Source organism: Ambystoma mexicanum, chromosome 10, assembly GCF_040938575.1.
Source record: "Ambystoma mexicanum isolate Mex_15411 chromosome 10, UKY_AmexF1_1, whole genome shotgun sequence".
Taxonomy (NCBI): domain Eukaryota; kingdom Metazoa; phylum Chordata; class Amphibia; order Caudata; family Ambystomatidae; genus Ambystoma; species Ambystoma mexicanum.
This window is the reverse complement of record NC_090932.1, coordinates 1,463,414,010-1,463,990,725: the sequence shown is the minus strand read 5'-3', so window position 1 is coordinate 1,463,990,725 and position 576,716 is coordinate 1,463,414,010. Positions and strand designations below refer to the sequence as shown.

The 576,716-nt window shown below is 47.8% G+C and overlaps 1 protein-coding gene across 1 annotated transcript; it reads right to left on the bottom strand.

The window, feature by feature from the left end:
• Window positions 1-136,694: 136,694 nt before the first annotated feature.
• Window positions 136,695-501,488, bottom strand: PPP1CC (protein phosphatase 1 catalytic subunit gamma). The gene is made up of 7 exons (XM_069619537.1): window positions 501,064-501,488; window positions 427,988-428,119; window positions 376,649-376,879; window positions 283,469-283,573; window positions 231,615-231,838; window positions 167,078-167,212; window positions 136,695-137,815 (listed from the first exon to the last, which is right to left on the bottom strand). Exons 1-7 carry the CDS (start codon window positions 501,116-501,118, stop codon window positions 137,726-137,728), a joined length of 972 nt encoding a protein of 323 aa, XP_069475638.1. The 5' UTR covers window positions 501,119-501,488; the 3' UTR covers window positions 136,695-137,725.
• Window positions 501,489-576,716: the final 75,228 nt, after the last annotated feature.

Here is a 576,716-nt window from a genome sequence, read left to right as displayed (position 1 = left end):
TAGCATACTAGGCCAGAGGTATATCTAATAGTAAGTGCTTGACAAAAAGGAGAAAAAGGGGGGAGGTGGGAGGAGCATACAGATCAATAAACTACAGTAAAGGTCTGGTGACATTTCAGACTGCTTGGTAGTTGGTCATCCAATGCGCCTCTACATGAGAATATCAAGCATGACCAAGCTAGGGAGGGGGGACGGAGGACCAGACAGACAGACTTGCAAGGCCTAGAACATTCAAGGTCAACGTTGTGCAAGTGCGCAGGACAGGAAGTGGAAGGAAGGGGAGGTGGATAAGTGTGCCCAGTCCAGCAGGGGCCTGGATTAAGTGCAGAGTGATTGCTCCTCTAATGGACATTATGCAGTAGTGCCAAGCAGAGAGCAGAGACCCGGAGGAAAGTGCAGGCCTGGCGGGGGAGCCTGGGACCTGTTGGCCTCTGTAGGTGCACCAGGCCGACAGTCAGCTAGCTGTGCGGTTTGGGGGAAAGAAGGAAGGAGGGAAAGAAGCAAGGAGAAGGAGGAAGAGAAGAGGTAGGTCTTGAGGAATTTCCAGAACTTAAGGATGTGCGGCTCAAGGCGAAGAGAGGTAGGTAGGCTGTTCCAGAGGGATGCACCTGCAAAGGATAAGGATCTTCCCCCAAATCTCTGTTTGGAGAAACATCTCAATAAATAGGCCCATCTCAGAGGAGCCTTCTTCACAAATTCATATAAGCTGTGGATAGAATTTATGACATTATAATTCCAAATAAAAGATAACGTATCCCGATAAAACCTGATAATGATTTTCCTAAAATAGGGAATTCAATATTTTCTGCGTATATCAGAAACATTTTTGCAGAGCAATAAAAAGTGGGGGAGATTCTCAATATAAAGCCTTGAGGGGGGGTGTCTTCATTACAACCCACTATATGGTTAGGTAGAGGCACAGAGGCACCCCAGCCAAGGCTCTCAAAGGGTAGTAATGGATGAGCAACCAAGGCTGAGGCTCAAGGGAGGTGATGCAGGCTGATTTTAAGGTACAGTGAATCCTCAGGCCCCCCCACAAGGGACTGTCCACATACTATGTTATGTCCTAATACAGTTCCTTTATTAAATAGATTGTTTAGATAAATATATAGGTATCCCTACATATTATCCCCACCAAGAATATCGCCGTACATATGGTAGTTTGTCTCGCCATAGGCAATATTTTTGGGGGGGGGATAATTTGTGGGAGCAGGGTTTGCAGAGGTGTCCCCCGCACATTTAAAAATAATGCAGGGGTTGCAGGGGTGTCCCCCGCAGGGTCCATGGCTCAATATCACCGCAAAAATATGGCGATATTTTTGTATTGAGATATTTTTGCGGGGATATTAACACATGGAACCAATATATATACACATAACTAAGATTCACTTTGTACTGATGAAATTCTACTTCAACAGTTAACACAATATATACAGTACTATGTGGTACCACAGTTATTCTAGCTTTAGCAATAATGCACCAATTGGTAATTACTAAGCACTGTTTAACTTCAACCCAAATTTGTACAACTGTAGGCAATTACTCTAGAACACTGACAAAATACTTTTTAGAGTCAAAATACAATTCTGTGAGAAGGTCCCCCACACCTGGGCAACCTTCAATAAAAGGTAAGTTATACTTTGTTTTTATAGTAATGCCCAGTCCCTAAATATTCAGTAATTGTCTGTTCTTGTTTCTACAGGTCTCACCACCCCAAAGGACCTGGGAAGCAATAGGAGAGCCGAATCATGGACCCTTGTGTTACTCCTGCACGAGGAAGCCCCTCTCCCTCGTCACAGTACCTTGGGTGCCTTGGAAGGCAAAGTGGTGGAGTCACTCAGCTTTACTTGATGATGACCCTTGAGGATGGACCCTCTCTAGAAGAAGTTGCTGGATCGTTGCTGTCGAGCAGGAGAAGGGAACCAAGCAGTGTCGGAAAGGCAGAAGTGATGGCCTGCCGCGGTGGTCTCCTTGGTCGGGTTGCTGGGCCTGCTGTGGATGTCCCACGAAGCAGAAACTCACTGTGAACTTTGACATGGCTTGGCAGGTGAGGATGAGTCCTTTGGTTTACATCAATGACCTTTGGTGATGACGGGTGCAGTGACAGAGGTAGGTGTCAGGTTTCGGTAAATCACTGTTTGACGCAGCTCGGTTCTTCAGTGCTGCAGCACGGATGACAGGATAGCTTCTGGCAACTTGGACCTGAGAATTGGACTTCCCTATGGGCCACCACCAAGTGTGGACCCTCAAGACTATTCCTTCGGTTTGGAATGGCGGGACACTCACCAGTGGCCACATCTCTGCAGCCAGCGACCCTGGACTTCCTGAGCCTTGGAAAAGTGAACAGATGTTGTGTCTGCAGATTTCTTTGGTTGTGTGGAACTTTGTAATCTCCGGATATCAAGCAGCACTATGCCAGGGTACCCCTCTCTTGTGGGCGATACACTGCAGTCTGGATTTTCAATAGTCACAAACAGCCTCTGGACCCTGGACGATGCTGGTGGACTTCTTGGGCACAAGAGATCCAGTCACTCTTCTTCAGGACCCACGAAGATACCTCTGCAGGATGACAGGCACTCAGGACTGGCTTCCAGGACACTTTGGGTGAAGAACAGGAGTTGTACGATGTCCCCTTGTAGCTACGGGAAGAGGTTGCCTGTCCAGGACATCTCTTGATCAGTCCTTGAATAAGCACAGCAGCCTTTGGATCTTGTGAAAAGTTGCAGCAGCAGAATGTCTCCCTACAGCTGGATTCAGGATAACTGCAAGCTTCTGACACAGAGGTGAGGGGTCTTCTGGCATACACAAATTCCCCATTCAGTCAGGCTGAGATAGGCCCAGACAGCCAATCACACACAAGTGCATTGATCATACAATACCCAATCAGGCTCACAGGCATTCAGGCCATTCACCCAAAACCTGACACCCAAAACAGAGGATGTGTATTGGGGACAACTCCCAGCCTTTAAGAGCACACACTGCATTCACACAATTTCAGACAGGGCTGGCTCAGGCAGACAACAGCCATTGTAACACACAACCAAAACCAGACACCCACATCACAGAATGTGGTTTGACTCCTCTTTCCGTTCATCCAAGTCCCACCCCCAGGGTGCATACAAAACAAGCAGTCTCTGGGAAGGCTCCTACCAGTCTAGCAGGGGCCGCTCCAAGCCCATATATGGTCCTTACGCCCAACATCCAATTAGGGGTAAGGAGATAGAGTCAGGGCTTCTCAGGACTTTGAGAAACAAGAAGGGACGGCAGTGGCAGTAGCCATCTTACCTTTGTTTAGGAATCCATTGATTCCTCTGGCAGGGCCTAGGTCCCAAGAGCTCCTGCGAAAACCAGCATGTAGCTGCCACCAGCCCGTTCCTTGCTCTGAGGGCAACACACAGGTGCCCAGAAATACACACTTGGGGTACCAAGGTGTACCCCTACCCATGGATGCCATAGGGGTAAGCCCACGGGTATTGTTCACCAACACTAAAACATGATGAACTGCACTGCCAGGGTTCCAAACCAGTCTCCTGTGCAGAAAACAGACAGAAAACACTGATTAGCGAAACAGTGAGACCAGGACGAGGAGGCCCTGTCCCTCCAAAGCACTTCCAGCTTCACACTCAACAGCACCTATGTTACATAAGCATTGTTTATCCCATACATATGTATCCCACTTTCTCTGGTCATTTAGAGGGAGCAAATTCAGCCTGGTCATTAGCACCAGTCTTCTGCACTTTGGACACTTAGGGCCTGATTCATGGAAGCGTTTTATAAAGGTGCAATCCCATAGGAAAAAGTTCCATGAATCAGGCCCTTAATATCACATATTTCACCTCCATCCGCTGAACTTGCACAGCAACGAGTATAAAGTTCCAACGAAGATAAGGTGTTCACTTTTTGTCTGCTTAGGTCTTTATCCTCACTCAGAGCATTCTGCTTTTCATTTTGCTGAAGCTGAGACAGAGATTCACACTCATCAGGCTGGGGGATCCAACATTTGAATATTGCTATTGGTTTGCAACCTTGCCTATACCAAACATATTTATTAAGGACCGGGGACACTTCTATTTCCTCCATTACTATTCTTCTATTTGGATTCTCTGAGAGTCCCAGCTAGGCCTTCAGAAAATAACATGCACATCTAGCTTTCGCCTGCGATACGATGCTAGGCCCCGCCAATTTTAGACGAAGCGCGCAGTTCGGGGTGCTTTGCAGTAGACTTCATATTTTTTTAAGGTTTTATTTTCTATGATCTCAATCAGTGAACAATCAGAGTGTCCACAGATCTCGCTCTGATAAAGCAGCAGAGAGCCCAACATAGCCCTATATACACTATGGCAATTGTCAAGCACACGGGCACCATACATATAGAAAAATCTAAGAAGCCCTGATAGACTAGCTGATGCCTTCGCTGCAATCATTTTTATGTGCTTTGGCCATTTTCCATCGTTAGAAAAGAGCACACCCAAGTATGAATAGCAATCAGCCTCCCCAATCTTTACCCCCTTTAGGAACCAAGAGAAATGACGTCTAGGTTTACAACACACCACCAATGACTATCTGAAACCACTCTGTCTTCACCCATGTTGTGGCCCTGTTGCACACACTGCCTCATTATCCACGCTATACCCCTTATATATTGTGTCACCTTTTACCTGTTCTATGCACATTTCACAAACTAAGTACAATCCTCAGCAACTCTGCCCTCACTTTACATCTCATTCCCTCCATGCCATCATTGACTTAGTGCAATCACCCACAGTATGTCCCATAACTCTTGTCAGTCTTTCACATGTATTACGTCTAGCTCAGCTCCCTGCAACCTATATCCTGTGCTTCTCCAAAGCACTTTAAAATGGTTCCACTAGGCAATGAGCAATACCTTCCTCTACTGATCACATCCATTTTCCTTGCAGCTGCAACTAAACACTTGTGTATAGGCGCGTTATAAATGCCATATCATATCATAACAAATGCTTTCAAGCCAGTTTCACTTCACTGAAACTGTCCCAAGAGAGCTCTTCAGCTGAAAACTACTAATGTCTGCTTTAAATTCTCTTCGAACAAATGGACAGATCTGTCTGTGGCCCATTTACGATCCTGCCTTTTGAGGGTGCTAACAGAATGGGTGAGTCTGAAGCCCTTTTCATTCTAAGGGTGTTGCACCTTCATAATATATACAGCGATCTGCCAAAATATGAGACCTTTAACAGGGAGATTTCGAGGGAACCTTTATGGTGATTTCTCAGTCATTCATCTACAGTCATAAAGGAACTAGATTTTTGAAGTGTGTAACCTGGCCTTCTCAAGAGACAATGGGAATCCCTCTCAGCCGATAGTGGGAGGCCTACCAGGGAGAACTCTAGAACTAGCCCTACTCCTGGGGTGGACAGACAGCTGAGAGAGTCCCAATTTCTGTCCCTCCTCCCCACAAGTCCAGTAAGTGCAGTACTGAATTGCAACACCTACTACGTTTGAACCAATATGCAGGCAGAATGTTCTCTTTTAATTCATGGGATATCAAGAAAATTGAGTTTCAATGGAGAAGAGGTACTGAAGTTCCTAGAAACAGACCGGAAAACATTCCTGCAAACAAGGACAATGACAGGAGTACAAAACACAATATCTGCGAACAACAGCACAGAGGACCGGAGCTGGAGCCCATAGGTGACAGCGCAGTTAAGCGCGCAGCACACAGCATCCCAAGACACCCACAGAGGAGTCCCCTGCAGGGCCCCAGACCCACCAGAGGCTTGAAAGGGGAGGGGAAACTCCAAATGGAACTTCACATACCTTAGTGGAGGCCTGGAAGTGCCCCCATAACCCAAACTATGACAATGAGCAACAGAGGGCACCATTGTTCTTACATAACCCGTAACCTATCCACCAATTAACCACCCATAAATTTGATCACCATGCAATCAGCCCATGAAGGCACTTGCTAGCTAAGTCTATGCACCAGGTAAAACAAGAGCAGAACGAGATACTGGGGGACCGTCTAGCAGTAACCTACTAAATCACACCTACCATTGAATGTAATTAGCAATACCACCCAACGGTATTCTATCCAGTAGAACCAGCATCCCAAAAGCTAATAGCACTTATGTACCTGATCATTGCCATACAAATATGCACTACGCTATCAAACTAGGAAATGCCTCACCAGATAATCCGGCACATCTCGGAAATCCATTTGGAGAATGATATAGCAATGAACGTTTATAGCACTTATTCCCTACTTACCCCATCTATCTGGGCATGTCCTAACAGAACTTCCTATCAGAGATTCTATTTAGCAAACTGCCCTCTGCGGATGCCCCCAGAGCCTATAAACCAACCTGAGCTGTGGGACAGAACTGAGTGTCACCTCCCATCAGCCTTTGACAAATAATTAGACCCACCAAGAAACACAGAGATATCACGCCTGATAAACACTGGAAGATGAACAGCAATAAGGATCCCCTGTAAAACACACAGATACTCAAAAACACACCACTATGCTCACTCTTACCTCTGCGCCAACAAACAATAGAATGCAGCTACATCCCTCGATTAATTCGGCCTAGCTGCACACATACCTGCACACCTCCACTCCAACAGCTTTTAGAATGCAGCTTTATCCCTCAAATTTCAGCTTAGCTGCACACATAACGTCCTTAACAATCGCCAGCGCCGACAGAATGCAAGTACCATAGTCCATTGGTATTGCTGCACACATTCTACCGATCTTACACAACCACTGCACCACACCTAACACTAGTATGCAGCTACACCCTACCTATTGCCCACTGGCTGCACACATACCAAGTGCATCCAAGAACGTTGTACTCCACCACTCTCTCTACTGATCTGGACTGTGGTCCTTGTTTTGCTTTCACAAAGTGCCCCGATATATTACACAGAACTCTTAGCTGTTTTCTCCCCAGTGCACTGAATGAAAACCTTAGATGCTGGAGAGCAATTATCCACACAGACACCCAACCGCACTGCTAAATGGCTCGTTATGGCCTCTTTACTCATACCATCAACAAAAACAAATAATGAATGGATAAATGCAACAAAAATACTAAATGGATAAGTGAACGCAATACATGCAAAGAATAAAAGAAGTCTAAATAAAATACATCACCGTTGACACAGCAGCAAGAAACATCCTCATCTCGCCAGAAGTCACTGAAAAGCCCACAAACAGTCAAGGAGAGAGATCTGGGCCTCAGCGGGCCTAGAGCGATGCGTCCTTCCTCCAAGTGAAGCTTTCTAAAAAGTTTCTACCCGTTGGCAGCTCTCATGGCCCCCCCTGCAGGATTGACGCATGTTAACCTTCCCTCTCTCAGAAAAATGCATGAAAACAACTCCATGTCCATGGTAACATTATCAGGTTCAAGCCGGCACCAGCTTATTCTAGCCTATCCACGCACCTTTTTCCCAAAGTGTCCTTGGATTACCAATGCAGACTAACATAAGCAATGAGTAACGTTGAAAACATGTTTACCAGTGTAATAATACAAACAACGTTCAAAACATGTTTATCCTCAGAACAATTCACATCAAGTGCAGATTCCACTGAGGCCTGAAGCAAATGTCCACTATGGCTTTGAGTTCACCAGAATGCGCTGCACGCACAAGCAGCATTTTTTATTTAAAAGTATTACAATCCAACCCTGGACAATTGACTTCCATAACTCGGTGGCACCAAAGTCGAGTTTTGAAACTGGCAAAATATCATAGCTAAATTAGGAATACACTGAATACAGCAGCAAAAAGTTATAGTCACAGCAATTATACAAATACAAGCGAATGCGTAACGCAGAGTACCCCCAACATCTGGAATCCAAGAAAACAACCAGTCCCACCAATACCCGGTGTGGTATTGTGTTAGCTGTTTCATTAAGTCTTTCAAACTTTGGATGTGATTTTTAATAGCTGGGAATGGTCACTTAATTTAAAGCAGCACATTCCTTCAAATGCGTTACACATCCCAGGTTATGTTTTAGCAACAAATAATCAATAGCAGCTTGGTTCTGCAAGGATGCTTTCCTAGTGGTTTTGCTATCTGGAAGCAAGTCCTCTAAAGCTTGAGAAGTATGATTGAGTCCTTTTTACTATTAAACATGCTAACTTGATCAAAGATGTATAGCCCCCAGCAGCTAATCCCCAAATTCCCCCAAATGAAAATGCAAGGGCCAAAACTCTGATTCTGATAACAAGTGCACATTTGAATCACAGTCTGGGGATAGCCCTACAGCTACAAAAGTTGATCTTCTCATTCGATGTCATACTGGTTGTAAAGAAAACGTCATTAATCCAAGCCGTGTTAAAGCACATGGTCCTCCAGAAATGTTAACGTAATGTAAGTATATGTAGTGTTGCCGCACGAAAAAAGCCACCCTGTCGGAAGTTTCATATTGCCTAAATGACTAGCAGCTCCAACTGTATGATTACATGTCATTGTGTTATTTACATTGGTACATGTGCTTGTGGCACATGAACTCAACTGCTTCTCAAATATCGTTTGGTTTTCCTCTTTGGCTACGTTCAGCTGTTGACATTTGCCAACCTCTTTTGGTTCACAGGTCATACGATAGCAAACGTTGCCTTGGGTGACATTGTAAGTCACTATGTGAGTAAGGTTTCTCCATTTTTGGTCACTTACTTGGCAGAACCTGCAATACGTATAGATGGAGAACGATTGCTGCACATCAGAGTCCTCCACTAACGAATCATTATGCATAACTCCAAAATTCTGTCTCTAAATTGAAGCAGGCATTGGCACTGCTACTAGACATGTGGTCAGCAATCTGCTGTATTCTGCATGTCAGCCAAACAGAAATGCGAAATGTTTAAAACCTTCCATGCGAGATATGCCCACATGTTCTCCGTTTGGGCAATTATCAATGAATATCTCTGCAGTGCTAAAGACATCTCTCATACAGCCGGCTCCATTGCTTATTGGGCTTGTACCTTGCATGTTCTCAACGGTTTGCAGATCCTGGTTTTCGTGCCTGTTGTGGCTGGAGTATTGACGTTGGCATCGGGCGGCCTCTGGACATTATTTTTCATCATCCTTAGATTCATATACGTTGGCTGTGCAAATGCGACACTTTGCGTTTGCTGCCGAGTGCTGCTTGACTCTCTCGAAGGTGGTCCACTTAGTATCACACTTGCATCAGCCAGGTACAGGTTCTACACGGCAAACCCAGAAAATAAATATTTGTGTTAATAATCACTCTCTTAAGTAGCATTTGTCTGCTGGCACATATTCCAATTTTTCTTTGACAGGCTCCAATACCAAAACTACTTGATCCTTGCCGGACCCCATGACGCTCCCAGGTACGGGCGGTCCACTTAGTTTTTCTGCCCACACCTTTGCACCCAGTACCATACTGTCCGATGAGCCACAACCATGGTCCCCACACAGTAGGGGGCTCACCCTTTCTGATCATGGACAATTTAACAGGTATAACAATCAGTTGTGCCATCATGTCTCCCTCATGAATAAGCAGTGCTTGGTCTCTGCTGTTCATCAGAATAACCTGAATTTCTCCTTGGTAATCAGCATCTATTACTCCCCCTAGTACTTGGATGCCCTTTAATGCTAACCCAGATCTGCGGGCAATCAATCCGATGTGTTCTGGTGGAATCTGTACTTCTGATCCCAGTTTTAATAACCATCATACCTCTGGGTTCTAATCTGATTTCTTTATGAGAATGCAAGTCTACCCCTGCAGATTCTGGGGTTGCTCGGTATGGCACTAAAGCACCCAGCGCTATCTCCCAGTACAATAAAGTCTTTTCAATGGAATTAGGTTGCATCTGCAATGCAGATGTCAACATTCGCATTAAGGGTGTTTCATTGTCAGTAAATGGTCTATTATTGAAAATGTGCACAACATCAAACACATAATCACGCCAGCCTACCAGGCTGCCATTGTCGATTTGCGCAATTTTTTTTTTCAAAAAACCATTCATGTGTTCAATCAAACCTGCCGCTTGGGGGTGATATGGTATATGATAAAGCCACTCAATGTTCGTTTCTTAACAATATTCCTGAATTAACTTACCTTTGAAGTGCCGTTTTCACTCTGAATTTGCAAGGGCACACAGTAATACAATGTAATTTGATCTAAAAGTTTAATAGTGTTCAGTTATGTGGCTCTCTTGCATGGCAGCACCATCAAATATCCAGAATATGGGTCCACATTCACACATGCATAGTGACAACCTTTACTGATTGGATGAGGCCCGATATAATCAATCTGCCAGATTTACCAGGCAACTTACCTCTTTGTAACGTGCACTGGACAGTGTGCGGAATGGGCCTATGCTGCTGATGCTGACATACCGGACATTGTAAAATTATCGTTTTCACTACTTCTAAAGGTATACTAATCCCCTGAGTTTGTGCCCACCTTCAAGTAGCCTTCTCTCCCATGTGTCCACATTTCTGGTGTGCCCACTTTGCCAAACCCTCAAAATCGCACTCCTGAGCCTATGTGTCCACAGAGGAAATCTAGGTGTGTTTGTCTACAACAGAATTGAACCAGCGTTCCAAGGAGTCAGTACACAGTGCACATCCACATGATACACTGTTATTTCACTTTGCGATAGCATTTCCCAGATAGCTTGCCACAGCTCCTTTCCCCACAATTCTTTGTAATTAATTTTCCACCCATTCTTTTGCTGTGTCGGGAGTCACATAGCTAGCCCATTAACCACTGACTATTAATCTGTGTACAGATGACATTGACCAGGTATTTCTTGTTTCAAAGCTTGATACACTGCATAACTTTCGGTAAATTGGCTGCTCTTCCCTTTACCTGATGCCGTTAGGATCGTTTTTGCCTTGGGAATATATGACACAGCTTTCCAGTAACGCTCATTTCCTATATAGCAAGCAGAGCCGTCGGTGAACCAGGCATGTTGTCTGTCCCACTGTCATATCCCCATAAGGTATTCCCCATTTTACTGGAGACTCGTGCATTTTTGTCACTTCCTGAGGTATATAGTCTACAGGTGGTACACTAGCCACTTGCTCATGTAGTTTTGCAACCCCACCCTTTCCTGATTTTGCTGTATCCTGGATATGCCATTTCCATTTGACTATACTGGCTTCTTGGGCGTCAGTGTGTGTTTTAGGAGAACTTAAAACCCATTGCATAATCAGGATTTCAGGCCAGATCAATACATCATGACCCACTGCCATTTGTTCAGTATCAACAAGGGCACAATAACACGCTAGCAATTGCTTCTCAAACAGAGTGCACCTATCACAAGCCTCGGGTAAATTGCAACTCCAAAATCCCAAGGGAACCCATTTTCTGTCTTGCTTTTGCCACAAGCTCCAGTTAGCATTATTTTCTTGTACAGACACATTTAATTCCACTTCTCCTGACTTCAAAGGGCACAAATCAAGCACACGCTGCACAGTGTCTTTTGCCAAATCAAACGTTGTCTGTTGTTCCTCTCCCCACTCAAACTCATACTTCTTTCATATCACCTTGTGGTGTGGAGCCAATATTTGCCCTAAATGTGTTGTATGTTGTCTCCAAAACCTAAAAAGCCCTGTAAACTGTTAGGCTTGTTTCTTGTTCACAGGAGTGGTAAACTGAAGTATCTTTTGCAGAGCTTTTGGCACCATCTCTCGATGCCTGTTATGCCACTGAATTCCCAGAAATAGCAGTCTCAGCAGGCCCTTGAATTTTGTTAGGGTTAATCTCCCACCCTTCCTTCTTCAGCCCATCAATGATTACTTCCAATTGATCTTGCACACTTTGCTCACCTTTGCCCTGAATCAAAATATCATACATGTAATGTGACATTTGTATGTCAGGTTTACAAAGTATTTTGTCCGAATGTTCTGCTACCAGCCGGGGACAAATTCTTGGGCAATGCAAGAACCCTAGAGGCAACCTTGTGAAGGTATACTGACACCCATTCCAAGAACATGAAAACTGTTCCTGGTACCCCTCAGCAATTGGCACAGAGAAAAATGCATTTGCTATTTCTAACACAGCATACCAGGTTCCCTCAAACCTTTGTATGTTCTCAATCAAGGTGACAGCATCTGGGACTGCAGGGACTAAAGGAGGAGTTTATATGTTAAATTATCTGTAATCCAGTCATTCTCAAACTCCCATCGCCCTTTTTCACAGGCCACACCGGGTTATTCCAAGCAGTAGTAATTGGACATAATACTCTTGCTTCTACAAACTCTTTAATGGTGTCTGAAATTTTCTTATGGCCCCCGGGAATGCCGTATTGCTTCATAGAAACATGCTTTGTGGCCAGAGGCACATGCACCGGAAGGTTTTTCGATTTGCCTATAATAACTGGTATACAAGTGAATGCGTTCACTCCAAACTAGACAATCAACACTTGATATTTTTGCTTTGGCAAATTACCTATTTTCATTTACAGTCCTGTCTGTGTCATTACCCCCCCCCCCGCCCACCACCCAGTAGTAGTAAAGTGTTGACCTTTAAACCTGGAAGGATTTCCATGAATCAATGAGGCCTGCGCTCCAGTATCTATCAAAGCTTGGACCTCTTGTGTGTTTCCATGCATCCAAAAGATCTTAACATTAACATGAGGTCTTCTGTCAACTATTAAATGAGCGGAAGCTGCCGGGGCTTGGCCATAATCCTAGTCAAATTTAGAGTGAGTGTGCCCAGACTCAGACATTGCACTCACTGTTTTTCTCAAATCAGCATACGTTGGCTGGTATCGGGGAAGGGACTCCCATAGACCCTTCTTCCGAAGGTGAAGTGTCCCTTTTCAGCCTGGTCATCACCTGCCTCTTAAATTGTGTATAGAGCTCCTTCCCAGCGGCAGCCAGTCCCCTCTTCTTGTATAAGTTATACATTTCCCTGGTTTCAATAACGTTCAAACGTTATTGAAACCAGGGAAATGTATAACTTACATTTCCCTGGTTTCACCTCCGGTGAAACCATCTTTCCCGTGGTACACCATCTTTCAGCAGTGCCAACAACATGTCATTTTGTGACACCTGGGAGTCTCTGCTATCTTGTTTCTGGCCCTCTGTTCTTCTCTCGCTATGCCCTTCTCTCTCTCTCTCCTTCTATCCTCACTTTTGTCCCATTCAACCAGATCTGACAGTTGCTGAATTGAATCAACCACCTCATCAGTTGGTTTCCCAGTCATGCCTACTAACAAAGTCATAATGACACTTTTATATGCGGGTGGGGCTGTTCTTATAACCCTATTTTTGGTGGACACAGACAGTGGAACCACCCCCATATGTGCCGGATTTTCTACATGAATAGCCTATTTCATGGCAGACTCTGATTTTTAGAACTACCTCCTTTAATGTATACGACTTCTTTTCCCCACTTGGCCAATCAGTAGTAATGGGATATTTACAGTTACATCCTAGGGCCTCTAAATCCAACAATGACCGCTGCATAGCCTGGCCACCCTCACTTCAACGAGGCCTGAGTGCAGTACTTCCTGTATATTGCTGTCATTCAACAAAGGCAGAAAGCGCAGCGAATCTGTGGGGTCCATGAAGAAGCCTGCAGCACCCCCATCAACCCTTCACACCATCCAGGTGAGCAAAGGCTCCCTTGTTTTCTGCCTTAACCAAGCAATTATCTCACCAACCTCCTGTTGTATGTAGTCTTCTAGTGTAGTCAACTCCCCTTCCTGGGTTATGGGGAAGAGGGTTGCCCTACGCCTTGTTACCAGTTTAGCTTTTTGTCATGTTTTGGTTCAGATTCTGTGCCAAATTCTGAGTCGACGGAGTTCCAAATATCACTGTCCCATCGATCTGATTCCCAGTCCACACCTGGTGTGGCAATCACAGCTGCCACTTTCCTCTTATTTATGTTACCTCAACGTTTTTTGTACTTATAGCAAGCGACCCTTATGGCTGCACGCTCAGCCACCACTTGATATAAGGCTGCCTTATCATGCCAAAGTTTCATCTGTAACTGCTGCATTAGCACAATTTGCTTTTCAGCAGCCAACTCTTTTTCCAATCGTAACATTTCTTCATTCAACTCAACATTCCTCTGGTGCATTTTTTTGTATGCATGCAGGAGAATCTGCACCTGCCTTCCCAGCACGGATAATTATTTTCCCTTCTCTACTAAAACTTGTTGTAAACAAAACACAACCTCTGCGGGTTCCGCATCACCTAGGCTCTCATCCCACAGTTCACTCAATTCTACACCACAGGCCCAAGTTTGGGCTAATTTGTCATATGGACTCTTTGCTCACCCTTGAATCGTAGTACTAACGCAGTCCCCGCCAGCGGATGATCCCTTCTCTTTTTTCTTAAACAATGTGCTTATATTTGCAATAAGTTACAATGATCTATTTACAGTAACGTATTTTCCGCAACCTAAATGCAGTCATGCAAGGCGCACACACAAAGCACTTATTAAAGCAGCCTGCATCCCGCTGCAAACACAAATATTGCTCACCAGCATTCAAGCACAAGTTTCTTGGTACCTGGAATTTTTCATCATAAAGGTACCCTGCTCACAGCTCCAAAATGTTTTGTTTTGACAAAGTGCTCGGATATATTAAACAGAACTCTTACCTGTTTTCTCCCCATAGTGCACTGAATGGAAACCTTGGAAGCTGGAGGGCAATTATTCACACAAACACCCAACTGCACTGCTAAATGGGTCTTTAGGGCCTCTTTATTCATACCATCGACATAAACAATAAATTAATGGATAAATGCAACAAAAATACTAAATGGATATGTGAATGCTATACATGCAAAGTATAAAAGATATCTAAATAAAATATATCACTGTTTACACAGCCGCAAGAAACATCCTCATCTTGCCAGATGTCACTGGAAAGCCCCACACAGCCAAGGAGAGAGATCTTGGCATCAGTGTGCCCAGAGCAATGCGTCCATCCTCCAAGTGAAGCTTTCTATCTGACTGCCTCCACACCCCTCATTTTAAGCCATGTGCAATCGTGGGGTGGAACTTTCTAGACCCTTCTGTCTCTCTAAGTTTCTACCCATTGGTAGCTCTCATGGGCCCGTAGCCGGAGTGACACAATATAATCTTCAAGGAGCAGAACTCTTCCCTCTCTCAGAAAAATGCACGAAAACAACTCCAGAACTCACACTTAGTTTTGGCAATGTCCATGGTAACATTATCAGGTAACAGCCGGCACCGGCTTATTCTATCCTATTCACACACCTTCTTCCCGAAGTGTCCTTGGATGAACAATGCAGACTAACATAGCAATGAACAACGTTGAAAACATGTTTACCAGTGGAATAATACGAGCAACGTTCAAAACATATTTATCCTCGGAACAATTCACATTAAGTGCAGATTCCACTGAGCCTGAAGCAAATGATGTCCACTATGGCTTTGAGTGCACCAGGATGCACTGCACACAAGCACCATGCTTTATTTAAAAGCATTACAGTCCCAGAGGGCATTCAAACCCACAGCGCTTTGGAATCATGACAGTGGTAAAAGGCGAACAAATGCCAAACATAACATAACATGGAGGCCCCAATCATAGAAAAAGACCAGGGCTTAACCCACCAGTTAAAGAATATGTTTTTTTTTGTTTTACAAATTAAACATTTCATTTTTGAACTTTGTTTTAAGTACTTTCAAGTACATCTTAAAACTTCATAAGAAACATTATGGCAGCTCTTAGAGTCTTTACAAATTGGTTTCATCCATAATATTATTCCAAAACTGCACAATAGTAAAAATCAGTTTATGGTCTTTCCCTAGGAGCATCTGCTCCCATCTAGTCTCAGTGTCCATTTGTTTTGCAGATATCTAAGTAGTCCATAAAAAGGTTTCTCTTTTCCAGGACACTCCATGATGATATAATGGCCCTCATTACGACCTTGGCGGAGATCCATGGTGCTATTTGCACCATGGTCCATGGCGCTAAGCTGCCAACTCCGCCATGGTGGTTGGCGGACTTACCGCCCCATTCCGACCTTGGCGGGGCGGTAAGTCCCCAATCCCCATTTACCCTTCCCCATTCCCATTTTTACTGGTAGCTAGTAAGCTCGTGCTTTGTGGAAAACCCTTTCCCACAATGGGAGTGGGGAAGGCATTAATTACGCCACCGTAAATTACGGTGGCGTAATTAACAACAAGGTCCCTTAGCGCCATGGATTTTACCGCCTGCAAAAAGCAGGCGTAAAAATCACCATGGCGCTACGGGAACTCGTACTCAGGCGGAAAGGGGCGCCATGGTTTACGCCGGCGTAAGCCCCTTTCCGCCAGGGTCGTAATGAGGGCCAATGTGTTGTTTCTATAACATCATTGTTGTTACAAAACCTGCAGTGTTTTAGTGATTTTCAGGAGTAGTTTCATTTTTGCCAGCCTGTATCTTGTTGGGAGGATATTTAGTTGAAATTTTAAATATAGGTTCCTAATCACTTTGTCTGGAACGATTATCAAATAGTTGGGGAGCTGATTGATTGCTCTTGTCTCTGCGTCACATTGTAGATTCCAGTGATTCATGGATTTTTCTTTCAGAGTGTTAATCCAGTTGTTCCGTAGAATCTTACATTTGGTATCTTCTTTCACCAATGTCCCTGCCATGTCCGATTTCCATTCAGAGCTTTACTACAGATAGCATCCGCATTATTCCATAGGATTTCAATTGTAGGAATCTCGTCATTGTTCATCACTTTGCGATAAAGATCTAATTGTTTCCACAATACCATTGATGCCAATGATTGAGTTGCCACCTCAAACCTTATTCTAGGCATGGGAAAAGAAATAGGTACCTGCAAGATCTTCCTCCAGAAAATCGCTTCAGGTTTTTGCCATGTGGTCCATAGGGAGTTTGATCATTGTTTCACTCCCATAGATCAGGCAAGGCACCACTTTTTGTCTATAAAAGGCTACAATGGGTTTAAATGACAATTTGCCATGAAGAACTCTTCCTTGACATGCCAGCGATTGGGTCTTCCCTATTAGAAAGTCTGACCACTCCTTTTCTAGTTCCGAGGGGTTGATCAAAACTCCAAGATATTTGAACGTCGAGTGGTTTCTCTTCTAAAATTAGTGCTGGCGGTCTTGATTTCCTGATCGGTAACTTTGTAAGAGACATGATTTATGTTTTCGCAGTATTGACTTTAGTTCATTTTTTTCATATAGTTATCCAAATTCTTCAAGCTTTGTTGTAGACCGCTGATTGGTTATCCAATAAAATGATATCACCCGCATACATCATTATGAGTAGCGGGATGGAGTGAATTTTTGGTGGATTTAAGGACGTGGAGTACATTTCCTCTACAAAGTCGGATGTGTACAAGTTGAATAGGGTCACCGCGAGAGGGCAACCATGTTTTAGCCCATTTCAGGTCTCTATAAATGCTGTTTGTACTCCTTCTTTGGACATCCTGACTCTGATCTTGGTTTTCGAATATAGCAGTTGTATAGGTTCGATGATGTCTCTTGGACACTTCCCATTTCAATAGTTTGTCCCACAGCAACTGCCTGTTTACTTCATCAAACGCTAAGTGGAGGTCTACAAAGGCTGCTAAGACTGATGTTTTCTTCATGATGGCTTCTTGTTTGATTAGATTGAGTAACATTAAATTCACGTTTGTTCCCACTTTTTGGACAAAGCCTGTTTGTCTAACTGCAAATCTGTTAGTGGTTTTTGCCCAGCTGTTAAGTTTCTTCAATAGAAGGGTCGCAAAAATCTTTCCTAAAGGGTCTAGCGGGGCGATAGGCCTATAGCTGGCTGGATCTTTGCTATCGCCCTGCTTATAAATAGGGATGACAGTTGCAGTCTTCCAAGTGTTCGGGATCTGATTGTATTCTGAGATTAAGCTAAATATTTGGGTGGTAACCTCTGTCCATAACTCTGGTGCTTGCTTAATCATTGCATTTGACAAGCCATCAGGGCCTGGGGCACGGGACATACTCAGCTTGTTTATTATCTTCAGAATGTCATCTCTGTCCCAAGTTAGATTCCATTTTTCTCTGATTTGCGGGCCATCATCAGTATGAATCGCAGTCCTTTTTAGCTATAGAGTAGCAAAGTGAGCTATCCATTTAGATTCCACTACACTCAGGATTAAGTGCTCTTGCACCTTTATAGTTGGGTTTAGCAAACTTCATAACTCTCTAGTATTTCTGTTCTTTAGTGTTTCAAGAATGTTTTCTGCATATGCTTATAGTAGGGTACTTCTTGTCGTTTTTAACTAGTTGTTATATCGCTGTTTTTCGAGTTTTATCAATTTACATCTGTCATTTGGAAAACGTCCTGGGTGGGGAAGTCATGGCTCAACTACCAAACAGGAGACAGACTACCAACTAGGAGATAGGGAAGGTGATAGAAAAAAGCCCTCCAAGACGCAGGCAGTGTGGGTTGTTCATGTGGGGTAACAGGAGATGGCAGACCAAAAGACCAGCAGGAAGAAGGACAGTGGCGAGGACGGCTAAGTAAATGTTTAGAGCAGGTGACCTGTTGGTTAGTGAGTGTAAGTAGTACTGTGGTGCAAGTATGGGTCGGTGAAACAGTGAGAGATGTGAATGTGTGAGGTGTGAATGAGAAGTGTTTGGAAGTGCAAGAAAGGAAGATGATTGAGTAGTGTGACTGGTGGAGTAGTATTGTGAAGGGTGGAGAATTAGTGTGGCGGGTGGAGTAATAGTGTATAAAAGGGGATAGTAGAGCAGAGCATGGAGCTATAATAGTGTGATAATGTCAAAGGTTGGAGGTAAGGGTGTGAGATTGAAGGAACAGAGGAGAAAGTAGTAGAATGTGATAGGAGTCAGAAGGAGACTAATACTGAGAGAAGATTATCAAACTGTGATAGGGAGAGGAAGACATGGGCATGAAAGCAAGAATGCAGAGTCAGGCAGAGTGTCTGGAAGGCACAATCTCATTTTCCCTTTAGAAAAATAACCCCATGAAGAGTAGGAAAAGCTAGAAAGTTTCAGATGGAGTTTAAAAAGATATGGCCACGAGCCTTTACAGTTTACAGTTGATGTAGTATTTTAGGATACTGAAAGTAAAGCGGTATACAGTCTATATACCGAAATTACTTTTCTCGAGAGCATTTTCATTGAAACACCTTTTTGTCGAAATATGTATTTTTAAATATTATATTTCGAAAATATGCATTAAAAAACCTATAAATGCATAATATAACAATGTATTTATAGACTGTATACCTTAGGATTTGCTGCTTCCCGCTCACATCTCTCATGGAATGGATAAATACAATTTGGAAAAGAAATAAATTATACGACGGTTACACGCAGTAACAATACATCCCATGCAGGGCCGTATGCAATGGTCAGCAAAGAACACGGGGGGCACGAGGCACATACATCAAGAACCCGAATGTTGAGTGGACGGCTAGGCAGTCAGCTAGGATGTCACAGGCAGGCATTCAGCAGCAGGTGATGTGGGAGGCACAGGCCTTCCCAAAACAGGAGGAGCCACGAGTAGCAGCATTGGAGGCCAGAGAAAGGTGGACCGCCAGGCGGGGCATGCGATTCACGTAGCCGTAGCATAGATATGGTGACCAGATTTAAAAAGTAAAAAACAGGGACAGGACAACTAACATAAAAGTAGGACTAACTCTCGAAAGTGGCTGTCAGTAGCGGTTGGAGGAGAAGGGGTTTCAAGTGTTACTGTCCAAATAATTTATAAATACATATTATAATAAATGTATCACTAATGTATCACAAACTAATAAGCTGTGCCTGTCAGCTATGAAGATCTACCAAAAACCGGGACCACTGCAGTCTCCAATGGAAACAAAGGGGGACAGAGCTCCAAATTCCGGGACAGTCCTGGCAAAACCAGGACGCATGGTCACCCTAATAGAAGAAAATCTGGCTGGAGATGGGAGCGTTAACTGCAGATTTACTTTTTGCCGACATGGCTGGTGTCTCCCTTCATACTACTAACAACCTGGCTAAGACCATAACCTGTGCATCTGTCCATTTGTACCCATAAAATATTATACTTGCTCATTCCTTTGCTCCTTTCCTTTTTCCCCTAGTAAAGGGCAGAATGAGACATGTCTTCTTTTGGCATGAAAGGCTGCAGATTTAGTTTCACAATCATCATAAAAACATTGCATGTATTAGTGAAAATAGTTCTAAAGGTGCGGCGACTGCTCTGTGTCCAACAACCTGCTTCACCATTTTATGCATACAGTCCAGTAGGCCCAACTCTCCCAACCCTTTGTTTCTGAGCCCCGCCTGCCCTTGCAGGTGTTCGTGGGCGGGGAGAGCACCGTTTCTTTGGGGGAAGCTGAGCCCTTATTTTAACCAACAGACGCCCCTCCCAAGACGCGCTGGTCCGAGAAGAGCAAAGACCCTTCCTGCTTTCTCATGGCTCATTCAGAGTCTGTCTCTTGTGCTTGGTCGCCCAAAAACACTGCCACACCGCCTCATCGTCCTGCGATGCCCACGACCAGGCCTCATTCAACCTTCGTTCCTCTTGTAAGGTGGGTGGGTTTTGGAAAACGCTTATTCCTCCTTTCTTCTATGGCGGGCGTCCTTCTGCAGGGGCTGGATGCCTCCTGCAGCCGGACGCCCGCCAGTTATAAAGGGGCATCCCCGCCCCTTTCTTTTGTTGTCCCTTTGCAGGCTTTTGGGCATTTTTGCAGCGCTTTGGCCAGAACCCTCCCCCTTACCCAGTGGGGAGGGAGGAGGAGGACCCTGCCTGAGTTATCAGGGTGACTCCTCTATTTTGTGGTTTATTCCATCATCATCTGCATAACCCATGCATCTGTCCATTTGTACCCTTAAAACATTATACTTGCTCATTCCTTAGCTCCTTTCCTTTTTCCCCTTAGTAAAGGGCCCAATGAGACAGGTCTTCTTTTGGCATAAAAGGCTGCAGATTTATTTTCACAATCATCATAAAAACATTGCACACATTAGTGAAAATAGTTCTGAAGGTGTGGCGACTGCTCTGGGTCTAACAACCTGCTTCCCCCTTTTTTGCATAAAGTCCACAGTAGGCCCAACTCTCCCAACCTTCGTGTCTGAGCCTCGCCTGCCCTTGCAGGTATTCGTGGGCGGGGAGAGCGCCGTTTCTTCGAGGGAAGCTGAGCCCTTATTGTTACCACCAGACACCCCTGCGCTTAGGCTCCCAAGAGGCGCTGGTCTGAGAAGAGTGAAGATCCTTCCGGCTTTCTCATGGCTCATTCAGACTCTGTCTCTTGTGCTTGGTCGCCCAAACATCGACACACCACAGGTGGGTTACCATCCACCGTGGCTCCCCCTTTTCCTTATTTACAATTCCAAGAGCTTTGTGCACACATTCCAATAAAAGAGTTCCATCCCTAATGCTGACAAATGTATTCCATCCTTTAGATAATATTCCGGGGATTTCAGGTTGATCAAACTGTTTCTGATCTGTGGAAAACTTTGCCCTTGCAGAATTTTGACATTGCGCAGTTCAATTTTTTCCTTGATCTTTCCAACGCTGCATGGTCCTCTGCGCCTCTCCATTCCTGCCTCAGAATTATTTCAGACCATGCGATCTCGGTTTCCCCCAGCTGTGCTGACAATTCCTGCAATGAAAACATCATCTCCTTCATCAAAGCCCCTCCTCCCCATGCTTGTCAAGTTTTTACCACCCAGATGAACAATCAAGACCTCTGTTTTTTGCTGGTTACCCAGCAACTTGCACACATGCCCTTGCAGCTGTACCCACTTCATCCCGGGCACCCCATGCCACCATATCCGGTATTCGCTGGCCGTCACCTCCTCCTGCTCTGCCGTCCAGCTTGCCCCGGCACAAAAGAATGCCCTACCACCCAGACAGACCGCCTCCTCCTCTGCTCTGCTGCTAGTGGGAAGGAGATGAGAAGGCAGCGGGTTAACTCTAAATTTTTTCTGGTCTGGCGTATCTTTTAAAACACCCCGACGTCCACCTCCCTATTTGCTTGGATTTCCTCAGACCCCAAGCCCCCGGCAACCCCTATCCTAAAGGAGTGTGTCCCGAACACCCACTCTGATAGCCCCATTTTTTTCCAACGCCATATCCATGACCCTTTTAAACTGAAAGCGGCTCAAGGCGGGCCCATCCCTGAGCAGTAGCAGTGGAAATCCTTTGTCAGAAGGCAGCCTCTGTTGGAGATAGTTAGCCAAGGCAGCCACCGGGCAGACTATACTCCCCTGGATGGCCTGGAGTGCCACCATAGTCCCCTTCCCTTCCTGATCTGTTTTTGACTTTCTTAGGTAAATGTTTACCCGAGCCTCTGAAACCTGGACATCCCCTAATTGAAGAAACCCGGAACCCTTGCCATCCTTGTTCTCTGGTACTAGCTCACTCACCCTAAAAGCCCCAAAGAAAGCCACAGTGAAGGCTGCTGTGAACAAAACTGTCAGGTTGTGCCGTAACATCCTGACCGACACGCAACCCACTCACATCGTTGTGTGGGGAGGTCCGCCGTTTCGGTCTCTTGGGCAGGGAAGTGACGTTGGTTTAGGGAGGGGGCTCGGGGGGTTAAGGGGCAGTTCTGTTTGGAGTACAATAAAGAAAGACGTGTGCCAATCCTCATGTGCCTGCCCGTTATTTCAGACTGCGTGGTGGATGAATGTTGGACGCCTGCCAGAATCTTACAATTGGCAACGAAGCGGAACACAAACCCAGCGCTCCAGGAGGGCGGTCGTCGGACAGCGCACCTCCCACGAGCGGAGGACAAGAAGGCTCACGGCTCGCTACGCACGTGTGGTGCGCGCGGGCCCACAGAGGCCCTGCCTTCTGGAAGCCCCGGCACAGTCGGAGCAAGAGCGCTCCTCAACACGCTGCCCATAACGAGCGCCCAAGGGGATTTCTGTTTGGAGTACTATAAAGAAAGACGTGTGCCAATCCTTGTGTGCCTGCCTGTTATTTCAGACTGCGTGGCGGATGAATGTTGGACGCCTGCCAGAATCTTACAAAAACCCTCTCTGAATCATTATGGTATACCACTTTCAAGCATTTAATCAAGCCATGCAGTTTCACAATGTCGATGGGCCGCCTTTCATCTGGCTTCTTCACCACCTGCTTTGCCCAACCTTTCATAGCCATTACAATGTAATGCTCCTTAGTGGGGTCAACGTCACCACATAGCTTAGAATAATGCGCTATCGCTGCCAGGTGGTACGCCATCCAAACTGGTTTTCCCAGACCGCCAACACCATCCCACAAAGGCCTGTACTGGCAAAGCCTTCTGCCCTTCCGACAGAATCTCATTTTGAAATGCCAAGAGCCGCTCCCAGCATGCCTTGAATCTCCTTGCCGTGCCCGGTGCTAGTGCTGTGTGAATTAGAGAACTCAGATCACTCCAATCATGCCCCACCAGTGATCCTTGAATGGAGTCATCACCTCGTTTGTTTCTGGATAGTTCCCCCGGAATTTCCCCCCACTGTAAACGATGTAAAACCGTAATGCAATCGTACAGCCCGAATGGGATGAATAGTATGTTGGCCAGAAGCAAATCTCATGTAACAAACATTGCAAACCATGAAACCTGAATGCGACCATTGGGAATCCATTTTGTAATTGCCTGCTATTTCCTTTCTAAACGCTTTTGCATATATATATTCTGTGCTTCAAGTCTACACACGGTGCAAGGCCACAGCTTGAACTTTGAATGCTAACGTAGACAGGAATGTGAAACCCTGCAGAAATACATTGTTTTTCTTATTCTGTGATGCCTTGAAGCTGTACATAAGCATCGACTAATCAGCAACCGAGGTGCCAGCCTGTCTTGCAAACACTTTTGTACAAGGCAGTTAAATAAGAATTATATGAGACTAACGGTGCTCCTCCATGAAAGATGGTATTTTCTCTGCTTCAGAACTGTCTTACCCTTAGCCCATGAGCTCAGCGAATGTATAACATTAGTTGGAATGTCTCCCTGCTAGAACAGGATATCCTTCCCTGTGCCAGTGCCCCGTTTTCCCCAAAACAGTAAACTCTCTCTGCAGCCTCGGCTAGAAATACCAAATGTTTAGACTGAATGAAGTTACGTGCATAACTGTCAATTACTGAACCCTAGCTTGTATCTCATGTATATGGGCGGACCGAAAAATGCTGTACAATGATGATGTGTTATGTATATATATTACTGCTTTACCGATGCTCGCTCTCTCTCCTCTCACAGTGTCTGTGAACACACGTCGTGAGGTGTTGAGATCCGGTCAGCCGACTGAGATACTCTGAAAATGAACCAGACTTGTTTGGGAAACGAACCTCATGACTGGCGTGTCATTAGTCTATGGTTATTGTGCCTTTATTCCATATATGGTCTTACAAAAAGAGAGCGAGTCAGCGGCTATGTTTTTGACCCCGGGAATATGTCGATCCCTGACCTCGATGTTCAGTGCAAGCAATCTCTTGGTGAGTTCTCTAAGCAGTTTAAACACCCTTGAATTGCTGGATGATCCATGATTGATGATCTGGACAACCGCTAGATTGTCTGACCATAGCGACACCTTTTTGTTCTTCAACTGCCCACCCCCCCCCACATTTTAAATGCTGCCACAATGGGAAACAGAGCAACGTGATGTCCCTGGTGATCCCTTTCTGATGCCATTCTATTGGCCAGGCCTTACCATACCACTTGTTGTCAAATATTGCCCCCAAAACCATGAGCCCCTGAAGAATCTGTGAATAGCTTGAGCCTATCGCTGCTGGGCCACTCTCCCCTCCATAGCAGTCCACCAGTGATCTCATCCAAAAAATGTTCCAACATCATAGATCATCCCTTACTTAGCCTTACTTAGGGTCCTAGCCGGACATGTTGGGAGGCATGCTGCAACCCCACAGTTTTAAGCTCAACACCTCTTGCAAACACCTTACCCACGGGGATGACTATCCCAGCAAAATTGAGGTTACCCGCCAATGACTGAAGCTCCCCCAGGGTTGCCTTGTTCTTACCCTTCAACACCCTGATCGTCTCTTTCAACTTCTGCACCTTGTCATAGGGCAGGTCATAGGGCAGCCTGCACTCGTCCCTGACTGAGTCAATTTCGATCCCCAGAAATGTCAAGCATGTGACCGGACCCACTGTCTTACCTTCCGCTAGCGGGACCCCCATAACCTCCATCAATCCCTGAAATGTGCTCATGACTGCCCCGCACTCACCGGTCCCCTCTTTGCCAATGAACAAGAAGTCATCAAGATAGTGCAAGACCCCGCCCTTTTGCTCCTTTTGCCTCAATGCAAACTCCAAGAAGGTACTGAATGCTTCGAAGTATGAACATGAAATAGCACAACCCATTGGCAAGCATTCATCATAGAAATACTCGTCCTGCACCTTGAAACCCAGCAACTGATGACTCTCCTTGTGGATTAGTAACAACCGGAAGGCAGACTCAATGTCGGCCTTCCCCATTAGGGCACTCTTCCCTGCCGATCTTACCAACTGTATAGCATTGTCCAAAGAGGAATAATGTACCGGGCACAGCTCTTGCACTATGCCATCATTTGCGGATTCCCCTTCCGGGTAGGAGGGGTGGTGGATCAAGCGATAATGGCCCTCCTCCTTCTTGGGAACCAACCCCAAAGGTGACACCACAAAATTCTCCATAGGTAGGCATGAGAAAGGCCCAGCAACTATTCCCAATTTGATTTCTTTTCCCACTTTTTGTCCCACCACCTACGGCATCCCCAAGGCCGACCGCAAGTTGCTTGCTTCCTTGCCACACTTCATCCCTGAGAAGGGGATCCTGAAGCCTCACCTGAAACCTTCCCATAGCAATTTAGCATCTGTACTGTTGTGGTACACATTTAAAAAAGGAATCAATGCCTGCAGTTTAACTGGCGTGGTTAAACATGTTTTAATTACACTCTGACTTTTGTTTGGCTTGACCAACCCTGGCCTGCGTGGTTGGTCATCATTCCCGCTTTGCTTTCTCTTTGGGTTTGGTGCTGCTCTTATGTTTCTATTCACCTGAAGAGGAGCTGCGTGCTCATGCGCTTCCACCCCTTGCATACCTAAATCAACACGCTTTGCCAAAGGGGCAATCCCCATGAACAAACTTCCAGCAATCTGCTTGCTCCTCCTGGTAGCTGGACCGGCTGTTCCAGGAGGAGTGCCCGCGAAAGGATCCCCCCCCCCCGTTGAGAGTAGCCACCTCTGCCTCTCCATACTTGAGTCTTTTCCCCTTGAGCCTTGTCCCCAGATTCTCTGGCAGGAACCATCTTATCTATGTATCCCCCACGTCCACCTCATCCCAGGACATAGCAGGCCATACCTGAATTTTGAGCCTAAAACCCCGGTCATACTCCAACCATCCCTCACTCCCATACTTCAGGTATAGGTTGTGGATGGTTTATAGTGATATTTTCGAATTCAATAATTTCGAATGCGTTAATTTCGATTCAATAATGTCGAAAAACAAATGTAGAGTTTTTATTTTTTTATTTTTTTAATGGGGGTTGGGGAGCAACCCCCCGTTTTTTTTAATAACCCTTTTTTTACTAGCCAAAAAAACATACAATAAAAAATAAATATTCAACACATTTTTTTTTTCAACATTATTTTTTTCAAAATGAATGCATTCGAAATTGTTGATTCGACATTTTAACTGCACACTTGTGGATATATTGCTCGTATGCAATCATTGTCAATGCATCCTGTGGGAACTTCTCTAGCATAATGGACATATACATTCCAAAGGCCTTGAGCCAGTTGGGGATGGTAGGATCCATCATGGCCCTCTCCCTTTCCCTCCTTTCCTTCTCTGATAAGTCCCTCAAACCTTCTCCTATGGGTACCATCCCCACCAAATCCAGGATTTCAATAAACGTATTCCTCCAAAGCTTTTCCTTAGTGGCCCATGGAATGTGCCATACCAAGGAGTTCACTGCCACCCAGACTGGAGCAAAGCCAGGCATTGGCCTCCCATACTGGGTGACATTACCCCAAAATCCACCTTGACCTAGATTGATTGCTGTAGCTGGCTCAGCCCCCTGATTCTCCCCACTAAAGGGGTTGAACCTGGGCCCTGACAACCCTTGCCCCCACCAGACCGGCCCCTGCTGTGTTCCTGTTGGAGTTGCCCCAACCTGCGGCAACTGGCTAGCCCCCCCTAAGGGGCCTGCGCTGGGTAAGGCAACAGCCTGAAATCCCCCCGCTGGAATTGCTCCTCCCTGAAGTGACTGGCTAACCCCCCCTTTACAGGGCCTGTGCTGGGCAAGGCAAACGCATGGTACACCCCTGCCCCTGAACCCCCTGGAGCCTGCTTCATCCCTCGACGGTGCACAGTGCACAATTCCTGCATTACTTTCCAATTGATTAAAAGCATTGACATTCCCACTCAATACTTGACCATTTCCCCCTTTGCCCCATGCTTGTATGCACTGCATAAACATACCTTTAACCATTTCTAGGTATGTGGGTCCTTCCACAGCTACTACCACCGGTCTGGTTACAGGAGTGCTGGGCATACTACCACGGTTCTCTGGAGCCTCAGCAGGTGTCATTGCCGGTAAGGCTACAGCCTCCTGCACCCTCCCTTTCTCTCTGGGCTTCTTCATGGTCTTGGCTTGCTGTTTGCTTGCCTTGGCCCTCTCTGTCATGGTCCTCTTTCTTTTTGATGTTTGCACCTCCTCCTCCTCGCCATGCTCCTCTTCTTCTTCTTCCCCTTCTTCCAGCACTTGTATCTCCCTTAACCCTTCATCATTGGGATTGTCCTGGAACATCAGAGGGGAGTCCACCCTTTGACTGGGACCAGCTGCTTCCAGCCCCTTCTGGAGGACCATTGTGTTCATCCAATTAGGCCCATGAGTGGCTGCCGCCAACCTCGCCATGGCCAAAAATGCCTCCAGCTCCATTCCTATAGTCAAACTTTTAATGCTACACCCAGAAGCACTTTCAACCGTGCTTAAGCAAATGATTTCCGCCAGTTGCATCTGTTTCACTCGGGTGGCCTGCAGTACTTGAATTTGACGCGTTCCCCTTTGTCAGGCTGATTCGCCCATGCGGCCTGCTGCAGTAATAGTATCTCCCCAGCAATCAGCAGTTTCACCCAGGCAGCCCGCTGTATTAAGAGTTCTCAATTGTTCCGCGTCGGAACAAATTGCTTCACCACAACACAGCCCGAATCACTGTTTCACACTGTCGGCCACGATGCAGTGCTCTGTGTCACCCCTTGGCGACCCAGTTCTAGTTCAGGCAGGCAGGCAAACCCAGTTCACACATGTCACGTCGACGCCTTACCCGTGAACGCAGGCTTTTTTTCTGGCCCGCTCTGCAGTCCTCGCCGTTCTCTGACTGCTCTGCTCTGCTGGCGGCTCCTTCCGGCTATCCCCTCACTCCTACTAAACCTCTTACCTGTGCCGCTGCTCCTGCTGCACTCCGGTCGGCCGCTCCATGCTCCTGGCACTCCGCTGTCACAGGCACCCTCATCGCGTCTCCTCTGTTGTCCTGCAGCTCCTGCCTCACACTTCCTTGACACTCCGAGCAGCGACGGCTGCTTCCAAACCTGCGCGGCGGCTCCAGGCACCAGCACCGCAGCTGCGTGATCATCTCCTTGGCGAGAAGGCAGCCCCTCAGCTTTGCTGATTCTCCACTCGTCCGGCAGCACTTCGCGACGAAAACGCTAATTCCTCCTTTCTTCTATGGCGGGTGTCCTTCTGCAGGGACTGGATGCTTCCTGCAGCAGGATGCCCTCCGGTTATAAAGGGGCATCCTCATCCCTTTCTTTTGTTGGCCCTTTGCAGGCTTTCAGGCGTTTTTGCCATGCTCTGGCCAGAACCCTGCCCCTTACCCAGGGCGGAGGGAGGAGGACCACCCTGCCCGAGTTATCAGGGTGCCTCCTCCATTGTGTGGTTTACTCCGTCATAATCTGCATTATTGGGGGCAGTGTACCCTGAGCAACAGGGTCACTATTTGAAAGAGGTGCATGGAGAGGGAGGGCAGAGGAGCGACGGAGAGGGCGCAGCACGGGTAGGGGGGCATCCACTGAAGCACTGCACCAAAGCCCATGGGAGAGCCAGGCAGATAGCAAGGCACGAGCTAAAGCAAAAGGGCTCTAGCAATCAAAGCAAGCCAGAAACGCTTTTCGGGAGCTGAGGGGAGGCACACAGGGGCGTGGAAGGAAACGGCCTGCGGATACATGTCAATGGTGTTTACCCACCTCTCCTTCCGATATTTGGGGTTTTACGGTAAAGGCGTTTAGGCATTTAAACGCTTTTCACTTTGGGAATATGATCGGCTTGCACTTTCACTGTACGACACTGTGTACATGAAGTGTTTCTCCACAGTCCTTTTTGATCGGCGGGTACCACTGTTGGTGTTCATTTTGAAACTTTCCCTGCATCACACAACAGGCCCCTCCACCCCTGTCTTCTCACGCGGTTGCCTCTTGCACGCACATGTCACCCCCCCTCCCACTGTTGCCCACTTGTACATTGCAGCACTCATGCATTTTTAAAAACTATTTGTCCAAACTTGCCCACGATTGTTTAACTGTTTCAAATCTGTGCTCATTACAATTACAAAGGAAATATCACGTGCAGTCTGTGTTGGGAGTTGCCTGCCATGGGCATCCGGCAGGCTCCCTAGTGCTACGGGGCATCAGCACCATCGGGGTTGGGGGCACAGCCTCTTCTGGAGTCTGCAGCCGTTCGGTTGCACGTGTCTGCAGGGTCTCCTTTTATTAGCTTGGGCCATGACACAGTCATGGCCCATCTTAAAGGGGGAATACACGTGGGAGGGACACATCCCCTAAAAGGGGCAATGCACAGAGGAGGGTCACACATAACACTCCTCCTTTTTCCGAAAGAACAAACAAAACATTGCTGAGACATACATGCATCCCACCTGTTACAGAACAACAAAATACTTATCACTTTAGAACTTGCGGGGTAAACAGACAGCAGGATATGCCACCAACACATCCACAGCTAACTCAAGTAGTTACAGACATGACACATACTAACCCACTTTAAACATACTCAGCGGGTGACAGTCGTGGTCGGTGAACTGCAGGTGGAATGTAGGCAGTTCTACCACCGTTTACAAAACCCTTTATTAACCTGGGTTCGGAACTGCAACTACTGACAAGACGCCATGGTCGACGGCCGGCACTCTTATGCACACCTCGCAACTGCGGGATCACAGCTTCACATTACTGTTCTTTACTGAGACCACTCAAGGCATGTAACTACTTTGCAGGTTCACAGCATCAAAACACACAAGATTACAGAGTCCTTTTTAAGCAATTGCAGGACTGCAGGATACCAGTTCGTCTTCCATCAGCGTCCGTTCAGGAGTCACTTCCCGGGTCCAGGTCCATTGATGGTACAGTTTACGGCCAGCAAAGCCACACATGGCGGGCACCAGGGGCCACATCGGCATCGTCCCTTGACGTTCATAGCAGAGCAGCGAGACGCAGGTCGCAGGGTGTCCACAACGCTCCATGTGCTGTTGATAGGGCGTGGGGTGACAGGACATCACTCACCCCCTCTTCGGCGAAGTTCCCGCAGTCTGGAGTGTCTTTCCTCCAGGGGCGCAGGAGGGCGCACAAACACTTATGATGAGCTGCAACCCATTCCTTGCCCGATGCACTGATTATTGGTGTTGGGGCCCAGGGCTGCCTGGTTTGCTGGTCGGACACGAGTTGTCGGCTGAACTCTGGCGGTCCGGCAGGTATCTCTCTCAAGCCCGTTTAACCGGATCCTTTGATGGCATGGCATGGAGGGAGTCCTTAGTGACAGGCAGTCAGGGCCGCTAGTGTGGCAGGCAGGGTGGCTTGTGTTCCGCTGGTGCTGCGCCAGGAGACAATCACTTCTATGCTGGTTGGCAATCCCCATTGCTTGCTGTTACAGTGCACCAGTCCATGTCTGGCTGGCAACACTGGGCTGGATTGGCATCTCAGGTGCGTGGTGGGAGCCACCCTCTCAGATCATCTGACAGCACCTAATGCCTCCTCCTCGGAGTTGGGGCCCCTCACTTTGTTCAGCCCTGCGTAGGCAGCATCACTTGCTCATTCGTACTGGGAATCGGCGGTGCACAGAACACAAGACGTCCTGGTGCTCATGGCTGTGAACCATAAGGGGTGTGAGGGTGAAAGTCCCACGTTGGCCATGGTGAAGCCATGGTTGGTGCTGGGTCAATACCATACTTCAATTGCATAGGGCGGTCATTGGTGCAGCGAGTCATTTGTCCATCGTGTGCAGCATTTTGGGCATTGCACTGGTAGTGAGGTATACAATGCGCAGAGTGCAGTGCGTGCAGGTACACTGGGCTTGGAGTTATGATATGATGGTGGTGGATTAGCTCTGCACTGTAGCCTGTGTTGACATGGAGTACGTGATCACTCATATTCCTCTGGATGGATCAAACTCATCCCGACCTGCCCAGTGTACCGCTTCCTCACCGGAGTGTCAGGGTCACCCGTGTTCGTTGGTCAGACCTCACCTGTTGGTTGAACTCAGGGGGGCGGTAGGTATCTCCCCCAAGCCCACGTTGGCCTGGTCCTTTGACCAGATGGCACGCCGGGTGACGTTGGCAGGCCGTCAGGGCCACTAGCTCCCTGTCTTCAGACGGTACAGTAGGGGGACATTAGTGGCAGGGTGTCGAGGCCACCTGCAGGGCCGCCAAGGTGTCTTCCATGTCAGGGTGTCCTGCTTCCCGATGGCACTGTTAGTGAGGTGTATAGAGCGCAGAGCGCAGGATGTTCCAATGCCCTGGCTCAGAATTCTGGTGAGCATGAGGGTGGAAGTCCCATGTTAAACACAGCGTGGCCGTAGTTGGTGCTGGTGCAATGCCACACTTGATTAACAAATTGCTGTCTTTTATGTGTAGAGTCCTTTTCTTCTCCATGCAGTAGCATGCACCTGTGGTAGTGGGATACTTGTGACCGGGTGACGCTGGTAGTAGGGCTCTGCGAGTAGTGTGGGCAGCCACTTGCTTATTGTTCACTTCCTCCGGGCAGACGTCTACGCGTTTGATGCATTTAGTGCACGCATGCATTGCCACACGGACACAACATGCTTCCCCCTTTGTTTTTCTGGTGGCACTGTGCAGGGAGGTGACCACAGGTGCAGTGGCGGTGTAGTGCGCAGCAATTCACATAATGCTTGCTGGCCTGGGTTCTATTGGGCATACTTTGCCATCTGACTTGGAACACTGCGCTTTTTCCATTGCCCTGACTTGGGGCTCCTCGGCAACTCACCCGTTGGGCTCAGGATCTGTAGAGGGACATCTTCATCATGTTAGATGTGCTAACAATCACCGCCTCCTGTCCCGGGTGCATAGTAAGAGTGCCTGCATGGAGCGTTAGGACAACATTCTGCTCTGTTTGGAGCACATCACCATTCACAACCGCTGGGGCCCAGGATCATTGTTGGGGCTGCATGCACTGAGTGGTTGAGACATCTGTGCTGCTACAATAATGATTTTCGTTGCTTCGCATGGGGCATATCACTATTCATCTCCACCGGCCTGGGACTTACGCAGGCAGCCTCTCCTCCTCACCAGTTCGACACCGGAGCACTTTGGATTTTCACTACTGCCAGGCCCGGGATCGCTGGAGGATCTTCACGTCACTGCATGTCTTCACCGCCGGCGTCCTAGGGTCACTCAGGGGGGCTGCCGCCTTTGGCTCCAGATTGGAGCCTACATCAATCACACATGAACTTGCACTTGTTTTCTTCTGTTGCGGCGGACACCGCAGTAGTGTGCAGATTGGCTCCCTCCCTGGCCGCACGAGCACCCTCATTGCAGAGGGCCGCGGCCAGGGAGGATCGCAGACAGGGCTCCCCTGCCCCCTGTCTTTAGCTGCACTGGGGCATCTCCACCCCTCCTTTGGTTGCAGCAGTGGGCGTTTGGCTTGTTCGCGAGGGAGGGGGAGGGGCAGCACGGCTTCTCCCTTTGCGGCGGATGCCACTCATTACCTCTTTTACAGGGTGGGGCGCACAATTCTTTATTATGCGACGGGGAAGTACAGCTGGGAATAACAGCATGACTCACGGGCGGGGGTGCGCCACACCGCTGCAGTCGTTTGCTCCCGACTGTCGCCGGGATGACCATGGGGGGCCGGGATGACCATGGGGGGCCAGCATGTCCTCTCTCCGCAGTGGCAGATGCGCCGGGGCCGCAGGCGTGACACGGCGGAGGCCACAGGGGATCACTGTCCATCCCACTCCCAGCACCGCGGATGCTACAGGGTTAGGATGGCTCCCTCCCCGGCCGCACGAGCTCTCTCCTCCCAGAGGGTTGCGGCCGGGGAGGATCCATTTGCAGGTCTCTCGCCATCGGGCTCTTCCTGGCGAGCTGGAGAGCAGCGCTGCATGCCCTCTCTCGTGGCGAATGTCGCTTTTCTTCTTCTTTGCGGCTGGGTGCCGTGGCGCACACCTCACCGCAGGATGGCCCAGGCCTCCACCATGAGGCAGGCGGTGGGGCGCCGGCGACTCCTGGCTTAAGGTGGGGTCTGGTCTGGTGCTTGTTTCCTCATCTTCATCCCTCAACACGCACGAGAGCTGGGCGGGGCTCGTCGACGTCCTCTCTCTCCTTTTTTTCGAAAGGAAGAGTCCAACTTCCTCGTCACCAATGTTGGGAGTTGCCTGCCATGGGCATCCAGCAGGCACCCTGAGTCCTGTTCACTTCAGCACGTGACAGGCCCAGCACCTGTGGGGGTTGGGGCCTGCCCTGGACATAGGGCAGGCCTCCTAGTGCTGTAGGGCATCAGCACCATCGGGGGTGGGGGCACAGCCTGCCAGGCCCCTGACCATGTGGACCTCTGCCACGAGGGTCCCACGGCATCAGGGCCAGCAGGCCTGTACCTCCACGTGTAGGCCTGCAGCCTACATGCAATGAGAGCCGTTCTGTTGCACGTGCCTGCAGGATCTCCTTTTATTAGCTTGGGCTATGACAGTCATGGCCCATCTTAAAGGGGCAACACACGTGGGAGGGACACATCCCCTAAAACCGGCAATGCACAGGGGAGGGTCACACATAACAGTCTGTATGCTTCTGTGATATATGGGGCTCGACTTTTGTGCTCGAATTTATAGGGTGAGATATGAAATAGTCTCATGGTGCTTGAAATAACTGTCAACTTCTTGGTGTACAATTGGAAGGGGGTGGGGATTGAAGAGTAGCCAGGCCCTACTTTCAGGCTTCGTGTACTTTACAGAGGGTATGCTGCTCACATTTGGCCATTTTGCATTGCATGGGTTGGGGAATGGTTGTTCTTTACGTGGCTTCTGTGTACGCAATGGCCGCTGCAGGGCGACTCTACTGTGTGTTTACGGCCATGTGCATATATTTAATTGTGGTGCCCTTCGTTCATCGCACGCACGCACGCACGCACGCACGCACGCACGCACGCACGCACGCACACACACACACACACACACACACACACACACACACACACACACGCACACACACACACACACACACACACACACACACACACACACACACACACACACACACACACACACACACACACACACACACACACACACACACACACACACACACACACACACACACACACACACACACACACACACACACACACACACACACACACACACACACACACACACACACACACACACACACACACACACACACACACACACACACACACACACACACACACACACACACACACGGCAGTGGCTAACAAATTCATTAAAAAAGGCATTGCCGATGTTTCAGCCTTTATTCATTTGCTCGCCTAGTGAGGCTTCCTGTGAACTCGGTAGGATGGTCCTACCGAGGTCACAGCTCACAGGAAGACTGTGGTGGCCAGCGCGGGTCCCGAGTTCTGCAGACCCACCTCCCCACCCCTCCCCAGGACTGCAAAAATCACGCGTTTGCTCCTGGCTGTGTGAGAGGGGGTCCCAGTGGTGCTAGTTCCATGCAGCTAGAAGCGCTGTCTCTGCTGACTATAGTGCCAGTTACGGCGTCACCTACAACAAGGCTAACTAAAGCAGGCCTTAACGTGCCATCACCAAAGCAGCGCCAATGACATCCTAAAAACATCAAATCTGGCGCTTTTGTAATGGGGTGGTACACCAACAAGGCAGTGTGCTTCAGGCATTTTAAATCCTTGCCCTGTGGCCGTGAAAGCACCGTTTTCAGCGTTCTTGTCTCCCGGTCTATAATGTGCTCTACACATTTATGCAGGCCTTTTTGCCAGTCTACTGTTGGGTATGGTATGAAGTGGTGCACGGATTCCATTTGTGTGCACCCCAAGCAAATGCGTTTCGTCTGACATCTTGTATACAATTGCATCCTAGTCTGGGGTCTCTCAATCGCAGCCCCTGTCCGGTTGTTCAAATCGGGACCTTGCCACGCATATTTGTTAGGTGTCAATGTACGTGAAGCTCGTTGTTACTTTTTACCTGAATGGTCATTATGTAGGGCCACACACGTGCTGTGAGTGGTCCATGGTATCTTGGCATGCATGTGTCATGTGTGGATCACATATCTTTTTCTTGTATGGCTTGTTACACGATTCCCTTGATTGCTTCCTGACATATCGACCCTGCATGACATATCTACAAGTCACGGGCATTCATATCATTACCTCAATAACGCCTGAACACGTATGATAGGCACTCCATGATGGCTTGTATCGTGGATGTAATCTTACCTGACTGCAATCTCATCAGCTGCTCCCTGCTAAAGGTCCCTTCTGCAGCTTCATGTGTGCCAACAACGGGATTCCACACGCATCAGTTCAGCCATTTATTATTATAATTACTATTGGGGTGTTTATTGAGCATATACCTAGGTTCAAGCAGCAATGGGGCACTTTACAGACCTTCCTTTGCTGCTTTGTCTCCCTCTATTTGGCATCTCTCTGTAGGGCTCCCCTGAACCTTTGCAGAGTTTTTGACTTTTCCTGATCTGCATTGGCTTTGTGGGCCACCCACAGCGAGAGGATTACCCCTTCAGCATGCCATGTCTTACCTGAGGTAATCCCATGTGAAAGGTTGTCCCTTTTCAGTGCCTCTTCTCAAGACACCCTGAGCACCTCATTCTCTGGTATCAACTACAGGCCTGAGCAGAGGTTATAGGATTGCCTTCCTCCCCTGACATAGTGGCTTCCTGGCTGCTGGTACGCTCAGCATAGTCCCTTCCCTGGCTCATCATAAGATGAGTGTGGCATATCCACCACCGGGGGATGAATAGGTTGATACACCTGGATTCTCTTGCAGAAATACAGCAGTTGAAAGCCTTAATGGTGTGACATCATTCAGTGATGTTCAACAGTTACTAACTCAGGGTTATCAGTCTCAATGTCACAAGCTTCCTCTTCAGCTGCTAGGAGACTGAGGAGTACCGTAGATACTCCAGAGGCTTCTGATGCCATTTCATGAACCCTCTCATCCACTAGAAGACACATGGGCCCCTCTAAGCACCAGTGACCCCAAAAGGAAACAAGCACAAAAACACCATATAAAGCACTCAGTAAGATAACACTTATCAAACATCATACTCCACCAAAGTCACTTCAGTGCTGAGTCCACCAGGAAAGTTATCATACACACTGACCTGGGAGTTGCTCTAACCCTCAACAGCCTAAGTAGAACGTAGGATTCCACATGCCAGTCTCATCACACCCTTTTGCTGAGATCACCCTCTACTCCTGAACAGATTACAGAATGTAGCTAATTTTAGCGATCAAGCAAAGGATTGTATGCAGTCATTCCTAGGTAATTCGAACATGCGGGTTTGCAGTAAGAAAGCAGAAGCAGACCCGGTTATGCCCCAAGGGGCCTCCCTATCTCCAGTTGTATGTAATATTTTCACAGCTCCCTTCTTTCATATGCTAGAGGAAGAAAAAGATCTGCTTCTCACACTATACAGATGACTCACAATGCCTTAGCCCACTGTAGAGGAGGTCCCAAATAAAGCCTGCACTCCCAGCACCCATTTTGAAGTACCAGGAACGTTCACACCAAAATATGACATGTATGATGAGCAAATAAGCCAGCAGAGAGCCGCAGTAGGGCTCTGCCCAGTACCCATCAGAAGAACAACACCTATTGAAGTACCAATACCCAGAAAACCATGAACAGTAAGGTATCCATTGAGAAAACCCTACCAACAAATGAGACAAAATGAAGATTGCCTAAGTACCGTCCCGGAAGAAACCAAAAAGGCCTTAATGGAAGACGAATGGTGACATCACGAGAGCCAGACAGACTCGCAGATACAACAAATGACGAACCAAGAATGACAGACAAAATGCCCCGAGAAAAGAGATTGTGAGCTTAAAGTGATAGAAAGCTATCAAAGCGTAAGAGAGTTAAGCTGTAAGCAAAATTAATACAGTCGATCAGTTTACACCCGTACATATGCTTCGAACCGCAAGAAAGCTAAGAAAACAGTGCAGCTTGCTATGCTAAGTAGAAGAATAGCGCGGCAAGCACCATTATACATAATCTACCTCAAAACAAAGCACAGTATTATAAGTGCAATCCCACTTTGCACAAAAAGCAGAATCAAATCAGGTTACTAGAGGCCAACAAGACAAAATTCATATTCTAGCAAAATGAGAAGAGACGGCTGAATCGGAACTCAGCAGATGCAACTCGTGCCATGAGAGCCAAGGTCATACCAATAGAAGGAACAAACAGTAGCTACATCTAATTGAAGCTTAAGAACAGAATATCCAGTCTTTGAAAGGTCAAGATAAGGAAGCGTAGGCAGGTGGCAAGCCGAATAAGAATTAATGCGCAAATTGACAGAAACTAGGCAAATTCACAGTGTCTGCATCACGTGACCATCCAAGCAAGGAGAAGCACGAGTTCACACCTACGCTTGGCATCCTCCCAGGAAGAGAGATCAGAACTTTCCCAGACAGAAGATGCAGTTTCGAGGTCAACCACAGCAACATAATTGACACATAGTTGTTGAAGTGATCATTGATGGTAACCTTAATTGGAGGAAGGCCGGGTAGCTGAGGGGGCACCCTGCCCCTGGCTGACCATTCTGCATGCTTCCAAGTAAAGTGGAAATGCATGCATGGGGTTGGTGCCAACCCAATCACAATGGACCAAATAATTTAGGGTCCCATAGTTAGTAGATCCAATGGGACGTCATACTTTTAATGACATCAACAGTAGTCATTTTAGAAGGACTTAGACACCCACCTGACAGTATTTACCCAATCCGCTCACTCCATTACCAGATACAGATATAGTACCTAGATTAAAGTTACCTTTTCCTAGCCAATAGAATTGCATGTTAACTTTTTGGTATAACACGTCATTATGACGAGTTTTGAGCATAACTGTCACTGCTTGTATAAAGTTAATTGGAGTTGAAGCGAGACAGACTATCGCATCACTGCTGATTGCCATGACTCCCCGTTTTTTATACTTGTCATTAAACGGACTCCCTTTGCCAAACCATTGAGTTGTCCTTATTGATTGGTGTTGGAGTAATTAATCTGCACCCCCATCCATCTCAAGGTGCAGCTATCTCGTCTTAAAGTACTTCAGAGCAACCCTCGGCTCTATGGGCCGGCCGGGGGTCTCCGGAGTACACTTGGTAGCAGAGATTTGATCATTATCGATTTGAATAAGACACCTATTGACCATCGACGTAAAGCAACTCTAGGTCTTCGGCAATATCACAAGTCCTTTGCCATTCAGCTGAGTAGACCGTGAAGCTCCCCGTAGACAGTGGTAGTGTAAAGAGACTACAGACAGGGCCTACAGGGACCTGTGTTCCCCACGCATCCCTTCTCATTCCTATGGGCAGCTGAACGGGCGAAAAGTCGAAGAAGGCAGTGATCCCAAGGGACCAAAGAAGAACTTTGAGTGAAAAAGACTAATGTTCTAGCAAAAGTGCATGCTCTAGAACAAGTAACGGGAAACAGTAACAGAGGGAGGCGGGAAAAAACTAAATATAGCAAGAAGTAGAGAAGACTGTATATATAAGGGGATAATGACTCGGGAATAATTAAATAGAGAAAGGTTACCAGGGAGGACACCCAAGAAGAGAGGCTACCAGGGCAGACACCCGAGAAGTGAGAGGATTCGCCTTATTCCTAAGCTTTAATATAGCGGCTAGAAGAAACATGTACCCAGAGTGCCACATAAAGGGGAACAAATAGACTACCACAACAGTTAAAGACGCCGTGAAAGGGGTACATTTACACTGCATGAAGGGGTAATGATTAGAGGCAGAGATGTGTCCAGCTGGTGTTCGTCTAGTCTGTGAAGCATCTGTCTTACATGTTTTTGTTGTGACATATGTAAAAAAAAAAAATCTTGAGAAAGCTGATTTAAATTTTATGCAATTGAAGAGCTGAGATAGAATCGCATATGAATTGATGTTTGAGTAAATTAGAAGGTATACAATTTTGTGGAAAAATTTGGATTGGAGCTTGCAGTGTTTGGTGCTCGCTCATATTGTTAGTTGTTTAAGCCACACGAAAGCATTGACAAGTGTTATATAAGAGGAAAGGGAACAGATTTAAGCATGGAAGATATGACTCCATTGGCACACTTATGCAAGCAGTTGCCAAAACACACACCCAAGCTAAAGAAATACAGTACCGAGTGGGTTAAAGGTACCGCCCACAAGAGGTTTATGCCATGGCCACAAAATGGGTCCTTATCTAAAGCCATCTTACAACATATGACAACATATTTGCATGCCACATACACAGGCAAAAAGCTAGAAAAATGCCTCGCTGCTTTGGAAAATGTATGAGCAGGGAAAGGAGGAAGAGCCGCCAATAGATTGGATACTTAATGTATGCACAGGGAGGGGGGGAAGACACCTACCGCGCCACCTGCCCCACCCAAAACGAAAGTTGAAGAAAGTAAGGACGAGGGATTATACCCATTGAGAGAACTCAAAGCAGCCACAGGATACAGCAACCCCGCATACGAGTCACCTACACATAGTGACGAAAATCACGGGAAAGATAAGGATGAGAATATTGCCTCCACAATCCCACGGGACAAAGGGAGACATGATGACGAAAGAGGAGATCAGGCACAGACAAGTGCATCTCTCGACAAAGAGGGAAGAGATGTAAGGGAAAAAAAGATAGAACTGATGAGATAGCATTTGCACAAGACCAATGGATTGGAGGGCAAATTTTATTGAAACTTGATGGCAAAGGCATTGATAACGCGAAACAAAACGAGGTTAGATAAGACAGAGAAAGTGGGAAGAGAAGGAGTTGAGAGACGAAAGGATAAGAAAGAAAGACATACAAAGGCAAGAACAGCTATATCGCAAGGAGCAAGAGAGACAGCTCAATCGCAACCCAAGAGCAGTCAATGATCAAGACAGACAGAAACAGCAGAGGTTAGAGGAAGAGCAAAAGATATGTGGGAAAAGAATAAAGAGACGAAGAGGATATTCAAAGGGCAGATGAATGTAGAAATGAAAAGAGAAATGAAGAAGATAGGGTCAGAGAAGAGGCGAGGAAACGCAAAGAATTTGATGACGATGGAGAACGTAAACAGAGACAGAGCACGTGATCTTGAATATCTGGGGAGAGAGGTTAAAAATCCTGCTCCAGTTGTAGATTGGGAAGACATTGAAAAATTATTTCCTGAGTACGATTCAGTACCAGGCACGTCTAGGTCAAATATTGACAATGTCGTCAACACCAGAAGCCTCGGAGAAATGATTGATAGAATATATGATGAGATGGGGCTAGAACAAATACCCCAAGGGGAGGGGGAAGACAAGCGCCTGGAGAGCACTCAGCTGTACGACACTGAGGATGTCACCCGAAGTAGTGGGAATAGAGATCTATCCCTGGATAGATTAGAAATAAGTAGGAGTAAGGAGGACACAAGGAGAGGCACTAGTTGGGGACAGACAATGTCCGACTCCGAAAGGGAGGAGCGCGAGGAAAATGAGGAAGAGGGACAGAGCGAAAGACTCCTCCCAAGGGAAAAAGGAATAAGGTGGTCAGACACTAGTGAATCTGCACCGAGGGTATCAGTCAGCCACACAGTCTGTCTGACATGAAGCAGTATCTCATGGTCAGAGGGGTGTGTATTTTCCACCCTATGTGGACAGTCTTAGGTCACTGCCAGGTAGACAGCGATGCGGGAATATTACCCCCTGCAATAGACAGGAGAACAATGAGAGAAGAGAGAGGGCTACACATTCCAATATCCGCTACTCGAGAAGGGGGGAGTAAGACCACAATATATTCCATGGCCACACATGGATCGAGAACATTTGAAAAACAAGCTGCCAAAGCTGACATCGGGAGCCGGAAAATGGATACATGAGTTAGAAAAAACAGCAGGAGGAAACACGTTAGCTATAGGGGACATTAAGGGTCTCCTAATCGCCATACTTGGTGAGAGAGCAGACGATGTGTGGGCACGAGCAGGCTACCCTGGCGTAACCACAATTAATACCACACACGACAAAGCTCCATTTAAAAACTGTAGAGCTGCACTATGGAAAGCGCTACAAGTATATACCTAGATACACTTTAGATATGGGAGCTATAATGACACAAAAAATGAAGGAGTCTGAAGACCTGTTAATTTACATAAAGAATTTAAGACACGTGGGTACTCGAGACTCATGAATCTTGGACAAAATCTATACCTGTATTCTACCATATATTGTGCCAAGGGCTGCCAGAAACAACTCAAGAATTGGTAGGAATTGAGGCTAAACCTTGGGCAGAAATACAACTGACTATCGCACACTATTGCAGATTACTGTAAGAAAAGAATTGCAAAAAGGAAGCAACACGAAAAGGTGAGGAAGCGAAGTTGGTGCAGAAGAAATTGTCAAAGTATGCTCTTGAGGGAGCCATGATAACTAGTGCAGCTGAATCGAGCATGCCACAGGTGACTAATCAACAGCAGAGCAGTCAGTGCAATACAGGGTTTTACCCCAGGGGAAGAGGATTTAGGGGAAGAGGATGGCAGAGTAATCAGGGAGGTTTCCAAAATAACCAAGGAGGTTTCCAAAATATGCAAAATGGTAATCAAGATATGTCAAACGGGCAAATTATCTAACCACCGCCAGTATGTTGGCTGTGTGGAAAGAAGGGCATTTCGCGCGCACATGCAGAAATCAAGGCATGATGCAGAACGGGCAAGGAACAGGAGCAGGCATGGCAAATCCACCTGCAGTTTTACAGTAGGGTGGTGCACAGAATCACATGGCGCAACAACAAGCACCAGGAGCACAAGGGGTGCAACCGCAAATCATGGGGAATTTTCCACAAGGACAATGCCAACAGGCACCGCTGCAACTATCACAGACGATGAGCACAGGGCAGACCATGAACCCTGAAATGGAAGTAACAATGGGAATGGGGGACATTCACCAGCACACGGTGGGCCAAATTTGTATATAAACTAGGACAGCTCACTGGGAACCCTGATGTGTTCTATCCCATCAGTGACACTAGACCCTCACAGGGAACCTAGGGTGGATGTCATTATAGGGGATAAAGAATATTCCTTCTTAGTTGACACAGGTGCAACACGCTCGTGCATACGTGAAGGCAAGTTTTCCTTGTCCGGCGAGGCCATAGATACTCAGAAGTTTACAGTATCTAACCAGTCGTGTTCCCTTCACAAATGCACTTTGTCTCCATAGGAGAATGTGCCTTTACTATATTCTCGGCAGACCCTAGTAAACATTTTGGGTCGAGATTTAATGACAGAATTAAACATGACAATTTTGTTCACGGAGGAGGGCATAGTATGTTCCACTCCAGGAATGCACTACTCAAATTTATACGAAATGATTAGAGCATACTCAGGACACATAGCCATGAGGGTCATACCATTAGAGACAGAAATATTCACATATGGTATGCGTGTGCTTATGGCAGGATTACCAGACCTTGCAGACAAAGTTATGAGAAGCCCTGATGAGTTCTTATTCAGACCCAGAATACTGATGCATGAGGAGAAGGGATAAATATTTCCCTTGATGATACACACGGCTGCAGTGCGAGGGAGAGTGGCCTTGATTGATGGTTATGATGACGAGGGCTGACAATGGTGCGCAGTAATCGCCATTGAAGAAAGATATCGAGTGACCGACGTCACCGATGACGATCTGTTTGAAGAGCTAACAGATATGGGAGAGACAATGGTGGAAGTGAGTCACCTTTTGGGTAAAGATGATTAAAAGAGAAGTACCTCAGAGAATGATGGCCCTAAATCATCCTGAATACTTTGATGACGACATAGCCAAGGTGCCTGTCTCAGTATGGACTACACGCCCCTATGACGTAGGCCTCTTGAAGGGGGTTGGAGAAGTGAAGATTAAACCAAAACCAGGAGCAATTCTACCAAAAGCCCGACAATATCCCCATGTCCAGAGAGGCAGATGAGGGGATTTATAAGACAATTTCTGCTATGATAGAGCAAGGTATCTTCGTGACGTCGGAGTCGGCATGTAATACGTCAGTGTATCCTGTGAAAAAAAGTAAAGGGGGGTCTTGGAGGCTAATCCAGGATTTATGCCCAATAAATGATATTGTTGAGGCTGAGTTCCCTTTAGTCCCTGACCCAGCTACAATTCTATGTAATATACCTGTTGAGGCAAGATATTTCATGGTGATTGACCTGAAAAATGCATTTTTCTCAATCCTGTTGCACCGTGACTCAAGATCGGATGTCATTCACGTTCAGACAAATGAGTCTGAAAAGCACAAGGCTCCCACAGGGGTACTGTGAGTCTCCTATTTTTAACAGAGTCCTGCAGATGGATTTGAGCAATATCACACTAGAAAGTGTTGTCCTGAAATACTTGGATGACATCTTAATTTGTAGCACAACAGAAGAACAATGCAGGCACGATTCTGTTCAGCTGACTATACTCGCCGAGAAAGGATGTAAGGGTGACAAAAAAAAGTTACAATATTGTCAACAAGAAGTGCTGTACATAGGCCAGCTGATCTCACATGAGGGAAAGAAAGTAACCCAAGAAAGGGCAGAAGCTATATTTAGCACGGCTAAGCCACACACAATAAAACAGATGCAGAGCTTTCTAGGCCTATGCAACTACATTAGGGCATGGGTCTTCGACTATAGTTCCTACACTAAGCCTTTACTTCAGGCCCTAAAGAAGGCCTGAGTGACGAAAGAAAAGATTGAATGGTCCGAGACCATGGAGAAAGGATTTGCTGAACTCAAAAGAGCCATTTGCACAGAACCAGTTATAGGGATCCCCAACTATGCAGAGGAATTTTACCTGTTTTCACACACAAATGGCAGCATAATGACAGCAGTACTCACACAGAGAACCACATTGGGGTGCAAGCCCCTGGCATACTACAGTGGGAATTTGGACGCAGTAATGAGAGGTCATTTCCTGTGCGAACAAAGTTTAGCTTCTGCAACGTTCGCCATAGAGAAGGCTACAACCATTGTGACGTTGTACATCGAGCACTCACTATTTGCCATTCTAGAGAAACCAAAGGGCACATTGACATCTCAGAGAGCTTCTGCCTATGAAGTGATCATATCAAATCCATTGATTAAAATAGTTAGATGTAAGATTGTAAACCCAGCTATGTTCATAGCAGAGCCAGTCACGGAAGGAGAGCCCATGCATGAATGCAAATTATGAAGAATTCTATCATGAAATCCCCAGGGTGAAAGAAAATGCCTTGGCAGAAGGAGAGATCGTCTTTATTGACGGGTCTTCGAGGATTGACCAAAATGATGGGCAAAGATACAGACATTGCTGTGATGAAGCACACAATGAATGGAGAGTTTTGAGTGCTTCTTAGTGCACAAATACCATCTCATTATTCAGCACAGGCTGCAGAATTATTGGCGTTAATACTTGCCATTGAGAATCACGCAGACCAGGAAGTAACGGTGTACAGTGACTTTGCCCATGTGACGTCGACAGTGCACGCAGGCTTAGCACGGTGGAAAAGGAGGGGCTACCTCCAAGCAGACGGCACGCCAGTGCCGCACGCAGCCTTATTGGACAGGCTGATCAAGGCACTACAGCTCCCAGTGGGCATAGTGGTCGTGAAATGCACCACCCACACGAAGGGGACAGATTTTATCTCATGCAGAAATCAACCAGCAGACACAAAGCGAAACAATCATGGAAGTGGAAGCTATCCATGCCAATGAGCGAATGATGGTTACACGAACTGCACCTGAAAGTTACAGTAATTTGGGGCAAACATAGCTAAAGGAACTCCAAGGGGAGATAGCCACAGGAAGAAGCATGAGAACTCCTGACACCCCGAGATAGAGCTAGATGATATGCCCAGTCAACAGGAGAGGTTTTAGGGTCTGAAAAGCAAAACTATCCGAACTGCATGACATCTTGCCTTACTTGGATTTCAGACCAGCTGCAGCCTTAATTGGATTTCAGACCAGCAGCAGCGACGACGACGAAATGGTTGCAGAGCAGCACAGAACACAGAAGGAGATACTACAACAGACCAAGTTCAAGGTTTACGTGTTCCATCCATCTTCCCTGGAGACGCCGTCCTTGTGAAGAATCATACGAGGAAAAAGTGGGACGAGCCAAAATTCAACGGTCCTTTTACAGTGGAGGACTGCACTCCGTCCGCAGTGAAACTACAAGGCAGGAGAGCTTGGATTTTTCTCGGCGATATAAAACCCTACGGAGAAGACCCCCTGCCTGCACCCCAACGAGAGCAATCGATGAGCGACGGGGAAGAACCACAGCACGTGCAGGCGAGATACATGACACAGAAGAAGGACGCATGACCAGCCAGAAAAAGACAAAGAACTTTTTGCAAATTGTGGCTTAAAATTGGACACTTCCTCCAAGCAAAAAAGGGGCGAAAGACAAAAAACAGACACACTGTGCATTCTAGTTGCAGGGTGAAGAAGAAAATTGCACGTGTAAGCCACAACACAGGCTATTGACTATTGAACTTTGGACTGAGGCATACTTGAGCTTTGAGAAAAGAATATGCCAAATTTTGACCGAGGACACTTACATTGGAAGCACAGTATCCCGACTCGTTCCACACCAAGACCCTATACGGAATCACTTATGGTGTCCCGCAGTAGCCACATCACCAAGGATGCGGTTTTGATCTAGTGCTAAGATCATACCAGTCATTGGTAGGGTGGCTCACCAGTGTTACCGACTTCCTACAAGATCCTGAAAACAAAAGACAGTAAGACAACTCCTCACTGTCATTGCTGAACAATGTATCCTACTCCCCGAGTACAGTGAGAAAAAATCAAATGTTCCCAACATAGGCGGAAATAGATGAGCTCATCAACACACTGTTCTTTTGCATAATCGAAGACTGTCCAACTCTTATTGGGAGAACAACAGATACACGCACATTCCTTCGAGACCCAGCAAATACAGAACATTTAAGCCATTTTGTAAATAAAATCATAATTCTAGTTGCACTCCACGCAACCGGACAGTGCAGACATTGTTCACATTTAGGAGAAAACAATCCCGAACCTCAGCAAGACAGGACGAATGTCCCTGTCACCAGAAGACACCAGGTTGGCCCATAATGACCTCTTTCACCTAGACACTGACTTTTAGAGCTAGTGGCGAGACCAATCGATATTGATGTCCTCAGTTTCATCAGAGACCCATCTAATATTGCACAGATGGGAATGTTCCTATACGGATTCGTGCTCCAAGTGGAACTCTCTAACCATCAGCGAAGCTATCAGAGGAGATTCTAAAAGCCTTCCACCAAGGGACAGGTCAAGGAAGTAGTGTGAAGAACTCCCTGTGCCCTATTTGTTGCTATTTTTTCTCTAGTCCTCTGCACTATCAACGTACACTATGTCCTCAGGAAAGAAGCAAATCCGAGGAGTGGATTGGGAGCTTACCTGTTTTGAACATGTACAGTAAAAGAGGCTTACTGAAGTGTTAGTTGATTTTTCCCATAGTCTAGCAAAGGAACTGTATCCTGAAATAAAGAGGCAACTCATCGTCCTGAGATAAGGAGACACTTTTTTATTTTTTATTTATTGTATATGGTTTACAAAGAAACCTTTACAAAAAAAAGTTAAGAAAGAAAACATTACACATAACATTCATTACACCGAAATTTCAAGTATACAAACATTAAAAAACATAGATCCAATTTCCACATAAGGGAGACATTAAAAAAGATTCAGTGCAATTAAAATTAGACATAAAAATTTGGGGTTTAAAAAAAATACACAATGAGCATTCAGGAATTGAAATGTTCATATAGTCAAGCATAATCATAAAAGGGGGGCGTATAAATCTAGAGCTTTAATAAAACCCGCCACAGCAAGTCCATCCTTGATATTAGTAATAGCCAGACACTGTGACCAAATTAGATTATCTGCCCCCATTTGACCCATTATGTTACATCTAGCTAAATATTTGTCCCTTAGAGTTGTCAGAGCAGTACAATCTAAGAAGAGATGCCGTGAGGGCTCAATCACCCCCAAAGTTTTACAAAAGCGACAGGTAGAGTCTAAATCTGAAAACTCCTTCCTTTTATGTAGGACTTCCTGGGTGGCAAGGAGATTCCATCTGAGTTTGAGAAGAGAGCAGCAAAATCTATTGGGGAATTGGGTCAGAATAAAAAACAGACCTCTTTTCTTATGGTCGAATTGTAGGTCACTCAGAGAAGGCTAAGAATGCATTTTTTCAATGGTGTTGCTCCAATCATGACTAAAAAGACATTCCTTAACCTTATTGGGATTCGTTAACAGAGTGTCCCTATCAGTGGAAATATCTGACAGGGTCTTGTCACAGAGATCACTGAATGCGTTAAGATATAGATTGCGAACCAGAGGCCCATGGGAAAAAGTCGTATGACCCACGTCAGCATAGTGTGTGTCGGGTTTAGGAGAGAGCAGAGCTGAAAAAAGAGTAAGGACCCTCCAGAGAATCCTGACTCGCAGTGAAACTAGCCCTAGTTTGTATCTAATGGCCACTATTGGAATAGAATTCGGCAGTTTCAAAATTTTCCTCCAATAGATACCCTCAAGAGAGTCTCAAAAAGTCGAAAGTGCCAAGAAGTGAAGTTCCATTCCATAAAGTAGCTTAGGGGTGACCTTACCCTTAAAAAAGTCTACTACAGGCTTGAAGGAGAACATACATTATTTGTTGTCTAATCTAATGGATTGGGAGATGAGTGGGAGCAGTTTGTGTCTAAGAAATCGTCCGAGTTCAATCGCCGAGGGTTGGGCCAGAATGAGAAATCCGAGATAGACGATTTTGTGTGCTCTGATATTTTCACCACCTATTTTCCATACTTTGTTATTCCCCTTTCTCCCCTTTGAAAAGACCATAGTACGGGTTTTGCTTGGGTTAATCTTCAGCCCATTAAGAATGGCGTATTCTTCAAATTTGCAAATGAGCCTCTGCAGGCCAACTTTAGTGTGATCAAAGAGAAGAAAATCATCGGCATATGCCAACCATGAGAGCCTCAAGTCCCCCAGTTTAGCGCTCACCATACCTGTATTTCCCAGAAAGTCAACCACATCAGCCATATAGAGGATAAAAAGACAGGGAGCTAGGGAGCAACCCTGTCTCACCCCAATACGGGTCCTTATCCTCCTGGAAAGAGTACCTGCCAAATCCAGCCTAATATGGACCCCCGAGTTCTCATACATTGCCATAATAAGAGTTAGAAGACCTGCCGGGATGCCCCATTTGGTTAACTTTTCCCGGAGTCTTGACCTAATTACCAAATAAAAGGCATTTGACAGATCGATAGATGCAACGTAGAGGGAACCATCATATTTACCCCAGGTAGAACTTTGCAAGGCAGTAATAATAAGACCATTAAGATTAGTTGAGTGGCCCGCCCTGAAACCTGTTTGTTGTTTCGGGAGAATATGATTTTCCTTAATCCAGACGTTACGGTGGGAAAGAAGCATAGAGGCAAAGCTTACAGTCCGCATCAATAAGGGAAATAGGTCTGTAATTTTTGACCAAAGTGCCTAGGCCTCTTTTAAAAATTGGAACAATGTGGGCGGTTTGCCAACTAGTAGGTACATTCCCAGAATTAACGACGTCTTGGAAAAGCAGGGAGGGGAGGTTGGCCCAGAGATCTGGCTCAGCATTAAACGTCTTATTAGTAAGGCCGTTAGGCCCCGGAGCCCTAGATTTCTTGGCTTTAGAAATAAGTCCAAGTACTATTTCAAAATCAATTACTGGCTTCCAGGAATCCTTAGACAGATTCTTCCCCAAAAGACAATATTCTAATCCCTCACCCCCTGTATCAAATAATTCGGTATAATGCTCTACCCATTGAACCTCTGGGATGGCATTCAAATGGTCGACCTCTGCCACGTCGTCAAGGCTGGACAAGGTAACCCAAATTGCCCTCAGATCTCATTTTATTAGTACTGCAAGCATATGCTCCGCGTCGTTTTGTAGCATAGTAGCTTTCCTTGACTTATGGTTTTTAATTTATATTTTTTTATCAACCCAAACAGAACCTAGGGCCTGTACACCTCTAATAAGTTTCCGAGTGAGGACCTTTGCATTAGCCAATTCTTAATCAAAGGGTGAGAAGTTTTATAAACACCCTTCCTAAGCTGGCCATGAATACTGCTGTTAAGAGCATTAAGAAAACTATCTTAGTCAACTGCATTGAAAACTGCTAATTTCCAAGAGAAAGAGGTAAGCTTAAAGGAAGAGATCAGTTTACGGTTAGTAAACTGATATTGATAGGTGACGAACGTATCCCTGTCCCTTGTCCCACAGTATAGAGATGGCTTGGACCCCCGGCGGGCAAAAACTTAATGGGAAAGGGACAGAGAAATGAAACCCGGAGGATACCATGATCACTCCATGGGTTAAAAGAGACCTCAACATTGGTCGAGAAAGGAATAAGTGAATGATCTACAAAGACATAGTCTAGAGTAGATGTTGATAAAGATCTACGCCATGTGGGACAAGGTAAGTTAATGGCATCATAGTAGCCATTAAGACAAGTTAGACCAACTGAATCCAAAGCGGAATTCCAAAGACGACCCCGTGCATATTTCAGGCCTAGGCGAGAATCATCCTCCATAGCCAGTCCCAAGTCATATTTAGAGTCAGAAGAAATAGAGCAATCAGAGTTGAGATCACCTGCCAAAATCAATTTCCCCCTAGGGTACAGAGATCTCCAGGAAAGAAGCGTGTCCGTTAACCTTTGCAAAAACGGCTCAAGAGCAGAAATTCCCTTGTGCCAATATACATTAATCAAGAGTAGACTGACCATTAGATCAAGAGAAGTCACCTCCAGGGCCAAGATTCCAAAAGGCATATCCGGAAGAACCTTATTCCTAAAACCAAAGGAGGTTCTAATTCCTATGAGAAGAACCCCAGAGGGCCTCCCTCCCAAACTGGGTTTAGCATTTTAAGAAAAGATATCAAACCCATCTAAGAAGGGAGTTGAGAGCAACCAGGTTTCCTGCAGAAAAAAGCAATGTGAGGCCCTAATCATAGTTACAGTGTCCAAATTCGTGAAGAGATGGGAATTACCTTTGGAATTCCAAGAGAGAAACACAAAACTATTCACGGGGGGAGTCTTGGGAGAAAGTTCAGAATGAATCGGATGGTACTCATTTCCACAGACCTGCGGTAACCTGAGCCCAGTTTCGAAAATTTCCATTAGATCTGGGCGTAAATTGCCTCTGTTGGGACTGTGGAGCTCTTTCCGGATGATATACCATAGTGAGGTTTCCCCTATAGTCTGCACCACCTCCATTGTTAATGGAGAACTGAGTGGATTCTAGTAGGTTTGCTTCAAAACCAAGTTGCTTTAACCCTTCTCTATGCCCCATAATCAAATCCAAGACCACTCTTGATTTAAGAACAATATTACTCACATCTACCCGACCCTGAATAGGGAAAAAAATACTATCCATGTCATAACTGGAGATGAGTGAGAGCAAGGGTAATTGATGAAAAATCTTTAAGATGTTACTACGGTTAAGACAAATTGACGTGTCTTGACCCCAGAGACTAGTAAGCTGTAAAATATCAAGAGGGTCTTTCGCTTCTGCTAATTGGGGTAAAGAATCAGTGATCTTTTTAGTGAACTGGGTTAAAGAGTCAGCCTCCAAGTCAGTGCCCCTTGCACCCCTTAATATAGTCCTATTTTGGATTGCGTTTGGACCCACAGGGAATCTTTCACATGATTTGGAAGAATTACTGTAATGGACAAAATTGGGCCCAGGAAGGACACGTTCACGGCCCATAACAGGGCCAACATTTGGCATACTTGAATGAGTTAAATTAAGAGAAGAGAGATGGGAGCAGAAGAACCACCCACTGATCGAGCTCCCATACCGCAGTCCCTCATTGTGGGCTCGATATTGGCCGGAAGACCCTCAATAACGGAAGAGAGAAGAGGGTCCAGAGATAGGAAAGGAGTAGATGGGGTCCCATCCTGAGACGGGAATATAATCGAATTAGGCACTGACCCACTGGCAGTTTTAGGAACCAATAACGTCTGGAATAGATGTTTAACCAAATCAATATTGACCAGGTTTGCATTGATCGACGAAAAAGTGGTCTCTGAATGACTCGAATCTGCCCCAGATATGGGGTTAGATGGAGTAGTTAAGATTTCTACAACTGAGGAGGGATCCTGCACCTTGACAATAGTATTGGTGGTTAATTCAACTGAAGCGTTAGTGGAAGTCGGCTCTGGTAAAGTTAGAATTATTGTCGAAGGGCTGGAGACCGCAGTGTCCACAACCCCCTCAGTTTTATGCCCCACTACTGGAGGGACAATATTGATGGTAGTAGGGCCATCTGCCAAAGTGTCCGGTAAGCTAGATAGAACTAATGTAGTGGAAGATGTATTGGCTGTGGCCAAAGTGGCCACCATATTAGGAATAGGGTTCACAGAAACCACTGGTTCAACAGGATTCCCAAGCCCCTTGGGAATGAGAGAAGGGGTTGAGGAAGCTGAAGTATTTTCCAAGAACAGATTTCTAAAGAATTGGTTGGTATATGAGGTCATATTTTTCAAATTCTTCTGATTTTTAGTTTTCTTCATTTGCTGATTATTTCTTCTTTTCTTTCCTATGCAAGGCAAACCTTTTTGATGAATAATTTCTTTAGTAAGGTCAATAGGATCAGATAGATTCTCTGAAGTCGGAATGGATATAGGGTCCACAGAGGAAGCGATGTGGACACCCTTAAGTGGATCGTCCAGTTCTAAAGTCCTCCCCACAGGGGGAATACCAGGAACAGTACGATTGTGCAGATGGCATACCGACTCCTCTTGGACTTTCTCCTCCATTAATTCCGTAATGAGTTTGGTGTGAGGGATTGGGAGTTTTACCTCCAACCCAAGAACCTCTCGCACACCCTCAGAAGTAATTGAAGGAATCATAGAAGGATGATCACAGATATCCTGATCCGAACATTGAGGGACAGTAGTACCCAGACCTTTATCTAAAACTACCCTTTGTAAAGTCGGCGATTTCCCAGTGAGCCCTTGATTTACCAAATGGGCAACAGCCATAATCTGGTTAGAAAGGATGGGATCAGAGCCATGTGTGGGCACAGGGGGGGTGGTCTTCCTTAATAATTTTAACTAACTCTTCGAATCTGTCAAGGCCCTCTAGCCTGGAATAGATTTCAGAAAGAAGAAGAGTGTGATCTAACCTCTGACCATATGTTATCATACAGACTCACAAAGGAACTCAGGACCATATTCAGAGCCGAAAGAGCAGGTTGAGAAAGTTTAATTCTGTCATCCGCCTCTGAGAGTAAAATGCAGAATGGATTTGCTGCCCTGATCCTTTTTGGAGTCTGGGAGTAGACCCCTTTCTCTCAGCCAATTTTGTTTCTCTGTATACATCGAGAAAATTGATGAGATCAGAGGGAGAGCCCACATAGGAATCATCACAAATTTGCTGGGTGACATTATTAGTATTATTAGAGTTGAGACCCATGTGGCTATCAGCGATTGCCTTATCTGCACATTCTATTATGCTAATGTCGTCAATATCCTGAGCTAGAGGATCTTCGATCTCTAATTTCTTAGCTACATCAACTAAATGAGTATGATCCGATGTGGCCACTATTGGAAGTGAGTGTAGAGATTTAACAAGGGTGCTAGTTGCAGACCTCTTTCCGAAAAAGTTGGAGATTTTTTTCCCTCGAGTAGGTTTCCCTTTGGTACCCAGATTGAATTTAGTTTTGGGTGTGGGAATATGGGATTTGTTAAGTGGAGTTTTAAACACAATGGATTTCACTGTGGGGGTATTGGAAGTTCTAGCCAAATTGGCAGAAAGGTTGACATGGATAGAGGAAGTATGATTTACACCCCTAACAGAGGAATAAACCTCCGGCGAAAGTTTAATGGGAAGAATAACATCATTCCCATTGACCACAGGGGGGGAAAGGCAATCAACCACCTCTTTTGTCACCACCGATGTTTCTGTAGCATTGGCTACAGGATCGTCCACCATAACAGGCAGTTTAGGCGTCCTAGGATGTAATTGAACAGGGGTTGAAAGCACAATATTGACCATATTATTGTTAGAATGATCCAAATGAACCTTAGCCCTTGGTAAACTACCACCTTCCTCAAGATTAGAGGCTATAGTGGCTGCTAGACGCTCTTCCTGTGTGTCCATTGAAATATCTTGTTTCCCATTAAAAATACAACTATTATAAGCTGTTATACGTGGAATAATACCCATAGCATTAAATACCTCAGACCTATCACTGGCATGAATTTGGGCCTGGCCCAGGGTTTATAGAAGAGAAGAGTCGAGGGGAACATCTACCGATACGTGATGTAGATTTCCCAAGGCAGCAGGGATGGGATCATCTAAAACAATAGTGACTGGCGAAGCAGAGGGGAGATTACCAGTGGCAGAAGGAGTCGAAGCAAGAGAAGCCTCCATAGCTGTCTGACTTTGAAGTCCCTTGCGTGTCATTCAGACAGAACCAAAACCCAGAGAGAAATAGGGGGACTTGAGGAATGACAATGAGGAATTTAGACTTAAAAACTGAGTTTCAGTATATAGCAGTTACAGAAAAATGAACAGAAATAGCATACAAAACAGTCAATAAGATTGTAAACAGTAATATCTAGAGTATTGCACTGAAACGAGAAGCAACATCAAGCAGATGTGAAACTTGTCTGAAAGCACTCTAAAATTAAAAAAAATACAAGTAGAATGGATCTATGCGTGTCAGATAGAAAATTTGTGAATACAGATATATAATAGAATGTAGTGGTGTACAGAATGTTCTTTATCACCGCAAAATCAAGTTAAATGATTTTAAAAAGAAAAAAATAAATAACTTCATTCATCCAAGGAGCCCGGTGAAGCATACAGTCTCAGGGTAGGGAACACCCGACAGCTTATGGAGCTGCCAGAGTCCGACTCTCCACCCCTGACCCTGAGAACTGGAGAAGGAAAAATAGATGGGTTTACAACTCTGGACCCGGACCAATTTACTCACAGGTCACAGCCAAACAGCGATTCCAGCCCTTCTGCCACCAGGGCTTACACCGCAAGGGTGGCTCCAGTGCAGTTTTAAAGATCGTAGGTCAGTCACGTGATCACGATACGTGATTCCCAGCGGCCCCGCCTCCCGGTACTAGCAGGAGCCCAGTGCTCGCAGTGCTACACAGAGGGGGAGCAGGCTGGTAAGTTCTGCAACAAGCAAAATATGTGGCTGAAGAAAGCTGCCTCCTGCACCTTCAGCCAACGAATCCACAAGTGCTTTTACACTTCTGAAGCACCTAACACTTTTAAAACACAGAACTCGATAGAGGATATTGATTAATGGAATGCAATAAAATTGACATTTGATAAATGATCGAGATGGGGTTTAGAGCAGCAATCTGGTCATACCACAGGAGGAGAGAAGACCAAGTTTCTCTGGCAGTAAATGCTGCCACCTAACAGAGGCATAATGTATCTATCATATTCATCATTGTTTTACTGTCACTAACGATCAGAACTGCATTTTTTATACATGCACAAAGTGTTTCAATTCCAGTGCACCCACCTAATGATGTACGCATGACACCTACAAAGGCACCCAGACCTTATAGTAATTCCAGTCCCTAGAAGATCTGACGGTGGAGTGAATGAACTTGAAATGGATGTGATTAGCAATAATACACACACTTGTGGTGACGAACGAAAAGAAAAGCCGGAGACCGGGTCGGCAAGGAATGAAGTAATATCACTGACAACTACACGCATGCAAACACTGAATGCACACGAAACAGGCCTAGTGTCAATGACTGCAGAACCACAAACCAAAGCAGTAAAGAAGAGACTGCCTGCCATAAGAAACTCCACAGTAGATGTGAGAAAACAAGAATTGAAACAAAAACCAACAGAAGCAGTTATATCAGAAACTCTTAAGAAAACAAGAGCCAACTCTGAGAAACTCTCTGCACGGACACAATTGATAGTAGACTCATTAGTTCCACACATAGCCAGAGCAAGGGAACTGCAAGAGGAACTGAAGCACAAAACCACAGAGACTGAATTATCAAGCACATATGTTCCAACGCAAGGGACAAGTACCAGTTCTACAATACAACTATACACCAGACCAGTGTCAGGCTGGTTGGCATGGGCATTTGTAACCAGCAGGAGAAGATGTATGAGAAGAGTGAAAGAACTGCCAGACTCTTGTCCACTCAAATGGCGCAGATGAGGAGGCCTGCACCATGGACCAGGATACCGAGAATCCTCCAGCAAGAAAAAGCCATACAGATGCATTCAGGGATGTAGTCATAGCCAACTACAGGAAAACAGTAAGAATCAAGAGAAGCATGCATGGAGATGACAATGAACTAAACGACTACCTGGACAGCACAGCACATCTGGGAAACAACATTTGGTACCAGCACATGAAGGAAGTTGGAAGACGAAATTCAGAAGGGGAATGCTTTGTTTGCGCACTCCTACCATACAGCATGGGGAAGTCCAAGATCTTCGTAGCTGTAGAAATTGATGTCCAAATAGCACATTGTCACATGTAGCAATGTGCAAGACCAGAGGCCAGTTCATGGGTAGTGATGCCTCATTAATATGGGAAGGAACCCCCTTATTATCTGCATATTTGAAGTAACTTTGGGTTTCACCCTAAGTTACTAGGAAAATCCAGACGTGGACCCCTTGCTCACTATTCTTAGAGAGGCACAGCTACACCCTACTGATGAGGTTCAACCAGATCGAAACATGTGTCTGGGGTTGCTGTTGGTACTCTTGTTTAGAGGAGAATTGCCTAGCATTTCAGTGCTGGACTGCCCCAGGGCAGGACAAAGACTGATATGTTTGGAAAGATCGTGGAAAGATCGTGAGCTAAAGACTCTGGGTAAGGCTCTTGTAACCAGGACTCATGTCTGGCAGAGTCTCCCAGGACCCCCCCCCCCTTGTTATCTTCATTAATATGGGCAACTGAAACAGCCTATCCCGAAGATGATTATGTTCAAGCCATTAAGACAAGAGCGCATACTAGGAATCATGTGATCAGGTACGAGAAGCCTGGAGTTAAAGGAGCAGGAATAAGATGGGAAGTGAACCCGAGACTACATGTCCAAGGAAAACCTCCATAGGAAGCTCGAAAGTGGAAGAATAGAGCCCAAATGCAGATTTGGGGAACAGTGCTTTCACCAGATGTGTGGAAAAAAGGAGTGGTGATTTGCAGAGCCTGGGTGATCACTGGACTCTACAAAGCAACCGTTGACATCGTGCAGAATGGCTGCAAGCCATTATGGCCGAAACTTGCAAAACTATGGACATTGGTCGAAGACAGAGGACCCTTGCAGATTGTGCCACTAGAAAGCCCAAAATTCTGCTTCAGGAATAATGGCACAAGAAAGATGGGAGAGAATCAGAACTGTGGACGAGGTTGCATGGAACTGCAGTAATTATGAATCATTATTGGGCATGCAGATCCAAGGCATACATCAGACTGCCAAGAGACTGGGGAGGTATATCCACAATAGTGAATGTCCATGTTCCAGCATTGGTGATCCCGAAAAGTGACCTGAATATTGACAGTTTCCCGAAAGCAGATGATCATCTGAGGAAGAAGAGATCTGTGGAACTCATAACTCGGGTGAAGAGAGAATTTCTTCTCTGCTAAATCAGAAGAAGCTTTTCATGCAATCCCATATGAACACAGGCTGTTCAGCCTCACCTCAAGTGCTCACAACTATTTTTATGCCAAGAATCCAAGTTGGAGTAAATACTAAATGGTTGCAGATAACCAGATGGGAGTTACTACAGACCATCAACATGACCATAAAAGGATTCAATGCAATCAAGGAAGAGCTAAGAGCAATCCGACTGATGACTCTTCAGAACAGATATGTCCCTGATATGATCACAGCTATGGATGGAGGAGTTTGTGCAAAAATAGGAGAATCATGTTGCACATGTATACCTTCTCACGAAGAGGAAAATGGAACTTTAACAGAAGCCATAGGTATTTGCTGACAAAGCTACAGAACCAGGTGATCAACGAAACTGACAAAGTTGATAATGACGGCTGGTTTGGATCACTATTCTCTTGGGTCCCACAATGGATGGCAGACATATTCAAGTTCCTAGGAGCCCTGCTAGTGATATTACTAGGATTTTGTGTTATCAAGATAGTAATCTCACAATGCCAGAAAACTGCGAAGAAAGCCATAGGGATGAAGATCATGAATGATGTCAAGCCAGGATGGAAGCCCAAAGGCCTGACTGATGAAGAAATAAGAGTCTTTGTGAAATCTAGCAGTCACACACCAGAAGGAACAAAGTATCTCTATCCCAGGAAGCACAGAAACTATGTGGGAAGATGGGTTTACTGTAGCCCAAATGTACAATGTCAACTCATGACATGGAATAAAGACGAACATGTAAGAACAGCAGGAAGCTTGAAGGGAGTAATAAGGATATGGACTCCGAAGAGACACTTCTTCAAACCATCATGTATAGATCCAGAAGATGAAGAAATGAACCCAGGTGATGGAGTGAAGATAGATATAGAAGAATCAAGTGAATTGCAGCCAAAGAAGGAGGTGAAAGTGGTCGATGAATCGCCCAGAAGGGGTGGGGGGGAGTGTAGAGGAAGTCCCAAATAAAGCCTGCACTCCCATCACCCATTTTGAAGTACCAGGAACATTCACACCAAAATATGTGACGTACGATGAGCAAATAAACCAGCAGAGAGCCGCAGTAGGGCTCTGCCCAGTACCCATCAGAAGAGCAAGACCTATTGAAGTACCAATACCCAGACAACCATGGACAGTAAGGTATCCATTGAGAAAACCCTACCAACAAATGAGACGAAATGAAGGTTGCCTAAGCACTGTCCCGGAAGAAACCAAACAGGCGTTAATGGAAGACGAATGGTGACGTCACGAGAGCCCGGACAGATTCACAGATAGAACAAATGACGAACCAAGAATGGCATAAAAGACGAAACGCTCTGAGAAAAGAGATTGTGAGCTTAAAATGATAGAAATCTATCAAAGCGTAAGAGCGTTAAGCTGTAAGCAAAATGAATAGAGTCGATCAGTTTACTCCTGTACATACGCTTGGAACCGCAAGAAAGCTAAGAAAACAGTGCAGCTTGCTATGCCAAGTAGAAGAATAGCGCGGCAAGCGCCATTATACATAATCCACTTCAAACGAAGCACAGTACTATAAATGCAATTCCACTTTGCACAAAAAACAGAAAACTCAGGTTACTAGAGGCCAACAAGACAAGATTCATATTCTAGCAAAATGAGAAGAGACGGCTGAATCGAAACTCAGCAGATGCAACTTGTGCTAAGAGAGCCAAGGTCATACCAATAGAAGGAATGAACAGTAGCTACATCTAATTGAATCTTAAGAACAGAATATCCTGTTTTTGAAAGGTCAAGATAAGGAAGCGTAGGCAGGTGGCAAGCCGAATAAGAATTAATGCACAAATTGACAGAAACTAGGCAAATTCACGGTGTCTGCATCACGTGACCATCCGAGTGAGGAGAAGCACAAGTTTACACATACGCTTGGCATCCGCCCAGGAAGAGATATTGGAACTTTCCCAGACAGAAGATGCAGTTTCGAGGCCAACCACAGCAACATAATTGACACATAGTTGAAGTGATGATTGATGGTAACCTAAATTGGAGGAAGGCTGGGTAGCTGAGGGGGCAGCCTGCACCTGGCTGACCATTCTGCGTGCTGCTAAGTAAAGTGGAAATTTATGCATGGGGTTGGTGCCAACCCAATCACAATGGACCAAATAATCTAGGGTCCTATAGTTAGAACCAATGGGACATTGTGCTTTTAGTGATGTCTACAGTAATCATTTTTGAAGGAAGAGCTTAGATGCCCACCTGACAGTATTTACCCAATCCTCTCACTCCGTTACCATATACAGAACCTATATTAAAGTTACCTTTTCCTAGCCAATAGAATTGCATGTTAACTTTTAAGTGTAAAACGTCATGACAAGTTTGGAGTATAAATGTCACTATTTGTATGAAGTTCGTTGGAGTTGAAGCGAGACTATCGCATCACTGCTGATTGCCATTACTCCCCATTTTTTGTACTTGTCATTAAACAGACTCCCTTTGCCAAATCATTGAGTTGTCCCGATTGATTGGTGTTTGAGGTGGGCCGGCTGTGGGTCTCCCGAGTACAACACTAACAGGCATTTGTGAGAAAGATGCCCTAGCAGTATCAGAAGTTTATGATCGAATACATGAGTGGATGGACATGAGCAGGCTGGCATTGAATCATGGTAAGACACAGATCATGATTGTTGGCTCTTGGCCTAGACTCTTAAAACTATGTGGACTATGAGTCGTTCCGCATTGCAAATCGTGACATTCCACGAAAGAAAAAGAAAAATACTAGGAGTGACTCTTGATTAGACACGGAGCATGACTGCCAAGGTCAAAAGTCTGGTTTCAGCATTAGCTTATTATATCCGGCTTCTCACACATTCACCCTTTTCTGTCCCAAAAGGGATGTGAAACGATTGCCAGAGCAATCATCTCATCAAAAATTGATTGCGGTTCTCTTCTTGCAGGGGTGGGGAAAAACAAATTGCCAAACTTCAAGTGGTGCAATACAGCACCATTAGAGCAATCATGGGGATGCGAAAGCATGCACATGCATCAGAGGTGCAAAGAAAATTGCACTGGATACCTATTGCTGAAAGGATAGATTTTAGGCTGCTTACTATTACCTACAAATCCCTTAAACGGCTTACATTGCTTGCAGACTTAATGTGCGCTCTCTTCATCCAAACAGCGCAAAGATACTGCAAATACGAAAGCCTCACTCACACTGGTAAGAAAGGGAGCTTTTGGGGTGGCGGCACCTGCTAAACAGAATGCCCTGCCTACAGATTTAAGAAACTGCCAGACCTCGTAGGGATTCAAAAAACAACTTAACACATCTGTTTCAATAATGTGGTGCGGCAAGCATGATAAGCATGCATGATAAGTGTTATGTAGCTATACTGGCATCTTGGTGCAGCCAGTTAGGACATGTTTTCATAGTGTAGCATTACTTTTTAAATGTAAAGACAACTAGGGAGAAACCCCCCCCTTGATTCTGTCACTATGGCATATCTGGGACAAATATTAACACCTCCACTCTTAAGAAATCCGCCAGCTGCCACTGCAATAAAGAGCGTCAAACTCATGGAAGGAGTGGTCTTCAGCAGGAGTCAGAGCTCTCTTCCAGGCTGCAAGTCAGAAGAAGCCAGACAGAGCTTGGGGCATGGATTGCTGTGGAACCTCATCTAAGGCAGTATCCTCCATCTACTGCAACATCACCAGTATGGAGGTATCTGAGCTACTGTGTCTGACCCAAGATGAAATCTGAATGTGTCAGCTAGCTGATCCTGGCATCACTCAGTTCCTGAAAGCAAAGACCACGGGACCGGATGTGTCCCTCATGACCCTGAGCAAGCTGTGATGCTGAAGGAGTGGAAGACACTCATGCAGAAAAGTGGCATCCTGTATAAGGCAAGCAAAGTTGGAGACCAGCTTCTACATCGCCTGGTGTTGACACAGAGATTCTGCTGAGCTGTATTGTATGTACTCCACAACCAGCATGGGCATCTTGCCAGTGATAGAACCTTTGGGTTGTTCTGCTCAAGGTTTTTCTGGTACAGACTAGCAGCAGATGTCACGTTTTATTGCCAGCACTGCACAAGCTGTTTCACCAGTAAGACTGCATCTTGTTCTGCAGCATATCTTCCTCATCTACAGAGTTCTAGGCCCATGGACCTCGTCTGCATTGACTTCTTCAAGATGGTCAGGCGGGGTGTACAGAATATCCTGGTAGACAGAGAACACGTCACTGGGTATGCACACGTGTTTCCCACCAAATATCAAATTGCCACCACCGTTGTCTGTGTGTCATGGGAAAAACACTTTGTCCACTATGCATGGCTGCCCAGGATTCTTTGCAACCAGGTACCGGACTTTGAATTGATGCTCATCAAACAGATGCATCAAGAAAACCCACACACCTCCATACCAGCCCTCAGGGGGATTGTCAAGTGTAGAAGTTCAATCAAACACTCTTAGCAATGCTGGGGAGCCTGGGGTCAGAGGAGAACAGATGGAGTTGCATGTGGGCATTCTGACCCATGCCTACAACTGTACAAGGAACAATGCCACCAGGTTTACACTGTACTTCTTGATATTTGCAACGGACTACAGCTGACTATAGACCTGTATTTTGGAGTGTCCGCAGATGGAACAGGTAGTAAGAACTACAGAAAACTTAAGCATCAATTGGCGGAAGCACCTCAGCTTGCCCAGGCTGCCGCAGAGACAACAAAAGGAAACAAGCACTGCTACAAAGCCAAGGTCTGGTTTCATGCACTTGAACCTGACAATCATGTGTTAATCTGCAGCCTGGGAAAGAGCAGACGTAACAAACTAGACGACAAGTGGGAATCTTAACCATTCCTCACAGAGCATAACTTAGGCAAGCTCCCAATCTACTGACGGTGGGACGAAAGATGGCCAAGGAATATCAAGACTGAACCGGAACCACCTTCTCCAAGTTAGGCATGCGGTTGAACTGACACCAGAAGTGACTTATGAAGAAGCGGCCAAGTGGTCGGTAACAAGACAGCAGCGACTCTTCACTGAAAGGCCCAAAGAAGATCCCTGGAGGTTCAATCTCTGTAAGCTTCTCAGGCTACTGAGCCAATAAGACCAGAATGCCAATTAATTTACGATTAACATACAATTCACCCGGGGTACAGTGTGCAGTTCCCATTGCCTGTTCCCCAGTCTTCCATTCCGACATCTTTAGAGCAGGCTCCCGGGAGTTCATAGGTACTGTGGGAGGTGCCCGAGATTCAGAGCTCTGGGTCACACCCAGTGGCCTGCTATTCTAAATCATTGATTGACAAGTTTATAGCGCAGGCCAAGGCTATCCTGAAGGATAGCCAGTGTGAGAAGCTGCTCTGTGGATCTTTAAAATGAAAGGGAACAAATATAGAGTAAAATACCCGACCACAAGGGATCATTTACTAAAAAGAAGTGGAGCGCTGTGGAAATTGGTACTCCACACCTATCACCGCCGGTCCAGGGGAACGCCCACCACTTAAAGGCAGCCCACCTGTACTCCCTGGGCCACACCTGGAAGACATTGCCCAGGTTGACTAGTTTTGTGGAGGTTTCCCCCACTGCTGCAGACAATGCCAGACTGCATCTGACAAATGCAACCTGGCCAACTTAAAATAAGGGACTTCACCTACATTGCTGCTCCTAGCATATGCAACCCTGCCACAAAAAAAAAATACTTTGGGTGCCCCAAACACAACTGCTGCTTGCCACTACAAGACCTGCTGGCCTGCCAGAGAACCATCTCAAGAGAGCATCGAGATACAGAAGAACATCAAGAAAGAGCAGGAGCAAAGACCTTGAAGCCAAGTCCAGGCTGTCTCGGAAGTAAAGGTTTTGTATATATAGTTTTTGAACAGTGCACTGTATGAACTTACAAAATATGAAAATCTTTTTAAATCTAAAAAATCCTTAAAAATATAGAAGGGTTAGTCACATACCTGCTTAGGTGTAGGCTATTTGTATATAGTTTCTTGTGTTTCCCCCTTTTTACAAAACTCCTAAAAACCTGCTGGTGTACCGAAGAAAAAAATCTATAAATGCAAACTAAAAGAACTGTACACCAGCATTCTTTTGTCTGCCTTTCTTTTTGTGTGCTTGTTACTTTAACCTAGTGTCTTTCTCCATGGGGGTATCTGGGGGGAAATCCTGCCTTAATCTTTGCGTTTTAATCCCTTCCCCACAGCACAGCTCACCGGGGTGATCTTGGATCTAGGTAAGCAGGGTTGGAGACAAGTAAGAGGCAGGTCAAGTATTCAGTAAAGGTAATATTGTGTACCCACATCACCATAAGGTGTGTGGTACAATGCCCACACTACAAGATATTTTGTGGTGTAACAGCACTTTGAATTATTAAAACAGTGTTAGAACTAGTAATAGGCAGTGTAGATTGTATTTCAATAAGAGACATTTGGACTGTAGAAATGCATGGTAATTTAAACTGTGCTTTTCTATTAATCTTAATTTGTTGACTTCAGGCGTTTCACATGGTGAACATAATAAATGAGGGGTGGTACAAGTATCCTCAACGGTAAAACGGAGTTTTGCAAAGTATATAACTGAAAATGTTGTGCTGTTTCCTTTATACACATGAAAGTTATAATTGTAAAGAGATTCGATGCCACTGCTTACATTCGTATTAACATGTTTTACATAGTGCCATCAGCACCCTGATGCCTACAGGTCTGGTGCACTGTACAAATAAAACTAACACTAGTGGCTTCATGCGCATCAATTTGTTTACAAATACTATTTAAAAGTTGTATTTTCAGTTTGTTACATTGCTTTACAAAATGAGTAACTAAAAGGATGTTTTAGCATTTACATCAAGTTAAATAGCTGCATTCACAGGTAAAAGGAGATTTTATAAAACAATTTACTTACCTGGCTCAGTTGAAAGCTCTAAAGGAGATGTAGTATACCTTTAAGGTGCTGCAATACATTGTTTATTTTAAAGTCTAAAAGTAAAAAATTACAAGTTTAACATTATTAAAAATGTAAATAAATTTGTAAATGGTAATTACTTTCCATCCGCACTAGTCGATGTCTTCATTTGAAGTGATTAATATTGTTAATAGGCGTGGTTGAAGTGCTTTTTTTGGGTGGAAAAAAAACCCAAATCAGGTTGCAGTTTTCAAAATTCGGGTTGCAGTTTTTTCAAAATGGATCACCAATTAAGTGTGTAAGCAAAAGTGTTTATTATGCGTACTTTTAAATATTAAGTTCTGAAAGGTTAAGAAAATATTCGTATACATCCGAAGTGTGTTAAGTGTATTATGCATTACATGTGTGCTTATTTTAGTGTTGCAGCGTTATTCAAGCCACGCAAGTTTAAGTATAGGTGCAACATTATTACAGTATACAAGCGTACAGTGTGTGTGCATGAAATGAAGCATATTATATGCTAGGCATGTATGTAATGCAAATTATTGTACTTTACTTTGTGCATGCTCATCTGTATATTTGTATGCACGAATAATATTCTGCATGCCTTGTGTATTTTTCACATGCGTGTGTTATTTAAACAGTTTTTTTTTCAAATGTAGGGAAAAATTGTTGACAATTCCTGGGTGTATTGAGTGGAGCATTACACACAACGACTGCTAAGTGTCGAAGCTGCCCAATATTCATTTTAAATCCACTTTGGTGGGAATGATCTGGGTTACAGAAAAAAACCAACATTTGTTTTAACATGAAGACTGTTCTACTACTCCTAGCAGGATTATTTTCAGAAACACATGTTTTTGTGTTTGGCAGCACGTAAAAATTGGCTGCAAGGAAGTGCAAATCAGAAAAGTTAATCAAGCTTGTACAACTATAACCTACCTGTATCCAGTGTAACATACACCGTTGTAGTATATCTTAAAGGTTAATTAAATATCATTGCACTTTCATTTAATTATTCACTGATACATTTCATTGTAAACCCAATTAACAATCTCGTTATTCGCAGATACAACACTTAATGAGCCAAACTATCGAACTCTTGAGAGAGCAACATAGTGTCCCGTGACCAAATACAAGTTTCGGAAGGTAAAGGCATATTGTCAAAACCTTCCCCTGTGACTTCTTAATGGTCATTGAAAAGGCCATATAGGAAAGTGTATTTGTATCAGATGGAATGAGAGGCATGCCCGGTGTAAGAACAGTATCCAAGTATAATCCATCAGTTTATCATAGATAGATCTCTATGTATATGCAGAGTCCCTTTGATGGCATGAGATTTCGTAGTAGCATAATTACAGCACCCACTTTCAATTTTTGCTTGGAGGCATTCGTCTTACAGCGTTTCACTCCTTAGTCTGAAACGTTGATCCAGCAATTAACCATTGACTGACACTGGAACCACCGTGCTCTGTGTGAACTGGGGTTGGAAGGAAGTAACTTGAAATTATTCTAAACATTTGTAATGGTGGAAGGTAAAGGTGACTGTAGACCCGTACTAATTCAGTTTGTTAAAATGATAGCTGTTGAAGTAGAATGGCACACAAAGGTGCAGTGTGCCATTTGGACGGCAGAGGTCAACCTAACACTATAAATTGCATCAGCCAAGTACATAAACATACCTAAGCATTATTATGTGCTGCTTTTGCGTGGCTTCCCAGACTTCACATGAGTCCGAGACCCTGGTGTGCTGCTTTTGTGGAGCTTTCTTGACTTCATATGGGTCCCAGACCCTGGTGTGCTTCTTTTGCGGGCTTCCATGACTTTGCATGAGTGCCAGACCCTTCTCAGGGTTATAGCAGGTCATGCTTATCGGGCAAAAATACTGATGTTGCACTCCAAGTGTTAAGGATATCAAGTCAATATAATAAGTATCCTTATGGTGCAGAGAAGAGCATACCCACCCTGGCACCAGGTGGAATATAATAGCAAAGAAAGGAAAGCGTCCTTATTATGGACCCTCGCGTCCCCTGCACATCCAAAATACTGATAACAGTCAAGATTGTTCTGAATTTAAAACAAGAAATGCTTCAAGACTACACATTTGTCATCAAAAAGTGATTCGAAGGCACTTGTAATAAGGATACTTTCAAAAAGAATTCAATCAAAAAAAACATTTATTTAATGATGTGGTCAAATACAGAACTCCATGCGTTTCAGCTAATCCCCTTCGTCAGGAGCTTAAACTATGTTATCAGTTTCACTCTTCCATTACTATAAGGTAAATACAGTGTGCTAGCCATGAGTTTTAAAATTCCAAATTTCATAAATGTCATAGCAAAATGGGGAATCTAATATTAGGGGTCCCTATTCACCGGATTCCAGTGGAAGACAGTATAAGCAAACCAATCTGAAGTTCTGTTCTGGAGGACTAATACTCATCAACTTCACATCACAACTGGTGTTATCCGTGAAAACATGAACATTACAAATCGGTGGAAATTCCCAAGTGCAAATTGTTAGCAAGGAGTTAGAGAATAACAATTGCACCAAAGCAGGTAGGTATCTTACCCAGTACTAAGAGCCAATACACGTCCTTTCTTCAAAATGTAAGTTAAAAAGGTACAATCAGATCTCTACAAATCAAAGTATTGTGCCCCCAATAGGTCGTCTACTGTTCAAAACAACGAATGACCAAAAGGTCAGAACTACATGGCAAAGAAAGTATAAAATCCCTACCATGCCTAGGAATGTCAAAACTCTCAAAGGATCTATGTGATGTCAGAATTCAGGAGGGTCAGTAATAGCAGACGTGGCCTGTTATGCTGTGTATACAGAAGTATTTCAGTCAATAGTCTAATGCGCCTCTTTTACCCTAAAGGAATGCAGTGCCAAATAATAGCAACAACCTGCTTACCGCCACTGTAAGGTCTGGCATCTCATAAGGATGTATCAAAGTAGGAGTAGCGCAGGCTGCTCAGGACAGCCTCCTTTATACTAATTACGCGTGGTCATAATGTACACAATGCACTAAAATGACGCGTTACAGACTATTGTGCCGTAAAGCTGTAAAAGCAGGTAAATCATCCCAGTTATAACAGTGAATACTTGTGCATAATTGTGAAGTGACTCACAATACATCATGCCACAATCTGCAATCCAGTTGAATACGGACCCCTTAATACAGTCACAATCTGATAGCTCCCGTAGCCATTCACAGGCATAGGTTCATATCTATGAATCTAACCAAAATACACTGACTTTCAGGAAAATTTGCCTGATGGGGATATTCGTGCTTCCAATTCTGGGTGCATGAAATTTCCATTGGAGCTGCCAAACCAATTGTGTATAACTAGTGCGCACTAGTCAATGACTAATTAGGCAATATGGGTACAATTTAGGTTGATCACAAGAGATCATTCTTCATTCATCCCTGTTGGGTGAAGACAGTAATTTGTCAATCCACAATAACTTGCGTCTCAGATTTAGACAAATTCCCACCTCTGAGGTTTGTGTACCACCTCAAGTATTATACAACTGTCTCCTCTATGAAATATCTAGCAACTGGAGACTTGGTGTTCTAATGTTACTCTTGTACTCGTTCCACCTTTCCTTAGCACACCTTGTGGTGGGACCTACATAGAAGATGCCACATGGACGTGAATACTCTTGGGGTCCACTTCAAGCCAAATGGTAGGGCCTTGAACTGGTAGTGCTGGCCCTGCAACACAAAACAGACATTTCTGGTATTTCTTGTGAATGGGGAAGTGGAAATCTGCATCCTCCAGGTCCACCAATGTCAAGAAGTCTCCTTTTTTCAGACATTACAGGTCCAGGATGGGCCTACAGCCCCATGTCTTCTTTGTAACCATAATGTACATGGAATAAACTCTGTAGCCCCAGAGTCGTTGGGGAACTAGCTCTATCGTCCCTTTTCATAGCATTGCTCGTACCTCTTCCAGAAGCTGAGGGATGTGCTGCTCCTGCCAGGGAACCAGCAGAATACAAGGACACCTGCATTGGAACTGCAAAGTGTGTCCCTGGGCGAGAGCATCCAGCACCCATCTGTCGGTGGTGATCTTTCTCCACTCGCTGACAAACTTAGTCATCTGGCCTTCCACTGGGGTGCATGAGTGGGGGCCCGACGTCTTGGCCAGTTAAGGCTTGCTTGGGAGCCAGCATCCTATGGGTGACTGCACTGTCCTCTGCTACCATAGGCCTCGGAGCAGCCTCTGTCGGCTTCTTGCATTAAGGATCAGGACGGCTGTATGACGTGGAGAACCCCTTTGATGACCTGCTCAATTTTCGCCTGGAAGAGTGAAAAGACAAGCAGTGCTGCTGGAGTGCACAGAGGGAGCAGGCAGTCTATCTGCTTTGATGGCCTGGAGGGACTCGTCAGCCTTCCCAAACAGATTTCCCCCATCGAAAGGCATGTCCAGCACCTTCGCTTGAACCTTCTGATGAAGTTTAGTGGCCTTCTTCCATCCCCGCCGAAGGTACACTGTTCCCCATTTGCCAGAACCCTGTGTTGGCGACGTCCACTGCCACCGTGATGAGTGGTCCGATGCCAAGAGTGAGGGCCTACATTTTATCATCAGGGTGGAACTGCAGGATCTGCCCTAGTTTGTACAATTCCCTGTCGTACCTGGCTAGGATCGGCAGTGCGTTGGCCACCTTGATTGTCGACGCTCAGTGTACATCAGGAGGGACCTAAGACGAGGACGGGTTAGCCAACCATTTCCTTGCAGCTGCCGACACAAAGTCCAGCGATGGTTGCGACCTCAGGCATTTGGGTGCTGAGTCCGGCATCCAAAACTTTTCCAGCCTATCCCGCTTGGCTGGCGCTGTGCAAGGGTTCTTCATGAGGGCTATGCCCTCTTCCCAAATATCCAGAAAAGGTACAGCCATGGTAGTCTTCCACTTGGTCTCTTTGAAACAAGCCGCCCCCCCTTCTTGGTTTCCTCACGCACCAGCGGGAATAGCTCAGAGGCCCTGGCAATCATGGAGTGGAACAAACCCACCTCGTCCAGTGGGGAAGCTTAGGTGGGGCACCCAAATGTGGCAACTCACCGTCCGCTGCAACGAGGTCTTCGTCATCCATAGTCGTGGCAGTATTGGTTCCCCTGTTTGCTGGGGGAGTTGGGTACAGACACGGTGGAGGAGGTAGATTTCTTCAGGGACCTGGAGGACCACAGGTACCAGTGCCGGAGGCATTCTCATCTGGATCCAACACCAATGTGTGGTGAGTCGATAGAATATCAAGGAAATGTCCCTCAGCTGAGGCGGCAAAACAGGGAAACTAGACCCTGCGTCGCCATCGTGGACCGTACGCATGGACTCCTGCTCTTCATCCTTGGATAAGCCCTCCATGGCTTGGAGATGACGAGAGGGCTATTTTGGGGCTTCCTGCCCCCCCCACACTTTTTTCCCCTCCTTGAGGGTTCTGTAACAGGACCCAGGCTGGTATCTTCACCCCTTCTGGAGTACCTGCAGACTTGGCCACCTTTTGCGCTGTGGGAGCCACCCTCGTAGGATCAGCACTCTTAGCTGCAGTGGTAGTAGCAGTCAACAGAATCGCTGAGGTCTTTGCCTGTGCCAGTTGAGCCTGCACAGACTTCTCTGTCTGTGGCCTCCGATTTCTCCCGTAGCTTAGCCGGGGTAGATTACTTCCTCTTTGAAGAGTAGCTTGATGGTAGGCTGGCAATAGAGGCGGAAGTTGATGATCACACCCTATCCACCTTGGGACCTGGTTCCATGGCAAACCCAGTGGACATGGATTTGCAGATCTTGGCCTGATCTCGGGCCCCACAGACGAGGCACCCTCAAAGAACTTGAAGACCGCTGCTCGGAGCAGCTGGTCCTGGACAAGGTATGACCCTGCTCTGAGCACAGGTCAGAGGGCTTGGTGTTAAGCCATGCCGCCAGCCTACTAGGCCTGTCCTTAGTTTTCTTAGAGAAACCAAGGAATATCTTGCACTCTACCTCCTTATGGTCCGGGTGTAGGCAGTAGAGGCATTGTAGGGGCTTGTCCACACATTCGGTACCCCACATTTGGTGCAGGGCCTGAACAGGGACCTTCCCTCCTCATCCATCATGGCCTCCGAGAATCTTAGGCCTTGAGGGGTGTGTAACTTAACCAACAACGGATTCCTGCTGTCTGCAGATGCAGGAAAGAGTGCAGAGGCTCTTTGAAACAAAAAATGTACTTCTCGTTGAAAAAAGGTACAAATAGCTCAGAGAGAAACTCGAGGACTCCAAACACTGATGGCTCCCAGACAAGGGGCGTAGGGACAGTACTGTCATTGGATGGAGGCAGTATGACCCAGAGGACAGTGATTGGTTTAGAGGAGAAGGAACAAGTTACTTACCTGTAACTGTTCTCCAGCATGGGTCTGGCATGGATTCACATGCTCATGAATATTCCCCGTCGTCAGGCTGGGAATCCTGGGTAAAGAAAAAACCAGTATCAGTTTCGTTTCTGATCTGTCTTTCGTAGTAATAACCAATCACTGGTCTCTGCGTCATACTGACCACAGCCAATGACTGCCCTCTACCTAAGCACCGCCTCTGGCAGCCATCTTCAGATTTGGAAGCACGTGAAGTGGCAGTATGACCAAGTGAAGAGCCGCAGAGGGGTAGGCGGGAGGGTTCGCATGTGAATCCATGCCAGACCCATGCTGGAGAACAACAGTTACAGGTAAGTAACTTGTTCCTTCTCCAGCATGGGGTCTGGCATGGATTCACATGCTCATGAATAAAGAATACATAGCAGTACACACATGCACAACCACGGGAGGTGGCAAAGGCTCAACATTAAGCAGTACATCAAACTCAACATTAAGCATCTTACCTCCTCACCAGGCTCACCTCAGGCGAACAGGTTGCGCAGCACTGCTTGGCCGACCCTGGACTCCTCCCTGGAATCCCGATCGACGCAGTAGAATTTCGTGAAGGTGTGCGTCGACCTCCACGTAGCAGCCCTGCATATGTCCAGCAGGGGCACACCAGAAAGGAAGGCCGTGGTAGCTGCGATCGCTCTGGTGGAATGGGCTCTCGGACGGCCAGGCAGCGGTCGGTTTGCCAACCGATGACAGTACATGATACAGCTGGAGAGCCATCTGGAAATGGAAGCCTTCGAGAGAGCCTTCCCCTGATTGACCGGTCCAAAGTTCACAAAGAGTTGTGACGTCTTCCGAAAACACTTCGTGCGGTCCACGTAGAACTTCAGCGCTCTAGCCACATCCAGCGAGTGCAAAGTCCTCTCAGCCGGCGACGAAGGCGACGGGAAGAACACAGGCAACACCAAGGGTTCGTTGAGATGGAAGTCCGACGGTACCTTGGGCATGAAGGAGGGGTGCGTCCTGAGCACTACCCTCGTGTCGTGAAAAGTCAAGTACGGGGCCTTGCAGGAAAGGGCCTGGATCTCTCCCACCCGACGTGCGGAGGTGATGGCCACAAGAAACGCTGTTTTCCACGACAGAAACTTCAACGGGGCTGAGTGCAGAGGCTCGAACGGAGGTCCCATGAGCTTGGTCAGCACCACGTTGAGCTCCCATGCCGGGGCCGGAGCCTTCACCGGCGGGAACGATCTGAACAGTCCCTTCATGAACTCTTTCACCAGACGATGAGACCACAAGGACGACCGGCCCGTGGTTCTGGTGTATCGGGAGATCGCAGCAAGATGAATCTTGATGGACGCGTGTGCCAGTCCAGCTTTGGCCAGCGTCAGCAGGTACGGCAGTACCTGGGGAGCCGTAATCCGTAGAGGGTTAATCTTCTGTGCGTGGCACCAGACAGAGAACCTCTTCCATTTGTGTCTGTAGCATTTAAGAGTCGAGGACGCCCTGGCCTTTGCAAGAACCTCTCTGCAGTCGGCCGGTATGTAGTATCCTCCAAACTCTAGCGCTGCAGGAGCCAGGCCTGCAAGTTCAGCGATTTCGGGTCGTGGTGGAGGATGGCGCCTCCTTCCCTGGAGAGTAGATCCGCGTCCACCGGCAGCTTGATTGGCGGGGACGCTGACAAGTCCAGAAGGTCCGGGAACCATATCTGCCTCGGCCACGCAGGTGCGACGAGGATCATCCTGCACCGTGACCTCTTGAGCTGGTTGACGAGCCGGATTAGCAGTGGCAAAGGAGGGAACGCGTAGAGGAACAGGCCCTCCCAGGGGAACGAGAAAGCATCGCCCATGCTCCTCGCCTGGGGAAACCTGCTGGTGAACCTCCGGCACTTGGAGTTCGTCGCCGTCGCGAACAGGTCGATCTGGGGTGTGCCCCACCGTCGGAAGAGGCGATCCACTAGATCCTGCCGTAGTTCCCACTCGTGGCACGAGCGCAGCTCCCTGCTGAGTGAGTCGGCGATGGTGTTTTTTATCCCTGCCAGATGAAACGGCACCAGAAACATCCTTTGGGCGACGGCCCAATGCCACAGGTCCTGCGCCTCCTTGGACAGCGCTGGGGACCTTGTTCCGCCCTGTTTCCCGATGTAAAACATGGTGGTGGTGTTGTCGGTGAAGATCCTCACCACCTTGCCCTTGAGGGACGGAAGGAAGGACCTGAGGGCCCAGAACACTGCACGGAGCTCCAGGACGTTGATATGGAGGGACTTCTCCGTCGGGAGCCAAAGGCCTCTCGCGTGCAGATTTTCGGTGTGCGCTCCCCACCCTTCCAGGAAGACATCCATGGTCACAGTCTCCTGGTGGTCTGGGGTCTGGAAGTCCATGCCCGCCGTCAGATGCGCGCGGTCGCCCCACCACCGGACCGCTCGGCGGAAACTCTCGTCGAGTGTGATCCTCTCCTCGAAGCCGCCCGTCGTTTGGATCCAGCGCGCGTCCAGGAACTCCTGCAACGGGCGCCTCCGGAGCCTGCACATGGGAATGAGGTAGATGCAAGAAGACATAATTCCGAGGAGGGACTTGATGGACCTCACCTTGGCCGCGTCGGAAACCAACATCCGCTGTACCTTGCCCAGGATGGACCTGGTCCTTTCCTCCGACGGGGAGGCCAGAAGGGACACTGTCGAGCTTCGCTCCCAGAAACAAGTGCGTTTTGCGCGGGTACCAGGTGGGACTTGGCGTAGTTCACGGAGAATCCCAGGTCCGTGAGAAGTTGGACGGTCCTTGCCGTGTGCTCCACGGCGAGCTCCCTCGTCTTGGCTCGGATGAGCCAGTCGTCCAGGTAGGGGTAGACGTGGATACCCTCGCGGCGCAGCTGTGCCGCCACCGGTGCCGACCGTAGTCCGAAGGGGAGGGCTTTGAACTGGTAGTGACGCCCTTGGACCACAAACCTGAGGAATTTTCGGTGCCCCTTTAGGATGGGAATATGGAAGTAGGCATCCTCCAAATCCAACGACGACAGGAAGTCTCCTTCCTCCAGCTGCCCCAGGACGTGCTGGAGGGTGACCATCCGAAACTTCTGCGCCTTGATGAACTTGTTCAGACGTCGCAGGTCTAGGGTGGGGCGCCATCCTCCCGTCTTCTTCTTCAGGAGGAAGTATCTCGAGTAAACTCCGGAGCCCCAAAGCCTCTTTGGGACTAGTTCGATGGCACCCTTCCTGAGCATCGCCTTTACCTCCAGGAGAAGCTGAGGGACGTGAAGCTCCTTCCTGGCCACGGGGGGGACGCGCGGGCACCTTGTTTGAAACTCGAGCGTGTGGCCCCGGGCTAAGGCGTCCAGCACCCAACGGTCGGTGGAGATGGACTCCCACACGCTGACGAAGCTCGCCAGCCGGCCTCCCACCGGGGTGCTTCGGTGGGGGCCCGACCCCACGGCTGGTTCAATCCTGTTTCGACGAGGCTTTGCCGCCTTGACCTCCTTGGCGACGACGGCGGGGTCCGCCAGACTTGCCTCGTCCTCTGTAGGCCTCCTGAGACGACGAGCGGGCCGCTTGACGGTAGGTGGAGAAACCGCCGCCGGAACCTTTGGAGGCGCCCTTGCCTCCGCTGCTCCGAAAGGGCGTCCGTCGTTGCTGCAGAACCCCAAGGGCCCGGGCCGTCTCAGTGTCCGCTTTAATGGCCTGAAGGGAATCGTCCACTGTTTTCCCAAACAGGTTGTTCCCATCGAACTGCATGTCCAGGACTCTGGTCTGTACATCTTGACCGAAGTCCGTAGCCTTGAGCCATCCACGCCGCCTAAGGCACACGCCGTTGCCCAACTGGCGAAACCCAGTGTCGGCGATGTCCGTCGCAATAGTGATGGCGTGGTCCGACGCCACCTCACCTTCCCTGCAGGATCTCCAGGGCATCCGCCCTCTTGTCGTCCGGTAGGAAGTCCAGCAGGGGAGCCAGTTTGTACCATAGCTCCCTGTCGTAGCGGGCCACGATAGCCAAGGCGTTGGCCGCTTTAATCGTCGTCGCCGCAGACGAGATGACCCTGCGTCCCATAGCGTCCAATTTCTTTCCCTCGCCGTCCGGTGGGGAAGTCCATGTGGAGGCCGCACTCCCCCCGCTTTCTTCCTGGCCGCCGCGGAGACGACGGAGTCTGGGGTAGGCTGCGCCCGGAGGCACAGGGGGGCCGCGTCCGGGACCCGGTACTTCTTCTCGTACCGGTCTCTTCTAGCTGGCGTCGTGGAAGGGTTCTTGAGGAGGGCGAGGCCCTCATCCCAAATGTCGTCCAGTAGAGGCACCGCGAGGACCGTCTTCCTCTTGGCCTCGCGCCGTTAATAAAGGAATCCTTCCTTTTTCTTCTCCTCAGGGCAGAGTTGGAAAAGCTCGGATGCCCTGGCGATCATGGAGTGGAACGATCCAATCTCGTCGGGCGGAGAAGCCCTGGTGGGAGGTGACGACGGTAGATCCTCGTCGTATACCTCGTCGTCCGTACCCGTCGCTGCCGTGTCAGTCCCCGTATCATCCCCTCGGGTGGACGGGGAGGAGGGCTGGACGGGGCGCGACGGCTGAAAAGGAGGTGGAGGGTGAATCCTTTATTTGGGTGGGGGAACACCAGAAGGTCCCGGTTCAGGATCCCCCCCGACGGGAGAGGTTCCTCCGTCGGCAACGGTAGTCTCGTCCTTATCTCTGAGCATAAGGACTGTATAGCCAACAAAATGGCCGCCGAGTTGTCTTGCGGCGCTGGCAGAGGGGAATCCGACGGGCGATCAGGGGCCCCGTCGGCACCCTCGACGATGTGGTCACCTGCGTCGGGATCCATCCCGACGGGCCGGTCTTCTTCCACGCCAAGGCCGTGGCTTAAGACCTCGATCAGCTCTTCCTCCGAGGTTGAGGCCGAATCTACGACGCCCTGCCCCCCCTTCTTCCCCGCCGGGGATTTCACGGGGGTCCTATCGATGGGCACAAAAGAGGACTCCCTCCGAGGTGGCAGGGAGACTGAGCCCTGAGGTCGCCACCACTGGTGTAGCCTCCACAGGCTGAGCCAGGGCCGCCGCGACAGTATCGATAGAGGGCTTGGCCGGATGGATTAAGGCCTTCACCACCTTAGGTGCGCTCACCGCCTTATCCTTGAGGGGGGGGGACACTGCCTCACTCCCCCTCCGATGGGGCCTTCGAGCTCGACCGGGGCCTCTCCAGGAGCTTCGCCGGGTGCTCGCCCTTCCTCTTACCCGACCCAGAGCGTTGGCTCGTGGCTGATGGTGCCGGGGAGGGTGCGCCCTGCCTGGCGCCCATAGAGCCCGACCGTTCGGCGCTCCCGGTGCCAGCGGACTCGCGGTGCTTGGCCTTGTGTTGGACCCCCGTCGCCGGGGCGTCCTCAAAGGTCTTAGAAGACCGCTCGGATTTCTTCCTCTTCTTCTCGCCTGACGGGCTCTTCCCTTCCAGCCAGTTGGCGAGACGTTGATGGCGGTCCTTCATGGTCCGCTCCGACATATTGCCGCAAAACGCACAGTCCTTCTCCACGTGCGTCTTGTCCTCATGTAAGCAGTAGAGACAAAAGGAGTGTTCGTCCTCCTTAAAGACGTTCTGCAGCTGGCATCCAGGGCAGATCCTGAACAGCTTTCCGGGCGTCGAGCTTCCCTTCTCCTGGGCCATGTCCGGGCCTGAAAAGCTTCTGGAGTCCTCCAAAAGCGTAGCTCGACGAAATCTTCACCCTTGAGGGGCGCAGACGAATCCGACACGGGTCCCCGTTGATCGGATGGAGAGTCGTGGAGCTTGAGGCTCTTTTGACCGAAAAAACGAAGTTTTTGAGAAAAAACGTGAAAAAATAGCACTAACGCTCGAGAGCAATGGCACGAGGATCCCAACACATGAACGTGCGGTAAAAATCTGAAGATGGCTGCCAGAGGCGGTGCTTAGGTAGAGAGCAGTCATTGGCTGTGGTCAGTATGACGCAGAGACCAGTGATTGGTTATTACTACGAAAGACAGATCAGAAACAAAACTGATACTGGTTTTTTCTTTACCGAGGATTCCCAGCCTAACGACGGGGAATATTCATGAGCATGTGAATCCATGCCAGACCCCATGCTGGAGAAACAGTTTTAAAGTGACTTTTAGCAAGGATTCCCAGCCTGACGGGAATATTCATGAGTATGTGAATCCATGCCAGACCCCATGCTGGAGAATGGGGGTTTAGTGGTCCCGCAAATAAATAAAAAAAGTCGGATGAGTTTTTTCAATTGATTTATGCCAGCAACAAGTAAATAAGTAAATCGAAAAAACTGTCAGTAAAAATGACATAAAACCATTAGTCTCAGTACAAAGAAAACCTGCTCTCAAGGACAATGTCCTCAGTCTGAGCCTAAGTCCAGTGCTAGATCCCAAAGGACCCTCTGTGCAATCACTGGTAACGGCACCTATAGGCAAACCCCAGTGATGCAGTGTCTAGCCGCAACATCCAGAATGAGCCTGCCCAACCAAATCCATTCCTAGAAAGGAGTTGCCTGAATGGGGTGCCAAAAGAGAAGAGAGGTTCCCACCTTTCTTAAAAGGCAAAGCTCTTCGGGGGATCTAGAGGACTGGGCCTGGACATCTCCCAGTGCACAAGCCGGTGCTTCAGGGACTTCTGTGAAAGTGCATCAGAATGCAAAGGTATCCCAGCGGTGTAGGTTGAGGGTCCGCTCTAGAGCAAAACCAGAGACATCCCATCCACACTAACAGGTTATATACCCTGCATAGACTGAAAAGGCACCAATATCAGCGTGGGGTGAAAAGAAAAAAGAAAAAAAGTACTGCAGGGAGGAAAACTAAGGAAGAGAAACTGCATCAAACGCAGAACAAGGGACCGAGGGCTTGGTGTGTAGGGGCAGAGTGGAGGTTGTGTCCATATTACATATGTGGATCCCATCTGTGCATATACATTTTTAAAGGGGAAGCACACATTTATATGCTAAAGCTGCATTCTCATTCCTGTCCACAGATTTCCCCAAAAGTGTGTAGGAAAAGGGATAGGCCATAGGAGTAGCAATGAAAGGGACTTGCTACATTAATTTAAGGTTCATTCGGAAGTCAAGTATGCACACTACACAAAGTGCTTGAAATTCACTTTCCTGGTTGAGGTGACAATAACTAAAAACACTATTCCAAGAAAAAGAAATGTAGATCTGCTTTGTACATTCGTTCAAATGGTGGTGGCATCTATTTGGCCAATAAAGTAATACGTTTCCTGTGCACTAGGTAAAAATGTTCTCAATAGGCCCTTCATAACCTGTTATTAGTCTGCGATCACAACAAAGCCTTTAAGTGCAATTTTAAACAGCAGGCACATGCACTATGACAAAGGCTACATCTCTCCTTGCTAGGTGCGAGAAGTAGCATCTGCTCAGGTTTAAAGCTGAGGCTCAACCCAGTTACTGCCACACCAGATAATTCCCCTAGTCCACTTATTACAGCACTTACTGGGCCGTTGCTAGTATCCAGAGGCACATATGTCCAAATAGTGTGAGGGCTGACTGGTTGTGATTAAGAACCTTGCCTCCTTCCCAGGATAACCATTTGCAGGTCAGCCACATTGTGATCTGTTGTATTGTGGAGTCAGTAGATCTAAGAACCATTATTGCCTCACCTATGCCAGTGCACGGCTATAGGCTCACTGGGTGCAGGGCCACTGGATCAGTGGAAGTAGCAATTTGCAGAACAACATTTCCCATGGTAACTAACATTCCCCAAACTGACCAGCTCTGCTGGAGGTTTTCCCTGCTCAGAAAATGACATCCACATGGTAGATTCAATTCACCACTCGTGCCGTGAGCACCATTCCTTGCTCAGTTTGCAGCAGAATTGTTGACCCTGGCAGCACTCTAGTTCCATAAATTCTGCAACTTCACTGACAGGATCTGCAATCTTGTTCACCCTCATTCCCAAACGTAAACCAGTTGCGTCTGAACACTTGTTTTCCTACTCAGTTGGGGCAGGAACAACCTCTGCAACCAACACACTGCTTTTAACGTCAACATTTATATAGAGCTTCACTACTGCTCACAAGCCTCTGGCAAGGATCAGCTTTCATGGAAAACACTGGCCACCCTAAATTGTTTGTCCCAGGCCAGAGACTTGGCTCCACAAAGTGCAGAAACCCATGCAGCAGGTGAAAGTAAAAATCTGCATTTCTAAACCTAGGATGAACAATGGTAGATTTCCATGGCTGGACAGATGTCTCCAACTCAATGACCACCTCTTTGCCTCAATAGTCTGGATTCAGAGGAGCTCTCTTTGGGGGCTGTGTCGAAGACTGGCCCCAGAAACCCCATGATTCAATGGAATTCAGGATGATTAATTGGAGAAGTCCGATAAGGTCAGGTCCTATGTGCTATTGATATCCATTGGCCCTTTTACAGTCCTGGTGCATGAAGCAACCAGTCAAGGTAAGAATATACACATGTCACTCATCTCTGCAGAGATGGGCCACCACTGGCACGAGGAAGCTGAATACTAACTAAAGGCAGATTTTAAGCCAGAAGTACTTTGAATAGGTAATTATGCCCTCCTGCCATCACTAAGCAACAATACCTCTGGTGCTTTGGTTGAATGAGATGTCAAAGTAGGCATCCTTCATGTCTAAGGAAGAGGACATTTCAGCTGTGAATTGGACTCCGGATCTTTTGCAAAGTGACAATCTAGGAAAGGAGGATGTTTGACTCCCAGATCAAGGATAAGCCCCGGTTTCGTTGGCAATGATTAACTTGCTCTGACTTTGAGCATAGTGCTTCCAATTGTCTTCTCAGTACCTCAGATTTTCCATCCTGCAGGTGGGTGGGGAAAGTGGTGTCTTTAGGAATTTCAGAGTGCCCATGCCGCTCTATGGAAAGCACCTATCGGTCCTATGCCACTCTTCCATTGATCCACCAATTAGACCAGGTGCTCCCCGAGCCCCAAAGTGTGCTGAAGTGTAAGGGGCCAGCTAACAAGAGTAGTTCAGCTTGCTGTCTGGCCTTTGGATTCCAGTGTTCCCCATTCACCTGTGGCCTTGAAATGGTCTCCTATGGTGTACGAGGCTCTTATACTGCAAGCAATAGGAGAAACAGTCAGTCTCCCTGGCACACCTTGACAAACTGCTTATGGCACGAAAGGACTGGTAGGAACCTCACCTCCCTGTATTTCTTTTATTGACTACAAGTCATCCATCCCTCTGCCAGTCAAACGGGCCTTTTCCTGCCATAGGGAATAGCTATTATGTTGATCTGGAACTCGGGCCAAACATGTATAGCAATCAACCAACCTTTATAGCAAAGAACTGATCCATAAACTCATCTGCCTAAAGGGTGTGCCAGCAATGTTGAGACTGCTAGTGCTTCCCACTCAGGAGAGTCAAGGTTTCCCGCTTCTTATCCTTCAGAAAAGCATGGGCCCAATCTCGCACCACAATTTATCACATCTGCTCAAACTGGCCAGAGTTTGCAGCCTAAATTATTGTGACTGCGGCGAAGATCACTTCCCAGAGGCACCAAGTTAATCACCTTCTCAATATCCAGGGACTGTGCAAGATGAAGAATGATTAGCTGATCTTTTCTTCACAGCCACGAACACATGGACTCTGGGATAGGCTTAAGCATTTCAGATGTTATTCAGTGCCCTATACTTTTCTAGTTAACCCATCCTGGCAGATGCAGGGAAGGAGTTTACCATGACACTTGCCCAACTTCCAAGATGCCCTCCAGGATGGGAATAGCCATTTAACTTTTCCTTTGCTTGTGTAAGAACCCATATTTGTGATTTGGGTAAGCAAAAATCTTGCCAACTTTCACAATAGGCGTGGAATGCCCAGATCTAGTCCTGGGGTTGGTTGGCGGGGAAGCGTGTGCACAAGGTGTTCTTCTGGCTACCCGTCCACAGGGACAAGGTCCTCAAACTCAATTAACAAAATGCTTTATATGAACCATCCTGGGAATCCTTAAGGGCAAGTCAATGGAGTGCTATGAACCCTTCTCTGGATAGCGTCTACTTGCTATGTTAGAGGATTGGAGCCCAAGGCTTGGGCAGTGGAGGCACATCATGAGGCGGCTTGGGCCTCTGAAGTGTGTTCAGCAACCCTCATGGGGCGGAACAAGAGGGCATGCGTGGGGCGGAACAAGTGCATGTGCGGGACAGACTAGAGCGTGCGGGGTAGACAGGAGTATTGGACCGACTGGAGCGCATATAATTGCATGACGTATATAGTATGGCTTAGAATGCAGAGAGCATTTAAAGAGCATATAACCCATCATATCACACCACCACGCTTACTCTCTCCTTTACATCACCACTCAACTAGAACATAGAGATACTATAACACCATTCGGTATAACTGTTCTCATACCAACATCCGCCGCTCACTGCACATCATTCTAAGTAAACACTGCTGGTTTCACACCCCCCAGCTAGGCGTTCTCCTCAGGCCTAACGCAGCCACAGCCGTTCTGGATAAAACCCGCCAGAACTAACACATTTTCCTGATCTCTCAACCACCACACCTACCGCTAAGAAGCAGCTATTACATGAATACCGCACAAGCTGCACACATACCCGGTGCTCACATGCACCTTTGACTCTCTACTGATCTGAACTTCGGTTCCCAAGGGCGTTCAACCTACCAGCACCTTCAGACCATACCAATGGTATATAAGGCGCTATATAAGTGCAAAATAACATACTGCAAAGGTGTCCCCCGCTAGGGATGGAAACCTTTTTAACCAGAAAAAGAACAAGCTCCCTTAAATATAATTATGTGCGGCATCAGGTGCATGCACTCCAGCGGCGCTACCACAGTCCCCTTTGATGCTTTGGCTGTATTAGGATATTTAAAACCCAGCTCTTATATTGGGGGGGGGGGGAGGGGAGGATGGGACACGGAGGAAAGGGGACGAAGGACTAGGAGTACGTTAGTCACTGCAATGAATAACAATTGCTCCTACGTCCTGTACCCTTTCCTCCATCCTTCATGAGCGATAACTACCGACTAGAAAGCCCTAGGGAGGAGAGTGATTGTGGGCTCTATGCAAACTTACGCAGAAACGCCTGACCAAAGGCAGAGTCCGCCTGATGCTGGTATCCAAGCAATAATGCCGCAGAAGGCCGATGGATGGCCCATGTGGCTGCCCTGCTAATCACATGCTATGCCCGCGGCCATCAATCTGGCTATAGATGCCTTAGACACTTGCTCGCCAGGTTTTGATCCTCCAAAGTTGACAACTGAAGTGTCTGATTTGTGGAAGTCTTTAGTCCTAGACCGATCGAACTTTAAAGCCTTTCTGATGTCTAGGCAGTGGAGGATCTTTCCTGCCTCCTCCACCGGGTTAGGGAAGAAGGTGGGAAGCACAATCTCACCGAGATGGAAAGATGAAACTACCTTTGGGAGGAACCTAGGATGAGTGCAAAGCACCTTGTCCCGATGAAATAGTGTAGGACTCTGTGGCAGACCAGGAGCAGTCTCTTGAGTGACTGAGGTCTATTGTAGCCATGGGCTCAAAAGCTTTGTGCGCCGAGTACAGTGTTGAAGTCCCAGGCAAGGTGCTGGCACTTGATCCGAGAGTATAGTCTTGTTAGCCCCACTAGATGTCTTTTGACCACCGGGTTGGATGAAGAAAATGAAGACTTATCAAGTTCCTGTATGCACCTATGGACACCAGGTATGTCTGGCACGTGTCCACCTGGACCCCTGATCTAGCTAAATAAGCAGAGAATGCTAGCACCTGGTCTAGCTGCATGTCAGAGGGTCTGCTCAGTTTTCCTTGGGCCAGAAACAGAATTTGGTCGGTTTGCTTCGATACACTTTCCGTGTAGCCCAACTCCTTGGATGATTTACAGATTGTCCGGGGACAACTGGAGAATAAGTTATCTGCTCAGGGACCAAGCTGCTGGAGCTAGTTTCTCCCGGGTAGGGGTGGATCACCGCTCCCCCTGCTGTACCAGGACAGAGTCCCGAGAGAGGAACCAGAGTTTGGTCCGACCATAGTAGTAGGTCCGAGAACTACAGCTTGGCTCGCCACTGGGGAGCCAACAGGATGAGATGCAGCTGGTGGCCTCCTTGCTCTTGCCCAGGACTTTGTGGGGAAGAGTGGGGTGATGCGTAGGCCCACATTCCATTGGCTCTGCAATGTGTCCGCGATGGAGCCCTGGCCCCGGGAGGCAAACCGTGGGCTCATCTGGTTGCTGTTGCAACTGGTCTAGCTGGGTGCCCCCACCTGCTGAAATTTCCGTATATACCTTGATATTTAGCTGCCACTCTTAGTTGTCCGAGCCTAGCCAGCGGAGGCTGTATGCCTCTAGATTCTACTCTCCCAATAGGTGTACTGTCAAAAGCCCGACTTCTTGCGCAATGGCCCAGTCCCAGATTGGTATTGCCAGATTGCACAGGAGCAGCAATCTGGTGTCCCCCCTGCTTGCAGTAATTAATGCAGGTAGAGTTGTCCGTCTGAATGCATACAACTCTGCCCTTGATGGTGAGGAATGCCCCGAGCATGTGGCGGGTAGCCATAATTTCCAACCAGTTAAATATGGTTCTGCTGTCCCCCGCCTTGACCATAGACCATGTACAGCATGTCTCAGGGAGCCCCCCCCACCCCTGGAGTGAGGAGTCCATTGTAATAGTGTGGAGTGCCAGAGGTGGTCTGCATGTGTTGCCCACCCAGAGGTTGGACTCCAGTCTCTAACACTTCAGATCTTCATGCAGATGAGCAGGTATGGTGATCAGCACCACCTGATCTTGATTCCTGGTCCTAGAATGCCGAAAAATATTGCTGTCTCCTCATCCATAGCCTGTTGTAGAGGACCACCAGGAGACAGGTCGCCATGACAGCCAATAGGTGCCGTTAACACCATGCTGTGGTTACTTTCTTGTTGAGGAAGTGACCCACAGCAGCCTGGATAGTGGCCACCTTATCCCTCGTGAGGGAACACCATTTGCCTCTGTGTCCCACTGAAGAGTCTTAAGTGTTTGTGTTGGTTGTAGGTGCGACTTAGTGAAGTTTAGTGAGAACCACAGTTTGTGGAGTGTGGTTATGAGCCCGGTAACTGAAAACCTGACTTGCTCTGGAGACGCTGCTCGGACGAGGTACGGGTGTACATGATGGCCCTCTGACCAGAACAGAACCGCAACTGCATTCATGAGCCTTCTGAAGACCCTGGGCACAGAGTTCAGGCCAAATGGTACCTTGTATGGGAAATGCAGACCCATGACTCGAAAACTGACAAAGGGTCAATGCGCCTGCCCTATGGAGAAGTACGAGTCCTTCAGATCCAGGGAGCACATCCTGTCCCCCACACAGCGTCGGCTATCAAAGCTGGAGTCACGATTTTGAATTTCTGTAGTCAGTTATAGGTTTGAAGGATCTAGAAATGCTTGCAGGTCAGACTTATTCTTACTGAATAGCAAAGATGCAGGAATAAAGCCCAACCCCTGTTGGCGCACTGGGACCTGCTCTACCACCTTGCTTGCAACAAGGGAGCAAATCTTTGCTAGGAGTGATGGTATCCTGATTTGAGGGGGTGGAGATGGGAGCAGTAACTGGAAGCCCTGTGAGAGATCACCAAGGCATCCGCTAACCTGCAACACTTACCTGGTACTCTGCAGAAGTGCCTGTACTCAGTTGTATACCCACACCACGTACCACCCAAGGCTTGTGCAGCGTTAAGCTGTGACATTGGCAGACTTGCGGAGAAATGGATGGGGAGACTGGATGATGCCCCTTGGTGAATGACTGGAGCCTGGTGGTGGAACCAGTGTCGAATGTATCATACCTAGAACCCAAAACATAGGTGTCACTGGTGATTCCCAACTCCCCCTCTAGCTCAGATGCCCCCAAAGAAGGCCAGACTCACCTTTATGCGGGGGCTGAATGGTATGCTGGATGCTGCAGGTGCACCTGTTGCCAGTTACGTCACTGGTAAGCGCTGCCCAGATCAGCTATGGCTTGCTGGGTGCTTGTAGAGGCTTTAATACCACTCTTCTGCTTGGCTTCCTTATATTTCCTTTCTGGAAATATAATGGCGTCATGGAACTTGAGAGGTCATGGGTCCTTCCTAAGGAATTACGAGAAATTGGCGCTATTGAATAACATGTCGTGCTTCTGCCTGCAAGAAACATGTCTGTGAGCCCTAGGTAATGGATGGTTATATGATAATTCATGGTTTGGCGGCTCACCCGACGTCACGAAGGCCAAAAGGGGGCCTGTGCATTGGAGCCAGAAAATGGCTCAATTTGGAGGAATATTTGGAAGGTCCCCGAAATATGAACTTCTTAGCAGCCACTAGAACCATCCCCAACGAGAGCTCCTCCCCTATTATGGTCGCTACTCTATATGACCCCCTTGGAGTGGCTAAGACCTCAGAGATAAAAGCTTCGCTGGTTGCTACTCAAGAGCATGGTTAACCTCTAACAAGGATGGCCGAGTGATAATCACTGGGGACTTTAATGTGGACTGTGGTCACACAGAAAAAGCAACCTCCCCAGGGAAAGCAGGAGGGCATTTCAAGTTACCGAAGGAAGGGTTCCCAGAGAGCCAGAGCTTGGCTGCGAACAATGGCCGAATTCGATCTATCCCCATTCGCGTTGAGAACGTAAATGAGGCTACACGGTCAAATGGAATAATCTCGACTAGGATTGATTTTATATTTATAAATAAACAAGAGAGCTCGTACTTGGTGAAATTGACTGACAGAGAACAAGGCCAGTGACCATGTAATGCTAAGTTGCAAATTACATGATTACATCTGCAGTCCTAAAACACAAATGAAAGAGTGTGACGGCCAATAATGGGGGTAATCGCGTTTGTTGGTCCCGAAAGACCACACTGAGATATAATACTCTATTAAGACACGATCTGAAGAACAGAGAAGGAGAGAGAGTACAAGACATCATTAACAAAATCTATGCTCGGGTGGAAGCAGATGCTGCAACATCTACGAAAGGGCCATACAAGAAAATATGGAGACCTGGTCAATACTTTGACCCCACTATAGCCAATAAAAAGAAAGAAGAATTTTGCCATCAGAAAGTTGGAGAAAACATTCGGAGCTAGCACTTCGGTCCTAAAAAAGCAGATAAAAAAACATTAGGAACTATAACTCATGGCTACGAAATCATAGAGAATCCATTGAGGACGCCAGGTGGAAGTATCTGAATAAATTAATAAGAACAAATGACTACAAGAAATTCTGGTACTGGATAGGGAAAGCACAGCATTCTACAAGGCCACAAAAAGAAATTGCTACTGTATCCGAGGCAAGCTGGATAGAGTTTATTAAAGGCTCATTTGATGGCCCTGATGGACTCGGTCCGATACCCGTGCAACAACAAAACTCCATAATACGGGAGCTGATGGAAACTTTAGACCTAGTGACAAGAATTAAGAAATTAAAATCTACAAGTGCCACAGGTCCTGATGGACTAAATATGATCCTGAAAAGTGACCCGGAGTTATGGGCCAGCGCCCTGAGACAACTGTTTATACAGATCTGCCAATCAGGAGTGATCCCGGATACATGGAAAGAGGCCATCCTGATTCCAGTTATTAAAAAAGGCAATCGGGAAAAGCCGAAAACTATCGTCTTATAGCTATGGTAGACTGTAGTAGTAAGGTCTTTGCCAACATCCTCCTTGAACTACTCACGTCCTGGACTACAGAAAAGGGCATTTTAACATACCATCAAACGGGGATCAGAAAGGGGTGTTCAACAACCCACCCCATCTGGACCCTGCTAACCCAGATATATGACCTGGATGCAAAACCCGGGATAGCTCTGTACGCATGTTTTGTTGACTTCACGGCTGCATTCGACAGTGTTGACAGAGCCAAATTATGGTCCATGCTCGAAGAATGGGAGATAGAGCCTTCTGTGCTCTACTTTATAAAAGCCCTTTACGGGGACACGATGGTGAGAATTAGGTTGTCCCAGGAAGGGGCCCTTTGGGTTGTGCATTAGCCCCTTTGTTCTTCAACTTATACCTTTCCATGCTGGCAAGAAGACTGGGGGCAGCTCGCAATCCCCCCCCCCCCACCTCCCCAATATGGTAATAAAGGTTTGACATGCATTGCTTACGCTGATGACGTGGTGATCCTCGATCAAACTAAAGTGGGGCTACAAAATTCTGACGATATTAAACCTGTTTTCACAAGAACTGTCTCTCAAGCCCAATATCAGTAAAACCAAAATCCTGATATTTGGGAATTCTAGCAAAGCCAGGAACAACAATAATTGGTGGCTGGGAGGAGAAAGAATTGACACCACCAACAGCTATCGCTATCTGGGAATTAATATCACAACAAAATCCATGATCACCTCCATTTTAGAGGAAGTAACAAAAAGCGTGGGGGAAATGGCTAGTCTTAAAGAAACCACAAAAAACAAAATGGGGGACTCCAAGCAGAAAATGGATACCCACGGCCGGGCTTGGAGAGAGCACATATATAGAGCAACTAAGAGGCCTGGATATAGAATCTAGTCTTAAAGAAAACCATTGACGGCCAAGGCGGCAGGAATATAGAAGCTAAGCTTTTAGCCTATAAAATCTCAATAGTGCCAATAATCATGTATGCCTTAGAAACTCTCCCTTGGAAATGGGTCGCGCCTATTGAGAAGCTGGAAGGGAAGATCTTGCGCTCAATGCGGAGTCTTCCGCCTGGCACTTCTGCTTAGGCGATTAGACTAGAGTTGGGCCTTGCTTCCATAGCCATGCGCTGGTCCTTGGCATCATGCAATTTATGGGCCAAGATAAAGTTAGACTTAGCAGGCTCCGATAGCTTGCTGGCGCTCTCCATTTTACATGCTAGGAGATATGAATTCAGTAAATTGTGCAGTGAGCTCGAGGTTAGAGGCATACATTAGATGCCTAAAATCGGCCTTACACAAATACCAAAGACCTGGCTCGAATATAACCTGGCAAAAATCCCTGAAAAGGCTAGGACCTAAGACAGACTGCTTTGACGCACCTTGCAACCTTGAGCAAATACAGAGAATATACCAAACAGGCATTTGATAGAAATCGCCCTTGCCTCTACCTAACTAGGAAATGATACCCTAAAATGACCAGGTTCATTCTTTCACTCAGACTCCAAACCATCAAGGTACTGGAAAATACGGGCGCATGGAAGGCAATCCCTCGAGAACAAAGGAGATGCAGACTATGTGGGAGACACCTTGAGACTGCTAGACATCTCCTATCTCAATGCGAAGAACTAGAGGCAGTCTACAGATTAGCGTATGAAAAGCACTGTAACCCTAATTTTGATGTGTTTTGGAGTGAGCCGTTTGCTGCTAGGTCGTCAGTATTAAATCATGCGACTTTTCATGTGTGGGAGCTAACAAAAAACTAGTGGAAATAGAGGAAGAAAATTTAGTGATTTTAAGAATGCAGCAATTTGGAATTGTATGTGGTTAACTTTATTAATCATGATGAAATGTAAAATCAGATAAAATTTCTACTTGACTTTATGTAAGTATTTTAAAATGAATGAAATGTAAAATGTTAACATAAAACTGCAAATTGATTTTATATGTCAGTGTGAAAAAGATGCAAGTCATCTAATAACACTATAAATGAAATTAAAAAAAATATTTCCTTTCTCTTTGCACTGCCTAGTGGCTTAGGTCTTTTCCAGTTGTGCTCGCTAATGTCTTTTCCTCACTTGTTGGAACAAGTTACTTACCTGTAACTGTTCACCATGGATTCACTTGCTAATGAATATTCCGTCGTCAAGCTGGGAATCCTCGGTAAAGAACAAATCAGTTTCGTTTCTGAACTGTCTTTCTACTAATAACCAATCACTGGTCTCTGGGTCATAATGCCCCCAGCCAATGACTGCCCTCTACCTAAGCCCCTCCTCTGGCAGCCATCTTCAGATTTGGTAGCACGTAAAGTGGCAGTAGGACCAAGAGAAGAGCTGCAGAGGGGTTGGAGGGAGGGTTCGCATGTGAATCCAGGTCAGACCCATGCTGGAGAACAGTTACAGGTAAGTAACTTGTTCCTTCTCCAGCATGGGGGCATGGATTCACATGCTCAGGAATACAAAAATACATAGCACACACATGCAACCACGGGAGGTGGCAAGTCTCAACATTAAGCATTTCAACAACTCAACAACCGCCTCACCAGGCTCACCTTCAAGTTAACAGGTTGCGCAGCACTGCCTGGCCGACTCTGGACTCCTCCCTGGAATCCTGGTCGATGCAGTAGAATCTCGGGAAGGAGTCGACCTCCACGTAGCAGCCCTGCAGATGTCCAGCAGGGGCACACCAGACAGGAACACCGTAGTAGCAGCAATCGCTCTGGTTGAAAGTACTATGACAGCAGGGCAACGGTCAGTTTGCCAACCGGTGACTGTGCATAATGCAGCCGGAGAGCCATCTGGAAATGGAAGCCTTCGAGAGGCCCTTCCCTTGGTTCACAGGGCCAAAGTTCACAAACAGCTGTGATGTTCTCCGAAAACTTTGTGCGGTCCACGTAGAACTTCGTGCGGTCCACGTAGAACTTCAGCGCTCTAGCCACATCCAGCGAGTGCAAAGTCCCCTCAGCTGGCGACAGGAAGAAAACTGGTAACACCAAGGGCTCATTGAGATGGAAGTCCGATGGCACCTTAGCCATGAAGGAGGGGTGCGTCCTCAGCACTACCCTTGTCTCGTGGAATGTCAGGTATGGAGGTTTACAGGAGAGGGCCTGGATCTCTCCCACTCGTCGTGCAGAGGTGATGGCCACATGAAATGCGGTCTTCCACGATAGGAACTTCAGCGGTGCTGATTGCAAGGGCTCGAATGGGGGACCCATGAGCCTGGTCAGTACCACGTTGAGCTCCCATGCCGGGGCCGGAGCCTTCACTGGCAGGAACGAGCGTAACAGTCCTTACATGAACTTCACCAGGCAATTTGACCACAAAGATGACCGGAGTTCTGGTGTAGCAGATCACCACCGCCAGATGGATTTTGATGGAGGCGTGATCCAGCCCCGCCTTGGCCAGTGACAGCAAGTACGGCAGCACTTGAGGGGCCGTAATCCGCAGAGGGCTGATCTTCTGTGCACGGCACCAGACAGAAACTCTTCTATTTGTGTCCATAGCACTTAAGAGTCGAGGACACCCTGGCCTTTGCAAGCACCTTCTTGCTGTCCGCCGGTATATCGTACCCTCCGAACTTTAGTGCTGCAGGAGCCAAGCCTGCAGGTTCAGCAATCCTGGGTCGTGATACAGGATGGCGCCTCCTTCCCTGGAGAGAAGATCCGCGTTCATGGGCAGTTTGACTGGGGGGGTGGGAGGACGTTGACATGTCCAGAAGGTCTGGGAACCAGATATGCCTCAGCCATGCCGGTGTGACGAGGATCATCCTGCACCAGGAACGTCTGAGTTGACTGATGAGTCGCAGCAGGAAAACATACAGGAACAGGCCGTCCCATGGGAATTAGAATGGTTTGCCCATGCTCCCTGGCAGGGGAAACCTGCTGGCGAACCTCCGGAACTTGGTGTTTGTCGCTGTTGCGAATAGATCGATCTGGGGATTGCCTTATTGTGAAATAGGAGATCCACTTGATCCTGCTGAAGCTCCCACTCGTGGCAAGAACGCAGCTCCATGCTGAGCGAATCCGCGATGGTGTTCTTTATTCCTGCCAGATGGAAGGGTACCAGGAACATGCCAGGGCCACAGCCCAGTGCCAGATCCTGCGCTTCCTTGGATAGGGATGGGGATCTGGTGCCCCCCTGCTTCTGGATGTAGAACATAACAGTGGTGTCAGTGAAGGCCCTCAACACCTTGCCCTTGAGGGACAGGAGGAAAGACCCGAGGGCCCAGAACATGGCTCAGAGTTCCAGGACGATGTGTAGTGACCTCTCCGGGAGCCAAAGGCCCCTTGCATGGAGATCTCCGGTGTGCACTCCCCATCCCTCCAGGGAGGCGTCTGTGACCGTTTCCTGATGTTCCAGGGTCTGGAAGTCCATGCCTGCTGCAAGATATGCGTGGTTGCCCCACCACCGGATTGCTTGGCGGAAAGCCTCGTTGAGGGAGATCTGGTCTTCAAAGCTGCCTGCCACTTGCATCCAACGGACGTCGAGGAACTCCTGTAGTGGCCGTATCCACAAACTGCACAGACCAACCTACGAGGTAGATGCACAATGACATCATGCCAAGCAGGGACTTGAAGGACCTCACTCTAGCCACTTCCATGGTCAACAGCCATTGTGCCTTGCCCAGGATGGCCTTCGTCCTCTCTTCCGACAGTGAAGCCAACCGTGCCACTGTGTCGAGTCTGGCTCCCAGGAACATAGCGTCCTGCGATGGTACCAAGTGGGACTGTGACGTTATTGAGAATCCCAGTTCCGTGAGCAGGCGGACAGTCTTTGTTGTGAGCTAGACGGTGAGTTCTCTTGATTTTGCTTGGATAACCCAATCGTCCAGATAGGGGTATACATGGATCCCCTGCAGGCACAACCACGCCGCCACCGGTGCCAGGCACTTGGTGAAGACCCTTGGTCCCAACTTCAACCCGAAGGGCAGGGCCTTGAACTGGTAGTGCCGCCCTTAGACCACGAACCGTAGGAACATTCAATGTCCTTTGCGTATGGGGATGTGGAAGTAAGCATCCACCAAGTCCAGCGACGACAGGAAGTTGCCTTCCTCCAATTGTCCCAGCACATGCTGAAGGATGACCATCTTGAACTTCTGGGATTTGATTCATCTGTTGAGGTGGCGAAGGTGTACGATGGGCTGCCAGTTTCGGACGAGGAAGTACCGCAAGTATACTCCGGAGCCCTGGAGCCTCTTTGGGACGATTTCTAGTGCCCTTTTTCAGCATTGCTCGTACCTCCAGAAGCAGCTGTAGCACATGGTTTTCTTTCCTGGCCACAGGTGGGAAACAAGGAAACTTTCTTCGGAACTCCAGGGAGTGCCCGTGGGGCAGGGCATCTAGCACCCAACGGTTGGTGGAGATGGACTCCCACACGCTGATGAATTTCACCAGCTGACCTCCCACTGGGGTGCTCAGGTGGGGGCCCAACGTCACAGCCGGTTCAGTCTTGTTTCACCAAGGCCTTACCACCTTGGCAATGACGACTGTCCTCCTGTCTTGGTGTGGCCTCTGTAGGCTTCCTACGATGAGGAGCGGGCTGCCTGGCGGTACGACAAGGGCCTGCTGCCGAATCCTTTGGAGGCACCTTGAGACTTGCCTCCGGAAGTCCAAAAGGACGGCTGTCGCTGATGGAGAACCCAGGGCCCGGGCCATCTTGGTGTCTGCCTTGATGGCCTGCAGTGACTCGTCCACTGCCTTGCTGAACAGGTTGTTCCCAAAGGGCATGTCTAGTACCCTGGTCTGCACGTCCTGATGGAAATCAGTGGCCCTGAGCCAACCGTGCCGGCAAAGGCAAACGCTGTTGCCCATCTGGCAAAAGTCGGTGTCGGCGAGGTCCGTGGCCACCATGATGGCATGGTCCAACACCACCTCACCTTCCTGCAGGATTTCAAGGGCTTCTGCCCTCTTGTCATCTGGGAGGAAGCCCAGGATGGGAGCGATCTTGAACCACAGCTCCCTGTTGTAGCGCGCCACGATCGCAAGGGCATTGGCCACCTTGATTGTCGTAGCTGCAGATGAGATGACCCCTCGTCCCATGGCATCCAGTTTCTTCCCCTCGGCGTCCAGAGGGGTTAGTGGAAGTTGATGCAGTCGCCCCTGCAGATTTCTTCTTGGCCGCCGCGGAGACCACCGAATTCGGGGACAGCTGTGCCCTGAGGCACATAGGAGCGGAGTCCGGGACCTGGTACTTCTCGTACCGGTCCCTCTTTGCAGGGGCCGTGGACAGGTTCTTTAGAAGGGACAGTCCTTCATCCCAGATGTCGCCCAGTAAGGGGACTGATAGAACGGTCTCTTGGCCTCCTGTCGTTGGTAGAGCAACCCTTCCTTCTGCTCTTCGGGGCATAGTTGGAAAAGCCGATGCCCTGGCGATCATGGCGTGAAAGGAGCCAATTTCGTCAGGCGTGGAGGCCTGGGCGGGGGGTGGTGGGAGATCCGTCCCGTCACCAATGTCGTCCGTCCCCGTCTCGTCCCTCGGAGGAGGGATGGGGTGGAGGCTGGAAGGGAGGTGGAGGCTGGAAGGGAGGTGGAGGATGGATTCGCCTCCGCTTGTTCAGTGGGCTCCCGACGGTCCAGGCGCTGCTGGATCGTCCGCTGGTGGTAAGGGCAACCTTGTCCTTATCGCCATACACAGGGCCTGCAATGCCATCAAGATTGCTCCTGAATTGTCTTGTGGCATCGGTTGCGACGGGAGCGAAGGCTGAGGCGCGGGGTCCTCCGCTTCCTAGGCGGTCTGTGGTTCCTCGTCGGCCCCACCATTGCGCTCTACGTCCGCCTCATCGGGATCCCTCCCGTAGGCCCTGGCCTCCTCGAACTTCTTGTCTGGGATCTTTTGACACCAGCCAGCTCATCTTTGGAGGTGGCATCTGTGTCAGTTAGGGCGACCGTGCCCCCCCTTCTCATTCCAGGGTTTCACAGGTGTCCTCGATAGGCTGGAAAGATTTTTCCCCTCCTGGGTGGCAGGGAAATTAGGCCCAGAGGTCGTCTCTGCAGGCTTTGCCAGGGCTGCCATGACTCCTTTGATCGAGGCCTTCGCTGGGTGAATCTGGGCCTTCGCGACCTTGGGCACATCCAAGGTTTTCACCTTAGGGGGAGGGTCACTACCTCGCCCTCCCTTGGCTGTCTCCGTCGGGATCAACCGGGGCTTCTCCCGAAGCTTACCTGGGTTCTCCGACTTAGTTTTCACTGAGCCAGAGCGTTGGCTCGTGGATGGCATTTGTGACATTGCGCCCTGCCTGGCAGCCGAGAGGCCTGAACCAACAGCACTCCCGCTGCCCGTGGACTTGCAGTGCTTTGCCTTTTGTTGGGCCCTTGTCGCCGGAGCACCCTCAAAGGTCTTAGAAGACCGCTCGGACGTCTCACCTGCTGCTGGGCTCTTCCGCTCCAGCCAGTTAGTGAGCCGAGTACGCCGGTCCTTCATTGTCCGGACGAATATGTTATTACATAACGCACAGTACTTCTCCATGTGCAATTTGCTATCGTGAAGGCAGTAGAGGCACCGGGAGTGCTCATCTTCCATGAAGACATTCTGTAATCCACATCCAGGGCAGATCCTAAACAGCTTGGATCCAACAGGCATCGTGTCTCCTTTGTCATGGGCCATGACCACGCAGGGTAGGCCTCAAAGATCTTAAGAGTCCTCCAAGAAGTGAAAACCCGAGAAAATTCACCCTTGGGGCGTAGAAAATTCTGAAATGGGTCCCCGTTGATTGGAAGAAGAATCGGTGGAGCTTGAGGCTTGAATTGACTGAAAATGAGAGCAAAACTCTGAAAAAACGCAATACGCAGTAAAAGCTCGAGAGCTATAGCACGAGGACTCCCAACACTTGAACGTGCAGTAAAAATCATGAGCATGTGAATGCATGCCAGACCCCATGCTGGAGAACAAGGTTTCCCCACCTTTGGGGGATGTCAGATTAGTGGGACTCTGGCCTGGCTGCCATCTTGTCCGTGCCTTCTGCACATGGATCCTTGGACATGGGCTTGTGTTCTGCCCGTTTGCTGGTAGGCGTAGACAGTGTCCCTCCCTTCACCTCAGGCATGCACCAGTAAGGCTGTTGGCCTTCTGCCATGTTGGAAGTGCCATCTGTGCTGCATTTAGGCACCCCTCAGGCGTAGGCCATGAAATAGGGCAGAGCCCCTCAGAACATGCCCCAGTGTGTTAACCACTTGGCTCCATGTTGGCGGGACCGCAGGATCCCCTCGGCTGAGAGCTACTGCAGCCCCAGTACCCTTGTTGCTGGTGACAGGGCCCGACTGGCCCCTTCCATCAGCAGGCTTTCCCAGGAAGGAGCCCTTACGAGGTGCTTTGATCAACAGTACGCTTGCCTTCTTGGTCTTCCTATGCATGTATTACTTAAAAGGTGCTCCAGCCATGATCTGGAGACCCACTCCCTCCACTGTGTCAACTGGCTCTTCAGGGACCATGGAGTGAGTGCATCACAGCCTTCCCATCGGTGGTCTCCTAGGCACAGGGTGCAGATCCAACGTGGAGAACTATCCATTGCACAACAGGCACCCACTGAAGCCTGCCAAAGACAACATGTGCCAGAGAGGCTGGGGCACCGGAGGATGGTGTATCCTTGGAAGTACTTGTATCTAGAAAAAATAAGCATACAGATATAGAAAGATTTCAGGAAAGAGTGGCATTACAGGCCCAGAAGGGCTTACCACGAACACTGGTGAAGCCAGTCAGCTCCTGCCAACATGGAAAAGATGTGAGTCACCAGTGGGCAGGGTTAACAGAGCATGCCACACAATTAAATTTAAAGGGAAAGTGTTCTTTCTGGTGAAAAGGGTCCCGTCCCTAGCGAAGGACGCCCTTGCAGCATGGAGGAGCCAGGATGTAGGAATGCTTGTCTAAGCGTCAGTATGTTTTTGTTTTGGTCTCAAACAGCCCTGGTCTGAACTGCCTTAAGAGGTCAGTCTTAATATTCTGTAACTGAAGTAGATTAAATGGACATGGCTAGTTTGGCAACACCGATTACAATGCCGCTGATACCAATGCCATAGCAGTCAAGGCAGTTGACCGTGATTGACTGCTTGTTTCTGCTTCAATGGTGGCGTCAACAGGTTCTCGTTAGTCTCGTACGCTTGAGAAGCCATCCGACTCACAAATCATGCAGCAGTCGGCTTAGTGACAACCCATCCATGTGTAGCTTCAGGTTTTTTTTTTTTTGGTAGGCACGGCTTATCTGAACCCTGCAAGAGGCTTCACTTGTGTTAGGCAGAATTGTATGCAGTACCCTCTGGGACCACCACACAATTAGGACTACAGGCGTACGCAAAACCAACCTTTGGTAAACAAGTCTGTACTACATAGCTTAGCTTTTGGTAGCGAGCTGAGCAGCCAGGCCCATCTCAAGAGGGAATGTGAGCAGTAAATGTTAGAGGTCTTACAAACAGTGGTTCAAATGGACACACTCAAGGCTTCTTGAAAAAACACAATCATTCAGAAAACATTCACTAGGAGGCAACTTAAAATTATATACCAAAATACTACAATACACATCACTAGGTTTCTGAGACAGTTTAAGCTCCCCTGGAATAGGAGCAAAGAACAAGTTACTTACCAACTGTAACGTTCTTTCGACTGGATGTTCCTCCCACCTATTCCTCATCTTGTGATAATTCGTTATCTCCAGGTTCGCTGCTTTGGGAAAAAAATTCTCGGCAGAGGGCACTGTGCTCGAGGTCGTGGCGTTGATTGTCCCTCAACGTACTCCGTCGACGTCACCGATGGTATAAATAGCTCGAGCCGCGCCCGTTGCTTCAGTTCTGTTTTTTTGATGAAATATATATAGGAGGAACACCCAGGCGTGCCCCATGACCGATACATTCTTCGTGAGAGGAAAGTGTAAGAAAACAAACTGTACTGTGGGGTAGGATGGGAGGGTCGATGAGGAATACGTGGAAGGAACATCCAGTTGAAAGAACGTTACAGTTGGTAAGTAACTTGTTCTTCGAATGGATTGTGTCCTCCCACGTATTCCTCATCTTGTGATAGGCTCCCATAGCAGTATCAATTTTTTGGAGGTGGGAGTACTAATTTCAGTTTGTGGACAGAATGCAGAACTGCCTTGGCAAATAAACCCTTGTTAGAGGAGGCAGTATCCAAACAATGTTTAACAAAAGTATGCACTGTTTTCCAGGTTGCAGCTGCACAAATATCTGCTGCTGGGACTCCCCTCTTTAGAGCCGCAGAAGAAGCCATTCCCCTTGTAGAATGGGCACGAAGCCCATCTGGTGGTTCTTTTCCCGCTAATCTGTAGCATTCAACTATGGCTAATATGATCCAGCGGGAAATGGTCTGTTTTGTTACAGATAAGCCTAATTTATGACCAGTATAACCCACAAATAGTTGGTCATCTTGTCTCAATTTAGCCATCCTTGAGATGTAAAAACTAAGAGCCCTCTTGGGATCTAATCTGTGTAATCTCTCCTCCTCTTTGCCCAGATGAGGAGGAGGATAAAAGGTCGGTAGTACTATTTTTTGTGACAAATGGAAGTCAGACTACTTTTGGCAAGAACGAAGGTTTAACTTTAAGGACTACCTTATCTTATAAAAAATAGTATATGGTGGTTTGCATGAGAGAGCCTGAAGTTCGCCAACCCTGCGGGCTGATGATGGGGCCACAAGGACAGTTTTTAGAGTCAAAAGCCTCAATGGACAGGAGTGTAGAGGCTCAAAAGGTATGCAAGTCAAGAATTTTAATACTAAATTTAAGTCCCAAGTTGGTACATGAAAAGGTACTGGAGGGTATACATTAGTAAGCCCCTTTAAGAATTGAATTATTAATGGTATTTTGAAATATGAAACCTCTTCCGAGGAGCGCTTGAAAATGGACAGCGCAGCAAGGTATCCTTTGATTGTTCCTATCTGGAGCCCCAGATTAGCTAGATGTAGTAGAAAAGAAGGCACCATTGGGGTGCCACACTGAAAAGGGTCCACATCCTTGTCTTTGCATCAGTTACTAAACCTGATACAGCGACATCAGTACAAAGATTTTGTTGCTGGTCTTCTGGCCGAAAGCAAGATTTCCATTACGTCATCCGGAAGATCCCATATCTCAACCTCTCAGAAACCATGCATGAAGGTTGAGTGTCTTGACCTCTGGATGGAGAACCCGACCTTCCTCTTGCGAGAGAAGATCCTCTTTGCAGAAGACGTATTGACATGTCCAGAAGGTCCGGGTACCACGTCCTCATGGCCCAATCCGGGGCAATTAGGATCATGGTTTTCCTGAACTTTCTCAACCTCCCGATTACTTGAGGAATCACAGGGACTGGGGGAAACGCATACAGCAGTGGAAACCTCCACTCCACTACGAATGCGTCTCCCAGAGCTCCTCTTTGAGGAAATTCCCTTGAGCAGTACTGATCGCACTTCCGGTTGATCGCGGTGGCAAACAGATCCACTTGAGGGGTTCCCCAAAGGGCGAAGATCTCCAGAAGGACTGCCTGAGCCAGCTCCCACTCGTGAGAGACCGTGCTCTGCCTGCTCAGAGCGTCTGCCGCCGTGTTCTTCTCTCCGGCTAGGTGGATTGCCGATAGAGAGATTCCTTCTCGTATTGTCCAGAACCAGAGCTGCATTGCCTCTCTGCACAGTGGCAGTGACCCTACTCTTTTGTTGAGGTAGTACATGGCCACTGTGTTGTCCGTCATTATCAGGACATTCTTTCCCTGTACAGAGGGCAGAAAGGCCTTCAGAGCTAGTCTGATTGCCCTCAGCTCCAACAGGTTGATGTGTAGTTTGGACTCCGATGGAGACCAACGACCGCTGATTGTCAGATCGTTGGTGTGTGCTCTCCACCCCGTGAGTGAGGCGTCCGTCACTACCGTTATCTCCGGCCATGGTTGCCAAAAAGATTCTCCCTTGAGAATGTTGTCGTTGCAAGCCCACCATAGAAGATCCTGAGCAACTGCACTCAGGACTTGCAGAAGATCCGACATATTCCCTGAGAAATGGGACCACTGAGTTCTGAGTGCCCATTGAAGGGATCTCATGCTCAACCTGGCCTCTGGTACTAGGAAAATGCAGGATGCCATGAGGCCGAGCAACCTGAGAAAATCGAAGGCCGGTAGATGTTGGGCATTCTGAAACTTCGTTACCATCTGCTGGATGTGGAGAGCTCTCACTTCGGGAGGCGAGGTTTTTCCTGATGAAGTGTCCAAGACTGCTCCGATAAAACTGGAGCTTCTGGGATGGTATCATGTGGGACTTCTTGAAATTGAGGGAGAAGCCCAATTTGTGGAGGAAGTGGCAGGTGATCGAAAGATGTTTCTGAGCTTGTTCTGGAGAACTTGCTCTGATCAACCAGTCGTCCAGGTAGGGATATATGTGAATACCTCCTCTCCTGAGACTTGCTGCCCCAACCGCCAACAGTTTGGTGAAAACCCTCGGGGCGGAGGTCAACCCGAATGGCAGAACTCGAAACTGATAATGAGAATTGCCATTCGCGAACCTCAGGTACTTTCTGTGCTTTGGTAGGATTGGCACATGAAAGTAAGCATTCTGAAGGTCCAATGATACCAACCAATCTTAGAGTTAGAGAACCTGAAGGATCTGAGAAAGTCACCATCTTGAACTTGTGCTTCCTGAGGAACTTGTTCAAGTTTCTCAAGTCCAAGATGGGTCTCAGTCCTCTGTCCTTTTTTGGGATGAGAAAATATGGGGAGTACCAACCCCTGTTCCTCTCCGCTACAGGTACCAGTTCTATGGCACCTTTCTCTAGTAGGGTTAAATTTTCCTGCAACAGGAGCGGATCTGGAAATTTGGCTGAGTTGGCTCCCGGTGGATGAATGATGCCTTTTTAGAAAGGGGAGACAGTAACCTTGGGCTACTGTTTCCAGTGCCCAAGCATCTGAGGTAATGCCCCACCATTCCTTCAGATGTTGAGATCCTGCCTCCCACTGGTGTTTTGTGTAACAAAGGTCTGAGGGATTTGGAGGCAGCTGCAGGTGTGGCTGAGGGTACAGATGCCGCTCCTGATGCTGATTTTGCACCTCTTCCTCGTGCTCCACGAGGGAGGTTTCTTTTGCCCCTTTGAGAAGCCTGTCCTCTTCCTCTACCAAAAGAGTAGTATCGAAAAGAACGACCCCTCCAGGAAGATGAGCCTGAATAGGGTTTTAGAGGCTGGCGCAAAGAGGCGCTAAGTGATTTAGCTACCGCTTTCGAGGTCTGAAGTTTTTCTATGCTTTCATCAGCCTTTCTGCCAAAGAGCCTCGAGCCATCAAAGGGCATATTGAGAAGTCTGGCTTGCACGTCTGGTGCAAACCCCGACTTCCTCAACCACGCAAATCTGCGTAGCACAACGCTTGCAGCCATGGATCTGCTGATACCATCAGCAGTATCCAGTCCAGACAGGAGACCTTCCCCCATTGCCTCCTTCCAGTCTGACTATATTCAGGAAGCCTTCCCTTTCCTCACCTTCCGGAATATGATCAGCCGCTGCCAAAATACAGTCCCACAGGGTATGGGTAAACCTGGCTAGGGTACAGGTGACATTTGCCGACTTAAGTGCCATACCGCCTGACGTGAAAACTTTACGTGCCCAGGCATCCATTTTTTTAATCCTCTCTATCTGGAGGGATAGTTGGATAAGCAGTTTGTTTTGAAGTAGATGCTGCCTGAATGACTAAACTCTCTGGAGTCGGATGTTTATTCAAATATTCAGGATCTGTTCCAGCCGGTCTATATTTTCTTGGAAAAGTGCTATCTGCAGCAGCAATAGTTTCTGGCTTCTCCCAGTTTTTCTCCACAGTCCTTTGGAGGGCTCTGTGGAAAGGGAGAACAGGATCTTTCTGAGGTCCCTTGACGATTATATCAGTCATGTCATCTTGTTCAAAAATGGGTGAAGTATTACCCCAACCCATATATTCAACTACCCTGGTCATAAGACCCCTGTACCCAGCACCTGCATGCTCTGCAGGATCAGGTTTGGCGAACTCTAGTTCTGGGGATGTGTCAACTCCACTAGCAGAATGTAGAGTATCACTCGGGTCTCTCATTCTAGATTCCTGGTCAATAAGTTCCTCAGGAACTTGTCTTGTACCATAAGTAACTCCCAAAGGAGTAACCTGGTCTTCTGAAGCAGACTCTTCATAGATTGCTGACAGATTTGAAAAAGTCTGACCTGGGCAAAGGAGTGAATCTCCTTTCTTCCTCTTCCATCTGCTTCAAAGGAATTGGCAAATACTTCGAAGTTGTCTTCGAAGATGACTTCGATAATGGCGTCGAGGATGTTTTTGGCTTTGGAGTCGAAATTATTGACGTCGAGGGCGTCGAAGTCTTCGACGACTTGTGTTTCTTGTATGGCACTGGAGAAGTGCTCGACTCTCGAAGAGTCTTCGATGGTCTTACGTCGACTCAAGGTTTTTTGGATTCCTCGACGCTACCGGTCTTTGTCATGGTAGCCTTGGACTTCCCTTTGTCGTCCAATGGAGCGACTTTAGGGGTATGGCTTTTTCGAGGGTCTTTCAAGGGGGTCGGGCCACATTCTCGAAAACCACCATCTTTTTGCGGAATTCTTCCCACTTACTGGGAGAATCCGATTTAGTCGGACAACAAATTTCTTCGGTCGACTCTGAAGAAGATGAGGGAGATCTAGGTCTCTTCATTTTTTTCGATGACGAAGAGTGTCTCGATCTACTCCTAGATCGAGATCTCTGAGTGCCTATGGCGATCCGATTCCTTAGAATCGGACGCTTTGTGTCTTTTTGACAAAACCTTTTTTGAGGCCTCCCTCCCCACCAACAGTTTACCTCTCCCCTCACAAAGAGCTTTTTCGGTCAGATTGGCAGGAACCGCAGTCGTCGGTTCGGTGACTGGAACCGAGACACCAGAGACAAATCTGGTGGGGATCGGTGATCGACATCTTAGATCCACAATCTTTCTTGAACCCAATCCTGGGTGTCGAAGATGACATTTTCTTCACAGAAAATAGAAGCGCGCCGTTCGATAGCGAAGCGATCGGAAAAACGGAACTGAAACAGGCGCGGCTCGAGCTATTTATACCATCGGTGACGTCGGAGGAGTACGTCGAGGGACAATAAATGCCACGACCTCGAGCACAGCGCCCTCTGCCTATTTTTTTTTCTGAAGCAGCGAAGCTGGAGATAAATTATCACAAGATGAGGAATACGTGGGAGGACAATCCATTCGAAATGGCATTTCAGTTACTTAGAAGTGAGCAAAAAGGCACAAGTTAATAAAATCTGATCACAAATATTCTTTAGACATTGCAAATAGTTTCAGTTCACCACAAGTGTCAATTCAAGTCAATAGGCCTAGGCCAAAGTCAATGGGCTAGTGTTGGAGAGGAAAGAGCAGTTCTGGTATTAAACTGTAAAGTCTTTGCCAAAGTTCTCATAAGTACTTTGCGAAAGAAAGAATCATGTGGGGTCACAAGCTGATTAGGCCTGTAAATTGGGAAAGTTCCACGAACTCACCGCGAGAGGTAAGTTCTCTCAATCGGGTTGGCACAGTACACCTTAGGGTGAAGAAAAGATGCAGCTGAAGATGTTTGTATCCTGGCAGTTCTTACATAGCTCTCCTTTCCTGAGCCTCAGTCGTGGGACTCCTGCATTGCATGGGAGACTGGTCCACAAGCTAGCAAAATGGAAGATCTTCGTTTCAAGTAGCTGTTAACCACACAAGCTGGTGTCCCCCCCCCCCCCTCTCTCTGGTTAAACCCAACCAGCTCTGAGAAAGGTATACAGAAGTTATCCAGTTGGTTTACAAGTTGATTGGTCCCACCAACTCAAAGTAAGTCATCCTTGAAGGGACTTCTGTCGAGATGAACTTGGCAATTCGGCCCTGCGGCAGGGCTTCACCGGGCAAACCAACGGTCCAGGAGTTGCAACAACCGTCCTCTTCAAGCTCTTCTTCGGTTCTTTCGTTCCAGTGTTTGACTGCCTTCCAAGCCAAGAGACTCCCCTTTTATTCAGATCTCTCCCAGTCATTCCAGCCTAGCTGTCACTAACCCAGCAGGGTGGCTGCCCTTGCCGGACAGTCAAAACAAAAAGTGTCCACAGGCTGTGGATCACGCGTGTGTCAGGTTTCCTTCCCCTATTCAGGCTATTTTCCCTTATTCAAGTTTCCTTCTCATTATTTCTCTTTATTTATCCTTTTTAGATTAGCCTTGTGTGGGTGGGAAGTTTTCTATTGTAGTTGGTTTGGCCTTAACTTGCTGATTCAGAATCCTGGTTCTGACCCAAGGCAAAATGGAGTCTCACAGTGACAGCTCTGATTGGTTAGAAGACACTGCAGAACAACAATGAACATTCTAAACTGTCACTCTTTGCCTTTCATCATCTAAACCCCAGCTGAGAGGACGTGTTTAGTGGCTACTCCTGCTTTAGACTTGGGCCTGGTGGATTTAATCCTTCAGGCGTTAGCAGTTGAGCGGCTACTTTCTTGGGGGTTTCTGGAGAAGCTATCAGTTGTCAGGAATTCGTTTAGAAGACAGGAAACTCTGAAGATCGTTAAAAATTCGCTCTGGAGATAAGTGACTTTGTTTGTACTGCAGCTCAGTTCATCTTAATGACATTTACTTGAGAAATCGTAAAAAGTTACCTTTGGATTTATACTATTGAACTCCCTGAGTGCGCTTGAACTCTATTTGTAAAAACGCGTACTACGTGTAATCTGAAACTATTGTTGAACCTTTGCGCTTGCGAGAGTATTCAACTGCGCGTGTGTTTGCCAGCGCGTGTGCTCCCTAGCGCGAGAATCTGTTCGTCGCGTGAGAACTCTATAGCGCATGTGTTTTCAAGCGCGTGTGCTTCAGCGCGAGAACTCAATTGCGCGTGTGGTTTCTTGCGCCTGTCCTTTTAAACGCTTGTACTCGATCGCGTGTGAACTCTTTGCGCGTGGATTATAAGGCGCGTGTGAATAGACGCGGAAGTTCATCAACGTGGGAATTTATTAGCGCGTGTGTTTTCTGCACGTGTTCTCGTTTGCGCGTGAATTCTACTTGGCGTGTTTTGGCAAGCGCGTGTGTTTTCTGCGCATGGATTTTGCTTTCCGTGCGCATGTTCTTCAACGCAGGAAGTTTTCAACGTGCAATTCATCTGTATTGTTCTTCAACGCAGGAAGTTTTCAACGTGCAATTCATCTGTATTGAAATAACCCACGAGTGTGTTTAACACGTGTTTCTTCAAGAATTCACAAAAACTTTATTGAATTGTAAATAGTTTGAAAAAACAAAAGAAAAGTTTGAAAGAAAAGGAAAGAATAAATAAAGACAATTTAACTGGACAACTAGTGAATTTTGGAAAAGAGGCAAAGAACTCAACTTTCCAGATTTGCCCAAATTAAGAAGTTGCTGTGAATTTCAAGAGTCTCAAGTAAGAGATTTTCAGCTTCTTTACAAGCTTCTCTAAGAAATTTCAAGAGAAGAGCCAGGTATGATTCTTATTAGTTAAGGATTTAAAGTCTTTCCCATTCCTAAGGTTAAGTAAGTAAATAAAGGAATTGTATCTGCTTTTCTTATATCCTCTGCAGGTTCAGCTTTGGTTAGCCTTGATGCAGTCAGCCTGGTGTTTTGTTATCCACTTCCCCCTTTCCCTTTTGGGGTGTAGTTTGCAGAGTTGAATTTAAATCTAGTTCTGGGAATTACATTTCAGGGGGATTGTCGGGGGTTCAGCAGCTTCCGCGGACACAGGACCTCTCAGCCTGACAGCGTCCCCTGCACACTCAGATTGTCAAGGACAAATAATAGGTTAATGCATTTTAAATATTTGGATTAAGAGGATTTCAATTAGACAATTCTATACTTTTCATAGAGGTCGTTAAATCAATAGATAGGTAATCAGGTGTTAGTTATTTAACCACAATGCACATTCTGTAATTAAAATTTAGAAAAAATTAATGAAAATTTCAAAGGACAGTTATCCAATTTAATGATATATACCATTCCAGATGCAAGTATTGTAGTATTACATGTTATTACAATATTAAAATCATACTGTAATGTTACATTTATAGTACTGTTCTGCTTGCTCAACACGTTTCAGGAATTATGTTCCCTTCTTCAGGAGCCGATTGGTTTCTAAATGCTGTATTCGCAAGATGTGCAGTTCTCATTCTTTTATTCCTCAAGAAGATCTATTTAACAAAAAAATCCTGACAGCCGGAATCCTGTTTCGTAGTCTTTTAGCTAGAGCCTTATACTTTCAATACAGCTACAAGTTCCAGTTCAGTAGGTCAGTATGTCCTACCTGTCATCAGTGCCACGTAGACATCTTTGGGGGTTTAAATTAACATGAAAAGAAATCCGTGTGGCCGGATCTGAGATGTACGTCTCTTGGTTTCCTATAGTGATAGTTTGAATGGGTATAAGTATTCTGCATTAGATACCAAAGTATGCAGAAAAAAAACCTTTAAAAAAACATAGAAACACTGGACTAGACTTCGGGGATAAGAATGTTCCCGCCTTTCCTACCTCTAATGATGATCCCTTAAAGGATAATCGCGGTGTGGTAGTTAGTTTTCATAATCCATATGGAGTTAAACCTACCATCTGCGTATGGAAAAAGTATATGCCGAGTATTCTAATGCTAATATCAGGAGAATATTTATGTTATAAAGGGGATAACACATTTATGCTGAATATTTTACCTTCCAAGTCAGTTTCCTGTTAACCTGGGCTGTATTGAAGTTAGACTGGTCACTCCCTTCCACTGTGCGAGGGGTGCACCTTAGGGTAATCAAAATAAGGGGTTTTAGAAGTCGTGCTTTTCATAATATTCTGGGCAAACTTTAAAAATGTCATCTTTCAAGTGTGTACTGTAGTACCATGCAAAAAGCGCACACCCAACAATGGCTTCTGTGTGAGGAAGTGATGCTCATTCAAATATGAGTTTCAGGTATAGCCTAAGTTGGCACTGTGCTTGTAGTACCATGTAGGGTCAAACCGTAGATATTAGTGACCAGAGTTTAAAGGAATGGTTTGGTCAGAAATTTTTATTGGCCCTACGGGTCAGCCATGTGTTTTTAAGCCTAAGTCGGTCGTAGAAAAATTTCCTATGGACCTTACATCTACTAAACACACGCGAAAACAGGCAGCAGGGTGCTGCCATTTTGTGATAATCTTATCACTTGCCCCATCGTCCTGGGTGACCTGCTTTTGTGGCACTAAATCATATCCCTCGCCCCTGAGCCTGTCATCAGCAGACACGTACTGCCCATTTCCCAACGCCAAACCACGTCTCGTGTCAACAATCGCTGCGCTTTAGCTAATGACGTGTCGCCATAGAAATGGCAGGACGCCTCTTTACTCAATAAGTATAAACAGACCGTTTGACAACACACAGCAGCAGATTTTCGATTCCATTCCTCTGTTACTTTGAGTATTCTGTGACTCGTTTCTGTGCTCTGGTCAGCTACCTTTGCCGCTTGTAGCCCGTGTGAACAGATACCTGTACCATTGCTATAAATTATTTTAGTTTGTTTACCACACAATGGCTACAATAATGCCCTACATGTACGAGCCCGAGTATACCGAAGAGGAACTACTGGAAAGGGAAACATGCGAAAACGATGGGGCTTCGAACGGCAGTTGGCAGGACGAATCAACGGATGAAGACCCTGGACCTAGTCGCATGGACCGTGTTTCCACCTGGTGTACATGCAATCAGTGCGAGCTAATGCCAACCGAGGGCAAGAACTGCTGCTGCTGTGAAAACTCTGGATACGTGGCCTACATTTCGGAAGGCGAGCCACGGCCGCAATGCATCACCGAGCTGCCAGACTTCAGGGCAGCCTGCCTCACATGGTCCGTGTTGAGGATAATGATGGTGCTTATGCACGAACTTCGCGCAACTGTTCGTCCTCGTAATCCGAGTAACAAGTAGGTATACTCTAGTTGTGATGCCACTACTATTTCATGGTCGTCTCCTATATTCAAAATTACATCCTCATATCATTGTAATGCATGGAAGCCGTTCAATAGTGTGCAGTGTCTAGATAGCATTTGTCCGAGCAGAATGCCATTAGTTACAAGAATTGTCATTGACAACAAAGGTTTAATAAACTTATCTTGGTCATTTAAAAACAGTTTGGATCATTCTTTTTCACAGGTGGTACAGGCTGGTGGCCTATCGTTCCTTTACATGGCGTTCGAAGAGTAATACACACCTGTGTCGTTGGTGCCATAAGACAAACTTTCCCCAGTGACAGCGGTCAGTACAGGGGATTTTCCCTCGCTGTGTTGCAACCTGACCTGTACAATGTGTAAAGTTAAGTATTTTTGTGCCATCAAAATCAGAAATATAATAAAACACATTGTTTAACAGTTTTCGATTTTTTAAATGAATCAAGTGTGCCTCCATTCAAGAGTCTTCCTGTGCCTTGTCTGCACGCCCACCGGCCCATCCACCCCCCCCCCCCCCAAATCAAAGGCAGTTCGCACCAGGGGATGAGCGCTGCCTAGGTGTGCTGTCAGGGGTGATATCGGCCAAGGTGCCAAACAGCATGTACACTTCAAAAGGTATCCCACGCCCAGGGGCCATTGCTCACATGGCCTCCTCAGACCCAGTGTCTCCAGGCAGGCCTCACCACTGCAATCCACATAAGTGTGTCTCCATTCGTTCCAGTGCCTTGTCTGCACGCCCCCGGCCCATCCATCCCCCCTATCAAAGGCAGTTCGCCAGTGGATGCGCGCTGCCAAGGTGTGCCGTCAGGGGCGCAAACGGCCAAGGTGCCAAACAGCATGTACACTTCAAAAGGTATCCCATGCTCAGGGGGCCATTGCTCACATGGCCTCCTCAGACCCTGTGTCTCTGGCCAAGACCCCCCCCCCCCTCACGCTGGCCGCCCCCTGCAAACCACATAATACCACAACATATACACATCATTCATTCAAAAAAACACACTCGTTTCTAATACTTTATAAACCACTTGATATGTCTCATGAGAACATCTTTGTGCTTTGCAAGTCAACTCCTGAACGTGCTGAGAACCACTGAGATCGATGCTAATCTGCTCGTCGTCGTGCTATCTATGAACTTCCGTGACCGCTTCAAGCAAACTCGTCAGTGTGCTACCTGTGGCCATCTACCCGTTCTCCTGCCGCAAACTACTCGGCTTGCTGAATCTAACTTTTTGTTGGCCAAGGTAAGGCCATGTAACAGTCATATTTCGTTCATTTTTAAATTTCTATCTATTTGCGAGTAGAGTACTCAATAGTGCCATGTTCATTGGTCTCATTGCTATTGACTTGAGTTAATTGTTATGCTATCAATAGATCCATTTATTTTCATCTGTGTCAATTGTCATCGAATTGCATCAGTCGCAGGTCCTGTCTATAATATAAGCAGGTTTCCTTTTCGTGCAAGACAGTACATCCAAGGAACGAGTCACATGTTCAGAGTTTAGTCACATCATTTATTAATTTGTGAAAGTTATGCAAATACTAAGCCACACATGAACTGGTATAGTTCCGACGACCAAAACAAACCTTGCATTGAACATTGTATGGTTCATTTACTTTATCAAATTTTTATTCATCAAGAATTTGTTATTTACTTTTCAGAATTTTCAACAATGCCTGTCTGTTCGATTAGCGGTTGCCCTTCGAAGACCCATGATAAATCTGAAGGCACTACAATGCATGTATTCCGTAAGACTGTAGATCGGATAAGAGAATGGGTCCAATATTGCGGATATGCACCGTCTGAGCTTGAAAGTAGAGTCCAAAAAGTCCGAGGACAAGAGGGGTGATAGATACCACATCTGCAGCCAGCACTTTCCCTCGAACATGTACGCCACATCCTGGGTAACAAAGAAGAATAAACAGCAAACACGAAAATTGCTCGCAAACGCTATTCCCACTCTATTCGTCCACATTCCGCCACTGGTGAGTCAAGTGTCCGGATTTAGCTTTAGGCCTTGCGGTAGTGTGTAGGTACCCGAATGGATTAATTGATATTTTAGGTGTTGTGTCCCTTGTAATACTTTCGATATTGATACGAGTATAGCTTTTTGAATAATGACATTTAGCAATACATTTTTTTATTTTAACCCTCAAAGGAAATCCATTTATGGGCACAGGGAACTGCTATATTTCGCATTTTCAATAGCATTGTCAAGTATTCTTTCGCCTTACATGGCAATTTTTATCATTGGCATTTCGCTATCGAACATAATTTACCTTTACAACTTGACTATCCACTGAATATGAAGCAACAAGATTCTCCATCCGTGCCTACAGTTATCAACCACTTCTAGTGCGTATCAGGTAATCTTACTTAGCTATTCCGCTACAGACTTGTTTTATGCATGTCAAGTAATAGTTATGTATCGTGTAATTATTTTACTGAATGTTTGGTTAGTGCTTTCCAATTGATATACACCTTAGTTGTCGTCCCCTAGTGTTTGTTCTCAGTTATTGTTATCCATACTAATGCAAGTACTGTCTTTCAGGGAGATGCTGAAGCGTCCACCAGATTGACAACATCCCTAGATGTTCAGCAGCACGAGGTATGGATACTGACCGTTCCATCGACCGAGATCATCGGATCTTGTATACTTGTCATTTGTTCTACACAATGTTTCATTCGTGGTTAGCCATCGATATGTACCTGTGTCGTAAACCAAGTGTGTTTTATGTTTTCAATATTGTAATCCTTACTAATGCAAGTACTGTGTTTCAGGGAGTTGATGGCGCGTCAACCCCTGCATTTGATGCGGAGCCAGACATTCATGTAATTCCAGGGGAAGCGGGAGCATGCATATACGATTCGGTGCAACAGCTTTCGGAAGTGCGCACTACATTTACAACATCCCTAGATATTCAACAGCACATGTTATGGATACAGACAGTTCCATCGAGCGAGATCATATAACGTGATTCCTTTGCTATACTTTCTTCCTTATTAACGCAAGTACTGTGTTTCAGGGAGACGACGGAGCTTCCTCTACAATCACAATATCCCTTGTAGTTGATGCAGATGTACATGTACATAAATCTGAGAAATAAGTCGAGAAAATCTGATCATATTTAGATATCCATTGATTCTTTTAGACAATGGATCATTTGTGGTTATCCATTTATATGTACCTGTGCCGTCGACCCCAAGTGTGTTGTTTACAATATTGAGAACCATACTAACGTAAGCACTGTTTCAGGGAGTTGCTGAAGCGTCCTCTCCAATAAAATCATTCATGGCAGTCTATGCGGAGCCAGAGGTATGAATACTGACAGTTCCACCGAACTAGATCAGAGCTTGAATACTTGTAGTTTGATTGTTGTACACAATGTTTCATTCGTGTTTAGCTATTGAGATGTACCTGTGTGGTCGCCCTCAAGTGCGTTTTATGTTCAATATTGTGATCCATAGTAATGAAAGTACTATGTTTCAGGGAGTCGATGGAGCGTCATTCCGTGCTGTCTATGCGGATCCAGAAATTAGTCGTTGGAGCGCAAGGGGAGGGGAGACATGCGGATAGGAATCGGGGCGACAGCATGCAGATGTTGAAGTTCGAGTCAGGAAAGTTGCAAAGAAAAGAAACAAAAATAAGGAACAAGTTACTTACCTGTAACTGTTCTCCAGCATGGGTCTGGCATGGATTCACATGCTCATGAATATTCCCCGTCGTCAGGCTGGGAATCCTGGGTAAAGAAAAAAACAGTATCAGTTTCGTTTCTGATCTGTCTTTCGTAGTAGTAACCAATCACTGATCTCTGCGTCATACTGACCACAGCCAATGACTGCCCTCTACCTAAGCCCCGCCTCTGGCAGCCATCTTCAGATTTGGTAGCACGTGAAGTGGCAGTATGACCAAGTGAAGAGCCGCAGAGGGGTAGGCGGGAGGGTTCGCATGTGAATCCATGCCAGACCCATGCTGGAGAACAGTTACAGGTAAGTAACTTGTTCCTTCTCCAGCATGGGGTCTGGCATGGATTCACATGCTCATGAATAAAGAATACATAGCAGTAAACATGCACAACCACGGGAGGTGGCAAAGGCTCAACATTAAGCATTACATCAAACTCAACATTAAGCAAATCTTACCTCCTCACCAGGCTCACCTTAGGCGAACAGGTTGCGCAGCACTGCTTGGCCGACCCTGGACTCCTCCCTGGAATCCCGATTGACGCAGTAGAATTTCGTGAAGGTGTGCGTCAACCTCCACGTAGCAGCCCTGCAGATGTCCAGCAAGGGCACACCAGATAGGAACGCCGTGGTAGCTGCGATTGCTCTGGTGGAATGGGCTCTCGGACGGCCAGGCAGCGGTCGGTTTGCCAACCGATGACAGTACATGGTACAGCCGGAGAGCCATCTGGAAATGGAAGCCTTCGAGAGAGCCTTCCCCTGATTGACAGGTCCAAAGTTCACAAAGAGTTGTGACGTCTTCCGAAAACACTTTGTGCGGTCCACGTAGAACTTCAGCGCTCTAGCCACATCCAGCGAGTGCAAAGTCCTTTCAGCCGGCGACGAAGGCGACGGGAAGAAAACAGGCAACACCAAGGGTTCGTTGAGGTGGAAGTCCGACGGCACCTTGGGCACGAAGGAGGGGTGCGTCCTGAGCACCACCCTCGTGTCGTGCAGGAAAGGGCCTGGATCTCTCCCACCCGTCGTGCGGAGGTGATGGCCACAAGAAACGCGGTTTTCCACAACAAGAACTTCAACGGAGCCGAGTGCAGAGGCTCGAACGGAGGTCCCATGAGCTTGGTCAGCACCACGTTGAGCTCCCACGCCGGGGCCGGAGCCTTCACCGCCGGGAACGATCTGAACAGTCCCTTCATGAACTCTTTCACCAGACGACGAGACCACAAGGACGTTCGCCCTGTGGTTCTGGTGTATCGGGAGATCGCAGCAAGAGGAATCTTGATGGATGCGTGCGCCAGTCCAGCTTTGGCCAGCGTCAGTAGGTACGGCAGTACTTGGGGAGCCGTAATCCGTAGAGGGTTAATCTTCTGTGCGTGGCACCAGGCAGAGAACCTCTTCCATTTGTGTCCGTAGCATTTAAGAGTTGAGGACGCCCTGGCCTTTGCAAGAACCTCTCTGCAGTCGGCCGGTATGTCGTATCCTCCAAACTCTAACGCTGCAGGAGCCAGGCCTGCAAGTTCAGCGACTTCGGGTCGTGATGGAGGATGGCGCCTCCTTCCCTGGAGAGAAGATCCGCGTCCCCTGGCAGCTTGATTGACGGGGACGCTGACAAGTCCAGAAGGTCCGGGAACCATATCTGCCTCGGCCACGCAGGTGCGACGAGGATCATCCTGCACCGTGACCTCTTGAGCTGGTTGATGAGCGGGATCAGCAATGGCAATGGAGGGAACGCGTAGAGAAACAGGCCCTCCCATGGGAACGAGAAAGCATCGCCCATGCTCCTCGGCTGGGGAAACCTGCTGGCGAACCTCTGGCACTTGGAGTTCGTCGCCGTCGCGAACAGATCGATCTGGGGTGTGCCCCACCGTCGGAAGAGGCGGTCCACTAGATCCTGTCGTAGTTCCCACTCGTGGCACGAGCGCAGCTCCCTGCTGAGTGAGTCGGCGATGGTGTTTTTTATCCCTGCCAGATGAAACGGCACCAGAAACATCCCTTGGGCGACGGCCCAATGCCACAGATCCTGCACCTCCCTGGACAGGGCTGGGGACCTGGTTCCGCCCAGTTTCCTGATGTAGAACATGGTGGTGGTGTCGGTGAAGATCCTCACCACCTTGCCCTTGAGGGACGGAAGGAAGGACCTGAGGGCCCAAAACACTGCACAGAGCTCCAGGACGTTGATATGGAGGGACTTCTCCGTCGGGAGCCAAAGGCCTCTCGCATGCAGATTTTCGGTGTGCGCTCCCCACCCTTCCAGGGAGGCATCCGTGGTCACTGTCTCCTGGTGGCCAGGGGTCTGGAAGTCCATGCCCCCCGTCAGATGTGCGCGGGTGCCCCACCACCGGAGCGCGCGTCCAGGAACTCCTGCAACGCGCGCGTCCAGGAACTCCTGCAACGCGCGCGTCCAGGAACTCCTGCAACGCGCGCGTCCAGGAACTCCTGCAACGCGCGCGTCCAGGAACTCCTGCAACGCGCGCGTCCAGGAACTCCTGCAACGCGCGCGTCCAGGAACTCCTGCAACGCGCGCGTCCAGGAACTCCTGCAACGCGCGCGTCCAGGAACTCCTGCAACGCGCGCGTCCAGGAACTCCTGCAACGCGCGCGTCCAGGAACTCCTGCAACGCGCGCGTCCAGGAACTCCTGCAACGCGCGCGTCCAGGAACTCCTGCAACGCGCGCGTCCAGGAACTCCTGCAACGCGCGCGTCCAGGAACTCCTGCAACGCGCGCGTCCAGGAACTCCTGCAACGCGCGCGTCCAGGAACTCCTGCAACGCGCGCGTCCAGGAACTCCTGCAACGCGCGCGTCCAGGAACTCCTGCAACGCGCGCGTCCAGGAACTCCTGCAACGCGCGCGTCCAGGAACTCCTGCAACGCGCGCGTCCAGGAACTCCTGCAACGCGCGCGTCCAGGAACTCCTGCAACGCGCGCGTCCAGGAACTCCTGCAACGCGCGCGTCCAGGAACTCCTGCAACGCGCGCGTCCAGGAACTCCTGCAACGCGCGCGTCCAGGAACTCCTGCAACGCGCGCGTCCAGGAACTCCTGCAACGCGCGCGTCCAGGAACTCCTGCAACGCGCGCGTCCAGGAACTCCTGCAACGCGCGCGTCCAGGAACTCCTGCAACGCGCGCGTCCAGGAACTCCTGCAACGCGCGCGTCCAGGAACTCCTGCAACGCGCGCGTCCAGGAACTCCTGCAACGCGCGCGTCCAGGAACTCCTGCAACGCGCGCGTCCAGGAACTCCTGCAACGCGCGCGTCCAGGAACTCCTGCAACGCGCGCGTCCAGGAACTCCTGCAACGCGCGCGTCCAGGAACTCCTGCAACGCGCGCGTCCAGGAACTCCTGCAACGCGCGCGTCCAGGAACTCCTGCAACGCGCGCGTCCAGGAACTCCTGCAACGCGCGCGTCCAGGAACTCCTGCAACGCGCGCGTCCAGGAACTCCTGCAACGCGCGCGTCCAGGAACTCCTGCAACGCGCGCGTCCAGGAACTCCTGCAACGCGCGCGTCCAGGAACTCCTGCAACGCGCGCGTCCAGGAACTCCTGCAACGCGCGCGTCCAGGAACTCCTGCAACGCGCGCGTCCAGGAACTCCTGCAACGCGCGCGTCCAGGAACTCCTGCAACGCGCGCGTCCAGGAACTCCTGCAACGCGCGCGTCCAGGAACTCCTGCAACGCGCGCGTCCAGGAACTCCTGCAACGCGCGCGTCCAGGAACTCCTGCAACGCGCGCGTCCAGGAACTCCTGCAACGCGCGCGTCCAGGAACTCCTGCAACGCGCGCGTCCAGGAACTCCTGCAACGCGCGCGTCCAGGAACTCCTGCAACGCGCGCGTCCAGGAACTCCTGCAACGCGCGCGTCCAGGAACTCCTGCAACGCGCGCGTCCAGGAACTCCTGCAACGCGCGCGTCCAGGAACTCCTGCAACGCGCGCGTCCAGGAACTCCTGCAACGCGCGCGTCCAGGAACTCCTGCAACGCGCGCGTCCAGGAACTCCTGCAATGCGCGCGTCCAGGAACTCCTGCAACGCGCGCATCCGGAGCCTGCACAGGGGGATGAGGTAAATGCAAGAAGACATCATTCCGAGGAGGGACTTGATGGACCTCACTCTGGCCGCGTCCGCAACCAGCATCCGCTGCACCTTGCCCAGAATGGCCCTCGTCCTTTCCTCCGACGGATAGGCCAGAAGCGACACTGTCGAGCTTCGCTCCCAGAAACAGTGCGTCTTGCGCGGGCACCAGGTGGGACTTGGCGTAGTTTATGGAGAATCCCAGGTCCGTGAGAAGTTGGACGGTCCTTGCCGTGTGCTCCACGGCGAGCTCCTTTGTCTTCGCTCGGATGAGCCAGTCGTCCAGGTAGGGGTAGACGTGGATCCCCTCTCGGCGCAGCTGCGCCGCCACCGGTGCAAGGCACTTGGTGAACACCCTGGGTGCCGACCTCAGTCCGAAGGGAAGGGCTCTGAACTGATAGTGACGCCCTTGGACCACGAACCTGAGAAACTTTCGGTGTCCCTTTAGGATGGGAATATGGAAGTAGGCATCCTCCAAATCCAACGACGACAGGAAATCGCCCTCCTCCAGCTGACCCAGGATGTGTTGGAGGGTGACCATCCGAAACTTCTGTGCCTTGATGAATTTTTCCAGTCGTCGTAGGTCCAAGATGGGACGCCATTCTCCAGTCTTCTTCACGAGGAAGTATCGTGAGTAAACTCGAGCCCCGAAGCCTCTTTGGGACGAGCTCGATGGCGCCCTTCCTGAGCATCGCCTTTACCTCCAAGAGAAAGTTGAGGGACGTGATGTTCTTTCCTGGCCACAGGGGGGTACACGCGGGCACCTCTTTAGAAACTCGAGCGCGTGACCCTGGGCTAGGGCGTCCAGCACCCAACAGTTGGTGGAGATGGACTCCCACACGCTGACGAAGCTCGCCAGCCGGCCTCCCACCGGGGTGCATCGGTGGGGGCCCGACCCCACGGCCGGTTCAGTCCTGCTTCGAGGCTTTGCCGCCTTGACGGCGGGGTCTGCCTGACTTGCCTCGTCCCCTGTAAGCTTCCTGCGACGACGAACGGGCCGCTTGACGGTAGGTGGAAAATCCGCCGCCGGAACCTTTGGAGGCACCCTGTTTGCCTCCGCCGCTCCAAGAGGGCGGCCGCCGTTGCTGGAGAACCCCAAGAGCCCGGGCCGTCTCCGTGTCTGCCTTGATGGCTTGGAGGGAATCGTCCACTGTTTTCCCAAACAGGTTGTTTCCGTCGAACGGCATGTCCAAGACCCTGGTCTGCACGTCCTGACGGAAGTCAGTAGCCTTGAGCCATCCACGCCGCCTAAGGCACACGCCGTTGCCCAACTGCCGAAATCCAGTGTCCGCGATGTCCGTCGCAATTGTAATGGTGTGGTCCGACACCACCTCTCCTTCCTGCAAGATCTCTAGGGCATCCGCCCTCTTGTCGTCCGGTAGGAAGTCCAGCAGGGGGGCCAGTTTGTACCACAACTCCCTGTCGTAGCGGGCTACGATAGCCAAGGCGTTGGCCGCCTTAATCGTCGTCGCTGCAGACGAGATGACCCTGCGTCCCATCGTATCTAATTTCTTTCCCTCGCCGTCCGGCGGGGAGGTCGGCGTAGAGGCCGCGCCCCCCCCGCTTTCTTCCTGGCCGCTGCGGAGACGACCGAGTCCGGGGTCGGCTGTGGCCGCGTCCGGGACCCGGTACTTCTCGTACCGATCCCTTCTAGCCGGCGTCGTGGATGGGTTCTTGAGGAGGGCGAGGCGATCATTGAGTGAAACGATCCAATCTCGTCGGGCGGGGAAGCCCGGGTGGGAGGTGACGACGGCAGATCCTCGTCGTAAACCTCGTCGTCCGTACCCGTCACGGCCGTGTCAGTCCCCGTATCATCCCCACGAGTCGGGGAGGAGGGCTGAACAGGGCGCGATGGCTGAAAAGGAGGTGGAGGATGAATCCTCTTAGGGGGAGGGCTCCCAGAAGGGCCTGGCTCCGGGTCCCCCGTCGGGAGCGGTTCCTCCGCTGGTGGTAACGGCAGTCTCGTCCTTATCTCCAAGCATAAGGACTGTATAGCCAACAAAATGGCCGCCGAGTTGTCTTGCGGCACTGGTTGAGGGGATTCCGACGGGCGGTCAGGGGCCCCGTCGGCACCCTCGACGTTATCGTCGTCTCCACCGTCTGGGTCCCTCCCGATGGGCTGGTCTTCTTCCACGCCAACGCCGTGGCTTAAGACTTCGATCAGCTTTTCCTCAGAGGTTGAGGCCGAATCCACGACGACCCCCTGCCCCCCCTTTTTCTTCTCCGGAGGTTTCACGGGGGTCCTGTCGATGGGCATAAAAGAGGACTCCCTCCGCGGTGGCAGGGAGACTGAGCCCCGAGGTCGCCACCACTGGTGTAGCCTCCACAGGCTGAGCCAGGGCCGCCGCGACTGTCTCGATAGAGGCCTTGGCCGGATGGATTAAGGCTTTCACCACCTTAGGTGCGCTCACCGCTTTCTCCTTGGGGGAGGGTCACTGCCTCACTCTCCCTCCGATGGGGCCTTCGAGCTCGACCGGGGCCTCTCCAGGAGCTTCGCCGGGTGCTCGGCCTTCCTCTTACCCGAACCAGAGCGTTGGCTCGTGGTTGATGGTGCCGGGGAGGGTGCGCCCTGCCTGGCGCCCGTAGAGCCCGACCGTTCAGCGCTCCCGGTGCCAGCGGACTCGTGGTGCTTGGCCTTGTGTTGGACCCCCGTCACCGGGGCGTCCTCAAAGGTCTTGGAAGACCGCCCCGACTTCTTCTCGCCTGACTGGCTCTTCCCTTCCAGCCAGTTGGCGAGACATTGATGGCGGTCCTTCATGGTCCGCTCCGACATATTGCCGCAAAACGCACAGTCCTTCTCCACGTGCGTCTTGTCCTCATGTAGGCAGTACAGACAAAAGGAGTGTTCGTCCTCAAAGACATTCTGAAGCTGGCATCCAGGGCAGACCCTGAACAGCTTTCCAGCTTTCTGGGCGTCGAGCTTCCCTTCTCCTGGGCCATGTCCGAGATGGGCCTGAGAAACTTCTGGAGTCCTCCAAAAGCGTGGCTCGACGAAATCTTCGTCTAATCCCTTGAGGGGCGTAGACAAATCCGAAACGGGTCCCCGTTGATCGGATGAAGAAACGGTGGAGCTTGAGGCTCTTTTGACCGAAAAATCTGATTGAGAAAAAAACGTGAAAATATAGCACTAACGCTCGAGAGCAATAGCACGAGGATCCTAACACTTGAACGTGCGGTAAAAATCTGAAGATGGCTGCCAGAGGCGGGGCTTAGGTAGAGGGCAGTCATTGGCTGTGGTCCGTATGACGCAGAGATCAGTGATTGGTTACTACTACGAAAGACAGATCAGAAACGAAACCGATACTGGTTTTTTCTTTACTGAGGATTCCCAGCCTGACGGGGACTATTCATGAGCATGTGAATCCATGCCAGACCCCATGCTGGAGAAGGTTAGTTACAAACAGTTCATATTTTTAGAAATTGTTTTTTGCTGGGGACTATATTGTTTTTTTCTGTCAATTGTACAATACTGTATCTTGGGTTTAAACTGAACATCCCTTTTCCAATCTGTCCTCTAGTTACATACACAGACAGTGAAACAAATGAGATGTTGCTTGCCAAACCATTTACTCTATGGAGGAACTATTGAGGCACGACGTGTTCAGGCTCGAGATGCATTTGTCCAATGGTCAGAACATGAATTGAATGTGTGGAGAATCCAGCAAAGTTTTATTGGACCATTGCTACAGTGCGACTGCACCACCACAAGATGATGATACTGAATGTATTGAAGATAGCTCTGAAGTAGTCGCATGTCAATTCACACAATCTACATCCGCCAAAAAAATGCCACCCAAAAAGCTGTTGAGATTGTTGTGTTCTCCCATCAATGTTCAAGTAACAGATGTTGAAATGACAGAATGAACCAGCAGCACTATTCACCAACGCATCAGAACATATCACCGATATTAGTTTCAATTTGGGTGATAAGTCCACAACGGTACAGTCCGAAACAACTGATGCAGGACGACAGTCTAATGAAAGAGGGCAAATACATAGTATTCGACAGTTTGGATATTATAAGTATGCTGAAATGTGAGCATTCAGTTAGAGGGCAAGTATGTGGGAAGCCATTGATGAATGTGACTCGTCAAACACAAGGCAGTAACGTCAAAATACATGCCACCTGTACATTACATCATACGTTCTCATGGTCTGCACAACCGATATCTGGGGAAACTGCCAGCAGGCAATCTACTGTGTGCAGCTGCCTCACTTTAGTGGGTCCAGTTTTAGAAAGTTAAAGTCTTTCAGTTTGTGGGACTCCATTTCATTTCTAAAATGCAGTACTACAAATTCCAACATGATTATCTATTTCCGGCCATTAGTGATGCTTGGAAAATTGAACAATTGTCTATAGAAATTACATTCAAAGGCAAACTGTTCAGGCTAGCCGGCGATGGACAGTGCGACAGCCCTGGATTTTCAGCCAAGTACTCCACCTACCACTTTCAGGACATGGATAGTAAGAAAATTGTGAGTTTGGTGGTCATGCAGGTGTCCCAATGTAAATCCTCAGTGGCCTTGGAGAAACTAGGATTTATAAAATCATTGGAATGTCTACAATCGAGGGGAATGCACATTGACCTCAGCCACGGACAGACACGTTTCAATAGCCAAGACAATGAGAGCAGTTCCCACATATCAATTTGACGTATGGCATCTTGCTAAATCAATCAAGAAAATCTCGTCTGCAGGGAAAAAAAAAGAAAGGTTTGTAAAGTATTTCACAGTGGTCCCAGTCTATCAGCAACCATCTTTGGTGGAGCTACAAAACTTGTGAAGGGTCAGTGGAAATTCTACTTGAAAAATGGCGGTCACTAATGCACCACTGTACCAACGTGCACCGCTGGTCAGAAAACCTACATTTCCACCAATGTAAACATGGCCCTTTATCCCCAGTAGAGGCGCGGAAGAAGTGGTTGAATCCATCTTCACTGACAAACCATTGAGAAGATTGTTTGATAAAACTATCAAGAGATTTGAGGGGACTGACAGAATTCTGTCACAGGAGGTTTGAGGTGTTCCACAATGTGCCTAAATTACAGGCCAAAGTGATTGCATTTCGGCTTACAAGGCATGAAACATAGGACTCTACTAGCGGTCTTGGCACATAACGAGAATGTGTGCCATGATCAATCTAGGACTACGGGAAATGTAGGGATGCTTCGCTACACTACGGCCTTTACAAAAAGTAAAAAATGGGTGGTCAAACCAGTATGAGGAAATGGAATTCGACTTTGTTAAAGGGCTTATTGTTAATGTACTAGAGATGCACACATGGAATTTTGAGCGATTCTGTGCACAGCACTGATACATTGCCACTGTGCCATGTCCACCCAAAGCAGAGCTCGTTGAGAAGTACAAATCCCGGTATAAATGATTATAATCTGATTGTCTTTTTGAAAAATGTTTTATTGTACAGTGTACATATAAAGTATGCTAACCCTAACCACTCCCTTCACCATCCTGAGTGACGAACAACCTGGGTGTCATCTTTGACTTCTCTATTCACCTCATATTGCTGACCTTTTCAATATGTGTATGTATATATTTGTTTTTGTAACTAAGCTACGAAATCTCATGTAAATGCTGCGCACTGTTACCTGAGGGGAGGCTTGCGCATTACAAATAATAAAATAAATCTCACTTTCAGCTCAACTCCTCAGGTACTTTATACTTTTCCTCACCTTCCCCCCAAAAGTCAATGTCTCCATACTTATGGTTCTCTAGGGCTGCAAAGCTCGCGGACAACGAGGACAAACTTGGGGCCTTGGAACGCGCCAAGCGAAGCGTTGCAGATGGGAGCGAAGCCAGTTCGCATTAGCACAGTGAGGCCTAGTACAAAGATGGAGTCCAAAATTCAAGTTCTCACGGATGGCTTTACAAAGTAGGAATGTTGCAAAGTAGGAATGTATGCTCATTAAGAATGAAGGTCACCAGCTTTGATTTTTTGCCCGCGGGCTGGAGAGGCCCAATTCTCGCACTGGCAGTATAAGGTTCTATTGTTTTTTGACCTTGAGAGACAGGGACCATGCCTAAAGGACTTCATTTGAAGGAGGGGTGCAATAACGTAAGACGATAAGGCTGAAAATTCTGAAACTAGACAGAGTTTCATATTAGTTCAGTATATGAAAAATCTTTGGCACAAAGTGGGATTTACGGACTGCATTACGCCGAGACAATGGAAATGGCAAATGTAAGTAACTCTTTAGACGATTTTATACTGGAATATAATACCAATAGCGTACCGTTAAAGCCAGGTTAAGTTGTACTTGTTCCTTATGTGTGGCATATTACAATGAAGAGCAAGTAAAACATTTGTGGGATCGTCTTTCTACCGGGCATATGGGCATGCATGTCCCCATTCGACACATGTAGACAGTCGTTTCTCAGTGGTTCAACGCTAATAAATCATTACTGTGTGTTAACCTCGATTTCTTTCGTCAGTTTTCGCATTGCTTTTAGAGCCGAACATACTCCATTGCACTATCCTCGCAAATAGTTTCACCCCGGTCCCTAATAAATAAAATGAATAGTAATAAAGATCGGCTGGTGAGACTAATTTCAATTTATGTTTTCAAAACAGGTACATCCTACCGTACTGCGACTCATCTATTCCAGACCCCAGCCGACGGTTTCTTCAATCGCCATCTGCAGCTTCTTGTAAACAACTGCACTACCTTGACTATTTTATGGGACGGTCGCCAAGGGCCCATATGCCCTTACGCAGTACTAGCGGCTAGAAGCAACATATCAACCTTTACGGTGGCCTAGTGCCTAGTTGATTGAACAGCCTTGCGATTCACCATGCGACCAAAGTGCTTCTTTTAACACAAAAAAAACACCCTGTGTACCATAAAGGAACAGCGCGTGACAAACTTTAGCAGATTTGTGGATCGAGAGCAAAGAAAAAAAATGTCCATTCCGATTTAATATGCCAATTGCTGAATATTCTCTAAACATTTAATGTCAAATAAATGTACTTTACCAAATGTACAATCTTGCTGTTTGATTTTAAACTGCAGTTTCATATTCCGAATTGTGGCGCGCTGTGTTGGTTTCCGGGTTGTGTGTGAAGTCGCGTAGACTGGGCGCGTTTGGCTACGCAGCCCAGTAACATCACGGAGAGGCAATGAATATGAATGCTTTGTTGATGTCAGGCTCAGGGGCGGGGATATGATTTAGTGCCGCAAAAGCATGTCACCCAGGGCGATGGGTCAAGTGATAAGATTATCACAAAATGGCAGCGCCCTGCTGCCTGTTTTCGCGTGTGTTTAGTAGACGAAAACTCGGGTAAGGTCCATAGGAAATCTTTCTACGATCGACTGACTTTGGCTTAAAAACACATGGCCGTCTTTGTAGGGCCAATAAATTCTGACCGAACCATTCATTTAGGGAAAAGTGTGCCGTCAGCCAAAGTTGGACTCCTCTTTCTAACGGACTAGCAAAAAAATGTGGGCTCCAAGTCCAAGTATATTTCTTACCTGGGTTCAGAGGATCCATACAAAACGCACTCATAAACCGCGCGTGAAAAGCAATGCTTGTAAACTCGGTAATTAAATGCATTACCGTGATGTATGGACATGCACGTGATGATGTCATATGTAAATAGACATTATGCAGTGTGCATATTACGAGGAAACAATGATTTATTGATATGGTTCCCACAAGAATCTTAATATTCACCACAAGTTATATATAGCACCAACATTCCGAGATGTATTTGAAGAAAACAGTAGGTTACATTAAGTTAAGATCTTCCGGACATAGTGTACAGTATGGAAAATCAGTAATATATGCATTAAGCTGCCCATGTGGTATATACTATGTGGGCCAGACAACTCGTAGGATGAAAGACAGGTGTAACGAACACAATAGCAACATCAGGACTAAGAACTAACAGTCACCAGTTGCCAGACATTTCTCTAACAAACGACATACAGTGACACAACTGAGATCAAATCCTGAATTGATGCAAAGAGGGGGCAATCGTGCAAAAAAGTTGGATCAGCGTGAACTTTACTGGATAGACAAATTGGACAGCATGAGGCCCTACGGGATGAAGGAGGACTTCAATTTAGGAGCATTCCTTTAAATCTTATGGAGCAGAGACTAGAACAGAGGACTCCTAAGTGACATCAGTACATTGATATTCATAATGCACAAAAAATTTTGGAAAGTCAGACACCAATAAACCATACCCGACTCATCACCACTAGTAGAACTACGCATTGAGAGAGTTCTGACTAAAGTTATGTAATGGGAAGAATGGAATATGGTGGGCATAAGTAACACATTACAGAATCCATTTCTGTTATTGTTGTATCCATTAGATTAGACTTTCTGAACAGTATGATAATGCCCTTTTCTCCTACAACTCCGACTTTCCCCATCTCTACATTTGTAACATGGTATAAAATGGTTTCTAAATGATATATAATGCCTGCTTGTAAGACGGAGCCTCTCCTTTAATGTAACCTGAAAGATGTGATTTTTACACTGGGGCAAGAATAATGTTTATGTCACATTAGACCACTAATTTAAATCAACATGTGAATGGGTCCCGTTTTACTACATGAGGTACTTGTCAGTTCCCTTAGGGGGATGAAGTATCCTTTGACAACTATATTGTGACACCACAGAATATGACTAGGTTTTATTTTCAGGTCGGAAAGAAACGGACCATAACAGGGACTTGATTATGAGTATTGAGACTTCGATTTAAAACAGATGTGAGCAGGTGTCCCTAGATATTAACCACATCACACCACACAGATTCCAACAGCACAGTACAAGACATGCATTACTTACTGCAATAGTATTTGATGATTTTATCTGCCTAGATTCACATGCTGTGCATATGGTCCGACATCCAGTGGTAACCGCAGAGTATTGCATCTTGTCTTTCAGGGACCGAAAGGGGATGTCAGCATAGGCGTGTCTAACACTATCCCAATCGTGACGTGTGTAGTACCCGAAATCCCTCACGCTCCGAGGTCCCTCCAATTGTATTTTTTCTGCCATGAGGGAGCCCAAGGCTATAGTGAGTACATAAAGAGAGAAAAGTAGTAATAAGTATGTTCCTTCCACCCTGAGCGGGGAGGTAGGGAGGGCGCATGTGAATCTAAGCGGATACAATCATCAGAAATGCTATTACGCCAAGTAATGCATGCCTTCTGATGCTAGTTAATCTGCTTAGAATTACATGCTGTGCATAGACTAGCGAGCAGTACTCTGAGTTGGAGGTGGGTTGTGAGAAGTAACAGTAGAGAAAATATGTCTTAGTACTGCTTTTCCCACCTGAGAATCAGACCTAGAATGAGCGTCTAGGCAATAGTGTTTTGTAAAGGTGCGTACAGAACTCCAGGTCGTCGCTTTGCAAATGGACTCCAGAGGAACATTTGCAATGAATGCTATGGATGCCCCAGTGCCTCAAGTAGTGTGCTCTAGGCTTGAAGAGCAGTTCTCTTAGCAAGAGTAACAGTGTGATGCATTTGACAATTCACCTTGAGATAGCTGATTTAGAGACAGTCCCCTTCTCTACCAGCTGCCACTGAAACAAAGAATTGTTTAGTCTTCCTTAGTGGTTTAGTTCTTTCCAGGTAAAACATGACTGCCCTGCGCACGTCTAGTGTGCGAAGGCTTCTTTCGGCCATGTTAGGGTTCTGGAAGAAAGTGGGTAGTTCGATTGACTGGTTCACATGGAACTTCGAGATGAATTTAGGCGCAAACCTGGGGTGTGTGCGCAGAACTACCTTATCTTTGTGGACTGTGAAAAGGGGTCTAAAACAGAAAGAGCCTGTAGTTCGCTAACCTTTCTGATAGACGTGATAGCCACTAAGAAGGCTGTCTTATAAGTCAGGTCTTTTAGACTTGACTTATGCATAGGCTCAAAGGGAGCTCCATGAGCCTGGTCAAAACCACATTCAGATCCCATCCAGGGGCTGGGTGAGAGATGGGAGGATACATTCTCTTAACCCCTTCCATAAAGGCTTTAATCACTGGTATTTTCCACCATGATACCTTTTGATGTGGTGTAGGCTGACGGAGCAGCCAGATGAACCTTTAGGGAATTGAAGACTAACCCAGAGTCCAACAGGTGGGTTAGATACAACACAGTGTGTGAGCAATCGATGGGATGGACGCCCTTGGAATTGCACCAGATGACAAAACTTTTCCATTTGCTGGCATAGCAATAACGTGCATTAGGTTTCCTCGCTTCCCCGATTATGTCCATGCTCCTCTGAGGGAGTTGACAGGTGTCCAAACTATGATCTCAGGAGCCAGGCTGACAGTCTGTGGGCAGGGGTGTAGGGTCGCCCCCCCCCCTGTCCTGAGACTTGTTGTATTTGCAGGGCAGCTTGACTGGTGGGGAGAGTGACATTTCCATCAGGTGAGCGAACCAGGGTTGGCGGGCCCACATGGGGGGCACCAGTATCATGGTAACTGGTTCCTGGTGCATCTTGTGCACCATCTTGAGAAGGGGAGTCGGGTGAAAAGCGTATACAAATTTCCCCGACCAAGTTATCCAGAGACTGTTCCCCTTGGATCGGTGCTGGGGGTACCTGGAGGCGTAATCTTGGCATTGGGCATTCTCCCGAGTAGCGAACAGGTCAATCTCTGGGAAATCCCATTCTGCGAAGACGTTGGACACAATGTCTTTGTGCAGGCATTCATATTCTTCTGGCAGAGGAAAATCTGATGAGTACGTCTGCCAGAAGATAGTTCCCCTGGAACATGTTGGGACAACAAAAACATTGTGTTTGAGCGCCCATATCCAAATGTTTTGGGACAGCTTGAATATACCTGGAGTGAGTGCCCCCCCCCCCGTTTGTTCAGGGCGCAAGTGAATCTAAGCATATACAATCAGAAATGCTTTTACAGTAAGTAATGCATGTCTTCTGATGCTTGTTATCTGCTTAGAATCATATGCTGTGCATAGACTAGCGAGCAGTACCCGTAGGTGGGTTGTGAGAAGGAACAGTAGAAAAAAGATGTCTTAGTACTGCTTGTCCCACCTGAGAATCAGACCTAGAATGAGTGTCTAGGCAATAGTGTTTTGTAAAGGTGTGTACAGAACTCCAGGTTGCCGCTTTGCAAATGGACAATGGACTCTAGGGGAACATTTGCAATGAATGCTATGGATGCCCCAGTGCCTCGAGTAGAATGTGCTCTAGGCTTGAAGGGCAGTTCTCCTTGCAAGAGTAACAGTGTGATGCATTTGACAATCCACCTTGATATTGCTGATTGAGACAGGATTCCCCTTCTCTACCAGCTGCCACTGAAACAAAGAATTGTTTAGTTTTCCTCAGTGGTTTAGTTCTATCCATGTAGAACATGACTGCCCTGCGCACATCTAGTGTGTGACGGCTTCTTTCGGCCATGTTAGTAGGTCTCTGAAGGAACGTGGGTAGTTCGATTGACTGGTTCACATGGAACTTCGAAATAAATTTCGGCGCAAATCTGGGATGAGCGCGCCGAACTACCTTCTCTTTGTGGACTGTAACAAAGGGGTCCAAAACCGAGAGGGCCTGTAGTTCGCCAACTCTTCTGATAGAAGTGATAGCTACAAGAAAGGCTGTCTTGTAAGTCAGGTATTTCAGACTAGCTTTATGCATAGGCTCAAAAGGGGGTCCCATGAGCCTAGTTAAAGCCACATTTAGATCCCACCCAGGGGCTGGGTGAGTGATTGGGGATAAATTATTTTAACCCCTTCCATAAAGGCTTTAATCGCAGGTATTTTCCACCACGACACCTTCTGCTGTGACATGGTGTAGGCTGACAACGCCGCTAGGTGAACCTTTAAGGAATTGAAGACTAACCCAGAGTCCAACAGATGGGTTAGATATAACACAATGTGTGAAGGCGAGCAATCAGTGGGATTTACGCCTTTGGAACTGCACCAGATGACAAAACGTTTCCATTTGCTGGCATAGCAATAACGTGTTAGGCTTTCTTGCCTCCCTCAGTATGTCCATGCATCTTTGAGGGAGTTGCAGATGTGCAAACTATGACCTCAGGAGCCAAGCTGCTAAGTTCAGAGTTTGTGGGCATGGGTGCAGAGCCCCCACCCTGTCCTGAGACATGTTGTACGGGCAGGGCAGCTTGACTGGTGGGGAGAGGGACATTTCCATCAGGTGCGCAAACCAAGGTTGGCGGGCCCACATGGGAGCCACCAGAATCATGGAGACTGGTTCCTGGTGCATCTTGTGTACTATCTTGTTCAGAAGGGGAGTCGGGGGGGGGGGGGGGTGGGGGCGTAACGGGGGCGCATAGACAAATTTCCCCGACCAAGTTATCCAGAGACCGTTCCCCTTGGATCGGTTCTGGGGGTACCTGGAGGCGTAATCTTGGCATTGGGCGTTTTGAGTAGCGAACAGGTCGATCTCTGGAAACCCCCATTCTGCGAAGACGTTGGATACAATGGCTTTGTGCAGTCGCCATTCGTACTCTTCTGGCAGAGGAAGATCGCTGCAGAGTACGTCTGCCAGAAGATTGAGTTCCCCTGGAACATGTTGGGATATCAGGAACATCTAGTGTTTGAAAGCCCATATCCAGATGTTTTGGGACAGCTTGGATAGCCCCCCTGTTTGTTCAGGTAATACATTGCTGCTGTGCTGTTGGTTAGGACCAGCACCGTATTCCCTTGCAGTTGCTCCTGAAAGGCTTTCAATGCTTTGAACACTGCTAGTAGCTCCAGTAGGTTTATATGGTTTGACGCTACCTGAAGGGACCACACTCCGTGCGCTGTCTGTTGAAGCAGGTGAGCGCCCCCACCCTGTGAGATGCGTCAGTCGTGAGTGGCTTCCACTGCAGGGGTGGTGAAGGTTTTCCCCTTCAAGAGGTTCTCCCTCAACCACCACTGCAGAGAGAACGAGGGCTGGCGAGACAACAGACCTTCCCATTGTCCGCTGGCATGACACCACTGGCTTGGGACGCATGCACAGCCGTGTGTGGGGAACCTAGTATATGCATGACGCCAGCATCCCTAGCAAACGCATAGCTTTGCGTACCGTCACCTCTCGACTGGCTACATACTGAGGAACCTGAGAGCATGTTCTGAACCCTCTCGCTGGAAGGGAAGACTAGACCGTCTTCCGTACGAATTAAAGCCCCCAGGAACTGTTTTACTTGGCTGGGGACTAGGCTGGATTTCTTTTCGTTGATGGAAAATCCCAGGCTGAACAGTAGGTCTACTGTCTTTTGGGTGTTCGGAAAACGTCGAACCAGTCCCCCCGTGATGAGCCAGTCGTCGAGGTAAGGGTAACCTGGAACTGAAAGTCTGCGCAGGTTTGCTGCTGCCACTACCAGGACCTTGGTAAACACCCCTGGCGCCGAGGCTATGCCGAAGGGGAGTACCTTGAACTGGTAGTGTGTCGTCCTGAATCGCGAACCTTAGGAATTTTCTGTGCGCTGGCAGCATTGAAATATGAAAGTATGCATCTTTCATATCCAATGTTGTCATGAAGTCCCCCTGTTTTAGCAATGGGATCACCTCTTGCAGTGTTACCATGCAAAACTTCTGGGGCTTTATGAACTGGTTCGCTGGGCGCAGGTCTAAAACAGGAAGCATGGCAAGATCCTTTTTGGGTACAAGGAAGTACACTGAATAGATACCCTTGTTTACCTGAAGAATCGGGACAGCTTCTATGGCGTCCTTTCCCAGCAGCGCTTCCACCTCTTGGATCAGGATCTGCAGATGTTCCGGTGCAAGGCGTCGATGTTTCGGCAGTCTGAACTGTGGCGGTCGGGCGAATTCCACGCAGTAAGCGTGGGCGACCGTCTTTAAGACCCACTGGTCTGAAGTTATCCCCTCCCATGCTTTGAGGAAAGATGTTAATCGCCCCCTGACCAGGGAGACATGGGAGGGGACCGGAACTTGGTGGTCATGTCTGACCCGAAGTTGACGCTCCTCTGGAATTGGAGCCTTTGCCTCTATTCTTTCCGTGCTTCTGACCCCTATCGGGGTAGTAAGTGGGGCTTGCAGCAGGTTGAGTTGAAGTTGCCCGTGCCGAAATTGAGCGGCGCAGGCTTGTCCTCGAAAGGACAGTCGAGAATTACTGCCACTCTGAAGAGGATTTTTGGGAAATCTGGTGCAGCGACTTAATAGTCTCGTGCTCCTTGTTCGCTGTCTCAAATGCATCGTCTACCGCCTTCCTGAAGAGGTTGGCCTCTTCGATGGGTTTGATAATGGATGCCTGGGTCTCAGGCCTGAAGCCAGACGTGCGCAGCCACGCGTCTCTTTAGGCGAGTACCCTGTGCGAGAGACCTGCCTGTCTCTGCGGTGTCCAGGGTATTTTTTACAACATTCTGATTGGCAAGTTTGCCCTCCGAGACAATGGCGAGAAGCTTGGCTCTGGAACCTCCTGAAGGCCTTCCGGGAGTAGGTTCCATTGGGCGTCGACGTAGCTTGCCAGTAACGTGTTATTGGCAATCCGGACGGTATAGGCCGCCGCCGACATAACCCGTTTGCCTAAGGCATACAACCTTTTGGACTCCTTGTCTGGGGGTGACTCTCCCGTGGCAAGGGGAACCCCTGCTCTTGCGAGTGTTGGTCACCACCAGCGAGTCTGGGATTGTGTGTACTTTGATATAAAGCGTGTCGGTGGGGGAGGGCCGGAAATGTTTTGACCTTTGGGTTCACAGCCCTAGTCTGAGCGGGTGCGAGTAAGGAAGGGGCCAGCCGTCTCTTTACAGAGCTCAAGAGAGGGATAGACTGGCTTGCCAGAGGCTTTTCATTAATAATGTCCTCCGCGAAATCTTGTTCGGGCAAGGCTTCAAGCGTGGCAATTTTAAAGAATTCTGCTGCTTTTTTAAACCTGTTGAAAGCCATTTGATCATCCACCGGGGAAGCTTGTCGAATCGGGGTGGATGGGGGAGAGTCGAGGCAAACAATATCAGAATTGGGATCATCCTGCTGGGTGTCCTCCCAGTTGTCCGTTGCCCCTTGATCTTCCCCATAGTTGTCCAGAAAAGAAGCCTCTTCTTCTGTATAGATGTCTCTATACGTGTCCATCTGGACATCTTGATAGTCAACATGGTGTTGGACATCTAGGTGTTGGGCATCTTGTGTTTGAGGGTTAGGGTCTACCTGAGCTTTTTCGGCGGAGGTTGATCAGAAGCCCTGAAAAACTGCTCCAGCCGATCCATACACCCCTCGAATTGCTCCGTGGTCCACTTGGATGACCCAAATGGACCTAGCTGAGTAGGAACCGGGTTCTCCGCCCTAAGGCGTTGAGGATCTCCTCAGGGTGCTTGAGAGGGGTACCTGACTTTCTTCGTAAGAGTCTTCGGAATCGTCTTCCAAATCCGTGGAAAACTTTTCGGCGGATTGGCCCATAACTGTGGGCAGAACCGGTACTAGGCCCACCGCCGTAGCAATCCTATTGATGCGCTTACGGATATTCACTGAATCTTTGGGAGACAACACCTCTGATGTGTCCAAAAGGGCCAGCGGATGGCTTCTCGGTAGAGGCCTACTCGCAGTTTTCTGGCCTGTACGGGCCTTGGAAACCTTGGAACCTGTTGAAGTTTCTTTTTCAGAAACTTCTGCGTGTGTAGTTTGGGGAGTAGCGCCCTTGTTATGTTTGTTATGCCCAGTCATGCGCTGCTGCGGATGCGGGCAAGGCTTCGGATCACATCGATCCGATGGCGCTTTTGCCTTCTTCGGCAAAGTTGTCGAGGAGGGCGCTTGGGTTGTGCGGTGCGATTGTACGCCCCTGTCACCAGGTGTGGTCCCTGTAGCAAGACCGGAGTCGAGCCTGGAAGGGTCGGGGACGGGCGTGGCGGCTCTAGAATAGTCCGCCTCAAGGTCTATAACGTCTGCGTTGGACGTTTGGTCATCCGATGTACCCCAGTCACTTCGGCTAGTGTCGCGGCAGGGGAGGGAGGCTCCATGCGTGACATTCCAGACGCGGCCCACCGCTTCAACCTGCGCTCCTTAAGGGTTTAAGGAGTTTACACGCCGAACACCGCTTCTCATCGTGCTTTAGGGGGAGACAAGCGTTACACGACGTGTGCTAGTCTTTCCATGGATATCTGACCCTACACAGGGCAGAATCTAAATGAGTCCTTTCCATAACAGAAGAGAAGGGTGACCAGACCAAAAAAGGAAAGCAGTGGAAAAGATGAAAGACATAGCAGTATGGCAAACCCCAAGCCCACTCTCCCTGTGTAGGCCGGCCAGAAGGCCCGACCACGTGGAAGTCCGAACGCCGGATCTTAGGCGACGGAACCCACAGCCGTAGACGATTCCCCCGTAGTTGAAGATGTTCTTGATGGGCGAAGTGACTTAACGGGGATTAAACCGACAATTCAGTAAGATAAAGTGTCTCATGAATAGCTCCGCTATAGGGCGACCAGTTATCTGGGTGGAAAAAACAATCTGAGGGACCTCGGCACGCGAGGGATTTTGGGTACTAGACACGTCACGCTAGGGATAGTGTTTCAGACACGCCTATGCCGACGTCCCCTTTCAGTCCCCCGAAAGACAAGATGCAATACTCTGCGGTTACCACTGGATGTCGGACCATATGCACAGCATGTGATTCTAAGCAGATTAACAAGCATCAGAAACAAGTTTCCATATTGTACACTATTTCCGGAAGACCCTTAACTTAATGTAACAAAATACATTTTTCTTAAAATGCATTTCGGAAAGTTGGTGCAATGTATAACTTCCTCGTAATATGCGCACTGCGGGATGATGTCTATTGTTTACATAGGACATCACACACGCGTCCATATAAAATGGTAATTCATTTAATTAGAGTTTACAAGCATTGCTTTTCACTCGCAGTTTATGAGCAGTACGTTTATATGGATCCTCTGCTCTGAACCCAGGTAATAAATATACTTAAGACTTCTAGCCCACATTCTTTTGCTATTCCGTTAGTCGTCCAACTTTGGCTGACAGCACACTTTTCCTTAATCTCAGGTCATGGATAAATACGGTTTGACCCTACGTGGTACTACAAGCACAGTGCCAACTTAGGCTATACCTGAAACTCATTTGAATGAGCATCACTTCCTCACACAGAAGCCATTGTTGGTTGTGCGCTTTTTGCATGGTACTACAGTACACACTTGAAAGATGACATTTTTAAAGTTGCGCCCAGAATATTATGAAAAGCACAACTTCTAAAACCCATTATTTTGATTACCCTAAGGTGCACCCCTCGCACAGTGGAAGGGAGTGACCAGTCTAACTTCAATACAGCCCAGGTTAACAGGAAACTGACTTAGAAGGTAAAATATTCGGCATAAGTGTGTTGTGTTGGCTCCTTTAAAACAAATATTCTCCTGATATTAGCATTAGTAGAATACTCAACATACACCTTTTCCATACGCAGATGGTAAGTTTAACACCATATGGATTATGAAAACACTAACTACCACACCGTGATTATCCTTCAAGGGATCGTCATTAGAGGCAGGAACATTCTTATCACAGAAGAGGTATAGGCCAGTGTTTCTATGTATTGTTTTTTTAAAGAATGTTTTCCCCCCCGCATACTTTGGCATCTAATACAGAATACTTCTACCCATTCAAACTATCAATATAGGAAACCAAGAGACGTACATCTCAGATCTGGCCACACGGATTTCTTTTCATGTTAATTTAAACACCCAAAAAGGGGTCTATGGGGCACTGATGACAGGTAGGATAGAATGACCTACTGAACTGGAACTTGTAGCTGTATTGAAAGTATAAGTTCAGACCACCCAGCTTATGGCGATTTTGCGATTTGCAAAAAACCGCAAAATTTGCCTTTTCCCGCTATAAATCATTAAATGAGCACAAAAAAAAGACACATTAGCTTTATGCATCTTTTTCACGCTCATTTAATGATTTATAGCATCCACAGAGGGGTTGCCAATTGCAGCAGCTCAAAGGTTAACTCCACTGAGCAAAAAGCAAATAAACCGAGGGGCTTCAGTTCAAAGATGTGAACCAGGGTTGACACCTTTGAATTCAAGCCCCTCCATGGAGCTGATCGAGCTGTAGCCTTCTCCCCCCCCTCCACACCCCAAAATGTTAGGCTGTGGTGACTCAGCCTGGCTGTCCTAAAGAGCGTGGCCAGACAGAACGGGACACAAATGACAAAGGCCTTGCAATTAATAACCATAGCAGCAGCTGGCAATTCCTATACACAGTTATGTTAAAATCAAGTCAATACTGTTGGATTTGCAAATGCTTGTTTTTAGCAGGACTTCAGTGAAGGACACTCATAGAAACTATCTTGGGGAAGGAAGCCACGTTTTGTGTTTGGCAGAGGTACTGGACCTGATTAAGTGTAACAGTGTTATTCTAGGGAGGGTCTGCACTGACACCAAGCTTGCCGAGACCAAGCTTCGGCAACAGCAGTATCCCATATCTTCTTCACATGGCAGCAAGCTCCTGTAAAGCGCATTGCTGCCACAGCTATGCTGTGACCCTCACCAGTGATGTGGCCTGTCCACCACACTAAATGACAAAGGATTTAAGGTGCCAGGAAACCTGGCAGGATTACTGGCAAGAGCGCTTACTGGATCCCTTGAGCTTAAGAAGCATCTTGAGGGACCCCTTCCCCAAATAACAGTGTTGCTGTGGAGGATTAAGGCTTTGGGAGCAACTCACAGAACACTAGTAGCGATGGACCGACTGTGGGAGCACCTCAGAGTGTTATGCGGTTTCGAGAGTGCTTCCATAGGAGCAGGCAGTGAATCTGGTAGAAAGCTGGAATAGGAACTGGGAAGGAGGTGATTTTCAGACGCAGGTGACCCACAGTGAAGACTAAGAGCTAAAGGAATTACATAAATGCCCCGATTTATGCAAAACAATTCTAGCAGTGCGCAGCAACGGACTGGGAGTATAGATCTGGGGGACGAATGCTGGCGAGGGAAGTGCCTTCAGCCTTGGAGGCAAACCAGATGGCCTGCAGAGGATGCTTCTGTCCTCCGCTGAAGGGAGGATTCTCATGGCTCATTTGGATGGGAGACTGAGTCTTTTTGAGATTATCGTATCGACGTTGTCATCTTTAATTAAGATACACCTTCCATTTACTTTTATAGGGATCCCACCACCCCCATGCCATCTTTGGATTTCCTCTTTCTTCACTGCACTCACCCACTATCTATACCCAACGCTTCACTCCCCAGTCTTTTAAAATGTTCGATTTTGGTACTTATCTGCCAATTTAGGCTTTGAGGGTGTTTAGCTCCACTTCAATGTCATTGTTTTGAAATGTGTGGACCCAACCCCGGAGGACTGCCCGTACACATTGGGTTCACATGCCATGACTAAAGAGTGGTAGTGAAGCAGTGATGGGCTTCCGGAAATGGACCATAAGGGTTACCTTAACTAGGGACAGGTGTGCCTGGACGCACCTGTGTGCGAGGATCTCATTAGGGGGATAGCAGAAGGGGCGCATTTTAGAATTTAGGTAGATCAGCAGAGCTGTCTGCGTGTGTGCCTGTATGTGTCTACATCCCAGTACTGAAAATGCAGGGGTTATAGCTGGGCAGCATTATGAAGGTACCAAAGCAGGAGTTGCGTAGAGTGCTGAAAGTCAGGACTGAGGTCGACTGGTAGAGCTATATTTAGGAACCCACAGAATAAAAGAGGAGCTGCAAGTCAGGACTGATGTGATTAGGGGAGATGGGATTGAGACCAAGTACTGAAACTGATGTAGCTCAGCAATGGACAGGGGTGCTCAGAAAGCTATGCAATCAGTGCCATTATAGTGCTTATAAATCAAGTGGCAGAAGGCATTAACTCAGAAGACTGCTTTGAAAAAACAATGACGGGCATTTCAGGCTCACAGTTTGATGCTATTGCTCGAAAAAGTTAGCTCAAAGGTTTGTTAAAAGTTCTCCACATCACCTCAAACATTCCTGTTTCAATGTGCAACACTCTGTACTGTTCAAGTTCTCAGTTTTTGGACAAAAAAGATGTTAAATGATGTATTTTTCGACAATAAATAATGCCGCAAAAAATGCAGTTGTGTGCCGCAATTTTTTCTTTTTTGTGCCGCAAAATTTTCCATTTCATGCCGCAATATCCTGGAGGGTCTGTAATAAGGCTCTAGCTAAAGGACTATGAAACAGGACCAAGTCCGTCACTATTTTTGTGTTGAATAGATGATCTTGATGAATAAAAACTGCACATCTTGCGAATACAGCATTTAGAAACCAATCAGCTCCTGAAGGGAACGTGATTCCTGAAACGCGTTGAGCAAGCAGTACTATAGATATGTACCATATTACAGTATGATTTTAATATTGTAACATGTAATACTTGAACCATACTTGCATCTGGAATGGTATGTACCATTAAAAATTGGATAACTGTTCTTTGAAATATTATTAATTTTCTTAAATTTGAATTACGGAATGTGCATTGTGGTTAAATAACCAACACCCGATTACATAACTATTGATTTAACTACCTCTATGAAAAGTATAGAATTGTCCAATTTAAATCCTCTTAATCCAAATATTTAAAATACATTAACCTATTGTTTGTCCTCGACAATCTGAGGGTGCAGGGGACGCGAGTGATCCACAGCCCATGGCGACTGTTCATTACCACAACCTAGTGTCAGGGTTGTACATTTCTCCTCTGCACCACACAACCCTCCAGGAAATGTTATTTATATATAACAAGTGCAGAAGTGTTTACCCTTTTCTCTTGCCGGACAGTCAATCACAGAGTGCATTTGGGTCTCCTAGAAGACTAAGCACAGAGTTTCGTGCACCTCCCTCACTTCCTGCCCACCCCGGACACTTGGGCACCAGAGTCAGTCTTCACTGCTGAAGCCCACCAAAAGCGATGGAACAAAGGGACCAAACCTGGTTTGGCGCGCAGAGACTAACTCAAGAAGGACCTTTCCAAAAAGAAACAGCGAAAAAAGAAGCCCGGGTCTGTTTTTACAGAGGGGTCTCAGGCGCCATATTGAAAAACATGGCTCCCGCGATTTTTAGCTACCGGTGTTGCGGTCGGGAAAACATGGTACTTCACTGTAAAACCGCTGCCACCAGCCATTTCTATAGGAAAGGGTAGCATTTGACAGCTTCATGAGTTTCTAGACATTGGATACTAGGTAACTACTCCAGCACTCTATGGTAAGAGAGTGTGCTTAGTCTAGGAATTTGACTTTTCAGTTTCACTTTACATTCTCTGGGAAACAGATAAGGTATTTAAACCTTGGGAAGTCAAAGACATCCATTTTTCACTGAAGGTGCTGTGTGACACAAATGAAAAGATGTCTATGGAGTCATCTAAAACTCCATAACTCCACAAGAGTAAAACGCATCAAAATACATGAGTGGGGAAAAAAGGCTCACACTCCAGGTAAAAATTCAAGTCCTCAAAATCCAGCAAAGTTGCTGGTGGTTTCTAAGGTGAATGGAATTGGCACATTTATGAGAGTTCTCCCTAACAACCTCACCCCTTTATCACTGTAGGACTCATGGTATATTGCCCTTTTTGCTGAATTAACCTTCTCCTGTTTTATGGCAGAAAGTATTGCGGACTGGTGTTCATCCCCTGTTCCAGAGGCTGGAACCGGTGATGAAAGGCCATTGGCACCCCAGGTTACTGCTTTAATAACCCTTCCCTTCCTACAATGGAACGTGCATGGACTCCCACTGTAGGAAGGAAACATTTTTTCTAATATGGCTGGCATGTAAAGTGAAGGTGGGGCTCCATACAGAGCCCATCTTCCCTTTCCATGGTGGCCTGTGGATGGCGAAGGGAAGGAGCTGATGCAGCAGTAACCGAAATAAGGTAAGTAGAGGGTGGGGAATAAACAGAAAATGGGACGGAGGTTGTTGGAGGATTGTGGAAGGCGAGCCGGCCATCAGGCAGCTTGGAACGCGGGCCTGTACTGGTGGTTCAAGCCTGCGTTCCTAGCCATCCGATTGGCTGGCTCCCCTTGCCTGGGTGCTAATGAAGCATAATTGAAGCTACTGTGCATTCATCCAGCCATGTAACCAGTCTATGCCAGTCCCTCAGACTTCAGCAAGAGTGATCAGTGAATCAGGAGCACCTGTCATTGTAAGGTTACAGGCAATCCTTGTGCGTGGCCTCTACATAGATCAACTTTCAAGTCAGTAATGGCGAGAGGCCAATCCACGTAGTTGGAGGAAGTGTACGCCTCTCTAATCAATAAGACCTGGGGTACTAATGTTGGTCGTATGTGGCATAAATAGTCATAGTAAACAAGTGTAAAGAAACCTTTAAAACTTCTCCAACATGTTAGATGTTGATGCAACTTATTTCACCCTTTTGTAAAGTATGTATTTTGTTAAAGGAACCTTGTTGTGTACCTATGAATTGTCTGCATATCAATTCAAACCTTCTGGATTTGAAAAACTTTGAGAACTGAATTTACATCCATATAAAATATTTTACAATGTATTAACTTGTGCAGAAACATGAAAGGTTAAATGCCATACTTTGTTGATGTTTCGCACTGAAAAGAAAAACGAATGTGGATGACATTCTGAAAAAATAGGAAGGAGATTGATGTTCCACCACTGCACCTAAATATAAAACAATTTGAATCACAATTAAACAGTGATTGTATTTTACTATTCCCAATGCTGCTGGTATGCTTTAAGACATTAACTGTAAAAAGCTATAAAGAATTTAAATGCACACCATTGTGCTCTGGAACTAGCCTACTGGGACATTTTCACGTTATATAGAGTTAATGTATCTGCCCTACTCCTGAATGGCCCCAGAACGGTAGTACAACTAGGATTTGATGATTCAGGTTCTGGGCTGTCACAAATACATCCCCACCTAGGGATGCACGCTCTTATTCTCCAACGGAAGCTTTCAGTACAGGATTCTTTTGCATGGCAATGAAATATCCAGTGACCCAGACAAACTTAAAGGACAAAACTGACAAACTTACTGGATTCAGATTTTTCCGGACAGGCACTGCATTAATTGCCAAGAACTGCTTGCTGCTTCCCATGCATTGAACTTGTCAGCAGCATGTGCAGCACTGAAATAATGCTTACATTAAATTAGCCAATTTGAACTCAATATACCACCCCTTTCAGGAATGGGACCCAAGACTTAAGCCCTGCCCAAAAGAAGTGACACAGGAAACTCCTTCCTTGCATCCTACCGATTTAGTGGAACTGGGAGGCTATGCATGGAGGTGGACGAGCTATGCAAGAGAGGGATATTAATGTTTTGGGCATTGCACTCTTAGAGCTAGCACTTGTGAGTTTGGAAACAAAGCATTTGTGATGTACCAAAGTTAATTTGTGGCAGTTCCCCCATACCAAACAAATCTACAGCACACAGCAACTCAACTTATTGCTTTATTTAAAAAAGGAAACCCTTAAAGGGTCAATATTCATACAATGTTAAAACCGAACGCCTTGATCTTTTCTAGGCAAAGAAAATGGATACATCTTATAATCATGTCAATTTGCAATTGTTCTATTGCTAACAGCTGCAAGATGTTCAAAACAATGTCTCTTAAAACAAACAAGACACCTATAACCCCTAGTCGCAAGTATTGTAGTCCAAAATACCTTGAGAGCCTCCATTACAGAACCCAGCTGTAAGGATTACTAGCTGGTTGTAAAGTTTAACTATGAGGCATCAGCCACCTTCTAAAAGTTCTTGAAAACATATGTCTTTGGGATTTGGCACCAATATGCAGTCAGACTAAGCACCATTTGACAATAAGGTGTTCAGTTTACATTTGTTATTACAAACTTGAGATTAAGAAAATAACTCCAATTAAAATCATGGCTTTAATTGTCATTTAAAGTTTACAGTATGGTAAATGTGCTTCAATTAAATATACATCAAACCAGTGATGCTGGTGAAGTTCAGGGGCAGTTCAGATTAACAGCTATACAAGAGTGAACAGGACGTGAACAAAAAAAAAAAAAAATCCCTTTAACATCTTGGAATTAAAAAGCAGTTCACAGTGGTTTGTATTAACATAAGCAAATGATAGAAATGACAGTTCAAGCCTTTCACCAGCACACTAGTGTCCTTTTCAAAGCCGAAAGGACAAGCAATGACAATCCACATGGACCGTCCAAGATAAATCTGAAAGTCCATTGCAAAGGAGCGACTAGTCACTCAAGATATCGGAGACCTTTAAAAATACACTCCATTTGAGGTCAAGGGGCAGGACAGTGAGGAGAGGAACATCCAGTCTTGCTTAGCTGTTGTAAGCAGCAACTCCCATTCATTAAAATCAAAATAAACAGATACATCTATTTTGAGCAAGCTAACCAGTACACATTAACACAAAAGGACATCTTAGAAATGGAAGTTATATACTATAATACAAGTCCAATTAGGAAACGTCAAAATGACTCATTTCTTTGCTTGCTTCGTGATCATGCCCCGTGGTGGAGTTACAGGTCGGTTGGCATTTGGCTTTTTCTTCTCCGCAGGTTTCAAGATCTGAAAAGAGATATATTCTCAATCAAGAACGAGAATGCATATATCGACATTTAAGGTCTACCATGCTGCACGATTCAAAGAAACCAAGCGGCAATCAGTCTTACGTCACAGCAAAGACTTGGGGTGCAAATTATTGCTTTTGTTGTACCTTGTGCTGATCTCAGACAAAGTAAAAAGGGAAGCATGTAGAAGAAATTAACCTTCCATTTGCAAGACATGGTTTTTCTGTATTAGGTATTTATATAATGCGCATACACAGCAAATAGTGTTTCAAGGTGCAACAAGACAAGGGGGGGAGGGGAATGGAAGAAAAACAAATAAAGCCATACAAGGACTGGACATTCAAGAGGGAAGGGGAAGAGGAGAGGGTGTTGCAGTAGTCCTGCCTAGAGAGGACGAGAGCTCTGGAGACATTGCGTTTCTGGGGGAAGGTGAAGGGAGAATGCCTGAGGTGCAGCTGGAAGTGGGCCTTAAGAGGACACTAAGATTTTCTGCCTCAGTGAGCGAGGGGGCCCACAGATCACAGCCAGCGAGTAGAAGGGAGCCGGGGTCCCAATTAGAAGGATTGCAGTCTTACTAGCATTAAGACAGTTAGCAGCACACCATGTCTGAATAGCAGTCAGGAATGGAAGAAACGAGTTACTTACCTGTAACTAGTCTTCAGCAAGAGTCTGGCATGGATTCACATGAATATACCCTGTCAAGCTAGGAATCCTCAGAAAAAGAAATGTTTTACTTCACTTACAAATTTTATTTTTCTAAACCAATCACTGTACTCCGGGTCCTACTGCCTGCAGCCAATGACCATCCTCTCCCCAGTCCCCCTCTGGCAGCCCTCTTCCGATTTTGGAAAGCACGGAAAGTGGTAGTAGGACCACGAAAAGCCACAGAGGGGCAGGAGGGAGGGTTTGCATGCAAATCCATGCTGGAAAATAGTTGCAGGTAAGTAACTTGTTTTTCCTCCAGCATAGGATCTGGCATGGATTCACATGCTTCTGAAGAATGCATAGCAGTACAACATTACACAACCATGGGAGGTGGCAAGGCTCAACAGAAGCAATACCCTTACGAACAGGATCACCTCAAGCGAGCAGGTTGCGCAGCACTGCTGGGCTGACTCGACTCCCTGGAATCCATGTTGATGCAGTAGAACTTCGTGAAGGTGAGCGTGGATCTCCACGTAACAGCCCTGCAGATGTCCAGCAGGGGCACACCAGACAGGAACGCAGTTGTTGCAGTGATCGCTCTGGTGGGGTGGGCTGTCAATTCGCCAACTGATGACTGCGTGATGCAGTCAGAGAGCCACCTTCAGATGGAAGCCTTGGACAAGGCCTTCCCATGTTTCATGAAACAAATCATCAACAGTTGAGATGTCTTCTGAAAAACGTGCGTACCATGTAGAAACAGGGCATGAGCAACGCCCAGCAAGTGCAAGGCCCTTTAGGCCGGTGACAAAGGTTTCAGGAAAACCACTGGTAACACTAAAGGTTTGTTGAGGTGGAATTCCGACAACCTTGGCATCAACAAGGTGTCCACAGCACCACTCTCGACTCGTGGAAAGTCAGATAAGGCCGTTTGCAGATAGGGCCTGGATCTCCTACCCTCCTGGCAGAGTTGATGGCCACAAGGACAGCAGTCTTCCACAAGACGGGACTGATGCATAGGCTTGAAGCGAGCCCCCATGAGCCGTGTCAGAACCAGATAGAGTTCCCACACCTGGCCATGAGCCTTCGCCAGCGGGAACGATTGAAACAAGTCTCTTGAGGAATTCCTTGACTAGACTGTGGGACCTAAGAAGATCTTCGTGGCGACCTGGTGTAGTGGGAGATAGCCAGCATAGGCACCTGGCATGCGCAAGTCGAGCCTTGGCCAAGGACAAGTATGGAAGAATCTGCAGGGCTGTGACCCTTAGGGGTGATCTTCTGCGACCAGCACCATGTAGCCACTTGTGGCTGTTGCACAAAGAGTAACCTGCGTCTTGGCAAGGACCTCCCTGCAGTCCGCTGGTAACCCGTATCAAAACTATGCGCCTCCTCTGGCGATTAGATCTGCGACCACCGGAAGCTGGACTGGCGGCGGATGACAAGGTCCTGGCACCAAATCTGTCTCGGCCACGCCGGGGCAATTAGTATTATCCTAGATCAGCACCGTTTGATTTGATACAGCATGAGAACTAACGTGGACAGAAACAGGCTTTCCCATGGGAAGGAGAATGCATCCCTATGCTCCCCGGTTGGTGGCTGGCATTTGGAGTTCGCCGCAGCAAACAGATCCATCTGGGGCCTGCCCCGCTTGATGAAAATGCAGTCCACCTGGTCCTGCTGAAGCCCGCTGCGGGGCAAGGGCGCGGTGTTTGGCGCCGCAGGCACACCTCCAGCAGCTTCCTGCTTTGGCCACGCCCCCAGGGACTTATACTCTGCACCGGAGCCCCGCAGCAGTGAAGCCCGCGGCGGGGCAAGGGCGCGGTGTTTGGCGCCACAGGCACACCTCCAGCAGCTTCCTGCTTTGGCCACGCCCCCAGGGACTTATACTCTGCACCGGAGCCCCGCAGCGGTGAAGCCCGCGGCGGGGCAAGGGCGCGGTGTTTGGCGCCGCAGGCACACCTCCAGCAGCTTCCTGCTTTGGCCACGCCCCCAGGGACTTATACTCTGCACCGGAGCCCCGCAGCGGTGAAGCCCGCGGCGGGGCAAGGGCGTGGTGTTTGGCGCCGCAGGTGTTCGGCGCGGCAGCGGGGGACCTGTCCTGGGTTCGCCAGCGAGAGAGGAGGAGAAGCAGGAAAAGTGAAGTAAGTGCAGGCGAGTGTACGTCGGAGGGACTGTTTGCCCAGGCCTGTTTGCTCGTGCTCGGCTGAGCCTGCTAAGTTTGCTGATCCCAAAATGTCCTTACTGAACAGACTGAGAACTATGAAAACCCACGGCCCACCAAGGAAAACCCCCCCCTGGCACCTCCAGTTCTTTCACCCCTCCATCTGCCTCCTCCATGTCCCAAGGTGTGTGCCGAGCATGCCCTCCAAGAGTGTGGGCATAATCCTAAGCACAAGGTACGGGTTATAAAGAGGACTCGTCCCGTTAAAAAGGGTGCGCCGGCTGAAACCCTCGTCACGACCGCCCAGAAAACTGTTTTAGTATCTGGGGGTGAGTGCTCTACCTGTTCCCCCCCCCCCCCCTCCCAAGTGTGGACAGAAGGGGACTGTGGGGCTTTACTGTTAAGGGGGAGCAGCATGGTTATCGAACATGGGACTAGGGAAGGATCACTACTCTTCAATCGGGGTAATCTGCTTGAGGATCAACGCAATGGGGAGGACCGAACCGCAAAGTCTCAAGTGGCCCAGGCCTTCATAGCGCCTAACGGAGGAAGGTTCTGCCCACCCTCTGCTGAAGAACCTCGTCCTCTCGCCCCAATCCCGAGCCTTAGCCCCCCTAAGGGGCTTTCCATCCAAAGAATCCTCTGCCCTGGGACGGAGATGCAGGTGCATCTTGAGGGGGGCTCTGTAGGTTTGGGTGAACTAGTTAGCAGCCCGCCGCCAGCGAGCTCTACCCCGGAAAATCACTTTGCAGTTCTCACCTTGCCATCCACCCCTACAAATGGTGCCGGGCCGGGAAAGACCCCATCTAGCTCGGCTATGGTCTGCGCGAGTGCCGAGGGAAGTCCATCTGTTGATGTCCCTGAATGCAATCCTTCCTTGTGCAATAGAAGCCCCGGAAATATGCAGATCCTTACAGCGAGCCCACTGGCCAGCCCACCCCTTTCCTCATCTACATCAAGGGCGTCCAAGCACCAAATAACCCATTTGGATGTAGGGTTGGCTATTAACCCCCTTTTAGAGGCTGATTTGTCACATGGCGGGTGTAAGTGCAAGCAAGTTCTGGCTGAGCTGGTTGTCATCAGAAACTTGCTCGCAGCCCTTATAGCCACTCAGGCAAAGGAGCAGAGGGAGGAGGAGTCCATCTATACCCAGGCTGAGTGTAAGGTTCTAATTGACATACCTTTGGCACTCCCCAAGAATCAAGCCCCATTGAGTCCTGAGATTATAGCCCCAATTTCGTCTAGTCCCAGCCTGATGTCTGGGAATGCACAACCGGCCCCTGGAAAAGGTCCCAGTGTGGGGGGCAACAAGAACAGGCAGCACATTGGGGGGGTGGATCGTGGGCACAGCCGAGCTGGTTCCCATCACCCCAAAATCGTGGGAAGGAGCCACGGTGCCTCATGGCCTAGAGGGGGCCCACCTCAACCCCCTTCCCGAGGTCGGAATGGACAAGCATGTGTGTATCTCCATGGTGTACCAATAATGAAAAGGAACTTGCAGGAGTCCAGGGAGGCTCTTGCCAACAAAAGCATACACTGGCTAAGGTCTGTGAGAGGTTCTTCTGTGACCAGGGAATCCTTGGCGGGATGTCGCAGACTGGCCAGTTCGGTCCAGAATTCAGAGGACATTGTGGAATTGACCTTTTGGGACTGGAGATTGGCGAATAGGGTCCTGGGTTTATGGGGAGGGGCGGGAGGGACCCCGAGGAGTAATTTTTATCAGCCCACTATTACATTTACGCCCTGAGCACCCCCTGAGGCGGACCCAGAGGACTTACCCTCTGTCCGGGGCTAACCTCACTCCCCTGGGTCGCAATCGGTCAGACACTTTTGGGGCTGGGCTCAATCAAGGGGTGTTACATTGAGGGTGAGGGGGATCCATGGGTTCACACCTCTCCCCTCCCTTAAATGACTCTTTGATGCAATATTTTTTGTCAAGGTTTATTAATTGTATTTGCTTTTGTATGTTGTTTTGCTATGTGTTTGATGGATTTATATTTAATCCGAATAAACTTGCTGACTGACTGAAATTCCTACTCCTGGCAGGAGCACCACTCCCTGCTAAGGGAGTCGGCAATGGTGTTCTTGCCAGGTAAAGGGGATGAGAAGATGGTCCAGTGCCACACGGCCTGCACATCTGGAGAGCGCTGGGATTGAGTGCCCCCCTGCTTCCTGATGAGACCGTCACCACCTTGTCCTTCAGGCGGAAGGAATGACTTGAAGGCCCAGATGACTGCTTGCTGCTCCAGGCTATTGATGTCAAGATCCTTCTCTGGCCTGCAGATGTCCAGTTTGGGCTCCCCATTCCTCCATGGAAGCATACGTGGAGTCAGTCCGGGGCGTGGAGGGGATGGGGGGGGGCTTTGGACTCCTGTGCCCTGGGCAATGTTGGGGAGGATGCCCCACCACCGAATTGCTAGTCTTAACTCGTCAAGCAGGATCATGTCTGCAAAGTTTCTGGACACTTAAACTCATCGAGCGTCCAGGAACTCCTGAAGGTTGCATCCTTAAACTGCAGATGAGGTAGATTCAAGACATGCAGAGGAACAGCCCGTTCTGCGATGGTGTCAAGTAGGACTTCTGATAATTGATGAACACCCTGGGGGCAGATTTCAGGCCGAAGGGGAGGGCCTTGAACTGGTATTGCCGACCCTGCACTAACTGCAGTGCTTCCTGTGGATATGGGTGTTCTCCAGGTCCAGTGACGTCAAGAAGTCTCCTTCCAGTTGACCACGCACGTGCTGAAACTTGGCCATCCTCTTTTTGGGACTTGGGGTACTTGTTGAGATGTCGGTCTGTTATGGGCCACCAGCCCCCGGTTTTCTTTAACCAAAAAGAACCTGAGTAGACTGTATCCCCTAGTGATGGAAACAGTTCCAACGCCCCTTTCACAGCATTGCTCGTACCTCTAAGAGCTGAGGGATGTGCTGCTCCAGCCGGGCCACCGAAGGGATCACTGACACTTCTGCTGAAACTCCAGGGTAGGTCGTGGGCGAGAGTGTCCAGCACCCATCTGTTGGTGGAGATCTCCCACTCGTTGACAAATCCAGTCAGCCTGCCTTCCACTGGAGTGCATGAGTGCCAACCCCCTAAAACCACCCCCCCCCCCACAGTCCTGCTTCTGCACTGCAGTTCTGCCTTGAGGGAGGCAACGGCACTGACCACCTCCACCGTGGGCCTTGGATCGACCCCTGTAGGCCTCCTGGGTCGTGGACCGGGAAGTTGGATGGTAAGACAAGAACCCTTTCACCAATCTGACTGTCCTCTGGAGGCATGAAATGAAGTAGTGCTGTTGGAGTGCCCAGGGCACGAGCAGTCTCTATCAGCCTTGATGGCTTGCAGGGACTCAATGGCCTTCCCAAAGAGGCCATTGTCGAAGGGCATGTCCAGCACCCTAGTCTGGACTTCCTGGCAGAAATGGGTGGCCTGAGGCAGACCCCATTCCCCCATCTGCCGGAAACCTTTGGCGATGTCAATCACCACTGATGGCATGGTCTAAAACACCACTGCTGGAAGATGGCAATCACGCCCGCCCTTTCGTCGTCGGGTAGGAACTCTCAGGCCCAGCTTGGCAGTCCTGATGGTTCACGCTGCAGTGTAATAACCTACCTCGCCATTGGGTCCAATTTTTTCCCCTTGTTGTCCGTAGCGCCTGAAGATGACTAGGAAGGTGTTGACCATCTCTTCCTCACAGTCGCTGAAACAACCAGGTCTGGCGATGGTTGCAACCGCAGACACCTAGGAGCAGACTCGGCACCTGGTAGTTCCCCTCTAGCCTATCCAGTTCAGCTGCGACAGTGCAAGGATTCTTAAAGAGGGCCAGGCCTTCCTCCCATACTTCATCCATGAAGGGCACCGGCCTGATGGTCTTCCTCTTGGCCTCGAACCTCTGGTACAGGAAGCCCTATATGGCCCTTAAGTAGCATATTGTGCAGTACATGGGATGCAGAGTAACTCTTAAACCAAATAAGGAAGAAGGCAAAGTCGTTCTACTGTTTTAATATCAATCGTCTAAAACTGACCTAAACGACGTTGCACTCAAAGTATTTAATAAAAAATTACATTTATATAGTAAAAACGTGTCAGACGTGTGGCAAATAAGAAAAACCTGCAGGGGTTTGTGATAGGCTTAAAGGGAACATCCAAGTATACTTTCTATAAGGGATCGGGTTGTGATTGGTCTCTACAGTCAGGTGGACAATTTATGCCCACCCTAGTGCAAGCCATCCAGTTATTTGATACATAGCTCATTGGCTATCAAACTATAAAGCTTGTTATATGGCGTATTGTTGGTTGGCACACTTGTGCCTTCCGTAACATTTGGCTCACTAGCAGCATACAAGCTGGTACACCAGGTGTCAGTGGGTGGACTTGAACTGTCTCTCCACCAAATTAGCACAACATCTCATTAGCCATGCCTTCTGCCATGGAGACTAGCTTTGAACTTCGCCTTGCAATATACTCTCTCCTGGGAATATATGCGAGTGTTCACACGCTATCCAAGTCTAGAGCTGCATGCCCAACTTCTATTTCCATCCATAGCCCGCATGACAGGAGGCTGCAATTAGGCTCATTTTCTAGCATTTAATATTAAATAAAAAAACTTGGCACTGGTTTCTTTGCACCTTAAGGGATAACTTAGCCTCTCACGTTCACTGTTCCAAGGATAGAGCCTCCTCCTCCCACTTAACCGCAAAAACCTGGAACATCACGAAAGAAAAAACACCAAAGACCAGCTACAATTCAGAAAATCATCAAAACCTGGCTCTTCAACATACCAGAACCAATCTGAAAAAGCAAAACAAGCAAACGAGAAACAAAAAGCAAAGGATGACAAAATTTAGGATGACACTGACAACATCCAGACCCAACTAAAGAAACTTATTACAACAAGAGACGATGCCAAGCCGAATAGGACACAAGCAACTCCCGTGAGGACAGAATCAGCATCCCCAAGTGTTAGGGAGAATTCTCATAAATGTGCTAATTCCTTCACCTTAGAGACCTCCAGCAACTTTTCTGGATTTTGAGGACTTGATTTTTTTAACTTGGACAGAGTGAAACCCCCCCCCCCCCAATTTATTTTGATTTGTGTTACATTTGTGTTCTTTGATTATGGGGTTTTGGGTAACTCCATAGGCATCATCTTTTCATGTTGTTACACAGCACCTTCAGTGCACCGACACAGGGATGTCTAAAGACATCCCAAAGGTTTGAATACCTTCTCTGGGATAAACTGTTTCCCAGAGAATGTAAAGTTAAATTTACTACTAGTCTTTTAAATTCCTAGACCCAGCACACCATCTTCCTATAGAGTGCCGGAGGGGTTTACCTAGTATCCCGTGTCTAAATACTCATGTAGCAGTCAAATGCTACCCTTTCCTATCAAAATGGCTGGTGGCAGTGGTTTTACAGCGAACTACCATAATTTTGCGCCACCACGAACACTGGTAGCTAAAACACGCGCGAGACATGTTTTTCAATATGGCGCCTTAAGCCCCTTTGTTAAACCAGGTCGTCTTTTTTCGCAGTTTTTTTGGAAAGGTCCTTTTGGGCTTTGTCTCAGTGCGCCAAATCAGGTTTGGCCCCCTTGTTATTTTGCCTTGGACAGGCTTCCGATTTGAAGACTGCCTCTGGCGCCCGAGTGTCTGGGGGTGGGCAGGAAGTGAGGGAGGTGCCTGAAACTCCATGCTTGATCTCCTAGGAGACCCAAATGCACTCTGTGGTGATTGGCTGACTGTTCAGCAAGGACAGCCACCCTGCTGGGTGACCGCTAGGCTGGAATGAATGGGAGAGAACTGAATAAAAGGAGAGTCTCTTGGCTTGGAAGGCAGCCCACTGGAACGAAGGAACAGAAGAGCTAGAAGATGACTGCTGCTGCAACTCCTGGACCCTTGATTTGCCCGGTGACGCCCTGCTGCAGGTCTGAATCACCAAGTTCACATTGACAGAAGCCCCTACAAGGGAGACTTCCTTTGAGTTGGTAGGACCAATCAACTAATGTAAGCCACCTGGACACCCATCTATCTTGGATCTGGTTGAATTTAACAAGGAAGAGGGACAAGTTTATGTGCTTTACTTTTAAATTAAACAGCGACCGGAATTGAAGATTTCCAGTTGCGAGCTATACTGTCCCAGGAGCAGTGCAGGAGTCGGACGTCCTCCCTCTTGTCCCCATGAATGAGGCCCAGGAACAGAAGTCATCAGCTGCCTCTTCCTTACAAATGAAGATACTGTAAAACAAGACAGAACTTGCCTCTTGCGGTGAAAGTGCTCGAAACCTTTGCAACTCGCAGGCCTAATCAGCTTGTGACCCAACATATGATTTTTTACAAACTACTTCTGAGAACTTTTGCAGAGACTTTTCCGTTTACTTACCAGAACTGCTTTCTCCTATCCAAGACGTTATCCCATTGACTTTACCCTAGCCCATTGAATTGACTTTCTGGTGAACTCAAATATTTGCACTGTCTAAGAATATTTTAACTCTTCTGTTCCGATAACCTTTGCCTTTTACTCCCCTTGGAAAATATTCTGCATGCCAACAGTAACAATGTCCCCAGCACCTTTGTTACTAAAGTCACCTGTGGGTGCAGGTTGTGTCCGTGGGCTATCCCAAAAGGGTCTTATCCGATTCAGAAACTAGAGTGTACAGTACTGAAATTATTTGTGTAGGATTATATAATTGCCTCCTTCTAGTGAATGTTATATAACCGATTGGTAAATTAATAAGTGTTTAACCAAGAAACCTTGAGTGCAAGTGTTTATTTGAACACCTGCGATTGTAGACCTCTAACATTACTGCTCACATTCCCTCTTGAGATAAGCCTGGCTGCTCAGCTTGCTACCAAAACTGTAGTACAGACTTATAACAAAGTTTGGTCCTGTAGTCATAGTTGTGTGTAGTGTTCCCAAAGGGTACTGCATACAAACCTTGCCTAACAGGTGGCTGGTTGCATTCAGGCATTCCTAGAGACAAAGGACAGGAGTTTGTGGGAACCTCCCTCACATCCTGCCGTACCAGACACTAGAGGTTTCAGGACCGACGCCCACCAATTCAAGAACAAAGGGCTCAAACCTGGTTTGGGGCACAGTAAAACCCAAGACCGACCTCACAAACCCAAAATGGCGATAAAAGACCAGGGCCAATGACATAATTGTCACCCCTGGGTGCTATACTGCAGCTGAGGGTTCAGCCTGCAGCAGAAAAGCACAATGGTAGGATAATTAAACCACTGCCACCAGCCAGTTAAAGTAGTGAGGGTAACAAAAAATGATACATGAGGATTTAGGATAAGGGGCTACTATGCAACCCTGTGCTCCCCCCTCCCCCACAGCACTCCACATGTGTACTGGACCTCCAAAGAGAAAAAGAAAAAAGTCAATTTCACTTTACTATTCTTGGGAACAGAAGTTCACATGAGGAGAAGGTATTTAAACCTTATGAGCAATCTAAAGGATTTCTGTGACACGAATGAAGGTGATGTGTGCGTCACCATACAAAAAGTAAATGCCTATGGAGTTTGTCAAACTCCAAAAACAGGAAACAGGAAACAATCCAAATCAGGTCAAAACACGAGTGAGGAAAAGGTCACTCACTCCAGGGTTAAAATTAAAAAGTCCTAAAGTCCAGCAAAAGAGCTGGGGGTCTCTACGGTTGAAGGGAAAGCACAGACATGAGAATTCTTCCTAACTGCATCCTTGACATCCTGCAGAATGTTGAGGGAGCCTGATCTTTCCTCACCCTCAGGAATGTGCTCGGCAGCCTTTGCCACAACCTCCCACAGTGTGCAACAATGTTGCTAAGGCATAAGTAGCCATAACTGCCCTTCGTGCCATGCTACCCGCCAAGAATACCTTTTCCCTATAGTGTCAAACCCCTTTGTCATTAAAATCTGGAGGGATTGTGGGATAGGCAGCAGCCTTTGATGTGGCCACCGAAGCAGACTTTCCCCAAGTTAGATGTCTAGACAGGAATTCCAGATCTATCGCAGAAGGCATGTACTTCCTAGCCATGTCCTTATTTACTGCTTAGTAGCAGGCTTTTTCAAGTTCTCCAGGACCCAGTTCTTCAGTGTTGAATGCAAAGGCATTATTGGATCCTTAGGAGGCCCCTTATCAAGGACGTCTTAAGACCATCCTTTATATTCAGCCACAGGCCTTCTCCATCCTAAATACTTAGTCACCTTGATCATTGGTCATCACTGACCTATTAAGGCGTCAGAATGCCCAGACATCTGGCATGGCAAACTCCGCTTCTGGTGATGCATCCAAGCCACTGGCATCCTTCAAGGTGTTCACCCAGTCTCTTAATCTGTACTCCCCAGAAATCAGCTCTTCAGGAGCAGCTGGCGTGTCATATTCAAAACCAAACAGAGGACTGCCCTTCTCCTGCTCTCCTCCACCTCTTAAATGGAGCTATTCTACAAGTCCCTTTGCTAAGGGCTTAAAAAACTTGGCAGCCATCGACATCCTTGACCGATTTGTTTACCGAAGAGGATAGTTATGGCTTTGATTATAGTCGGCCTCGTAAGGCGCGAGGAGGGTCTGATGCCTTTCAGTTCACTAGAAGGGTTGGCTGATTGAGTTTACAATTTCACCAATTTGGCCTTAGAAGCTGATTTGCTCGCTATAGGGTGAGGAGTTGGAAGATGATCAGGCCAATGGCATCGCTTGGACTTCTTATTCAAGGACGAGTATTCGGAACTCAACTGTGCATGCTTAGAATGTTTGCTGTGCTTTCTAGTTCCATGAAGAGAAACCTCCCTCAAGCTTGTCGTGAGACCTAATCTTCAACAGGGTAGTGGAAGGGGATTTAGACAAGGGCCTACCTAGGGAGTTTCTCATTCAAGGCCTTAATGGAAGGCCTACTCTTAAAACATCAGTGGCATATTCGGTGTGGATCCATGATGGACCTCTTTTTAAACACTTCTTGAACTCAGTCTTCCGGGTAGACAGAATGCAGTAAATTCTGAGGTGAACAAACCGTTTGAAAGTGTGCTGCGTGGAAAAAAAATGGAACTGGGGCAACATTCGCAGTGTGTGCTATTTATACCAGCGTCACAGCAGAGCGCAGGGTCACAGCAGAGCGCAGGGTCACAGCAGAGCGCAGGGTCTAAGCTGCCAAGGGACCAAAAGGTGACAAACAGCACCCTCTGCTGTTTGCTTGATTTGTTATTTATTATGTGCCTATACATACAGAAGTTTAAAGTGCAAGAAGGCAAGGAAGGGGAACAAAGGGAAGACAAACTCTTACTAGGCCATGTGACATTCAAATGCAAAGTGCAGGGGAGAGGTTGCAGGGGGAAGTCCAAATAGGGCAGCAGGCTCCAAGTGCAAGGGAAGCTGGGACAAAAGGGATGCAATCCCAGCCAGGAAGTGCAAGGTGGGCCAGGAGGACCGGTCCAACTGGAGGTGGTTGGTGGAGTGAAGCCAATAACTTACAGCACAACCTCTCCATGCCGTGGGATACTTTTGTATCTTACACTTGGGATGTGTGGTTAGTATGCATCCAATTACATGCTGGTGGCAGCTATTGCTTTTACAATGTTTGCGTCATTTCTAGTGTCCACATTTATCATGTATGGCTAGTGCCCTAAAATTGTCGCACCATGAGATTTGCGCTGGCTTTGGCCATATTGTTGGTTTGGCCTTATTCCGACCTCCTTAGATCAGGAAATCCCATAAGGGTGTGCTTGCCTAGGGCTGCTGATTTTGTAGGCTAGTGATGCCTGTGTGTGGCCCAGTGGTGGGACCATCTGGTCACACTTCACACCCATGCTGCCTGTGAGTCTAGGTGTGGGGCATGAATGAAAGCGACAGCATGATTAGACCACTGCTGGCTGTTTGAATGGTGCAGATCCTTACAATTGGTGGGCTTGAACTGGCTTCTGCAGCCAATTCTTCAGATTAGTGTTGGAGCAAAGTATCCTGTGTAGAAGAGCAGCCAACCGAAGAACTGTTTGACTTCCGAAGAGGCCCAGCATACCCTTCCTGAGTTTGGCCCGGTGAAGCCCTGCTTGACTACCTGACCTGCAAAAGCACTGGTGCTTCAACCCATGGACTGGTGGGACCAACTTGATTCATTCGAGGATCCAGATATCCTGGACTACTGAATTGTTGATGTTCCTCATTAGTCGCCAGAACTTCAGTGGTCACCAGTGTGGGATACATTTACCCACTCAGCAGTACTTTCCCACATCACCAAGTTGCACTTCAGCAGAACCAGCAAAATGGCTGCGCTGGCTCCTTTGAGCACCACTTTGCATCAAAACTGCGCTTTGCAGCTACAAAAAAAAAAAGATTGCTGCACCATCTTGCCAAGCACATATTGGGCCAGTTATGGCAGGGAGCACACTGAGAAAGGGTGCGAGTATGTGTTCTTGTGTGCACCAAAAGAAGCTAATTGAAAGGCCACGCTGTGCTGCTGCTTGCAAAAAGTTCCCATTGAAAAAAGGGACATTTTACATTTAAAATGATGCTGCCCTGACGCTATTTCATCTGTTCATCACCACACTTTTATCAGTAAGACCCTGCCATGCCCCTTCATATTCACATTGTGCTTTATCAGAAGAAAGCATGATCCCTGCATGACAGTCTGGGTCAGCCATGTCTGGGAAATCAACAAAAAGACCACTAGCTAGCCTGCAAAATGCATGACTTTTGTTACAAAGTGTCAAAAATAAACCCTGCAAAGAGAAGCCCCAGTTCTCTGTGCACATGTCAATTTCAGGAGACCTTTGCCTTGTACAGACTCTAAAAGAAGCTGGCTAGGGCTACAGAACAATATTTGTATGTTAGATGGAAGAGAAATCCCAGCAGCATTCATCAGGTGTCAAAATGGGCTTTTGCAAACCAGAAAAACGCCTGTATGAAAGTACAATGTTGAATAAAAACTTGTCCTTGCCTAGCAATGTAAAGGGGTTTTGCTGGGGAACATATATGGGATGTTTTATTTTAACAGTCTTGCTTCTGATTCAAAATGAAAAAAGACATTGGCTGCCTTCTGAAAACTAGCCCAACAAGTTTTCTGCCATGGCAAGGGGCATTTGGCCGACAACAGGAGTGGCCTAACCCCCGAAAGAAGGAGCCACAATAGATACTAGGACACATGCCTGATAATTATTAGGTTTGAAAACTTTAAATGACCAAGACAAAGAAAGATCACACACAGACTTGTCTGGGCATAGGCCTCTTACAAAAGAAATTCTGGGACACGGAAATGTGAAAGAAATCGCACGTCCCCGGAACTTCTAGTGGGAGCTTCAAAGCCAACTCAAGAGCAGCCTTGTAAGCTATGCCCATATTTGATGAACAATGCCGACCATTTGCTGCAAAAGACAATTTTATTAATAAACTTAAGACATCTCTGCAACATGACTGCGCTGAAATGAAAGTTGTACAGTTAAATATGATTTTTGTGGCTTTTAAACAAGACGCGTTAGCCTTCACTGCCAAATCGTGGATAGAAATGGCAGAGAATTGGATATTCTGAGGAAAGTGTACATGCCACTTGAAATTCAATACTGACATGCCTAATGATAATCGATACACATGTGTAAAGTTATAGAATTTTACGCCGAATATTTCACTGAAAACAATGGAAAATTGTTAAGCGGATGAAAAAAATCTTACAAACTGTAGAGTTGGACTGGCATGCTCTGTGTAAAATATGTGATCTGCTTATATAATTTGTTAAAGTGCCACAACTGTACAAATGTGTAGTTTATGTTAAGATTGATTTGTGGCAAAAAGTACTGTGGAAGGCTTTGCACATCATAAACAACCCCATAAACTGAGCCCCCCTCCTAGAGGAGGCAACCACCATTGGCTGCCCTATCCAGTTCTTGGGGATAGGTCTAGCTTAAGCCTGCCCCACCATATAACCCTATGATGTCACCATGTGTTACGCTCACTTGTTCGCTGCAGAGGTGTTGGGCACGGTTGCAGCCCTCCTAGGGGTGAGGTTGCTCGGGTCCGACTTGGCCTTCTGCGCTTATGTGGCGACTGGTGGTAATACGGGATGCTGCTCCTGCGTGGAGAATAGGGGGCGAGAGTATGCCAGCTTGTGTGCCTGATCTCCCTTTCAGACCCCTTCTCCAAACCGCGGTACCTGTGGGAAACGCGGTCCCTGGAAAGCTCACCTGTTGATTAGTTTTGGCGAGCACTCAGTCCTGCTGCTTCTGGCAGGGGTGCTTGTATGAACTGGACCGAGTTCCTTCACTGGTCCCTTGCACGTGGCAGTCCAGTCCTGCTGCGACTAAGCCACACTACTTCAGTTAAGTGTTCCGTTTGCCTTTCCTAGTCTGTTTTTGTTGTATTGTAAAGTTTGTCGTGTATTGCTGTCCGTTCCACTTTAGATGTTTGCTCTTTTGCTTTCTTCCCTTGCAGGTGATGCTGACAGCCCGGCAGAAGCTGCGGAGCTTGAGGCGGCAGCCGGAGGGAACGAGGAATGAAGCTGCAGCAGTACAGTAGCTGGTAAGTTATAGGTGGCGCCTGGGGTTCAAATGCGGTGTGGCCCTAGGACGGATGTTCTAACCTTCTCTTTAGTCTTCATAGGGTCCGAGTTCGTGGATGTGGAGTGTGGTGCTGCGGCGTTGGGATCAAGATCGCTGGATGTCAGGAGATGAGTCTGCAGATGAAGCGAAGCACCGGTTTCCTGGAGGGGAGTATGGAGAACGCCTGTCTTCAAAGGTAAGTAAACTGGTCCAAGCGGCGGTGAGCGTCACATTGCATGCAAGTGCACAGTAATGTGAAGTACTGGCCTTAAGGATGGAGCAGCTTATATAGCTGAGCTTCTGAAGCCATACCCACCAGGTTCAGCCTGCCTGCCACACCCGATGAGTCAGCACATGGGGATATTCTCTGTAATAAATGCTTTCAGCTCCTGGAAAGTTCTTGTAAAATAAAAGCAACCCTGCACTGAAATAAACCGTTCCTGCTCACATCTGAGCCTGGCGCAAGGAACGAGTGCAGCCAGGGCCCCTGTGTTTATGGGTCCCAAAGGTACATAAGTGAGTCAAGTGAGGTCTCGCTTTTTGCTTTAAATAATCCACCCGTGAATTAATAGAGGTCATACTGCTCAGACGGTATCCTAGATAGATTGTTTCTTGTAATTCATGTATAGGAATACCCTTAATATTCCAGCTATACTTAAGTTTCTTAATGGATTTAAAGATTACACATGTTATAGATGGATTAGGTTCAAGATTGTGTTGATAAGCACATTCTGAAAATATATCTAACTTAGATTGGAGACCAGCTGGTGTTAGATCAAAGAACAAGTTACTTTACCTGGTAACGTTCTTTCGATGGGATGGTCCGACGACATTCCATATCTATGACAGTAATCACCACAGCTGTGCTGCTTCGGAAAATCTTTCGGCGTCTGCGTCCTTCGTCGATACGCCGCCCTCAAGGACCTCCTCTGACGGCCGACGTCACTGGATGTTATAAGTAGGATGCACAATGCCCGTAGCCTCAGTTGTAGTTTTTTCCCCAGAACGTGTGGCACCAGTCTTCGACAGTGACCACACAAAGCCTTGCGGAAACTTAAGCTGCAATCGCATAGGAAATTCTGTAGCAGGATAGGGAGGGAGCGATATGGAATACGTCGGACCATCCCATCTAAAGAACTTAACCAGGTAAGAGTAACTTGTTCTTCGAGGGGATTGGGTCCTCCAACGTATTCCATATCTATGACAGACTCCTAAAGCAGTACCAATGCAAGGAGGTGGGAAAAGAATTTAGAAAACAAATTTAGAATGCCCAATCAAGTTGCGGAGTAAAGGACCGCCTTGTCAAAGGCCAGATCCTGCCCCCGGATGGAATCGAGGGAGTAGTGACGTACAAAAGTATGTACCGAAGCCCAGGTGGCTGCATCACAGATGTTACGAATAGGAACACCCCTCTGTAGGGCAGTAGAGTCAGCCATAACCCTGGTAGAATGGGCCCGTAAACCGACCGGTGGGTCCTTACCCGCCAAGCGGTAAGACTCCGAGATAGCCAAAATAATCCAGCGAGACAAAGTGTCCCAAACGCTTTCCAGCGTAACCAATGAAGAGTTGATCGTCCACTAACCCGGGACATGCGTGAACTATAAAAGCTTAACGCTCTCCTAAGATCAAGCCTATGGAGCCTCTCCTCTTCCTTACCAGGATGTGAAGGATAAAACGCCGGAAGAACAACCTTGTGGCCTAAATGGAATTCAGACACCACCTTCGGAAGAAAGGACGGACAAACTCAAGGACAACCCTGTCCTTATGAAACACAGTGAACGGTGGCTTAACTGAAAGTGCCTGTAACTAACTCACTCTGCGAGCGGAAGTGACCGCAACCAAAAACAGTTTTAAGAGTTAGTCTCAAAGGGCATGAATGCAAAGGCTAAAACGGAGCACCCATCAGAAACTTGAGAACAAGGTTCAAATCCCAACCGGCACCTGGAAAGGTGACGGAGGGAACACATTAGTGAGCCCTTTCAGAAACTGAGAAATTAAAGCAATTTTAAAATAGGAACACTCTTTAGACGAGCGCTTAAATATGGACAGCGCCGCCAGGTAACCTTTAGTACCCACTTGAAGGCCCCTGTGGGCCAAAGAAAGCAAAAAAGACAGAACCATGGGAATGTCGCATGCAAAAGGATCCACATTCTTAACCCTGTACCAGTCGCAGAACTTACGGCAACGGCACAGGGACTTGGTTGCTGGCCGTGAGCAACACCTCCATCATGTCTTCAGGGAGGTCCCAATCCTTATACCTCAACTTTTCAGAAACCAAGCGTGAAGGTTGAGGGATCTGACCTCTGGATGGAGAATCTGACCCCTCCCTCCCGTGAGAGCAGATCGTCTCGGTAGGGAAGACGACGTGGAGGGCAGATGGACAAGTCAAGAAGGTCCGGGTACCACGTCCTCCGGGCCCACGCCGGAGCAATGAGGATCATCCGGGAACCAAACCTCTGCAGCACTTGCGGAATGACGGGGACTGGCGGAAACGCATACAGCAGTGGGAATGACCACTCCACCACATACGCGTCTCCTAAGGCTCCTTTCGGAGGAAATTCCCGTGAGCAGAAGCTCACGGTTGACACTGGAGGCGATGAGATCCACTTGAGGGGTCCCCCAAGGGCGAAGATCTCCATGAGAAGCTCCTGAGCCAACTCCCATTTGTGAGAGATCGCGCTCCGACCTGCTCAGAGCGTCCGCCGTCTTGTTTTCGTCTCTGGCCAGATGAACTGCCGAGATCGAAACTTCCTGCTGTATTGCCCAGAACCAGAGCTGCATCGCCTCCCTGCACAGAGGAAGTGACCCTGCGCCCCCCCTTTTTGTTCAGGTAGTGCATGGCCACTGTGTTGTCCATCAGGATCAGGACATTCTTCCCTCGCACAGTCGGCAGAAAAGCCTTCAGGGCTAGCCTGACGGCCCCGAGCTCCAACAGATTGATTTGGAGTCTGGACTCCGGAGACCAACAACCGCTGACTGTCAACTCGTTGGCATGAGCTCCCCATCCCGTGAGGGATGCGTCCGTCACAATTGTCACCTCCGGCCAGGGTAGCCAAAATGGAACCCCCATCAGATTGTCTTCGACGGCCCACCACAGAAGGTCCTGGGCGACCGACGATGGCACCTGAACAGGGTCCGACGTCCTGCCGGAGGACTGAGACCACTGGAGCTTGCGTGCCCATTGAAAAGATCTCATCCTCAACCTGGCCTCCGGCACCAGAAGAATGCAGGATGCCATGAGGCCGAGCAATCTCACAAACTCGAACGCTGGGAGACTCTGGGCAAGCTGAAACTTGTGCACCATCTGCTGAATGCGATGAGCCCTCACCTGGGGAGGATAACACTGCCCCAGGGACGTGTCGAGCACTGCTCCGATGTACTGGAGCCTCTGAGTGGGTGTCAAATGGGACTTAAGTGGAGGGAGAAGCCCAGCTTGTGGAGGGAGAAGAATGTGACTGACGGATCCAGGACCTGCTCGGGAGAGCACGCCCTGATCAACCAATCGTCCAGGTAGGGGTAGACGTGAATCCCCTTTCCTGAGGTGCGCTGCTACCACTAGCATGAGCTTGGTGAAAACCCTTGGGCGGAGGTCAAACTGAACGGCAGGACCCGAAACTGAAAGTGCGAGTCGCCAACCGCAAACCTCAGGTACTTCTTGTGCTTTGGATGCATCGGCACATGAAAATAAGCATCCTTGAGGTCGAGAGACAACAACCAGTCCTGAAGTTGAAGGGCCTGGAGGACGAGAGTAACCATCTTGAACTTGTCCTTCCTGAGGAGTTTGTTCAAACCGCGCAAGTCCATGATGGGTCTCAATCCCCAGTCTTTCTTGGAAATCAAAAAATAAGGAATACCATCCCTTGTTCCTCTCCGCTACAAGCACCAGTTCTATGGTGCCTTTCTCCAGCAGGGATTGAATTTCCTGCGCAAGGAGCGGATCCAGACTCTTCAAAGAGATTCCCCGGTGGATTGTCTTGAGGCCTCTGCCGGAAAGAAAGACCGTAGCCGTGGGTTATGATCTCCAGAACCCACACATCTGAAGTAATGGCGTGCCACTCTACAAGATGCTGCACCAGCCTTCCCCCAACCGGTGAACCATGGGACATGGCCTCATGACTGTGCTGAAGCAGCTGTGGCGTTGCCCGAGGGCAAAGAGGCAACAGCCCGAGCGGCCTTGGCCCCTCGATTACCTTGTTTTCCACCTCTGGCACTCATACGGTGGCCCCTTTGACTGGCAGCTCCTCTCGCTTTACCAAAGGATGAGTAAAAACAAAAAAGGAACCTCCCCTCCATTGCTGTCCCCTAGGATGAAAAGGCGGAGGTTGTCTAACTGAAGCGCCCAACGACTTCGCTGCAGCTTTTGAGGTCTGCAACCTCTCAAGGCTATCAGCCTTGCTGCCTAAAGGATGTTCACCGTCAGAGGGCATGTTGAGGAGCCGGGCCTGCACATCAGGAGCAAACCTCGACTTCCGCAACCACGCAAACCTGCATATCACAGTGCTCGCCGCCATGGACCGGCTGACGCAATCTGCCATGTCCAAATCCGACTGAACAGCCTCACGCATGGCATCCTTGCCATCCTGGACCATGGCAAGGAAACCATCCCATTCCTCCCCTTCGGGAATATGTTCTGCCGCTGAGGAAACAGTTCCAGTGTGTGCGCGAAACGTGACACGGCACATACGGAGATGGCCGCCTGAAGCACCATACCCCCTGAAGAAAACACTTTCTTCGCCCGCTTGTCGTCCCTATCAGGAGGGATGGTAGGACACAGTGCCTGCTTTGCCGGGGCCGTAGCCGCCTGCACCACCAAACTCTTCGGAGTGGGGTGCTTGGACAAGTAGCAGGGGTTGCTACTGGCTGAGCGGTATTTTCGCGGCAAAGACTTGCCCACTGCAGGAAGACTCTGGAGCAGTCCAAGCCACCGCCACCCTCCTCTGTAGAGCCATATGAAACGGCAGTACCGGGTCATTTGGTGGACCAAGGCCGAGGATATCCGTAAGGTCATCTGAAGAAATTCCCGCAGGGGAGGAGACCATCCCAAGTACTCCGTGACCCTCGACATAAGGCGCCGGTACGAGGAGTTGGCATGAGTGCCAGGCTCAGGCCTACAAAACTCCACCTCCGGAGAGGTGTCCAGCCCGCTAGCATCGCGCAGGGACTGCCTCAGGTCCTCAAACTGGCTATGGCCCGAAAGAATCTCGTCAGGCACCGTATTAGGAACCATGCCACCAGAGCCCTCGTCCACCTCTGAAATAAACTCAAGATGGCGGTAAGAAGGCACAGAATGTGAACCAAAGCCATGCTTGACCTTGGCCAGAGTCTTTCTAGGGGGTTCCACCGAGCCTCTGGGCACCCCCTTAGACAGCCTCGAAAGGCATTGAGGGCATCGAGTGAATCAGCACTGATGCTGAACACGGCGCCGACAGCATTGATTGAGTCAGCGTGTCCTTGACAGCCTGGGCGCCGAAGACTTCAGAGGCGGGGCCTCGAAAGAGTCAGTCGATGAACTTGGTGTCTTCCTCGAAGACATCACAGGTTCACACAGTCTTGAGCACGTTGAGGACCAGGACCTGGCATGACAAGAACGATTCCTTGTCTGAGCGGGACCTCTCCCGCGAATCGTGCCAGCCACCGTCTCGACCGACCCCACTCGGAGGTGCGGACGGACTGGTGCCCTGCGATTGAGAATCGCTAACATTTTCTTCCCGAAGGAAGCCCATTCCTCTGGCGTCGCCTGCTTGGTAGGGTAAGCGACCCGCTGACGGGCGGAGTCCTCGGAAGAGGACAGGGAAGGCGACCGATGACTGCGCTTCCGGGAGTGCCTCCAAGAGGCAGAGGAGTGGCGGGACCGACTCCGCGACCGAGACCCACTGACTCCGAAGACGACACGGAGAGTCGCCTCTCGAATCGTCCTTCGAAAGCCCTGCAGACCGACTTCTAGACACCTTACCTACCGATAACTTCTTGCATTTCCGCAAGGCTTTAGACGTGAGTGAATGGCAGTCGACAGTCATCCGTGTCATGGGCCTCCCCGAGACACCAGAGGCAGGCGCCGTGAGTCCGTAACCGACATGTTGGACCCACAGTCCCTGCACTTCTACAAACCCGGACGCGGTGTGGAAGACGAGGTAGACATCTTCACGAAGAAAAGATGGTCACAAAACGAAACAGGTTCGAAGAACTGAGAAAGAACTCCAAAGAGTCGAGGCGCGCCGAGATCTCCGAAGAGAACACGTTCGCGGCAAAAAATGAAACTGAGGCTACAGGCGTTGTGCGTCCTACTTATAATATCCAGTGACGTCGGCCAGAGGAGGTCCTCGAGGGTGGCGTATCACGTCATTGACGCAGGATGCAGACGACGAAAGATTTTCCGAAGCAGCACAGCTGTGGTGATTACCGTCAAAGATATGGAATACATCGGAGGACCCAATCCCCTCGAAAAAAAATAAGATCTGCAAAGGCTAGCCAGTGTATTCTTCATGAGCATAGCCTTGCAAGAACCGTAACAGTTGATTCCCAAAGTTAATCTATATCAGAGAGATCAAGATTTAACAGCAAAGCTGCAAAATTGCAGCCTTGCTTTAGCCCAAGATGTAGTTGCACAGGATCAGTCAGAGCCCCCTTGAGTTAATCGAATTCTGCATGATGTATTAGTGTGAAATTTAGTAATCCAATATACAAGATATTCAGGAATCCCAATTTGCGCATTTTAGTCCATAATACATTGCGAACAACTATCAAATGCAGAAGACATATCGATTGAAGCAATGTAAATGGTACTGAGCTCCTTTTTTTACTGCAGCAATCAAATGTGCCATTGTTGTGGCATTTAATGTTGTTCCCATCTGGCGTCTAAATCCCACTTGCCATTTGGAATAGATCTTATAAGTTGCTAGATGTTTTTCAAGCTCATAGATGACTGAAATAAAGACCTTTGGCCGCTGCATCTGTCAAAGAAATAGGTCTAATTCTAGGGTAAACTAGTCACCTTTTTTATAAAGTGGGAATCGAATAGAAGTAACCCACGACATAGGAATGGTACCATTTACTAAGATGCTATCAAACTTAATTTTTAAGATCATACAGAAGATTGGATCAGACCTATATACACACGATGGAATCCCATCGGGACCTGGAGCACGAGAATTGGATAATTTGATGGCCCACATGATATCAAAAGTGGAGACAAATTGAGTAGACGGAGGAGACAGGTCCATATTGTCTTGTAATTTAGCAAAACGATCTGCATATTTTTTCTCGACATAGGCTATCCAGGTTTCAGCATTGATTGTAGACTTATTTTGATAGGCTGGTGCAATAGCAGAGTCAATGCATGATAACAATGAATCGGAGACACAAAAGAAATCAATCATGGAACTAGTATTTCCCCTTTTCCAGGTATGAGTATTAGAAAGTTCACTAAACTTAACAAATGACATGCCCCAGTCCTCGAAGTAATCACAGAATCCAACCCCTCTTAAAGCTATTTGTTTTGGCTTGTTTAGAGGCATTGTGATACGCAAGTAATCCTATACATTGAAAGTTAAAGTCACCACCCACAATAGGATCATAATTGAAAGGTTGAGGCTTGATCAAAGCAACAATCTATATCAGAGGATCTCCAATAGTTTGCATTTCAGGGGATTACAGTACAGGTACTTTATCATCATGCTTATTCAAGCACATAAATACCGCTAAACCATGGATGGATGAGTACACCAGAGTTATATTGCAGGCAACAGAATTGTTAACTGAGATGGCTAGGCCACCATAGGGCCTACCTTCCACACCTTTAGTGGCAAGAGAATATTAATGATAATCGCGGGTAAACTAGTGGATTCATTTTCATAGTATCTTGAAACAAAAATTGATGGTAGTTTATCGAGAGTAGATAGCCAGATCGGAATATTACTGAAACCACATGAATTCCACAACAGTACAGTAAGTACTGTCTTCGCCTTGGCTTATGATACAGATCAGTTAGGATTTGCCGCAAATATTGTTTTTAATAATGATTCTATCCATGCCATTTCACTATTAGTGCGAGCAATAGTAATTGAGAAATACAAAGTTTTTCATTTTTTGCACTAATTGTCAAGCCACCATTCGTTCTTTGCTTAGAAGATTCAGATCTCCGATTATCATAAAAATTCTCCTGCCAACTGTTCATCATTGAATGTAAATAATGAGAATCCCATTTCAGATAGCTCCCCTCTATAAGGCCATATAAGTTTCGGTACATGTTCAGAGAACAGATGGCATGTCATGCAGTAGTTAGTTGGAGCCAGAGCAATAGGATCAATATCACTAGACGCTATAATTCTCAGTGGTGGAATTGCATAGAGAAGATACAGGAGATATCTTCTATTGATTTGTGCCCCTCCTAAGACTTCCTGTTTTCCTTCCAACCCTAACATGTTAATGCCTTTCCTGCTATTAACATTAGCTAGGCAGGGCCGAGCATCAGCAATTTTGCCTTGCTCAGCCTGCAAACTGCCTGTAAAGACAATAGGAGAGTCTTTTGCCCCAAACAGAGGATTATCTAGATTCAGGACATTTTTCAGATTGGTTAGGGTTTCATTAAGGGGGTCGATCAGCAGATTCTGATGACTTACGTGGTTTACACAATGAAGCATTTGCAAGAGGTGAATGAGTTGTGTTATACTGTGCAATAGTTGCACTCCCCAAAGCATGTGTATTTAGTAGCCAATTGATTATCTAGTGGTGGAATCCCAGCCTTTAAAGCATTAAGCATAGAGTCATGCACATTTGATACATCAATATTAGTACTCTGCAATGATTGTTTAACTGTTTCATGTACAACACAAACAGGACCATCAAGTTCGCCTTGGTTCTGAGAATGAAGGTTTTCATTAGAAGAATCATTGGGTAAAATAGTAAGCTTCCCTCTCCCATTTAGAGTAATAGGTGCATTAGTGGTATTCATAACGGGATCCGTATCAGGTTTCAGTAAAGTTTCGGAATATAGTAACAGTACCATTTTTGTTAATACAACAGAGGGCAGTTTAGTTACTTTGCTTGGGTCTGAGTAGTTTCAGAGATAATGTAGACATTGAGGTATGTTTCCTTCCAGCACTCTGAAAGTAGTTTGGAAGTATTTTTTGAACTTTCAATACTTTTGTCTTCAATCACCTTGTCAGAGCCTATTTTTGCATCGTGCATGGCTGAAGAATTTGTACAATCAGAATGCACTTCGGCAGTAACCATTTTTATGTGACTACAAGGATTTGATGGTAATTTAGCCTCTCATCTTCGCCACATTCCCGTGGTAAGCGCCAAGATGAGATTGACATTCCACAGAAAGTTGTGCTACAATTACATTTTCTCCGCAACTATTTGAGATCACCAAAATTTTTGATTTTTTTCATTGGCTGATCGTTTTTTTCAGCACGTTTAACAGCATTTGATTTTTGTGAAATCTTCTAAAATAGCCTATATAGTCAATTTCGCAGTCAGCAGATCCTGCGTCCTGTTTTTGTTCATCCACAAGTTTGATTAGGACTGAGGGACTGTCAGCAGGTAACTTTTCTGGCGAGATATCAGAGGTTGTTGGCCCAAGTTTGTTTCTAAGTTCAGCTAAGGAAGAGTTGATAGCACCTACCTCACATAGCAGCAAATTCTTTAGGAGGTTGATTCACAGGGCCCTGAGAGTTAGCAAAACAGGATTCATTAGATAGAGTTTGTGTGAGATCTTAACTTTTGCCTCATGGGGATTCTTTGCACCTATATAGAGCCCCTCTAGTGCAAGAATATCCTTCCATCGTCATGATTTTGGGCACGATATCACTCAAGGTATGTTTTATGTCCCTCAATTCCAAATGAGTGCCATCGTGACCTTTGTCTAACAAGTCCGGTATCCTCATCACCAGAAAAGTAAATGGTTCTTGGTCTTTAGGAGTAAGAGGCAAAGTGGGTTCACTACCATTATTCTATGAATAGGGAACACAAAGATCGGGACTTAGTGGAAGTTCCGATTCAGAAACATTACCTATCAGTGTTATTTGAGATGGGCAGATGAGGACTGGACGGTATGTAATCATTGCCGTATACATTATCTTGCAAGTCTCGATTTCTAGGTATGAGTGGGGTCAGCAGGCCGATAGATAACCTAATGCGAGAATCCAGGTCAGCCAATGCTTTGATATCAAAGTCTCTATTAAGCAAATTCACTTCATTGGCAGAGCGTGGAGATACGACAGTTGAAGCATTAGGTTCTATATTCGGGTCATTTAAATGACTTGCCTTGACAATCATCACTACTTGAGGACGTTACTACACAATTATTGGTCTGATCATTAAGACTAGTAGGCATCACCATACCAGAGCACTTTCCGCTTCTCAGACCGGTGGCCATCTTGTATAGATATGTGCCAAGACGATCATACCCAAGTTAGATCTTGCAGAAATTGTTTTTGGGTGCATTCACAAAATAACACAAGACTTACAATGGCAGGTCCTACCTTGGTTCAAATTAATGTTTTCAGCATGGGGGACTTGCGGACCAAAAGAAAGAATTAGATTATGTCCAAGTTCGCCCACCCGCTCAGCCGAACAGCCAAACAGCCTGTTGCACTTCCAGGCACTTACGGGTATTCAAGGAAAAGAGCGCCAATCCCTATGGAAAGGGGGCAGGGCTACCAGCAACGCCAGGGATTATGGCTGAAATGAGAGGTAGGCAGTGAATGGGACAGTAAAATGACTGGCAACACAAGCACCAACTCCAAGGAAAAGGGCAAAATTCAAAGATCAAAGAAGCAATTTACTTAATGCAGTTCAAAGACAGCATGTTGCGAGTAGCAGGCACTTCCTCTTGCAGACGGCTCTCGCAGAAAAGTCCACAAATCCAGAGTCAAATGAGTCCAGCAGCAGCTCCAGCCAAACAGCCTGTTGCACTTTCAGGCACTTACGGTTCTTGTATTGGAATACTGGCTTATTTACATCAGTGCCGACAGAATGAAAAGGTTTCTACTGGTTTATATGGTGGAGAAAGACATGGAACTGTTGGAAAGACTCCTGTGCATGTTTGGAGGATTTGCATCCATTAGATTTTCTCATGTGTTACCCTACAGAACATATTGCAAACGGAATGTTTACCCAATTTTTCATCAAACGTGTTGTAGAGTGCAGCATTTTAACCGATTATTCATTAAAGCTATTGGGGACAGGGTGGGGAAGACGCCACTTGGATGGTTCAGGCCCCCTTTGCTATGCTCTGCCACTCACATATTTGGGGCAAAGATGCATGTCCCTCCAATTAAAAATACCTCAATAGCTACCACTGTACAACATGGTCGTAGGTGACTTTGTAATTGGCAGCAGTTTTGGTGCATTTGCATAATTTCCTATGATGCAAGCAGATAACACGTTATGTACAGCACTGTTAAGGCTCTCATGGATTTACACCTACATAATTCTTGAACCGAATTGTTTTGATCCACAAACATCTGAACAGTGTCACATGCATGATGAAGCAGTGCTAATAGTGGAACGAGAACAAATACTACTTGCCATAGCCCCAGACACTGGTGTTCACCCATAAACAAAGCAAAGAGCAGTCATCTACATGTAACATGTCATTACACCAACACGAGTTGGGTAGCTGCACACCTCCCCGTGACATCGATTCTGGATTCTCAATGGTACTTGATTTGAGGGTTGTAGTAAACTGTAGTTTTTGCTGTCAGCACTATGGCATGAGGCAAGAGCAGTAGTTTGCTGTGGCGGTTGACCTCACATTAAGTATGGCTCAAAACCTGCCTCTCACCAGGAGTCTTGGATGTGCAGTGCATACATGAAGCTCAAACCCTCCAAGACGGAAATCCTACTCTTCACCAAAACTGAACACCCAGGCATACAGAAATGGCTAACCACCATGAACCCAGAGGGCTTCACACCCAAGCTCACCTCTTGCACCAAGTCTTGACAAACACCTCCCCTTCAAGACACACAAGTCAAGCCCTTCCTCCCTCCGGACAGCTTTATATCCACTGTTTAAGCACTGTACTATTCCACCTGCATGGAGACAAGTTTGGCTGTAATGCCTGGGACCTTGCCCAGTACCTTGCCTGATGGTAAAGCGCCTTGGGATCAAGATCATGTCCTCTGGCTCCAGAGAGGCACAGATATTGGTGGTCTGCCACCGTGGCTACTCTAAACTGAGGGTTTTGAGGAAAGGGCTTCCATTTCTTCCTACTGAAGCTAGGAGCAAAGTTGTTACCGTGGCCATCATGGGTGCTATCGATTACTGTAATGGCATTTACCTTGGCCAGCCGGAAGTACTACTGCAAAGCTTCCAGATCTTACAAAACGCAGCAGCTACCTTGGTGCCCCTAGACTTCCCCATTCCGCGACCACCTCCAACGCCTTCACTGGCTGCCTGTGAGAACTCAAGGTCTTGTGTACGGCCCATCGGGCCATTCACTCTGAGGGAGCAGAGTTTCTGCAGACAAAGATCCAACCATGGAGATCTTTGCTCCCCTAATCAGTTTTTGGAAAGTGCCTTGCTTCAGTGGCTGTCGCGCAGTGGGGCAGATCCTTCTCCGTACTGGTCCCTTTGTGGAATGCTCGCCCCTTTCACATTAGGAGCACTCTAGCTTTGTTTTTCTAAAGCAGCTGAAAACATTTGGTTTAAAATGGTGGCTGCTCTGCTCTGATGAGGTTAATTCCGCTAGCGCCTTGACGCCTCCAGGTGTTTGTTTGCGCTCTAAATCCCAATAATTTACAATGCCCTCATAGGCTCCAGTCTTCCTCCCATGTGCCCCTGAGAACGCACATCAAGGGTCTACACAGATACAAACACATCACCCCAGCAGTCATCAACCTTCACTGGCTCCCACTGCATGCATGAACCACCTTCAAGTCTTGCTGCATCTATAAGGCTTGAAGGTGGCCCCCCAAGTCACCCAGCTACCGCGTTGAGAAACTGCATCTCCAGCTGACAGCACACCACCAGAAGCCAGGACACGTGCAGACTTTAAATCCACAACTGCTAGAAGCAAAGTAACAGAACACAAGCCGGCTCCACCTATGCCACAAGACTATGAAACCTTACCAGTCAGCATCAGACATGCTCCTACAACTCAGAAAAGTACTCGAGACCGCACCTCTTCAAGGCGTCTCAACACCTAGGCCATCACGTCGCCCCCGCACCACTAGATGCGGTTTGCCCCTCTCCTCCCCTATAAAGCTGTACCCTACCCCTGGCTACACATCTCTTGCGTTACCTCTGAAAAGGACTCAGTCATACATCTTTACTGTTTTATACCCCTTTAGTTATATACCTCTGTAAAGCGTTGTTGCTTCTTGAAGCTAGGTCTGCGCTCAATAAAACCAATAACAGAAGGAACAGGCGTCTTTAGGTATTGCCAGACTCAGATAATCTTAACATAACCATACTCGTGGACTTTTTTGTAAAGATCTAAAAGTGCCAAAAAACAGAAGCTCAATTTTATATTAATAAGATTGAGAACATACATTGGCAAGTAGTTAAACTAAAGCCAAACTTTAAGGATTGTCCCATCTGGCTATGTGAGATGCAACAAGCCACATTCAAATTAGTAAAATGCATTTCAATGCACAGCAGGACCCATATTTCCATGTCAGGCATGGTAGCTTTCATTGTGTTTTGAAGGTTCAACCAGAAATGAACACTGAATCTGGACTACTTGGGCAGCATTACAGGAACCATTGTGGCCACGCGACAACCTATGTGTGGATTGCATGCTGGCCCATCCGTAACTTGTGCAACAGATGATCCCAGTATGCAGCCCAAATAATGCAACACTAGAATAATTCAGATGCAAGTTATTTTCCCCATCTAAAGTCATTTCTTTCAACTAAATCAGAACATTGATGCCAAAAGAAATATTGTAGCATGGTTACAAAACTGCAGCCTTGAGCCAAAACCACACTTTCACATAGTAAGTAAAACTCATACCTGAAAAGAGCACATTAATGTTTCGTCCACGCTCATCATGGCCCCTGCATTATCAAACTCTCCACAGTAGTTTGGTGCAGAAAATAATGTTACAAGCTGCCTTTTCGCGAAGAACTCATACCCATCTTCAACAACCTAAAACAGAAGGAATGAAAGATTAAATGCCAAAACAAGGGTTTGAAATGGCAGAGGTTACTTTGTACAGCCATTCAGTGTCAAGGTCTGAGTGATTCAACAGGCTTATGGTGTGCCGAATACTACTATCGGAACATCAGGAACCCCTGAAAATAGCGTTAAAAGCCCTATCCCGAAGAGGGTCATTCAGAAGCACACTTTTCTAAACAGACATTCCCAAAAGCATTGCTTGAAGCAATATAAATGTTTCCATTAGTAACATGGGCGACCACAAGCAGGAGACTTAATTGAAAATTGCCAATACCAATGCAAAGAAACCCTTTAAAATGGTTCCTATAGCAACCTGTCCAGTTTCCCAGCTTTCAAAATGGACACCCTAGTACACAGTTTTATTCACGTAACATACTTTATGTATAGTTTGGTAGGCATGAGCTGCCCACCTTTGCTACAGCATTGGGCTACATGGACAAGGTGAATCAAACAGTTACTGCAGGATACAGTCTTTAAAAAATGGCAATACACAATATGGCCAGACTTCTAGGTAGTGCAAAAAAAAATAATCTTGCTTATACAGCAGTTTGCACCATGAACCACCATGGCTTTATAGGAAAAAGCATTACGCAATGTGAAGCAATATTTGGTGCACTAAAAACAACCTTGACCTCCTGGCAATAGGAACCCAACCTTATGTACTACACAGGTTGTTAGTGTGGCTGAGTAGCCAGGCTTATCTCACGAGGGGTCAATGTGAGCAGTAGGGTGGTTACAGAGATCCACAGTGACAATCATCCAAATAAACAATAGTTTAATCAAACCGAGTGTATTTAACAGTCAGTTTGCATAAGCCTTCAGAAGAGGCAATATAGTAACACAAACACACTCTAAATCAGCAAATACCCATTTGGGATGGCACAGGCACTTCCTAAACCCTCAGCTAGGACACTGGACATTAATATATCACTGGTACATTTAAAGCAATACTGATATGAATGTCCAAGTAAAGAGGTTAGAATAAGAAGAGATCAGACAAAAACTGAAGCAGGTAAATACTTTTAAACCCCCTCAATGCAAAGTTAACCCTTTCCTGGAAGGAAGGTAAAAACATTTCAGAGAAGTCATTCAGGGAGCCAGGCCAACCAATGTCAATTGGGCAAAACTCTAGGTGAGCTGTATCACTTCTTGCAGGTAGTAAAAGTCTTGCACAAGGTTTTAGAAGTTTTTTTAGAAAATGTTGAATCAAAGTAGGGACACAAGCTGGGAGGCTTGTGAGGTGTAGAAGATGCAAGCAACTCTGCAGTAGCTCAGGTCTCAACTGAGAACAAGTAAGGCTACAAGACAATACGTACTTTTAGACTTTACAGTACCTTTGGTTAGAAGAAATTGTTCCAGCTCGCATCTGTTCCTGTGTGGCTCTCGAGATACTTTTGTTCCTGCGGCTCAGTCCTAGAGTTAGAGGGAGGACTTCTGGAGACTCATAACGGGACTGTTGGCGACAGCAAAGGTCAAGCTTCAATTCAGTGGCACTTTGGTATTTCAGCTCCTCACGTCTGACAGCAAATCGCAACACAGTGGTTCTCGGATACCACTTCACACTTCCTTGCTTCTGAGGGACCAGCACTGTTTCAGATGGCTCAGGCTTGAGCAGTCCTGCATCATGGAAGTCCCAAAAATCTTCCTAGTGCTCTGGTCCGATATAAATGCGATCCACTCGATTTGGTGTTCCTCTCCCTGGCACTTGTTCCAGCAGCAACGGTACAGCCAGCTTCGAGAGGATGTCCAAACGAGTTGGAGTTGATTGGTCCCACCAACTCAAGGGGAAGGTCATCCTTGCAGGGTTTCTCTAGTCAAGGCGAATTCGGAGTTGCAGCAGGCGTCTCTTCCAAGTTCTTCAGATTTGTCCATTGGTTGACTGCCTTCCAAGCCAAAAAGCCTCGCCTTTCATGCAGGTTTCTCGCATTAATTCCAGCCTAGCTGTCACAGCAGGGTGGCTGTCCTTGCTGGAGAGCCAGCCAATCACCTTTGTGTGCATTCCTGTAACCAAGGGAATTAAGCACAGGGAGTTTTGTGCCCCGCCCCTCACTTGCTGCCCCTGCCAGACATACTGGAGCCAGAGGCATGCTTCACTCGTGAATCCCACCAAAGACAAACAAAGGGACAATACCTGATTTGGCTCGCAGAGTAAATCTCAAAGACCTTTCCAGCAAGAAATGGTGAAAAAAAGACTGGTCCATTTTGACAAAATGGGCACCCCTGGGTGCTTTACTGCAGCTGCTAACGAAGCCCGCGGTAAAAACTCCCAATGGTAGTTAAGTAAACCACTGCCACTGGCCATTAATTGTAGAAAGGGAAACAAAATTGTTACACGAGAAACTAGACAGATGGGATACTAATGCCTCCAGCACCCTATTGTAAGTGTGCTGGGTCTAGAAAGTTACAATTGTAAGTAAAGTAAATTTCACTTTACTGCTCTTGGAAACAGTAGTTTTTCCAAGAGAAGGTATTTAAACCTCGGGAAATCTGAAAGACTGCACTGAAGGTGCCATGTGGCAATGTAAAAAGATTCCACCTATGGAGTTTGTCAAACTCCATAAACCAAAAGAAAGTTTAAAAGCACAGTAAAATACATGAGTGGGAAAAATGTCACTCTCCAGGTTGAAAATTAGAGTCCTAGAGTGCTGGGGGTCTCTAAGGTAGAGAGGAATTAGTACATTTCTGAGAATTCTCCCCAACACAACAGCAAGAAAAAGGGAAATTAGCAGGCAGTAGTGATTCTACCCTCGAGGAAATTGCAAGGGCAAACCTGCCCCAAATAGCACCCACCGGACCCCCTGTACCTCCCTGCGTCCCCCCACACCACCTGCTCCCACACCACCAAAAAAGCTTTAAAGGACTACAGAAAATATGTACCCTGTAGGATAGGAAAAGGGGTTATACCATTAGACAAGGAGTGTGAGGGATCGAGTAGGGAGTAGTTTACCTGCAACTCCATTTTTCCAGCGTTGGTTGCTTTCACGGATTCACAGGCTGTGAATATTTCCCCGGCAGGCTGGGAAACCTCAGTACCTTTGATCGTGGTTTTCCTATGGCAAAAAGGACACCTCAAATGTCCTATGGATGTCTGTATGGGTGCTTTAGGCAGCACCAATGGGCTGTCCAGTATATTTAGCCCCGCCTCTGCAACTTCCATTCAGATTTTAACCTCTCCAAACCCAGAGGGCACCTTAAGAGGATGTTTGCCTGAAGGGAAGGCCACATGTGAATGCATGAAAGATACCAACGCTGAAGAAATGGAGTTACAGATAAGAAACTACTCCCTCCTCCAGCATTTGGACTTTCACAGCATGTGAATCCATGAATCGACTGCATAGCAGTAAGAAAGACCTGGCGTTGCACAACCGGCAAACAACTCAAACGAGGCAATGTACACCACCACAGAAAGAAACCTTCAGTTAAAAGGAACATGAATATATGAGCAAAAGTCTAACCCTGAAAGCTGCAGGGCTTACCTCACTGGAACAGGCGTTTAAGAACAGCACGCCCAACCTACACATCCTCCGCATGGTGCTAATGCAGGCAGTAGTATCTGGTATACTTGTGCAGCAAGCCTGCCCAAAGCACTGCCATGGCCCTCGTAGAATGAGCACTGGGAGTCGATTGTAGGGTCTTGATGGCTCGTCGTGGCAGAATGATCTAGGAGACACCCATCTTGAAATGCCTCGCTTCAAAATCGGCTTCCTTCTGTTGGCGGGTCCGAAACCCACAGAGTTGCTTGGAAGTCCTGAAAGACTTGGTCCTGTCCAGATAGAACTTCAAAGCCCTCTTGACATCCAAGGAATTCAATGCTCTCGCCGCTGGAGTGGAAGCCTTAGGGACAATGTCAAAGCTATTGTAGCATTCTTGTGAAAGTCTGACGGATATGGAATAAAATGGGGATTCGTAGAGAACCTTGTCCTTCATGAAACGCAGCTATGGAGGATAAATGACAAGAAACGAGACCTTCCATGTAAAAAATGTGATGGCTGCCCTTGATATAGGCTCAAACAGGGGTTTCATGAGAACCAAGTTGAGGCTCCAGACTGGAGAAAACCTCTTCTCCGTAGGAAAAGTCTTAAAGACCTTTGAGGGGAATGTTTCACCAATCGGTCACTGAACAGAAATGTAGAGTTGTGACACTGCGTGAACCTTGAAATTGCTGCTAAGTGGACCTTGATAGACAATGCCAGACCCTCTTCTGCCAACAGAAGGTAAGGAAGGAGTTGTGAAGGCGAAACTAGCAATGGCTGCAAGCCCTGCTGCCAACACCGGGCACAGAATCTTTTTCACTTCCTGGCGTAAGACATGTTGGTAGACTGCCCTTGCCACAGCCAAAATGCAGCGGCATTCCTGAGGCATTGTCAGGAGCCATGCTGCCAGGTGAAGTGAGCCTGGGTCGCATGCCACACCATCCCCAGGTCCTGTGAAAGCGGATATAGTTCTGAACCCAGATGAAGCGGGTCGTCCCTCGCTAGGTGAAGGTCTGAAAAACCAAATCTGCCTGGGCCAGAACGGAGCCACCAGGATGATCCTGCATGGAACCTTGCAAATCTGAATCGTTCTTCGGATCAGCGGAAACGGAGGGAAGGCGTAGGCAAACAGGCCAGTCCACGCAAATGAGACCACCCCCCCCCCCCCCTCAAGCCCGGATGAGACTGCTGGTGAAGAGGCTGCACTGCTCGTTTTCGGGGCTGGTGAACAAGTCCAGAAGAGGAGTCCCCCATTTCCCAAATATCCTTGCCACCTGCTTGCCCTTCAGCCACCATGTGTGCGGCTGGCGGACTGGACTCCCTGCTGAGAGCATCTGCCTGAATGTTTTGAATCCCTGGTAAGTAAAATGCCAGATCTGAACCCTGTGTGCAAGATGGCTTGAGCCTCCTGGGACAAGGGCCCTGAACGCGTGCACCCACTCCGCCAACTTGCGTAGATATAACAGTCATGGTGTAATCGGTGAGAATCCGAACCACAGAGTCTTGAATGAGGGGAAGAAAGGATTTCAGAGCCCAGTGAACCGCCCTTACTCCAGAACGTTGATATGCACCAAGAATTCCTTGGGGGACCACAGGCCTTTCACCTGAAACTGGTGAGCACCCCCAACTGACCTGGGAGGCATCAGTGATTATGTTATACCGAACTCCTGCTCCATAAGGGGCATGCCTTTTATGATGTTGGCGAGTGAGTCCACTTTGGCTAGGGACGGGGCGATGATCACCGCCCGACCAGGAGACGTGGATCTGAGACCACTGAAGCAAGGAACTCCTGTGTAGGTCGCAAGAACAGACAATTTGGGATGAGGGGGATGCAGGATGCCATGGTGCCGAGGACACATGTAGGACCGGGACTGACGTTCCTGGTGCAAATGACCGCACCAAAGACAGCAGCTTTTCGATCCTTTCCTGGGCCGGCTTGAATTAGTTCCGTCTGAAAACTAGCCCCGCAGAAACGCCAACTCCGTGGAAGGCGTCAAGCATGATTTTCTGAAGTTGATGCAAAGCCCAGACACTGCAACAGGCGCACAGCTCCGCAGTGTGAGTCTGCCGCCTGCTGACAAGTCGCCCCCTGCCCACCGACCAACCAGTCGTCCAAGTACGGATACAAATGTCCTTCGCTGCATAGGTAAGCCGCCACTGGCACCAGGCACTTATTGAATGTCTTGGGAGCCGACTTCAGGCCAAAGGGAAGGACCCGGAATGGATAATGATTCTCGTTGACCATGAACTGTAGAAACTTGCAGTGCTTGGGGATGTGAAAATATGTATCTCAAGAACCAACGAGGCCAGAAACTCTCCCGGTTGAACCAAGCGAATGTCGTCCTGCAATGTTGGCATCCTGAATTTTTTGCCTTTTACATCGTTGAGTGGGTGCAGGACTAGAATGGTGTGCCAGCTTTTTGATTACCAAACCGGTAGCATGTACCTTCTCTTTGCACTGCCGGGACCTTCGACAGCCCCTTTCTGCAGCAGAGGTACCTATTGGCGCAAGACCTGCAGGTGTGGTTGAGCTCTTTCCACCAGTGGAATTCGAAGAGGTGAATGGATGCGTGAACTCAGTGGCTGTAGTGGACTGCATAGAGAACCCACCTGTCAGTCGTGATCAAATGCCACTTGTCAACATGATGCACCCACCTACCTCCTAACTGACTGCCCTTGTGGCAGTTGAGGCTTGGACTGCCGGCCTCTTTGCAAGGAGGAAGACCCCCTCTTTCGCTGGCCTTGATATTCTTTGCTCTGCTGCGAGGACTGGAAAGACCGTTGGAAACCCTGGGAGAAGTAGGTAGACTGACTATATCCCTTCTCGCAGGAGCCTGCAAATCTGGCATTTCCCGTCACCCCCCCTCTGAAAGGAGCAAAAAGACTTTACCCTGCTGGGCAGTTAAGGATCCCGCCGTTTCAGTCCTTCATATTCTTGAGGCCATCAATCTCACTCAACAGTTGCTCCCCTCGCACGGCATGTCCACCACCTTGTGCTGAACCTCAGGACAGAAATCAGTAAAGCGCAGCAAGGCCTGTCAGAAAACCACTCAATATTGATCTATTTAAACCCAGACTGCCAGATCCACTGCCAGATCCACTGCAATAAAAAGCATTGCCTCCTGCTGCTGCTCCAGCAAGTGGTCCAACAGGGGAGCCAACCTGTGCCACATCTCCCATCATTGCGCACCATGACTGCCAAGGAGTTGGCCGCCTTGACTGGACAAAGGCATCCAGCTTATGTCCTTCATTTTCAAAGGAGGGGTAAACTTGTGCTTGGAACAACTCCGGCGTGGGCTGCAACGGGCACGAGAGTTGATTCCAGCGCCTTCAATTTTTTTCTCTCCAGGCAGCCCCTTCCTTGACCGCCAGGCTCTGAAAACAAGGGGGGTGGGATGCATTGTCCGAAGGCCATCAATATGGGGGAAAATCGACTAGACTGCATTCTGCCTCTTCCCTATATGGTCATATAGAAAACAGTCTTTCCTCTCTTCCTCCAGGATGAGGCCGCACTAGTTACAGGCCTTCGCCATCAATGCATGAAAAGCACCAATGTCATATGGCTGCGAGGGCTGAGCTGGGCTATTTGAAGTAGCCAACTCTGGGTCAGTGTCCCAGGTCTCTGCCCTACGGGGTGACTGACACCGTTGAACGAGTATCCTGCGGAACGCGGTCCACTTCAACCAATTCACCCTCTTCCTGATCCCTCCGGGGCAGATAAACCACTGGGAGAAGGCTAGACCGGGGTTGACTCCCTTGGAGGCCCTCTACTGCAAGGCGCTGCTGAAGCCACCCCTTCACAAGGAGTGGCAGGAAAGGGTGAAACCACAGGAACCAGGCACCGGGCCATCCAACTGGCCCAGAAGCACTTGCGTCAGCACCTGCATGGAGAGCACCGAATGCCGAGTGATCAAAGGATATGGAGGTGAGATACACCCCCACACTCCCCCAGACATGGATGGACGAACCTCTTGCAGACACAACACCCAAGGATCCAGAAATGGATGTCGTTCCTCCTTGTCAGACTTGAACTCATAGGTAGAAGACGGCTCATGTTGTAGAATATCCATCAGAAGAATGTATGCAAACGCTGCCCCAGACTGCCACATTGAATCTGTAGACGATGGGGGCTCCACATTGACCAGCAACTGTCGCCCGGACTGCTGCCCCCCCACTGCCATAGATTCCGTAAACAGGGTCAACGTCGGCAATAGCGCCACCTGGATCATCCCTTGTGGGGTAGTCGATCGGGTCAGACAGGGTCGCCAACTGAGTAGTCATTCATGGGCCCATAGCCGTCAATGCAGTCGCCAGTGGTAGCGCAGTTGTAGACAAGGACGTTGGCACCAACAGCACTAACCCATCCTTAGATGGATAAGAGGCTCTTCTGGACGAATACTTGGAACATTGTTTGGCAGACACGGCCTGAAGAGCGACGTTTCTCCGTAAAAGATTTCTCATGCAACAAGGAGAAATGAGTCCTGGACTTCTTGTCCGACGTTGAGGTTTTGCGAGAGGAGTCTCCTGGCTTTTGCGGCTGTGACCCAGAGTCCCTCGGCTGGTCCGACCAAAGCCACACCGACTGGAACCAAATCCAATGGTTGGCTGGCTTCTGTGTGCGGCTTCTTAGGCAACAGCTTAGCCGAGCATACCCTCGGGTTCGCTGGCGACCTCTTGGTCGAAGATGTAGCAGCCTTGCCCCCCACAGGACGAGCCTACCTCCGAAGCCAGATAGGGGCTGCCCCCCCCCTCATTTAGCCAGCAAATCAACTGCAGATTGCGGTCCTTGAGCATCTTCTGGGAGAACCCCCGACAGATTGAACAGTTGCCAGCGGAGTGATGGGGGTAGAGGTAGTACAGTCTGCATGGCCATCCCATCATGCACGTTTAAGACCGCAAGTAGCACACGGCTGAAACCATTTGAATCCATGAGAGATCCAATGCTGGAGAAAATCTTTCTATATGTTACTCATTGTAGTGACTAATTTATAGGGGCATACCTTGCTAGGGACGGGAAACAACCAGGCTCATCTAAAGAGGGGTAAATGTGAGCTGTAGCACCGCCAAGTACAACTCAAGTACTGTTTGCTGGGTTTGCTGCCTGCCTTTTTGGATTTACAGTGGGTCGTTTTGCGTGGAATACGAGCGAGCACATTGAAGACTCTAACGTGTGAAAGGATCCTGCCGACTGGAGGACGTCTTAGGCTGATACACCAGATCCTGCCTGACTTCCTAAGAACTAGGTTTCCTCCGGAGCGGAGGCTCCGCCTCCTACAAGGGAACGCCCCTTTCTGCCTCTACAAGTGGACTGCTCCCAGCGCACCGCGCGCGCACCGCCAAGTACAACTCAAGTACTGTTTGCTGTTCGCGGTGCGTGGCGAACTGGGAGGCTGGAGGGGCACGTCCCAGAGTTCTGTGGGTCAAACACCCCTCCTTGAATGAGTTGCGCCTGTAGGTGTTGGGGTCGCGCGATTATGAGAAAACCGTGAGACTTAATCATTGTGGCACTAATCTACCTGGTTTGGGAGGTTAACCCATTCACTCAGAGGTTAACACTCCTGAATTGCTATAAAATAGATCAAGGCTAATACTCTGGCTTGTGATCTATCATTACTTTGAATAAGATTTGTGATCCTTGCTGCATGCAAAACTATGTCTTCTCGACTACGGAGTGGGCTAAAGGAAACGATTATCAATCCGAAAATACGTACCAATGAGGCCACTATAAAAAAATTGGATGATATGTATGGAAATAAAAAGCTTATTGTACCGAATAGTGATAATACGAATGACAATTTAATGCATGAAATCAGTGTTAACAACAAGCATGAGAACCCTATCAATCCAAATACAACAAGGAGAAGTTTAAGTGTTCCAGAGGTAGAAACTGAACAATCAAGCCTTGGGTAGTATGGAAGACACTAATATAGGGCCACCATCCGACATTTCGATCCTGGCTCCTGCTGTACTAATGGAATTGGAGAAGCGGATCGTAATGTCTGATGGCCCGTCAACACCAGTGACAGCACGGCTAATTGGCAAACACCAAGTACATCTTCATTGTGATATCCCATGTAACTTGGTATCAGAATCGGCCAACTCTTATAATCTAGAAAATTCAGCCTCTGAACAGGTCCCTATAGATCTGCATAATGATGGCCCTTCACAATTAAAAAGGGGAGTGGTATGTTCACCTGATATGCGAGAATCCACTCATAATAAACCACTGAAGAATGAAATGCATGAGAATTTTCAACCTAAATCTACTTCTGATGTGGAGGATCTCCTGAGCTTTGAAGCCTCCTATCCCGTAATGTCAAGGATTCTTAACTTACTTGAATACGCATTACGAACTCCGTGATATAAAAACAGCGTTGCTCAGCATAATCAATTGGAGGGTTATATCTTTGCTGAGAATTACAAAAAGGAGAAAGGCTGTTACTCACCTAGTATTCCGTGTAGATGTACCGTTACAACGGCATCTCAAACAGAGAATTATAGTAGACCACCACAGGATCTTTCCAAAGAGAATGGGGGGGAACCAGTTTATAGCTTTCCCTCGACTTTTGCCCAGATAGTGAATGTACCAAAAAACACGGATTCGATACAAATTTACTCACACGCGCAGCTTTGCCAAATGGTAAAGCAGAACTCAGAGAAAATTGATCAACTAATTTTCTTCAATCAGCCTAACGATGTGATAAAAGAACCAAATGGATTGAACCAGCTGATTGAATCGAATAATGTCTCTGAGCAATCACCTGACAGTCCATCTGACCTAATAGAACTAATAAAAAAGGAAAAGGTGCAGGAGGGCGAGAAACTGGTACCTCCCCCACAAGAGGCACATACTGAGCCGCAAGGGTTAAAACAATTCCTATCACGCAAACAAAAAAGATTGCATATTCGTGCAATAAATAGATTAAATGCAAGAAATAAGAAAATATTGGATAAACAAAACCTTAATCAAAAACAAAAAAAGTAAAACATTTTTGCTAACCTGGATCCAAAATTGAATGTTAAGGGGAAAGGAATTGAGGAGAACATCGATGCCTCTGCTGGCAATATAGATCTAGATGCAACGATTGATGTAGATGAACTTACCATTGCAAGTCGTCTTGCATTGCAACTTCAATTGAATGCTGCTCCCAACAATGAATTAAACCAAGTATCTGTGACTGATAAATCTATCTCAGCCAAACAGAAGGAATTTGCGGCTTTATTGTCGTCCTCCCAACAATCGCTGCTATCAGCATTCTATAAACCCATTCCCAGTAAGAAAACAACCGAACGGACTACTACGGGAGTAGACTTATTAGAAGACAATAGGTTGCCATTGGGAAAGAACAAGGACAAAGTCATACTCCCACAAATGCAAGCTGACCTAAACTGCATACCGTACGTACTTGGAGGGATTGACATCAAAAACAATAAAAAATGTATCCCCAGTGCAATTGGAGGAAGACAGAACAACAAAGCAGTGGAACCCACAACTCCTGACTGGGCCGGGAAAAAAAAACATAATTCAAAGTTACCCATTGGCTAATCAAGTTGAGGAAGAGGTGGTGCGGAAAACATCTGTCATTACGGAGACCTCTATTGAGGAAGATATATCTGTAAAGCCGATAACTATTTTGGGCTGGATTAGTACTCCTGAAATTAATGGTGACCAAGATCTGAACAGATCATTTATATTACACACCTTTAAAAAAATCCCCACACTAAGAACGCTGGTGTCAAATGACATTATATGGATTACTCTTCCATTCATAAAAAAAATCATAGGATGGTCTTAGAACTTCAATCCCCAATAAGGAACAAGTTACTTACCTGTAACTGTTGTTCTCCAGCATGGGTCTGGCATGGATTCACATGCTCATGAATATTCCCCGTCGTCAGGCTGGGAATCCTCGGTAAAGAAAAAACCAGTATCAGTTTCGTTTCTGATCTGTCTTTCGTAGTAACAACCAATCACTGGTCTCTGCGTCATACTGACCACAGCCAATGACTGCCCTCTACCTAAGCACCGCCTCTGGCAGCCATCTTCAGATTTGGAAGCACGTGAAGTGGCAGTATGATCAAGTGAAGAGCCGCAGAGGGGTAGGCGGGAGGGTTCGCATGTGAATCCATGCCAGACCCATGCTGGAGAACAACAGTTACAGGTAAGTAACTTGTTCCTTCTCCAGCATGGGGTCTGGCATGGATTCACATGCTCATGAATAAAGAATACATAGCAGTACACACATGCACAACCACGGGAGGTGGCAAAGGCTCAACATCAAGCATCACATCAACTCAACATTAAGCATCTTACCTCCTCACCAGGCTCACCACAGGCGAACAGGTTGCGCAGCACTGCTTGGCCGACCCTGGACTCCTCCCTGGAATCCCGGTCGACGCAGTAGAATTTCGTGAAGGTGTGCGTCGACCTCCACGTAGCAGCCCTGCATATGTCCCGCAGGGGCACACCAGATAGGAACGCCGTGGTAGCTGCGATCGCTCTGGTGGAATGGGCTCTCGGACGGCCAGGCAGCGGTCGGTTTGCCAACCGGTGACAGCACATGATACAGCCGGAGAGCCATCTGGAGATGGAAGCCTTCGAGAGAGCCTTCCCCTGATTGACAGGTCCAAAGTTCACAAAGAGTTGTGACGTCTTCCGAAAACCCTTCGTGCGGTCCACGTAGAACTTCAGCGCTCTAGCTACATCCAGCGAGTGCAAAGTCCTCTCAGCCGGCGACGAAGGCGACGGGAAGAACACAGGTAACACCAAGGGTTCGTTGAGATGGAAGTCCGACGGTACCTTGGGCATGAAGGAGGGGTGCGTCCTGAGCACTACCCTCGTGTCGTGGAAAGTCAAGTACGGGGCCTTGCAGGAAAGGGCCTGGATCTCTCCCACTCGTCGTGCGGAGGTGATGGCCACAAGAAAAGCTGTTTTCCACGATAGAAACTTCAACGGGGCCGAGTGCAGAGGCTCGAACGGAGGTCCCATGAGCTTGGTCAGCACCACGTTGAGCTCCCACGCCGGGGCCGGAGCCTTCACCGGCGGGAACGATCTGAACAGTCCCTTCATGAACTCTTTCACCAGACGATGAGACCACAAGGACGTCCGGCCCGTGGTTCTGGTGTATCGGGAGATCACAGCAAGATGAATCTTGATGGACGCGTGTGCCAGACCAGCTTTGGCCAGCGTCAGCAGGTACGGCAGTACTTGGGGAGCCGTAATCCGTAGAGGGTTAATCTTCTGTGCGCGGCACCAGACAGAGAACCTCTTCCATTTGTGTCCGTAGCATTTAAGAGTCGAGGACGCCCTGGCCTTTGCAAGAACCTCTCTGCAATCGGCCGGTATGTCGTATCCTCCAAACTCTAGCGCTGCAGGAGCCAGGCCTGCAAGTTCAGCGACTTCGGGTCGTGGTGGAGGATGGCGCCTCCTTCCCTGGAGAGTAGATCCGCGTCCGCCGGCAGCTTGATCGGCGGGGACGCTGACAAGTCCAGCAAGTCCGGGAACCATATCTGCCTCGGCCACGCAGGTGCGACGAGGATCATCCTGCACCGTGACCTCTTGAGCTGGTTGATGAGCCGGATTAGCAGAGGCAAAGGAGGGAACGCGTAGAGGAACAGGCCCTCCCAGGGGAACGAGAAAGCATCTCCCATGCTCCTCGCCTGGGGAAACCTGCTGGCGAACCTCCGGCACTTGGTGTTCGTCGCCGTCGCGAACAGGTCGATCTGGGGTGTGCCCCACCGTCGGAAGAGGCGATCCACCAGATCCTGCCGTAGTTCCCACTCGTGGCACGAGCGCAGCTCCCTGCTGAGCGAGTCGGCGATGGTGTTTTTTATCCCTGCCAGATGAAACTGCACCAGAAAAATCCCTTGGGCGACGGCCCAATGCCACAGGTCCTGCGCCTCCTTGGACAGCGCTGGGGACCTGGTTCCGCCCTGTTTCCTGATGTAAAACATGGTGGTGGTGTTGTCGGTGAAGATCCTCACCACCTTGCCCTTGAGGGACGGAAGGAAGGACCTGAGGGCCCAAAACACTGCACGGAGCTCCAGGACGTTGATATGCAGGGACTTCTCCGTCGGGAGCCAGAGTCCCCTTGCGTGCAGATTTTCGGTGTGCGCTCCCCACCCTTCCAGGGAGGCATCCGTGGTCACAGTCTCCTGGTGGGCTGGGGCCTGGAAGTCCATGCCCGCCGTCAGATGCGCGCGGGTGCCCCACCACCGTATCGCTCGTCGGAAGCTCTCGTCGAGCTTGATCCTTTCCTCGAAGCTGCCCGTCGTCTGGATCCAGCGCGCATCCAGGAATTCTTGCAACGGGCGCATCCGGAGCCTGCACATGGGAATGAGGTAGATGCAGGAAGACATCATCCCGAGGAGGGACTTGATGGACCTCACTTTGGCCGCGTCGGCCACCAACATCCGTTGCACCTTGCCCAAGATGGTCCTGGTCCTCTCCTCCGACGGGGAGGCCAGAAGGGACACTGTCGAGCCTCGCTCCCAGAAACAGTGCGACTTGCGCGGGCACCAGGTGGGATTTGGCGTAGTTCACGGAGAATCCCAGGTCCGTGAGGAGTTGGACGGTCCTTGCCGTGTGGACCACGGCGAGCTCCCTCGTCTTGGCGCGGATGAGCCAGTCGTCCAGGTAGGGGTAGACGTGAATCCCCTTGCGGCGCAGCTGCGCCGCCACCGGTGCGAGGCACTTGGTGAATACCCTGGGTGCCGACCGTAGTCCGAAGGGAAGGGCTTTGAACTGGTAATGACGCCCTTGGACCACGAACCTGAGGAATTTCCGGTGCCCCTTTAGGATGGGAATGTGGAAGTAGGCATCCTCCAAATCCAACGACGATAGGAAGTCTCCTTCCTCCAGCTGACCCAGGACGTGCTGGAGGGTGACCATCCGGAACTTCTGCGCCTTGATGAACTTGTTCAGACGTCGCAGGTCTAGGATGGGGCGCCATCCTCCCGTCTTCTTCTTCACGAGGAAGTATCTCGAGTAGACTCCGGAGCCCCGAAGCCCCTTTGGGACGAGTTCGATGGCGCCCTTCCTGAGCATCGCCTTCACCTCCAGGAGAAGTTGAGGGGCGTGAAGTTCTTTCCTGGCCACGGGGGGGACGCGCGGGCACCTTCTTTGAAACTCGAGCGCGTGGCCCCGGGCCAGGGCGTCCAGCACCCAACGGTCGGTGGAGATGGACTCCCACACGCTGACGAAGCCCGCCAGCCGGCCTCCCACCGGGGTGCTTCGGTGGGGGCCCGACCCCACGGCCGGTTCAATCCTGCTTGGACGCGGCCTTGCCGCCTTGACCTCCTTGGCGACGACGTCCGCTAGACTTGCCTCGTCCTCTGTAGGCCTCTTGCGACGACGAGCGGGCCGCTTGACGGTAGGAAGCGAAACCGCCGCCGGAACCTTTGGAGGCGCCCTTGCCTCCGCTGCTCCGAAAGGGCGTCCGTCGTTGCTGCAGAACTCCAAGGGCCCGGGCCGTCTCAGTATCCGCCTTGATGGCCTGAAGGGAATCGTCCACTGTCTTCCCAAACAGATTGTTCCCGTCGAAGGGCATGTCCAGGACTCTGGTCTGGACGTCCTGCCGGAAGTCCGTAGCTTTGAGCCATCCACGACGTCGAAGGCAAACGCCGTTGCCCAGCTGGCGGAACCCAGTGTCGGCGATGTCCGTCGCCACGGTGATGGCGTGGTCCGAGGCCACCTCACCTTCCTGCAGGATCTCCAGGGCCTCCGCCCTCTTGTCGTCCGGCAGAAAATCCAGCAGGGGAGCTATCTTGTACCAGAGCTCCCTGTCGTAGCGAGCCACGATAGCCAAGGCGTTGGCCGCTTTAATCGTCGTCGCTGCCGACGAGATGACTCTACGTCCCATAGCATCCAATTTCCTTCCCTCGCCGTCCGGCGGGGAAGTCGATGTGGAGGCCGCACCCCCCCCCCCGCTTTCTTCCTGGCTGCCGCGGAGACGACGGAATCTGGGGTAGGCTGCGCCCGGAGGCACAGGGGGGCCGTGTCCGGGACCCGGTACTTTTTCTCGTACCGGTCTCTTCTAGCTGGCGTCGTGGAAGGGTTCTTGAGGAGGGAAAGGCCCTCATCCCAAATGTCGTCCAACAGAGGCACTGCGAGGACCGTCTTCCTCTTGGCCTCGCGCCGCTGATAAAGGAAGCCTTCCTTTTTCTTCTCCTCAGGGCAGAGTTGGAAAAGCTCGGAAGCCCTGGAGATCATGGAGTGGAAAGATCCGATCTCGTCGGGCGGAGAAGCCCTGGCGGGAGGCGACGACTGAAAATCCTCGTCGTATGCCTCGTCGTCCGTACCCGTCGCTGCCGTGTCAGTCCCCGTATCATCCCCTCGGGTGGACGGGGAGGAGGGCTGGACGGGGCACGACGGTTGAAAAGGAGGTGGTGGATGGATCCTTCTTTTCTTGGTAGGGGGAACACCAGAAGGTCCCGGTTCTGGATCCCCCGACGGGAGAGGTTCCTCCGTCGGTAACGGTAGCCTCGTCCTTATCTCGGAGCATAAGGACTGTATGGCCAACAAAATGGCCGCCGAGTTGTCTTGCGGCGCTGGCAGAGGGGAGTCCGACGGGCGAGCAGGGGCCCCGTCGGTATCCTCGACGATGTCGTCGTCGTCACCTGCGTCGGGGTCCATTCCGACGGGCTGGCCTTCTTCCACGCCTAGGCCGTGGCTTAAGACCTCGATCAGCTCCTCATCTGAGGTTGAGGCCGAATCTACGACGACGCCCTGCCCCCCCTTCTTCCCCACGGAGGGTTTCACGGGGGTCCTATCGATGGGCACACAAGAAGACTCCCTCCGAGGAGGCAGGGAGATTCTGGGCCCCGAGGTCGCCACCACTGGTGCAGCCTCCACAGGCTGAGCCAGGGCCGCCGCGACCGTTTCGATAGAGGGCTTGGTCGGATGGATCAAGGCCTTCACCACCTTAGGTGCGCTCACCGCCTTATCCTTGAGGGAGGGGGCACTGCCACGCTCCTCCTCTGCCTTAGAGCTCGACCGGGGCCTCTCCAGGAGCTTCGCCGGGTGCTCGGCCTTCCTCTTACCCGACCCAGAGCGTTGGCTCGTGGTTGATGGTGCCGGGGAGGGTGCGCCCTGCCTGGCGCCCGTAGAGCCCGACCGTTCGGCGCTCCCGGTGCCAGCGGACTCGCGGTGCTTAGCCTTATGTTGGGCCCCCGTCGCCGGGGCGCCCTCAAAGGTCTTAGAAGACCGCTCGGATTTCTTCTTCTCGCCAGACGGGCTTTTACCCTCCAGCCAGTTGGCGAGACTTTGATGGCGGTCCTTCATGGTCCGTTCCGACATGTTGCCGCAAAACGCACAGTCCTTCTCCACGTGCGTCTTGTCCTCATGAAGGCAGTAAAGGCAGAAAGAGTGTTCGTCCTCCTTAAAGACGTTCTGCAGCTGGCATCCAGGGCAGACCCTGAACAGTTTTCCGGGCGTCGAGCTTCCCTTCTCCTGGGCCATCTCCGAGACCGGGCCTGAGAAGCTTCTGAAGTGTAGCTCGACGAAATCTTCACCCTTGAGGGGCACAGACGAATCCGACACGGGTCCCCGTTGATCGGATGTAGGATCGGTGGAGCTTGAGGCTCTTTTGACCGAAAGAATCGAAGTTTTTTGTGAAAAAGCGCAAAAAATAGCACTAACGCTCGAGAGCAATAGCACGAGGATCCCAACACATGAACGTGCGGTAAAAATCTGAAGATGGCTGCCAGAGGCGGTGCTTAGGTAGAGGGCAGTCATTGGCTGTGGTCAGTATGACGCAGAGACCAGTGATTGGTTGTTACTACGAAAGACAGATCAGAAACGAAACCGATACTGGTTTTTTCTTTACCGAGGATTCCCAGCCTGACGGGGAATATTCATGAGCATGTGAATCCATGCCAGACCCCATGCTGGAGAATTGCTGAATTAATTTGGAATCATAGACGAGAGTTAAAAATGTTGGGACTGGCAGTATTCCAAATTCCTACCATTGATGAAGCTAAAATCTTTAATGAGGTAATTCCCTTAACCATTATAAGTAAAAACAATCATGCAACTATGGGTAAGGCTGATAATTTAACGGATAAGGCAGTCTTGGAACAGTTAGTTGCTATTTCTGCTGTATCTAAAGATTGGTCCTGGCTACCGACAATATTGGGGAATCGAAAGGAGGAAACAACTATAGAACACTCATAGTAGCAAAAAGCTCCTTCGAGTGATATCATGGAACTTATGCGGCCTGAAAAACTTAAAAACTTGGGCAACCAGATATGCCCCGCATGAGCTTGTTGATATTGTGTTATGCCAGGAAACCATGGCTCTTAAACCATTCGAAATCAGAGGCTTCACAGCATACTCAAAACCTGCAACACGAGTACATAGAGGGAGACCATCAGGGGGGATCTCCATTTTGGTAAACACTGCTCTGATGTACTCCCTGTTATCAACCGTTATAACTACATCCTATGTTGCAATTGTAATTAAGACAGGACTATCTTCTATGGACTATGTTTTAATAGTATCAGTATACTTTAACCCATTAGGTACCGCAATGGATTCTTTACTGAAAGATCTGGATACCCTGTTTGACGAAGTTTTCTCTAAGTGGTCTAATGTAAAAATAATCATAGGAGGAGATTTCAATTCAAAGTGTACTGAAACTCCTCCAAATGAAACTCAATTTAATGTACAAAGTCAACCCCTGACCTCAAGGAGACGGGGAATATGCTTAAACCAATTCTTTAAACGTTGGAATATAGACATCTTACCCTTCATTACAAAAGGAAAGGTGACTACATGGTCCCGAAATAACAGAGCCTCATGTATTGATTACATTGCGGTATCTGGGGAACTATCATCTGATTGCAAGGGGGTAGAGATCGCGACTATTGAATTGAGTGACCATTGTATTTTATATGTAGCTTTTCAATTAACGATTCCAAAATTGCCACTAGACCCATTTAGCATATTTATATTGGAAGATCGACCAGGTGCTTCCCTACGATGGAATACTAGGACTTGCAAAAACTTAAATGTAACCATCAAGATGTTAATAGATAGCGCCAGAAATAATCATGATCTACAAACAATTGTTTTAACGATCAGACAAATTTCACTAATAATGACAATAGCGCTCACATATTTGGTATTTAAAAAAACTAAAGAAATAGCAAAGCCGCGGGTAGTCGACTTAATGGCTACCAGAATTGCAATTCTAAAGAAACAAAAGAAAAATGAAATCTTGCAATTAAATAGAATGTGTCTGGCTAACGGTGAATATCACATACAGAAACGAAAAGTACTAAATATGGCAATCGTATAAAAAATTATAGGATTTACCTTCATAACTCAATGAACCAAACAATGATAACCGCATTATGCAAAAATGACAGGCGTTCCATATGGGCACTCCTAAGGAGTAATGACTTGCATCAAATGGTGAATCAAAGCTCTACTATAAGTGCCGAAATATGGATACAATATTATAAAAAAAAATTTGCTTTACCGGAAAGATTTATAGCACTTGCTGACAATTTTACCAACTTGCTGAATGAATTTGAGGGTTGGTCACTTGAGGATATCACATGGGCACTTGGAAAATTGAATAAATCAAGAGCGCCTGGTCCAGATTGCATTCCACCTTGTGCCTTGAAAGAAAATATCCAGTTATGGGCTCCAATATTAAAAATTCAATTTGACGAGATTATTCGCTCTTCTATTATTCCTCCATCCTGGCTTCAAGCGATTATAGTTCCAATTCACAAGAAAGGTGATAAAACAAATCCAAGCAATTTTCGCCCGATTGCTTTGATGGATGCAAGTGCCAAGACCTTAGCTATCTTGTTGTTACAACAGCTGAAGGCGGTTATTAAACAACGGGACATTTTATCGATATTTCAGATTGGGTTTCGTGCCGGACTGGGAACTGCTTTAAATGCAACTGTTTTGGCGCACCTAATTGCACAAACGAATTCTCCGAACACGGGTCCATTATATATGGCATCCGTGGATTTAACAGCAGCTTTCGACTGTGTAATTAGGACTCTTCTCTGGGCAAAGATGGATGAAATGGGATTTCCGCCTCATTTAATTGTAATGTTGGCCAAATTGCATTATAACACCTCATATTTGGTCCGTATTAATAGTTCTGGTTCAACAACAGTCCCGATTACTACCGAAGTGGGGGTCAAGCAGGGGTGCAATTTGGCAGCTACCCTGTTTAACCTATACATCTCTGATATTGAGACAATATGGAACTCGGAATTAAGCTATCCAGCAAGACTGGCACACTTACGTATCCAATGGATTGCATTTGCAGATGTCCTAATTTTTGATCGAACCCCTTATGGCCTACAAAGGAAACTGGAAATATTTGAAGCATATCTTTTTAAAAACAACCTTACATGTAACGTCGAAAAGTCAAGTATCTTCATACTAAAAAATCTAAAAAAGAAATATCCTAAAATGCAATGGTCAATAAATACTATCCATATGCCCATCGCATTAAATATGAGATATCTGGGGTATGATGTTATTGACTCACCTTCTAGAAAAACGTGGTTCGCAAACTTAAATGCAAAAAAAAAGTTCTAGCGACTCAAATGCGGATGGTATTTATAAAGCATTGTAAATTTTCAATGGAGCCACTTTTTCAATTCTATATGCTGAAAGTGGAAGCAATTCTACTTTACGGATTGGATTTATGTCTTTGTAACATAGACTCAACATTAGATCAAATTCAAGGGCAATTGTGGAAAGCGACTTTGAGATTGCCAAAATCACTCCCAAATTGTATTTTACGACAGGAGTTAGGAATCTCTGCTCTATCAACCAGGTTCCATTGGCGACAGCTAACAAATTACGGAAAGATTATCTTTCCACAGCAACAGTCGTTGTATGGGGAATTTTTAATCTTGATTGGGAATCGAGTACCTAAATCGTTATTGAAGTTTTCGGAATGTATGATAAAAAAGCTGGCCGAATGTGGTTTGAAACCAATAGATTTAGAATTTCATATGGGACATGTAAAGAAACGATTATACGAGCAGGATTGGTTACTAACAATAGAAGATATGCAAGAAAAAAAATTATATTCTGAAGCGGCAAAATTTGCAACATCAAGATTGCCTCGCAAATCTTATTTGATTAAATTCCTGGCGAACAAACAGATATTTATATCTGAGATTTAAACTCAATCTGTTTCACACCTTTGAGAAAACCATTAAATGGGAAAAAAACTAATGTTGGACTCAAACCATGGTGTAGATTTTGCGAGGGTAAATACTGGATAGAAAATCTGAAACACCTTACAGTATACTGTGAACATTTTGAAACCTTGCGATATACATTAATCGGTCCACAGGTTCTAGGTATGACTCAGGAAGCAAGGGAATGGTGTTGGAAAAAATTCATGTGGGGATACTCAACGAAAGCGATTGTTCTATTGTGCGCATTTCTTGAAAAACTGGAACTTGAATTAGATGAGAAAGAAAATATGAAATAAATCCTAATGTCGAATTTGTCAATAGTTTAAATGTATGAGAAAAGTACGAACAAGCTTTATCTATTGGTAAGTTAAACGCACGAGAAAAGTATGAATTTGGCTTATCCAGTAGGATTTATTCTATAACACCTATGATGATGTGTAATGATGAATTCAAATTAACATACTGTGAACTTAAATTAATTTTCTATGTAATGATTTTAATAACTGAACTTGACGATGTTGTAAATGTTTGTTAAACTTTAAAAACAACTTTTAATAAAAAAAAAAATGAAATCCACCAATACCAGCAGCCAATTAATACTTATACCACTTTGTAGACAGATGCGCAGAAAGGAAAGTTTTGAGGAAGGAAAAAGCTAAAACAGGTTCTCAGAGCATGTGAGCACTTTAAATCTTCCAATGAAGTCTAGATAAAAACCTTTCCAGCAATATTAGTTTACAACCAATGTATCACCTATAAGGGACAGTAAGTACCAAAGTCAAATGGAATAGAAAAAGTCTTGCACAAAATTAGAATTTGTTGAAGAAAAATCGTGAAGGGTAGAGTTGAAACTGAGCAGAGCAAGCTACAGACACTGAGGTTATGTACCCAAAGTCAGAACAGCACCTTTGGTTAGAAGAGTGGCCCAGCTGGCGTCTGTCCGGCTGCAGCGATGCAACCAGACAGAAGCCTCCTGGGCCTCAGTTTTGGGGACAAGAGGGAGGACTTCTAGGAACTGATGCCGAACTTCAAATTGCTGCCGCAGCAGATACGGGCCCTTTTCGGATAAGCAGCACTTTGCGGCTTCAGCACTAAACCGCACCACCACTGATCTTGGATACTGGTTGGGCTTCCTTCACTCTGGTGCGGTGACTAGAGCTCTGGTCACCCTGCTTCTGGAGGGTCCCGAGGAGACTCCTGGCGTTTCTGGCTGGATCAGAGACGATGCATGCTATTGATTTCTCAACCTCTGGCACTCTGTTCCTGCAGCAATGAAGTACAGCCAGTTGGGGAAGGTGGTCCAGTGGAGTTAGTCTCAGGGGTTAGTTGGTCCCACTAACCCAAGAGAAGAAGTCGTCCCTTCCGGAGCCTCTCTTGTCTATCAGAAAATGAGCTTCAGCACAGCAGCAGGGATTCACCAGGCAATGGTCCAGGAGGATGCAGCAAGCTTAGTGAATGGTTTCTTCGCCGGGTTGTTCTTCAGTGGAAGTCTGTCTTCAGTCCCAAAACCCTTTTAAGCAGGTTTCTCCTATTCATTCACAGCCTAGCTGTGAAACAGCGGGGTGGCCGTCCTGAAAGATAGCCAGCCAATCAGGAATGGGTGTATTCAGGCATTCCTAAAGACAAAGGACAGGAGAGTTACAGGTACCTCCCTCACTCACTTCCGGCTCTTCCAGACACAGAAAATGGTGAAAAAGACTGGGGCCATTTTGACAAAAGGTCACCCATGGGGGCTATACTGCAGCCGAGGATTCAGCCTGTGGAAGAAAAGCGCTATGGTAGGAAAGTTAAACTACAGCCACCAGCCATTTAAAGCTGTCAGGTTAACAAAATATTGAGGAACATCCAGTCAAAAGAACGTAACCAGGGGTAAGTAACTTGTTCTTCAAATGGATTGTGTCCTAAGTATTCCTAATCTTTGAGACAGTCGCAGAGCAGTATTAGTTTTGGAGTAAGAATTTAATTTAAATAGTTCATGAACCGAATGCAGGACTGCTTTTCCAAAGCTACCACCCTGACTGAGGGAAGAGCCAAGCACAAATGTTTTGTGAAGGTGTGAAAAGTAAGTAGACCACGTTGCTGCCACAAATACTTTATCGGTACATCCCTTTGCAGGGCTGTAGAGGTAGCTATGCCCCTGGTGGACTGGGCTCTTCATCCTTCAGGAGGATCCTTGTCTGCCAGTCTGTGCATTACGAAATTGCAAGAATGATCCACCTGGATAAGGTCTGTTTTGCAACAGCATGCCCCAGTTTGTGGCCTATATAATCAATGAAAAGCAGATCAATTCAAAGTTTTGATAGCCTAGATATATAAAGGCTCAACGCTCTGCAAGGGTCCAACCAGTGTAATCTCTCCGCTTCCTTGTCAGAATGAGGAGGATAGAAGGTAAAAATGTTCTGCCCCATGTGAAATTTGGGTAAGAATTCAAGTTCTAGGATGAAAGTGCCTGCAACACTATGGGCTGAGGTTAATGCTACCAAGAGAATGGTTTTAAATGTTAACCTTCATGGACATGAGTGAAGAGGTTCAGAGGGTGTACACATGGTACCAGATTATGGTTCCGAATTGGAACCTGGAAAGGAGATGGGGGAACACATTGGTAAACCTTTAGAAATTGTGTCACCAGTGGAATTTTAATAGGAACCTTCAGACGAGCGCTTAAAGATGGATAGCGCCGCCAAATGCCCTTAATTCGAACCCGGAGCATCAGATTGGCCAACAGAAAGGATAACACCAAGTGTTTTGCACAGAAATGGGTCTACATTCTCGTCTCCGCACCAGTTGCAGAATTTGTTCCAACGTCACAAAGACTCTGTTGCTGGCCTTCTGGCCGAAAGCAAAATCTCCATTACATCATCCGGGAGGTCCAATCCTTGCATCTCAGCCTTTGTTTATGTCTGGATGGAGAACCAGACCCACCTCTCTCGAGAAGGTCCTCTGAGTGGAACACTTATTGGATGGAGGGCAGATTGACATGTCCAGAAATAAGTTACTCACCTTTCCTCCATGCTGTATGGGTGTCCCTTCCAATGGACGGAGACAACTTTTTCACCAGAACCCCCCCCCCCCCCCCTTTAAATTTAGAGGCACGCAGGGAGAATGCGCTGCCCTGAAGCCAGCCTCCGGTGCCACACCTCATCTCCATTGACACGTCGACAATAGATTTAACATTGCCTAATGACAACCGTATTATTGGGGGGTTGGTGGGACGTACGGAGGAAAGGGGACTATGGACTAAGTACGTTAGTCACTACGGTGACTAAGGAACAAGTTACTTACCTGTAACTGTTGTTTTCCAGCATGGGTCTGGCATGGATTCACATGCTCATGAATATTCCCTGTCGTCAAGCTGGGAATCCTCGGTAAAGAAAAAAATCAGTATCAGTTTTGTTTCTGATCTGTCTTTCGTAGTAGTAACCAATCACTGATCTCTGCGTCATACTGACCACAGCCAATGACTGCCATCTCCCTAAGCCCCGCCTCTGGCAGCCATCTTCAGATTTGGTAGCACGTGAAGTGGCAGTATGACCAAGTGAAGAGCCGCAGAGGGGTAGGCGGGAGGGTTCGCATGTGAATCCATGCCAGACCCATGCTGGAGAACAACAGTTACAGGTAAGAAACTTGTTCCTTCTCCAGGATGGGGTCTGGCATGGATTCACATGCTCATGAATGACAATGCATTACTTACCGTAAAAGCATTTGATGGTTGTATCTGCTTAGATTCACATGCTGTGCATAGGTCCGACATCCAGTGGTCACTGCGGAGTATTGCATTTTGTTTTTCGTAGTCGAAAAAGGGGACGTCGACAAGGCGTGTCTGTAACACTATCCCTATAGTGACGTGCGTTGTACCCACAATCCCTCACGCGTCGAGGTCCCTCTGTATTTTTCTGCCCTGAGGGAGCCTTCTAGACGTGAGTACAGAAAAGAGAAATATAGAAAAGGATGTCTATGTTCCTTCCATCCGAGCGGGGAGGAAGGGTGGGCACATGTGAATCTAAGCGGATACAACCATCAGAAATGCTTTTACGGTAAGTAATGCATTGTCTTCCGATGTTTGTTAATCTGCTTAGAATCACATGCTGTGCATAGACTAGCGAGCAGTACCCGGAGTTGGTGGTGGGTTATGAGAAGGAACAGTAGAGAAAAGATGTCTTAATACTGCCTGTCCCACCTGGGAGTCAGATCTAGATTGTGCATCTAGACAGTAGTGTTTTGTAAAGGTGTGCACAGAACTCCAGGTAGCCGCTTTGCAGATGGACTCAAGGGGAACATTTGCAATGAACGCTATGGAAGCCCCAGTGCCTCGAGTGGAATGTGCTCTTGGCTTGAAGGGTAGCTCTCTCTTAGCAAGAGAGAAACAGAGTGATGCATTGAACAATCCATCTAGATATAGTGGACTTTGAAACTGCATCTTTCTCTTCCTGCTGCCACAGAGACAAAGAACTGATAGTCTCTCAGTGGTCTGGTTCTTTCCATGTAGAACATGACAGCTCTGCGTACATCTAGTGTATGCAGACTTTTTTCTCCCAAGCTGGAAGGGTTTTGAAAGAACGTTGGTAGTTCTATTGACTGGTTTACATGAAATTTCGAGATGAATTTTGGTGCAAACCTTGGGTGTGTGCGTAGAACCACCTTATCCTTGTGAACTGTTACGAAGGGGTCTAGTACAGAAAGAGCCTGTTCACTTACTCTCCTAATGGAGGTGATAGCTATTAGGAAAGCAGTCTTAAGAGTGAGGTCTTTAAGAGTTGCCTTGTGCATGGGTTCGAAAGGAGGGCCCACGAGTCTAGAAAGTACCACATTTAAGTCCCATCCGGGAGCTGGGTTAGCTATCGGAGGGTGTATTCTCTTTACCCCCTCCATGAAGGCCTTGATAACTGGTCTCTTCCACCACGACACTTTAAGTTGGGAAGTGGTGTTTGCAGAAAGTGCCGCTAGGTGGACTTTAATGGAATTGAAGACTAGACCTGAATCCAGTAAATGGGTCAAGTACAGAACAATGTTAGTGGGAGAGCAGTCAACCGGGTTGATGCTCTTACCTCTACACCGGATGACAAATCTTTTCCACTTGCTAGAATAGAAGTGGCGAGTATTAGGTTTTCTGGCTTCCCTGAGGATGTCCATACATCTCTGCGGGAGTTGTAAATGTCCAAATTCTATGATCTCAGGAGCCAGGCTGCTAAGTTCATGGTCTGAGGGCATGGATGCAGTGTCCTGCCCTTGTCCTGTGACAGCATGTTGTACGGGCAGGGAAGTTTCACTGGGGGGGATAGGGACATCTCCATCAAGTGAGCGAACCATGGCTGCCGGGCCCACATTGGGGCCACTAGTATCATGGTAACCTGCTCCTGGTGCATCTTGTGCACCACATTGTTGAGAAGGGGAGTCGGGGGAAGGTGTAAACAAATTTCCCTGACCATTGAATCGACAGACCATTCCCCTTGGAGTGGTTCTGGGGGTACCTGGAGGCGTAACTTTGGCATTGTGAGTTCTCCAGAGTTGCGAACAGGTCTATTTCCGGGAACCCCCATTGCGTGAAGACGTCTAAGACGATGTCTTCGTGCAATTGCCATTCGTACTCTTCGGGCAGGGGGGGGGGGGGGGGGGGGGGGGGGAGTCTCTGCTGAGTTTGTCTGCTAGCAGATTGAGTTCCCCTGGTACATGTTGATAGTAGGAACATGTGTTTGAGAGCCCACTTCCATATATTCTGGGACAGCTTGGACAGTCCTGGAGAGTGAGTTCCCCCTTGCTTGTTGAGGTAGTATATGGCTGTGGTGTTGTCTGTGAGGACCATCACTGTCTTTCCTTGTAGGTGTTCCTGAAAGGCTTTCAGTGCTTTGAACACCGCTAGTAGTTCCAGCAGGTTTATATGCTTGGATGCTAAGCTCGGAGTCAACGCTCCGTGAGCAGTCTGATGGGATAGGTGAGCCCCCCCCATCCTGTAAGGGATGCGTCTGTGGTTAGTGTGGCTTCCACTGCGGGTGTGGCAAAAGTTTTCAATAACAGGTTTTCCTTTTTCCACCACCGTAGCGAGAGAACCAAGGCCTGTGAGACCACCACTAGATCGTCCCATTGTCTGCTGGCCTGACACCAATGGCTGTAGAGCCACTCTTGCATTGGGCGCAGGCGCGCGTGAGGTACCAAATAAATACACGACGCCATCATCCCTAGCAAGCGCATTGCTTTGCGTACCGTCACCTCTCGACCTGCCACATAATGGGGGATCTGAAACAGCATGTTTTGGACCCTCTCGTTGGAGGGGAAGACGAGGCCGTCCTTTGTTCGAATTAGAGCCCCTAGGAATTGTTTGATTTGGCTGGGGTCTAAGCTGGACTTTTCGTTGATGGAGAAGCCCAGTTGGGACAAAAGGTCTACGGTCTTTTGGGTATTGGAGAAGCATGTTTCGTAAGAATCCCCTGTTATGAGCCAGTCGTCGAGGTAATGGTATACCAGGATGGATAACCTGCGCAGGTGGGCCGTTGCCACTGCCAGTACTTTCGTGAATACCCTTGGTGCAGATGCTATCCCGAAGGGTAGTACTCTGAACTGGTAGTGTTTGTTCTCTATCTTGAACCTGAGGTATTTTCTGCGCGCTGGCAACATTAAAATATGAAAGTATGCATCTTTCATGTCTAGTGGGACAGCCTCTATAGCCTCTTTTTTCAGTAGCTCTTCTACTTCTTGAAGAAGAATGGTGAGGTGTTCCGGTGTCATGCGTCGGTTCCGTGGGGGTCTGTACTTCAGGGAAGCGTTGAATTCGATGAAGTATCTGTGGGCTATGGTGGATAATACCCAGCGGTCTGACGATATTCCCTCCCATGCTGAAAGGAACGATGTTAGCCGGCCCCCGACCGGTGATGCATGGGAGGGGACCCGAATCTTCGGGTCATTTGTTGGTATTGGGCGTGGAACCTTTGGGGCTGGAGCCGCGACCTCTTCCTTTGCCACGGCGTTGGCCTCTTTGACTGAACTGGGTGTTACCCTGGTTAGAGGGCCAGGTGGTAGCAGAGTAAAATTGCTGTTGGTTTTGCTGCTGGCGTTGTCCACGAAACGAGCGTCTATTGCCATAGCTGCGTCTGTTAGGGGGCCTAGAAATTTGGTCAAGAGTCTTGATGGTATCAAACTCTTTCTTCGCATGTTCTAGGGCCTCATCAACTGCTTTTCCAAACAGATGCGTTTGTTCTATGGGCTTATTTATCAGGGAAGCCTGGGTTTCCGGCTTAAATCCCGAATTGCGCAGCCAGACATGGCGTTTGAGAAGTATTCCCTGAACCAGGGAACGGCCAGCCGTCTCTGTGGCATCTAAGGAGTTCTTTACGATGCCCGGGTTTACAAGAGTTCCCTCTGAGATTATAGCTAACAGGCGTGAACGCAGGGGTTCTGGTGCGTCCTCTGCTTCGCTGCGCAGCTTGCTCCACTGTGCATCTGCGTAGCTAGCTAGTAGGGAATTGTTATTTGCAATCCTAGTTGAGAAGGCGGCGGAGGTCGTGATTCTCTTCCCAAGTGCATAGAGCTTCTTGCCCTCTTTGTCAGGTGGTGCCTCACTAGTGGATAGTGGTACCCCCGCTCTCTCTTGTATTAGTAACTACGAGGGAGTCCGGAATAGAATGTCCTCTGATGTACAAAGGGTCAGAGGACGAAGGGCTGAAGAGCCTTTCTATCAGAGGGTTGACCCCTCTGACTAAGGCAGGATTGGAAAGGGAAGGAGTTATTCTTCTCTTTATAGAAGCCAGGAGCGGAATAGACTGACTAACAGGGGCTTTTTCTTTAATAACTTTCTCTACAAAGTCTATGTCAGGAAGAGTCTCCCCTGTGTCTATTTCAAAATGCGCTGCTGCCTTGCGCAATAGTGCATTAAGTGAAGGTTGGTCATCTATGGGAGAGGTGTTTCCAATAGGTGAATCCTTGGGAGGAGAAGGGTGAAAGACATCAGGGTCTGAGTGCACTGATGGGGATTGCCAAGGCTGCACTGATGGGGATTGCCAGGGCTGCGAGGTAACTATCTTCTTCAAAAGCTCCTGCACTAGTGTAAGGATCTTCTTCAAACCCCTCTTCCTCATGTTCTTCCTCTCCACCCAAACACTCCTCATCTTCCTGGAGGTCTTGCGCCTCTTCAGTGAGGTCATATACGTCTGTAGAAGGAACAAGTTACTTACCTGTAACTGTTGTTCTCCAGCATGGGTCTGGCATGGATTCACATGCTCATGAATATTCCCCGTCAGGCTGGGAATCCTCGGTAAAGAAAAAAAAAACAGTATCAGTTTCGTTTCTGATCTGTCTTTCGTAGTAATAACCAATCACTGGTCTCTGCGTCATACTGACCACAGCCAATGACTGCCCTCTACCTAAGCACCGCCTCTGGCAGCCATCTTCAGATTTGGAAGCACGTGAAGTGGCAGTATGACCAAGTGAAGAGCCGCAGAGGGGTAGGCGGGAGGGTTCGCATGTGAATCCATGCCAGACCCATGCTGGAGAACAACAGTTACAGGTAAGTAACTTGTTCCTTCTCCAGCATGGGGTCTGGCATGGATTCACATGCTCATGAATAAATACATAGCAGTAACACACATGCACAACCACGGGAGGTGGCAAAGGCTCAACATTAAGCAGTACATCAAACTCAACATTAAGCATCTTACCTCCTCACCAGGCTCACCTCAGGCGAACAGGTTGCGCAGCACTGCTTGGCCGACCCTGGACTCCTCCCTGGAATCCCGGTCGACGCAATAGAATTTCGTGAAGGTGTGCGTCGACCTCCACGTAGCAGCCCTGCATATGTCCAGCAGGGGCACACCAGAAAGGAACGCCGTGGTAGCTGCGATCGCTCTGGTGGAATGGGCTCTCGGACGGCCAGGCAGCGGTCGGTTTGCCAACCGATGACAGTACATGATACAGCCGGAGAGCCATCTGGAAATGGAAGCCTTCGAGAGAGCCTTCCCCTGATTGACAGGTCCAAAGTTCACAAAGAGTTGTGACGTCTTCCGAAAACACTTCGTGCGGTCCACGTAGAACTTCAGCGCTCTAGCCACATCCAGCGAGTGCAAAGTCCTCTCAGCCGGCGACGAAGGCGACGGGAAGAACACAGGCAACACCAAGGGTTCGTTGAGATGAAGTCCGACGGTACCTTGGGCATGAAGGAGGGCTGCGTCCTGAGCACTACCCTTGTGTCGTGAAAAGTCAAGTACGGGGCCTTGCAGGAAAGGGCCTGGATCTCTCCCACCCGTCGTGCGGAGGTGATGGCCACAAGAAACGCTGTTTTCCACGACAGAAACTTCAACGGGGCCGAGTGCAGAGGCTCGAACGGAGGTCCCATGAGCTTGGTCAGCACCACGTTGAGCTCCCACGCCGGGGCCGGAGCCTTCACCGGCGGGAACGATCTGAACAGTCCCTTCATGAACTCTTTCACCAGACGATGAGACCACAAGGACGTCCGGCCCGTGGTTCTGGTGCATCGGGAGATCGCAGCAAGATGAATCTTGATGGACGCGTGTGCCAGTCCAGCTTTGGCCAGCGTCAGCAGGTACAGCAGTACCTGGGGAGCCGTAATCCGTAGAGGGTTAATCTTCTGTGCGTGGCACCAGACAGAGAACCTCTTCCATTTGTGTCCGTAGCATTTAAGAGTCGAGGACGCCCTGGCCTTTGCAAGAACCTCTCTGCAGTCGGCCGGTATGTCGTATCCTCCAAACTCTAGCGCTGCAGGAGCCAGGCCTGCAAGTTCAGCGATTTCGGGTCGTGGTGGAGGATGGCGCCTCCTTCCCTGGAGAGTAGATCCGCGTCCACCGGCAGCTTGATTGGCGGGGACGCCGACAAGTCCAGAAGGTCCGGGAACCATATCTGCCTCGGCCACGCAGGTGCGACGAGGATCATCCTGCACCGTGACCTCTTGAGCTGGTTGACGAGCCGGATTAGCAGTGGCAAAGGAGGGAACGCGTAGAGGAACAGGCCCTCCCAGGGGAACGAGAAAGCATCGCCCATGCTCCTCGCCTGGGGAAACCTGCTGGCGAACCTCCGGCACTTGGAGTTCGTCGCCGTCGCGAACAGGTCGATCTGGGGTGTGCCCCACCGTCGGAAGAGGCGATCCACTAGATCCTGCCGTAGTTCCCACTCGTGGCACGAGCGCAGCTCCCTGCTGAGTGAGTCGGCGATGGTGTTTTTTATCCCTGCCAGATGAAACGGCACCAGAAACATCCCTTGGGCGACGGCCCAATGCCACAGGTCCTACGCCTCCTTGGACAGTGCTGGGGACCTGGTTCCGCCCTGTTTCCTGATGTAAAACATGGTGGTGGTGTTGTCGGTGAAGATCCTCACCACCTTGCCCTTGAGGGACAGAAGGAAGGACCTGAGGGCCCAGAACACTGCACGGAGCTCCAGGACGTTGATATGGAGGGACTTCTCCGTCGGGAGCCAAAGGCCTCTCGCGTGCAGATTTTCTGTGTGCGCTCCCCACCCTTCCAGGGAGGCATCCGTCGTCACGGTCTCCTGGTGGTCTGGGGTCTGGAAGTCCATGCCCGCCGTCAGATGCGCGCGGTTGCCCCACCACTGGACCGCTCGGCGGAAACTCTCGGCGAGTGTGATCCTCTCCTCGAAGCCGCCCGTCGTTTGGATCCAGCGCGCGTCCAGGAACTCCTGCAACGGGCGTATCCGGAGCCTGCACATGGGAATGAGGTAGATGCAAGAAGACATCATTCCGAGGAGGGACTAGATGGACCTCACCTTGGCCCCGTCGGAAACCAACATCCGCTGTACCCTGCCCAGGATGGACCTGGTCCTTTCCTCCGAAGGGGAGGCCAGAAGGGACACTGTCGAGCTTCGCTCCCAGAAACAGTGCGTTTTGCGCGGGTACCAGGTGGGACTTGGCATAGTTCACGGAGAAACCCAGGTCCGTGAGAAGTTGGACGGTCCTTGCCGTGTGCTCCACGGCGAGCTCCCTCGTCTTGGCTCGGATGAGCCAGTCGTCCAGGTAGGGGTAGACGTGGATCCCTCGCGGCGCAGCCGCGCCGCCACCGGTGCAAAGCACTTGGTGAACACCCTGGGTGCCGACCGTAGTCCGAAGGGGAGGGCTTTGAACTGGTAGTGACGCCGTTGGACCACAAACCTGAGGAATTTTCGGTGCCCCTTTAGGATGGGAATATGGAAGTAGGCATCCTCCAAATCCAACGACGACAGGAAGTCTCCTTCCTCCAGCTGACCCAGGACGTGCTGGAGGGTGACTATCCGGAACTTCTGCGCCTTGATGAACTTGTTCAGACGTCGCAGGTCTAGGATGGGGCGCCATCCTCCAGTCTTCTTCTTCACGAGGAAGTATCTCGAGTAAACTCCGGAGCCCCGAAGCCTCTTTGGGACGAGTTCTATGGCGCCCTTCCTGAGCATCGCCTTTACCTCCAGGAGAAGCTGAGGGACGTGAAGCTCCTTCCTGGCCACGGGGGGACGCGCGGGCACCTTCTTTGAAACTCGAGCGCGTGGCCCCGGGCTAAGGCGTCCAGCACCCAACGGTCGGTGGAGATGGACTCCCACACGCTGACGAAGCTCGTCAGCCGGCCTCCCACCGGGGTGCTTCGGTGGGGGCCCGACCCCACGGCCGGTTCAATCCTGTTTCGACGAGGCTTTGCCGCCTTGACGACGACGGCGGGGTCCGCCAGACTTGCCTCGTCCTCTGTAGGCCTCCTGAGACGACGAGCGGGCCGCTTGACGGTAGGTGGAGAAACCGCCGCCGGAACCTTTGGAGGCGCTCTTGCCTCCGCTGCTCCGAAAGGGCGTCCGTCGTTGCTGCAGAACCCCAAGGGCCCGGGCCGTCTCAGTGTCCGCTTTAATGGCCTGAAGGGAATCGTCCACTGTTTTCCCAAACAGGTTGTTCCCATCGAACGGCATGTCCAGGACTCTGGTCTGTACGTCTTGACGGAAGTCCGTAGCCTTGAGCCATCCACGCCGCCTAAGGCACACGCCGTTGCCCAACTGGCGAAACCCGGTGTCGGCGATGTCCGTCGCAATAGTGATGGCGTGGGCCGACGCCACCTCACCTTCCTGTAGGATCTCCAGGGCATCCGCCCTCTTGTCGTCCGGTAGGAAGTCCAGCAGGGGAGCCAGTTTGTACCATAGCTCCCTGTCGTAGCGGGCCACGATAGCCAAGGCGTTGGCCGCTTTAATCGTCGTCGCTGCAGACGAGATGACCCTGCGTCCCATAGCGTCCAATTTCTTTCCCTCGCCGTCCGGTGGGGAAGTCGATGTGGAGGCCGCACCCCCCCCCCCGCTTTCTTCCTGGCCGCCGCGGAGACGACGGAGTCCGGGGTAGGCTGCGCCCGGAGGCACAGGGGGGGCCGCGTCCGGGAACCGGTACTTCTTCTCGTACCGGTCTCTTCTAGCTGGCGTTGTGGAAGGGTTCTTGAGGAGGGCGAGGCCCTCATCCCAAATGTCGTCCAGTAGAGGCACCGCGAGGACCGTCTTCCTCTTGGCCTCGCGCCTTTGATAAAGGAATCCTTCCTTTTTCTTCTCCTCAGGGCAGAGTTGGAAAAGCTCGGATGCCCTGGCGATCATGGAGTGGAACGATCCAATCTCGTCGGGCGGAGAAGCCCTGGTGGGAGGTGAAGACGGTAGATCCTCGTCGTATACCTCGTCGTACGTACCCGTCGCTGCCGTGTCAGTCCCCGTATCATCCCCTCGGGTGGACGGGGAGGAGGGCTGGACGGGGCGCGACGGATGAAAAGGAGGTGGAGGGTGAATCCTTTTCTTGGGCAGGGGAACACCAGAAGGTCCCGGTTCAGGATCCCCCGACGGGAGAGGTTCCTCCGTCGGCAACGGTAGTCTCGTCCTTATCTCTGAACATAAGGACTGTATAGCCAACAAAATGGCCGCCGAGTTGTCGTGCGGCGCTGGCAGAGGGGAATCCGACGGGCGATCAGGGGCCCCGTCGGCACCCTCGACGATGTCGTTGTCACCTGCGTCGGGATCCATCCCGACAGGCCGGTCTTCTTCCACGCCAAGGCCGTGGCTTAAGACCTCAATCAGCTCTTCCTCCGAAGTTGAGGCCGAATCAAGACGACACCCTGCCCCCCCTTTTTCTTCCCCGCCGGGGATTTCACGGGGGTCCTATCGATGGGCACAAAAGAGGACTCCCTCCGAGGTGGCAGGTAAACTGAGCCCCGAGGTCGCCACCACTGGTGTAGCCTCCACAGGCTGAGCCAGGGCCGCCGCAACAGTATCGATAGAGGGCTTGGCCGGATGGATTAAGGCCTTCACCACCTTAGGTGCGCTCACCGCCTTATCCTTGAGGGGGGCGGACACTGCCTCGCTCCCCCTCCGATGGGGCCTTCGAGCTCGACCGGGGCCTCTCCAGGAGCTTCGCCGGGTGCTCGCCCTTCCTCTTAACCGACCCAGAGCGTTGGCTCGTGGCTGAAGGTGCCGGGGAGGGTGCGCCCTGCCTGGCGCCCGTAGAGCCCGACCGTTCGGCGCTCCCGGTGCCAGCGGACTCGCGGTGCTTGGCCTTGTGTTGGACCCCCGTCGCCGGGGCGTCCTCAAAGGTCTTAGAAGACCGCTCGGATTTCTTCCTCTTGCCTGACGGGCTCTTCCCTTCCAGCCAGTTGGCGAGACGTTGATGGCGTCCTTCATGGTCCGCTCCGACATATTGCCGCAAAACGCACAGTCCTTCTCCACGTGCGTCTTGTCCTCATGTAAGCAGTAGAGACAAAAGGAGTGTTCGTCCTCCTTAAAGACGTTCTGCAGCTGGCATCCAGGGCAGATCCTGAACAGCTTTCCGGGCGTCGAGCTTCCCTTCTCCTGGGCCATGTCCGGGCCTGAAAAGCTTCTGGAGTCCTCCAAAAGCGTAGCTCAACGAAATCTTCACCCTTGAGGGGCGCAGACGAATCCGACACGGGTCCCCGTTGATCGGATGGAGAGTCGGTGGAGCTTGAGGCTCTTTTGATCGAAAAAACGAAGTTTTTGAGAAAAACCGTGAAAAAAAATAGCACTAACGCTCGAGAGCAATAGCACGAGGATCCCAACACATGAACGTGCGGTAAAAATCTGAAGATGGCTGCCAGAGGCGGTGCTTAGGTAGAGGGCAGTCATTGGCTGTGGTCAGTATGACGCAGAGACCAGTGATTGGTTATTACTACGAAAGACAGATCAGAAAAGAAACTGATACTGGTTTTTTTCTTTACCGAGGATTCCCAGCCTGACGACGGGGAATATTCATGAGCATGTGAATCCATGCCAGACCCCATGCTGGAGAAGGGGGAAACAACCTAGGAATCTTGACACTAGGGTCATCCTGGGGCCATTCTCTTGGTCTTTTGGGTGGGTTTTGGCTTCCCAAAAACCTTTCCATTTTCTCCATACAAGAATGGAGTCTTTTTCAAGGGTCTCATGGGGGACCCCTGAATAGTCTAGAGGGGGTAAATCAGTGTCTTCACCTTCAAAACACTTAGAACGCTCCCACAACGTTGAAGAAAGGTTTCCGTCGCCCTCTGAAAAGCCCTCCGGTAGTTCAGAAGTGCCCTTAGATGAAGGGGGCAGTTCCTGGCTACTCTTGCGCTTTTTCGGCATTTCCAAAGCTTTTTGTGCGGTATTCGACATTTGTTTCGTCGTCCGCTTACGTTTGTCTTCGGAAACAATTCTCGCCAGGCTCTCGACAACGAGTTTGTCAGTAGAGGGCTCTGGTGTCGACGTTGCCTGCGTTGCGCGTTGTTCCTCGACGGCCGCTCTATGGAGCGTTACGTCGGATGATTTTGAGGTAGCGCCCGTGTTTGATGAAAGCCCAATGGCTGGTCGCGGCTGCGTTTGCGGGTGGGGCTTGATACCCTTACGGTCTGAGGTAGACGCCGGAGTGCCCTGCGTCCCCTTCGGCGCTGATGGATCCTTCGTCTTCGACGAAGAGCCGTGGGTTGTGTGCTTAGGCCTATGGGGTCTATGTGCGTCCTTGTCGCCGGGGTGTTCATCCCCATAAGCAGGGCATGAGGCGAGCCCGTCGGGGCCGGACGTCGAGGAGCGCTAGCGCTCCTTCTGGTGGTTAATGGCTTCCGTAACAGACAGAGTTATCACCCTCCTCGTCACTGTCTGTAGCAGCGGCGGGTGAGGAAACTGACTTCAACATAGCGTAGTCCGCCCACCTCTTAACTTTTTGTTCTTTAAGAGTTCTTGGTTTCAAGAGCTTACAGGCCGCGCAGCTGTCCTCCTTATGATTGAGGGGCAAGCAACAATTAGAGCTTGTGTTTGTCCTTCCAAGTGTATTTGCCCCTACAGCGTGGGCAAAACTTAAAAGGTGTCCTCTCCATAGCTGAGGCAATAACAACTGGTGATAACAATCCCAAGGGAAAGATAGGGGAGAAAGAAAGACATTCTCAAAGAGAAGATAAAAGTTCGAACCCCCACTCTCCCTACTGTATGTTGGCCGGCGAGGCCAGGCCACGTGTTCGGCAGCGCCGAAGGATCTCCTCCGTCTCTTCCCCTCCGTCGAAAACTTGCTCGGCGGAGAAACAGCTTCACAGCTAACGTCGAGGGGAGGGATCTTTAACAATATAATAAGTATAATTAAGGACCGAGGTCCGTAGTAAGTATTTGCAATGTCTCTCTAGGAGCTCCGCGTAAGGCGACCAGAACCTGGGCGGAAAAAACAATCTGAGGGACCTCGACGCGTGAGGGATTGTGGGTACAAGGCACGTCACTATAGGGATAGTGTTACACGCCTTGTCGACGTCCCCTTTTTCGACTACGAAAAACAAAATGCAATACTCCGCAGTGACCACTGGATGTCGGACCTATGCACAGCATGTGAATCTAAGCAGATACAACCACCAGAAATGCTTTTACGGTAACTAATGCATTGTCATTCATGAGCATGTGAATCCATGCCAGACCCCATCCTGGAGAAGGAACAAGTTTCTTACCTGTAACTGTTCGCCAGCATGGGTCTGGCATGGATTGTGATTCTAAGCAGATTAACAAACATCAGAAATAAGAATACATAGCAGTACACACATGCAACCACGGGAGGTGGCAACAGGCTCAACATTAAGCAATACAACAACTCTACATTAAGCATCTCTTACCTCCTCACCAGGCTCACCTTAACCGAACAGGTTGCGCAGCTCTGCTTGGCCGACCCTGGACTCCTCCCTGGAATCCCGATCGCCGCAGTAGAATCTCTCTTGAAGGTGCGTCGACCTCCACTTAGCAGCCCTGCAGATGTCCAGCAGGGGCACACCAGATAGGAACGCCGTAGTAGCAGCGATCGCTCTGGTCGAATGGGCTCTCGGACGGCCTGGCAGCGGTCGGTTAGCCAACCGGGGGCAGTGCATGATGCAGCCGGAGAGCCATCTGGAAATAAGATACTTCGAAAGAGCCTTCCCTTGATTCACAGATCCAAAGTTCACAAACAGCTGTGATGTCCTCCGAAAACTCTTCGTGCGGTCCACGTAGAACATCAGCGCTCTAGCCACATCCAGCGAGTGCAAAGTCCTCTCGGCCGGCGACGAAGGAGACGGGAAGAAAACAGGTAACACCAGGGGCTCGTTAAGATGGAAGTCCGACGGCACCTTGGGCATAAAGGAGGGGTGCGTCCTAAGCACCACCCTCGAGGCATGGAAAGTCAAGTATGGTGCTTTGCAGGATAGGGCCTGGATCTCTCCCACTCGTAGTGCGGAGGTGATGGCCACCAGGAATGCAGTCTTCCATGACACAAACTTCATCGGTGCGGAGTGCATCGGCTCGAATGGGGGCCCCATGAGCCTAGTCAGCACCATGTTAAGTTCCCACGCCGGGGCTTTCACCGGCGGGAACGACCGGAACAGTCCTTTCATAAACTTTCACCAGTCGATGGGACCACAGGGACGTCCGTCCTGTGGTTCTGGTATATCTGGAGATCGCCGCCAGATGAATCTTAATGGAGGCATGGGCTAGCCCAGCCTTTGCCAGCGATAGCAGGTACAGCAGCACCTGAGGGGCCGTAATCCGTAGGGGGTTGATCTTCTGTGCTCGGCACCAGATAGAGAACCTCTTCCACTTGTGACCGTAGCATTTGAGAGTCGAGGACGCCCCGGCCTTTGCAAGAACCTCTGCAGTCGGCCGGTATATCGTACCCTCCAAACTCTAGTGCTGCAGGAGCCAAGCCTGCAGGTTCAGCGACGCCGGGTCGTGGTGGAAGATGGCGCCTCCTTCTCTGGAGAGGAGATCCGCGTCCGCCGACAGCTTGATGGATGGGGACGTTGACAAGTCCAGAAGGTCCGGGAACCAGATCTGCCTCGGCCACGCCGGTGCGACGAGGATCATCCTGCACCGGGACCTCTTGAGCTGGTTGATGAGTCGAAGCAGCAACGGAGGGAACGCATACAGGTATAGGCCGTCCCAGGGGAACGAGAACGCATCGCCCATGCTTCTCAGCTGGGGAAACCTGCTGGCGAACCTCTGGCACTTCGAGTTCGTCGTTGTTGCGAACAGGTCGATCTGGGGTTTGCCCCATCGTCTGAAGAGTTGATCCACCTGATCCTGGCGCAGCTCCCACTCGTGACACGCGCGCAGCTCCCTGCTGAGCGAGTCGGCAATGGTGTTTTTCTCCTGCCAGGTGGAAGGGAACCAGGAACATCCCCTGGGCGACCGCCCAGTGCCACAGATCCTCCTTGGATAGGGCTGGGGATCTGGTACCTCCCTGCTTCCGTATGTAAAACATTGTCGTGGTGTTGTCCGTGAAGATCCGCACCACCTTGCCCTTGAGCGACGGGAGGAACGATTTGAGAGCCCAGAACACGGCTCGCAGTTCCAGGATGTTGATGTGCAGGAGCTTCTCCTCTGGGAGCCAGAGGCCTCTTGCGTGGAGATCTCCGGTGTGGGCGCCCCAACCTTCCAGGGAAGTGTCCATCGTCACAGTCACCTGGTACACCGGCGTCTGAAAGTCCTTGCCCGCCGTGAGGTGCGCTCGAACGCCCCACCACTGAATCGCCCGCCGGAACACCTCGTTGAGGGGGATCCTGTCTTCGAAGGTGCCCGTCGCCTGCAGCCAACGGGCGTCGAGAAATTCTTGAAGAGGGTGCATCCGTAGCCTGCATAGGCGCACCAGGAAGATGCAAGAGGACATCCCCAGGAGGGACTTGATGGACCTCACCCTGGCCACGTCCGTGGCTAGCAGGCGCTGCACTTTGCCCAGAATGGTCTTCGTCCGTTGTTCCGACGGTGCCGCCAGGCGCCTCACTGTATCGAGCTTCGCTCCCAGAAACAGGCCACCTGCGACGGCACCAGGTGGGACTTTGGGTAATTTATGGCGAATCTCAGGTCTGTGAGTAGCTGGACGGTCCTCGCAGTGTGTTCGACGGCGAGTTCCCTCGTCCTTGAGCGGATGAGCCAGTCGTCCAGGTAGGGGTAGACGTGAATCCCCTGCAGGCGCAACCGCGCCGCCACAGGTGCTAGGCACTTGGTAAAGACCCTGGGGGCTGACTTCAATCCGAACGGCAGTGCTCTGAATTGGTAGTGGCGTCCCTGGACGACGAACCTGAGGAACTTTCGGTGACTGAGGATGGGAACGTGGAAGTATGCATCCTCCAGGTCCAGCGACAATAGGAAGTCGCCTTCCTCCAGCTGTCCCAGCACGTGCTGGAGGGGGACCATCCTGAACGTTTGTGACCTGATATATTTGTTCAAACGACGAAGGTCCAGGATGGGGCGCCAGCCGCCAGTCTTCTTCCTGATGAGGAAGAAGCTTGAGTACACCCCGGAGCCTCTTCGCGACGGGCTCGATGGCGCCTTTCCTGAGCATCGCCCTTACTTCAAACAGCAGTTGCGGGACATTATTTTCCTTCCTGGCCACAGGTGGAATGTGAGGGCACTTCTTCAGGAATTCGATAGAGTGTCATCTTGCCAGGGTATCCAGCACCCAACGGTCGGTGGAGCTGGACTAACACACGCCGACGAACTTCGTCAGCCGGCCTCCCACCGGGGTGCTTCGGTGGGGGCCCGAGGCCACGGCCGGTTCAGTCCTGCTTGGAGGTGGTGGCCTTGCCGCCCTGGCCACCTTGCCGACAGCGGCGAGGCGCTCCCCGCTTGCCGCGACCCCTGTAGGCCTCCTGAGACGAGGAGCGTGCCGCCTGGCGGTAGGACGACGAGCCACCGCTGGATCCATTGGAGGCCCCCCGTCTGCCTCCGGAGCTCCGAAAGGGCAGTCGTTGCTGAAGGGCTCCTAGGGCGCGGGCCGTCTCCGTGTCCGTCCTTATGGCTTGGAGGGATTCGTCCACCGCCTTCCCGAACAAGTTGCTGCCGAACGGCATGTCCAACACCCTGGTCTGGACGTCCTGACAGAAGTCGGTCGCCCGGAGCCAACCCCGTCGTCGTAGGCAAACTGTTGCCCAGCTGGCGGAACCCGGTATCGGCAATATCGGTTGCCACCGTTATGGTGTGGTCCGACGCCACCTCGCCTTCTTGAAGTATTTCCAGGGCCTCGGACCTCTTGTCCGGCAAGAAGTCCAATATGGGGGCCAGCTTAAACCAGAGCTCCCTGTAGTAACGGGCCACGATCGCCAGGGCGTTGGCCACTTTGATAGTCGTCGCCGCCGACGAAATGACCGGTCGCCCCATGGCGTCCGGCGGGAAATTCGATGTTGAGGCTCCTGACCCCGCCGCTTTCTTCTTCGCCGCCGCGACGACCGAGTCTGGCGTTGGCTGGGCCCTGAGGCACAGGGGAGCGGTCTCGGGGACCGGGTACTTCTCGTACCGGTCCCGGTTGGCTGGTGCCGTGGAGGGGTTCTTGAGTACCGACAGGCCCTCCTCCCAGATGTCATCGATTAGAGGCACCGCGATGACAGTCTTCCTCTTGGCCTCCCAGCGCTGATGGAGGAAACTTTCCTTTTTCTGCTCCTCCGGGCAGAGCTGGAACAATTCGGACGCCCTGGCGATCATGGCGTGGAATGAGCCAATCTCGTCGGGCGGAGAGGCCCGTGCGACGGGAGACCCGCTCCGTCGTAGTCGCCCTCAGAACCCGTCGTCGAGCCCACCGCACTTTCATCTCCCGACTCGTGGGAGGATGAGGAGGGAACTGTAGGCCTTACGGGGGCGAGTGGAGGAGAGGGTTGGGTCCTCCGTCGTTTGTTCTGAGGACTTCCTGATGGGCCAGGTTGCGGGTCCTCCGGCCTGGGCCGTGGTAATCTCGTCCTTATCTCAGAGCATAAGGACTGGATCTCAGACAAAATGGCCGCCGAGCTATCCTGAGGCCTAGGTTCCGGCTGCGCCGGAAGGGAAGGCTGCTCTTCCTCGCCATCGTCGTCTTCCTCGGTTATCTCCCCGAGGATCTTCCTTACGGGATCGAACCTTCTCGAATTGGACTTCGATATTCCTCACGGCCTCGGTCAGTTCCTCCTCCGAGGCTGACTCAGAGCTCGAGGAGGCTACCGTGCCCCCCCCTCGCTTCTTCCATCATGGTGGCCATGACGATGGGCTGAAAAGAGGATTCCCTCCTTGGCGGCAGGGAAACTCTAGTCCCGGAGGCAGTCTCCGCTCGCGGGGTCTCTGCCGGCTTGGCCAGAGTCGCCTCGATAGAGGCCTTTGCCTGCTGGGTAGGGGCCTTCACCACCTTAGGTGCGTCCCGGACCTTCGCCTTAGGGGGAGGGGCGACGCCTCGCCACCTCTCCCGAGATCGGACGGGGTTTCTCCCGAAGCTTACCCGGGGTCTCGGGCTTCCTCTTCCCCGAACCGCTGGCTCGTGGTTGATGGTGCCGGGGAATGTGCGCCCTGCCTGGCGACCGAAGAGCCCGACCTTTCGGCGCTCCCGGAGCCAGCGGACTCGCCGTGCTTGGCCTGGTGTTGGGCCCCCGTCGCCGGGGCGCCCGCACAGGACTTTAGAAGCCCACTTTGACCCTTTCTTCTCACCCGTTGAGCCCTTCTCCAACCAGCTGGCAAGACCGGATCGACGGTCCCTCATGGTCCGCTCCGACAAGTTCTTGCAGAACTGGCAGTCCTTCTCTACATGAGTCTTGTCCCCATGAAGACAGTAGAGGCATCGCGAATGTTCGTCCTCCTTAAACACATTCTGCAGCCCGCATCCAGGGCAGCTGCGAAATAGCTTGGGTCCGGGTGACGAACTCGCATCCTGGGCCATCTCTAAGTAGGCCGCAAATATTCGAGGAAATCTTCACCCTTGAGGGGCGTAGGAAAATCCCACAACGGGTACCCGTTAACGGGCGTAGAAACGGTGGCGCTTGAGGCTCGATTAACCGAAAAATGTGAAAATTCACCTGAAAAAGCGCGAAACACGCAGTAAAAGCTCGAGAGCTAAGCACGAGGACTCCCAACACTTGAATGTGCGGTAAAAATCTGAAGATGGCTGCCAGAGGCGGGGCTTAGGGAGATGGCAGTCATTGGCTGTGGTCAGTATGACGCAGAGATCAGCGATTGGTTACTACTACTAAAGACAGATCAGAAACGAAACTGATACCGATTTTTTCTTTACCGAGGATTCCCAGCCTGACGGGGAATATTCATGAGCATGTGAATCCATGCCAGACCCCATGCTGGAGAACTTATAATTAACCTTACGTCCCGTCCGCTTTCGTCCATACTGTATGTGCGATTAGAACAGATTGTAGCCCCAGGGTGGAGAGGAGACCCTACTTATGCAAATAGGTTCCTGAGAACCACCTGTTCGAAAGCAGAATCAGATCTAGAGCCGACATCCAAACAGTAATGCTTGCAGAAAGCCAAGGAGAAGCCCAAGTGGCCGTCCTGATTATGACTTGCCAAGGGACATGCCGTTGGAATGCAATGGCTGTTGCCTTGGCCCCCCCCCCTGCCCCCGACTGCGTGGGCATGCATGTTGGATGGGAGCGGCTTGTGCTGACCCTCATGCTTCTTTTATAGCAGATAACATCCAGTGGGATATGGAAGCTTTACAGGCCCGATAGCCTGGCCTCGAGCTGCCGAACGGGATGATCAGGGCGTCCGACTTGCGGAAGGCCAGGGTCCTGTCCAAGTAGTATTTTAGGGCACGCCCAACATCCAGGCAGTGCAGCACCCTCTGCGCTTAGTCCTTGGGATCGGGAAAGAATGTAGGAAGGACCATTTCCTCGTTCAAGTGAAATTCAGATGGAACCTTGGGCAGAAATGCTGGGTGCGCCCACAAGACTACCGTGTCCTTGTGGAAAGTGGTATATGGTTCAGAGGCGACCAGCACCTGAATTTCGCCGACTCTACGAGCCGAAGTAAGACCGACTAGTAAGGCCGTCTTGATGGTGACCAGCCCGAGGTCCAGACGCCATTGGCTCGAAGGGTTTGTGTGCCAGGGCGCCCAAGACTATTTTAAGGTCCCACACTGGGTGTGGTCTCTTGACGGGCAGATTGAGTCTAGCAAGACCAGTCAGATGTTTGATTGGGTTGGAGGAAAAAATGCCTTCCTCCGAGTTCCTGTAAGCCCCAATGGCTGCCAAGTATGTACGGTAGGTTTCAACCTGTATTCCCGAATGAGCGAGGTGCGCCGTAAAAGTAGGGCAGGTCGTTCAAATTGCAGGCCAAGGTGTCAATTGCCTTGGAGTCTGCCCAGTGGCAGAACCTTGTCCATTTGCTTTTGTACTGGGCCCTGGTGGCTTTGCTCCTGGCACCCTGTATGATCTCCAGATTGGCCTGTGAGAGGATAAGGTGCCGAAGCGTTACCTGCTCAGGTACCACGCTGTGAGGACTAGTTTCTCTGGTGCGGGGTGGATGATTCTGCCCCCCTACCCAACCCACTGCTGTGCCAGAAGATGTGCTGGGTCTGTCGGCAAGGTCTATAGGTGGCACTTTCAGAGGCTGAGGAGCTCTGAGAACCATGGCCTGGTGATGAGTCGATGAGACTCCTTGATCTTGCAAATTACTTTGTATCAGAGGAGTGGGCAGAAAGACGTAGGCCTTCAAGCCGGTCCACTGTAGGTGAAATGTGTCGCCCAGCGAGCCAGGGCTGCCCTTGACAAGATGCAAACGCGGGACACTTCTTGTTGTACCAGGTGGCAAAGATCCACGTGGGGGGGTGACCCCACCTGTTGATCTGAGTAACAAGGTTGTTTAGCTGCCACTCTTAATTGTCTGCTCCCAGCCTGCTGAGCCCGTCTGCCTCCAGGTTGGATTCCCCGGGAGGTGGACTGCCGAGAGGTAGATTATGTTTTCAAAGGCCCATTACCACATGCTGATAGCCAGTCTGCACAGAGGAGGGGGATCTGGTGCCTCCCTGCTTATTGACGTAGTACATGCTGGTCGAGTGGTCTGTCTGGACGATGACAACCTTGCCCTCAAGAAGTGGGAGGAATGCTCTGAGCGCTAGCCAGATGGCATTCAGCTCCAACCAATTGATGTGGTATACCTGCTGTTGAGTCCAGGTGCTGTCAACCGAGAGCCTGGGTGGCCTGCAAGGAGGGCGGCCGAAAGGGCTTGCCCCGTCCGTAGGTTGCAGTCCCTGGACCACCAAGTTAGGTTTGGGTGGAGAGATTGAGGAACGTTGATCATCTTGGATTTGCTGTGGAAGTGGGCGGTGGCCCTCTTGATGGCTGAGATGGTCTTCCGATGGGAAAACCCTCTCAAAGCACGTGTCCCAGGAATGTCAGTCTGCGTAGGGAGCAGCTATGACTTGAGGTTGAGCGAGAAGCCCAGGTCGTGCAGTGTGTTCCCAAGGGCATGGGACAAGTGGTTAAATGCCTCTGGAGATGTAGCCCTGGCAAGCCAGTCGTCGAGGTATGGATAGATGAGGCCCTGCGCTCTGAGGGCTGCTACTGCATTCATGAGCCTGGTAAAGACCCTGGGGCCGAGTTGAGGCCAAACGGAAGGACCATGTATTGGAAATTGTAGCCCATGATTCTGAACCATAGGAAAGAACGATGGGGCTGCCAAATTGGGACTTGTAGGTAATGTCCTTCAGGTGTAGGGAGCACATCCAATCTCCCTTGTCCAACGTCTCCGCTATAAAAGCTGGCGTAACTAACTTTAATTTTTGCAGGGGTAAGGAGGTTGACGAAGTCCAGCACAACTCTCAGGCCTGCTGGTGGTTCTTCTGAATGGCAAAAGTCCTGGAGTAGAAGCCAAACCCGCGGTGGAAGGCTGGAACTTACTCCACTGCCTGGCTCTATGAGTGAGCGGATCTCCGCCAAAAGAGTTGCTGTCCCAACCTGTGGGAGTGGAGGAGGGACTGGGATGGGTAGGCGTTACCCTGTGGATACTATGGAGAGGATCCAGGGGTCCGCGAAATTCTGGCACCAGAAATGTGCGGAGAGCAAGCCTGCCCCCCCACCGGAGACATGGACCCGAAGGGGCGTGTCATGCCTTCTTTCCCCCAGAGGCTGAGGGGGACTGGAAAAAGCCCTTCCTCTCCTCCATCCCCTTTTTGATGTTTGTGCCAGCTCTGAGACAGCAACCAGTCGGGCTGCCTGGATCTGCGTCCCTGAAGTCGCAGAACCCACCGTATGTATGATCCTTCTGAGCGCTGCTGAGATTGGGTGTAAGATTTGGGCGTGGTCTTTGTAAGGATGGCCAAGGACTTTGCTGTTTGTGAGTGGTTTTTTGGTCCAGCTCTTCATCTGTGGAGGGGTGGAAGAAGTCCACCCCCCCCTCCCTCGAACGGTAGATCTAGGATGCGCTCCTAGACGTCCGGGTTGAATTGTCGCCCAGAGCCATGCTGTGCGCCTCGTGTCCGTGGCAATGCAGATGGCACGGCCAGAGGTATCAATATGCACTACTGTGGATTCCATGAAGTCAGGCGCCACAAGCTGGGCCTCTGATAGCCCGGCCTTAAAGCTTGACTGGCATTGGGAGGGCAGTTCCTGGAGGAAGTCTGCAATTTCCTGCCATAACTGTTGATTGGCGACAGCCAGCATGGCATCTGCGTTGGCCTGACGCAGGCGCCAAAAAGCCTCCAAGATCTTCTCCTTGCCTCGCAGCACTGCTGAGGACAACTAAGGCTTGGAGTAAAGTGATGCTGCAGCGATCACCGAGGAGTGTGGCTGAGGATGGGTCGAGAGCAAAAGTGTCCCCCTCCATCTGCCTGTACTTGGCGTCCAGGCGTCAGTTGACTGGCTGGACAGAGTGGCTTGAGCCAACCCTTCTTGGCCAGGGAGACTACATTGGTTTGCAGTGGAATCCCTGTGTTGGCAGAGGGGCATCTTGTGAGGACTTCAGCCAGAACCCCTTCTGCTGGCTGTTCGACCTCGGGCTACTCCGCCAAGCCAGCAAGACGTTAGTGGAAGGCCCTGGCTGAGGATGGCGTGTCTAGAGCCTCTTCGTCCGTGTCCTGTGGATCTGGAGGATCTTGTGGAGGAGAGGTAGATGGCGCCGGAGGCTGGGGTACAGAGACCAAAGGCTGAGGCAGCGGTGGCAGTTCCGGAAATGGCTGGAGCCAGATGAGGCAGCTGCACCGGGGTCAGGGAGCCCGATGGAGGAGTCTGGTGCCGCTAGCATGGCAGGGAGGACTTCCCTGACTGCGTCCTTGATGATAGCCCCATCTGAGGAGACCTCATGAGGCCGAGGAATTTGTTGAAAAGTACCTCCTCACTGGCCGAAGAGGTGGCAGGGGGCATCAACAAGGTAGCAGGGGACTGCCGAGCCGCTGCATTCCCAGTAGGTATGACGCATGGGAAATCTGCCCTGTGCATATGAAGGGTAGACTGTAGGCCACGTACCTGGTTGTGACCAGTCCCACCTTGACACTTGTTCTTTGCCGAATTTGTAAAATGGCGTATGGGTGTTCCTGTCCGGTGTAGCAGCCATCTTGTTGAGCTGCCTGCCATGTGTTGCCTTGTCTAAGACAGTGTGGCTCACGATATCTTCCCTGTTCCTCGGGTGTCAGCCCGGTAGGTGTGACACCCTCAACCCGGGGGTCAGTAGAGCTGCGTTAGGCACCCCCCCCCACCTCCCTCGGACATTGCCAGTGTTAGGGCTTAGCCCCTCAGCCACTGTGCAGGTAAAAGTGCCTAGCCCCTTGGGTTTAGGCCCTGTACAAGAACCTTACGGTCCCTCAACACTACACTTGGGAGGATCCAAGGACCACTCGACCCGAAGGCCGGGAGCAGCCTTGGTGCACGTGCCGGTAGAAGGCCCTGGCTGGTCGCTCCCGCGCGGGAGCGCGTCTCCCTTGCGGGGTGCACTGGAAAATATCTGCCCGAGATGCCGTTCTTGAGATCCTCTGGAGGCGACTTCCGGAAGAGCTCCCTCCACCTGGCTAGTTTGTTCTTCAGCGCCTTTGAGGACAGCGAGTCGCACACCAAACATGATTGCCAACTTTGGTCTAGGGCAAGGCAAAGTAGGCAGATGGCATGGGGGTCTGAAGTTGGGAAGAGCCCGTCGCAGGATGGACACCCGCTGAACCCTGAAGAAGTCGACAAGCACCGGGGAGGAGCGTGACACCTGAGGATCGAGTACCTGAAAGATAGAAAAGACAAAAAAAAGAAAAAAAAAAGAAAAAAAGACTATCCGCGCGTGTAATTCCATGGCCGAAGCCAAACACAGGAGCGCTGGTGAATTGGGCCCATTCCCATCGATGCGGAAAAGGGGACTGAAGTGGCGCCAGAGGGCAGAGTCCAGTCAGCACATGCTCCATGGGCCACGCCCCTGTGAGCCTCTAAATTTAAAGGGGAAGAAGGTTTTTCTGGTGAAAAAGGTTCCATCTCCTGTCCCTTGGAAGGGACGGCCGTAAGAGTAGGTCCGGGTACCACATCCTTGTCCAATTCGGGCCATTAGGATCATGCGTTTCCCGAACTTTCTAAACCTTCCTATCACATGAGAAGTGACAACTGGAGGAAAAGCATGCAGGAGTGGAAATCCCATTGAAGGGATCTCATTCTCAGGCGAGCCTCTGGCACCAGAAAAATGCAGGATGCCATGAGGCAAAGCAAAAAAAGCCAGGAGACGCTGGCCACTTTAAAGACCATCTGTACAATGTCTTCAGCCCTCACCTCGGGTGGCAAGCCCTTTCCCAAGGATGTACCCAGTACAGCTCCGATGAACTGGAGGTTTTGAGAAGGTGTCATATGGGACGACTTGTAGTTGAGGCAGAAGCCCAGTCTGAAGTGGCAGGTGACACGAGATAATCCCAGACTGGTTTGTAAACGCACCCTGATCAACCATCGCCCAGGTAGGGCGAAACGTGAAGCCACTGCTTCCTCCAAACCCTCCAAGACTCACTGCCACCACGGTCATCAGTTTGGTGAAAACCCTTGGGGCAGATGTTAGCCGGAATGGCAGAACTCATAACTGATAGTGAGACCGCCAACTGCGAGCCTCAGGATTGGCACATGAAAATAAGCATACTGAAGGTCCAATGACACCATCTGTTCATGGAGTTGGAGGGCCCAAAGGATCTGATAAAATGTCACCATCTTTAACTTTTCCTTCCTGAGGAACTTGTTCAAGAAGCTAAAGTCCAAGATGGGTCTCAGTCCTGTCCTTTTTTGGGTATTAGGAACTATAGGGAATACCATCTCTTGTTCCTCTCCGCTACCGGCACCAGTTACTCTCTAGCAGGGTTAAAATTTACGGCACAAGGAGCAGATCTGGAATCTTCAAAGAGTGGCTCCCCGGTGGATCGCTCAGAGGTCTCTGTATGAAAGGAAGGCAGTATCCATGGGCTATGGTTTCCAATGGCCAAGCATCCAAAGTAATGTCTCACCATTCTTCTAGATGACGAGACAGTCTGACACCCCCCCCCAATTGGTGAACTGACTCAAGACCTCAGGTTGAGGCAGATGGTAAAGATGCCCCTGCTTGAGCTGGCTTTGAACCCCTCCATCATCCACACGAGGGAATTTGTTGGCCTCCGACAGCCATTCTTCTTGCTCTTGCAAGTGAGTAGTAGCAAAAAGATCTATCCCTCCAAGTCTGTCCACTAGGGTGAAAAGGCTAAGGCTGCCTTATAGTGCCACCTAAAGATTCAGTTGTTGCCTTAGAGGTCTGCAACCTCAAGGCGTTCGCCAGCTTTGTTGCCAAAGAGGTGAGACCCGTCAAAGGGCATGTTGTAGTCTGGATTGCACATCTGGTGCAAAACCAGACTTCCACAACCACACAAATCTGCGTATAATGGTGCTAGTAGCCATGGCTCTGCTGATGCAGTCATCAGAATCCGGACCCAATTATGGCTAAGAACCAGTCTCACCACCCCCCCCCCCCCCCCCATGGAATGTGCTCTGTCACCGTGGAAATGCAGTCCCAGAGAGTGAATGTAAATTTTGCAAGGGCACATGTGGTGTTGGCCGATTTGAGTGCCATACTCCGTGCAGAAACCTTGCCCATCCATCTACTCTTTTGTCGGCCCCATCAGGAGGGATGTTTGGGTAAGCTGCTTGCTTAGAGGTTGCTGTAGCTGCCTGTGCCACCAAACTATGGAGTGGGGGGTCTTTAAACAAATAGTCGGTGTTCACTACTGGAAGCGCAGTTTTGTTGGGTCAAATTTGTATTCAGTCTGGTTTCACAATTCGATGCCACCCTTTTTGCAGTGCAATATGGAAAGACGATCTATGATCCGTCTGTGGACTCCTATCCAGGGGATCCATTAGATCATCCTACTAAAATGGTAACGAGGCCTACTCCAACCCATATATTCCACCACCTTGGACATAAGCAGTCTATATCCCCAGCCTCAGGTCTTCCAAAATCTAGCTCAGGTGTCCACCCCACGGGCTGTCTGAAGACCATAAAGGTCTTTCAACCTCTACTCATTACATTTTCATGCACATTTAGCATGCTAATTTGTAGTTAAAATGGTGTATCGTCGTCTGAGGGTTCATTCTCATATTGATAAAGGGACTTAAAATAGTCTTTCCTTGGTAAAGGCACAATGTTTTCAGGCATCAAGGGTCAGATAAAAATTGGATTCAACGCTTAACCATAGACATTTTTCAATGGCGCCATAGGTTTAGAGGGGCACTTTATGGTGCAGCTAGCATTGGTGGCGATGCCATTGGCGTCGGAGACACCAATGTCGAGGGCTTGGTTGGCATCGCAGGCGCAGCCTGTGTCGATGGCAGACAACCTCGACCTGTGCTTAGGTTTACGGCTCAACAGATCCTTCAATGATGTGTCATCACATCGAGGCCTCAATGGCTCTCGATTTGGATCAGTAGTTTGCCCTGGGCTGGAGGGTGTGCAGGGTTTAGGTCTAGCCGTTTCCTTACCGGCTTCTTTGGAAGGTGCGGCAGGAGCATGGCTTGCCGTGGGTTTTTGCTTTCCAAATAGTTTTACATCTCTGCTCTAAAAGCTTCCCATTCGGCGATTTGGACTGTTTTTGGATTCTGACAAACTCCATAGGCATCTGCTTTTTGTATTGCGACAGCAGCGCCCTGTGTCGGAGAAGTCCTTTGGATTTCTCATAAGGTTTAAAGGAATAGTGTGCTCAAAAATGTTATTGTCCAGAGCGTTTGGGCATGTGGTTTTATGCAAACTGATCGATCATTAAATCATTTCCTATGCACCTTACTTTAGCTTTCCTAACTTTTACATATGCGAAATCAACGAGCGGTGCACAGCCATCTTGTGCTAATCTTACCTGTGTCTGCATCGCCTTAAGTTCGACTGCCCTCACGGCACTAAATCATATCACCCCAGCCCTGAAGCAGACATCACTAGACGTGTATGGCCCATTTCACAACGGGAATGCATGTCTCGTGTCAACATTCTGTGCCCCAGTTAATGTGTCTCCATGGAAATGGCAGGACCCCCTTTCCTCAAGTATAAACAGACTGCTTATCAGAGGCTTTTTCAATCGTTTCACTTTTTTGTATAGCCTGTGACTAGTTTGTGCTATGTTCAGCTATCTTCGTTGCTCAGAGCCCGGGCAAACAGATACTTGTACTAGCATTATAATGGATTTTAATTGTGTTGTATGATGGCAACAATACAGCGCTACCAGTATGATCCGGAGTATTCCGATGCAGAATTAGTTGAGAAAAGATGCGGAAACATTGGGGCATCAGACAACAATTAGGAAGACTAATCACTGGCTCCTGAGCCACAGAAGACGTTTCCACCTGGTGTACGTGCAATCAGTGTGAGGTTATGCCAAATGAGGAAGAGAACTGCTGCTGCAGAGAAAACTCTGGATCTCTCTGTACTACCCTCGCAAGTAAGTTTACTTCAGTGCCACGATGCCCAAGGGCCCTTTGTGCACTTTACAAATGTAAATAAACCTACTCCTATATTGGCTTCTTGTAGCCTTGCTCCTGGGGCCCTGAATGATGGTCAGGTCAGCCTGTGATCGGCTCAGGTGCCGGTCCAGTAAGAGGTCACTACCCTCAAACGGAAGTCCAATATGCAATCCTGGAAGTCAGGGTTAAACTTAGTAGCCCGAAGCCAGGCCGTCCTCACGTCTGTGGCGATGCAGATGGCCGGCAAGAGGTATCAATGTGGGGCACAGTTTACTCCATGATGTCCTGAGCTACCAGCCTGGATTCTCCTAGACCCGCCTTGAAGCGTGCCTGGCTCGGCACAGAAGTTCCGGAAGGAAGTCGGCCATTTGCCGCCACAACCTCTTGTTAGCGGCTGCCATTAGTGTTGGATTAATACAGGTGCAGTACAGCTTCCTGTACGCCTCCAGGATCTTCTCCTTGCCTAGCAGTGCTGAGGACGAGCGGGCAGAGGACGACTGAGGCTTAGAGCAGAGCAACGCTGCAGCGATCACCAAAGTATGGGGTTGGGGTGCATTGCCAACAAGAGTGTATCCCCTTCAATCTGTCTATACTTGGCATTGAGGCACAGATTGACAGGTTGGGTTGAGTGTTACTTGAGCCACCCATTTTTGGCCAGAGCCATGATGTCCTGCATTGGGATGCCAGTTTGGAAGAGGGTCTTTGGGTGAGGACTTCTGCCAAGACCCCCTCCTTGGGCTGCTCCACCTCAGTTTGAGGAAGGCCCAGATCTGTCAAACCTACAAGCCTGCCGTGGAAGGAGTTTGCTGACAAAAGCGTGTCAGGGTCCTCGTCTGTATCCACCTGAGTGCGGCTGGTCCAGAAAAGGAGAGATGCTGGGCACCTGCTGCAGGACTACTGGAGCTGTGGGAGGAAGAATTGAAGGAGCCGGCAGGGGCTACGCTGGGGCCTGTGCTGCCTGAGTCATGGGAGGAGTGACTATGGGTGCCAGTGGAGTGAACGGGGAGCAAGTCCGACTGCATTGTGTAGGACGGCCCCACCATCTGGGGGTTTGCATCAGCACCAGGAACCTTTCAAAGAACCCGTCTTCGGAGGCAGAAGCGGTGGCAGGGGATGTTGACTGAGTGGCTGGAGCACACTCTAGGTAGGAGAAACCTGCCCTGCGGATGGATGAACTCTAGGCCATGTACCCAGTTGACACCAGTTCCACCTTAAAACTTGTTGCTCCTGCCTGCTCTAGGAGTGGCATCGGACGAGCAGCCATTCTGTCAGGCTGCGTGCCAAAGTCATGGTGCATGGCTCCCTGGGCCCGGCCTCCTCAAGACTTGGTGGAGCAGGAGACCTACCCTGCACCTCAGGTCTAGGCCTGGAAGGCTTGTTGCCCTCAGCGCGGTCGCCGGTAGTGCTGCTTTCAGGCACCCCCTCAGACACTGAGCCGGTACTAGGGTGTTGCCCCTTGGTGTACACCCAGTAAAAGAACCTTGTGGTCCAACACCGATTACGGAAGGATCCAACGACCCATTGGCCGTGAGCTGGACTAGCCTTGGTGCGTGAATAAATACAAGATAGAGAGGTTCCTCCTGCTTGGTGTTTCCTCAGTAAGGAGTCGCAGCACTCCTTTGGGCCTAGATCTCAGTTTGACGAAGTTTTTCAAGTCCTCTGGAGGCGATCTTTTGAAGAACTCCCTCCTTCTAGCTAGCCTGTTCTTCAGTGCGCGTGGCGTCAGTGTCGCACTCAGTACAATCTTGCCAGACGTGGTCAGTGCCAAGGCAGCAAAGGAAAAGAGCGCAGGGGTCAGATGTAGGAATAGCCCTTTGCAGGGTGGACACCAGCTGAAGCCCATTAAGTCAACATGCGCTGGGGAGGAGCACGACGCTGGAGGACCGAATGACAAAGTTCAGGGAAGAGCACGTGGCATTACATGGCCAAAGCCAAACCGAGGAGCACTGGTGAAAGCTGCCCATTCCGTAGACGCAGAAAGGGGGACTGAGGAGTGGCACCAGTGGGCAGAGTCAGGGTAGCACATGCTCCCAGGGCCGCAACCAGTTTACCGGAAGCGGCTTGTGCTGGCCCTTGTATGCTTCTTTGATGGCCGAGAACCATCCAGCAGAACATGGAGGCCCGATAGCTTGGTCTTGCACCTCCGAAAGTGATAAACAGGCCATCTGATTTGCGGAAGCCCCAGGCCCCGTCAAGTTAGAATTTCAGGGCACGCCTGACATCCAGGCAGTGTAGAACTCTGTGCCTCGTCCTTAGGATCAGCAAAAATGTAGAAAGGACTATTTCCTTGTTCAAATGGAAAGCAGACGGCACCTTGGGCAGAAGTGCTGGGTGTTTCTGCAAGACTACTTTGTCCCTGTGAAAGAAAGTATATGGTTCTGAGGCGACCAGCACCTGTATTTCGCAGATTCCGCAAGGTGAGACCGATAGTAAGGCAGTCTTGATGGTGACCAGCCTCATGTCTGGACACCATTGGCTCAAACAGTTTGTGCGCCAGGGCGCCCAAGACCATATTCAGGTCCCACACGGGGTGTGGCTTCCTGATGAGCGGGTAGAGCTTCACAAGCCCCGTCAAATGTTTGACGATTGATTGGAGGAGACGACCCCCCCCCAGAGTTCCTGTAATCCCCTATAACCGAGGTAAGTACAGCAGGTGCCCAGATGCACGCCAGAGTGGGCGAGGCACCGAGGAGCACATCGACCAAAGTACATGCCAGGGGGTCGATTTCCTTGGAGTCTGCCCAGTGGCAGAACCTGGTCCATTCACTATAATGAGCCCTGGTAGGTAGCCTTGTTCCACTGAACATGAAACGTGTTGCCCAGGGAGCCAGGGCCTGTCCCTGCCAGAAGGTGAACTGAGGGCACTTGTTGTGGCAGGTGGCAAAGATAACCAGTCTGCACAGTTTGTGTGGGGGGGGGGGGGGGGGGGGGAGAGATGTTGAAATAGTACATGCTTGTTGAGTTGTCTGTCTGGATGAGAACAAACTTGCCCCTGAGAAGTGGAAGGAATGCTCCGAGCGCTAGCCATATGGCGTTCAGCTCCAACCAATTGATGTGGTATTCCTGCTCCAGTGGAGTCCAGGTTACGGGGTGGAAGGCCAGAAGGGCTTGCCCGTCTGTAGGTTACAGTCCTTGGACCACGAGGTTAGGCCAAGGTGGAGCGATGGAACGTTGATCTTAGATTGAGAGCCCCGCTCCTGGTTCCATGAGGCTGCGAAGTCCAGCTGAATCCTCAGTCTCGTGTGTGTGTGGAACAGCCAATAGGACCACTGCCAAGAGACCTAGGAGATGCTGGTACCACCATGCAGAGGTCACCTCTCTGCTGACTAAGTGGGTGGTGGCCCTCTTGATGGCCGAGATCATATTCTCAGAGCACGTGTCCCAGATGAGGCCCAAGCATGTCACAGTCTGCGTGGGCTGCAGCTGCATCTTGACGTCGAGCGAAAACCCCAGATTGTGCAGTGTGTTCATAAGAGTGGTGAAGCGCTTCTGGAGATGTAGCCCTGACGAGCCAGTGTAGGTAGGGGTAGATGGCGGCCCTGCGCTCCGAGGAGGGCAGCCACAGTATTCATGAGTTTGGTAAAGACCCTGGGGGCCGAGTTGAGGCCAAAAGGAAGGACCTTGTATTGGAAGTGGTAGCCCATGATCCTAAACCGAGGAAATGGGATGCCAAATCGAGACGTGTAGGTAGGAGTCCTTCAGATCAAGGGAGCACATCCAGTCTCCCTTGCACAATGTCTCTGCTATACAAGATGGCGTAACCATCATGAATTTTTGTCCAGGTAAGGAGAGGTTGGAAAGGTCCAGCACAACTCACTGCCTGGTTCTTCAGAATGGCCCAAGCCTCGCTGGGATGCTGGGACTTAGTCCACTGCCTGGCTCTCTACGAGCAACCGGATCTCCGACAGAAAAGTTGCTGTCCCAAATTGAGGTGGTGGAGGGGAGATTGGATGAGAGGCTGGGATGGGTAGGCGATACCCCGTGGATACTACGAGAGATCCAGGGGTCTGCAAAATTCTGGTGCCAGAAATGGGCATGGAGAGCAAGCCAGCCCCCAATTGGAGACACATGGACCCGAAGGGGCGTGTCATGCTTTCTTTCCCTTGGAGGCTGTCACAGAGGGGGAGTGGAAAAAGCCCTTACGCCCCACCCCCCTTTGCTGCATGCACCGATTTGGAGTCGGCGAGCAGTCAGGCTGCCTGGATCTGTTCCTGGAAGCCATGGAACTCTCCGTACGACGCCCCTTGTCGGAGCATTGCTGTGACCGGGTGTGCAATTTGGGCGTGGTCTTTGTGAAGATCAAGGCTTGGTCATCTGAGCGGTTTATCTGCTTGTCCAGCTCTTAGTCTGGTGGAGTGTAAGACCTGCCCCACCAACCCCCCCCTCCCTCCCCACGGACCCTCCGAACAGCAAGTCTAATGTGTTCCTGGGCATCCGTGTTGCATTTCATTGCAGAGCCAGGCTGTCCTCATGTCTGGCAATACAGATGGGATGGCCAGAGGTGTCAATATGGGCCACAGTGCATTCCATGAGGCCATGCGCTACCAGCCTGGCCTCAGCCAATCCCACCTTAAAATTGGATCTGCTCTGCGTAGGGAGAGTTCTGGGAGGAAATCCACAATTTCCCCGTCATAACCTTTGGTTAGCGGCAGCCAGCATGGCATTGGTCAGACGAAGATACAAGGACGCATTGGAATACAGATTTTTCCCGTACACCTTCAAGATCTTCTCTTTACCTAGCAGCGTTGCAGAGGACGACTGAGGCTTGGAGTATAGTGATGCCGCAGCAATCACAGGAGTGTGGCTGAGGATGGGCCGATAGCAAGAATGTATCCCCCTCCACCTGCCTGTACTTGGCGTCCAGGTGTTGATTGACCAGCTGGACAGAGTCGGGCTTGAGCCAACCCTTCTTGGCCAGGGACTGCATCGGTCTGCAGTGGAATTCCTGTTTTGGCCGAAGGGCTTCGTGTGAGGACTTCAGCAAGCACCCCCTCGGCCGGTTGCTCGACCTTGGGTGGAGGTAGGCCCAGATACTCTGCCAGCCCCGCCAGACATTCATGGGAGGCCTGGTTGAGGATGGCAGTCAGGATCCTCATCTGTATCCTGGGGGTCAGGAGGGTCCTGATCCAGAGGCTGGTACAGAACCGCCTGAGGAATTGGCTGGGGAGGCAGAGGCTGTGCCAGGGGTGCCAGCGGAGGAGCCTGTGCTACCGGTGGCTTCGGAGGGAGCACGTCCCTGATGGCCTCCCTGAGGATAACCCCCATACGAGGAGACTTAATGAGTTTGAAGAACCTCTCAAAAAAGCTGTCTTCACAGGTCAGAGTTGTAGGGGATACAGATGGGGTAGCGGGAGGCTGCTGCATACCCTGCCTGTACAGACGCAGAGGGAACCTGCCCTGTGCAAATGAAGGATAGAATGCAGGTCACATACTGAGGCCAGTCCTACCTTGACACTCCTTCGCCAAACTCTTGGAATGGTGCAGCCGCCTAGCTGCCTGCCACTGGTCCGTTGTGTTGCTTGGCTCACTGGGCCAGGCCTCCTCCAAGACTCCTCGGGACTAGACCCTGTAGGTGTGACACCCTCAGCCTGTGGGTCGATACAGCTGCTTTTAGGCGACCCCTGAGCCATATTGCTGGTCCTAGGGTGTGGCCCCCTGGGACATAATGCCTGTCAAAAGGCAGAGCCCCTCGGATGTAGAGCTGGTCAAAGAACATTCTGGTCCCTCAGCACTCACCGGGAGGATCCATGGATCCCTCGGCCAGTAGCAGGAGCAGCCTCGGTGCACGTGCTGATAAGGACCCAAGCGGTCCCTCCCATGCGGGAAAGTCCTGTCTCCCTTGCGGGAGCTATAGAAAATAGAAGACCTACCTTGAGCCTGGCTCGATGTTTCACAAAGTTCTTGAGGTCCTCTGGAAGAGCTCCTTCCAACTGGCTAGTCTGTTCAGTGACCTTGATGACAGGGCATTGCATGCTGTACAAGCTTTCTAACCGTGGTCTGGGCCAAGGCAATGTAGGCAGCGGGCGTGGGGGTCTGAAGTTGGAAGAGCCCGTCGCAGGATGGACACCTGCTGAACTCTGGAAGTTGACATGCATCGGGGAGGAATATGAAGCCGGAGGACTGAGCACCCGAATTATAAAAAAAGACCATCTGTGCGCTGAATGAAGCCAAACCCAAGAGTGCTGGTGAATTCAGCCCGTTCCCGATGTGGGAAAGGGGACTGGGTGTAGCGCCAGAGGGCGGAGTCAGGGCAGCGCATGCTCCCAGGGCCACACCCCAGTGCACCTCTATATTTAAAGGGGAAGGTTTTTTCTGGCGAAAAAGGTTCTTTCTCCCGTCCCTTGGAAGGGACGCCCATGCAGTATGGAGGAAAGGGGACGGCACGTAAGAGTAACAGTAGTTTATCCAAGAGAAGGTATTTAAACAGTGGGAAATCCAAGACTTCCCTGTGCCACTGCATTGAAGGTGCTGTGGGACACAATGTAAAAGATGCCTATGGAGTTTGCCAGATTCCACAACCAAAAGAAACTGTTCAAATCATGACAAAAATACATGAGTGGGGAAAAAAGGGTCTCTAGGTTAAAAATTCAAGCCTTCAAAATCCAGTAACATTGCTGGGGGTCTCCAGGGTAGAGGGGAATTAGCACATTTGAGAATTCTCCCCAACAGCAACCTTGCCGTTAGTAGAGAAGCACTGTTTAATGCTTGTATTCAGTGCTTTAGGAGATGCTTAGATGCCCTTCGATGCCTGTTCTGCGCGTGACAGGAGGGCCTTTTTATATGCAGTGTCCGAACTGACCTTCACTTTTAGGAACGGTAAAAGCGTGCACAAAGGCCCAGAGAACAGTGAGGAAGCGGAGGCTTTATTCCGTCACTGCATGGGCCTCGACAGTTTCAGTGTAAGCTATGGGGATGTCAGTAGCATGTGTGTGTGTGTGTGTGCTGTAGCCGTTGGGTCTCCATCACAAGACCGGCCTACATCTCGGAGTCCCTGTGGGGGGAGGGGGGGGGGGGCGGGGGGATGGCGAACTGTACTTGTGGTCTGGACAGATCCAGATTGCCATCCGGTCACTCAAGACTCCGTAACTGCCCATGCTGGAGTCTTCTGTCACGTCTATGGAAGCCTCCGCTTGCACAGCGTGAGCAGCCCAGCATTTCCTCCGCCTGATCTTTTAGGGTTTTTGGCCAGAAAAGCTGACAATATGGTGCTTTTCGCTGTGATGCTTGGAAGACAGTGGTTGCACACTGCAGGTCTTTCCAAAGAAATTCAGTGGCAGGAAGGACAAAATGTAAATGGGGTTTTGTCCACTATGTTTAAATAGAGGGCAGTTGGCCGAAAATAGAATGGGATAAACTTTCTCTAAAAGGAGTTGGTATAGGGAACATCCACGCTCTCCCTACTGTAATGAAACAAGCCCGAAGAGGCCTGAAAGGCCACGTTTGGGTGTCGATCGACGCTGTGGGTGTTCGTCAGGAGCCGTTGAGTGGGGAGGCGAATAAAATAAAGAAATTCTACCAACGAACAAGTTACTTACCTTGCAACGTTCTTTCGATGGGATGTTCCTCCGACGTATTCCTCATCTTCGATACATCATCTCACAGCTTGCTGGCCTCAGAAAAATTCAGTAGAGGGCGCTGCACGTCGACGTCCCTCGAGTCGATGTCCCTCGACGGCCTCCGTATCGGCACCAACGTCACCACGCGTATAAAGACTCGCGCAGCGTCCGTTGCTCAGTTCCGTTTTGACGTTAACAGTTTTACATGAATTGGTTATTGACCTTGAAGGAGCGTAAGCTGCAACCACAAGGGAAGTATTACTGCGGGGATGGATGGGAGGGGCAATAAGGAATACGTCCGAGGAACATCCCATCAAAAGAACATTACAAGATATGTTCTTCGAAGGGATTGTGTCCGACGTATTCCTCATCTTTGATAGACTCCCATAGCAGTGGTGTGCAATTGGGGGTGGGAGTAAAACACCATGTTTCCTTTTAGGAATGAACCGAATGTAATACGACTTTGCCAAACCTAGTCTCTTGACTAGAGGAGGAATCCAGGTTGTAAAATCATTTGAAGGTATGTGCGGACGACCATGTGGCAGCCGCACATATGTCTCGAACCGGAATCCCTCTTTGGAGGGCCGAGGAGGCTGCAATACCCCTGGTTGAATGAGCCCTAAGATTTTGAGGAGGCTCTTTCCCTGCCAGTTTGTAACATTCCAGGATGGCCAAAATAATCCATCTGGAAATGGTTTGTTATCGGTAGTCCCAACTTGTGCCCTGAGTAACCCATGAACAGTTGGTCTGCTTGCCTAATCCTAGCAAGTCTGCTGATGTAAAAGCTTAAAGCCCGCCTTGGGTCCAGCCTATGTAGCCTTTCTTCCTCTTTCCCCGGATGGGGAGGCGGATAGAATGAAGGTAAATTAATTTTCTGAGTGAGGTGGAATTCAGAGACCACCTTTGGGAGGAAATTAGGCTTCACCTGTAGGACAACCTTGTCTTTATGAAAAATTATATGAGGGGGTTTAGAAGATGGAGCTTGTAATTTGCTCACCCTTCTAGCAGATGTTAAAGCCACTAATAAGACAGTTCAAGGGTGAGAAATCTTAGCGAACAAGAGTTGAGTGGTTCGAAAGGAGTACCCATCAATTTAAGTCCCATAAAGGAACCTGGAAAGGTCTTGGAGGGTAGACAGTAATACAATTTCTGAAGGGATTAACTAATAAGGGTAATTTGAAATACGAAGGCTCCTCTGCAGTGCCCTTGAAGATCGATAGCGCTGCGAGATAGCCCTTGATAGTGCCAACTTGAAGGCCTGAATTTGCCTGGTAGAGTAGAAAGTATAACACAGTTGGTGTACCGCATGAAAAGGGGTCGACACTTCCATGACGTCATCCGGAGGTCCCAATCCTTGTATCTCAACCTTTCAGAAGCCAGGCATGAAGATTGAGGGTTCCGATGTCTGGGTGGAGATCCTGACCTCCCTTCTGTGAGAAAAGATTCTCCTTGAGTGGAAGACGAATTGGAGAGCAGATGGACATGTCCAGAAGGTCCGGGTACCACGTTCTCCTGGCCCAGTCTTGGGCAATTAGGATCATGGTTCTCCGGAATCTTCTCAACCTCCTGATCATTTGAGGCATGACAGGGACTGGTGGAAACGTGTACAGAGTGGAAACTCCCAGTCCACTACGAACACGTACCCTAGAGCTCCTCTTGGGGGATATTCCCTTGAACAAAACAGATCGCACTCTGTTGGTACTGGTGGCAAACAGATCCACTTGAGGGGTTCCCCAAAGGTCGAAGATCTCCTGAAGGACTTCCTGAGCTAGTTCCACTCGTGGGAGACTGTGCCCTGCCTGCTCAGAGCGTCCACCGTCAAGTTGTTCTCTCCAGCTAGGTGAACTGCCGATAGAGAGATTCCTTCTTGAATTGCCCAAAACCAGAGCTGCATTCCCTCTCTGCACAGTGGCAGTGATCCTACGCCTCTTTTGTTGCGGTAGTGCATGGCCACTGTGTGTCCGTCATTATCAGGACATTCCCCCCCTGTACAGATGGCAGAAATGCTTTCAGCGCTAGTCTGATTGCTCTCAGCTCTAACAGGTTGATATGTAGTCTGGACTCCGATGGAGATCAACGACCGCTGATGGTCATGTCGTTGGTATGGGCTCCCCACCCCGTGAGTGAGGCATCTGTGACTACTGTTATCTCCGGCCATGGTTGCCAAAACAGTTCCCCCTTCAAGATGTTTTCCTGGCAGGCCCACCACTGAAGGTCTCGAGCCACCTTGACCGGAATCTGGAGGTCTGTCATTCTCCCTGAGAATTGCGACCGAGTTCTCAGTGCCCACTGAAGAGATCTCATTCTCAGGCGAGCCTCTGGCACAAGGAAGATGCAGGATGCCATGAGGCCTAGCAACCTCAAATATTTGAAGGCTTGAAGACGTTGGGCATTTTGAAACTTGGTGACCATCTGCAGAATATCTTGAGCCCTCACCTCTGGTGGCAAGGCTTTTCCCAGGGAAGTGTCCAGGACCGCTCCAATGAAATGGAGTCTGAGGATATCATCTGACTTCTTTAAATTTAGGGAGAAGCCCAGTTTGTGAAGGAAGTGGCAGACAATCTAGCTGGATCTGCGCTTGTTCCGAAGATACAGCTCTGATCAACCAATCGTCCAGGTAGGGGTAGACGCGAATCCCTTCCCTCCTTAAACTTGCAGCCACTACCGACATTAGCTTGGTGAAGACCCTCGGGCGGAGGTCAGCCCAAATGGCAGCACTCGAAATTGATATTGAGAGCCGCCAATTGCGAACCTCAGGCATTTCCTGTGTTTGAGATGGATTGGCACATGGAAATAAGCATCCTGGAGGTCCAGAGATACCAGCCAGTCCTGGAGCTGGAGGGCCTGAAGGATCTGAGAGAGTTACCATCTTGAACTTGTCCTTCCTGAGGAACTTGTTCAATTCTCGTAAGTCCAAGATAGGTCTCAGTCCTCCGTCTTTCTTGGGTACGAGGGGGGGGGGGGGGGGCAGGGGAGTACCAGCCCTTGTTCCTCACCGCTACAGGTACCGGTTCTATGGTACCTTTCTCTAGCAGGTCTACAATTTCCTGCAAGAGGAGCGGATCTGGAACTTTGAGAGCTGTTCCCCGGTGGATGACCGAGGGATGCGTAGAAAAGGCAGGCAGTAACCTTCGGCAACTGTCTCCAATGCCCAAGCATCTGACGTAATAGCCTGCCATTCCGTCATATGTTGAGTTAACCTGCCCCCTACTCGTGTTTTGTGAAGAGAGTCCTCAGAGCGGTTTGGAGGCGGATGATGCAGATGCCGAGGGTAAAAAAGAACCTGCTGCGGCTTTTGCATTTTTACCCCGTCCACCTCGGGTGAATTTTTTCTGACCCCTTTGAACCGGCTGTCCTCTGCCTCTTCTGAATGCGGAATAGAAGTGAAAGGACTTGCCTCTCCAAGAGGTTCCTGAGGGGCGATAGGGTGTCTGACTGATTGCAGCTCCTAGGGATTTTGCTGCTGCCTTTGATGTGTAGCTTTTCTAAACTATCATCCGCCTTCTTACCAAACAAAGAAGAGCCGTCAAAGCGCATTTTCAATGTCTGCTTTGCACATCTGGAGCAAAACCAGACTTTCGCAACCAAGCAAATCTCCTGGTTGTTGTACTTGCCGCCATGGCCCTGCTGATGCTGTCAGCAGAATCGATGCCAGTCTGAAGGGATTCGCACCTTGCGTCCTTACCATCCTTAAGAGTTTCTCAACATCATTCCCTTTCTTCTCCCTCCGGGAGGCAGTCAGCCGCTGATGAAGCACACTCCCAAAGTGTGTGGCTGAACCTTGTGAGCGTACAAGTAGCATTGATGGATTTCAACGCCATGCTACATGCGGAAAAGACTTTTGGCCATAGAGTCATCTCTTATCATCCCTGTCCTGTGGAACAGTAGGGTAGGCCGATTTACTACCTGCTGAAGTAGCTGCCTGAACAACCAGACTCTCCGGAGTTGGGCGTTTGGATAAATATTCAGGAGCAGAAGACACCCGATATTTAGCTGAATTTTGTGTTAACCGCCGGGATTACCTCAGGTGTTTCCCAGTTTGCCAATATTCTCCTTTGTAATGCCGCATGAAATGGCACCACAGGATCCTGCTGCCTGTGGACCTTTGACCAAGATGTCTGTAGTCTTGCTGAAAAGCGGTTGTGGACCATCCCATAAACTATTATCCTTGCCATCAAAGTTCTATAAGGGGTTTCAGCATGTTCCCCTGGGTCTGGTGTGGCAAATTCCACTTCTGGGGAAGTGTCCAACCCACTTGCTTCCTGTAGGGAAGCATGGAGGTCTTTCAACCTACCTTCCTCAGAGGTAAATTCCTCTGGTGCAGGAGTTGCAGATCCCTGCAACTCAAAAGGTCTTTCCTGATCCGAATCCTCCCCTTCTTCATAAATAGAAGGGGAGACTCTGGCGTGATCAGGTCTTGAAAATGGTATAAATCCCATTTCCAGAGCAGAAGGAGCCAAATTCGTCACGATTGGCTGAGAAAACGTCGTTGACGCGGACGTTCAAGGATTCGAAGCCATCGAAAAAGGTGTTCAGAAAGGTGGTAGAGGCCGCGAACTCGAGAGTATCGGGATTCTACTCGAGGTTGTCGACGACATTCTCGTGCTCGAGGCTCTGGGTATGGCCACTGGCTGTGAGGTGGCCGTGGGTTTATCCTTTCTCGGCGTCGAAGACGGCGTCGACTCGACTGACCTGTGCATCGAAGAACCCTTCGATAACTGCGTCGACGCCGCCGATCTAGGTGTCGAAGGGATCTTCGACGACGAAGACGCAACTTTGCCTTTACTCGTAGGTTTGTGAAGCTCTTGAGTGGCTTCTTTCGCCGGGTACTGCGACTCACGGCTTTGATTTTTCAGGTCTTTCACCCAGGGTATCACCCTCAGCAGTCTGAGGGGGGTCGAGGCGGCATTCTCGAAGACGCTTAGCATCTTTTTCCTGAATTCCTCCCACTCAGCCCGAGAGCTATGTTTTGTGGGGCAGGAGACCCCTTTTTGGGGAAACGGAAGACTAAGACGAGGAAGGGGGATCTTCGTCTTTTTTGAATGCTTAGATCTCTAAGAGTGATGGGAACTGCTTCAAGACCTAGAACGAGAATGTCTTTTGTGATGGCGAGGAGACTAATATCTCGACTCCGCCGAGGAAACTTTCGAAGAAGTTTTAACTGCCTTACCTCTCTCGAGCTTCCCCTTACGCTCCTTCAAGGCTTTCGCCGCCATGGACATGCAGTCCTTACACTCCAAACAATGGTGCTCGATTCCCAGGCACCACAAACAGATCCCGTGAGGATCCGTCAACATTTTCTTTCCACAGTCTTGACATTTTTTTAAGCCGGACCATGGAGTCGGTTCGGGTGAGGAAGCCATTGAGTACGAGTCGGTACTCACGAGGAATAATCGATACATTTGACTGAAGAACCGAGCAACGATATTCCGAGGCCCCACGAAGCGCGGAAAAACAGAACTGAGCAACGGACGCTGCACGAATTTATTTATACGTGTGGTGACGTCGGCGCCGATACGGAGGCCGTGGAGGGACATCGGCTTGAGGGACGTCGACGCCCAGAGCCCTCTACTGAAAAAAAATTCGAGGCCAGCAAGCTGGGAGATGATCAAATATATGGAATACGTCGGACGACAATCCCTTCGAAATAAATGTAAATCGAAAAGGAATCAGCCTAGAAGAGAACTCCACATTTGCAAAAGACTGATGGTGGGAAAAACAATGAGTAACCTCGATGCATGAAGGACCATGGGTAATGTACGCATCACTAGGGATAGTATTACTAATCACACCCCATCATTGTCCTTTCGAGATTCGAAAAAAATCTTGCAATATTCTGCAACTTCAACTAGATGTTGGACCATGCATAGCATGTGATCCAAACAGACACAAGCTCCAGAAATACTTCTACAAGTCACCCCCCGCCCCCCCAACCAATGAAATCAAAATGCAAAAGCAATACATGTTAATGTAGTGCAAGGTTTAGTGCAGTTTAAGGGGAGCAGACTAGATCTGTGCTTGCTTTGGATCATAAACAGTATTCAATGTGATCTGTGACTACACAATTATATACTGCAAGTGATTAAATTACATTTACCTGGTGTGCTCTACATATAAGATCCAAATCATGTTTATGGAGAAACTTTGCAACGACTTCAGCCCCAAAAGTGAAGGAAACTCCTCGGTCATTTTCTCCCCATCCCAAAACATCCTTGTCTGGATCAGACCACAAAAGATCACACAGGAGACCCTGATCAGGCACATCTGTAGGCCGCATAATTCGTCTGATCTGCTCCATAGATTGAAGATCTGGTGAAAGACCTATAAAACAAAGACTACATTTAGAGAAGCGTTTCACGTTTGATTTATTTATAGAGCGCCTTACACCAAGGCGCTGTACAAAGGAACAACAAAATACAAGATAACAGTGGGAGCAGAAATTACATCATGAATCATTCAATAAAAGTGGAAAGAGCAATTAACTGAAGGTGGGGTGGGACTAGATGTGAGGGTGGACAGGGGGTTGGGGATGGAAAGGGTGAGGGGAAAATGGAAGGGAGAGCAGGGGAGTGGAGTCAGGGAGCGGAAGTGGAGGGGGCAGAGGGAGTTTAAGGAGGAGGGATTTGAGGAAGTGTGAAATGAGAAGGTTGTAGTAGAGCGGATTGTGAGAGGGAGCGAGTTCCGGTGCAAGGAGCTGGAAGGATCGGAAACGGGAAGAGGTGCAGGGGGATGGAGGTACAGTGAGAAGGAAATGGTCAGCAGAACGAAGGGAACGGGAGGGGGAGCAGAAGGAGAGAAGGGCGGAGAGATGGAGAAAGACCATGGAGGCATTTGAAGACAAGGCAGAGAAAGTAGAATTTTAGTTGTGAGTGGAAAGGTAACCAGCCAAGGTAAGAGAAGAGCTGGAGTCACGGGAGGTAAGGAGACAGAGGGTACGAACAGCAGAGTGGTATATGGATTTAAGAGGGGCAAGCTGAGATGCGGGAAGACCAAAGAGTAGAGAAGAGCAGTAGAAGAGGCAGGAAGAGATGAGAGCGGAAACTAGGAGTTTGGTGGCGTGGAATGGGAGGGATGGATTTTGCAAATATTGTAGAGGTGGTATCGGCAGGCGCGAGAAGTGAAATGTGGAGAGGTGATAGGAGTTAGAACACCCAAGTTACGAGCTTGGAGGGAGGAAAGTGAATGAACGGGGAGGAGAGGGAGGAGGAAGAGTTAGAGGGGAAGAAAAGGACTTCGGTTTTATCTGTGTTGAGAGAAAGCGGGAGGACATCCAGTTCTTGATAGCAGTGAGGCAGGAGGAGAGCTTAAGGTGAAGGTCAGATGAGAGAGGAGAAAGTAGAGTATCGTCAGCATAGAAATGATGGGAGATGTCAAACTAGGAGATAACAGGGGCAATGAGGGAGGTGTAAAGAGAGAAGAGGAAAGGACCAAGTACAGAGCCTTGAACACCATAAATAAGAGGTAAGGAAGGATAAGTCTGACTGTTCCCGTTCCTTCAGTCTCATGGAGGAGAGGTAAGAGGATAGCCATTTTAGAACAGGGCCATTAAACCCGAAGGAGGAAAGAGTGGAGGAGGAGTAGATGATCGACAGTGTCAAAAGCTGCAGAAAGATCAAGGAGAATAAAGATAGAAGATTGCCTGGCATGTCGAGTTGAGGATAGAGATGAGCAGTTTCAGTGGAATGTTTGGGGCGGAAACCAGATTGGATGGGAGGAAGGAGAGAGGAAGTAGTGACAAAGAATGAGAGTTGAGTAGGCAAGGCGCTCGGAGCTTGGAAAGGGAAGGTAGAAGAGAGATAGGTGTGTAGTTAGCAGTGAAGTGGATCAGCAGAGGGTTTCTTTAGAATAGGAATAATCGTTGCATGTTTGAAAGCAGAAGGAAAGATTGATGAGGCAGGAGTTGAAGAAAGTGGTGAGGTAAGGGATAAGAAGAGGGTAGATCTTGGGGATAAGAACGGAGGGGAGAGGGGGCAGATGTGGGGTGGGCTTTGGATAGAAGGGAGGAGACATCAGAAGGGGAAACAGGAGAGAAGATGGACATAACGGAAGAGGGAGGAGAGTGGGGAGGAGGAGAGGGGGAGTCGGAGAGGGAATTTTTTGCCGGAGGGTGAGGATTGGAGAAGAAGTTGGCAAAGTCTGAAGGAGAAAGTGTGGAATTGGAGGAAGGGTCAGGAGTAGGAGGAGAAGAGAAGAAGAGTTTGAAAAATCCTACGAGGGTGGGAGGCTTGAGAAGGTTAGAGTAGTAGGAAGATTTGGTCGCTGCAAGACAAGAGATGTAAAGTGCGTGGTAAGAGAAGACATTTGATTAGAGAGCAAGGGAGTTTTGAGCCAGAGTCTCTCTAAACTCCTGAGAAGACGCCGCATAGAGCGAAGATGGGAAGTGAGCCAGGGTTGTGAAGGCTTCTGGGTAGGACAGAAGAGAGAAAGGGGGTAAAGTTGATCAAGGGCAGTGGAGATAGAGGAAAGGGAAGATCGGGCATCATCTGCAGAGAGTAAAGCAAAGTCTTGGAGAGGTGGAAGAGAAGAGCAAGTATCGGAAAAGAGGGCAGCATCGAAGGTCACGACGTGAAAAGATTGGTGAGGAGGGATTATTAGTGGAGTGTGAGAGAGGAAAGAGGGAGAAGGAGTGTAAGGCATGGTAAGAGATATAAACAGGAAGAGAAGTGACAGGGGAAGAGGGATAGGAGGAATTGAAGATGAGGTCAAGAGTGGAGCCAGAGGAGTGCATAGGGGATCAAAGAAGGGGGAGAGGAGGTAGGAGTCAAGGATGGAGTGGAGGGGAGAAGATTGAGGGGGAGAAGGAAGATGAATATTAAAGTCGCCAAGTACAGATAGAGGAGAGGGGGGGAGGGAGAGATGAGTGAGAGGAGGTGATCAAGGTCTTCATAGAAGGAAGAGAAGGCTAGGGGGACGATAGATGACCACAAAGGAAATAGGGAGGGAGAGGAGAAGGACATGAATTCAAAGGAAGGGAAAGAAGGGAGAGTTGGAGAGGAAGAGGAGATTTATTTGGGGTGGAAAAGGAGACTAATGCCTCCACCACGGCCAGAGGGTCGGGGGGTGTGGATGAAGAAAGAGGTGGTTAAGGAGGTGGGGACGGAGGTGTTATGAGGGGGAATCCAGGTTTCAGTTAGGCAGAGGAAATGGAGGTTAAGGCGGAGGAATAAGTCGAGAGTAGCTGCGGTTTTATTACAGATGGATCTGGCGTTCCAGAGAGCAGTGTTCATGAGGGCAGCGTGGTTGGCAGTAGAGGGGTAAATAAGGTTAGGGTGGCGAGGGAAGGAGGTTAAGTGGAGGAGTGGCGGTGAGGATGGTGAAGAGGACTAGGCATTGGGAAGAAAGGAGAGTAGGAGGGAAATAAGGTGGAAGGGGGAGAGTGAGGTGGAAAGGAGTAGTGGAAGATCGCATACCAAAGGACAGAGAAGGACAAGTAGAGAAAGGCTGTAATTGGAGTTAGAAATGTAGGGGGTAGAGACCAATGTGATAGTTACAGAAAGGGGGGCAGTGTAGGTCGAAGTGTGGAATGGAGAGAGGAAAGTGACTAGAGTGGGCACAGGATGGCGCCAAAGGTGGACACAGGTCCAGTGATGAGATGGCCGGTAGGAGCAGGCACTAGGAACCAATGGAGACAGAGGGAGCAGGCTCTCGAGTCTGTAGTTGGCGAAGTCCAGGTGCCTGAGGTAGGAAAGTGAGGTGACAAATTTGGATAGCTTCAAGGTGGTCACGGGATCAGTGATGGGAGATGATCGGCAGGAGCCAGTAGAGTTTGAGGGAGTAGGCACTTGAAGCTGAAGTTGGAGACCTGGTGCCTGGGAGTGAGCAAGCTAGTTCAGGATGGCAGGGTCGCTGTAGGAAGCACCAGGGTAGAATGAGGTGCTCCAGGGAGCCACAACCCCACTTGGACTGTGTACCTCAGATAATGCAGTCCGAGGCAGGAAGAGGCGAAAGTGAAGCCAAGTCCAGACCACCTCTGGAGCTGAGTAAACAGAGGATCGTAGGAATAGGGCTGAAGCGTAGAAAGAGGCAGGGTGGGTCCGCTCTCGAGCAAAGAGGAGTGGAGAAGGGGGCAAAGTGAGGAAGGTAGGGCTCTGGGTCGCCGCGATCACGCCAGGACTCAGGGAGCTGGTGCAGAGGCCGAGTGTCCAGGTGCTGGGGTAAGCGCGCAGGTTCAACCCGTCCCAGTTGGGACACAGGAGGGCAAAGACCAAATGGAGGCTCCAGGGACTGGTGTAGGGGAGTGAAGATGTCGGCGCCTCGCACCTCCGCAGGAGCAGAACTGGAGCAGAGAGTGAGGGAGGGCGGGTCCGCTCTTGTGCAATGGGGAGTAGAGGAGGCGGGTGCAGTGAGGATGGTTGGGCTCCGGTCCACCGCGATCCCACCTGGTCTCAGAGCCGGTGGAGTAACGAAAAGTCTGTTTTGTTCCCTTCAGGGACACAGGAGGGCAAAGATCAAACAGAGGCTCAAGGGTTGCAGTAGGGGAGTGACGATGTCAGCACCCTGCACCGTAGCAGGCAACTCTGCTGGAGCAGAGAATGAGGGAGGGCGGGTCCACAGTTGTGCAAGGGGGAGTAGAGGAGGCAGGTGAAGCGAGGAAGGTTGGGCTCTGGTCCAGGCGATCCTGCCTTCTCAGAGCCGGTGGAAATGGGGAGCCCTCAGGTGCTGGAGTGGGAGCACGCATGTCCATATCGTTCCCTTCAGAAGGCAGGAAGGTGAAGGCCAAATGGGCTTCAAAGGCTGCTGCAGGGGATCAAAGATGTTGGCACTCGGCACAGCAGCTGGCACCCAAGGACGCAGAAACCCGAACTCCAGAGGGAGCACCGACAGCAGGTTGGGGTCCGAGATGAGGAAGGCCGGACCTGCACCCGAACAAGGAGGAATGAAACGGGTTAATGTTCAAGATGGCGGCGCCCCGCACTTCCGCGATCCCACCAGAGCTATGAGAGCTGAAGGCAAGTGGAGTGCTCTGGAGCGGCTACGGGGGTACGCTGATTTGCCTCATCACCGCTGGGACACAAGGGTGAAAGACCCCAGGAGCCACAGCAGAGAGGTCTAGATGCTGGTTCCACGGACGGCTGCAAACTCACCAGTGCACTGGGTGTAGAAGAGGGGCTCTGGAGGCAATCCGAGCTGACCAGTCCTCCGTCAGGACCCAGGATGGGAAGAAGCCGGGGGGGGGGGGGGGGGGGGGGCGCTTCACGGGAGGTGCAGTAGGCGTCATGTGAATCCCAGCAGGAGGGGAGGTCTGCTGAACTGGACGTCCGTGAGGCGGGAAGGATCTCGTAAGGTGGAGCAAGAGGAGGCTGCCCCAAGGTTTGCCCTGAAAACGACACTGCGGCCCCGATTCTTGCTGGAAATGCCGTAAGAGGAGCCCCAATAGTTGAGAACCAGGAACGTAGAAGGTGAGGCAGAATTGCTGTTAAAACCTTTATCTCGGAAGGATTCAGCCTGAAATAAGGAAACGCTGGCTCAGGCTGCCATGCTCTGCGCCCCCTGCTGGCAGTTCCGGTAGACTAACTGCAGAGAACCCATTCCAATAGTGTAATATTTCAAATTGCCACACTGCACCATCACCAATTGTGAATCCATGCCATCACTCCCCCTGGACTCCCTCATCGCAAAGAGGGGGGGGCGCACTGCAATGAACTAGAACGCTCCAAAACATGGTTTCAGCACACCAGGGGTCAAGAAAAGTTTAAGTTGGACAATAGCGACTACTGTAGTTCATCCAGAGTCACTTTTCTCCATACTTCGAGTTGCCTAAAAAAGTAAGACTCCAAAGGCAAAATGTTTTTAATCAGGTCATAAGTATGAATATTTGGAATGGAATACATCAAAGTAACGGGTAGATCAGAATACTGTATTGAAAAAGAAATTGTACAAAAAGAATTCAAAGCTAGGTCATAGGCAAAAATGAGATCCCGAAAATATCTTCAAACATGCATTAATGACTGTTGAATAATTCACATAGGAAGATATTGTGCCTTTGCTTACATGTCATATTTGTTGATCCGGCAAGGTTGTTGCTGTGGTGACACCACTAAACAATGACTTCTCAGGTGAATACGCCAGATATGGGAGTAGTTTACCTGTAACTCCATTTCTCTAGCGCTGGCATCTTTCATGGATTCACATGCTTTGAATATTCCCCGCCAGGCTGGGAACCCCAGTCCTTTTTAAAAGTGTTTTCACTTGGAAAACTGCGACACTTTAGTGTCCCATCGACATCCTTTTGGGTGCTTAGCTGCCACCCAATAGGATGTAGGGTATAAATAGACCTGCCCCTGCGGCTTCCCTTCAGATTTTGACCTTCAAAGTAGAGGAACCAGCTAGATTTGCATGCAGGGGAGGCCGGCGGGCGCATGTGAATCCATGAAAGATACCAACGCTGGAGACATGGAGTTAAAGGTAAGAAACTACCCCTTCTCCAGCAATGGATCTTTCATGGATTCACATGCTTTGAATAGATTACATAGCAGTAGCCATCATGCATGGAGGCGTGTAATGCAAACCAATACATCAGGAAAGCAAACACACAAGACCAGCAAAGAAGACATTAGCAGTGGTAACATTGAAACAGATACCCCAAGGCTGTGGGGCTTACCTTATTCAAACAGGTGTTGCACGACTGCACGTCCCATCTGCACCATGCTGCTGTTCAAGGCAATAATGCAGAGTAAAGGTATGCAGCACCGACCAGGAGGCCGCCTGGCTAATGTCTACCAGCAGAATCCGAGCATAATGCCGGTGAAGAAGCGGTGGATTGCAAGTGTGCTTTCCGGCGCCTCTCCAATGGCTTTCCTGCCTTAGAGTGACAGAAGGAAATGGACAATGAGACCTAGCGAGATAGTCCTTGTTTGGAGATTGTGGCTTATGGACCCTGCGTCAAGGGAAGGGCAAACAGTTTTGAAAGTCTGAACTCCTGAGTACGACAGATAAAATGTCAATACTCCTTTCACATCCAGCGTATGCAGAGCCTTTTCTGCTGACGAGGAAGCAGAAGCGAAGAATGATGGTAGCACGATGGAAGAAAGTTTATGAAAAGTGGTTGCCACTTTTGGAATAAAGTGTGGGTTAGTGGCCAACACCACCTTGTCCTTGAAGAAACGCAAGTACGGAGGATCAATCACTAGGGCTTGCAATTAAGATATTCTTGCCGAAGTAATGGCCACTAAAAACACCACTATCCACGAGAACTGCAGGTGTGTCGACAACAGTTTCAAACAGGGCTTTCATCAGCCCTGACAGCACCAGATTGAGGGTCCAACCAGGAGGGAATTTCTTGGCTGAGGAAAAGTCCAAAACAACCCTTTTAGAAAATGTTTGACCAGACGATCACTGAACAGAGGGGGAAGCATGCCTCTTCCGAGTGAATATAGAAATGGCCACCAGGTGTACTTTTCTGGAGGAGAATGCCAAACCTTTCTTTGCCAAGTAGGGTAGACTTTGCTCCGGTGAAATGTTTAAAGGGTCCATCCCAGGCTGGCCCACCACACACAAAACCTTCTCCATTTGCATGCATAGGAGAGAGACATTTGTGGACGGAGCTCTAGCTGCCTCTAAAATTCGGTGACAGTCACTAGAAATGTTCAGTAGGCCAAACTCAGAAATCAGGAGTCAAGCCGTCAGGCTGAGAGCCTGGGTCGCCGTGCCAGACTACGCCCTTGTCCTGAAACAAAAAGTTCTGGCGTCACTTGCAACCAAACCGGTTCTGCTACGGATAGATTGAGTAGGTCTGAGAACCACGGCTGCCTGGCCCAGTTCGGGGCTACCAGAAACACGGGCATGGGTATTTCTGAATCCACTGGAGGGTCCGCTGAATGAGTGGAAATGGACAGAATGTGTACGCGAACCTGCCTGTCCATGGGAACGAGAATGCATCCCCAGAGACCCTGGCTGAGGCCACCTGCTGGCAAACTCCTTGCACTTTGTTCTCGAGTGGCGAAAAGATCCAATGAAGGACGACCCCATTTTTGGAAAATGCTCAACACCTGCGGTTCCTTCAGCTGCCATTCGCGGAATTGGTTTCTCTGCTGAGTGAGTCCGCCTGCACATTCATCACCCCCGGCAGAAGAAACCACTAAATTGATGTTTTGTCCCAGGGCCCAATGCCAAAGTTCCCGAGCCCCTCTCTCGAGAGCACCGTGGAATGAGTGCCCCCCTGCTTCCCGAGGTAAAACATTGTGGTGGTATTATCCGTCAACACCCTCACCACAGAGGCACGTATGCGCGGGAGAAACAATTGAGCCCAATGAACCGCTCTCAGTTCCAGCACATTGATGTGAAGACTATTCGACCGGAGACCAGACCTAGAAGCTCCCCAGATGTGCTCCCCCACCCTGTCTGTGGCGCATCCGTCACAATTGCAGCTTGAAACTCCGGCTTCAGCAACGCCACTCCCCAATCCAGATTGTCCGAGAGCTGCCACCATCGAAGAGCATCTCCTGTAGACCACCTTGTCGAGCCACAATCCACAACTGAGCCCACAAAAAAAAAAAAAAACTACTGCACTGGCCTCATGGAGACCAACTGAATGCACAACACCATGGCTCCCAACAGCTGCATGTACTCTCTCGTTCCAACTTTCCACTCTGCTGCTTTCTGCTTGAGTTTTTGAATTCTCGCTGGAAAGCTTCAGCAGGCATAGCAGAGTTTGAAATTCTGCGCCCAGAATTACCAAGCTCCTGGAGGGAGATGAATATGACTTTTCGAAGTTGGCGGCGAAGCCTAGGTCGTAACAGACGCATGTTAACTGAGACTTGCCTGCATCGCCACCAGCGACGAGCCGCGCATCAGCCAGTCGTCCAGGTAAGGGTAGACGTGATGACTATCTCGTCAGAGCCACGCCGCCACCGGCGCTAAATATTTCGTAAATGTTTAGGGGGTACCATTTCAGACCAAACGGGAGCACTCGCAACTGGTAATCTTGATCCACTACAAATCGCAGGAATTTTCAGTGTCGACGCATGGGTATGTGGAAATATGCGTCTTGTAAATCCGACGCCAGAAATTCCCCGGCTGTAACGACCAAATGACTTCTTGGAGCCTCTTGAACTTCAGGCATTGCAGAGTCTTGTTCAGCGCCCGAAGGTCCAGAATGGGTTGCCACTTGTCGTTGGGTTTCTTCACCACAAAATAATGGGCGTACACCCACTGACCAGTTCGGCCACTGGAACCAATTCTATAGCCCCTTTCTGTAGCACAAGTACAACCTCCTGCTGTAAAATGTGAAGATTAGGTTGCACAGAATACACAGGAGGAATGGAACCAGTGAGCCCTTGAATTCCAGAGACTGGTCCAACCATACCGTGTCCAATACCCAACGATCTGATGTAATTTTGTCCCATTCGTCAACATGTAGAGCTACTCTGCCCCCCAGCACATTTCCTCGAAGACAGTCATGGTTGTGATTTGGTTTACCTATGGTGGAAGAAAGGCTGTCCTCTCCTTCTGGATGCCTGAAATGCTCAGCTTCTTAGTGTAGACTGTACTGCCGTCTATATCCTTGTGAGGAGTATCCAGACCGACTAACTCAGGTCTCTGGAGGCAGCGATCTGGGTGTTTTCCTGAAGCTCCCCGGAAAGGGTGAAATGACCGCCTGCTTACAAAGCTCGCAATGAGCTCACCGTATCGGAGTCCTCTTTCATGCCCTTAAGGGCCTCATCTATTTTTCCCCCCAAACAATCCCCCCCCCCCCCTCTCTCACAGGGCATGTCCAGTACCTTGTAATGAACCTCCGGCCTAAGTCTGTGCACTTCAGCCAGGCCTGAAGTAGTACCACCTCATTAATCTGTTTGAAACCAGATTCTGCTAAATGTACAGCAATGTTAATGCTGTGATTTGGCGCTTCCTCACCTTCACGCACCAGCAACATGGCAGCCTTTTGGTGTTCCTCTGGTAGATGTTCCAAAAGAGGGGGCCAACCGATGCCACATCTCACGGTCGTAGAGTGCCATAATCGCCAACGAGTTGGCGGCTTTAACTGTCATTGCCCCCATTGTTCTTTTTCCGAAGGCAGCTTGTCTTCTAGCATCGCTGTCAGGAGGTGCAGTGCATTTGATTGGTGTTCTGGCTTTCCGGCTAGCTAGCGCTGACACCACCGATTCAGGGGTGGGTTGTGAAATCACACTTTGGTGTAGAGTCCAGGGCCTTAAATTTTTTCTCTAATCTTCCTTTGACTGTAGGCTCTGAAAATGGGTTGCACATGGTGCGTAGGCCTTCTTGCCAGACATGGTCCAGGATTGGAACGGAAAAAACTGCCTTCCTTCTCTTTCCCATGTTGTCAAATAGGAATCATTTTTGTTCTTACTCTGAGGTCAGACCAAACTCACAGGCTTTTGCCATTTGGCATGAAATGCCCCAATGTCATTCGGGGAGGACTGTTGGGTCTCTCGATGGCGACGAGGAGATAGAGTCCCTGGCCAGAATCAGAGTCCAGCAGCTCACCCACCTCCGGATGGGAACGAGTAGGTTCTGTGCTCATTGGCTGGGAAGCTGGAAACTCGGCCGTAGACGCTGAACACGGAGGGACACCTGCCGCGTCGACTGTATGTCTTACCGGGGGTGTACCCACGGGAGGCAATCTTGAATCCAGTTGACTTAGAGACTGCAGTGTAGATAAGACCTGGAAGAACAGCACCGACTGCGGGTTCAGCAGAGGAGACCCAGATGGAACATTCTCTACTCTCGCCGTAGGGCCAACACACTAAGCCGAGGCTTATTGGGTTCACCACAGGCTCTCGTTCCTCCTCCATCGAGGACACTGAAAGGGCAGACTCCTGCTGTAGCAAGGTGTCTGGTAGAAGGGTGTCATACGCCGAAGGATGCCACGCTCCACCTGCTGGCAGGGCACGTTGTCAGTCGATGACGAAAACCTCGGGCCCTCGTCGACCGCAGTCACTGGAGCCGACACCATCGTGGAGGCAGTGAAACTGTTGACGATGGGACTCCAGTCGACGGCGCCGACAGCTGTGGCGCAGATTGTTCAGGCGATCCTGCCCTTCGACTCCCTGGATAGATGCTTCAAAGACTACTAGAGGATGACCTACGATGGTCTCCTGAAGGAGCATTTTGAAGTCCTTTTTTGAAGTGGTCAGGCCTTCGGGACTGGTCAGACTGACCATGTTCAGACAAAGGAGTCCCTTTCATCAGGTGTTTTCCCGAAGAGGGGCGGCCGCTCTGGTCTGCAGACCCAGACTTCTTAGCCGGCGGTTCAGCCGACACCGACCGGCGAGGAACTGTAGGAGCAGGTCAGACGCTAGGCTGCGCATCGATCCCACCTACGATATCAACTGCCAATTGCAGTCCTTCAGTGTTTTGAGAGAAATCCGTACAGATGTCGCAGGAATCGGCGGAGTGATGAGGGTAGAGGTAATAAAGGCAGTCCTTGTGCCCATCCCTTTTATATACCTTTTTCATCCCGCAAGTAGTGCAGGGCTGAAACAAAGCTTTTACCCAAAGACATTGGGAAAAAAATTACCACAACACACCAAATGTGTAGAATCAAAACGAGCACGAGGTGATCGACACTTGGAGATGGTTGAAATCTGAGGGGAAGCCGTGGGGGTAGGTCCATTTATACCCTACGTCCTATTGGGTGGTAGCTAAGCACCCAAAAGAATGTCAATAGGACACTAAAGAGTCGAAGTTTTCCAAGTGAAAACGCCATTTAAAAAAGGACGGAGGTTCCCAGCCTGACGGGGAATATTCAAAGCACGTGAATCCATGAAAGATTGAACATTTAATATTGTAACAAATCGTGCTCAAGTAATTCTGATCTGAACTTAAGTATTGTATTCTACAGTCCTAGTGAAGAAATTCTTTAAACTGACTGACATGACTGGTGTATGGGCATTTGTCACATACGTGGATAATTGTGCTCTTTTTGTTCACCGATTGCTTTACGCACTGCCCTAGTTACCAGTAAAGTTACTAGTAACGTCACTACGCAATAACGTTACATGTTGCCATATTGCATTAAAACAGCAGCCATATTGGTGCCATTAGTTAAGCAGTGTTTTCTGCCTAAAAAAATAAGTCACTACGGTGAGTAACCTACTCCTATTCCATAGTTCCCTTTCCTCCATACTGTATCACTAAGGACAGGAACGGAACCCTTTTCACCAGAAATAGTCTTTAAATTTCGTTGCGTGTTGGGGCATGTGCTCCCTTAACTCCGCCCACTGGCACCAAACCAAAGTCCCCATTGACATTTCGGCTGTATTAGTTGCCCAATCACACTGGTTTTAAGGGGTAGGATTGTTAGGGAGAATTCTCAGTTTAGGCTGAATTTCCTAACCTAGTGAGTCCCCCAGCAGCTATGCTGGATTTTTGGGATTTATTTTTTTTCTCCTGCCAAGAGTGAGACTTTTACCCTCACTCTTGGACATGATTTGAGTGTGTTCCTTTGACTCTAGATGTGTTTAATGGGCTATGGGGCCTTTTACTCCATAGGGCTTCATGTGTTTTTGTGATATGGGTTACACAGCACCCTCAGTGCAGTAACCCAGGGGTGTCATTCGACCCCCAAACAGACTCCATACCCTGGGACTGACTACTGTCTCCCAGGGTATGTAAAGTCACCATTGACTTTACTAGTCTTGAATTCTGACCAGAACCAGTACAAACCATTATATTGTGGACGTACTGGCCGGGGCAATTCGATTGCCCCCGGGGTCTGTTAGTCGAGGGGGCACATCTCCGCCCCCCCTGATCGAGTTTTGGCTGGTGGCAGTGGATACTACTTTTTATATTCAACCGCAAATATTTCTCTATGGGATTTTCCCATTGTTCGAGGCTACTATGCCGGTTTATTTAATCATCATTAATTCTCCGGTTGGTTTTTGCCAAAACTCTGTTCTAAAATGGCGTTTGTGTTCTCTTCTGTGACTCCGAGCCGAGCCCTTTGTTCCACTTTTTGGCTGGCTTCTCCACACAAAGTGGTGCCACTCTGTCTCGGGTACTTAGGAGGGGGATTTAGGCACCCTGGACTGAGTTGCCTAGGCAACTCAAGTCGCACTGCGTCCTGATTGGCCCAAGTGGTGAGCCGGCCGGCTCACCACTTAGCATGTTTGAGTGACAGCTAGGCTGAGTGAATGGGGGTTTTCTGCATAAAAACAGGGCTTTGGGGACTGGAACTTCAGAAGTCGCCACAGGACCCAAGAATTCGACGAGGGAGAAGCTGGTGGAGCCCTGCTGAACCGTCTCACCACTTTTCCCAACGACAGAGGAGATCTCCCCGCCGGAGAGTCTTCTTCCTTTGACTGGTGGGGATAACCAGTTTCACCGTCTTTTCGCCTTCCCGACGCATCTCGTGGCCGCCTTGCCTGTGCCAAGCACCCCGGCAACCGGAATACCACGTTTTACCACGAGCGCGAAATAAAGGGTAATACCTTTAACCGGAAAACTCCGTGGCTGGTTTCTTCCCTGGCAGTGCAACGACCTTCATATTTCCTCCAAGTCGAGATCTCTTCCTCTGGAAGATGCCAAGACTTGCACCCGCTGCCAGGAACAACTGCCACCGCTGAGGATCCTTCCCACTTAAGGTACCGTGTTCCACCTGGCTTCCCTTGCCACCGACTGTACGGGGTAGCTTTAGCCCCTGGCTTTCCAACCTGGGTTAGCCTGGGACACCCTGGCTAAACTTCTGAGCCTCTCAACTCTTTTCAAACTCTCTGCAAGACTTCTAAAGCCTAGTGTAACTGATCTTGGGCGCATTTGTGCTCTGCTCTCTCTAAGAGTGGGCCCAGCCTATGGACTTTGGCTCACCAGTGACTTTTGCTCTTCTGCCTTGCTGAAAGTGTTCCTAAATCTTAGAGTGGTGTATCTTCACATATTCTGCCTTTTTCATGAACTTCTTGGAGTGCCATCTATAGTTAAGCGCTCACCTCTGTCTGGAAATAAGTGGTGTTAACTAAGACTTGTCTGATAAGGAATAAGGGTTGTATATATCATAATAGTAACTGTTTAGAGTGTTTTACAAATAAGAGTGCTGGAGTGTTTCAAACTGTGTTTAAATAAATTATATACTTTAATAAAGCTCTGGTCAGTGGTTGCTTGTGCTATTGTATCTGAGTGCCTATTGTGTATACTTTGCATACTGCCTAACTTTCTTGAGGGAAGTCGGACTGCTCAGCCACAGCTACCATGTAAATCTGGGTGGTACAGACTGCTACCAAGTGGGTTTACTGCTAACACCTGTAGTCCTAAATCTTTTGCAGTGTTCCCAAAGGGAACTGCACAGGTTTCTGCCTAACAAGGATGGTGGGACGTATGGAGGAAAGGGGACTATGGACTAGGTGTAGGTCACTATGGTGAGTAACTTCTAATTACTCCTATGTCCCCTTTCCTTCACACTGTACGGGCGATAAAAACAGATTTGAAGCACTGTGGTGGAGCAACGTGAACCAACTTAAGATATGTTTTTGAGGACCACCTTGCTGAAAAACGCATCTGATCTGGCACTGGCATCTAAGCAATAGTCCTTACAAAAGGCCAATGGTGAGGCCCATGTGGCCACCTTGCCAAGAAGGTACGCGTCTCTGGAATGCCACCACAGTAGCCTTGGCCCTGACCACATGAGCGTGAAACTTCCTTGGAGCCTGAAACCATCCACCTTGCTATAGATGCCTTGGAAGTTGGACTCCCTGGTTTTGAACCTCCGAAGTTAAGGCACCTGATTTGCAGAACCCTTTAGTTCTGTCTAAAGAAAACGTGGCCTCCTGATGTAGAGACTGCAGCACCCATTCAGGTTCATCCTGTGAGGTTGGGAAGAACGTAAGGACTATTCCCTCATTGAGGGGGGAAACAAAGACTACCTTTGGGAGAAAGGAAGGGTGTTGTCACGATCGAAAATGGAATCAAGGGAAAATTGTATATGGTTCAGAAGCCGCGAGTGCCTGGATCTCACTAATCATTCCAATCCATATCTATGGCTGCCAGGTAGGTGCGCCATGTCCACCTACACGTCAGGGTGTGCTAGGACATCACATTGTCTATAGTGCACCCGGGGGGGGGGGGGGGGGGGGGGTCTATGCCCTTGACCCTGTGACAGAACCTGGTCCTTTGCTTTTGTACTGGCTTTTAGTAGATGTGCTTCTTGCTCCCTGAAAGAGGTCAAGATGGTCTTGTGACAAATGGAGGTGTTGGAGGGTTACTTGCTCAAGAACCAGGCTGCTAGAGCTAACTTCTCCAGGGAGGGTTAATTACTGATGCCCTCTACCCCAAACCCACCTTTAGGGGCTAGACGTGGATCCAGACCCAGTAGGAGGGGAACTGGTGGCTAAATTGACAGTTTAATAGGTCCGAGAATCATGGTCCGACAGGCCACTGTGGCGATTATCAGAATGAGATCGTCACCCTGTCTCCGACCTTGCTTATAACCCATATAACCTTGTGCATCAGGGCTGGTATGCCCACCGGCCAGCCCACCAAATCTGCAACGCATCCCCAGTGAAGTAGTGCTGCAAACCAGCCAGGAAGCCAAATGTTGAGCGAGGTGGCAAAAAGTCTACCAGTGGATGGCTCAATTTGTGAACGATCTCTACCAGGACCCTCTCGTTCAGTTGCCACTCAGTCCATCCCCAACTCAGTCCATCCCCAAACTAGTGTTTGCTTCTAGGTTGGAGACCGGTAGGCAGAATTGCATGCAGTACCCCCTGGGATCACTACACACAATTAGGACTACGGGGTTAGCCAAACCAACCTTTGGTATAAGTCTTTAACACAATTTTGTAGCGAGGGGAGCAGCCAGGCTTATCAAAAGTGAATGTGAGCAGTACAAGAGGTTACACAGAGGTTTTACAATCACAGTGGTTCAAGTAGACACTTCTACTCAAGGTTTCTTGGTAAAAAAAAACATTAATTTATCACAATCATTTAGAAAACATTCCACTAGGATAACATACCAATACACCTAATACAAAACTAAGATTTGAGACAGTTTAAGCTCCCCTGAAATAGGAGCCAAATAGCAGTTACTTAGAAGTGAGCAAAAAGGGACAAGGAAAGCACAATAGATCACATACTAAACAGTGCAAAATAATCTCAGTTCAACAGAAAAGTTAAATTGAAGTCAATAGGCCAGGCAAAAGTCAATGGGCTAGTGTCCTGGATAGGAAAGAGTTCTGTATCAAATGGTAGAGTATTTGCAAAAGTTCTCAGAAGTAGTTTAGGTGAAAAGCAAGGTTGGTCACAAGCTGACTAGGCCTGCAAGTTGGTAAAGTTTCATGAACTTAAAGCGCGAGAGCGGCGTTCTCTCAATCGGGTTGACAATACCTTAATATGAATAAATGCAGCTGAAGACATTGGTTCCTGGCAGGTCCGGCAGATCTCACGGTTCCTGAGCCTCAGTCGTGGGAACAAGCGGGAGGATGCCGGGGGACTCCTGCACTGCACAGGAACTTCAAAAAAGCAAACAAGATGGAGTCACTTCAGTTCCAGTAGCTGTAGATTGAAGCACAAGCTGGTTTCCCTCTTTATGGTTACTCCTAACCAGCCTTGAGAATGGTATCCAGGTGGCTTAGGAGTTGATTGATCACACCAACTCAAAGGAAGAGTCCTTGAAGGGGCTTCTCCGTTGAGATGAACTTGGCAATTCGGACCTGCAACAGGGCTTGACACAAGTTACTCTTACCTGATAAAGTTCTTTCGATGGGATGGTCGAACGACATTCCATATCTATGACATCACCACAGCTGTGCTGCTTCGGAAAATCGTCTGCGTCAATACGCCGCCCTCTAGGACCTCTTCCGACAGCCGACATCACTGGATGTTATAAGTAGGACGCACGACGCCCATAGCCTCAGTTGTAGTTTTTTTCCCCAGAACGTGTGGCACCACTCTGTCAGTGACACAAAAAGCCTTGCAGAAACGTAAGCTGCAATCGCATAAGAAATTTGTAGCGGGGAAGGCAGGGAGCGAGCGATATGGAATTTGTCGTCAGCCCATCCCATCGAAAGAACGTTACCAGGTAAGAGTAACTTGTTCTTCGAGGGGATTGGGTCCTCCGACGTATTCCATATCTATGACAGACTCCCAAAGCAGTACCAATGCAAGGAGGTGGGAAAAGAATTTAGAAACAGAAATTTAGAATGCCCAATCAAATCGCGGAGTAAAGGACCGCCTTGTCAAAGGCCAGATCCTGCCCACGGATGGAATCGAGGGCGTAGTGATGTACAAAAGTATGTACCGAAGCCCAGGTGGCTGCATCACAGATGTTCCGAATAGGAACACCCCTCTGTAGGGAAGTAGAGGCAGCCACACCCCTGGTAGAATGGGCCCGCAAGCCAACCGGTGGGTCCTTATCTGCCAAGTAGTTACTCTCAGAAATAGCCAGAATAATTCAGCAAGACCGTCTGTTTCGTCACAGCCTGTCCCAAACGCTTTCCAGCGTAACCAATAAAGAGCTGACCGTCCAGTCTGACCCGGGACATGCGTGAAATATAAAAGCTTAACGCTCTCCTAGGATCAAGCCTATGGAGCCTCTCCTCTTCCTTACCTGAGGAGGATAAAAACGCCAGCAGAACAACCTTCTGGCCTAAATGAAATTCCGACACCACCTTTGGAGAGAAGGACGAACTCTAAGAACAACCCTGTCCTTATGAAACAGTGAAGGGTGGCTTAACTGAGAGTGCCTGCAACTAACTCACTCTGCGAGCGGAAGTGACCGCAACCAAAAATAGTTTGAGTTAACAGTCTCAAAGGGCATGAATGCAAAGGCTCAAACGGAGCCCCCATCAGAAACTTGATAACAAGGTTCAAATCCCAATCGGGCACCTGGAAAGGTGATGAGGGAACACATTAGTGAGCCCTTTCAGAAACTTACAAATTAAAGGAATTTTAAAATAGGAACACACTTCAGACGAGCGCTTAAATATGGACAATGCCACCAGGTAACCTTTAACGGTACCCACTGCAAGCCCCTGCGGGCCAAAGAAAGCAAAAAAAGAACCATGGGAATGTCACATGCAAAAGGATCCACATTCTTAACCCTGCACCAGTCGCAGAACTTACGCAAACGATACAGGGACTTTGTTGCTGGCCGTCTGGCTGAGAGCAACACCTCCATGACATCTTCAGGGAGGTCCCAATCCTTATACCTCAACCTTTGAAGGTTGAGGTATCGGACCTCTGGATGGAGAACCTGACCGCCCCCCCACCCCCCGTCCCGTGAGAGCAGATTCTCTCGGTAGGGAAGACGTGGAGGTCAGATGGACAAGTCGAGAAGGTCCGGGTACCATGTCCTCCGGGCCCACGCCGGAGCAATGAGGATCATCCGGGAACCAAACTTCCGTAACCTCTGCAGTCCTTTCAGGATGACAGGGACTGGAGGAAACACGTAGAGCAGTGGGAATGACCACTCCACCACGAACGCGTCGCCCAAGGCTCCTTTTGGAGGAAATTCCCGCAAGCAGAACCTCTCGCACTTCTGGTTGACACTGGAGGCGAAGAGATCCACTTGAGGGGTCTCCAGGAGAATCTCCTAAGACAACTCCCACTCGTGAGAGATCGCGCTCTGCCTGCTCAGAGCATCCGTCTCGTTTGTCTCCGGCCAGATGACCTGCCGAGATCGAGACTTCCTGCTGGATTGCCCAGAACCAGAGCTGCATCGCCTCCCTGCACAGAGGAAGTGACCCCTGCCTCCCCACCCCCCTTTTGTTGAGGTAGTGCATGGCCACCGTGTTGTCCGTGAAGATCAGGACATTCCTCCCTCGCACAGTCGGCAGAAAAGCCTTCAGGGCTAGCCTGATGGCCCTCAGCTCCAACAGATTGATATGGAGTCTGGACTCCGGAGACCAACAACCGCTGACTGTCAACTTGTTGGCATGAGCTCCCCATCCCGTGAGGGATGAGTCCGTCACAATAGTCACCTCCGGCCAGGGTAGACAAAATGGAGCCCCCTTCATCAGATTGTCTTAGACGGCCCACCACAGAAGGTCCTGGGTGACAGGACGGCACCTGAACAGGGTCCGACAACCTGCCGAAGGACTGAGACCACTGGAGCTTGAGTGCCCATTGCAAAGATCTCAATCGCAACCTGGCCTCTTGCACCAGAAGAATGCAGGATGCCATGAGGCCGAGCAATCTCAAGAACTCGAACGCTGGGAGATTGGCAAGCTGAGACTTGTGCACCATCTGCTGAATGTGATGAGCCCTCACCTGGGGAGGAAAACACTGGCGCAGGGACGTGTCGAGCACTGCTCTGATGTACTGGAGCCTCTGAGTTGGCATCAAATGGGACTTCAAGTTGAGTGAGAAGCCCAGCTTGTGGAGGGAGTGGCAAGTGACTGACAGATGATCCAGGACTTGCGACACCGACTCCGGGGTTCGAGACCCACTGGACTTCCGATGACGATGCAGAGAGTCGCCCCTCGAAAGCCCTGCAGACCTCGACTTCCGTGGCTTGGACACCTTACCTACTGAGAACTTCTTGCGCTCCCGCAAGGCTTCGGACGTGAGCGACTGGCAGTCGACAGTCATCCGTGTCATGGGCCTCCCCGAGGCACCAGAGGCAGGCGTCGTGCGAGTCCGTCACCGACATCTTGGACCCACAGTCCCCGCACTTCTTAAAGCTCGGACGTGGGGTGGAAGACAGGTAGACATCTTCACGAAGAATATACTTCACAATACGAACAAGTTTGATGAACCGACAAAGAACAGAAACTCCAAAGAGTCGAAGCGCGCAGAGATCTCCAAAGCGAACACTTTCGCGGAAAAAACGGAACTGAGGCTACGGGCGTCTTGCGTCCTACTTATAACATCCAGTGACGTCAGCAGAGGTCAGAGGGCGGCGTATTGACGTCATCGACGCAGGAGCCGAAGATTTTTTCGAAGCAGCACAGCTGTGGTGATTATATGTCAGATGTGGAATATGTCGGAGGACCCAATCCCCTCGAACCAATGGTCCAGGAGTTGCAGCAGCAGTCCTCTTCCAGCACTTCGGTTCTTTCGTTCCAGTGGTCAACTCCGCTTTCCAGTCCAAGAGACTCCAACAGTTCTCTCCTTTTCTGTCCTTGCTGGACGGTCAGCCAATCACACCAGAGTGCCTTCGGGTCTCCTAGGAGACTAAGCAAAGTGAGTTTCTGGCAGCTCCCTCACTTCGTGGCCACCCTAGACACTCAGACGCCAGAGGAGGTCTGGAGTCCTGAAGCTTGCTAAAGAAACACAAACAAAGGGACCAAAACTAGTTTGGCGCAGAGAAACTCTAGAAGGATCTTTCAAAAAAAAAAAAAGACCAGACCTGTTTAAAACAAAGGGGCTTAAGGCGCCATCTTGAAAAACATGGCTCCTGTGATTTTTTAGCTACCGGTGTTTCCAGTCAGAAAAAAAATCATGGGCGTTTGCTGTAAAACCACTGCCACCAGCCTTTACAATAGGAAAGGTTAGCATTTGACTGCTACATGAGTATTTAGACACAGGGAATACCATGTAACCCCTCCAGCACTCATTGTAAAATGGTGTGCAGGGTCTAAGAATTTTCAATGACTAGTAAAGTCAATTTCACTTCACATTCTCTGGGAAAAAGTTCATCCCAGAGAAGGTATATAAACCTTTGGGAAGTCTAAAAGACATCCCTGTGTCACTGTACTGATGGTTGGTTTGTTTTGTTTATTTGATATGGCGCAAAACCAAAACCCTCAGGTAGCTGGGCGCAAGCAATACAAGGATACTTCGGAAGCTTAGTTGCAGTGGTGGAAGGTAGGTACATACACAGAATATAATACATACATACATAGAATGATAAGGTTGTAAACAAGTAGCAATTATACTGCCACAAGTTAACAGTGATCAAGGACCCAGTAGATATACCAAGATACAGGCAAGTGATACAAAGGAACAAATGCAGTTGATAAGAGTCAGGCCTGGCAGTCGTAGAGAAAGTAGTCGGGAGTGGGTAGAGCAGGGAGTCCATTAGGATGTAGCGTTTAGGCATCATTAGTCCATAGCCAGGTGAGGACTTTCCGTCTGAAACTAGAGTAGGGTTGGCCGGTTCTAAGATCTAAAGGAAGTCTATTCCAAGATTGAGTGGCTATAACCAGGAAACTGGAGCCGCCAGATGTAGTGTTTGTGTCTAGGAACCACTAGCGTGTAGGCATTAGATGATCTCATGGGTCATCTAAAAACCCCCCTCTTCACAGGCCAGATAGGTGGTAGGGGTACCAACTGTGTAGCGGGAGGCTGCTGGAGCCGCTGCATACCCTGCCCAGAAGGACACAGAGGGAACCTGCCCTGTGCAAATGAAGGATAGGCTGTAGGCCACATAGCTGGTTGAGGCCAGTCCCACCTTGACTCATTCTTCATCGAACTCCTGGAATGGCGGACAGGTGTTCCTGTCTGGCACAGCGGCCATTTTGTCAAGCTGCCTGCCACGTGCATGCGTTGCTCGGCTTGCTGGGCCCACCCTGCTCCTCGGGCCTAGACCCGGTAGGTGACACCCTCGACCTGGGTGTCGAAAGAGCTGCGTTTAGGAACCTCAGCTGTATTGCTGGTACTAGGGCATAGCCCCTCGGCCCTAATGCCGGTACAAGGGTGTAACCCCTCGGATGAAAATCCGATACAAGAACCTTCCGGCCACTGGAAGAATCCCTTGGACTCTGGGCTAGTAGCTGAAGCAGACTGCACCTGCTGGTACCAGGACCTGGTCAGAACACTCGTGCGGGCAAGTCCTTGGGAAGGGTCTCCTTGCTGGGTGCGTGGAGGCCCCTACCTTGGGCCCGGCACGATGTTTCACAACGTTCGAGGTCATGGAGGAGACCTCTGAAAGAGCTCCCTCCACCTGGCTAGTCTGTTCGAGTGATTTCGATGACAGGGCGTTGCACGATGTACATGTCTGTCAACTGTGGTCTGGGCCAAGGAAACATAGGCAGAGGGCGTTGAGATCTGAAGTTGGGGAAGAGCCCGTTGCAGGATGGACACATGCTGAATCCTGTGAAGTCGACATGCGCCGGTTAGGAGCGTGAGTGTGACACCTGAGGACTGAGTACCTGAATGATGAGACAAGTGATGAGGTATCCGCGTGTGGACATGGCCGAAGCCAAACCCAGGAACGCTAGTGAATTCGGCTTGTTCCCGTCTATGAGCCCAAACGACAGCACTCTATTGGAAAGGTTTCATTCCGCAAGCCAAAGGTATTTCTGATTGGGGTCAAACCATGACGACATGCATTACTCACTGCAATAGCATTTTGGATTGTATCTGCTTAGATTCACATATTGTGCATATGGTCCGACATCCAGTGGAAGCCCGGAGTATTGCATCTTGTCTTTCGGGGACGTCAGCATAGGCGTGTCTCTAACACTATCCCTATCGTGATGTGTAGTGTACCCAAAATCCCTCACATGCTGAGGTCCCTCCGATTGTATTTTTTTCTGCCATGGAGTCCAAGGCTATTGTGAGAGAGTACATGGAGAGAAAGTAGTAAGCCGTCCATGTTCCTTCCACCATGAGCGGGGAAGCAGGGAGGGTGCATGTGAATCTAAGCAGATACAATCATCAGAAATGCTATTATGGTGAGTAATGCATGTCTCCTGATGCTTGTTAATCGGATTAGAATCACATGCTGTGCATAGACTAGCAAGCAGTACCTGGAGGTGGATTGCGAGAAGGAACAGTAGAGAAAATATGACAATGCATTACTTACCGTAAAATCATTTCTGATGGTTGTATCTTAGATTCACATGCTGTGCATAGTCCGACATCCAGTGGTCACTGCGGAGTATTGCATTTTGTTTTTCGTAGTCGCAAAGGGGACGTCAACAAGGCGTGTCTATCCCTATAGTGACGTGCAGTGTACCCACAATTCCTCACGCGTCAAGGTCCCTCTATTTTTTCTGCCCTGAGGGAGCCTATTAGACGTGAGTGAGTACAGAAAAGAGATAAAGGATGTCTATGGTCCTTCCATCTGAGCGGGGAGGAAGGGAGGGCGCATGTGAATCTAAGCAGACAACCATCAGAAATGCTTTTACGGTAAGTAATGCGTTGTCTTCTGATGTTTGTTAATCTGCTTAGAATCACATGCTGTGCAGGTGGGTTGTGAGATGTAACAGTAGAAAAAAGATGTCTTAATACTGCCTGTCCCACCTGGGAGTCAGATCTTTAGTGGGCATCTAGACAGTAGTGTTTTGTAAAGGTGTGTACAGAACTCCAGGTTGCTGCTTTGCAAATGGACTCAATAAGGACTGTGAGAACTAGGACATTCGTACGACAACAAGAACAGAAGCTTGGGATTTAACCCGTGACTTGAAATACAAAACAGATTAAAACGAGAACAAGTAACATTGGCCTTGATTTGAGAAAGACGGAGAACCCGTCAACACGTGTTATCACAGAGGGCACTGTTGTAATAATAAAAACTTCTAAAAACTACATTGGGAAACTGAGAAAGGAGTTGTGATTTTTTTTCACTCTCAAAGATGTGGGCGCATGGGCTCAATGCTTAACTGCCAAGTCTTTGTCTTTCAACTTAACGGAGTAGAGGAACCTAGTACTCAGTTGTTACTATTCCATGCGACCATAATAATTCACACGAAAAGATATTCGAAGGCGCTGAGGTCCAACCAAAGGAATACCCACCCCAAAGGTTCCTCATTCTCTTGTCCACATTTAATTGTATCCTCGGCTATGGGGAGGACTCCATTTAGATTTTGCCCATGCTGTAAGGTCAAATTCACATGGAAAGATGAGTTCAAACTGTGTAACCGTTGCTTACCACTCGACCACGAGGACGGCTGTGCGACCTGTAAACTTCTTCGTGCAAAAACTTTAAAGGACCGCATCTTTGTCTTACAATTAAATGTGAACCCCCCCAAAGGAAAGGGGGTGAAAGAGAAAGGCGTTCTTAGAAGAGAAGGAAATGTCCCACGACCCCCACTCTCCCTACTGTTTTAGGCTGGCGAGGCCGGGCCACGTGTTAGGCAGCGCCGAAGGATCTCCTCCGTCTAAGTCACCGCCGAAGTTCTTACTCAGCGGTGAAACCGCTTCGCCGAAGGAGGGATCTAATGTAAAGTAGAACAACCAAAGGGTCGAGTAAATGTTTTGCAATTTCTCTCAAACGAGCTCTGCGTTAAGGCGACCAATATCTGGGTGGAAAAACAATGAGGGACCTCGACGCGTGAGGAATTGTGGGTACACTGCACGTCACTATAGGGATAGTGTTAGACACGCCTTGTCGACGTTCCCTTTTTGACTACGAAAAACAAAATGCAATACTCGCAGTGACCACTGGATGTCGGACTATGCACAGCATGTGATTCTAAGCAGATTAACAAATCAGAAGTCTTAATACTGCTTGTCCCACCTGAGAATCAGATCTAGATCTCCAGGTTGCCGCTTTGCAAATGGACTCAAGGGGAACATTTGCAACGAAAGCTATGAAGCTGCAGTGCCCAGCGTAGTGTGCTCCAGGCTTGAAGGGCAGTTCTGTTAGCAAGAGTGTAGCATAGTGTGATGCATTTGACAATCCACCTTGAGATAGCAGATTTAGAGACATGATCCCCTCCTCTACCAGCAGCCACTGAAACGAAAAACTAGTTTGTTTTCCTCAGTGGTTTCGTCATTTCCAGGTAAAACACGACTGCCTTGCGCACATCTGGTGTGTACAGGCTTCTTTCGGCCACGCTAGTGGGATTCTGGAAGAAAGTGCGTAGTTTAATCAATTGGTTCACATGGAACTTTGAAAAGTATTTAGGTGCAAAGCTGGGAAGAGTGCGCAGAACCACCTTATCCCTGTGGACTGAGAAAGGGCCTGTAATTTGCTAACTCGTCTAATAGAAGTGATAGCCACTAGGAAGGCCATCTTATAAGAAAGGTCTTTTAGACTTGCTTTATGCATTGGCTCAAAGGGAGATCACACGAGTCTGGTTAAAACTACATTTAGATCCCATCCGGGAGCTGGGTTAGAAATGGGGGATTCATTCTCTTAACCCCTTCCATAAAAACAGGTATTTTCCACCACAACACTTTGTTGTGACGTAGTGTAGGCTGAGAGAGCAGCTAGTAACTGATTTTTCATATTAAATATTGGCAAGTGCCAGTATTAGCGTGGATGCACACTCTGATCAGGAAGGAACAAGGGTCCCCCTGCAGCTGGTGGTTTGTAGCTGCCAGATGACCTTTGCCAACTCCTGTGATGGCGAGAAATTCCTGCTGTATACCGACGTGCTAGTAATATCCACATCCATTTCTAGCAATTTATTAAAAGGTGTTTTTTTTTGCTTCTATGCCTTTTTTCATTCTCCAATTTACCCATCATGGCCTCCTGTATTGAGGATCACCATGCCTCCTTTCAATAGTGGTTCCTTACTGGGGCCCTTGGGGCATTCCTGTTCTTAGAATCTGAAATGGCATTCGATATTCCATCATTGAACAAAAGACTGCATGATTGCATTTTTATAAATCCTAGCAGCTTTTTCTTATACAATTCCAGCGTTGGCATGTCCTGCCTCTTCGTCCAGGCATAGAAGCATTTGGTTTTCCTTGTTTTAAGCTCTTGAATATCTGCATTATGCCACCTATTCTTGAGTTGAACAAGTTACTTTCTTACCTGGTAACGTTCTTTCGATGGGATGGTCCGACAACGTATTCCATATCTATGACAGGTAATCACCACAGCTGTGCTGCTTCGGAAACTTTTCCGGCGTCTGCGTCCTGCGTCGATGCGCCGACGTCGAGGACCTCCTCCGACGTGATAAGTAGGACGCACGACGCCTGTAGCCTCAGTTGTAGTTTTTTCCCCCAGAACGTGTGACATAAGTCAACTGCCAGTCAGACACAAAGCCTTGCGGAACGTAAGCTGCAATCGCAAAAGAAATTCTGCAGCGGGGAAGGCAGGGCGGGAGCGATATGGAATACGTCGTCGGACCATCCCATCGAAAGAACGTTACCAGGTAAGAAAGTAACTTGTTCTTCGAGGGGATTGGGTCCTCCGACGTATTCCATATCTATGACAGACTCCCAAAGCAGTACCAGAGCAAGGAGGAGGGAAGGAATTTATAAACAAAATTTAGAATAGCCAATCAAATATCAGAGCAAAGGAACGCCTTGCCAAAGGCCAGATCCTGCCCTCTGATGGAATCGAGGGAATAATGCCGTACAAATGTATGTACTGAAGCCCAGGTGGCTGCATCACAGATGTTGCGAATAGGAACACCCCTCTGCAGCGCAGTAGATGCAGCCACACCCCTGGTAGAATGGGCCCACAAGCCAGCCGGTGGATCCTTACCCGCCAAGCGGTAACACTCCGAGATGGCCAAAATAATCCAGCGGGACAAAGTCTGTTTCGTCACAGCTTGCCCCAAACGCTTACCAGCGTAACCAATTGATCGTCCACTCTGACCCAGGACATGCGTGAAACATAAAAGCTTAAAGCTCTCCTAGGATCAAGCCTATGGAGCCTCTCCTCTTCCTTACCAGGATGCGGAGGAGGATAGAATGCCGGAAGAACAACCTTCTGGGCCAAATGAAATTCCGTCACTACCTTCGGAAGAAAAGAAGGACGAACACGAAGGACAACCCTGTCCTTGTGGAAAACAGTGAAGGGTGGCTTAACTGAAAGTGCCTGTAACTCACTCTGCGAGCGGAAGTAACCGCAACTAAAAACACAGTTTTCAGAGTTAACAGCCTCAAAGGGCAAGAATGTAAAGGCTCAAACGGAGCACCCATAAGAAACCTAAGAACAAGGTTTAAATCCCAACCGGGCACCAGGAAAGGTGACGGAGGGAACACATTAGTGAGCCCTTTCAGAAACTGAAATTAAAGGGATCTTAAAGTAAGAACACTCAGACGAGCGCTTAAAGATGGACAGCGCCGCCAGGTAACCTTTAATGGTACCCACTTGCAAGCCCCTGTGGGCCAAAGAAAGCAAAAAGGACAGAACCATGGGGATGTCACATGCAAAAGGATCCACATTCCGAACTCTGCACCAGTCGCAGAACTTACGCCAACGGTACAGAGACTTAGTTGCTGGCCTTCGGGCCGAAAGCAACACCTCCATCACGTCTTCAGGGAGGTCCCAATCCCTATACCTCAACCTTTCAGAAGCCAAGCGTGAAGGTTGAGGGATCTGACCTCTGGATGGAGAACCAGACCCCCCCCTCCCGTGAGAGCAGATTGTCTCGGTAGGGAAGACGACGTGGAGGGCAGATGGACAAGTCGAGAAGGTCCGGGTACCACGTCCTCCGAGCCCACGCCGGAGCAATGAGGATCATCCGGGAACCGAACTTCCGCAACCTCCGCAGCACTTGCGGGATGACGGGGACTGGAGGAAACGCGTACAGCAGCGGGAACGACCAATCCACCACGAACGCGTCTCCTAAGGCTCCTTTTGGAGGAAATTCCTGCGAGCAGAACCTCTCGCACTTACGGTTGACACTGGAGGCGAAGAGATCCACTTGAGGGGTCCCCCAAAGGGCGAAGATCTCCAGGAGAATCTCCTGAGCCAACTCCCACTCGTGAGAGATCGCGCTCTGCCTGCTCAGAGCGTCCGCCGTCACGTTTTCGACTCCGGCCAGATGAACTGCCGAGACCGAAACTTCCTGCTGGATGGCCCAGAACTCGAGCTGCATCGCCTCCCTGCACAGAGGAAGTGACCCTGCCCCCCCCTTTTTGTTGAGGTAGTGCATGGCCACCGTGTTGTCCGTCAGGATCAGGACATTCCTTCCTCGCACAGTCGGCAGAAAAGCCTTCAGGGCTAGCCTGACGGCCCTCGGCTCCAACAGATTGATATGGAGTCTGGACTCCGACGGAGACCAACGACTGCTGTCAGCTCGTTGGCATGAGCTCCCCATCCCGTGAGGGATGCATCCGTCACGATCGTCACCTCCGGCCAGGGAAGCCAAAATGGAGCCCCCTTCATCAAGTTGCCTTCGACGGCCCACCACAGAAGGTCCTGGGCGACCGAGGGCGGCACCTGAATCGGGTCCGACATCCTGCCGGAGGACTGCGACCATTGCATCTTGAGTGGCCACTGCAAAGATCTCATGCGCAGGCGAGCCTCTGGCACCAGAAGAATGCAAGATGCCATGAGGCCGAGCAACCTTAAGAACTCGAACGCTGGGAGCGTCTGGGCATGCTGAAACTTGTGCACCATCTGCTGAATGTGAAGAGCCCTCACCTGGGGAGGAAAACACTGCCCCAGGGAAGTGTCGAGCACTGCTCCGATGTACTGGAGCCTCTGCGTTGGCGTCAAATGGGACTTCTTTAAATTGAGGGAGAAGCCCAGCCTGTGGAGGGAGTGGCAGGTGACGGACAGATGATCCAGGACTTGCTCGGGAGAGCTCCCCCTGATCAACCAATCGTCCAGGTAGGGGTAGACGTGAATCCCCCCTTGTCTGAGATGCGCTGCCACCACCACCATGAGCTTGGTGAAAACCCTCGGGGCGGAGGTCAATCCGAACGGCAGGACCCGAAACTGAAAGTGCGAGTCGCCAACCGCGAACCTCAGGTACTTCTTGTGCTTGGGATGGATCGGCACATGGAAGTAAGCATCCTTGAGGTCGAGTGACACCAACCAGTCCTGAAGCTGAAGGGCCTGGAGGACTTGAGAGAGAGTAACCATCTTGAACTTGTCCTTCCTGAGGAGTTTGTTCAAACCGCGCAAGTCCATGATGGGTCTCAATCCCCCGTCTTTCTTGGAAATCAAAAAATAAGGGGAATACCATCCCTTGTTCCTCTCCGCTACAGGCACCAGTTCTATAGCGCCTTTCTCCAGCAGGGCTTGAATTTCCTGCGCAAGGAGCGGATCCGGACACTTCAAAGAGAGGTTCCCCGGTGGATTGTCGCGAGGCCTGTGCCGAAAGGGAAGACAGTAGCCGTGGGCTATGATCTCCAGAACCCACACATCTGAAGTAATGGCTTGCCACTCTACAAGATGCTGCGCCAGCCGTCGCCCAACCGGCGAACCATGGGACATGGCCTCATGACTGAGTAGGAGCAGCTGCGGCGTTACCCGAGGGCAAAGAGGCAACTGCCCGAGCGGCCTTGGCACCATGGGTACCCTGTCGTCCACCTCTGGTACCCCTGCGTTGGCCTCTTTGACTGCCAGCTCCTCTCGCTTTACTGAAGGATGAGTAATAGCGAAAGGAACCACCCCTCCACTGCTGTCCCCTAGGACGAAAAGGCGGAGGTTGGCGAACTGCAGCGCCCAACGACTTCGCTGCAGCTTTTGAAGTCTGCAACCTCTCAAGGCTCTCGTCAGCCTTGCTGCCAAAAAGGTGTTCACCATCAAAGGGCATGTTGAGGAGCCGGGACTGCACATCAGGAGCAAACCCCGACTTCCGCAACCACGCAAACCTGTGTATCACGGTGCTCGCCGCCATGGACCTACTGACGCATTCAGCCAAGTCCAGACCCGACTGAACGGACTCACACATGGCATCCTTACCATCCTGGACCATAGCAAGGAAACCCTCCCGTTCAACCCCTTCGGGAATATGTTCAGCCGCTAACGCAACACAGTTCCACAGAGTGTGCGCGAAACGTGACAAGGCACAAATGGAGTTGGCCGCCTGAAGCGCAATACCACCAGAAAAAAACACTATCTTCGCCCAGCCATCAAAACGTTTGTCGTCCCTATCAGGAGGGATGGTAGGGTACGACGCCTGCTTTGCCGGGGCCGTGGCCGCCTGCACCACCAAACTCTCCGGAGTGGGGTGCCTGGTCAAGTAGCAGGGGTCGCTACTGGCTGGACGGTATTTACGCAACAAGGATCTGCCCACCGCCGGGAGACTCTCCGGAGCAGTCCAAGCCGCCGCCACCCTTCTCTGCAAAGCCATATGGAACGGCAGTACCGGGTCAGTTGGGGGACCAACATCAAGGATGTCCGCCAGATCATCCTGCACAAACTCCCCTGGGGGAGCAGACCATCCCAGATACTCAGACACCCCAGCCATAAGGCGCCGGTACGAGGAATCGGCATGGGAGCCAGGCTCAGGCCTACAAAATTCCACCTCCGGAGAGGTGTCCAGTCCACTGGCATCATGCAGTGACTGCCTCAAATCGTCAAACTGACTATGGCCCGAGACAATTTCATCCGGCACCTGACTAGGAACCAGGCCATCAGAATCCTCATCCGCCTCCGAAATATATTCCAGGTGGCGAAAAGGCACCCGAGAGTGCTTGCTCTTAACCAGAGCCTTCCTAGGGGGCATACCCGTGACATGGGGCACCTCCGACACGAAAGGCGTCGAGCGAATCGGCGCCGACGCCGAGAAAACCGGCAACGGCGCCGAGAGGATCTGCGTCGACGTCGAGGAAATCGGCGTCAGATGCAGCGCCTCCAGTATCGGCGGCGTCGACACAGCCCTCGAAGCCGGAGCTCCGAGCGTGTCCCTCGACGACCCGATCGTCGACGAGGCCCTCGAAGCCGGAGCCTCGAGAAAGCCTGTCGACGCCCTCGACGCCTCAGACGTCGATGTCTTCCTCGAAGACTTCACAGGAGCACACGGTCTCGAACGCGTCGAGGACCGGGACCTGGAACGGGTACGGCGAGAACGAGCCTCCTTGTCCGAACGGGGCCGCTCCCGTGACTCGTGCCGACCACTCTTGCGAGCGGCGTCTCTCGACCTCACACGGCCGACCCCACTCGGGGGCGCGGACGGCCGAGTACCCTGCGACTCAAGAATCGCCAACATTTTCTTCCCGAAGGAAGCCCATTCTTCCGGCGTCGCACGGCTGGTGGGGTAACCGACGTGCCGTGCAGAATCCTCGGAAGAGGACCTGGAAGGTGACCGATGACGGCGCTTCCGAGAATGCCTCGAAGAGGCCGAGGAGTGGCGAGACCCACTCCTAGAAGACGACCGACGAGACTTCCGACGATGACGCGGAGAGTCACCCCTCGAATCATCCGTCGAAAGCCCCGCCGACTTCGACTTCCGGGGCTTGGACACCCGACCTACCGACAACTTCTTCTTACGTTCGCGTAAGGCTTTGGACGTTCGCGTAAGGCTTTGGACGTGAGCGACTGGCAGTCGACACAGTCATCCGTGTCGTGGGCCTCCCCGAGGCACCAGAGGCAGGCGTCGTGCGAGTCAGTCACTGACATCTTGGACCCGCACTTCTTAAAGCCCGGACGCGGGGTTGAAGACGAAGTGGAAGACATCGCCGAAGGAAATTCACAAACGAACAGGTTCGAAGAACCAGAAAGAACAGAACTCCAAAGAGTCGAGGCCTAGAACCGAGAAACACGAAGCAACACGTTCGCGGAAAAAACGGAACTGAGGCTACAGGCGTCGTGCGTCCTACTTATCACATCGGATGACGTCGGAGGAGGTCCTCGACGTCGGCGCATCGACGCAGGACGCAGACGCCGGAAAAGTTTCCGAAGCAGCACAGCTGTGGTGATTACCTGTCATAGATATGGAATACGTCGGAGGACCCAATCCCCTCGAACTGATATTTCATTAAAGGAATTAAGAGACATGGTCATCTCTTGCAATGCATCGACCTCCATAATCTCTGCAGTCAGGGTCGAGACCCACAGTTTTAGTGTCAGAGGTTAGTTTCTTACTAAAACCGGTACCCTGCCATACTTAATGAAGTATTCATTGTTGGATGCATGAATGATCCGGCCAAAGACATGGCAGGACTTCAATGGCAGACGTGTTGCATTGGGTTGGCAATGCAATCCAATGCGAGTCCCTTTAAATGTGTGGGGGCTGTGCCCACTTGGCGAAACACCCAAGGTGCTCAAAGCAGCCGCCAAAACACTTGCTGTCATCTGGATCGCTGAGCCAGTGATTAAGGTCACCCAGTATTAATTGTGTTTGGTTTGAGCAAAGGTAGAATGCAATTGCACAAGTGTTCGGGGAAATCTGGCCCTGCCGTTAGCCCTCTGTATACCAGTATTACATTAGGGGTTATTTCAGCACTCATGGCCATTTTCACCAGCATTAGTTCAGAGCATGGTAGGTCTTACAGCTTGGCCTCCCAGATCTTTAGGTCAATTTGAAAATCAAAGCAACACCCAAACCCCTCCCGCCCTCCTTTGTCTTGCCGCAAAATGCTGTAACCCTCCGGAATGGCCAAACCTATAGGAGCCAGCTGCGTCATGGCTCCATGTTTGTGACTGCAAAGATATCTAGATTACGTTCCGGATTATGTGTTGCTACTTAAACACCAGGTCTCTTAACAAGCACGCTGTTGAACAGTATAGTGCATGTGGGTTGCTTGACTTTATCCCCAAAGTTGGGTGGTCAACGTAGCCTCAACCAACACCATTTGTTCCCATGTTATTCCTAGCTGGTTGCTGTGTGGTAGTGTGGGTTTGCTCTCCTACAAATTGATCACTCCTGTGACACCCTGATTTCAACTTCCAGTGTACCTCCGTGAATAGGCCGTTTTAGCTGGAGGACGTTTTGCTAGGACTGAAAGATTTAGCTGTTAATGTGCTTGCTTTGGTCGCGAGTTCCTGGTTGGTGGAGTGGAAAAGCTCATGCTTCAAAGGGAGGTTGAGTACTTGGTCTTGAACCTCTTTAGAGCGCTTTGTAGCATGAAGCCAAAAGAGGCATGACATTTTTATTACGACCATAAGGCCGAGCAGACATGTCCACATGATGGGCCACGGACTCCAGCAGGTCCTGAGCAAGAACTCTGGCCTCAGTTAGGCCTTCCTTAAAATAGTCTTTCCTGTGGGATACAATTTCGGAATTCTGAAAGCTCCCGCCACAGCTTGAGGTTTGCAGCTGCCAGAATGACTTCAGTATTCGCTTGATGCAGCTGAAGGCCTGCTTTGGAAAAAACTTTTCCTGGTGCTATCCAGAATATTGTCCTCCTTTAGTGAGACTTGAGGCAACCGTGGAGGGAGGGATGGGCCAAAGAAGGCGTAGAACTCCCTCCCTGGAATGTACCTGCTGCTACCATCACCGTTGAAGGAAGAAAGCAGGCAGCCAAGGGAATGACCTCTGATGACTAGAGCTTGTTGCAAGCGTCAATGTTTTATTTACATGCTGCCCGGAATGAGGTTTTTCCTAGACCTTCAGGGCTTCAACCAGCACATCTTTGAGGAAAGACCTGTGCACTCCGGTGAAGGGTTAACGTTCCTGAGAGAACACCTTGTTGAGTCAGGGGGCAATTTCCTGCAACGCCATCATATCCAAAACCCAGTCATGAAAAGCTCTGAGAGTGGGGTGGCTCTTCACTGTCCTAGTTTGCGTGTTAGTCTGTTTTGGAGGGAACAGAAAACTGGTCCACAACACGTGGTACATCAGACACCTTGGACATAATTGGTGCAGTCACACAAACAAATGTGCCAAGTAACCCACCTTTTGGTATAGGTCTGAACTACACAAGTTGGTAGTGTGACTGAGCAGCCAGGCCCATCTCAAGGGGTAATTGCGAGCTGTGCAATTGAAATTTGTAAATACAAGTAACACTAAAGGTTTCAGTTATAGTTTTTAACAGCAGTTTTAAATAAGCATGCTTTGACACTTGTGTTTTTATTGTTAAGACGAATTGCCTTTGAATATGCTTCATACAATATTCCTACACCATCAGGCGACTTCAATCATAAGGATATTTGCATTTATATATCGTACCCATATACTTTGTTGCAGAAAAGAAAGGTTAGGGAAGTTAGGTTAGAACAATTTCTCAAATGCTAGGACAACTAAATCCTCCAATGAAGTCTAGATAAACCTTTCCCATCAGTACCAGTATAAAACAAGCTACCACCTATGAGGGACAAACAGTATCAAAGTCAATGGATTTAGAAGAGTGCCTTTAGGGAGTCAGGACAGTGAAAGTAATTTGGAACAGTATATGAATGTGATGCACTACTTGGATAAAAGTCTTGTGAAGTTAAGAGTTTTCACTGTAGGGTCACAAGCTGTAAAGCCTGTGAGAAGGGAGTTAACATGAACTTGAGAAAGGTAAGCCAATGCAATCCCCCCCACTTCCCCCAAGTGAGAAAAGCGCGGCTAAAGGCAGTACGGTAAGTACCCCAAGCCTAAATAGTAACTGGTTGGCAGACCCTGGTTGGCAGACCCTGGTTCCTGAGCCTCAATCATGGGGACAAGAGGGACGACATCTGAAGGGCTCCAGCGGCAGTAGTAGAGAGGTCAGCAACTACAGGCTGTTTTCCGTTCAGTGGCACTTCATGGTTTCAGCGCATAGGAAACCGCACTGATGCGGATAAGACACTGGTTGGACTTCCTTTACTCCCTTGGTCCTGCACCCTGATGAGGACTCTGGAGGGGAGGCTTCTGAGCTTCTATCCAGATTTTCTGTAGCAGACGTTGCTCTAGACTATAAACACTTGACCCCCAGCATTGGCTCCCGCAGCAACAGAGGCACAGCAAGTCAATGATGGTGGTCCAGTGGAGTCTTGGCGTTAGTGGATCCCACTAACCCAAGGGGAGGAGTTCTGTCCGGAGCTTGTGGAGGTGAAAAAAGTCAACACAGGAGCAGGGCTTCACTGGGCAATTCAGTTGCAGCAAGCTTAGTTCATGGTTTCTTCGTCTGGTGTTTCTCCCAGTGCGAGACTGCCTGTAGTCCCAAAACATTCCTTTTAAGCAGGTTTCTCCAATTCATGTACAGCCTAGGCTGTCGATCACAGCAGGGCGACTGTCCAGGACAGCCAGCCAATCAGGATTAGTAGCATTCAGGCATTCCTAGAGACAAAAGGACGGGGGGGTTTGGGTCCCTCCCACATTGTCCTTCCAGACACTGGAGCCATTGACAGGCTTAAGGCCACCAATGGCAAGACAAAGGGCTCAAGGTGGTCTCAAACCCAAGAAAGATCTCACAAACAAAAAATGTATTTATTCGTATTTGTTAAGCGCACAGAAACAGCCCTGAGGCATTGTGGCGCTGGTTACAAAAATAGCGATACTTTGTTACAACATAGAGGCATAAAAGCATGCAGGTGTAGACAAAAAAAAAAATGAACCTCCAGACAAGGAGACATCGAAGCAAGCTCCGGTACCCACCGCCTCAGTAGAACTGGGCCGTTGGAATAGCCCCCACAGGAGGCGCCTCGGATTGCAATCCGGTGTGAGCAGGCCCCTTACAGAGGCCTTCAGAGAAAACTCAAGTGCTCTTCTTAGGCCTGGAAGGCACCTCAGGGGAAACCCGGTAACAGCTTTTAAAGCGCCTCCCAGACGGGAAGGAGTCCCCCAAAAACCAAAGAACTTACCAGGCGTCTTCTAGTCAACGAAACTGACAATGTGGAGGAGGAACGTGCTGAAACACCACCTCCCTCCGCTCCAGACGACATTGACGTGCGCGGACCGAAAGGGAATCGCAGTAGAAGCACGAGTCCCACCAGTGGTCCGAACCCAAACACTCTAAACAAAGAATGGAATCTGCCCTAGCAAAGCGTTGTTCGCAGGAAGAGCAATCAGGAAAATCCAACCGAAACAGCATAGACTACCACGTGACCGCTGAGCCGGAGCAGGAGAGAAGGACACTGGAAAGGAAAAAATAAAATCTTCTGAAGATGCAAGTACGTCCAGTCCCGAACGTGCAGAGAAGGACTGAAGGGCAATGCGCTGGGCAGAGCTAAGGAAGGCGGGGTTATGGCCGCGTGTGGTACCCCGGGTAAAAAAAGGACACATTTTTGAAAAATGTAGTTTACAAAGTGCTCTGTTCCCGTCCCACACGACGGAGGAATTCCCCGTAAGTATCGAAGAAAGGGGACGGGAGAGTAAAAGGTTTTTGAATCCAGCTGTTCTTGTGTACCTAAAGTTTTGAATTTAGCTGCAATTTGAGTAGCATTTGTTTTGAAGCAAACTGCATTGAAGTGTAGCCGCCCACTCTAACCATTTGTCTCCAACTGCACTTCCCCCACAATCGCCCCCAACTTTTCCAGTCCATCCTCTCCCCATACAGCCTCCCCCCATTCTCCACCTTTACCATCCTCCAGTGCGGCTCAGGCCGCATTGGCAAATTAAACTTCCACCCCACCCCCCCCCGCCCCACCTCAGCAGCCTCAACATGCTCCGACACACACTGGCAACCACATGCCATTCAAAACCGAGGCACCCCCATAGACCTGCATCCCTTCTATCCTCACCTCATTAAGACACCATTCTGCACCCCTCATGCCTCCTTGAATTCCCTCGCTAACAACCCAGTACACCTAGTTCACCCCCTCCCCCTGCTATCCCTCCCAAAACCAGGCAACGCAGACTGCAAATCCTTGTTTGTGAAATTCCAAATCTCTGCATCCCTCACTTGCAGCTTCCTACTCCTTTACAGACATCCAGGCTACAATAGAAATATCGGAGACGCCCTTAGTGACTCCTTGACGGCCATACAGATCCCTCAACCCCCCTTACAATGCTAGGGGACATCAACATCCCGATTGTTGTCCATACTAACCCCATGACCTGTCCACTGACATGACATTATCTCAATCACTTCTCACAGCAGGACACACCCTTGACATTCTAATCAGCTCCAACAATCTGATCTCCACACTACCTCCCAGACCACCAATATGGACAGATCATGCATCCATATTTATCTGACGTATGACCACCAACCCTCTCCATCACCAAACCATCCACTTGTGAACAAGGTCATTGTAACCTGACTGATGGGATTGTGCTCACTGCCTGGTTTACATATAGTGTGAGATTGCGAGGCACATTCTCGAAAGACCATAGGGAGGGAAGCACTGGTGGCCTCCAACTAGCAAGTACACCGTGTTGGTGTTAGATTGATAAGTGTCACGCACAGTTATGAAAACATAGGTGTTCCTGTGCTTTTTACAGTCTTTGGCAATAGGTGCAGAGAGCAAGCACAATAGGTCACGTGAGGATTGTACTGGGGCTAGCAAGTTTCTCAAAAACTATCCATACAGACACCAGATAGAAAGTTATGCTATATGTATGTGCTCTGTTATCTGAGACTGTCCTGAGGAAGGTGGCCAGCACCCCTGTAGTGTACTGTCGACCAATTTATGGCAGGCATAGGATTAGTACAGTGCCCACCCTGGGAGCTTTTAAAACAGTGGTGCAACAGTAATAGCACACCTGTTTTTTAGATCTCTTCAGTACCACTTTGTGATCTAATTCACATTTTAGCAGTTCATTTTATTAACTAATCATGTAGTTTACCCAAGGCCAGGGATGCTTTAGTTTACTTTCGGTTTTTAAGTGAAGTGTTGAGTCGCCCGTACCAGCACTTAGCCTGCGGATTTCCTCCTAGGTTCCCCTAGCACTTCTCTCCCCAGCTCACCCCTGCAGCACTTGTACACTCCTCGGTTCCTCCTTCCATCCCCTGCACTCCTCAATGCACTTGGGCAGCTGAATGCCACAAGGCCTAGCAGGATCACAACTGTATATTACATTTTTGCCACCATTTCCCTGTTCCCTTCCCATTTAGACTTGCAGCGCTTTGAAACAAATCTGTTTTATAAAGCGCCTTACAAATGCTGAATAAAATAGGATGTAGACAGGATATCCAATCTTCTTGTTCCTTCAATTTCATAGATGGGTGGCACAGCACCATTTGCCCAGGAATAGAAAGGGTCTCATAGTACCATCCTTTGGTGCTTTACCAGTCTACCCTGCCTAAATGCAGGTATTCAAGGATTCATGAAAAAGGATGCAATGGTAGCATTGTAAGTAAGTAATAACTGCAGGGGTGTCCCTCGCAACACCCCACTCACTATATACTGTGTGGTATAGTGAGCGGTGACACCCCTGCAGGTCCCAAAAGAAAAAACCGTGCAGTGCCGGTTCCCAATCACAGCAGTGAAAGCTAACTGGTGCTGTAGCGACTCGGCGTGTAAAAAAGGTAAGTAGGGTTTGTTTATGTTGGGGTGTGGGTATGTAGGGGTTTTGAATGCGTGTTCACATGGGAAATGTGCAAACCTTTTGTGGTTCGCACATTGCTTAAGTGAACTTTCCCATCGCAGACTTTTGTTACAGAAAAAACACGCAGATCCCAGGGTTGCGGTGCCAATCTGTGGGAGGTGAGGGATTGGTAAGCTGTACCCCTTTGATACTACTGAGGGGATCCAGGGTGTCTGAACTTCGACCCCAAAACTCTGCGTGAAGGGGAAAGCCTGCCCCCCCCCCCCCCCCCCCCGAGACATGAACCCCGAAGGGAAGAGTTATGCCTTTGCAACAGCCTCACTGGGCAAGGACGGGGGGAGGCAGGGGGGGGGGGGGGGGACTGGAAATACCCCTACTCCCATTTGGGTTACGCTGGTGTTGACTTGGCGAAGGGTCAGGCTGCCTGGACCACAGTTCTTGGAAGCCACGGAACCCTCCCAACGTCCGCCCGGAGTGTTGATGTGACTGGGTGTACGCTTTGTGCGTGGCCTTCGTAAGGCTAGATAAATACTTTGCAGTTTGCAAACTGTTTCATCTAGCTTTTGGTCTGTGGAGTGAAAGGTCACCATGCTCGATTTGAAAGTCAAATATACGTTCCTGGACTTCTGGGTTGAATTGAGTAACCCAATGCCAGGCAGTAGTTTTCAGGTCTGGGGCAATGCATATGGCCCGGCCACAGGTGTCAATGTGGGCCATGATGGACTGATGCCTTGCACCACCAATTTAGACTTTGCCAGCCCTGCCTTGAAATGTGACTGGCTCTGCTCTGGAAGAAAGTCTGTTATTCCCGCCAAAGCCTCTGGTTAACAGCTGCCAGCATGGCATCCGCATTGGCTTGACAAAGATGCCGCGAAGTGTTGGAATAAAGCTTCTTCTGTACACCTCCAAGATCTGCTCAGCCTTACCCAACAGCACCGAGGTGGCAGAGGGCAACTGAGGCTTTGAGTGACGCTACAGCAATCACAGTGCGGTTGAGGGTGGGCCGACAGCAAGAGTGTATCCCCTCCATTGGCGTCGATTGACTGGCTGGACTGAGTGGGGTTTGAGCCACACCTCCTTGGCCAAGGCGACAACGTCCTTCTGCATTGGAATCCATGTTCTAGCCAAGGGGCTTAGAGTGAGGCCTTCGGCAAGCACTCCTGCCTCCAGTTAGACTTCAGGTTGAGGATGGCACAAGTATTCTGCCAGCCCTGCAAGTCGTTTGAGGAAGGCCTTGGCTGACAATGGTGTGCCTGGGTTTTCTTACTCGTCTGGGTCCACCTGGGCGTCCGTTGGAGTAGTGCTGGGCACTGAGGGTTGAGTTGTGGAGGCTGCAGCGGTGGCTGGTACGGAACCACCTGAAATTGAAGGAACCAGAATGGGCTGTGGTGCTGGAGCCATAGGAGGAATTACCATGGGTGTAGAGGGCGATGTCCCTGAGAACATACTTGAGGATGCCCCCCCCAATCCGAGGAGATCTGAGTGAAGAACTTTTCAAAGAACCTGTCCTCGAAGGCTGGTGGGGTGGCAGGTGATATTGACAGGATAGCAAATGGCTGCTGGGGGTGGTGCATATTCTGTCTAGTTGGTTGCAGAGGAAACGTGTGCTGCTGATGGATATGCTGTAGGCCATGTACCAGGTTGACACCAGTTCTTTTAACTTCTCCCACCTGCTCTGTTCCTCAGGGTGGATTTGGACGAGCGTCCATCTTGTCTGGTGCGGCGGCCAGCTTGTCGAGCTGCATGCCTCATGCCGAAGTCATGGCGCTTTGCTCACTTGGGCCCGGCCTCAACCAGGACTATGGTAGAGCATGAGACCTACCCTGCACCTAATGTCGAGACCTGGTAGGTGTTCGCCTTCAGTAGAGTCACCAGTAGTGCTGCATTCAGGTGCCCCCTCTTCCATGTTGCCGGTACAAGGGCGTAGCCCCTCGGTTCTACACCCAGTAACAGAACCTTGTGGTCCCACAGTACTGACTCCAGAAGGATCGACAGATCCCCCTAGGCCCTGCAGCCAGTAGCCGAGCAAACCTTGGTACTCGTGCTGGTGAGAACCTGAGAGGTTCCTCCTGCTCAGGAGTTTCCTTGGGAAGGAGTCGCCCTTGCAGAGTGCTGAAAAGAGCTGCCCTCTCTTGGGCCTTGATTTCTTGTCTGACAAAGTCGTCCTCTGGAGGCTACTTCTTGAAGAGCTCCACCTAGCTAGTATGTTCTTCAGAGCCTGTCAAGAAAGTGTCTAATGCCGTCCAACCCTCCCATCCGTGGTCAGAGACCAGGCAGTGTTAGGTAGAATTCTCAAAAATATTCCAATTCCCTCTACCTTAGAGGCACCCAGCAAATTTGTTTTATTTTGAGGACTAGTAGTTTTAGACAACTTCATAGGCATCTTTTCACGTGTGTCACAGCATCTTCAGTGCAGTGCCACAGTGATGTCTTTAGACTTCCCAAGATTTAAATACCTCCTCTGGGATAATCGGTTTCCCAGAGAAAGTAAAGTGAAATTGACTTTACTAGTCTTGACAAACTGCTAGACCTAGCACACTGTCCTACAGTGCTGGAGGGGTTACCTAGTATCCTGTATGTCTAGATACTCATGTAACAGTCAAATGCTACCCTTTCCTATTGAAATGGCTGGTGGCAGTGGTTTTACAACTACCATGATTTTTTTCGACCGCGAACACTGGTAGTGTTAAATCGCGGGAGCCATGTTTGTCAAGATGGTATCTGAGCCCCTCTATAAAAACAGGTCCTGGCCTTTTTTCAATGTCTTTTTGGAAAAAGGTTCTTGAGGTCGTCTCTGCGCGCCAAACCAGGTTTGGTCCTATGCCTTTGGTGGCCTTCAGGACTGAAGACCGCCTCTGGTGCCAGAGTGTCTGGGGTGGGCAGGAAGTGAGTGAGGTGCCCCGAAACTCCCTGTGCTTAGTCTGAGACCTGAATGCACTCGTGTGATTGGCTGACTGTCTGGCAAGGTCAGCCACCCTGCTGGGTGAGCGACAGCTAGGCTGGAAAGAATGGGAGAACTGAATAAAAGGAGAGTCTCTTGGCTTGGAAGGCAGAGTTGACCACTGGAAAGAAAACTGAAGACGAGAGGATGGCTGCTGAAACTCTTGGACTGTTGGTTGCCCGGTGAAACCCTGCTGCAGATCCGAATCGCCAAGTTCATCTCGACCGAGCAGCCCAAGGACCCTTTGAGTTGGTTGGACCAATAAACTTGACACTAAGCCACCTGGATACCCATCTCGGAGCTGGTTAAGGTTAACCAGGGAGTGGGACACCAGTTTGTGCCGACGACAGCTACTGAACTGAAGATTTGCCAGCTTTTTGACTAGTCCCCGTGCAGTGGTCCCCCAAACTCCACCCCCTCTTCCCTCTTGTCCCTGTTACTGGGGCTCAGGAACAGTGAGATCTGTAGGAACTGCCAGGAAAAGTCTTCAGCTGCATCTTTTTCTTCAAAATATGGTACTGTGAAAAGCCGACAGAGTACTTGCCTCACACAGTGAAAGTGCTTGAAACTTTCCCAACTTGTGGGCCTTATCAGCTTGTGACCCAATATATGATTCTCTTATACAAACTACTAAGAACTTTGGCAAAGACTTTACAGTTTCCTACCAGAACTGCTTTTACCTGTCCAAGACACTAACCCATTGACTTTGGCCTATTGAATGGACTCTTCTGGTGAACTCAACTATTTGCACTGTCAAGTCATTAAACCACACAGCTCCTCCCTACCCAACGGAAAAATGTACCATCAGATCCACCACACAGGTCACCTTACACGCCCTGTCTCGTGGTCCCAAGGTACAAGCTAAATAAAACAGGAGCAGCTTCCCTGTCCTAGCAGCTCAACTTTGGAATACTCTCCCACCATACATTAAGACAACTCAGCTCTTTACTAAGTTTAGGAGAAACGCCATCTCTTGGCTACTCAGCAAGTAACGAGACTTACTCATCCTGTATCCTTCACCAATGCCCATGTCTGTAACAACTGTATCACCACCATGTCCATTTACTTTGTCATTTTGACAACCTGCCTATAACATAGCTACTTGTTCAAATGCGCCCAGATACCTCAGTCAGGTGCTCTATAAAAATGTATTAGTAGTCTATTTTATCATCTTGTGCCTTTTTGCTCCTCCTTCAAGGGAGCCTAATTATCTCAGAAACTTACCGATTAGTACTGAAGTGTATGTGTATGATATTTAGTTGCCTCCTTCTAGTGAAGGAGTTATAACTGACTGAAATAAATTAAGTGAAGGTTTCTTGGTAAAACACTTTACTTCAACGGTTATTGTTAGACCTCTGCAACATTACTGCTCACATTCCCTCTCGAAATAATCCTGGCTGCTCAGCTCCGCTACCAAAAACTGTAGTACAGACTTATACCAAAGGTAGATTTTGCTTACACCTATAGTCCTAGTTGTGTGTAGTGGTCCCAGAGAGTACTGCACACAATTCTGCCTAACAGGCAGCAGAGGCAAAGTGTGAGGATCTGATGTAGGGAAGAGCCCCACACAGGCGCCAGAGGACAGAGTTTGATTGATGAGAAAAAAAGAAAATCAGGAGTATCCGGGGAAGAGATTGGTATTACATGGCTGAAGCCAAACCCAGGCGCGCTGGTGAAATTGGCCTGTTCCAGTCGACGCGGGACAGGGTGTGGTGCAGTCAGGGGAGTGCATGCTCCCAGTGTCGCACGCCTCTAAATTTAAAGGGGGGGGGAGAAGGTTTTTTTTTCCGGGTGAAAGGGGGTTCCGTCTCCAGTCTCTAGCGAGGGACACCCATGCAGTATGGAGGGATCAATCAGTACCTACTATAATTAAAACAGTCATGGTTACCCCATTGCCAAAGAAACCTCAACTAGACCAAGACCCTGCAAATCTGAGACCTATCACAAATTGCAACTTCCTGTTGAAAATATTAGATAAAGTAGCCACTGAACAGCTCCAGAACTATGTAGAGAACAACCTGCTGCACCCCCAACAGTCGGGCTTTAGGACAGGCCACAGCACCGAAGAACAAGTTACTTCTTACCTTGTAACGGTCTTTCGACGGGATGTTCCTCCGACGTATTCCTCATCTTAGATAGGCTCCCATAACAGTATTCTATTATCGGAGGAGGGAGTACTGACTTCACGCTGTCTTCTATTGATGAATAGAATGCAGTACAGCCCTTCCAAACCTAGTCTCTTGACTGGAGGAGGAATCCAAATTGTAAAAACGTGTAACGGTATGGACAGACGACCATGTAGCGGCCGCACATATGTCTTTAACCGGCACGCCTCTTTTGAGGGCCGATGAAGCTGCAATACCTCTGGTCGAATGAGCCCTAAGGTTTTGAGGGGGCTCTTTCCCTGCCAGTTTATAACATTCCAGAATGGCTAGAATGATCCATCTGGAAATGGTCTGCTTAGTTATTGGTAACCCCAGCTTGTGACCTGCGTAACCTACAAACAGCTGGTCTGCCTGTCTTATCCTGGCTAGTCTACTGATGTAAAAACTTAAAGCCCTCCTAGGGTCTAGCCTGTGTAACCTCTTCCTCTTTCCCCGGGTGAGGAGGATAGAAAGATGGTAGGGTAATCTTCTGAGTGATATGGAATTCAGAAACCACCTTTGGGAGGAAATTAGGCTTCACTTGCAGGACAACTTTGTCTTTGTGAAATATTGTGTGAGGGGGTTTACAAGAAAGAGCTTGTAATTCGCTCACCCTTCTAGCAGATGTAAGTGCTATTAATAAAACAGTTTTAAGGGTAAGGAATCTTAACGAACAAGAATGGAGAGGTTCGAATGGTGTACCCATCAAGAAAGTTAGTACTAAGTTTAAATCCCATAGGGGAACTTGGAATGGTCTTGGGGGATAAACATTGGTTAACCCCTTTAGAAACTATTACCAAGGGTAATTTGAAATAGGATGGTTCTTCCGCAGTACGCTTAAAGATGGATAGCCCTGCGAGATAGCCCTTAATGGTGCCAACTTGAAGGCCTGAATTTGCCAAATATAGTAGGAAGGACAAAACCATTGGTGTACCACATGAAAAAGGGTCGATATTCTGTTCTCTACACCAGCTGCAAAATATGTTCCAACGGCATCGGTATAAAGACTTTGTTGCTGGCCTCCTTGCCGAAAGCAACACCTCCATATCATCATCAGGGAGGTCCCAATCCTTGTACCTCAGCCTTTCAGAAGCCAAGCGTGAAGGTTGAGGGTTTTGATGTCTGGATGGAGAACCTGACCTCCCTTCTGTGAGAGTAGGTTCTCTGAGTGGAAGTCGAATTGGAGGGCAGATGGACAAGTCTAGAAGGTCCGGGTACCACGTTCTCCTGGCCCAATCTGGGGCAATTAGGATCATGGTTCGCCGGAATCTTCTCAAGCTCCTGATCATTTGAGGAATGACAGGGACCGGTGGGAACGCGTACAGAAGCGGAAACTCCCAGTCCACTATGAACGCGTCTCCCAGAGCTCCTCTCGGGGGAAATTCCCTTGAGCAGAACATGTCGCATTTCCTGTTTAGGCTGGTGGCGAACAGATCTACCCGAGGGGTTCCCCAAAGGGCGAAGATCTCTTGAAGGACTTCCTGAGCTAGCTCCCACTCCTGGGAGACTGTTCTGCCTGCTCAGAGCATCCGCTGTCAAGTTCTTCTCTCCGGCTAGGTGAACTGCCGATAGAGAGATTCCTTCTTGGATTGTCCAAAACCAGAGCTGCATCGCCTCTCTGCACAGGGGGTAGTGATCCTACGCCTCCTTTTGTTGAGGTAATGCATGGCCACCGTGTTGTCCGTCATTATCAGGACGTTCTTCCCTTGTACAGCTGGCAGGAACGCCTTCAGCGCAAGTCTGATGGCTCTCAGCTCTAACAGGTTGATGTGTAGTCTGGACTCCGATGGAGCCCAACGACCGCTGATGGTCAAGTCGTTGGCGTAGGCTCCCCACCCCGTGAGTGAGGCATCCGTGACTACTGTTATCTCCGGCCAGGGTTGCCAAAACTGTTCTCCTTTCAGAATGTTCTCCTGACAGACCCACCACTGAAGGTCTCGAGCCACCCTGCCGGGAACCTGAAGATCTGTCATTCTCCCTGAGAATTGTGACCACTGAGTCCTCAGTGCCCACTGGAGGGATCTCATTCTCAGGCGAGCCTCTGGCACTAGGAAAATGCAGGATGCCATGAGGCCTAGCAACCTCAAAAAGTCGAAGGCTGGGAGACGTTGGGCATGTTGGAACTTGGTAACCATCTGTAGAATATCTTGAGCCCTCACCTCTGGTGGCGAGGCTTTTCCCAGGGAAGTGTCCAGGATCGCTCCTATGAACTGGAGTCTCTGCGATGGTATCATTTGTGACTTCTTTAAATTGAGGGAGAAGCCCAGTCTGTGAAGGTAGTGGCACACATGATTTAGCTGGATCTGAGCTTGTTCCGGAGAAACAGCCCTGATCAACCAATCGTCCAGGTAGGGGTAGACGTGAATCCCTTCCCTTCTTAGACTTGCAGTCACTACCGACATTAACTTGGTAAAGACCCTCGGGGTGGAGGTCAGCCCAAATGGCAGCACTCGAAATTGATAGTGAGAGTTGCCAATTGCGAACCTCAGGTATTTCCTGTGTTTGAGATGGATAGGCACATGGAAATAAGCGTCCTGAAGGTCCAGAGATACCAACCAGTCCTGGAACTGAAGGGCCTGGAGGATCTGAGAAAGTGTGACCATCTTGAATTTGTCTTTTCTGAGGAATTTGTTCAATTCACGCAAGTCCAAGATGGGTCTCAGTCCTCCGTCTTTCTTTGGAATGAGAAAGTAAGGGGAGTACCAGCCCTTGTTCCTCTCCGCTACAGGTACCGGTTCTATGGCACCTTTCTCTGGCAGGTCCAAAATTTCCTGCAAGAGGAGCGGATCTAGAGCTTTCTGAGAGCTGATCCCTGGTGGATGACTGAGGTATACGTAGGAAAGGCAGGCAGTAACCTTGGGCAACCGTTTCCAATGCCCAACCATCTGACGTGATAGCCTGCCATACCGCCAGATGTTGAGTCAACCTGCCTTCTACAGGTGTCCTGTGAGGGAAGTCCTCAGAGTGGTTTTGGGGCGGCTGATGCAGATGCCGAGGGTAAAGAGGCACCTGCTGTTGCTGCGGCTTTTGAATATCTACCCCGTCCACCTCGGGTAGTTCTTCTTTGTCCCCTTTGAGCAGGTCGTCCTCTACCTCTTCCGAATGCGGGGTAGAAGCGAAAGGACTTGCCCCTCGCAGAGGTTCCTGTGGGACGAAAAGGAGTCTGACGGATTGCAGCTCCTAGGGATTTTGCTGCTGCTTTTGAAGTTTGCAGTTTCTCTAAACTGTCATCCGCCTTTTTCCCGAACAAAGCAGAGCCATCGAATGGCATGTTCAAGAGCCTGGCTTGCACATCTGGGGCAAAACCAGACTCTCAACCAAGCGAATCTCCTGGTTGATGTACTTGCCGCCATTGCTCTGCTGATACTGTCAGCCGAATCAATGCTCGTCTGGAGGGATTCGCACATAGCGTCTTTACCGTCCTGTATAATATTCAGGAACGCATCCCTTTCTTCTCCCTCCGGGATGCAGTCAGCCGCTGTAGAAGCACACTCCCAAAGTGTATGGCTGAACCTAGCAAGGGTGCAAGTAGCATTAACAGATTTTAACGCCATGCTACATGCTGAAAAGACTTTCTTTGCCATAGCATCATATTTTTTATCATCCCTGTCCTGTGGGACGGTAGGATAAGCCGTCTTGACATCGGTAGAGGATGCTGCCTGTACCACCAGACTTTCTGGGGATGGGTGTTTAGACAAAAACTCCGGGTCTGTAGAAGATACCCTGTACTTTGTAGACAGCTTTTTATTTACTGCTGGTACTACATCTGGGGTTTCCCAGTTTGTCATGATCTTCCTCTGAAGAGCTTTATGAAAAGGCACCACAGGATCCTCCTGTGGGCCTTTGTCAAGAATATCCGTGAGGTCATCTTGCTGGAAAGATTGTGAAGGTGCAGACCACCCCATGAACTCTGTGATCCTGGCCATTAAGGCTCTATAGGGGGTTTCAGCACGCTCCCCCGGGTCTGGCCTAGCAAACTCCACCTCAGGGGAAGTGTCTAACCCACTTGCCTCATGTAAGGCATCATGAAGATCCTTTAACCTGCGTTCTTCGGAGGAAAATTCCTCTCCAATTGGGGTTACAGGTCCCTGCAACTCAAATGCGTCTTCCTGTTCAGACAATTCACCCTCTTCCAAAATTGAGGACATAGTTCTCAATTGTTCTGAACTCATAAAGGGAGTAAATCCCATTTCCAAGGCAGAGGGTGCCGAACTTGTCATTATCGGCCTCGAAAACGTCGATGCCGAAGGCTTCGAGCGTGGCCTCGAAGACCTCGACAGAATTGGAATTCTACTCGACAATCTCGAAGCCATCGACGTCGAGGACCTGGGGATAGTCACTGGGTGTGTCGTAACCGTGACTTTTCTGGGCGTCGACGCCAGTGTTTAAGCTGGCGTCGAGTCGACAGACCCGTGTGTCGAAGGTCCCTTCGACAACGGCGTCGAAGACATCGACCTCGGAGTCGACAGAACCCTCGTCGACGGCACCTTCGAGGAAGGTTTGGAGGTCATAGTCCTACTCGAGGGTTCGAGACGCGCTCGAGAGGTTTCCTTCGCCGGGTACTGCGACTCGCTGCGTTTGACCTTCGGGTCTTCGACCAGAGCATCGCTCTCGGCAGTCTTCGAGGGGGTCGAGGCCGCTTTCTCGAAGACGCTCATCATATTTTTGCGGAATTCCTCCCATTCAGCCCGGGAACTATGTTTCGTGGGGCAAGGGATTCTTTTTGGCGAAACAGAGGAAGAGGAAGAGGAAGACGGAGAAGGGGATCTTCGACGTCTCCTCTTCGAGTGCTTCGATCGAGGAGTGATGAGACCCACTCCGAGACCTGGAGCGCGAATGGTGACGAGGAGACGAGTGTCTCGACTTCGTCGACGAAGAAGCTTTAAAAGTCTTACCTTTCTCCAGCTTCCCCCTACGCTCCTTCAGGGCCTTAGCTGTCATGGACATACAGTCCTCGCATTCCGAACAATGGTGTTCAGCTCCCAAACACCACAGACAAACTCTGTGAGGGTCAGTCAACAACATCTTTTTCCCACAATCTCGGCATTTTTTGAAGCCGGATCGAGGAGTTGTCGGTTCCGACGAGGAAGCCATAGAGTACGGATCGAATGACTCGAGGTAAATAGGATTAATCTGACTAAGAACTGAGCAACGGTATTCCGAGGCACTGAGTAAGCGCGGAAAAACGGAACTGAGCAACGGACGCTGCGCGCGGCCTTTATAGGCAGGATGACGTCGACGTGGCAGCTGTCGAGGGACATCGACTCGGAGGAAGTCGACGCGCAGCGCCCTCTAGAGAGAAAATTTTTTCCGAGGCCAGCAGAGCTGGAAGGAGATATCTAAGATGAGGAATACGTCTGAGGACACAATCCCTTCGAATCAGCCTTACTAGATCTGCAGACCGAGATGCTAAGTATATTGGACAAGAGCAAATCAGGTCTCCCAATACTGGACCTCTCGGCAGCCTTTGATCTGCTCGATCACAAGAGGCTCAGAGAGGCCCTAGAACTCTCAGGCAACTGCTCACTAGAGGCAACAGAATGGATATTGTCATTTCTACAAGACAGACAATCCAGGATTGTCTGGGGAAATTAGGCCTCCGGAACCAAACCAGTGGACTGTGGCGTCCTGCAGGGAGCTAGTTTCACCCCTACTGTTTAACCTGTATATGCAATGCCTATGTACCATGCTAACTCAACTGGGAATATTCTTCACTAATTTTGCCGACGATACTCAATTGGTATTCGAGCTTAGTGGAGACTAAGACAGTGAAAAACTTACGACTATATACAACATCGTTGAGGGCTGGATGAAAGACAACTGGATGTGTTTGAATGGGACCAAAACGGAACTAATGAGCTTTGGATCCACACACGCCAGGAAAAAACTCCTTCATACTCTACTTTCTCTGATGTTGGAATTAGGGCATTTTTTAAACTGAATGCAAAGACACTGGGAGTCTACTTACAAGCCTCACTGGGAGCAGAGGCCCATACAGCATATTTAAAAAAGGAACTGTCAATACCACCAAAAACTCCTGAGAAAAATGAGACCCTTGCTCAACCAAAAAAACAGCTTTACCATAGTCAGAGCAACTATACTGTCAAGACTTGACTACGGCAACTCCTTGCTTCTGGGAGCTAATATGAAATGCCTGAAGCAATGCCAGGTAATTCAGAATAATGCCGTTAGGACAATCACGGGTAGGCCAAGGAGGGAACACATCACAGGCGATAGGAAAGATCTACACTGGCTGGCCATGGAGGAGAGAATTACTTTTAAATCCCTCACAATGGTCCACCGATGCCTGTATGGCAAAGCCCCAGCATACTTGAAAAAACACTTCCAGTGGCATGAACCATCTAGAAATTTAAGATCCTCCAACAAAGGTCTTCTCCAGACAACCCCAGCTAAAAAGCAAAACGGCCTGGGCAAGGCCTTTCCAAACAAAAGCATCCATAAATGGAATGAACTGCCCGTATCCTTGAAATTAGAAACCAACTACATACTCTTCAGAAAGAAATTAAAGCCCCTACTCTTTAAATAAACTGGACTAGCGACCTCTCCCAGCTCCCCATGATACGATCTTCTGTGCGTCTATTCTTGTCCTGTTTTTGTAATCACTGTCCTGTCTTTTTGGAATGCGCTCTGATGCCTGCGGGCTTTAGCGCTATATAAATAAAAATAAATAAGGAGAGGGGCTGGGATGCAAGTAGGATAGGGCATACAGAACCTAGAGTCAAGGTAAAGTCCACTTCTGGACACAAACCCATGTTTCCATCATGTCAAGTTCTTGCTAAAGTGGGGTGGTAGTCTATCACTAGGGAGTTGAGGGATATTTTATCACAGGACTTTAACAGATCAGCCCATCCCTCATTGGGACAGTGGATGGAATGAACATTGGATCTGTTGAGTAAGTAGCACTGGGAGCAAGAGATTGAAACAAAACTAAAGACTCTAGGCACTTCCGCATGCAAAGGTGAAACTGGGGCCACCACAGCACTCAGGCACAGGAGTCAGCAACATTTTTCCTTGAGTATGACAAAGGTCAGAAATGTTAGAATCTGGGTAGAAATCTGGACTGTTGAATGAAGCAGAATATTGTGCACTGGGACTTATAAAGCACAAGTCAATCAGGGAGGCCAGCTTACAGGATGGACAACAGTCAGAGCCACATAAAAGAAAATAGAATGAATCCGTGGCTGTGCCATTAGAGTCCAAGAAATTGGATTTGCAACTGCAGGGTTCAATTGAGGGGCGCTGGGAGCCATTTAGCTCCTGATTATAGCCTAGAAGAGCCTGGTTAGTTTAAAACCAACAGTTACCAGGAGCTACTTTTGACTCCCCAGGCCAACTGATGCCAAGCAAACCACTGATTTTAACTGTGCACTTCTGGACACACTATAAACGAACATTAGGACACATCTGTATGATATTTCAAGTACATTGGTCATAAAGGACACAATTAAGCATTTATGTGGAAGTTACATCTGCATAACGCTATGTACTAAATCCTCATTCCCAAGTGGAAGCTCCTGGCAGCCAGTTATTGTTGGATATCCAGGAGCTGCTTGTTGCTCCTGCAATCCCAATTTTGATCCCTACACTGGATGAGCACTTCGCTTCTTGGAGGCATTGCCTGCACCCAGGAATTAGGTGCCCTGGGGTGGTGGATCTTTTGCTCCCAGATGGGTACCAGTTTGATTGCTCCTTTCAGTATCCAAACTAGCCACCTGGAAAGTTACTGCGACTCCCCCGGTAGCGCTAGGACAACAAGTGCCCTCCAAGCAACGCAAAACAAAGGGAAGAGGCTACCTGCCAGGGGTGCTCCAACTAAGACTGCTTAAATGCTCAAACACTTCGATGAAGTCCTGGAAATGAGCCTGAGCTGGCGCACAGAAGGCAGACGTGACAAAGGTCTTCACAAGGGTGCTGCAGTACAATTATAAACATTGATTCAGCCTGGCACTAAGCAGCATGTGTTGGAGAAGACGACCAAAAGATCAGTCACAGGAACGGTGTAATTAAAAAGATGTTTAGCCCTGGTCCAGTGCTCAACGAAAACCAGAGTAAACATTTTTTAACACTTTCAGAATTAAAAACCAATGACAAAAACCAGCAGAAAGCCCCATGGTCCTTAATACATCCAGTCATGAAACAAAGGGGTGAGCCGTGGCTGCAGGCGCGCACAGCTTGTGTACCACAACACTAACATAAGGGACAACCCTAGAAAGGGAAAAGACTATGGGCTTACTAGAATGTTATACACAGGTGGCGCCCTACCCTAAATTTTAATTGTTTGTGTTTCAATTAGACAAAACCAAACTAGTTAAAGTCATATTGTACCTATTAGCATCTGCTCTATTGTACCGTGCATATCACTTTCAAAAAGCAAACAGTAACATTTAAGATCATACAGCATTTATTAATTTGATGTTCTTATTTGCCTTCTCAGGTATTTGTTTTAGTTATTTTTCAAAAAGATTTCTGCATTCCATGATGTTAATTACAGCTAGATACATCAACTCAATGAGTAGTATTGTGTTACACCTTCAACTCGTGACTTGCGGGTATAAACAGTTAGACAATTCGATAAAAATAAAACAATTAGGCAATCTATACAGCTATAGTTGCAATGCCGGGCACAGACTGAAGGGTGGCCTAATGCTAGGTGTACCACCACAACACTGCTCAGACTTCCCAAAAATAAGGCAATAGGATATAGGACAATTTAACTTTTCAGGGGCACCGTCTCTCCACACTACCAAACATCTCAATTTAGACTCGTACCTAAACTGGCGTTCCATTACAATTAGACATACACTTGCGTCCTATAAGGATGTGCATTTTACACAGACATGATTGGCAATTCTCTTCCCCTATCCACCGCCCCCCACCCCACCCCACTGCCACCATTAACCAATCTACTCACCGTTGAGGATAAAGTTAGGGAGTGGAAAAGGCAAATCTTTTACTATAATGCCAGCATTTGGAAGCAATTGGTTACGCAGAGTTGCTTAATGAACTGGTTCCCAATAAAGTTGTGATGGAAAAGTAGAATTTAAACCCTTAAAGCACCTTAGCTTCACAAAATCTAGTAAACTGTACAACTTACCGCCATGACAGCAGAAAATCTTCTCATCTACAATTGCTGCAATTGGCAAACAGTTAAAGCAGTCGGTGAAGGTTTTCCATAGCTTGATGTTGTACCTTCTTTTACCTGTTAAAAGAATAAGGACCATGTGTTGCATTACTGGTAATATATAGTAAAATTTGCTTTTTAAATACAAGTAGGCTCATATTAAAACATTTCACTAAGTGGGAAATGCACATGCTACCCCCATGGACCTACCCTTCTTGCAGGCCAAATACAACTTTGTAAATCTTAAAGGAATAGTTTGCTCAAAAATGTTATTTTCCCGATCGTTCAGGCATGTATTTAAGCATAGTTAAATGATTTTCACTATGCATCTTACCTTGGTTTTCCTCACTTTTACACATGTGAAAACGGGTTGGCATGGCCATCTTGTGCTAATCTTACCCTAAATTCAAGTGACCTTGCACAGCAAGCATACACATCACCCCCCCAATCAAACATTTCACAATGACAATGCACATCTTATGTCAACTTTGTGCGCAAGCCATCGACATGTCTCCATGGCAATGCCAGGATGCTTCTTTCCTCAACCAGTATAAACAGAACATTTCAGAGCAGCCATTGCTTTTTCAGTTGTTTCACTGGATTTAGTTGTCCATCGCCCGTGACTTGTTTCTGCTCCGTTCAGCTACCTTCCTACTGCAAAGCCCCCCCTGAACAGGCACTTACATTAGCAGAACTGAGGGATTATTTTATTTAAATATTTGTTGTATAATGGCAACAATACAACCCTACCAGTACGAGCCTGAGTATTCCGAAGAGTAACTAATGGATAGAGAAAGAAGTGTAACCGATGGGGAAATTGGACAGTTGGGAAGATTAATCACTGGCGTATGAACCAAAGCCTAGTCCACAACACCACTATGTGTTACCGAGCTGCAGGACTTCAGGGCAGCCCGACTCACAAATCTGTTCAGGCTTATGATGGCGATTATGCACGAACTTCGCGCAACAGTTCGCCCTCGCAATCCAACTAACAAGTAAGCATACTCTAGATGCGATGTACTTTTGACCAGAGATGTGTAACATTTCATGTACTACATTGTTGTAGCTCCCATCGATCACTGACAAATTTAGTATGTAATCTGAATACATTTCTCTCGCTTATTGCAAATCAGCATTCTGTTCGCTGTGTCTTTCACTTGCAACTAAAAATATTTCTCTATGGCCCAAACCATTCTGGCTTGAATGGTGCTCACCTTTGTAATCTGGATACTTCAAAGCCAAAGGACATTTTTCCAGAAAGTTACTTTTCTAAGGGCAACTATGCCATAGAATTGAAATGCAATAAGGTGCTACACTTATCTGGTTCAATACATTTATGATTCTTTCAAAGGTGGTAGAGGCTGGTGGCCTGTTAGTTTACATGGTGGCTTTATGGGAGGCTTGGATTCTGCTTTCAACAATAATACCCACCTGTGCTATTCACAAATTCCCCAGTGACTGCGGACAGTACTAAAAGTTACTCACCATAGTGCCTACCTTACTACTAGTCCACAGTCCCTTTCCTCCATACCTTCGGGACATTCCGTCCTGTGTTACGGGACCGGAACACTTTGTAAATAAAAAAAAAAAAAAAAAATGAAGCGTCCTCTTTTTACATGACTACAGCATGCGGCTGTAACCCTGCCCTCCTTGGCTCCGCCCCACGCATCGCCCTTCAGTCCTTTTCTATCGCCAGGTCTGAGACCATATAAGCAACAATAGAGGATACTTAGAGCGGCCGGGCGTATGGAGGAAAGGGAACTATGGACTACGAGTAAGGTAGTCACTACGGTGACTAACTTAAGTCCCGTCCCCTTTCCTTCATATTTGATTACCAAGCACCTCACCGAAAAACGGGTGGATGGAACTCCTTTACTGAAAGAGGTTTTGAAGAGCCATCTGGCTGAACTAAGCTCAGGTCTAAGCAGTAACGTTTACAAAAAGCTGATTTGGAAGGCCATCTCTGGCAATGGTTTCCCAAGGAACAGTTCTGGAAGGCAACGGCAGCAGCCTTGCCTCGCACAAGATGGGCATGAATTCCCTTTGGAGGCTGAAGGCCCTGAATCAGAAAAGCGATTTTCCACAAAGGGAAAATTCCGTTCACCGTAGATGGGCTCAAAAGGTTTATGGCATAAGGCAGTGAGGACCACATTCAATTCCCACTTCGGATGCATGTTGCGCACAGGTGGATAAAGATGCAAAAGACCTGCAAAGTGTCTTTTAATGACCGGGTTTGTCAATAAAAAAAATAGCACGAGTCAGTGGACAGGTAAGCAGCGATAGCTGACAAGTAACTCCTACAAGACATGTATGCCTGAAGTATGCCAGTTGAGAAATTAATGTCAGGATCATGTCTATGGTAGCCTCTCTGGGGGTCCAGCTGCTTAGCTAAACAGTGACCGAACCAGAGCCATTTGCTCCTATACTGAGACCGTGTCTAAGGTTTTCTAGCCACCTGGATAATGCGCATATGTTGAAGCTGTCTAAGGATTTGAACTCTGGTACCAGGACGCCAAGCTGAATGATTGTGGGGAAGGGTGCCACATCTGATCGCTCTGGTGAAGGAGGCTGGGAATCAGTGGAAGCCTGATTGGTGAGCAGATGGACATATGCTGAAGCTCCGAAAACCAGAATATGGCTGGCCATCAAGGGCCTATGAACACGAGAGTACAATTCATTGTGTTCCTGAGCTTGCATAGCGCCCAGTGAATCAGGCAGGAAGGTGTAGGCCCTCATGTTGTACCACGGAATCTCAAGAGCATCCCCAGGGAAGATGCTCTGAGCCTGTTCCTGGAAGCATAAAGACAATGTTTCCTGTTTGATGACATCACAAAAAGGTCCACTTCTGGAGTACCCCAATGGCGAAAAAGGTCGGAGAGGATCTGTTTAGTTCCCACTTGTATACGACTGAGTAAGTATGCAGTCACATTCAGTTGGCCCGGGATGTGCACTGCCAACAGTCAAACACTGTGCTGAATGGCCCATTTCACAAATCTGAAAGGGTAGATCTACAAGGGCAGGTGACCTAGTACTACCCCACCCCCGCTTGTGGATGTAAAACATGGATACTGCATTGTCTCTGAATGCATACCACTTTGTTCACAATCGCTGGCTTGAAAGCTTTGACCACCATGAAAATAGTCAGAAGCTCCAGATAATTTATGTGAAATTGTCTCTCCTGTGGAGACCATAGGTCGAAAACCTGATGATCCAACGTTGTGCCCAACCCAATAAGGGAGGAGTCCGTCGTAATGGTCGTTTGAGGGGAGGGCTCCTAAAAGGAGCATCCACCAACAAGATTGCTGGAAGATGACCACCATAGGAGATCTGTCAACATGGAGGGTGTAACAAGAACCGTTTTGGTATCCGGATCCACTGCCTGAAGCCAGGCGCTCCCAAGAGCCATCTGCGTGAGTGGCATCTTGAAAAAAGCAAGGCTAAGAGCAAGCATGCACGAAGCCATGAGGTCTAGAAAACTCTGGAAGCACCAGGCCGACATGCTCTCCAACTGAATGAAAACCTGACCTGTGGTCAACAGATCCACCATCCTGTCCACAGCCAGGTACACTGCAGTCAATTGTGTTCCAACGGAAACCCAGGAATATTAGGTCCTGGGAGATAATCATGGAGGATTTCCGCCAGTTCACCGACAGCCCAAGGCAGAATAGGAGCTGGAGGAGAGACTGAAGGTTGCTCAAGGCTTTAACTGGACAAGGACTGCGCAGAAGCCAGTCCAAATATGGATACACATGAATACCCTGAAGCCGAAGAAAAGCTGTGATGACCAACCTCTTCGTGAAGACAAGCGGCGCTGAGCTGAGACCAAAAGGAAACACACTGAATTTAAGTGCTCCACTCCCAGGGATAACCGCAGATATTTCCCATGCGTGCTCCAGAACAGGATATACATATACACGTCCACAATGTCCAAAAGGGCGACTGGCTCAGCATTGTGAAGAGGACTTTATTTAGCAGGGCATGACCCTCTTGAATTTCTCTTGTGGAAGAGAAAGGTTGAACTGGAAAAGGTCTGTACGCAGGACAGCCTTGTTGGGTTTGGGCACAGTGAACAGAGTAAAACCCCTCACCTCGTTCCACTAGGGCAACGGGTTCCACCGCCTTGAGATCTAGAAGCTTCTGAACCTCTGCTCCGAGGGAGGGTGTCCGAGAGTATTGAAGGGTGGGGTAGGGGCAAGCGGAAGCCCGCCTGAGCGATGGACAAAACCAGGTTTTCAGTGATGTTTGCCACGTCTCCAGATGATTTGTCCTCCACTGGAGTCTCGTGCAAACGCCAAAAAATAATAAAGTTACTCACCGTAGTGACTACCTTACTCTTAGTCCATAGTCCCCTTTCCTCCATACTTCTGGGACATTCCTCCGTCCTGTGGGAAGGGACACTTTGTAAAAAGCATCACATTTTTAAAAAATGTGTCCTTCCTTTTTATGCAGGGTACTGCACGCAGCCGTAACCCTGCCCCCCCCCTTAGCTCCGCCCATCAGTCCTTTTCTATCGCCAGGTCTGAGACCTTAAAGCAATAACAGATGAACCTTATTGGAGGCGACAGCGGGTAGGCGTATGGAGGAAAGGAGACTATGGGCTAGGAGTAAGGTAGTCACTACGGTTGACTATTATACTCCTACATCCCCGTCCCCTTTCCTCCATACTTATGGGAGATTCCCAAGCACTCAGGAATTATGGGTGGATGGAAACTCCTTACTGAAAAAGGAGTTTAAGCACAGCCTGGCGGAACCGAGCATCAGGTCTAGATCGTAATGCCTACAAAAAGCCGATGGGGAGGCCCATGTAGCCGCTTTCGCAATGGTCTCCTAGGGGACACTTAAGGAAGGCAACGGCAGCCGCCTTGCCCTGCACAAGACGAGCAGGAATCCCTTTTGAGGTTGAAGACCTTGAACAGTGTAAGCCTCCGCAATACAGGCAGCAATCCATCTGGAGATGGTCACTTTCGAGGCCGGCTTACATTACGGATAACCGAAAGTCACCAAAAGCTGACAAGAGTTCCTAAGCTCAGATGTTCTGTCCAGATAGAACCTGCTCTTCTAACATCCAGGCAATGCAAAACCCTTTCAGCCTCCGAGGCTGGGAAGAAGACAGGCAAGGAGATTGATTCAGATGAAAATCAGAGACAACTTTTGGAAGGGAGGAAAGAAGGAAGGAAGGATGGATTCGTCCTCAGGACAACCTTATCTTATGAAAAACCAGGCAGTGATGCTCCAACAACAAGGCCTGGAGCTCATTTGCACGCCTTGCCGAAGTCAGCCACCAAAAAGGAAGTTTTCCATGAAAGGTACTTCAGGTAGACACTAGCCATGGGCTCAAAAAGCTTATGGCACAAGGCTGTAAGGACCACATTCAGATACCACGTTGGATGCGGTTTGCGAACAGGAGGGTAAAGTTGCATGAGGCCCGCAAAGTGTCTTTTAATGACTGGATAAATAGCGAAAGAGAGCACTGATCCGTGGACAGATAAGCGTCAATGGGTGACAGATAAGTCCTGCAGGACAAGCCATGAATGCCAGACTCTGCCAGATGTGAGAAACAGAACCACATCGATCGTAGCCTCCCTGGGGTCCAGCTGCTTAGCTAAACGCAAGTGGCAGAACTGCAGCCATTTACTTCTATATTGCGATCTTGTCGAGGGTTTCCTGGCCGTCTGAATAATGCGCATGTTATCTGCGGACAAATCGAGGCGCTCCAAGGATCTGAACTCGGGCACCAGGCTGCCAAGTTGAACGATTGTGGGGAGGGGTGCCACAACTGCGGATCGCTCTGGTGAAGCAGGTTTGGAACCAACGGAAGCCGATTAGCGCACACCGATAGATGCTGAAGCTCAGATAACCAAAACCTGGCTGGCCACCATGGTGCTATGAACTGAAGAGAACAATTCACTGTGCGCCCCTCAGCTTGCAAAGCGACCGATGAATCAGAGGCGGAAAAGCATAGGCCCTCATGTTGTGCCAGGGAATCTCAAGAGCATCCCTAAGAGGAGGATCCCAGCCTGTTTCTGGAGGCACACAGGGAAGCTTCCCGTTTGTCGATGTCGCAGAGAGGTCCATATCCGGAGTGCCCCAACAATGGAAAAATCTGTTCCGTTGTCACTTGTAGCTGACCATTGTTTGCCTGCTGAGCGCATCTGCTGTAACATTCAGCTGGCCTGGGATGTTATGTTATGTTTATATAGTGCTTTATGCCAAAGTGCTTTACATTACAAGAATACAATAAAAGTAGAAGCAATTGCAAAATATGAGTCAAACCAGTAATACAGCAACTAGAACAATTTGCCAGTGAAGATAAATGAGGGAAGAAGGGGTGGGGAACAGGAAGTGAGATAAGCTGAAGGCGAGAGAGAATTTAAGAGGAAACAAGGCAGGGGGCGAGGTAAGATGAGGATAAAAAATAAAAAGGGGGAGGGGACGGTGGAGGATGATCAGAGTATCAGGGAGGGGAGTGGAGTGGAGAAGAGATTTTAAGGAGACACGAAAGGAGGAATAGGTGGGGATGGAAAGGATGGAAGTTCCAGTGGAGGGGGAAAGGAGCTGATAAAGGAGGCACAAGGGGACGGGAGAACAAAGGAAGAAGAGATCTGCAGATCGGAGGGAACGGGAGGTAGTGGGGCAAGATTATGAAGAGATTTAAAGACAAGACAGAGGAAGTGGAATTTGAGTCAGGAATAAAAGGAAAGCCAGCCAAGATGAGAGCGAGGAGGAGATTGAGTCGTGAGGAGAGAGAAGACAGGGTAAGAATGGCAGAGTGGTAGAGGGATTTGAGGGGGCAAGATGAGAAGCAGGGAGTCCGAAGAGGAGAGAACAGTAGAAAAGACAAGAGAAGAAAAAGGGAGGATATTAAAAGTTTAGTGGCATGGAAGGTGAGAGGAGCGTACTTTGTGAATATTGAAAAGTGGTAGCGACATGCGCGGTAAGTGAGCAATATGGTGGGTGAAGGAGAGGGAGGAATCAAAGTAAATGCCTAGATTACGAGCATGAGCAGAGATTAAGGTTAGCAGGAGAAGGAGGAATGGTGTTGGAGGGAAAGAATAAGACTTGTCTTGTCTGCATTGAGAGAGAAAGTGGGATGACATCCAGTTTTTGATGGCAGTAAGACCAGAGTTTAAGATGGTCAGGAGTGAAGGAAAAAAAATTAGATGAAAAGCTGGGTGTCATCAGCGTAGAAGTGGTGAGAAATACCGAAGGAAGAGATGATGGGGCGAGAAGGGAGGTGTAAGAAAAGGGCCAAGGACAGTGCCTTGGGTACACCATAGTCCAAGGGAAGCGTAGAAGAGGTACGACCACCCCAGGAGACGGTAAAAGAGTGGTGAGAGGTAAGAAGAGAACCAGTTGAGGACGGAGCCTTTGAAACCTAAAGAGGAAAGCGTGTTGAGCAGTAAGGGGTGATCAACGGTGTCAAAGGCTGCAGAGAGATCAAGGAGGATAAGGACAGAGGATTGCTTAGAGTAGCGAGCAGTGAGGAGGGAGTTGAGAACCTGAGTGAGGGCAGTCTCAGGAGTGTTTAGGGCAAAAGCCAGATTGAAAGGGGGAAGGAGAGAAAAGTTAGTAACAAATGCAGAGAGCTGAGAGTAGACACTGGGTTCAAGTAATTTAGAGAGGAATGGAAGAAGAGATTGGATGGAAGTTGGATACAAGATGAGGATTAGCGGAAGGTTTCTTCAGAATAGGGATGATAGTAGCACGCTTGAAGGTGGAGGGGAAGTAGCAGTAGACAGATATTGAAGGAGGTTAGGTAAGGAATGAGGAGAGGGTATATTTTAGGACTAAGGAGGGTAGGGAGTGGGTCAGAAGGGGCAGCAGTGGGATGAGATTTGGACAGAAGGGAAATCTTCAGACGGAGTGACAGGAGATAAGTCAGTCATACAGGTAGGGGGGACTGGGGAAAAGGGAGGATCGTAGCAGAAGGATGAGGAAGTATGTTTTAGCGAAGAGAATCTTGAAGACGTCAGAAGGAGATGAGGGAGATGAGGTTGAGGGGTCATGAGTAGGTGGGGAGAGGCGGCGAGAGAAGGTTTGAAAGATACGAGGACGAGAGGCGTGAGAGTGTAGAAGGTTAGAGTAGTAGGAGCGTTCAGCAGAGGCGAGGCTGGAGTCAGAGTGGTAAGTAGGATGTCTGGTTAGATAGGTTAATTTGAGCCAGCGACGATCGAGGCGGCGTAGGACACACATGGACAAGAGTAGGGCGGAAGTATGAGAGGGATCGAGACTGGAAGAGATTGATGAAGATAGGGCTTCATTAGTCGAGAGAAGAGAAGTCGGGAGAGGGGGAAGAGAGGAGCAAGTATCGAGAAAGAGAGAAGGGCTAAAGTAACAGATCTTTTGAAAGAAGGATGAGGAGGAGGGCGAAGGAGAGGGTTGAGGGAGAGGAGGAAGGGAGAAGGAGAGCAAGGCATGGTCAGAGATAATTGGGTAGAGTAGAGAGCAGGAGTAGGTAGAGTTGAAGATAAGATCAAGAGTGGAGCCTGAGGAATGAGTAGGGGGAGAAGAGATAGGAGGTAGGAGTCAAGGATGGAGGAGAGGGGAAGGATGAGGAGGAGAGGGGAGGTGAAGATTGAAATCGCCAAGGATGGTGAGAGGAGGAGAGGGGGCGATGAGGAGGTGGTCAAAGGTTTTCGTAAGAGGAAAGGGGACCAGGAGGTCTATATATAATTAGAAAAGAGATAGGGTGAGGGGGGAAAATAAGGCTTTGTAGAGGGTATTCAAAGGAAGGGACGGTTGGGAGAGGTACAGAGGAAGTAGAAGGTATTTAGGGTGGAAGAGGAGTCCAATGCCTCCACCACGACCAGAGGAACGAGGGACGTGAGAGGAGGAGGCGGTAGTGAGCGTCAGGAACAGTAGGGTTGTGAAGTGGGATCCAGGTTTCAGTTATACAGAAGAAGTGAAGATTAAGTTGGTAAAACATGTCCAAGACAGCTGTGGTCTTATTGCAGATGGATCTAACATTCCAGGGAGCAATGTTGATAAGCCTGGAGGGTGGAGAATGGGGGGGGGGGGGGGTAGATCAGATTGAGGGAAGGGAATGAAGGGGATGAGGTGGACGGGAAGGGGATTGAGAGGGGGAATGGACATGAGGGGATGGGAAAGGAGAATAGGGAGGAGAGGAAGGGTAGGAGGGGGGAGAGGGAAAGGAGTGAGGGGGACAAGCAGAGAGGACTGGCGATGTGCATGACAAACGCGAGTGGGTTAGGAGGGTCCATGGGAAAAGGCGGGTCGTAGGAAGAAAGGGCTCAGAAGGTATCAGGAAATATAAGACAAAGGGGGTCCAGCCGAGAGGAAGGCCCACGATGAAGATCCAGGTGGAGGCAGGAAGTCCTTTGAGAGGAAGAAACTCAGCAGGGACAATGGGACAGACCGGAGGGGCTCAGGGGGTGGCAGATGGTTAGTAATCAGGTAGGACTATAGCAGTAACAGTTGGTCTGAAGAAACGGATGGTTCCGGAGGTAGCAGATAGCCCTCAGATCAAGTTTTGGTGGGGGCCAGTCGCCAAGAAAAGTCCAGGGGGGTAGCAGGCAGTTTTCAGATCCAGGGGTTATGGTGGTAGCCAGCAGCCAAAGGGAAAAGGGAATCCAGTGGTTATGGTCAGAGCAGGCAGGTCAGTGAAGGGGGGATGGTCAGTAAATATGAAGGGACCAAGAGGCGGTAGAGATCAGTAAACAGGTAGGTCCCGGATTATGGCAACCAGTGCAGGAGGCAGTGGCGATTGCAGGCAGAGCACTAAATAGATGCCCAGTGGTGGTGCCCAGGTGAACACAGGTGAGAGGGTTGCGCACCGATTAGTGAGAAGTTAGGCAGGGCAGCCAAGAGTGGCAGGTGGAGGCCCAGTACACACCTGACAGGCAGTGACAGTGCCCGCTTTAGTCAAAGAGGCAGGGACAGCATTATGTTCCTCCAGGCTATGAGGCGAGAGTAGGAGAGGCAGGGACAAGGCCTGCTACAGCCAAGGAGGCAGGGGCAACAGCAGGTTCCTCCAGGCAATGAGGCAGGAAACCCCCCACAGCCTCAGAGGGGCTGGAGCAGAGGAGATGCAATGGAGCAGTGCAGACCATGGCCAGCAGAGGTCCAGCTCATCCACCCAGGATGAGTGCAGGAAGGCCCGTGAAGAGATGGCCGTGGGGCTGGGGCTCTGAGGTGTCGATTCACCGCAGTACCAGCAGCAGAGGAGATGCCAGGGCAGAAGCATCTGCGGCCCCCAGCACAGAAGCAGAAGCCAGAGCTGCAGCCCCGAAACCCGAATCTGCAGCACCCGAAGCAAAGGCTGGAGCCTCTGCTCGGAGGTGTCTGCAAAGAAGGGCAGAGCAAGCCGGAAGAGACCCAGGACACCGGCCCGGGACAAATGCTGAGGGGCCAGAGCTGGGAGGCACTGGCACAGAAGGCATCGATGGGCTGAGCAACAGCCGGCAGAGGCCCAGGACAACAACGCTGAAGAGGGTCCACCAGGCGCCGGCGGCAACCAGCAGCAGAGGAGAGGCGGCAAGCCAGGCAGCAGTGGAGAGGCCAGGGCAAGAGCGTCTACGGCCCCCAGCACACAAGCAGCAGATCCGCAGCACCCAAAACGGAGGCTGGAGACGCGGAGAAGCCATGACAGGGGCGTCCGCAGTCCACAGCACCTAAGGAAAGGCAGAACAGGGCTACCCAACATTGGTATGAAAGAGCAGCAGCTGTAGACGGGTCAAGGTCGTCAGCTCCCCGTCGCACACTGGGAGAAGCAAGCACTGGTGCGGCTGAGTTACCCCAGGGCCAGAGAGGGGCCAACGCAGAGAAGGTACAGATGCAGGCAAGCAGAGGCCTGGCAGACCTGCTCTGAGGAAAGGCGGGAAGAGGCCCAAGTGGCAACCAGAGCAGGAAGTAGGCAGCAAACAAGCAGAAACTCGGTCCAGAGATGCACCAGGTAAGCAAGTGCCAGTGAGAAGAGTTTGACTGGGAAAATTGTTGGATTGAATTATTTAGGGTTTGATTCACTGAGGTAGAGAGGCACCGGTTCAGGCAACCAGGCTTCTGCACCCCCTGGTGGAAAGATGTGTACTGCCACCAGCCAGATAACCTGCTGAACAGCCCATTCCCAAATTTGAACGGCAAAATCCAGAGGGGGGACTTGGTACCCCAACATGGACACCACATTGTCCGTGTCCGCATGGACCACTTTGACAATGACAGGCTTGAACGCTTTCAGCGCCAAGAATATCGCCAGGAGCTCCAGGTGATTTATATGAAGCCACCTGTCTGTGGCAACCAGAGATTAGACACCTGAAGATCCAACGTCGCAACCCAACCCAGAAGAGAGGAGTCTGTCTTGACTGTTAATAGCAGTCAGGGGTCTTGAAAAGCAGCGCCCACAGACAGATTGCTGCGAGACCACCACAGGAGGTCTGTCCTCATGAAGGATGGACCCAAAATCATTTGGGAGCCTGGATCCACTGCTTGGTGCCAAGAGGGCCAAAGAGCCATCTGCGTCCTCATCTTGAGACGAGCAAGGGGGCCAGCACACGAGGCCATGAGACCCAGAAGCCTCTGGAACCACCAGGCCGACATGCTCTCCGACCACATAAACACCCGGCCAACAGATCCGCCATGCTGTCCCCGGTCAGGTATACTCTGCAGTCGATCGTGTTCCAACGAAAACCCAGGAAAATCAAGTCCTGAGAGACTGTTCGAGGATTTCCGCCAGTTCACCGACAGCCCAAGGTGGAACAGGAGCTGGAGGAGACTGAAGGTTGTTAGAGGCTGACAGAGGCATGGTGTACGGAGATTGTCCGCCTCATCTAATAAACTTGAAAAAATGAGAGGGGATTGAGTTGAAGAAACTCGACCTACCGATTCAGGGTCTAGAAAATAGTCCCCCGCTTTTCACTAGTAAATTGGAGGATCACGCTTCATTCAGCTTTCAGCCCATTTCAGAGCAAGAATTGGCAAAGGTAATCTCCAACTTAAAAAATACAAGCTGCAAAGGAGATCCTTGTTCCTCTTATAATTAAAGAGTGCTCCCCTGTCCTTATTCCAGCCTTGACCAAGTTAGTTAATAATTCCTCTTTTAGCTAATGAAGTCCCCGGCAATATAAAAAAGGCGTGGATTACTCCATTGTTAAAAAACCTAATCTCTGTCCCCTCATTTCTTCTAATTATAGGCCTATCACTAACAATCCTTTTCTGTTGAAGATCTTGGACAGAGTTGCCTATAAGATTGCCTTCTTTTTGGAGCAAAACCAGATCATAAATATCAATCAGGATTTCACCTGAATCATGGTACAGTGACGGCCTTGTTGGCCCTTAAATCTAATCTCCTGCAGTGGATGGATGGTGGTTATATCTCACTCCTTATGATTTTAGATGTGTCGGCTGCCTTTGACCTGGACCATACCATACTGTCCACCAGGCTTAAGAGGTATGCCAACTTCTCGGATGCAACAAATTGGGTCATTTCCTGACTAGACAAAATAGAGTGGCCAGCGACATTGCCGAAGCAAAACCGACAGTACTTATGTATGCGGTCCCTCAAGGAGCTTGCGTGTCGCTGTGCTTCTATAATATATTTATGATCCCTTCTTCCAGATGCTGGAGAAAGAGGGGATCATTTGCAAATTATGCAGATGACACCCAATGTGTCATCCCCATATCCGGATCCCATGTGGAAGATGAAGAATTAATGAAATGTATAAAAAAATCCAAGATTGGAGGGTGCTGAATGGTTTAGCCATTAATAGCTCCGAAACAGAGCTTTTACTTATTGGCTCAGAGTCCAAATTAGAGACGTTAGGACCTAGCTGTAAGTCGTTTCTCATAGATAGCTGCCACATTGAGGTTATGAACAAGGTAAAAACCCTTGGCATTTATCTTGAAAAAAATCTGAATATGAATGCCCAAGTGAATAGTCTCGTTTCATCGGCCTCATATTTCCTCAAGTTGTTTTGCTGCCTTAGACCTTTTATCTCAGAATCTAACGCCGAAACCTTGGCAAGAGCCATAATTGGATCCAAGATCGACTATTGCTGTAGTCTCCTTGTGTGGTTGCCATTAACGGACATCGGTTACAGGTCATACAGAATGGCGCAGTTAGGGTAGTGAAAAGTCTATCTAGAAGAGACCACGTGTCTGAGGCTCGGCGTAGTTTACACTGGGTGCAGGATATGCTTAAGGCTGCGGTGCATCATGTTGACACCAGGGCCTCATGCTTGGCGTGGAGACAAGGGAGGAAGGTCAGCAAAGGCGGAGCTGCCGTAACCACTGGTGCTGCGGCTGGAACCAACGGCACAGGAGCCACTGGAGGGCATATTTCCCTAAACAAACCTCGGAAATACTCCTTCATGGGGTCAGAGTGCATAAGCCTTTGAAATTTTCCGAAAAATGTGTCCTCCGCTGATGGTTTAGGCGTGGAAAGAGGGGCCCTCTCATGAGCATAGTAGCTCCAGGACGTAAGGGAGAGGGCTCCAAAAGAAGGTCCTTCTCCACTAGAATTAATGTAGATCAAAGGCGAGACGGTGTGCTGTAAAGACATCTGAGCATTCCAGTCAAACACTGGATGGAAAGGATGCACGCAAGGAAAATTATGTGCACTTAAAAAACTGCTCCCAGCACCAAAAGCCGATGGCGTAGGTGCAAGGGAGGAATCAAACATTGTTGCCGTAGTCTTTGCGGGAACGGCCGCCATTTTGTCAGCTCCTGACTAGAACTCGACACATGCCTGAGTGAGGCAGGGGTCTCCACAGGCAGGTCTGGGGTCTTTTATCCTGGACACAGGGAACCTCGGCAGAGCCGGTACTGTGTGGCCTAGGATGTTTGAGACATGCCATCAGCCAAATTTGCCTCCAATGGAAGAACCTCGGCCATGCCGGTAACAGGAATTACGGTCAGACCTTCCTCGAAAGAACTGGTGTCACCACCTGAGCGGGAACAATGAGGAGTACACCTCACCAACAAGACCAGGCCTCTCGGAACAGTCAGTCACCTTAGCCTCAAACAGAGGAACTTCTGACCAGAGTCCGGTAACAGCTCCCTCCCGAGGGGCCTCGAACCTTAGTCTGGTACAGAAAGCCTCAGAACGTATCCTGGTGTCTGTATGGGAAGCGCCAGACAAGGAGACCTCGAAGCAAGCTCCGGTACCCACCGCCTCAGTAAAACTGGGCCCACAAACAGCCCTCACAGGAGGGGCCTCGGATTGTAATCCGGTGTGGCTAGGCCCCTTACAGAGACCCTTTGAGAAAACTCTGGTACACTTTAGGCCTAGAAGGCACCTCAGGGGAAACACTGGTAGCAGCTCTTGAAGCTCCTCCTGGACCTGGAAGACCCCAGGAAGGAGTCCAGGCCAGGATGCCCTAAAAACTAAACTTACCAGGCATCTCTTCTCGTCAATGAAGCTCTGAAAAATGCAGAGGACGCTGAAACCCCTCCAGACCGAAATGGAATCGCAGTAGAAGCACGAGTCCCACTGGTGGTCCGGACCCAAACCCTCTAAACAAAGGATGGGGATCCGCCCTATCAAAGAGTCGCTCACCCGAAGAACAATTTGGAAAATCTAAACAGAACGGCATAGACGGGACTACTACGCGACTGCTAAGAGGGAGCAGAAGAGAAGGACACTGGAAGGAAAAAAAAAAACTCCCAAAGACGCAAGTGCATCCCGTCCCGTGTACCCTTTGTAAAAAGAGAAAGGACATATTTTAGAAAAATGTGATGCTTTTAACAAAGTGCTCCGGTCCCATCCCACAGGACGGAGGAATGTCCCATAAGTATGAAGGAAAGGACGGCACGTAGGAGTATATCATTTTGCAGACTTTTCGGCAGAGAGACTACCTGCCCCTGATGAGTCTGAAGACCAAGAAAATAAAAACAAACATTAAAAAACCGACCCTGTTGCTGTCTCCGATGGAAGACACCCATCAGGGCGGTGTGAGGAGGGCGATCAGCTCTGTGACCTGCGGTCCTGGAACCCTCGGAGGCCTGAGGAGGACCGAGATTGGGATCCAGATCTCATAGCTTTGACTAGGGGCTTCAATAGCGCCAACAGAGACTTGGCAGTTTGCATGCTCGCCTTAGTAAGCTCGTCCTCTGTTGAAGAATGAACTCTTTGCCATCAAAAGGCAGGGCCAGATCTTTATCTTGGACCTCCTTCGAAAACTGTTGCATGAAGCCAAGCTTGACCGAGGTGTTAACACCCCCCCCCCCCCAACATGAGGCCTGTAGCCGAGTTGTTGACCTGGTGCGCAGCAGCCTCCAGCAGATCCTGCACCAATACCCTGGCATCTGCTAAACCGCCTTTTAAGTCTTCCAGCCTGTCCCCAGGAATGAACTCCTGGAAGTCCGCCAAATCCCCACAGTTTAATATTCGCCACCAAAATGAGCTCCGCTTTAGCCCGACAATTGCAGGGCCGAGTTGGCAAAAGCTTTCTTGGCCAAGGAGTCGAGCAACTGGTCGTCCTTGGCCAGAACTTGAGCTGCAGCAGCAGAGGCCGGCTTGGATTGCAGAGTGGCGGCTGCAACCACTGTTGAGGAAGGGAGCAACATGACGCCAAGGCTACTTCCTCAGAGGTGTGAATCCTGTATCGGGCATCCATTTTTTGCAGGCCTCGGCCAGAACATCGTCCTGCATTAACAGGCCGGTGCACTACTGTGGAGACGAGGCGAGTGCCCCTGAAAGCACCACTTCCTGCGGAGCAGGTGCCTCAGGTACTGGTATGTCAAGGAGTGCCATGTCCAGAAACCGGTCATGGAATGCTCAGTGGGGCTGGTCTTCACTATCCTGGTCTGCCCGAGGGTCGTCCAAAACGTCAGGATCCACCGGTTGTGATGCAACTGGCCTCAAATCGATGTCTCACTCTGCTGGAGTCTTGTCAACCGGAAAACAATGGGCATAGGCCGAAGAGGGGGAGGTGGGTCTGGAGGTGGTACCGCTGCGACAGGTGCCGTGACTGGAACTGCCAGGGCAGGATGCGGCACCAGAGGGCAGATCTCCCTAAAAAGGGCCTTTAAAGTACTCCCTCATGGGATCAGTGTTAAGACTCTGAAACTTCCCAAAAAAGGCACCCCAGTACTGTAATGGGCAGAGGCCGCTCATGAGGGGCATACCCACACAAACTTAGTGAGGAAGGCTGCCAAGAGGGCCCGCCACCACTGGGGTCTACATAGACCAGTGGGGTAGAGGTAGAAGCGAGACGGTAAGCAGTAGTGGCATCCAAGTGTGCCAGTCATAGGAAGGGTAGAACAGAGTCACTGTTCAGTGGACAAGGTTGTTTACCAAAAAGAAGGCTCCCAGCACCCGCTGTCGATAGCGTGGGCATGAGGGAAGAATCCAAAATGGCCACCGTAGACCACGCAGGAAGGCCTGCCATTTTGTGAGCATCGAGGAGACCTGTGGATGAGGCAGGTAACCACAGACTGGTCAGGGGACTGGACCGAAACTTTAGCCTTGACACAAGGATCCTCAGCAGAGCCGGTACTATGGGGCCTTGGATGTTTACTGGACATCCTGACGTGGCCCCTCGAATTAGCCTCCAAGAGGAACCTCGGCCGAGCTGTAACAGGAGACAAGGTCAGCCACTTCTCCCTGTGCCCCCCACAACAGACCTGGAAACATCGCGAGTGTGGGAAAGGTGAGGAATCCAGCACAGACAAAACCTTACCAGGTCTCAGTTCTGTCAGCACACATCTTTGCCTAGATGAGGATTCTCAGAACAAGTCCAGTCTTTATAGCCCCCCCCCCCGCCCCCCCCAGAGGGGCCTCGAACCATGGTTTGGTACAGAAAGCCTCATGGTGCACCCTGGTGTCTGTATGGGAAGCTCCAGACAATGAGACCTTGGAGCCAACGGTACCCAAAGTCTCAGCATGACTGGGCTGGCTTTTAGAACCCGATTGGTGAACCTTGGACCGTCATCTGGTGTTGGCAGGCCCCTCGCAGGAACCCTCAGAGAAAACCCTGGAATGCCCATTAGGCCTGCAAGGCACATCGGGAGAAACCCTGGTAGCAGAGCTTTTGAAGCCCCTCCTGGACCTGGAGGACCACAGAAAGGAGTCCCCTCGATGAAGAGTTGAAAATGAGGTGGAGGAACTCTGGAAGATCTCCTCCCACCGACTAAGACACTTAAGTGCCCAGACCGAAAGGGAGTCACAGTAGAAACACAAGTCCCAATGGTGATCCGTTCCCAGACACTCCATAGAGAAAGGGGATCCACCCTAGCAAAGAGACATTCGCAAGGGGAACAAGCAACAAATACCAAAGGATCCAGCATAAACAGAGGACTACGTGGCGCAGAACCGGAGCAGGAGAGAAGGACAAGAGGAAAAGTCTTCCTGGTGATTCAAGTGCATCCAGCCCCGACCGCATGGAGAAAAGGACTGAAGGGCGATGCCGAGCTAAGGAGGGCAGGGTTACGGCAACTTGCAGTATGCCGTGTAAAAAGAGAATGACACTTTTCAATTTGATGCTTTTCAGTCCAGTCCCACAGGACGGAACGTCCCAAAAGTATAGAGGAAAGGGGACGGGACGTAGGAGTAAGGGGATTTTCACACAAAATGCTGCAACCACAAGTATACAATTTGTAGTTTGTGAAATCACCAAACTAAATAAATTATAAATGGCGTGTTGCAAGCTGCATCAGTTATTAGACAAGGCAAAGGGAAGGAAAGGACCGCAAGAATAGGATGGGATCACAATCTGGATGCCTTAGACATTTAGTCCATAACCCACCATCCAGTACAATTCCAGATTATGCCAGTATAAGGCGACTTGACGGAAATTACTGCACAGATGGCAGTAGGACTCCCTAAAACCAATGTTCCCAAACAAGTCCAAATCCTTGTGTAATTTGGGATCAGGCCTGCAGCAATATATGGTGGTCTTGTTCAGAGATGATGAAAGGGTACTGGGATAAATCAGGGATTTGGAGGAATTACCAGAGCGGTGAATCCATTACTGGCCCAGTTTGGCAGAAAGATTAGAAATGGATAGGACTGCCACACACTCTGTTACGTTCACCTGTTATCCACAGGGACGCCACCCAGCTGGGTTACTTGCTGGTATGCTTCTCAGCTTTGCCCTGATGGTCTGCGGGGAAGGTTCTGCCTGAAAATACAGGAGGACTGTGTTCAAGACTGACCGACTGGGGTAAATATCCTCCCTGTATGCTTTCAGTCCCTCTGGTGCCCTTTCCTCACCTTGTGGTAGAATTTGGGGTGCTCGCCGTCCTGCCTTCTTTGCAGGGGCACGTCTTTCATGGGCGAGTCCGGTCCAGTTACTTCACCGACACCGGCCTGTTTGATATTGTTCAGGTAGGTCTAATTGCCGTTTTACTTTTGTTGCTATCCTGCATGTCTGTTTAAAATGTCTTTTCTCCCTTAGGTATGCGGAGCTTCAGCGCAGTGAACTGGCTTGGTTGAGCCCCACTGGTAAATGATGGCGCATTAAGAGCGCTGTGATGCGGTAAGTAAGCGCTATGCGCAGCGTTGCGAAGTCTTGCCTTTGCTAACCTGCGTTTTCCTTCCTTGTAGGTTGCAGTGTTCTTCAGCACGAGTGGAATGTCTGGAGTGGTGCCAGCCGAGATGCGACCAGCCAGGTAAACCTTTTGAGCAGTTCGTAATTTGTAAATGTCTCTCCAGCTTTCTTTAATGTTGCCTCCATCTTCCTCTTTCAGGTCGTTCTGTCCAGGAGGCGTGCAGATTCGTGGAAGCTGTTCTCAGCAGCTGCGAGTGTTTAAAGATGAAGACTGCAGGTAAGATGCTGCTGCCAATGATGTTCCTTTTGTCTTCTTGCAGGTTATGCTTCTCCGAGGTTCGAGGGAATAGCTGGACACGGTGAGCGTCATGTTGCAAGCTGCAAAGTAACACGAAGCATGTTCTGCAGTCAGGGTGTGGTTTATATAGCCCAGGTAAAGTAGTACCAGGGAAAGTAGTTCCAGGCCTGCCACACCCAAAACACTAGACCGCATAGCTTGGTTCTTAGCAAACCAAGCTGTGTGGATGCCTCCATGTTGGCTGACAATACGATAAAGTAGTTCCCAAGCACCTTGTTCATGGTGTAGGAGCCTGGTGCCGTAGGCGCTAGGACGGGCCCCATGAAGGCTTTTGAAGAGGATGCCAGGCTCTAGAGGCCAGAGTCCTGACTCCACCTGGCCAATGGGTTTGCCAGAGGGGGTTTTCGGGGAGGGCCGTGACTTTCACCTATTGGCAGCTACAGCTTGCATAGCAATACATTGAAAAAAGTGAACCACCGGAAGGAAGCCCGAGACACATTGGATTTACTGCAATGCTACACTAATCACAAGTGAACATTGAATAAGCTACTGTTTACATAGCAATCAGATTGTGAAAAGGGGTTTAATTGTACATAGACATTCATGAAATGTTAAACTTTTTGCCCTATTTAAAAGATGGACCGAATTTCTGGGAAGAATACAGTGAAATGCAGAAGATCAGTTGTGCCGTTTGCGTAAGTGAAGGCCTGTTAACCAGGCTAGAGGTTAGCAGTTTACCAGTCTTATTAAAAATATATTTGAAAAGGTTTGCTCAGAGGGGCCTTCGGGTATTCACCGGGGCCAAAATGGAGTGCTTGAAAAGGAGCATGCCTAGAGTAGAGCCTTAGGCTGCCATAGGAAAGGACATCAAGGGTTGCTCAACACCAGTTCCTCCTCCGTTAGAGAATGATAAAAAAGCTGGAGAAAAACAGTTTAGCCATACAATTGAACACAATACCCCAAAAGGGAATTCTGTCCTACTAGAAGGAATGAATGCACAAGAGCACATTTAAGTAACTTGCCCAGAGTTGGCTTTCACAGTTAGCCATGTGAAGAAAGTGCAAGGCAGCCCATAAACATGATGAGGATGAATAAGGCCCACATAACAGGTAGTTATGCAGAATTTCTGGACAGACGTTAGTCTCTTCAGAGCCAAGATTCTATTAACGCTTTACTTTCCAGGACATTTCTTTACGAATACACAATAGTTCCCCCCCCCCAATGGCTCTGGTGCAATAAGCCCAGACTTTACCTGGTATCAATACAGGGGATGTTCAAGGGCAACACCAAATGTGAACAGAAATTGCTGCTTTAGAGATCATTGCCAGGCCATCAAGCACCTAGGCAACATTGAAAATGGTTTATGACCAAGTGGGGGTTTGCAGGCATGGCTGGGAACTGCCAGCCTGAGCTAAGGTATTCCAGCACATTATCAATGAGACAAAAAATAAGTTGCCTGCTGCCATATGGAAAAGTACTCTTTTCCATTCCTATGGTGGTAGCTGGGATCAGTCCCTGGCAGGTAAGTGGAGAGGGAGGGGGTGGAAAAAGGAAGGGTTTGTCTTGGTGCAGGTAGAAACTCCCTGTTGCCTCCCACAATTAGAAAATAGTCGCCACCTGGGGAAGGTGGTTGGAAGCAGTGCGTGTGTTCCAGCCACCAGATAGGTGGATGACCCTTCTCTGGGTGCGACTGTCAAATTGCCTTTGTACCATCAATGGAGAATCCCCCGAGCTTCAACCACCAAGACATGTAACATTCTTTAAGGCAATGAACAAGGATTCTTGAACAGTTAGCAGAATAACCAGCTGGTTGGGCATGAAAGTCATGGATGTGTTGGATCGGGGAGCAGCACAACTTTGCAGTGAATGAAACGTCATCTATAAAGAGGGGAGGAAAATCAGAATGAGATCGCACAGGCCAATCTACTTAACTGCCCTCAGCATTTTAAGAGTATCCTGGCAGGGAGGCGTGGCCAGTTTCTCCTGAAGTTGGTTCATACTTACCAAGTGGAATTAATCGTTGAAAGACAGCAATCAGACACTACTCCAAAAGCTCCGACCATCCTTAGAAGACTAGGAAGATTTCCATAGATGCTGAGAAGGAATTCAAATGGGGTAGCAGTTTCTGGTTTAGAACCTTAAAGAAAAATGGCTCAGGCAGCAACAATAGCAATTAATGGGTTAGCAGAGGTTTAACAGGGGGACCAGGCAGGTATGTCCATCGCCCTTCGCCCATCAATTGACCGCTAGCAATTGGGAGAAAACCATAAGGGGCTTTAAAGCAGTGGCACCCAACTACAAGTTTGCCCAATTTGCAGAAAACCCAATGGCATACCGGCTGAAACTGTAGTAGTCCATCCCTTATCTTGTTAGGGCTGGCTCTGGGAGTCTGGCACTACACTGCGTGAAAGCACAGAGTTCAATGACCTGCTTCACCACCGCCAGATACAAATGTTCTCAGTCTAGTACCTGGGGGTCCAAACAATGACTACGAGGCAAATTATTCAGCTATGGGCACACTTGCAAGAGGAATTGAAGTGCTGGTCCAAGTTGGCCATATCATGGGCAGGGAAGTTGGCTACCATCAAGATGGTCCTCTTGCCCAGGCGGTTCCTCCCCCCACCTGATTTCAGATGCTACAAACAATAGCTTCACCCTCCGAGGTGGTCAAGCGATTTGCTTTTTTTAGCCATTTGTGTTTGGCACTTGCCCAGGAAATTTCCAGCTTACACAGGCTAGGGAGCCTGTGTGTGTGGGACAAGGGGCCAGGACAGTTTGGTCCCAGTCCACACCTTGGTGCCAGAAAGTGGGGCGCATATGAAGCCAGCAGTTGTGCATCTACTGGCCATTTAAATGGTGCAAATCTTTAAAGAAGAGGCTTGGAAGTGCTTCCAGCACAAACCTTGGCTAAGCTATTCCTCAGAATGTTGGCACAAAGAACCCCTCAAATAAAGATTCAAAGGAAACTCCTGAAGTGGTCCAGCATTCCTTAAGTGTCCAGCCTGCTAAAGCACTGCTCCTCTACCGGTTCTCCAAACACCAAGCAGCGCTTCAGCCCTTGGACTAGTAGGACCAACTAGTCTCAACACCATGGATGATCCAGCCCTAAAGAAATATCCCATTACTGCCAAATTCACTAACCAGCTCCCTTGTGGGTTACTTAGTAGGGCTGTTATGAATTGAGGTCTGGAAATTCGTGGTCACTAGCTTCTGCCACAAGTCAGCTACCCAAATCTCAGCTTCCCACCTTCAAGGGAAGCTCTCCTGGAGCAGCAGCTGTGATGACTGGAAGAATGCCTGTAGTCGCCTGAAAACTATCGCTTGACTCCCATCCAGTGAGTACTAAAAGGAAGCCTGCATGGTTGGATTCTGCATTTCTTCACTGACAGGGATTACCAATAATCAGTGTGCTCGTCAACCCTTACCTACCCATGCCTCATTGGAAACAAGTCACGCCTCCCCTCACCTTTGGTCATTGAACCCGGGTCAGGTATTCTGCACCTGGGGCCTGGAATAAAAAAAACCCTTCCTTTGGTAACTATAGATTTTAAAAACGACCACCACAAGACTATTGCATAATTTCCAAGAGCTCATACTGATGAGAAACTGTGCTCAAAGCCCAATCAATTTTAAAGTGTGCGCTTCTCAAGATAAGATTGTTCTTGATGGGTTATATGATAAATCATTTATAATGCACCTGTACACAAGTGTCGCTATGCTGGTTTGCTGGTTTAATTTATATAGCACACCTGACACAGGCATCAAATTGGAAGAACCATTAAACATCGATAAATGCGAGTCCTTAATAATACGACTTTCACTAAACCCCAAAACCAACCTGAAATTCATACTGATATACAGACCACCAACCTACGATGAGACTTTCGTAGACGCCTTCACGGAAGCAATCACTACCCTAGCCATCAAGCACCATCTGATCATCCTTGGAGATTTCAACATCTGATTCGACGAAGAAACCACAACCACACAAAAATCCTTAACCGCCCAACTAGCAGCCATGAGCCTACAACAACTAGTCAAAGTAGCAACCCACTCAGCAGGGCACACACTTGACGCAATCTTCGCCAACAAGGATCTCACCACGGCACCCCCAATTCAAATACTTTGGAGCGACCACCTCATTATTCTGTTCATAACCACAACGGCCGCTCCGACAAAAAAAAAGCAAGAAAAGCAACCCATCATGATGAAAAGAAATTGGATAACCATAAAAAAACTCCAACCTAACCGAGCTCCTAGAACTCAGCAAACCATAAGCATCAACCATGGAAGAAGCTGACCTACACAAAAAAGTTGCCCTACTTCATACCTCGATCGCAACAACCCTTGACAACATCGCCAAAGAAAAGCCCTTCACCCCATCACGCAAGAAAACTACAGCAAAATGGTTCACCCCACTACTCAAAGCCATGAAAAGACTAGAATCTGAATGAAGGAACACCGCAAACAAATTGAAATTCCTACAACAGATCCGCGCATATAAAAAGCAAATACAAAAAGTGAAGAGGAAACATTACGACAACCGAATCGTCATAGCACCAAACGCTCAAAAAGAACTATTCAAAATCATAAATGAAATAAAAAACCCACCGGCATGCAACACGCCAATCCCATCGACGAAACTTTGCGAGGACCTCGGAGACCACTTCAAAAACAAAACCTCCATCCAACACACCATACAAACCAGACCAAGCGTTTACAGCTCAAACCCCACCGACAGCTGAGGAACACGCAAACAAGCTACGAAACTTCCCAGAAATATCAGTTGAGGCTTTCGTCAAACTGGTAAACCAAAGCAACAAATCGGGCTCTCCTGAAGACCCTTGCCCCCCAGACATATACGAAACAATCCTCAAACAACCAACCCCCGTGGAATACCACAGGAACCTCCTCAACCTCTCAATCTCATCAGGTAACGTACCACAGGCCTTGAAATTGTATGGGAGGACTGGTCCAGGAGACACCCCTCCCATGCTTCTCCTCCCCCGGTGAGGTTCATGGCTCACCGAGTGTCCTTCCTGCCACCAGGGCCCAGGTGGCGGGTGGGGCACTGGCTGAAGACATTGACCAAACCTGTTTAATTTAGCTAGGCCCTGGAAACCATTTTGTATAATAAAAATGGTTGAGCCCTGTGCACCGCCGCGCGGCCCCCACCCTTGGAGAGTATCACTTATCCCTGTGGCCACAGCTCCCTGGCAAATCCGCTAAGAGCCCGTTCCCACGAACAGACGGACATGAGCTAGTGTTAGATACCAACACTAACATTTCACCTTCCGCAGTGTATCGCTGTTTCCAGCATGACCCGGCCAGCAGGGCCTGGGTGGAAAAGAACTGTACAATGGTCCCCTGACGAAAACAAAATCCCCAAATATTAACGAGCAAACCACCCGTAACGAAAGCGTTCTCTCCACAACCTCACTGACTAAAAAACCTCTAAAATATATGAAAATGGCAGGATGGGTGCTCCTATAACATTAGGGATAAAGCAACCACATCCCTGTAGCTATGCGCTCATGGTAAAAGCGTCCCGGTGGTTTTTCATGTGTGTTATCGAGAAGACTGCACCCCACAGTCTCGCGCCAAAACTGAACTAATGCTGCTAGAGTGCAAAGGAAGACAAATGCAACCATACTGAGGGCTCATGTAAGGGGTGCACGAAAATGCACCATATGTGTGTCCGAGCCCACTATGTGCCACTGCCGCCAGTCAGTGGCGGGTTGTTCCTGCATGCTCCACAACCTTACTACTACCTCACTTACCGTGTATGTATAAGCATATAGCAGAATGTTGTAGTTGCTAAAAACGTAGTGTGCAAGCAATGTGCTCAAATTGGCCATATGAATGGCACTAGTAATGTCAAAAAACGTGACCTTTGGAAAGACGCAATGAGTATTGTATATTATATGAATGTTTATGTCTCTTCCACCCAAAATCTGCAACACGAGGAAAATACCTTTGTGAGCACATGCAAGGCCATTCCCCTTCCTCCCAGTGAAGCCTGCCAGACGAAAAAGCAGAGGCCTGTACCGCGCTGCTCCACCTCCCCCAATTCGGCTGGAGCCGCTTCAAGCATTCGCATTCCCCCGCAGCACCCAAGGCCGCAGCCTGCCACCTGAATTATTTACAACCCAGCAGTAAACCCCGGCCTTAACATAGATCCAAAGGCGCCCTTTCTTAGACTCCACGACCCGCCGGCCCACCTTAGGTTAATGGCCCCTGTAAAATTAGGACACCCAATATTGTGGCAACATTACAAGAACACATCCATAATGACTTCTAACAAGACATGATGACACAGACCGCCTGTCCCATGCCCCGAGACCCAAGCCCACGACCTCCGATACCCGGTCAACAGGATGGTGGTAACCATGTATTGACGAATCGCCAACAGATCCCACTCCAGGTACATTCTTCCTGTGTTGCATTAACCTGTAGAATAACCTATTGGAAGATTTACCAGGGACGTTAATATTGCAATGTTGAATGACTGCGGTGTGCGTGGCCCTAGGGCAGAAAGTCAGGAAAGGCATTCATCTCTGACACTGATCACGGTTGGCACAACACCGCCCGGGTGAGCCCAGCTGACCTGCCAGGCCCAGCCCAACCCACGAGGGTAACCAGTGACGTCCTCCAGCCGCGGCAAACTACATCGCAGCAACACCTATAGCTAGTCGTCGCCACCCAATCCCCACAAACTTGTGCCCCCTATAGCATGTAGTTTCTTATGACTTTTTTGTAAATATATACGCCTGTCTTTGCTATTGTCAGACAGAGCGCTCGGAGTTTGCAGAGTTCTTTGCATGCCCTCCCATTTAAGCTCACCCGCACTTTGTCCTTATTCCCATATTGGGAGAGTCCATTGTCTCATTGCGGGGAGGATCGTGCTATCTGGGGACGCTTGCCTTCAAAATCGACATACATCAAGCCACTACTCAGACAACAGAAAACGTAGAGAACTGATCTCACTACAGACCCATCTCCAACATACCCTACATAGCCAAACTGCTAGAAACGTACATCTACCAAAGAACCCAAGAATTCGTAGAAGAGCATTGCCTACTAGACCAGGCACAAGTTGGCTTCAGACCTATGAGAGGAACAGAATCGGCTCTCCTCTCAATATGGGACGACCTAAAAACAAACGCAGACAACAGCACCGCCCTGATTCTCCTTAATCTGCCTGCAGCCTTCGACACTCAACCACATCATCCTCATAAAGAGATTAGAAGGACTAGGGATAAAAGACACTGCCCTACTATGGATCAAATCCTTCCTAACAGAACAGACAATATGGATGAAACCTTGTAAATCTAAACCCAGAGTCTCCCATGTGCGGAGTACCACAAGGATCATCCTTCTCCCCGCTTCTATTCAACATCTACATGTACCTATTAATCAAAAAACACGGCCTCACATGCTACAACTATGCCGACGATACTCAAATAATCAACATACAAGACACCCGAGAAGAAACCACACTAGAGAATTGCCTTCGTGACAGTCAACTGGATGAACCTCAACCATCTCAAAATCAACCAAGGCAAAACAGATTTTTTTTTTTTTTTTTTTTTTAAACAAAGGGAGGAGACAACTACATCGCCTGGCCAAGAGAGCTCGGCACCACACCAGAACCATCAACTGAAAAACCTAGGGGTCCTGATGGATAACAACCTCACTCTGGAGCCACAAGTAAACTCGGTAATCAAGAAATGTTTCTTCCTCCTGCAAGCAGCAAAAAGGATCCTACCGTTCCTGTCGTTCGCCAACAAAACACTTACCATCATCACTCTGATCATGTCCAGAGTAGACTATGCCAATAGCCTATACCTGGGCATGCCCGAACTACTTCTAAAAAAACTGCAATGCATACAAAATGCAGCAGCCAGACTCCGCCTCAAGCTACCCAGAAGAGAACACATCACACCCACGCTAAAAATACTACACTGGCTACCACTGAAACAACGAATAAAGTTCAAGGGCATGTGCATCACGCACAGAGCAATACACAAACAAGGCGCAGAATTCCTACACCAACTGACAACACTAAGATCAAGCACCGACATACACCTGGAACCAAAACCCTACAACAGAAAAAAACTTGGCGGATCATCTTTCTCTCACCAGGCACCCAAAACCTGGAATGACCTACCTAAGAATACACGGACTACAACAAACCTAGCATTCAGGAAACTCCTCAAATCATGGCTCTTCAAAACGGAACCACAACGGAGACGCACTAGAATGCCCAGACATTAAAACAATGACGAAAATAACCCCAACCTCGCACGCTCTCAAATTGGACAAACACTCAAACCAAAGAACCAACCATTTGACAGAGCATAAGACATCATGGAAAATAGCCACAAATTAAGGCTGCAGAGACTGACCACATACCTAGACCCAGACGAAAGCCCCAAGTGACACTCATACGTACCGGACGAACATATCCAGACCGGCAGAAGCATCTAGATAGACGTTGGCCTGCGTCACATCTGGATAGGATCAATTGAAGGATAACATGCCCGCGCCTAGGAAAAACGTGAATGCTAACATGTGCCACACCTAGAGTTGTGAACACCAGCCTGCGTGTCGCTCTGATGGAGTTGTGAATGTTAGCATGCCCACACCTGGACGGGTCTCTAGACATTAGCCTGCGCTGCATCTGGATGGGGTGAGAGGGTTGGCATGACCACACCTGGATGGAGTCCTAAACATTGGCCTGCACCGTGTCTAGATGGGAATGTGAGAGCCAACAGGTGCCACACTCAAGACAGAACTATGAATGTTAGCATGGTAAAGGTCAGATAACCCACTAACCAATATAAGCTCAAACTCTGCATACTTATCTCACTCAAAAAACTCACACCCATCTCTTGCACAACAAGCCGCACGCACTTCACAACAGTGCAACACAAGCCGGAACAGCACATGCGGACTGACTCCGATACCCGCACCAAAGCTCAGCACCCGTTGTATACTGAGTTGAAGCTGCCAACAGAACACCACGCCTCTCACTATCTTACTCCCTTCTTCACCTTACTACCCATCCCACCTTTAGTTTACAGATCCGCCTGAGGACCAATTCCGTTGGTGACGGTGCGCGGTACAAATACCTTTATCATGTAAGATTACCGAAGTCATTTAATGTAGCTCATACAGGAAAATACTTGGGACATACAAGGCAATAGATACAATCTGTACGCCGGTATAAGCATGAGTACAGTGAAGTACATACATAAGCAAGTGGGGACAAAGTCATGCTGGTGCAGAAGGCAAGGATGGAGATCATGTTAATTCTTATTAGCCAGGTGTTAGCACATCTTCTGAATTTTTCCAAAACTTGTATAGTTTATGTCCTGTGGGTGTGTGTTCCATAACTGGGCAGCCGGGACAGGGAAGCTGGAGTCGCCAGCTCTTTTGAGGTTGTATCGTGGCACCAAGAGGCAGGAAGTGTTGCAGGATCTTGTGGTATGGGTGAAAGATCTCAGGGTGAATTTGTCAGTCAGGTAGGGTGGGGCTCTGTGGTTCAGGTAAAGAGTATTGAGGTTGATTTCATCTTGTATAGAGAGCGATTTGCGGGACTTTCTAGTTGCAGGTATATGCTCTCTTCTAGGTAAGTTTAGGGCGGCAGGATGGACTTGTTGGCACCCAGGTACAGACCATTACAGTAATCCAGTTGGGATTGTACAAGTGCTCGGGCTAGTAGGAGAAAGCTATTGGGTGTCTAGGCAGTAGCTGAAGCAGTCCTATTTACCTGTTTAGTATATTTGGAATTTGCATTGAAGTAAAAGCCTAAAGTTTTTACATCTTTGGCAATGGGAATGTTGTTCCCATCTATGCAGATGCTGAAGTAGCTTGGGCTGAGTTTCTGTATATTGTATGCGATACAACCAGAATGTTTTTCTCATCATTCAGGCAGATGCCGTCGAGGGCCATCCATGCCTGAATGGTATACATTTCATTAATCCCGACTACATCTGTGTCATAGGTACCTGATAGAGGTAGGAGTTGTCCAGTTTATCAAATAGTGGCTTGGTAAAGATATTATACAAAGTAGGTGACACGAGTCATGTGGCACGCCACAGATGGGAGTGGGATCAGCAGCTGCTGAGGGTGAGAAGACCTGCATGGTCCCGTTATCAAGAAATGATTGAATACACTAGATAGCTGAGCTCGAAAAATGGGCAGCCGATGCAAGGTGGTCACAAAGTACCATGTGGTTGACCAGGTCAAAGGTCGCCGACAAGTTAAGGAGTAGGATGGCCACTCCATCAACCTTTATCTTTTCGTTCATCAATCTTGCTTTAAAGGTCACCAAGGGCAGTTTCCGTTCCATGTGGTCTAAAGCCAGATTGTCGTGACCCAAGTAATTTGTTAGTCTCAAGATGGGCTTGCATACCGGCAAATCCAAGACTAATATTTTTACAAGGGGACCTTTGTAACCGGTCGATAGTTTGTAGGCATCAATAGATCCAACGTTTGTTTCTTGAGCAATGGAGCACCCAGGATTCCTTTAAGTTGCATGGTACAGAGTTACTGGAGAAAGGATTTAGTTTGGAGTTAAAAAGGGGCCAGATCTCTGGCTGCATCTTATAATCTGTGCTGGGCAACTGTCACTTTTGCAGTTAGGTTTCAAAGAGGCTATACTTTTTTGTACCTCTGGTACTGTTACATTGGTAAATTGAAAGCCCGAGTCAGGGTTTATGGAGCGGGTATGGTCGGGGTGCGTAGATTACCACTGGTTATTAGGCGTTTTTTGGCCATTTTAGTCTGGAGACCAGTGATTTTGTTGGAGTGCATTTTGGATGCTGGTGCACCAACGTTTATCCTTAAGGCAGGAGTCTGCAGGTGGGTTAGGATTTTCCAATTCTAAACAGTCTTTGAAACTGGAGCTTGCTTGGTTTATCCCCATCATTGAAGGTTTCTTTTAGTACAGATAATCTCACTTTTATAAGTAGCAGTGATATTTGCTAGGCTAGTTTTGTTCAGTGGAAGGTGTTTTTTCATAGTGTTGCGCGTTTCCTCTTTTTTGTGCGTAGTAGGTTAAGTTTGGGTGTGAACCAGGAGTTCAGATGTGCTCTTGGTTTCCCACTGCATTTTTAGAGGGGCGATAGTATCTTAGGCTTTGATCATAGATTCATTGTACAGATCTACAATCAGATTTGTGTCACTGGCGGGAGGTAGAGCATTGAGTCTTGGGATAACTAGAAGTAGGATGGCCTCAGCGGTTATATCATGTTTGTACCTAGTAAGGCAAGGTGATTCAACAGGGCTTTATCTGTTGATGTCGAGCTCAAAGGGAAGGAGGTGGCGAGTCCATAATAGCTGTCAGGACTATTGCGTTATTGCAAATAAGGTCTGCTACCCAATCAAGTGTCCTACCTTTCGCGTGGGTAGGTGGAGTGATTTTTTTTGTAGGTAGCCATGTTCTGCCAAGGGATTAGCTACCGATATGGCAGGTAAATCTTTAACGTAGGCTACAATGATCCTAAAGTCACCCAATGTTTTGCGCCGTGACTTTAGTGTTGTCCGCTGCTATAGCAGAGATGTCTCATGCATGACAAGACAAGGGAGGACAAAAACGAACTCTTAATAGGCCTGGTGTCATTCAGATTGTGCAAGAGCAATAATGCAATGTGCAAGGGGAGAAAGGATAAGTGCCAGGAAAAGGGAAATGCAATCAGGTCAGCACAGCTCTGGGCGAGGAGGCAGGAGGGGACTGTAGGGTTACAGTTAAAGCCCCTATGTGCGCAGTTGGCCCGGAGGCAGTGCAGGGATGGGGTTGTAGAGGAGCCTGGTGCCCAGCAAGATCGATGGTAGCCAGGCAACGAGTCAGCATAGCAGACCGGTATGTCAGCAGGGGAGAGAGAGAAAGGGGCGAAAAGGAAGGTCTTTCGCTGCTTCTGGAACTTCAGGTGGTCCAGCTCAAGTTTGAGGGGCAGGGAGGCCATTCCAGAAGGAGGCACTGGCAGAGATTCTACCCCCCCATCCTCCTCCCCACTCTGAGGGTCAGATGCTTCTCCAGGCAGAGGCCGAGCAAAGGGCTCAAGAAGGAAATGGGAGAGAGTTGAATGTAGTGCAGGCCCTGGCCCTAGAAAGCCTTGTGACGATATGGAAGGTCTTGACCTTACAGCCAGTGGAGTGATTTCAGGGCTGGAGAGATACGATCCCTGGGCATGATTGAGGCCAAGGACAAGTCTTGCAGTCCTGTTCTGGATTAGTTTGAGAGTAGAGGAAGTCAGCTTGAAAAAGGCTGTTGATGTAGTCCAGCCTAGCGAGAACCGGGGCTCTGAGACCGTGAGTTTCTGGGGAAAAGTGAAAATAGGAAGAATACCTCTGAGGAGGTGATGTAGGTTGTGGGCCTTCTTGGCAAGGTCTGTGATGTGAGGAGAGAACGCAAAGTAAGAGGGCCCAAGCAGGGATACAAGAAAGCGAGAGCATAGGTCCCAATGAGAATGATCTCAGTCTTACTGGCATTAAGGCAGAGCACCAACCCTGAATTGCAGAGAGTCAGGAACGAGCTAAAAAGGAGCCTGAAGAGCAGAGTCATCCGCATAACAATGAAAGTTAGAGATAAGGTGGGCCAAAGGGACCAAGTAGACCTTGAAGAGCCAGGGTGAGTGTTTAGAGCCATGGGGACCACCACATATGGAGGTGTGGTGAGAAAGGGCCCAAATTGGACCTGGGAGGGTCGGTCAAGGAGGACAACCATGCCAGGGCCTGATCCGTGACCTGCATGTTCACAAAGTCAATTGATCAGGATGGCGTGATTGACAGCAGAGCAAGTTAAAAGTAGCGACGTGGAGCAGGTTATTACATTTGATAGACCTGTGGTGGGGAAGCAGTAGAGGGGCCCAAGAGTGGGCATAAGTGGTAAAAGATAACAAAGTCACCCGAGAGGAGGTTGCCAGATAGGCGACTGAAGAATGAGATGGTGGAGGAAGCAGGAGGTGCTAGTAGAAGTAGCAGGAGATTGAAGTTAGTCAGGTGTGGGAGACTATCGAGGAGGAAGAGCTTGGACTGCAGGCCCTGGACCAAGACTGCCATTCAGATAGACAATGGTCTTGCAGGAGTGGAAGGAGGCCAAGAGGACCACAGTGCCATCATTAAAGGAATGGTTCGGTCAACATTTTTTATTGCCCCCAAGGGTCGGCCGTGTGTTTTTAAGCCTAAGTCGCTCGATTTTAGAAAAATTTCCTATGGACCTTACCCGAGTTTTCGTCCATTAAATGCACGCGAAAACAGGCACCAGGGAACTGCCATTTTGTGATAATCCTATCATTCCCCAATCCCCCGCCCCATCGCCCTGGCTGACCTGCTTTTGCGGCACTAAATCATATACCTCCCCCGAGCCTGTCAGCAGACGCGTACCGCCCAAACGCCAAAGCACGTCTCGTGTCAATCGCTGCGCTTCAGCTAATGACGTGTCGCCAAGGAAATGGCAGGACGCCTCTTTCCTCAATAAGTATAAACAGACCGTTTCACAACACACAGATTTTCGATTCCATTCATCTGTTACTTTGAGTATTCTGTGACTCGTTTCTGTGCTCTGGTCAGCTACCTTAGTTGCTTGTAGCCCGTGTGAACAGATACTAGTACCACCCCTATCAATTATTTTAGTTTGTTTAACACAATGGATACAATGCCCTACATGTACGAGCCCGAGTATACTGAGGAGGAACTACTGGAAAGGGAAACATGTGAAAACGATGGTTCTACGGACAGCAGTTGGGAGGATGATTCAACAGCTGAAGAGCCTGGACCTAGTCGCATGGACGGTGTTTCCACCTGGTGCACGTGCAATCGGTGCGAGCTAATGCCAACCGAGGACGAGAACTGCTGCTGTGAAAACTCGGGATGCGTGGCCTACATTTCGGAAGGTGAGCCACGACCGCAATGCATCACAGCTGCCAGACTGCAGGGCAGCCTGCCTCACACGGTCCGTGTTGAGGCCAATGATGGTGCTTATGCACGAACTTTGTGCAACTGTTGGTCCTCGTAATCCGAGTAACGCGCAGGTATACTCTGCTTGTCATGCCACTCCCATTTCATGGTCTTCTACTATATCCAAAATTATATACATATCATTGTAACGGATGAGTCGTTCAATAGTGTGCAGTGTCTAGATAGCATTTGTCAGAGCAGAATGCCATTAGTTACAAGAATTGTCATTGACAACGTTTATTAAACTTATCTTGGTCATTTCAAAACAGTTTGTTTCATTCCTTTTCACAGGTGGTACACTATCTTTCCTTTACATGGAGGCTTCACGGGAGGCTTGGACACCGTGTTCGAAGAGTGATACCCGCCTGTGCCGCTTGTGCCATAAGAGAAACGTTCCCGAGTGACAGCGGTCAGTACAGGGGATTTTCTCTCGCTGTGCTGCAACCTGAACTGTACAATGTGTAAAGTTTTGTATTTTTGTCTCATCAAAATAAGCTACAAAATAAAACGCCACATATTTTAACAGTTGTTTCGATTTTTTAAATCAAGTGGGTCTTCATTCAAGGATGGACGTCAGACACCTGTGCTCGGAATGGGTGAAGTTCTGGTCGCTGTGAAGCAGGGTGGTCACTATCGAAGCTAACATAATATATCATCAATAATGCATGCACTAAATAACAGTTGTTCAAAGTCGGTTATGTCTCTATAAAAGTCATATCTATACTATCAATTAGCATTGGATTATACAGGCCTTAGGTCAAGGGTCTTGACCACTATAATACACCGATTGAAGTGTCGGTCTGTGCTCACAAGAATCTCCGGTATGTGGCATTTGTTATTGATGGGCAACGATATACTGCAGTAGGGGGTCTAATGTTAGTTGGGGATCTGCTAGGTGGGCATCATGGCGTGGTCAGTGGTCTGGCACATGAAGAGAATACCTTGCAGGGACATAGGGTCATAATGGCAGTAAGTTTCCACTGGCGAGGGTGCGTGGGCAAGGACACGTTTGTGGAGATGAACGAGCCATGTGCTTGGTTCAGGCCGGTTCACATGCAGGACCGTGATCTCAGAGAGTGATGTGTTACAATTCTTAGCTGTTGCAAATACCTCTGGAGTTTTCCAGTCAGAGTGGGAACGAGGCTGTGGGCCATGTGCTCTGCGCACTGTACTATCGCAGTGAGGCCTGGTCACCAAAATGGAGTGGAAAGGGGGTACAAAAATGGATGCCCCGTGTCCTGCTCAGTGTTCCCATCTACGCAAATGTCATCCAAAGTTATCACATAAGGGGCAAGGGGCAAACCCACTACTGGAGGCACTTGGTACGAGTTTCTACTGAGAAGTAAAGGATGAGGGGCCTGATGGCCCGCCGCTCCCACACACTTGCCTGCACGCCAAAAGCCGGCGGTTCGCACCCGGGGATGAGCGCTGGCATGGGGCTGTGACGGCCGCAAACGGCCAAGGTGCCAAACCGCATGTACACTTCAAAAGGTATCCCACGCCCAGGGGCCATCGCTGACATGGTCTCCCCAGACCCCGTGTCTCCAGGCAGGCCGCCCCCCTGCAATAAACAAAATACCACAACATACACACGTCATTCATTCACAAACACACCCGTTTCTAATACTTTATAAACCACGATAGGTCTCATGAGAACATCTTTGTGCTTTGCAAGTCAACTCCTGAACCTTCTACCTGAGAAGCACTGAGATCTATGCTAATCTGCTCGTCGCCGTGCTATCTGACCGATTCGAGCATACTCGTCAGTGTGGCCATCTACCTGTTCTCCTGCAACATACTGCTCAGCCTGCTGAATCCAACTGTTTGTTGGTCAAGGTAAGGCCATGTATCCTAGTCATTTGTCAATTTTACATTTCAATCCATTTGCTATTACAGTACCCAATAGAGCTATGGTCATTGGTCTCATTGCTATTGACTTGAGTTTCAATTGTTATGCTATCAATAGATCCATTTATTTTCATCTGTGTCAATTGTCATCGAATTGCATCCTTCGGGGGTCCAGTCTATAATGCAAGCATGGTTCCTTTTCGTGCAAGACAGATCAAAGGGACGAGTCACATGTTCAGAGTTTAGTCAATTAAATTTCTGTAATTTATGCAAAGACTAAGCCGCACATGATGAACTGGTATAGTTCCGGCGACCAAAACAAACCTTGCATTGAGCACGGTATGGTTCATTTACTTTTATTCATCAAGGTTTTATAATCTTGATATTTACTTTTCAGAATTTAACAATGCCTGCCTGTTCGATTAGCGGTTGCCCTTCGAAGACCCATGCTAAATCTGAAGGCACAACAATGCATGTGTTCCCGAAAACTGTTGATCGAATAAGAGAATGGGTCAGACATTGCGGATATCCACTGGATGAGCTGGAAAGTAGAGTCCAACAAGTCTTGGAGGACAAGAGGGGTGATAGATACCGCATCTGCAGCCAGCACTTTCCCTCGAACATGTACACCACATCTTGGGTAACAAAGAATAAACGGCGATCGACACGAAAATTGCTCGCAAACGCTATTCCCACTATTCGTCCACAATCCGCCACTGGTGAGTCGAGTGTCCGTTTTTAGCTTTAGGCCTTGTGGTAGTGTGTACGTAGCCGAATGGATTCATTGATATTTTAGGTGTTTCCAATTTGTAATACTTTCGACATTGATACGAGTATAGCTTTTTGAGTAATGACATTTATCAATATATTTTTTAGTTTCCATAACCCACAAAAATCTATATATGGGCACAGAGAACTGCTATATTGCGCATTACTCAAGTATCTGTCTCCTTCCATGGCAATTTTAAATATTGGCATTTCATTATCATACAATAATTTACCTTTACAACTTCTTGATTATCCCTTGAATCTGAAGCAAGAACATTCTACTTCCGTCACGTGCTCGCAGTTATCAACCACTTCTAGCGCGTATCGGGTAATCATACTTGGCTATTCAGCTACAGACTTGTTTTATGCATGTCAAGTTATAGTTTGTATGTATCGTGTGATTATTTTACCAATTGTTTGGTTAGTGCTTTCCAATTGATATACACCTTAGTTGTCGTCCCCTGGTGTTTGTTTTCAGTTATAATTGGTGTTATCCATACTAATGCAAGTACTGTCTTTCAGGGATATGCTGAAGCGTCCACCACCTTTACAGCCCTAGATGTTCTTCAGCAGCCCGAGATATGGATACTGAGAGCTCAACTGACCGTGATCATCAGGACTGGAACACTTGTCGGTTGATTGTTCTACACCAGGTTTCATTTGTGGTTAGCCGTTGATATGTACCTGTGCGGTCGACCCAAGCGTGTGTTGTGTTTTCAATATTGTAATCCTTACTAATGCAAATACTGTGTTTCAGGCAGCTGTTGAATCTGCAACCCATGCACTTGATGCGGAGCCTGACATTCAAGTAATTCCGGTGGAAGTGGGACCATGCGGATACGAATCGGCGCAACAGCTTTCGGAACTGCGCACCACATGGACAACAGCCCTAGATATTCTTCAGCAGCATGAGGTATGGATACTGAGGTCCATCGAGCGTGATCATATAACGTGATTCCATTTGCTATACTTTCTTCCCTATTAACGCAAGTACTGTGTTTCATGGAGATGGAGCTTCCACTACAATCACAAGATCCCATTTAGATGATGCAGATGTAAAGAAATCGGAGAAATAAATCGATTAAATCTGATCATTTTTAAATATTCCTTGATTCTTTTAGACAATGCAACATTTGTGGTTCTCTTTATATGTACCTGTGCCGTCAACCCCAAGTGTGTGTTATGTTTACGATATTGAAAACCATACTAACGCAAGTACTGTGTTTCAGGGAGTTGCTGATGCCTCCTCTTCAATCCAATAATTCGTGGCAGTCCATGCAGAGCCAGAGGTATGGATACTGACAGCTCCATCGAACTAGGTCATCAGAGCTCGAATACTTGTTGTTTGATTGTTCCACACTTAAATAGTGTTTGGCTATTGAGATGTACATGTGTGTTCATCCTCACGTGCGTTTTATGCTAACAATATTTTGATACACAGTAATGAAAATGACAATGCATTACTTACCGTAAAAGCATTTGATGGTTGTATCTGCTTAGATTCACATGCTGTGCATAGGTCCGACGTCCAGTGGTCACTGCGGAGTATTGCATTTTGTTTTTCGTAGTCGAAAAGGGGACGTCGACAAGGTGTGTCTGTAACACTATCCCTATAGTGACGTGCATTGTACCCACAATCCCTCACGCGTCGAGGTCCCTCTGTATTTTTTCTGCCCTGAGGAAGCCTTCTATACGTGAGTACAGAAAAGAGATGTAGAAAGGTGTCCATGTTTCTTTCATCCGAGCGGGGAGGAAGGGTGGGCGCATGTGAATCTAAGCAGATACAACCATCAGAAATGCTTTTACGGTAAGTAATGCATTGTCGGATGTTTGTTAATCTGCTTAGAATCACATGGTGTGCATAGACTAGCAAGCAGTACCCCGAGTTGGCGGTGGGTTATGAGAAGGAACAGTAGAGAAAAGATGTCTTAATACTGCCTGTCCCACCTGGGAGTCAGATCTAGAGTGTGCATCTAGACAGTAGTGTTTTGTAAAGGTGTGCACAGAACTCCAGGTAGCCGCTTTGCAGATGTACTCAAGGGGAACATTTGCAATGAACGCTATGGAAGCCCCAGTGCCTCGAGTAGAATGTGCTCTTGGCTTGAAGGGTAGTTCTCCCTTAGCAAGAGTGTAACAGAGTGATGCATTGAACAATCCATCTAGATATAGTGGACGTTGAGACTGCATCTCCTCTTCCTGCTGCCACCGAGACAAAGAACTGATTAGTCTCTCAGTGGCCTGGTTCTTTCCATGTATAACATGACAGCTCTGCGTACATCTAGTGTATGCAGACTTTTTTTCTCCCAAGCTGGAAGGGTTTTGAAAGAAAGTTGGTAGTTCCATTGACTGGTTTACATGGAATTTCGAGATGAATTTTGGTGCAAACCTTGGGTGTGTGCGTAGAACCACCCTTGTGAACTGTTACGAAGGGGTCTAGTACAGAAAGAGCCTGTAGTTCACTTACTCTCCTAATGGAGGTGATAGCTATTAGGAAAGCAGTCTTAAGAGTGAGGTCTTTAAGAGTTGCCTTGTGCATGGGTTCAAATGGCAGGCCCATGAGTCTAGAAAGTACCACATTTAAGTCCCATCTGGGAGCTGGGTTAGCTATCGGAGGGTGTATTCTCTTTACTCCCTCCATGAAGGCCTTGATAACTGGTATCTTCCACCAGGACACTAAGTTGGGAAGTGGTGTATGCAGAAAGTGCCGCCAGGTGGACTTTAATGGAATTGAACACTAGACCTGAATCCAGTAAATGGGTCAAGTACAGAACAATGTGTGTGGGAGAGCAGTCAACCGGGTTGATGCTCTTACCTCTACACCAGATGACAAATCTTTTCCACTTGCTAGAATAGCAGTGGCGAGTATTAGGTTTTCTGGCTTCCCTGAGGATATCCATACATCTCTGCAGGAGTTGTAGATGTCCAAATTCTATGAGCTCAGGAGCCAGGCTGCTAAGTTCATGGTCTGAGGGCATGGATGCAGTGTCCTGCCCTTGTCTTGTAACAGCATGTTGTACGGGCAGGGAAGTTTCACTGGGGGAGATGGGGACATCTCCATCAAGTGAGCGAACCATGGCTGCCGAGCCCACATTGGGGCCACTAGTATCATGGTAACTTGCTCCTGGTGCATCTTGTGCACCACTTTGTTGAGAAGGGGAGTCGGGGAAAGGCGTAAACAAATTTCCCTGACCATTGAATCGACAGACCGTTCCCCTTGGACTGGTTCTGGTGGTACCTGGAGGCGTAACTTTGGCATTGTGAGTTCTCCAGAGTTGCGAACAGGTCTATTTCCGGGAATCCCCATTACGTGAAGACATCTAAGACGATGTCTTCGTGCAATCGCCATTCGTACTCTTCGGGCAGGGGGAAGTCTCTGCTGAGTTTGTCTGCTAGCAGATTGAGTTCCCCTGGTACGTGTTGTGACAGTAGGAACATGTGTTTGAGAGCCCACTTCCATATATTCTGGGACAGCTTGGAGAGTGGGTGCCCCCCTGCTTGTTGATGTAGTACATGGCTGTGGTGCTGTCTGCAAGGACCATCACTATCTTCCCTTGTAGGTGTTCCTGGAAGGCTTTTAGTGCTTTGAACACCGCCAGTAGCTCCAGTAGGTTTATGTGCTTGGATGCTATGTTCGGAGTCCACACTCCGTGAGCAGTCTGATGGGATAGGTGAGCCCCCCCCCCCATCCTGTGAGGGATGCGTCCGTGGTTAGAGTGGCCTCCACCGCGGGTGTGGCAAAGGGTTTCCTTATTATCAGGTTTTCCATTGTCCACCACCGTAGCGAGAGAACCAAGGCTTGCGAGACCACCACTAGATCGTCCCATTGTCCGCTGGCCTGACATCACTGGCTGTAGAGCCACTCTTGCATTGGGCGCAGGCGCGCATGATGTACCAAATAAATACACAACGCCATCATTCCTAGCAATCGCATCGCTTTGCGCACCGTCACCTCTCGACCTGCCACATATTGGGGGATCTGAAACAGCATGTTTTGGACCCTCTCGTTGGAGGGGAAGACGAGGCAGTCCTTTGTTCGAATTAGAGCCCCTAGGAATTGTTTGACTTGGCTGGGGTCTAAGCTGGACTTCTTCTCGTTGATGGAGCCCAGTTGGAACAAAAGGTCTACAGTCTTTTGGGTGTTTGAGAAGCATGTCTCGTAAGAATCCCGTTATGAGCCAGTCGTCTAGGTAAGGGTATACTGGGATGGATAACCTGCGCAGGTGGGCCGCTGCCACTGCCAGTACTCGTGAATACCCTTGGTGCAGATGCTATGCCGAAGGGTAGCACTCTGAACTGGTAGTGTTTGCCCTCTATCATGAACCTGAGGTATCTTCTGTGCGCTGGCAACATTAAAATATGAAAGTATGCATCATTCATGTCCAGTGTTGTCATGTAATCTCCCTGTGATAGCAGTGGGATCACTTCCTGTAAGGTCAACATACGAAACTTTTGGGGTTTGACAAACTTGTTCGCTGGGCGCAGATCTAATACAGGGCGCATGGTTAGATCCTTTGTGGGTACAACGAAGTACACTGAATAAATAACCTTCCATTACCCGAGATAGAGGCACGACCTCTATGGCTCCTTTTTCCAGCAGTTGATCTACTTCTTGGAGAAGGATGGCGAGGTGTTTTGGTGTCATGCAGCGTCCCCTTGGGGGTCTGTATGTTGGGGAACTGTTGAACTCTATACAGTAGCCGCAGGCTACGGTGGAAAGTACCCAGCGGTCTGGGGTTATTCCCTCCCATGCTGGAAGAAAGGATGTTAACCGGCCCCCGACCGGCGTTGCATGGGAGGGGACACGAATCTTTGCGTCACTTGGTGGTGTTGTTGGCTTTGGAGCCTCTGGGGGTGGAACCCCGGCCTCTTCCCTTGCCACGGCGTTGACCCCTCTGATTGTACTGGCCGCTATTACCCTGGTAGTTGCTGGCAGAATACTGTTGGTTTTGTTGCTGGCGTTGTCCACGAAAAAAGCGCTTATTACCAAATCCCCACCTGTTAGGGGGTTTTGAAATTTGGTCTAAGGTCTTTATTGTATCAAATTCTTTCTTCGCGTTCTCCAGCGCGTCATCCACTGCTCTCCCAAAGAGGTTGGACTCCTCTATGGGTTTATTATAAGGGACGCTTGTGTTTCCGCCTTAAATCCGGAATTGCAAAGCCAGACGTGACGCTTCAGTAAAATTCCTTGTACCAAAGTGCGGCCAGCCGTCTCTGCTGCATCGAGGGTATTCTTGAGGATGCTTTGATTGACCAGAGAGCCCTCGTTAACTGTAGCCAGTAAACGAGTCCTTAGGGGTTCGGGAACTTCGATGTCCTGTTTGAGCTCGTAGCTTGCCAATAGGGTATTATTGGCGATTCTGGTAGAGAATGCTGCAGAGGTGGTGATTCTCTTGGCTAGGGCATACAGCTTCTTCCCCTCTTTATCTGGGGGTGCCTCGATAGTAGATAGTGGGACTCCTGCCCTTTTCCTGGTGTTGGTCACGACCAGGGAGTCGGGATCGAGTGACCCTTAATATATAAGGGGTCTGATTGAGAAGGAGAGAACAGTTTCTCAATCCTTGGATTGACCCCTCTCACCAATGCAGGAGTGGAAAGAGAAGGTGTAATACGTCTCTTAACTGAGGCGAGGATGGGTATAATCTGGCTAGTGGGGGGTTTTTCTTTGATAATCCTCTCCACAAAATCGGTGTCTGGGGTGACCTCCCCACTCGAAATGTTTTGCTGCCTTCTTCGGCAGTGCATTGAAGGTGGGTTGATCGACAGGCGAAGGGTTCCTGACTGGTGTAGTTTCAGTAGACCTGATGACTATACTGCTACTGCCTGTGTCAGTCGACCTAGCCGGTGACTGCCAGGGATTTGGGTCGCCCTCGCCTGTGTCTTCCTGGAATCCCTCCTCACATAGGTTAGTTTCCTTGTGAAAACCTTCCTCTTCTTGGTCCTCAACATAGGTGAGCTCATCTTCCTCCTGGAAGGTGGGGTCTTCTTCAGTGGGATTGTAAGAGTATATGTCCTCCTGTATGGGGTTATAAAACTTCTGGTATTTAGCCCTTGGACTCTCCAGGGGTGCCTCCCTTGGTCACTTGGGTGCCCTGTCTTCTGGGATGGACATGAATCTGTCTAGTTTGTCCATACAGGTCTGGAACCTTTCAAAGGTCCACAGAGGTCGGCCAGGACGGTCTGGGAAAGAAAAGGAGTTTCTTCCTCCTGTAATTGTCTGGTTCTGTCCCATAACGTCAAAGAAAGAGAGCCTTCGCCTTCTGAGTAGCCTTCTTGCTGGCTAGGGCCTTCTGTCGGTGTCGGGAACTGGCCTGATCTGTTTTCCGGCGCATCTTTGGGCTTGTGCAAGGTTTTCGGCGTTTCACTCGCCGTACGTCTCTGGCATGATATGCGCATGAGGCTTTCGGCAATCATTCTCTCTTCCGAGGGATCAGTCGCCGTCGCCCTATGTAACGTCAAGCCTTTGCTCGTCGAGTCCTTGCCCGTCGAGTCCTTGTTGGCAACGTGAGCACTCTTGCGATGCGCGTCGCCGGAGGTTTTGGTGTTAGCGCCCTTATTTTTAGAGTGCCCAGTCGCCTGTCGCGGAAGCTTTGGCGGGGAGGGCTGACGACCCTTACGGTCGGCGGAAGACACCGGTGGGCCCGGCGTCCGTTTGGCGCTATGGCTGCCTTCGACGAATGTGTGCCGGGGGTTTGTGCTTTGGTGTCTGTGTGCGTCCTTGTTTCGCCGGGGTGTTCATCCCCATAAGCTGGGCGTGAGCCGGCCTTGTCGGGGCCGGGGACGGACGAGGAGCGTGAATGCTCCTTTGAGAGGTCTACAGCCTCCGTTACGGGGGCCATGTAGTCACTGTCCTCGTCACACTCGGCAGCGGGCGAGGAGTCAGGCCTAGACATGGCGTAGGCCGCCCACCTTTTGACCCTGCGGTCTTTTAGAGTTTTGGGCTTTAGTAATTTACAGGCCGCACAGCCGTCCTGGTGATCGAGGGGGTAAGCAACGGTTGCACCGTTTGTGCTTATCCTTCCAGGTATATTTACCCTTACAAAGCGGGCAAAACCTAAATGGCGTCCTCTCCATAGCTGAGGGTAATAAGTGTGACTACGACCTCGAAAGGGAGGGGAAGAGAAAGGCATTCTTAAAGAAAAGAGACCACAAAACCCCACTTTCCCTACTGTGTATGGCCGGCGAGGCCAGGCCATGTGTTCGGCAGCGCCGAAGGATCCCCTCCGCTCATCCTTCCGTCGAAGATCTTGCTCGGCGGAGAAACGGCTCTGCGTTGAGGGAAGGATCTACGTTATTGATATTAATAACAAACGACCAAAGGTCGACGAAACTATTTGGCAATGTCTCTCAAGGAGCTCTGCATAAAGGCGACCAGTAGCTGGGCGGAAAAAAAACAATGAGGGACCTCGACCCGTGAGGGATTGTGGGTACAACGCACGTCACTATAGGGATAGTGTTAGACACGCATTGTCGACGTCCCCTTTTCGACTACGAAAAACAAAATGCAATACTCCGCAGTGACCACTGGATGTCGGACCTATGCACAGCATGTGATTCTAAGCAGATTAACAAACATCAGAAACTATGTTTCAGGGAGTCAATGGAGCCTCATTCTGTGCTGTATGCGGATACAGAAAATAGTCGTTGCAGTGCAAAAGGAAGGGGAGACATGTGGATACGTATCGGAGCAACAGCGTGCAGATGTTGAAGGTAGAGTCAAAAAAGTTGCAAAGAAAAGAAACAAAAATAAGGTTAGTTACAAACAGTTGATAACTTTAGAATTTTTTTTGTGCTGGGGACCATTTTGTTTTTTTAAAGTCAATTGTACTATACTTTATCTTGTGTTTAAACTGAACATCCCTTTTCCAATCTGTCCTCTAGTTACCCGTGGGTCTACGAACTATACATACACAGACAGTGAAGCGAATGAGAACTATTAATTCAGACACAGCGTGTTGAGACTCGGGATGCTCATGTCCAATGTACAGAAAATGAAATTAATGTGTCCGGAGAATCCAGCAAAGTTGTATCGGACCATTGCTACAGTACGACCGCACCACCGCAACAGGATACTGGATGTATTGAAGATAGCTCTGAAGTAGTCGCAGATCAATTTACACAATCTACACCCGCCAAAAAATTGCCACCAACATTGTGTTCTCCCATCGCTGTTGAAGTAGCAGATGTTGAAATGACAGAATGAACCAGCAGCAGCATTCACTGACTCGTCAGAACTTGATAGCAGCGATATTTCTTTCAAATGTGGTGATATGTCCTCAACGTCACAGGCCGAACTTTGACGCAGGATGACAGACTAATGAAAGAGGACAAATACATAGTATGACAGTTGTTTGATGGATATTATAAGTATGCTGAAATGTGGGCATTCCGTCAGAGGGAAAGTATGTGGGAAGCCATTGATTCATGTGACTCGTCAAAAACAAGGCAGTAACGTCACAATACATGCCGCCTGTAGATTACATCATACGTTCTCATGGTCTGCACAACCGATGCTGGGAAACTGCCAGCAGGCAATCTACTGTGTGTAGCTGCATCACTTTAGTGGCTCCAGTTTTAGAAAGTTAGTCTCTTTCAGTTTGTGGGACTCCATTTCATTTAAAAAACGCAGCACTACACATACCAACATGATTATCTGTTTCCGGCCATTAGTGATGCTTGGATAATTGAATTGTCTCTAGCAAGTACATTCGAAGGCAAATGATTCAGGCTAGCCGGCGATGGACACTGCGACAGCCCTGGATTTTCTGCCAAGTACTGCACCTACCGCTTTCAGGACATGGATAGTAAGAAAATTGTGAGTTCAGTGGTCGTGCAGGTAACAATGTACATCCTCAGTGGCCATGGAGAAACTAGGATTTATAAAATCAGTGGAATATCTGCAATCGAGTGGAATGCACATCGACCTCATAGCCACGGACAGACACGTTCCAATTGCCAAGACAATGAGAGAGCAGTTCCCACATATACATCAATTTGACGTATGGCATCTTGCTAAATCAATAAGAAAATCTCGGCTGCGGGAAAAAAAAAAGGTTTGGAAAGTATTTCAGAGTGGTCCCAGTCTATCAGCAACCATCTTTGGTGGAGCTCCAAAACTTGTGAAGGGTCAGTGGAAATACTACTTGAAAAATGGTGGTCACTGATGCACCACTGTACCAACGTGCACCGCTGGTCAGAAAACCTACATTTCCACCAATGTGAACATGGCCCTTTATCCCCAGTAGAGGCGCGGAAGAAGTGGTTGAATCCATCTTCACCAACACAAAGCCATTAAGAAGATAGTTTGATAAAACTATCAAGAGATTTGAGGGGACTGACAGAATTCTGTCACACTGGAGGTTTGGAGGTGTTCCACAATATGTGCCTAAAGTACAGGCCAAAGCGCTTGCATTTCAGCATACAGGGCATGAGACATAGGACTCTACTTGCCGTCTTGGACCATAACAAGAATCTCGGCAGTGAACAACATAGGACTAAGGGTAATGTAAGGATGCCTCGCTACACTAAGGCCTTTGCAAAAAGAAGTAAGCAATGGGTGATCAAACCAGTCTGAGGAAATGGAGTTCGACTTTGTCAAAAGCCTTATTGTTGCTGTATTAGAGAAGCACAGATATGGAATTTTGAACGTTTCTGTGCAGAGCACTGATCCATTGCCACCCAACATTGCCACTGTGCCATGTCCACCCAAAGGAGAGCTGGTTGTGAAGTACAAATCCCGGTTTAAATAATTGTAATACAATTGTCTTTTATACAGTGTGCATACAAAGTACGCTAACCCTAACCTTCACCATCCTGGGTGCCGAACTACCTGGGTGTCATTTTTGAATTCTCTCCATTCACCTCATATTGCTGACCTTGTGTATGTATATATTTTTGTTGATGTAACTCATTTTCACAATCTCTTATAAATGTTGGGCACTGTTAACCGAGGGGAGGCTTGCGTATTGCAAATAAAACAAACAATAAATCTCACTTTCAACTCAACTCCTCGGGTACTTTATACTTTCCCTGACCTTCCCCAAGAAATTAAGTCTCAATAGTTATGGTTATTTGGGGCTTCAAAACTCGCAGACAACGAGGACAAAATTGGGGGCCTTAGAACGCACCAAGCGAGCCGTTGCAGATGGGAGAGAAGCCAGTTCGCATTTGCACATTGAGGCGCAGTACATAGATGGATTCGAAACTTCAAGTTCTCACAGATGGCTTTACTACGGGATGTTGCAAAGAAAGAATGTATGCTCATTTCTAGTGAAGGTCAGCGGCTTTGATTTTCAGCTTGCGCCCTTAAGAGGCCCACAACTCCCACTGGCAGTATAAGGTTCTATTGTTTTTTGACCTTGACAGGGACCATGCCGAAAGAACTTCATTTGAAGGGAGGTTGGGGGAGGGGGCGAGTGCAATAACGTAAGAGACGATAAGGCAGAAAATTCTTAAACTAGACCGAGTTTCATGTTCGTTCAGTATACGAAAAAGCGTTGTCAAGAGCACAGTGGGATTTACGGACTGCATTATGCAGACACAATGGAAATTGCAAATATAATGTAAGTAACTCTTTAGATGCTTTTATACCGGAATGAAGAATTAATGAATGGATGGATGGATGCATGAATAAATGAATGAAGAGCGTTGAAAACGTTTGTGGGATCGTCCTTGTAGCGGGCACATGGGCATGCAGGTCCACATTCCACACGCATGTAGACAAAAAGTCGTTTCTCATTGTGTACTAACCTCGATTTATTTTGTTAGTTATCGCATTGATTTTAGAGCCGAACATACTCCAATGCACTATCCTTGAAAGCAAATAGTTTCAGCTCGGCCGTAATAAAGATCGGCTGGCGAGACTAATTATAAATTTTATGTTTTCAAAACAGGTATATACTTCCATTTTGCCACTGCCACCAGTTTGACACCGGCAGACGGTTTCTTCAGCCGCCAGCTGCAGCCTAATGTAAACAACTGCACCATTCTGATCTTATGGGACGATTGCCAAGGGCCCATATGTGGTACTAGCGGCTAGAAGCAACATAACCTTTACGCTGGCCTAGTGCCTACTTGATGGAACAGCCTTGCGGTTCAACGTGCAACAAAAGTGCTTCTTTGAACGAAAACCAACACACTGTGTACCATAAAGAAACAGCGTGTGACTCAATAACATTTTACAGATTTGCGGATAGAGATAAGAAAATAAATGACTTGGAATTCATATGGCAATTGCTGAATATTCTATAAACATTTAATGTCAAATAAATGGACTTCACCAAATTTACCGTGTTGCTGTTTGATTTTAAAGTACAGTTTCATATTCCGAATTGTGGCGCTGGGTTGTGAGCTGATCTGTGTTGGTTTCCGGGTTCTGTGTGAAGTCGCGTAGAAGACGACTGGGCGCGTTTGCCTACGCAGCACAGAAACGACAGAGAGGCGGGGAATATGAATGTTTTGATAATGTCAGGCTCAGGGGTGGGGGATATGATTTAGTGCCGCAAGAGCAGGTCAGCCAGGGCGATGCGGCGAGTAATCGGATCATCACAAAATGGCAGCTCTCTGGTGCCTGTTTTCGCGTGTGTTTAATGGACGAAAACTCGGTTAAGGTCCATAGGAAATTTCTCTAAAATCGAGCGACTTAGGCTTAAAATTAACACATGGCCGACCCGTAGGGGCAATAAAAAAAATGTTGACCAAACCATTCCTTTAATGGGAGAGTAGGAAAAAAGGATAGAACAGACCAGGAGGGGTCCGTAGGTCTGGAGAGTGAACAAAGGATGTAGTGTCTGGAGGAAGCACGGATGTAGGTATCTGCAATAGGGAGGCCTGGGTTGGAGACCAGGATGTCCCTCTTGAACATCTTCCTTCCCGACTTAGTGATAGGAGATAGAGTAGCAGTTGGAGAAGATAAGGGAGACAAAGCACCTTAGAGGGTGCAAAGAGGGAGCAAAAGAGGGGTGATGCACAAAAGGGGCAGAATGGTACCTCCTGCAGGGAGGGGACTGAGATTGGGAGCAAGTCTAGGGGTGACAGTTCACAGTGCAAAAGTTACCACAGTGGCTGAGACCCTAGGGAGTGGGAGAGCGCCTAATGGACACAGATCACAGTACAATAGTAACTACAATTATGGGGCCCTAGAGAAGCGACAAAACAAAAAAGGAGGCTAACCGCTCGAGGGGAGAGCCTAGGGTTGCGCATACATAGTAAGTTATGTCAGATGGTTAGGTGGAAGTACGCAAAAAGGCCAGGAAGTTTGTGGCTGCTCCCCTTGCCGCACCTTTCAATTGTCGACTCCCTGCATTCTGCATTGCTACCCCTTTGTTGCTAAATACCTGTGTCGCACAACACTGCCTTGTCCTGCAAGGGCTTTGTTGCAGAGGTCAGATCCTCAGTTCTTAACACATTGCATCTACGTATCTGCATCCAAATTATGTCAAAAGGCAGTCTCCTGTGTCACACAACAGCACAGCCTTGTCCACTGACTGCGTGATTCTGAGCTCTCAACCAGTGAGGTCACCGCTTGCTGCTTTTTCACCCTTGTGGTGTTTTTCGTGATCGTTTTCTTGCATGGCACCATACGCTTACTTTCCAAGGGTGCACTTAACTGCTTTGTCTCAACACTTCTGCAGGTAGTTTGTCTTTTTGGCTGTTCTTTGCAAGGGTTTGGCTGTTCTTTGCAAGGGTTATACTCATCAGGCCCTGCTTTGGCAAATCCCCTTAAATCTTGAAATGTTCCCATTCTTTATTGCATCTAAATTTCTGATCTGTTATTTAAGCACACCTTGTACATTAGTATGAATGTATTGCGTGACAATACCACTTGCTACATTCATTTTTCAGTGTTCATAAGGCCTGGAATAATTAATGTGTGCCATACCGTGTGGACTCATGAAGGCCCCCTGAACCCACTCCCTCTGGAGACTAAACCTTCACTGCTCAATGTACCTGGATTGGTTTTGGCTACCCTCTCAATCATAACTAGGCTGGCTGCTCTCAGCAACTGTTAGCCCATGTGGCAACAAGGCCCAGCTACTGATGGCGACACTGGTTTACCCCTATGGTGACTTTTCAAGCTGCTCATTTTTTGGAAGATTATGTATGGAGCTGCCCAGGAAACCAGGATTGGGAAAAGGTGGACTTGGCCGGTGATATGGTTGCATGATTAATTGATATTAATGGGGCAGACTCAACCTAAAATGAGCCTTCACTACCTAAAGTGCTCTTGTCCAACAGTGTCTGAACTTGGTCTCATGACCTTTCTTTAGGATGACTGGACTTGGAAGGAAGATTCCCTGATAATTGAGGTTGAATCTAATAACCTTTAGGACCTGTGTGGTTGACTCCCTTAATAATCATGCGGGGAACTATGGCATAATTATGTTAGATTGTGGATGCCAAACAGATCCAATAGGATGTGGGTATTTGTTCAATCTGTTTATGTGAAGATATAGGTCCTGTTTTTGGTTGCAATATATCTTGTAGTGCTCCGTTGCCTACGGGCTTTCAGCACTTTTTATTTATAAAGCGTAGTATAGGTCCTCAGGTGTGTTTACTGAGATGCTAGGCAGTGTCCAGGCAGGGTCTCTTGGTTTCGGGCTGCTTTTTAGCCGCTTCGCAGAGAAGGCCCTTAAACACCCTGAAACTCTCCAGTGTATCAAAAAAAATCTCAAAACTAGACACTCATTACTCTACCAGAATTGTTCAAGGGTCCATTGTGTGGATCTTGGGAAAATTGGCAACAGGGGTAGGGCAAGCCTCTAATCTAAAAGGTGGTTTTGGTTTGTGGTGCATTGCCCCCGAGATTGTGTCACTAGGGGCAGTGTGTTCGTCATCCTTTGAAACAACTGTTTGATAGGGGCATCAAGATTGAGTGCTTAGACATCTTAATGAATTCTCTCATTCTGGAAATTGGAAAGGGTTGTCGATGAGTCTTTCGACGCACAGTCACAGGTACCAGAGGACTTTGCTTATGGTGTCGGGGGCCTATCATGTGGCAATCAAAGGCCCAGAGTACAAGGACTTGGGACCTTCCCTTCTACACCACGTGTGGCTCATCGGTCAAATATGCGGTCAACTGTCAGACATGGGGGTGTGATTAGTGTGGGGTGCAGTGTGGGTGCTTCAGCCCCCAGGTGTAGTCTCCATAGCAGAACAGCCGGCATGAGTCAGGGGCTCCCACCTGGGAAACAGTTAAGCCTTAATAGTCTTCTGCATCACTTAGGACGCCAGAAATCGCTGGAGGATCCCTCCATATCCAAGGCAGCCTCGGCCTGCATGGAGTGATAGGCCCATTGCTCACTTTTCCAGTCCTTTAGTGTTTTAGGCCGACAAAGTTTGCAGAACTCACTGCTTTTCGGGATGTTCCCTGGAAGGCAGAGGTTACACACCCTGTGTGAGTCCTTCCAGGGAAAACTTCCCGTTACAGGAAGGGCAACATTTAAATGGCGTATTCTCCATATAGAGTTCGCAGCTTGGTGATGGAAAGGGACGACAGGGGTGGTAGGCCCTCGAAGAAGAAATGATGACCTCCCATTTGGGACACATTACTCACCATAATCAGATTTCTGATGCTTCTATCTGCTTAGATTCACATGCTATGCATAGGCTGACATCTAGTGGAAGCTGCAGAGTATTACAGTTGTTTTCAAAACTTGGAAAAATACAACAGGGCATGCCAGTAAGACCATCCCTAGTGTGATGTCCACTGCACCCATGGTCCTTCACGCGTCAAGGTCCCTCAGATGGTTTTGTTTCGACATGAGGTGCATGAAGTTTTGCGCGAGTACATGTGTATCCAAGCAGATACATATCTATGCACCTTCTCTCAGGGGAAGGAAGGGCTGGCGCTTGTGAATCTAAGCAGATACAAGCATCAGAAATACGATTAGTGAGTAATATATCCCTTCTGAGGCTTGTGGAATCTGCTTAGATCACATGCTATGCATACATTAGCGAGCAGTACGAGAAGTTAGTGTGTGAGAAAAATAGAACCGCTTGTCCCACCTGTGTATCTGCTTTGGAATGAGTGTCAATGTAGTAGTGCAGTGTGTACTGAGCTACATGTAGATGCTTTGCAAATGCAGTCTAAGGGGACATTTGCGATAAAATCCAGAGTAACTCCTTGTGGAGTGAGCTCTTGGCGTGAAAGGCAGTGTCTTGTTGGATGCATGCAACTGCTATTCATTATCAGACTATGCATCTGGATATGGCATTTTTGGGAATGTGGGCTCCTCCTCTCCCTGGTGCTATGGAGACAGTTGGTCTGTTTTCCCAAGCGCCCTCTTGTTTACGTAGTAAAGGACTGCCCTCCCATCTAGTGTGTGGAGTTTTACCTCCACGGACCTAGTTGGTTCTGGGAGAAAGCCAGTAGCTCAATGGATTGGTTCACGTGGAATTTGGAAATCTGTATGTAAAACCAGTTTGTGTATGACAAAAAGGTTTCTGCACAGACCATGCAATTCAATTACCCTTCTTATGGAAGTAATAGCCACTAAGATGGCAGTCTTGTAAGTCAGGTGCTTAAGACGTGATTTAAGCATAGGCTCGAATGACCCCCCCCATGAGCTTTGAGTACTAAATTGAGATCCCAGCCTGGCAGTGGGTCTGCAATTGGAGGGTGGAGTCTCTTTACTCCCTCCATGAATGCTGCGTCTGGCCACCCCCCCCCCCCCCCCCCCAACTACACTATTCTGGGCAGTGGTGCAAGTCAATAAGGCCGCCAGGAGTACCTTTATATAGAGCCGAATACTAACCCTGACTAGCAAGTGGAGCATAGAATGTGGGAAGGAGTACATTTTCTGGGGTTTGTTTAGACTGCCACCAAATTACAAATCTCCTTTTCATGCCTACTTGAGGATATCCATACACCACTGTGGTAGATTAAGATATCCCAACTAGGACCTCAGAAGCCATGCTGCCAAGTTAATTGTGGTTGAGGGTGTGTACTGTTATTCCCCCATGTTGGGTCAAGAGATGGCATGGGAGTTTGATGGGATCGCACATAGCCAGTATGCACATATGTGGATACCATGGCTGCCTTGCCAACATGGGAGCAACTAGGGTGAGCATAATCAGTTCTGTGAATCTTGTTCACTAAAGGAGTCAAATGGGGGTGGCGGTTGGGAAAAGCATAAGCAAATTTCCCTGAGCAGCTCACCCATAGGGTGGTTGGGGACACCTGGACGCAAAGTCTGGGCATTGCTTGTTCTGTTGTAGTGAACAAGTCTAGCGTGGGGTAACGCCACTGAGAAGATTTGGTCTACGGCATTTGGGTTTAGTTGCCACTCTTGTTCCTCTGGTGGGGGGGGGGATCACTGCTCAGAGAGGAGTGTCGAGTACCCCTGGAATGTGTCAGGACGATAGGAACATCCCCGTCTGAGTGCCCATCTCCATATTTTCTGTGCCAGCTAGGACAGAATTGACGAGCATGCCCCTTGCTTGTTGACATAGAACATTGGATTTGAAACGACTATGAAATATGCTTGAAGCGCTTTGAATACTGCTAGGAGTTCCAGCAAGTTGTGGTTCTGTGCAGTGAGTCTAGACGGTGTGCTGAAGGTAGGTTGCCCCCCCCCCCCCAACCAGCCCGCCAGAGAGTGACGTCTGCTGTAACGACTGCTTGCACTTCTGGGTTATGGAAGGGTTTTCCCTTCAAGTCTCTCCTTTGTCCACCAGCATAGATTTTGTACTAGTGTTGGCAAAATGACCACTAGATCAACCCACTGACCGCTTGCCTTAGACCATTGTTTCACCAACCACTCCTGCATGGGGTGCGCATGTGCAGACGTATGTGTGGGACCAAGTAAATTCACGACGCCATCATACCTAGTAATCGCATTGCTTTGCGTACGCTTATCTGGCGACTGGCTTGATAGAGGTTTTTGCCATAGTAAGTTTTTAACCCTTCCCATAGATGGAAAGACTAGCCCCGCTTCTGGTAAAGACAGCTCCTAGGAACTGTTGTGTTTGGCACAAGACTTTCTCGTTTGAGGAGCCCAATTGGAAGAGGTTTATGTTCTTTGTGCGTTTGCTTGCAAAGATAGGGCGATTCCACTGATCAGCCAGCTGTCCAGGTAGGGGAACACTGAGATTGCGCCCCCCCCCCCGCCAGCGCAGGTGCGCTGCCACCACCACCAGTACACTGGTGAATACCCTTGGAGCAGACGCTATTCTGTAGGGAATTGTAGTGCTGGTTTACCATTTTGAAACAAGAGTTTTCTGTGCAGTGGGAAAATTGAAATAAGAAAATAGTCATCTTTCATATGCAGTGTTGGCATGTAATCTCCCCGCTCTAGCAGGGGGATTACCTCTTGTAGCGTTTTCATGCTGATATTTTTTGGCTTTACGCAAGTGTTTGCAGGGCACAAGTCTAACTGGGCGCATAGATCTTTTTTTGGCACAAGGAAGTAGTTTGAACCTTGTTTAACTCGTTCGCTGGTAAGATCTCTAGGGTGTCTTTGCATAGCAGCGCACCGACTTAAACGAGAGAACTTCTCAAAGATCTTTTGACACGAGGGATGGTATTTGGATGAGCTCCACACAATAACCTCTTGCTACTGTCGAACCACCACTTGTCCGTGGTGATTTCCTACAATGCATGGGTGAAGTGCGAGATACACCCTCCTACTGGAGCGGCATGGGAGGGGACCTGTAGCGGGCTGTCATTAGGCGGTGTACCTCATGTGGAGAACCTACCCCGGCCACAAGATCAGTGCTGGCCTCTTTGGTATCCCTGTGTGGCTTGGTCCTGGTCGTTTTTCCAGGAAGAGCCCCGGCCCAGTCTACTCAGAGCCTCAGAGTTTTGGCCACGAAACAGACGAAAATGAAGCTGATGTTGCCTTGCCGTCCGCTGCGACCGTGCTAGGGAGGGATGCCATGCGCCCTGTACGATCTCCAGATTGGCCTGGGAGGCTAAGGTGCTGAAGCGTTACCTGCTCAGGTACCACGCTGTGAGGGCTAGTTTCCCCTGGTGCATGGTGGATGATTCTGCCCCCTGCTTCGCCAGGTGTGCCAGGCCCATCGGAAGGTGTATCGGGGCACCTCTGAGAGGCCGAGTAGCTCCGAAAACCATGGCCTGGCCGGCCACCATGGAGCCATCAGAATGATGGAATCAGCGAGACTCCTTGATCTTGCAAATTACCCTGTGGATCAGGGGAGTAGGCAGAAAGGCTTAGGCACTCATGCCAGTCCACCGTGGACCGAGTCCAGGGTGGCTCCCCAGCTCTCGAGCGAGGAGCCTACGGAGAGGGCGGCCGAAAGGGCTTGCCCCTCCGTAGCTTGCAGTCCATGGACAAGTTAAGGCCAGGTGGAGAGATGGAGGAACGTTAATCATCTCGGATTGCGAGCCTTGCTCCCGATTCCATGAGGCTGTGAAGTGTAGCTGAATCCTTCTAATCCTTAGTCTTGTGTGCTAACAGGACTGCCGCCAGTAGACCAAGGAGATGTTGGCACCACCATGCCTTGGTCCCTCCTGAAGTGGGCGGTGGCCCCCTTGATGGTTGAGATTGTCTGCGACAGGAAAAACCTGAGCATGCGTCCCAAATGAGTCCAAGGAATGCCTGTGTAGGGTGCAGCTGTGACTTAAAGTTGAGCGAGAAGCCCAGGTCGTGCATTGTTCATAAGGGCATGGGAAGAGTGGCAAACTGCTTCCGGAGATGTAGCCCTGACGAGCCAGTCGTCAAGGTATGGGTAGATTGAGGCCTTGCGCTCTGAGGGCCGCCACAGCGTTCATGAGTCTGGTAAAGACCCTGGGGGCCGAGTTGAGGCCAAATGGAAGGACTTTGCATTGGAAATGGTAGCCCATGAGCCTGAACCTAGGAAAGAACGATGGGGCTGCTAAATCGGTACGTGCATGTACGCGTCCTTCAGGTCCAGGGAGCACATAGTCTACCTTGTCCAATGTCTCCACTATAAAAGCTGGCGTAACCATCTCGAAATTTTGCAGGGGTAAGGAGAGGTGGAGGGTGGAAATGTCCAGCACAACTCAGGCCCACCTGGTTCTTCTAAATGGCAAAACTCCTGGAGTAGAAGCCAAAGCCTTGCTGGGAGGCTGGAACTTATACCCCTTCCCCCCCCTTTTAGTTGTTTGTGCTGGTTCTGAGATGCCGAGTTGTCAGGCCGCCTGGAAGCCACAGAAACCTCTGTATGTACGACCCCTTTCCGAGCGCTGCTGAGATTGGGTATACGGCTTGGGTGTGGTCTTTGTAAGAATGGATAAAGACTTCACTGTTGTGAGCTGTTCTTGTCCAGCTCTCTCCCCCACCCCCAACCCAAGAACGGTAGAGCTAGAATGCACATTCGGGTAGAACTTCGTTGCCTGGAACCAGGTTGTTCTCATGTCGGTGGCTATGCATATGGAACTGCCTAAGGTATCAATCTGATCCACTGGATTCCATGAGGTCATGTGCCACTAGCTTGGCTTCCAGTAGCTCCGCCTTAAATCCTGATTAGCATTGTGTGGGGAGTTCAGGGAGGAAGTCTGCAATTTCCCACCATAACCGTTGGTTGGCAGCAGCCAGCATAGCATCTACATTGGCCTGACGCAGATGCAAGGATACGTTGATTAGATCTTCTTGACATACGTCTCCAAGATCTTCTCCTTGCCTAGCAGCGCCGCAGAGGAGGCGGCTGAGGCTTGGTGTATAGTGATGCTGCAGCAATCACTGAGTGTGGCTGAGGATGGGTCGAGAGCAAGAGTGTATCCCCTCCATCTGCCTGTACTTGGCGTTCAGTCGGTTGCTCGAGTGCGCCTTGAGCCAACACTTCTTGGCCAAGAAGAGACTACATCAGTTTGCAGTGGAATCCCTGTGTTGGCATAGTGGCGTCTCGTGAGGACTTCAGACAGAAACCCCCCACTGCCAGCTGTTCGACCTCAGCTTGGGGGAGGCCCAGGTACTCTGCCAGGCCAGCAAGAAGTTCATGGAAGGCCCTGGCAGAGGATGGAGAGTCTGGATCCTCCTCATCTGTATCCTGAGGATCGGGAGGATCTTGTGGTGGAGTAGATGGCGCCGGAGGCTGGGGTACAGCGACCGCAGCCGGAGGCTGCGGCTGCACTGGGGCCCCGATTGAGGAATCTGTGGTGCCTCTAGCATGGTGGTGAGGACTTCCGACTGAGTCTTTGATAACCCGCCCCCCCCCCCCCCACCTAAGGAGACCTCACAAGGCCAAGAAACTTCTCGAAGAGCACCTCCTCACTGGCCAAAGAGGTGGCAGATGGTACCGATAGGGTAGTGGGGGGCTGCTGCATACCCTGTGCATATGGACGCAAAGGAAAGTTGCCCTGCGCAAATGAAGGGTAGACTGTAGGCCATGTACCTGGTTGAAGCCAGTCCCCATCTTGACTTGTTAGTGTTGTACGGGTGCCCCTTTTCTGGTGCGGCGGCCATTTTGTCAACATACCCGCAACATGTTGCTCCAAGACTCTTGCGTGTTGATCATGAGGCCTACCCTGCTCCTTGGCCCGGTAGGCGACACCCTCAACCCGGCGGGTCGGTAGAGCTGCGTTTAGGCACTCCCTCTGACGTACTGCCGATATTAGGGCGTAGCCCCCCTCAGACGCATTGCCGGTAAGAGGATGTAGCCCTCGGGTGTAGACCCAGTACAAGAACCTTCTGGTCCCTCAACACTGCACCTGGGAGGATCCGAGGACCCCTCGACCCGAAGGCAGGTAGCTGTAGCAGCCTTGGTGCACATGCCGGTAGAAGGTCCTGGCCGGTCCCTCCCGCATAGAAGAGTCCCTGGGAAGGATTCTCCCTTGCATGGTGCACTGGAAAATATCAGCTCTACCTTGGGCCTGGTTCGATGCTTCATGAACTTTGAGATCCTCTGGAAGAGCTCCCTCCACCGGGCTAGTCTGTTCAGCGCCTTCAAGGACAGAGTCACACGCCGAACATTACTGCCAACCGCAGTCTGGGCCAAGGCAACGTAGGCAGAGGGCGTGGGGGTCTGAAGTTGGGAAGAGCCTGTTGCAGGATGGACACCTGAACCCTGTAGAAGTAGACATGCGCCGGAGAGGAGCATGGCACCCGAGGACTCAGTACCTGAATGATAGATCAGAAGAAAAAGACAGTAGTATCTGCGCATGGAATTACATGGCCGAAGCCAAACCCAGGCGCGCTGGTGAATTCGGCCCGTTCCCGTCGATGAGGAAAAGGGGACCAAGGTGTGGCGCCGGAGGGCGGAAAGGCAGCACATGCTCCCCGGGCCGTGCCTCTAAATTTAATGGGGAAGAAGGTTTCGTCTCCTGTCCCTTGGAAGGGAGGAAATGGGACGGACATAAGAGTAACAGTGTCTAGTGTTTGGCTTTTGCACCTCCTTGAGGATATCCATACACCTCTGCGGTAGGTTAAGATGTCCAACTGAGGAGCCATGCTGCCAAGTTCGCGGGTGCATGGTTAGTCCCCAGTGTTGCAAGTTGGTCTGGCACAGGAGTTTGATGGGAATCGCACATCGCCAGTTTGCACAGATGTGGATATCATGGTGGTCTTGCTCACATGGGAGCAACTAGGATGATCATCAGGTTCTCATTGTGGATCCTGTTCACCACTTTGTTCACGAGAGGGGTCAGGAAGTACATTTCCCTGACCAGTTCATCCATAGGGCCCCCCCTTTGTGCTAAAGATCCTTTAGCACAAGTAGGTTGAATAAATACCCTTGTTTACCTGGTTCACTGGAGCGATTTCTATGGCGTCCTTATGGAGCAGCATTACTATTTCCTCGAGAAGGATGTGTTCTTCCGATGAGTCTTCTGGTGCGGTGGACAGTTTCAGGGGTCGCTCGATTAGCGCCACACAATAACCGCCCACTACGGTGGATAGCAGCCCTTTTAGGCGATTCACTCCCATGCTTGGGTGAAGTTTGATCTGCACCTTCCTACTGAAGAGGTCTGGGAGGGCACCTGAAGCAGGTGGTCACTGTATGAGGTGTGCTCCACCTCTAGACGAGGATGACCTCCCCCAGCCACAGGAATAGACGATGTCCCCTTGATTGTTACCCCAGGTTACTCACAGATTCTGACAGTAGCTTGACTTTGTCGAATGTCAGCAAAAGTGACGAAAATTACTATTATTGCCTCTTTGGCCAGTGGCTTTATTAGTTAGCAGGCCCAGCGACTTTAGTGTTGTATTCCTCCTTAGCAGTTTAAGGAGTCTTCAACAGCCTTCCCAAAGAGGATGTTGGGCTCAATGGGCATATTAACAAGCGTGGCTTGCATCGCTCGCTTGAAGTCAGACTGGTATAACCATAATTGTTCCTTAAGCAATAATCTTGCCTACTCAAAATGCAGCTTGAAATTGCTCTTCCTTCTGCAGCCACCAGGGCCAATTGTGTCTTAAGATTCTCAGGAGCCAACCATAGACACCTCATCCAACTTATGGCAGTTATAAGTCACCAGAAGAGTGGTATTCTTAGCGATCCTCGCTTGAAAAGCAGCTGAAGGGACCACTTACCGCCCCATCGTGTATAGCTTCTTACTCTGTCTGGAGGTGCCTCAGAAGAGGCTAGGGGTGTGCCCGTCCTTTTCCTCGTTACTACAAGAGAGTAAGGTTTGCGCTGTCCCCTGATAGAGAGGGTCTGAGGGAGCAGGGCAGAAGAGCTTCTCAATGCAGGGATTAACTGCCCGAATCTGGTTAGGCGTCTGAGAGGGCTGTATCCTTTGCTGGAAAGACTGCAGGATGTGAATGAACTGACAGCATTCTTATTCCCCTAAAACGGCAAAGTGTGTTTTGTTAAGTTTCATGCGTTTTTATCTGGACATGCTCAGCTGCCTTGAAGCGCATGTAGTTTTGTAGTGGCTGGTCATCTACAGGCAAATCAGCCACTGGAGGATCCTGGGTGACAGGAGAGTCAATTATATATAGCCTGTTCATCATCCCCATAGTATGGACCTGCAGCCTCCCAAGTTACGTAGAGGTCCTGTGTCTGAATCCAGGTCAATGACTGGAGGGTCCTGCTGGGATGGGATAGCCAGGGTATCATGACAAGGCATTTTGGAAGGGGGCTGACAAGCAGTGGCATCTGCAGGGTTTGGAGAACTAGAGGCAGCTGTTGTGGGTGGGGTGTTTAAATGCTTTGGAAAGAATCTGGGTTCTTTAAAAAAAATGTTTGCTATAAAGGTCATCCTTTTCATGACTATGTTCTGACAAGTCCATTGGGCAGAGCTTGGAATGGACATAGGGTCCAGTGGGTGAACAAGATTGAGGTGTGACTGGACCTGAGGGGGGCTGATTTGAATCCCTTTACTTTGGATGAGTCTTTCTCTGGATGGTGAAGGGGCCTTTGAAAGGAGTTTCTTGGACTACTTCCCCTTCATTAGGCCTTTCAGGACATGTTTTTCAACCAGATGGGCTAGGCCCAACAGTTTCGAAATCTTCGCCGGACAGGGCATGTCGAACTTCAGCCGTGGAGTGACCAGACATCTTGTCAGCCGACGTGTGATGTTCAGGAATGGTTTAAGGTATGACATCTGCTGTCTTTCGACAATCCGGCCGGTCATGGGGTGATCAGGACCTCTCCCTAGAGGTTGTGTGGGCTTAGTTGACGTGCGTGTTGAGTAACCTCCCTTGGCTGTGTGCTTAGTGGTAGTGTCTGAGCACTGATGCCGCCAGAAGAGGGGGGGGGGGGGGGGAGGTGTGGGTGTGCAAGTTCGACCTCAAAATGGTCTGTCTGTTGGCTGTTGGGGTCAGGTACTAGCACTTGGGAAACCAAAGTATCCCGTCACCTTCAGAAAACACGGCGTTGCTGCCATCCCTGTAGGACCCCTCCACGTCCATGGTGGCCACGGCCTGCATGGCATGGTGGGCTGAGCGCTTGGTTAAATGGTCCTTTAACATCTTGGGTTTAAATAGCTTACAGGGTCAACAGGTCCCTTTGACGTGATCCTGAGGGAGACCAAGGTTGCACACCAGGTGCTTATCGACCCAAGGGAATTTATTTTGCACTTAGGGCAGAACTTGAAATGGGTTCTATCCATAATGAAATGGCAGCTAGGTGAGAATGTATGAAAAGGGGTAAATACATTCTCAAATGTCTCCCCCCCCCCCCACTGTGTGGGCCGAAGCGGCCCTCCAAGGGCAGACAGCCCTGTCGATGGGAGTCCGACAGTCATTTTCTTCACTGCCGTCTGATGTTATCAATAGTCAGTGATGCAAAATAACAATAGTAAGAATCAAACTCTAATTAGTATAAATCAATGTTCTGCTGAAAGGAGAACTCTGCAAAATGGCGTCCGTCTATGATGGTGGGGAAAAAAACAATGAGGGATCTCGATGCGTGAAGGACCATGGGTACAGTGACTTCACACTAGAGACAGTATTACTAGCATGCCCTGTTGACGTCCCTTTTCGAATTTCAAAAACACTTGTAGCTTCCACAAACCCCACAAATATGATACATTAAGGTGAGTAATCGCATTTCAGATTCTTGTATCTGCTTAGATTCATATGCTACAGTTTTCGAAATTCGAAAAGGGACAACAGGGCTTATCACTAATACTAGCCCTAGTGTGACATCTACTTTACCAATTGTGCTTCACGCGGCGAGGTCCCTCAGATTGCTTTACATGAGGTTGCATGAAGTGTAGCACGAGTACAAGTGTAGTAAAGCAGATCAAGCCCAAAAACATCTATGCACCTGCTCCAGGGGAGCAAGGGGCCGCATGTGAACCTAAGCAGATAAAAGCATCAGAAATAAGATTACAGTGAGTAATCTATCCCTTCTGAGGCTTGTGGAATCTGCTTCAATCACATTCTATGGATAGATTTGCGAGCAGTTTTTGGAGAAGGTACAGCGGCAAATCTATGTTTTAGTACTGCTTGTCCCACCTGGGAATCTGCTTTAGAGTGATCGAGTAAAGAGGACAGAACTCCATGTAGCTGCTTTGCAATTGGCATCGAATGGGACATTTGCGATAAAAGCCAAGGTAGCTCCTGTACCTCTGGTGGAGTGGGCCCTTGGTGTGAAAGGCAGTGTCTTGCTCGATCAAGAGTAGCAGAGTTGTATGCATCTGACTATCCATCTGAAATGGCGTTCTTGGAAATACGGTCTCCTACCCTGCCTGGAGCTACGTAGACAAACAGTTGATCCGTTTTCCTTAGCGGTCTTGTCTACATAGTAAAAGACCGCCCTCCTTACATCCAGTGTATGGAGTTGCTTCCCAGCTGAGCTTGCTGGGTTTTAAAAAGAAAGCTGGTAGTTATGTGGCCTGATTGACATGAACTTGGTGAAAACCTAGGGTGTTTCTTAATATGAATTTGTCTCAGTGCAAACCTCTTTCCATTATACACAAAGCTTGCAGTTCACCGACTCTCCTTATGGCGGTGATAGCAACCAAGAAAGCAGTTATACGTGAAGTGTTTAAAGCTTGATTTATGCATAGGCTCAATGGGGTCCCCATGAGCTTTGCAAGTACTACATTGAGGTACCAGCCTTGCAGCTGGTTTGAAATAGGAGGGTTCCGTTTTTTTTTTTTTTTTAACACACTTCATGAATGCCTTAATGACAGGAATTTCCCACCATGACCCCTTACTCTGAGAAGTAGTGCACGCGTATAGAGCCGCCAGTTGAACTATTCAGTTAAATACTAGGCCGGAGTCTATAAGTGAAGCATGTAATGAAAAATGTGTGATGGAGTACATTCTATTAGGTTTGTTTTGACTGGCACCAAATTACAAATCTCCACTTGTTTAACAGGTTTATGTGCTCCTGATCATTTCCATACATCTTTGAGGCTGATTTAGATGTTCAAACTGACTTCAGGAGCCAAGCTGCCAAGTTTAGAGTGATGTTGAGCAGCTAATGTCACCCCATGCTGATGGAGCATGTTGAACGGGCATGGGAGTTTGATCAGGATGCAGAATGCCAGTTAGCACAGATGTGGATAGCAAGGTTGCATCGCCCACATAGGAGCAACTAGCATTAATGTAATCTGTTCCTTGTGAATCTTGTTCACCACTTTGCCCATTAGGGGAGGGGAGGTAGAGCACAAGCAAATTTCCCTGACTAACTTATCCACAGGGCGCTCCCCTTGGAGTTGTGTTGGGGAAACCTGGATGTGAAGTCTGCGCATGGTTTTCTCTTGTGAAAAAGTCTAGCGAGGGGTAGCCCCACAGAGAAAATGTAATCTATATTTTTGTCAAGCTGCCACTCGTGCTCCAAGCAGAGATCCTATACCAGTGAGTCCGCTAGAGAATAGAGTTCCCCTGTAACATGCTGAGATGTTAGGAACATGCCCCGCTTGAGTGCCCCCTTCCATATTTTCTGAGCTAGCCTGGACAGATTTGGAAAAGGTGCGTTCCCTGTTCGTTTATGTAGCATATCGCAGAGGTGCCGTCTGAGAATTTGTACCAATTGATTTGTCAGTTGTGCTTTGAAGGCTTGGGAGTGCTTTGAGCACTGCTAGAAGTTCTAGAAGGTTGATGTGGTTCTGTGCTGCAATTTGAGTCCACAGACCATGCGCTGTGAGATGGGGATGGCCTACCACCCAGTGAGAAAAGAGTGCTCCGACAACCGATGGATCGTGGAAGGGTCCCCCAGGGCACCCAGCCCCCGCCCTCCACCCCACAGATTCTCCTTCCTCCACCAGCACAGTGCTTGTACTAGGGTTGGCAGAACGACCACTAGATCTTCCACCACTGACCCCTTGCCTGAGACCACTGTTTCACCAACCACTCATGCATTGGGTGCAAGCACAATCGTGCATGTGGGACTAGGTAAATGCATGCCGCCATCATCCCGAGCAAGCACATTGCTTTGTGTACAGTTATCTTGCGACCGGCTAGATTTAGGTATTTGCAGCAGTAGGTTTCATCTTTCCTTTGATGGAAAGACCTCCGAAGAACTGTTGGTCTTGTTTGGTACAAAGGTTTACTTTCTTGTTGATTGAGAAATCCATTTGGAAGTAGATTGCCATTTACAGTCCAGGTATGGGTACACTGGGATTGACTCCCTGCATAGGTGCACCACCACCAGTACCTTGGGAAACACCCTTAGAGAGGATGCAATGCTGAAGGGTGGCACCTTCAATTGGTAGTGCTGGTTTGCCATCTTCAAATGCAAGAATCTTCTGTGTGCTGGGAACATTGAAATATGAAAGTATGCATCTTTCATACCCAAGGTTGCCATGTAGTCCCCGCTTATGGTGGTGGGGGGGGTGTTTGAGCTGCCTCTGGACGGAAGAGGATGACCTACATTCGTGCTGCAAGATCTTCTCTGGCCTCTAGAAACCTGGCAAGGACTGCTGTTGTGGGGAGCCCCAGGACGAGCTCAGACCCTGGTGGTCAGGTGACCAAGCGGCAAAAAGTAAAACCTCCTTTGTCCAGAGGGTTTATTAGTAAATTGCCCCAGTGACTTCAAGGTATAGTCTTCCCCTGCCTTGCCGAACAAGATTTTTTTTAAGAAGAGTAGCCTGTGTCTCAAGCTTAAACCCAGACTGGCGTAGTCATGTGTGGTGTTTGATAAGTGTGCCCTTAGCCATTATCCTCCAAGCATTACCTGCTGCGTCTAGATTATTCTAGAGAAAGCAGTTTGCAACAGCTTTACCTTCTGCAACAGAGCGGGAGAGTTGTGATTTAAGGGGTTCTGGGGCTGAAGCTATCAGATAAGCCAATTCGTCCCACTTGTTGCAGTGGTCGCTGTTCAGTAATGTGGCGTTATTGGCAATCCTCGCCTGGTAGGCTGCTGAGGTGGTGACTTCTACCCAAAGTAGAAAAGTGTACTTTCTTTATCTGGGGTGATTCTGGAGAGGCTAGAAGTGATTCCCGCTCTCTTTATAGTGGTTGTAACGACCAAGAATCAGGCTTTAATTGACCCCTGATGTAAAAAGGGGTCCGAGGGAGCAGGTCGGAAGACTTTCTATGCACGGGTTTACAGTTTGTAAAGTTTGGAGTCACTAAAGAGGGTTGCATTTCCCTCTGTACAGATGGATAATTTGAAGGAATTTGGTAGCAGACTATCACCTAAGATGTTTCAAAGTCTTTGTCTACCTGGGTCTCCTGTGCATTTATTTTGAAATGTTCTGCTGCTTTTAGAAGCATACCATTGTATTGAATTTGATTGTCAACCGCCGTTGAGTGCCACTGGTTGGTCTGAAATATCTGGTGACAGCATGATGTAGACTACACCCCCACCCACCTCCTTCGACTAGTCTTCCGACTCAGTTGTCGGCACGTGTGGATCTGGAGATTTTTGGGCACAGCATCAGACTTTCCTGTCAATTTTGGGGGCCTGTCATGTGGGGAGTGCAATGCCCTGAGGACAGGGAACTGTCAGACCTCCCCCTTGAGGCAGTGTGTAGCTTACTGGTTGGCAGAGGTCGACTTTTGGCCGTGGGATGTGCGCTTTGCGTAATGAGGTTTGTTCGTGCCAGTGCCGCTGGCCTGCCCAATGTAGTTGGGGCTTGGATGCGGGTATCTGAAGGATCCAGTTCGACCTCTGCGTCACTATAGAAGTCAATTCTGCCATCACTGGTTGCACCCTCAACGTCCATGGTTGCTTCGGCCTGCATGCCATGGTGGGCCCAGTGCTTGGTCTTCCGGTCCTTAAGAGTCTTGGGCTTGAAGAGATTGCAAGATTTGCAGTGGCCTTCAATATGGTCCCTTGGGAGACAGATTGCACATGGGCAAAATGTAAATGGTGTATTCTCCATTTGTGTATGGGAAGGCAGTCTGATGAATAAAGTGGAGAGAGAGGTAAATATGCATTCTCTAAGAAATTAACCACTCTCCGTACTGTGAGGGCTGAGACCTGGAGCAGCCTTCTGAGGCTGTCTGACAAGTTTGTCGAGACAAGTTGGAGCAGTTGTCAAAGGTAGTCTTCGAAGCTGTCGCTGAAGGTCTTGCTGGTGGAACGGCTAAGAAAGGACAAGAGTAAACTAGAATTAAATTTAGTAATGAAAGCCAAGGAACTCCGCTTTGAGCGGCCAACAATGATGGCGTAAAAAAAAAAAAAACTGGGACTGCGACACGTGAAGCACCATGGACCATGGGTACTGTAGACGTCACTCAGGATATAACTGGCACACCCGGTCAATGTCCCTTTATGGGTTTCGAAAAATAACCAATACTCTACAGCTTCCACTAGATGTTGGCCTATGCATATCATGTGATCCAAGCAGATTCCACACGCCTCAGGAATACACATTTTAGGTAACTGTTGCAGGGGCATCACAAATGGCAACAGCAAATTTATTACACCAATGACCCGTAACCAACAACAAAGTAAAAGTTCAAAAACAAATACTATCCCAACCACTAGATGGCAGACTAGGCACAGATTCTAGGCTACAGAAATCTCATGCAACCAATTCAGCAACTGATCCAGCAGGCACCTCTGCATACTGCATATACTAAGTGCAGTTTAAAATTAAATTTGCTAGATAAAATGTAAATACAGATTTCATCTAGGATAGAGATGCTGTAATGGGATTCATCAGGCACCACAAGAAATAACGTAAAGGCAGATCAAGTGCTCTAGCAGTGCCATGAATTACATAGGCAATATAACTGCTCTAGCTGAATTAGAAGGGCCAATATACTTGATATTACCTTGTTCACACATTTTGTGGGCAGAACAGATTCCACATTGCGTTTACGTAAAAGATCCAAAGGAAAAGGCAAACTTGTACAAAGCTACAAACTGCAAAGGCAAGTAGGACAGTAACGCAAATGTGGGGCAGGGGATCATCCCAGGGTATAATGATTTACCAAGTTCCCCAAGCCAGTGCTTGACAGTACAATGTTTTGTGTTGAGGTTTTTGCAGCTTATTCTGAAGAGCATAGCTTCATGAACTGGCAACACAGTACAAGCAAAATGCTGGGTACCAAATTTGTGAACTATTATTGCAACATGTAGCTTGGCAATGGGAACGGACAAGTATGTGTTAAGATGGATTTCTAGAATCTGGCCTGGTGAACAGATTTTAGGGGGCCAATTCTAGTTCACAGACAAGCAGTGGGGCCCTCCACGCTTACCTTAATTGCATTTGGCTAAGGCTTGTCAGGAGAAAGTGAAAGGAGTCAGAGGTCCACAATGAGTTGACCGTGAAGCACACAATTCAAACAGTACAAAAAGATTAAAGGCCCAAAAGCACAAAGAAAATCAAGCAGGTAGTACCATCACAACATTCAAATATATACAGTAATGTGTTTCTTTAGGAATGCACACAATAACTTCGACAACTAGAAAGTATGGTGATTAAGGAGAATCAAACCAGTTCACAAGAATTATGCCCCAATTTTATAAATCCAATGGGAACGCAACAAGAATAATCGAGTTGTGCAGTGGGCAGCTTGTCATTTTCTTATTACATTGGGATGAGTACAGCTTTCAGTACAGAATGATGTGCTGCGTCCCCCCCCCCGCCCCCAACAAGTCTTCATAACCAAAACTGTTGTGCTGCTAACACTTTCCAACTAGTGTCATCCGGCTCTAAATCACCAAAGTTCACGTCTGGAAACACCATATTCTTTCACAGTTGATGTATGATCTGTGCAGTGGACATGGAATGGCGTCCTTGTCTAACAATCTTCCGCCTATAACAAATCAAGAAATACTTCAAGCCATGAACCTCCATCTTCCGCCCCAACCACCTGTGGGTTCTTCACCGGTTGACCCTGGGCATATTAGCTGTGTTCCCTCCAATAAGGACAGGCAACTAATTTAATCTATGGTTTCATCCACTCATGGCATAATCATGCCCTCCGCCCCCAGTTGCTAACAAATCCGATTTTATGTAATGTTAGACTTTTAGTATGACCTATAACAAGCCGTTGAGAAACACTACTTGGTGCAGTGTGTACGTGATCCATCATTTCTAGTCAATTCAATCGATCAACATGATCTTGTCTCATGATAAACTTTGGAATTTAACTCAATGCGCTCAAGAATTGGAATCCTCCACATCTTCCTGGTGTCCTCTCCCATGCAATTGCCTCTGTGCCGACTATTTCAAAATAGATGGCAAAGTCAATCCAATATTTTAATGGAGATCATATCTTGTGAGTTCGATTCCCTCTATGAAAGGATCAAGATCACAATTAGATCTCATTTGTTCTTGAATCCTTACTTTAAATGAAGCGTTTTCTTCTATACAGCAAAATTCGGCTTCTGCAATTAAATTGGATGCCAGAGATGAAATCTCGTCTGTACAGAGGGATGCTTTGAAAAAAATTTCGGATCTCAAAACAGGTTTATGCGCGACACAAAATCACTCCTGTTCCACCAAAAAGGAAAGGACTAAATCTTTTGTGCTGGTCTTTAGTTGTCCAATAACGTTCTACCTTTTAATATAGACCCTACAATTATTGAAACCTTAGTTTCTCACAACGGTGAGAATGGTTTACTCGCCCTCAGACCATCGCCAAATCCACGAGCCCCATGAGAACCTGCTATTCCAACCAACTGTACACCCCCACATCAACATGGCCAAAGCAGGTGGGATTGGCTTCCCCTACATAGCTGCCAAACTCTGGAACTCCCCACAGCCCTCAGAAAATTCCCCTTCTGGTTTTCCCGAAAAAAAATTGAAAACCTCTTCAACTAACACTCCCCTCCCTAGCCCCACCCCCTCTTTCACTTCCCACTCTTGTATCCTGTCCACCCTCCCTCCTTTGTGTAGAACCACACTGTACCCAAGTACACTGCACGATACCATGTATTTTCATGTATTCTTATATTGTGTATTTGCGAATACTGTATGTATTCTTCCGTCCAAAAAGTGCACTTCTGCAACTAAGATTCTTTCTTTACCAAGCGCCACAATGCCGCCGGGCTGTTGCGCGCTCTACAAATGTGAAAAGGGTAACCCTTGCCGAATATTAACCCCCCCCGCCCTTAGCTCGTCCTTGCCATTCCCTCCCTGTTGCCAAGGACGAGATAGCTCATCCTTTTATGCACTTGTATGATCCCTGGAAAGGTCCCTCTCCATGGCCCAGGGGTTGTATTACCTTCACGTCAGCGTAATGCACACCGACATGAAACAAACACCCTGGGGCAGGTTAGTGTGCCCATCTGCCCAAAAACCTACTGCCCCATCCACTGGGGGCCCTCTCCCACACCCCAAATAGAGGGGGCACCTCATGCAGCCCTTCCTAGGAGCACCAGGGAGGGCTGCATGAGGTTCCCATCCATTTGGGGTGGAGGAGAGGGGGCCACCACAAAACGTGGCACACTAATATGCCCATCTGCCCCAAGGGAAAATGGGTAAACAAAATATTGAATGGCAGGCTGCATTTTAGGGGCCGAGGAGCACCCTAACTCACCAGGGAATTTTGTACTGGAAGGGGGTGGCCCTCTTCCCCCGCACCCTAAGTGGATGGAGCAACTCCTGTAGCCCTCCATGGGCAGATTCCTGCTCTTAGGAAGGGGCAAATGTGTTTTACTGGGGATGAGTTTTGGTAGACCACCAGGGATGGCTTGATAAGGCGGGGCCGTGATTGGAGATTTTGCTGGGGCGACTGTAGATAACTAATATTTACAGCTTTTGCTATGCAAGCATGTGCAATGTTGCGAGTACTTTATTATTCTACGAGTAGGGCCCACTGTCAGTGGGGTGGATGAGACTGGGGCTGGATTGTTGGTGTAGGCGGTGGGAGTGAGCTATCTGGGGAGATTTGGTGGGCTGGGACACAATTGCAGGTCACAAATTGCCCCCATGCCAGTAGAACATTGAGGTTTCCCTGGGAGCAGATGTCTCATGTGGGTTGACTGACTGCAATCCCAGGCTGCACCTCTAGCTGTGCTACGTTACAGATGTCACCTCCAGGGGAAATGGTAATCCTGCCGGGGCTCCCTGGACCTGCCGCTGCACTTGGGGATGTCAACCCACATGGGAGATAGGCGCCCAAGGCCAGGTACATGATCCCCAACCATCCTGGTATTCTGGCTGGCCTGTGTTACAGCCTCCCTCCGGGAAAGGACAGGGAATGTCCCAGGCCCCACCACTGGGCTTGGTGACGTTCAGCCCACACAGTCAGCTGCTCAAGGCCAGGGATATGACCGCCCCCACCCCCCCACCCGCCATCCCAAGGCCAGGGACAATAGCCCCCCCCCCCCCCCCCCCCAACTTTCCTGGAGCTCTGGCTGGCCTGCGTTACAGCTTCTCCCTCTGGGAAAGGTCAGAGACCCTGCTGGAGCTCCCTGAAACTGTTGCTGCACGGTGAAACCACATGGAAGATATCCGCCCAAGGCCAGGGACATCAGCTAAAACCATCCTGTAGCACGGGCTCCCTGGAGCTGCTGCTATGCGTTGGGATGGTACACCCACATGGTAAACAGATGTCCAAGGCCGGGGACACCACCTCCAACCGTTCTAGAGTTCTGGCTGGGCTGCATTACAACACTTCCCTTCGGGGAGGTTTTGGCACACTGCCAGGACTTTGATTGGGGAAACTATGTTACACAGGCAACCAAGCACTCCAGGGTGGTGGGGGTCATTCCCATTGATATTTTATTTCCATCACGCTCACACACGTTTCAGAGCGTGGCAAGGGAGAGAACAGGGGGAAACAAACCAACAATCTTACTAGGAACAGTGACTTTGAGAACGCTTAAGTGCATGGTAGAGGGGGAAGTGCAAGGAAGGGACAGAAGTGGCAGTGTAGAGGAAAAAGGAGAATAAAAATACCAATAAATAATAAAAGCAAACAAAAGTGGTAGTGCAGCCAGCAAGTGCCGAGTTTAGGGAAGCAGACAGGGTAGGTCAGTTAAGTGCAAGGGAGGAAGAGGGGTGGGGCTGTATGGGTACAGATACAGACCCCAGTGCAAGGGGTGGCCCAGAGACAGTGCAGGAGGGTGGCATGGTAAGCAGGAGCCTGGGCCCGGAGGACATAAGGTGGCCAGGTGCACAGTGCCAAGAGAGCCCAGATCAGTTGGGGAAGGGGGGCGCAAAGGAAGAAGCAAAGAGAATGGTCTTGAGGTGCTTCCGGAACCAGAGATGGTTCTCAAGTTTTAGGAGTAGGGAGTCTGTTCCAAAGGGAGGCCCCAGATTAAGATAGATCTACCCCCCCCCCCCCAGCTCATTTCTTTGGAAAACAAATGACCCTGAGGGAGTTAGAACGAAGAGCTCACGGGGGAGGTATTTGCATAAGGATAGCTGAAGGCATTTTGGACCCAGGCCCCAGAAAGCCTTGGACAATGCAGAGGGTTTTGAATGTAATCCATGCATCCACTGGGAGCCAATGGAGAGCTTTCAGAGCTGGAGCAATACAAGCCCAGGGCTTCAGGCCAAGGACAAGTCTCGCAGTCCCGTTCTGGATGAGGTGGAGGGCGGAGGGTAGAGGCAGGTAGATTTAGAAAGAGGCTGTTACAATAGTCCAACCTAGAGAATCAGAGCTTGGGAGACCATGAGCATCTGGGGGAGGGGGAGGAAAGGGAGAGTACCTCTGAGGAGGTGCAGTAAGACTTTAGAGACAGATGTGGGTGGAGAAGGAAAGTGCAGAATCAAAGATGACCGAAATGCTTAGCCTTGCAAGTGGGGGCAGGAGGAGGGCCAAGGGAGGCTGGCCAGAGTGATTGGAAAGGATGGAGAAGGTGTGCCGATGAGGATCTGTCTTGCTGGCATTCAAAGATAATTGACTGAACACCAATCTTGAATGGCAGTAAGCACTGGAAATTTGAGCAGAAAGTGGCAATGCAGTGGGCTAGCATTGCCAATTATTGGTTGAAAAGCCAGGGCGAGAGGTTAGACCCCTGGGGACCACCACAGGTAGAGAGGAAGATAGGAAGGACCCCAGTTGAACCTGGGAGGGTTGATCAGAGGGGAAAGAGGTCAGCCAGGCCAGAGCCCAATCAGTGATACCCAGGTTATCGCGGTGACAGTTGAGCAGGATGGTATGGTTGACCGTGTCAAACAGAAGCGAGATCAAGTAGGATGAGGACAGAGGGAGTGTTGGGCGGCTGACTCCCAGTGTGTTACGCTCACCTGATATCCCCGGGAGCGTCTGGAAAGCTGATCTGGAACCATGGAAGTGTAGTTGCCCAGTGCTCAACAATGAATCTTAGTTATTTGTAGGGCGAGCTATCCGTCCTGCGTTTCTTGTGCAGGGGCGCTCGTTTGTTTGCGAGCGGCCCGAGTTGCTTCACTGGTGCAGTACGCCTTCCTTGGGCCCAGGCATGCTGTGACCCTGAATTTGCTGGTAGGCAGGTAGGTTTGTTAATTGTAAGTCTTTGTTCTGTTTATAGTGGGAATTCTTTAATGTCTTCATCTCCTTTTCAGGTACGAAGTTCTTGATGCTGGCGTGCCGGATGGAGAGGCACGATTTCTAGGTAAAAGCGCGAAGCACAGCGCCTTAGTCTTTTAAAGCTAACCTGTGTTTTCTTCTCCTCACAGGTCGCTGTGGTGCTGCGAGTGGATGATAACGCAATGAAAAACAGGCCCCTGGAATTCGTTAAAGTAAATCGCTGTGCGGTTGTTTAATATTGAAAGCGAACCTGAAGAGGTCTCTTTTCCTTTGCAGATGTTGCTGTGGTGCTCCGGATGGAAGCGTGGCGTAGCACGATGGAATTCAGGCAAGAATGACGGAATTCGATGTTTTGGAAGTGCGCGTTCCAATATTGTTTTTCGCTTTCTTGGCAGGTCGCAATGTTCGAACAGCAGCTGTGGTAGCAGTTCGCCGGAAGTCCTTAAGCTAGTACTCACAGGCGAGTGATGTTTCTTCTCTCGGTTTCCACAGATTGCAGCCCAGTTGAGATGCTGGATGGTGTTCTCAGGTAAGGCAGAATAATCTTGTTCTTGCAGGATTACAGGAAGAAGCTGAAGACCAGGACATGGTGAGCCTCATGCTGCAAGTTGCAGAATAACTCGAAGCGTGTACTGCAGTAAGAGTGTGGTTTATATAGCCCAGGTAAAGTAGTTCCAGGCCTGCCACACCCAAAACACTATACCGCATGGCCTGGTTCTTATGCACATAAATGGGACCTAGTTTGAACAGCCCTTCCTTCCTACAAATGAGCCTGGTGCCAAACGAGCCAGGAGTGGCTCCAGGAGCCCTTTTGCAGTGGTTTTAAGGCCCTCAGGGTTCTGGTAGGAGCCTGCTTGTGGCACAACGTGTGCCCCCCTCATATTAGTCATGTGTGGGTTGAATGTTCAAGCCCAGCAGTTCCCAGGATGGCCGGGACATTGTGGGGGCAACGTACCTGCCTTGGGCACCCATCTCCCATGTGTCTTTTCTGGGGAATGTGGGTAATAACTACCGGGGTGATTTGCGCAAATCAGACATCTGTGGATTCCCACAGTTGTCTTTCCTGAAATGCACAGGGTTCCCCGTTCTCCAGGTGGCTGCGACACCCTAGGCCCAAATCTGTAGATTGTTCACATGAGCAGATTTACTGAAAGCCTGCTGTGCCAAAAGGCTTGGGGTTACCTGCGTATTCGGCTGCTCCCTTTATGGCCAGGTAGGTGCACCCACACATGCAAGGTACGGTTTGTCGGGACACCTGCGGGAAAGCGCAACATTTGTTGCGTTTGTGGTTTTCATAATGTTGCGACCCATTTGCTGCTGCCCTGTCACAACCCTTTACTTTCCTACTTTCCCCAAATGTGACCTACATTTATAGACACTGCTTTAGGCACCATTTTGTAACCTGCACAAGTCACCTACCCTTCAAAAGGTCTGCCTGTGCCCTTTCAAAGAATGTGTGCTTGCCCTTCCTCACCACATTACACATGCTTAGTCAGTCTGTTTAGGCCATAAGCATAAAACACCTGTGTACCATGGCTCCGTTTTTGGCTTGTGGTGGTGCTCGTTTTGTGAAACATTACAAAATGTGTGATTTCTTAACTGCAAGAGTCAGGGAGAATGTAGTGGAGCATGCATCAAAACTCAGAAGCCATTGCTGGGCCAACCATGTCCATCACATTTCCCCCCGCCCCCCCCCCCCCAATCATTTTCCCGCTCCCCCACAAACTATGGAATTTTTCCCTACAAAGTTGTTGCCCGACCTGCGCAAATTACCCCTTCCTAAACTTGGAAGTTTGTCTACTTTTCAGAAATGTATGCCTTTTGTTCCTCCCATTCAGTTTTCCTTCCATTCAGTCGATCCATGTCCTATTGGAGAAATAAAAAGGCCAAAATAGCCTACCACAAATTTTTTTTCGTTTCCACTTGAACCTTCTTGAAAGCGTAGAAAATGGGGAATTCAGTAGGGCAATCCATTTGTTCCTAGCTCTAACAAGGAAAAACGACAGGCTTCTTTTTTTTACATCATTTTCTTTTGCATTTTCTGAAAAACACAAAATTCTCCTTTGGTTATTTTCTTACCCACCCCCACACAGCAAACTAGGATTCCTGGGTGGCGTTCCGACCACCTACATGTGGTGGGGAGAGGGGGCAAATTTGGCAGAGCTCTCCTAACCAAAGAGTTACAAGGGATTGAATGGCAACATAAAAAAAAATAAAAAATAAAGCCTTGGCACCAGGGGACCCATTGCTCTTAAGGGGTCAATTTCCCTGCAGTTGTAAATTACCTGCCAATATAGCAGTCTTGGACAAGCCCCGTCCAGGAAATAAGCCTCCCACTATTAGATCTAAAGAGAAGGTGCAAGCCACCAAAGAAAACGAAAAATATGGCATTAACCTAAATTAGCCATCTTTTAAACCAGCTTTTGGTGAAAGCAGCATTGGTCAAAAATGCCACGTGTATAATTTGACTGTAAACCGATTGTGTTATTGTACATTCCGACCAAGCTCAATAGTACCCATGTATTCTGTCCCTGCAAGGTTACCTGCATGTGTATACCAAGCAATCACAGAAGTGATCCGAGTTCCCTTCAGCACTATTACTACTAATGTAGTAAACTTTAACCCATAATTGTCTACAGAAAATGTGGCTGAGCCCATTAGTATTACTGCACAAGTCAAGTCAGTTGTCTAGATTCCTTGGCTTGTAAACTATAGAGTCCCTGATAAGGGTATTTTCTTTATCACAGGGAATTAATTTGCACAAACATCCTGCCCCTATATTTGAGCAATGTGGTCAGTCTGGACAAACAAAAAGTCACAAAATCAGTTTCCTTAGAGGTTCCTTGGGAAAGGAGTCCTCTAATATTAATCTAGAATCATGGCACCTCACTGGTACCTACCAGCTTCGAATAGACAAAGCTGGAGATTAATCTAGGTTCCCCCCCAAAACCCCGGACCATGGTCAAGCCCTCATGGCACTTTTAGAAAGTGTCCCGTCACATGCAACCCTGAATCGCTCTGTTTTGCGCCTCCTTGCCAGAGTGCCATTACCACATGATATTGATTGAATCCACTTTGATAGTTAAATCTAAAATGCACATCAGCTTGGTCAGTTCTAAGACAACTGGGATGTTATGAATGAACTGCCTGCCATCTGTGACCATGGATTTGACCCAACACTAAGCAGATAAGAGCCATCACCGGGAGGGATTGAAAGAAGAGCTTTCCTTTTCCAAAGAGATTTGTCTCTATAGCTTAAACCAGGGGAATGAGTCATTCGATCCAAATTCCCAGTAACATGACCTGTGGGAACCATCTAGACGATTGGTCCTGGATCTCATTGCGGTGGCATCGCCTAATATTCCTAACACCCACTCTTCCTTGATGACCTACCTTTCTTGGAACACTCGTGGCCACATCAATCTGCTGACTTAGGTCAAGTCTTGAGGTCTCATACTACATGTACAAGAAGCCTGGATTACCCATTTGCCGGTCTGACTTTTGTTTCCATCTTTAAAGCTGCAAAAATGGTGAAAGGCAGAAAATTGGTGGCCTTTTGACAGTAGTTGAATCAAATCATATTTTGTCTATTATCGACTGCCCGCTAAGACTATGGCCCATTGGCTACTCATGTTAGAGATACGATTAAACCAGCTTTTGAGCCTGAATGTATATTGGCATGTTGGTGTGTGATCCAAATACTTATTGATCTAATCTCCAACTGGATTCATGAATGGCAAGATAAATGGCCAAATGGGTTAATCCCGTTTTCGGTTGACCTTCACTATAAGCCATAGTAACCTAGGGATTGCTTTTCGTTTGAAGGTTAAAGGACCACTCTTGCTTAGTTAAAAGCATAGAGCAATTGGTCTCTACATACTAAACGGTTCAGACTGATGTCCCAAGCAAACATACCTGGTCTAATGGTGTATTTTTCAACAATTACATTTTTTTGTAATCCATTTGATAAATGATCCATATATATTGCCTAATGAACATAGCAATCATTGTATCTTATCTGCAGAGTTTCAGCTTGGCAGAGATGGTGGTCGAGTATAGTGAGTAATTCTAGTGGTTTAACCCTGTTGGGAATATGGCAAGCTGCAATCCATCTACAGTCTGTTACCAAGTCAGCTGCTTGATTCTACTAGTTATGGGCAATTTTATACCTTTGCCATTAATCTTTTTGGTGGATTCATCGAAATAGCCAATAACCTCGGCATGGGACCAAATAGGTTTTGGGTTTCTTGTAAGATACATGTGTTTGATCCGATGTCACCAAGAAAACAAAGTCAAATGAGAGCGGCAATTAATAGATCAGCCTTGTCACTGATCAGAAAACTTTTACAAATAAAAAGTAAAGTTGACACAAGATGGCTGAGAAAAGAAAAAAAGATGCAGAATCTATGTTTGTAGCCCAGCGTAATAAAAACTCACGGCTTCTGGATGTTAATTTAGTGCAAGAAACTGCAGTCATATGCTCAACTGAAGCCAATTTCTGAACAGACCTGGGTGACGAATACAATTTGCACCAAAGGTTGGCTGTCCCCGTCGAGAAAATTAATGATTGACAAGAGCTGGAAGTTAACTGTAGATCAAGAAAATTAGTCCCTCCAAAGCCTCAGGCCCCAATAAATCTTTGCTTGCTATGTAAAGGGAACCCTGAACTCGGGTACAAACTCCATCAATTCTCTTCAAACATATTGCCCGACTCCCCCAATTTCCTCTCGGTCAACAGCATAGGTTTTACCCATAAATAAGAAAAGTTCCAGGTTGGACCCACGTAATTAATGCCCAATAGCTATTCTAGACGCCAACAGCAAGAACTTGCACCCTTGCTGTTGGGACATCTAGGTTAGGTAAGATTTTCCTGACCTGGGTCAACCCCAGAACTTTTACTTTACCTCCAAGCGCAAACTTTTTCCACACATTCTTTTACTCTTTATGGGTGTCATTTTTAAGACCCTCTAATGTCTCAAGTTCTCCTCCGACAACCTTTTTAAGTGCCTATTGTGCTGGGTTGTCCTAGGGGCTTACCTTTCTCTGGCTAACCTTGGTAGAACTACCGTTCAAGGAGAGAAAGGATCCTTTTACATATTAGGTGAGACCAGCACCACCACAGAGAGCATCCCCCTTCTCATTTTAAATGCTTTGTTACAAGGACAAACTTGCCTTTAATGGCAGTGAACCTTTATGAATTCGGTGCACCTTTACCGTCAGCTGTTGGCACATCCCCGGAAAAGGCACCCATGGTCAGGCAAGATTATATGCAGTACCCTTGGGGTGCACTACGATAACCTTAACCTCCTGGCAATAGGGGCCCAACCTTTGGTATAAGTCTGAACTACACAGGTTGGTAGCGTGGCCAAGCAGCCAGGCTTATCTCAAGAGGGGTCAATGTAAGCAGTAATGTGACAGTTTTACTGCAGTTATTCAAATACACTCCAGGTTTCTGGATGAAACAATTCTGGATGAAACAATATTTATTTCAGTCAGTTGTACAAGCCTTCTTCAGAAGGGAGCAATATCTAGCCACTTATGCTACACTTCAAAATACAGTTTCTCTAAATCAGACGATACCCATTGGGGATGACATTTCCTACATCCTCAGGCGACTTAAATCAATGTCCAGTGTCCTAGCTATTAATCACGGGTACATTCAGAGTGATACCGAGTCTGGTGTAAAAGATGACTAAAACAAAGAAAATAATACAAACTGGTAAGTACTTTAAAGAACAGTCCAATGCAGTGTAAATTAGCCCTTTCCCTGGGGAAGGGCTAAGCACAAAGTCGGAGGTAAAGAGGAGTCCCTCAAGGAGCCTGGACAGCCAATGTTAATTGCACACTCAAGGGTAGCTGAAGATCTTTGCAGTAGGTAAAAAGTATTTAAAAATGCTTAGAAATGTTTGTAGGAAATAGAACACTTAAAGGGCCACAAGCTGGGAGGCTTGTGAGGGGCAAAGCTTTATCAACTCTGCAAGGTAACTAAGACAGGTCTCAACTGAGCGCAAGTAAGGCTAAACAAGAGGTAGGTTTAGACTTTACAGTAACTCTGGTTAGAAGAAATGGTTCCAGCTGGCTTCTGTTACTGTACAGCTCTGCAGATCCTGTTCCAGAGCCTCAGTCGTGGGGGCAAGAGGGATGATGCATGGGACTCCTGCTCTGCAGCTGGAAGGTCAGTGGCAGCAATGGGCAAACTTCGATTCAGCAGTCATTTGGCGTTTCAGCTCCTTGCGACTGACAGCAAATAGCAACACTGCAGTACTCCGATACCACTTCAGACTTTCCTGGCTTCTGGGGTCCAGCACTGTTGAGGTGGCTCATGCTTGGTCAGTCCCACATCAGGAAAGTCCAAAGGATCTTGCTAGCGCTCGGGTTTGACTTAAAGCAAGTCACAGTCTGGTGTTCTGTACTTTGGTTCAAGCAGCAGAGGCAATACAACTAGCTTCAAGAGGATTTCCAGACAGGCTTACTGGAGTGGATTGGTCCCACCAACTGGAGAAGTCGTCCTTGCAGGGCTGCTCTACTCAAGACTAATTCAGAGCTTCAGCACAGCAGGTCTTCACCAGGCAAGCCAGGAGTTACAGCAGGCGTCTTTCAAGTTCCTTCATCCAGTGGTCAACTGCCTTCCAAGCCAGAAAGCCACACCTTTTCACCCCATTCATTCCAGCTTAGCTGTCATCTCACAGCAGTGTGGGTGTCCGGCTCCCCATCCTTCCAGGGAAGCGTCAGTCGTGACCATCTCTTGGTACAGGGGCTCTGGAAGTCTGCCTCCAGTGATGTTTGAGCACATGCCTCACCACCTGATCGCTCGATGGAACTCCTTGTCTAGCACGATTGTCATGAAGCCTCTGTACATCTTGACCCAATGGGGGTCCAGGAATTCCTGCAGCGGGCGCATCTGCAATCTGCACAGCCAGATCAGGTAAATGCATGACATGCTGAGCGACTTCATGGCCCTCACCATGGCGATCTTCAGTACTAACAGTCGTTGCACTTTGCCCAAGAAGGCCACGCCCCTCAGATGGTGCCACCAGTCATGACACCGTGTTGAGCCTGGATCCCAGGAACAGTGCGTCCTGCGATGGAGTCAAGCAAGACTTTGCATAATTCACAGAACCCCAGGTTCGTCAGTAGCTGAACAGTCCTCGCCGTGTGATCAACGGCAATGTCCCTTGACTTGGCATGATGAGCCAATCGTTGAGGCAAAGATACACATGAACCCCCTGTAGATGGCTGCTACCGGGGCCAGGCACTAGGTGAAGAATCTGGGCGCTGACTTTAGTCCGAAGGGTAGCGCCTTGAAGCGCAGGCACTTGCGATACTTTGTGCATGGGGACGTGGAAGTACACGTCCTCTAGATCCAACAGTGACAGAAAGTCATCCTCCAGCTAGCTGAGCAAATGCTGCAGCGGGACCATGCTGAACTTCTGTGACTATGTAGTTGAGTAGTCTTAGAATCAGCCCCCAGTCTTATGAGAAACTATCTTGAGTAAACTCGAGCCCTGGATTAGTGTTGGAACCAGCTCTATCACCTCTCTTTACCTGGGCTGAACTTCCAACAGCAGCTGAGGGATGTTTTCCTGTCAGGCCACTGGTGGTATCTGCAGACACCTGTTGAAATTCTAAAGTGTCCATGGGCGAGAACATCCAGCACCCATCGATCAGTGGAAAGGTCTCCCACATGCTGACAAAGTATGCCCCCCCCCCCCCCCCCCCCCCCCCCCCCCCCCCCCCCAAGTCTTGGCTGGTTTAGTCCTGCATGGAGGCCAGCACACTGCCCACCTCCAAAAGTCTTGGAGTGACCCATGTTGGCTTTCTGGGTTGTGGAACAGCGGGTTGGCGTAAGGATGCCCCTTGCTAAAACCATTCGAAGGCCTGGTAGACTTCCCCTCCTGAGGGACAGCTGGTGTTGCTGCAGTTTGCCAAAGGTGCAGCTGTCTGTTTGTCTTGATGGCCTGGAGGGATTCATTGACAACCTTCCTGAAAAGGCTTTCTCCGTCGAGTGGCATATCCAGGACCCGCGTCTGGACCAAGTTTGTGTCCTTGAGCCAGCCACGACAAAGGCAAACCCTGTTTCCCCATCTGGCGGAAACCAGTGTCCACAATGTCCAGGGCCACAGTGATGGCGTGGTCTGACGCCACCTCGCCTTCCTGCAGGCTCTCCAAAGCCTTGACCAGTTTGTCATCTGGGAGGAAATCCAGGAGTGGAGCCATCTTGTACTAAACATCCTGGTCATATCTGGCCACGATCGCTGAGGCGTTGGCCGCCTTGACAGTCTTTGCCGCCAAGTACATGACTTCTTTACCCATGGAATCCAATTTCTTCCCCTCGTTGTCCAGAGGTGCAGATTAAGATAGCTTATTCGACAACTTCTTCATGGCGACCACCAAGACCAGCGATGGAGATCAGACACTTGGGGCGCAGACTCCAGCACCCAGTATTTTTCAATTCAGTCTCTTTGCCGAGGCAGGATTCCTCAGCAGCGCCAGCCGATCACAGGCGTCGTCCAGGAGTGGTACTGACAGGATGGTCTTCCTTTTTGCCTTCCGGCGCTTGTACCGGAAGCCTCTTCTGAGTGAGCTGGAAAAGCTGATGTACGGGCGATCATGCCCTCTGCGGCAATGCCATCCCACTGACTGTTGCTGAAGTGTGTCCCTGTCAGGGGTGCAGCGACGGTTGGAATGAGGTGTAGGGTGTCTTTGCTGATGGTGCCGCCACTGATGGCACCATTGGCATCCTCTTCTGAATCTCCAACACCAGTGTGTTGAGGATCGAGAGAATATCCTGCAACAGGTCTCTAGGAGGCACCTGTGGGGAACAGGGTCGCTGAGCCTAGTGCCTATGTCACTGCAGTTTGTCACCACCCTCCTTCGGGATATGTGGACAGAAAGTATCGGACAAAGAAAAGTCGTGCCCTGGAGATCTTCTCCCCCCCCCCACCCGCTGACCCCTTTGGGTCCGGTGGGGTGGTTCAGTCTTGGGCTAAGTTCCAGCATCCTCTTCTCTGGAGTCTTTCCAGCTTGGACAAAGCCTACTGCCTGGGAGGAAGAGCCACTGACCGCCACGGGGCACCCTGGACCAGGTCAGCCCCTTTTGCCTTAGAGAGGGCGGCAGCAACCAGCTCGATGGAAGAGGATGTTTTGCCAGGAACACCTGGGCCTTCACAGGCATTTTGGACACCTTGTTCTGGTTGGCCTTATCCGGTTTCTCCAGCAGCTTCCCTGGGGTAGCCGACTTTCTCTTAGACTAAAATGGAGATTGAAGGAGAGACTGAACTCGCCTTGATGGTTGCAGGAACCGCTTGCGAGGCGATTGACGAAAGCGGACTGGCGGTGCTTGGCCTGGTATTGGGCCCTGCCCATGGATGGAGCGCCCTCAAAGGTCTTCGAAGCCCACTATGGTTGGCTGGATCCGGCATGCCCCTCTAAACCACCCAGGGCAGAGGCCCTGCCTTGAGCCATGCAGCAGGCCAGCCGTGTCGATCCTTCATTGTGCGCTTGGAGAAGCCACAGCAGATCTCACAATCTTCCTTGTGCATCAGGTGTAGACAATACAGGCACTGGAAAATGGTAGTCTGTGAAAACTTAGCAAACCACACCTGGTGAACAGCTTGAAGAGGCAAGCTCCGTCCTTCTCCGACATGATCCAGTGTAGGCCCGATGGACTTCTGGGAGCTTCCAAGAACAACTGGCTGATCTGCCCTTTAGGGCAGATGAGATGCCAAAAGAACAGGTCCCCGTTAATCTGACTGGTAAGCGATGGAGCACAGGCTCAATTGAACTGCAAAGTGTTTTCCAAGGGGGAAAAAAAATATATGAAAAAACCCAGAATGCTAGAAGAGCTAAACAAGGACTCCAAACACTTGAAAATGCTGTAAAAATCTGAAGTTGGCTGCCAGAGGGGCTTAGGGAAAGGGCAGTATGACCCAGTGCTCAGCAATTGGTTTAAAGGAGAAAGACAGTTTACAAACTAAAGTGAAACCTCTTTTACGGAGGATTCCCAGCCTGACGCGGAAGATTCATGAACAAGTGAATCCATGCCAGACCCCATGCTGGAGAAGCATTACCATCAAGGGCCCATTGAAAAAGTTTAATGTTCCATGAAAATATTGAAGATATCCAAGCCCTTAAGGATAAAAATAGTGATTAAAAAGCATTCTGATTTTTCCATTTCCCTAATAGAATTGATCAATCACTGGACAATTTGGACCGTAATCCTGTGAATGTAAAACACCTTAGGTAAGACTGGTCCACCAAACTACATAGAATTGATTTTATAAGAATGTAGTCTAAGTGGCAACCATAAAAAAAGCTGGTGTTGTTGCTCCCCATCTAGTGATTTATCCAAATTTGCGCAAGAAATTACATTGCAAGCTAAATTTGCTTTACACAGGATGACTTGGCTAAATATATCACCTCCAACATGGAGACAAAAGTCGTTTTTGTAACAAAATGACAAACACTAAAGCTGCACATCTTTTTTTTTTTTATTAAAAGTTTTATTTGTTTTGAGTCGAGATGTAAACTAAAAGAAGAAACAAGACCTTTACAAATCATGACTAATTACATTTCTGAGTATAAAAAGAACTTACATATAAATTCATATATTATATAAAGTAAAAAGAACAGCTACAAGTGCATGTTACATTTATAGCTCCATGACAGTCAGCATAAAGATATAATTACAAAAATCGTCAAAGACAAGATCCACGGTCTTGCCGTTTGTCGCCCCCTAAGTAGCTTGGGCCGTTATATCGAAGCTAAAACATCCTGATCCAGGTGTATAAACACTTCAAGAACAGTAATTGTCCATCAAGTATAAAACTAATTACCCATCAGCAGCTCTAACTCAATGGTCTTTACTAAGCGTGTAGTTCGAATTATCGAGGCATTTGTCGCCCCCCCACATACTACTAGTCCAGATCCATTCCCTCGATTCAATAGTGTTTGCCTCCACAAATGATTCTATCATTCTACAGCGTGCCTTTTCGAAGTAAGTGCAATACAGAAACAGATGTTTAAGGGATTCGGGCGTCTGCTTACAAAAGCGACAGATTATACATACATCAGCTACATCTTTCTTGAACCAATGCTTCTGTCTAACCCGTGTGTGTAGCAAGTCGAACCTAAACATAAAAGTTTGCCGCACCTTGGGACAAGGGCATAGAATTAGATACGTCATGCGAGGTGTTTGTTTATGCACGAATTTGTTGTATTCTGAATAGGAGGAGTAATTAGCTATTTTTGTGCAAATATCCGCCCAATCGGTTTGATAGTTTTTTTTTTACTCTTTTCCTGAAAGTGCTCCAAATCATCACCTGTTAAATTAATGCTTTCCATAATTCCTATCATACGTTTTTTGTATTGAACTATGGAGAGAGGATTCTTGTTCAACATCATAGTATGAAGATCTAAATATAGTGAATTTTTTGGCGGGTATAACATTTTCGCAAAGTTCACTAGTAATCTCCAATTGTATTTAGCGGATAGAGAATTCAGGCCTAATTCATGTATAACAATCGCGTTAGGCATGGAAGGGGGCAGATCAAGAGTGTATTTCCACATCTGCCCCTGTAGTTGGTCAAAAAGTGGGCCCAAGTCACTAAGATATAATTCCACTCCGTAGAGTAATATTGCCTCTACTTTTTTTAGATAAAATTCTAAGAGGAATTAATGAGAATTTGCAGATCTTATTTCGGAGCACTTTCATTTGATATTTTAGCGTAGTCGCCTTTATAGTGTATTTCCTTGATTTTTCGAAACGACATATTCTTTGTCAAAATGAGGCCAAGATAAGGAAGTTCCATAACTGTCTTAATCAAGTCATCATCAAATCTCCATGAAAAATGATGGATTTTTTTCCTATTCGCAAGTACTATTATATTGGATTTTTGGGGATTTACCCTCAAATTATTAGATCTGCAATAATTCAAAAAGTTTTCTAATTTATGTTGCAATCCAACCTGTGTGCGGTCAAAAAGCAGAATATCGTCTGCATATGCCAACCATGATATGGTCAGTGCTCCTATGCGAATCGGAAAAGATTTCTCCTTGTCCCAAATTTCGTTGATTCCGGCCAGATAAAGATTGAATAGCATTGCTGCAAGGTTACAGCCTTGTTTAACCCCTATTCGTGAAGGTATTTTCTCTGTAAGGGAACCTAACCGATCTAATCTTACTTTAAAATTTGTTTGATAATGCAGCATTTCTATCAATATAATGAGATATTGTGGTATCTTAGCTCTATGAAGTTTTTCCCATAACTTTCCTCGTATTACAGAATCAAACGCTGCTTTTAAGTCTATCGATGCCACAAATACAGGGGTGTTAGGACTAGTAGCATGGGCAATAATATGCGCCAAAATACACGCATTAAGCGGTGTTCCCATCCCTTTACGGAAGCCAACTTGCGAGGGACTCAGAATACTATTTATAGCAACGAAACTTTCAAGCTCTACCAGAATTAAAGCAGCAAAGATTTTAGCCGCTACATCAATGATTGCTACTGGTCTGAAGTTATTGGGATCTGAAATACTACCCTTTGTGTATCGGAATAATGATAGACGTAAGCCATGAGCTTGGAATTGCCTTGGTTCGAAATATCTCCTGATAGGTGCCATAAAAGATATTAGCCCAGAACAGTGGGTCGTCTTTAATTAGGCAAGGTGGAAGGCCATCCGGCCCAGGACATTGAGCTTTTTAGCCTATAAATTGCGGCACAAATGTCGTTCTTGTTCCAAGGACAACTATCAGGAATTAATTGCGACGCAGGTGCATCGTCATACTCCATAAATTCAACAGGTAAAGCAAATTTTTTAAGAAAAAACGAGTACCATGCTGTGCTGTCTATGCAAGATTCGAAACCTCGAGGAGTCTCTTTTTCAAAAGATCTTATCGTTTTCCAAATATCTTTGTTTTTCCTGTTACATAATAGGTTAACCATTCGTTGATTTTTTTTTAACATACGTAGTTCTTTAAGGTTCTTTTTGTAATGCCACAATATTTTTTTTTTTCTCGAAGCGATATTCACTCTGAGTCATAGTGAGCCTGGAATTCGTTATTTTACGTAGCTCACGAGTTTTCTTTATTTTTAGATCAGCAGTGGCATGACAATACAAAACATTCCCTTCCACTCTCCTTTCCTTCGAGGAATCGTCCGTAGACAACTTTGCAAGGTGCGCCGCTATTGTCTTACCGTTCCAATTTGAAATTATTGCATTATCAATATTGTTAACAGTATGAGTTTTCCAAAGGTCTTTGTTTATCAGAGCCGTAAACCTCTGACATGTGGAACGAGATCAGTTAATAGACAACATAGGTCTATCACATTGAATAAGACTTAAGTGAGTCAAGGGTACGCAGCGTGCAAAGTAGTTTACTATAGCAGAAGAAATCACAGCATGATCCCCAAACACTATTTTCAAAGATTTAACTGGCGCTAATCTGCCCGATAGCTCTTTGGATGCAAACATGTGATCGATCCATGATTGACTATGTCCTCGTTTCCATGTAAATTGACAATGCAGTGCAGAATTTAAAACAAGAAATATGTTCCAATCTTTAAGAAGCCTAATCCACTTGTCTCCCTTATTAAGTGAGGCTTGCAGATAGGGGGAACTGACGTTCCTATTATAGTTATCATCAGTGCATAGTGCATTGAAGTCACCTCCGATAAATATTTCCGCATTAGGTGCTTTGGCTAGCGCAGAGGTGAGAGTCTCACCGAAAAGCTCAGAGGCTTGTTCTATGGAAAGTTGTGATGGATTCCAGTAAAGAGAAATCAAGAGTAGATGACCATGTAAGTCCACATCAAAACAAATGTCGCACATAATAAGCAAATCATTGTGATATATGTTATTAATAATGAATTTTAACGTGGTATCAATCAAAATCATTAGCCCCCCTGAGGGTCTTCCTTCACCACCTTTCTTTGCGTGGTGAAAACATACCGTAAATCCCTCAATTTCAATGGCTGTAAGCGCCATCGTTTCCTGAACAAGCAGAATATTTGGAGCATGTTCTAATTGAAGCTTATCTTTCCATTTTAGAAGATTACCAATGCCACAACAATTCCATGACATGATAACTAAGTCATTATTTTATAATGTATTTGTAGGTGGAGTTACATTAACAACTGTTTTCACCAAAGGTTCCAACCATTTTAGATTGTTAAGGGCGTTCGTAAGAGCTGACAGATGTTCTATCATGTTATGTGATTTCTTATCACCCAAGTTCAAGGTATTAAACTGAGAGCCCACCATCAGCGGGGGCTGTATGAACTCCATAAACTCCATGGCTGTCTTTATGTGGTCGAACCCAATCATATCAAGTCCCAGAGATCAGAGATCACTTCGATGTTCCCATATCAGTTTTGCAATAATGGGTGAAATCATATTCGATAACATTCTGTTATTTGACGCGGGTAAGCGAATCCACTCTATATCGTTAGACCCTAAATTTCTTAAAGATGGAATTTTATAAAGTGCGTTCATGAGAAATGAACGATTAATTCGTGCCGTACCGTTAATCTGCGGGTCACTTTTCCACCCCACAATAGTTTGCATTTCTGGGGGTATCTTATGAAATTGCAGCATGATCTGGGAATCTTTATCTTCACTAAGTGTATCTTGTACTTTATTTCCAGTCTCGGCGTTTCTTTTTTTTTTTAGTGGCTTCAGCTTCCTCCCAATGATGGCTAGACGGCCCAGTCCGTACTTCCGTTTGGATATTTGTAGTACTTTGTTTTTGCGATGCATGTATTGATTCTTCTAGCGTTGAGGTGCCTATGATAGCTATCGGCTGCTCATGCGTGATCTTCTGAGAATATGGCATTTGAGTCTGATTTGTTGGGTTCAGTTTTAGTAACTACCTCAGTTATTGCATTAATTTTATCTGTCACCAGAGAGTCACACGTATTTATTGTCTCTGTACCATTGCATGTTTCAGTTGGTTTCACACAAGGTACACAGCCGTTGCTACCTTTATTTTGCGTATTCCCCACCAAGCTGTCAGATTTTTTCGAAGACAGGTCTTACCTGTGATTGAATCATGTTTTCAATGCTAGGGTGTAGCCCGTCTTCCTTCCCGTTTACTTTTTCTTCCACTTTTGAATGGGAGATTGCAACAGAGACTTTTTTTTCGTTATTAACGTATCACTTCTCTGACATTTCGTAGATTTAATTTGTAATGCAAACTTGCTTTCATCATCTAATTCATTCAAATTCAGATTTTGATCAATCAGCTCTGAAGATGTTTTAGTAGGTGATAAATTTATTCCATTCTCAATTTCAAGTTCAGAGGCTAAATCATTTATCTTTTTTGCAGTGTTAGCACAATGGCCTTTGTTTTTATGTCTTCTTTTTAATGCTTTTAAATGATTTCTTTTAGCACGTCGCGATATAAAATAAATCTTATCTTGAGCATTGAGGGTGTCATGCCCACCTTCTTTAAGGTTTCCATTAGTAATCAGCTCCACCAATTCCGAAGGACTGTCAGGTGACTTGACAGGTAGGCTTGCATTTAGTGCGGTATCTTCATGTTCCGCAAGCGTTTTGTCAGGATCTTCGTTTGTTTTAGGCTGCATCACAATTGATTTGACAGAGTCTGTCATGCTGGAGCTTAGCAATTTCCAAGTAATTCATGTTAATAGATGAGAAATTGGCTTTTTGATTTTCATTGGTCTCTTTGTGTTGAAGGATTTGCGCAAAGGTTATCGGGATTCCGTTGGCAAAAAATTGTTCATCTGAAGTCTGTGAAGCAACATTTTTTTTCTCAAGAAAATGAGTGGAATTAGCCTTCTCATTTTTTACCAAAGCGGCTGCTCGGATGTGACACTCCGAGTGGTATACATGACAAGAATCTTGTGCTAGCATATAGCCTTCAATTTTTGAAAGTTGGGCCTTATTACTTGCAAGCTCATTTTTCATCTCTTGTAATAAGAGATGTGAATATTCATGTCCACGATAGAGTAGATTTAGGATTCTCGTGAAAATAGGTAGGTCATTAAGTTTTTGCTCCAAGCCTTCTTCTTCGTTTATATCATTGAGTAGGGTCGCTTCAGGGACGTTTGAGAAGTTAAATATGGGGATGGACGTTGTGACCGGTTTTTGTTCTCCTAAACCTTCCTGCATGTTACTAGCGTCTGCAAGGTTCTTGAGGGGTGAGCTGGTTATAGGCGTTTGACTGGGTAGATTTATCGTGTGTTTCTTGTCGGAATTATTTAATCCCGCCAGCAGCTCATTGGGTTTATGAAAATGTACGTGTTCTCGCCATGGGCCATAAATGGAGACCAGTGTTGAGGGGCCTAAGGAAAGTCTGGCTTTTTTGTCAAGATCGGACATGATCACCGGTGCCAGCATTGATATATCCGAAATAGGCTGGTATTTATTTGCATGTATGTCCACAATTATTTTTTGCACTTCACTAGTTTGCTCTGCATCCGCAAAAGGATCATTTGTAATGTTTTCATTTGCTGTTTTTATGAAACAGACTTCTATATTGGCTAAATTCTCCAAATATATTTCTGATGGCCGATTCGTATCCAGAGTATCCCTCAAATCATCCGAATGCATAGATATCGACAAGAGTGATGTCTTCCCATGCAACAAGGAAATGGGGCTAGACACCTCATTTTTTTTTTGGTTCTGTTTTTTTTTTTAGATTTTTTGAAGATTCCAACATGGGGATCGTTTTTGAAGGGCATTCCGTCCGCTTTTTCCCATTTCTCAAAATAGAATCCATAATTTCCCCTGGAATACCACCTAGAGTTCGGATAACGGTAATTTATGGGCGGTCCAAAAGACAGGATTCGATCTCACTAGGAAGGTGAAAAAAGACAACTTAATAGGTCTCAACACAAATTTCATAAATTGTATTAAAGCCGGATCCCTAAGGGTAATTACCCTCACCGCACCCCTCTCCCCCAAGAAGAGAGGCTCCAAACGCCCATGCGCTCGCAGCGAACAGCAAACAGCACTTCGCTGTACTTCCCGGTGCGCGCGCAGGTGCGCTGGCGCCACAGATTTTAAAGACGTGCCAGCCACGTCACGAAGCTGGAGGGGCTAAGTGCACTCGTAACACCCTACAAAAAAAATGAGATAATAAGGGTTGGTGAGGGACTAATAGCTGCAGTATTATCCAATACGAGGCCCCCACCACATAGAGAGTCAAGGCAGTCAATCACAACATAGGACTACTGAACTACATTTACGTGTACACGTGTACCTTTACGTGTGCATTGACGTGTGCATGTCCACAACACGAGTTAGCCCTTCACGCCCGTGGACTGCCTAACACTATGCCTACAACACAGCGTGCATGCTATAGATCAGCCCAAAGTCACCTCGGTTTCCTACTTCCGAGTCAGGCAGGGAGTGTCCCGCAGAAAGACGTCCTCCAGGCGTATCGTCGAGCAGAAATCCCACGGCAGTCTCAGCGAAGTCGAGGCACAATTCCAGCAGGGCAGAGCGTCCTCCCAGCAAACAGCACTTCGCTGTACTTCCCGGTGCGCTGCACATCTTTTGTATTGCCATTTAGGGGCTGAGAACGACTTCATATGGGGGAAGGGGGACATTGACTCAGTTTGGCACGAAGGTCAACCGCCATTGCGATAACCATGATGGGATTCGTGAAAGCCTTATCCAACTGCCTTGGTATTACAATGAGTGATGTTTTTAATAAATGTTCTTAATCCATCCAATTGTTCATAGAAAAGGAATATGCAGTAAAATACAAACTTTTCCATCAATCGATTTTGATTCGGTTTTAATCTTTGTATTAAAAACGTAAGTATTCACTTGTATCTGTCTGTTTTGATGTATTTTTTATTTTAGTTCAGATTGTATTTTGTACATTGTGTAATGTATTAAATTGCTGATTAGCCACAACAAAAAAGTGCCTTGTGCCCAAAAGTCAAAATATCTTAGGAGAGGGGACAGATGCAGAAGAGTTCTTGTGATGGTAAAACGTTCCAGGTGATACAGGTCAGTAAAAATATCTAATTACATTATCACGGTTTAAAGGTCATTTTCCCAGTAACGGATGTCTGAAGGACTGATGAGTTTCCCAATGACAAAATGAGCACAAAGCCAGGGGAGGAGTGAAGTGGAAGGCTTCACATCCCCATTAAGAGTCAGGACAGGTTCAAAAACAAAAAGGACAATGTTTAGGGGTCCATAGAATATGAAGTGCAAGTTGCCTAAAGAGACATATTTAACCTCTTAGTGCCAAGGATGAGAGCTCATCCTTGACATTACCTCTGTAGTGCCAAGGACAAGATAGCTCGTCCTTTTTGGCACGTTGAGCGATCCCTGCAAAGCAGGAATCGCTCAAAACTAATCCAACCCCTGGGCTATGTGAGGGGGAGGGTCCCCCCCCCCTCACTGCCAGGGGGCTGGATTACCTTCAATTTCATGTCAGCGTGAGTAATGCTGCAGTGAAAATAGGAGTCTGCACGTTTCTCCCCCTCGATCTCTAGCTGTATTTCAAGCTGGAGCTTGAGGTGTCGTTGGAAAGGGGAGATTCTCCCTTTCCAACACCTTTTGTGAAAACATTGCTGGGCGTGGATCGGGCACAGAGGGCTTGATCCGCTCCCAGCAATGCCCACTAGACACCAGGATCTGTGCGATGCGGGGGGGGCTGCTGACAGTAAGCAGCCCTCCTCTGGCCCCTAAAGCATGGGGGCATATGTGCAGAACCATGGGGGCAGATGGCCGATCTGCCCCCAGGGAGGGGGCAAATTGAAAGGGTGGTAGCCCTCCCGGGGGCAGATTGCTGCCCCCAGGCCAGAGTACATGGTGGCTCCCTATACAATTGTGGGGGCACCAAGAATAAGTGTGCAGGCCCCCCCACCCCCCAAAGGATGGGGCCTGCAGGTTAGGGCCCCTGGGGCAGATGGCTCATCTGCCCCCAGGGAAGGGGCTGAAATGAAAAAAGGGAGATTTGAGTGGGGGCCACATTTTATGGAAAAGGGGTGTGGCCCTCTCCACCTCACCAAGGGAAATGGGGCACCCCTCGTAGCCCTTCCTGGGGCAGATATCTGCTCCTAGAAGGGCATCTAACCCCAGGCAGGGCTGCATGAGATGCCCCCTGGATTTGGTGTGGGGGAGAGGGTCACACCCCCCCATTACATTAGACCATTCCCTGGCGGTTTAGAGTGCCCCTCAGCCCCCCCCCCCCCCAAAGTGCAGCCTGCCATTTTCAATTTTTCTTTGTTTACCAAACTTGCCTTGGCGCAGAGGAGCACATTGGTGTGCCAATCTGGCCCCAGGGTGCCCAAACACTACTTTCCTTATCCATTGGGGCCCACCTGATGTTTTGGGTTGGGCTTCTCCCCCCACCCCAAATGGTGTGGGGCACCTCTCATGCAGCCCTCCCTGGGGCAGATATCTGCCCGTAGAAAGGGGCAAATGGGTTTTCACAGGAGGGGGGGGTGAGTTTCAGTAGACCAGGGATGGCTTGCAAGGGGGACATGCTTGGAAAGTATTGATTTGTTTTTGCTGGTGTGACCGTAGGTAACATGTTTGTTTTGTTTACAGCATTCTATGCTAGCAGCTGCAAAGTTATGAGAGTACCGTTTGATTATTCTATCGTTTGGGGAGGACTGGGGCTAGATTGGTGGTGTGGGAGGGTATGGGCTGTCTGGGCAGATATTTTTGGTGGGATGGGGATTGCAGGGGCAGGCCACAAATTGCCCTCCATGCCAGCAGAACATTGGTTTCCCCCTGGGAGCGGATGCCTCCCATGTGGGTTGTCAGTCTGCAAGCCCAGGCTGCAGCTCTGGCTGTGCTACGTCACAGGTGTCACCTGGGGAGGAATGGGGGATCCCTGGAGCTGCTGTGCTTAGGGGACAGTACACCAACATGGTGCATGGATGTCAAGGCCAGGGACATCACCTCCAACCATCCTGGAGTTGCGGCTGGGCTGCATTACAGCTTTTACCTTCGGGGAGGTATTGGTACACTGCTGGGACTCCCTGGTGGGGAGAAGCTGTAATGCAGGCCAGCCAGAGCTCCAGCAAAGTAGGCGGTAATATCCCTGGCCTTGGGCACCCATCGCCCATGTAATCTTTGGCGGGGCTTGTGGGTAATACATTCTGGGGAGATTTGCACAAGTCAGAAATCTTTGGATTCCCAAGGGTGTCTTTTCAGAAATGCATGGGTTTCCCCGTTTTCCTTGCTGGCTTCGACACCCTAGGCCCAAATCTGTATGTTGCCCACACGAACAAAATGTGCTGTGCCAAAAGGCTTGGGGTCATCAGTGGGTTACCCTTTCCTTTTGCGCTCTGGTAGGTGCACCCACACCTTGTTGCCTGACCTGCGCAAATCACTTCCTAAATTTGGAATTTTTTCTACTTTCCTGAAATGTATGCCTCCGTCTTCCAATTCGGCTTTCCTACCGTTTTCTTCCATTCCGCCCACGCATGTCCAATTGGCAGAAAAAAAAAAGTTTGCCTACCTCACAAAAAGGTTGATAACATCAAAATATTTTTTTTTCGTTTCCACTCAACCCATTCTTGAAGGCCAGGAAATTGGGGAATTCAGCACAGCAAACCATTTGTTCCTAACTGTACAAGGAAAAACCACAGGCTTCTTTGTACATCATTGCATTGGCACTTTTTTAAAAAAATGTTCACCATTTTGGTTATTTTCTCTCACCCCTACAGCAGTGGTCTTTTGCCCCCCCCCCCCCCCTCCAGAGCAAAATTGGGCAGGTCGGGGCCCTCCAGAAATGCCAAATGGACAGTACATATTGTGTGCCAACACCTGCTACCATTACAGTCGCTGGGCTCCCTCATCCTGCTCCAACCCAGTGCCTGGTTCCCCCCTGCCGCCCCAAATGCCATAGCGACTGAGCATAGTGAGGGAGCCCGAACCAATAAAGGGGGTTTGAGGGGGGAATTCAATGTGAATTTTTTTTTAAATAATGGGTTCAAATGTTGCATTGTAGAGCATACTTTAACAAAAAAATGGGTTAATAGCCAAACAGTTTGCAATTGGTGCTGGGAGTTCAAGGGGGCAGGCATGACTTTTTTTAAATGGATACCATCCCTGTCCCCTGGGCCTAACACCATGATTATGTGTATGCAAGGCACTGCACATTCATACAGCAATCACTCCATCATTCACACAAGCATCCATCACCATACATCCATACACATGTTTAAAAAAAATAATGAACATAAATGTACCTTCCGCATTGGCCTGTGTGTGGGGGCTGAAACGCCCTGCTCCAGGCTGCTCTTTCCGTATGTGCGAGGAGGCGCAGGAGCTCCCCCTCGGACAAACAGACATGCAGTGCCCCATGTCATGCAGTGTTTCCCTTTGACAGTTCAGCCAGCCCAGGTGCACTCCATCAAATGGAAAAAGCAGCTGAGGGAGTGCTCACTGTTTCACTGGGCTGGCTCCTTAGCTCCTCCATAATGGGTGAGGGGCCACTGGGTGAGGGGCCACTGGGTGAGGCCCCCCCCCTCCCCCTATCGCCATTACGGCTGAGCCGCCAGGCTCGAACTGGCCTTTAGGGCAATGCTTGTACCAACAATTTAAAATGGTAGTGTGGGCCTGTCAAAATGGGCCACCATTTTGGCCAATGTGGACCAGTTTGATGAGTTACTTAACTATACAGTTAGTAATCTTGACCATTGTTGCTGAATAGATCACAATTTACTTTTAACACAAAGCACCCCCTTGGGTACTATTGAAATAGTGGGCCTCATTACAACCCTGGCGGTAGCTATGCCGGTAAAACCAGTACGGCTGCCACCAGAGACGCATCTGGGTCCGGCACCCGCGAATGGGCAATTACTGGGTCATGCCAAGTTAGGCAGACCTGATACTTGCCCTTTCGCGGGTACCAGTGGATCTCCATTCCCATTTGAGCCCCATAGGGTTCAATGGGAATGGGGAGCTCTGATGCACCAGCACTGTTAATAACGGTGCATCCGAGGAGCTGTGCTCGCAAGTGCCGCACGGCCTGCCAGGTCAGACCTGGCAGGCTGTCGGCACCGGCAAGCACAGCTCGTACTATGGCGTTATGGTAGCAATGGTGCCGGTAGCTTACCGGCACCGTTACCGTACCGCCATAGTTGTAATGAGGCCCAGTCTGACTAAAGGAATGAATATCCATTTAGAACTGCGGGCCAGTTTCATTTCTACCAATCCAACTAGTTTTTTTATATTTCATGTGGAGCTCTCAGGGCACCCCCCGGGATGCACCCCGCGGACCACGGGGGGGGGGTCGCGCCCCACAGTTTGAATACCACTGCCCTACAGCAACCTAGGATTCCTGGGTGGCGTTACCACTGCCTACATGTGGCTGAGATATCTCATGTAACAAAAATGTTACAAGGCATTGAATGGCAGCCGTGGCACTGGGGGAAAACCAATGATAGCTTATAGCCTCAAATTATAAACAGCATCTATTTTCCAAGGACCGCATCAGTTGGCAGAATCGCATGTTCTGTGGTTAAATCAGTATCGGTACATTTCACCCCGCCACTATGCCAAATGCATTATATGAGGTAGTGTTACCTGACAAAATTCTCAGTCTGACATCTGGACAGGCCCCACCAGGTTGCAATTTGCGTCAGACGTATCCAAGCAATTTGATTAGCCAACATTTGACAAACTTACAGATCAGAAGGACTGTAATAAGCACTTACATTCATCATAAAATCCATATATCCTGTTGATACTGGCACATTCATGATTGCCTCGGAGAAGAAAGAAGTTCTCAGGATATTTAATTTTGTATGCCAGCAGGAGACAGATTGTTTCCAAAGACTGTTTCCCTCTGTCCACATAGTCTCCCAAGAATAGATAGTTGCTCTCAGGTGGGAAGCCGCCATATTCGAAGAGCCGAAGTAAGTCATAATATTGCCCATGGATGTCACCTGAAAAGATCAGAGTTACAAGGTTAAAGAAGCCCAAATGTAGATACTGTCTAAACTAAGTATTCTCAAAAACCCTGTGTGATCCAACTGATCCATCTCTAGCAGCTTCAAACAGAACAATTTCACCACCTGTTTAGGTAATTTATTTTAGTTTCTTTTAACACCTGTGGAGCAGTCTAGCAGGCAGGAGAGGCTATTGATATGGCAATCTAAACTTTAGACATGCACTACACCCATCAGGTATACGATTCATCACTGTTCTGCCCAGCTGTGTTCCAAACCGCTTTGGCTTTCCCAATAGTTGGCAACATAAGCAATTGATACTACTCAGTTTTAATGCCTTGCACAAAGTGTTGCAAAAGCATATTGCCTCAGTGCTAGTGGGATGGTTTTGGGGCGACCTCATTGCAGGTGTAAATTTCTTCTTCCCACGTCCTTGTAAATATTGCTCCTGGTTAGTCACTGGTGCCAAAAGGCCATGTTCCTCATCACTGCCTTATTTCAGCCAGTGCTTGATGAGGGGGAAGGAAAGTGCAGTTACGCAGAGCAGTTAGGTCTCAAGAGGTGCAGCCATTGTGGGCGCCCAAGGCTCCCACATCCCACCTTTATTTACCAACCTGCCAACTAATATTTTCCTGCAGCCTGCCAAAGAAATTGGCTAGATTACATTTTGGAGAAACAGGAAGCGCTTGTAATCATTTTTTTATCAAGTTAAAGCCACCCCTGTTCAGAGCTGTATTAGAAATCAAAACAAAAGGGCATCAAGCAGACTTCAGTTGCCAAGAGCAGTGTGCTGCATAGTGCCTGCGTGGAGGCCAAGTCTGCTTAGCTTTATACCCGTTAGGCAAAGTTTGAACAACCGTTGGTATAAGCTTGTACTACAGTTTTGGTAGCGTGTTGAGCAGCCAGGCTCAACTCAAGAAGGGAAATGTGAGTTCTAGTGGAGACAGATTCACAGTTACAAAATTGTTTATACAACAGACCTTGAGTGCATCAGTCTTATAAAGCCTTCTATAGAAGGGAGCAATATACTAGTAACACAAATATACACTTTACACTCTCGAGTTTCTGAAACAAAGCCCTTTTGGGATGGCCCATAGACACAACCTACACCCACAGGTGACTTTATTAACAAGGGTGCTGGGGACATTAATACCTTACTGTTGGCATAGATAATACTGTTTGTAAAAAGGCAAACAGTATTAAAACACAAGCAATTACAAATATTCTTTATCAGGGCAAATCCTTTCAGATAGCAAGAGAGTCATTCAATAGGCTAATTGAAAGTCAATAGGCAAAGGTCTTTGTTTAGGATGCAGCAATTAAGGTAGGTAAATGGAGTCTATGCACAAGTTCTTAGGAGTCTGATAAAAAGAAGAATCAAATGTAGGGCCACAAGCCGATTAGACTAGCTTTTAACTTCTGCAACTCGCACTTCCACAGTAAGCGGCAAGTACTTAGACCTGTTTTACAGTACTTTGGTAATAAAGAAAAGATGCAGCTGAAGACTTCTGTTCCTGTGCAGCTTTGCAGATCTCTACTGTTCCTGGGCCTCAGTCATGGGGACAAGAGGGAGGACATTTGGGGGGGGGGGGGGGGGGGGGGGACTCCTGCACTGGCACCGTTAGAACTGGCAAACTTTACTTTCAGTCCTTGCGGTACAGCAATGGTTCCAGGCTGTCAAGGTGGACTTTCCTCACATCCGAGTAGCCGCACTCAACTGGGGAGGGGAGGTCAGGCTTGGTCAGTCCTGCTTCATGGGAGTCCAGAGGATCTTCCAAAGCTTTAGGCCAGCTTACAAGCAATGCACACCATCTGGTGTCCCGCCCGCTGGATCTATGGTTTCCTGCTGCAACTAAGGAAATGCAACCAGCTCTGAGATGGGTGTACAGGTGATCTGTTGGTCCCACCAACTCAAAAGGAAAAACTGCGTCCTTGCAGGGGCTTCTCGGTCGATGCAAACTTGGCGATTCGGACCTGCAGCAGGGCTTCACCTGGCAAACCAATGGTCCAGGAGTTGCAGCATTCGTCCTCTTAAAGCGCTTCTTCGGTTCCTTCATCCAGTGGTAGCCTGTCTTCCAAGAAAAGACTCCTTTGATTCAGTTCTCTCCCATTCATTCCAGCCTAGCTGTCACTCACTCAGCAGGGTGATGTCCTTGCTGGACAGTCAGCCAATCACCAGAGTGCATTTGGGTCCCCTAGGAGACTAAGCACAAGGTGTTTCGGGCACCTCCCTCACTTCCTGCCCACCCCAAACACTTGGCACCAGAAGTGGGTTTCTCTCAGAAACCCTGCCAAAGGCGAAATGAACAAAGACCAAACCTGGTTAGGCACAAACTCTAGAAGGACCTTCCAACAAAGACCTGGTAAAAAAAAGACCAGGCACCATTTTAGCAAAGATGGCTGGATGCCATTTTGAAAAAGATGGCTCCCACTGCCACCAGCCAGCCAATTGAGGAAAGGGTAACCTGAAATGTTACATGATCATTTAGACACAAGGGATCCCAAGTAGCCCTGCCAGCACTCTACTGTAAGATGGGTGTGCTGGTACAATGCTAAGTAAAGTCAATTTCACTTTACTGCTCTGGGAAACAGTAATTGATCCCAGAGAAGTTATTTAAACCTTGGCAAGTCTGAAAGACTTCCCTGTGCCACTGCACTGAAGGTGCAGTGTGACAACTGAAACAGGTGGAATCCACACAAAAATACAAGGGGGATGCGGGGGGGAGGGGGTGACTCCAGGTTAAAAATAATTAAGTCCTCAAAATACAGCAAAGTTGCTGGGGGTCTCTAAGGTGGAGGGAACACATTTGAAAATTCTCCCCAACACTACCAACAGCTACTCTTAACTCCACCTGCCATACTTGTGCAGTTTGGGAATGGGTAAAAAAGTGCATTTGGATACATACAAGAAATTTAAAATTAGAAGTCTCATAACTGAAGTCGGTAACTTTTTCATCCAAGGTTAGATATGCGATTTACTAGCGCTATACTATGCATGTGTCAGTCTGGTTTAATATCCAATAGCCGGAGGCTGCTTTCAGCTCGTCCTCCAATCCTTATTGCAATCCCTGCTTTAGGACAAACTGTGCCTACAGCTAATGCAAGGCCTGATGGCAAACTACACTATAACTAAAAGGTGGTGAGAAAAGGGACTTTCAGGTAGAGGCATAAACATCCTCGAATCACTACTAGTACATTGGTTGAACAATTACCATCCAATAAATTGTATGGCAAATACGGCTGAAAAAACTTTTCCTAGAAAAAGGCATTTGAGTGAACAGTTTCAAAAGACGGAGGGTCACCAAAAAACCCAGTAAAGGCTACTTAGCAACAGTTGCAAACTTCAACAGTAAACTGTTTCTGTACGAGGGAACTTTAGTGATAAAATACATCTATTGGAAATTAGTTTGGCAAACAAATCCAGCAGGAGCCAAAAAAGATATACCAACACCAGGTAGGTAGCAGTTTTCCGTGAGCTTGTAGGGGTTCAAAAGTTTGTAAAAGTGGTCTATAGGAAATAAGTTATGTGCAAGCAACTGTTATGGGTCAAGTAACCAGGTACCAGCCATACCCCATGGAATCAACCACAGAAAACACCAGAGGCCCCTTTGAAGAGATCATTGTGCAGGATGATGGCAAGAAGGATTCAGACCAATACAAGTCAGTGGTAATAGTGTCCTGTCGAGCCACCCGGATTTAAAAAAAACTAGATCAAATCCAGAAACAAGCCACCTGGTCCAGCCAGCCAGGAAACAATCCCCAAAATGGACAGCCAGTTCAGTCTGAAAGAACTTTGATATGGGAGGATGGCTTCAGAATAAATTCAGGCAAGCAAAGGAGCAAGGCCCAGCCAGTAAGGCCTAGTGTCCTCAGGAGTCCATCAAAAATTCAACTGTCTGAGCAAAGCAGGGTTTACAAAGTCCACCAATCAGACATGCAAAGATTTGGTGGCCAGCCACTTTAGCTTAAACCAGCCACAAGGTCAGCCAGCCTCATTAATCCTGATGCTCTCCAACTATTTGGCAAGCGCTGCACAAGAGGAAAGATGGGACAACTTAATCTCCAACAGCAGGTCGCAAATAAGAGGATAAATGTGAGCCTTCCTTTAGGCATCAAGCACATAGTTTATCATCTTTCAGTTCAAAATGCTTTCCGGCATAAGAGGTTGCAGTGTAGCCTATATTGCAAGGGGTGGAGGGTATTGTGAAAAAGGGAGTACTGGAATTACAAATTACCTTTCTCAGGTGTCCTGCTCCCCATTTCCCCAACAGGTTGGCAACGACTGTAGAGCCCCAACTGTTCGGTTGATGAGTAAGCATACATTTATCTGGGTTTCAAGCAAGGCTGTGCAAGACTGCAACAGTCTCCTGATGATTCAAAAAGCTGTGTTTTAGGCTGTTTTAAAGAGGGGTCTATCCATCCCCTGCCACCCGCATCCAGCATTGTACTAGCATGGGCTGATCGGGTAATGTAGAAACATTGTGGACATTTAAGTGAGCTAGAAATCTTAACTAAGGGGGGTCTAACAAATGAAGTAAGGTTTTTCGTTCCTGAAATACCAGGCTTTAGTCTTTGTCCAACACTGCTGAAGACCGACAGATTGAGCCAAGAGTTTACTCATCACAAGTTCATACTTTTGGGGTGCAGTAGTTGTGTACAATCATTCGGAAATTATAGTTAGAGCAAAAGGGTCTGTCAGGAGATGCAGGAACTAACCATGGGAAGATGCCTACTTGTGAAAGCAAGAGCCTGCATGGCTGTTGGCATGAAATTGGAAATTGTCTGGGATGCTGAAGTGGGGGCCTAATTTTTCTTAGCCAGAAAAATCACCATTGGCTGCCACCTCAAACATGAATTGAACTTGGAAGATTGCTACTGTTGCCTTTGGTTCCAACTAACGTATCACAGAATGATGGGGCACCATGCACAAGTCTCAGATGGTGAATCAGCAATCACTTCGTCAATGCTCTAGGTGACTGGAGAGATGGAAAATCCACCAACACAAGAAGAAACCAAGCTGGAAGATCAGTAGCTGGAACAGTGCTCTACGTGTAAGGATATACATTGAAAACTATGGGCCTTGGAACCTGCACGCAAGTGAAGGGTTGTGTAGGTGCCCGATGAGCAGGATATAACAGGAATGGATTCCTAAAGGACATAAAGACATTCAGAAGCAGAAGTGAAAGACTAACCTTTGGCATCAATAGTCTTGGCATGAGGCGGCTTTTCACCACACCGGTGAGGGTATGCAAGGTCTATTTGATGATTGTATCTGCTTAGATTCACATGCTGGGCATATGGTCTGACATCCAGTGGTAACTGCAGAGTATTGCATCTGGTCTTTCGGGGACGTCAGCATAGGCGTGAGTAACACTACCCCCCCCCCCCCCCATCGTGACATGTAGTGTACCCAAAATCCCTCACGCGCCGAGGTCCCTCATTGTATTTTATTGGCCATGACTGAGCCCCAGGCTATTGCGAGTGAGTACGAAGAGAGAAAGTAGTAAAACGTCCACGTTTCTTCCACCCCGAGCAGGGAGGGTGCATGTGAATCTTAGCAGATACAAGGTAAGAAGTAACTGTTCTTCTGATTGTAACGTTCTTTCGACGGGATGTTCCTCCGACGTATTCCTCATCTTAGATATCTCCTTCCAGCTCTGCTGGCCTCGGAAAATTTTTTCTCTCTAGAGGGCGCTGCGCGTCGACATCCTCCGAGTCGATGTCCCTCGACAGCCGCCGTATCGTCGACGTCATCCTGCCTATAAAGGCCGCGCGCAGCGTCCGTTGCTCAGTTCCGTTTTGTAGCCCACAATAATACTTTCTGGACTAAACTAATCACCCTGAAGGAGCGTAAGCTGCAACAACAAGGGAAGTAGAACTGCGGGGATGGATGGGAGGGTCGATGAGGAATACGTCGGAGGAACATCCCGTCGAAAGAACGTTACAAGGTAAGAAGTAACTTGTTCTTCGAAGGGATTGTGTCCTCCGACGTATTCCTCATCTTAGATAGGCTCCCATAGCAGTATTCTATTATCGGAGGAGGGAGTACTGACTTCACGCTGTCTTTTGATGAAGATAATGCAGTACAGCCCTTCCAAACCTAGTCTCAGGAGGAATCCAAATTGTAAAAACATGTAAAGGTATGGACAGACGACCATGTAGCGGCCGCACATATGTCTTTAACCGGCACGCCTCTTTTGAGGGCCGATGAAGCTGCAATACCTCTGGTCGAATGAGCCCTAAGGTTTTGAGGGGGCTCTTTCCCTGCCAGTTTATAACATTCAAGAATGGCTAGAATGATCCATCTGGAAATGGTCTGCTTAGTTATTGGTAACCCCAGCTTGTGACCTGCGTAACGTACAAACAGCTGGTCTGCCTGTCTTATCCTGGCTAGTCTACTGATGTAAAAACTTAAAGCCCTCCTAGGGTCTAGCCTGTGTAACCGCTCTTCCTCTTTCCCCGGGTGAGGAGGAGGATAGAAAGATGGTAGGGTTATCTTCTGAGTGATATGGAATTCAGAAACCACCTTTGGGAGGAAATTAGGCTTCACTTGCAGGACAACTTGTCTTTGTGAAATATTGTGTGAGGGGGTTTACAAGAAAGAGCTTGTAATTCGCTCACCCTTCTAGCAGATGTAAGTGCTGTTAATAAAACAGTTTTAAGGGTAAGGAATCTTAACGAACAAGAATGGAGAGGTTCCCATCAGGAAAGTTAGTACTAAGTTTAAATCCCATAGAGGAACTTGGAATGGTCTTGGGGGATAAACATTGGTTAACCCCTTTAGAAACTGTATTACCAAGGGTAATTTGAAATAGGATGGTTCTTCCGCAGTACGCTTAAAGATGGATAGCGCTGCGAGATAGCCCTTAATGGTGCCAACTTGAAGGCCTGAATTTGCCAAATATAGTAGGAAGGACAAAACCATTGGTGTACCACATGAAAAAGGGTCGATATTCTGTTCTCTACACCAGCTGCAAAATCTGTTCCAACGGCAGCGGTATAAAGACTTTGTTGCTGGCCTCCTTGCCGAAAGCAACACCTCCATAACCTCATCAGGGAGGTCCCAATCCTTGTACCTCAGCCTTTCAGAAGCCAAGCGTGAAGGTTGAGGGTTTTGATGTCTGGATGGAGAACCTGACCTCCCTTCTGTGAGAGTAGGTTCTCTCCGAGTGGAAGTCGAATTGGAGGGCAGATGGACAAGTCTAGAAGGTCCGGGGTACCACGTTCTCCTGGCCCAATCCGGGGCAATTAGGATCATGGTTTTCCGGAATCTTCTCAACCTCCTGATCATTTGAGGAATGACGGGGACCGGTGGGAACGCATACAGAAGCGGAAACTCCCAGTCCACTATGAACGCGTCTCCCAGAGCTCCTCTCGGGGGAAATTCCCTTGAGCAGAACAGGTCGCATTTCCTGTTTAGGCTGGTGGCGAACAGATCTACCTGAGAGGTTCCCAAAGGGCGAAGATCTCTTGAAGGACTTCCTGAGCTAGCTCCCACTCGTGGGAGACTGTTCTGCCTGCTCAGAGCGTCCGCTGTCAAGTTCTTCTCTCCGGCTAGGTGAACTGCCGATAGAGAGATTCCTTCTTGGATTGTCCAAAACCAAAGCTGCATCGCCTCTCTGCACAGGGGTAGTGATCCTACGCCTCCTCTTTTGTTGAGGTAATGCATGGCCACCGTGTTGTCCGTCATTATCAGGACGTTCTTCCCTTGTACAGCTGGCAGGAACGCCTTCAGCGCAAGTCTGATGGCTCTCAGCTCTAACAGGTTGATGTGTAGTCTGGACTCCGATGGAGACCAACGAACGCTGATGGTCAAGTCGCTGGCGTGGGCTCCCCACCCCGTGAGTGAGGCATCCGTGACTACTGTTATCTCCGGCCAGGGTTGCCAAAACTGTTCTCCTTTCAGAATGTTCTCCTGACAGGCCCACCACTGAAGGTCTCGAGCCACCCTGCCGGGAACCTGAAGAAGATCTGTCATTCTCCCTGAGAATTGTGACCGAGTCCTCAGTGCCCACTGGAAGGATCTCATTCTCAGGCGAGCCTCTGGCACTAGGAAAATGCAGGATGCCATGAGGCCTAGCAACCTCAAAAAGTCGAAGGCTGGGAGACTGTTGGAACTTGGTAACCATCTGTAGAATATCTTGAGCCCTCACCTCTGGTGGCAAGGCTTTTCCCCAGGGAAGTGTCCAGGATCGCTCCTATGAACTGGAGTCTCTGCGATGGTATCATTTGTGACTTCTTTAAATTGAGGGAGAAGCCCAGTCTGTGAAGTAAGTGGCACACGTGATTTAGCTGGATCTGAGCTTGTTCCGGAGAAACAGCCCTGATCAACCAATCGTCCAGGTAGGGGTAGACGTGAATCCCTTCCCTCCTTAGACTTGCAGCCACTACCGACATTAACTTGGTAAAGACCCTCGGGGTGGAGGTCAGCCCAAATGGCAGCACTCGAAATTGATAGTGAGAGTTGCCAATTGCGAACCTCAGGTATTTCCTGTGTTTGAGATGGATAGGCACATGGAAATAAGCGTCCTGAAGGTCCAGAGATACCAACCAGTCCTGGAACTGAAGGGCCTGGAGGATCTGAGAAAGAGTGACCATCTTGAATTTGTCTTTTCTGAGGAATTTGTTCAATTCTCGCAAGTCCAAGATGGGTCTCAGTCCTCCGTCTTTCTTTGGAATGAGAAAGTAAGGGGAGTACCAGCCCTTGTTCCTCTCCGCTACAGGTACCGGTTCTATGGCACCTTTCTCTAGCAGGTCCAAAATTTCCTGCAAGAGGAGCGGATCTGGAGCTTTGAGAGCTGATCCCCGGTGGATGACTGAGGTATACGTAGGAAAGGCAGGCAGTAACCTTGGGCAACTGTTTCCAATGCCCAAGCATCTGACGTTATAGCCTGCCATACCGCCAGATGTTGAGTCAACCTGCCTTCTACAGGTGTCCTGTGAGGAAGTCCTCAGAGTGGTTTTGGGGCGGCTGATGCAGATGCCGATGGTAAAGAGGCACCTGCTGTTGCTGCGGCTTTTGAATATCTACCCCGTCCACCTCGGGTAGTTCTTTGTCCCCTTTGAGCCGGTCGTCCTCTACCTCTTCCGAATGCGGAGTAGAAGCGAAAGGACTTGCCCCTCGCAGAGGTTCCTGTGGGACGAAAAGGAGTGACGGATTGCAGCTCCTAGGGATTTAGCTGCTGCTTTTGAAGTTTGCAGTTTTTCTAAACTGTCATCCGCCTTTTCCCGAACAAAGAAGAGCCATCGAATGGCATGTTCAAGAGCCTGGCTTGCACATCTGGGGCAAAACCAGACTTTCTCAACCAAGCGAATCTCCTGGTTGATGTACTTGCCGCCATTGCTCTGCTGATACTGTCAGCCGAATCAATGCTCGTCTGGAGGGATTCGCACATAGCGTCTTTACCGTCCTGTATAATATTCAGGAACGCATCCCTTTCTTCTCCCTCCGGGATGCAGTCAGTCGCTGTAGAAGCACACTCCCAAAGTGTATGGCTGAACCTAGCAAGGGTGCAAGTAGCATTAACAGATTTTAACGCCATGCTAAATGCTGAAAAGACTTTCTTTGCCATATCATATTTTTTATCGTCCCTGTCCTGTGGGACGGTAGGATAAGCCGTCTTGACATCGGTAGAGGATGCTGCCTGTACCACCAGACTTTCTGGGGATGGGTGTTTAGACAAAAACTCCGGGTCTGTAGAAGATACCCTGTACTTTGTAGACAGTTTTTTATTTACTGCTGGTACTACATCTGGGGTTTCCCAGTTTGTCATGATCTTCCTCTGAAGAGCTTTATGAAAAGGCACCACAGGATCCTCCTGTGGGCCTTTGTCAAGAATATCCGTGAGGTCATCTTGCTGGAAAGATTGTGAAGGTGCAGACCACCCCATGAACTCTGTGATCCTGGCCATTAAGGCTCTATAGGGGGTTTCAGCATGCTCCCCCGGGTCTGGCCTAGCAAACTCCACCTCAGGGGAAGTGTCTAACCCACTTGCCTCATGTAAGGAATCATGAAGATCCTTTAACCTGCGTTCTTCAGAGGAAAATTCCTCTCCAATTATGGTTACAGGTCCCTGCAACTCAAAAGCGTCTTCCTGTTCAGACAATTCACCCTCTTCCAAAATTGAGGACATAGTTCTCAATTGTTCTGAACTCATAAAGGGAGTAAATCCCATTTCCAAGGCAGAGGGTGCCGAACTTGTCATTATTGGTCTCGAAAACGATGTCGTCGACGCCGAAGGCTTCGAGCGTGGCGTCCGGCGGAGGCCTCGATGACCTCGACAGAATTGGAATTCTGCTAGACAATCTCGACGTCGAGGACCTAGGGATAGTCACTGGGTGTGTTGTAACCGTGACTTTTCTTGGCGTCGAGTCGACAGACCCGTGTGTCGAAGGTCCCTTCGACAACGGCGTCGAAGACATCGACCTCCGCGTCGATGGAACCCTCGTCGACGGAACCTTCGAGGAAGGTTTGGAGGTCATAGTCCTACTCGAGGGTTCAAGACGCGCTCGAGAGGTTTCCTTCGCCGGGTACTGTGACTCGCGGCGTTTTTGACCTTCGGGTCTTTCGACCAGAGCATCGCTCTCGGCAGTCTTCGAAGGGGTCGAGGCCGCTTTCTCGAAGACGCTCATCATATTTTTGCAGAATTCCTCCCATTCAGCCCGGGAACTATGTTTCGTGGGGCAAGGGATTCTTTTTGGCGAAACAGAGGAAGAGGAAGAGGAAGACGGAGAAGGGGATCTTCGACGTCTCCTCTTCGAGTGCTTCGATCGAGGAGTGATGAGACCCACTCCGAGACCTGGAGCGCGAATGGTGACGAGGAGACGAGTGTCTCGACGTCGACGAAGAAGCAGCTTTAAAAGTCTTACCGTTCTCCAGCTTCCCCCTACGCTCCTTCAGGGCCTTAGCTGTCATGGACATACAGTCCTCGCATTCGGAACAATGGTGTTCAGCTCCCAAACACCACAGACAAACTCTGTGAGGGTCAGTCAAGTACATCTTTTTCCCACAATCTCAGCATTTTTTGAAGCCGGATCGAGGAGTTGTCGGTTCCGACGAGGAAGCCATAGAGTACGGATCGAATGACTCGAGGTTTAAGAACTGAACAACGGTATTCCGAGGCACTGAGTAAGCGCGGAAAAACGGAACTGAGCAACGGACACTGCGCGCGGCCTTTATAGGCAGGATGACGTCGATACGGCGGCTGTCGAGGGACATCGACTCGGAGGACGTCGACGCGCAGCGCCCTCTAGAGAGAGAAATTTTTTTTGAGGCAAGCAGAGCTGGAAGGAGATATCTAAGATGAGGAATACGTCGGAGGACACAATCCCTTCGAAATGCGATTACGGTGAGTAATGCAGGTCTTCTGATGCTTTTTAATCTGCTTAGAATCATATGCTGTGCAAAGACTAGCGAGTTGGAGGTGGGTTATGAGAAGTAACAAAAGAGGTCTTAATACTGCACACCTTAGAATCAGATCTAGAATGAGTGCCTAGGCAATCGTGTTTCGTAAAGGGGTGTAGAGAACTCAGGTTGCTGCTTTGGGGCTCAATCCCCAGCCTCTTCGAAATCAAAAAATAAGGGGAATACCATCCCTTGTTCCTCTCCGCTACAGGCACCAGTTCTATGGAGCCTTTCTCCAGCAGGGCTTGAATTTCCTGCGCAAGGAGCGGATCCGGACTCTTCAAAGAGGTTCCCAGGTGGATGGTCGTTGAGGCCTCTGCCGAAAAGTAAGACAGTAGCCGTGGGTTATGATTTCCAGAACCCACACATCTAAAGTAATGGCTTGCCACTCTACAAGATGCTGCGCCAGCCTTCCCCCAACCGGCGAACCATGGGACATGGCCTCATGACTGAGTGGTAGCGGCTGCAGCGTTGCCTGAGGGCAAAGAGGCAACTGCCCGAGCGGCCTTGGCACCTTGAGTACCCTTGTCTCCATCTCTGGCACCCTTACGATGGTCTATTTGACTGCTAGCTCCTCTCGCTTTACTGAAGGACGAGTAATCGCGAAAGGAACCTCCCATCCATTGTTGTCCCCTACGACGAAAAGACAGAGGTTGGCGAACTGCAGCGCCCAACGACTTCGCTACAGCTTTGGAGGTCTGCAACCTCTCAAGGCTCTCGTCAGCCTTGCTGCCAAAAAGGTGTTCACCGTCAAACGGCATGTTGAGGAGCCGGGCCTGCACATCAGGAGCGAACCCAGACTTCTGAAACCACGCAAACCTGCGTATTACGGTGCTCGCGGCCATGGACCGGCTGACACAATCTGCCATGTCCAAACCCGATTGAACGGCATCCTTGCCATCCTGAACCATAGCAAGGAAACCATCCTGTTCGTCCCCTTCGGGAATATGTTCAGCCGCTAATGCAACAGTTCCACAGAGTGTGTGGAAAACGAGACAAGGCACATATGGAGTTGGCCGCCTGAAGCGCCATACCCCCCTGAAGAAAACACTTTCTTCACCCAGCTGTCAAAACGTTTGTCGTCCCTATCCGGAGGGAATGGTAGGATACGACGCCTGCTTTGCTGGGGCCATAGCCGCCTGCACCACCAAACTCTCCGGAGTGGGTTGCCTGGACAAGTAGCAGGCGTCGCTACTGGCTGGACGGTATTTTCGCGACAGACTTGCCCACTGCCGGGAGACTCTCCGGAGCAGTCCAAGCCGCTGCCACCCTTCTCTGCAGAGCCATATGAAACGGCAAAACCGGGTCAGTGGCAGGGACCAAGAATGTCCGTGAGAACTCCCCTGGGGGAGCTGACCAACCCAAGTAATTGGTGACCCGAGACATAAGGCGCCAATATGAAGAATCGGCATGAGTGCCAGGCTCCGGCCTACAAAACTTCACCTCCGGAGAGGTGTCCAGTCCACTGGCATCATGCAGCGACTGCCTCAGGTCAAACTGGCTATGTCCCGAGATAAGCTCATGAGGTACGGTAACAGGAACAAAGCCGTCAGAGCCTTCATCACCCTCTGAAATGTACTCCAGGTGGGGAGAGGAAGACATCCAGGGACCAAAGCAGTGCCTGACCTTAGCCAGAGCCTTTCTAGGGGCTAACCCCGTGCCATGGGGCCCCTCCGACACCGCCTCGAAAGGCGTTGAGGGTGCCGAACGAGACAGAAATGGCGTCAGCTGCAGCTTGTCTCTGCAACCTAGGCGCCGACAGCATCGACGACCCCATAAGAGGCAGAGCCTCGAGAGAAATCGTCGACAACCGGGACCTGGAACGGGCATGGTGATAACGGCTACCCTTGTCCGAGCGGGACCTCTCCCGCGAGCCGTGCCGACCACCCGAGCCCGAAGGCGTACGACCGGTGCCAAACGACCCCATTTGGAGGCGCAGACAGACCAGTGTCCTGCAATTCAAGAATTACTAGCATCTGCTTCCCGAAGGAAGCCCATTCCTCCGGTGTCGCTTGTAGGGAGGGATAAGCGACCCGCTGACGGGCGGAGTCCCCGGAAGAGGACGGGGAAGGCTACCGATGCCAGTGCTTCCGGGAATGCCTCGAAGAGCCAGAGGAGTGGCGAGACCGACTCCTGGAAGGAGACCCACTGGACTTCCGATGACGCGGAGAGCTGCCCCTCGAGTCATCCGTCGAAAGCCCCGCAGACCTCGACTTCCGGGGCTTCGCCACCCAACCTTCCGACAGCTTCTTCTTGTGTTCCCGCAAGGCCTTCGCCATGAGCGACTGGCAGTCAACAGTCGTCCATATCGTGGGCCTCCCCGAGGCAACAGAGGCAGCCGTTGTGCGAGTCCAGGATCGACATCTTGGACACAGTCACCGCATTTCTTGAAGCACGGACGCGGGGTTGAAGACAAAGTAGACATCTTTTTTTTGTGAAGACCTGTTCGTGGCAAACAGGTTCAACGAACCGGGAATTGAAAACAGCAAACTCCAAAGAGTAGAGGCGTACCGAGATTCACGAAGCGAACACGTTCGTGGAAAAAACGGAACTGAGGCTATGGGCGTCGTGCGTCCTACTCATCACATTGGGTGACGTCAGCGGAGGTCCTCGGGGACGGCGCATCGACGCAGGCGCTGAAGATTTTCCGAAGCAGTTCAGCTGTGGACATTACCTGTCATATATACGGAATATGTCGGAGGACCCAATCGCCTCGAAGGATAGTTGGCAGCGGTGATGTTGTTTCCTGTGTTGTAGATATTTGGCAGAACGAGATTGGCCTGGAAAGGTCCGTGGTAACTTCCCCGATTTGTTTGTTGATCTGTTGCAGGGACTTTGTCGCATGCTCTTTTTTGGCAGCCTCCAAAGCATCATCGACTGCTGACTCTTTAAGAGCAGCTTGGGCTTCGGAGCCAAGCGTGCCGTTTAAGCAGAGTGCCCTGAGCCAGGGAATCTTCCTGCTGTCTCCACACTATCTAGTGTTTAAAACATTTTGACTGACTTGCCTCCCCTCAGCCACAATGGCAATTAATTTGGATCTTGCGGGTTCAGGTACCTCCTGGAGATCTTATATAAGATTCCATTGCGCATCAGGAGAACTGGCCAGCAAAGTGGCGTTTGCTATGCGCGTGGTAAAGTCAGCTGCCTGGGTAATAAGTTCACCCAGGTCATAATCTTTGACTCCTTATTAAGGGGTGCCTCTCCCATAGCAAGGGGTACTCCCACCCGCTTCTGGGTGGTGGTAACCACTAGGGAACCGGGGGTGGCGTGGCTTTTAATATATTGAGGGTTAGTAGGCGATGGCTGAAAATATTTTTCTCCACCCTTGGATTAACTGCCCTGGGCTGGTGTGACAAGAGAAGGAGCCAGTCTCCTCTTAATGGAATTTAGGAGAGTAATTTCTTTGAGAATGTCCTCCACAAAATCTTCAGGTATGGCTTCTTGGGTGGCGATCTGTAAGTGATTGGCTGCCTTCCTTAAGATTGCATTAAAGGCAATCTGAGTCTATAGGTGAAGCCTGGCGGGCAGGAAGGAGGGGAGTCCACACAGGACATCTGTGTCCTGATTGTGAGTAGAGCGTGCCCATGGCTCCTTATCAACTTGATGAGTGTCCTCCCAGTTGTCCATGGCATCCGCCTGGTCATCTGCAGTATAGTCTTGTAGGAATTTATTCTCTTCTCCCTCATAAATATCTTGATGTGTCAATTTGAATTTCCTCCTCAGGGTGGGCAGAAGTGAAATGGTCGAGAAGATTCTATATTTCCAGGGAACCTTAAGGTTGACACAAAGGATCCTCAAGGTCTCTTGGGTGTAGGGTGCTCTGAAAGCAACAATCCTTTCCAGGTGGTCCATGCAAACCTTCACATTCTTTTCCCTGGTCCATTTAGATGACCCAGAAGGTGGAAAAACTTTATTTGAGCGATCCAGCCCACCGCTTCGCGGTGCTCCTTAAGTGTTTTGGGTTGAAGGAGTCTACAAGCAGGGCACCAATGAGGTCAAGGGGCAGACAATGCCCCACTTATCGAGCTAGTCTATTAGGTATCAGACCCTGCAAGAGTGGCAAAACCCAAATGTGTCCTTTCCATAGCGAAAGGTAATAAATACGAAGACCAAACCTAGAGGGGAAGGGGAGACATAGCGAAAGATGTGACCACCCCACTCTCCCTACAGTCTTAGCCGGCCAGGCCCTCTGCCCACGTGGACTGCCGCTGGATCTTAGGCATCGAGGTCCACCACCGTCGAAAGTTCAGTGTTTGTCATAGTATTTGAAGCACCGAAGTGACTTTATTTAGTATGGCGCACAAAAACCAGAGGTAACAGAGAACAGGAAGGTAAGATTACATAAAAACTTGGTTACAGGATAAGGCATACATGAATAAGAGCCATAACATTACATTGCGTGGCCTGTACATATATACATATAGAAAATAAATAGCTTACATATTTGATGCCGTGCATAGAGGCGGTCAGGTTTGATTAAGGGCATAGGCATGTGGGAGGGCTTAGTCATGGGGATCATTGGATCACTTTAAGGGAATAAAGCGACAGTCGGTAAACAAGGTCTTATGAAGCGCTCCACAAGGGGGCGGCCAGTTATCTGGCTGGAAAAAACAATCTGAGGGACCTCAGCGCGTGAGGGATTTTGGGTACACTACACATTACAATAGGGCTAGTGTTAGACACCTATGCTGACGTCCCCCTTCAGTCCCCGAAAGACAAGATTCAATACTCTGCAGTTACCACTGGATGGCGAACCATATGCACAGCATGTGATTTTAAGCAGATTAACAAGCATCATAAACTCTTACAATAGGGTGTTGGAGGGGTTACTTAGTATCCCCTTTGCCTAGCTTCTCATGTAACAATTACCCTTTCCTCGATGAATGGCTGGTGGCAGTGGTAACTACCATGGTGTGCTTTTACCGCAGGCTGCATTTGCAGCCAAACACCCAGGGGTGCCATTTTTGTCAAACTGGCCCCAGTCTTTTTGCAGCATTTCTTTGTGGAAAGGGCCTTGAGATTTACTGTGTGCCAAACCAGGTTTGGTCCCTTTGTTTTGTCTTTGGCGGGATTCACAAGTGAAGCCCGCCTCTGGCTCCATTGTGTCTGGTGGGGGCAGGAAGCGAGGAGGTGCCCGAAACTCCCTGTGCTTAGTCTCCTAGGAAAAAGGAATGCACCGATTGGGCGGCTGGCCGACAAGGACAGCCACCCTGCTGGGTGACCGACAGCTAGGCTGGAAGGAATGGGAGAAAACTGCATAGAAAGGAGAGGCTTTTTGGCTTGGGAGGCAGAGTCGACCACTTGACGAAGGAATCCGAAGACGAAGAAGGCAACTGCTGCAACTCCTGGACTGTTGGTTTGTGCGGTGAAGCCCTGCTGCTGTGCGGATTTCGTTTTGACTAGCGAAGCCCTGCAACGACGACTTCTCCCCTTGACCTGGTGGGACCAAATCAACTCCAAAGTAAGCCACCTGGACATCCTTTTGGAGGTGGTTGAATTTCCACTACCATTGCTGCTGGAAAACAGAGCCAGGGAGAGCAACACCAGATTGTATGCATTGCTATTAATTTGGCCAATAGCTCCAAGAAGATCCTCCAGACTCCCAGGAAGCAGGACTTACAGCCTGAGCCACCTCAGAGTGCTGGACCCCAGAAGTAAGGAAAGCCCATCGCGACAGCCAAGAGTCTGCGGTGTTGCCATTTGCTAAGATGCGAGGAGATGAGTGTCACTGAATAAGAAGTTGGTCCTTTTCGTCGTGGACCGTCCTGTTGCAGTGCAGGAGTCCTCCAGACATTCCCCCCTCTTGTCCCCATAAATGAGGTCCCCATAAATGAGGCCCAGGAACACAGGACAGAAGCTAGCTAGTAGTTTCCTCTAACCAAAAGTTACTATAAAGTCGAATAACTTAACTCGTGTTGTGTAGCCTCACTTGTTCCCAGTTGACTTGCCTTTGTTGGTTTTGTAGAGTTGCCATCAGTTTCTTTACCTCACAAGCCTAATCAGCTTCCAACACATTGTGCAAGACTTTACCTGCAAGACTTGCTTCAAATCACCTAGACTTTTGCCCAATTGACTTTGGCCTGGATCCCTGAAGGACTTCTTCCTTTCAGGAAAAGGTTAACTTACTTTGCATTGGGGTTACCAAAAGTACTTACCTGCTTTAGAATATTTGTGAGCTCTTTTGTTTTATACCAATATCTTTGACATACTCCTAGTATTGCCCTAAATACAACAGTGATCTATTAATGTCCACACTGTCCTAGTTATTTAAGTCACCTGGGGTGTAGCAAGTGTCCGACATCCCAAATGGGTACTTACTGATTTAGTGAAACTAAGTATTTGTGTATTACAATTGTATTGCCCCTTCCAAAGAAGGCTTAATCAAACTTAAATTTAATAATCAAGAAACCTTGTAAGATTTTGAATACTTGTCACTGTGCATCGCTGCAACTCCCCTGAAGCTCACATTGACCCCTCTTGAGATAAGCCTGGCTGCTCAGCTCAACAAGTTACCAACCTGTGTAGTACACCCAAAGGGTACTGCATACAATCTTGCCCAACACTGCACTTCGATGGGCGCTCAACAGTAAGCGTTCTCTGTAGCAAGACCAGTGCTGAATATGTTCCAATACTCCTGGCTGCCAGAATGGCGACAAGTTGTGTATTTTGCTTCCTTTACAGAGTATCCACATCTGGTAACTCTGGTTTTGATATTGTACCACAACCCGTGGAGATTTTTGGGGTTGCTGGGGAGGATGTACAAAGTTGATTTATACCATGCACAGATGCCACCCAAGGGCAGGCTCCAGGTGATCAATCAAGTCATCTTGCTTGCAGAGCCATGTGGTCAGTGAGCACAGCATGATAGGACAGGTCCATAACCAGGGAAAACTGGCATCTGTTGGCTTGCAGATGTAGGTTGCGTGCGCTGGCTTTCATAGGGGTAAGGTCCAACATCTGGGACATTTTCTGTGTGGCTGTTGTGTTGCTGGGGGTTTATGCAAAGATTGGCAGGTGATGTGCGCACAGGCATGGTGCCTTTACAGGTAAGGTCAAGTGCCTGAGTGAGTTTGTTGTAAGTGTGTTACTTGTGTTGGTGTGTTCGGGTATAGGTTCACCAACCCAGTGTGCATGTATAGTGTTGGGGGGGGGGGGGGGGGGGGGGGGGGGGGGGGGGGTGAGTAGAATCGGGGTGTTAAGAGCAAGCAGCCAAACCACTGTGTGGCTAAGGAACATGTTACTATTGCATGAGTTTGGCATGAATTCACATGCACTTGAATATTCTGTCAGGCTGGGAATCCTCAGCAAGACAGTTTCACCTCACTAAAAACCATCTTCAGATTTTGTAAGCACAAAGTGGCAGTATGACCATGTAGGGGGGGGGAGACAGAGGGAGGGTTTGCATGCGCATCCACGCTGGCGAATAGTTACAGGTAGGTCGCCGGCATCTGCAACTCATCCAGGACTGCAATACCTGTCCTTGTGTCCTTGGCCTCAAGCCCAAGGAATTACACCCCTCCAGGACTGAAATCTCTGCAGTGGCTCCCAGTGGCTGCAAGGATAAAGTTCAAAACCCTCTGCATTGTCCACAAGGCCTTCTGGGGCTTCAATACCTTAAATGTGTTACCTCAAGCTCTTTGCTCATCCGCCTCCAACTCCCTCAGGGTCCGTCACTCCTCCAAGCAACAGGTAGATTTCCATCTTTGGCTGGGGCCTCCCTCTGGAACAGCCTCCCTGAAACACCTCAAGACCTTACTCTTCACTTCCGCTTTCTCTCTTCTCCCCTGCTGAACTACTGCACTGTCACCTGGCTACCCTCTGATCTTGGGCCCAGGTCTGGCCCCCTGCCAGTTGCACCTACACTCAGGGTCAGTTTCGGTATTATACAGTCCCTACCAGCTCTGGACACTTGATGTCTGCACATGCCACAAGCTAGGCGCACTTTAAACTACTCTTATTTTACTGTGCCTTTTCTGCTCTGCACTCCCGCCTGTCCTTGCGCGATCTCAATGTCACCTGGCCTAGTAAGATCGTTGTCAGTCTTCCCCATGCCACCCTCCCCCACCCATGCCGTAGAACACCTTCATATAGGTGCTTTATAAATGCCATATCATGCAACTTGTTCCTTCTCCAGCATGGAGTCACATGCTCATGAAAAACGAGCACATAGCAGTACAAAATTACACAACCACAGGAGGTGGCAAAACAGCAGCAAATAGCCCTTACCTCTGAACAAACTACCCTTAAGCCAACCGGTTGCGTAGCACTGCTTGGCCAGCTCTGGACTCCTCCCTGGAATCCCCGTCAATGCAGTAGAACTTTGTGAAGGTGTGTGGACCTCAATGTAGCAGCCTGCAGATGTCCAGCAGGAGCACACCAGACAGGAACAGTTGTTGCAGCAAACCCTGGTGGATTGGGCTCTTGGACGGCCAGCAGCGGTTGGTTCAACCGATCAGTGCATGATGCAGCTGGAGAGCCACCTTGCAATGAAGGCCCGTTTAAGGCCTTGCCATAGATCACAGAACCCAAGTTCAACAACAGTTGAGATGTCTTCTGAACTACCTTTGTGCGCGACATGTAGAACTTGAAGGCATGAGCAACGTCCAGCGAGTGCAAAGCCCTTTCAGCCAGTGACAAAGGCTTGGTGTAATTCCAACAGAACCTCGGCATAAAGAACAAGTTAAGTAACTTGTTCTCTGGCATGGATTCACATGCTCATGAATATTCCGTCGCCAGGTTGGGAGTCCTCAGTAAAAGAAAAGTCACTTTCTTTTAACTGTTTCTCCTAAAAAAACAATGACTGATCTCTGGGTCATACTGCCCCTCCTCCCCCCCACCCCTACAGCCGATGACTGCCCTCTTCCGTGCACCTCCAGTGCCAGCCATCTAGAGGGGCAGGAGGGTTCACATGTGAATCCATGCCAGACCCATGCTGAGAACAGTCACAGGTAAATTACTCCCGATCATGCAACTTGTTCCTTCTCCAGCATGGATTCACATGCTCATTAATGACAAAATTACTCACTGTAGTGACAACCTAGTCCCCTTTCCTCCATACTTGAGCACATTCAGTCCTTTAAGATGAGACCTTTTGTCAAAAGCAGATTGTCCTTTTATTTTTATGCGTGGTACTGCATGTGGCAGCAACCCCACCCTCTTGAGCTGAGCTTGGGTCTCTGAAAATGACAGTTGAGGAGCCCCCTCGGAGCTCGCCAAGGTTGTATAAGACTCGGCATCCGATGCCAAATTAGAGAAAAAAAAAAAAAAGACAGTATTGGTTCAAATGAAGATTTGAAACCACCTTAGGAAGGAGTGCGAAGCACATCCTTATTGAAAGTGAGGAACAGATGTTCCACAGGAAGAGCTTGGATTTCACTTACTCGCTGATGTCACTGCAATCAGAAAAGTAACCTTCCAAGAAAAAAAGATCGGTAGTGGCCATGGGTTCAAATGGTTTATGGCATAACAGTGAGGACCACATTCAAATCCCATTTGGGATGAGGGGTGTGCACCAGCAGGAAGAGATGAAGACCTGCAAAATGCCTTTTAATGACTGACTTGGTCAATGAAAAGTAACAGTTGTCTGTGGACAGGTAGGCCGCAATGGCAGCCAAGTCATGCAAGACAAGAAATGGCTGCCCGAAGCTGCGAGGTGAGAGACACAATAGAAACGTGTCAACCGTAGCGTGCCTAGGGCAAGCTGTTTAGTTAAGCAGCACCAGTGGCAAACAGCCATTTGCTCCGATATTAAGCCCTCGTAGAAAGTCTTCTGGCTGCTTGGATAATTCACATATCCTCAGACAAATTAAACTGGGCTAATGATCGAAATTCAGGCAGCAGGCCGCCAAGCTGAACGATTGTGGGGAGGGGTGCCACATCTGGTGAAGGTCAGGAATCAGCAGCAATCAGATCAGAGGACTCGACAGATGCTGAAGTTCTGAAAACCAGAATCTGGCTGGCCACCAAGGAACTATGAAGAGTGCAATTCGATGCACTCCCGAGTTTGCAGTGACCGATGAATTAGAGGCAGAGGAGGAAAAGCATAAGCCTTCATGTTGTGCCACAGGATCGAAAGAGTCTCCCAGAGAGGATGCCCTGAGGCGTCTCTGGAAGCATACAGGGGAAGTTACCCCATAGAAGTCTACTTCTGGAGTGCCCCAAGGGCAGAAAATGGAAAGAATACCACTGTTCAATTCTGGACGCCAACTGGCAGCTCAGTGTCTGCCGTCACATTGATGTGACCCGGGATGTGTACAGCCAGGAGCCAAATGTTCGGGATGGTCCAGTACTACATTTGTATGGCTAAGGCCACAATGAGAGGTAGTTTAACTAGGTAATCGCCCTTAATTTTTGTTAACGGGGTGGTCATAGTCTCGGCACGGGAGAACAAGGCACAGGGCACTTATACAAAAAAGAGACTAGCGACTACCCCACTCATAGTCCAGGCAGGCTGGGCGATATATTATCAAACTTATTTGTGATGCAAGTCTCATGTTATTAGAACAACGTACACAACCATCTCGCTTATACACCTTCACAAAATCCAAACACTAAAAATCAATCGTCATAAATGAGTATCTCAATTTATTATTAAGACACATTTAGAAAAGTTAAAAAAGAGAAAGCAGAAATATGACAATGCATTACTTACCGTAAAAGCATTTGATGGTTGTATCTGCTTAGATTCACATGCTGTGCATAGGTCCGACATCCAGTGGTCACTGCGGAGTATTGCATTTTGTTTTTCGTAGTCGAAAAGGGGACGCCGACAAGGCGTGTCTGTAACACTATCCCTATAGTGACGTGCGTTGTACCCACAATCCCTCACGCGTCGAGGTCCCTCCGTTTGTATTTTTCTGCCCTGAGGGAGCCTTCTAGACGTGAGTGAGTACAGAAAAGAGATATAAAAGGAAGTCTATGTTCCTTCCATCCGAGCGGGGAGGAAGGGTGGGCGCATGTGAATCTAAGCAGATACAACCATCAGAAATGCTTTTACGGTAAGTAATGCATTGTCTTCTGAGGTTTGTTAATCTGCTTAGAATCACATGCTGTGCATAGACTAGCGAGCAGTACCCGGAGTTGGCGGTGGGTTATGAGAAGGAACAGTAGAGAAAAGATGTCTTAATACTGTCTGTCCCACATGGGAGTCAGATCTTGAGTGTGCATCTAGACAGTAGTGTTTTGTAAAGGTGTGCACAGAACTCCAGGTAGCCGCTTTGCAGATGGACTCAAGGGGAACATTTGCAATGAATGCTATGATGCCCCAGTGCCTCGAGTGGAATGTGCTCTTGGCTTGAAGGGTAGTTCTCTCTTAGCAAGAGTGTAACAGAGTGATGCATTGTACAATCCATCTAGATATAGTGGACTTAGAGACTGCATCTCCTTCTCTTCCTGCTGCCACCGAGACAAAGAACTGGTTAGTCTTTCTCAGTGATCTGGTTCTTTCCATGTAGAACATGACAGCTCTGCGTACATCTAGTGTATGCAGACTTTTTTCTCCCAAGTTGGAAGGGTTTTGAAAGAACGTTGGTAGTTCTATAGATTGGTTTACATGAAATTTAGAGATGAATTTTGGTGCAAACCTTGGGTGTGTGCGAAGAACCACCTTATCCTTGTGAACTGATACGAAGGGGTCTAATACAGAAAGAGCCTGTAGTTCACTTACTCTCCTAATGGAGGCGATAGCTATTAGGAAAGCAGTCTTAAGAGTGAGGTATTTAAGAGTTGCCTTGTGCATGGGTTCGAAAGGAGTGCCCATGAGTCTAGAAAGTACAACGTTTAAGTCCCATCCGGGAGCTGGGCTAGCTATTGGGGGGTGTATTCTCTTTACCCCTTCCATGAAGGCCTTTATAACTGGTATCTTCCACCACGACACTTTAAGTTGGGAAGTGGTGTATGCAGAAAGTGCCGCTAGGTGGACTTTAATGGAATTGAAGACTAGACCTGAATCCAGTAAATGGGTCAAGTACAGAATAATGTTAGTGGCAGAGCAGTCAACCGGGTTGATGTTCTTACTTCTACACCAGATGACAAATCTTTTCCACTTGCTAGAATAGCAGTGGTGAGTATTAGGTTTTCTGGCTTCCCTGAGGATGTCCATACATCTCTGAGGGAGATGTAAATGTCCAAATTCTATGATCTCAGGAGCCAGGCTGCTAAGTTCATGGTCTGAGGGCATGAATGCAGTGTCCTGCCCTTGTCTTGTGACAGCATGTTGTACGGGCAAGGAAGTTTTATTGGGGGAGATAAGGACATCTCCATCAAGTGAGCGAACCATGGCTGCCGGGCCCACATTGGGGCCACTAGTATCATGGTCACCTGCTCTTGGTGCACCACCTTGAGGAGGGGAGTCGGGGGAAAGGCGTAAACAAATTTCCCTGACCATTGAATCAGACCGTTCCCCTTGGACTGGTTCTGGGGGTACCTGGAGGCGTAACTTTGGCATTGTGAGTTCTCCAGGGTTGCGAACAGGTCTATTTCCGGGAAACCCCATTGCGTGAAGACGTTTAAGACGATGTCTTCTTGCAATTGCCATTCGTACTCTTTGGGTAGGGGGAAGTCTCTGCTGAGTTTGTCGGCTAGCAGATTGAGTTCCCCTGGTACATGTTGTGATAGTAGGAACATGTTGTGTTTGAGCGCCCACTTCCATATATTCTGGGACAGCTTGGACAGTCCTGGAGAGTGCGTGCCCCCTTGCTTGTTGAGATAGTACATGGCTGTGGTGCTGTCTGTGAGGACCATCACTCTTTCCTTGTAATTGTTCCTGAAAGGCTTTCAGTGCTTTGAACACTGCTAATAGTTCCAGCAGGTTTATATGTTTGGATGCTAAGCTCGGAGTCCACACTCCGTGAGCAGTCTGATGGGATAGGTGAGCCCCCCATCCTGTAAGGGATGCGTCTGTGGTTAGAGTGGCTTCCACTGCGGGTGTGGCAAAAGTTTTCCCTAATAACAGGTTTTCCTTTGTCCACCACCGTAGCGAGAGAACCAAGGCCTGCGAGACCACCACTAGATCGTCCCATTGTCCGCTGGCCTGACACCACTGGCTGTAGAGCCACTCTTGCATTGGGCGCAGGCGCGCGTGAGGTACCAAATAAATACATGACGCCATCATCCCTAGCAAACGCATTGCTTTGCGTACCGTAACCTCTCGACCCGCCACATAATGGGGGATCTGAAACAGCATGTTTTGGACCCTCTCGTTGGAGGGGGAAGACGAGGCCGTCCTTTGTTCGAATTAGAGCCCCTAGGAATTGTTTGATTTGGCTGGGGTCTAAGCTGGACTTCTTTTCGTTGATGGAGCCCAGTTGGGACAAAAGGTCTACGGTCCTTTGGGTATTGGAGAAGCATGTTTCGTAAGAATCCCCTGTTATGAGCCAGTCGTCGAGGTACGGGTAAACCGGGATGGACAATCTGCGCAGGTGGGCCGCTGCCACTGCCAGTACTTTCGTAAATACCCTTGGTGCAGATGCTATCCCGAAGGGTAGTACTCTGAACTGGTAGTGTTTGTTCTCTATCTTGAACCTGAGGTATTTTCTGTGCGCTGGCAACATTAAAATATGAAAGTATGCATCTTTCATGTCTAGTGTTGTCATGTAATCCCCTGTGATAACAGTGGGATTACATCCTGCAAGGTTACCATACGAAAATTTTGGGGTTTGACAAAATTGTTCGCTGGACGCAGATCTAATACAGGGCGCATGGTTAAATCCTTTTTGGGTACAAGGAAGTACACTGAATAAATACCTTCTGTTACCTGCGATAGGGGGACAGCCTCTATAGCTTCTTTTTTCAGTAGCTCTTCTACTTCTTGAAGAATAGTGAGGTGTTCCGGTGTCATGCGCCGGTTCCATGGGGGTCTATTTTGGGGAACCGTTGAATTCGATGCAGTATCCGTGGGCTATGGTGGATAATACCCAGCGGTCTGACGTTATTCCCTCCCATGCTGAAAGGAACGATGTTAGCCGGCCCCCGACCGGTGATGCATGGGAGGGGACCCAAATCTTTGGGTCATTTGTTGGTATTGGGCGTGGGGCCTTTTGGACTGGAGCCGCGCCCTCTTCCTTTGCCACGACGTTGGCCTCTTTGACTGAACTGGGTGCTTTGGTTAGAGGGCCAGTTGCTAGCAGAGTAAAATTGTTGTTGGCTTTGCTGCTGGCGTTGGCCACGAAAGGAGCGTCTATTGCCATAGCTGCGTCTGTTAGGTGGCCTAGAAATTTGGTCAAGAGTCTTGATGGTATCAAACTCCTTCTTTGCATGTTCTAGGGCCTCATCAACTGCTTTTCCAAACAGATGTGTTTGCTCTATGGGCTTATTTATTAGGGAAGCCTGGGTTTCTGGCTTAAATCCCGAATTGCGCAGCCAGACATGGCGTTTGAGAAGTATTCCCTGAACCAGGGAACGTCCAGCTGTCTCTGCGGCATCCAAGGAGTTCTTTACGATGCCCTGGTTTACAAGAGTTCCCTCTGATATAGTAGCCAACAGGCGTGAACGCAGGGGTTCTGGTGCGTCCTCTGCTTCGCTGCGCAGCTTGCTCCACTGTGAATCTGCGTAGCTAGCTAATAGGGAATTGTTATTCGCAATCCTAGTTGAGAAGGCGGCGGAGGTCGTGATTCTCTTCCCAAGTGCATAGAGCTTCTTGCCCTCTTTGTCAGGTGGTGCCTCACTAGTAGATAGTGGTACCCCCGCTCTCTTTCTTGCGTTAGTAAGTACCAGAGAGTCCGGAATAGAATGTCCCCTGATGTACAAAGGGTCAGAAGACGAAGGGCTGAAGAGCTTTTCTATCCGAGGGTTGACCCCTCTGACTAAGGCCGGATTGGAAAGGGAAGGAGTTATTCTTCTCCTTATAGAAGCCAGGAGCAGAATGGACTGACTGAGGCTTTTTCTTTAATAACTTTTTCTACAAAGTCTATGTCCGGAAGAGTCTCCCCTGTGTCTATTTCAAAATGCGCTGCTGCCTTGCGCAATAGTGCATTAAGTGAAGGCTGGTCATCTATGGGGGAGGTGTTCCCAATAGGTGAGTCCTTGGGAGGAGAAGGGTGAAAGACATCAGGGTCTGAGTGCACTGATGGGGATTGCCAAGGCTGCACTGATGGGGAGTGCCAGGGCTGTGAGGTAGCTGTATCTTCCTCAAAAGCTCCTGCGCTAGTGTAAGGGTCTTCCTCAAACCTCTCCTCCTCATGTTCTTCCTCTCCACCTAAACACTCATCTTCCTGGAGGTATTGCTCCTCTTCAGTGAGGTCATATGCATCTGTAGAAGGGGGGAAACAGCCTAGGAATCTTGACCCTAGGGTCATCCTGGGTCCATTCTCTTGGTCTTTTGGGTGGGTTTTGGCTACTCTGTGTTTCTCTCTACCTTGTGTGTACATTTTTGACCCATAGGAGAGATAGCGTACAAAACCTTGTTAACATTGGTACAAGCAATCTTTTATGCCGGATAATTTAATATATGTTGTATTGGTATTTAAACCATTGTCGCTCACAAAATCTGTTGTATGTTCATTTTTAGATTATGCAAAATTGACTGGGGTATATGAAAGGTTTCCATTTTGAATAAATGGAATTGTCTGTCCTGAAGAAGGCCGAAAAATCACAGGTGTAGAGACACTAGAGATAGTGCCTCAATCTCCGGCCGAAACATGTCACTTGACAAGACTTATCAATTTCTAAAGTCTTACATCTAGACCACTGCTTTATCAACATCAGCTAGTTGTCATCAAATTTACTAACCCCCCATCATGTTTTTAGGATTAGATTAAGTCGATTATGCAGTTTTGATTGATGACTTATCTGTACATTTCTGCTTTCTCTCTTTAACTTTTCTAAATGTGTCTTAATAAATTGATACTCATTTATGACTATTGATTTTTAGTGTTTGGATTTTGTGAAGGTGTATAAGCGAGATGGTTGTGTACATTGTTCTAACAACATGACTTGCATCACAAATAACTTCGATAATATATCACCCAGCCTGGACTATGAGTGGGGTAGTCAATAGTCTCTTTGTATTAGTGTACAATGAGAGGTGACTGGGTGCCACCTTGCGTGGATGTAAACCGCCACAGATGTCCGTGCAAACACGGACTACCTTACTGGTGATGGACTGCTGAAAAGCCTGGAGCACCAGGAGTTAACGATAATTGATATGAAACTGCCTGTCCCGACGCATCCAAAGGTTGAATACTTAGGTGACCCCCAACGTTGCACCCGACCACAGAAGGGAGTCATCTGTGGTATCCGTCACTTGTGGGCAGGGCTCTTGGAAGGAGGCCCCCACTGAAAGGACCACCATTGTAGATCCACCGTCATGCAGGACAGAACTGGGATGATCTTGGAATCCGGGTCCGAAGCCCGAGACCAAGAGCTCCGAAGAGCCAGCTGAGTACACCTCTTCAGACATGCAAGAGGAAGGGCTAGCACACATGAGGCCTAGAAGTGTTCGCACATTGGTGGTTCCAAAGTTTGGAGGAAAAGCAGACACATGGTCGATAGGTCTACAATCTGTCAGGAACACTGTGTTACTGACTATTCCAACAGAAACCTGGTCAAGAGACAGTCATGCAAGATTTCCACCAATTCACTGACAGTCCAAGGTGAAACAGGAGCTGGAAGGGACTGGAGATTGATCAATGCCGTCTCTGGGCAAGGACTGCGCAGGAGACAATTGTCCAAATATGGATATACATGAATGCCCTGCAGCCTGAGGAAAGCTGCAATGACTGACATCTTTGTAAAGACATGCAGCGCGAAGACCAAAAGTGAGCACATGGAACTAAGTGTTCTGCTCCCAGAGAACTGCAGATATTTCCGATGCAGGCTCCAAATCAGGATGTGCATGTATGTGTCCTGAAGGTCCACTACACTGAGCCAGTCACCCTTCCAAAGAAGAGAAGTTTATTTGGCAAGGTGTGATCATCTTTCTCTTGGCTAAGAGAGATTGAGGATAGTGCGCAGGCCAGCCTGGTTGGGTCACTGAACAGATGGGAGTAGAAGCCCGCCCCTTGCTTCCTGAGAGCAACAGACTCCACCTTGCCGTTGTTGCTTTTGGCAGGGAACCGCCAGCCGGAGTAGTTCAGCAGGCATGGCGATCCTGAAAACCCCTGAACCCAGAGAAGGCCCAAGTTTGGGACCCTGACCCTTCTGTTAAGGGGCCTTAGATGGAGCTTTCGCCAGGACCGATAGATTTGGCGGTTTGGGTACTTGCCTTAGTCTTTGCGAGTCCCTCATCGGTGGAGGAATTGAACAATTCCTTGCCATTAAAGGGAATGTCTAGTACCCAATCTTGCACTTCATCTGAGAACATTGTCGCATGGAGCCACGCTTGCAGGAAAGGTCATACCCAACCATAAGACCTTGAGCGGAGGCATCTGTGTGGTGTGCTGCTGTAACGCTCACCTGATTTCCACGGAGGCGCTAGGCTGGACTGAGCTGTCGCCGTGTCTTCTAGTGTGACTCGTAGATCTCGGCCTTCTCCTAGGGCTGGTCCCCTTCTCACGATGTACCGGACGTGTAGAGTGAGGTGTCTGCAGACGGAAGAACAAGGATTTAGGAACTGGATTGACTGAACTTCTTCTTCCTCAGTCCTCTTATTCGAACCAAGGGCGTGGCTTGCTCACCTTAGATATATTAAGGCCGGGCTCTCCATCCTGCGTCTTTGCAGGGGCGCAAGTACCAGTTACTTCACTGGTTCACTGACAATCCTCTTGATTGCAGAGGTTGATGCTGGAAGATACCGCCGTTTACCGCACGAGCGGTTTCTTGATAGTTATTGGAGCACCCTTAATTTAGTCCCTTGCTCAGTCTCAGGGTGTCAAGATTGAAATTGTAGAGGAATGATGCGGCGAGCAGGTGAGTAGGGAAGATGACCGGTTGCTGTCACCCTTTCTAATGTCTTTGTCCTGCAGGTTTAGGTGCAATGGACACTGATGAATAAGTGCCCAGGATCGCGCAAGCGCGTATGTACGAAGAAGATGAAGCGCGGTGCACGCAAGTAAAATGACTGCTGTTTGTTTCAAAAGCACGCCTTAATGTCTCTTTTGTCCTTGCAGATCGTGGATGCAGAGAGCGTTGCTAGATGGATGCCGGCGAACGTGCAAGTAGAAAGTTTATGGTTGGTTTAGAATGCGCCTTAAAATGTCTCCCTTTGTTTTGCAGATGCCGGCATGCAGCGCTTCTTGAAGTTCAGAACGTGCGGAGCGCAGGTAAGCAATTCAAGAATGCAAAAGTCCTTTTCTTTGCAGATGTCGATGGGGAGCCGAGGAAAGCGGCGGAAGGCTTTGGAAGATGCCGCCGTATTTGGTAAGTAAGAGCGCTGCTCTCGAATTGAATTCTGCTAACCTGTTTTGTCTTGGCAGGTGCAGCTGAGGATCGGATCTCTAGCAGGTAAGGAATTTGTTTTCACAGGAACTGGAGCTGAAGAATCTCAGGAAGACTGGAGCTGACACGGTGAGCGTCCTGCTGCAGATGCAGAATAACGCGAAGCACGTTTCATCAATCGGGTGTGGTTTAAATAGCCTTCTGTAGTGCTTAGGCGTCTTCTTCCACAGCCTCGCCCAGGTAAGAAAAGAGTTCCTGTGTTCTGATTCCAGGGAGTGGCTCCTGCCCCACCCAGACAGGAAAAGTAGTTCCAGGCAGAGAAGGATCAGAAGACCATCGAGCTGGTAAGTAAGCAGCAGCAGGTAGGTCCACCCAAGCACTCTTAAGCATTATGAGCCCGGCGCTTCCAGCGCCGGGACCGGTCATCTTTATGAGCCTGGTGCCACTGGCGCCAGGACAAGGTCCAAAAGGTCCCGATAGGGACTGGCTGGTACCCAGGATCAAGGTTATGGGCCTGCTTCCAAGGATGTGAGGCAAGTCCTGACCCCTTGGAAGCAGGGATCATGACAGCTGCAGCTTCCAGTAGATCCTGTGCCAACACTGGTGCCCAAACTATCCACAGGAATACATTGCTGAAAAATTGGCTAGCTACTTCCACAGCCTCAGATTGGCTGCTGCCAAGATGAGCTCAGCGTTAGACAAGCCAAGTTGGAGCGCCGAATTGGAAAAAAAAAAGTGCCCAAGGCGTCAAGGAGCTTATCCTCTTGGGAGGATTTGGGTTGCTGCCATGGATGATGCAGAGGCCGGCTTGGACTGGAGGGTGGCTGCTGCCACCACCGCTTATGAAGGGGGCAGACAAGCTGATAAAGCTACATCTTCCGAGGCATGAACCTTATATAGAGCGTCAATCTTCTTGAGATGCAGCCTGGTATGGGGTTTATCCCAGACCTTAGAGGCCTCAGACAAGAAGTCTTCTGGAGGAATAGGCCGGTGCGCTCCCGAGGTGACCGTAAAGGCTCCAGAAAGCACCCCTTCCTGTGGAGTGGGGGACTCGGGTACTGGAGCATCAAGCAGGGCCATCATATCCAGCATTGTGTCATGAATGCGGAGCAGGGCTCACTGTCCTCGTCTGCTTGTGGCTCATCCCGCAAAGTAGGGACAAACAACTTGTACTGTGCGTAGCACCTCAGGTTTGGAGGCAGTGGTGGAGGTCTGGCAGGAAGAGGTGGCACCACCGGGACCTGTGTAGGAACAGAAGGCATACAGGAGGTTCAGGGTAAATTCTCCTGAAACTACCTTTAAAGTATGCCCTCATGGGATCAGAGTGCATGAGCATCTGAAACATCCAAAAAAAAAAAACGCATCCTCAGACAAAGGTCTAGGTGATTGAGAAGGCAGAGGCCCACCACCGGCTGGATCCACAGATCAGTGGTGCGGAACGAGGAGGTTCTCACCCCACCCCCCCACCGCACCCTCCAACCCCCCCACCCATGAACCTAGTCATCGCCACGCATAGTTTGCATTATGGGGAAGGCGCCTTCACCAGCAGGCACGAACAGAACAGTCCTTTGATTAACTCCTTTACTGATGGTGCAACCAAAGAGAAGACCGTCCTAGAGACCTGGTGTAGCAGGAGAGCCACCAGATGCACCAGCCCTAGCCAATGGCAAAAAGTACGGAAGGACTTGGGGGCCGTGAACCTCAGAGTGTTAATCTTCTGCAACCGGCACCAATCCACGAAATGCTTCAGTAACACCAGAGTCAACACCCTGACCTTGGCGAGGACCTCCCTACAGTCCACAGGCAGCTCGTAACCACTGAACTCTAATGCTGCAGGTGCCAGGCCTTCAGGTTCAGCGATCGTGGTGCAAGATTGACTGGAGGGGACACGGACATGTGAGAAGGTCTGAAATTTGCCTTGGCCATGCAGGCGCAACAAGGATTATCCTGCACAGGCACAGTCGGAGTAACACCTACAGGAACATGCCTCCATGCTCCCCGGCTGGGGGGAACCTGCTGGCAAACCTTTGCACATGGTGTTTGTCGCCACCGCAAACAGATCCGAGGAAGAGGTTGTCCATTTAATCCTGCAGATGCACCCACTCGGGGCAAGAGCACAGCTCCCTGTAGAGAGTTGGCGACTTCCAGCCAGGTGAACATGAATGAGAAACTTCCGAGATACGGCCCAGTGCCACAATACCTGCACCCATCTGGAGAGCACTGGCGATCTGGTGCCCCCCGCCCCCTGCTTCAGGATGTAAACATGTTGGTGTTATTGACTGAAGACCTTCAACACTTTGCCCTCGAGGGATGGAAGAAATGACTTGAGGGCCCAAAACACAGCCTGTAGTTCCAGGACACTGATGTCTAGTGCCTTCTCTGGCAGCCACATGCCTCTGGCATGGCGATGTCCCGTGTGCTTCCCAGCCCTCCAGGGAAGTGTCCGTTATGACAGCCTCTTGGTATGGGGCACATGTGCCCCTGGCATGGTTAGAGCGCATGCCCCACCACCTCATCGCTCAACGGAACTCCTCGTTGAGCACGATCTTGTCCATGAAGCTTCCAGGCACCTGGATCCAATGGAGTTCAGGAATTCCTGGAGCCTTCACATCTGCAACCTGCAGAGCCGAATCAGATAGATACATGGCGACATCAGCCAAGCAGCGAGATGGTCCTCGCTGTGGCGATCTTCGAGACCAGCAGTTGTTGCACCTTGCCCAAAATGGCAGCTATCCTCTTCTCCGATGGAGCCACCAGGCAGGATAGTGTTGAGCCAGGACCCCAGGAAAAAGCAAGAATAGAGCAGGATTTTGTTTAGTTCACCAAGAACCACAGATCCGTCAGCAGCCATACAGTCCTCTGGGTGATCGATGGCAATGACAGTCCTCTGGGTGATCGATGGCAATGACAGTCCTCTGGGTGATCGATGGCAATGTCACTTGACTTGGCCCAGATATCGAAGTATGGGTACATATGAATTCCCTGTAGTTGCAGATGGTCCGCCACTGGAGCCAGGCACTTAATAAAGCCTCTGGGCACCTACTTGTGTGAAGGGAGAGCCTTTACTGGTAGTGCTTCCCTTGTACGACGAAGTACAGGAACTTCTGATTTTTGTGCGCATGGGGACGTCGAAGTACACGTCTTCTAGATCCAACAATGACAGCATCTCTCCTCCAGTTGGCCAAGCACGTACTGCAATAGGACCATCGTGAATTTCTGGGACTTGATGTAGTTGAGTCATCGCAGCTCGAGAATGGGCCTCCAGCCCTTGCCTTCATATTCTGTTGAAGAATGGAAGCAGTAAGCGTGCAAGGATTAAGGTTATTCTTTTGCAATTTGTAATTCCTTGCCAAGTAAGTTTTAGTTGTTAAGTTTTAAAGTTAGCTTCAAAAAGGTGAGCTCCACAAATGCAAGTGAGGAAAATACACAAAGGAGTCAGAAATCTCGAGAGTTCACCACTTAGATTTAGAAAATACAAAGTAGCCAACGTCATTAACTAGCTAGATGGTACCATGCAGTCAAACAAGGGAGGATTCTTGTATAAAGCTCCTGTAATGATCAATTTGAAGTTCACACGTTTAAAAGACCAAATGCGTGTAAAAAAAAATCTTTAAGTCAAGGAAATCACCTAAGACCTTTGTTAATAAGAGTATCTCAATGTGAGTGGTATGTCCAGCTACACAAAGCCACTGTTGCAGGCCTCGCACAATGCAGTCAGCCGAGCAGACTGCACATTCACCCAACAGAGTCAGAAATGCCCCAGGCACACAGCACACGGACACCAACAAGGCACTTCTGGGGGGGGGGGATTGCTGTTAAGTTGCGATGAAGCATGGAGGGGGGGAACAAGGGAAGACAGACAGCGATCTTACTAGGCCAAGTGTCATTCTGACCATGCAAGTGCATGGGAAGGGGTTGGGGGGGGGGGGGGGGGGGGGGGGGGGGGGGGGAGTACAAATAAGTAGAATAAATTAGATAGTAAAACAGCCAGATGGTGTCAAGTGCAAGGTAAGTGCAGACATATGTGCTGGTGGTGGGGGGGGGGGGGGGACGGACTGTAAGGATACAGAAACAGTCCCCCAGGTGCAGGGGTTGCCAGGGAGGCAGTGAAGGTGTGCAACTGGCAGGGCCTGGGCCCCGAGATCAGAAGGGTGGCCAGGTAACCAGTGCAGTATCAGTCAGGAATTCAGCAGGGGGGAGAGGAAGCAGAAGCAAAGAGTAAGGCTTTGAGGTGCTTCCAGAACCAGAGATGGTTCTCCTCAATTCAGGAAGGCTGTTCGAGCGAGGCAACTGCTGAAGAGAGCTACCACCAACTCGTTGCTTGGAGAAGCAACTGACCCTGAGGGAGTTGGAGGCAGATGAGCAAAGAGCACGAGAAGGAAGAAAGAGCTGAAGGTATTGCTGCCCCAGAAGGCCTTGTAGACAATGCAGAGGGTTTTAAACTTAATCCTCACAGCCACTGGGAGCCAGTGCAGGCAGATATGATCCCTGGGCTTGAGGCCAAGGACAAGTCTCACAGTCCTCTGATGAGTTGAGGGCAGAGAGTAGATAGAGGCAGGCAGATTTAGATAGAGGCTGTTACAATAGTCCAGCCTAGAGAGAACCAGGGCTCTGGAGACAGTGAGCTTCTGGGGGAAGGAGAGGAATAGAATACCTCCTCTGAGGAGGTGCAGCTGGTAGTGTGCCTTGGAGACGGAGATGTGAGGAGAGAAGGAGAGTGTGGGGTCAAAGATGACTGAAGTTTTTAGCCTTACAGGTGGGAGCACGAAGAGGGCCAAGAGAGGCCGGCCAGAGCTGTAGGGAAGGGGGTGGGTGTGCCGATGAGAAGAATCTCAGTCTTACTGGCATTAAGGCAGGTCATTGGCGGCACACTACTCCTGGATAGCAGTCAGCAATGAGGGAGAGGAGGCAGAGGGTAGCCCGAAAATTAGCTGGGCATCATCCGCATAGCACTGAAAATCGGGGCGGAGCGCGGTCTATTATGCGGAATTATGTGGCTTCCAAATGTCATACATAAAAGCACAAAGAAAAGCTGCCTAGGGAATCGATGACAGACAAGAGTTCCTGAGGTGAGTGGTCGTCATGGAACACCGTCTGGAATGACGGCAAGTATGAGGAGACATTAGGAGCAACGGCGTGCAAAGGTATTCAAAGTTATGCTTCACTACATCACTTGATGAGTTATTAAAGAAAGAAAATGAATGGCGAATTCATGCCGTAATTATGATTCCTCAGGGCTCATCTTTGTAGCCATCTGTTGCCGCTTGGCCACACCCCCCAGATCAGGACTAGAAGGAAGATCTTATTCTAGGCCCATTTGCTAAATGAATTACAAAATACTTGAAGGACTGCAAAGGGACAGGAATTGAGGGTGCTATTAAAAACAAAGAATTAGGTTACAAAACAGACTGATTACAGGACCTGCGACAGGCCACATCCAATGGCTAGCTGTTGAGCTCTATGCCAGAGGGTGGAGTGGCCCGTTTCAGCCTCCGTCACCAGCTCAGAGCACCATTAATGAAAAGGTGTTTGACACTCTAATATAGATTATGTAGGTCACGTGTGAGATCAGCAAGGGGAACCAGTACAGACAGTAGTTTGTCTAATGTCTAAATGGGTGGCGTGCATTCCCGCTCCTGCAGTATGTAAAGGGCGGCCACTTTACTTGCAAATCATTTTTTCAAGATTTGTTTTACCTCAAAGAAGCCACCTGTGGAAGTAATTTAACTACTGCATGAATGTCAAAAATGTGGCAAATATTAGATGTGAAGCAGACACTCATTTCTTACCATCCCTCTTCAGGGGGGACTGGCACAGTGTAACAGATCGATTTTTGATCTGTTAAGAGTTTGTAACAGACCTAAGATCTAGTTGGGATTTGAAGCTTCCATTGGTCCCAATGGGTCTAGTGTCAATGCCCTCTAAATCATCAAATCTCAGACCCACAAATTCTTGGAGAACAATGGTTCTGCCACAACACTTTCCAAAGCAAATGAACAGGTTCTTGTAAATGCGTCCACGATTATGCAGAAGAACTGAGAAAGCACTTGCAATATGCATTTGTGCAGTAACATTTGTAAGAGGCTGCTGACAGTGCAAAGACATTCTGTCAGTGCTTCCTATCGTAATGTGAGGTGTAGAAGTTTTACCTTTGGAAAAAACAGAACTTAACATTTCTTGCAGCATTATAGATCAGGTTTCACCTGTGATCTACAGAAATGTTCAAAAGGAGGGAACATTAACAGTCAAAGCCCTTACCCGAACCATGAAGTGAAAAGACTATTAGATGAGACTAGCAGGGATTGAAAAATTAATGTTAATGTTAAAGGACATTTGTACCGCGCACTATCACCACCGGAGTGGTCCCCTGGCGGCTCTGAAAAGGATGGGTTAGTGGGAATAAGCTGGAAAAGTGCAAGAGAGCAGTGATGTGCTGTTGGCAGCCTCAGCCCGGTGGGTCCGTCGGCTGGGCTTGGGGTGTTTTATGGTCCGTAGTCGTCGTGTGCTGTTGTGCAAGTCTATGTGTGGTTTGTTTTGTTGTTGCATTGTTGTGAGGTTTGTGCGGATTGCTGCGTTTAAGGCTTGTGGTTGTTTGGTTATAGTTTGAGGTGTATGCAGAGGGATGGAATTGTTAGTTGGCATTGCCCTTGCAATTGTGGGATTCCACCTAGGTCCGGTACATGCTAACAATCACATTTCTATCTAGATGCCGCGCAAGCTAGGTTCATAATTCTAAGTGTGGTGCATGCTAAGAATCATATGCCAACAATCACATTTCTGAGATTCCATCCAGGTGTGGCACTCGCCAACAACCACATTTCCATCAAGATGCAACGCGGGTCAAGCCCGAGAATCTGGTCCAAGTGTGGCACATGCCAACAATAGCACCTCTGCCCAGAATCGGCGCAATCTATGCTTGAGAATTCCATCTAAGTGGCACATGCTAACAACCACATTTCTGTCTAGATTCGGCGTAGACTAAACTTGAGAAATTTCATCTAACTGTGGCATGTGCTAGCCATCCTATTTCTATCTGGATGCGACGCAGACTAAGCTTGAGAATTCCATCTAAGTGTGGCATATGCTAACAATCACATTTCTGAAATTCCATCCAAGTGTGGTTATATGCTTTGGCACTTCTAGCTAAGAGTGGACATGCTAACATTCACAATTCTATCTAAGGGTGGACATGCTGGTATTATGGCGCTCTATGTTATTTGTAGGTAGGATAGAGTGGCAGGGTTTTCTGGAATAGTGAGATTGCTCTACTCCCCACCCATGCCACACTCACGTTTTTTTGTTGGCGTCTGTTAGCTTCCTTGGCGTCTCCTGCAGACACATCTTGGAGCCGCCAATGTTGGAGCTGCCCTTGGCCTTGGGGCCCTTCGCCGCGGGGGCTGCCAGGCAGAGGGCTGCCCTGGGAGGGTTCATGATATGGGCCAGGTCACCAATTGTGTTGCAGGGGGAGGGTTGGGAAGCGGGATTGGGCTGGGGGAAGGGAGCTGCAGCGCCAAGTGCGCAAACGTTTCCATTTTTAACACTTAGTGTTTGGAAGCGTTGTGGGGCATCTGGGGGTACACTCACCTCGGCCAGGTCTTTGAGTGAAGGTGCTGGTGAGGACGCCACGCGTGTTTGTTTCCTTTTTTTTTTAAATGCTCTTACCCATCAAATACAATAACCACAGCAGCTGGATAGGTCTAAATAGTGTAAAAGCATCAGTGAGATTAAAAAACGAAAAATGTATTTAGTTAGTGAGCAAAAATGTAAAGTAACTAAGAGGAGTGCTGTGCTCGAGACGGTTGCCTGAAAGATACATTGTGGTACTAGTTGCTCAATTTATATTTTCAGAGGGTGCGAAAGGTTGTCCTGGCTGCATTATAGGTATTTGGTATAATTTGCATTAGTGTGCATAACTGAATTGGATTACAGATATCGATTTAAAAAAGAAAATCAAATTGTTTGATGTACTTTATTCTGGTTTCGTTTTGGCCTAGAAAAATAATGTTTTCCTGGTTAGTGCACTGAGTGCCGGATCCTTGGAGGATGCTACTGGATTCGGTCCCCTGACGAAGGGGGTGAAGATGAACCTTAAAGAAGTCGATCAACAGAGAATAGGTGTTTACTTCATCAAGGACAGTTTGTGTTTTTACAAAGTGATTTTTAACAAACGGACTTGACTGAGGCCACTGGAAGATGCAACAAAAATTCCAATATACAACCAATTAAGTGATCAAACATTTTTCTAAAAAGTCTTTTGATCAAGACTAGAGAAAAGTTTCCAGTGTAGGAATATTACCATCTGCACGTTTTGTTGACCATCAAGATGTTTTTCCTGCAGTGATTATAGGAATATTACCATCTGCACGTTTTGTTGACCATCAAGATGTTTTTCCTGCAGTGATTATAGGAATATTACCATCTGCACGTTTTGTTGACCATCAAGATGTTTTTCCTGCAGTGATTAGTGGTGTCCCAGCAAAGGAAACAAAGTGTAGGAATGTAGGCTCTGCATTTCATCATTAGGCTCCTCATTGCAACACCCAAGCCCCACAGCCAAGGGTGAAACTCAGATGGGACAAGATTACGAATTGCAGGCTGAAATCTATATAGATGCCAATTTACAGACCACCACATGCTAGAAAAATTCTCACTTTGCTCCACTATGCCCTTGAGTTGCACTATAGTACTAACATGAAAATCTACTAATTTACCCATTTAACATGATGCAGACTGACAGCTGGTGGTCTGGAAGGAAAAATGAACTTTAATGTGCAGGCTGAATCTGCGCTGTGTGGTAAGATGAGGAATGTGAAGATCTGTTGTACTAAAAACATGGCATTGTATTGGAGCAAGAAGCTGTAGAGATGTTGTATGTTATTTATATAGTACCCTTTCCCCACGCGTGGCCCCAATGCGCTTTTTCCTTGGTTGTAATGCCCTTGATGACCGTAGTTGATATAGTAAGAGATTCAGGGGGGGGGGGGGGGGGGGGGGGGGGATAGCTTAGATGCGTGTGTGCATGTTTGCCACTCTAAGGCTCGGTGTTAATGTGCAGTACAAATATTTAACACCATCACCACTGGAGTGGTCCCCTGGCGGACCTGAAAAAGGGATGGGGCAAGTTAGTGGGAATAAGCTGGAAAGGTGCAGGAGGGCACAGAGTGCTGTTGGCGGCCTCAGCCCAGTAACTGTTGCTGGGCTTGGGGTGTTTTCCGGTCATAGTTGTGTGCTGTAGAGAGTCTGGTTCGTTTTGTTGCAGTGTAGCAAAGTTTGGGCAACTTTTTGCGTTGTAGGCTTGTGGTTGTGTTTGGTTAGAGTTTGAGATGTGTATGCAGAGGGGTGGAATGGTTAGTGGATTGGTTAATTGGCATTGCTGTCTGGAAGAGAGGTGCTAAGCTTCAGTATTCTCTCCAGGTGGGGTGTGCAAGCGTCTGTCCAGATCTGGGACTGACACTCAGTCCCTTTCACACACGGCATCCACTCACATTCCTAACCTTGCTCAACAGCCACCTACGTGATACCAGTCTGTATGCATGGGCAGGCCTTTGTGCGTCCCTTCAAATCTGGTCCAGAGAGCATTTCCAATCCAGTCGGTGCGTAGCAGTCACCCAAGGCTACTCCATCCATATGGGCGGCTGGTCGGCTTTCATCTTTTTCAGTTGCTCATGCAGGCTACTGTTCCCAGCCCCTTCTAAAATGTGGCGCATGCCAACACTTGCAATTACGTCCATGGGCAGCACCTGCCTTCATTCACAACTCCATCCGGTCAATGCAATGTCAACAACTTGGTTCAAGTGTGGCAAGTGCCAACATTCACACAACTCTATACAAGTAGGACACCTGGTAGCAATTATGGAGCAGGTGAGGTTGGATGGAGTTGGCTAGTGATGCCGATTTCTGTCCTTATGGGTGTCGCTTGTGTCCTATTCAACCTAGCATAGTCTCTCGTAGTAGGTCGTTCTGGATGTTGTCAGTATAATCCTAAATTTTGTCATCCTTTTCTTTGCGTTTCCCTGTTCCATTGTTTTGTTGATGTTGAAGAGCCAGGTTTAGTAATTTTCTGAATTGTCTTTGGAATATGTCTTTCGCAATGTTCCAGGTTTTTGCAGCTAAGTGGGAGAAGAAGCCCCCAAGTTTTCTAAAGATATGGTTTTTGTTCCAGGGGGATTTCATTGCATGATCTGTGGTGTCTCGTTGGCTTGTAGATTGTTATTTTCTTTTGTAGGAATTCAGCTCTTTGTCCGCTGATTGCCCTGTGTGTTATGCACATTATTTTGAAGGCGATGCAATGTTTGACTGGGAGCCAATGCAGTGTTTAGTGCTGGAGTGGTGGTCTCTGCTGGATAGTTTGAGGACCAGTCTGGCTGCTGTATTTTGGATCAGTTTTTCTGTAGGAGGTATTCTGGCATCCCAAGATAGAGGCTGTTTGCATAGTCAATTCTTGACATGAGGGAGACAATTGCGATCGAGTCTGGTAGATGTGGAAGTACAGTGGTGATAGGGAGGACCCTTGTGGTACTCCAGTCATTAACTTGTGGGGTGGATTTGAAGGGTTTTATCCATATGGTTACTGTTCTGTCTGCTAGGAATGATTTAATCCAGAGTAGTGCCATGTCCGTTATGCCCATGTCTTCTAGTCTTTTGGTTAGGTGTCATGGCCGTCGAAGGCTGCAGAGAGGTCGAGTAGCATCAGGGCTGAGGTTGTATTGGAGTCAGTTTGTTTTTAGGTCACCCCAGATTGATAGTAGTGAGGTTTCTGTTCCTCTTGCGGGTCTGAAACAGACTTGTGCTTGGTCTAACAGGTGGTGTTTTCTAGGTCTTGGGTTAATTTGTATATGTAAGTTTCAAGGAGTTTTGCTGGGTAGGGAATGTTCGAAATCGGCCTGTAGTTCGTCTTCTACGTCGCCACTTGTGGTTTTCAAAAGCGATTTGATAAATGCTGATTTGAAGGTTCTTGGTACAGTTCCAAAGACGAATGCCTCTGATATTTCAGGAAAGTTGCAGTTCGTGATGTGGCTCTGTGTTAGGGCCGGTTGGTTGAATGTTACGGTTGGTCCTTTTATGATTTGTCGGCTGTCATTGATTTTGTTCTTGAAGTGGTTTGCTAAGCCCTTGCAGCCTGGTGGGTTTCTCATTTCTTTAATGAACATTTCTGTGTGTTGGTGGCATTGGTGATTGTCATAATGCCTTTAGTATGTCCTTCTTGTATGTGCGGATTTGTTTTTGGAACAGTATTTTCTTGTCTAGGTTGTACTCTTTCCTCCATTCCAGCTCCATCTTGTTTTCCTTTTCCATGGTGCTTAGTAGTGGGGGGAACCATTTTGCCTTTTTTTGATGGGGTGAACGGTTTCTCCCGGGTCAATGTTTTCAATTGCATCAGCAATCCATTTTTGAAGTTGTTCTGCTTTCCCCGTCTAGGTCAGCCAGCTCCAGTTCTGTAGTTGGTTTGGTCATCTCCAGTTTGACTAAGTTGCTTGGATGGTTTTCCAGTTTGTGGTGGTTGCGAGTATGGGGCTGGATGCGGACTTGAGTTGGTAGTTTGATCACGAATGGGATGATATGGTGGCTCCACAGCATTTGTATCGGTGGTGACAAGTTTTTCCTTGGCGGAGATTGCGTTGAGGGTGTTGCCCTTTGACCAGCTGTTGTAGTTTCATGGTTGTAAGTTATCAGTGAGTTTTGGGAATTGGCGTGACTTTCTGCAAACCAGATGTTGAAGTCCCCCAGGATAATTAGATGTTTGTGCTTGGCTGTTGGTGATGGCTATGAAGTCAAAGGTTCCATCGTATGTCGGTGGTCTGTACACCAGGATGAAAGTTGGTTTTTGGGTTCGCCAATAGGTGTAGGCTCATGGTTTCAGTTTTGATGTTGAGAGGTTCATCTGTTTTTATTTTCAGGCGTCCTTTTAATGATATTTCGAGGACACTTATTTTTTTCTGTTTACTTGAAGGCACTCGATGTTGGTTGGGAGGCAGCTTCAGTGCAATTTTGTAGTTGTCCAGCCACGTTTGTGATAATGGTCAATGCTGCTGTCAGAGAAGGTCAAAGATCTCTGGTATTTTGACATGGATCTTGCATTTAGTTGTGTGGTTTGAATATTGTTGGGTCCTCTTCTGATGTGTGGAGGTTTCCCTTCAGGTCAATCTCTAGTTGAGGTGTTGGTGCATCTGTTGAAAAGTTCTATGTTCAATCTTGGGTTTTTGCTTTCATCCGGATCTTCCAAGAGATGTGGGTGTCGATGGGACGTTCCTCTTGTTTTGGTGACGCAAGGTGTCGGTTCTTCCACATGGTTGTGTTTGTCGTCTGCTGTTGCTGGTTCGCGCGTTGTATTCATTCGGTGGACTGGTTGTTCGCGAGGTATTGTGTTAAGTAGGGATTTTTCTTTGACGTTGGTTCAGTTGTTACCGTCTGGACGTGTGTTCTGGTAAGTTTGTTCTTTCTGCTCTTGCCCTCGGTCCAGGTAGTTTGCTAAGCATTTTGATCTGGCGTTGTTTTGGTCTTGATATTTTTTTTTCTTTGTTCTGGCTGTCTTGTGGTGTAGGGAATTGTCCGTTACAAGTTTGGGCTCTGTCTGTAGGTGGTCTTGCCAGCTGGTATTGCCGATTTGTTCAGTTGCTGTCTTGAGTAAGGTATGGGAGGTTTCTTAGGGTCCCTGGATGAGGTTCACTGTGGTGAGCCCACTATGTGGGGTTAGGAAGGATAGCTAGTAACTGAATTGTCCTAATGGGTGTAACTGACAATCAGTCATCTCATGAGGTGCCAGTCCCTAATCACCATCACTCCACACTAATTAGTCCGTGATCGGTCTCTCCACAGTGATGCTCTCTAGATGCGAATTGGTCGGTCACATATGAGCGTCCTGTATCGTGGGAGAGGCCTGCGCCTAACTGATCAAATGGGTGCAGTGCTAACAGTTCGGCTTAATAGTGTGAGGAAGGAGCAGAGGTGTTTATTATTAAGGTGCTTTAGATAGGTTTGATAAGTGGTTAGGCTTCCAGGGTACAGCAATTGCTCTACTCCCCACCTAGATCACTCCTACCTTACTGGTCCTGGTCGTTGCTCGTTGACGGCTGGCAAATGGCTTTGCCTGCGGACACCTGGGATCTGCCAATGTAGGCGCCTCCCTTTGCCTTGAGGCCCTTAATCGCAGGGGCTGCCCTGGGAAGGAGGACATGGACGATTGCAGGTGGGGCCTGGGGCACCTAAAAATTACAAAATGGATCTCAGGAGGGTCCATTAGTTGTGCAACTCACCTTGCTGGAGGCAGGTGGTCTGGGAAACACGAGGGGGAAGCAGAGGCAACTGGTGTACAAACAGGCCTGGTGCTGCTTAATTTAAGCAGCAAAAGAAAAGGCAGCACAAAAGGCCTGGAAGGGTCTTTAGGCTACACTCACCTTGCTGGCAATTTTGGAAAGCGAGCGCGGGCTGGCTAGCAAGGCTTGACCATCCGAGTGAGGTCAGACAAGTGGGTGCTCTTGCAGGTTAGAGATAGATTGCTGTTGAGTCTGAGGTCAGCTATACGGTGTTCCTTTTGGGTGGCGTCTCTGTATGCTAGTGGCAGAGGTGATAGCCGTCCAGACACACCTGACGTACCCCATGTTGAAACTAGGCCGGATGTGCTTAGCCGTAAATGTGTGCCATCATGCATGGATGTTTGGCTGTGCCCACGCGAGTGGTGTGAGCTATATGTACTGTATGCTGCGAGATTGCTGTGTCTAGAGTAGGCGTGTAGTGATCGGCCTAGTTTTCATAGTGATGCCGGTATCAGCGTATAATAAGCAGAGACGGTGTCAAGACCTAGATTAGAGGATCCTGTACCATGGGAGAAAGGCCTATGTTTCACTGCCGAAGACTTTAAGCATATGGCGAACCTAGCTCAAGGCAAGAACTAGCCTGCAGTATGATATGTCCTATAGTAAGCCAAGGTGGCAGCTGCACCTAAAATTGAGGATTCCAAGATGGCTGCCACCCTGTGAGGACACAAATCCCTGCTCCTCCGCCCGAACAAAGAAATACAAAGGAGAAAAAAATAACCCGCAAAAAACAGCCCAAAACTCCAGGACAGCAGCGAGATCCAGAGATCCAGACACCTCACTCACCAAATAAGCACTGAAAGGTCGAATCCGGGCGCATCCCGCCCCCCATAACTATCCAGACTACCAATGCGGTAAGAGCCCCGAGCAGACCCGCACCGATAGTCCTCTACAGCTGACGGCACTGAAGGAGCTGGCGTCGCACATCAGGTGGGCATAGCTGCTGCAAACGGCAGGGAGAGGACACGCACTAGACCCGCAACCCCAACGGAGGGTAAAAGCACCCCCTGGTGGCCCCCGGCCGCCCCCTGCCCGCTGAGCGTGGGAAAAAAGGAAGAATCAGACTGACCCGGAAGCCTCTGGCAACGGGGAACCAGAGAAAGCAGAGAGGGCACCCGGACAGGGGAAAACAGCGTGGCCCCCGCGCAACACTATACTGAAACCTGGCCTGCAGGCCAGTGAAGGAGACGACCGCCAACCAAATATCTGACAGCGGTCCCTACATCGCGACGCCCCTGCAGAAGAACAGACCAAAAGCAGAGGGAATTGGGGGAACCCAACCCAGGGGGAACCGTGGAAGGTACAGAAGGCCTGCAGCCCCCGGTGAAAGGGCGCCCGCCCCCCCCCCCCCCCCCTGCCAAGCGCAGAATAAGATAAGAACCTGACCGAAACCAGAAAGCACTCCGGCAACTTAGAACACCAAACTGGAGAAGGCTGCGGAGACAGCTGCACACCCCCGGACGGTACGTGAACCAGCCCACAGGGGGGATGAATAAAATAAAGCAAGGGAAACCAGTGTAGTCCCGCTCAGCCCGATATGCTGGAATCTGACCCATGCCCCCAAGAAAGCGCCGACCGTTAGCCCTGGCATCCGACAGCGGCCCCTCACTCAACACCTCTGCACAAGAGTGAAGGAATAAGCAGAGAGACTGATCTGAATACTACTAACACAGGCAGCATACCCTAAGCCCGTATCACACGGAAGACAAACACACGGAACACCCCGAGTCATAAAGCAAACCACCTAGCTGACTCTCCGTGCCCAACACGCGAGGAGTGGAGAGGTGGTTGGAACCCGCGCCCGGCAGAACCCTTCTCACCCCCTCCGACATCACTGGGACCCGAACCTGGGATGGGAGAACCCCCACCAACAAGACTGCATCCCAACTGACACGGGAATACAACTATCTATACGGGGAGAACAGTGCTGCTGTGGAAACAATTGAAGGACCTCTCGAAATGGGATGCCCAGGAACTTTGTGGTGCGCACGTATAACCGCACTCAAGATGACCCTCCTACCCCACCTCCTATATGTAATTAGCTCCCTCCCGATAGAGATTCCCCAAAATTTGCAGAAAACTACAAAAGGACCTGGTAACCTTCCTATGGAATGGGAAGAAACCCACAATACAAAAAGGAATCTTAACTAGACCACCCTTACTGGGAATAGAACAGGGAGAAACCAGTATTACACTTGGGACTTTACATAACCTTAGAGGGGTGGAGGGAAAGCTACTAGAATCCACCCGCACTTCACTAAAAACATGGGACAGCACTATAGCCCCCGGACTGGGACCCTTTACACCAACGGCACACAATCAGGACTTCACCCCGGGTAAACTAGACAGATGGGCAAACACCTGATGTCCTTAAAAGAATTCTACCATGAAGGAACTCCATTACAATTCGAGGAATGCAAACAAATTCGGCATAGGGGAAAATGAGAGATACAAGTATATACAAATCAGGCACTGGATCTCCCAGGAATGGGTTAAAAAGGCGGCCTCCAGGACTCCCATAGGACTGGAACTCCCTACAGGAAGGCCAGACCCACAAAGCAATATATAAACTGCTTAACAGTGCACAAATAGAGGATCAAATCTCATACAGAGAGAATTGGGAGAAAGACCTGTGAACCCCTATCACGGAGTAGGAAGGGGGACAAATCTGGAAAAGGGCTCAGAAAGCATCCAAATGCACCAATCAAAGAGACCTTGTATAAACTATACACAAGAAAGATGGTACCTAACCCCCACACAGATTAAACAAAATGAACCCAGCCTATAACCCAACTGCTAGAGACAATGTGGCAACAGAGGGGACCTCTATCACATGTGGTGGACCTGCCCTAAAGCTGAAATATACTGGAAAGAAATACTGGGACACGAGAAATCACAGGACGACAACTCCCATACGACCCAAAAGTAATACTGTTGGGTACTGCAGTTGAAGGAGTCTACACAGAGACAGGCAATAATGCAACCTTGATCACGCAGCTACTAAACGCAGCAAAAATAACCCTGGCCCAAGGATGGAAAAACTGAAAGCCCAGTGGTCACGTGCTGGTGGGTCAAAATATGGCACATACTGGCAATGGAAAAGGTAGGGGCCATAAAAAACAATACTTGAAATTCAGGGAGGTGTGGGACTCATTTATAGACTATGTTGCAGACAGGGAAACCTACTTCCACAGACCTAACCTGATGAGAACGATTCTGAACTAAAGCCCCCCGGTAAGATAGAAGCTCGCAAATGGCCCACAGCAACCACTAACACAGGCAGACACCGCCCGAACTGTAATTACACTGGCTAATGATGTAGAAAAGCGGAACCAGCCCAGTGGGGTGGTGGGGAGGGTTGAAAGGAGATGCATGTTATTTGCTCTACCGTAAACAAGGGGGTTATAAATGTTACTTCCTAAAGACTTGAAAAGAGAACAGGGGAAGGGAAAGAAAAAATACAATCTGTATACTGCTTCCCACATCTATGCTTGTAACTTGAGTCCATGAGAAGAAAATAAATGTGGGTAAAAAAAGAGAATCCTGCAAGGTGGGTGGGCAGGCAGCCCAGGTGTTGCAGTGCAGGAGGTCTCCACATATAACAAACAAACTGGAAGAGTGGGTGGTACCTCTAGATTTGTGGAGGGGGGCCTAGTCTTGAACAGATTCAGCCTGTTGTATAGTAGGTATCCGTAATGTAATAGTCAGATGGTTTGATGTACCTAGGAAAATGGTTTTGTGGTGGGGGATTGCTAGTGGAGAGTTTCCCAGAATGAGCGATGCTGGTTACAGTGGCAGTGAATAGTTGTGTGTGCTAACCAGGGCCACTTCATGGTTCCTCGTCTCTGGACTGGTGGGCAGGGGCGCAGCGAGTATGATGCAAGTGTAGTCACCGCGAATGCTCAGGTGCTTTTTGGGTTGGAATGTTGCTGTGGGTCAGTTGATGGTGGATCAGGAATGCCACAACGAAAGCTGCTGGCTTACATGTTTTAGTCGGCAGAGTGTTACATGGTGTCAGATGAAGCCGCTGCGAGAGCCGCCTGCCCCTGGGTTATGATAGACAGCAGTGGAGTTGCATTAATGGTGTATTCACGGGGTGCAGTGGTTTAGGAGAGTTTTGGGAAGAGCCAGGTTTTAAGGGCCTTCCTGAATTTCAGGTGGTTTTCGATGTTTCGAATGTGTAAGGGGATGGAATTCCAGATGATTGGCGCTTGAAGGAGCCGCCAGGTCTTATGGAGCTATGTGGTGCGATCACTAGGTGAAATGCATTGCGGGATTGGAGATTACCATTGCAAGAATTCAGGGCCAGTGTTGTAGATTGTGCAATGGATGACGCACGGCTTTGAAGATTCTGCATCAAGCAATAAGGAGCCAGTGGAGAACTCTGTAGGGCTGATGGGTTCTCTGGCGGGAAGTTTAATGAGCAGGCATGCTGCCTCCTTTTGGATTCTTTGGAGTTTCCGTAGCTGGATGTGGGGGTTCCCAAGTAGAGGCAGTTTGCATAGTCAAGATGGGAGAGGATGATGGAGTGTAATGCCGAGAAGTGGTGGGGATAGGTGACGTAGGGGAAAATTCACTTGAGCATACCCAAGTGAAAGAAACAGGATTCGGATACGCTGGTGGTGTGTTGGGTGAGGGAATCGATCTGAGTCGAATTTGCATCCAAGGTTTATCCACGTTTGAGGTGCTTGTCCTAAGGATTTGGGCCAAGGGATTGGTTGGAGGAGAGGAGTTTTCCCGCAGAGTAGGATTTCAGTTTTCCCAGGGTGGAGGATGAGATGGTCCGGGCTGCCAGATAATTCGGTATTTGGGATTTTGAGGATGATCTGGTATCTGTGGTTGTAGCAGGTAAGAGTGTACGAACGGATGATTGCGGGAATAGGTTGTATGTAGAAGTTGATTAGCGGTGACTTTGATGCTACTTGGGTAACACCTTTGCAAATTGGACACAATATGGATGTGAATTGGTCGAGGGGCATGATTTGCGACTGGTTTGGGGTGAAGTAAGAGATCCACGACAGGACTGCTTTTGATTCCTAGTTTTTGTAGTCCATCTACTAGAATGTGATCGATGGTATCAAAGGGTGCAGAAAGGTCTAGAAGGATGAGAAGATCACAGCCGCCTGTGTCTGCTGTTCTTTAGGTCATCCCAGATAGAGACTTTCTGAAACCGGATTGTGCTGGGTCTAGGTTATTGGATTCAGCCAATTGGCCAAGCTATTTGTAAGCCGCGCAGCCAGTCAGTTTTGGCGATGTAACATATTGGAAGTAGTTCGGTAGTTTTGGGGAAGAAGTGGGTCAAGCATCGTTTGAGAATGGTTTGGTGTAGGATGTTTTTAGGGCTTTCGGGAAGGATCCCGAGGTGAGTGGTTAAGGATTAAGGATTGCACCAGCGACGTTAGCTGCACAGGTGGCGGTTAGTATTTTGAGCAATGTGGGTGGGCACAGGTCTTCGAGAGCCCGATGGGTGGCTGGTCGCTACCAGCAACAGGAATTCCTGGTGTGTGATGGGAGAGACAGTCAAAAGATTGCGATTGGGGTGGGGTTTGTGTGGTGCTGCGGGCGGTGGTCTGATTTTTAGTTTGGCGATGATGGCGTTGCGTTTTTTGTTGGCAGCGTTGTAGAAGTGGAGTGATAGGGTGTTGCATAAGACATGGGAGCTAGGGATGATCAGGCGAGAACATGGTGATTTGAATTCTATGATTGTGTAGTTCCTTATTTGGGTTGCGGGCATCCTGGATTCGGTTCCCCTAAAATGTCTTGTTTTCTGATTTCCGATCTGTAGTTTCTGGTTGTCCTTGCAAGGTCGGTTTTGGGCTGAAGGGTCGGCTCTCTAGGCACGTTCCAGGCAGAGCTTGGGAGTTGGTGTGTGATTGGGGGGGCACTTTGCCGATGCTCCACATCTCTGCGAGGAATGTTTTTACGGGATGAGGGGTTTGAGGGCATTTGGTAAGCCAGAGGTTGAAGGAGCGAATTGCTGCTGGTGGTCCTTCCGCTAGGAAGTGCGAGTTGTGGAGTGAGAGTTCAAAATGAGGCAATTACCACTTTGTTCTATAATGGAAAAGTGGAAGGGGCAGTTTGTGGAGGACGTGTTGTGTGTTGGCCACTGACCAGTGTTGAGCGGTATGGTGAAACAGTGCCGAGTGATCAGACCATGCCAGTGGGCGCGGGGGTTGGGTGGATATGCTTGTGGTGCTGAATACTGCATCAAGGGTGTGGCCTCTCGTGTGGGTGAGAGTGGATGTGTGATGTTTCAGGTGGAGTGGCTCTAGATTGCAAGTGACCTGGTCATGGGGTTGGATAGAACAAGTTCAGCAATGCAGTTTGTATTTTGGCTATAGACACGAAATCACGTGCTGTTTCAGTGGGATTCGCTTGTCAAAGGTAGGTTCTTGGGAGTGACATGGGGTGGATGGGTTATGAAAATGTTTGAAGAGTGCTGGGCATTCATGTCTCCCACTGACAAGGGAGGAAGAGGTGCTGGTTCCTGGGCAGACAGTCTACGGTGGGCTGTGGCTGTCTCTCCTGGGTTGGTAGTTACGAGAAAAGCTGCAGTCTTGTGACCTTATATGTGAATGACCCTGGGACTATCACCAGCTCAACCTAGGGGATTATGCTGTTAATTGAGGGGCGTTTGAAGTGAATATTAATTATAGCTTAAATTCAATTCATTTTTTTTTAGGCGCTGCATTAGCAATGAGAAGTTAAATGTCCTTTTAAAACGGTTCATATTGCTCCAAGTTTTGCTGCAAGTCAAAGTGCATTTATTCTGCCAAATTATTTTTGCGAAAGTAAAGGCTGAAAGGTGGAGCTATGCACATTATCACTAATAAGAGCACTGAAATCCATTGCAGTAAAAACTCGCTTTTGCGAATTACAACATAGGCGCACATGCCATTCTGTGCAACTTACATACTTCTAGTCTATGATAAAGAATTAGGGGTGGGGGGGGGGGTGTAGATCACAGGAGAGCAGGAGCCATTTATTCAGAGTGCACTAAGTTCAGTATTTGGTGGTCAGTCACAGGGACAGGGTTAACATAAGATGGCCCAGGATGCTGCAACATGGAGTAGGAGTGGTGGATCCCTACCTGAAGGTGCATGTCATGGGGATTGCATAGCACCCAGAAACTGTCCCATCACAGGAAAGCTAGTACGATCAGCAAGCGGCACCAAAAGGCCAATGCAGCAAAAGAAGAACCCAGGAGCAAGGCCAAAAGAGTAGGAGTCCAGCCCATAGAGCCAAGCTTGTTCCTCAGAAGCAGATCTGTTGCAATCCTCCAGCGGCCAGAGTAATAAACAGGGTTCACCTAGATGAAGACATCAACTGAGGCGCTGGCCTACGGTGCCTTTCAAAAATCACTCTTGGAAAAAAAGGGTTGCGATATCAGGCAGGCCTTAAACGAAGACTGCTCAATTGACACAGGACATGTTTTGGCATCATCTGGAGTAGGAAAGTAAGCCAACCCATGTTAAGCACCTTACAAATGGTGCAAGCTGGGCATAAGGTGAATCCATGTATGCACAACAGCTATTCTTATCTACCCCAAACACAACTGTTGGCCCAAATAAAAAGGTTGATAGGAAAAAGGGCTCTAAAAGTGTATTAGGAACCCTACGACTAGCGTACTAGTGTGTTGGGTTAATACTGCAGTAAGCATTACTTAATCCCCCACCAAGTTAAGTGAAAACTAAGAAATTCCAGCACCTGCGAGCCTACTCCAACTATAGATAAGAAACCACACTGGGACCAATATGGTTAAAATCCAAACACCCATAGGAGTGTAAATTAAAGGGTTGCAGTCAGTGGCCAGATGAACTGCAGCAGAAGCCCCCCCCCCCCACTCCACTCTCCCAGTTAACAAACATGAATTAAACTATCCAGAAAAGCCAGTAGTCCATAAGGGAGACAAGAGCCCCAATAATGGAAGTCTGCCCTGAAACGATATTTGTTGAAAACAATTCTTGATGTGCCTCCTATTATGGTGTAAAGGATTAGGTTTTTCAAAACATTTAGAAATTCATGAAAAGTAGAAGCATTTCCCGTGAAAGCAATAGCAATATTATGAATACTCACCACATATTTTAAGTGGTGCTTCAAGCTCCAGTAGAATCGGCTGGCTAAGGAAAATTTCCCGAGACTTCAGGCACAGTCCTCGAATTTCATTTTCTTGAAGTTGAACATTTTTGCCAGGTTTTGATCCTCTAACTAGGAATGAAGACAAAAGGTTAGTGGCCCTGTGCTTTACAGGATTTTCACAGACAAACATTGACAAAAAAAAAATCCGAACAGTTCTGTTTAGAAATGTCACAACCCTTAATGACTGCGCAACCACGATTGTCAAAAAGGATGAACTAGCCTCTAAAAGGGTAACTGCAGATGAACAGTCCAGCTTAACTCAAGGAGTGACTCCTAGTGCAGTATTCCACAAAACCCAAGAAAAACCTGAACACTTGTGTACTAGAACGAGTGCACCCAGAAGTTTACCATTACACCCCCCAGCCAGTCAATCAAGCAGGCTTATCGTAAACAGTCTTCCAAGACACAGGAAAGGAATGAGTAGTGTCGGGACTCGCCGCGTTGGTGTCTCCAGATGTCCACCAAGTCGTATGCTTTACAGATCTCGAACAGATATCAAGTGTTCGCTTTGTTGTATTCCATCCCTATACCTTGCGAGATCTAGAGCAAGTAAGTTTGTGGTTGATTGGGCATTTGAGCAAGTGTTTATGCATATCAGTTCCAGATTCGTGACTGACCAAGTTTTATTAACTGCATATCGCCCCCTGCCCAACCCCCCACCACCCCCTGTTTTCTCTGGGGTAGGATTTAACTGAAGTGGATTGACATTTTTAGATGGTGAAGGGGGTAGACCACAACTATACAATGACTAACATAATTTGCCTTCCTCTTCTAATGACATGTTCTACCACTAACCAGGTTCATGTAAATAAATGTACCACAATTTGTCCTGATTGTCCAGTGCTCCTCATACAAATAAATGATAGCATGATACAAAACGCAAATCAAGAAACAGTCACTCTTGGACAGGAAAATGCACTTTAAGATATGACGCATGGGGAGCCAAACAAGCCAATAAAGAGCTTTCAAATGTAGAGTGGATCACCTTTCAAGGAGGAGTGGTAAAGACTAATATTAATGCCAACGGGGTACAGCCCATTTATACATTTAGAGACATTCCTGCTAAGGATACTCTTAATAGTGGCTCAAGGTGATCTTGTATGTTGTCGTGAGGGTATGTCAAGGTCAGTGGCCCTAGTGAACACCAGATTTTACAAATGGGCTTTAGATAAGCAAGGTCTTAGAATGAATTTGAATGTAAACTCTGGGAGAGGTAGAATAGTATTAAATGGAAAAAATCTGACCAAATAGTGCAAGACGTAATGGATTTATTTGTCCTGCAAAATACACAACTCTAGTCGATATATCTGTTCAAGTGAAAGTGCAATTTAAATGCTAAACATGTTTTTGACCCTGAAATTCACAAACTGAAAAGAGCATCTATGAAGCATTGGAATTAAACATTTAACGTTTTAGAGGTCAAGAAAATTGGTTAAATATAAAGCAGTTTTATTACAGAAAGATGCAAAAGAAATGTTGACCTCTATCAACTAAAAACCCAGTATAGTTTTAAGTGCTTTGCAAACCGGCAATTCATTTTACAACTAAAACCAACCTTGGTAGCAGTGGGAGGTGCACTTAAGGCAATGGTTTAAAATGCAGAGTTACGTTGAAACCTTCTGTTTGCTAGATATTTTTCAAATTGTTAAATGTAAAGACACCCAGTCCAGATGAGATCGAATCGGGGGCCATAGGTCAAGAATTCTCATAAGTGACTGATGAGATAAACGATAGTCCAATATTTAAAAAAAAGGAGATGTATCGTCCTATTGCCCCTTCAAAAAGTTTGCATCTCTGGTCTGTACTCTGTTGAAAGAATGTGCGATAGGGATCTATTTTCCATCAGGCAGGTTTGGTTGAGTGCTCCAATACATCATTGAATGGATTTATATTAAATAAAAAATTAGAGCCTTTTTCTGACTGTTATACAGCTTGTGTCAATGCTATCTAACGCAGTCAACTGTAGAAGTGTGGCTGCCTCATGCATCTCTTGGAAATAAAGGTCTGCATACAGACACCTCCGTGTAAGGTTGAACCAAGGAGGCTGGCTATCAAAATTGATACCCGCGTACAGAGGTTTTAAGCAGGATGTATGCCAGCTTCCACATTTTTATTTCAGAGATAGGAGTCTCAATCAATACCAGTCTCATGCATTGATGCCGTACTGTAGGTTGGCTCCTTTATGCTTTTTTTTTAATAAATTAATTGTCCCAAGTATGCGGTTAAAAATGATTGTTTTGAATGTGGTGAAAACCATGATCCAATTATAAACCTGTGGGAGGACTAAAAAGAAATGACAACCCGTTTGATACCTTTAAACATTCGGGGATTTTGTACATCAGGCAGGGTTCAAAACGAAGATCGCTACAAGCAGCTCCTGGGTATCCAGCATCAATGACCAGGAGCTACCACTGGGGAACAAGGAGCTAGTTCATATATTTCTGCAAATTAGCTTTCCGTAAAATGCAGCAGCAATTTGGTCCATTATTAATGAGCTCTTATGCTTTAAAGAGTGTATAGCTGTGTCCTAAGGTTTGCCCCAAATGCAAAGATAAATTCACATAGGTGTGTGGCATTCGGTACCTCCCGGTAGCTGTTGCCGTCAACCCAACCAGGCTCTTCTAGGCTACAAGCAGGAACTAAATAGGTCCAGCTCTCCTATTTTGAACCCTGCCGGAGGGAGCCAATATAAAAACTGTTGAAACACAAAATGGTTTTTGTAAGTTCCTGCGTTAAAATACAATGCAGACATTTGTTGGAAGGAACTCTGCCTAACAAGTCCCCCAATCCAGATGTAGAGACGTGTGTCGTCATTGAAGGTCAGGGTACATTTTTCCCAATGCACAGTGGAGAGGACAATTTAAAGTTTCAATTAAATTTGTATCCAACAAGCAAAGTTCTCGGGGCTTGACTAAAGAAGCCTCCGAAACTAGAATTAGCAATTGTTTAAATTCTATAGAAACCTTACAGCATGTGCTGGTAAATTGTACAGGTTTGATTTGAGAGGGGGGTGGGGGGTAATGGGTCTAAACTTTTGCCTCGCAAATAAGCTTAGCCTAAGCTATGATCAGATTTTTGAATGTGGTACTTTTTTTAATGAATATGGTTAAATGTGAATTATGTATGGTGAGGAACTAGTTGGAAGTATAAATTGTGACACATTCATGTAATTTTCAACTTTGTGACCGAGTTGATTAAGCCAAGCACATTAAATTAAGCATAGTATTTCCTTTGGAAATCTGAAATGATCACCCATCTAGATAGGCCTACGAGGGTGACAATATAGTCTCAAGAGTCTAGTAACTTCGCTGCCAGTCTTGGGTGGGCTAGGTCCCAGTTTATTTGGTGATTAGCAAAGATAAACAAGTTACTAACTGGTAACGTCCTTTTGACTGGATGTTTCTCCAATGTGTTCCACATCTTTCACATGTAATGTGCACAGCTGTGGACATTTCATGTCAAAGACGTGGAACACATTGGAGGACAATCCAAAGTTACTTTTGCACATATTAGCATTTAAAGGATGCGGAGTGCATGCGTCATGGTGGTTTAATTGTTTGTGTTAATATTCTACAGATCGTGCTTTTGTACATATGCTTGCAGTAAAGTTGCTGCTCCAGTGTGGTCAATGGGGGATTACTATCAGCTGCGGGAATGAGGCTGGGCACCACTAGACAGCTAAGATATCGGATTGCTGTAATAAAGGTGTTTTGGCACACTTGCAACTCGAGAAGTCTGGGGGACAAGATTGGGGTGAGTTCAAGGGTGAGGACATGAAGGGGCTTTGAGAGAGGGTTATGAGAAGACAACTGGGTACCCTTATACAAGGGGGAACCACCTAGACGCCAGCATGAGGTGGAAGCCTCACACAGGATTATTTTCACATTTGTAAAGGGCACAAGAAACTAGGCACTGTTGACGGTATAGGTTACACAATATGGGATACATTACTCACCGTAATCGTATTTCTGATGCTTGTATCTGCTTAGATTCACATGCTGTGCATAGGCCGACATCTAGTGGAAGCTGCGGAGTATTAGTTTGTTTTTCGAAACTCGAAAATGGGCGTCGACACAGGGCGTGCCAGTAATACTATACCTAGTGTGACGTCCACTGTACCCATGATCCTCACGCGTCTAGGAGGCTCAGATTGCATTTTTTCTGATATGAGGTAGCATGAGTATCGCGATTACAGATAATCCAAGCAGATAGATAAGACTACAAGCATCCATGCGCCTTCTCTCAGAGGGGGAGGAAGGGTGGGTTGCATGTGAACCTAAGCAGATACAAGCATTGAGTAATGTATCCCTTCTGAGGCTTGTGGAATCTGATTAGATCATATGCTGTGCATAGATTAGCGAGCAGTGTTAGGAGGTGGGATGCGAGATGGGTCATGAGCAAATAAATGTCTTAGAACCACTTGTCCCACTCGAGTATCTGTCTTGGAATGGGTGTCAATGCAGCAGTGCTGAGTAAAAGTGTGAATAGAGCTTCAAGTAGCTGCTTTGCAAATGGTGTCAAGGGGTACATTTGCAATGAAATCAAGAGAGGCCCCAATGCCTCTTGTAGAGTGGGCTCTTGGCGTAAAAGGCAGAGTCTTTTCAGAAAGAGTAACACAGCTGGATACAGTTAACAATCCACTTAGAGATGGCACCTTTAGAGACGCGATCTCCCTCTCTGCCTGTAGCTACGGAGACAAACAGCTGATCTGTTTTCCTTAGCGGTCTGGTCTTGTTTACATAGTAGAGGACCGACCCTACGCACATCTAGGGTGTGTAGTTTCACCTCAGCCGAGCTTTGTGGGTCTTGGAAGAAAGCCGGAAGCTCAATGGACTGGTTCACGTGGAATTTTGAAATAAACTTAGGAGAGAACCTAGGATGTGTACGTAAAAACCAGTTTATCCTTATGAACTGTAAAGAATGGAACTGACAGCCTGAATTTCACTGACCCTTCTTATAAATGTTATACTACTAAGAAGGCTGTTTTATAGGTCAGTGTTTGAGACTGCTTTTACGCATGGGTTCGAATGGGGGGGGGGGGCCCCCATGAGTTTAGATAGCACCACATTAAGGTCCCATCCTGGTGGTGGGTTTGAAATAGGAGGGTGAAGTCCCTTTACTCCTTCCATGAAAGCTTTAACCACTGGTATCTTCCACCACGACACCTTGTTATGGGAGGTGGTGTATGCTGACAGCACTGCCAGGTGTACCTTCAGTGAGTTAAATACCAGTCCTGCTTCCAGCAGGTGTAGCATGTATGTGACAATTGTGGAAGGAGTGCAATCAACTGGGTTGACTTGCTTATTCTGGCACCAGATAACGAATTGTTTCCATTTGTCAAAGTAGCAGTGCCTCGTGTTTGGCTTCCTAGATTCCTTTAGGATGTCCATACATCTGTGGTAATTTGAGATGTCCAAACTCTATGACCTCAGGAGCCATGCTGCCAGGTTCATCGAGTTGGGTTGAGGATGCACAGTTTGAACTTGGTGCTGGGACAGTAGGTTGTACCAGCCCGGGAGTTTGATGGGTTCGCACACCGCTAGTCTGTGTGGGAACCACTCGCCCACATGGGAGCAACTAGGACGAGCGGCATTGAACGGTCGTCGAGTGTTGGTTTGAACCTACTACACACTCTGCAGTTAGCCTCAGGGGTGGTCCCTCGGTAAGCAGAGATTGCACGCGGCGTGTATCAACCCATGGGTTGATGTGGTTGCACAATTGGAAAGGGGTACCCTCCATACGCACCTTGTGGCAGCAGGCTAATAAGTGTAGCAATATATAAGAATGTACCTATATACCAAAAGAGTGTAGAGTATGTCCACCCCCCACACTCCCTACCTGCAGGGCCAAGGCCAGAGGCCTTCCGAGGCCCAAATCCGTCGTGCAGCTGTCGACAGTCGTTTCTTTCTCCGGGCCGGCGTAGAGTGCGGATGTTCGGTGACTCGACATTGGGGTGGAGAAATATAATATTTGATCAAAAGTATGGCTAAGGCCAGGGAACTCCGCGGAATGCTTCCGACCAGTATGGCGGAAAAAACAATCTGAGGGTCTTAGACGCGCAAGGGATCATGGGTACAGTGGACGTCACACTAGGGAATAGTATTACTGGCACGCCCTGTAACACCCATTTCCAAGTTTCAAAAAACAAACTAATACTCTGCAGCTTCCACTAGATCTAAGCAGATTCCACAAGCCTCAAACAAGATTACGTATTAAACAGGTCATGGGTGTTGCTACTGTTGTAAGGAGCCTTCAGTGCAGTGTTCCAAAGGAACCAGGTTAACTGTTACGGAAAACGCAATTCCGACTGTTCAGCTCTCAAAGGGCCTTTAACCCCGACAGGCCCTGCATGGTGTGCAAACAAAATGCACGAGTGCTCTGCAGGAATAGGGTGAAGGAAGAATGCCAGCTGACTGTTCCCAAGAGACAGTCAGTGGTAACAAGAGCCAGCAGATACAAGGTTGGCAACCTAGGTTCCCGGGTGCTCGCTGGGACTGGGGAGAAGTAAGTTCAAACATGTTCAGGGATGCACAGGCACAGTATGGTCAGCAGTTTCAAACTGCCCCTTGGCAGGCGGGTGTGGGAAGAGCGATGTGCGACAAGTGGTTGATATGGGAAGGAAGCAGTCAGAAGTGCAGTGTGCCTGAAAGGCAACAAGTAAATTATTTTCATGCTCGTGGGGCACCTCATTTGTAAGACGCCATGTTAATGCCTCCCTTTCCACAGGCTAAGCAGGTCTCGTTTGTGCTGACCAATGGCAGGTTAATGTCCCAGAGGTCAGCATGCGGCCATATTACAAATTCAATTGTTGCAGAGTGGGAAGACATGTGGCACCACAGGGTAGGTGATTAACAGAGGGGTCAAGACGGTCTGCTCCAATCATTGAACATGTCTAGCTATAAAAGGGCAGACAGTATTCTAATAAGCTTAGTAAGAGGTCTAATATTTTGCAGCATTAACTATGCAATTACCTTAACTGTATAAAATATCCATCAGAATGTGGTGTTCCCAGAAATCTGCTTGGTCTCCTCAAATCTATATCTACAATCAAGGTCAATCAGGCTGGAGTGACCTTCAACTATGCCAATAACACCCAGATACTGGTGGATCAAGCAATGGTTGAAAGTCAAGGCCTGGATGGAGATTAATTTACTGAAAATTAATCCTGACAAATCTTGACTGTAAATGAAAAATCAGCCGGTTGGCCCCAATACCTTTGGCCACTGTCCTTCTCCAAGGCAATCTTCCACAGAACTTGCAAGTAACAGCAATAACATGCTATTTTACAATTAGCAATACCTTAATTTTATCCTTTCCACATCATGTGTTGGTTTGCACTTCTCCAGTCTCTCCTCGTCAATAAGGACATTAAATAGTTCTGCTATTTCCAGCCTACCAAGAGTTCAAACACTGCAGCAAGAGTTCAAACACTGCAGCAAGTTCTCTACATTGCTTAGTGAAGAAACAAACAAGCATGTAACTGGTCTGTCTGTAACATCCCATAGCAACCCCTCTTTCCACACATCCAGACTAAAGTCAGAGGCTCGGTGGACATTTTCCTGGTCCCGGAAATTACCTTTGGAAGACCCTACCGCATGACCTCCATAATCTTTCCAGAAAAATCCAGAACGAAGTGTAACACTATGGTTTCAGGATTTAGTTAGTTTTTCAAATGGGGCACAGTAGCCAAAGCCTTTGTCCCCAAAAGGAATGACCACCCAAACTGCTAGGTTACACACCCAAGGCCAGTTTTTCTGTCATTTGGTGCATTGTGGGTCTTTAGGCACAAGATATCAGTCCACAGTGAATAAACTGAAGCTGCATGGTAGACTTGCTGATCTGCCCCTTTTGGGGTTGCTGACACGATTTGCACAAGGGATTTTCCTTTAATAGCGTGAGACAAAACAATCTGGAGGTGGTTTTGATCAAGGCCAGTGGCTGGTTTAAATAAACCAGCCAGGTTGCCAAAAAGGGGCAAAGCCTTTCTGGCACCAGATACTAGCAACATCCCAAAATAAACACTGAAGGTATGCAATGCAAATAACACATCCTCTCATTGGTCAAACCTTTAGTTCCTAAGGTGGCATAATCAGAGTCCATGGACTGTGGCAGGATTTATTAGTTCATGCTTCAACAAAATTGCCTGAGGGGTCCAAGGAGGCAGATTTTGGTAGCCAAATTAGATCAGATATGAGGACACTGAGAACAGGGTGCACTTCAGCCTGCAGTTTAATAGAAGCTGGCTCAGCCAATTGGTCCTAGGAACGGAATCAATTGCGTCATCCAGTACGCTTTAGCAATGAACAGTTGTCGGACAGGACTAAGTTTTGTTTTCTGGTACCATTTTGTGAGACCCTTACAATTCTACTGCAACTCTTCTGTGCTTTGCTGCAGCAAAGTAGTACTGTGCTTATCTAGCATCAAACTGCCAAACGTAGCTTGCCTATGGGATTTGCGCAGTTTATGAACAAAATACCAACCTGCAGGTCAAGTGTCATTTGCAGTAGTTGGACAGTTAATTGTCTTGGTTTCCAATGCTTTGGGATATACCGTACATTTTTAACGAATGAAAAGTACTGCGGTTCCTCTTTCCGCATTAGATCCCTTAGCCCAATTACAAGCGATGTGGGAATATAACCACTGGTGAACTGGGACCTAGATTGGCCCAGCTCCTGTATTATTTTTGGGTGGGTTTTGCATTTGTTTAACCTGTGCATATGTATAATCTAGATTAGAACTCTTTGAATAAAGCAGAAACCGAGGTTGTGGGGAACAAATGTTCCATCCATGTCCTGTAATGGCGAATCACGTATGCATTAACCAGTCTGCTTAAGAAATACTTTTCAACCCATCCCTTAATACAAATCGCAGATCACTGGCCCATCAGGTATAGATAAGTCTTACACTAGTAAGGCGGCTCCAGCTAGAGTCTTTTTTGCAAAAAGCAGGTTTACCTTTCAGGAAACCCATCTGAATACATGTATGGGGTTGACAAGAATCGCAGAGCGCTGGAGACTTCTACCAGGTTGTGAGGCACATTGATTAGTAGTGGTTAGCGGTCCCCATCCAAAGGGACAGTGACACAGGACAACGCACAGTATGCCCTACTGGGAGCATGGAGAAAGATTGAACCAATCTCCCTGTGCCACACAGAAAGATGCCCTATAGTACAGTGATGCAAACTGGTGCACCTAATTAGTCTTAGCCCAGACGAAAAGTGACAAAAACAGGGTCAGACTGCAAGAAAAAGGCGCAAGCAACAGTAGCAAGAGTACCACACAAAAGTATGAATAAGGAGATCCAATTAACAGGAATTCCTCAGACTGGGAGGCTGAGAACTAGTAGCAAGCACAACAGGAGATGCAGTGATACACTGCACCTTTACTGCGTTTATGGGCACTGGTCTCCAAACACACTAGAAAGCTGCACAGAGCTCAGGCAGTGCTGAATGTGGTTCCCGGCCCTTGCACGATACTCTGAGACTACAACACCAAGCCTCATGGAATGAGTTGTAGCAGGGACCAACTGGATTCCCCACAACAGCCACTGCGGTTAGATTCTCAGCAATTAACTTGTTCAGGCCCAACCTTCCCAGTTGGACTTCAGATAGGACTAGTGCGACTGCACTAGTCCTATTCCTACCCAGATAATCTATCTCCCGATGCTCTGCTGCTTAGATCACTACTTTATATTGTGAGCACCCAAAACCCTACCATGCCACCAAATTCACTTCCACATGAGTCAACACCCAAACTAACTGATCACCTCACCTTGCACGGTTCTTCAAAGGAACCTCAAATTACGGGCCAGACTCCCTAGGATATATGACCCACTATCTAGAACATTCCACGGTAAGGCTAGCACTAGCAACCTCTCAGCACCCTCTTCAACTGAAGAGTAGACTCCTCCGTGAGCCTATCAGCACCATTCCTAAAAGCTTGCCACTTCCACCAGCACAACCACAACCTGGGACCAAGGGAGCACTTACAAATGCACGCTCTATGGTAGCCCATGCAACAGACATTGCTGACCTACTATACAATGAAGATCTGGACTCATCACAGAATCGTGGCTCCATCCTACAGCAGGTCCCGCAATCATGTTAACCATACCAGATGACTACACTTTACCAAGACTCGATCGTACCACCTCTTGAGGCGGAGGTTTTGCCATTATAGTCAAAACTGATCTTTCATTGACAATCTTGCCACATGCTAACGTTGGTTCATGCGAATCCCTAACCGCTAAGCTTACCTTAACTAATACACAGTCCATCTCCATCCATCTCATTTACCGACCACCCAGCCCGCTAGGAGCTTTTGAAGACCTTACAAACATTTTATCAAACAACCTTAAGAATTCCACACAAAGCATCCTATTAGGAGACTTCAACCTTGGTCTCAATGACCCCTCAGATGTTAATGACGCGATAATCAATAATAACTTAGAATAATTAGGATTTACCCAGAAGATCTCAGAATCTACCCATACTAGAGGCAGAACTTTGACTGGTTAGCTGTGCATAACTGCCCAGTCTCAGCTATACTACCACAGCTTTGGACTGACCACTACCTGATCTCGTTCACTTTAGAGGCGACAGATAGCATAGCTCCAGCTGTCCAGACCACAAACAAAAAGATCACACCTGAAAACTTGCTCCCACTGATCTTACTGACTGAATGCCATCCCAGATCACACAAATACCTTCATGATGGTAGACATAGTCCTGCTCTCTTCTCTTGATGACATAGCTCCCCTGAAGTTGAAAAAGAGCAAACCCCGAAAAACACATGAACACTTGGTTCTCCCCTCGCCTTAAAGCCCTCAGACAGGAAAAAACGACGCTGTGAAAAAACCTGGAGATCACATCCCTCAGAGAACAGGAACATTTTTAGTATACTAGCCTCTCAATACAAAAAAGAAATCTTAGCCAAACAAATGTCCTACAGCACCCTAATTTCAGAAGCTAAATCTAACACTAGAGACTCTTTACAATACTAAAAGAGGTAGAATCGCCCACCCAAGTACCCGACTCGTGCCTCAAGGATAAGAATTGGTGCACGGGTATACAAAACGCCTTCTTAGATAAGCCCGCAAGCACCCGAGCTGCAGGTCACTTGAGGCCCAGGGCTCCCCAAGTGTAGAATAAAGTCTACTGAAGCTCCTGCTCCAATTGGAGCACGTTTCCATGATCACAGCACATGGCCCACCATAAGGGAGTCTGATCCTACCACCATCATGTCTCATAGGTTCGTTTGCTAGGGCCAGATGGTTGACTGACAATAGCTCCAGCACCATGTGTCATTTCACAGGCTTCTGGAGTAATGCCAACACCATCTCAAGTGCCATTTTTCTGGTCCTTAAATTCCTATAGTATTTGTACTGCACAATGCTGCAAGTTGTACATTTCAATTTAATTTTCTTTGGTGTATAGTCCATAGTGTGGATTAGGAGAGTGAAATCCATATCGGAAGTACTGTGATCTGTGCAAGATTTGTAGGTGTGTAAATTAGACAGGGCTTTAGAAGAGGAAACCCCCACCCCCATGCCTGTATTGCGTGTGTGTTGGCCAGGGGGCTATGGTATACGTTAAACATACAAGCAACCACTAACTTCAGGATGCCCTGTTGTGGTATTATAAAAGGCTGTGCCTCTGCGAAAGCATCTGGTTTGTCATTTCTCAACCTTCAGAGTGAGATTTATTTTGAAGGACTTCTCCAGGAATTTCAATGTAGAGTACTGAGTAGCCAGTGGAGTCAGAGCCAGTGACAGGCTGCCTGAGTAGTAGTCTATCGATGCCACCGTTTTGAACGCTGAAGTCAATCAGGTGGTCTGATATACCAAGGCATCAGGTTTGCATAGTGGATTCTTGTAATTAGGGCAGCCAGTGCTGTGTACCAATGAGAGGTAGGGCATATACAGGGTTGTCCCACTCCAGACAAGACTAGATATCCTAAATTAAGATTCATGATGGAAACTATAGATCATTTAGAATATTAATGAAGCATCCTGAAAAAAATATGTTTCCGCCCAATCTGTCACAGCAGAAATAGAGTTTTGTTGGAGCCCAAAGACAGCATACGCGTTTCTGCTGTATTGGTTGAATTTTAGGTAGTTGGCAGTCTCATTCGCTCATTTTCTTCATGCCATGTGTCCAGGGTTCGAAGTCGAGGTTCCATGAGCGAAGACCACCTACTGGGTGTCTGGCATCACCCTGAAGGCACAAGCTACCACAGGGGAACCAGGAGCTACCAGAGATGCTCCTTTAACTTTGCATGAACCAGTGTCTTTAGGGGTGGAAAGTTAATTTACATGCTTGAAACGCATCAGTTGGCCCCAAGCGCCGAGCCCAGGCTCCATTATGCTAGGAATTTCGAACCCCTCTGCAGCAGGCTGATGGATGACCACGGGTGATTGGTTGCAGTTTCAAAATGTATACTGCGCACCAGGGATGCAAAGGCTTATGGGCGTAGACAAAATAGCCTTATAATGGCAGGGGGAAGCTGCACCCAAGGACTTCGAAAAGAGAACCAAGAAGGACAGTCCTAGCAGAAAAGTAGTGTTTAATTACGTTTTGAAAAGTTCTGTAGACTTAAATCTGCAGGGAGAGAGCGTTCCAGGCTCTTGGGCCAGCTGTAATGAAATCTCCCTTTAAAACGTTGCTAGTATTACAGCACAGAGTCAATTGGTTGGGGTTATTAGATCTTGGGGCTCAAACTGTTTCAAACAATCCATCAGGTAGGATGGTATGAGACCCATGCAACATTTGTGACTAAGAGCAGCCGATACCGAACTCTCGCCCTCAACGGGAGCCAACGTGAACTATGCCTTGCATCCAACACATGTTCTCTCCACTTGAGGCCTTTGACCACCCCAACAGCACTGTTCTGTATAGCCTGCAGGCAGTTGAACAGATTGCCAATAAGCAGACTACAATAATCAATTTGATCCTACAATGGCCCTTGCAATAATCTCAATATTTGTTTGAGAATGAGTGGCCGAAGGCGGGCAAGTAAAGTGGATGAAGAAACCAGTCCACTAACTCGTGCTTTCATATTCAGGTTTTGGTCCAGAAGAATGCCTAGCGTTTTAAATGTTTTTACCTCAATCTTGCAGGCTGCAATGGAGAAGCATTTATACAATGGATCCAACTTCAGAATCTTCTTCTGTGAACCCACCATCATGAGTTCAGTCCTTGTTTGGAGCCAGTCCATTCTGTACCATCCAGGTTTGAATGACAGACTGTTGCTATTACTCTAGTCACAATGTGACCCTGTTAATGGCATGACACATTGTGCATCATTCGCGTAGTTGGCGAATGCAATACCATTGTGCTCCAATAAAAGTCAGTGAAATTATTGACAGGGAGACATGCTCCTGGAGGCACGCCATATGATAAAGATACAGGCCTAGCGTCAGCTTCCCCTACAACTCTACTGTCCAGCGAAAACTGAAGCAATCCACTGGGTGGCATTCTTTGAGAAATTGGCCACATCCTTCCATCTGGTAATCAGAAAGTAATGATCCACCAGGTCAAAAGCCTCAAAAGCCATGCCTTGCTCCTTATTCATTGGCTTTCAAATCAAGAAGTGCAGTGTGTTGCGAGATTTTGTCTGAAACCTGATATTTATTCAAGATTGCAATATGCAGATATTTGATTATATGCTACCCAATCCAGTATCTGGCATTTGTAAAGAGACTATATTTGTTGGTGTGAGTGTACAGAGACCTGGTTTATTTAATAGGGGGTGATCCCAGCTTATTTTTAAACCTTCTGGGACATTTCCACTAATGAGGCGCACACAAATTTACACAAGGCAGATATAAGCATAGGCGAGCATGCTTTAATAATCATAGAACAAGGGTCCCCCCTTGCAGCTAGTAGATTTCAGCTGCAAGATAAACCTTGGACAAGTCAGATTCAAAAATAGGAGAGAAGTGGTACAGACTCACCCAAAGTCTAAGTTATCTAGCTCTGACAACTTATGACCCCGCTAGGGCTTAATTGTCTGATTTGCCCATCATGGCATCTGGAATTGCAGCACACGAGGCATCATCTTTCAGCAGCGGGTCCTTATTAAGGCCCAAGATTCTAGTTCCTTTAAGATTTTGAACATTTTACTTTCTGAACTCTTGTTTGAAATTTTATCATGGAGTGTCTTTTTACAGACAAAGTTACGATCTTCAAGATCTTGGCTGCTTTTCTATGCATTTCCAGACTTTGATTATCCTGAATTTCTCTCCAGGTGCAGTACTATTTCAACTTTGTTGATTGAAGCTTTTGTAGATCTCATTAAACCACTTATTGTATTGACACCCATCAGATTCTCCTTTAGCAGAGCTAGAGCCAGATCTCATGAAAAGAATGCTGAATAGTCATATCTTGCAATTCTACAGCATTTAAAATCTTTGGCAGCATGGAGGAGAGGCCCATGGTTCTAATGTATTTAGTGTAAGTTAAGTTCGTGCCTTTAACTGTTCATCGTTTATCTGAAGAATAAAAAATAAAAAGTCCTACCAAGGGCATGCAAGCACTTCAAGAGCAGTAACATTCATATTATAGGAAGCCACCCAATCCAAAGTATGTCCCTTTACATGCATCATCGGACCAATTGCTGGAACCTAAAACGGTCAAAGCATCTTCAAGAGCTTTGGATCATATCACCCAGCTTAACAAATTCGGTGTTGGTTAGAGAAAAGTTAGTGAAAGATTACTCAACAAATCTAGGAATTCAGCCCTCAATACTGGGGCTCCATATAACAATAGTAGATTCACAGTAGTTTCAGCACCAATGCCAATTTTAACGAGTGCCAGTAAGATCTTGGGTCATAACCTCCCAGATCAGATTTAAAAAGCTCCACCTACCAGGCTATCCTGCTGTAAAATCATAACCCTTGGGACTGCCAACCCTAAAGAGGGGCCAGCTGCATCATGGCCCCATGTTTCTGTGAGAGCAAAGATCGCACTCCAGGATGTAGGTAGCCACTAGTTATCTAGTGTTCAACATGAATTTTAGAGCACAAATCGCAGCGTTCACCAGAGTGGCTGGAATGTACTTTGCCCGAGACCCATGCCCACAGTTCCATCCATCTCAGAGCCCACTCGCTGAATTGTGTAATTCTGCATCAAACTAAAAGGGGATCACAGCGATTCCAGATAGGTCCCTTACAAATTCTCACCGTGTGGAGTTATGCAGAGATTAGATAAGCATAGCTAGTGGGCTGTGGTTAACAAAGGTTTCTGACAGGTTAAGTGCAGTAGTGTCTAAAAATGATTTGCTGCAAAGGGAAAAATCGTGCCGATTAGTGCAATTTCTGTAGAAAGTGGTTCTGTGGCCATTGCGGACCCTAACCAGCTGCACTACCTTCATGGGAGTTCCACCACAGGGGTGGACTCAAGGGCCAGGGTCTCCAACCCATATATCACAAGCCACTGGTAGCTCGCCTGAGGTGCAAACCGTTTATTTTGGTATCTGAAGTGCCAGTGGCGCTGCCCATTTCCCCCCTCCATCTCATATTCAAGCAAAAAGTCAAAAGCAGTCTGCACAGTGAGGGTGGCTTCTCTGGGCTTGAGGGGTGTTGGTAGTGTCGCAACAAGGAGTTATCAATAACAAAAAGGTGAAATGTGTTGTGGCCATTGGCACCATGAGGTGACGATTGCGGACAGCCATGTGAAGCAAAGCTGGGGCTGTGTTCATGTCACTCATTGTGTTTTAGATTAGCATTACTTCACATGCTGGCAATTAAACAGGCACAACAAAGCTACAGGTGTCACTGTTTTGTCAGTGTGTAGAAATAGGAGCAATCAGTGAGTCCCGCTTGCAAGAATTAAAAAACTAGCAGCACTGGTTGCTGTGGATGCACTGACCCACTTTTGCTCTGTAGCATCACTGTTATGATGGCGCCAGAAAACTGCAAAATGCCTGCAAAACCCTTGTGCGCGCCAAAACCTCTGAAAATCTGTGCTTTACAAGGCACAAAAAGATGGCTGCCCAATCTGCCACGCATGTCAGTGGTAGAACAGAGCTCTCACTCCTGAAATGTGTCACTGGGCTCTACAATTGATAATGGAGTAGAGAAGGAAAAAGCAGTGCTTTGCTAAATGAAACAGAATCTTGCTTTAAATCCCTTTTTCTTTGTTGCTGAAACTTCAGAATGCCGGTACAGAACATCCTCAAATACCCAAAATTCTTGCTGGATGCTACAATTCACTTAGTTTAAGAAACCATTGTGAACTTACAAGGTCCTGAAAAGCATAAAGAGATTTCTACAGAAAAGTGGCCTGTCAAAAATCTCTGGGTGCATTTCCCTGGGCCACCTGAATGACAGCCGTCAGGAGCCTGCCCGATTAAACGTGTATAAAGTGAAATCAAAGGTTTGCAATCTAACAGGTCTGTTACTGAGAGTAACCCATCTTGTAATTGTTTTGATCCCATGGTTAGAATCTTGGATAATTTATCTGTGATTTGATACAAGTTGTTTTAAGCTAAGGAAAATTCAACAGAACTAACAATTAAAATAAACCTGGCTGAAGCTACCAAACTGGAACAACAGGTTTCTCACTGAAGGAAGGTCTCCTCACTCCCCCTCTCCTCTTCCCCCCCCCCCCACCCAGCCACCCACCCCCCAGCAGGAAATCACACAAAAGCTCCAATTATGGGGTTGGGAAAACCTGATCTACAGATGCATGAGGGACAATGACCAACTGCAACTAAGGAAATGCGAGGTGTGAACACAGTCGTAAATGGCATCTGCCAGGAGCAAACAGGGAGGAGACTCCTTCTGGACTGCAGGGAGACAAAGAGGCGGACACAAACCACCATCTGTGGCTGAACATTAATAAGGAAAATTTTGTTTAAAGACTTACATATTTTTCACAATTTTGACTGGCAAGTTATAACAGATTTGTGAATCTAAATTTTGGCTGCACATTTCAAGAGGCGGCAAAATCGTGACATGTTCTGGAAAGAAATGTCAAGAAATGTGATTTTATGCAGAATGTATTTCCGCCAGAATTATGAAACCTACACTTATGCCCATGTTAAACACGCACACTTGTAGAAATTTGCTTAAAAAAAATTGGACATTGTGTTCCGGATGAAAAGGGCAAAATTCTGTGAAAAGCAGAGACAAGATCCCACAGCTATGGGGTTTTAAGGAGTAGCTGCTATGGAAAGTATGTGATTATTAGAGGTTGCACATGTGTAAATATGTATTGTGTCAAGAGTGGATTTTGTGTTCCAGGGGCAAGGAGTGGATTCTCAGCCTCGTAAAATCACATCACTCTGTTTCTCTCCTATCAAGGCAGGGATTAGACTCTGACCCAATCACCTGTCAAAAGGGGGCAAACCTAAGGGGCAGCATCATAATACAGCCGGGCTCCCCATCGTATCTTGTATTCAGAACCTGTATTTTTAGGAGTATTTGGAATTGTCTGAACTCTCTATCCAAACCATCCTCCCATCTTCCTCCTTTACTAGTATTGCTAAAACAACTCTCTGCGCTTATCTGAAGGAGAGGCTCCTCAGCAGGCAGTCATTCTGATCAAGTGACTGTTCCTGTGTGGCATTAGGTTTGTTCATAGTAATCCTCTAGTAAGAAACCCTTTTGTCATTTTAAAAGCGCATTCCTGTTTTCCATTCTTGCGGCCATCGACAAAAACACCTATAACTTCCGCAATACGGTTATTGCGAATATCGCGAAGTGAAACGTTGCTGCAAATTTTCGTTTTGGGAGTTTTGAAGCGTGTAAAACAGCTTTTAATTGCTTCCGACTTGAATTTTAAGATTTCAAATTGGTTTTGTATTAAACCATTGCTTGTGTGCAACCATCCCAAAGCGGCACGCATAAGAATTTATAACAATTTCGACCAGATTTGGAGTTTGTCCAGTCCATTCTAAAGCCAACTTTAAAAGCCATTCTGACAGCTTGACAGGCAATTCCGTTCGTGTGTTTCAAGGGGGCAGTGGGATTGATATTCAGTTTGAATTCTGCCATTCCAGAATAACTGCTCTCTCCCATCTCTTTACATTGCCTGCTGGGGGATGTGTGCAGGGGGAAGGAACCTTTAACCACAGTGCTATCCGATCTGAAACCACACAAGTATTATTTTCTGTGCTGAATTGTTTGCTCACTGTTACTCCTTGTGTATTAAAGAGAGTATTCCATGTTACCTCACCCCATTGGTGAGTGTGGTGTACCTATTGTGATTAAAATTTTAACTACATAAATAAATCTTTACCTTTGCAAACCAGCCCGATTCCTGGGGGAGAGGGGGATTTCAGTTGTGCAGTACATGCAAGGCGTTGACTTGGGTGTAGGCGGATTGAAATTACTTATTGCAGTTATGGCAAAATGTTTTTATTTGAAGCTACAGTATGCATCACTACTGATTTCACGCCCACCAACACTGACCCTACAGCCTCCGTAGACCTATACAAGCGCACCCTGCTCAATGCCAACACCATAGTACCACTCACTCCATGTGCAATGCCAGACCCCCAATGTTCATCTAAACTCGTGGTATACCCCCAAATTAAAAACCCTACGCAAGAACGAGAAACAGTAGAATCCTCTTGGCAAAACTCCTTCAGCCATTAACAATTTCATATCCAACTACAAAAACCTATACACACACCAAACCAAAATACTCCTATAACCATTGAATTAAGCTAAATCTAGTACAAAAGAGCTCTTGTACATTCCAAAAGAACTAGAACCCACCGACACCTGCATCAAATGGTGCACCAACATCCAGAAGGCCTCATACAATCCATAATCAACTCCAAAACACGTCTTCTCCCTGACTAAGCTCAACCTCTTCCACCAAGCAAAAAGCCCAACTCCTATGAAATGTTCAACCTATGTCTAAACTGAAACCGCCAAGATGCCAGGGAGACATCTGCCCGGCACCAATCAAGGACGCAGTAACACACCCTGCACCATTTATCACAACTTTTAACATCTCACTCGAATCAAGCATAGTGCCAACCAATCTAATAGACAGTTCTACTGCCTCCTCTCCTAAATAAACTCTCGAACCCAACATCCCCACTAACTACAGGCCCATTTATCTTAGAAGTCCGACAGAGCAGCCTACCTGCAGATCCAGAACCACCTTAAAAAAAAAAATCTAACTCATGGGCCTTATCGGGTTTCCGACCTCAAGATTCAACTGGACACTTTAAAGGACAATTTAAAGGACAATGGGAAACTCGCCCTACTACTATTGGACCTTGTATGCATTCGACTTGGCTGACAGTACTTTGCAAACACCTCTCATCAGCAGCCGATAAAGCCAACACCTGGATTTAATCCTTTCTACTGATCCATGAAGGTCTTTGCACCCGCTCCTGTCACATGTGGCATCCCTCGGGGTTCTTGTGTTTACAAATGCTCTGTGCGAGCTAGACCATTTGGGCGTCATCTACACGAACTAAGCAGATGACACCCAAATACTCATCCCTATAACCGGGACTACGTCAAAGACGCTAAAGCCCTCAATCACATCTACATCATACAAGCCTGGATGGCTAAACATGGACTATGCCTCAACAACAAGACCGAGTTACTCCTACTACCCTTCCAACCTAGACGCAACAAACAATACTCATCTGTTCACATTGACGGTAGTAACATCAGTATCAAAGGACATCAAAACGCTCGTCACTCACCATGACTAGACAAATCAACCCAATAGCCTCCTCCACATGCAAGTTAAACACATCTAGACCATTTCTCACAGCGAACTGTACAACCAGAGCCTTAGTTCTCTCCAAAATTGAAGTTGAGATGTGAAGGGCATAGTTTTGGAACTTGCAAACATAAGACAAAACACCCAATGGCTTTCCATCAACTAAAGGAGATAATGCAAAACTATCACAACCAAAGGATAGAATAAGTGCCTCGCCAACTGGGCGCCTAGCCATCTGGTTGACAATTTCACCCATAGCACGTACCACAAGATCTTCCCAAGCCATTTGCTTAAAAGTCCTTCGGTTTAACCTCCAGAAAGCTGGAGGCAGCAGCTTCCCAGTACAAGTCGCATCTGTACAGAGTCTTGTATCACGTATACCTGCAAGTATTGACTGTAATTAATGCACCTCTTATAAAATGTACCAGTCGGTAATGCGGCCAGATGCCCCTAGGGCTAGGTGCGTTATATAAATAAACTCCCATTGTATTATTTGCTGCGATATGAAGGCACCCACCTCCATCCCAATACAGGCATTCAAGTGCTAATGGCAATAGGTACATGTGGAAAACTTTAGCTGCACTGCATTCTTGCTTGTCCACTTCTAAAAAGGAATGTAAAATGAAATGCTATCAATCCTAGGGCTACCATGATTCAGAGATTAAGTAAGCCTAGGCTGAAATGTAAGAGTATGATGAAGTAATTGTGTTCAAACATAACTTTATTCAGCTTTAAGAATCATGAGAGCAATAACAAAAATACACATTTGAAATCAAATACATTTTACCAGCACAAGATAAATTGGACAGGTTTGAAATTCGTATAAAACCATTGGGTCAACGTGCATTACATGTTACTGGGAAGAATCACAGGTTAGTTTACAAACTTGATAATCAATACCTATACCACTGCTGCAGCACTCTGCATAATTGCCCGTGAATGACAGTGCTAACAGAGCAGTCCTTCAAGCCCAAGTATCCTGGGCAAAAATATGATTTCTCCGAATTTCCACAGACTTATTGAGTGTCGGGTAAACAGCCCATTATGCTGATCAAGTAGCCACCTTCAGTTGGCATTATAGGGCAGTAGTCGAGGAAAGTGAGCAGCGGTTATTTTGATATCGAAGTTTTGTAGAGCCTGCCACTGTTGCTGGCTTTGCTGCGTTTGGCTCTGTAACAGAAAACTGGGGTGGGGAAATAAGTTGCAAAGGAAGTTGTTGATGGGTGCAGGTCTTAAGTACCTGGGTTCCAGAGTATAGCTTAAACCTAGTTACTAAGTAGCAGCACTGTACAAAACAGGGAGGTAATGTGAGTCATGGAATGGGATCATTAATAGGGTTTATCAGCCCTGTAGATATCAGCCACTTTTACTCTCTAAAACCGATATACTCCAAAAAAATAGGCAGTAAACACACTCCCAAAAAACTAAATTGGAAACCGACACATGATATGGAGCATGGATATGTTTGAACCATTAGTGCATATAGTACTAGAGAAAACATTACTGCACGATTGGAAGAAGTAAAATGGGTTGTTCATTAAAAAAAACTAGGTGCAAATTAATGATAAATGGAAAACGAATGGTTTGTAGTGTAAGACATTAAACACCCCCATTGGGAAATGGGAATACAAAGAAAATTTACTCAACTTTAAAGATTGGAATACTACCACTTCAGAGCACGGGGGGGATCCCCTTTAGCTATGGACAATGCAGGAGATCTGTGGGGGAACCTGTGTGCATAGGTTTACATTCTGGCAGGTGATGGATTTAATGGTGCAAATTATTACTGTTTTGGCTAAAAATTGGTCAAACTTGCATACAATTTAGAAGTATTACTCTAAAATGCCAATATTGGTATGCAGGATATGCCAGCACTGCCACATATTGATGGTTACAAAATGTCAATTGTGCTGGGGCCCCTAAATTAGTCAGCGCTGCACGTGCAAGCCAGACATCTCCCATTGGTCATGCAGCAGACACTACATGGTATCTGCAAGGAGAGGCAGCGATCCTGTGAGCTGCTCTTTGCGATACTGCCTTGGCAGAAGGACGCTGGGTCACCCATTGTGGCCAAGTTGTCCCTCACTAAACAAAAATGTGCTCCAACCGTATACATCGTCTGGTTGGGTTATGGTTCATGGACGTCGTCACAAAGTTATGTTAGCTTTGACCTTTTGTATATAGCTTGATCCCATGAATCTTGCCATTTTGACATACAAAAGGGTATGTAAAGTAGGCTCAACTATCATTGGCTGAATTCTGGCTTCAGAGAAATGTGCATGAATTGGATATATGCTAAACTGGCAGTGGATGTATTTTCTAGGATAGGGTATAAAACTTGCATTACACATTGAGTGCCACTGCTCAGGCCTAGACACAAATAAACTACCACTCAAGCACAGGCAAACGCTGAACCATTCCGACCCAGTGTTTTTTGAACTAATGCGAGTCTTAACTATGTTCAAGACAGTGGGAGGGGACAAATATATTCTTCCAAGTTAACAGTACGAAATCCTGAAAAGTGTATACACTAAAACGCTGCAATGCAAATGTTACAGAAGCATCCTTGAAAGTTGCTAATTTATTGGATGTAAAACAAATGTACATTTACAGATGGTGCAATTGTGAAGGGCGTAATGACTCCCATGGTTGAGCATTTGTTTTAAGAGATTTTAAAAAATATTGTCAGGTCTGCAGTTGTAAACATTATGGCAAAGAGGTTATCAGCCAACAAGATTCTTGGATCTGCCTTTTCAAACAAGAAATCAAGAATGCAATCCGCCCGTTTCAAGATACACACCATATTACCGAGCACTGGCAGATGGCATGCAGTGGCCTTCACACTGAATGTCGATGGGTTTCCTACATTCCGATATACTGGCTGGCGATCTTAGTGCAACATGACATCTTTGATAAACCACAACAAAAAAAAAATCTTGATACTTCCCTCCACACAACTCCTACCTATTGGCCATCAATGTAGCTCTTGCAAAACACCCCAATACTGATATCACCAATCACAGTCCGTTGGTGGTGTGTATTCCATTTAGAGATTGAACAATGAGCAGCTCAAGACTAATTTGGTAGCATGTGATGTCTGAATTAGTGCGCTCAGAAATATTCTTGTCCCGAGGGTTCAGGCATGTGTTTAAGCATACATTGATCGTACAAACATTTTTCCTCTTTTGTACACATGCGAAATCAGGCAACAGGAAGTGGCCATCTTATATCTGTTGCTGCATTGCTCTACGGTGAACTGCCCTGGCGGCACTAAATCATCTCTCATGTCTGAGATCACTAGACGCATACCGCCCATTTTGCAACACCAATGCACGTCTCGCGTCAACATGCTCTGCGCTTCAGCTGATGTGTCACCGCAGAAATGGCAGGACGCCTTTTTCCTCATATAAACAGACCGCTTCTCAGACATCAGATTTGCTTTTCCATTCCTTTCACCGTCTTTTTTTTGACTATTCTGCGCCTGGTTTCTGTGCTCTGGTCAGCTACCTTCGTTGCTTGTAGCCCGTGCAAACAGATACCAATAACATTAATATCAATTTTTTTTTGCCCCATAATGGCAACAATACAGCCCTACCATTACGAGCCGTAAAATTTCCGAGAAGGAATTACTTGAAAGAAAGATGCGCAAACGATGGGGCTTCGGATGACGATGCAACGGATCAAGAGCCTGAGCCTAGTCACATGGATGGCGTTTCGACCTGGTGTACCTGCAATCGGTGTGCGCCAATGCCAACCAAGGAGAAGAACTGCTGCCGCTGAGGAAAAACTCTGGATGCTTGTCATACATGCCAGAAGGAAAGACACAGCCGCAATGTGTTATAGCTGCCAGACTTCAGGGCAGCCTGCCTCACGTGAGGATTATGATGGTGCTTATGCACGAACTTCGAGCAACAGTACGCAATCCAAGTAACGATTAAGTGTACTCTAGTTGTGATGTCACTTAGGCCACTACCATTTCATGGTTGTCTCCTACATTAGGTTTGTTTATTTGATAATGCGCTCACAAACCCAGGGGTAGCCGGGCGCAGCAGGTACAAGATTACCTAGGCTTGAGATACAATATGCCAAGGACATAATACAAAGCAGTACAATCAGTACATGGGAATACAATATAGTACAATACAGTGCATGACATTAATCACGAAGTCAGATATCAGAACAATACTATGCACCGATTCACGGGCCTGGTTCAGAGCTGGGGTTAGTCGTCGTTGGTCCAAAGCCAGCTTTTCACCTTGCATCTAAATCTAGATTAGCGTAGATTGGCTCTCAGTGTAATAGGCAGTGTATTCCATGCTTGGGCAGCTCCGACAGGAAAGCTTGCTCCACCTGCTTTTGTAAGCCTAAATCTGGGTGTTTCGAGGAGGAAATGGTTAGCAGCTCTGGTATGGTAACTAGAAGACTTTCTGGTAAGTCTGGCGGAGATGCAAGGGGGAGCAGTATTGTTCAGTCCTTTGTGGTTGAGGGATAGTGTTTTGAGGCGAACTCTGTCGCTAATTTTTAGCCAGTGGTGGTCTCTCCTTATATTGGAGAAATGCGCTCTACGGGGTATGTCCAGGCCAGCTCTAAGCATTATTTTGCAATGTTTGCATTTTATTTAAGACATTTTTTGTTGGCACCCGCAAAAAGGGCATTACATTAGTCCAGCTTCGACATTACTACTGCGTTATCTAAAACTAACTGCATCACACTAGCTAGGTACGGTCTGCAGGTCCTAATTAGTTTGCAGGTGTACGCTGTGGACGAGGCCAGGGAGATAACTTTTTTAAGGGAGAGGGTGGCATCTAGGTAGAAACCTAGTGTTTTTACCTCAGTTGCCACCTTGATTATGTTGCAGGCAAGATAGTTGGGGCTATGTTTTTTGAGGTTAGAGTTGGAGCCCAACATTTGTCGTCATTTAGGCAGAGGCCGTGAGAGGCCATTCATGCCTGAATGAGAGGTAAATCTTGTTACCCAAGGCTGCATCTTCGACAAAGATACCCGATAGTGGTATGAGGATCTGCGTATCATTGTGTAGTTGGTGTAGGTTACGCCCAATCGGTCAAGTTTGTCGGAGAGGCTTAGTGACGATATTGTACATTGTTGGGGAGACACATGAGCCTTGAGGGACACCACAAGTGATGTGAATTGGGTCTGTTGCGGCTAAGGGGGAAACACTCATACGGTTAGCTAGGAAGGATTGTACCCATGCTATAGCTTCACTTGAAAAATGGGCGGCGGATGCTAGGTGGTTGCATAGCACTGCATGGTCCACCAGGTCAAAGGCTGCCGAAAGGTCAAGGATGAGCATAGCTGTTTTACCTTTGTCCTTCAACTCGTCGGTTTGTGTCTTGAGGTCAATGAGGGCCGTTTCAGTACCATGCAGTGGTCTGAATCCAGATTGTCCAGATTGTCACGATCCTAATACAGGTAGTTTTGAATCTGGATGTAGGCTACTCTATCGATGATTTTGAGAAGGAATGGGACGGTGGTGATAGGCCTATAGTTAGTAGGGATGGCTGGGTCCAGGGTGTGCTTTTTGAGGAGGCGCAGTACCCATGATTCTTTGAGGTGTGTGGGTACCGAACTGACGAAGGAGGCATTAATTTAGATGAACAAGTTACGTGTAACGTTCTTTCGATGGGATGTTCCTCCGACGTATTCCTGATCTTAGATATCTCCTTCCAGCTCTGCTAGCCCCGGCACATTTTTCTCTAGAGGGCGCTGCGCGTCGACGTCCGCCGAGTCGATGTCCCTCGACAGCCGCCGTATCGACATAGACGTCATCCTGCCTATAAAGGCCGCGCGCAGCGTCCGTTGTTCCTTTTTGTAGCCCACAGTATTTGTCTGGACTAGACTAATCACCCTGAAGGAGCGTAAACTGCAACAAGGGAAGTAGAACTGCAGGGATGGATGGGAGGGTCGATAAGGAATACGTCGGAGGAACATCCAATCGAAAGAACGTTACAAGGTAAGAAGTAACTTGTTCTTCGAAGGGATTGTGTCCTCCGACGTATTCCTTATCTTAGATAGGCTCCCATAGCAGTATTCTATCATTGGAGGTGGGAGTACTGACTTCATGCTGCCTTCTATTGATGAATAGAGTGCAATACTGCCCTTCCAAACCTAGTCTCTTGACTGGAGGAGGAATCCAAGTTGTAAAATCGTGTAAAGGTATGGGCGGACGACCATGTGGCGGCCGCACAAATGTCTTTAACCGGCACTCCTCTTTTCAGGGCCGATGAAGCTGCAATACCTCTGGTCGAATGAGCCCTAAGGTTTTGAGGGGGCTCTTTTCCTGCCAGTTTATAACATTCCGAAATGGCTAGAATGATCCATCTGGAAATGGTCTTAGTTATCGGTATCCCCAGCTTGTGACCTGTGTAGCCTACAAACAGCTCGTCTGCTGGCCAGTCTACTGATGTAAAAACTTAAAGCCCTTCTAGGGTCCAGCCTGTGTAACCCCTCTTCCTCTTTCCCCGGATGAGGATAGAAAGATGGCAGGGTAATCTTCTGAGTGATATGGAATTCAGAAACCACCTTTGGGAGGAAATTAGGCTTCACTTGCAGGACAACTTTGACTTTGTGAAAGATTGTATGAGGGAGTTTACAAGAAAGAGCTTGTAACTCGCTCACCCTTCTAGCAGATGTAAGTGCTACTAAATAAAACAGTTTTAAGGGTAAGAAATCTTAACGAACAAGAATGGAGTGGTTCGAAAGGTGTGCCCATCAGGAAAGTTACAACTAAGTTTAAATCCCATAGGAGGAACCTGGAATGGTCTTGGGGGATAAACGTTGGTTAACCCCTTTAGAAACTGTATTACCAAGGGTAACTTGAAATAGGATGGTTCTTCCGCAGTGCGCTTAAAGATGGATAGCGCTGCGAGATAGCCCTTAATGGTGCCAACTTGAAGGCCTGAATTTGCCAAATAGAGTAGGAAGGACAAAACCATTGGTGTACCACATGAAAAAGGGTTGATATTCTTTTCTCTACACCAGCTGCAAAATCTGTTCCAATGGCAGCGGTATAAAGACTTTGTTGCTGGCCTCCTTGCCGAAAGCAACACCTCCATAACATAATCAGGGAGGTCCCAATCCTTGTACCTCAGCCTTTCAGAAGCCAAGCGTGAAGGTTGAGGGTTTTGATGTCTGGATGGAGAACCTGACCTCCCTTCTGTGAGAGTAGGTTCTCTGAGTGGAAGTCGAATTGGAGGGCAGATGGACAAGTCTAGAAGGTCCGGGTACCACGTTCTCCTGGCCCAATCCGGGGCAATTAGGATCATGGTTTTCCGGAATCTTCTCAACCTCCTGATCATTTGATGAATGACAGGGACCGGTGGGAACGCGTACAGAAGCGGAAACTCCCAGTCCACTATGAACGCGTCTCCCAGAGCTCCGCTCGGGGGAAATTCCCTTGAGCAGAACAGGTCGCACTTCCTGTTGACACTGGTGGCGAACAGATCCACCTGAGGGGTTCCCCAAAGGGCGAAGATCTCTTGAAGGACTTCCTGAGCTAGTTCCCACTCGTGGGAGACTGCTCTGCCTGCTCAGAGCGTCCGCTGTCAAGTTCTCTCTCCGGTTAGGTGAACTGCCGATAGAGAGATTCCTTCTTGGATTGCCCAAAACCAGAGCTGCATCGCCTCTCTGCACAGAGGTAGTGATCCTACGCCTCCTTTTTTGTTGAGGTAATGCATGGCCACTGTGTTCCCGTCATTATCAGGACATTCTTTCCTTGTACAGATGGCAGAAAAGCCTTCAGCGCAAGTCTGATGGCCCTCAGCTCTAACAGGTTGATGTGTAGTCTGGACTCCGATGGAGACCAACGACCGCTGATGGTCAAGTCGTTGGCGTGGGCTCCCCACCCCGTGAGTGAGGCATCCGTGACTATGGTTATCTCCGGCCAAGGTTGCCAAAACTGCTCTTTCAGAATGTTCCGATAGGCCCAGTCTCGAGCCACCCTGACGGGAACCTGAAGAAGATCCGTCATTCTTCCTGAGAATTGTGACCACTGAGTCCTCAGTGCCCACTGGAGAGATCTCATTCTCAGGCGAGCCTCTGGCACTAGGAAAATGCAGGATGCCATGAGGCCTAGCAAACTCAAAACGTCGAAGGCTGGGAGACGTTGGGCATTTTGGAACTTGGTAACCATCTGTAGAATATCTTGAGCCCTCACCTCTGGTGGCGAGGCTTTTCCCAGGGAAGTGTCCAGGATCGCTCCGATGAACTGGAGTCTGTGATGGTATCATCTGTGACTTCTTTAAATTGAGGGAGAAGCTCAGTCTGAAGGGAGTGGCAAACGTGGTTTAGCTGGATCTGAGCTTGTTCCGAAGATACAGCCCTGATCAACCAATCGTCCAGGTAGGGGTAGACGTGAATCCCTTCCCTCCTTAGACTTGCCGCCACTACCGACATTAACTTGAAGACCCTCGGGGCGACGGTCAGCCCAAATGGCAGTACCCGAAATTGATAATGAGAGTTGCCAATTGCGAACCTCCGGTATTTCCTGTGTTTGAGATGGATAGGCACAAGGAAATAAGCGTCCTGGAGGTCCAGAGATACCAACCAGTCCTGGAACTGAAGGGCCTGAAGGATCTGAGAAAGTTACCATCTTGAATTTGTCTTTCCTGAGGAATTTGTTCAATTCTCGCAAATCCAAGATGGGTCTCAGTCTTCTGTCTTTCTTTGGAATGAGAAAGTAAGGGGAGTACCAGCCCTTGTTCCTCTTCGCTACAGGTACCGGTTCTATGGCACCTCTCTCTAGCAGGTCTAAAATTTCCTGCAAGAGGAGCGGATCTGGAGCTTTCTGAGAGCTGATCCCCGGTGGATGACTGAGGTATGCGTAGGAGAGGCAGGCAGTAACCATGGGCAACTGTTTCCAATGCCCAAGCATCTGACGTGATAGCCTGCCATTCCGCCAGATGTGGAGTTAACCTGCCTCCTACAGGTGTCCTGAGAGGGAAGTCCTCAGAGTGGTTTTGGGGCGGCTGATGCAGATGCCGATGGTAAAGAGGCACCTGCTGTTGCTGCGGCTTTTGAATATCTACCCCGTCCACCTCGGGTAGTTCTTTGTCCCCTTTGAGCCGGTCGGCCGCTACCTCTTCCGAATGCGGAGTAGAAGCGAAAGGACTTGCCCCTCGCAGAGGTTCCTGTGAGACGAAAAGGTGTGACGGATTGCAGCGCCTAGGGATTTTGCTGCTGCTTTTGATGTCTGCAGTTTTTCTAAACTGTCATCCGCCTTTTTCCCCAAACAAAAAAGAGCCATCGAATGGCATGTTCAAGAGCCTGGCTTGCACATCTGGGGCAAAACCAGACTCTCAACCAAGCGAATCTCCTGGTTGTTGTACTTGCCGCCATTGCTCTGCTGATACTGTCAGCCGACTCAATGCCCGTCTGGAGGGATTCGCACATAGCGTCTTTACCGTCCTGTATGCTATTTAGGAACGCCTCCCTTTCTTCTCCCTCCGGGATGCAGTCAGCCGCTGTAGAAGCACACTCCCAAAGTGTATGGCTGAATCTAGCAAGGGTGCAAGTAACATTAACAGATTTTAACGCCATGCTACATGCCGGAAAAAACTTTCTTTGCCATAGCATCATATTTCTTATCGTCCCTGTCCTGTGGGACGGTAGGGTAAGCAGTCTTGACGTCAGTAGAAGATGCAACCTGTACCACCAGACTTTCTGGGGATGGGTGTTTTGACAAAAACTCTGGGTCTGCAGAAGATTACTACCGGGACGACATCTGGGGTTTCCCAGTTCGTCATAATCTTCCTCTGAAGAGCTTTATGAAAGGGCACTACAGGATCCTCCTGTGGACCTTTGTCAAGAATATCTGTGAGGTCATCTTGTTGCAAAGCCTGTGAAGGTGTTGACCACCCCATAAATTCTGTGATCCTGGCCATTAAGGCTCTATAGGGGGTTTCAGCATGCTCCCCCAGGTCTGGCCTAGCAAACTCCACCTCAGGGGAAGTGTCTAACCCACTTGCCTCATGTAAGGCATCATGAAGATCCTTTAACCTGCGTTCTTCTGATGATAACTCCTCTCTAACTGGGGTTGCAGGTCCCTGCAACTCAAATGTGTCTCTGTTCAGAAAGTTCTCCCTCTTCCAAAATTGAGGACATAGTTCTCAATTGTTCTGAACTCACAAAGGGTGTAAAACCCATCTCCAAGGCAGAGGGTGCCAAACTTGTCATAATCGGCCTCGAAAACGGTCGATGCTGACAGCTTCGGGCGTGGCGTTGAAAACAAAGGCGGAGGCCTCGAGGTCCGATAGAATTGGGATTCTGCGCGAGGAAGTCGACAATCGACGCCATCGAGGACCTGGGGATAGTCACTGGGTGCGTCGTAACCGTGACTTTACTTGGCGTCGACGCCAGTGTCGAAGATGGCGTCAAGTCGACAGACCAGTGTGTTGACGGCGTCGAAGACACTGACCTCGGCGGAACCTTCGAAGAAGGTTTCGAGGTCATAGCTTTACTCGAGGGTTCGTGACGCGCTCGAGAAGCTTCCTTCGCCGGGTACTGCGACTCACGGCGCTTTTGACCTTCGGGTCTTTCGACCAGAGCATCGCTCTCGGCAGTCTTCGAGGGGGTCGAGGCCGCTTTTTCGAAGACGCTCATCATATTTTTGCGGAATTCCTCCCATTCAGCCCGGGAACTATGTTTCGTGGGGCAAGGGATTCTCTTAGGAGACCCAGAGGAAGAGGACGGAGAAGGGGATCTTCGACGTCTCCTCTTCGAGTGCTTCGATCTCGAGGAGTGATGGGACCCAATCCGAGACCTGGAGCGCGAATGGTGACGAGGAGACGAATGTCTTGACTTTGTCGAGGAAGAAGCTTTTGAAGTCTTACCTTTCTCCAGCTTCCCCCTACGCTCCTTCAGGGCCTTAGCTGTCATGGACATACAGTCCTCGCACGCCGAACAATGGTGTTCAGCTCCCAAACACCAGAGACAAACTCTGAGGGTCAGTCAGCGACATCTTTTTCCCACAATCTCTGCATTTTTTTTGAAGCCGGACCGAGGGGTCGTCGGTTCCGACGAGGAAGCCATCGAGTACGGATTGAATATCTCGAGGTAAATAGGATAAATTGTCTACGAAACTGAGCAACGGTATTCCGAGGCACTGAGTAAGCGCGGAAAAACTGAACTGAGCAACGGACGCTGCGCGCGGCCTTTATAGGCAGGATGACGTCGATACGGCAGCTGTCGAGGGACATCGACTCGGCGGACGTCGACACGCAGCGCCCTCTAGAGAAAAATTTTCCGAGGCCAGCAGAGCTGGAAGGAGATAAGGAATACGTCGGAGGACACAATCCCTTCGAAATGAACGGTGCCAAGTCTCTAGCTGCGTCGATGATTTGTGCAGAGCAGCTGTCGCCTGGGCAGTTCGTGGGTTACAAGGATAGTATGACCTTTTCAGTTTCCAATATGGATATTGGAATGAATCTGAAAGGTTTGCAGTTTGAGTGTAGTTGTGCTAGGTATGTCTGTCAGCAGGGTAGTTTGGGTTCCAGTGGGACTCAAGTTTTCATGGCAATTTTAGATTGGAGTGTCGTGATTTTATTTGCTAGTGCATTTTGGATACTAGAGCACCATAGCTTGTCCTTAGGGACGTTGTCTATGGGGGCAATTGGGTTTTCCATTTCACGGAGGATGGAAAGAGTTCTTTGGAGTTAGCTTTCCTGATTCTCTCGTTGAAGGTGTCTTTTTTAGTTTGGATTATTTCCTTCTTGTATTTTTTGGCAAGGTTGGCGAGTAGGGTTTTATTCTCCGCTGAGGGCGTGTGCCTCCAGATAGCTTGGAGTTTGCGTTTTTGGCTATCAGTCTAAGGTACGTCCTTTTAGGTGTGGGAGGGCTAGGACTTTGTGAGACCATGATCAATTAGAATAGATTGGATAGCTTGGGCCCGTTTGTCCTCAACATCATTAAATCCCAAGTTAAAGTCACCTAGCAGTATGAGCTGAGTGGAGTCTGATACTATTGGTAAGGAGGTTGGATAGGTCTTCTTCAAAGTTGCCTAATGGGCCTGGTGGTCTGTACACTAGGAGGAACAACAATGTGCTATTGTTGGAGATGGGTATTTTCGGAGAGAAGTTCGCATGAGAGGATTACTGGGAGGGTGGGGGGAGGTAAGTCTAGCATCTAGTTGTGTTTTGGCGATAATGGTCAGGCCGCCTCCTCTGGAGTTGGGCCGATGTTGTAGTTATCTGGGCTAGCGATCCTGAGTGCAGGACCTGCTGTGTCGTGGAGCCAGGTCTCAGTGACAGCAAGAAGATCTAAGTTTTCCATTGTAATGTCAGCAATTTCTGTATTATGGGCTATGAGGGATCTAGAATTAATAAGGGCTCCTGATAAGGTAGGAGCAAAGACAGTGACCTTGGGGAGTCTGGAACTCGAGTGGTTACGTCTCTGTTTGTAATGTGAATAGGTTTGTGATTTAGGACACTTTGCGGGAGTTCGAAAGTCGGGTGTGGTGGTGGGCAAAGTTAGGGTGGTACCTGCTGGGCTAGTTCTTTTGTTTTTAAGGTTATAGAGTCTAGGCAATCTTGCTCCAAGTCTAAGGATTCTCTTGCAAGTTGTGGAGTTGGTAAGGGCCATTATAGTGAGGAAGGCTAGAATAGTCCAGACTAAAGACCAATATGAGTAAAAGGCAGGTTTTAAGGGTATTCATGTTAGGCATGAGGTAATGCAGTGGTACCTAGATTTTGGTAGACCCAATTCAGGCTAACATACAGTGATGCTAGTTAGCATCAGGTTTAGCACTCAAGACAAGGTGCAGTGGGACTACTAGGTAGCACCTAGTATGACAATCCAATTTCATGGCAGGATACAGGAAACTATAATGCAGCACCTATTTATGACAATCCAATTTCATGGCAGGATACAGGAAACTATAATGCAGCACCTAGATATGACAATCCAATTTCATGACAAAATGCATTGAGACTGCCTTGCTACGCTTGGGTTGGGGCGTGCCAGTTAGTGGCTCACATGCAGGTAATATGTGGCTACAGGCACTGTAATCAGTTTTAATACCATGGGGCCTCTGATAAGGTAATAATCATGAAGATTTAAGTGTGTATATGCAGACATGAGAAGAGCGAATGGTCAATGGCAGTCTGTATGAATGCAGAGGTAATAGAGGGAGGTACTTCCAGTAGCTCAGAGTCGTGGAACCACTTGGTGCGTTGTGCAATACGTCCTACTGCGGGCGGGTAACTCAGGTTAGACGATGGAATAGTTTGACGACGAAGGTCCGTTAGATGAGGTAAGTTGCTGTATGAGGTCGAGCCAGCAGCATGAGTGGCTGCGCTGTGCTCCCATGCACGCGAACAGGCAGCAAACAGGCGGCAGCCTTGAATGATTGAGCCTTGAGGGATGTGGGCTGGCTTCGCCTGCTGGCGCCCAATCACAGCTAGATAAACATATTGTCGTAACTTTGATCTATCAATGCCAAACAAATGTAGTCTTGCAATTGTATACATCACTCGCAATTGGGGAAATCAGTGGTCTCCTTACGTTAATTTCATGTATATCCATGAAGCAATATTTGTGTCCCAAATGGAATGCATAGTGGTTCATTATTTTACAGTATCTAGGTAACATGTACCGGCAACAATGCCATTGGATACATTGCCAACTAAGGTTTAATACACTTATCCTGTTCATTTTTAAACAGTTTGAATCTTTCACAAGTGGTACAGGCTGCTGGCCTATTGTTAGTTTACATGGCGGCTTCATGGGAGGCTTGAACACCGTGTTCGATGAGTAATACCCCGCCTGTGTCGTTGGTGCCATTAGAGAAACTTTCCTCAGTGACAGCGGTCAGTACAGGGGATTTTCCCACACTGTGCTTCAACCAGAAGTTTAATGTTTAGTACAGTTGTGCCATCAAAATCAGCAACAAAATAAATCATAGTGGTCTTTCCTGCACGCCCCATGCCCATCCTCCACCCCCCGCCCCCATTATCAAAGACAGTTGGCACCAGTGGATGTGCGCTGCCAAAGGCCAAGGTGCCAAACACCATGTACACTGGTATTATGTACAGGGGTCAATGTTCACATGCCCTCAGACCCAGTGTCTCCAGGCAGGATACCCTGAAGCAGCCCGCGCCCCTGCTATCCACATAAGACCACCCCATATACACATCATTCACATACACACCCTCTTCTCAAATTCTTTAAAAACCACTTGATATTTATCACAAGAACATCTTTGAGCACTGCAAGTCAACTCGTGAACGTGCTACCTGAGAACGTCTGTGACCACTGTGAGTCAGCTTGTCGTCGTGCTACCTGTGAACAGCTCCCTGTTCTCCTGCCACCAACTACCCTGCTTGCTGAATCTAATTGTTGGTCAAGGTAAGGGTAGGTCACCTAATCATATCTCCTTGATCTCTAAATGTCTATCCATTTCTAATAAACCCACCGGGTAGGGTTATGTTCGTTCATCAATGTGTACAAAAGAGGAAAAATGTTAGTTCATCTCATTGCCATTGACTTGATTTTAATAGGTTATCTATATATCAACTGTCAGTGTCAATTGGGATCGAATTGCATCTTTTGTGGACCGTGTCTATAAAGCATGTTTCCTTTTGATGCACGATAGTACATTCAAGGGACGAATAGCATGTTACGATTTTTGTCACATCAATCAATTGTTTATGAAAGTTATCCTATAATACAGCTAGCTACGTGCCGCTGGTTTTGCTTTATGACCAAAACAGCTTGCTTAGGAAAAAGTATGGTATAATCCATCTTTCTCACGCTTTTATGCAAAGTAATTTTCAAATAATGTTGACTAACACCGCCTACATGTACGGTTTTCGGTTGCCATTCTAAGACCCATAACAAAATCTAAAGGCACTACAATGCATGTTTTCCCCAAGGAATGAAAATATATATAGTAAGAGAATGGGTCAGATATAGCAGATTTGCGCCGGGAGAGCTTGAAAGTAGAGCCCATGAAGTCTTGGGGGACTCGAGGGGTGATAAGATTCTGCAGCCTACACTTTGCCACAAATATGTAAGACCAATCCAAGTACACAAAGAAGAATCTACTCGTATAGTCTGGTAAATTGCTTCCAAATGCAATTCCAACTATTCATGTACAGGCCGTCTCAGGTGAGTCACGGTTCCCGATTTAGCTGTAGCCCTTGGGGTAGTGAACAAGTGACTAAATAAACGGATTGGCGTTTTAGGTGTAAATGTCCCTCATAATACTGTCGTATTTACAAGATTGTATTGTTTTATAACTAAACCCTGTTTTGACAAACATCTGTCCTTCGGTTTTAGGAGCATCATAGAAAAGATTTTATGGGCACAGATGACTATGCTATAGTGCACTAGCATAACCTTTTCATAATCTGTCCCTTTACATGCCAATTTAAGATTAGCATTTCTAAATCAAATAAAATGTTCCCTTTACAACTCCATGACTATGCACTGAATATGAAGGAGCAAGATTCTGCATCCATGTCTTGCCTGGAGTCAACAACTTTGAGCGTGTATCAGGTAGTCTTATTTAGCTATTCAGTTCTGGAAATGTTTTATGCATGGAATTTGAGATATGATCATATTTACACAATGTTTCATTCATGGTTTATTGATATGTATCATTATCTGCGTCACAGTGTTCAATTTTTTCATCCATACAAGTACTGTTACAGGGAGAGGCTGAAGCGTTGAGGCAGAGCTATGCATACCGACGTTCCCTCGAATGAAAGTAGGTCCTAGATCTGATATTAGACCGTGACATTAACGAGTTTTTGCAAATTGCTTGAGTGCAACATTACAATTCGCACAATCGAGCAAACTAGCCAACAATCAGGTGAAATTAGAAATGTATTTTACTAAATGTACACGGTGTACAAGCGTATCTGTAAGCCATGTGTGCAATGGAATAATTTGATTAATACAAATTACATTTTTAATGCACACTCTTTTCTAGGGATGTATACAAGATTGGGATATAGAAGGGAGGCACGTGGATCGAAGTTGGTGGACCAGATTGCTGGTGCAGTGGTTACAGTAAAGAAGAAAAACGAAAGATACAGTAATGTACAAACAATTGCAAACTTGTGTCTTCGTAACTTTAAATGTAATCCTGTATGTTGGATTTACATTGAACATATTTTTCCAACCGGTCTTCTAGTTGCCCAATGGTGTACGAACTATGCAAACAGACAGCTACAGAAATCAGAGCTGCTGCTTCATGGAGCAATTATTTGAGGCGCAGCATGTTCAAATCAATAAGCAGACTCGAGATGCTTTTGCCCAATGGCCAGAAAATGAATTTAACGTGACCGGCGAAGCCAGCAAAGTGTTGGACCATTGCTACAATGCGACTGCTACACCAGATGAAGATTAATGTAATGAAGATGCTTTTGAATTAGTTGTAGACCACTTGACACCCGCCAAAAAAAGGGCCACCCAAAAACCAAATTGGCAATGATATTTTCTCCGATTCATGTTCAAGTAACAGACGCTGAAATTACACTGTCTAGTTCCTCAGTCAATTGTATTGATGCTTCAAAGATCTCGAGTTTGGTTGATATGTCAACCACAGTCCAGTCAGAAACATTAATGCAGGATGATAGTCGCAAGGAGCCCAAATACATAGTATTTAACAGCAGCTTGAGGGAGATGATGCCGAAATGTGCACATTCAGTGAGATGGGAAGTATGTGGGAAGCCATTGGTGAATGTGATGTGTATCACAAGGCAGTAACCTCAAAATACATGCCAACTGTGAAAAGCTACATGAAAAAGGTAATGGTCTGCTCAACCGATGCTGGGGCAACTGCCAGCTAGGAATCTGTGTGCAGCTGCTTTACTTTTCAGTGGCTCTAGTTTCATGGTTTTCCAAAACGCAGTACTACAAATATCAACGTCAATATCTACTCCCTGCCATTAGTGAAGCTTGGAAAATTGAACAAATGTCTTTTCAAAGTACATTCTCCAAAAAACGGTTCAGGCTAGCTGGCGATGGACAGCACAGCCCTAGATTTTCAGCAAAGTACTGCACATACCACTTTCAGGACATGGAAACTAGTGTGAATGTAAATCTTCAGTGTCCATTGAGAAACGCATTTTTTTTTAAAAAAAATTAACACACTGGCACATCTCCAATCGAGGGGAATGTAAATAGACTTCATAGCCATGGACAGACGTTTCAATAGCCAAGACAATGACAGCATTTTCCAAATATTTGATGTATGGCATGTTGCCAAATCCATCAATAAAAAAATCTCAGCTGCAGGGGGAAAAAAAGTTATGAAAATATTTTAGTGGACCCAGTCTTTCAGCACCCATCTTTGAAGGAGCTCCAAAACTTGTGATGATCTGTGGAAATTCTACTAGAAAAATGGAGGTCACTAATGCACCACTGTTCCAATGTTCACTCTTGGACAGAAAACCAACATTCCCACCAATGTGCACATGGCCCTTTTTTGCCGGAGCAGGAATAGACGTGGTTGATTCCATCTTCACCTCCACCTCCACACAAAGCCCTTGAGAAGATACAATCGAGATCTGAAGGGACTCAACAAAATTCTGTCACACAGGAGATGGAGGTGGTGCACACTATAGTACAGGCCAAAGATTGCATTTCAGCATAGACTGGATAAAATATAGGACATTACTAGCAGTATTACCGCATAATGAGAATGTAATCAGTGAACAATCGAGGACTGCAAGAAACTTTGGGATGCTTCGCTACACAATGGCTTTTTTAAAAAAAAAAAGCTGCCAAGCCAATATATGAGGAAATGGAATTCGATTTTGTGAAATAATCTTATGACTGGAGATACATACTCACAGAAACATGCACAATTTTGTTCCGAGGACATACATTGCCAACGTGCCTTTCCACTTAAAGCAGAGCTCGTTGAGCAGTTCACTTCCTGGTACAAAATGATACCATCTGTTTTTGATCAACAATGTTTATGAAGTGTCCAAATAAAGCATCCAATTGAATAAAACATCCAAAATCCAATTTTGAAATCTATCCTGTCAATTTTTCTTTTCCAACAAGTACCATTTTTACAAATGCACTGCTGTGCTTTCACACTTTCCAGTTTTGTCGAGCTGCTGTGGGACCTTAACTGATCGTGGGAAGGCCAGATGGATAATAGTATGAAAGCAACTTTGGGGTTCTGAATAGCTGAATACCTACTTGTCCTACGGACGGGACCTAGGCTAGATAGATATTCTGCACACAAGAACTACTGACTGAGCAAAACGGCGCATCAAAGTGGGTTGTTGGCGAGAAATGTAAGCACTCTGACCAATATATTCATGGGGGCATGTGTTGGAGGTTGTTGCTAATGTAAGGAAGGAGTGGGTTGGTTGAGTCCCCGGCCCCCATACATTATACACGAAAGGGGTGGGGGGGGAGAAGGCCCCGACATAAGCAGAGGTGGGGCTATTGCTAGATACACTTGGGACTCATTGTGTACCCTCGACAAGGCCACATTGTCATTGCAACGTTTCCCCTACCCCTCAGCAGCGCCGCAAACAGTGAGCACAACACCCCCCAAATTTTTCCTCCTGTGCCTCACAAGTCCCTTTCTCATGGATGCGCCGAGACAAGATGTTGCAAACTAGGAATGCATCTTCATTCTGAGTGAAGGTCACCAGCTTTGAATTTTGGCTTGTGAGCCGAGGAAGCCCACGCATCGCACACAGTATAAGGTTCAATTGTTTTTAGACCTTGAGAGAAAGCGACCATTCCGAAAGGATTGAATTAAGGGTGGGGTGTAAACGTCAGATATGATAGGGTACACCATTCAAAAACTGGTTAAAGGAACATGTCATTTCAGTTTATGAAACATCGTTGATCTGAATAGAGTCTGCGTTACGCCAAGAGAATGGAAATGCTGAATATAATGGAAGTTTGACTTTCGATGATTCTATAGACCAACAAATCAAATTAGCCGACTATTATTTCTGGGCTACATTGTACTAGTTTGTTCTGTGTGGCATATTGCAATGAATCAATGACAACCTATGTGTACTGGTCTGTCTACCGGGCATAAGGGCAGTCCAGCATCGAGAAGCCGGTAGACCACCATTCAGTTCCACCAGTTTCAACGCTAATATTTAAATATCGGCTTTGTTCCTCGAATTGTAGCGTCAGCTTCCACATCCTCATTTAGATCTGAACATACTCCATAGCACTATCCTCCGAAGTAAACTGTAGACCACTTTCCACGTTGTTTTCTGTGTTCTCATTGTTTCACGTATGTGTTCATTAGTTTTAACACCGGGCCAAATTAATGGGTAAAATGAAGATCGGCTACTGAGACATTTCTGTGATGTTTCAAAACCACTACATCCTGCCTTTCTGCGCTGTCATCGATTCCAGATACCAACTGACAGGTTTTTCAACCGGCAGCTGCAGATACACATCAATAGCTGGATATCAATTACTTTTTTGGGACAATCGACATGCCCTTAAGTGGTACCAGCCATTAGGATCAACCTAACATTTACAGTGGCCTAGCGCCAAGCTGATGCACAAGCCTTGCGATTCATAGTGCGTCCAAAGCGCTTTTACCCAAAAGGAACACTGCGCGACTCATGAAAAAAACGAGACCGAAGGAAACTTTTTAAAAAGTACCCATTCGATTGAATATGGCAATTGCCGGATGTTCTGGGAATTTGTGAAATAAAGTAAAAGGCAAAAGCAAGACTGTACAGTTTTATATTCCGAATTGTGACACGCTGTGTTAGATGTGTGTTGATTTCCGGGTATTGCATCACCTCACGTAGGCGATGACTGAGCATGCTAGTCTAAGCTGCCCTGTAATGTTGGTGATCAGCCTCAAGGGCGGGGGATATGATTTAGTGCCGCCAGGGCAGTCCACCTTGGGCGATGCGGAAAGGGATAAGATCACAAGATGACCTGCTGCCTGATTTCACATGTGTACAAAAGGAAAAACTACAGTAAGGTGCATAGGAACGGTTTGTACGATCGATCAACACATGCCCGAACCCTCAGGACAATAATATCTGAGCGCACTATTCCTTTAAGCAGTTGAGGGAAATGTGCCACAGAAATCTGATGTACAAACAGTCCTTCCCAGAAATAGTGAAATGCCCAGGCTCCAAACACGGATCCCTGATCAACTTGTGATTTATGGTCTTTGTGCCCATAAATATGATCTACACATCAAAGTGTAACAGAAAGATCCCCTTGCAGTCCATTAGTGTCAGGCTGGGATATCCACCCTTAAGCTGGCAACAAATGACTGCTACTAGATGTTCTCGCCTTTTACATCCTGTAAAGGCAAGGCTGCTTAGGATGACAACACGTGTGTCTGGACAATGATTTCCTCACTGCATACCCAAACCTGTATGTACAAGAAACCACTGGGCAATGTGACGATTCACAGGCCCTCGTCCCTTCACCCCATATCACTGAGAAGAGCTTGCTAAGATACAGCAACAGTGAAAGGCTGAATTTGCGCTGGGGAAAGTCAAGCTACAGGCAATAAAGAGTGAGAAAGGACTGGTGAATAGGAAGAGCAGCCAGCATAAAGCCAGCCAGGAAGTTCAAGCCTGGTATCAAAGATGCTGATCCGCAGTGGCGGGCACATGAATTGTGTTGAGCTCTGCAGTAGAGGCCAAGCTCCCAACTAGTGGACAAATGGAAGCCAGCTGTTGTCCTACTGCAGAGAGGTGGACCATGTGGTCCTGCACCTACACCAGAGATGTTTGGCACAAGTCTGAGGTGCTGCAAGGACAGTGGAGCAGAGAAATAAAAAGCAGTGAAGCAACACAGGGGCAGTGCATCACCCCAGGAAGAACTGGCGATGCATTCCCAACAGTTAATGTGGTAGCAGGAGACCTGGAAGGGGCAGCTCCAGAGTAAAATGAGCCTCAGGAGCGCTATCCAGAGAATTGGTGTCAAGTAATTTGAGAGGAATCTTCCCTTGTTTCAGTGGCAATCTAGATAAGGACCAGACAAGAGCTATCTTGGGATCTTCAACAGGAGGACAGGGAAGTATTGAAAAGCATGCTTTCAGAAGCAAGACTGTGGAGGACTGCCCTCAAGGTTGGTCAGGAGAAGGGATTCTCCCAACCACAGTTAAATGGGAGGCTAGTGCAAAAGATTGCTGGAAAAGCAAGAAAGACTGAGTCAATTCACCAGATCAGGGAATCCTTCTCCTAGCATTCCTGAATGTGGGTGCTGAATATTTTTGTAATCGAGTGGCCAGGTTAGAGTAGGTTTTTGGACAGAGGACAGACTTCATTTAGACCCAGCCTGACACGTATATCATGTATGTAGGTATAACCCCTTAGATGTAGGATCTTTTAATCTTTACAAAAAACCTGTCATCCCTTTGTCCAACTCCTCACCACAGCAAGTTAATCATTCATGTAGCGTATTGAAAAATCAAGATCTGCCTAGAACATACACTGAAGTTAGTTACACCGCACTGAGCCACCTCAGCTCCACTTAACCAGAACTGGTGTCTGTTTACTTGGGGCAATTGAGGTGCTCAAATAGAGTTAAAGCTTGGTAGGTCATCCAGATAAGCCAAGCTTAACCCCTGATGGATGGTCATTCAATGAAGTGATCTGCCTGCACTAATACAGGAAGTCAGGAGGAGCCTTTTCCCTGGCCCAAACTGGCATCCAGCGGTGCTTTACGTCAGCCCGAGTAAGATGTCCCCTGAAATGCAGGCTTGGAACAGTAACTGGATATGAATGCCGTCAAGATTAGGGATGCAACATTGTTGTGTAGCACTGCTTGGTCTCTGGACAGGAGAGGCAACAAGAGCCTGAGGATTCCAAGAGCCAGAATGGTATTGGCCAGTCATCACTGGTGTGGTCTATACTTCCCGTCTGCCAAATAGGTCCATGTCCGGAACTCCTCATAGATTAAAGCTGCGATGAACTTGATGTTGCCAAAGCTCCAACTCAACGCTCGTGCCCAGTTCTATCCTGAGGGATTCTGCCACTGTGTTGTTGATACCTGGCAGATGAAACAGAATAAGAAACATCTTCCGGGCTAAGGCCCGGGCGAGTGATGGCTTGCAGATTTAACAGTCATGTTTTCAACTGAAGCTATAGGTGAAAGTACTTCAGAGCCAGGAACAATGCCTGCAACTCCAGTATGTTTGTGTCGCATCTTCTCTACCATTGACCAGAGGCCTCTGGCATTTTAAGTGCAAGTGTGGTGGCCCACCCTTCTAGAGACATGTGCGTAGTCACCTAATAAGCAGCCTGAAGCCAGAGTTATGCTGAGTTTATGAAAGCAGTCTTTTTCTACTTGCTGGGAGGAGCATACAGTTAAAATCCTTGCTCCCGTGGAGTGAGGCATGAGTGGTGCACTGTTCGCTGGGTTTGTAGGCAAGCAGACATGCTTTGGCTGCCTGGAAACCAATCCTTTGAACTACCATTGTAACTGACGATCACCACCCGCTAGCTGAAGGCAAGCGACCAGGCCTGCTTAGAGGTGGTACAGCAATGTTTGGAAGCTGTGTGCACCTTTGACGAGAACACTGCTAACCTGCCCCTCTGCTTATCAAGGTGATCTGAATGAAGGCATTCTATACTCAACTGCAAAATTGAAGGTTTACATCCGACATGCTGTACTGCGACAAACCCTTGCCACTTTTGAGCCCAACAGAGCCTATCAGCAAGTCCTAATTTGCACTACAACCCAGAAAATGAACCCTCATTTGATCTGATAATGGCAGCATGCATGAGACTTCTGACCATCTAGTAATGGAGTGCTGCAATTTGCTGTACAGATACTATTGAAACTGATGGTCAATACACGAGGACCTAGAGTATGGCACCTCAACTACATGAGATGATGGCTGGGCAAAAATTGTGTTACCCATGCCTCCCCATCCTTTGATTGAGTTCAACAACCTCTTTATGTCCAGATCAACACTTATCACTCAAAACAATGAGCCAGAAAATAATTACCATAATTACCCTTCGAGGAAACAAAGGCTGGCGCAAAGGCTCAAACCGAAGGACGACGACAAGTCCACACCTCCTCAGTCAGTATCCCCCTCCCACCCCTGAAAACAGCCTTAAGTGTCAGATCAGACACAAACATGAAATCTGAAGAGTGAAAACAAGCGTCACGCTGCAAGATGAGGACCACTCAGACTGTCCGAACTTTTTAGCTGGCTTGCAAGGGAGGACCATCAAACAAATGATTCCCTAGAACCAGCAAGTATCTTCAAGTAGTGGAAACTATAAGCTAACTAGGAGCAAGAATCCGCCCAATGAAAAAGTAACCATTACTACCATGTCACTGCCAGAAGCAGAACAATTGAGGCAAGTAACACGAAAAATTGGATCCAAGGAGGATTGGCCTGGTGTGTGAAGCTAAAGTGTCCTAAACTTACACCGCTCTGCCCTTATGGCATTATTGTTCAGATTGCTGAAGATTCCAATTGCTACAAAGAACCCCTCTACCTGCAACCAGGGAAGGTAAAAAGGATTCACCGTTTTCTGCCTGAGACAGCCTCATTAATCCGCCAACATAAGGCTTCTTGGGGTCATGCTGTACCCAATGTAAATCATAATACGGCAGAAGAGTACCTGACAAACATGCCAGATGCTTAAGTAAAGTTTAATGACACTCAGGAGTGGGAATGGCTGCAGTGAGTGGACCCAAAAACAAGGTTTAAATCTGTGAAGTGTACAGTCCTAAACTGAACGCCAGGGGCTTCAACCACTGGCTACTCAAGGGCACTTCACTTACTAACAGGACATGAAATATTTGCGCTACAAAACACATGGGTTACACATTCAACACTGAGATGGACAGTGCCACCAGGCAGTACCATACTGGCAGGTGGTGTGCTACCAGTGGCTGATGGGTATGTGAACATCTATGACCCACCAGAGAAGTTAGGTTTCATAATCTGGATGAGATGGTACAATGGAGGACTTTGCCACAAAGAATAGGATTAGTAGCTGCTACTGGAATGAGACGTGTGGACAAGGCTGGTGGTGCTGTGTATAAAAATGTGGCCGAGTATTGTAACATGCTGCACCAAATATCTAACACCAAGGGTAAAAGCAGTGGCTCGGCCATCGCCAGGAATGGAGCCGGTTGATGGACAGACGTACTGTAGATTGCCCCAGTGGGTCAACCTGGTTGACAGAGCTTGCGCGCAGACATTCCTAACTGTTGCCACTATGTAGATAACATTTACATCACCCGAGAGACTCAGTCAACACTTGCAACAAGTAGACCGAGTCATTCACACATTGGCTGCAAATGGATACCAGATTAACAGAATAGGTCATCGTGCAGTTACCTAGGATTCACCCTTTCAGAGGAGAGCAGAGGTGTCAGCAGATTTTCTTGAAGTGTGCCAGGATACCTACCGCACTTAGGCAGTTAGAGATTCTAGGACTGTTGATTTTAGGCAGATCATAGGTCTCTAATCTTGCCGAGCTAGCAAAACCATTGGATGCTTTGATGAAAACTGAATTTAAAAGCAGCTCACTGGGTACCAGAACACACATTCTGCACCATGTGTATTCATTAATGACTCAAACTGGTCCTTTGCAGGACCGAAATACAGAACGATAGAGATAATGCTTTCTCACAGTGTGCAATTTAGAGGAGACGAAACCAATTGCATGCAAGTCACATTTACAACTGGGAGAAAATTCTGGCTTCATTATGGCCATGGTAGCAATTAGAACTACACAATAGATCCTCAACTTGAGACCACCACAAAAACTAGCGCGCCCAATGCAAAGGCACTACATGGTCAGCATCTCAAAATGCTCCAGATGTAAAGTACCATTATAAGGCTGAATTGCAAAGACAGTGGATGACACAGAGCCTGACACCTCACGGCCTGACACCATTGTTTGAACCCCGGGAATTTACTGCAATGGGTCCATGATAGGGACACATCCAAATATGCTGCCGCCTGTGCAGCAGTTCAACATTTCACACATTAATCATTTATACACACCGATACTGCAACAAAGCATCTGGGAGACACGCCTGCCCAGACTGCTTGCATTGCGCCAAGCAGATTGAGAAGCTCACACTAGTGGTCTCAGATTAATATGCCAGGGCTTAGAACACCGATTTGCATTGGTGGATTCAAAAGAATACTAAATGGCACATCATAGCACAGGCAATGCATTATGCCAAAAAAGCACACTGAGAAAAATAGCAGCAGCTACTGCAATGGATGAGGAAATAAAAGGCTAGTTTAGGTATTGTACCCAGGCCAATAGGTTTATGACATTGAGAACAAAGCAATAGTCGCCAATTCTATGAAATAATGGGATCCTATTCCAAGATGAATCCCTAAAAAAAAAAAAATATATATTATATATATATATATATATACACACACACACATATACATACACACACACACACACACACACACACACACACACACACACACACACACACACACACATGCATGCTTGAAGACAAGGTTACAAGTACTTACTAGTAATGGTTGACTCTTGCACTAGGTCAGTGGTCTTCAAACTTTTTTGTCCGGGGCCCCCCCGGAGCAAAATGTGGGCAGGTCGGGGCCCCCCAGAAATGCCAAACAGACAGTATGTATTGCGTACCATCACGCGCTCCCATCACAGTCGCTGGGCTCCCTCAACCCACTCCTACCCAGTCCCTGGTCTCTCCCAACCCCATCTTACACCCTGGGCTCTCCCCACTCTGCTCCCACCACTATCCCATGGTTCCCACCCATTGTGCTCCCACCATAGTACCTGGGTTCCCCCCCCATTCCGTTCCCAACACAGTCTGAGGGCCAGTGGTGGCTGGTGATTTTTAAGTGGCGGGGCATAATTATTTCCCCCAAAAATGCCATAGCGACCAAGCATAGTGAGGGAGCCCAACCAATAAGGGGGGCGATTTCCCCTGTGAATTTTTTTTTAAAATAATGGGTTAAAATGTTGCATTGTAGAGCATACTTTTAAGAAATAAAATGGTAAATAACCAAACAGTTTGCAATTGGTGCTGGGGGACGCAGGCATGACATTTTTTTACTGGACATCTACGATACAGGTCCAGTAAAAATATACCGTTCCCCCGCTCCCCCCCGTCCCCTGAGCCCCACTGGGCCCAACACCATGATTATGTGTGTATGCAAGGCACTGCACATTCATACAGCAATCACTATCATTCACACGAGCATCCATCACCATACAACCATACACTTTTAATAAAAATAAACGTACCTTCCACATTGGCCTGCGTGTGGGTGCTGAAACGCCCTGCTCCAGGCTGCTCTGTCCGTATGTGCGAGGAGGCACAGGTGCTCCCCCTCAGAAATAGACATACAGTGCCCCAGCCAGCATTTCCAATGAGCTATGCAATGCTGGCGAAGCAAAACGCCCCAGCACTTACATGGCTCAGTGAGCATGTGTGGCTGGGGAACTGAACTGTCAAAGGGAAACAGCCAGCCCAGGAGCACTCCATCAGCTGGAAAAAGCATCCGAGGGTGTGCACTGTTTCACTGGGCTGGCTCCTTAGCTCCTCCATAATGGGCGAGGGGCCACTGGGTGGGCGCCCCCCTCGCCATTATGGATGAGCCGCCAGGCTCGAACTGGCCTATAGGGCAATGCCTGTACCAATAATTTAAAATGCTAGTGTGAGCCAGTCAAAATGGGCCACCATTTTGGCCAATGTGGACCAGTTGATGAGTTACTTAACTATACAGTTAGTAATTTTGACCATTGTTGCTGAATATATCACAATTTACTTTTAACACAAAGCACCCCCTTGTGTACTATTGAAATAGTGGGCCTCATTACAACCCTGGCGGTAGCTGCGTGGTAAAACCGGCACGGCTGCTGCCAGAGTTGCATCCGGGTCCAGCACCCGTGAATGGGCAGTTACCAGGTCATGCCAAGTTAGGCAGACCTGATAATTGCCCTTCCGCGGGTACCAGTAGATCCCATTCCCATCTGAGCCTCAAAGGGAATGGTGAGCTCGGATACACCGGCACTGTTAATAACGGCGCTGGTGCATCTGACGAGCTGCGCTCGTGGGTAACACGCGGCCTGGCAGGCCGCCAGGCACCCGCAAGCACAACTCTTACTATGGGGTATGGTAGCAACAGTGCCGGTAGCTTACTGGTGTTACCGTACCGCCATAGTTGTAATGAGGCCCTGTCTGTGACTAAAGGAATGAATATCCCTTTACAACTTTTTATATTTCATGCTGAGCTCTCAGGGCCGCCCCCGCCCCCACCCAGGGACGCACCCGCGGACCCAGAGGGGCGGTCGCGCCCCACAGTTTGAATACCACTGCACTAGGTTCACCTGGATGATTCCTCAAAAGAGAGCAGACTGCAAATCGGTCATTACGGGCCCTTAGGGGTATAGGAGCAATGCCCGCAACTAAAACGGTCCATGCCGATAATGGTCTAGCTTTTTCGGGGGGGAAGGCTCTTAAGGCGTGGGGAACAGAGCTGCAATTCTCACACCCATCACCTCAAAACAAACAGGGTTGTGGAGAGAGTGAACCAATGCATTCTGTCACTTGGAAGTAACTGCATAGCCCATGCCCCATTAGTTATCAGGAGTTTAAATAATTTACCACACCAGTTTCTATGCAACATTAAGACTCCATTTCAACTCTTGTTTGGGATAAAGATGTATGCGCCTGATCTGCATACTCTTCCCAGCCCCCTCTCCAGGCACAAGCAACTGCTGCCGAGAGAATCCCTCCAGGTGGAAGCTGCTGATGCCAGTCCCGAGAACTCAAATCAGGAGATAAGAGCCATGATAAACTCTGTTTGGCCTGTCTTACAGAGCAACAGTAAAAGTAATCCGAGTGAAAGGGTCCAGAACTGCCGTCCTACCAGCATTACCACCCAGAGAATTACCAGGCAAGTTTTTGTGGATCACCCGAAACCCACTCCAGATGGTTATGACGACGTTTCCATGCAATCCTCTTCCCAAGTGAGGAGCCTGCGGAAGAGATGGAGATCCGTCAAATGATAGAGAAAGGCATTCAAAAATGGAAGAATGTGTCACCCTTGCGTCCATGATTCAGGGAATTACTGCAGGTCTGCCAATTTGGAAACCGAAAGCTTTTCTAGTTGCCAAAGTCATGAAATAATTCCTTTGGACAGACTTTCTGAAACAGCGTTATAAAATGCTGGCAGTATATTTTATCCTACTGTGGCTCAGCCTCACATTCTTCATCTCACTGACTTTGGGCATTTGCTGAGCAAGATTTCCACTCCACCTGCAAGCAAAGAAGTTGCTCTAAAGCCTTCAGGTTCTTCACACATGTTAGAGAAAGGAAGAACCAGGAACTCCAGCCTCAATACAAATATTTCCTCTAAATATGGGTCATGTTTGGATGCCATCATTCAAAACATTTAATGACCCAGTTACATAGCCGCAAGTTCACCCCTTTTCTGCGATTGATGAATCCAGACTGTTTGCACACAATAATTCCGTGCCCAGACCATACCTAGAACTGTTAGAACTAGGCTCCAGACATTTGCACGAAATGCATCATTTGATATGGAGGATCTCCATGAAATGCCCCCCCACCCCAGTCAACTGCTGATCTGAGGTGCACCCAAAGCGGGCGTGTCATGAGAGCTGCTACCTGCACCACCTCCATTACCTTGTGAGGTGGGACAAGCGTCCATAACAGGTAGAACTTGGTCACAAGCAATAATGCAAATCCTACAGACTGAAAGTGCAGCTATGATTTCATGCTGCAGATTCTAATGATCAAGTGCTACAGGAGGGTTTATGTGCTACAAGATGTCATTACAGATGTAGCAGGATTGAATCAAAGTGACTTACCCATGATTAGAAGCAACCAAGAAGCCGCAGTAAGTCTGTGGTAACAGATTTTCTGGACTCAGCAGAGGGGTCCCAGATTGGAATGCAATTTCATGGGCGGATCAAATACATCATTGTCCAAGGTTGTAACACGTCAGGCGATGTCTGGCCCAACTTTCTTGTTGCTTAGTGAACTTACAAAGAGTGGCAGCAGCATCTGCCTGGTCACCAGGCTCAAATTGGATCTTGCACAGGGTTGCTAAACATCCTCTTACACCTATGATCCGTCATGGTATGTGCATTGGGTAAACACTTGGGTAAGAGTATGTTGTACCGTATACACATGCATGTGTTCCAGCAAGTCCTGAAGTAACATTGTACTCATTACATGAGTGCAAATGCTCAACACAAGTAGTGTAGACACATACTGAGCCGCTCTAAATGCACACAGCATGTTGCACCAATTGTGTCTTTGCAGTAAAATGCATAGCCTACCTAATGATCATATCTGGTACATTAAAAGCAATATGGTTGTCATGTCACAGTGGGAATGCCAACCGTAAATGCACAAATTTAGAGTTTATTTTGAATCCGCCTCATTTAAACTGAAATTACACCAGCCCAATTAGAATACACGAAATTGAGCTTATACATAGTACAGTTGTGCTGAAGATACATATCTCCAAACATGCTGTGGTCAAACAGATTGAATCTTTGCTAGCCTCTGAAATTACAATGCAAGAAGCCATGCACTCATTGAGTGACAGTTCAATACAGGTCTTCCTGTGGTGGCAGCAGCGGCCACAAGGGTTAAATTGCCTTTGACAGTCCTTAGAACACCGATTTCGTTGAGTGCGTGGTACTGCTGGCTTTTGGTAATACCTGGACTTAGTCTCATTTTGCTGCATACACTGAAATCCTGAAGGGCCTTGAAGCAACTTGTTTCCGGTTCAGAGCTGCCGCCTTACGTTGATTGTGTCCCATGTTAATAGTGAGCTGTAAATTACTCGATCCCATTGTCCATTCTGGACCCTACCTCCTGTGTTGGCAGTACAACCCCCCCCCCCCCCCCACCACCCCCCCCATCTGTGTGGGCTGAGCTCTCTCCTTGCAGGAGATGAGAGAAGGGGTCCCCAACCCATCAAAAAAATGGGGTATAATAATAGCATGTGTCAGTAACTACTTATTGCTGCCCCTCTCTACCAGGGTTTGGGAGTGAGCCTCGGTAATAGCCGCAAGAACCTCTGTGATCCCCAGGGGCCTGTCCCGGCACAGACCACCACAGTCCAGCTAGTCGCATTCAGGCCAGGGGACAAAATAAGTAGAAAGAACTAGAAACTGGTCTCTGTATCTATGAAAGATCTATAAACACCTACACCATACAATACTCTATTGCCACATAACTACCAAGAGTGCCAATGTATCCGCTCTATGCCTAAAGACACCTTGCTACAAGCAAGGTAGGTATGCATGTAGCATTTCTACATCATTGCAGCGTTCGATCATGTATAAAATGGAGGTGGGAAATTACTTTATGGCTTGCAACTACAAATGGTTACCCCTGCATAAAATAACAGTACAAGAAGCAATTCAAAACCAACTCAATTGTTCAGTACTAGAAACCCATTAAAAAAGTGCCAAGTTGCCTTAATTGTAGCACAGCAATGGTAAAAGGTTGTACTCCTAGTTCTCCCTGGATTTGGCATTCTTCTCCTAACTGAACGCCGTCGTGCCCAATGCTGCTTCACCTCCAGCAGATTGTTTTAAGTTGTTCATTGACAATCCTGCCTTGCCCCCGCACTAGGGCTTATGAAACCATAGGCAGTAAATTAGGTTTAGGTCAAGCGGAAACAGCTTGGGGCAAGTGTACTTTTTATAATTTTTTTTGTTTAAAATGACAGGCAAGAAGGCGGCTTTTAGTTAATGTAATTTTTATGTTGTGAACTTGGCGTTTGTCCAGAATAAAAATAGAATGCAAAGTGATATAAGCCAGGACTTGCTCTACAAGTTACAGGCAATAGTTTGTTTAGATCACTTACTGCTTCAGCAAGTGAAGAAACTGTCAAAGCAACCCATTTTAATCCAACGGCACTGGGCTACAGCTTGCTGTTGTGCAATAAGCCTGCAGTTCAAAACAGCATGGAAACGAGACCCATTTATTAGAGAAGGTAAAAATTAAGCAGACAACACTGCAAACACGTGCAGATAAGATGCGGTAACCAACAGCCCTACACCCCCCTTCCAGACATGCAGTAAACTTGGCCCTAACCAATTCTTACGGAGAAAGGGGCCACATCCAACAAGGCAGCCAGCTGGACAGGTCCATCCAGTAGGTTATCCACCTCCAATCACCCATGATTGTTCCCTCAATGTAACATGCTTTCTTGGAGTGTTTTCCCCCCCAACTAGTCATTAAGTAAACAGTAAATTAGCACTGCTGTTGGATTCCTTTAAGGAATACAAGCCACGTGCATGTGGCGCAATTGCAATTAGGTTGAAGAGCCTGGCCCAGAGTGCCCCCCCCCCCTTCCCTGTGGGTGCAGGAACAGTAACGCCAACACGCATCTACTAAGCATGGGTAACACCAGCTTTGGGCTTGGGAGGGGCTGAAGCCCCCACTTAAGGAGTCAGTGATGCCAGCTCTGAGGGCAAGATGTGCCTTACTTGGGCACATTTTAACAACCATTAACGTGGCAGCCTAGCAGCAGCAAACAGTGGCAGAGGACAGAAGCCTGCCAAGGCAATATCAATTGAACCACCCCCCTAGCCCCCAGTGGTCCGCAAAGTATGGTGCTCAATTCCCTAGACATGAAGACCTGCTCTCAAATCTTGACACCAACACTATCTCTTGTCCTCAATTCTCCTGGACCTCTCCCTTTAATACGGTTAATGTTTCTACAAAAAGCTGGATGCGCAGCCAGTGTGGTCTCACAGCTAAGGCCCACATAAAAGGCCCGTTGAGCCTTTTCACTCCTTTGCTCTCTCCGAGCAGAGGCTTTCACACCACTGCCCACATGTCCGATTCATTCTCCGGTGGAGTCAGAGCTCCACACCATGCTGCCCCCCCAAAACCAGATTTTGCTTCCCAGCATGCTCCTGCAGAGCATCTCCATTTGCGGGCAAGTGCCTAATGTTTCTGCACAAGACTGGAGCCGAATTAACAGTTGTAGGTCATATTTTTTTATTATTTTTTTTTTTTAAAGCCCCGTTTTCCTGTCCGGGACTTATAGTGGCTTAGTAGTAAAATCTGTCGCTTCGCTACCTTAGTCCTCAAACATGTATTGTATATGGATTTGTAAAGCACAACGGATACCTGGTGGCATCAAGGCGCTAAATCCTGAGAGAATAAGGCAGCAGCCGACATTAAAACAAGTGTTAAGCCATTTACGAAAGATGGCCATTGAAAGGAGCCAGCAGAAAGAAAAGATCTGCTCCCCATCACACATGTTGGAAGCAGGGACAGACAACAGAAACTGCTTAGATGAGCGAAGTCTGTAGAATGTGTAGAGATAGTGGAGATGTAGGGACACTAGATATGGACGGCAGTAAGTGGGACATGACATTTCAGTGGAGGCAAACTAAACGCAAAATGCAGACAGCAAATGCACATTCGATAATTTTTAAAAGGATTCACTTCAGTGTGAATTGGTAATCTGTCCAGCTTGCACTGTATACACATACTAACCCAATTAACCACCAACTAACAAATCACAGTAATTAATAATTTGCAGTGCAAGATGTGCTAGATGAAATGTCAATGTGCTGCTTTAACGTGCAAGCAATTTGCTGGCTGGGATTCAGCGCACATATCAGAGGAAGTATGTGCTCTGGTGAAAAGTTCCATTGTTCAGAGGAAGTGTTGCAAATGTAGAGAAATCAACTTGGATATGCGAATGTCAGAAGAAAGGGCAGGTTGTAGTTTGAGTGACAGGGCTAATATACATTTAGAAGACAGATGAGGGGGGCTTAGTTGCAGGAGGGTGGCTGGCTGTCAGCTGCCGGGGAGCAGAGCCGTGCAATGCAGAGAGGCAAGCTTCTCCCAGGCAGCAGACCGATAGGTCAGAGAGATGCAAGTATATTTGTGATAATTTGAGGCACACGTGTGCAAATGTGTTCTGAAATAGCCAGGGAAGTGTTATTTTTATGTTAAAAAACTCAGCATCTTTCAAATGTCATTGGGGAAAACGCATTTTATACTAAATGTGGCCCTTGCCAAATATTCACGACCCAAGGTCCAAGTGGGTGAAACACACTGTCCTCATGTTGCAATTCCTCTTGCTGAATGTATTCCCAGGACTGTGTCACTATTCAATGTTGCGGTTTTGCAATCGGTAAGTTCAATTATAAATGCACATTCTAAAAGTCACCACGTGTCTTGATGCATGCAGTTATGAATTAGCCCTCTGACAAAATCCCCAACAGGTCTCTTGGTTGGTAAAGAGAGTTTAGATTGGAGATTAATTCAGCCCTGGCAGAGTGAATAGTGCGGTGACCAATACACAAAATAACTCACCCAGCTTTTACCAGCCAGCCAGTGACGGCACTGAAGAGTCCACAACAATGAGAGTCTGGGAGCGTTAAGGGCAAGCCTAGCTGCTGCATTCTGAAGGCGCTGAAGTATCGCCTTTGGCTGACCAATAGTCTATTGACCCCATGATTGAAGCCAGTCACAATTATGGCCCCCAGCCTCATTACGGAGAAAGTAATGACTTTCAACATTTTTAGTTTGGCAAACTGAGATTTGTGCTTCTCTAGAGCCAGAGCCCATGACCCTACACCTAGGCTCTTGACTGCGGCAGAGTGTGTCAGACAGGGACTAAGACATGCCAGCCAGTATTTGGAGGGCCAACAGAAGCCTGACCAACTACCAGTCCCTCAGTCTTCTCTCCGTTTAACTTGAGCCAATTGATGGCCATCCACATCCTACGAAATGAGTTGGCCAGTGAGACCATATACAGATAAAAACCCAATGAGAGCGCTGAGCTTTGTGGGACTCAATCGTCATAGAAAGGAAGAAGGGACACCACCTGTGTGCCATCAGAGAAGAGAAAACCATTTCAAAGGGACACCTGAAATTCCAGCATCAGAGAGGCATTGCAAGAGTCTGGTCAATGACATGGTCGTGGAAAGATCGAAGATAAGAATACTAGTCTCTGCGTGGTCCTGTAACATCACAATGCTGTCATGAAGTGCTACCATCAGATTCCATGCCCATCCCTGGGTGAAAGCCAGCTTGGCGAGGATGGAGAATGTGATTGGTCTCAAAGTAGGCAGAAAGCTGAGGGGTAATAGATTCTAGCAGCTCGTCATAGCAGGAAGAAGAGGTGGAGATCGATCAAGATGGAGTTTCTTTAGCAGCGGAGAGATCACAGCATGTTTAAGAGGCTTAGGAATAAATCCAGTGGTGCACGAATAGTCAAGTGCCTCAGTGAGAAGGGGAACCAAATGCCCAGGGAGATCGTGAATATAGAAGCAATGTGATCACAGTGGACTCGAGTATGGATAGATGTGGAAGGAGGCGGAGCAAGAGTGGATAATTCTTTAGCTACCTGAAGCGCTCTTTGGAGGAGCAACGGGCATTTAAAATATGATGGGCCTTGCCTGGTTTTAGAGAGATATGATAAGTGGTTGCCGTGCTTGTGTGGAGGCCAACTTTGTGGAGGAGCCAGGCAAAATGTGCCACTTTTGTTCGAAACAGTGACACTTTTGCTTCAGCAACCTCAACTCCAAAGAGTACCAGGGGGCCAGAGGCATGGTACAGGTAGGAAGCAGCTGAAAGGGGCCAAGATGTCAACGTATGCATAAGGGCAGCCACTAGAGTGCTGCAAGCATTCATACACTTACTCCTACTCTGTATTATCACAACAGAGTTAGAAAGTCAACAGGAACCTTAGACCAATGCTGTTCAAATTTCATAGGTTTGACTAAGTGCAGGGAAAAGCAAACAGATAAAGGACTAAATGCTTCAAAGCTAATTCTACAAAGCAAGCCTAGTCCCACAGACCACGACTACCAAACTAAACCACTTCCCATCAAGTTCAGAGAAATTCAGCAACCTGGTGAGCTTGTTCCCCAGCAGATGTCAACAAGGCGATCCTCACAGTGAACACCAGCAAATCATTCAAACCTCACTAGCAACAGATCAGTTTAAAAATAAAATAATCGGCCTACATCAAACGACTCCTTAAAGACACCCCGGGAAAAGTTGGAAGACCTTACTGACTATTAACCAATTTCAAATGGAGATCATACCCAGCAAAGATGCATCTACGAGCAAATATCGGAAAGCAATCAGCTGCTGAATCCGGCACAAGTAGGCTTCAGACCCATGAGAGGAACGGAAACCGTGCTATCTGGGACGACTTAAAGACCAACGCAGACCAATTATGCATTAATACTACTCTAAGCGTGCGACAGTCTAACAATAATCGACAACACTACACCTCCGGTTAAAATCCTTCCTGGCAGAATCTGGCAAGAGCCATTCAAATCAGCACCTCATAAAACGAGTTATCACCATTACTCTAACATCTACATGACCCCACTAAACAACCAAACTGATGTGCCACGTAGAGCAGACGAGTTGCATAGAACGGATGACGACGTTGGGCTTGCGTGGTCCAGACTCGTGAGCGCGGGGCAGTTGGAGCACGCGGGACAGACTAGATCACGTGGGACAGTCTGGAATGCATGAGTGCGTGGAGCGGACCGGAATGTTGGGAACAGACTGGGTGCATGGAGTGGATTGGTGCATGGAACGGATGTTTTGAAGTACAAAGGATAGTTGGAATGCTGAAAACGTTGGAATGATCACACAACCCACCATACGCTTACTCTCCTTTACACCACCACTCAACTAGAACACAGAGATACTATGACACCATTCGGTATAACTGTTCTCCTACCTACAACCTCCACATCACTCTATGTAAACACTGCTGGTTTCATACCCCCCCAGCCAAGCGTACTCCTCAGGCCTAACGCAGCCACATCCAGTCTGGATAAATCCTGCCAGAACGAACACATATTCCTGACCCCTCAATCACCACACCTATCGCTAAGAAGCAGCTATTACAAGCTCAAGCTGCACACATACCTGGTGCTCACACGCACCTTTGACTCTCCCTACTCCCTCTACTGATCTGAACTTCGGTTCCCAAGGGCGTTCAACCTACCAGCGCCTTCAGACCATACCAATGGTATATAAGGCGCTATACAAATGCAAAATAACATAACATAACCAAAAAAAACAAATTGCCTCACCTGCTACAACAAAGCAGACACCAACATCTATAAAAATCAACGCCAGTAAAGAGCGAAACCCAATACACCCAATGACTGGCAAACAACCAGCACGTCCCATGGCCTGCCGCACCAGGACCATACAATGTGGTCACAAACATTGGAATGCTAAGGGACAACGAGCTTACACTAGAACCACAAGTAGATGCATTAGTTCATGTTTCACTTACACACAAGAACATAATACCCTTTGCATCCTTCAGACACGAAACCTTTGCCATCATCACTCATGTCAAGATACTCCAACAGTATCTACATTGGAAAGCCAGAATACCAGTTGAGGCAGCTACAACGAAAGCAGAAAGCTGCTACAGGTATTCTCAACTCACTTCACACCAGCATTAAGCACGTTGTATTGGCTGCCAGAATCTTCAAATGCTCTGCATCACAGCGATCCATGACCAAGGAGCAGAATGCACACAGTAGAAAACCACTGTCTACAAACCAACTAACACAAATTGAGGATCACCTCACCCCCCCTACATAGCAGTGGAACTTGCTCCCAAAGGAAATAACAGGATCACCTCAGTTTAGGAAACTACTTAACACTGAGCTGAAGAAAACTCAGGTGCAGCCACCACAATGCACAGGAACTCCACAAGAATGGAGCACCCAAATGTAAACCACGAACAAGACTAGGTGAAAGGGCCAACCCATCACAAACCAAACTGACCAAACCAACCCTAATCATCCAACATTCACCACGACAGACTTGACACCAACCTCAGACATGAAACCACAAACACTACCTGCTGTCCACAACACAGGAAATATCTGCATACAACACACAAAGGCCAATCTACCAAAATCAAACCAGCAGTGTGACCGTTTTTCCTAACTGAAGCTACCAACAGCACACCAAAGCTCCTGTGCTTTTCCATCTCAACCCTACTGACCTCCCATCCCCCCCCCCCGTCATTTTTTCATCCACCCGATCATGAAAAAACGGTAGCAGTGCAAGATGTGATCTGTAACTTGTTAGTCCAGGCTTTATTCTTTGTGTACTGGGACACATCTTGCGACAAACACCTGGACTGGGGCAACTTGCACTCTGGAGAAGGGGAATAAGAAATGCAAAATTGGGGGTGCAAAAGGTGCATACCATAGGAAAGGAGTGACGAGGTTAAGAAAGAATATGAGGGCCTATCCAAGCAACTGAACAAAGGGAAGTGGAGACGGAAGTGAGGGAGAACCTGGAGACAGAGTAAAGCGAACAGTAGACATGAAGGGAAGAAACTACCACAAAATAATCTCAGGATGGGAACAGTGATGGAACGACAAAGGACACTAAATAGTAAGGGAATGAAGGAGAAAATTGATCAATATGGACACAAAAGGACATGTGAAAGTAAGAGTACAGACCAGACCTCTGAAGGAGAGGGAAGGGTGACAGAACATAGGAGAGATAAGAACAGAGCGTGTGAAGTAGATCGCAGAGAGCACTGGAGCATTAGTGATGAAAAAGGGAATGCAAATTAAGAATCCAAAATGAAACAAGCAATGCAACTGTTTGGGCTTGTGTAGGCATGGGAAAGACACTAGGCAAGCACTGCCTTACTGGCATCAACTGGCCATCAATGATAGCAGTGCAAAATGGTGCAATTACCTGCTTATCTAATAGCAGTGCCTAGCACATGCTTAATACTTCTACACTTGCCAAAATTGTTGGTTTTTTCAATGCTGGTTAACAGGACTTCAGTGAAAGATATGCATAGTGCGTATAAACCAAGTGGCTGTAGGCAGACCTGCTTAAGACATTTTATTACAACAGCAGGTTTAAATCTCCAATTAAGCCATTAACTCTCAAAGACACACTGGCAGGCACTTGTGCAAAGTTTTGATTTTAAGGCTTCATTAAAGCAAGCTCAAAGTTTCCAGGAGGAAGGGTTTTGGGAGGGGCAGGAACCATGTGAGAATGGCCATGGACAGTTAATGGGTGGGCAAATATGCCACTAATGCCATCATTTCAGTTTATAGGTGTGCGCGTGTAGCATGGCTGAGATCCTCTGGCAGTCAACCCAGATTATTAGAGTACACTTGGGCCCCTCAAACTCTGAGCTACAAGAACAGAAGACTCAGCCATGGAATCACACCTGAAAAATATCTAGCGCTCTCATCTTCCAAGTAGGTCTCACCCGTTTTTATCCCAGCAGAACGTCACAACCTGTCAGACATTTACATTGGTCAGTTTGGGTAAGGTATACATGAATAATGTATAGGGTGGTTTTGTTTAGCCATATCAAGTTGCTCCTCCTAGGAGGACATCTACTAGCACCAGTCTACAATGTTGCAGGGTCGCCAAAGACCAATGGCCCTTGCAACAAATTATATTCCCACGTGACAGGTGGATTTGGAATGGGCAGAAGGTGTTCTCCCAGCCCTCGGGCCCTAGAGTTTTCAGACTGAAGGTACCTCTTCAATGTAACACCATGGGGGTCAGCTAATGAATGAATCATGGGCAACACTTGTATCTCTGGAAACAAGTGGTCTCGTCACATGCGAGACCACGAAGTGAAGCACCCCTTGTCTAATGATTTTAGCCTGAATTTCTGCAAGTGGCTCACTATCTCAGTAGCTGGAATGTTCCTGCTTCCACTTTGTCCCTGGCTGGGTGTCCCGTTACTGCTTGCCTCAAGCTGCAGCAGTCATTGTCTGAAGTCAGAATCTTGTTATTTCAGAAGCTTCTATAGTATTCCTTATGGATTCTCCATGTTGTAGCAGTCAAGCATCATCTTGCAGTTTCAGCTTTGACAAAATATATCTATGCATGTTCGTCCTCTGCCTCAGTGGGTCATAAGGTGCTTCATGCCTTTATGCAATGCAGGTCTGTGTAGCTTTATGTACTGATGAATAAGTGCTTAGTCCAAATCAATTGAGTATGACCCGAATGGTTGTCTAAGAGAATATCACTTTTCACACCTGCAATATATCGATGATGGGCCTAAGAACAAGGCATATCTACCTAAATGGTCATTTTCAGAAGAATTAGTCCTAGCAGCTATTCAAAAGCTCAAATCTTGGCTCTCCCGACGCTATCCTGGTAGCGATCATGAAAGCCATTTCCCCTGATCTTCTAAGGGAAATTAATGCAGTCTAACAACTCCTGCCAGGCTGGGACCATTCCTCCAGAACTGAAAGCTGTTAGAGTGATCCCTCTCAAAGAAGCCTACTGTTTTGGCCAATTTACGACCCATTTCACTTCTTTCCTTGTTCTACAAGAACAATCAGCGACCGACACTGTTGACCCATCTTGCCCAGATGGGTATATCTGGTCACTGGCATGGTTCACTTCATCCCTGGCAGATTGTATTCAGAGCCATCTACTCCAGGTCTTAGCTGTGGATTGTCACAGGGCCCCTCCTGATCTGATTCTTTGGGCATTAGTCAGTCTCATCCACTCCTTTGGCGTCAGGTGTATTTGTATGCTGACGTCACTCAGATTAGTTTAGATCTGGATCAGACTGAGATGGCGTCATGCCTGTGACAAGTGGATCAACTACAACTGGCTCAAAAATGAAGAGACTATCTAGCTTTTAGGAAAGCGATAAAGACCATTCTTTTCTAAATTTGCACCCATCCTTTTGATATGGACAAGTTTGCCTTCGCTCCAGCACCAAGAAGCCCTTGAGCGACTGTTTGAGCTTAAGAAATTCCATTAACATGTGTCGAGAATCACACGGGGGCATGAGCGTCTATGGCGGCACGCGCCTAATAGCACAAGCTAAAAATTCCTCACCAGAATGCATTGCTTTAAATGGGCACTTCTTGCTTGTCCCGGCTTCCTGTACCTTTTATCTGAAATGCAGAGTACCACCACTTCTCATCTGGAAGCAAGTACTTTCAGTGGGTGTGTAGCACCAGTAATGCCAACAGTGGGCAGGTACTCTGGAACAGGGATTACATCCATTTCAAGCACTGCTCGATGTGCCATCGGGCCCATAACTGGGACTATAGTACGACTGGCTTAATGTACCATTACCACAGAGCATAAACTCTGCTTTTCCTTCAATGATTCCCTGTTACTTGCCAAACTAACATTTCCAGAGGAACATTTACCACAAGCTGTTTGAGAATGATAACCGAGGGTTGCTAGCATTAGAACTCACAGAATGTGGAGATTTCACTATCAGTTTTAATGAAGCCGACCCTTCAAAATTTGAAGCAAGTGTAAAAACTGTCTGCATGTTTTTACCGTGGAGCTGGTTGTTCCGACCATAAATGCCCACAGGCATCGATAATTACAGCATCTTAATTATTAGGATGGCATTCACACTGAGGAGCCAAGGTTTTACATTGGGGATAGAATTGGCAGTTCAGATAATGTTGCCGTCACTTGGCGTACAGAAGAGTGGAAATTTGTCACCTGTATGTATTTTAGAGAACTTATTGAAGCCAAAACCTTAATTAAAAAGAAAGCCGCTTATTAGGGGGGAGTGGGGTATATTGAGCAACATCTACACGTGTTTGTTGAATGACAAACCACGCACGTGGAGTACGACCGACCAGGAACACTGCCATTTCAGCATTTCCTCACTACGCATTTTAAGCAAGCTCATACATGGCAACAGTTTCATACCCCAAAGTCTCCATATTTAGTCCCTGGCCCCAGTCTACCACTTCCACATTGGTGTAGGACCAGTATCTGCACATTTAGGCTAGTGTCACCTCTTCGGCAACGAGTCCCTTCATTTATGGGACTCCTGTTCATTTACATGCAGTGTGGTAAAATTAGCATACGACCTCAAATAAACCAGCAAGGTAGCTAACAGTCCCTGGGCAGAATTAAACCAGTCCAATTCAGAATATTAACCCCCCCCCCCCACACATACACACACACACAGCAAGCCCCTTCTGTAATACCTCAGCAGTAGCCATTTGGGCTACATCACCATGTAAATGGCAGAATTGGAGTAAATATAGTTATTGCAACAATATTTCAAAAGTGCTGGCTTCTCTCCCCCTCCCTTGAAAGCTGGGGGTGTAGAAACGAAACTCAAGTCCCAGAATGCAATGGGACAGGGCATAGGGGGGCTATGCCATGGTGTAATGCGCAATATTGTATTGTCGGACTGTTACTTTGTCTTAAGCACATTCTTCTGCTCCTGGAAAGTGGCGACATCCATGCCCACTGTTCTTACTTTGTGAAAGGACCCAACCCCCATCATTATGTTGTCCACAGTAAAATGATTGTCGGCTCACAGTACCCGGCAAAAGGAACTGGGTATGGCACCAGCAAATAAACAGAGGATTTAGTTATGAAGCTTGCCTAGACTTTTTATGAATGTCTGGTAATGCGCAGAATTACACAAATACACTCGAACAAGGGAATCCGGCAAAATAAGCTAGCCATAAGGACTAAAAGATCATACTAGATTTGCAGCAGTATGACAGATGTATCAGCACAATTATGTACGATAGCGAAAGGCCACAAAAAAATCCTAAATGGCAAGACACCATAGTGTCAGTTTACCAAAAATAGCCCACAACAAAACAAGCACCCAAAATGGATGATGCATGGTATCTTTCCCATTTAAAGATGGCCAGCTTGTTTTCAGAGAGCTTCCTTAGAGATTGTCACCCAAGAGGGCCGTTTCCACGAAGAGCTAGTTCCCAGATGGATGGCAGGAATGGGGGGGGGGGGGTGGATTACATTGGCTAGGGGCAGGAAGTGGAAGGGATTGCAACTGTATCCCTCAAAAATATCTCCATTGGAAAGCATTACAGACCACCCTCATTCAAATGCCATATTTGAAGCACTTATAGTATTGGCTTAGCACTTTCAGCACCACCTAATCAAGACATATGTTCTGAGCATGCCGTTCCATCCTGTGATCAGTCATTGGATCTTTTAAATTTCACACACATGATTTGCTTCCATCCACCTGCAAAGAAACAATCTAGGACAATTAATTGGTGTAATGAGCTGGAATCAACCCCTCAACCTCCCCTCCTCCCCCGCTGCAGAAGTTAACTAATTCTCATGGTACTGTCCTCGTTGGTACATAGGTTTACCCTCCTAGCAAACCAAATGTCATCTTGACCTCAATAGAATAGCCCCACAAAAGCAGTCAAGGTTAGCTTCCCCTGCAAGGGTAAATGGTTTAATGGTATGCGTTAGAGTGGGTGAAGGTGGCATGCAGTACCTCCCTTTCACATGTCAGGGAGCGGTGACAGGCAAAGACTTTACTGCTGAGTTTAATGGACCCACTCACTACCTTTCAAAATTTCCATCCACACATCGCCCCTGAAATTGTGAGCCTGGCTTCCCACTGCTGCAAACCATTATAGGCCTATAATTTGGCAGTTACAGCAACATAATAAAAAATCAATGTAATGATTTATCCATTGCAAATTGCGATGCAGCTTATTATATGCCTTGCTTTATCCATTACAACTTCTACGCCATTTCTGCCAGTGGTTCACAGATGTCCATGTGATTTAAAAGTGCAGGCTACAGTCATTCCCTTATCAAATCCAATAAATTCGCTTCCCTGCACCAAAATACCATCTCATCCACCCCCAGTCATTTTCATTTTTGGATTTCACTCTAAACTTAATGTTTAGAATCAGCATCCATTCTTTCACAGATTCTTTTCTAGGCTGTTTTCTGGTCCTTTTGCTGGAGTTCTTGCTTATTCAACAACTGCTCCATTTTTCCTCCTTCCCTGCTACTTGCACAACTTAGAAAATAGGTCTGCAGTTTGAACCCATTCGATTACTCGCCCAATTGTTATTTTCCTCACCCTTCAGCTAATCCAGTTTCCATTCTTCCCCCACCTAATCAACACTTGGAAGCAAAGACAACTCCTACTTGTAAATCCATGTTGCAGGCCACCCCTTTTTGCTCAATTACAAAAAGAAAATTGAAGTTACCGTAAGCATTTCATGGACTTTAAATAGATGGATGTGCCACTTGCAAAACCGATCGGGTACACGTAGTGAACGTTTGTTAAATAAGTGTCGTGCCTTATTATTGTTGCTATTCTTCTCCATCCTGCTCTGCAGTGCAAACACATGGCAAAATAAATAAAGCAGGTAGTCTACACAGAGGTACATGTCGGCTACAAACAGCAACGTCTCCCAGAAAGGCCATTTATGAAGCAGTCCATAGTATCGTCAAACTCAAGTCACTTTATACTCCCATCATCAATACCCGCCTGCAGCCCCAAAACAGGTCCCATGCAAGCCTAGGACAGGATCTCCCAGGTCCATGGCAAATGTTTGTGTGGCAAAAATTGCAAGATTTAATCACAGCCCTACACACCACAAATTCAGTGTTCGCCTCAACAAAAATTCTGAAATTCCCACCACGCTGTTTAATAGTGCATTTTTCTGCAATGAGACCTAGCCCAACAAAGCTTCCAAGACCTCAGGAGAATCACCTTTATAGTGAGGTTCTGAAAAAGGCAGTCACCAAGAGCGACAGTATCAAGCAAAATTCCAGATGTGTTTCATTACAGTGCAGCACTCGAAGAAAAAAAAAAAGTTTAGGGTGCTTCCATCCACAAAGATGTGTTTTTATTGCTAGCACTCCATTAAAGACGTCACTATGGTTAAATTTTTAAATTTCCTGCTGGGTAAAGTTCAGAACACAGTATTTAACTGCCAAACTCCATTCCAACATCAGATATACGTTACAAATTGAGTGCGATACAAGTGTAGTGTGCTAGTATGGAAGTAGTTATTTGAAATTACGTACATGAAAATTGTACAAGCTGCTGACTGTTGCATGGTGTAATAGATGAAGGTAGGGTCCTGATCTGGCCACGTTCTCCGTTGCCAATGGTTGCATATAAGAGGGACTCAAAGTTGGTGCTCGTGTATGCAGACTGCAGGCCCAGGCCCTCCTTAATATAATTCAAGTGTCAAAATATGCCACTGTTTTTCACAATTGGTACACATTGTTTGTGACGTCACTCATGTCATCTTCGTTGGTTCTCTTGTTTTTTGGGGTGTCAAGTGGTCTTGTCTCAATGTCGTCAATCGTCTCTTCCTGGCGAATACCACAGAATCGTAGTGGTGAAATTCATGCATGCTCACAATTTCTCCTTTGCGACTATACTGGCCTTGTGGCAACTAGTGTCAACAAGATGGAATTAGCCTTTGTGGGTGCTGGTCTCAAGTTTCCTTCCATATATGCTCGATCCCTCTAAAACAAGTCTAGTCCCGACCAATTACCACCAATTGACTGCCTATAGAATAGCAAAGAACCCAACAGCTTGCAACCTGCATCACCAGGTTTTAGCACCCGTGCAGTTGCTTGCAAGCTCAAATAATTAAACTACCCCAAATCTATTTCTGCAATGGCTGGTTAAGTCTCTCCAGTAGCACTCTGTACACACTTCTACAAAAGCAATTAAATGTGCTCAGTATTCCAGTAGCACAGGGCACATAACGCACTCGCTACTAGCCACTGAATGCAAGAAATGTGCTGTGTGTATGTGTAGCATTGAGGCAGCAAGTGACTGGCTAGTAGCAACTTGAAACTTAACTTGCATGCAACTATTTCACTATTGAAAGTGCATTTAGAAGGTGAGTTTACTTGGGAAGAGGGCTATAGATCAGCTGAAGTGCTAAAAATCAAAACTCAGCGTTATTGAACAGCTACATTGGAGACCAGCTTTCTCACTTTGGAGCCCAGTAGTAACTTCACTATGCAATTAGCATAGTGCACAAGATCCACAATTGTTACCTGCAGTAAGATGCAGAGCACCAAGCTTGGTCGTTTTTAGCATGCCATTTTATGGCTGCTTCTAGGTTCAAATGCATCATACTGCAACGTCAAAAACAGGTTCCTCCCAAAATTTGAAAACTCCTATAGACTACTGCAGCAATTCGCCCTCCCTCTGTTACATCCACTGTACCATTGTGTGCAATCTAAGCTACACAGCTGCAGCAGCACTCAACATGCAGACTAAAAAAAAGTTCATGACCCCTTTAATTTAAGGCAGGGAGGCATGTCTAGACGGCTACCTCCATTTGGTAGTTTAGGGCGAGAGCTTCATCTTGAAATGCTACCACCAGCATAAACACAAGTGTCTAGACTTCCACTCGTGCAATGTTGCTGGAACCTGACCTGGTGTTCCACATGTGTGGATGGATGGGTAGAGGACCTTAGTAAGGGTGTGCAATGGACATGTTGCTATTTCATATGTCCTTATCATTAACTTGTCCTTGGCTCTGTCGACAGAGAAATGTGTTTCTGGGTACTAGCAGCAGTTTTTGAAAAAGCAAAACACTCTTATAGCTGACTTAAACTGCCATTAGATGTGCGCTGGACCCTTCTTCAGGACGTTAAATGGTAACACCAGGAATTGGATATTGGAAAAAAGTTCGTTGGTTGACCCTTCACATTATGGCAATCTAAAAACCAAAAAGGCGTGTTGGTGACGTGATTAAAACCCAAATGGGAGTGTCATCTCTCTACGAGTGTGCACATGCAACCGTTGACACTAACCTTTTCATTACTTACTGATGCAAAAACTGCGGTCACTGAGACCCATGGAGGAATCATTTCCATTGCAGTCGAAGGTAAATCTGTCACTTCGGCACTATATTTTGCATGCAATTGAAAAAGCAAAGCAGGCTTAAAATAAAAACAAACAGCCATATGGCCAGCAATGAAATTTAGGGGAACATCCTTTATTGCATGGAAATACAAATTGCACGAGTCCATTTTGGGCTCTTTCCTTAGATTAAACAAAAAGTTCTTTCGCCATGTATTTACTATGCAACACACACTAAGTTGTGTTAAAAAGAGAAAACTAATGTTTAAATATGAGTATTTACGGCTCAGCTCATATTTTCCTTCCAGTTTTAACGACTGAGAATCCACAGCCCAAACAATTGAATTTGGTCCACATGTTCACCCAATTCAATGCCACACACAAAGTAATCTAAAGGTTAGTGTAAACGGTTGCATGTGCACACTCAGAGATATGACACTCCCATTTGGGTTTTAATCACGTCACCAACACGCCTTTTTTGTTTTGGTTTTTAGATTGCCATAATGTGAAGGGTCAACCAACAAACTTTTTTCCAACATCCAATTCCTGGTGTTATCATTTAACATCCTGAAGACTGGTCCAGCGCACATCTAATAGCAGTTTAAGTCAGTTTTGCTTTTTCAAAAACTGCCGCTAGTACCCAGAAACACATTTCTGGGTCAACAGAACCAAGGACAATTGAAATAGCAGCATGTCCATTGCACACCCTTACTAACCTCACAACATTGTTTAAATATGGGGATTGTGTTCGTTTAGATTTGTTGAAAACATTGACTCATAAAATGTTTGTGATGTTTCGTGTAAACAAAATGCATGGTCGTCTTTTATGAGTGTTTTTACATTTACTAATTAAAATGTTTCTCCATTTCTCTTGTCTTGACACATTGCCTGACATGACTGATAGCACGTATACGTTTGTAGCTGTTTTTCAGTGACTATATATATTTGAATCTGGTCCTCAGCCAGACAGCTCCTTAAAAAAAAAAAAAAAAAAAACTCCCCAGCTCCAATTACTTGAATTTGTTCCTGGGTAGAGGACCTGCAAGCAGTAATCTTTGGTCTGAATGCGCCATAGGCCGTTCATATCAACGGCTCCCAGGTGAGCATGGGAAAGAAGGGCTCAAAGTCAGGAAAGGCAATTACAGATTCACTCTATCCCATCCATTATTGTATGGATAACGTACTGGATCTTCTCAGCCAGGCAAGAATTCTTGGCAGACAGTTAAGACAGTTTGCATGAAGATTTGACTTGTGGTGTGTAGGATCCCCATCATCTTACCCCAGCATTTGAAGGCATGCACTAAATGTTCCCAACATGCACACAAGAAAGTGGCTACGTTAACACCTAAAGCAATAACTGCTCACGATTTTGCAGGGGTAAAAATAAATTTTAAAGTTGCAACCTTCTAGCAAGCCATAAAGTTACTTGACCGCCCCCCCAGCCTCAGTTGTCTACATACATTGCACACCATTTCTAGCTCTCCAAGAGAGCTTCAATGGGTGACGGCTAGGGAGAGTACGAATCTTAGTTGGAGGCACAGCAAGGACTTACCATAGGGCTCCTACTAAGGGACACACGCACATCAGATTCACTTATGTCAGTCTAGTATTGAAGCATTTATAAACGTGCACACAACAAACCAAACACTGGCGCAGATGGACTGTCATCAAACAAACAGAATGTAGATCAAATGACGGAAATACTGACTTTTTAAGCATGCTCGGAATGTTAAGAATCCGTTTTCCTTAGATTCGTGGGAAGACTGTTCCACAATCTGGGCCCAAAAACTGAGAATCTACAATGGCAATCTAAAAACCAAAAAGGCGGGGGGGGGGGGGAAGAATGCCTGTAAGAAACTAGCTACAATTTAAGCAGAATGAGTGGCAATCTACAGTGTGACGAGAAAGTGGAAAACTACTCGGTGGGAGAGATGGTGGTGTATCGTGATGCGGAAGAGCATAAAGCAACTCCCTGCTGTGAGGAGAACAGTCACAGGCGAGGAGCGAAGCACCGTGTGCAGAGAAAGTTTGCGAGACCGCTGCCAATGTCCAGATTTTTTCACGATCAGGTAATATGGTGCGACAACTTTACATTAAGAGCACGAGCTGCAAGAGTATGGGGTAACAATAGTGCAAGGTGTCAACATCATCATCACTTCCCTCGAGTATAAGCATGGTTACATCCTTTGTGACGGATGAGTGGTGATGTTTGCTGTTGACACGTCAACATGAGATGGGTCTTCAGAAACGATATTGCATCTTCAGCGTGTAACCATGGGAGGTTCCCTGCTGCTGGGCAATTCGGTGTGGATGAGCGCTACGCTCCGCTGCGGCTAAGCAATGTGTCAAGGTACAGTGCAACAAGTTTACCTGAAGACACAGCAAAGGTTTATGCTCATGGAGAGCAGATTGCCTGTGTTCGTTTCAAACATGAGTTTTGACATACAATTACCACACATACTTTATTTTGACAGGCACTTCGATGCTTGAAGCTGTACTAGTGGTACTTTTGCAAGAGTGAGGGTTGACATTGGGGCCCCCTTGTGTGCCTGGGAAAAGGTCTGGACTTGCTAAGTTTTGCCTTACCTGCTTGTTTATTTAAAAAGCTTACAACAGTGGCCATAATTCCAGGGCCAGCTCTGTTTTTTGCCACAACCTGGGGAACCTGTGATAAAGGAGGAATTCATGAGGTTTGTGCTAGCTGTGTATGGGACAAATTAGGCAGTAGAAAAGCAAAGATGCATTGATACATCATTGTCTAGATCATGCGGGACAAGAATTTTTCAACAGCCTCCAGATGTAGGCACACGGTCTGTTTGATGTCAACATTGCTAAATTAGATAATCTTCTGCAACTTCATAATGTTTATTTTAGCCAGCTATCACTTGGCAAAAGGGAACAAAAAGATTGATGTGACAAGATGTTCGGAGGACAGTTAGGAAGGAGGTGTGGAAAAAAAATCCAATCTAGATGAATAGCAAAGCAAGTTGAGCATACTGTACGCTCCATCAAGCAGCTTAGGAGCCCCAAGGGATCATCGTACCATCACCTAAGGGTCAAAGTGGGAGGAGGAATAGGGAAGTGAGCAATGATACCAGTAAACTAAAGAGAAGAATAGGAGACAGAGGGGAACCAGGAGGCCAATTTTAAGAAGTCTACTATGGTATATGCAGAATGTCGACTGCGGGGAAATCAGGTGTCATCTAGCAAATTGTCGCAGAATGTCTAGCAAGCCAGGGAATAGAACGAAAGCAAAGACAGACTTTGATCCAGTCAGTGAAGAATCAGTTGAAGCTCCGTTGTGGTTTTAGGAGTGAACTTAAGGACCATTGGCTATACCAATGCCAGTGAGATAGGTCTTGGGGCAGTTCTGATGCAGCAGGGATGAGGAGCACAATAAGATGTTGGAGATATTGAGCAGGAGGCAATGGCGGTATTGTGGGCAGTGATTAAACTTATTTGGTAGGCGCTTCTCTCCAAGGACAAACCTTAGTGAATAGGAGTTCTGGCATATTGTAAACTGGTTGACTAGAGTGCAAGGTCTGAATTTTGTACTAGAACAAGGTAGGAAGAAAGTTGTTGCTGACAGGTTGAGAAGAGGGTCTACGTGAAGCCAAGAGGTTAGAGGTGTGTCACAGTGATGATGGTCTTCAGCTGGTGAAGCACCTCATCGATAAGTGGCGCTGTGACAATTTAATGTACGAGGATTTTTTTGACAAAGATGTTTAGCCTAACCAAAGTTGAGCGTGCGTGGGGACTTGGTATGTAGAGGAGAGCGATTGTTTCCTGCAGACATGAGACTAATCATGTTAGGAAACCAGATCCATACGGGCATTTCTAGGAACAAATTAGATCAGATTTGGTGCCCACATATGAATTCCAATATTTAAAAGTTCTGAACACTAGGACAGCGCTGGGGGTGCCTTGGGAAGTTGTAGCCATTGGACCACCTAATGTGCCGTGAGTGATAACGGTTGTATATCTATTGTCCATTTGGCCCGAGAGTTGAGAGATGCGCAATAGGATTTGTCACAAGTGCGATAGGATTTCCTGGGGGTGTTTTTTGTAGGAGGGTTTCCCCCCACTAAACTTCTCAGCGATAATGGGCCTTGGTTCAAATCTTTAGAGAGTTTATCATGGAGGATAAAACCATCATCCCAAAGTAATGGGTGCGCCGAGAGGTTTAACAGGACCATTACAGATGGCTGCAGCCAATTGGGAGGATCTGGTGCAAGAGGTTTTCCTATACAGAGTCACACTGCATGGGACGATAGGAGCGACTCCTTTTGAACTTTTCAGGGGTAGAAAGCCAAATATCCTTCTTATGCCAGGTTGGCTACAAAGTGGTTTTAGTAGATTCAAGGCAGGTGAGATGTGCATGATGAAGTACACAGTGAGGCAGCGAATATGACGAGAGTGGGGAGTTCAGGTTTGAAAGAGGAGACTAGGTAAATTGTTTCTGGCAAGGAAAGGGAAGAAGTATGGTCAGTCTCAGCCGTCAAGGTGAGCAAGAAGGACTATGGGAATGCAGTGTAGGTATATGGTGGTGAAGTGTGAAATAAAGATAGGATAGCAAAGTATGCATGAAATGTCATGTTGATAAAGAATATTGAAGCCTCACTGAGAAGATACGTGCTGTAAAGTTTATTTCTCCATGCAATGCGATTCCAAGTGATGATTTATGTAGATAAGAACAAAATGAAAGTTGCTAGGAGAGAAGTTAATTACTTATGCAATGAGTTTATGAAATGATGCATGTGCATAGTAATGCTTTCTTTGTACGTTTTTTCTTCCTAGAATGTGGACTGTAATGTCATCAACATTACGGCTGGTAGAATTGTGGTTCAAGAATAGATTCTTGGGAGGCAGTTGAGAGGGAAGCCCTGTTGGAGGGGAGCTGCAGTCTTGCCAAGTCACTGGATTAAACTTAGTGAATGCTTCAACAAGTCTCCCCCCATAGGTTTATCCAATATCATAACATAACCATACACCCCAAAGGGCAAGAAAATAATGTCTGCCAGTGATACAAGGTAAAATGGTGGATGGACTTGCTAACTGACACTCATTTTATTGGTTTAATGGAGCAAAAATGTGCCTAAATCGAAAGTGTACGTAAATCTCCAAGCAAAGCAGACTCAAATGTGTCTTGAATACCCAGAAGCCCCCCATACTTCATACAAGTCCCTTTACATCTGCCCAACTACGGCAGGATATATTTCAGTAGGTCTGTAGATGTACAGACTGCATGGGAGTATTGATAAGTGCATTAACATCTAGTTAACTTTGTGTATTCAGTATGCAAGAGGAAAAGTGGATGGCATATCAGGCAGAGAACTAGGAGGAATATTGTACTGAGTTTCAGGGTAGCTGAATAAGGCAACAGGAGGGTCCAGAGGATCTGCAGGTACATTTTCAAGTATCAACAGAATGGACCTTCCCCATCAAAAATGAAATCTAGTTGACAACTTTAGATGCGTTTGAAAAATATTAAACAAAGCCATGTAGTGTTGGAGATACTGTAATTATGAATGCAACAACTTAAATGCAATTGCAGGACTGCCTAAAGTTGACACATCCTGGTATTAGGCCAATAGACTATAGTTCATCCCGATTACTAATTATTTGAAAAATAACTTTTCTTGGCTAGCGCTCCCACCCAACCCTGTGTCACTTTAGAGTGGAGTTTATACTGTTGCGCTCTCCCTTCTCCCACCCGATTAGATCCTGTGAACACAAAAAAAGGGTGGGGAGCCCCAGGGGTGAGAGAACACCAGGCGAGTTGTGTTTCACCGATATGGGTATCCCCTACCGAATTTGATTAGCAAACCTATAGCATAGCAAACATGCAGCACCGCTTATTGTATGTATGCCTGGTTACCCTTCTATGTTACTTCAGAAGCTAATCTGATCCCAGCTGAAATAGTGTATATCTATATACACACACACACCCTGTTCTTAAAGTATGCTAATTATGAAGATCTTGAAGGAAACAAAACCTTCCAGAGGAATTAGCACCATTCGTCTTTTAGACACTGCGCAGCTCCACACACACACACCCGGGCAGAAAATGACTGCATCCAGCGTTTGAAAGTTGTTAAACGGGGAAACTAAAATGCCACCACATTTTGCCACAAGCTTTCTGCGAGGTGGCATGTTGGGCTTGATATAAGCACCTTATAAATAAAAAAAAATTAAACAAGCCAAAAAACGTGTGGATTAGAGTGGCTGAAGTGGCGAATATCCAAACACCACGATAAGATGATGCAAGTGCAAGGGCAGTGGGGGGGAAAATGAAAGTGGAGCATACCTGGACACCCTGCAGGACCAACTATATATACACGTCAATTGACTCGAAGACAAAAAAGGTGCCCAACAAGTCTTTTGCACTCCAAGCAGCAGTCCCCAACGTGTTATGTTACTACAGCTGGGTGACTGAAAATATGCAGATGTTATACCATGCAGAATGTCATAATCTTTCACTGCCTTCTGTCGAACAGCCGATCGCGCGCTACATAGAGTAAGCGAAATGCAGCATGATAACTGGTGCAATATATATATATATATATATATATATATATACACACACACACACACACTATAAGACGTGTATAGGTTTGCCTGACAAAAAAGGGAACCACACAAACCCCCCCCCCCCCCCTTAACAAAATAAAGCAACGCAGTTCGGGATAAGCAAGTCGAATGCAATGTTGATGTGGAAACCCGAAGGTCGCCGGCTACACTTTATCGCTGGTATGATCATCAACCATGAAAAAAACAGCATATTACACATAAATCGGGGTGGGGCGCAAAGGGGGAACCGTTCGCGTTTGGAGTGCGGTTGCTGACACCACAAGGTGGACCATCGAAGCAAGACACCACCCCCCCCCCCCCACCAAAAAGCGGTTTCATTTTCGAAACTAGTGCATTAAGGGTGGTGGACGTTTCAATAATGAAAGGCTGGTCGGCAAGCTTTGCCGTTCTCCTTTTAACCGCAGGCCACTCGGGGTAACAGACAAGACCATTGCACCTCAGCGCCATTTACATTACGAATGATTGCAGACTGCAGTTTTCATGCTCATCAAGTCAATGGTTAAAGCCAGGGTTTCAATCGGGACACTTTTTAGTGATGCGATATAAAGGCACGCAACAAATTCAACATTACTCCAACTGGGGTATACATCGGCACTCGTTTGTGAGTGCCAGAGCAGGTGCCGCCGATTACCACTCATTCATTGCCAAGTACTCACCTTCTTATTAAAGCTACGAAGCATTTGAAACTATATTGCAGCATAAAAAAAAAGGTACAGACATCGAGAACGGAAACCGTCCAAGCACTTTTTTTGTACTGCACCGGAGGGCGTTTATTGATACATGTGTTCTACAACTACACGAACATGGCAGTACAATACACGTTGATGGCAGAAAAACCCATACATGACGGCGAGGTAGGCATATTTTAACATTCGGTACCTGAGATAAATGCCCGAACAGCCTTCTACAATAGAAGAAACCGGGGAATCCTTATTTAAACGCAGTGTGTTAAAATAGTCACAGAGCATGCTTTTGAGGGAGAGCGGAAGAATAACGGTCCAGCATGAACACATAAGAATATGCTCATACAACCGTGGGTGGGACGGGCACAGACACACATAAATCTTGAGCTTCATCTCTACCGCACTACAAGCAACCCTTCACCAAGACCCGTTACTCTTCGAATCCCCACCTCCTCACCTTCCAGTAAGCGCTGGATGATGCTGTCGATGTTCAGCTTGTCAACATCGGCCATGGTGTAGAGAAGCGCGCGGGTAGAAAGTGGGCGGAAGCAGCACGAAACGCCAGCACTACGAAAACTGTCAGTAGTGACCAGGTGACAGCTCACAGAAGGCAGGCAAAGGCCAACCCCTCTACCAAGCCCGCTTTCCAGCCGGGATCAAAGATGGAAACAAGATGGCGCCCTCCCCAGCCGGCCGGCGCAAGAATACAGGAAACTGCCCTACGTCACCATTTATTGCGCGTTCGTCAGTACGTAAGAGGAAAAGCACACAGCCGCGCTGTGGATCCCTGCGCTAGACGCTCGGTGCTGCTCACCTAGAGCGCTGTATCCCCTGCGCACTATCTTTCATTTAATCCTAAACTGGCGTTTCAACGCTCAGAGTGGTCGCGACGTCAGAGGGGTTATGAAGTCACATCTCTGACGAGTGGGACACTCAAACGCATCAAGAAGACAATTAAACTCACCTAACTACTTGTGTAACAGTCTTGTTTGTTTACCAGCAGCAGGGCATCAATGCCGTAACAACATCAACCCATGGCTCTCAACCTGTTATGGCCCTTGGACGGGTAAGAACACCCGATTTTTTAAAATTGAATATGGTTTACAAAAAACCTTTACTAATTCAAAGAAAAATAAAACGGTTCAATAAGAGTAATGGCAAATCTTAAAATAACGCAATTTTAATTTAGCTTAAAAAGATAATGCACCCTTAAATAACATCACAGTTAATCTCACAATCAAATACGTGTAAGGGTATTTAACTATCATGAGTTAAAAAAACAAACTTTAAAACAGAATTATGTTCACGGTGAATACAAATGCAGGAAATTTAAAAATGCAACTACGATAACCCATCCATAGGATTCTACGAGTTTAAGCACCTTTTCCAGAGGTCATTCTCATTCTTCCAATCAATTTTCACAGTTTCTCCAAATATGCAGATCTCAGTACATTCAGAGCACTACAGTGCATAATCGAGTGCTTCACAGTCTCTTTAGCATTGCTATCATTACAGAGTCTGCACGTTGTGTGTGATTGCGCAATCTGCCCTCTCAAAAGAATTTCTCTAGTGGGCAGAAGATTCAAACAGAATTTTAGCATAAGCAGCCTTCAAAAATGATTTGGAAACAGATTTAAGCAAGAGGGAGAAGTGCCTCTTTTTTTGTGTTCATGTGCCAGATGTTCCAAAGAAGAAAATCATGGAAGGAGTCAACCATATTTACCCAATCATAGGGCCTCATTACAACTTGCCAGTCCGGGACCGTGCAAAATCCGTGACGGCGGTAAAAACGTTTCCGTGTCCGCAAGGTTGCGGAAAAACCGTCCGATTACACGCTGTCGGTCGCGCGCACCACACGGACTCGGAAACGTTGTTACCGCCGTCACGGAAAACCCCACGGAAATGGAAATAACGCAGCCACAAGTGGCGCAAAACCCATTTCCGCCTCCGCCGCCACAGACACGGAACCGGAAATACCATGATCGCCAAAACAGGAAACAGAGAGGCGGCCATCATATAAAAGCACAATCCATTGCCATCCAGAGCCAGCACAATCCTAACTCTGAGAAGCCAAAAGGGACCACCAGCATGTCTGCCAGGATTCCTGCTCAGAGGCAGCACAAACAGCGCTTCAGCGAGGCGGAGCTAACCGTCTTGGTGGAGCACATTGTGGACAATGCGGAGATGCTGTTCAGCGCCGACCAACGGCGTGCCACACAGCAGCGGAGGAAGGAGGTGTGGGCCGAAGCTGCACGCAAGTGCACCGCTGTGGGCGTGGCAGTGAGGAGCGTGAAGGACTGCCACAAGCGGTGGGACGACCTGAGGCTGAGGGTACGCAACCTCATTTCCACGCACCGCCAACGCAGCAGTGGGACAGGCGGAGGACTCCCTTCCCCACTGAGGCTGCAAGCATGGGAGGAGCGTTGCAGCAGCGTCCTCCACCTAGAGGGAATCCATGGGATCGGGGAGGCTGAGGCAGGAGTGAGCCCACCTGCAGATACCGGTAAGTGCCCAAACATGAATGCCACATGTAAATATGCAGTTGTGAGTACTGGGCCAAAGGACCCATTAACAACCCCCCCCCCCCAGGCAGTGCATGTGTGGGCCAAAGGACCCATTAACAACCCCACCCCCCAGGCAGGGCATGTGTGGGCCAAAGGACCCATTAACAACCCCCCCCCGGCAGTGCATGTGTGGGCCAAAGGACCCATCATGATCCGCATGGCAACCAATATCACAGAATGCATACACCAGCAATCAGATGCATGTGACTAACACTATTCAATGTCCAATCTTAATGACGCATGTGATGCACCCATCTGCCACCACAACAACACTAATTGCATGCCCTTTGTGTCCCCACAGCCGTTTCAAGTGACAGTGATATTGCACAACAGGCCAGCCAATCTGCACCGGCAAGTACACAAGCCACCGCCACCACACAGGAGGATGCTGCCGGCAGTTCTGCACCTCTGGCCACATTACCAGCCACTACAGATGTGCCGCCCACCACCACCACCGACGTCCCCACCTTCTCCACACTGCCTGAGTCTAGACAGGTGCAACGGGAACCTATCATGGCCACCCAACACAACACCGAAGGCAGCAGCACTGCAGAGGGGGCGGCCTGCAGTGATAACAGTGCCCCGCAAGAGCACTCGGAAACAGGGCCACAGGGGGAGATGCCCACATTTGAAGACCTGGGCTCCTTCCATGAGCTGGGGTTCAGCCCCACATGGTCCACATGATGGCTCTCTGGCCATCATGTGAACCCCCAGGGGGAGGTGGTGCCATCCCATCCCCATCCCCATACCCATCTTCCTCATCTGCGTCTGGTGGCATTGGGATGTTCCTGTGCAGGCATATATTGTGCAGCATGGCACATACGAGCGTGATTTTACCCGTCTTCACTGGGCTGTACAGCAGTGATCCGCCAGATCTGCTCAGACAGCGGAAACGGGCCTTCAGCAGTCCAAATGTCCTCTCAATCATTCCACGTGTGCGGATATGTGCCCTATTGTATGCCTCTTCAGCCTGTTCCTTGGTCTCCGTACAGGTGTCATCATCCATGGCGTGAGTGCATATCCCGCATCACCTACATGGGATGTAGATGGGGGAACATGTCAGTGTTTGTGGCATCATGTCCTCATCTGCTGCTGTGCATTCTTGTGTCATCATTCATTCATGCATATGTACCATGCAGTGTATGGAGGTATGTTTTGGGCATCACGATGTATGTCGCTAATTGGATATGGGCCTACACATTAACTTGCATGTTTACTGTGCCCTGCGGGTGACATTTGATTGTGTGCATGTCACGGTGCAGTGCTGTCCACACATGGCAGAGTGACTCCACTGTACGGAAGTAGTAAATACACGTCGTCTCATTTACACGCCTCTCGTGCCTTTTGAGGCAGTGTTTCAATTGAGGGTGGGTGTCTGCAGTGGCACAAGGTTCATGGGACAGTGACGGGATTGGCTGTGCCAGCGTGTGCACGGGCACATTGTGGTGCCCTGTCATGTCTTCCTTCATGATGTTTGGCATCCGCTGTGTATTTGGTAGATGGAAGGGGGGTGATGCATGTGCGGTCACAGCGGCACACTCACAATGCTCATTGGGCTGGACACACACACACCACTTCGACAGGGTTGTAGCATCGTCAGCTGTACTCACCCAATAGTCATGTGCTTTGTCTGGCATAGCGTTCCATGTACCGTGGCAACGTGAAATTCCGCAGTACCATTGAGTCATGTGATGAGCCTGGGAAATGTGTGCAGCAGTGTGTAATCAGTTGCATGGCATCACAAACCATCTGGACATTCAAATAGTGATACTGTTTCCTATTGCGGAACACCGCCTCAATTGCACGTGGTACTGTCAGCTCAACGTGGGTGCAGTCAACTGCGCCTATGCAATTTGGCATGCCTGCTATGGCATGGAAGGCCAACTTGGTGGCAATGACCTCGGGGAGGGTGCGGGGTAGGGCTATGTGTTCCGACACATGGCGCAACAGGGCATCCAGTACCTGTACAAGGATTTTTGAGAAACAGGGTTGTGATATGCCGTGCAGCTCACCAACCGTGTGTTGATAGGTGGCAGTGCCAAGGAAATGCAGTACTGAGACAACCTTCAGGAGGGGGGGGTGGCGGTGGGGGTGTCAATTTGGCTGCTGATGTTGTCCTCAATCATGGCGGTGATGTGCAGGATTGTTGCACGGTCCAGCCGGTATAGTGTGTGGATCTGTCCTGGGGTGGGGTTCCAGGGTGAGGGCCTGATGCGTGGTATTGGTGGCTGGCGGCGGGGTCGGGCTGGCTGGGCAATGGGGTTTGCCATAGCTGCAGGGTTGGCTGGTTGCTGCCTGCGCCTCCTCCGCCTATGCCTCCTCCTCTGCGCCATTACTGCCACCATGTGCAGTGCTGCCAGTTGGTTGAGTAGGCCCAGTCCCAGTGCTACTAGACCTGCTGCCTGCATGGTTCTGTGTTGTGTTGGGCTGGGTGGGCTCCCAGTGGCCTGCTAGGTCCAGATGGGCTGATTTGGTGCACCTGTGCCCTGATTCAGTTCAGCAGGCAGTGTATAACGCCATGTTCGCGGTGGTGGCGGTTCCGCCACCGTGATCACGGTATTTACGCCATTTTTTTGCCAGTCTTTCCGTGTCCGCGCTAGTTGTGATGCTCACGGTGTTTCGTGTTGACGGTAACGGAGGTGTTTCCGTGCAGACGGACTTAACGGGACCCCTATTTCCGCGGTGGCGGTTGAGGGTGGTGCTATTACCGGGGCCGCGGGTCATGATTGGGCGGACATGGAAACGGTGCCGGTATGGTTTTACCGGCAGTGTTAATTCCGGACCGGAGTACTTGTAATGAGGCCCATAGTCATAGAAGGCATTTTTGACCTTATCTGGGGTTAACAGCAAATCCCCTTTTTCTAATTCTAGTTCAGTACATCAGTACATTTTCATACAGGTTCTTCAGATGTTTTTGGATAACTTGATTTCCCACCCACGGAAGAACCAATATCCATAGAATTTTTCATATCAGTACAGCGTACCTCCTGAGGAACCAATAATACTACTATACAATGATAAGTCTCCAACTCACTCTAACTCTTATTGACAATAAGCCCAGCTCATATCGTATTGCCGATAATGGTATCGATTTAGGCAGAGTTAAAGCATGTCCCCAAATTGCAGCTTCCACTAAATCTAGGCATTTAAGCAAACTTTCTGACCATAATTCAAGGCCGTATATTAACTTTGGGACAATTTTTGCTTCATAAAAACAAATTGCTGGTCTAATAGAAAATCGTCCGAGCCTCTTACCAAACTTTACTAATTGGTTTGAGAGGCAGTTTGCCTTTTGAGTTACAAAAGAACGCACGTTCAAATTTGAGGGTTGTGCAGTAATGTAAAAACCCAAATACATAATACTAGTGGAGGCGTTGCTAGGGGGGGCTAAGGGGGCTATAGCCCCTGGTCTTTTGGTTGTAGCCCCGGATAGAATCTCAGGAGCTACAGCCAAAAGGCTAGCTAGCCCCCAGTCCCAACAGTTTCGACATCAGCGTAGCCCCAGGTCTTTTCCAGACCTAGCAACACCCCTGAGTGGAGCACTTAATCTTGACATCCGCCAAGATCCAGTCCACTGCAGATTTCTTCCTCCCCCTTGACAACTTCACTATCTTAGTCTTTATGGGATTAATTACAAGACGATTGAACCCGTAGGGCCTTTAAGACGAGGTACCAATATCTGAGATGGGTGGGATGCAGATCTTACTCATACATCAATTATCAGACTGACTCAGGAAGTTTGGCAAAACTCACAACTGTTTTAATTGCAGTTTGTTAAAACAGGGAGTACAGCGGACATCAACGGACGCGGCACAAGTATTCTCTCAAGAGTCTCAATGCATCACATTAAAAAACACAACATTATACTAAAAATTCGTCTTCACTGACGTCATACTACGTGACAAAATAAGAAAACCTACAGGGGTTTGTGATAGGCTTAAGGAGAACATCTAAGTATACTTTCTATGGGGTATGGGATCGTGATTGGATCTCTAAGGTTAAGTAGGACAGCTATGCCCACCCCTAGTTCAAGTCATCTTCTGTGTCATATTAATACATAACGTTCTATTGGCTTCCCAAACTATAGGGCTCTTTGCTACGTGGCCCTCTACAATTGGTTGGCATGCTTGTACCCGTCTGGAATATTCCACTTGCTAGCAGCACGCAAGCTGGCACCCCAGGTGCTGCGGGGTTGGCTTGGTCAGGCCTCCCCACCCAATTAGCCCAACATCCATCATCACTTCTGCGGTCTGCCTTTCAATTAATGTCTTTGAACTCGGCCTTGCACAGGCACACTATGCCTGAGAATAAAAGTAAGTGAAAGCATGGCCTTATCTTCTGGTCTCGGAGTAGCTCGCCCCAACGTCTATTTCCATCTGACCATGTGACTGAGACCACATTTTGAGTTCCTTCATTGTATTTAATACTGTTAAATGAAGACAATCTGGCACTTGTAGTGTTTTTCCATTACACCTGTGGGGTACATTTACCAACAAAAACTGCATTTTAGAAGTTCCAAAAAATGGCTGTGCTTTTGTCTGCTGAGCACATCTGGGGCGAGAGTTTAACACAGCCACCCCAAGAATAGCTGCATTTTATTTTTTTATTCATGTTAATCCCCAGAAAACAAATCAAATTCAGAATGGCTGTGCATTGCCCAAGTCAAGTGTACCTTGTAAGTATCACCTCACCCAGTAAAAAAAAACTGTATATCCTGCTCTTTTACCTTGCATTTTGTCCAAATCCTATTAAAATCCCATAAAAACCCTAATCATATCCCAAAGTGTTAGTATCCTCTGTTTATCATTTCCTTAGAAGAATCTGTGTTAGTCTATATCTGTTAGAATAATTCTTTTCTAATCATTTTAGTTATCTGTGTAAGTCCTTAGTACCATTTTTGAGATAAATTAATTAATTCTCCTATAAGGAGGGCCGCGGCGCAAGCTGGTTAAAATTGCAAATTAACCCCCTTGCGTGCAGTGTCTTGCTTTAATAATATAGCCATTAAAATATAGTTTCAGTAGAACCTGCCATTGTACAACTCAAAACCGAATTTACCCGCGTAGTTTGTTGTTTTTTAAAATCCGATTTTCATTTCCTATAGAAAAACCAATACTGTCATCTCATAAAGAGTCATCCTTTCACTCATTATCCTATCTGCTATGTGTCTTTGTTCCTCATCATAAGAACTGATTTCCGATTTTGACTGTTTAGCTTATTTTCTCAGCTGTTTGCTTGTTTAAAGTCAGAGTCTAATAATTAATTGCAATTCTGCCGTGTGTGATTTTTGCAACATTGTTTCATCCCAAAAATCGATTTTCTCACCTGTGTTCACATTGCTTTAGTTCCCCGCCCAGTAGCTTGTAAGCTTCCTTGCCTCTTCAGTACAGCCACCGAAATTCCTGTCCTATCTATCCTACCGCAACTGTAACTGATCGATAAGTGACAAGTGCAATCCGAGTATGCTATTTTGCTCATTTTTAAGGTTTTCATTTTCCTCTTTGACCTCCCATTCTGGAGTGGTGGGTCGAATTTGAAAACATATTTTAGCCCCTTCTTGCTGACTCCTTGCCAGTGCTTTCCATACACATAGAATTACACATAGAATTTAGTTAGTAGGTGTTTGGGGAAGTGCTACAGGGGGAGTGCATAACATAAGTGCCATCTATGATTGTTAAAAAAAGGTGATTTTGTGTCCATTACTGTTTTGGGTTTATGTAGATGATGTTAGAAAGTTAAATTCATTGTATTATAACATTTTGCATTATATTGTCACCACACTAGTGATTGCTACCCTAAATTTTATTTGTTTGATTTTGCATTTGAATTCTGAAAATGTATAAATATGTCATTGTTACACACTGGCCTGGTTCATGGTACATTGCAACACAGGGTTTTCGTTAAGGTGGGTGTGAGACAGGTTGGATGCCTTCTCAAAATAGAATCCGAAACCCATAAGGATAAAAAGCGTTTTTATTGTGCGCCACATTCCTCGCCAGTGGAAAGAGTCCTTGTCTGGAGTGTGCCGTATTGTAAATCCGTTATACACCTGAAACAGGAGCTCGGCTCGCTTCTCACATTCATTGTATCTCTGTCAAACTCTGTGTTTTGTTTGTTTCAAATGTCCTCACTTCCCTCCTCCTCCTCCTCACCTGTGCTGTCAAAGTCTTTGTCCACTGGACTGATTGATCTTCTGGCTCTGTAGTCCTTTTCTTTTTTTGTCTGCGGCTTGTGTCTCACACGGGAGGAAGCCACAATGAAGGCTATTGAAAGAAGCACTTCACTGTGACCCCTTTCCCGGGAAGGACCAAAATGGGGAAAAAGCCGACAATGGCAGAAAAAACCCCTGTTGATTTAAGGTCACGGCAGGACTCCTCTTGGAAACTGGGCTCATAGCAGTAGAAATATTGCAGGGGATATGTAACTTGAAATAAATTAATTCCGTGTATCAAGGAAAACAATAAATCCGAAAGCAGGAACAAATGAGCAGCAAGTTGGAAAAGGCAAGCCAGTGGGGCCTAGCAGGAAGGAAAGAGGAGGAGTCAAGAGTGGAAGGGAAAGGTAGAAGGAAGGAGGGAGGAAGCCCCGAACGGGGACAAAACGCTGAACGGAAATAAAAGTCAGAGAAAGTAGGAGAGAGAGCACTAGGGTAGGACAGGAAGCAGAGTGCAGAAATGCTCCGTAAGGAAAACGAAGAGAAAGACACGCATAGCGCAACAGCGGCAGCGAAGAAACACAACTGACCCTAAGGGTTGCAACGCGAGTTGCATGAGGGAGGCGTGGCTAAAGAAGACCTATGTACATCCGGAGCGGAAAAGAACTAGACCGCTGGATGTACGTAGAGTAATGGACGTGATGGAAATCAGGAACTGTGCAAAAGAACTCAAGGCAACAGGCGCCAGGATCGAAGACGGCGCATGACAGTATGCCCCCCTCTCAGTCTCGAGCCCCCCTGCTTGCCTGGATGAGCCCTGTGAAACTTCCTGAGAAGGACGGAGCCATGAATATGCGAAATGGTGCCCAGGAATCCTCAGCATGAGAGAATCCCTTCCAATGAACAAGGTATTCCGACCAACCTTTTCGATATCTGGAATTTCTCAGTTGTGAGACCTCATATTCAGGCACTCTGGAATTGTGAAATGGTACAGGGAGAGGTCGAAGAATGGGTGACTGATCAGCACTCCTCAACAGTGAGGCATGAAAGACAGGGTGGATGCGTTTCAAGGCAGAAGGTAGTTTGAGGCGGAAAGCCACTGGGTTAATTTTGGCAGTAATAGGATAGGGCCCAATGAACCGTGGAGACAGCTTAGGCGGATGGGACCGCTGTGGTAGGTATTTAGTGGAAAGCCATACTTTGGAGCCCACTCTCCAGTCAGGGACATCCTGCCGATGCCTGTCAGCCTGATGTTTATAAGCTTTGAGGCTCTCTGCCAGATTGAGTTTTGCCATTTCTTGGGCGTCTTTGAGACGGGATAACACCTCCTCCACCGCAGGAAGAGAAGATTGAATGGGAGAGAGCAGAATGATGGAACGGGGATGAAACCCATACGAACAGTAGAATGGGGATATCCCATTTGCAGAATGTCGGGCGTTGTTAAATGCGAATTCCGCTGTGGGTAATAAGTCAACCCAATTATCTTGTTCCAAATTGGTGTAGCTCCGCAGATACTGTTCCAGTGTAGAATTAAGTCATTTAGTCTGCCCATTCGTTTGAGGATTATAGCCCAAAGATAAAGCTCTTTCGATGCCAAGGTATTTACAGAGTGATTTCCAGAACTTGGATACGTATTGGCTACCACGGTCCGATATAATTTTGTCCGGGAGACCATGTAGCCTAAATATATCCTTGATGAAAGTCAGGGCCATTCCTTGCACCGTGGCCCGCCAGGGAGAGGAGAGAAGTGAGCCATCTTAGTGAGAGAATCCATGGACACCATAATGCAGGAACAAACTTGTGAAACTGGCAGATCTACTATAAAGTCGGTTGTGACGTGGCTCCATGGACGATCAGGGATGCTGTCTTGTTTTAACAAACCTATAGGTCTTTTTGTACTGTACTTGCTTTGGTTGCACACACTACAGGTCTTAACATACTGTTTGACATCTTTGGAAAACCCTGGCCAATAGAAAGCCCTTTTGACCAAGTCAAACGTCCCAGCTTGCCCTCTATGTCCAGCTGTTTTATGGTCGTGACACCATGACAGGATATTTTCCTGGAGCGCTTTGGAAGGCACCCACAACTGCTTCTTCCTGAACAGTAGGCCATCAGTCTTATTCAAACCTCTTGGTTCCGGATGATTGGCGACTGCCTCTCTGATTTGTTGCAAGAAAGAGGAGACGTTACTGATGATCCGGTTCCTTGGGAACAGTCTTTCTGGTGTACGGGGAGAGGTGTTTGAGGCATACAACTTCCTGGAAAGAGCATCGGCCAAAGTATTCTGACTCCCTGGGATGTAGGTGATACGAAAATCATACTGGTAAAGAAAATGTGCCCACCGAGCTTGTCTAGAATGTATACAATCCATGGACTGTAGAACCTGTAGGTTTTTATGATCTGTCCTGATGATGAAGGGGTGACTACTCCCCTGTAGTAAGTGTCTCCATACTTCACATGCTTTTTTCATGGCTAGAAGCTCTCTTTCAATGACCGAGTAGTTTCGTTGGCTTGCAGTGAGGGTTTTAGACAAATACACTATAGGGTGTTCTTCATTTTGATGTTCCTATAGTAGTACAGCCCCTATAGCTGCTGCAGAGGCGTCTGTTTCGAGGATGAAACGTTTACTTTGGTCGGGCTGTCGTAGCATGGGAGCACTACAAAATGTTCTCTTCAAATGCTGAAAACTGTTTTCTGCTTGTGTACTCCAGATGAATGGCCTAGATGATTTCTTGAGAAGACTAGTTATTGGCAGAACTATTTCAGAAAAACCGAAATAAAACACCGGTAGAAATTCGCCATGCCCAGAAATCTTTGCACCTCTTTGACCGAAGAAGGGTCAGGCCATTGGAGAAGGGCGTCTATCTTCTTCTCGTCCATCTGGATCCCTTGAGGCGATGGGATAAAGCCCAAATAGGGCACCAAAAAAACTCCAAAAAAACACTTCTCCCTCTTAGCCAGAAGATGGTGTTTTTTGAGACGTCTCAATACTTCAGTAAGGTGTTTTATGTGATCTTGCATATTTTGGGAGAAAACCAGAATATCGTCAAGATATATGATGACTGTTAGAAATAAAAGATCCGAAAAAATCTGGTCCATAAACCTCTGGAATATTGCTGGGGCGTTAACAAGCCCAAACAGCATCACGTGATACTCGTATAGACCGAAGGGTGTCGTGAACGCGGTCTTCCATTCATCCCCGGAACGTATTCTAAGCAGATGATAGGCACTGCGTAAATCCAGTTTGGAGAAAACAGAAGCACCCTGGACGGCTTCTAAGATGTCGTGAATGAGGGGCATAGGATAAGTCCCCTGTAGTCAATGCATGGCCGGAGCTCAGAAGAGTCCCGTTTGAGGCATACAAACTCAGAAGAGTCCAGTTTAGGTATAAAAAACAATGGGGCTCTGGCAGGTGATTTGGAGGGTCTGATGAGGCGGTTGTATAGATTCTCATCGAGGTACTTCCTGAGTGTTTCCTTCTCCTTGCTTGACAACACGAACATTCTGCCAAAAGGTACCAATGCATTTGGTACCAGATCTATTGCACAATCCTCCGGCCTGTGTGAGGGTAGTTCCAAGGGAATAGTTTCGTCAAATACTGTGTCATATTCATCTAGAACTTGTGTAATGGAGTGTATACCGACAGTTGCGTGAAGAGCGCTGGGAATGGTCCTTACATCTTGGTAGCGTACTTCCTGAAAGAAGTTCTTGTGACAATAAGTTGAGCTGAAATTCAAACAGTTGGATGTCCAGTCTATGCCTGGATTGTGTTGACCTAACCATGTGATTCTGAGGATGAGCGGAAAGTGTGCAGCACGGATTGTGTAAAACGTGATAACTTCTGAATGCTGGTGAATGGTAAGTGGCAATGGTTCGGTAGTCTGGGTAATCGGCCTGGAGCTCAAGGGATTTCCATCCACACCCTCCACCTTTTGACCTTGCCTGCGGTCAATACGCTTAGCTCCAACCTTATCTACCCAAAGAGTGTCTGCGAAATTGCCTGCAGCTCCGCAATCAAGCAGTGCCAGAGCCTCAACGTGGTTGCCATTGATAGTAACTTTTACTGTCATTACCATGAGGCGAGAGTCCTCCGAAGTGTCTGTGGAGCCAATAGACATTGATACATAGGGACTACAGGCTTTCCCTCGATATCCCGTCCCTTCTAGGATCGAGGGTTTTCGTTTTCCGACGCTTTACTGGGCAGTTCAGTGCAGTTTCGTACTGTATGTTGATCTGAACCACAATAGGCGCATAACCCTTGTTCCCTCCTTCTCTTCCTTTCTTCTGGAGTGAGGAATCGACGAGTTGAACCGATCTGCATGGGTTCGTCGAGTCGTTTGAGAGTAGATGGAGGAGGAGAGGGGTTCCTTGTAAAAGAAGGATGTGTCTTACATCTTTTTATAACACCTTTCGAGCATTCTGAATTCCATTTGTAGTGCTGCGGCCATCAATTCCGGCAGAGAGGCAGGTTGTGGAAAGTGCGTCAATTCGTCCTTTAGTTCTTCTCTGAGGCCGCGCCGAAACAAAATAAATTGGGATTGTTCAGACCAGCCTGTTTCCATAGCCAATCTTTTAAATGAGGAGATGTATGACAGTACATCTGCTTGACCCTGACGGACGTCTAACAGGTCTTCCCCTGCTGCCATGGCAATTTCGGGTCTCTCAAAAGTGCATTTTAGAAGATCCACAAAAGCCCCGAAATCTTGGAGTACGGGATCAGCACCGGTCACTAAAGGGGTGGCCCAGGCCAGGGCATTTCCAGACGTGTTAGAGATCAGGAAACCTACTTTGGCATGATCTGAGGCAAAGGTGAGGCTCTAAATGTAAAGTACACCCTGCAGGCATCCAGGGATTCCTTTAATTTCTTTGGAGACCCGTCAAACTTGCCCGAGGACAGTTTCATTGGGGGTAGGTCAGTGGTTGGTGGTTCCCAAGCTGCCACCATCTGTTTCAATAAGTTGTTCTCAGCCTTCATATTTTGCATCTCTAATGAGATATTATGAACTGCGGCTATTCATTCTTGTACTTGTTCAGCAGTAGCCATCTTTGAGAATGGGCGTTGCAAACTGTCAAAACCTGTGTTTTGTTTGTTTGAAATGTCCCCACTTCCCTCCTCCTCCTCCTCCTCCTCCTCACCTGTGCTGTCAAAGTCTTTGTCCACTGGACTGAGGGATCTTCTGGCACTGTAGTCCTTTTCTTTTTTTGTCTGTGGCTTGTGTCTCACACGGGAGGAAGCCACAATGAAGGCTATTGAAAGAAGCACTTTACCATGACCCCTTTCCCGGGAAGGACCAAAAAGGGGAAACAGCCGACAATGGCATAAAAAACCCATGTTGATTTAAGGTCATGGCAGGACTCCTCTTGGAAACTGGGCTCGTAACAGTAGAAATATTGCAGTGGATATGCAACTTGAAATAAATGAATTCCGTGTATCAAGGAAAATAATAAATCCGAAAGCAGGAACAAACGAGCAGCAAGTTGGAAAAGGCAAGCCAGTGGGGCCTATCAGGAAGGAAAGAGGAGGAGTCAAGAGTGGAAGGGAAAGGTAGAAGGAAGGAGGGAGGAAGCCCCGAACATGGACAAAACCATGAACGGAAATAAAAGTCAGAGAAAGTAGGAGAGAGAGCACTAGGGTAGGAGAGGAAGCAGAGTGCAGAAATGCTCTGTAAGGAAAACGGAGAGAAAGACACGCATAGCGCAACAGCGGCAGCAAAGAAACACAGCTGACCCTAAGGGTTGCAATGCAAGTTGCATGAGGGAGGCGTGGCTAAAGAAGACCTATGTACATCCGGAGCGGAAAAGAACTAGACCGCTGGATGTACGTAGAGTAATGGACGTGATGGAAATCAGGAACTGTGCAAAAGAACTCAAGGCAACAGGCGCCAAGATCGAAGATGGCGCATGACAGTATGCCCCCCCTCTCAGTCTCGAGCCCCCTGGTTTGCCTGGATGAGCCCTGTGAAACTTCCTGAGAAGGACGGGGCTATGAATATGCGAAATGGGTTCCCAGGAATCCTCAGCATGAGAGAATCCCTTCCAATGAACAAGGTATTCCAACGGACCTTTTCGTTATCTGGAATCCCTCAGTTGCGAGACCTCATATTCAGGCACTCTGGAAGTGTGAGATGGTACAGGGAGAGGTCGAAGAATGCGTGACTGATCAGCGCTCCTCAACAGTGAGGCATGAAAGACAGGGTGGATGCGTTTCAAGGCAGAAGGTAGTTTGAGGCGGAAAGCCACTGGGTTAATTTTGGCAGTAATAGGATAGGGCCCAATGAACCGTGGAGACAGCTTAGGCGGATGGGACCGCTGTGGTAGGTATTTAGTGGAAAGCCATACTTTGGAGCCCACTTTCCAGTAAAGGGACATCCTGCCGATGCCTGTCAGCCTGATGTTTATAAGCTTTGAGGCTCTCTGCCAGATTGAGTTTTGCCATTTCTTGGGCGTCTTTGAAACGGGATAACACCTCCTCCACCGCAGGAAGAGAAGATTGAATGGGAGAGAGCGGAATGATGGAACGGGGATGAAACCCATACGAACAGTAGAATGGGGACATCCCATTTGCAGAATGTCGGCGTTGTTAAATGCGAATTCCGCTGTGGGTAATAAGTCAACCCAATTATCTTGTTCCAAATTGGTGTAGCTCCGCAGATACTGTTCCAGTATAGAATTAAGTTGTTCAGTCTGCACATTCGTTTGAGGATTATAGCCCAAAGATAAAGCTCTTTCGATGCCAAGGTATTTACAGAGTGATTTCCAGAACTTGGATACGTATTGGCTACCACGGTCCGATATAATTTTGTCCGGGAGACTATGTAGCCTAAATATACCCTTGATGAAAGTCAGGGCCATTCCTTGCACAGTGGGCAGACCAGGGAGAGGAGAGAAGTGAGCCATCTTAGTGAGAGAATCCATGGACACCATAATGCAGGTACAAACATGTGAAACTGGCAGATCTACTATAAAGTCGGTTGTGACGTGGCTCCATGGACGATCAGGGATGCTGTCTTGTTTTAACAAACCTATAGGTCTTTTTGTACTGTACTTGCTTTGGTTGCACACACTATAGGTCTTAACATACTGTTTGACATCTTTGGAAAACCCCGGCCAATAAAAAGCCCTTTTGACCAAGTCCAACGTCCCAGCTTGCCCTCTATGTCCAACTGTTTTATGGTCGTGACACCATGACAGGATATTTTCTGGAGCGCTTTGGAAGGCACCCACAACTGCTTCTTCCTGAACAGTAGGCCATCAGTCTTAGTCAAACCTCTTGGTTCCGGATGATTGGCGACTGCCTCTCTGATTTGTTGCAAGAAAGAGGAGACGTTACTGATGATCCGGTTCCTTGGGAACAGTCTTTCTGGTGTACGGGGAGAAGTGTTTGAGGCATACAACTTCCTGGAAAGAGCATCGGCCAAAGTATTCTGACTCCCTGGGATGTAGGTGATACGAAAATCATACTGGTAAAGAAAATGTGCCCACCGAGCTTGTCTAGAATGTATACAATCCATGGACTGTAGAACCTGTAGGTTTTTATGATCTGTCCTGATGATGAAGGGGTGACTACTCCCCTGTAGTAAGTGTCTCCATACTTCACATGCTTTTTTCATGGCTCGAAGCTCTCTTTCAATGACCGAGTAGTTTCGTGGCTTGCAGTGAGGGTTTTAGACAAATACACTATAGGGTGTTATTCATTTTGATGTTCCTATAGTAGTACAGCCCCTATAGCTGCTGCAGAGGCGTCTGTTTCGAGGATGAAACGTTTACTTTGGTCGGGCTGTCGTAGTATGGGAGCACTACAAAATGTTCTCTTCAAATGCTGAAAACTGTTTTCTGCTTGTGTACTCCAGATGAATGGCCTAGATGATTTCTTGAGAAGACTAGTTATTGGCAGAACTATTTCAGAAAAACCGAAATAAAACACCGGTAGAAATTCGCCATGCCCAGAAATCTTTGCACCTCTTTGACCGAAGAAGGGGCAGGCCATTGGAGAATGGCGTCTATCTTCTTCTCGTCCATCTGGATCCCTTGAGGCGATGGGATAAAGCCCAAATAGGGCACCGAAGCAACTCCAAAAAAACACTTCTCCCTCTTAGCCAGAAGATGGTGTTTTTTGAGACGTCTCAATACTTCAGTAAGGTGTTTTATGTGATCTTGCATATTTTGGGAGAAAACCAGAATATCGTCAAGATGTATGACGACTGTTAGAAATAAAAGATCCGAAAAAATCCGGTCCATAAACCTCTGGAATATTGCTGGGGCGTTAACAAGCCCAAACGGCATCACGTAGTACTCATATAGACCGAAGGGTGTCGTGAACGCGGTCTTCCATTCATCCCTGGAACGTATTCTAAGCAGATGGTAGGCACTGCGTAAATCCAGTTTGGAGAAAACAGAAGCACCCTGGACGGCTTCTAAAATGTCGGGAATGAGGGGCATAGGATATCTGTCCTTTTCGGTTAACTTATTAAGTCCCCTGTAGTCAATGCATGGCCGGAGCTCAGAAGAGTCCCGTTTAGGTATAAAAAACAATGGGGCTCCGGCAGGTGATTTGGAGGGTCTGATGAGGCCGTTGTATAGATTCTCAGCGAGGTACTTCCTGAGTGTTTCCTTCTCTTTGCTTGACAACGCGAACATTCTGCCAAAAGGTACCAATGCATTTGGTACCAGATCTATTGCACAATCCTCCGGCCTATGTGAGGGTAGTCCCAAGGGAATAGTTTCATCAAATACTGTGTCATATTCATCTAGAACTTGTGTAATGGAGTGTATACCGACAGTTGCGTGAAGAGCGCTGGGAATGGTCCTTACATCTTGGTAGCGTAATTCCTGAAAACAATTCTTGTTACAATAAGTTGAGCTGAAATTCAAACAGTTGGATGTCCAGTCAATGCCTGGATTGTGTTGACCTAACCATGTGATTCTGAGGATGAGCGGAAAGTGTGCAGCACGGATTATGTCAAACGTGATAAATTCCGAATGCTGGTGAATAGTAAGTGGCAATGGTTCGGTAGTCTGGGTAATCGGCCTGGAGCTCAAGGGTTTTCCATCCACACCCTCCACCTTTTGACCTTGCCTGCGGTCAATACGCTTAGCTCCAACCTTATCTACCCAAAGAGTGTCTGTGAAATTGCCTGCAGCTCTGCAATCAAGCAGTGCCAGAGCCTCAACGTGGTTGCCATTGATAGTAACTTTTACTGTCATTACCATGAGGCGAGAGTCCTCCGAAGTGTCTGTGGAGCCAATAGACATTGATACATAGGGACTACAGGCTTTCCCTCGATATCCCGTCCCTTGTAGGATCGAGGGTTTTCGTTTTCCGACGCTTTACTGGGCAGTTCAGTGCAGTTTCTTACTGTATGTTGATCTGAACCACAATAGGCGCATAACCCTTGTTCCCTCCTTCTCGTCCTTTCTTCTGGAGTGAGGGATCAACAAGTTGAACCGATCTGCATGGGTTCGTCAAGTCGTTTGAGAGTAGATGGAGGAGGAGAGGGGTTCCTTGTAAAAGAAGGATGTGTCTTACGTCTTTTTATGACACCTTTCTTGCATTCTGAACACCATTTGTAGTGCGGCGGTCATCAATTGCGGCAGAGAGGCAGGTCGTGGAAAGTGCGCCAATTCGTCCTTTAGTTCTTCTCTGAGGCCGCGCCGAAACAAAATGAATTGGGATTGTTCAGGCCAGCCTCTTTCCAAAGCCAATCTTTTAAACGAGGAGATGTATGACAGTACATCTGCTTGACCCTAACGGACGTCTAACAGGTCGTCCCCTGCTGCCATGGCAATTTCGGGTCTCTCAAAAGTGCGTTTTAGAAGATCCACAAAAGCCCCGAAATCTTGGAGTGCGGGATTAGCACCGGTCACTAAAGGGGTGGCCCAGGCCAGGGCATTTCCAGACATGTTAGAGATCAGGAAACCTACTTTGGCATGATCTGAGGCAAAGGTGCGGGCTCTAAACGTAAATTATACCCTGCAGGCATCAAGGAATTGCTTTAATTTCTTTGGAGACCCGTCAAACTTGCCCGAGGACAGTGTCATTGCGGGTAGGTCAGTGGTTGGTGGTTCCCAAGCTGCCACCATCTGTTTCAATAAGGTGTTCTCAGCCTTCATATTTTGCATCTCTAATGAGAGATTATGAACTGCGGCTATTAATTCTTGTACTTGTTCAGCAGTAGCCATCTTTGAGAATGGGCGTTGCAAACTGTCAAACTCTGTGTTTTGTTTGTTTGAAATGTCCCCACTTCCCTCCTCCTCCTCCTCCTCACCTGTGCTGTCAAAGTCTTCGTCCACTGGACTGAGGGATCTTCTGGCTCTGTAGGCCTTTTCATTTTTTGTCTGTGGCTTGTATCTCACACGGGAGGAAGCCACAATGAAGGCTATTGAAAGAAGCACTTCACCGTGACCCCTTTCCCGGGAAGGACCAAAAAGGGGAAAAAGCCGACAATGGCATAAAAAACCCCTGTTGATTTAAGGTCATGGCAGGACTCCTCTTGGAAACTGGGCTCGTAGCAGTAGAAATATTGCAGTGGATATGCAACTTGAAATAAATGAATTCCGTGTATCAAGGAAAATAATAAATCCGAAAGCACGAACAAACGAGCAGCAAGTTGGAAAAGGCAAGCCAGCGGGGCCCAGCAGGAAGGAAAGAGGAGGAGTCAAGAGTGGAAGAGAAAGGTAGAAGGAAGGAGGGAGGAAGCCCCGAACGGGGACAAAACACCGAACGGAAATAAAAGTCAGAGAAAGTAGGAGAGAGAGCACTAGGATAGGAGAGGAAGCAGAGTGCAGAAATGCTCCGTAAGGAAAACAGAGAGAAAGAAATGCATAGCGCAACAGCGGCAGCGAAGAAACACAGCTGACCGCAGGGGTTGCAAAGCGAGTTGCAGAAGGGAGGCATGGCTAAAGAAGACCTACGTACATCCGGAGCGGAAAATAACTAGACCGCTGGATGTACGTAGAGTAATGGACGTGATGGAAATCAGGAACTGTGAAAAGAACTCGAGGCAACAGGCACCAAGATCGAAGACGGCACATGACAATCTCCTCGAGTAGATAACTGGGTTCTTGGTGTCTTCAACTCTTGACACTGGGCCAGGCAAGCCTTCTCGAATCTTCCTTCACCATCAGCTGTTTTATTCTACTGCGCCACACTTTCAGCCCTCCCATTCATGGGGTCCAAGTTTGCTAAAATGCGTCGTCGAACACCCAGATTCTATACACCCTTATATATTTTGGCGGCAATGCCTGCAGTCTATTCATTATGTATAGCCAGCCTTATGATTACTTCGTATGCTTGCGTTACTGCATCTGTACATTTATGAAACGTCTTTGCATTTTTTTCAGTGCTTCTCTGCACCTGCAATCTTCATTTTGCTTCCAAAATGTTACTTGATTCTCTACTTTGCCATCAGATTCTATAATGTCTGTATACGTTCTTCTTCAGCATCTCTTCTGGGTTCGTAATTTCTGCTTCATGTGACGTCACCAGTCTTCTCTTTCACTCATCTTCACACTTCTTCTGGAACTTCCTTCAGGAGACTGTCATTTCTCTGTGGATACATTATGTAGGGTTTTCTCAATGGATACCTCGTTTCAATGACTTTTTGCGGCATAGGTACCATTATTGGCTTTGCGCATGTAGCAATTTCTGGCTGCCAACATGTAGGCAAAATGGTAGCGGGACTTCTGGTAGAGGTACTTGGCTTCTCCTCTACACTCCCCCCTCTGGTTGATTTATCAAACACTCTCCCATCAGTCTTCACATATAGACACCCTCGTCTGAAGAAATGCTTCTTTGGAATCCATATCTTTATAACTCCTTTCAAAGATCCTGCTGATTTCATATGTTCATCAACACTAGAGGTCATAAGACTACATTCGGGCTGCAGTAGATCCATCTTCCCACATACTACTTGTGGTTTCTCGGATACAGGAACTTTGTTCCCTAAGTGGCATGAATACTGGTTTTTACATAGTCTCTGATGTCATTATCTGTCAGCTCTTTGGGTCCAAACACTGACTCGACATCAATCATAATTTTCATTCCTGTTCCTTCCTTTGCTGTCTTCTTGCACTGTGTGATTATTATTCTGATCACACAGAATCCAAACATGATCGTCACCAACAAGGCTCCAAGGAACTTGAAGATATTTCCCATCCATTGTGGAACCCATGAGAAGATTGATGCAAATCAGCTGTCATCTGCAATGTTTTCCACTTCATCTTCCATCTTGACGTGCACGTTTTCCAGCATTGTCATGGCCTCTGTCAAGTTCTAATTTTCTTCATTGTGAGAAGTTATGAATGTGCAACATGATTCTCGGATTTTGGCACAAACACCTCCATCCGTAGCTGTAATCATATCCAAGACATATCTATTCTGAAGAGTCATCAGTCTTATAGCGCTCAGCTCTTCCTTGATAGCATTGAATCCCTTTATGGTATTCACCGCCTTCGCGCCTTGAAACACTTGAAACGCTTGTGTATAGGCGCGTTACAAATGCCATATCGTATCATGGTAGTGTTGATTGTCTGTAGGAGTTCCCATCTGGTTATCTGTAACCATCTGGCATTTGCCATCATCTGGGTCCCTGCCATGAAGATTGTCGTGAATATCATCGAAGTCTGGTTGAATAACCTGTGTTCATGCAGAATGATATTAAAAGCTTCTATTGATTTAGCTTAGAAGTAGGTCTCCCTCTTTGTTTGATTGAGAAATCCAACTAACCCCCTCTTTCTCAGGTTATCATCTGCTTTTGGTACTTCTCCAATGTTCAGGTCACTCTTAAGAATCACCAATGCTGGAACATGAACAATCACTATAGAACATAGTCCTCCCCATACCTGGGCAGCTTCATGTATGCTCTGGATCCACAGGCCCAGTAGTGGTCCATTATCACCACTCTACCATCCTTCATTCCTGGTACATAGAAGATTTGACCACACTGTTGGTTTTCTCCAACGTTTCTTGTGCCATTGTTTCTGAGGCATAGCACTGCACTAGCCAGAGGCACTATCTGTGTCAGGATTACCACAAAACATTCAGCACTAAGTCTTCGACAGCGTACCTTGCACTTCTCAAGTAAATTCCGCCCCTCTGTTAACAAGCCAAAACACCCTTTCCGAACGTGTGCTGCCATGGCGATTATGGCGTGCTCTCCACAAGCGAGACTACCGCGCTATAGGGAGGAGGAGCCAAACGAGGTCACGGTTACCCGTTATAACGCTTCCGGGTAGCCGTACTCGCTGCTTCTGATTTTGTTTGAATCACAGCTCACAGTAGCGATAGAACAGTAGGCAAGGCAGGTGAAACAGCGTTCCGGGGTTAGGCAACGTGTAAGCAGTTCAATAGCAGACAAACAGTAGGAAAGGGCAGGTCAACAGCGTTCAGGGGTTCGGCTACGTGTAAGCAGTTCAGTAGCAGACAAACAGTAGGAAAAGGCAGATCAGGAGCGTTCCGGGGTTCGGCAACGTCTAAGCAGTCGTTTTTCTAGCGAGCAGTTGCTTCAAAAAGGAAAGTGTTTCCAAATTGATTGAAAAGCCTATGCGTTTTCCCTTAAAAGATTCAATCTTTAATACTATTAAGATATTTACACGAGACGGCTTCGTTATCCGTCTCGCGCTTTTGAATTGTGATCTGTCTTGTGCGCATGCGCGAATGACGGAGTTGTTGGAATCTGTTATTCCTGTCATCGCACATGTGTTAATTCAGGACTTTACTTGTTTATTTCTGCACAGTTGACGGAAAGTTGTAGAGTAGTGTTCCCGTCAATTGCGCATGTCATTTTAAGCGCGCATGTGCGTTATAGATTCACTGCTGTAGTGACTCTATTGGCTCGCGCATGCGCATTAAGTGTTTCATGTTCATGGCCTGTGAACACTATTGGCTTGCGCATGCGCGTCTTGTTTTTATGCTGTTTTCTGATGGCATTTTACTCGCGCATGCGCAATAGAGATTTAAAGTTTAAACTAATACTTAAGGTTCACACATGCATGCAAGAGTACAATTGTAAATTGTTTCAGTACATTTGAGTGCATTTTAACAGTGTGGTTAGGTTGAAAACTTCTACAGTTTATATATATATGAATAGAGAGTGTTCAGTCTTGTTAAATAAAATTCTAAAAGACTTACAATAGAATGTGTATTGCATTTCCTGTGAATTATATGAAAGAACTTTTGCTTCAAATCAGTTTAATGGATAAAAGACTTTATGATTGAGGTTGGTGAAAAGACTTTATGGAACTGAGCTTTAAGGAACCATTCTTGCAACCCAATTTCTAAAAAGGCAATCTCATGAACTTTGCATAAGAGTCATGGATTACAAGACCTTGGAGTAATACTTTTAAAGTTATCTTCAGTATTCATCAAAACTATTTTAAGCAACTACACTTCAAGTCTCTCAGCTCTTCAGGGAGGCTTTACAGGCATATCTCTTACACTAAGTGAAAACTAAGGAGAAAGGTTTTAGTTAATGAGATTTCAATGTATATGTTTATTTATTTCTACAGGTTCTCGGCTACAAGAGGAGTTACCTGTGTCTTTGTTATTTTCTCCACTTCCCCCTTTCCCTCGGAGTTGAGGAGATTTCTGCTGTTTTATTCCAGTAGTTGACTTCACAGCTTTGGGGGATTGTGGGGGCTCAGCAGCTTCCGCAGACACAGGTACAGGACCTGACAACCTGGGCATCATCACAACCATCCTACCTGAGTGAATCTGCATAACCCAAGGGAATAGCGCACAAACTAGAGACTGACACCTTGCGCTCAGGTCAATAGGCGTCCTCGTTTCGTCGGGAAAGTTTGTGGACTAGAGACTGCTGAATCCTGCCTAGGCGTCCTCGTTTCGTCGTGAGCTAGGGATAGGTTGGGTTTGCAGAGTTCCTCGGTAGTGTCTTCCCAGTGCTCGCCCGTTGGTAAGTCAATCTATGCTTATTATTTGTTCATCTTGCTACAAACGTGCTTATTTGTCACCTCTTGACTTTTTCTCTCATGCTATGTGTCTTGTCCTCTTCTGATATGCGACTTTACTTTTCTACAGTCCACGCTGTCCGTATACATCAACAGCCACTGCAGCGTTCCCAAATCGGCTACCTTTTCTGCACTCCACGTTGTCCGTGTCCATCTCCAGCTCCTGCAGTGTATCCATCTTTCAACTAATCGGTCCCTTTGTAGTTTACTTTGGAAATACAAAGGGACACATTGTTAGGAAGAACTCAACGACTACTCTTCGAGTTCTTCTACCGGGCCTCCTGATCAAGAGTTGGACTAACTTGACATAATCAGAAGCCTAACAATCAAAACAAGAAAGATGGATGTTAATGATACTTTGGTCAATCTTATGCAACTTATGGCCGAATTGAGGACCGATATGACGGCCGCTCATACTGCCACTCAAGCAAGGATTGACAAACTACAAGCATGAGTCCCAACTATAGCATCAGTACCCCCACCTGCAGTCGCATCCGGTTCTGCCTCTCCGAATCCTCAGCCAGCCGTGCAACCTTTGGTGGTCCTGGCCACACACTTCCCATTAGCTCCTCCTGAACGATTTCATGGAGATCCTAAAGTATACCGGAGCTTCCTTAATCAATGTCGCCTGTATTTTCTGTGTCGCCCCACGGCCTTTCCCGACTCAGCTACAAAGGCAGCTTTCGTTTGGTCCCATTTAGCCGGGACTGCAGCCACATGGGCTAACCCTTTGTTGGAGGCTGGCAGCCCGCTACTCTTTGATTGTGACGCCTTGCTGGAGGCAATGAGACGAGTATTTGATACTCGTTACAGGACCCAAGCCACCGAGTTGGAATTATTTGCTATTCAACAAGGCGACTCATCCCTGTTGTCCTATGTAGCCAAGTTCAAGTAACTGGTTGCTGAAACAGGCTGGTTAGAGGACAAGATGGCCTCATTGTTCTATAAGGTCTTATCGGATAATCTCAAAGACCTCCTAGCTACTGTCCCGGTGGTACCCACGGCCTTCCACGAATTGTTGGACCTCGTCCTTCAGATAGATGCTCAGAGAGCAGAACAAAAGGGCGAAAAGAGGGGCTCAATGCCTGTGTTGGTCGCCCCTTCTCTTGCATCATCTAATCCACTTGAGCCCATGCAAATAGGTGCCGTGCGGGGTCCTTTAACCTGCATGGAAAGAGACAGGAGACATTAGAACAATCTCTGTTTCTATTGCGGATCCCCCGACCATCTTTTGAAGGCATGCCCAAAGAAGCCCAAGAAATCGGGAAACGCACTGACTCGGTAGCGGATGGGGTCCCCCAACTGAGTCCAGCACCTCAGGACTCCACAATGTTCTCTCCAGTCACGATCAATGCCTCTTACCAACCTGTATCGGGTTCTTCTTGGGTCGGTGAACCGATTTTGGATTCAGGAGTCACTGGAAACTATATTGATCTCTCCTACCCTTGTGAGAAAGGCATAACTTTCATTACCAAAACTCACCGAGAGGTTGTGAATGCCGTAGACGGTACCTCATTACTGTCAGGATTAGTCACCGAAAAACAGTGCCCTTGGTTATGACCACACTCACAGGTTATGCTGAAACCATCACCTTCGTTGTTATCACAGCACCACAGTTCAGAATCATTCTTGGTTTACCTTGGCTTAGAACGCATAACCCGACTGTTGACTGGAACAAAGGGAAGGTTTTCTTTACCTCTAAGCACTGTGAAAACCTTTGTAATATACACCAAATCTCTAAGGAAGGTCCTTTATTTATTTATTTATTTATTTGAATTTGTTAAGCGCACTTGCAGCCCATAAGGCATCGAGGCGCTGTTACAGAGGATACAGAGATTTGAGATTACATACAGGTGCCAGAAGGCTCTTAGTTACAGTTTGGCAGCATACAAGCAGTGGAGGATACAGATTTAAATTACACAAAAAGTCTGGTTTTGATAGCCTTACGAAAGGCTAGGTGGGACTCAATGAGTCTTAGGTGAGGAGGCAAGGCGTTCCAGTGCTTGGCTGCTAAGGTGGGGAAACTAGAGCCACCAGCGCGCACTTTCCGTGAGGTAGGCGTAACAATGGTGTTGGCATAGATGGATCTGAGCGGTCTTGTGGTGGAGTGCCTGGTAATTCTGTCAGTCAGGTAAGGGGGGGCAAGTTCATGGAGGCATTTGTGGGTGAGGGCAAGAGTTTTAAAACAATTCTCTCTTTGACAGGGAGCCAGTGTACTTGCCTTCTGATTTCGGAGATATGGTTTCTCCTTGCGGTGCCGGTGGCTGCCCTTAGTGCGTTATTTTGGGCTAGCTGAAGTTTGGCCAGGTTTTTGTTGGATGTCCCCACGAGAAGGGCATTAGAGTAGTCAAGTCTTGACCCGATGATTGCCCTGGCAATAGTGAGGCAACTTTGACGGGCCAAGAAGGGCCTGGCTGCGTTGAGGACTTTGGAGTAGTAGGCTGAGGAGGCAGCGATGGCATTGACCTGTCTGTCCATCGACAGGTCGGAGTCAAGGTAGACTCTGAGTGTCTTAACATGGTTTGAGACCCTAATTGGAATGTTATCAATAGTGAAGGAGTCGTACTTTTCTCCAAGGTTACCAAGGGTGAACGGTGAGCCAATAAGGAGGAGTTCGGTTTTTTCGTTGTTGAGGCAAAGCCAATTCTCAGCCATCCAGGATTGGATGGTAGAGTAGATAGAGGTGAGGGTGTTGGAGTCTGCTAGGTAGTCACCGGTGAGAGGGATGAGTACCTGCGGATCATCCGCATAGTTGGTATATGAGATACTGTGGAAATCAGGACAGTAGCCAAAGTGGACCTTTGTAGACCTTTATTGCACAATGTCTTAACCACGGTAGTTGGACTCCAGGTTGACCCCACAGTTACTTCACTGTGAGGGAAAGGCACCAGGAATTCCTCTTCTCTTTAAGTTTCTCCTACTCTCACGGACCCGGATAGGCCCACCAGTTGCTCTCACTCTCCTCTCCTTCTCCCTGCAAAAAGCAACAAAAACGCCATTAGGCCAGTCCCTTTTATACCTGGTGTTTGAAGGGAAAAAGGACCAATCGGGACTAACTTCCCTCCCCCCCTGTCCGATTGGTAGGGACTCTAGACACCCACCCTCTATAAAAAGCGTTGCCTCCTCCCCACCTCCTCCTTTAGTCTGGCTGCCTGGTTCTGGCTTCCCCTCCCTGTCGTCAGCCACTCCCCCTTCATTGGCCCCGCCCACCCAATATGGTGTCTCCCTCGAGGACTGCCTCCCGGAGGCCCGCACTGACTGAGGCCCCATGCTGCCGGTTGGCGTCTGCCCTGCATCAGGTAAGGAGGGGGTTCTGGTTGGTTCCCCTTTGTGGGTTCCTACCCATCTGTCCGGCGCACCTCCGACGTCGAGCGGTCGGCACGGGTCGGGCCCTCTAGTTCCCGAGCCTCGCCGCCGCTTGCCGCCGGAGGCCGCCGAAGTGCACTCCGTCCGCGGGTCTCCCAGCCGCAGCGCCAGTGAACCCGGTCCTCGCGGGCACACGCGGCGCTGCGGCTGTGAGCACCCGCGGCGCCGCGGCTGTAATGCCGGCACTGTCGCGGGACGCCGACAAGGCTCTCCCGTCAACAGGGAGACCTTCTCGGCGTCCGCCCCCAGCGTCGCGCCCGCCCGCGGCATAGCAGGCTCCCTTGTCCGTGTGTCCCGCTCCAGCCTCACATCCTCACATACCCCCACCACGGATCCAGGCCGGTCGGGCCGGATCGGACTTCTGGATAAGTAATCCGCTACCAGCTGAAAGCTGGCAGGTCTATGCAAGGTAACAAAGTCGAAGGGCTGGAGGGACAGGAACCATCGTAGAACTCGTTGGTTGGTGTCCTTGTGTCTTGCCAACCACTGTAGCGGAGCATGGTCGGTATATAACGTGAACTTCCTCCCCAGTAGGTAGTATTGCAATGAAACCACCGCCCATTTAATGGCTAGACATTCCTTTTCGATGGTGGAATACGCCAACTCATGCGGAAGGAGCTTCCGACTGACAAAACAGATCGATCGCAGGAACCCGTCTACCTCCTGCGTCAGGACCGCCCCCAACCCCATGCCAGAGGCATCCGTCTGTAGAAAAAATTGCTTCCGGAAGTCCGGGCATACCAACACCGGGTGGGATGATATACAGTGCTTCAGCCCCTCAACGGCCAGTATGGCTGCGTGATTGGTTGACAGGTCTGGGGAACCCCCGTTTTTCAACGCCTCGGTCAGTGGCGCAGCCAGGGAAGAAAAACCGGGAATGAAGCGTCTATAGTACCCTATAAACCCCAAGAAGGCCCTAATTTGTTTTCTGTTAGTTGGTACCGGGATCCCCTGAATAGCCTCGATTTTGGACACCTGTGGTCGAATCACGCCACCCCCGACTATATGTCCGAGGTACTTGGTTTCCTGGGTCCCTAGTACCGATTTCACTGGGTTGATGTGGAGTCCGGCCTGGGCCAGGGTGCCGACCACCTTGCGTAGGTGGGTTAAATGGTCATTCCATGATGCGCTGTATATCACAATGTCGTCCAGGTAGGCCGCAGCGTATCGGTCGGGGGGCTGTAAGAGGACGTCCATCAGCCTCTGAAAGGTGGCCGGAGCCCCATGTAATCCGAATGGTAGCACTTTATACTGAAAGAGTCCCTGGGGTGTAGCAAATGCGGTTTTTTCTTTGTCAGATTCCCGTAGTGGGATCTGCCAGTATCCCTTGGTGAGGTCCAAGGTACTGAGGTAACGGGCAGCACCCAGCCTTTCCAGCAGTTCATCCATCCTGGCCATGGGATAGGCTTCGTATTGGGATATCAGGTTGAGTTGCCTAAAGTCCATACAAAATCGTACAGCCCTGTCTGGCTTGGGTACGAGTACGATTGGAGAACACCACGCACTGGTTGAGGGTTCAATGATGTCCAACCTAATCATCTCTTCGATTTCTTTCTGAATGATCAACCTTCGGGCCTCCGGGATCCTGTAGGGTCTCAGCCGGACTGTCTGTCCGTTTAGGGTATCGATATGATGCTCCATTAGGTTGGTCCTTCCAGGTAAATGGGAGAAGGTGTTGCGGTATGGTTTGAGTGTCTCCCGTATCTCGTTCTCCATGTGTTCAGTGAGTGTTTCACCCCATTGCACCTCGTTCAATTGGCCGGTTGCGTGTAACAACCCCGCATCTTGGGTGGCCAGAATATTGACCGGTGCAGGCTCGGTCCATTTCTTTAGTAGGTTTATATGGTAAACCTTATATGATGGGCTTCGGTCAGGTTGGTGTATCCGGTAATTCACTGGTCCCACCACGTCCTTCACCACATAGGGACCTCTCCACCGAGCCAACATTTTGTTCGTACTGGTGGGTAGTAACACCAGTACCTTATCCCCTGGTTCTAGCTTTCTTAGGCGACAGCCCTTGTTGTATGTCTTCTCCTGTCGGTCTTGGGCTATACTCAGATGGGATTCCGCTAGTCCCCTTAAAGTAGACAGATGGTTTTTAAGGTCTTCAGCGTACTCGGTGAGGGATGTTTCCTTAGTGTTTTCCCAATCCTCTTTAACCAGATCTAGGATTGTTCTAGGCTGTCTTCCAAACAGCAGCTCGAATGGGGAGAATCCTGTTGAGGACTGGGGTGTGTCCCTTAATACCATTAGGATCAGGGGTATGACTCTATCCCAGTCCTTTCCCTCCGGGCCTGTTACCCTCTTCATCATTTTCTTTATTGTTTGGTTGTACCTCTCCACTAGCCCATCCGTTTGGGGGTGGTAGACTGAGGTACGCAGCCTTCTGATCTGTAGTCTTTCACAGACTTGTCGCATGACAGCTGACATGAAGTTTGTACCCTGATCGGTGAGGATTTCGGTGGGTAGGCCCACACGTGCGAAGTAGGGGATGAGCTGGTCACATATCTGGTTAGCCGACGTCCCCTTTAGGGGGAAGGCCTCAGGGTACCGGGTGGCATAGTCCACAATGACCAGCAGGTATCGATATCCACGACTGACAGGCTCTAGCGGGCCTACCAGATCTATGCCTATTCTTTGAAAGGGTATGGTGATCAATGGCATCCGCTGCAGCGGCGCTTTGGCTGGCTTTTCCCCACTCGTTAACTGGCAGATTTTGCATTCCTTACAGAATTTCGCCACCTCCCCATAGACCCCCGGCCAGTAGAAGCGTTTTAGAATGTTTTGCTGTGTCTTTAGGGAGGCCATGTGGCCGCCACAAGGGTGATTATGTGCCAACTGGAGGACAATGCCCCTGTGTGTTTTGGGCAGGAGTAGTTGTTCCCTCCGTGCACCTCCCTCTTCCTGGAACACCCGATAGAGTAGGCCCTGTCTAGATGTAAAACCGGCTCCCTTGGTCAGGTCTGGGTCCCCATTAGTGATGGCTCTTTCCCGGGCCAACGTTAAGGTAGGGTCCGTCAGGGTTTCTCCCCGGATGGAATCCTCATGGTCCTCTGGGTTCCAGGCTATCCGTTGGGAGGCATACATGGATGCGCACTGAGCAAGGCGAGCTTCCCTTCTTTTCATAGTGGGTCTCTCTCGTCCCTGGGTGTTCGGGGGGATGGGCTCCCTGGCAAAGGGTGCTTCTTCCCACCATCCCTGCTCTAGGGCTTTGATAGTCTGGTGGAAGTGGGGTAGATCGGTCCCAATCACCACTGGGGCGGGTAAGGAGGGGAGGACGGCAGCTTTCATCTCTGTAATATTAGGGCCCACTTCTACTGTTATGGATTTCATGGGGTAGGTCCTCACATCCCCATGTATACATCGAATGGGGATACTAACATTGGGAGGTAAGGAGAATCACTTACAGTTGGTAGTACCGCCGTCTGTCGACTTCCACTGTCGAGTAGGGCCCTGGCTTGGTTCCCGTCTACCCGGACGTCCATCTCGTAGAGACCTTGGCACCTTGGTCGTTGCTCGGTCCTCATGAATCCGATCTCCATCGGCTCGGTGCCTCTCTTCCGGGGACAAAACCGGGCTATATGGCCCCACTCGCCACAGTCATAACATTGCGGTTGTCGATATCCCGTGGACAACTGGATAGATCGTGGGTCGGGACCGCTCCTTTTCTCCTCGGATCCAGAAGGGCGTCCTTCCGTTGCTCTCCATTTGGGAAGCCCTCCTCGCAGGCTCTTGGTTGGGAGGGGTTCCAACTGGGTCATCGGATTGCGAATGGGAGATCCGCCTCCAAGGGGTTTACCCGCTCCCCCTGCCTTTTGGTAGGCCGACGCTATGTCCACCGCCTCAGATAAGGTGGGCCTGTGATGTTGTCGGACCCATCTTTGCATCGGAGGGGGTAGGGCCTCAATGAACTGCTCGAGGGTGACTTTATCTAAGACATCTTGGAGGCCTGTTCCCGGTACTTGTAACCATTTCTCGGTGAGATCTTTAACCCTGTAGAAGAGTTGTCGGGGGTTCTCCCCCGGCTTGAGTTTAGTGTCGCGCAGCCTCATTCTGTAGGCCTCTTCATCAAGTCCTAACCGGTCTAATACTGCCTTTTTGATTTCAGCGTACGGCGTGGTTCCGTTTGGGTTAACGGCCTGGTAGGCTCCTTGCATGATGCCGGACAAAAGGGGGGCAACATACTGGCCCCAGCGGTCCACCGGCCACTGAGCGTTTCGGGCGATTCTTTCGAAGGTGGTGAAAAAGAAAGCCGGGTCTTCACCTTCCTTGAATTTTTGCAACACTGCGGAAGGGACCATGGGCAGGTTTCGGGTGCCGGTGACAGCATCCGTCAGGTGTTTTATCGTCTCTTGGTGTTTATCCTGAGAAGTGGACTGCAGGGTACCTTGCAATTGTATTGCCTGCTGAAAGGCTTGGCGATCAGCGGCCGCCTGCTGGGCCTGCAGTTGGAAGAGCTGTTGTAACTGTTGTTGCCCTTCTGATAGTGTCTGTATTATTTTCTCCATCGCGTTCTCTTGACCCTGCCGACTACGCCACTTGTGGAAATCAGGACAGTAGCCAAAGTGGACCTTTGTAGACCTTTATTGCACAATGTCTTAACCACGGTAGTTGGACTCCAGGTTGACCCCACAGTTACTTCACTGTGAGGGAAAGGCACCAGGATTTCCTCTTCTCTTTAAGTTTCTCCTACTCTCACGGACCCGGATAGGCCCACCAGTTGCTCTCACTCTCCTCTCCTTCTCCCTGCAAAAAGCAACAAAAACGCCATTAGGCCAGTCCCTTTTATACCTGGTGTTTGAAGGGAAAAAGGACCAATCGGGACTAACTTCCCTCCCCCCCTGTCCGATTGGTGGGGACTCTAGACACCCACCCTCTATAAAAAGCGTTGCCTCCTCCCCACCTCCTCCTTTAGTCTGGCTGCCTGGTTCTGGCTTCCCCTCCCTGTCGTCAGCCACTCCCCCTTCATTGGCCCCGCCCACCCAATATGGTGTCTCCCTCGAGGACTGCCTCCCGGAGGCCCGCACTGACTGAGGCCCCATGCTGCCGGTTGGCGTCTGCCCTGCATCAGGTAAGGAGGGGGTTCTGGTTGGTTCCCCTTTGTGGGTTCCTACCCATCTGTCCGGCGCACCTCCGACGTCGAGCGGTCGGCACGGGTCGGGCCCTCTAGTTCCCGAGCCTCGCCGCCGCTCGCCGCCGGAGGCCGCCGAAGTGCACTCCGTCCGCGGGTCTCCCAGCCGCAGCGCCAGTGAACCCGGTCCTCGCGGGCACACGCGGCGCTGCGGCTGTGAGCACCCGCGGCGCCGCGGCTGTAATGCCGGCACTGTCGCGGGACGCCGACAAGGCTCTCCCGTCAACAGGGAGACCTTCTCGGCGTCCGCCCCCAGCGTCGCGCCCGCCCGCGGCATAGCAGGCTCCCTTGTCCGTGTGTCCCACTCCAGCCTCACATCCTCACAGATACCAAAGGAGTCCAGGATGCTAAACAAGGGCCTAGTGAAAAGGTTGTAGAGTGTAGGTGTGATGCAGGATCCCTGGGGGACACCGCAGGTGAGGAGGCTAGGGGTGGCAGCGGCAACTTCAGAAAAGACTTTCATGGCCCTTTCTTGGAGAAAGGAGGTGATCCACTGGCAGGCTTTAGGGGAGAAGTTGGCTTGGGTGGCTAGGTGGTGAGTCGAGCCCTCATGGACATCGCACCTAAAATACCAAACGGAAGGGTTTATTCCTTAACTACCAAAGAGGATGTTATCCTGAAGGAATATATAGATAAGGCCCTTATTACGGGCTTCATCCGTCCATCTCGGTCCCCTGCGGCTTCGCCTATGCTCTTTGTACCAAAGAAAGAAGGGGATCTTCGTCCCTGTATTGACTACTGGGAATTAAACGCAGTCACTGTCCGAAACCAGTACCCAATACCATTGATTTCGGTAATCTTAGACCAATTAGGCAGTTCCAAGATATTCACGAAATTGGATCTAAGAGGTGCATACAATATTGTGAGAATGCGTTCAGGGGATGAATGGAAGAACGCATTCAAGACGAAATACGGTCTCTATGAGTATTGTGTCATGCCTTTTGGGCTATGCAATGCCCCAGCTACGTTTCAGCATTTTATTAATGATGTCTTTCCGGACGTGTTGGACACTTATGTGGTGGTATACCTAGACGACATTCTCATCTATTCTCCGTTTTACCAGACCCACACTAAACACGTCTCTGCTGTCCTCCAACGACTAAGAGACAATCATTTGTATGCAAAGCTAGAGAAATGTGTGTTTCATGCAACTTCCATTGAATTCTTGGGCTACAACATCACAGACAAGGGAGTACAAATGAATGACACCAAGGTCAAGGCGGTCTTGGAATGGCCGGTACCATCTACCCTTAAACAATTACAAACCTTTCATTGGAATCCGGCAGCCCAAGCAGCTTTTGAACATCTAAAGTCCTTGTTCACTTCCGCTCCTGTTTTGATGCATCCTAACCCCGACCTACCGTTCGTGGTAGAGGCTGACGCCTCGGACATTGTAGTAGGGGCCATCCTTTCACAGGAATGTAAAGATAGTGGGGAACTCCACCCAGTAGCCTTTCACTCCAGGAAACTCACCACCTACGAGGCAAATTACACTATTACCGAAAAGGAGCTCTTGGCCATTAGGGATGCTTTCCTCGTATGGCGTCACCATCTCTTGGGGACTGCGCTGCCGGTTCAGGTTTTCACCTGGCTCCCACAGAGGCGTCGATCTGGACTGGACTGCTGCGATCTCCACCAATGTCACGCGTAGGGCCGAGATGACGGACTGGACTGGCCCACCTAGCTTTGTTTCCTTGGCCCGTAGGAATATTCTTCTGCAAGTGGAGAAAGGGAATTAGCCACCCATGGAGGTGAGCGTAAATCCCCCCACCCCGTTGTTCTCCCCACTGATCACCTTGGATGTCCCCTCTTATAGTCTCACCTGATGATTTGAAAAGATGAGCTCTCCATCCTGCATTGAGCGCAGGGGCGCGTAGATAACCAGTTGCTTCACTAGATCGAAGGAATTGGTGAGTTCCAGGACAATATTGACTCCGATATTCCCGGCAAGACGCAGTAAGTATGTAGTTCGTAAGAGTTCAAATGCCTGACTTTCACTCTTGTCCGATTCCTTGCAGGTTGCAGCTTGACCTTACTGAAGAGTTCCTCGTGGCAACTGGTAATGTTCTGGTAAGGATTTGTATTATCCAACACAGTTCGATAACATAATGTCCATGTGTAAACTGTTGCTTTCTCCCTTATTCAGACGCTGAGAGAAAGTATGAAGTCTCGGGGAATAATGCCTCCGGCGGTAAAATCAGGTAAGTCTTTTGTGGTGAGGAGGTTTCCCCTTGTTAGTCCCTTGTTTCCCCTTGCTGTCCTTTTGTTTCCCCTTAGGGGCCGGGGTTCGGCTAGGATGCAGTGGAAGCTGCGCCGACCCGTGAAGAAGAATAGTACCCCCGGTGGTAAAATCAGGTAAGTCTATGGGGAGTATTCCTCTGTGTATTCCCTTGGCTCACCTTGCTGTTCCTGTCTTCTCCTTAGGTGCCGGAGTGCGGCGGGAACATGCAGGAGGATGCGGTGAAATGTGAAGATGCTGCGAAGGCCGGTGAGTTCAGTGCGGCGCTGCAGCAGGCGAGGCGACGCGCATAAAATAACTTCTTTCTTCCAGCTCGAAGTCACGATGAATCGGGAATTCAGGTAAGGATCAAAGGTATTGCTCTTGTTCTAACCTTTTCTCCTTCTTTCTCCCTTTTTCTAGGAGCTTCAAACTCGAGGCGGGCTTGGCAGAAGACTGGATGCAGACTTGCAGGCACGGTGAGCGTTACGCTGCTGGATGCAGAATAACGCGAAGCGTGTGCTGCTCTTCGGGCGTGGTTTAAATAGTCACCAAAGTAGTCCCAGGTAAGTATTCCTCCCCAGCCCCACCCGAGTAAAAAAATAGTCCCTAGGTAAAATAGTCCCTTCCAAGCCTCTTTTGGCTTGGAGCTATTGCAGCATGGTCTGCATCAGGTAAGTTTGCAGCATGGTCTGCATCAGGTAAGTTTTAATCGATGAGCCTGGCACCATAGGCACCAGGACTGACTCTCCATATGAGCCTGGCGCCATAGGCGCCAGGACTGCACCCAAATAGCCCCTAGCAGGGGTTGTTGGGCTTGCTTGGGGTAACTTGATGCCTGCTTTCAGGGTTGCTGGACTTGGTCTGGGTCCCCGGGGGTAGGCATCATGACAACACTCCCCCCCCAAGGCCCCTCCTAAAGTCGTTCTTCCCTGTGGTTTCTGGGAAATTTCGGTGGAATTTTTTCACCAATCGGGGGGGAATACACATGGCCACTAGGTTCCTATGACCTTTCCTGTGGTCCGTAACCTTTCCAGTCGATTAAATAAAAAAGTTTTGACTTTATTAGTCCAAATTCGGGTTCTCCATCTACAAGGATGGGGTCTGGTGGCTTGGTTAGTCTTGTCCCTGGTTGTACTGGCTTCAAAAGTGACACATGAAAGACGGGATGAATTTGCATATTAGCAGGTAAATCCAACTTGACAGCCACAGGGTTGATAATGGCCTTAATAGAGTAAGGTCCCAAATATCTGAGGTTAAAGGTCTGTGTCCCCTTTAGAGGTATATGTTTTGTGGCTAACCATACTTGGTCCCCTATTTGGTATTGTGGAGAATCACTTCTATGCCGATCAGCATCTTTCTTGTATTTTTCTTTCGCCTGTTTTAAATGTGTAGTTGCTTCCTTAAAGGCTTGTGTAATTGTAGCGTGCAGATGGTCCACTGCGGGCATTTCTAAGTGTTGGGGTGAGTCAAGGTCTGAGGTTCGAGGATGGTGCCCATATAAGGTATAAAAGGGGCTTTGTCCAGTTCCAGAGTGTACTGAATTATTGTATGCATATTCGGCGATCCAAAGAATGTCTTTCCAATTACTCGCCATCTGATGTAACATACAACACAGGTATTGTTCGAGAGTCTGGTTGGTCCTCTCCGTTTGACCATCGGTCTGGGGTGGTGACTGGTCGATAACCTCACATCGATTTGCGCCAATTGACAGCATTTTTTCCAAAAATGTGAAATGAATTGACTGCCCCGGTCAGAGACCAATACGGACGGAAATCCGTGTATGCGAACAATGTTTTCGAGGAACTCCTTGGCCAGGATTGAAGCAGAAGGTAATCCCTTTAAAGGAATAAAGTGGGCCATTTTGGAAAAAAGATCCACAATAACTAGAATGGTGTTAAATCCATTGCATGGGGGTCGATCAGTAATAAAGTCTAACGATAAGGTGTGCCATGGTGTAGGCGGAATGTCTAAAGGTTGTAAGAGTCCAGCTGTTTTTTTCTTTTGACTTTTGTTTTGGGCGCAAATGCCACAAGACATCACAAATGATTTAATATCCTTTCGCCAGGTGGGCCACCAGAATTGTCTTTTCATTTTAGCTTCAGTTTTTGCAATACCCGGGTGCCCCTCCATTAGGGTATCATGATAATGGGAAATGACTAGCTCTTGTAGTTCCTTGTGTGGCAGAAATAGCCGTCCTTGGTAATAAGGCAGATCATTGGTGACAGAGTAGTCCGGGCCTTTCTTTACCCAGTCCTGCAAGGCTGTAGAATCAAAGAGTTGCTGGATCTTTACCTGAATGTCCTCTAGAGTCTGTAGAGTAGTCATGCCAAGAATCCTTTGTTCGGGAATTATAGGTACTGGTTCTGGGTTCACTTCTGCCTCTCCCATCCCTATTCGGGATAAGGCGTCTGCTTTACCATTCTTACAACCTGGTCGATAGGTTATCACGAAATCAAACTCGGCAAAGAACAATGCCCATCGGAGTTGACGTGACGATTGGGCCTTGGCTGTCTTTAAATACTGTAAGTTCCGGTGATCGGTGATCACAGTAATGGAATGCCTGGCACCGAGAAGATAGTGCCGGCAAGCCTTGAAGGCAGATTTAATGGCTAATAACTCCTTATCGGTAACCGCATAGTTTAACTCAGGTGCCGAGAACTTTCTGGACCAAAACGCTACTGGGTGAAGCTGGCCAGTTTCAGGGTCCTTTTGAGACAGGACAGCTCCCATGGCTAGACTGGATGCATCAGTTTCCACTATGTATGGAAGTTCAGGGCGCGGGTGCTTTAATACAGGTGCAGACGTGAATTTCGCTTTCAGCTCTTGAAAGGCATTTTCAGCTTCTTCAGTCCACATAAAGCGTTTATTTTTTCGCAAGAGTGCTGTGATGGGATGTACAACATGTGAAAAATCCGGGATGAATCTGCGGTAGAAATTGGCAAAGCCGAGCATACTTTGTACTCCTTTAACTGAACTTGGTGATGGCCACTTAAGGATTGCGTCCACCTTTCGTGAGTCCATTCGGACTCCCTTTGGGGTCAGGATAAACCCAAGGAATTCAACTTCTGTGGCATGAAAAACGCATTTTTCCAGTTTTGCATATAGTTTGTGCTGGCGCAATTTCTCAGGGACTGCTCGGACGTGCTTCACATGGTCAGATTCTGAAGAGGAGTATACTAGAATATCATCGATATATACGACAACACAAATGTCAATGAGTTCACGAAGGACATCGTTCATGAAGTATTGGAAGGCTGCAGGTGCATTGCACAACCCGAAAGGCATCACCTGGTATTCGAATAACCCATACTTAGTGCGGAAAGCAGTCTTCCATTCATCGCCCTCTTGTACACATACCAGATGGTATGCCCCCCGGAGATCTAATTTAGTGTATATGCAAGCGTCCTTCACTTGGTCTAGTAGTTCAGGGATCAGAGGCAATGGGTATCGGTTCTTAACAGTTATCTGGTTCAATGCGCGGTAGTCTATGCATGTTCTGAGGTCACCTTCCTTTTTGGGCACGAAGAACAAAGCTGAAGATGCAGGGGACTTAGATGGGCGAATAAAGCCATTGGCAAGGTACTGGTCTAGGTATTGTCGTAGGTGAAGGTTCTCAGGTTCCGTAAGGGCATAGATCCTGCTACAAGGGGGTTGTGCACCGGGTATCAGATCGATTTGGCAATCGTACGATCTGTGAGGAGGTAAGGTGTTTGCCTGTTCTTTTTGGAAGACATCCTGGAATTCTTGGTATTCAGGAGGTAGTTGCATGACTGCTGTGGTTACTGTGGCCAGGCCTGCGCTCAGATTCTTCTTTGGGTAACAGGTTTGCGCACAATCCAGGAAGGTTATTCTCTTCTCTCGCCAATCAATACAAGGATTATGTGTTTCCAACCAAGGTCTCCCCAGTATTATTTGGAACTGTGGGGCCTTGATTAGATCAAACACAATAGCCTCTCGATGCCCATCCGGACCCAATAATGTCATCTCTGCGGTGGAATGAGTTACAGGCCCAGAGGCAATTTCAGTTCCATCAACTGTGGTGATGACATCTGAGGTGGTTTTTCGGCAGAGAGGCAGATTCATCCTGGAAGGCAATTCGTAGTCCACATGGTTTCCTATGGCCCCGCTATCAATGTATGCCCTTACTGCGTGCATACGCGATGGCTGCCCTGGATCTACGAGGACCATTGGTATGATGAAATGCGAGGTCTGAGTATCCTTCTTCAAGCTCGGCAAGCGGATCTCTATGCTTGTCGGGCATGGTCGTTTCCCGAGTCTGACTCCATATGGCTTTTATCAGCAGCTCCTACCACCTTCTTGGGTGGTTTTACAGGGCAATCCCGTAGAAAATGCCCAGAACTTCCACAATATAGACACAATTGCATTTGCTGTCTCCTTTCTCTTTCCTTCTGGGTTAAGGGTCCTTTAACCCCTCCGATTTGCATGGGTTCTGAAGCCTCTGCTCCTTTAGGGTTAGCGTGGGTTTTGACCAACACCCTGTTCTCAAACTTGGCTCGATCAGCCTTTCTGTTCTGAAGTTTATCATCTAACTGGACCACTAAGTCTATATATTCAGCACAGTCTTGAGGTGGGTTCACGACTTGAGCCAAGACATCCTTGAGTTCTCCTCGAAGCCCTCAATGAAATAATGTGATTCGTTTTATCTCAGGCCATCCAGTTTTCACTATCAACCTATTAAAGGTCGCGATGTAAGATAGAAGGTCCTGGTTACCCTGTCGTAGGGACAAAAGTTTGTTATGCAGGGCCTGTTCTTGGGAGTGCCAGGCAAATAGTCTTTCCATGCTCGTTTGAAAGCCCTGAAAATCCCAAATAATTGGGTCATCCTGAGTAACTAGTGGAATTGACCAATCAGCTGCACTGCCGCTGAGATATGACAATACAAAGGCTACCTTGGCTTGATCGTTTGGGAAGGCTCCAGGTCTGCATAAAAAGTGCAAGCGGCATTGGTTCATAAACACGGCGAACCTTTTGGGATCTCCAGCAAAGCGTTCGGGTGGAGCTAATGGAATATTTCCAGGTAGGTTTATCTGCACAGGGTTACTCGATAACACAGGAGCTTTGATTTCCCCCGGAACCAGGTAGGGGTGCTTGTCCAGCCTGGCTTTTGCAATAGTTGCCTAGCAAGGTCATCAGTTCGCTCCTTTGACAAAATCAGTTCCCTCCTAAGGGCATTGGTTTCTTGACGGGCGGAATGCACTTCAGCCCTTAGTTCCCCTAGTAATTGGGTCAATTGGTCAGTCTCTGAGGTATCCATAACGCCCGGGTGGGAATTTTTAGGTAGGCTTCGCGTTCTGTTACGCTCACCTGGCTCCCACAGAGGCGTCGATCTGGACTGGACTGCTGCGATCTCCACCAATGTGACGCGTAGGGCCGAGATGACGGACTGGACTGGCCCACCTAGCTTCATTTGCTTGGCCCGTAGGAATATTCTTCTGCAAGTGGAGAAAGGGAATTAACCACCCGTGGAGTTGAGTGTAAATCCCCCCACCCCGTTGTTCTCCCCACTGATCACCTTGGATGTCCCCTCTTATAGTCTCACCTGATGATATGAAAAGATGAGCTCTCCATCCTGCATTGAGCGCAGGGGCGTGTAGATAACCAGTTGCTTCACTGGCTCGAAGGAATTGGTGAGTTCCAGAACAATATTGACTCCGATATTCCCGGCAAGACGCCGTAAGTATGTAGTTCGTAAGAGTTCAAATGCCTGACTTTCACTCTTGTCCGATTCCTTGCAGGTTGCAGCTTGACCTTACTGAAGAGTTCCTCGTGGCAACCGGTAATGTTCTGGTAAGGATTTGTATTATCCAACACAGTTCGATAAAATAATGTCCATATGTAACCTGTTGCTTTCTCCCTTATTCAGGCGCTGAGAGAAAGTATGAAGTCTCGGGGAATAATGCCTCCGGCGGTAAAATCAGGTAAGTCTTTTGTGGTGAGGAGGGTTCCCCTTGTTAGTCCCTTGTTTCACTTTGCTGTCCTTTTGTTTCCCCTTAGGGGCCGGGGTTTGGCTAGGATGCAGTGGAAGCTGCGCCGACCCGTGAAGAATAGTACCCCCGGTGGTAAAATCAGGTAAGTCTATGGGGGGTATTCCTCTGTGTATTCCCTTGGCTCACCTTGCTGTTCTTGTCTTCTCCTTAGGTGCCGGAGTGCGGCGGGAACATCCAGGAGGATGCGGTGAAATGTGAAGATGCTGTGAAGGCCAGTGAGTTCAGCGCGGCGCTGCAGCAGGCGAAGCGACGCGCATAAAATAACTTCTTTCTTCCAGCTCGAAGGCACGATGAATCGGGAATTCAGGTAAGGATCAAAGGTATTGCTTTTGTTCTAACCTTTTCTCCTTCTTTCTCCCTTTTTCTAGGAGCTCCAAACTCGAGGCGGGCGTGGCAGAAGACTGGATGCAGACTTGCAGGCACGGTGAGCGTTACGCTGCTGGATGCAGAATAACGCAAAGCGTGTGCTGCTCTTTGGGCGTGGTTTAAATAGTCTCCAAAGTAGTCCCAGGTAAGTATTCCTCCCCAGCCCCACCCGAGTAAAAAAATAGTCCCTAGGTAAAATAGTCCCTTCCAAGCCTCTTTTGGCTTGGAGCTCTTGCAGCATGGTCTGCATCAGGTAAGCTTGCAGCATGGTCTGCATCAGGACTAACTCTCCATATGAGCCTGGCACCATAGGCGCCAGGACTGCACCCAAATAGCCCCTAGCAGGGGTTGTTGGGCTTGCTTAGGGTAACTTGATGCCTGTTTCCGGGGTTCCTGGACTTGGTCTGGGTCCCCGGGGGTAGGCATCATGACATCCACGCTGTCCGTATACATCAACAGCAACTGCAGCGTTCCCAAATCGGCTACCTTTTCTGCACTCCACGGTGTCCGTGTCCATCTCCAGCTCCTGCAGTGTATCCATCTTTCAACTAATCGATCCCTTTGTAGTTTACTTTGGAAATACAAAGGGACACATTGGTAGGAAGAACTCAACGACTACTCTTCGAGTTCTTCTACGGGGCCTCCTGATCAAGAGTTGGACTAACTTGACAATCTGCAACTGGCCTCCTTTGTCCTTTACCCATGTCAGCAACTTTGCAAGCTTCGGCCAGAGAGGGTTACCTCCTTTTTCCACACAGTCTATAACTAGTTTGTGATGTCCTGTTACTGCCACAGCTCTGCATACGACTATACCTTCTTCCCAGCCATCTGGAGAAAGTACTGTTCCACAGATCTGCATCTGGCCTCTCCCCTTGCATCTTCAAATTTCTTCATCAGCCTTTCCTTGGCAATTGAGCTTCTTATTTATTTCCTATCTGATTCCCGCTCCCTTCATTCTAGGCTGCTCATATCTTATTACATGAGCTCTGGTGTGTGCTCTTGCTCTTGTCTTCAAATTCTGAACATAGTCATCATCTTCTGGAGCTGACCACTCAGTCACCCATACCAAGGATGCTGTTCAACCCTGAAACTGACCTCTTGTATGGCAGTGTGCAAGATGAGTCAGGCAATGAGCTTTCTGGACGTCTATTTCAATAGCTATAATATCTTGGACTACCCCATAGCACAAGGTAGGAGAGCACAAACATAGCAATCCTCCTCAGAGGTTCTTTTCCCCACCTATTCATGTGTTGATACCACATGTTGTTCCCCAAATGTGCTGTACTATCTAGATAATTATTTAACTCATAATCATCTTCTCTTACACTTCTCTTAGATCTTTTTCTCGCAAGGAGGGTGCATGCATAATGCTCATGAAGTATTATCAGTAATCATCCTTCCTACAGAGGGAATCATAGGAGCACTTGTCAGAGAGATTGGTGACTTCACATGTGTCACTGGTGTAGGGATAATCACATATGGTCTTGGTCTCTTTGCAACAGCTAATTCTGCATAAGTCACTGGAGTGGGAAGGATCAAGGGGACTACTACCTTTCTGGGACCATCAAAGTAAGCAGTGTGGACTAGCAAAAACAGAAAAACAAAATAGATGCTGAGCACACAAATATTATGCACCAATACATGAGACCCCACTACTGGTGTCTCTCCACATGTCGTTGAGTCTGATCATTTTCAGGAACTGCAATATTCTCAACCGTCCACATTGTGCTTGTGTACTACTTTTAAGGTAGAAAAAAACCTTTTTAATCAGGCAGCCTTGATAAATGCTCAGGTAGCTGTGGAATCTGCTCTAATATCACTGCAAGCAATCGTATAATCGTATAGTCTTTCTTAGGATCCTGCACAAAAGTACGCATGTCAGTGCTACGCCCAACAAGAGTGCTGTAAGCTCTGAGTATAAAAATGAAGACAGCAAAAAGGAGCCTATGGATATTGACATCAGATAGAACCATGAATCTAACCAAAGAGAAACTCAGTGAGGAATGAATCAGGGAACTGCTCCCTTTTCCAGTCGTATATGAAATAAAGATGTGGCATTTCTTCTTTTAGCACATCAGCACTTTCTAAAGTCCAATTTAAAGACTCCTGCGGCTCAAGAACTTTTACTTTTTCACTCCTGCTAAAATATCTAAAAAGAGTGTCTGAGGTGAGCCACAGTCAAAATGCACACGTGCATTTATTTAATCAGCAATCTTAGCGTCCTTCTCTCTCGTCATCAATCGAGTCTGCATGTGATGAACTGCTTCTTCTTGTCTTTCTTCTGAATCAACGGGTGGGGGTGCATCGGTCTCACCAGAATACGACTTCACGTTGCCCAAGCGGATCCAGGCCTGCCTTTCTTGGACCTTTACTGCTTAGTTGCGCACTAAAACAGGGTCTCCAATAAACAACTTGGGTACAGATAATAATTTCTCACATCCGGTTGCTGAATGGTCTTCATCTGTGTCCTGAGACTGACACCCCTTATGCTTGAGTTGATTTGAAATGACAGAGATACTAGCGGTCATACATGTCAAATACGTACGCAACTCATTTCCTAACAATTCTGCAGTCGTCTGGGCATCACTTCTACTACTCGATGGAGGAGACAGCGGCATTCTCATTCACCTCTCTGTTACTAACTCATAGGGTGTGAGGTGGTGGTCCAACCCAGGCTGATTCCTTAATGCATATAATGGAAGGGGTAGGCAATACAACCATCCCTTCTTCAATGTCAATTTGAGTTTAGCAATTGCTTCCTTGAGAAGCCTGTTGAGTCTCTCACATAAGCCGTTCACTTGCAGGTGATAAGCAGAAGAAAACTTGTGTTTTATACTAAGCAATAGGCTGACCTGTTCAAATACTTCATTAACAAAATGGGTCTGATTGTCAGATCTCTACTCCTCACATACTCCCCCTCTAGGAAAGACTTCTCAAACAAAAAACTTTGCAGCGCAAGTGGCATCAGGGTGAGTACATGGACCATCTTCAATCCATGTCGAAAAGGGGCACACAACCACTATCATATTCCTATATCCACCATATACTTGCAGCATATCGACATAGTCAATATGTAAATGCTGAAAAGGACCGCTCGGTCGAGGAACACTCCTCTGATTGTTCACAGTGTGTGCCCAGCAGATAAACATTTGACATACGATGCAATTTACTATATAAAATACAATGTGTTCTTACAAGTTCGGTATGAACCAGTCCTCCGCAATAGCTGCTGCAAGGCTTTTCCTAGTTACATGTGCAGGGTAGTGAAGCTATTCAAGCGCTACCCTTAATAAGGCTACAGGCATCACCGGTTTGCCAGTGTTGTCCTGTCGCCACAATGCTTCAGAGGGGGATAAAGAACACCCCCTCTGTGTCCATAATTCTTTTTCTTCCTGTGGTGCATTAGCCTGGACCTCCATTAACTGTGTTCTGGAAAAATGATTAATCCCTTCATTTACAATCATAATCACAACCACTTTTTCCTTTACATCTGGAGTGTCAAAACTAGAAATATTTGGTGAATATGCAACCCTTTTGGGCTCTTTGTCTGCGGCTTTGTTCCTGCGTAAGATAAATAAGTTCTCTTAGTATGTGCTGCGCATTTAACTATTGCAATGGCTACTGGGAGTTGTAGTGCCATAATAAGTCTGTCCAATAATGCTGCATGTTGCACTGGAGTGCCGTCCGCTCGGAGGTTGCGCCTCCTTTTCCAATATGCTAGCCCTGCGTGCACGGTTGACATCACGTAGGCGGAGTCACTGTACACTATTAATTCCTGCCCTGCGTGTTTCTCGAGCACGACAATAAGTGCCACCAATTCTGCAGCTTGTGCCAAAAAGTAAGACGGAAGTCTTGCACTTGCTACCACTTAAAATTCCACATTAGCTCTGTGCCTTACAACAGCTGAACCTGAATGCCTTTCCCCATCAGTTTGATCAATGTTTGGAGACCCATCAATAAAGAGAACCTGCCCCTCTGCTAGAGCATTCTCCTTCACCCTTGGAATATCATCGTAGAACAACGTCATAGAACACCCCATCATAATACTTGTAGACTTCTCAATGGCAAACGTGCCTGCTGCCAGCGATTGTTCACAAGGAAAGTGTCCTCTCATAACTGGATCACTATAATATGCCTGAGGTGTGTACACTAGTGTAGTCCTCTGCGTAAGCACTGCTGTCATAACTGTCCCATTCGTGTGCGAAAATAAGAAAAACTCCTCAGAATAATTGGGCATTCCTAAAACTGGAGCTGTACAAATTGCATTATTTTATTTCTCCATCCCTCGAGCCATTTCTTCATTACATTCTATTTTTTCCTTGTTCAGTTGGGATTTTTTTAAAGAGTGCAAAAGGGGTCTTGTGTATGAACTATAATTAAATACCCATGCTCTAACATAGTTGCATAATCACAGAAACTGCTTCATTTGCTTTATCGTATGCGGTTTTGCTGTTTTCATAATCGCCTCATGTTAGAAAAGATTCTCAATTCTGTGAAGTTTTCCCTCCAGTTGTGTACCCCCCAACTTTATGCTGCTGTTGTAACACCATAGTCTGACTTTGCCAATGGAGCACAGCCTTCAGCTGCACTCCCCTGGGCGTTTCGCTCACTTTGTTATGGGGAAACTCACATGCCCTTAAAGACAGTCAGTACTGGGAGACTTTTTTTCCCTTAGTCCTTTCCAATGTTGCAACTTTTCTGCAACATGATGCAAGTGCACAATGTACCTTACATTACAGCACACTTGTGTCTTCCTTTCATTTCTAAAGGCCCTAGACACCCTCAAAGGATTTTTTTTAGGAGAAGTGCAGATGTGCCTTGGACAGGGCTGGTGGCAGCGTATCTTTTCATATATTTTTTAACCCTTTCCTGCCATGCAAACCGTGTTTACCGTGTTTGGCACAGAAAGGTGGCCTGGCTCCAAAATAGCCATGCCACAAGGTTCTTTGTCCTGTCCTTTGGCCATCTTGCCCCTTCACCTTCCCCAGGTGGATCCGACCCAGGTCAGTCCTTTTCTGGGCATCATTCTCCCGCGAAATGCCAAGCTTTCGCGGGTTTCTGCATGTCTTGTGTGTGTGCCCCCAGGATGTGGGCTGGACTGTCTAGTTGCAATCCACATCTTGGGTGCCAGAGCGTCTGGTGTGCTGTGAATGATTGGGACCACTGTGGTCCATGATTGGTCCATGTATGGTATGCCTGTATGTGAGCAGATCTCCCATTGGGTCCTCTTCATTTTGTTGTGAAGGAGATTCTGGATAAGAGAAGGCTCCAAACACCCATACCATGTCGATCTCCTGAGTTCCCACTGAACGAAGGATAGAATCCTGGTATCCTGAAACCAAGAAGCCGAGCCGAAGAACCGCTGGTGACCCGCTGGAAGGTTTGGCACCCTGAGCTCGCTGTTGTCCCGCTGGACCCCTCTGCATATGATCCAACTAGAAGGTCTGCGAAGATGCTTCAACCCATTGGAATAGTGGGACTAACTATTCTTGGCACCCTCATCAAACCCTGCAAGTAAGCCTTCTTGGAAGCATCCCTGGGCCAACCAGTGGGTTGACCAGCTTGCTCAAGTCTTTTGCTCTGACACCGCTGCCGTTTTGAGGAGACCCTTGAAACTTGGTACATCACCAGCTCTTTGTCCATGGCACTCTCATACTGAACTTCGTACACCTGGCATTCCCAGGTCTGGAGTAAAGAGAGAGCGCCCGAACCAGTGTACACTTGGTTACCGTGTCGCCCAGCCATGGTGACGACTTCGGAGGTGCCTTGCTGCTGTGCCCCTCTGTGCCCTGAAGCCTGCTGCAGTGAAACTGGCCTGATCCATCCACCAGGAGCAGAGAAATCACCACTGTCCCGTTGAGGAATCATCGCTGTATCTTTTCCGCTGAAAGCAGCAGAGTTGCACAATTGCTGCAGTTGAACCTGGAACCGAAGTGGACTCGACTGCCGAAGTTTGGTCCGGAGTGCGTCGGGGTTCGATGAGTACTTGCAACCCTTACCGGTGGCCCCTAGTGCTTCCATCCATTTTTACGCACGAGTGTCCCCTGATGGCCACTCTCCTTTCCACTGATAGGCTGAGCTATTGAACCATTCCCAACATTTGTAACCGGCTCTGCCCTTTTGGGGAGACCCTCCACGAATAGTGGGAACTTATTTTGCATCACCTCACACACCTTCCTGAGCTGCTACAGACCATACTAAGAGACCACGCTTTCGCCCTTCCGCACTACCGCGGGCACCAGCATTGCAAGTACATTTGAGCAATATGCTCCCCTCTTCTTAGGGACTGGACTGCCTTTCAGTTAGGATTGTGATTACTGTAGAACTGCCTAAAGATAATTCACACTGCCTGTTTCCTTCCCTTGCAGGTTGTGGACCCATTCTGTGCTTTTAACCCTTTAGGCCACTTGGTCTTGTATACATGTATTTTAGTAGGATTGTGTTGGTTTGAAAGTATTACTGTCGATTATTACTGTGTGTTGAACTTCAAAGGCCTTGAATAAATTGACTTATATTTGTAATATAGATACACCTGTCTGGGAGTGATTTGTAGTGTCCTTTACTGTGTGTGCTCATTGAGGTCTTTCAGTCACCCTCATCCCTCCTAAGACCTAGTCTTGACTGCTGCCAATGCTACCTTGATTGGTCTGGCTTGTCCAGAAGGTTACACTGTTCCAAGAAACTAGGCTGGGCTCCTGAACATCTGCCCACCAGGTGTCATGACTCCTATGCCCGACCCCCTCAGTTGCAACAGCCCCCTGACAGCAGTGAGGTTACAGCCCCCCACAGTGACTCCAAGGGGCTTAAGAACCCATCAACAGCAGACCTGGAGACAGTCCTGGCGCCTTTGTAATGTTGTTACAATTTCCGCAATGAAGGCACGCGAAGGTGCCAACATTTTTGGTCTGCAATGTTTGTTGGTGTTGTTCCTTTGGCGCCAGGCTCATTATCAAGAATAAGGCAAGCCCACTTTTGGCCTTAATCCAACATGGATGCTCTTCCTGCAGCTCAGTTCCATGAACTGAAGCATGCAGGCTAGTGTTTTGGGTGTGGTCGAATCTTCAGTTGCGGCTGGCTATATAAGCCACGCCCGAACTGGGAATCACATTTTGCATGATTCTGCACTCCTGCAGCGTAACACTCACCGTGCCCAGCTCCAGCCCATCTGCTTCTCCGGCGGCTTGAATCTGCAACATCAAACCTGGATTCCACCGGCAACCTGCAAGAATAAGACAACAGAAAAAATGAACACATATGCACACCAACGTTCTTAAGGAATAAACCTATTTGTTGGTTTTAGGGTTGGTAGTGAGGTGCTGAGGAGTGTAACACAACCCTGACACTAGGTTGTGGTTTTGAAAAAACTGGAAAAGGGAGGGTATCCACAATTTGTGGACCCCTCGCGTCCCCTGCACACTCAAGGATACTGTCCGTAGACAAATATATTTGGTTCTTTAGATACAATTATTTACAATCATATGGGTCCATAGATATATGGAAAAGTTCTTATGATTCATTCAATAGTCAAAGCCTCAACTAGTAAGTTAGAAAGAATTAATAGTTAAATAAATAAAATAGTTTCACTCTAGGTTCTTAGAGAAAGATATATGTACACATATATTTGTTTATTCACAAATATTGGTAGTGAGGTTTTCTTATTAACATGCATACAGTTCACAACTCACTTCGTTGCATGGTGTACAGTTGTGCATATTATTTAGCAATCTGTGATTTATCACACGTAATAATACATAAAAACTCAACGCGTTTCAAGAAAATTCCCTTATTCTGGAGTAAGTGTTAAAGAATGTAAAAGTCTATTTCTGTCGATAGCTTTTCTTCAATTTCTAAACTTCAAGGATGATGGATATCTATAAGAGAAATCATAATTCTCAGATGGAATCTTGCTCATTTAGTCAACAACAGGTATTACTTACTAATTATATTTATCAAGTAGGCACGGTATATCCTACCTCACATTGGTGCCCCGAGGTTGTATCTATGGGTCTAAGTGGCAGATAGTGGAATCAGAGTCTTCTGTGGCCCAAATTGATAAGTGTATACCCTAAAGAAATCAAAGGCAAATCTATTTAGCAAAGGATAAAAAAAAAGTGTATATAGATAATTACAAGATAAGAGTGTTCTGCAGATAAATTACAAGGAATTGTACCTTAATGCTAGGGCTGAAGGGAGCATTAGATGCCGTAGCTGGATTCACAATGATGCCTGTAGTTCAGGTAATAGTGGCCATATCATGCCGTAATGGGAGTGGCTGAGGCTTCAAAGAAAGTAGGTGGGATTCGTGACCTCCCTGATAGCAGAAAGACTCTAAATGTCATATGGAATGCCATATATGAGTGGTAAGTGAATGGATACCAGTACTCATAACTGGAGCGGCTGTAAATCAATTTGCTCAATTTGCTCAAAGGGTCTTACCTTCTGAATGTCTTGGAGGATGTGAAACAAGAGATCCTACTCCTGTGTCCATGAAGGATGGGATGCCTATTCGCTGTGCGTCCAGACACGAGATTAGCTAGTTCCGGGAGCACAGGAAATGGCTGCCCGCATCATGCACGTCATACGCGTCAGGAGGTCAGGCGCGCGATGAGATCACATATAAACATGTGACGTCATCGCGCTGCGCGCCCGGAGGGCATTCGGGAATGTATTGATGTCAAAGAGTTGTTCGAGTGGATAATAATTACTAAAGAGCTGCGGATAGTGTCATATGTTTGTGAGTATATAGAATCATCTTTATCTGCCAAAGAGCATATTAAGGGTGTGTGGCGTCAAAGGAGCATTATTAGAAGGAGGAAAACGATTGATTAGAAAAATGGGAATATTAAAAATATTACATTAAGGAACAAAGTATAGGTGATATAAGACCCACTAGAAGGCTGGGGTACCGAGCCCCAAGGGCAACATATAAGGGTAATCATCAAGGAGGCAAGGTGGAAATATATTAGCTCAATGTACTATTGAAAGGGGATGGGGATACATGCGGAAGCTGGGACACTAAGGGCTAGAAGCTCAACCTGTATTAAAAGAAAAGGGGCCAGTTTAGGGGCACCTCTGTTCACAATCTATTGGCTCCATGTTTACAGGATGTTAGTACTCTAATCATCTTTGATCAATTATGATTTTTGAAAGAAATGGGGCCAACCTAGGGGCACCTCTGTTCACAATCTATTGGCACCATGTTTACAGGATGTTTGTACACTAATCATCTTCAATCCATTATGATTTTTGGAAACCACTTGTGCATGTTTAATCTACATGTAAGTCATGTGATACAAGCAAATTGAAAGTATATGCCATCCCCATCAATTCATGCTCAATAATACAGGGTCATTAGTATGACGTCCTGTAGGTTCTGTCAAACCGCCTAATATATTCCTGATGTTTCACCAGTTATGCATGTGTGTTGTATTCATGGGGCTAGTTTATAGAAAGGCACCTAAGTGAAATTCTTCATTCATTCCGTATCGGTTTATACTGTCTAGTTTGTCGATCCAGTATAGTTCACGTTGATCCCGTTTTTTGGCATGGTTCCCTCCTCTTGATGCCTTCGTGACCACTTCTAATATCTGGTAGCGTAATTGTGCTACTGTGTGCCTTTTTTCCGAGAAGTGTTGTGCTACAGGTGACCGTTCATTATTTGTCCTGATGTTACTTTTGTGCTCATTGCACCTCTCTTTCATTTTCCTTCTTATTTGTCCCACATAGTAAATCCTGCATGGGCAACTTAGTGCGTAGATGACTGACTTGGTGTCACACGTGGCATAATTTTTTTATTTGATCTTGGCCCCTGTTCTTGGATGTCTTATGTTATCTCCTTTGGTAATGTTGTTACAATTTCCGGAATGAAGGCACGCGAAGGTGCCAACTTTTTTGGTCTGCAATGTTTGTTGGTGTTGTTCCTGAGTCCGTTCTGCTCTTACCAATTGGTCCCGAAAGTTCTTTCCTCTTTTATAGGCAATTAGGGGTGGTTCAGGAAAGAGTTTTTGTAAGTGGGTATCCATCTGGATGATCCTCCAGTTCTTTCTTATCAAGCGAGTAATATGATGACTTTGGCTTGAGTATTTTAGTGTGTACAGGAAAGGTATCTCTTTATGTTCAGGTGTTTTCTTCAGTAGTTCATCTCTTGATATTAAAGTGGATCTTTCTTTAGCCGCTGTGATAATGTTCTCTGGGTAACCTCTCTCAAGGTATTTGTTGGACATCTTGTCCATTTCTACTGTGAGTGTGGATTCAACAGAAGTGATCCTTTTGGCCCAGAGGAACTGGCTGTAGGGTAGATTGATTTTTAGGTGTATTGGGTGGTGACTCAAGTAATGTAAGCTATTGTTCACGTCTGTAGGTTTTGTGAAGAGGTTAACGATGATTTCTCCATCCTTCTATTCTAATTCCACATCTAAGTAATGGATTCTTGGATTCACTATCTCCGTAGTGAATTTAATTCTGTCATTCACTGAGTTGATATATGTTAGGAACTTGTCCAGTGACTCTCCGTTTCCTCTCCAGATGACAAACACATTGTCAATATATCTCATCCAACACACCAGTTTGGGGCCCCAGCCTGGGTGAGCGATTATTTTCTCGGTCTCCAAATGATGCATAAATAGGTTGGCGTTTGCAGGCGCCATGGCTGACCCCATAGAGGTACCAGATGCTTGTAAATAAAATTGTTGATTAAACCGGAAGAAGTTATTTTGTAAAATGATGGTGGCTAATTCAAGTACAAAATGTTTTCTCTGCTTTGCAGTCTTGTTCTTTTAATAGTGACCATTCCAGTGCTTCTAAACCTTTGTCATGGGGAATGGATGTGTAGAGACTTTGCACATCGAATGTTACCAATAAATCATCCTGTTGTAAATCCTGTAGGTTCTGTATGTTGTTTAGGAAATTAGTTGTATCTCTTAAATAGGTACTGGTTTTCTGTACTATGGGTTGGAGTATCTGATCAACGTAAATTGCCAGAGGATGGAATAGGCTGTCTGTTCCTGCAACGATAGGTCTTAGAGGTGGTTGACGTAGTTGTTTATGAATTTTGGGAAGTCCATAAAATACTGGTATTATCGGATCTGTTTTGTATAGGAACTGTCTTGTTTTCTCAGTTATCCAACCGTTGTCAGTTGCTTTCTCCAAGATTTCCTCAATCATAGATGATATTCTGATTGTTGGGTTCTCATTGATAGGAATATAAGTGTCTCTATCTGCCAATAATGTTAAGCATTGGGAGTTATAGAAAGAACCTGCAAGAACAAGAACAGCATCATCAAGAAACACGTACCTGTGAGTAGCAGCTCCAACATCCATCCGCGCATCAGTCCGCGCTCAGTGGCTTACCCATCTCTGGAGCGCTCCGCGGCCTGCAGGAACAAGAACAGCATTAGCGAGGAACAATTACCTGGAAGTAACAGCTTCTTCATCCGTCTACGCTTGGTGGCTTCACCATCTCCGGAGTGCTCTGCAACCTGCAAAGTAAAGGACAACATTAACAGCAGGTTCTAACATCGCGCTGCGCTAATCTGTAACGGTGCCTGAAAAAACACGCAAAACACTATTAACCACTTACCTGCATACCTAGTCACCGAACAAACTGCATTCCGGAACATCAGCGCACTGTCTCCTGCGTGAAGGAGAGAAAGGAATACAGGTTAGGAAACTGGCTCACGTTGTGCAGCACCGCGCTTCGCGCTAAACTACTTACCTCAGCCTTAATCAGCCGGCGCTGCGGCTCTGTGACAGCAACAATCTCTGTGAAGACAGAAAGAGACATTAAGAGCAAAGAAGGGAAAAAGAACACCGAAAAGCACAGGGAACGAAAAGAAGACAGGAGAAGGAACAAAGACTAAAAACACTCACCTGAGCACATTAAACAGGTCGGTTTCACAGCCGGACTGGATCCGACACAAGGACACAGGACCAGTGAAGTAATTAGGCCCTCAGAACGCCCTCAACTAAAAAGTGCCCCTGCACTGAGACACAGGACGGAGAGCTTCACGCACAAGAAAATAAGTTGAGGCATAACCCTAAGGGAAGGGACTTGGTCGTGGGAGGTGGGAACCCCCATCACAGGCTCAGTATCTAAACCCCCCATTCTCCTGTCATAGGACCTGTCCACCAGCCAACATACAACCAAGCAAAAAGGGGTCCAGGACAGCGCACAGCCTCCATCCAGCATCTTGTGGCGTCCCCGTGGATATCAGGTGAGCGTAACAGAAGGTCAGGGATAAGAAATCCATCTTAACACCTCAGCTCTTTCAGGTGTGACTTTCTTCCCATCATGTGAGATTAACTGACCTATATACAACACCTCCTCCTGGCAATATTGCAACTTCTCCTTGTCCACTTTATATCCCTTCTCTGCTCGGATAGTTATTAACTGAATCGAATCTTGCCTGCACTCTTCTTCTGGTGTGCTACAAACTAAAATGTCATCTACGTATTGCAGCACAACACTATTTTCCAATTTAATATTGCCTAGGTCCATCTGCAGGACCCTATTAAAGATCGATGGAGATTCACAATACCCTTGGGGAAAACAAGTGCTCTTTAGCATAGTCTGATGAAACATAAATGACGTAAGGGCCCTTATTACAACCTTGGCGGAGGACCATGGTGCTATTAGCACCATGGTCCATGCCGCTAAAGTTGCAATTCCGCCATGGTGGATGGCGGAATTACCGCCCCATTCCAAGGTGAGTGGGCGGTAATTCCCCATTCACCAATGGCCCCTTCCCCATTCCCATTTTTGCCCCATAGGGCATAATGCGAATGGGGAAAGGCGGTAATTACGGTACCATAAATTACGGTGCTGTAATTATCGCCAAGGTCCCTTTGCGGCATGGCTTTTAACGGCTGCAAAAAGCAGCCATTAAACAGCCATCCTGCAAAGGGAACCTTGTAATCAGGCGTTAAGGGTCGGCGCCGTTTACGGCGCCGTAAACCCCTTAACGCCTGAGTTGGAATGAGGCCCAAGGTCTTGGGAATCCTTATGCAACAAGATTGAGAAAAATGCATTTTTCAAGTCAATCACAGTGAAATATCGTGCCTCTGGGAATACTACATAAAATCGTCACAGGATTTGGAACTAAAGGAAACTCTTCCTCTACAATCTGGTTAATTGGCCTCATATCCTGAATTAATCTCCACAACTCTCCCTTCGATTTCTAAATTGGATACACAGCAGTATTACACGGTGACTACGAAGTCACCAAGATACCCAGTTCCATCATGGCTGATCTAGTCTTGAAAATACCTTCATCCGCCTCTTGAGAGATCGGGTAGTGTCCTGCTCGAGGTAAAATTGTTCCTGGTTCCAGCTTAATCTTAACTTCTCCCACCCCCCTCAGTAGTCCTACATCATAGGGGCCTGTAGTCCATAAAGAGGTTGGAACTTTTTCCAAATCCTCATAAAAAAAATGCTGGGCGCTGCCGCACTCTCACCATTCGCTGTGGAATTTCCCTTCTTTCTATTCTATTCTGATCTAGTATGTTATTCTCATCTCGAATACCACTTCATTATCTGATAGATCATCTCTAAACATATCTTCGTCTGTGAAGTCACCAATCTATACCCTTCCACAATGGCAATTACCATTCTCTGTGGCCTGCCCTCATCATCGGTTCCTTTGAGCATGGTCAATTCCCCTTGCACTATGGTTGCATGTAACTCTAGGGCAGTGGTCTTCAAACTTTTTTGGCCTTGGCCCCCCCCCCCATGAGCAAAATTTGGGCAGGCTGGGCCCCCCCAAAAATGCCAAATGGACATTACGTACAAATGCCTATGAATTATTGCCCGCCGTCACCGCACCCTACTCCCAGTATAGTCCCTGGGCTCCCCCACCGGCTCCCATCACAGTCGCTGGGCTCCCTCATCCCACTCCTATCCAGCCCATGGCCTATCTCCAGCCCATCACACACCCTGGGCTCTCCCCACCCTGCTTCCACCACTATGCCAGTACTCCTGCCCATCCTGCTCCCACCACAGTCCCTCGGCTCCCCCCAACCCGTTCCCAACACAGTCCAAGGGCCAGTGGGAGCTGGTAAATTTTTTAAGTGGAGGGGCATAAATATTTCTCACAAAAATGCCATAGCGACGGAGTGCAGTGAGGGAGCCCGAAACAGTAGGGTTTTTCCCTGTGATTTAAATAAAAAATAATAATGGTTTAAAATGTTGCATTTTAGAGCATACTTTAAAAGAAAATGGGTAAAAAGCCAAACAGTTTACAATTGGCACTGGGGGGCCAAGAGGGAAAGCTTGGTATTTTTGACTGGTCATCTAGTATAGATATCCAGTAACAAAAATACCATTCCTTTCCCCTGGGCTCCACAGCGCCTCAGAAGGAGAGCTTATTTTGGCAGGTGGGTAGGGGGATTGTGCAACAAAGGCATTTTTAAAATGCCTTTGTTTTACAATCCTCCTTCCCCCCTGTACCCCTCACTCGCCAGAATCAGCTCAACGGACCAAAACAAACACACACACTCACACAGCAATCACTATCATTCATGCAAGCATCCATCACCATATACTCACTCATAACACAAGCATGCACGCATCCATACACATATTTAAATACAAAATAAATGAACATAAACGTACCTTCTGCAGGGGCCTGCGCGTGGGTGCTGAAATGCTCCAGGTTGCTCTGTCCATAAGTGCACAGACGCGCAGGAGCTCCCCCTCAAACATACAGACATGCACTGCCCCAGCCAGCATTTCCAATGAGCTATGCAAGGCTGGCGAAGTAAACCCCTCCCCCCCAGCCTTGCATGGCTCAGTGAGCACGTGTGGCTGGGGAACTGGGGAACTGAACTGTCAAAGGGAACAGTGTTTCCCTTTGACAGTTCAGCCAGCCCAGGAGCACTCCCTCAGCTGGAAAAAGCAGCTGAGGGAGTGCTCAGTGTTTCTCTGGGCTGGCTCCTCGGTTCCACCATGGGTGGATGCCCCCTCGCCCATTATGTATGAGCCGCGAGGCTCGGACTGGTCCATAGAGCAATGCCCATGCCAAAAATGCTAGTGTAGGCCAGTCAAAATTGCCCACTTTTCTGGACAATGTAGGCCGGTTTGATGAGATAGTTCACGATGCCGCTAGTTCTGACCATTGTTGCTGAATAAATATTCTTTAATATCACAATTTGCTTACATTTTAACAAAAAACACCCCGTTGGGTACTATTCAGTCTGTGACTAAAGGAATGAATATCCATTTGCAACTGTGGGCATCTTTTTCATTCACTCTCACCTCAGAACAGGTTATCATGCCATGTTCTCTCTGGAGAGGAGCGCCTGCTACCTTTTGTGAAATATGTGTAAGGAACTTGGGGTTGGTCACCCTAAGTTACCTGGGGGAAACCAGACGTGCTCCCTGTGCTCAGAGAGGCACAGCTTCTACTCACTGATGAGGCCCAACAAGGCTGAAACACATGTATGGGGTTGCTGTCGGTACTCTTGTTCAGAGAGGAATTGCCATAGCATTTCAGTGCTGGACTGCCCATTTGGGCGGGACAAAGACTGATATGCAAATGGATATTTCCTATCTGTGAAAGGTACAGTGAGCAAAAAGCGTGTGCTGCAAACTCTTACCTCAGAACAGGTTATCATGCCATGTTCTCTCTGGAGAGGAGCGCCTGCTACCTTTTGTGAAATACGCTTTTTCATTGGTGCCTGGGACAGTTGTACTGTCCAGTCCAACCATGTGAGACACCCCAGGCCATTTCCTCCAACCTAAAAAAAAAAAACAATTTTGTTTTTTTTAGACATTGCATGCTGGGCTCTCGCGCCCCCCCCTGGGATGCGGCCGCGCCCCCCTAGTGGGGCACGACCCACTGTTTGAAGACCTCTGCTCTAGGGGAATAACCTGTCCCCCCTCTTCGTCCATGTGTATCTGTGGCCTGAACAAGAATTCATCAGGTATTCTCATAATCTTTCCCACTAGGTGTGGTAGCCATGTCAAACAAATGCATACCCCATAAAGAAAGACTTCTGTCTCTAATGGCATTCCTCACAGAGCCATTTCCCCTGTAAACGCCATTATAAATTTGCCCACATTTAGATAATTTATCCCTGGAGTGGAACACACTATACCTTCATCAGTAAAAGAAATCGTCATATTTAGCTTTGTCATTAAATCTCAGCCTAAAATATTAACCAGTGTCTGCCTTGAATACAATAATGGAACAGACATGTAACACTCCCTTATAGAGACTGGTAATTCATTAGTGAAAGGAGGTCTTGAGCATTCATGGCATTTCCCGATAACAGATATTTTCCCTCTCGTATACATGAGCGAGTTGCCCCAGTGTCTACTAAAAAAGAAAAAGATTTGCCTCCTATGGTAACATCAACCCTTGGTTCATCTTGGAGGTCTGGTGTTACTGATAGTACTGAACACATCAAGTCACCCTGTGAGCTGTCCTATTGTGGAAATCATCCCCGTACCTGTGAACGACTTCCTCCCACTACAATGACACCCCCACTCTAGGTGTCAATAACGGTCCCGTGTTTACATTCTGCTTTATCTGCATGGTGCATGTTGTGACTGCCCTTGCAGTGGATTCAATGGTGCTTGTGTGGTTCCAATGCCTGTTGCAGTTGCAGCACTTGTGCTTGATACAATGTCTGATCTTGGGCAAACCAATCCCTATTTTGTGAGCCATATGCTGGCGGATAAGTTGTCCGCCCTCTTGAGAATTGCCCATTCTGTACATACCCTTAGCTCCCACATGTGCGCGCAATGTGCCCTGTCATGCCACATGTCCAACACACAGGAGGCGCTCTTCATATTTGCCCTCCTTGATTGAAAGCTCCTTGCACATTCTGATTATCATTCTGCATATTCTGAAACCCACCTTGGTTGTTTTGAAAACCAGCCTGATTATTCTGAAAGCCACTCTTCCTCTGTAACCCATTCCTCTGCCTCTCTGCGCAAACCTATTCCCTCCTTGCTCTATCTGGCATTATTATTCGCCTGTGATGCACCCGCTGCTTGCATTGTTCCCAGCCCTTCTCCGCTTGTCATTACTGCCCTTTCTATGGCATACTTTGACAATTTCATCATCTGAACTAACGTAGCTTCCTCAAGTTTCCTAGGATCTTCCATCTTCTTATTTTTCTCCTGTAACAGGTGGCAATGATGTGCAATAGTCAACTGTATCCATGCCCATGGCTTTGCTTCCATTCCCACTAGTTTCTTGAGCTGTCTCTGTATCTGCTCTGGCAATCCCTGACATAGAATGTGGTAAAATACTGGCACTGATTTCCCCCACGGCTCCCTCGTTTCCAAAGTCCAGCGTTCCTGAATACTTTGAATGTAAGCAAGCGGATCTTCGTCATTTTTCATCTTATGTGCCATAATTGCACCCATATCTGACATACCAGAATACTGTGCACTGTACCATGAGTGCGCTCCAAACATCTGCTCTGTAATTATTAAATGGTGCTTCGGCATGAGCTGTGTTCTGTGCTGTGACACTTGAGTAACCGGCTCTCGTCCAAATGTCATCAGCCCTTTCCTCAAGAATGGCTGCTAGGAGACCCTTAATGTCCCCTATAGCAAGAGTATTTCCTCCTGTCATCTTTTCTAGCTCATAAACCAATTTTCCCGCACATGCCGTTCAACTAGGGAGTTTACATCTTAAATTGTCCTTGTCCATTTGGGTCCAGGGAATATACTGCTGTCTGGCCCCTCCTTTCTCCAATAAAGGGAGCTGTGTGAACCCAAATCCGCAATCGGCTCCCATCGTCTGCCTATCTATAGTGGGGACAATGGTTCCTGATTGTCTTCTACCGGGCAATGACCTCAGCCTGTTCACATATGGTGGACACTCCCTTCTCACTATGCGATTGTCCATTAGGTCACTCTGGTACGCCATGGGATCTGGCATCCTATCCTTAGGTCACTCTAGATCAGACCATCGTACTTCACTGTCTGTCTGCAGATATGCCTCTGGACCGCATGCACTTTCTCCCTCTTCCCCACGGAAGGTTTCCCTTTCTCTGTCTCTCATATCTAGTCCACAACTAGTATGGCTTTCTTCTCTGTTGCCCCTGTCTAAGGTCAGCTTGCCTGAAGACAAGGCTCCATTCTCGAGATTAAACTGGCTTCCTTCTTCGCTTTGTGATTGGGTGACTATAGATCGATCTCCTTTTCCTCTGCTTCCCGATTCGCTTCTTGCCCTCATCTCTTGATAGGCTTTATCGATCCTACCTCTGATGTTTCCTATCTTGAAATTCTCATCTAATGTAACTTTAGATGGCCCTGACATTACTCCATGCCATGGGAGGAAAGTTTTTATGTGGCTCCATGATATCACTGGACTTGGTTCCATTATCTCTTTCTGAATGCGATCAATATTGTGTTCCCTCTATCTCCTTTTTGCTCCATTTCTTCATCTAACTCCCTTTGTTTTCTCGCTTCCTGTTTAATCCTTTCCTCCACTTGTCTTTTCTCTTCCCTTCTTTCATTGGCTCTATGCAGTTCTTATTTCATTCGTCTTTGCATTCTTTTATCCCATAATCTCTGAGCTACTTCATCTTCTCTCTTCTTTTGAAGCCTATCTCGTTCTTCGATTGCTCTCTGGTTGTTGTTATACTTCCTTTGTTCCTCTGCCCTTTCCTATTTCTTTTGCGGCTCCTCTTGATATATTCGTTCTCGCCATTGTCTATCCTTTCTCTTGTGTTCATCCTCTTTCAATCGATTCTGTCTTTTCTATTCTGTTTGTCTTGATCTTCCCTTTGCCTAACCTTCTCGATACTTTTCCCATCGAGCTTGAGCAATATCTGTCCACCCAACCATTAGTTCTGTACGAGCGTTACCTCGTCAGCTTTATCCTTTTCTACTTTCCATCTCTTAATCTCTCGTTCCATATCTACGGTCACATTTGGTTGTTCGCTTTTCTCCTCTTTGTCTTGTTAGACCTTAAAGATCTCCTCTTTTCCTTTAGTTTTTTCTGAGCTATAATCACTGCTGTAAGCAGGCGGTTCATGTATCTGATTACTATATCCTGTTGCCGCCTTTAATTCCCTCAATGGATACACTCCTTCATCTTTTGCACTATCGCAAATTACTTTGGGCAAGGTAAGGCAAACAGAAGGCTCAGCACCTTCCTCCCTTCACTGATTAAGCATCCAGTACTCAGAAGGTGGATGTTCCTGTAACTCCTGGTACATTTCCCAGAGCTCTAAACTAGCTAGCCTTTTCTCCAATTTCTTCCCTGTGTACGCAGCGTGCAAGTATATGGTTGTGTGCTGCAAAACCGCCTTTGACAGCGAGCCCCCTTGTGGCCATGGCATGTACATTTTGTCTGCTGTACCTTTTACCCATTCCGCACTAGACTGTTTGAGCTTGGCTGCGTGTTTTGGCAGGGTTCTGCACAGGTGCATCAGTGGAGTAACATCCCCCATTGCGACAAGTCTTTATTGACTGGCAATACTTACCGTTGATTTACACAGAATACGTTTCAGAAAAATAACAAATATGAGCGTGCACCACCCTCACCGTTCAAAGCCTCTACTTCTCTATTTCTTCAATCTACCTGATCAGTCGGCGCCGACAATTACTAAAAAGATAGTTAACTTTTGTCCTCCTCCTAAACCTCACAATTTTACTTTTGTTGCTCCTCAACACCTTTCTTCAACTTCAAAATACACAGACAGACTAGTTGAATTTACATATATCTCATCATGACACTCCTTTTCTCTCAGCCCCTAAAATACTCAGACTGGAGTTTGAATCATTCCCTATCATAAACCTTATTTATGTGCCACCTAAGTACCCACTTGGGCTTTGAAATGACTCCTTCTAAAGCTCCATGAGCTAGGATTCTGGGCTCTTTTTGACGCTTCTCGTCTTATATCTCTGATGCTCCTCATCATATATTAATCAACCCCTGTTACTTTATTTGTTTACCACAATCCCCATTCCCTTATTTTGCCAATCCCCTCAATCTACTCACCATTTGCCTTTCAGCTCCAGACCCTTGGGATCGTCTCCTCCTCCAATCAGCCAATGTCACCTTTGGTCCGCTCAGTGCCTGTGGAAACCAGGAGGGATTTCATGAAAGAGGGACCCATCCCACCTGTATCGATTTTCTTGCAAGAGTTCTATACCGGCCACTCTCCACAGGAAACCTTGCGATCCTCTGGCTAAATGCCAGAGGATGTCCGATATTCTGAAAATACTAAAAGCCTACTAACCGACGGTTCTGAACCATCCTCTGCTACCAAGTGAACCCATAGGCCCTATAAGGTGAGGTAACAGTATCTGAGATGGATGGGATGCAGTTCTTACTCATACATCAATAATCAGAACGACTCAGGAAGTATGGCAAAAACTCAACTGTTTTAATTGCAATTTGTTAAAATATGGAGTACAACGGACATTAATGGATGCTGCGCAAGTATTCTCTCAAGAGTCTCAATGCATTACATAAAATATCACAACTTTATACTAAAAATTTGTCATCACTGACGGCATACTACGTGGCAAAATAAGAAAATCTACGGGGGTTTGTGATAGGCTTAAGGAGAACATCTAAGCATACCTTCTATGGGGTAAGGGATTGTGATTGGATCTCTTATGTCAGGTGGACAGCAATGCCCACCCCTAGTGCAATTCATCTTCCATGTCATATTAATACATGACATTCTATTGGCTTCTCAAACTATAGGGTTCTTTGCTACGTGGCCCTCTACAATTGGTTGGCATGCTTGTACCCTTCTGGAATATTCCACTTGCTAGCAGCACGCAAGCTGGTACCATAGGTGCTAGGGGGTTGGCTTGGTCAGGCCTCCCCACCCAATTAGCCCAACATCCATTATCACTTTTGCGGTCTGCCATTCAATTAATGTGTTTGAACTCTGCCTTGCACAGGTTCACTGTGCCTGAGAATAAAAGGAAGTGAAAGCATGGCCTTATCTTCTGGTCTCGGTGTAGCTCGCCCCAGTCTATTTCCATCTGACCATGTGACCGGAGACCATGTTTTGAGCTCCTTCATTGTATTTAACACTATTAAATGAAGAAAACCTGGCACTTCTAGTGTTTTCCCATTACACCTCAAACAGGAACTCGACTCGCTTCTTACGTTCCTTGTTTCTCCTCGAGTAGATAACCAGGTTCTTGGTGGCTTCAACTCTTGACACTAAGCCAGGCAAGCCTTCTCGAATCTTCCTTCGCCGTCAGTTGTTTTATTGTACTGCACCACACTTCCAGCCCTTCCATTCATGGGGTCTAAGTTTGATAAAATGTGTTGTGGAACATCCAGATTCTATACACACTTATATATTTTGGCAGCACCGCCTGCCTTCTATTCACTATGTATAGCCAGCCTTATTATTACTTCTTCTGCTTGCGTTACTGCATCTGTATATTTATGAAACGGCTTTGCATTTTCTTCAGTGCTTCTCCGCACGTGCAATCTTCATTTTGCTCCCAAAATATTATTTGATTCTCTACTTCGCCATCAGATTCTATAATGTCTATATACTTTCTTCTTCAGCATCTCTTCTGTGTGCGTCATTTCTGCTTCATGTGATGCCACCAGTCTTCTCTTTCACTCATCTTCACACTTCTTCTGGAACCTCCTTCAGGAGACTGTCATTTCTCAGCAGATACATGTAGGGTTTTCTCAATGGATACCTTGTTTCAAGGACTTTTCGCGGTATAGGTACCATTATTGGCTTTACGCATGTCACAATGTCCGGCTGCCAACATATAGGCAAAATGGAGCGGGACTTCCGGTAGAGGTATTTGGCTCCTCCTCTACACTATTGTCCTTAGCATAATTCGTAAAAAGGCTGACAACAGTCTCTGCAAATCCACTCTAGTTTTATCAAACAGGAGGAAATCATCTGCGTATGCCATCCATGTAACTTATTCTTTGCTTAGCCTGGGAGAAACAAAAGAGGCAGGAGCCAAAGAATAATCTATGTCGGATGTCGGATACATATAAATTAAAAAGACAGGGGGCTAATACTGTTACGCTCACCTGATATCCCCGGGGGCGTCTGGAAGGCTCTGAGATCTGGAACCCTGGATGCGTAGTTGCCCAGTGCTGAATAATTAATCTTAGTTATTTGTAGGGTGAGCTATCCGTCCTGCGTTTCTTGTGCAGGGGCGCTTGACGTTTGTTGGCAAGCTGCCTAAGTTGCTTCACTGGTGCAGTGCGCCTTCCTTGGGCCCAGGCCTGCTGTGACCCCGAATCTGCTGGTAGGCAGGTAGGTTTGTTAATTGTAAGTCTTTGTTCTGTTTATGGTGGGAATTCGTTAATGTCTTTATCTCCTTCTTTTCAGCTGAGAAGGTCTTGATGCTGGCGTGCCGGATGGAGAGCCACATTTCTAGCTAAGAGAAAGTGCAGCACCTTTATTGTCTTTTAAAGCTAACCTGTGTTTTCTTCTTCTTCTCCTCACAGGCCGCTGTGGTGCTGCGAGTGAATGAGAACGCAATGAAAAACAGGCCTCCGGAATCCATTAAGGTAAGTACAGCGCTGTGCGGTTGTTGAATATTGAAAGCGAACCTGAATATGTCTCTTTTCCTTTGAAGATGTTGCTGTGGTGCTCCGGATGGAAGCGTGGCGTAGCGCGATGGAATTCAGGTAAGACTGATGGAATTTGATGTTTTGGAAGCGCGTGTTCTAATATTGTTTTTCCCTTTCTCGTTATTGCAGGTCGCAATGTTCGAACAGCAGCTGTGGTAGCGGTTCGCCGGAAGTCCTTAAGCTAGTACTCACAGGTGAGTGATGTTTCTTCTTCTCTCGGTTTCCACAGATTGCAGCCCAGTTGAGAGGCTGAGTGCTGGATGGTGTTTTCTCAGGTAAGACAGACTAATCTTGTTCTTGCAGGATTACAGCAAGATGCTGAAGACCAGGAACGGACACGGTGAGCGTCACGCTGCTGGTGGCAGAATAACACGAAGCGTGTTCTGCAGTCAGGGTGTGGTTTATATAGCCCAGGTAAGTAGTACCAGGGAAAGTAGTTCCAGGCCTGCCACACCCAAAACACTACACCGCATGGCTTGGTTCTTAAAACTAAACTGTGTGGGTGCTTCCATGTTGGATTTAAAGGCCCATGTACATAAATTGAACCTAGTCTGAACAGCCCTTCCTTCCTACATATGAGCCTTTTTCCAAAGGTGCCAGGACTGGCTCGAGGAGCCCTTTTGCAGTGGTTTTAAGGCCCTCAGGGTTCTGGTGGGAGCCTGCTTGTGGCACAACTTGTACCCCTTCACAGTGGTCATGACAGCACTGCCCCCCAAGGCTCCTCTCATGGTATCCTTCCTGTCCGGTCCGGGTTTGGTGGAGTTATCCAGGTGAAACCTCTTAATCAGACGTGGTGCGTGAATATGCTCACTTGGTTCCCAAGTTCTGTCTTGAGGCCCGTACCCTTTCCAGTCCACTAAATAGCACAGCTTAGATCGGATACGTTTCAAATCCAGGATGTTTTTAACTTCAAATTTAGGCTCTCCATCAACTAGCACAGGGTTTGGTGGTGTTAAGACTCCTGTTCCTGGTTGTACAGGTTTTACAAGTTACACATGGAACACCGGATGCATTTGCATGCTTGGTAGTAAGGCTAACTTGACGGCCACCGGATTTATCACCGATTCGATGGTATAGGGTCCTAGATATCTTGGACGAAAGGTCCGGATACCTTTTATGGGCACATGTTTTGATGCCAACCAGACTTCGTCTCCAACTTGGTTCTCGGGAGCTTTCTTTCGATGGCGGTCTGAGAATTTTTTTGTCTGTCTTTAGCTTGCAGTAAATGTTAATTTGCCCTTTTGAAGGCTTGGGTTATGCTTGTGTGTAGAGTCTTTGCTGCTGGCATTTCCAAGGTCGTGGGGGAGTCTAGTTCAGAGGTACGTGGATGTCTTCTGTACATTGTATAGAACGGGCTTTGTCCCGTGCTTGTGTGCATTGAGTTATTGTATGCGTATTCAGCTATCCATAACAAGTCTGTCGAATTCTCTTCCACTTGATGCAGCATGCAACGTAGATACTGTTCTAATGTCTGGTTTGTTCTTTCTTTTTGTCCATCTGTTTGGGGTGATGGCTAGTGGATAATCGAACATCGATTTGTGCCATGGTGCAACATTTCCTCCAGAGGTTGGATACAAATTGGCTTCCACGATCTGAGATTAGGACTGAGGGGAAACCATGCAGTTTTATGATCTGTTCAAGAAATGCTTTTGCCAGACCGGTAGCGTTAGGAAGTCCTTTGAATGGAATGAAATGTGCCATTTTAGAGAACAGGTCTACAACCACCAGAATGGTATTAAAACCTTGACAGGGAGGTAAATCCATAATAAAATCAAGAGAAAGAGTATGCCAGGGAGCCGGTGGAATATCCAGTGGTTGTAGGAGGCCAGCTGGTTTCTGTTTTTGTGATTTATTCTGTGCACATATCCCACTGGATAGAAATAATCGAGCAATGTCCTTACGCCAGGCTGGCCACCAATAATTCCATTTAACCTTGGCTAGAGTCTTAGCATTTCCCGGATGGCTTCGTCAGGGAATCGTGATAACCAGACATGACCAATTCTTGCAGATCTTTACTTGGTAGATATAATCGTTCCCTGAAGTAGGGTAATCCATCCAGAACCGTGTGATGTTCATTTTGGAAATTCCATTTCTGCAAGATCTCGGGGTTCATTAAGGTTCGAATCTTATCTTGAAGTTCACTCAGAGTCAATGTGGTGGTGAGTCCCAGTAATTTATCACTTGGGATGATGGCAACAGGGTCCAGGGTACTGTTCGTTTTCTCTTCTACACCCATACGAGACAAGGCATCGGCCTTCCCATTCCGAACTCCCGGTCGGTATTTTATTACGTAATCATATTCTGCGAAGAATAGAGCCCACCGCAACTGTCGTGACGATTGGGCTTTTGCTGACTTTTGGTATTGAAGGTTTTGGTAATCTGTGATTACTGTGATGGTATGTCTCTCTGGCACCTAATAGATACTGCCGCCAGGCTTTGAAGGCTGATTTTATTGGCAGCAATTCTTTGTCTGTAATTGAATAGGTAAGTTCTGGTGGTGAGAATTTACGTGACCAAAAGGCCACTGGGTGTAATTGGCCTGTCTCTGGATCTCTTTGAGAGAGAACTGCTCCCATAGCTACGCTGGAAGCATCGGTTTCCACTACATAGGGGAGATCAGGGCGAGGATGTTGTAAAATTGGCGCAGAGGTGAATCTTTTCTTGAGTTCTTGAAAGGCCTGTTCCGCCTCTTCAGTCCATTGGAATTTTTTGTTGTTTTTTCTCAGTAACGATTTGATTGGGTGGACTATCCATGAGAAATCTGGAATAAATCAGCAATAAAAATGTGCAAAGCCCAGCATGCTTTGGGTTCCTTTAAGTGAAGAAGGCGACGGCCAATTAAGGATGGCATCTACTTTGTGTAAATCCATCTTGACTCCCTTTGGCAAGAGAACAAAACCGAGGAACTCAACTTCGGTGACATGGAAGGAGCATTTCTCGAGTTAGCGTACAGTTTGTGCTGGTGAAGGTTTGCAAGGACTGAGCGGACATGTTCCACATGATCTCTTTCAGAGGGGGAATACACCAGGATGTCGTCAATATAGACCAGGGCACAGACATCGATTTATTCCCATAATACATTATTCATGAAGTATTGGAACGCTGTGGCAGCGTTGCACAGCCTGAAAGGCATTACCTGATATTCGTACAGGCCATACTTGGTGCGAAACGCGGTTTTCCATTCATCCCCTTTCTTAACACGTACAAGGTGGTATGCTCCTCTGAGGTCTAATTTGGTGTAGATTTGGGCATCCTTGACTTGGTCCAACAGTTCCGAGATAAGGGTCAAAGGGTAGTGGTTTTTTACTATGATTTGATGAAGTGCGCGGTAATCGATGCAAGTCCTCAAACCTCCTTCCTTCTTGGGTACGAAGAATAAAGGAGAGGCTGCCGTTGACTTTGACGATGGATAAACCCATTAGCCAGGTATTGATCCAGATAGGACTTCAAGTGGAGATTTTCAGTTTCCGTAAGTGCATAAATTCGACCACAAGGAACCTGTGCGCCAGGTATCAGGTCGATCTGACAGTAATAGGGCCTATGTGGCGGTAATGTGTTAGCCTGTTCCTTCTGAAAAAACATCTTGATAATATGGATATTCTTTTGGTAAGGTGTCCATTGGTTCCGCGATCCCCGATGCAATTCCTTGAACAGATTTCAGGTTTGGTTGTGGTATAGATTTCGGGTAGCAAGCATGGGCGCTTTCGTCGGAAAAGGTCAGTCTCTTTGCACGCCAGTCTAGGTGGGGATTGTGAGTTACTAACCATGGCATCCCTAAAATCAACCGGAAATGAGGAGCTTTGATGAGGTCAAACGTGATTGCTCCTTGATGTCCATCCTGACACAGAAGGGTTAATTCTGTTGTGCATTGGGTTACTGGTCCTGAAGCAATTTCTGTACTGTCAACAGTAGTTACCTTTTCAGTTGTTGGTGTTGTTCATAAGGGAAGCCCCATTTCTGTTGCCAGATCGCGATCTACGTAATTACCAACTGCTCCGCTGTCTAGATATGCCTCTATGGCATGCATCCTTGACGGTCGTTGGTGATTGATCAAGGTTACGGGTAGGGTGAAATGTAAGGTCTGTGACTCATCCTTCTCGCTCGACAAGCGGACCTCTACGCTTGCCGGGCCTGGTAGTTTTCCGATTCCTTTCCATCATCTTCTTTCCCTGTAGCACCTACCACCTTTCTTGGAGGTTTCAATGGGCATTCTTTGAGGTAGTGACCCGATTTACTGCAGTATGAGCACAACTGTAGCTGTCTCCTCTTGTCTCTTTCAACCTTGGTTAAAGGGGGTTGTACTCCTCCAATCTGAATGGGTTCTGTGGTATTTTATGATGGACATTGAACATTATCTTTTGAACGTACGTACATGGCACGATTTTCGAATCTACTTCGGTCTGTTCTTTGATCCTGTAATCTGTGGTCCAACTGAACTACCAGGTTGATAAACTCTGCACAGTCTTTAGGTCGATCTACCACTTGAGCAAGGACATCCTTCAGGTCTCCTCGTAGGCCCCAATGAAACAACGTGGGTCTTTTATCTTCTGGCCACCCCACTTCTACAACCAGTCTATTAAAGGTGGCAATGTAAGTCAGCAAATCTCCATTCCCTTGGTGGTGGGACAGGAGTTCGTTATCAAGAGCTTGTCCATGCAAGTGTCGAGCAAATAACTTTTCCATCTCCTGTTGAAAACCCCTGAAGTTCTGCAGTAATGGGTCATCCCGGCTCACTAAAGTTACCGACCAGTCTGCGGCACTTCCACTCAAATATGATAACACGAAGGCCACCCTCGCCTGATCGTTTGGGAAAGCCCCAGGCCTACAAAGAAAATGGAGGCGTCACTGGTTCATGAATGTTGAGTACCATCTAGGGTCTCAATTAAACCGTTCTGGTGGTGCCTGGGGTACTGCTCCCGCCAACGTTATCTGTACTGGATTGACTGATGATGGTGGGGCGAATCCGGGCAATGGAGCCTGCCCGGCCTGTGTTTGTAGTAGCTGTTTGCTTAGTTCATCAGTACGGTCTTTTGTAACTATTAACTCTCGTTTTAAGGCATTGGTTTCCTGCCGGCTGCGTGTACCTCGGCACGTAATTGTCCCAAAAGCTGGGCTAACTGATCAGTCACAGATGTCTCCATGACGCCCAGGTGGATAAGGTTTATAGGCTTGTTCTGTTACGCTCACCTGATATCCCTGGGGGTGTCTGGAAGGCTCTGAGATCTGGAACCCTGGATGCGTAGTTGCCCAGTGCTGAATAATGAATCTTAGTTATTTGTAGGGTGAGCTATCCGTCCTGCGTTTCTTGTGCAGGGGCACTTGACGTTTGTTGGCGAGCTGCCCGAGTTGCTTCACTGGTGCAGTACGCCTTCCTTGGGCCCAGGGCTGCTGTGACCCCGAATCTGCTGGTAGGCAGGTAGGTTTGTTAATTGTAAGTCTTTTTTCTGTTTATGGTGGGAATTCGTCAATGTCTTTATCTCCTTCTTTTCAGGTGTGAAGATCTTGATGCTGGCGTGCCGGATGGAGAGGCACGTTTCTAGGTAAGAGAAAGTGCGAAGCGCAGCGCCTTTATTGTCTTTTAAAGCTAACCTGTGTTTTCTTCTTCTTCTCCTCACAGGCTGCTGTGGTGCTGCGAGTGGATGAGAGCGCAATGAAAAACAGGCCTCCGGAATCCGTTAAGGTAAGTACAGCACTGTGTGGTTGATGAATATTGAAAGCGAACCTGAATATGTCTCTTTTCCTTTGCAGATGTTGCTATGGTGCTCCGGATGGAAGCGTGGCGTAGCGCGATGGAATTCAGGTAAAACTGATGGAATTCGATGTTTTGGAAGCACGTGTTCTAATATTGTTTTTCCCTTTCTCGTTATTGCAGGTCGCAATGTTCGAACAGCAGCTGTGGTAGCGGTTCACCGGAAGTCCTTAAGCTAGTACTCACAGGTGAGTGATGTTTCTTCTTTGCTCGGTTTCCACAGATTGCAGCCCAGTTGAGATGCTGAGTGCTGGATGGTGCTTTCTCAGGTAAGATAGAATAATCTTGTTCTTGTTCTTGCAGGATTACAGGAAGATTCTAAAGACCAGGAGCTGGACACGGTGAGCGTCACGCTGCTGGTGGCAGAATAACACGAAGTGTGTTCTGCAGTCAGGGTGTGGTATATATAGCCCAGGTAAAGTAGTACCAGGGAAAGTAGTTCCAGGCCTGCCACACCTAAAACAAGAGACAGCATGGCTTGGTTCTTAGAACTAGACTGTGTGGGTGCTTCCATGTTGGATTTAAAGGCCCATGTACATAAATGGGACCTAGTTTGAACAGCCCTTCCTTCCTACATATGAGCCTTGTGCCAAAGGCACCAGGACTGGCTCCAGGAGCCCTTTTGCAGTGGTTTTAAGGCCCTTAGGGTTCTGCTTGTGGCACAACTTGTGCCCCCTCAGAGTGGTCATGACAAATACGCACCCCTACCGTAGACCATATTTGGTGGTAATCCTTCTAGACATTTCACCAGCCTTGTCCAGCCTAATAAGAAAGCCAGTGTTTTCATGTAACTTCATAATCAAAATCAATCGACCCCTCGGCAGCCCCAAAGAATCTAAATATCACCATAATCTATTACGGTCAACTCAGTCAAAGGCTACATAGAGATCCATTGGAGCTACATACGTACATTCATTGGTATCATTCCATGCAGACTCCTGAATTTCCCTGAACACACAACCAACTGAATACGCCCAATGTTCTAAATGATTCAACAAGAAGGAGACAAAGATTTTACTGTCCGTATCAAGTAATGAAATCAGACGGTAAAGCCTTGGTTCACTCCTCGAGCCCCTCTTGTAAATGGGAATAACTATGGCCGTATGCCAGGATTCAGGAAAAATTCCTTTCTGCAGAATACTCGTAAATACAATAAGTAAAACCTTTGCCCAACTGACAGGATCTGCTTTTCCAGTATTGTTTGTGAGCCCATTAGGATCCGGGGGCACAGGGCGCTTGCAGGATTTAATTACATTCAAAATGTTGTCTATCTCTATAAACATAGACCAACTTGTGCTATCAATAGGGATTCTGCTTGGAATAGAATTTAAGCCTGTAGCAGGATCGAGAGAGTGCATGTTTTCAAAGTATTCCACCCAGCATGATTCAGGAACAGCATTTAACTGTGCGGTTACTAGTGGGACATCCTGCCCTATGTGAGACAGGCATGGTATCAAGAGAGACACAGACTCAATTGTTGTAGTTTCAAAACCTTTATTTACTATAATGCTGGGGTTGGTGTAATACCTAACTGGCCTTAAATCTAAAGGGATGGTTCCCTTAAAGGATGTTTCTAAGGGCTGTCGATGTCTGAATGTCCAAAACCAAAATCCGTCTGTGTCTAAACCTATGCTTGTCCACACTCTTTGATAAAATGTGGCAGGAAGACTCTTTAAAGAAAAAATAGTGATTAAAAAATAAATATATACCAAGACTGGTTTCAAGTGGTCTTCTCACCAGGTTTGGCTTGGTCAGTATCATCAAAGTTAAGCACAATCAAAAAGAGGTTGTTCGTTAACTCTTCTCCACAAAGTACTTGCATTCCATTCAATCAACTCCCAATGTCTTTACCTCCTGGGGATTCCCTCCCCAAGCTTCAATCCTTCCAAGTTTCAGTCAAAACCAAAATAATATAACAGTTTCTCTCAGTCTTCTCAGGGTTCTCTTCCTCAAACTAATTCCTCCTTGTTTCACCAAATAAGTATTCACCTTTATTAGGCCTCTTAGGGTCCCCTTCCCCAAGCTCAGGCCTCTTCAATCCCAAAAACAAGTTAATTTTTACAACACAATTCTTCTTCGGCCTCTCAGGGTTCCCTTCCTCAAGCTTAGGCCCCTTTGATTCACTTTCTCTTTACTCTGCCTCTTGCACATTGACATCTTTTCTTTCGTGCACAAAATCTCTCCATTGGCTCCCATTGGCTGCAATGATCAAGTTCAAGATCCTTTGCATTGTCCACAAGGCCTTCTGGGGACTGGGACCAAAATATATTCAGCTTTCTCTTCTAAGTATCTTCTCACTCAAGCTCTTTCATCCTCCTCCTCCAACTCCTTGAGGGTCAGTTGCTTTTCCAAGCAACGAGCTGGGGGCAGATCTCTCTCTTCGGCTGGGGCCTCCCTCTGGAACTGCCTCCCAGCCTCTCTGAAACTTGAGCAGAACCATCTGTGGTTCCGGAAGCAGCTCAATACTTTCCTCTTTGCTTTGACCTTTTCTCTTCCTCTCCCCTGTCGATCTCCTGTCTGATACTGCACTGGTTACCTGGGTACCCTTCTGAACCACAGGCCCAGGTCCCTGCCCTCCCAGTTGCACATCTGCACTGCCTCCCGGCAACTCTGCAGTTGGGGCTGTATCTGCAACCCTACAGTCCCCCTACCTGCATTATCTAACACTTTCTGCTTGCACTTAACCCCTGCACTGCCACTTCCTGGGCGCACTTTTGTTGTTGTTGATGTATTTGATGTTTTATCTTATGCCTTGCTCTTGCTCCTCCTCCCCTTCCCCTGGCACTTTTTCCCTCTCCTCTTCCCTGCACTTGCGCGATCTCAATGTCACTAGGCCTATTAAGATCATTGTCTTGTCCCCCCCTTGCTCCCCTCCCGTGTCTCGACACTCCTCTTGAAACACCTGTGTATCGGCGCGATATAAATAAAATATATCAATATTATATCACCTGTCCTTATCATGCCTCTTGCACACTTATATCGCTCCTCAGTGCTCACTTGCACCTTTCCTTTACTCTCGGGTCACTCGCACCGTTCTTATTACTTTCGAGCCTTTTGCGTCCTTCACTGTGCCTCTTGCACATTTACTTCTTTACTTTTGTGCACCCTTGGACCTGGCCTTTTCCTTATCGTGTCTCTTGTACACTTATTTCCCTCTTCAGTGCTCACTTGCACCTTTCCTTTAATTTTGGGTCACTTTCACTTGAGTTCCTTTCTGCTCTCTTAGCGCCTTTCTCTTGCTTTCCATTCACTTTCTGTTTTCTCTCTTGCTTTCTGTTTTGTGCCGCTTGCAAAATCTGTCTTTCTCCCTTCCCACTAAAGCTAGCCGCACGCTCCTGAGTCTCTGTGTACTTAGGAACAATGCTATGTGATGCAACTTCCTGTTTTGTCAAGCAGTTAAAGGTTGTGTTCCATTGCTTCCTGTGGTATCACTTTGTGGTGAGGTCATCACTTCCTGTTATATCATCAGAGGTCAAGGGTCATGTGTCACTTCTGCTAACCCCTGGCATTTTGGTGAAATTAGGTTTCTGTCAACCACACCAGTATTTCATGGAGAGTGGAGAAGTGAAGTACCTAACTGGTTCATGGTGCCACCTTTTATACAAAACTGAGCCTGCATCAGGATAAATCATTTGTTATTCATTTGCAAAAGATAATAACACAAATATGTTTAAACTACATAAACAATAATTCAACCAATCCTCATCTAATCTCAAGAGGGTAGGACAAACTGTGTATTCAGCAGATGTTCTTGCTATGTCAAGATTCTTTACTTTGCTTACGGCTCTATCGTATACTTCATCCACCAGTTCACGGTCAGTGACTTATGTTTGAGGTCCTTAAACACATACCCCCCTGCCCTTCATTCCAACAATGGTAATCCTATTTGAGCAACCTTTCAAAGATACCTTTCATGCTTTTGATAAGAATTGAAGAACTGAACACTATGATTCAGTGTGTAACTAACCTCTGCCTAGTGCGGTCAGACTTTACATAGCATTTAGCCGAGAGAATTAAACCATACTGAAACAGGTTGTTTTACTCAGCTGAATGAGAGGACCTGCCTTTAATCTTATTTAACCTAAGTTTATCAGTGAAGGCCAAGAGACTAAAACCTACAGTCCACAGATCCAGTCTTTTCTTGTAACAATACATTCTTGCAATGACTAAAGGAAAAGGCCACAAATACATTTCTATTTTGATTTATTTGGTGAAATTCGACAAATGCAACCCTTTTTGAACATCGCAAGAAAAGAGAGTTTTGATTGCAAACATGTATTAGCTTAGGGCTAAGCGAATGCACATATTATCATTATATTCTAACAAACCCTCCCTTTAGCCTAAGCTAATTAATATTTTGGCTAAGTAATCTAAATCGGTTAAACTTTCAATATATATGTCCATTAAATCCTGAATTTGCATTTCCTTCATCATCATGACATTAGTTTCATGGCTAACCATGGAAGGGGTTTCATTTTTGTACTACCTTAACACAGCCCTGAGCTAAAAGAGAAACACATTCAATATTGACAGAAAACTGTAAAATGTAACAATAATTTATTCGATAAGTAGCCCAACGCGTTTCGAGCTAATTCCACTTTTAATCAGGGGAAAAATGCAGGTTTCAATCATTTCTACAAAAACATTAAAGAGGTGTTTTTAGTAAATACAACAAGTAGTGTATATACTTCATATGTCATCTTAGACCATAAACATCAACAGTACTATTATAAGAGTCCTCGGTTAATCCTTTCACAATATGCACAATCGCATAGAGGCTGAATAACTTCAAAGGCGAAAAAAGTAAAGATGAATATAAATATAGAGAGGGTTATTTATCCCAATTCTTGCAGTAACTGTGGCCTAATAGTTCATTCCATGTTATTGGTTGGTCATTCCTAGTTGCTGTAACTCATTTGGAGGAAACCAAAATGCATCAACTTTGTTCAACGCTGCCACTAACTGGTTAGTAATATATTTCATATTTTTAGGTAAGCTGTGCCAGCACTTAAATGTGTTCTTATTATATGGATATCAAGTCAGTGATTTGGGAAGAAAAACTAGCTGTTCCGTCCGGGTACCATTAAAGGTGCATGCCTCTCTTGGTTATGATTCCCGGGTCATGTCAGTGCAATAGAGTAGTTCAAACAAGCTCAAATAAACGAATGCAATCATTCCTGTCTTACCTAGTAAATATGAGGGTCTCTGTTTACCACGCCAAAGCTAGCTGAGTCTGCTCTATTACAGGCCTTCATTACGATCTGGTGGGTCGATGACATCATACTGTCAGGCGTATATTCTGAGGATCTATTGTTTAAACAATGGCAGATCAAACTACGTGTTAGGGTCAGGTATGTGGCGCCACATGTCCAATTCTGCTGTAAAATTCAATGTCCAGAGACGAGTATCTTACCCATGGCATAACGCAACTTTCACCGTTGAATGTGGTTCATGTGGTAGGTGCGGGCGTCATCAACAAAAAATCTGACTAGTATCCCTGCAAGAAAAGTAAGAAATGGTGTCTCATGTGGTGAACCCACGTATGCAGCACTTAGAATAAAGGAAGGGGGATCTCACCAGGAATAAGGTTGCCAGTGCTAACGCTCGGAAATGTATGTTCGGTAGGAGGTCCTAGAGCAGGGGCATGAGCTGGAAATAGTGTCGTGCTCCAGAGCGGTTCCTACTGAGGTGTCACAAGATGACTCTCCCTGATTGCGGAGTGATCTGTAGGGGAAGTAAAAATTTGTGCTAAGTATCATCACCTGGTCGGGAACTAGTGTAAAGCAATAGGGTTGCTTGAAACTTACTTGTGAGAATTCCTAGCTTTTCGTGTGGTTATGGAATCGATAGAGCTCCGGCAGGTCATAGTCACAAAGGTTCTGCGGCTACCATTTTAAGGAGCTTGTTGGTTTATATATTGTCAGGATAGTATGACGTCACTATGCGCATGCGCGAGTGAGGCCATTGTTTACCTTAGCGGACCCAATTCTGTATACGGATAGGATGTCCTGGGAAAGTACAGAAAGAAGAATTCTAATGTCCTGTTCGAGAAATGACAGGTATACTGAGAATAAAGAAAATTAAAGAAAGTTAAAAAGGGTGACGTGTATCGCCCAGCATTTGGGTATGGCTGCTGTGGTAATGGCAAAAGCATCTTAAGAGTGGAAGTGTCCAAAACCCTAAGAGGTTCAGAAAGTAGGTAAGGATTCTTCCTAGACGAACATAATGTCAATAAAACCTAATGTCAATACAACCTAACTGCAGACAAGTATGTGACATATTTAAAGTTGTGCTACGAACTCACGGGGGACCTAAAAACCCCTGTAAGCGAATAGGGTATGTCTGTCGTTGATGAGACAGCCTAGGTAACCAGTAGATGTGCCATTATGTTGTTTGCAACTAAGATGTGGAAATATGGTTATGGAGTGAATGTCAATATTACGAGTATGTTGGAAGGCAGGAGCTGCTAAATTGCAAGAGCTACATGCGAGATTGAATATTCTAAATATTGTGTCTATAGGTGGATAGGCAATCAACTAGTGAGGGACCCAAATTGGGTGCCACTCAGATGTTGGAATTAGAGATTGTATAACTGGGACTGTGCCTCATTGTTGGAAGGTAGAGGCTGCAGATATGTAACTAGACGTTTAAAATGAAATGGTGGGAAAAGAAACTGGCTACACAGCCCGTCTAACTGTGCTGTTATGTGTTATGCATAGATGTGGGTGAACTGGGGACTTCCAACTCTTTAAGGTGAGTAGCAATACCCTTGAGATGAATGGGGATGCAGATTTTAATCAAACATCAATAATTCAGACACAAATAGCTTTGCAAAATGTTTGTCTGTTTTAATGTAAGTAAGTACAACAGGGAGTTCAACGAACATCAGCAATCGCTCGATAGTCAGCTCTCTTAAGAAAAAACACATCTTTTATAGACCAAATGTGTCACTACTGACATGTAGACCTGCGTCATTACCAACGTCATCCTACTTGGCAAGTTTCTAAAACCTATCGGGAAGCGGGATTGGTTCTAAGTGAACTACT

Excerpts from the sequence above, each read along its gene's own strand:
- PPP1CC (XM_069619537.1), bottom strand. The coding sequence starts at position 501,118 with ATGGCCGATGTTGACAAGCTGAACATCGACAGCATCATCCAGCGCTTA. Across the intron at positions 376,880-427,987 it reads AGCACCACTTAAAATATGTG|GTGACATCCATGGGCAATAT; the intron begins GTGAGTATTCAT and ends TGATCTTTTCAG. Across the intron at positions 283,574-376,648 it reads ATATGGATTTTATGATGAAT|GTAAAAGAAGGTACAACATC; the intron begins GTAAGTGCTTAT and ends TTCTTTTAACAG.